The sequence below is a fragment of the Primulina tabacum genome, chromosome 8 (genome assembly GCF_025594145.1).
Source record: "Primulina tabacum isolate GXHZ01 chromosome 8, ASM2559414v2, whole genome shotgun sequence".
Lineage (NCBI taxonomy): Eukaryota > Viridiplantae > Streptophyta > Magnoliopsida > Lamiales > Gesneriaceae > Primulina > Primulina tabacum.
The window spans coordinates 2,888,912-3,451,821 of NC_134557.1; the positions used below are offsets into that span (position 1 = coordinate 2,888,912).

General features: G+C 35.1%; 74 protein-coding genes, 2 long non-coding RNA genes, 1 other non-coding gene and 6 pseudogenes across 123 annotated transcripts; 40 read left to right on the top strand and 43 right to left on the bottom strand.

Moving 5' to 3' along the window:
- The first annotated feature begins 1,705 nt into the window (after positions 1–1,705).
- Positions 1,706–6,019, top strand: LOC142552946 (phosphatidylinositol 4-phosphate 5-kinase 1-like). The gene is made up of 8 exons (XM_075662880.1): positions 1,706–3,306; positions 3,429–3,593; positions 3,792–3,957; positions 4,167–4,277; positions 4,370–4,563; positions 4,650–4,780; positions 4,869–4,962; positions 5,328–6,019. Exons 1-8 carry the CDS (start codon positions 2,117–2,119, stop codon positions 5,635–5,637), a joined length of 2,361 nt encoding a protein of 786 aa, XP_075518995.1. The 5' UTR covers positions 1,706–2,116; the 3' UTR covers positions 5,638–6,019.
- Positions 6,020–14,756: 8,737 nt separating this feature from the next.
- Positions 14,757–21,030, bottom strand: LOC142552947 (tRNA nucleotidyltransferase cca2-like). 2 transcript variants are annotated; one of them, XM_075662882.1, is made up of 15 exons: positions 20,655–21,030; positions 19,034–19,164; positions 18,796–18,913; positions 18,446–18,498; positions 18,199–18,248; positions 17,999–18,097; positions 17,770–17,879; positions 17,526–17,653; positions 17,019–17,085; positions 16,713–16,796; positions 16,159–16,221; positions 15,894–16,038; positions 15,374–15,541; positions 15,191–15,288; positions 14,757–15,101 (listed from the first exon to the last, which is right to left on the bottom strand). In XM_075662882.1, exons 1-15 carry the CDS (start codon positions 21,024–21,026, stop codon positions 14,997–14,999), a joined length of 1,791 nt encoding a protein of 596 aa, XP_075518997.1. In that variant the 5' UTR covers positions 21,027–21,030; the 3' UTR covers positions 14,757–14,996. The 2 variants fall into 2 exon arrangements, with proteins under 2 accessions (XP_075518997.1, XP_075518996.1); XM_075662881.1 differs by having other exon boundaries at positions 17,013–17,085.
- Positions 21,031–21,597: 567 nt separating this feature from the next.
- LOC142552950 (protein disulfide isomerase-like 5-2) lies at positions 21,598–25,051 on the top strand. The gene is made up of 5 exons (XM_075662890.1): positions 21,598–21,910; positions 22,266–22,369; positions 22,538–22,908; positions 23,740–24,047; positions 24,379–25,051. Exons 1-5 carry the CDS (start codon positions 21,671–21,673, stop codon positions 24,691–24,693), a joined length of 1,338 nt encoding a protein of 445 aa, XP_075519005.1. The 5' UTR covers positions 21,598–21,670; the 3' UTR covers positions 24,694–25,051.
- Positions 25,052–25,601: 550 nt separating this feature from the next.
- LOC142552948 (uncharacterized) lies at positions 25,602–31,720 on the bottom strand. Of its 6 annotated transcripts, none has more exons than XM_075662887.1 (13): positions 31,329–31,716; positions 30,533–30,610; positions 30,257–30,414; positions 29,648–29,723; positions 28,939–29,006; positions 28,621–28,783; positions 28,047–28,151; positions 27,863–27,969; positions 27,738–27,791; positions 27,546–27,629; positions 27,264–27,427; positions 26,426–26,575; positions 25,602–26,041 (listed from the first exon to the last, which is right to left on the bottom strand). In XM_075662887.1, the coding sequence occupies exons 1-12, from the start codon at positions 31,624–31,626 to the stop codon at positions 26,428–26,430; spliced, it is 1,503 nt and encodes a 500-aa protein (XP_075519002.1). In that variant the 5' UTR covers positions 31,627–31,716; the 3' UTR covers positions 25,602–26,041; positions 26,426–26,427. The 6 variants fall into 6 exon arrangements, 5 of the variants coding, with proteins under 5 accessions (XP_075519002.1, XP_075518998.1, XP_075519003.1 ...); XM_075662883.1 differs by having other exon boundaries at positions 28,528–28,783; XM_075662888.1 differs by lacking the exon at positions 31,329–31,716 and adding an exon at positions 31,166–31,241 and having other exon boundaries at positions 28,528–28,783.
- Positions 31,721–32,762: 1,042 nt separating this feature from the next.
- Positions 32,763–35,684, top strand: LOC142552949 (calcium-dependent protein kinase 11-like). Its single transcript, XM_075662889.1, has 7 exons — positions 32,763–33,458; positions 33,746–33,889; positions 33,978–34,130; positions 34,502–34,617; positions 34,720–34,887; positions 35,022–35,246; positions 35,344–35,684. Exons 1-7 carry the CDS (start codon positions 32,909–32,911, stop codon positions 35,479–35,481), a joined length of 1,494 nt encoding a protein of 497 aa, XP_075519004.1. The 5' UTR covers positions 32,763–32,908; the 3' UTR covers positions 35,482–35,684.
- A 555-nt stretch (positions 35,685–36,239) lies between these two features.
- Positions 36,240–38,286, top strand: LOC142552951 (large ribosomal subunit protein bL21c). The gene is made up of 5 exons (XM_075662892.1): positions 36,240–36,649; positions 37,052–37,132; positions 37,672–37,773; positions 37,853–37,927; positions 38,018–38,286. Exons 1-5 carry the CDS (start codon positions 36,365–36,367, stop codon positions 38,087–38,089), a joined length of 615 nt encoding a protein of 204 aa, XP_075519007.1. The 5' UTR covers positions 36,240–36,364; the 3' UTR covers positions 38,090–38,286.
- Positions 38,287–43,659: 5,373 nt separating this feature from the next.
- LOC142554290 (tyramine N-methyltransferase 1-like) lies at positions 43,660–44,863 on the top strand. The gene is made up of 3 exons (XM_075664975.1): positions 43,660–43,927; positions 44,166–44,172; positions 44,719–44,863. Exons 1-3 carry the CDS (start codon positions 43,660–43,662, stop codon positions 44,861–44,863), a joined length of 420 nt encoding a protein of 139 aa, XP_075521090.1.
- Positions 44,864–51,999: 7,136 nt separating this feature from the next.
- LOC142552952 (MADS-box protein JOINTLESS-like) lies at positions 52,000–59,762 on the bottom strand. 2 transcript variants are annotated; one of them, XM_075662894.1, is made up of 7 exons: positions 59,552–59,762; positions 58,725–58,908; positions 58,081–58,147; positions 54,220–54,284; positions 53,636–53,735; positions 53,503–53,548; positions 52,000–52,602 (listed from the first exon to the last, which is right to left on the bottom strand). In XM_075662894.1, exons 2-7 carry the CDS (start codon positions 58,904–58,906, stop codon positions 52,595–52,597), a joined length of 468 nt encoding a protein of 155 aa, XP_075519009.1. In that variant the 5' UTR covers positions 58,907–58,908; positions 59,552–59,762; the 3' UTR covers positions 52,000–52,594. The 2 variants fall into 2 exon arrangements, with proteins under 2 accessions (XP_075519009.1, XP_075519008.1); XM_075662893.1 differs by lacking the exon at positions 52,000–52,602 and adding an exon at positions 53,027–53,395.
- Positions 59,763–64,871: 5,109 nt separating this feature from the next.
- LOC142554411 (MADS-box protein SVP-like) lies at positions 64,872–74,522 on the bottom strand. The gene is made up of 7 exons (XM_075665083.1): positions 74,409–74,522; positions 73,170–73,354; positions 67,092–67,158; positions 66,722–66,771; positions 66,523–66,622; positions 66,115–66,162; positions 64,872–65,034 (listed from the first exon to the last, which is right to left on the bottom strand). The coding sequence occupies exons 2-7, from the start codon at positions 73,343–73,345 to the stop codon at positions 65,017–65,019; spliced, it is 459 nt and encodes a 152-aa protein (XP_075521198.1). The 5' UTR covers positions 73,346–73,354; positions 74,409–74,522; the 3' UTR covers positions 64,872–65,016.
- Positions 74,523–77,562: 3,040 nt separating this feature from the next.
- On the bottom strand, positions 77,563–78,696 carry LOC142554291 (F-box protein At3g07870-like). Its single transcript, XM_075664976.1, has one exon. It carries the CDS (start codon positions 78,694–78,696, stop codon positions 77,563–77,565), a length of 1,134 nt encoding a protein of 377 aa, XP_075521091.1.
- Positions 78,697–80,237: 1,541 nt separating this feature from the next.
- LOC142554412 (F-box/kelch-repeat protein At3g23880-like) lies at positions 80,238–81,795 on the bottom strand. Its single transcript, XM_075665084.1, has one exon. It carries the CDS (start codon positions 81,671–81,673, stop codon positions 80,465–80,467), a length of 1,209 nt encoding a protein of 402 aa, XP_075521199.1. The 5' UTR covers positions 81,674–81,795; the 3' UTR covers positions 80,238–80,464.
- A 3,414-nt stretch (positions 81,796–85,209) lies between these two features.
- TRNAR-UCU (transfer RNA arginine (anticodon UCU)) lies at positions 85,210–85,282 on the top strand. Its single transcript has one exon. It is a non-coding gene; the product is annotated as a tRNA-Arg (tRNA).
- A 5,731-nt stretch (positions 85,283–91,013) lies between these two features.
- LOC142554292 (uncharacterized) lies at positions 91,014–93,588 on the top strand. The gene is made up of 3 exons (XM_075664977.1): positions 91,014–92,299; positions 92,394–92,983; positions 93,070–93,588. The coding sequence occupies exons 1-3, from the start codon at positions 91,405–91,407 to the stop codon at positions 93,586–93,588; spliced, it is 2,004 nt and encodes a 667-aa protein (XP_075521092.1). The 5' UTR covers positions 91,014–91,404.
- A 12,360-nt stretch (positions 93,589–105,948) lies between these two features.
- LOC142552953 (uncharacterized) lies at positions 105,949–108,053 on the top strand. 3 transcript variants are annotated; one of them, XM_075662895.1, is made up of 3 exons: positions 105,949–106,637; positions 106,770–107,374; positions 107,714–108,053. In XM_075662895.1, exons 1-3 carry the CDS (start codon positions 106,281–106,283, stop codon positions 107,781–107,783), a joined length of 1,032 nt encoding a protein of 343 aa, XP_075519010.1. In that variant the 5' UTR covers positions 105,949–106,280; the 3' UTR covers positions 107,784–108,053. The 3 variants fall into 3 exon arrangements, with proteins under 3 accessions (XP_075519010.1, XP_075519011.1, XP_075519012.1); XM_075662896.1 differs by having other exon boundaries at positions 107,670–107,733; XM_075662897.1 differs by lacking the exon at positions 107,714–108,053 and having other exon boundaries at positions 105,950–106,637; positions 106,770–107,512.
- Positions 108,054–112,901: 4,848 nt separating this feature from the next.
- LOC142552955 (beta-1,3-galactosyltransferase 7-like) lies at positions 112,902–116,056 on the top strand. Of its 2 annotated transcripts, none has more exons than XM_075662898.1 (11): positions 112,902–113,289; positions 113,392–113,491; positions 113,726–113,787; positions 113,887–114,089; positions 114,177–114,240; positions 114,370–114,442; positions 114,529–114,649; positions 114,745–114,832; positions 114,923–115,048; positions 115,283–115,392; positions 115,474–116,056. In XM_075662898.1, the coding sequence occupies exons 1-11, from the start codon at positions 113,198–113,200 to the stop codon at positions 115,620–115,622; spliced, it is 1,188 nt and encodes a 395-aa protein (XP_075519013.1). In that variant the 5' UTR covers positions 112,902–113,197; the 3' UTR covers positions 115,623–116,056. The 2 variants fall into 2 exon arrangements, with proteins under 2 accessions (XP_075519013.1, XP_075519014.1); XM_075662899.1 differs by having other exon boundaries at positions 112,902–113,204.
- Positions 116,057–125,211: 9,155 nt separating this feature from the next.
- On the top strand, positions 125,212–128,943 carry LOC142552956 (mitogen-activated protein kinase homolog MMK1-like). Its single transcript, XM_075662901.1, has 6 exons — positions 125,212–125,476; positions 125,590–125,719; positions 126,354–126,491; positions 127,221–127,553; positions 128,174–128,354; positions 128,523–128,943. The coding sequence occupies exons 1-6, from the start codon at positions 125,265–125,267 to the stop codon at positions 128,696–128,698; spliced, it is 1,170 nt and encodes a 389-aa protein (XP_075519016.1). The 5' UTR covers positions 125,212–125,264; the 3' UTR covers positions 128,699–128,943.
- Positions 128,944–129,612: 669 nt separating this feature from the next.
- LOC142552958 (small ribosomal subunit protein uS13c-like) lies at positions 129,613–131,779 on the top strand. The gene is made up of 3 exons (XM_075662904.1): positions 129,613–129,837; positions 129,944–130,168; positions 131,294–131,779. Exons 1-3 carry the CDS (start codon positions 129,619–129,621, stop codon positions 131,453–131,455), a joined length of 606 nt encoding a protein of 201 aa, XP_075519019.1. The 5' UTR covers positions 129,613–129,618; the 3' UTR covers positions 131,456–131,779.
- Positions 131,780–131,830: 51 nt separating this feature from the next.
- On the bottom strand, positions 131,831–135,553 carry LOC142552957 (uncharacterized). Of its 2 annotated transcripts, XM_075662903.1 has the most exons (11): positions 135,323–135,457; positions 135,067–135,183; positions 134,718–134,848; positions 134,438–134,582; positions 134,209–134,336; positions 133,699–133,770; positions 132,988–133,114; positions 132,772–132,896; positions 132,628–132,669; positions 132,307–132,519; positions 131,831–132,213 (listed from the first exon to the last, which is right to left on the bottom strand). In XM_075662903.1, exons 3-11 carry the CDS (start codon positions 134,823–134,825, stop codon positions 132,145–132,147), a joined length of 1,029 nt encoding a protein of 342 aa, XP_075519018.1. In that variant the 5' UTR covers positions 134,826–134,848; positions 135,067–135,183; positions 135,323–135,457; the 3' UTR covers positions 131,831–132,144. The 2 variants fall into 2 exon arrangements, with proteins under 2 accessions (XP_075519018.1, XP_075519017.1); XM_075662902.1 differs by lacking the exon at positions 135,067–135,183 and having other exon boundaries at positions 135,323–135,553.
- Positions 135,554–136,813: 1,260 nt separating this feature from the next.
- On the bottom strand, positions 136,814–138,596 carry LOC142552961 (uncharacterized). The gene is made up of 2 exons (XR_012821889.1): positions 138,112–138,596; positions 136,814–137,035 (listed from the first exon to the last, which is right to left on the bottom strand). It is a non-coding gene; the product is annotated as an uncharacterized LOC142552961 (long non-coding RNA).
- A 676-nt stretch (positions 138,597–139,272) lies between these two features.
- Positions 139,273–141,896, bottom strand: LOC142552959 (serine/threonine-protein kinase-like protein CCR4). Its single transcript, XM_075662905.1, has one exon. It carries the CDS (start codon positions 141,789–141,791, stop codon positions 139,437–139,439), a length of 2,355 nt encoding a protein of 784 aa, XP_075519020.1. The 5' UTR covers positions 141,792–141,896; the 3' UTR covers positions 139,273–139,436.
- A 728-nt stretch (positions 141,897–142,624) lies between these two features.
- On the bottom strand, positions 142,625–145,812 carry LOC142552960 (alpha-(1,4)-fucosyltransferase). Its single transcript, XM_075662906.1, has 3 exons — positions 145,125–145,812; positions 143,856–144,029; positions 142,625–143,319 (listed from the first exon to the last, which is right to left on the bottom strand). The coding sequence occupies exons 1-3, from the start codon at positions 145,605–145,607 to the stop codon at positions 142,750–142,752; spliced, it is 1,227 nt and encodes a 408-aa protein (XP_075519021.1). The 5' UTR covers positions 145,608–145,812; the 3' UTR covers positions 142,625–142,749.
- A 2,224-nt stretch (positions 145,813–148,036) lies between these two features.
- LOC142552963 (uncharacterized) lies at positions 148,037–149,404 on the bottom strand. The gene is made up of 2 exons (XM_075662907.1): positions 149,207–149,404; positions 148,037–148,452 (listed from the first exon to the last, which is right to left on the bottom strand). Exons 1-2 carry the CDS (start codon positions 149,283–149,285, stop codon positions 148,235–148,237), a joined length of 297 nt encoding a protein of 98 aa, XP_075519022.1. The 5' UTR covers positions 149,286–149,404; the 3' UTR covers positions 148,037–148,234.
- A 491-nt stretch (positions 149,405–149,895) lies between these two features.
- LOC142552964 (uncharacterized) lies at positions 149,896–154,166 on the bottom strand (annotated as a pseudogene).
- A 102-nt stretch (positions 154,167–154,268) lies between these two features.
- On the bottom strand, positions 154,269–156,993 carry LOC142552965 (wall-associated receptor kinase 2-like). Its single transcript, XM_075662908.1, has 3 exons — positions 155,987–156,993; positions 155,728–155,898; positions 154,269–155,610 (listed from the first exon to the last, which is right to left on the bottom strand). Exons 1-3 carry the CDS (start codon positions 156,660–156,662, stop codon positions 154,370–154,372), a joined length of 2,088 nt encoding a protein of 695 aa, XP_075519023.1. The 5' UTR covers positions 156,663–156,993; the 3' UTR covers positions 154,269–154,369.
- Positions 156,994–158,866: 1,873 nt separating this feature from the next.
- On the bottom strand, positions 158,867–167,778 carry LOC142552966 (ran-binding protein M homolog). Of its 2 annotated transcripts, none has more exons than XM_075662910.1 (10): positions 167,216–167,778; positions 166,124–166,270; positions 165,789–165,875; positions 165,572–165,617; positions 164,983–165,059; positions 164,149–164,317; positions 163,266–163,334; positions 162,627–162,686; positions 159,889–159,975; positions 158,867–159,394 (listed from the first exon to the last, which is right to left on the bottom strand). In XM_075662910.1, exons 1-10 carry the CDS (start codon positions 167,599–167,601, stop codon positions 159,122–159,124), a joined length of 1,401 nt encoding a protein of 466 aa, XP_075519025.1. In that variant the 5' UTR covers positions 167,602–167,778; the 3' UTR covers positions 158,867–159,121. The 2 variants fall into 2 exon arrangements, with proteins under 2 accessions (XP_075519025.1, XP_075519026.1); XM_075662911.1 differs by having other exon boundaries at positions 164,149–164,311; positions 167,216–167,777.
- Positions 167,779–169,872: 2,094 nt separating this feature from the next.
- Positions 169,873–171,831, bottom strand: LOC142554293 (RING-H2 finger protein ATL48-like). Its single transcript, XM_075664979.1, has 3 exons — positions 171,697–171,831; positions 171,155–171,230; positions 169,873–170,078 (listed from the first exon to the last, which is right to left on the bottom strand). Exons 1-3 carry the CDS (start codon positions 171,829–171,831, stop codon positions 169,873–169,875), a joined length of 417 nt encoding a protein of 138 aa, XP_075521094.1.
- A 529-nt stretch (positions 171,832–172,360) lies between these two features.
- Positions 172,361–173,792, top strand: LOC142554413 (uncharacterized). Its single transcript, XM_075665085.1, has 2 exons — positions 172,361–173,440; positions 173,528–173,792. Exons 1-2 carry the CDS (start codon positions 172,364–172,366, stop codon positions 173,714–173,716), a joined length of 1,266 nt encoding a protein of 421 aa, XP_075521200.1. The 5' UTR covers positions 172,361–172,363; the 3' UTR covers positions 173,717–173,792.
- Positions 173,793–177,066: 3,274 nt separating this feature from the next.
- On the bottom strand, positions 177,067–182,779 carry LOC142552967 (transmembrane 9 superfamily member 1-like). Its single transcript, XM_075662912.1, has 12 exons — positions 182,473–182,779; positions 181,601–181,793; positions 181,409–181,513; positions 181,224–181,241; positions 181,053–181,147; positions 180,800–180,952; positions 180,471–180,605; positions 180,167–180,333; positions 179,276–179,370; positions 178,753–179,126; positions 177,731–178,004; positions 177,067–177,597 (listed from the first exon to the last, which is right to left on the bottom strand). The coding sequence occupies exons 1-12, from the start codon at positions 182,545–182,547 to the stop codon at positions 177,530–177,532; spliced, it is 1,752 nt and encodes a 583-aa protein (XP_075519027.1). The 5' UTR covers positions 182,548–182,779; the 3' UTR covers positions 177,067–177,529.
- Positions 182,780–187,818: 5,039 nt separating this feature from the next.
- Positions 187,819–190,632, top strand: LOC142552968 (protein NRT1/ PTR FAMILY 5.10-like). Its single transcript, XM_075662913.1, has 4 exons — positions 187,819–188,072; positions 188,159–188,376; positions 188,760–189,307; positions 189,578–190,632. The coding sequence occupies exons 1-4, from the start codon at positions 187,925–187,927 to the stop codon at positions 190,392–190,394; spliced, it is 1,731 nt and encodes a 576-aa protein (XP_075519028.1). The 5' UTR covers positions 187,819–187,924; the 3' UTR covers positions 190,395–190,632.
- A 2,131-nt stretch (positions 190,633–192,763) lies between these two features.
- Positions 192,764–195,439, top strand: LOC142552969 (patellin-3-like). The gene is made up of 4 exons (XM_075662914.1): positions 192,764–194,128; positions 194,619–194,743; positions 194,834–194,975; positions 195,069–195,439. Exons 1-4 carry the CDS (start codon positions 192,902–192,904, stop codon positions 195,318–195,320), a joined length of 1,746 nt encoding a protein of 581 aa, XP_075519029.1. The 5' UTR covers positions 192,764–192,901; the 3' UTR covers positions 195,321–195,439.
- A 2,972-nt stretch (positions 195,440–198,411) lies between these two features.
- On the top strand, positions 198,412–200,784 carry LOC142552970 (MICOS complex subunit MIC10-like). Of its 3 annotated transcripts, none has more exons than XM_075662917.1 (3): positions 198,412–198,703; positions 199,555–199,685; positions 200,364–200,548. In XM_075662917.1, the coding sequence occupies exons 1-3, from the start codon at positions 198,568–198,570 to the stop codon at positions 200,373–200,375; spliced, it is 279 nt and encodes a 92-aa protein (XP_075519032.1). In that variant the 5' UTR covers positions 198,412–198,567; the 3' UTR covers positions 200,376–200,548. The 3 variants fall into 3 exon arrangements, with proteins under 3 accessions (XP_075519032.1, XP_075519031.1, XP_075519030.1); XM_075662916.1 differs by lacking the exon at positions 200,364–200,548 and adding an exon at positions 200,645–200,784 and having other exon boundaries at positions 198,421–198,703; positions 199,546–199,685; XM_075662915.1 differs by having other exon boundaries at positions 198,423–198,703; positions 199,546–199,685.
- Positions 200,785–202,790: 2,006 nt separating this feature from the next.
- LOC142554294 (agamous-like MADS-box protein AGL80) lies at positions 202,791–203,342 on the bottom strand. Its single transcript, XM_075664980.1, has one exon. The coding sequence runs from the start codon at positions 203,340–203,342 to the stop codon at positions 202,791–202,793; it is 552 nt and encodes a 183-aa protein (XP_075521095.1).
- A 4,371-nt stretch (positions 203,343–207,713) lies between these two features.
- Positions 207,714–210,651, top strand: LOC142552973 (uncharacterized). Its single transcript, XM_075662919.1, has 5 exons — positions 207,714–207,991; positions 208,549–208,748; positions 209,237–209,338; positions 210,184–210,235; positions 210,322–210,651. Exons 1-5 carry the CDS (start codon positions 207,901–207,903, stop codon positions 210,432–210,434), a joined length of 558 nt encoding a protein of 185 aa, XP_075519034.1. The 5' UTR covers positions 207,714–207,900; the 3' UTR covers positions 210,435–210,651.
- A 259-nt stretch (positions 210,652–210,910) lies between these two features.
- LOC142552972 (putative polygalacturonase At1g80170) lies at positions 210,911–213,812 on the bottom strand. The gene is made up of 9 exons (XM_075662918.1): positions 213,370–213,812; positions 213,124–213,255; positions 212,792–212,962; positions 212,662–212,682; positions 212,336–212,543; positions 212,124–212,205; positions 211,866–211,974; positions 211,592–211,708; positions 210,911–211,467 (listed from the first exon to the last, which is right to left on the bottom strand). The coding sequence occupies exons 1-9, from the start codon at positions 213,619–213,621 to the stop codon at positions 211,153–211,155; spliced, it is 1,407 nt and encodes a 468-aa protein (XP_075519033.1). The 5' UTR covers positions 213,622–213,812; the 3' UTR covers positions 210,911–211,152.
- A 7,357-nt stretch (positions 213,813–221,169) lies between these two features.
- On the top strand, positions 221,170–231,240 carry LOC142552974 (DNA mismatch repair protein MLH1). Of its 4 annotated transcripts, none has more exons than XM_075662921.1 (16): positions 221,170–221,537; positions 221,633–221,805; positions 222,326–222,398; positions 222,772–222,906; positions 223,021–223,231; positions 223,630–223,778; positions 223,862–223,960; positions 224,878–224,947; positions 225,059–225,194; positions 225,529–225,623; positions 225,705–225,813; positions 227,270–227,435; positions 228,320–228,481; positions 229,329–229,497; positions 230,320–230,474; positions 231,107–231,240. In XM_075662921.1, exons 1-16 carry the CDS (start codon positions 221,331–221,333, stop codon positions 231,149–231,151), a joined length of 2,154 nt encoding a protein of 717 aa, XP_075519036.1. In that variant the 5' UTR covers positions 221,170–221,330; the 3' UTR covers positions 231,152–231,240. The 4 variants fall into 4 exon arrangements, with proteins under 4 accessions (XP_075519036.1, XP_075519035.1, XP_075519038.1 ...); XM_075662920.1 differs by having other exon boundaries at positions 221,171–221,537; positions 224,875–224,947; XM_075662923.1 differs by lacking the exon at positions 221,170–221,537 and having other exon boundaries at positions 222,326–222,384; positions 224,875–224,947.
- Positions 231,241–232,258: 1,018 nt separating this feature from the next.
- On the top strand, positions 232,259–273,559 carry LOC142552979 (elongation factor 1-gamma 3-like). Of its 2 annotated transcripts, none has more exons than XM_075662929.1 (8): positions 232,259–232,339; positions 232,492–232,544; positions 233,411–233,560; positions 233,647–233,707; positions 233,793–233,845; positions 233,968–234,069; positions 234,182–234,689; positions 235,590–236,177. In XM_075662929.1, the coding sequence occupies exons 2-8, from the start codon at positions 232,536–232,538 to the stop codon at positions 235,967–235,969; spliced, it is 1,263 nt and encodes a 420-aa protein (XP_075519044.1). In that variant the 5' UTR covers positions 232,259–232,339; positions 232,492–232,535; the 3' UTR covers positions 235,970–236,177. The 2 variants fall into 2 exon arrangements, with proteins under 2 accessions (XP_075519044.1, XP_075519045.1); XM_075662930.1 differs by lacking the exons at positions 232,259–232,339; positions 232,492–232,544; positions 233,411–233,560; ... (3 more) ...; positions 234,182–234,689; positions 235,590–236,177 and adding exons at positions 269,354–269,540; positions 270,379–270,503; positions 270,579–270,667; ... (3 more) ...; positions 271,236–271,319; positions 273,268–273,559.
- On the bottom strand, positions 236,970–239,117 carry LOC142552975 (uncharacterized). Its single transcript, XM_075662925.1, has 3 exons — positions 238,595–239,117; positions 237,536–237,793; positions 236,970–237,304 (listed from the first exon to the last, which is right to left on the bottom strand). Exons 1-3 carry the CDS (start codon positions 239,000–239,002, stop codon positions 237,116–237,118), a joined length of 855 nt encoding a protein of 284 aa, XP_075519040.1. The 5' UTR covers positions 239,003–239,117; the 3' UTR covers positions 236,970–237,115.
- Positions 239,502–241,762, bottom strand: LOC142552976 (small ribosomal subunit protein uS7-like). Its single transcript, XM_075662926.1, has 4 exons — positions 241,558–241,762; positions 240,522–240,793; positions 239,899–240,102; positions 239,502–239,777 (listed from the first exon to the last, which is right to left on the bottom strand). Exons 1-4 carry the CDS (start codon positions 241,636–241,638, stop codon positions 239,723–239,725), a joined length of 612 nt encoding a protein of 203 aa, XP_075519041.1. The 5' UTR covers positions 241,639–241,762; the 3' UTR covers positions 239,502–239,722.
- On the bottom strand, positions 245,019–251,289 carry LOC142552977 (uncharacterized). Its single transcript, XM_075662927.1, has 8 exons — positions 250,939–251,289; positions 250,174–250,583; positions 249,747–249,932; positions 249,543–249,644; positions 249,341–249,412; positions 249,132–249,248; positions 246,110–246,379; positions 245,019–246,005 (listed from the first exon to the last, which is right to left on the bottom strand). The coding sequence occupies exons 1-8, from the start codon at positions 251,180–251,182 to the stop codon at positions 245,196–245,198; spliced, it is 2,211 nt and encodes a 736-aa protein (XP_075519042.1). The 5' UTR covers positions 251,183–251,289; the 3' UTR covers positions 245,019–245,195.
- On the bottom strand, positions 260,819–261,533 carry LOC142554414 (flowering-promoting factor 1-like). Its single transcript, XM_075665086.1, has one exon. It carries the CDS (start codon positions 261,426–261,428, stop codon positions 261,084–261,086), a length of 345 nt encoding a protein of 114 aa, XP_075521201.1. The 5' UTR covers positions 261,429–261,533; the 3' UTR covers positions 260,819–261,083.
- Positions 263,349–267,466, bottom strand: LOC142552978 (uncharacterized). Its single transcript, XM_075662928.1, has 7 exons — positions 266,976–267,466; positions 265,729–265,781; positions 265,138–265,230; positions 264,532–264,755; positions 263,900–263,966; positions 263,653–263,766; positions 263,349–263,540 (listed from the first exon to the last, which is right to left on the bottom strand). Exons 1-7 carry the CDS (start codon positions 267,394–267,396, stop codon positions 263,517–263,519), a joined length of 996 nt encoding a protein of 331 aa, XP_075519043.1. The 5' UTR covers positions 267,397–267,466; the 3' UTR covers positions 263,349–263,516.
- Positions 273,560–273,846: 287 nt separating the features above from the next.
- Positions 273,847–282,601, bottom strand: LOC142552981 (bifunctional aspartokinase/homoserine dehydrogenase, chloroplastic-like; annotated as a pseudogene).
- Positions 282,602–283,931: 1,330 nt separating this feature from the next.
- LOC142552982 (uncharacterized) lies at positions 283,932–285,679 on the bottom strand. The gene has a single exon (XM_075662931.1). It carries the CDS (start codon positions 285,609–285,611, stop codon positions 284,175–284,177), a length of 1,437 nt encoding a protein of 478 aa, XP_075519046.1. The 5' UTR covers positions 285,612–285,679; the 3' UTR covers positions 283,932–284,174.
- A 741-nt stretch (positions 285,680–286,420) lies between these two features.
- On the bottom strand, positions 286,421–289,983 carry LOC142552983 (4-hydroxy-tetrahydrodipicolinate reductase 2, chloroplastic-like). The gene is made up of 8 exons (XM_075662932.1): positions 289,659–289,983; positions 289,348–289,585; positions 288,840–288,973; positions 288,689–288,763; positions 288,211–288,312; positions 287,316–287,425; positions 287,085–287,172; positions 286,421–286,660 (listed from the first exon to the last, which is right to left on the bottom strand). The coding sequence occupies exons 1-8, from the start codon at positions 289,872–289,874 to the stop codon at positions 286,592–286,594; spliced, it is 1,032 nt and encodes a 343-aa protein (XP_075519047.1). The 5' UTR covers positions 289,875–289,983; the 3' UTR covers positions 286,421–286,591.
- Positions 289,984–290,420: 437 nt separating this feature from the next.
- Positions 290,421–292,516, bottom strand: LOC142554416 (uncharacterized). Of its 2 annotated transcripts, none has more exons than XM_075665088.1 (4): positions 291,992–292,141; positions 291,454–291,676; positions 291,033–291,210; positions 290,421–290,932 (listed from the first exon to the last, which is right to left on the bottom strand). In XM_075665088.1, the coding sequence occupies exons 1-4, from the start codon at positions 292,000–292,002 to the stop codon at positions 290,787–290,789; spliced, it is 558 nt and encodes a 185-aa protein (XP_075521203.1). In that variant the 5' UTR covers positions 292,003–292,141; the 3' UTR covers positions 290,421–290,786. The 2 variants fall into 2 exon arrangements, with proteins under 2 accessions (XP_075521203.1, XP_075521202.1); XM_075665087.1 differs by lacking the exon at positions 291,992–292,141 and adding an exon at positions 292,384–292,516 and having other exon boundaries at positions 290,425–290,932; positions 291,454–291,665.
- Positions 292,517–293,520: 1,004 nt separating this feature from the next.
- Positions 293,521–297,340, top strand: LOC142552984 (SUN domain-containing protein 4-like). 2 transcript variants are annotated; one of them, XM_075662934.1, is made up of 5 exons: positions 293,521–293,950; positions 294,755–294,981; positions 295,369–296,609; positions 296,688–296,773; positions 296,853–297,340. In XM_075662934.1, the coding sequence occupies exons 2-5, from the start codon at positions 294,822–294,824 to the stop codon at positions 297,085–297,087; spliced, it is 1,722 nt and encodes a 573-aa protein (XP_075519049.1). In that variant the 5' UTR covers positions 293,521–293,950; positions 294,755–294,821; the 3' UTR covers positions 297,088–297,340. The 2 variants fall into 2 exon arrangements, with proteins under 2 accessions (XP_075519049.1, XP_075519050.1); XM_075662935.1 differs by having other exon boundaries at positions 293,572–293,593.
- A 954-nt stretch (positions 297,341–298,294) lies between these two features.
- LOC142552985 (uncharacterized) lies at positions 298,295–303,123 on the bottom strand. 2 transcript variants are annotated; one of them, XM_075662937.1, is made up of 6 exons: positions 302,688–303,123; positions 302,443–302,596; positions 301,781–301,919; positions 300,667–300,703; positions 299,835–300,120; positions 298,295–299,499 (listed from the first exon to the last, which is right to left on the bottom strand). In XM_075662937.1, the coding sequence occupies exons 1-6, from the start codon at positions 302,859–302,861 to the stop codon at positions 299,474–299,476; spliced, it is 816 nt and encodes a 271-aa protein (XP_075519052.1). In that variant the 5' UTR covers positions 302,862–303,123; the 3' UTR covers positions 298,295–299,473. The 2 variants fall into 2 exon arrangements, with proteins under 2 accessions (XP_075519052.1, XP_075519051.1); XM_075662936.1 differs by having other exon boundaries at positions 302,434–302,596.
- Positions 303,124–304,017: 894 nt separating this feature from the next.
- On the top strand, positions 304,018–307,862 carry LOC142554295 (uncharacterized). The gene is made up of 6 exons (XM_075664981.1): positions 304,018–304,167; positions 304,414–304,640; positions 304,740–306,141; positions 306,189–306,371; positions 306,483–307,295; positions 307,353–307,862. The coding sequence occupies exons 1-6, from the start codon at positions 304,018–304,020 to the stop codon at positions 307,860–307,862; spliced, it is 3,285 nt and encodes a 1,094-aa protein (XP_075521096.1).
- A 9,588-nt stretch (positions 307,863–317,450) lies between these two features.
- On the bottom strand, positions 317,451–319,146 carry LOC142552987 (uncharacterized). Its single transcript, XM_075662939.1, has 3 exons — positions 318,889–319,146; positions 318,608–318,782; positions 317,451–317,687 (listed from the first exon to the last, which is right to left on the bottom strand). Exons 1-3 carry the CDS (start codon positions 319,025–319,027, stop codon positions 317,594–317,596), a joined length of 408 nt encoding a protein of 135 aa, XP_075519054.1. The 5' UTR covers positions 319,028–319,146; the 3' UTR covers positions 317,451–317,593.
- A 765-nt stretch (positions 319,147–319,911) lies between these two features.
- Positions 319,912–327,634, bottom strand: LOC142552986 (CLP protease regulatory subunit CLPX3, mitochondrial). 2 transcript variants are annotated; one of them, XM_075662938.1, is made up of 15 exons: positions 326,142–327,624; positions 325,779–325,840; positions 325,528–325,616; positions 325,317–325,396; positions 324,765–324,815; positions 323,843–323,917; positions 323,670–323,747; positions 322,919–322,975; positions 321,890–321,960; positions 321,717–321,816; positions 321,530–321,634; positions 321,057–321,119; positions 320,834–320,956; positions 320,541–320,702; positions 319,912–320,285 (listed from the first exon to the last, which is right to left on the bottom strand). In XM_075662938.1, the coding sequence occupies exons 1-15, from the start codon at positions 327,063–327,065 to the stop codon at positions 320,220–320,222; spliced, it is 2,106 nt and encodes a 701-aa protein (XP_075519053.1). In that variant the 5' UTR covers positions 327,066–327,624; the 3' UTR covers positions 319,912–320,219. The 2 variants fall into 2 exon arrangements, 1 of the variants encoding a protein (XP_075519053.1); XR_012821890.1 differs by lacking the exon at positions 319,912–320,285 and having other exon boundaries at positions 321,092–321,119; positions 326,142–327,634.
- Positions 327,635–334,364: 6,730 nt separating this feature from the next.
- On the top strand, positions 334,365–337,833 carry LOC142552988 (putative GTP diphosphokinase CRSH, chloroplastic). The gene is given in 7 exon segments (XM_075662940.1): positions 334,365–334,507; positions 334,591–334,693; positions 334,772–335,130; positions 335,471–336,403; positions 336,624–336,908; positions 337,310–337,335; positions 337,337–337,833. Coding segments are annotated over 6 exon segments (1,806 nt in total). The 5' UTR covers positions 334,365–334,507; positions 334,591–334,599; the 3' UTR covers positions 337,446–337,833.
- A 483-nt stretch (positions 337,834–338,316) lies between these two features.
- On the top strand, positions 338,317–342,541 carry LOC142552992 (uncharacterized). Of its 4 annotated transcripts, none has more exons than XM_075662952.1 (8): positions 338,317–339,077; positions 339,350–339,404; positions 339,640–339,714; positions 339,898–339,989; positions 340,757–340,838; positions 340,933–341,016; positions 341,336–341,483; positions 342,245–342,541. In XM_075662952.1, exons 1-7 carry the CDS (start codon positions 338,731–338,733, stop codon positions 341,459–341,461), a joined length of 861 nt encoding a protein of 286 aa, XP_075519067.1. In that variant the 5' UTR covers positions 338,317–338,730; the 3' UTR covers positions 341,462–341,483; positions 342,245–342,541. The 4 variants fall into 4 exon arrangements, with proteins under 4 accessions (XP_075519067.1, XP_075519069.1, XP_075519068.1 ...); XM_075662954.1 differs by having other exon boundaries at positions 342,318–342,539; XM_075662953.1 differs by lacking the exon at positions 342,245–342,541 and adding an exon at positions 341,628–341,771.
- Positions 342,542–343,242: 701 nt separating this feature from the next.
- Positions 343,243–344,885, bottom strand: LOC142552994 (protein CURVATURE THYLAKOID 1B, chloroplastic). The gene is made up of 6 exons (XM_075662955.1): positions 344,567–344,885; positions 344,368–344,474; positions 344,151–344,237; positions 343,987–344,049; positions 343,708–343,745; positions 343,243–343,493 (listed from the first exon to the last, which is right to left on the bottom strand). The coding sequence occupies exons 1-6, from the start codon at positions 344,742–344,744 to the stop codon at positions 343,436–343,438; spliced, it is 531 nt and encodes a 176-aa protein (XP_075519070.1). The 5' UTR covers positions 344,745–344,885; the 3' UTR covers positions 343,243–343,435.
- A 1,069-nt stretch (positions 344,886–345,954) lies between these two features.
- Positions 345,955–346,539, bottom strand: LOC142554296 (NDR1/HIN1-like protein 12; annotated as a pseudogene).
- Positions 346,540–348,700: 2,161 nt separating this feature from the next.
- On the bottom strand, positions 348,701–356,648 carry LOC142552990 (CBL-interacting serine/threonine-protein kinase 9-like). 9 transcript variants are annotated; one of them, XR_012821891.1, is made up of 16 exons: positions 356,310–356,648; positions 355,837–355,899; positions 355,356–355,427; positions 355,085–355,192; positions 354,888–354,968; positions 354,615–354,668; positions 354,413–354,538; positions 354,249–354,338; positions 352,673–352,795; positions 352,439–352,546; positions 352,046–352,168; positions 351,904–351,960; positions 351,370–351,444; positions 351,160–351,277; positions 349,579–349,665; positions 348,701–349,067 (listed from the first exon to the last, which is right to left on the bottom strand). XR_012821891.1 is itself a non-coding variant. In XM_075662942.1 (15 exons), the coding sequence occupies exons 1-14, from the start codon at positions 356,496–356,498 to the stop codon at positions 351,203–351,205; spliced, it is 1,344 nt and encodes a 447-aa protein (XP_075519057.1). In that variant the 5' UTR covers positions 356,499–356,648; the 3' UTR covers positions 348,701–349,067; positions 351,160–351,202. The 9 variants fall into 9 exon arrangements, 8 of the variants coding, with proteins under 8 accessions (XP_075519057.1, XP_075519058.1, XP_075519063.1 ...); XM_075662942.1 differs by lacking the exon at positions 349,579–349,665; XM_075662943.1 differs by lacking the exons at positions 348,701–349,067; positions 349,579–349,665 and adding an exon at positions 349,818–350,177.
- LOC142554297 (NAC domain-containing protein 66-like) lies at positions 348,855–350,047 on the top strand. The gene is made up of 4 exons (XM_075664983.1): positions 348,855–349,081; positions 349,164–349,468; positions 349,560–349,916; positions 350,036–350,047. The coding sequence occupies exons 1-4, from the start codon at positions 348,910–348,912 to the stop codon at positions 350,045–350,047; spliced, it is 846 nt and encodes a 281-aa protein (XP_075521098.1). The 5' UTR covers positions 348,855–348,909.
- A 3,432-nt stretch (positions 356,649–360,080) lies between the features above and the next one.
- Positions 360,081–361,180, top strand: LOC142552991 (uncharacterized). Its single transcript, XM_075662950.1, has one exon. It carries the CDS (start codon positions 360,158–360,160, stop codon positions 361,055–361,057), a length of 900 nt encoding a protein of 299 aa, XP_075519065.1. The 5' UTR covers positions 360,081–360,157; the 3' UTR covers positions 361,058–361,180.
- Positions 361,181–364,945: 3,765 nt separating this feature from the next.
- Positions 364,946–366,718, bottom strand: LOC142552995 (transcription factor bHLH14-like). The gene has a single exon (XM_075662956.1). The coding sequence runs from the start codon at positions 366,562–366,564 to the stop codon at positions 365,110–365,112; it is 1,455 nt and encodes a 484-aa protein (XP_075519071.1). The 5' UTR covers positions 366,565–366,718; the 3' UTR covers positions 364,946–365,109.
- A 6,217-nt stretch (positions 366,719–372,935) lies between these two features.
- Positions 372,936–375,590, bottom strand: LOC142552996 (rho GTPase-activating protein 5). The gene is made up of 4 exons (XM_075662957.1): positions 374,973–375,590; positions 374,108–374,228; positions 373,906–374,025; positions 372,936–373,749 (listed from the first exon to the last, which is right to left on the bottom strand). Exons 1-4 carry the CDS (start codon positions 375,446–375,448, stop codon positions 373,141–373,143), a joined length of 1,326 nt encoding a protein of 441 aa, XP_075519072.1. The 5' UTR covers positions 375,449–375,590; the 3' UTR covers positions 372,936–373,140.
- Positions 375,591–379,510: 3,920 nt separating this feature from the next.
- Positions 379,511–386,880, top strand: LOC142552997 (CDPK-related kinase 3-like). Its single transcript, XM_075662959.1, has 11 exons — positions 379,511–380,226; positions 381,658–381,788; positions 383,053–383,094; positions 383,391–383,499; positions 383,594–383,672; positions 384,494–384,790; positions 385,298–385,407; positions 385,860–385,967; positions 386,073–386,135; positions 386,258–386,425; positions 386,562–386,880. The coding sequence occupies exons 1-11, from the start codon at positions 379,660–379,662 to the stop codon at positions 386,694–386,696; spliced, it is 1,809 nt and encodes a 602-aa protein (XP_075519074.1). The 5' UTR covers positions 379,511–379,659; the 3' UTR covers positions 386,697–386,880.
- Positions 386,881–389,667: 2,787 nt separating this feature from the next.
- Positions 389,668–391,010, top strand: LOC142554240 (putative xyloglucan endotransglucosylase/hydrolase protein 28; annotated as a pseudogene).
- A 5,248-nt stretch (positions 391,011–396,258) lies between these two features.
- On the top strand, positions 396,259–397,303 carry LOC142552998 (uncharacterized). The gene is made up of 2 exons (XM_075662960.1): positions 396,259–396,741; positions 396,827–397,303. The coding sequence occupies exons 1-2, from the start codon at positions 396,433–396,435 to the stop codon at positions 397,172–397,174; spliced, it is 657 nt and encodes a 218-aa protein (XP_075519075.1). The 5' UTR covers positions 396,259–396,432; the 3' UTR covers positions 397,175–397,303.
- A 1,492-nt stretch (positions 397,304–398,795) lies between these two features.
- Positions 398,796–400,995, bottom strand: LOC142552999 (ubiquitin-ribosomal protein eL40 fusion protein). Its single transcript, XM_075662961.1, has 5 exons — positions 400,832–400,995; positions 400,655–400,741; positions 400,459–400,561; positions 399,140–399,206; positions 398,796–399,028 (listed from the first exon to the last, which is right to left on the bottom strand). The coding sequence occupies exons 1-5, from the start codon at positions 400,932–400,934 to the stop codon at positions 399,002–399,004; spliced, it is 387 nt and encodes a 128-aa protein (XP_075519076.1). The 5' UTR covers positions 400,935–400,995; the 3' UTR covers positions 398,796–399,001.
- Positions 400,996–410,040: 9,045 nt separating this feature from the next.
- Positions 410,041–412,799, top strand: LOC142553009 (cytochrome P450 78A3-like). Its single transcript, XM_075662977.1, has 2 exons — positions 410,041–411,128; positions 411,920–412,799. The coding sequence occupies exons 1-2, from the start codon at positions 410,157–410,159 to the stop codon at positions 412,529–412,531; spliced, it is 1,584 nt and encodes a 527-aa protein (XP_075519092.1). The 5' UTR covers positions 410,041–410,156; the 3' UTR covers positions 412,532–412,799.
- A 7,412-nt stretch (positions 412,800–420,211) lies between these two features.
- LOC142553010 (protein TILLER ANGLE CONTROL 1-like) lies at positions 420,212–422,795 on the bottom strand. The gene is made up of 5 exons (XM_075662978.1): positions 422,724–422,795; positions 422,506–422,536; positions 421,705–422,405; positions 421,370–421,499; positions 420,212–420,399 (listed from the first exon to the last, which is right to left on the bottom strand). The coding sequence occupies exons 1-5, from the start codon at positions 422,793–422,795 to the stop codon at positions 420,383–420,385; spliced, it is 951 nt and encodes a 316-aa protein (XP_075519093.1). The 3' UTR covers positions 420,212–420,382.
- A 5,312-nt stretch (positions 422,796–428,107) lies between these two features.
- LOC142553000 (uncharacterized) lies at positions 428,108–430,052 on the bottom strand. The gene has a single exon (XM_075662962.1). The coding sequence runs from the start codon at positions 429,844–429,846 to the stop codon at positions 428,371–428,373; it is 1,476 nt and encodes a 491-aa protein (XP_075519077.1). The 5' UTR covers positions 429,847–430,052; the 3' UTR covers positions 428,108–428,370.
- A 4,706-nt stretch (positions 430,053–434,758) lies between these two features.
- On the top strand, positions 434,759–436,704 carry LOC142553001 (AAA-ATPase At2g46620-like). The gene has a single exon (XM_075662963.1). The coding sequence runs from the start codon at positions 435,064–435,066 to the stop codon at positions 436,492–436,494; it is 1,431 nt and encodes a 476-aa protein (XP_075519078.1). The 5' UTR covers positions 434,759–435,063; the 3' UTR covers positions 436,495–436,704.
- Positions 436,705–438,060: 1,356 nt separating this feature from the next.
- LOC142553003 (serine/arginine-rich splicing factor RS31-like) lies at positions 438,061–441,011 on the top strand. 5 transcript variants are annotated; one of them, XM_075662964.1, is made up of 6 exons: positions 438,061–438,179; positions 438,300–438,424; positions 439,637–439,749; positions 439,910–440,133; positions 440,216–440,470; positions 440,680–441,011. In XM_075662964.1, exons 2-6 carry the CDS (start codon positions 438,319–438,321, stop codon positions 440,699–440,701), a joined length of 720 nt encoding a protein of 239 aa, XP_075519079.1. In that variant the 5' UTR covers positions 438,061–438,179; positions 438,300–438,318; the 3' UTR covers positions 440,702–441,011. The 5 variants fall into 5 exon arrangements, with proteins under 5 accessions (XP_075519079.1, XP_075519082.1, XP_075519081.1 ...); XM_075662967.1 differs by having other exon boundaries at positions 440,683–441,011; XM_075662966.1 differs by having other exon boundaries at positions 438,073–438,179; positions 438,305–438,424.
- Positions 441,012–447,095: 6,084 nt separating this feature from the next.
- On the bottom strand, positions 447,096–451,085 carry LOC142553002 (serine/threonine-protein kinase WNK8-like; annotated as a pseudogene).
- A 5,406-nt stretch (positions 451,086–456,491) lies between these two features.
- LOC142553005 (protein LEAD-SENSITIVE 1) lies at positions 456,492–458,915 on the top strand. Its single transcript, XM_075662973.1, has 2 exons — positions 456,492–456,992; positions 457,958–458,915. Exons 1-2 carry the CDS (start codon positions 456,899–456,901, stop codon positions 458,593–458,595), a joined length of 732 nt encoding a protein of 243 aa, XP_075519088.1. The 5' UTR covers positions 456,492–456,898; the 3' UTR covers positions 458,596–458,915.
- Positions 458,916–461,472: 2,557 nt separating this feature from the next.
- On the bottom strand, positions 461,473–463,511 carry LOC142553004 (dof zinc finger protein DOF3.7-like). Of its 2 annotated transcripts, none has more exons than XM_075662971.1 (2): positions 463,273–463,511; positions 461,473–462,682 (listed from the first exon to the last, which is right to left on the bottom strand). In XM_075662971.1, exons 1-2 carry the CDS (start codon positions 463,294–463,296, stop codon positions 461,840–461,842), a joined length of 867 nt encoding a protein of 288 aa, XP_075519086.1. In that variant the 5' UTR covers positions 463,297–463,511; the 3' UTR covers positions 461,473–461,839. The 2 variants fall into 2 exon arrangements, with proteins under 2 accessions (XP_075519086.1, XP_075519087.1); XM_075662972.1 differs by lacking the exon at positions 463,273–463,511 and adding an exon at positions 462,901–463,265.
- Positions 463,512–470,639: 7,128 nt separating this feature from the next.
- LOC142553006 (uncharacterized) lies at positions 470,640–473,526 on the top strand. The gene is made up of 3 exons (XM_075662974.1): positions 470,640–470,911; positions 471,727–472,586; positions 472,796–473,526. Exons 2-3 carry the CDS (start codon positions 471,739–471,741, stop codon positions 473,274–473,276), a joined length of 1,329 nt encoding a protein of 442 aa, XP_075519089.1. The 5' UTR covers positions 470,640–470,911; positions 471,727–471,738; the 3' UTR covers positions 473,277–473,526.
- A 400-nt stretch (positions 473,527–473,926) lies between these two features.
- LOC142553007 (uncharacterized) lies at positions 473,927–476,891 on the top strand. Its single transcript, XM_075662976.1, has 3 exons — positions 473,927–474,147; positions 475,072–475,154; positions 476,660–476,891. The coding sequence occupies exons 1-3, from the start codon at positions 474,069–474,071 to the stop codon at positions 476,693–476,695; spliced, it is 198 nt and encodes a 65-aa protein (XP_075519091.1). The 5' UTR covers positions 473,927–474,068; the 3' UTR covers positions 476,696–476,891.
- Positions 476,892–477,401: 510 nt separating this feature from the next.
- On the bottom strand, positions 477,402–478,925 carry LOC142554417 (uncharacterized protein At4g00950-like). The gene is made up of 3 exons (XM_075665089.1): positions 478,781–478,925; positions 478,145–478,692; positions 477,402–477,619 (listed from the first exon to the last, which is right to left on the bottom strand). Exons 1-3 carry the CDS (start codon positions 478,923–478,925, stop codon positions 477,554–477,556), a joined length of 759 nt encoding a protein of 252 aa, XP_075521204.1. The 3' UTR covers positions 477,402–477,553.
- Positions 478,926–482,530: 3,605 nt separating this feature from the next.
- On the bottom strand, positions 482,531–486,316 carry LOC142554418 (uncharacterized). Its single transcript, XR_012822188.1, has 3 exons — positions 486,089–486,316; positions 485,870–485,920; positions 482,531–482,662 (listed from the first exon to the last, which is right to left on the bottom strand). It is a non-coding gene; the product is annotated as an uncharacterized LOC142554418 (long non-coding RNA).
- A 4,729-nt stretch (positions 486,317–491,045) lies between these two features.
- Positions 491,046–493,619, top strand: LOC142553008 (transcription factor MTB1-like; annotated as a pseudogene).
- Positions 493,620–495,622: 2,003 nt separating this feature from the next.
- LOC142554419 (uncharacterized) lies at positions 495,623–497,136 on the top strand. The gene is made up of 2 exons (XM_075665091.1): positions 495,623–496,122; positions 496,285–497,136. The coding sequence occupies exons 1-2, from the start codon at positions 495,955–495,957 to the stop codon at positions 496,870–496,872; spliced, it is 756 nt and encodes a 251-aa protein (XP_075521206.1). The 5' UTR covers positions 495,623–495,954; the 3' UTR covers positions 496,873–497,136.
- A 1,166-nt stretch (positions 497,137–498,302) lies between these two features.
- Positions 498,303–499,977, top strand: LOC142553011 (aspartyl protease family protein 2-like). The gene has a single exon (XM_075662979.1). The coding sequence runs from the start codon at positions 498,342–498,344 to the stop codon at positions 499,761–499,763; it is 1,422 nt and encodes a 473-aa protein (XP_075519094.1). The 5' UTR covers positions 498,303–498,341; the 3' UTR covers positions 499,764–499,977.
- A 4,080-nt stretch (positions 499,978–504,057) lies between these two features.
- LOC142553012 (E3 ubiquitin-protein ligase SINAT5-like) lies at positions 504,058–506,974 on the top strand. Its single transcript, XM_075662980.1, has 3 exons — positions 504,058–504,625; positions 505,896–506,282; positions 506,451–506,974. The coding sequence occupies exons 1-3, from the start codon at positions 504,419–504,421 to the stop codon at positions 506,808–506,810; spliced, it is 954 nt and encodes a 317-aa protein (XP_075519095.1). The 5' UTR covers positions 504,058–504,418; the 3' UTR covers positions 506,811–506,974.
- A 720-nt stretch (positions 506,975–507,694) lies between these two features.
- LOC142554420 (dynamin-related protein 5A-like) lies at positions 507,695–514,650 on the top strand. Its single transcript, XM_075665092.1, has 16 exons — positions 507,695–507,907; positions 508,856–508,919; positions 509,038–509,142; positions 509,603–509,704; positions 510,340–510,390; positions 510,504–510,565; positions 510,738–510,828; positions 511,017–511,081; positions 511,809–512,003; positions 512,213–512,332; positions 512,780–512,850; positions 512,936–513,161; positions 513,581–513,631; positions 513,838–514,066; positions 514,147–514,286; positions 514,381–514,650. The coding sequence occupies exons 1-16, from the start codon at positions 507,779–507,781 to the stop codon at positions 514,507–514,509; spliced, it is 1,830 nt and encodes a 609-aa protein (XP_075521207.1). The 5' UTR covers positions 507,695–507,778; the 3' UTR covers positions 514,510–514,650.
- Positions 514,651–515,324: 674 nt separating this feature from the next.
- On the top strand, positions 515,325–524,851 carry LOC142553013 (histone-lysine N-methyltransferase ATX3-like). Of its 2 annotated transcripts, none has more exons than XM_075662981.1 (23): positions 515,325–516,827; positions 517,126–517,181; positions 517,260–517,452; positions 517,854–517,982; positions 518,077–518,145; positions 518,242–518,310; positions 518,418–518,509; positions 518,643–518,735; positions 519,907–520,042; positions 520,826–520,898; positions 521,015–521,114; positions 521,220–521,344; positions 521,445–521,590; positions 521,811–521,915; positions 522,119–522,183; positions 522,371–522,590; positions 522,712–522,831; positions 522,913–522,969; positions 523,379–523,468; positions 523,536–523,622; positions 524,044–524,118; positions 524,344–524,444; positions 524,563–524,851. In XM_075662981.1, the coding sequence occupies exons 1-23, from the start codon at positions 515,991–515,993 to the stop codon at positions 524,651–524,653; spliced, it is 3,129 nt and encodes a 1,042-aa protein (XP_075519096.1). In that variant the 5' UTR covers positions 515,325–515,990; the 3' UTR covers positions 524,654–524,851. The 2 variants fall into 2 exon arrangements, with proteins under 2 accessions (XP_075519096.1, XP_075519097.1); XM_075662982.1 differs by having other exon boundaries at positions 515,326–516,827; positions 522,712–522,798.
- A 3,830-nt stretch (positions 524,852–528,681) lies between these two features.
- LOC142554421 (putative RING-H2 finger protein ATL21A) lies at positions 528,682–532,045 on the top strand. Of its 2 annotated transcripts, XM_075665093.1 has the most exons (5): positions 528,682–529,834; positions 529,969–530,161; positions 530,230–530,310; positions 531,200–531,402; positions 531,529–532,045. In XM_075665093.1, the coding sequence occupies exons 1-5, from the start codon at positions 529,501–529,503 to the stop codon at positions 531,963–531,965; spliced, it is 1,248 nt and encodes a 415-aa protein (XP_075521208.1). In that variant the 5' UTR covers positions 528,682–529,500; the 3' UTR covers positions 531,966–532,045. The 2 variants fall into 2 exon arrangements, with proteins under 2 accessions (XP_075521208.1, XP_075521209.1); XM_075665094.1 differs by having other exon boundaries at positions 529,696–529,834; positions 530,081–531,402.
- A 1,596-nt stretch (positions 532,046–533,641) lies between these two features.
- LOC142553015 (uncharacterized) lies at positions 533,642–539,460 on the bottom strand. 7 transcript variants are annotated; one of them, XM_075662989.1, is made up of 10 exons: positions 538,998–539,459; positions 536,867–536,978; positions 536,066–536,227; positions 535,859–535,964; positions 535,529–535,732; positions 535,088–535,250; positions 534,559–534,701; positions 534,376–534,477; positions 534,056–534,145; positions 533,642–533,956 (listed from the first exon to the last, which is right to left on the bottom strand). In XM_075662989.1, the coding sequence occupies exons 2-10, from the start codon at positions 536,879–536,881 to the stop codon at positions 533,886–533,888; spliced, it is 1,056 nt and encodes a 351-aa protein (XP_075519104.1). In that variant the 5' UTR covers positions 536,882–536,978; positions 538,998–539,459; the 3' UTR covers positions 533,642–533,885. The 7 variants fall into 7 exon arrangements, with proteins under 7 accessions (XP_075519104.1, XP_075519100.1, XP_075519103.1 ...); XM_075662985.1 differs by adding an exon at positions 538,434–538,520 and having other exon boundaries at positions 534,376–534,701; positions 538,998–539,458; XM_075662988.1 differs by having other exon boundaries at positions 534,376–534,701; positions 536,867–536,972; positions 538,995–539,459.
- Positions 539,461–562,910: the final 23,450 nt, after the last annotated feature.

The following is a 562,910-nucleotide window of genomic DNA, read 5'->3' on the forward strand; positions in this document are numbered from 1 at the left end:
CTCTCTGCGAGTAGTGAAGGGGCACATTGTTTTGTTCAAACATTAGGCTGGAGTAGACACAACTTGAGAAAGGACGCATACACACTGTTTGGTGTGTTAAAACAATGAGAGGCACGCTGGGGCGGCATACTTTGTGCGCACCAGCGTGCCTGGTTCTATCATCAGCTCCAAAGTAGCAGGATGCGTGCTGGGGCGGCATACTTTACGCGCACCTGGTGTGTTTTTTCGCTCCAAACCAGCGCACTGGGGCGACATACTTTGCGCGCCAGCGCACGTGGTTCTGTGCAGGCACTCACATAATGTTGCACACCAGCGCGAGAGCTTATGTCCGGATTTAACAAAATTTATAAAATAAATTCGATCTAAAAAGATTAATATTATTAAAAGACCGCGCCGCGCTGATCGGCGGCGCGCGCTTGTTACACCGAGATACAGCCTATGTGCGTCTTCCCCTTTCTAAATATTTCGGATACCTCTTGGAGCCCAAACCCTTAGCTCAGCTTAAAAGAGAGACAAAGTTTATCTAATATTTCAAGGTAAGACAACTCTCACTCCCTTTTATTTATCCAACAAACATAATCATGAGTGTTAATGTCTTGATCATCCAATTAGTTTCCTAGATTGTGAATGGCCTAGGTGTAGCCTCTCGCTTGTGTTGCTTTACCATTCTTGGTACTCTCCTCTTATGCGGTCATTATACACCGTGGAACCAGCCCTTTTTTTTTGACCTTTTACAGCCCAATTAATATATATATATATATACACACACATAACAGATTTAAAATTCGAAATTACCTTCATTTGAGGAAATGATTGACCGTTAAAAGTAGAAATCAGCGTTCCATGTTTTATCTTTTATAATATATATGGACATGGCCAAGTCTCGAGCTTACGCTAAAACAATCGCAAAGTGTAAAATAAACACCTATATCAACTACTTTGTAACCTTTGACTCAAATTGTTATAAAAAAAATTAGTATAAATCATTTTGAATTTATTTTCTAAACCACGTGAGACAAGATACAACATATAAACTAATCCATCTCATTTTTAAAATAAGAGAAAGAGTAAACATACGGATTCTTAAATGGATAAAAGGCTGTCTGTAATGTTCATGCCACGGCGATTAATCAGTGCAAGGAAAACATCGACTATATCTTGGTAAAATGGGCCCTTCCAATCCAATTTTGTAAATATTTATTGAATTCGATTGACATAGAAGACTTAGAATTATTCAATACGCACTAATTAATTTCTGTCAATTTCAAGATCATACTCAACATACCACAAGAAAGGGCAACGATGGAGGTTGATTATTATAGTTATCCTATATATATATATATGTTCGAATAAAATACTTGTAAACATTTTATATGTGATAGTTAATAAAACACTTAAATAAAAGATCTGTCTCACAAAATATGGTCCGTCAGACCGTCTCACACAAATTTTTACTTTTATACGTGAGTATTTGGTGTTTTATCAGTCAAAGTTGATAAAATTTAATTTTTCGTCTAAATGTTTTTTAATTGTTTGATTTTGACTGATAAAATTTAATTTTCGTCTAAAAGTTTTCTAATTGTTTGATTAAACCTTATTATGTCGACGACACAATAAAAGCAAATTAGGCCACGTATAAATTATTTATGGTATTTGATTGTTTGTATATGTATATAAATATAAACAATAATATAAATTTTAAATTTGGCAACGTTTTCCCTTCCCTTCCTCCCTTCTACCTCGCACACTGCAATCCTTATCTCTCACACATTGTTAACGCTTTGAATTCATACTTTTCACGTTCTCTTTCTCTCTTCTATTCTCCTCTATCCTTCATCGTTTGCTGGTCTCAGTGGTGTGTTGTTCTTATTCATTCAATTAATCTGTCGTTGGATTCCCTCCTTCCCATCTACTATCACCGTAGAAGGGTTCTCACTGTTTATCTTTTTATTTTTTCAAGATGATTTATTGCGGCCCTTAAAGGATATATGACTAACAAACGAAGAAACTGCCTGCCCGGAGAGACGCTAAAGGAGCTGTCTTGTGCTATCTCCTGGCTATAGTCCAGCGAATTATTCTTTACCCAAGTAAAGATTATCTTTTTTTTCCTAAGAAAATGCTCGAGCCAGTGTTGTTTGTAAAGTCAGTTGCATCACTTGAAGATAACGAGAAGAAGAAAACATTTCAAGATGGCGGTGAAGAAAAAGTTATTGATACTACCACGACTACTACCCCAAGATCGGTTGTTCTCATCCCGAGGAGCAAATCACAGGCCGGCTGCCGTAGGGTGACGCCTACTTCATCCTCACCAGCAGCTGACACACTCGAAAAGCTTCTTCCCAACGGGGATCTGTATATAGGAACGTTTTCTAACAGCATTCCTCATGGATCGGGTAAATATCTGTGGAAAGACGGGTGCATGTACGAGGGGGAGTGGAGAAAAGGGAAAGCCAGTGGTAAGGGGAAGTTTTCTTGGCCGTCAGGCGCAACGTTTGAAGGCGGATTCAAGTCGGGTCGAATGGAGGGTGTGGGCACCTTTATCGGTGCGGATGGCGACATGTACAAGGGTTCCTGGTCCTCGGATCGAAAACACGGGTACGGAGTGAAGCACTATATTAATGGGGACCATTACGAGGGGCAGTGGAGAAGGAATTTGCAGGACGGGCAAGGGAGGTATATTTGGAGAAATGGGAACGAGTATAATGGGGAGTGGAAGAGTGGGATGATCCATGGAAGGGGTGTTTTGATTTGGAACATTGGGAATAGATATGAAGGGAATTGGGAAAATGGGGTTCCTAAGGGACATGGGGTTTTCACTTGGCCGGATGGGATTTGCTACATTGGTTGTTGGTGTAAGGATTCTTGCAAAAAAGAGAGTAACAATCAAATCTTAAACGGCACTTTTTACCCTTCTCAACGTCGGAATACGGTGTATGAAGAAGGTTTGAAGGGATTTTTTAGTTATAAGTTACCGGCTCCGTTGATGGTGGTTGGGGAGGAGAGCTTGAATGTGGTGCCTGGAGGAGGTACAGGGAAGAAAAGGTCATCTTCCGTTGATGGTGGTGTGATGGAGAGGGCCTTTCCAAGAATTTGCATTTGGGAATCTGAAGGGGAGGGCGGAGATATAACTTGTGATATCATTGATACTTTGCGGCCTTCGTGCTCTGATGGCTTTTTGATGGAGCAGCAAAAGCAGTTTAGGAAGAATCCTAGTGTTATTAGTGGGGAAGTGAAGAAGCCGGGACAGATGATTGGGAAAGGTCATAAGAATTATGATCTGATGCTTAATCTTCAACTGGGCATTCGGTAAGAATGGATCAAATGATGATGGATATAAACTGGTGTTTTGAAATTTGTGTGTGGAAATTTCATGAGCTGTTTGTTTTCAATATGATGTTTGCTGATTTGGTTTGGCTATTGTTTGTTAGGCATTCGGTGGGAAAGGATGCCTCAAGATTGCCCGATCTCAAGCTCAGTGATTTTGATCCTAAGGAGAAGTTTTGGACTAGGTTTCCTGCAGAAGGATCAAAAACTACACCACCCCATCAATCACCAGAGTTCCGGTGGAAGGATTACTGTCCTGTGGTGTTTAGGTAACTCTTTATCTTCTTTTTTTCTCGGTCTGCTAGAAATGTGTAAACATAATACTTATTTGCTGTATCTGTTGAATTTTGTTTCTGGTCTTCTGCGTATGTAAATTTATGATTTATATTAGCTTTTGGATGACTCGATTATGGTTTTGTTCTAGTTTTGCATTCTAATACGATGATCATCACTTAATGGTTTCTCAGACATCTAAGGGAGCTATTCCAAGTTGATCCTGCAGATTATATGTTAGCTGTTTGCGGTACCAATGCCTTGAGAGAGCTTTCATCTCCTGGGAAAAGTGGGAGTTTCTTTTATTTAACACAGGATGACCGGTTTGTGATAAAGACAGTCAAGAAATCAGAAGCCAAGGTTAGTTGGCTATCTACGCGACTACCTATTTGTTAATCTCGAATGATGCTATCTTGTGTAAGCTCGATAGCATAAGCTGAAGCTCTGAATTTTCTTCATGATGTTTGTCTTGCACCGCTGAAATTTCTCAGTACTATTTCAATTTGATAAGGCTATCTACTGAGTACTCATATTTCTGAAATACAAAGTTTGGCTATTCGTTTCATTAGGTTCTCATCAAGATGCTTCCAAATTATTATCGACATGTTTGTCGCTATGAAAGTTCTCTGGTGACCAAATTTTTTGGTGTCCATTGCGTAAAACCAGTGGGTGGCATCAAGGTATTTGGTCCTTGTTAAAAATGCACTCGTCCTGTTTGTGTTGAGTTGCTTCCTTGTCACAAACTAATTCATATTTTGTCATTTTATATTAGACAAGGTTCATTGTGATGGGAAATTTATTCTACTCCATGTATCGAATTCATAAAAGATTTGATTTGAAAGGATCATCCCATGGCCGCAGTACCCAGAAGCCTGAGGGAGAGATTGATGAAACCACAACCCTTAAAGATCTTGATCTCAACTTTGTGTTTAGGCTTCAAACCAGTTGGTACCAAGAACTAATGAAGTGAGTTTTGGCGCATCTCCTGATAGCCTTATGTTTTTCTATTTTATTATGTGATATTTTCCTAATTTACTTATTCATGTCGACAGACAAATAGATCGTGATTGTGAATTCTTGGAAGCCGAGAGGATCATGGATTACAGTCTTTTAGTCGGTCTTCATTTTCGCGATGATAGTACTCGAGACAAGATTGGTCTGTCGCCTTTTTTGTTGCGTACAGGTTATCTTTCACCATAATAAGTAATACATTAAATCAGTATTGCTAAAAGGCATGGCGAGTTCTTATAAAATATCTTATTTTTTTGCAGAAAATAATGATTCGTATCAGAATGAAAAATTCTTGCGAGGCTTTCGTTTCCTAGAAGCTGAACTACAGGACATGGATCGGATTTTAGCTGGCAGGTATGGTCCTTGCCATGTTATAATCTGTCTGTTTGGGCTTATTTTTTTGTGGATCCGGTTTTCGATAGAAGTTCTTCAGTTGCGTGGATTTAGTTGAAGCAACTTTCTTTTGTTTTCTTAGTTATAATCGAATCTGCTTTAGGCTTATTGATTATTCTGCTCATTGCCGTTGAAAGAACTGAGGAGCCGTTTGAGAGCCTGGCTATGTTCTTTGAAATTGTTGTTGATTATTGCCTTTATTTGAATGAGATGATTCCAAGGATATATACCCTGTCCAAGTGAGATAAATGTCAATAGACAAATATTTGTGATATTCATGTTCTTTATTACGTTCTGAGTTAGGATTTGCATTTGCGCTTGATCAGGAAACCATTGATCAGACTCGGTGCCAACATGCCTGCACGAGCAGAGCGAGTGGCTCGAAGGAGTGATTTTGATCAGTACATGCCAGGTGGATCTGGCAATTTGAAACCTCGTTGCAGCGGTGAAACCTGTGAAGTAATCCTATACTTTGGTATAATCGACATTCTACAAGACTACGACATCAGCAAGAAACTCGAGCATGCCTACAAATCCTTACAGGTTGATCCTATCTCAATCTCTGCTGTTGGTCCAAAACTTTATTCCAAAAGATTTAGAGATTTTGTTCAAAGAACATTCATCGAGGATAGATAACAACACCAAGAAGATACTTCAAAACGAGTCCAAGAAGATTTTGATAGAATCTCATGTGGGAATGTTACAAGCATAAAATTCGAGTTCTTGGAGATGGTTCTGCTTGTTTTGCCTGTAGCAGTGCCATTCATATGTCACACGCACCCTTGGAGCCAAGGGCATCATGGGTTTTCGGGGATGAATTATGTACATAGACAGGGAGGGTGGTGTATATTTTTTAGTGATTTTTGGTGAAGATTTTAAATTATTAAAAATAGCCAGTGTTTCCCCAATAAAGAAATTCGAATTACAGGAGATTAGGGGATTTGAATAATGATTGTATAGCAGCTATAGGAGAAAAAGTTATCATATGCTTACAAAAGTCTCATTTTTTGGGGAACCATATTCTTATTTTTTTTTTTTATAGTATTTAAGTATAACTTTGGTATATTTGATGACACGTATTTATATGTAGATTTTGTGTTCTTAAACAAATAATGTTCCTATTTTCAATTCGTTGACGCTAATCATATTGTCTTATGTTGCATAAAATTTAAAAAAAATCAGCAGAAATATATATATATTTTTGGGTTTTTTTTGAGAAAATCTAAATCATAAAAAGGGAAAGATTGGGAGAGAGGAAGTGGGGGAGATGGTTACGCACATGAAAAGAAGAGAAAGCAATGTGAAAGATGCGCCATTGTTCTTTTCTACTTGGAAATTTAAAATAATTGTTTCCTTCTTTTTGAAAAAAAATTGATGAGTCAAGGAGGTAAACATAAAATTTGTATCACCAAGACGAAGGAGGAGATGTCACATACCTTTTAAACAATATTATATTTTGTTCGAACAAATCTTATTTCACGAGTTATTAAAAATTAAATATACTAAACATTAGATATAAACAAAATGCAATAAATCACACACAAAACATTCGATTCATATATATTTTAATAAAATAATAAATAATAAATTGCTTCAATCTTTTATGATGTTTGATTTTTTTTAAAAAAAAAATATATGAAAAGAATGTTTTGTGTATGATTTATTGTATTTTGTTTATAAATAATGTTTGATGCGTTTAATTTTTAATAATTCGTACAAACGGAGTTTGTTCGAGCTAGTAGAGCAGAGGATTTCATGAAAAAAAAAATGTAGATAGCACTAATTAATTAATTTTTTATTATTAATTATATCAATTTGGTGATTTGCATCTGCCATCATTAAATTTAATACATACTTAATCTAAAATTTACTAAATTATTCATCCGAAACTATTTTTTAAAACACTATTGGTAAACTAATTTTTCTCGAGGAATTAAGTTCTCATTTATTCTGATTATTAATGTAGCAATGTTTTGTTGTCCGACTAGTTAACCATTTTACTCCCTATAAATTTTTATTAACATACCATCTTGAGGGAATGTTAAAATTTTTGTAATGTGATGAAAAATAAAAGAATGCGTTTGTTTTTTTTTTTTAAAAAAATAACTAGAAAAGAATGCTTTTTTATATAAAACCATATTAATATATGAAATTCTATCATAAAAATGAGAATACCTTAAATTATTTTCTTTATTTAATATATGAAGTTTGATCATAAATACGAAAATGTCGAATCAACTCCCACTTTTAAATCATATTAATTAAATATGATTTCTATTCTAAATTAAATTATATATGTGTGTGTGTGTGTTTTTTTTTTTTTTAAAAAATAGGATTTAATTAAAAAATCATAGATTTCTAACATATTATTTATTCGATCATTTATCAAATTTTGAGTACATTGGCACATTTCACTTGTGAAATAAATCATGCAATTTAATATTTGCTTATGTACCTTATAATTGTAGTTAAACAAATAAAGGATAACGATTGACATAACTTTGACATACGTGTGCTTATTACGGAAACGATGTATCTCATTATATTTACATATGTACATTTAAAAATAATAGTAGTTAATTTTATACGATATCATGTTTTGATCTTAGCTTAAAAAAGGCGTCAAAATATTATTATTAGCTCCTACATCTTATTATTTTCTCTTCCGCAACATCATCGAATCAAAATATAATTAATCAGTTAGATTTTGATGGAGAGAGAAAAAAAAGTCGTAGCTCGCTTCGGTTAGAGATGACAATAGATCGGATTTTAGTATAATTTTATATCATCCATCTCCGTCATCATCCATATACTCATCGTGTATTTAATTTCATCATCCTTGTAGGACGATTGAATATTCATACAATATCCAAATATCATGTTATCATATATAATTGAATTTTTTTAAATTTGAATTATTTCAAGTAAGCTACGTATATATTCACTAATGTTTGAGAGAAATAAGAAAAAAACAAAATATAAAATTAGCAAACTGAACATTATAGAATAAATAACAAAATATTACAACACAATTTATCATAAAATCATTATCCTACAAAAAATAACATCAACTCAATATTAATAATTTTCTCCATTCAATCTAATTAATATCATTCATCAAAACACATTATAATTAACATCACGCCCAAAAAATCATACATATATATATATATATATATATATATATATTAATTTAATCAGATAATCAGGTCGGGTATAGTAGGATTCTTCAAGACCTGCCTAAATCTCCATACCCGAAATTTTTCATATTCGATTCAATTACTCATTTATTTAATCGGATAAAAAAATTTCCTCCATATTTTTTTCTTCCTCCTTCGTTCCAATCGGGTATCGAATTCTCCACCGAGTTCACATAATTTTTTTATCCTTAGCTTGGATGGTATAATAAGACATTTCTTAGGACATATTAATGCAATAGAAATATCTATATTATATATAAAAATTTGGCCATTGAAAAAGTGTTGTCATATATAGAAATCGAACATGAATTAACAAGTGTAACGCATTGTTTGGAATTTATCTTAGTGGAAGCTTAGTCATTTTCTATTTAAATTTGATTATAAGAAAATCAAATATTTAATATTAATGTAGGTCTTTCTCCCAAAAAAAGAAAAGAAAAGAAAAGAAAGTTGAAGGGTATTTATTCTCAAAACAAGGAAGCCCTTCCAATTTCTTGACACGAACACTTCCATATATGAAAGCAAAAATAAAAAAAGAAGAAGAATATTTTCTCATTTCGTTTTTTAAATTAATTTGCAGATTTGAAATAAATAAAGTGCCACATTATAAGAAGTGCGCTTGTTCAGCTTTTCATTATCACATATAATTTACTATAATTTAATTATTAATATTATTTTAAAAAAACTATATAAAATGGACGATACAATATTATTCTTTCGAAGAATAATATATTATTTATTTTTTTAAAAAAAAAATCCAGTTGAGAGTCGTGTATTTACAAATCTCCCTCTTATCCTTATAAATTATTTATTTTCTTATAACCTAAAATTCTCATAGATTATTGCTTCTTTTTTTGGACAACATGCATGCACTCACTCACAGAGTTTAGGTCAACAATATTTTATACTTTGCCCCCTAAAAAATAAGTTATTTAAATATTTGGGACACACGTCAACTACAAATTTTGCAGACAACTCCCACCCCGATCAATTTTATTTGGTCGGTTAAAAAAAATTAAATTTGTTTATTTAAAATTATAATCAGTTTTTAAAAGCCACCATATATAAAATATCTTCCTTTTTTTAATACGTGGAGTTAAAACGAACGTCATCGGTGAGATGTAATTTAGGCTTTCATTAGTTTACATTTATCTTAAGAAAATAAATTTATAATTTGTTACATATTTCAAATCAATTATTTAAGCAAAAATTACGTACTATTTTTTTTTTTAAAAAAAGTAATGACGAATATTTAAAAATTAACGTGGTCAAATTAATCGAATTAAACAAATGAAAAATCTCAACTACTCCACGAAGACTAACTTGGGTTATTTTTCTTATCAAATAATTGTCAATATTGTATTTATGCTCAATTAAATATTTGTATAAAAAAATTTAAATATTATTATCGATAATAACAAATCATGACAAAGACATTTGGAAAGTAATAAAATTTCGACAGATGAACAGAAAAATTCTATATTTAATATAGATGGATGTATGCCAAAAAGCATACAAAATACTTAAATAAAAGAAATATTGGATTTTATATTAAATATTTATTACAGCTTCTCCTTTTGCACTGTTCGACTTACGCCAAGTGGTTAAGTTTCGTATCATTGATAATTAAATATTTAGGTTTTTACTTAGACACGACGGACATAAGTATTGAATTGAATCATATTGCCACCAAATTCCAATGTTATTTTAGTTGCATAAATTTTATATATTACTCAATTTATTCAGCGATTCCTGCATCCAAGGGCAGATCCTCTAATTTTTAAAAACATGCATTTGAATCATAATGTGTATTCATATTTTTTTTAGTTTCATAGCAATTTTTCAAATTAAATCAATACGTCAAAGACAATATAAAAAACTAAATGAATAAAAATATCAAACATGTTCAAAATGATAACTAAAAAACAGCCCGCCTAACAAATTTAAAGTTAAAAATACTAATCAAGTTTGTATAATCAAGTTGTTCAGTAATTTCTTTCTCAATCGATAACATAGTCAATCCATTCAATCTTTTTTGTGACATGGTTGATCGGATAAAAGTTTTGATGAGCTTTAACTTTGAGAAACTTCGCTCTGCACTTAATTCAATGAACAATTTAATAAATAAATGACAAAGAATTCAAATACAATCCACTTATTTTTTTATGGGAGCAATTCATTTACACCATCCCAATCTATCTATTTATTTACGTACTTATTGTCATATTACTGTTATTGCTACATAGAGATTCGAGAAAAAATATCATACAAATACATTATTAATCCTAAATTGTAATCGCGTGATATGCTTGTAAATTTTTTGGTGCCACGCATACTAGATATCAAGTATTATTTACGGACACACACAAGTTTGCTACAGTTGTACTGTGCTGCAATAACAGGAATAGAATACGTTCCACAAAAATCCAATAATCAGGGATCCTTTGTTAGAAGGTAAATATGAAGCAGTTTAACCTTTTTCATATACATATGGAAACTACCAGGAAAGTAAATACAGAGGCAGACAAATAGCTCGTACGAAGAAAGAGAACTTGTCATACGTGGGGCGAAACATAAAACATAAGCAAACAGAGACAACAGAGTCTGAGAAAGACTCGTGACCAAAATTTCGAGAAAAAATACTTTGAATTAAAACAGAAAATACATTACACATCGAAAGCCGGATAAGCATTACATCCACCAAAATTTCAGTCAAAAGCGTAGATTATAGATACCACATAAAGCCCCGAAGAAAGTAAAAAACTACAATAAAAAATTAGAAGCCCGAACAAAGCAAATGCGAGAAAATAGACTTACAGCTCCTCACGAGTCTTTCAATCAAACCTAGAGACGACGCAACGACTGGAGTCGATTAGGGCTTGTCTGCAGATGAATATTGGGGAAGATTGAGGAATAAATCGATAACAGGCTAAGCAAGTTCCATTTAATATATACTTGGTTTTGGGCTATCTAGTAACTAGTATTATATATAATAATTTTTTTTAAATTTTTGGGCCCCAAAAAAGAGATGAGCCTTAGTCATTGGACTCATTTGCCTCTTAATAAGCACGGCCCTGCCTGCATCGAGTCCTGTGCTGTTTGGCCAATATTGTTTTAATCTCAAATTTATGAAACAAATTTTTTTGTGAAACGATTTTGTGAGTCAATTTTGTGAGACAGATCTCTTATTTGAATCATCCATATGAATATGATTGACTATTATCACAGATAAAGAGCCGTTAGATCGTCTCACAAGAGGCTTACTAAATTTATTATTGCACATTTCGCAATTATTTAAGTTCTTTTTATTTTTCGTTTGTTTCAAATCTATAGTCTTATTTTTAAATTTAGTGATATATATTTTTTGGTTTTTTTAACAATATATCCTTGTTAACTAGTTTTAAAAAATGTGCTACCATTTTTTGAATAAAAATGAATTAAATAAGAACAACATATGAAGTGTGTTTGTAAACATTATTTTTCCAATAATTTTTTTAATCTATCTGAACAAACTAACAAGTCCATAAATTCGAGACAGATATTATGAAATTAAGACCTGTGTGGTTCTGACAAATTGAAGAAAAAAAATTAAGACATAAATAAATTACACATCATGTTATCTAAAAAAACAAAAGGTATTCATTCAAAGTTCTCTCTTTTAAAATCAGTCACTCAGAATATAACACTCACCTTGTGCAAAAGCTGTAATCTGATGCAATTGGCCTTTATTTTCTGGGACCAATTTACATGTTCCAAAGCCTATAAATGGACAGGGACAAGACATACATAAATCAGGTCTTGCTTAATTGTTGCAGTCCTATCGTTATATTTATTTTGGCTCACATATTTCATCACATTCGAAAAAAGGAAAAAAGAATTTAAGCCTAAGTTTTTAGCTTTTGAATCTTTTCGCTTTCATTGAATAAATAACATCAAAAATTTCAAATTGGTGTCCACAGCACATGCCTGTAATATCAATAACCAAATATGGTGATTGGTGCCATACTTTCCACATTGATTACGCAATATATACGTCATATATTAAATTAAATTATTATTTTTTTGGTAAATTTCATAGATAATTGTTTCGTTAATGTATATATATGTGCGCGCGCGCGCATGCATATGATGTAATAAAAAATTTAACTAAGCTCCGGTTTGGTGTTGGTCCTTTGCCCATTTACTTGTATTAGATATGGGCTAAGCCCAACCCCCCGAATGGACTCGGATCCGTAGGCGGCTCGTGGTGGAATCAAGTCGGATCGGCTATCCGAGGTTATTAGGATGTATGTTTTTGTTTGTGACAAATCTTTTTGCCCTTTAAGTTGATGATCAACGGATTTATTTTAGCTCATTGTATATTATAAAAAGCTTAAAATTCTTGATTCCCCTCCATCTTCATGATATATATTATATATGATGGTGTGAGTGTATGTATGTATGTATGTATTGAATTGGTGCATTAATGGTAGGCCTAATTAAATGATGATGTTGGGAAGACGTTCATTTTGATGCAAGGAATGTATTATATGGTAGACAATGCATCCTGAATTCATGGTTCCATAGCTTTTATATGGGCCTTTTCAACATTATTACACAAAGTTATTAATCCATGACTTGCCTTTCTATAATAAAACTATTTTCCCAATAAAGAGATATTTATCGGTAACAAAAATTAATTAATTAATTAATCATATAAATATTCACAAAGGGTTTGAGAAATTTCAACTACATCATCATATAATTTAATACATAATACAAATACCTAGATACAAAAAAAAAATTATGTATTCTCACTAACAAAATAAAATAAAAATTTAATTTTTAGGCAAAAACTTGTGTGAGACGATCTCACGGGTCATATTTTGTGAGACAGATATCTTATTTGAGTCATTAATGAAAAAGTATTATTTTTTATGTTAATAATATTACTTTTTATTGTGAATATCGATAGGATTGACCCGTCTCACAGATAAAGATTCGTGAGACCGTCTCACAAAAGACCTATTAAGAGCAAATAAGTCCATGGTTCATAGCTCCATCCAATCTTGCCAAAAGTTGGAAGAGATTTCTCATGATGGTGTACTCTTATTTGCCAACAAACAACTGTTATACATCTTACTCATGATTAATTATTATAGCTTGAAGTATCTTATTAATTATTACTTTTATTCATGTATATATATACTAGCGGATGAGGCATACGCGTTACGTGTAACATAACATTTAATAATGTTTGTACACATTGTTGTATGACAAAAAATCTATTTTTCTATTAAACTTAATTTCAATAAAAATAATAATAATATTATGGTAGAAAAAAGAAAGATTTTTTGCGTTAAAAATAATAACCGTAAGATTTTTTTAAATTGAGAAGTTTTCAAATGTGTTGATACGGTTAGGGCTTCCATTTTTTGGGAAGATTTTAGACGTATGATTGACGTAGTTGGAATTATTATAGGTGGTGTTGAAGAGGAGGGTAAAAAGGGAAGAAATTTTGGTGTCTTCCTCGAACATTTTTTCTAACCCACTCATATAGATATATAAAATTTAATGTCCATTTACACTAAGATTATATCGTATTGATATTAAACTTGTAGAATAATGGGACAACATGTCTCAAATCTTGTGGTCTGGAATTGATTGTTTCCACAGACATAATTATCATTGGGAGGTGTTCACTTCTTAAACCACAATCAAGTTCGTGGGCAAATTTTTTTTCTATAAACTTTTTGTCGGCCAAGTAAATAATGGATAGATGTGACTTTGATAATTTAGATTAAATATATTCAAATTCATTTGATGGTTGGCTTCTTATGTTGTTGTTCTTCTTAAATAAATATGCTTACTGTTTTTTATTCAACAATGTGACAACACTGTAATGATTTATCCCCCCCTTTTTTGGTTTGAGGAAGTAATGATTCATGCTTTAAATTGAAAGAGTTGGTATCCCTTTAAAGATCCGATAAAGGGAGACAATCTCCAACCATCTCTTCACTAATTTGCTGTTTCTTTTTAAACATTTTTGTAAACTTCCTTTTGGTGTAATAGAAACGAAAAATGAGATGTTAGTTTCAGGATATTGTCTGACAGTCTGTATTTTTCTCAGTAATCTCACGTGTGAGCAAAAATGTTCATCTTTTGATGCAATTTTAGGATTTTATCCCGAGGGGTTGGTTGAAATTTTCCTGACAAAAAACAATTAAAGCCTTGTCTGCCATGCTATTGAGCAAATATATTCGGCAAAACTTTGATGAAAGTCCAACTATTAGTGGGTTACTTACACTGAATGGCCTCAACGAAATGCCCCCTGGTTTCGGCCCTGATATTCGAAACATTGCACTAGTTTGGATAATAAAAACTCGATCTGTATTGAAAAACTTAAATTCCAAAAATAGTCATGGAAATGATTTTTCTTTTTCGATGTTATAATAAAATAATTTCTTTTTCAAGAAATAACAAAAGGCATGGGAACTAAAAACTACGTTTTCATATAAATTTTTCGAAAAGATCTTGTTAGGCAAAGAAGACATTTTGATGATACAAAATGATGTATATATAATAATTGGTATGTTTCGAATGGAGTTGGCGCATTACAAACGTGTAATAACTTATCCTTCATGCTCGAATCAAGTACGATCTCCTACCATCGGTCATTTCTAGACAAAGAATTGCCCCTTCATCAAAGGTGTCGCCTATTTCTACTAACCACAAGGCTGAGCATTTCTATTGATAGTCTATCAAGAAAATCATAGCTATTTACTCAAGTAAAAAGTAACACATATGTGAACTGAGTTACTCCATCCTCAGGCGTTTTGCTTGAGATTGTTTCATCCAATCAATGCATTCCTCTGAAGATCCCGAGGGGTGCGCGAGCTGCCACTCGAGCAGCTTTTGTTGCTGTAGAGAAAGATGACAAAACCAATACGTTGGTTGAGATATTACGAGTGGTATCATGGTATTTAATACTAGGCGATAGAGACACGTACCCATTCTTTAACCACTGGTCCGCCGGATTTAAGCTGCAAGATGCTCATGATATCCTTACCGTTTACCAGCGGTTTCAGTTCCCAGACTTTCTCTAGACCTTAGTTGCATGAAAATTGGAACTCATAGATTAAGGGTTACTGGCATGCACCTATTATACACGTAATGACGGATAAGTTTGATACCTAGTTCCATAATTGCATTCTCAACGCCGTTAAATAGTTTCCTTCTGTTGGTCAATTCGGCAACCACTCTGGATGTATTTCCAGCCAAACCTAAATCTGTAGGATATAAGAGGATTGAAAGGACCAGCGCGGTTCGCCAAAACTCTTTAATTTCTCGAAGAAGCAGTCCTAAGAATGTGAATAAAATAGTTAGTCGACACAGAGTCAGAAGTCACCTTGTTTGCTATAAATGCATAGTTGGTTGCACAAATGTGGGGGTTAAGTATTCAAGTCGGCTCAATTTTACAAAGTACCACACATGATTAATTAGATTAGATACGCCCAGCCAAGATATTGGAGCCCATTTTTCACCTCCAAAACCTTGGCATGCATTTGAAAAGATTATAAAGTTCAATATAAGATCGTGGTTGTAAGCGACTATATAAATTCACTTCTTCATAGTAAACAAATCAGCGAGGTCAATAGGTAAGCTCAAAGTTGTCACATTGGATTGGGTATGCGGAAAGTAAGATCGTTTTACCTGCTAATACTCTAAGTTCTGCCATGACTGGCACATCGATAATTTCTTTTTCCCATTCAACTTCAAGAATTTGTAAATTTTTGTCTAACAGGATCAAAGGAATCAAGGATAAAAACTTTTCCACCGCTTGGTGTAAGCTTATCACCTGCAGCATGTTGTTATTTATATTAGTCATGGATCATCAATTTGTTGCTAAAATAAAGGGAAAAGCATCTTTCCAAAAGGCTTCGGAACATGAAAACTAGAGGTTTACGATGAAGCATACTGTTTCTGCATCACTAGACTTCAACTTTAGAGAAGTGCCAAAAATGTATCTTGCAACCGGAACCTGTCGAAAATCATGCATAGTTAGCACACAAATGTGGAAAGAAATCAACCAACACTTCATATTCATATATTAGTTTGAAATGCTATTTCTGTCGAGAAATAATTTGGTTTCCAAGCAGAAGAATTCAAAATACGAGTGAACATCAGAGTGAAACACCTGGAGCCTATCATTTGGTAATTATTATTAAGTAAAACAGAAGAAGAGAGGAATGAAATGACAAAAGTATTAAAAAAGGTCTATCAACCCATAAATAAGTGGATATCTGAGTGAAACATTTGGAGCCTATCATTTGGTAATCTAATGCGATTACATGCAATTATTGGTGATCAAATGAAAATATTGGAGATGAAAAGTTAAATCTAGAAGATATATGAATCGTGCCATCAACTGGATGCATAGACTTATGCCACTTCAGTGACATACACCAAAAATAAATTCAATCATACAAATTCGCCAAAATGGTGTTAGATAAAGTTGACAACTTATTTTACCTGTTTACCTTTCTTGTCTCGATAAACAGCCTTCCTCAATGGAAGAAGCAGAGCAGCATATAATGAGAGCCTCATTTGAACAATCTAAAAAACACAAAAAAACAGATATTATGGAAGTCTTATAATTCATCTCCATACAGATATAGAGTACATTGAATCTGAATTTATCTCCATACAGATATTACAAGCTTGGACATTCAAATTTATGCCCGCTCACAATTACTTCTAAGCAACTTACATATAGTGCATATCTTTTCCATATCATACAAATAACAATGTATCACAAATGCGTGATTCAACACTCACAGTGATCGAGGAGCACCCTATTAACTGCAATAACCTCCACGAGGCATCCATGTAAGCAACACAAAGCCTGGTGAAATAAAATAAAATATAACAATTACGAAGGTGCAATTGGAAGTAACACACCATAAGAAGCGACTCATAAAAAAAAAAAATATGATCACAAGGAAGCACGCGCACACACCAACTAGGAACACTACCATTCCTGTGTAACAAAATGGGTACTCAGGAAATAAAACAAGACATTCTGTAAGAAATTGATTGTCATATTTGCACGTCTAGATAGTATTATTTGTCTAAGAGTGTGTGAGAGGGAGAGAGATTACAGCATGAATCTACTATTAATACCAACAATACAATGTTGCTGAGCCAAATTGGACATCCAAATCAGAAAATCATTTCCAAGTCAATTGGCTGTGCAAAAAACTAATTAAAATCCTACAAGTGTTGTTCCAACAAAGGAAATTCAATCAGAAAAGGACTGATACAATTACAAGGAAAGTAAAAAACCTTTCACATCCATCCAGTTTTGGAGGTTCAATCTCAGGAGGAAGACTGAATACAGACCAAAATAACTGCAGCTCAGAAATGTAGCTCATTGCATCCACAGGCCGATTGCCAGACATCATGAGATCAATCTAGAAGATGAAAGATACGAAAAATCAACACATAATCATGACTTAGGAATCAAGGTCAATAGATGGACTGAAAACTTATCCCCACCACAGAATTATCGAAAAACAGTAAAAGATACCTCGTGACCAACACGCTCTCTGCTAATTTTACCAATGATAGCAGTTTTTACTTCATCATCCATAGCAGCTATCTTCAGTTCTTCATCTAGGACAAATCCAAACCTTGCACCTGAAATTCACTCGGATCAGGTTGAACTTACAGAATTCTGTAATTTCTTTTTTATGGCATGCTTGAAATCTACTCCATAAAAAAACAGAACATGGAAAAAGAGGTTTTCAGTGAACTACCAAATCGAATTGCGCGAAGAACTCGAAGGGGATCATCCAAAAAGGTTTCCTTTGGAGCAGATGGGGTCATTATTTTTCCTGATTTCAAGTCTGGAATGCCTGTAAAAAAAAATACTAATTAAGTTAGAAACAAAAGGAGAGCATATGACATGATATGACAATTAAAACCGGTATTTATAGAAACCATAAATGTGCGCCACCTCTTCCTGTGAAGTCTTCGACTGAGCTCGTGTTAATGTTGAAGAACATGCTGTTAAAGAGCAAGTTTATTAATGATCTATTTTAAAGCAGTTCAATTATTTGAAATTGAAACAATATAGATAGCTCACCTTCAATAACATCACAGATACACAAGTACTTGTACATCCTATATTTGTGGCATTTGCCCTATCTCTACAAATTACAATCCTGAGTTCTCACATAAATATGAATATAAAAGAAAAGTACCTGTTGATGGTCAAATCCCTCCTATAAGCATCCTGTTGAGCAGAGCCAAACTCCTGCAAAAACATTGTTATGAAAAAATTTCAAAATCTATAATTTTGAAGATCACCAAATAAGGCCTTGTAGCGGTTGATGATCGCAAAATGGTGTCTACAATTTCTCTAGCGATCTTCTAACCTAAACATGCCCAGCAAAAAATCTCCAGGACTCCGATATCCAGCCCATTCATATAAATGCCCACATTTGAGCATAGGTTCCTAATTCTAAGTTGTGGTTCATTCATCAAGCATGTTTCCCTGATTTAATACAAGATTCATTTGATAAACTGAGTGGAAGATCATTAATGCACTTACCATTGTTGGAATACGGCTATTGTTGGTGTATTCTTCAGATCTTAAGTTGACAAAATCAATCCACACATCAAAGAGGTGCATCCTTGCTGTTTCCAAATGTTTTGACTGATCCGGATTGCTAGAAAAGAGGGATAATTAGCAAATATCTATGCTATTTTTTCAAGGAATGCTGTTTTACAGACTTTAAAGATTTAGACAAGATCATCAATTAGTAGAAAGGTAAAAGCACAGAGTGTACCTCAGAATCAAGCCAACTCCTTTTGTTTCTTCCCCAGAAGCATATAAATATTCGTTTACTTTGTCACAAAACTCCTTTCCCACCATATTCTCAAGAGCGATATCGATATCATAACACTCTTTCCCTAAAAGCTACAGTAAGAAGAATGAGACTGAGAGTATGCATATGAATTTAACAAAGAGAGAGAAACGTTGGGTAACCATCTTAGAGTTCTATGCAAAACATCACGCTTCTTTAATTTAAATCTGTGATGCATGGTTAGATGATAAATAATTAAACAATTATTTCTAAAGAGATAGATACTTTGATTTGATTGGATAAAAAGCAAAATGGTGATGTTTAATGAATTATTCAGTGTAGGTAAGTGGATGTGCCATTATCATGTGATTATGAAACCAGAGGACTATTTACCATTCCCATTTTTTTCGATTCATTTTGAAAAAAAGTTAAAACTATAACTTACAAAAATATTCTTACAATCTGAATTCATTTCCCCAAATATATGTTTAATTTTCCAAAATAAAACCAATCATTATTTTTCCCAAACATATAATTTCATCAATATCCATCACCATCAAAACAATTACAACCAAATACATATGTGTTTCAAAGTTTTAACATGCTAAACTCCAAATTATTAATCAGATAAACATCAATTTTATATATAATTTATAACATTATCACATAAGATTTTATTGAGTCGTCAGCATTTAACCTAAAAAATTGTCATCAGAAAAGTGGTACAGTTGTATATTTTCTATATATTAGAACATTAATTACAATATTTACCCACGTCAAAAAAATGCACCATCTCAAGGGAAAAGTACACAATAATTTATCTACCACAAATATTTATGTAACAAAAAAATTAGCTTTACACTGTACCCTTCCAAGATTTAAAGTTTGACTTTTGTACAAGCTCCCCTGCAGGAGCTATCTCTTGACTGCACAGATGGATATGCAAATACGCTCACAAAGTTCGAGTGATGTAAAGTTTATTATCTGCATTGACGTTGCAGTTTTTGAAAGACATGAAATTAAGTGGATAAAGATTTGAAGGACAATAGGATAATTCGTGAGGTAAACACACTCTTGCAGCAGACATGCGGTCTTAAGTCATTATACCTCTGAGTTGGGATACTTTATCATGCTTAAGCACTTCCTAATTCCAGGTCAGACAGTAACAAATCACAAAATTCAACCAAACAAAATATATACGCGTATATGTATGGACTCACACAAAAGGCAACCTCGTATAGTATCCCATATGGTTATCGTCATTGTTGTTTCGAAAGTCGTATCTGGTGTCCTGAACTGTAGCCCAAAATTCACCAAAAAAGCTAAAACCAAATTCCTCTGCCTACCGGATATAGTGATTTCTTTAAACAAATCTTCAATCCATTCATAAACTAACTCAAGAACAACCGCCTGACATTTAATATAAAAAAGATCAAATTTTTCCAAAACATTTGGCACCAAAAGAAAAGAAATGTACTAACTGGACAAAACAAGATACCGGATTACATTTATTTTGAATTCTGCTACAAACCAACTTCATATAAGGGAGGAAAACCAAAAAAAGAAGGATGGAAGGACAGAGGAACAACAAAAGGTTACGAACCTTATCACGAACCCAGCCTCCAGCAACCCGAAGCTCAGTATTAAGATTAAAGTGAACGGAAACTTGAAGTAGAAGATCGAATATTTGATTCTCCTTATCCGTCAGAACAATTCGGTCATTTACAAGAACGGATGGCGGCAAAGAACCCATGGTCTCCGTCGCAGTGACTTTTATACAAGCACCCATGCAGAATCTGCGATAAAAATAATGGTTACAAAGACGTAAAAATCGGCAGCAGGTGAAATTATTAGAGCTTGGAACAACACTGGGGCAGAAAGCAAGAGAGGGGAAACGGAAAGGGTTTGGGCAGAAGAAGAGTGGTTTAGGGGTCTGGTAAGAAAATGTGAGAAGGTGGGGATTTGGCACTTTCATTGAATTTCTTCATTATTATTTTTACCTATATACATTATCATATTATAAAAACAAAAACGCATAATATTATATATATATATAAATATATATTTAAAAAAATCCTAATTAGGGATGATATGGCGTGTCGGGACCTTTTTTGCTTGAAAATTTTCATGGACATTTCATGGATATTAAATCTTTATTATAGTTCTCATCGTAACTTCAAATAATCTAAAAAAGCAACGGAATGAGTCAAATTTATCGTCATCATCTCGGAACTATGTAAATTAAATCGTTATCTACCGTTCGTCAATAGCTTTAAATATCGGCTGAATATTGATTCAATAATTCAGTTACATATATATACTAATATTACTTCAACAATATAAAATTTTGTAATTTATGATTTTAATAAACAAAATAGATGAAATCATGATATAACGAGTTGGACTATAAATAAAATTTAAATATTATGAATTTTAGTTTTTTTTGTTATATTAATTATCAGATCCGATTTACTTGGAAAATTTGAAAAATCCTCAGTGGTCCCTTTTTGGGCTTTCACCACGGTGTGGACCCAAACCCACTCTGCGATCCCTAATCCCAATCCAATTATAAAAGTTCCAGTTCCATCGGATGCAACCCGCAAACACTCCCGCGAATCGATGACTCCTTCTCCTCCTCCTCGGAGGATCTGTTCCCTTTTCTCACTGTTAATATTGTTATTTTCATTATCGTTATTAATTTCTTCGTCCAATTGTGAATCGGAGAGTCGGTTCAAGTTAGATGGCAAAGTGTTGGAACTGGATGGCTCCAATTTTGACGCCGCGATCTCATCTTTCGATTATGTTTTCGTTGATTTCTATGCCCCTTGGTGTGGTCACTGCAAGCGCCTCGCCCCCGAGGTTCGATCAATTCTTTTTTTTTTTTAGATTCAAGTTGATTGTTGTTCTGACTTCGAATATTGATACCAAAGTGCAGTGTTGATTGTGATATATCGACATTTATTATTTTTTTGTATGTCGATCTATTATTTTCAATATTTTTTAATTGTTTTTCCCCGGAAAAAATCGAACTTGGTCCTTTCCTGGCACCGTGAAATAGAGAATTTTGCGATTATGAATCTGCTTCATTGTAAAAGGATGTGTAAATTTATTGAATGTTCAAGTGCCCTTGCTATCGGTTATTCCTTCTTTCTTAGGTTGCTTCTATCCTCGGTACTGGGTTCTTGGGCTTATAATTATGAATGTTAAATTGCAGTTGGACAAAGCAGCCCCTGTTCTAGCTGGGTTGAAGAAACCCATAATTGTCGCAAAAGTTGATGCTGACAAACACAGAAAGCTTGCTTCGAAGCATGAAGTTGAGTAGGTTTCCATGGCCTTCTGGATCAATAATTTGTTAACTGCCGGGATTCTGGTGTCTGTTGTTTTGTTTTTATTACGTTTTATGATGTATAAATTGGATAGCTTCCCTATGGCCAAATCTTTCACTACTAACAAAGATGCTGAAAATAATTATTCTTTTTGATACAGTGGATATCCAACTCTAAAGATATACATGCATGGAGTTCCTACAGAGTATTATGGACCAAGGAAATCTGATTTACTTGTCTGTCATCTGTCGAAATTTGTCGCCCCAGATGTCGCTGTTCTCAAGTCAGATTCTGCTATTAAAGATTTTGTTGAAGAAGCTGGGGCTGATTTTCCTATATTCATAGGATTTGGCTTAGATGAATCCCAGATATTTAATTTGGCTATTAAGTATAAGAAGAAAGCCTGGTTTTCAGTTGCCAAATATTTCTCGGAGGATATCATGACCAACTATGATTTTGATAAGGTGCCCGCTTTGATCGCAACCCATCCGGCGCACAATGAACAAAGCATTTTTTATGGACCATTTGAAGGTTATTTTTTCTGATTATATATTATGTTTAGTGAAAATAGATGTATTAACTTATTCATCTTGTTAAACTATGTGGCTTGTCTCATGTTAGCTTATAAGGTGTCGGGCAAATCATAGCATCTAAGACTTGATAGGGAGGACCTGGTCCCTTCGAAGTCAAAGGTTAAAAGTTTGCAATTTCCATGTAATTGATTTCTAGAGTTCATTTTCATAATGGCAATTTAAATTTAGTCATTGAAGTTCGTTTCTATAAATGTGCTTGGTTTCTGTTAGTTGAACTCTTTATTGGCCATTGGATCTGACAATGGTTAAAAGTAGAAGGAAAATGTGTCTAATATCATATGGAAAAGCACTGCATTCGCTTGGGAGTTGGTAAATTCTATCCAATGCATATAATTAACGTGTCATATGTTAAGACTTATGTCCAATAGTGCCTGGATTCTGAACTCCTTTTGATGTTGAAGATATCCTGACCATCTATGATTTTGGTAAGGTGTGAAGCCACTAGAATCTAAGATAGATCTGGGGATAGCATTATTTTTAAGCATTTAACAAACTTGGGGAAAGCTCAGGTATTTGTTAGAAAATACCATTTGTTTATGCATATTCATCAAGAATATTTTCCTGTTTTGCACGGCTTTTGACTTTTTGTTCTGAATCACCCTGAGTACAACCTTTACATATCTAAGTTGGATCTTGGTGTGGTTACTCTGTTAAGCTTACTTTTCTATTAATTTTCATAAATTGCATGCTAAAAATGTCAACTTATTCCAACAACTATAAACTTGAATTATATACCAAATTGAAAGTAATATTTTATGCTGAATTACAGAGACATTCCTTGAAGATTACATAAAACAGAGTTTGCTCCCTCTAGTTCTGCCGCTGAATCAAGATACATTAAAGTCACTAAAAGATGATAAAAGGAAAATTGTTCTGACAATCTTGGAGGATGAAGGAGCTGAAAAATCCAAGGAATTAATAAAAATGCTAAAGGCTGCTGCCTCTGCAAATCGTGACTTAATATTTGGTTATGTTGGTGTCAAGCAGTGGGAAGATTTTGTTGAATCATTTGAGGTTTATAAGAAAACTCAGCTGCCAAGGATGGTTGTTTGGGATGGGAATGAGGACTATTATTCGGTAAGCGACCATTTCTGATCTTGAAAATTTATTGTTACGGTGCATAAATTTGTCCGAATGAAGTCTTTGATCTATAGTTGATTTGAGCTGGATAAAGTGAGTCTCTTTTTTTCAAGTAACATTGGTATGGTAAGCAATCGAGAAAATCTTGTTTCTTTTGATGTTGATTGCTGCCTTGTAAACCAAATTTGCCTGTTTGGGTTGGATAGCATCAAGATATTTAATTACTTTTAAATAATGAGGAGATTGCTATTTTCAGAACCTACTTTATCGCAGTTTATATATTGTTTCATGCATGCTCTTGATATTGCATCTTTTGTTCGAGAAACAGGTTATCGGTTCTGATAGCATACACGAAACAGATATGGGCACCCAGATTTCAAGATTTCTCCAGGGATACCGAGAAGGAAATGTAATACAGAAGCAGATTTCTGGTCCAACATTCATGGGTTTCTTAAAGTCGCAGCTCGGAGCCACTTTTGTCCTCATCCTGATTTGTTTAGTGCTGGTGATAGTGGTGCTCCTATCAATGGCTAAAGAGGAGCCTCTTACCGTTGGTACTCGAGATCAGGTTAATGATGCAAGAAGTGTTGCCTTGCAGCCGGAGTTGAGGGAACTGCGTAGAACTACTGACAAGGAGGACTGAATTCATGATGAAACCGTGGACAAAGTAGGGATGATTTCTTGGATCGAACCGTCTGTTCCCAATCGGAAATATTGGAGAACTTACTAGGAATTACACTGCATCTTGGAAGACTGATATGGTTCATATGTAGTTTCGGTATAAAGCTTCTTTGGTATTCATTTCTCTATTTTGGTCATTTGGAGGACTTTTGTTGGATTTTTTGACGTCATTATTAAAAGCGGCACATTTTTCGTTCACTTTATGTATACGTCTTTTGTTATAGAAAACCATACACTAAACCGTTTGACTTGTGCGTTTGTTTAGTTGTCGGCAAAAAATTTGGATACTTTCTCAATTTTATTTGTGCATTTTTTCATTCCACGGCTTGACTGGATGCCACTCGTCGTTATAATTATGTCTGCACAACTACACTACAACGTGCTGCTTGAACCATATTACATGCGTCACAAATTCGGAAAGCCTTTTCGCTGAAATTGTTTTGAAAGAAAAGCAATTGTATTACTTGGTTTATTTACAAATTGGATAGCCTACATGCACACAACCCGTACAAGACGGGTTTGGGTAAACTAAATGGATATGGTATGACGCAGAATTTTAAACTTTTTTTACTAAATTTCCACTATGAAAACAATCGACCGTGTCTTACAGCCTACAAGATAAACCAAAGAAACAACCGTCAAACCCATCCGACAAGAATCGATTGAATAATTTTACAAATTATATAACATTATATAGGCTAATGATTTTCCAGATTTGGCACAAAATAATTGAAGCAACGACAAAAACAAGTAAATTTTACTGATCCTGAAGTGAATAAGATCATTTTAGCCATCATTAACACGGCATATAATAATATGCATTTTTTCACAAAATGATGAAAGTTTGTTTTCTCGAACAATTCAGTCACAGAACCACGAATTAATACGTGTATATTTCATCTCTTGATGTGATCAATCACATTCAGAAATATAATAGTAGAATCAACATCTCAAATGAGTCGAGAAAAGAAGAATACGAGTACTTGAAATAATAGATTGGACTCTTACATACTCCAAAATATTTGCAAGACAAAATCTGGGAAGAATTCTATACCACCGACTATCCTTCTGCTATAGGGAAGGTGAAAAAACTCTATGTTTTACAACAACGTAGAAAAACTTGTGTGCGGGGACTCAAGACCTGGTAATATGACAGGAAAAAAGATCCACATGGAGGACATTGCGTGATAAAACAATTACGGCATTTCACAGCACCATCTTTAAGAAGTTTACCAATCACAACAGAAAATCAGGTGCTCTCTCGATGAAAATTGATGTATCTTGCACCTTCAACCATTTGCAACAAAAACCTGATCCACAAAGCTTTCAATAAATGGACAGGCATGATAATCATACTCCCCCAATGAAAAAAAAAACTTTATTTCAAGTGTTGCTGCCTAGAATACACAAAATAGCATCTTTAACTAAAATTTTGGGTCTGGGTTTGCCACTGCCTTTGAATAGCCAAAACTGCACTTCTACTTGATTAGTTTGTGGACTTCCGTATACTGTTGGAAATTCATGGTAGTGGCAGGTCCATTTAAAATGACTGCCTCACAGCTAGAGCAGATGAAATGGTGAATTTTTGCTTACAATTCACATATTTTTAGAATCAAACAAGAAATGTATTCGCGTGGAAAATTTACAAGCAAAAGCAATACGAACTAATTCTGAATATCGAAACACCAGTTTACCTTCAAGTTCGAACCCATAAGGTTTCCGAGGAAAATGGCCTTTGGTTCCTAGTTTGAGTCGCAGCAGCCCCTAAGGGAGGTGCATGCACAGTAATAGGAAGAATCCACTCACACTTGTCCCTTCCCTCTATCAGAAGAGGATGCTCATATCTGAAAGCAAAGAACAATCTAAGCAGTCAGAAATTGTTGACCAATTAGAAGTGTATCATGCAACAGGGGTGAGTTGAGTTTTAACGTCTTTACTTAGGTTTCCTTTACAAACTTGAAACTCTAAATCACACAAGATGTTGAAAAGAATGAAGTGGGATATATGCAAGTACTCCTGAAGTACAAAAAATCCATCTGGACAGACAACCATCACATGTGGAGGTATAATCATTTAAGTAAGAAGTAATTACTCTAGATCTCAAGAAACCACTGTCTGTTTGTTTGTTTGTTTTTTTTTTTGGAAAAAATATGTCTCTACATTTTAGAAAATCTATATTCACAATGGATATGAGGGATCCAGAGATAGACACGTATATGAAAGGCAGATTATGGGCCAAATCAGAGAGATGTCAACTTATCGATAAGCACATACGATCCAACCACAGAAAAGGTTTCTCCCCGTCATTAATTGATTAACTGTAACAACTCTTTATCTTGGCCATATTATAATGCATCTCTATATTGGCATGCTTCATTTTCTTTATTTCGTCTCCAACAACCATATCCCAGGAAAATTAACTCAATTTTTTCTTAATGCTATGCTGGTGGTGAATGGCCATGATGCAACCAACAATTGTTATCCCATAAAAATAATTTCAATCCATCAAATCACACCACAAAACCATTATACCTTTCCCAGTCCACATTCTTTGGAGTTGTAAGGAATTCAAATCGAAGAGCCCATTGAACAGAGACATATCGGGTAGAAAAGGTCATGACCCCATCCATAGGAATGGAAAACAGAAAGCTTGTTTGTATTAAATCTGCCACAACCTCGTGGTGGTCGCTATAAACCTGCAGAACCAAACGTGAGTAAGAAAACTGTGACTCATCAGATACTCATAAATCAAAGATTATCAAACTCATTTTTACAGTACAATAGTTTTTGACTTTAGAAAAAACTATTAAGCACCTTGGTAATAGTAGGAGAATGCCTTCGAGAAGGATGCACAAAGCGCTGGCTCACGGTCTCTGACATCTCCAAAGTTATTGACAACTAAAAAGCATCAGAAACCAAGACAAACTTGGTAATTGTATAAATAGGAAAACAGATGTTAACACTTAGCAGGAACTCACAACTATTAAGTTTTGTGATGAACAGTACCTCGAGGCATTTCCTAGCCCCTTCTTCATGAAAGAAAGTAAGGGTTCCACCTATCTGTGAGCATAAAGTAATTTAAAATACAACGATATGGCATAAAGAAGAGAACCAAATTATCAAGCTACTACCATATCACTGAAGTAGTAAGTTGAATCAGAGTTTTTTGGAGAAAATCTCAGAAGAACTTGGTCATCCAGTCTGATATTATACGATTTCCCTCTAACAAACCCTTCTGCTGCAGAGAATGTTCACAAAAAATTAATATTGAAACAATTTAGGGCTGAAATATCATAATGCAAAGAAAGTAATTACATGGTCCAGATCCAGAGGCAGATGGTGCCCTCGAGTCATCAACTTCAGAAAGTGCTCTAAGAGGTTGTAAAGGTTGACTCGGAGATTCAACAGCCAGAGACCTATCTGGCGAACAAAAATTAAATCGAAAACATAATTATTAAAGTTTCCAGACATCTGAAGACACACATGTGCACAGTAGACCACACACAAGGAATAAGATGAGCTATAACACGTGGACATACTTTACAAACAACTGAAAAATAATTAAACAAATATTTATTATTATACAACCATATATGAATAACTAACTGTATATGTAGCATTTGAGCTATGCTTAATATATGTGTGTGTGTGTGTGTGTAGCCAAAGTTTATTATGATAGAATGTGAGAATCCTGAACATGGGGACATAGAATTCAAAATACAACACATGAAACTACAGAACTTTCATGCAACAGTCAATACATGACACATATCTGTTATATTAAAATATAAGTTACCGCCTACTGAATCATGCATAACCTCAGCCACTGATAGGCGAGGAAGGGCTATGTTTGAAGATATGCTAGGACGTCCTTCAGTATAGAAAGAACCTCTATTTGATGACCTAGCAGCAAATGACTGCAAGGATAATGAACTTCCAAAGGTCTTGTACACGTCTTCCTTCATGTGGTTAAAGGAAGAAACAGATGAAATATCATCCCGTGAGCTTGCATAGCCTTCCTCAACTTCATCAAAAGCCTCATTCACTTTAGCCTACAAAGAAATTCAAATTCACAATCTCAACCTCATTTTAGTCGCACTTTTGAAACAGTCATTACTCCCATTTCAGCACAAGCAGAAAAGGCAAAGGAACTACATTAAATGATCAATCTAAGCTACTGAATCAGCTGCAGGTGACAAAAATTTACCCAGTCAGTATCAGCATCCATTTCTTTCCAGTAAACATCCAAGATGATAGTAGACACAGGAACAATTCCTAAAAGACCATTCCAGAAGACAAATTAAAAATCACGTATCTAAAAAATTTGTAATTTTCCTTTTCAACTAATGGAAAAGGAAAGTCACCCAAAAAAGTTGGTCAGACCCCACATGAAAGGTGAGAAACTAATTACAATTTACATGGAAATATAAGAACTAACACTTTTGGTGTGGCTAGATAGGGCAAAAAAAACCAAGCTGAGGCAAGATTTTGTAGCATGAGACAGTGATGTCATTCTGTATAGCTTAGTACTCTCCAGTTAGTTAAGTTCTTTCCACTTCTGAGGTAAAACGCCTTAATAGCGGAACCAGTAGACTGCTTAGAAGAAAACGTGCGTGATGCAGCAGAAGTTGACCAACATTAGACCGATACGGTAGGTGGGTTTGCCTTACTTGACTCACCAGAATCTGGCATTCCCACCTCCCCCCATATACAAAGAGTTACTTAAAGAGATAAGATTTGACAGCTTAAGGATAACGCCAATTTTTAAATTATCCAACTTCATTGACCGCCCGCTACATTTGCTTGAGCAAAAGAACACCATGTAAATTCGAGAAAAAGAAATGCAGGGTGCCCAAAAAAATAATAGCTGGCAGTTTCACAAACAAAATAAAGAGAATGTGTAGGGGCAAATTTACCATCACCAAGACCTTCTTCACACTGCAAGCCATTGCTTTTCTGAGTGACCCATATCTGTAATGGTATTCTAGTTTCCTGTAAAGTTTTTGAGCCGCAAGAATTTATGTAAATAGATGCACCTTGGTTGAAAGAAATGAAAAAACCTTTAACAATCAGAAAGAGCGATAATTATTCAATTATTAGACACTTGTATAAAACGCTAAGGAAAAAATTCAACATGAAAATTAATGAAGTACAATCTTAATCGGGTAAAATAGTGGCAATTGGGAAAAATATAAAACCTTAAAAAACATATGGAGAGATACATATTATGAGTTACAAAATACAATAATTTGTTTTTCCTACATTTGTACAATTTGACAAAAAGTAGAAGGATATGTTGAAAGAAATTATTATCAGTAAATGAAGCAACAAGGTTAATGCATTCAACTAAGCGTGGGGAGGAATGTCCTATCAGAAACTGAGCACAGGAAACTTAGCAGTGAGCCTCATGCCCAATATCATGCAATAATTTTACTGGCAACAAAAGCATGGAACTATTCAAGGAGGTTCAAACAATAAACTGATCCCTTAATTTACAAAGAACAAAACACAGAGATAAAGCACACCATTTCAGAAAAGTCTTGTATTGACTCTCCATGAGACGGTCCATCATCCAAAATTATATACTGTCCGGACAACGTACTCCTAACATAGTACAGATAACGGATAGTTGCTCCTCTATAGGATGGAGGTGAAATGCTTGGTAAAAGTGTGCGCACCATATCTGCAACCATAAAACATTTTAAATTCAACAAAAGCTAGAACCACATGAGAAACGAAAGACCATGGGAATGTAGATGAGCAAGAAAGAGCAATATTCAACAAAGTTCACTCGTGCTTACAAGTTTTAGTGGCCCCACCAGAAAGGATTTGATTTGAAACTAATGTGAAAGTGGAGCAATCCATGAAAACGTATTCACCTGAGAAGGACATGACACATAATTACATTCTAGCTCATCATGCAGAAGGTCTTCGCTCTTCTTTATCATGTTCATTACACACTTAGTTTACTATAGATATCTCACTCGCTTTATTTTTCCTATGGAAATGGAAAATGGAGAATATTATATTGCAAGTAGGGGAAAGGAACCTCAGCTAGTGATTTAACGCACAACCTATTCAGATATATTCATGATAAATATGAAGTGACAGGGTAATTGCAAGTATATCACCCACAAAGTGGGGAGGGAACCTCTCTCGTTTTGTCACAACAAGAGACTGGTAACTTGTAAGAGCTGCTTTTAATTTATTTTATTTTATTTTATGTTACTTTACTTCCTCTAAGATTTATATAATTTAATATCACCAATTTTTAGAGAAGAAATAAGAGATACCACTCTAACGCAATGAAACTCGTGAACAGCACTAACAATTATTAACTTGGAACAAATTATATCTTCATGGATTGAAATCCCAACCCCCGATTCTGATCTGCGAAAAATAACATGAATTACAAATGATCGAGATCATTACACCTTCAGCTTTAAGGCTTCTTCTATTGCATTCGGTACATAGTTAATCACCACTCAATCATTCAAAGTTGGCAACATCCAGGGCAGCAAGAAAGTACATTGCAAAAATTTCAATTAAAATTAGGCTACATGAGACGATAACATAATACTATAAATTCAAAATTACCACGGCGCTGCTTAGAGTCATGACTAGGCTTGGGAGTGCTGAACCACTGGGTATCCAATTTCTCGATCCCTTTCATCTCAAAGCTGAGCTTTTCGATCGAAAGAGACCACAAATTAGTTTGATTTTTGATCTCAATAGTGATGGTAACCAGATCACCGGGTCTGTAAACTTGTCGGTCGGTCTCCAATTTCAGCAGCGGCAGCGGCAGATCGGATCTATTGGAAGTTTCTCCGGCGGAATAGGAGTCTGCTGCAAATCCGAAGAATGAGAATCTCCGGGAGGGTTTGTTCGGCGGCATTTTTCGAGGAAAATTTCAGAATATCTGATAGACGACCGTACAGAACTTGTTCATACAAGGAGAGCTGGTGTCTCAGCGTTATGGGCTTACATTTGGATCAATATTTCCATTTTGATACAAAAAAACATGTGGGCCAATTCAATCAAGAATCAACTCCTACACGCATCTACTATCTGGCCCATCACATATCAATGACTCAATTCGGACATGCCTTTAAATTCCCACGCACATATTTGTATTTGTGTTAGTCTATGTCGTATCAAAAAAATTTCTGCAGTCTCTATATCACGCAAAAAACATTTCCGCATTATCTAGAGGCATATGTGTTTTTCGGATGCAATTCGATACAATTTTAAAATCTATAACTAATATATAATATTTGAGTACTGACTGTTTTAAATCTGATATAAAATAAAAATTTTTGAGTATGAAATTGGAACAACTATATTAATATCAACAATTCGTATACTTTGTTTGTATGATCAAATATCATATATTGATATCAGATCTCAAATAGTTGATACTAAAATATAATATATTAATAATATATTTTTAATGTTTTGTATCGATTTTCATCTGAAAAATAAACGAGTCATTAATATCAACATTTGTTATATATATTTAGATACTAAAAAAATCATATATGAAATAATATTTTTTACACATGTTCGAGTACTAAAAAAATCATATATTGATGTCAAATCTGAAATATTATGCTCAAATATAATATATTAGTATTCGATTTTTAATGTTCTGTATCAAATTTCATCTGAGAAAACAATAGGGGGTTAGGAATTGGAAATTTCTTTGCGTCAATCAGACAATGCAAAGAAAATTGGTGGACCGAACAAAAATACAACTATAATGATAATTCAATCATACAGAAAAAGTATGTAGTTGTGTTATGGTTCATAAAAAAAGAAGGGAGTATGTTCTTTAAAAAAATTAAAAATGAAAGTTATTAATTATTTAAATAAGAGAAATATGGAAAGATAAATATTGGATTTACCAAAATTAGCTCTACCGAGTTTAACTTTATATATATATATATGTATATGTGTGTGAGTGAGATTATTAAAATATAACTTGAAACATCAATAAACGATCCAAATTCACCGCTAATCCCCGAAATAGTGTGGACCAATAAACCAGAAGTTAGTTTTTTCCCGACCAAAACTCCGCAGCTTCCATAAACTACCACAATGGTGGAATACAACAAAAACTGAAAAATTTCTTCGAAAGGAAATCAAAGGACGGGAAAAAGAAAATCCAGAAAGAAATTATGAATAATCAATCTTCAGGAGGATCATCTTCCAAGCCCTCAACATCAGTTCTTCCCTACCAGACCCCAAGACTTCGAGACCATTACAATCTCGGCAAGAAACTGGGCCAAGGCCAGTTCGGCACCACCTACCACTGCGCAGAAAAGGCCACCGGCATCGAGTACGCCTGCAAATCGATCCCGAAACGCAAGCTTCTGTGCCAGGAAGATTACGATGACGTATGGCGAGAGATTCAGATAATGCACCATCTGTCCGAGCAGGCGAATGTGGTGAGGATAAAAGGGACTTACGAGGACAATGTGTTCGTGCATTTGGTGATGGAGCTGTGCGGCGGAGGCGAGCTCTTTGATCGGATTGTGCAGAAGGGGCATTACAGCGAGAAGAAGGCAGTGCAGCTGATGAAGACTATAGTGGGAGTGGTGGAGGCTTGCCATTCGCTTGGGGTGATGCATAGAGATCTGAAACCGGAGAATTTTCTGTTTGATACGCCGGATGAGGATGCTAAGCTTAAGGCCACGGATTTTGGGTTGTCTGTTTTTTACAAGCCCGGTACGATGAATCAAGGAATTTCAGTTCAAGCATCAGCTTATTTTATATTTCTGAAGATGTTGGTTTGAATTAATATTACATGTTCATTTAGTTGGTTGAAATCTGCATTGTTTGTTTGGATTTCATTTGCTGGTGATGATATGAGTTCTAAGAAAATCTTTTATCAGATAATAATCTCGACTTGCTTTCATATTTAGAATCAATTTAAAAATAATGTAGCTCTTTGCTATTTTCAATTTTATTATACAATATTCAAGTCACAATATATATCTTTTCATGTTTTTCAGGGCAATGTCTAACTGATGTCGTTGGAAGTCCCTACTACGTTGCCCCTGAAGTATTGCATAAACATTATGGACCCGAAATCGATGTCTGGAGTGCTGGCGTGATCCTATATATATTGTTATGCGGGGCTCCACCTTTCTGGGGAGGTATGCAATCAAATTGTTAACATTTCAGTCTTCTATAATTTTTTTTCAGAATTTGATATTATATGTATATTATTTTTAAACTTTACAGAAACGGATAATCGAATATTCAAACAGATATTGAAAGGTAAAATAGACTTTGAATCAGATCCATGGCCTCAGATTTCAGACAGTGCAAAGGATCTGATAAGAAAGATGCTTCAAAGAGATCCAAGAAGCCGAATCACTGCTCATGAAGTCCTATGTGAGTCATTCATTATACAGTGCTCTTCTTTTCAATGGCTGCAACCGAGCTCAAGATTCGAGTTCAGCAGCATTAATTCTTTTAGCACTGCTTGAGCCCAAGGTTGGACAAGAGAGTGGCTAAAATGCATGACTGAATTCTTTTTAAAAAATAAATGTCAAGATACGAACTTTATGCAATAAGCAAATGAGAAACAAAATAAACTTTTCAATTATATTTTAAAAATATTCAAAAAGTTATATCTAACCGAAACTTAATATGTCACACAAGCTAGAATTGATTTTTGGCTGACGAACTACTCAAGCTTGAGCCTGTGCCGCTGGCATATCCACCAATCGAATGGTAACAATTGTATTCCGAGTTTTTAACAGGCCATCCTTGGATTGTGGATGACAAAGTTGCACCAGACAAACCTCTGGGATCAGCTGTTCTGTCGAGGCTAAAGCAATTCTCCGCTATGAACAAACTTAAGAAGATGGCTTTACGTGTAATGTTTCGATCCATATCATTTACAAAAAGAGAAGTAACAATAATAAATGGATCTTTGGTGTGTGTGCGTATGTGTAACTAGTTTATATTTTTTGTTCAGGTTATCGCAGAAAGGCTATCTGAAGAAGAAATTGGTGGGCTAAGACAGTTGTTCAAAATGATCGACACAGACAACAGCGGTACAATAACATTTGAGGAATTGAAACAAGGTCTGAAAAGAGTAGGCTCTGAACTCATGGAATCTGAGATCAAAGCACTCATGAATGCGGTAGGTGTAAGAAATACAGAGAAAAACACATTTAAATGTTGATATCAATAATTAGTATCCATAATCCAGTTGTACCAACGTTTGTATTGGAACTCATGAGTTTGACATGAAAAATGATGGGGATTTTGGTCCAGGCTGATATTGACAACAGTGGAACAATAGACTATGGCGAGTTCCTTGCGGCAACTTTGCATTTGAACAAAATGGAAAGGGAGGAGAATCTGCTTGCTGCATTCTCTTTCTTTGACAAAGATGGGAGTGGCTACATCACCATTGATGAGCTTCAACAGGCTTGCAAAGATTTCGGCTTACACGATGTTCACCTAGGCGACATGATTCAAGAAATTGACATAGACAATGTAATTAAGTTTTCTTTAATAGCCCTACAAGCCTGTTTGTTTACTTTTTCCTTGTTTGTTTAACTGAAAAATGTTATGTGAAATCGGGACTGAACAGGATGGACGGATTGACTACGGAGAATTTGCGACGATGATGAGGAAGGGCGATGCAGGTAAAGGAGGGAGAACAATGAGAGGCAATTTGAACTTCAATTTGGCGGAAGCTTTGGAAGGTAAAGCCAAGGTGGAAGATTAAATCTTGGAAGCATGTTGTAATGAGTTTACCGGTACCAAGTGTTGTTTAATTGTGTATGGTGATTTGTAGATACTGTGTGTTAGTTCTCGGGTTTACCCAATATGCATCGAAGCACGGATGGGTTTCATAAAAAAGAAGATTAAATACAGAAATAGTTTGTAATTTTTTTAAAAAGTTTTTAGATAAAAAAAGAAACAAATGAAAAAGACCAGAGAACCAAGATATTAGATTTTATAATTTTGATTGTCAAGTATTGTTATTTTTTTTAAAAAAAGATTTATGTCCCAAAATTTCCAACGGCCAAACACCAATTTTCACGTTAAGTCGTAACAAATATATTATTCGCTCGAAACAAAAATCGCGTAATGTTTTATAATATTTAATTTATAATTTGCATCGAAGTAATTATTAGATTTTCACGAATTTTTTTCTGTCGTTATCATTCGATAAGTATTGGATAACAATAGCATGTAAATCACGTTAGCACATAATAAATAATTAATCGAACTCTTAACGATTGGTCAAACAATTACCTGTTCGACCAGAGACAACAAGATGACATTTTCTTAACTTCAGCTTATACCACATACAGTTAATAATTTTTCTAGGTGGAAGTTCGGGAAGGAAAAGTCTATTTCACCATAGGATTTGATTTGGGGCAGTTAAAAAACTAAATCTGATCAAAATTAGTTGCTGGGAAAAAAAAACAACCACCAATCATCGAGCAAGAATATTGGGTATTTGTCATAAAATTATCATTTACGCCCAAGTGCAAATGTGTCATTTTTATTGCGGCAACGGATAGGATAAGGAACACCTCAGAGCAATCAGGCTACAGGCGGACCGGACCCCATTCCAGGCAGCTTCCATAGCTCACTCAATAATGGCGACCCTTTCGTTCTGTTCCTCCCTCGCGCCGAATTTCTCTCTGAATCAAAACCTAGCATCCCTTTGTCTTTCCAAAACCAAAATTTCGTTTCTCTCTCATTCCCTCTCGTCTCTCAATCTCAACCATAAACAGGCCGCGTTGTCTTTTATACCCAAATCATCTGAAACAGAGGCCGTGCCTTCTTTGACTGAGCCGGAGTCAGATAAGCCCTATCCGGAAGAGGAACCCGTTATTGAGACTGCGGAGCCCAAACGCGAGGAAGTGTTTGCGGTTGTTATGGTAATTCGTCCCGTTCTCATTTGTATAGTGCGAGTGTGTGCATATATATTGCTAATAATTGTAGAATTCTGGTTATTCAAGGAGAAATTTACGGTGATTTATGATTTTGACTTTGTGATTGTAATATAGCCATTGATGTGTGTAACATAGCTTTTCTAGAGCTACATCAAAGTTCGGATATTATATGTTTCAGATAAGGTTAATAATGTGTGTTTGAATGCGTAAACGCTAACTTATAAGGTGTTTGTATTTTCCATTGTCGAAAGCCTCCTTTTGTCCATCATGCGATTGCTGAGTTGTTGTAAGTTTATGATTGTTGAGGTTTTGTGTAATTTTGAATCTTAATATTCATGTTTATAAGTTGATTTGGGATGCATTTCTGTGGTTTGTATGCTTGTTTAGGTCGGATCGAGGCAATACATCGTGCATCCTGGACGGTACATTTATACACAGAGGCTTAAAGGTGCCAATGTGAATGACAAAGTATGTATTGCAATCGTCTTTGCTGATGTATATGTGATAAACTATGATTAAGATGTTTTCCATTTTCTCTTCTGCATGGGTGTGATTGTGTTTCTTTTTGCATTCTGCCATATTGGTGTATCAATGAACTGCTAGGGTGCCGGAGTACATGCACCTGTGTATTGTTTCATTATGTTGTTTAAGATGAACTTTGGTCTTTGAAGCACCTTTAATGTCTAAATAGGTATTAGGGTATTGGGAAACGTCCACATCACCTAAACCTATGAGTTTCAGATCTTTGCCACCCCTCCAATTGAACTGCACCAAGAATTTTTTAGGCATTGGTAAACCTCAAAACATTATTTTCTGAACAAGTTATTGAAAATTTGCGTTTTTTTATGTGCACAGAAATCTCCACTTTTGACCTCTCGTTCCTTCCTTTTTCCCCTTGGATTTCCTGTTAGATAAATGTATTTGATATCTAATTGCCCGGTTCTTTTTTTGGAATCTCAACACATTATATTCTTCTTTGGACAATCATTGTTAAATCATCTTTTCAGATCACTTTAAATAAAGTATTACTTGTGGGAACGAAGACGAGCGCCTACATTGGAAGACCAATCGTGTCCAATGCTGTAGTTCATGCCATAGTGGAAGAACAAGTATGATCAGTTCCAAAAGTGTTTTGGAATGCTCCTTTCTCATCATTTGGTACTTACTCATTGTTACCATTTCTTGTAGACATTGGACAAAAAGGTCATCGTGTTCAAGTACAAGAGAAAGAAGAACTACCGGAGAAACATTGGGCACCGACAGGTACCAAATTCTTATATGAATTTTACACTATCTTTATTACATTGTCACAAGTTCTTTTCTCACCAAACTTTTCATTATTGGATTATCCAGCCCATTACTAGAATTAGAATCACAAGCATAACTGGCTATGAAAGCTCACCTGCTGCTACGCTCCCATCATAACTTACACCAATGATTATGTTTTGTCACTATGCTCGAGTTTCCAGGAGATTATGTTTATATTCTACGGAGCACAGCCATTTTACTAATTTTTGTGCTAGTACTTTGAATTGCTTGATGAAATATGGCATTTGCATTCTTTGTCCAAATCATCTTCAATTCCGTGTATGCCATCGTGATTCGAAGGTTTTTTGTTCTTCCACGGTCTATGCTGTTTGGTTTCTTCACCATCACACGGTAGAAAAGTATAATAACCTCTACATGGCTTCAGCTAATCCCTATGAACTAACCTTTTATGCATTTGGTAACCTATTGCACGATATGACCAACTAAATAACCCAGATTGTTATTGATTTTTCAAGAAGGAAGTTCGAAATTCGAATCCCAATATACATTATACCAGGCATGAATTTGAAAAGAAATAGTATATTTCACCCCCTGCCTGCAAACTCACGACATGAAGGCCACCTCTAGGATAGGCCACCTCTAGGATTTCCAAAAACTAGATTATCAAAGTCAGACCAACTACTTTAAGTTTTTTTCTTTCATATTCAGTTTGATGTTGTGATATCTTAACACGAGGGTTTTATGCCACGCTGCAAGAAAAACTATGTAATTAAGCCAATTTTCTGCTGCCACGTGTTTCTTTAATTAAGCACTATTCTTCTTGATAAAAATTAGTTGTTGAGTTCATTAGGAGCAAAGCGATTGATTATACGTTACCCACAAAGAGCAGAGCGTGCCCTGTAAATATTATTGCAAATATCAAATGGCTATATGAATTTATGTGAATAATCATTTGACCAAAGACCAAATACATTGAATTTAAGCTATTTTAAGACATAAGCTATTTTGATTATTGTATTAAATTACATTAAAGAAAGCACTGTGTAAAAAATGTATGGTACAAGCTCGGTTTTTTAAAACAAATTAACGTTGAGATAATATTTTAAATTACGGAATAAACAATATTATATGCTATATATAAGTTTGAAGATCTTAGACTAATTATTTTGGTATCTTTGTGTAACCATTTTTGAGTGCCGTAAATGCCCCTATCGAATTGCAAAAATGCCAAATTTTTATTTAATAAAAACCTATTTTAGTAAATTTGTAACATATCTATGTCTAATATATCTTATCAACTTTTAAAAAGAAATTAAATTTATAAAAATGTTTATTTATTTTACCTATCTACTTCTATATATCACTTCTAATAAAAAATTACAAAAAATATCAAAATATTTTCAAAATGCAATATGTATAGGTAGCTAAAGTAACTTCCAACATTTTTAAGAAATCTTCTTACTTACTTATCAATATATTTGGGTCTTTTATCAGATTATAGCAATTTTTATTCTCCATTAATAATCTACGGTAATTTTCAAAAATTTATTAAAATATTGTAAAAAATTTTTTTTAAAAAAAGTAAAACTTTTACTCCCCCGCCCTTCCAAATGGGGGGGAGTAATTGTTTCACCTCCCCCGCCTGTAGGGGAGGCGGGGGAGGGTAGAAATTAATTTTAAATTCTCCCCCGTCTGTCGTACAGGCGGGGGAGAGTTAATTATTTTAAAATATTGTCCGTCTCTGCAGGAGGCGGGACAGAAAAATTAATTATAAATTTTACCCGCCTTTTGCATAGGCGGGGGAATATATTTTTAAATTATAAAATTTCAAATGATTGCCCGCCTATTGCAGTGGCGGGCAAATTTAAATATTTTTAAAGTAGAATTCTTCTGTTTTTTATCACGTGTTCGTTTGTTTTGTAGATATAATAATTTTGTTTTTTGTGTAATTATCGGTGGGTAATGGAAACTGACGAAACTAATATAATTTATTTTATCTAAAAAGATGATTTAACATTACTATACAAAAAGATGGATTTGACCTCACGTGCAGAGACCATTATTATTGTCCTTCTATATGAATTGATATTGTTAAACACTTATTGATGTATATTTGATTGATAATTTTGGCTGTATCTTATCATATCTTTCAATGTCGGCATGAATATCGTGAATTTGTGTTAAATAATTAATGTTTTTGTATTTATTTGAATCACGAGTTGTCTTTACATTTTTTTTTAAATATAGGCAATAAAGAATTCATGTATTGTTTCTCTATATATGTCTGAAGTTATTTTTCTTGTTTTGCATCTGATAATAAGTATTCTTTCCCGAGTTATTGTTTCGTCGGTGAATTTAAGAAGTGAAGAAATATTTGACATCAATCAGTCCTGATTGAGGTATATCACTAATTTTTCAAATTATATGTGTACGTAATATTTATGTAAAACAATATTATGACATTGTTTGATGTCTTTAGTGTGTGTGTGTATAATATAATTTTTTAGACATGAATTTTATTTGAAATGTTAATACTAGAAATGTTTTTCTTTAAATTGAAAATTTATTTTTAGATAAATTTAAATGCAAGCATGGATACAATTTCAGCCATTTTATATATTGGCGGTGATGTTATCGTAAGACATGGAACAGTCAATTATAGTAATAAAGGGGTGAAGTTAATTTGTATATCTAGATCTATGTCATTATGCGATTTGATTAAAATAGTTCATAGGAAGTTAGATATCGATCCCAGAAAATATAGGTTGAACCTTTCAACCAAATATTCGTATATGGACAAGTCGCGTTCAGTAGAAGTTCATGTTGTCCTTGACGATGATACTTTACAATTTATGTTTGGTCCTGGTTCTGATGTGCAGTGCCTAGAGTTGTATATTGAATGTGAGGCCATTGAAGATAATGTAGTAACAAATGTTGTTGAGTCGTACATTCCATGTATTACCCAAGGTCTAAGTATGATAGGATTTGATCAGTCAGGTGGCACTTCGTCTGCTACTTACAATGAAAATGTTGATCCACCTTATTCTTCTATGGACAATAATATTGGGGACTGGGATCAATATATTATTGGATGCGCAGATAAAGATAATAATTGTTGGCCGAACGTGAATTCTAATGCATCAAGTTTGGCTCGTGTAGTCGCTGCAGTGGCAACAGATGATGAAACATCACGTCAAATGTTTGCTGATTCTACATTACTAGAAAATATAGAGAGTGTCAGCGAGCCTGACACACCAGTGGGTGATGATTCAGACGAGGAGGGTAACGAGGACGCGTTCAAAAATGTTAGTGAGCAATTACATGGCGCAACTTCAGACATAGTTCCACTTGATGTTTCTAATATTTATGAGATGCCACAATTTTTTAGTGCTGTGTATGAAGAACAATGTCCTGATTCTGTAGGTGTGTCATCTGGGTCACAGACTGTCTTTTATAATCCGGAGAAAGGAGAATTACATAAAAACATGGTCTTTAGAAGCAAAAAAAAATTGATTGCAGCTGTTAAAGACTTTTCTGTTAGATGTGTAAGGCGTGAATATCGTGTTGTTGAGAGCACACCGAGTTTATGGAAAGTTCGGTGCAAGAATCGATCATCGAGCATGGATTGTGGATGGGGCCTCCGACTTTAGAACTACATACATATTTATATATAATTTCATTGTGATTTAATTGATATAAATTTAATTATTATAGTCCATCTTAAGACACTATTTTTTAAAATATTCTTGTTTGTTAAAGATTTATAATATAACATTGCATTATTTTATAATCGTCAACTACCTTTTTCACTATTACAACTTAGTGGAATTATTTTTGATCAAAAAACATTTGACCCATTTTATTCCCTAAAAAAATTTCTCGAATAATAATTGAAATAAATATATTATATTACGTGATCTTTAATTTAACACTCAAAAATAATAAACATATAAAAGTTTATCTCGATGATTAAATTCATGTCTAATAAATTTTTTAGATTTTATTTTATTATTTATGTCTAATATTTTAATTAAATGATACTACTAAATCATAATTTTTTCTTCTACATTTTACAAATTATTAATATTACAAAATATTAGATCTAATCTTTAAAAAAATGCTACTACATACAAAGTAATAAATTTAATACGAAATATTACAAAATATTAGATCTAAATTTTAAATTCTTAAAGAATAGTTTGAATAGAATTGTGAAAATGATTATTTATATTAACAACGTATGTATTCATAAAAACAATGTAGAAAGTTAATTAACATATTTAGCAATTAACATAATTAATATGTTAGTTTGATTAGTTATTTAATCTAACACCAAATTTAATTATGATGATAATAGGAAATAATTTCTCTTATTTGACTTAATTTAACGTGTTTTGTGTCATTATGAAAATGAATCAAAGGATATAATTGGAATTTAATTTAATTAAGTGCTAGTTTTAAAAATTAACTTAAAGTTAAATTTGATCATAAACATACATGTATAGAAGATCATTTTAAAATCCCTCTAAACAAATATATAATTTTTACGTAAACATAATAAATAAAAACACTTTAATAATATTTATGATAACAAATTAACAAATAAATATATCATAACAAAAATTAGGATAATAATTTTAACGAATTAAGATTAAAAATTTCTAAACATAAATTAAAATTAATATAATACAACCATCAAAAAAATTAATAGAATACAAATAATTTTAACAACACTTAGAAATATTACTTACCTTTTAATAAGATAGGCACGATAATATCAATATTTACACTTCCTGAAATAAATCAAGAGATAGAAGGTATAAAATTATTAGAATTCAAAATTTTATTAAAAAACTTGAGACGAAAAATAAATCAAATCCATACCGACAAACCTTTGAACACAATATAAGTGACAAACCTTTGAATACAAAATGTAAGTGAATTTCTCATATATATATATATATATATATATAGAAGAATTCTACTTTAAAAATATTTAAATTCGCCCGCCACTGCAATAGGCGAGCAAGCATTTGAAATTTTATAATTTAAAAATATATCCCCCGCCTATGCAAAAGGCGGGTATAATTTAAAATTAATTTTTCTGTCCCGCCTCCTGCAGAGGCGGGCAACAGGCGGGGGAGAATTTAAAATTAATTTCTACCCTCCCCTACAGGCGGGGGAGGTGAAACAATTACTGGCGGGGGAGTAAAAGTTTTACTTTTTTTTTTATTTTTTTTACAATATTTTAATAAGTTTTTGAAAACTACCGTAGATTGTTAATGGAGAATAAAAATTGCTATAATCCGATAAAAGACCCAATATATTTCAAATAAGATGCAAAAAGAATTTAAATTTTTTTTGATAGAAAATTAATGTCTTGTCTTGTAGTCATTAATATCCTTAAAAGCGAGTTAAATAATTGTAAAATTAATATTACATTTGGATCGAAAGAATTGAATAAATTTGATTTCAAATCCATTATATATATAAATATCTTAAATCCAAAGGATGATAATGCATATCATTTTTTTTAGCTAAAAACACATAAAGGAACTCATTGGACAACGCCATCTTTTGACAAAATGAAGTCATTTTTTTTTAAATTTATAAATTTGTTACACCCAATTAATTCTCCCTATATTACAGAAATACATAAATATTCTACGAAAACAACTGGTAAAAAAAATCATGTTAATCAACTCGACCTTTTCGAGATCATCGCCATGGCCGGAGACGGGACCTACATCTCGCCTACCGATATCGCCGCGCAGATCCAGACAAGCAACCGGGAAGCAGCACGAGCGCTCGATGTCATGCTCCGGTTCCTCGTTCCTCACTCTTTTCTCACCTGTTCCACCATTCGTCTCGTGAATGGTGAGGTTGAACGGCACTACGGGCTCGCACCTGCCGGAAAATTCTATGTTAGGGACGAGCTTGACGGTCGTTGGGGCCGTATCATACTCTGTGTTGCCCAGGAGGAACGGTTATGTGGTACTTGTCTATCCATTCTTTTATACCAAGTGTGTTTGTGAGTGTTTTGCATGTTGACAAAGGAACTTAATTAACTTTCTGATAGCATGCACGTGATTCGTGAAGATAATGAAATTATTACAAGGGAAAAATACTTTTTTGTCGTCCAATAACTTGTCTATTTTTGGATTTCAATCCACTTATTTTTCATTTTAATATAGTATCTTTATATTTTTTGTTTTTTTTTTTCAATTTTCAGTCGGAGAGTAAATTTTCGTCTGAAAATGATAATTAAGCTAAGACCGAAACTCGTGTGGATAAATCCAACTCATAAAAAAGATGGTCATTGATCCATTGTCATTGGTTCAACTCATTATACATATGCTACATCAAGAGTGTTACTTCGGGTGTATTTGTACAATATGATCATTTCAACATCTCAATCCAAACAAAAAATTACTTATTGCCTCAATTTTTATTTGTTTTTGGGTATTTAGGTGCTTATATGAACATCTTGTATAAAAAATGAACCAAGAGTATCATTACCGATATAACATAAAATGACCCAGAAAGTCCCATATAACTTGGTACCTCAGCCTGAATTTTGTGAAAGAACTTCCTTGCTTTGGTGGTGAGTCTGACCCAAGCAACCACATTGAGCCACCTTTCCATTAGTTCTGCAAACACTGTCGAGATTCGAAACCTACGATTTTTCAAGCTATACCCCATCTCTAGCTACTTTCATTATGTGAAATGAATAATGATGAGTTTCATGTGTTTGGAAAATCTTTACATTGCCTTCTCTCTTGCAGGTATTCATTGAAGGATACGGTTCTTAAAGAAGGTGGCACGTTATTTGAAAGAATTCACGGCAAAAATTATTATGAGTTTGCATCAAATTTGATTCCAAAACTCTTGAGAGGTTTGATAATGCAATGGGAGCTCATTCTACCATGACAATGAAAAGGGCTTTAGAAGTATATAATGGTTTCGATGAATTAAGCTCGATAGTGAACGTTGCTGGTGGTAACAGTGTAACTCGATTATTTCCAAGTATCCTTCCATTCATGGCATTAACTTTGATTTGCCAGAGGTCATAAAAGTCGCCCCTACATATAAAGTAATCAATGAAGTTCCTCTATCACATCTGAAATTTTTTTATTTATTTGTAAGTCTTTTAAAAATGTAATCTATACCCCTTAAAATCCATTTGAATGGCCCGTGATACCCCGTCTTGCCCCCGAAATGAAATCCTCCCTAGTACTAAGTAGCTGTTCATTTGAGGATCAGTTGAGTGAATGCAATAAATGACTTGTATTCGATGTAGGAATTGAGCATGTTGCCCGAGACATGTTTGTTGAAGTAGCAAAGGGAGATGCTATCTTATTGAAGGTATAACATTTCTTCTCGTGGCTTGAGTTGATATACTAAAAGAAACATATATTATATAACGCTCATGGGACATTAGGCTAAACCAACATGGGTCTCAGCCCATACCCATGCACCACTACTGATCATGGGTCGTTAGGATGGTCCAAGGCCCATGCCCATGCACCGTCACTCATAGAATATCTCACTCCTGGAAAGTGGTTTTTTTTTGCCTTTCCCAACAATTGAACCCAAGACCTCCAGACTTAAGTATCTAGATCATGATCCATTAGGCTGAACCAACATGGGCATCGGCCCATACCCATGCACCACTACTGATCATGGGTCATTAGGATGGTCCAGCATTGGCACTAGCCCAACTGATACCAACATTTAGGAATCTAGGTACTTAAACCTGAAAGTCCTGGGTTCAAGTGTTGGGGAAGACGAAAGAAAACATTTTCAGGGGTGAGATATTCTATTAGTGACGGAGCATGGCTCATGCTGGACTATCCTAACGATCCATGATCAGTAGTGGTGCATGGGTATAGGCCGAGACCCATGTTGATTCAGTCCAATAACCCATGATCGTTACATATTAACTTTCATAATTTTATAAATCGATGTAGTGGCTCACCGGAGCGTTGACTTCTTGCACCCCATTTGTTTTTGCATCTGATTTACAGAAAAATATTTCTTTACTTGTCTTTGAAACAGTTTGTACTGCACAATTGGGACGACAATAAATGCTTGAAACTTCTAGAAAACTGCTACAAAGCATTGACAGACAAGGGAAAAGTGATTGTTATAGACGCTATTTATCCCGAAGACCTACAACCTGATATTTACTCCAAGTTTGTGGCTCAATTGGATGTGATCATGTTTGCTAATCTTGGAGGAAAGGAGAGGACACAAAGTGAGTTTGAAGCTCTAGCAAACAGAGCTGGATTTGCAGAATTGAAGGTTATGTCTCGAGCATATATGGAACATGGATTATGGAATATGTCAAATAAGTTGGACTATTTTAGCGACGTCAAACAAATGATTCTGCTCTACTTTCTCGAATAAACTACTATCACCTGATTCTTTCTGAGCCAGTGTAAGTTTGACGTCAGCTATAGCCAATGCATAATTCTTTGTTATGCAAGCTATATTATGTTTTGTGATTGATGTTGCTGAAATGGTCGAAGCTTTGTCCAATTAAGTATGTGTGTGTATTACACTATGCGTTGTTTGTTTCTAAGTAGTCCAACGGAGACTGTCGTGATTTATTTGTAGCAACAGTTACAGGAAATGATCATCTTTGTGTATTTGTTATTTAGTGGTCACGCATTTGTTGGCATGTGATTGTCTGTAAAAGCCTTGTCGTGTAATAATCAACTTTAACTTCTTCTTTTTTCGAGTTTACTCTGGTCAATTGTATTTTTTTCGATTACGGTCATTTTGTGCTCAAAACTGAAATGGGCGACCGGAAATTGTCACATATGGTGAATTGGCAAATCAATTTGGGATTTTGGTGAGAAGTAACCAAAGGGGGTTTTTTTTACTACAACAATTGTCAAGAAGAGTATGTCTTTTTCTCCCCATCGTCATCATCATCAATGAAGTTATATCTGATTAAAACCGTGCAGCTTTGTTGTATCAAACATATTTCCCTACCAAACTTGTAAAGTTTTAAAAACAGGAAGAGATACATGTACACGAAAAATCATCGATTTTTAAATGATAAAAATTAAAGACAAGTGCCGCACGGAATAGATCCATGAAATAAACAATTCTAGTAACCTACGTAGGATATTCAATAATTTATGTCAATCTTATGATCCAATGGAATTGCATATCTTGTATTCGTCACAATAATATCAGGCCCTACTATCTCGATCAATCACTATTCTATCAATATTAAAAAGATTCTTAATAGAAGAAAATCAGGAATGGAAAGTAACAGGTGAACTGATAACCTGGCTTATGAAGAAGGAATACAGCTCATTTTGGTATTGAAATGTATGTATGTTTGTGAATATTTATGTATGTATAGATCTTTAAAAAATAAAAACAAAATCATTACCCACGTCGAATCTTGCTCCACTGATCGATGGAATGAATGATCATGCCTGATAACTAAATATGGTGTTGTTTCTTAGCGGAATTGCGAGAATAATGCGCCGTAGTGAAAACCTTCTAAAGAATTTGAACAGCATGAAAATGCCGAGCCTTCTTTCGGACATCATGTCATGTCCTGTTTTTGACAGCTTTAATCCCTTGACGCAAATCATTTCCACTTCCCTTCCACGTGATGAAGCAACCGAATTTTTCGCCGAAATCAACTCTTCATTCAAACACTCCCACAGCAAGTCCATTTTCTCACCTTCATCGCCATCATAATAAGAAGAGCTGAACTGTCTCTGTTTATCTGTGCTTGTGGCTTTGAAATCTTGGAACGGGTATTTGTTGGGACAATTCTGTTCGCTTGCTACTTCTTTACCTTCAGATTTTTTTTGGTCTTTGTTGGGAAAGGTGGGGGAAAGAGGGTGCCACCAGAGGGTTGACGAGTCGACGGAACGCGGTGGTGAGTTACTTGTGCTGGCTACGGGGAAGCTCAAGTGGTGGTCGTCTTCTGCTTCTTCTTCTTCTATTTTTGCAAAATCCATTACCAAAAGGTGCAACTTTTGGTCACTCGGGAAAGTTCTAGTTCTTCCCGTACAGCTTGTCACATCATTTATATAGATTTAGAGAATGGAAATCCAGAGAAACTTATTTATGAACACAAATTTTCCCCCTAAAATGCCAAAAAAAAAATTCTTTTTCATTACCAATCAAATTAAAACTATTTCATTTATTTTCTAAATAAGTATTTGAAAAGGATAAAGATGACTTGCGTATCCAAACAATCTTAACATGTGCAATCAGCATAGATAAAGTCCTTGATTATGCTTTAATACAAATTAATCGTAATTCGATGTTGAAACTCATTTGTAAACACTGCATATTCTAAATTCGTTCCTAGTCGATTCAGTCGCCTAAAACATGGATAAAGGTCGCTTGAGTTCAAGACTACTATCTGTGATATTGTGTACTGCGTTTCTTGGTAAGGGCATGGAGATGTCCAAACATGCAGATGGGTAGTCATATGATGATTATACCGAACAACTCTCCCTGACTTTCCAAGTGGTTATCATTCATCGAGAGGATAAGTCCGTGGTTATGATTGTACACCATTAGTCCTTACGACCCGGGACAACACTGAGGCTCTATATGCTAGGGCTGTGCTTTGACTCGTTTACCGGCTCCAGGAGAGTCATCAGGTGGCGAGGTTGGGTACAGTTGCGACACATATAGGAGCCAGTGTATTGTAGTCGGGGATTCACCGCTCACCTACGGGTGTGGATATCCTGTGTGATCTAATGTAATAATAGTGCATGGAATCTCTAGCCAGAGTATGAGATCTACGTTAGAGAAGGAGTTCTCAAATAGTACACGCGATGCCACTATTATAGTTATCACATAGTTATCGAATTAATATGCAACCCTCGATGAACCAATGGTTGCAGATTCGATCGGGATATATGAGATGAAGGGACCGTACTGTACGTTAATCATGATCGACTGGTTCTTGCAGGCACTATCAGTGATACCTAGGGGATCATGGGGCGATGCTACTAGACGCTCTTACCATAATCCGATGGGTGCAATCAGAAATGAGTTCTGACATTCTTGATCAAGGTGTTGATGAAAAGAATAGGGCTAACTAGGGTAAGCCCGAATAAGAATAAATATTATTCTGAATCACAAAGAGTTGTGAACCCACGGCTAGCTGTATCCCTGAACCATTGAGGGTCACACAAGTACTGAATCATTTGTTCTCGTTGAGAGAATAAATTCAAGGAGTTGAATTTATATTATGATATAGTAAATTCAAGTAGTTGAATTTATGATAATTAAATTTTGAGAAAATAAATTCAATGAGTTGAATTTATAAGATAGTAAATTCAAGAAGTTGAATTTATGAAATTTGGAGAGAATAAATTCAAGGAGTTGAATTTATAAAATTTGAGGATTTAATTTATTAAACTCAAAATTTGAGTTTATTAAATATTGAATTTTGGAGGTGGTAAATTCAAGGAGTTGAATTTGTAATTTTAAATTCAAATGTTGAATTTATAATATATTTAATTTATTAAGCTTAAAAGTTTAGTTTATTAAATATTAAATTAAATATGATGAGAGAGTATGTTTAATGGGCTTGTAGTACAAGTCCAACATATTAAATAATTAAAGTTATTAATGGACTTTGATTAATTAATTAAACTAGTTGGACTAGCCCAATTAATTAATCAAGCCCATTAATGTTAATTATAGAATTTATGTCAAGGCTATTGTTTTTAATGAAACAAAATTGACATAGCCTCCATTATGCCAATTGTGATTCACGAGACATTCTCTCGTAGGATTTGAAAAAAAAAGTTTTGGCTATTCCAAAAGGCTCTCGAAAATCTCTTCTCAAAACAAGGAAAAATTCGGCTTATAGTGTTGAGTCGATTTCTTCTTCGTGTTCCATCTCTACGACAAAAGTTCTTCTAAATTTCTAGTGCAATTTAAAAGAGGAACAAATATTCCAGTCGTGGACCAGATTAGGAGATCGAAGAATGTTCGTAGGGATTTACAACAAGAGCTACGTCCGCTAATACTGGTGTAATTAGAGCCAAGTGAATTATTCACTAAGGTATATTACTAAACATCATATGTATGTTTTTGTTAAAATCATACGAGCGCCCAAAGCAAAACATATTTTGATTGTCAAAATAAATAAAAATTTTAAAACTTCCACTGCGCTTGGGCGTGTAGAAAACCGAGATCCAACATGAAGTGGCTAAACACCTCACTAAATACCAAATCTGGGGAAATTTAACGTTCCACTATCGAGCAAACTGGGCGGCCACACTTCCACTTGCAGCAAGTAAAATACGAGGCTTTCGAGAAGCATTGTTCATTTGGTGCACCTCAATGCCAGAGCTTTCATGTTTTGAATGAGCCATAACCTTGTTCGATGTAAAAGGACAACAATCTGTGTAAGCCCACTAATATTTGAAGAACAACATCAGTACATGGCAAGCGGCCTACAAAATTTGTATAATATGTAATGAATGGGTGAAATTGGCCACATTCTGCTCGGCCCCACATGGAAATTATGCATAGTTTTCATGATCCAACTGTACTAATAGATGTCCAAAAAGAATTTGTCAAGAAAGTTGTTGCGACACTTTCAACACAAGAATGAATATAAACTCATGCGATTTTGCATAATTAAACTACTAAATAACTGGTTGTAATTTATAAAAATAATACAACTCGAAAAAAAAAAGAAGCTTTTTACAAGAAATCTGCCCAAAATGCACACAAAATCTGCTAGCTAAAACACCAACCAATTACCGTTAACATCCAAAATTTTGTTCAAAATAAGTTTCAAATAGCTCAATATCAAGGCCAAAGCTACCCGGTAAGCAAGAAAGAAATTTATAAAATTACCAATATCATCAAGCAGTGATAATGGCACGCTCCTAGCGGCAGCCAAGCAAAGCAGGACAGAGAAAGGGAAACAAACAAGAGAAAGGACAGCAGGCGGTGGATCTCAATGCGGCGGCGAACTGAACAGAATCAGCGTAGAATAACCGACTGTTTAATTGGGGCCAAAACTTTTATTCCACGATAAAAATGGTACGGTCCTCAAAAGCCGGCGTTGGTTATCAATCAAATTTAATAGCCATTGCCAAAAAAAATTTGAAAGGAACTTTGGCTACGAAAATAAATTGGACTTTAAATTATGCCAAAAATTTATCTCTTCAAATGGAAACTTGTACGATGATTCAACACCTAAATTAATTGAAAAATAAGTGTTCTCCCTTTATTTAAGGCTGTCAGTTTTTTTTTGTTAATATATATGACTCAAATTTAATTAATAACTAGTGTTCTACCACATGCGTTGCTTATATATACACTATTTTTTTATATTTAATTTGATTTTTATTCAAATAGAGGTAATGTCGTAATCCTAAAAGTTATTTAGGACCATTCTTTAATTTGATAACTCCACAAAATGACAATTTTGAAAATATATAACAATAATAGAGCAAAACAATAAAGTGATATTTGAGTAAATATATAATCATCGAAGGTCAAAAAATAAAAAAAGATAAAAAAAAATGAGAGAAATGGCCACACCACCCCTACCAAGACAGATTCTTAATACATTGTAGTGCGTGTATGTATAGTTTTTTTTTTATAATTATCGAGAGACTAAAAATGAAATTTGACAAATTATCGAGGGACTAAAGTGTTATTTGAATCGTTGAAATTTTAAAAAATAAAAATAAAACTGTTTTTTAAAATTTAAAAAAAAAACAAAAAACAAAATTGTAATATTGGTATGACACAAGGGCAAAATGAGAAAAAATAAATTAGTGTCCATTTTGTCCTCGTTAAGCCCAACCTTAATATATAGTATAGATATTACAAGATCCGTTACCTGAACTATATAGGTTGGGATTTTTAAATTACCTGAACTATATAGGTCGGGATTCGAAATTTTGAAAAACGTGTCCAACCCATACCAGATTTTCCATACTACCATGACCATCATAGTCACAACATACATACATACATACATACGAGTAATTTCATAAAGTCTTGTCAAGTATGAAGCATTTTGTAGCTAAATCTACCAACAAAAATCACGTCAGCAGATTTATGGCGTATTGGGCAACCATGTGGGCAGCAGTGTTACCCGATCTTTGAACGTGTGAAAACGAACAGCGATCTAATTGTTTGGCATAGCTCTTAGCTTCCTGCAAGGTACAGGTAGTCTCTGGAGGATTATTTTCGTCCGAGCACTCAAGTATATTGATTGTATCATGTGAATCGCCTTCCAATACTATGTGTGTGAAACAGTACTCAGCAGCAAATTCAACTGCAGATTTCGCAGCCATTGAAGATGCAGCGTTTTCATCCATTTGTTCTGGTAAGAACCTGGCTTGAGCGGCCATAAATGCACCCCTCCAGTTCCGGATAACGACCCCGGTTCCAGAACCATTCATTTCTTGGAAATTGGCTCCAGCAAAGTTAGCTTTGTAGACATCTGTGGGTGGTGGAATCCATTTTTCTGGATAATTTCTAACTCCAGATTGGGCGGTCGGAGTGTTCTTTATTCCCTGAGAATATAGAAAATAGGCTCCTTCAAGATTCATCACATTAGATATGGGACCTGAAATTTCTTGATCACAACAATGCCTGAATTCTGATGATTGAGTTCTTGTGCTCATTTTTTCAAATTCCTGAAAACAGAAAGATAGAGCACTCACCGATTGAAACTCTCAATATCGAACCAAATAAATTATTACAACCAAGAAGGAACCAGAAGGCAGCTGAAGAGACAGGCAACAAAATACCAGCAAAAAACCGACACTTAGGTAGTACCCAATTGTGTTCCAAATGGTTCATATATCAAGATACACGAACACTAATGTTGATAGTACTAATATGACAAAACTTGATTTATTATATCAATTTTTTCGATAGTACGCCTTTATGGTAGCTTGAACTCAACCAAAAAATGACAATTTTACATTTTATTTGACTGAGAAATCATATCTTGAAACAGTCGTTCCAATTTTACATCAAAATCCATACTCACATCCTAGAAGTTTTTACACTTTCCGTATCTACTTTCTGCGTAATCCATCAAAACCCATCAGTTAAGGCCCAAGGGCAAAAAAAAACATACTTGATTTCACATATTGCTTAAGCATATTATATGTTGAAGTTACTCAATTCCAAGCGCAACGTCACATGTGTCAAGCTTTGATGGGCTGCATGAATGATCACCAAGTGACCAACCTTTGTTGATTCAAATTCTACCAAATTTTTGGATCTCTTTCCTACCAAATATTTCATTGGATCGTGCATGAATGTCAAGAAATACTCCATCTGGAAGTTATATTAATTAAAACCTCATAACAACCCTTTGTTGTCTTAAGGCGAGTGTTAATTGGGAGATAGGATAAGGACATAGCGTTGCTAAGATCGTAAGCGACGTTAATATAAATCATGCAGAAGTTCAGAAGAAAGCTACAACAATATTAATCGAAGTTAAGGGAAACATCGAACGCAAAATGGGCACTAAATTCAAGTCATAAAATCTAGTACAGTACTGGAATAGTAGAGTTATTACTTACTTCTGTTTGAAGAGAAGTAGGCAAATCTTTGGCACAGAGTTTGTATCTGAAAACGAATAAAAATTAATGCGAGACAATACATAAGATGTTTAGAAGTGACAATGAAACCCAAAAAATAAAAAAAAAAATTTACCTTTCTTGCTGTGACGCGTTTAAGTATTGCTTCAAGCATCATTTCCAGCTGCTGCAATTCTTCTATTCCCCATTGGTGAAGATACATGCTCATTATGAGCCTCTTTCAAGAACAAAAGCATTTCAAGATTTACCGATACACAGAGTTATAAGAATCGACCTAGGCGGTTAGTGGCCGAAAATTACTTTTTTTTTTTTGGGATTTTTTAAACAGTTTCTTGGGTTTTCCCAATTTTTTTAAAAAAAGTCATTTTTACAAAAGTTCGACAAAAAATGTGATTCATTAACTTTTCATAACTTATCAAACTTTTTATTATCCCGTAATACTGTGGAATCGGCCTAGGCGGTCGCACAGAAAAAATGCTAGTCATGCAGCCTAGGCGGCTAGGCAGACTTACACGGTTCTAGGCGGTAAAAAAAAATTTGAGCTTTCAATTTTTTTAAAAAAGTAAAATTTTTATAGGCTCTAAAACAAAATTTAACAAGAAATGGGATTTGTTAAAATCCTACTAACGCATAGCGAATTTAAAAGATCTTGCCAATACATGAGAAAATATGTGCAAGATTTTCTAGCTAGTATCATACCTGAGACGCTTCATCTTTTCGTCAATCCCACTATTTAAATGTTCAACACCATTGTTGTTCTCTCTCTGCAATATTGAAATTTAAAGGATAATTAGATTTTTGGTCATATAATTTATACTTTTTTTTTAAGTTTTGATCTTGTTAAAAATGAATTTGCATTTTTAGTCTCATAACTTGCATGTTTTTTTTTTCGTTTTTGATCATGCTAATGGTGATTTAACATTTTTAGTTCAGTAGCTTGCATGTTTTTTCGTTAAAGGTGAATTTGCATTTTTAATCATAAAACTTGTATAATTTTTTCATTATTGGTCTTTTTTTACTAGAGTCTGTCATATTTCATTCCAAATAATATTTTTTAAAATATCACGTCACTAAGCAAGTTTTTTTCCAAAAATTCATGTCAGCATCAACGTTCGACACATAAGTAATTTTTTACATGACAAAAGACAGTCAAAAAAATGAAAAAATTATGCAAGTTATAGGACTAAAATGCAAACACGCCGTTGATAAGAACAAAATGAAAAAAATGTCCAAGTTATGAGTCAATAAAATACAAATTCATTTTTAACAAGATCGAAAGTCAAAAACGTACAAATTATTGGATCAAAAATATAGTTTTCTCAAATTCTAAAAAAATTACTCGTCCTGTTATAATACTCTAGGAGTGGAAACATAATTCCCATTCAGTCATTTCTTGGTCCGTTATAGAATAAATGAATTAATACTATAATTAATTTTTTTTGACATTTTATTTATGATTACAATTCAGTAGGTTTTTCCTAGTTTCTGTAGCAAACAAGTTTGACAAAAACTTGTGTGAGACGGTCTCACGGGTCGTATTTGTGAGACGGATCTCTTCTTATTTGAGTCATCCATGAAAAAGTATTACTTTTTATGCTAAGAGTATTATTTTTTATTGTGAATATGGGTAGGGTTGACCCGTCTCACAGATTAAGATCCGTGAGACAGACTCACATGAGACTCACTCAACAAGTTTAACGTAGTTTTGTTTCACGTTATTCTAGTTCAAGTCATATAAGTTGGATTATTTTGAATTTTATTCATATCATTTGTCAAAGTTTGGTTTTTATTACTTAACTTATACTTCCTTTTTTGTTTTGTTTTTTTTAGCTGGAAGATACTAAACTCATCAAATATTTCTTATTTGATATTAATATTTTATTACGTGTTCATGTGACATAAATCCAAGGTTACACATATTAAAGTTTATCTAAGAAAAACGCCACCAAATATTTCAAAATGGAAGCAAAAAGATACTTGTTTTCCTTTATTTTGCTAATGAATTTTAATGTGCGTAATAGTTGCTTTATCATAGCCACACGAGTGTATGAGAGTATCGATGTAAAATAAGTAATATTCGGTATGAGTATGTCTCATGTGAGGCCGTCTCACGGATATTAACATGTGAGACGGGTCAACCCTACCGATATTCACAATAAAAGTAATACTCTTAGCATAAAAAATAATACTTTTTCATAGATGACCCAGACAATAGATCCGTCTCACAAATACGACCCGTGAGACCGTCTCACATAAGTTTTTGTGATTCGGTATATAGTGGTTTTGGAAAAAAAAACCACCAAAAGAAAAAAGAATATAAGTTATTTGATGAAAATCAAACTTTGACAAGTTACATATTCATGGTTAACAAATCAGGTTGATATGGAATCGATCCGACATAAAACGGTTCAATAAGAAACTTGTTAATATGGTTTAGGGTCGAACCAAATCCAATATTCTAATTGAATTGTATTGGTTTTAAAAACATTGATCCAAAATCGAAACCAATCCCGTCCGATTACTCCGCTGCAATCCGAGATAGTCCCCAATCCAGTCCGGAACCCATTTTTTTATAAGATTTTTGAGTAATTTGTTGTTTAATAATTGTCCTTTTAATTCTACATATAACAAATAGTATGTTCAATTTTCAACTACGTTACTTAATAAATGACATGTTTAGGTACATATTGATTGAGGATAAAAAAAAGTTGATTTCAATCTGATCACAACTCGGTCCTATTCCTTTCTAATCAGGTAAAATCCAGTGCAATCCATTTCGTTTTGAATTGGTTTTGGATTGTGTTACATACTCAATTAGATAAATTCGGAATTAGCTAATCCGATATCGGATTAGTTTGGTTCCATTACTTTATAACCCCGAATCAGTTAAATCTGATCATGTCTAACAAAATGACTAAAGTTACATGACTAAAATTCAAAACATGTCAAATTATAATACCACAATTGCAATTTTCCAAAACATTTCCGATCTATGGTTTGCAATGCATTTAGGTGGAAAGATTTCATGGATTTGAATTTCAAATTATGAGATCCAGATCATCGACATAGCCTAAAAAGTTGAAGGTTGTTCACCTCCCCATCGTTTGAGGAGATAGAAAGCCAAGAGCCTTTCATTTATTGAAGGACATAATAAAACGGCCATTAATCGAAAAGGAAGGATAATAAATGTCAGGATGAATCTAAGTATCATCTTAAAACTATAATATCCCATCAATATTTTGTATAATTATCCACGGTAGAAACTTGTGTGAGACGGTCTCACGGGTCGTATTTTATGAGAAAGATCTCTTATTTGAGTCATCCATGAAAAAATATTACTTTTTATGTTAAGAGTATTACTTTTTATTGTGAATATCGGTAGGGTTGACTCGTCTCACAGATAAAGATTCGTGAGAACGTCTCACAAGAGACCTACTCATGATCCACACAGCTTTTTAAATTGTTATCACATTTCAAACGTCTTAAAATACCTTATGACTATTTGACAACATTAGTAGGGTGGGTTTACTCTTTAAAATCATATTTTGTGTTAAATCGACTGAATATGCATTGCATGATTTTAAATTGAGTGTTCCTGAATTTCTGAGATAATATGCAATATCCAAATGGTAGGAACGTAACTCCAAAATACTTGTTTCGAGCCCTATCGTGGACGTCTTTGTCTGAGGAATAGTAGCCTATCGTGCAAGTCTTTGTCTGAAGAATGCTATGAAAGATAAATATGCTTTTTAATTCCAATTTTTTTAATAATGTAGAAAGTCATATCATTCATCTTGTCTTACTAACTGATTTGATTGAATTGATTTTGTAGCTAGCAAGACTCGTGCAGAATCCGATCGATGAATGTTATCATTGTCTTTTTATTTGTTCGAGCAATTCCATTCGATTGTTGGAAAACTGTGGCATGGAATATTCAATAAGTATTGATTGGGAGGGGTTGAGATTCAATTGAGTGGCGAAACAAGTGACATTTTAAAGCTAAAATTGGTCATCAACTCATTGCATTGCCGATTTTTTTTTTTTTTTTGTCAATTAATTATAGTGAAGAAGTGGACGTACAGATAATTATATATCTTGTAGCAGTGAAATGGGTCGATATTATGCCAATTAATACGTTGAATTGGTGTGGCTATTATGTATATCATGTGCACTTGAAATGGATTTGTGGACCAAATATATGTCTGGACTTACGACATGGTATCATGCATGTAATTAATTACACATGATGTTGATTTTCACTTTCTCCAAGTGCATGTTTTTTTTAACACAAATTAACATTTCTAGATTATTATTAGTTTTTTTTTTTTTTTGTGTAAGATATTTGATCTGAAGTATCGTGGTTCTAGATAATTTATACTTTCTTGACAACTATCATTCTATATTTATAATTATAATAATTTATCATACACAATTTATAGGAAAAATATATATTTGATTTTAACAAAGCCTTATGTGCATAACATTTTATTAAAAAAAGATAAATAAATCTGTTTTTTGTTATTGGTGTTATTATATAAGATAAATCTCAAGAAAATGTACCTGGAAATCAGCTGAATGCTGCTCTTTATCCAATTGCATAGAAAACTTGCTGAGTATGTCCTCAATCCTTCAGAGCAATTTTTAGTCGTGACTTGACTACTCGCTAAAAAGTTTCATTGAACAAAATTAATTTAAACAATATGCTGAAAGACCCTATAACTCTAATTATTTAACTCCTAGTCGAATCTCGTGTGTATTTCATGGTAAAGCGTTAATTATACAAGGTTTTATGTAACATAATATATAAACAAGAATCATTTGTTAAATAGCAAACGTAATAATCGGAAAAATTATATTTTTGGTCACGTAACTCGTAAGTTTTAAGTTTTTTATCATGTTATTCGTCAATTCACGGTCTTAGTTCATTTATCACAGTTTTATTTTCCAAATTTAGTTATTTTTCTTCAAGAACGTTGATGTGGTGCGAGAATAATTACAGGACACCGGAAAATGACGATGTATCACCCATAATTATTGACGTGTAACCGAAAATTGCTAACATGTCCATATTTTTTTTTGAAGATGAATATGTTAATAAATTTTGTTATGAATGATAATGGTGAAACCCATGCATGTTTAATATTTATGATTATGATGACTGAACAGAAGGTTAATATTTGCTTATGTAAATATATGAAACATACTCGGAGCTTGCATAATTGTGAAGCCTTCCTGCTGGTGAAACAACAATGGCGGCAACTTCGGCATCACACAGAGTTGAGAGCTCACGAGCTTTCTTAAACAGTCCTTGGCGTCTCTTGGAAAAGGTCACCTGTCTAGCTGAAATATCTTCAATTTTCTTCATCTTCATCTTCTCTCTTCTCATATCTAAATACTCTCGCACGAACAAAATAAATCAGACATGAAAAATAGAGTTTTGGAAGCAGAGGTACAGGGTGTTTTTTTTCTTCTTGTGCTCGGTCAATTGTATTTATATAAGAACATATATATATGTATCAACTTGCAATTATATACAATAAAAAAGATATTCAGTCCCGAGCTTACATGATAGTCCCCACAAAAAGGACTTAATTGTAAGGCCTGCAGTTTTTTTTTTTAAAAAAAATTCTTGAATAGACAACAGGGCCAAGATAAATCCAAGAAATCTCAGGGATACACTCTTGTATTGCCACAAAACTACAAACCCTAGTGTAGAAATTCCATCTCGAGATCATGCAAAAATCCCGCTTTTGTCTCATGCAAACAAAACCTAGATCTCATTTTCTTGACAAGATAGAAAACCCTAAATAAATTGAACTCCGGCCAGGACAACCCCTAATTTTACCAAAACTTTATTAATCCAAAGGGGTCAACACTTAACTCGCTGGTTTCCATCAAGCTTAGAAAAAAAAGGTTAAAAAAAAAAATCAAAGTCTAAAACTTTTGCAAAGAGCAAGAAAAACATCAAGATAAATCGATCTCTCGCAACTGCCGATATGAAAGCTTTTAACTTTGGAAGATGGTTTCTTACTGCCGGAGCTTGGTTGCTGACGTACGTAAGAGGTGCTCGAGCTCTAGACTTGAAATAGCAGTAGCTTTGCGCTGAAGAGTTTAGAATAGAGCTGTGGGGGTAGAAAAAGCAAGCAAAGAAAGGCGGCCACTAGATTCTGCCATTTTTCAGAAGCGCAGAAAACTCCAAGTAAGAAAGAGAAAAGTTGCGACTCGATCGTGGCCAAGTAAAATTCGTGATGAACAAAATATATAATAATAAATAAACATCTTTTTTAATTACTCTTTTACCCCCGCATGCTTTGTATGTGTGTGTGTTGCAGAATGTGTAAGATTTAATGTGGAAAAATTTATAATAGATCTCATGTAGGATATTAATAGCTACATTATTTTAGTTAAATGGAACTTTTACCAGCCCCTTATAACCTAGCTAGACTGCAACATTAATACATGTCCAAATGTTAAGCAAATACCCAACGCAACAAAATCAGCAAGACGATAGCTCAACATAACTCCACCACCTGAAGTTGATCAGTTTCTGATCGGAAATATATATTACTAGGATTTAGGAGCAATGTAGTATAAATTTAAGGAAGAAATCAGTACTTAACATACAACCTTAATCATACGCTGAATGATCAGGAATTTAGATTAATTATTTGCATCATGTAGGGGATTTGTTTAACATAAGTCGGTAAAAAATTATGTGTATCAGATTTAAATGCAGTTGTCTCAGATGTTGTAATACCTAATGACAACACGCAGTGGAATAAAATAACAAACAAATAAATAACTTAAACCAAAATAACTCAGAAATAATTGTGCACAAGTATAAATACTTGTGTGATGCATCATGGCTAAATAATCACAAGAAAACCAAATTGAGTTTACAAAAACCAACACTAGTATCTTTTTGCATTTTTTCTCTTCAAAATCATTCTTATAGCACTGATTGGGACTAACTTCTCTCTCGTAGCCATAAGGGGGTATCAACTGATTTTAAATAAACAAAACAAGAAAAAATTTATTTGCTCCCACGGAACTTATGATATATACAATCATCGACCAAATTCATCTCAAAACCAAATGAGATTATCACTTGATGAAACTTAAAATATAATTGTCGAGATGCTTGTTTGAGTTTATAGATGGATTTCTTGAGTTTGAAACCATATTATTTGGGTTTCCAAACAAAAAATTTTCTAGTTGTACCATATAAATTGTTTATCGATGGTACCATTATGATACACTTTCTTTACATCTATCTTGTGTAACTCAAGATAGAAATATGCTACCAACACATTATATTCCTTAAAAAGTATTTTGAAAAAAAAGAAGAAGACAAAGTCTCTTTATAAATAATGTCTTCTTTATTTGTATAGCTTTTTGTGACAATACAAGATTTATTTTTTTTCCGCTTTGTATTTGGAATTTCTTTTGGTTTTAAATATTCATTTTCAATCAATGTGCTTTGCACCTTTAGGCAATGTAACAAGGTCATTGTCCTTCATGAATTTATCTCCTCATTCATGGCATCAGTCTATTTCAGTAAGTTAAAATTTTTCTTGGCTTGACGGAAGTTGGAAGGAGCATCAACCATTATTCCAATGTTTATCTCATGTTCTTGAACAAATACAATGCAATCATCTGACGCTGCATTTTTTTTCTCTTTCTAGTATATTTTCTTAATGGTATAAGTTGTCATGCCGAGACTAGGCCTGCACAACTGCGCAATAGTACCTTATAGAAATAATTTTGTATCCATCGTCATTTTACGAAAATGGATAACTCAAGTTGCTATAAGAGTCTGTTGTAAGTCCTTATAAAGCATTTTAAACTTTCATTTTCAAACAATGTGAGACAAGTGCATCACAATCACCCATCCTTCAGAATGTGATGCCCTTGTCGTGTCCTCCCTCACGATCCACTAGCGCCGAGAATCTAAATATGACTCCTATAGATTCAAGAGGTGGTTCTCAAGATGTAGCACTTTGTCCTGCAGATTCAAGTGGTGGCTCCCACCTACGTCCCACTTTGACATGCATAATACTTATTTTCATGTGTTCTTGCTGGGGACCATCTCTGATACCATTATGTCGCGTCTTGGGCCCAGGCCTAGGCCCGTGCAACCCTACAACAGTTTCCTATAGAAACTACTTAATACCTGTCCTCACTTTTTGAAAATAATTAGCTCAAGTTGCTATAGGAGTCTATTGTAAATCTTTATTAAAAATTTTAAACTTTCATTGTCAACCAGTATGAGGCAAGTGCATCACATAAGTTCCGAAGGTGCTTGAGTTTGTTCATATGGAATAATGTGTTGGATGAGAGGATCTCCAATATATTCTTTATGTATTGTGTCTTTTCAAGGTGAGGAATTTGATCATGATCAATTATCAAAACAACTTTGATAATATTAACATATTCATCTTCAAAAAAAAATATTCCTAACCGTATCTCTCCCTGCAAACTCAACATACTCAAAGTATCAAGCATTTTTCGACTCAAAAATTGAATTATTTGTGAGATCATAAAACTTCCATCTCATAGATATTGTATCTAATGAAATAACAACTAAAAGTCATTGATTCTAGCGTCTTTTCATTAGGATTATAAGGCTTTACCTCAGCCGAACATCTCCAAATGTGCAAATGCTTAATAATATGTTTTTTGCTCATCCAAATTTTATGAGGGGTTTTGGTTGTTGCCTTAGTTAGAACCATGTTAAGGATATATGCTGCAATCTTTAGTGCTTCTTCTCAGAGTGATTCTGATAATGTAAAATGACTAATCATGCTTCTCATCATGTTCTTAAGTGTTATGTTTCGTCTTTCAGCAAGATCATTCATAGTGGTGAACCCGACATAGTATGTTGTAGGACAATACCGCATTCCTCTAGGAATCTATAAAGAGGTCATAGATGTCGTTCACCTTAATTGTCATATCTACCACATTATTCACCACGACGGTCAGATTTGACGCTTTTAGTCCTTATCATAAATTGATTTTCAACTTTAGCTTTATAACTTTTGAACACATTCAATGACTGTATCTTTTCATGAATGAGATAAATGAAGCTATATCTTAAAAAATTGTCTATGAACATTATAAATACAATTGACCATTCCATGAAGCCAAAGGTAATTTTTCACATAAATCAGTATGTATAATTCTAAGATACCCGAACTCATGTTTGCTTTAAATCTTCTTTGTTAGTTTGTTTTTCTTTTATAAAATTAACATAATTATTAAATTTTGTGTAATCTAAAGACTTGAGAATTTAGTTTGAACCTTGAGAATCTTCGTGGAAATTAGTGCATTGCTTCTTCATATGCGTATCACTACAACAAAAGTAACATCCAGAAGCTTGACAATCGCTGGGATCTTTCTGTTGTTTCTTTTGAGGCTTTGTATCTACAACTTCCTTGTCCTTTCTTTTATTTCCTCTGTCCTTTGAGGTAGATTCGAAATGAGCACTTTCTGCTTATCTTACTTTAACATTTCTTCTTCCTGAACGCAGTGCGATATGAGCCTATTTAGAAGCTAAGTTTTGTTCTGACATTTGCAACTCACTTTAAATTGATTAAACTATATTGGAAGAGATATTAAACCAGATGCATTAGCAAGTACTCAGAGAGTTCAAGCCTAAGTGGTTTCAATCTAGAAGCATGATGAAACAATTTCATAATACAATATGTTATATTGCATTTACTCATATATTTTATTGAAACTAGATTTGTCAAAAGTGTTCCAATTTCTGGCTTTTCACTATTTGCAAACCCCATTTCAATGTCTTTAATGAATTTTTTAGTTGTAGTAACGTCGTTAGACATCGTGGCCAATAAGTTTTCTGGAATAACTTTTTTTCATAATCATCACACATATGCGATTCGGCATCTCTCATTTTTCGAACTTCATCTTTTAATCAAAAGTACACTTATCAATAATAACAGGAGGTGAATCAATTATCTTTGCAAGATTCAAATCGTTGATTGAACCATAAATAGATTCTTTTGTCATGATTTGAAGTTTGAGCCACTTAACATATGATAAATAATGTAAATCCCATAACAGGATACTGAGCACTCCATCGATATTCTATATTTGGATAAAACATTAACTTGTAAGTGATATCCTGAAACAACAGTCAAATATTGATATTAATTAACATGCAAATAAAAATCTTCATTTGAGACAATTTATTATTCACGTGTAAACAAAAATTGAATAATTATCACATTTTACTGCCACAAGTTCATATATAATCGTATTAAACATTAAACTTATTTTGGGTTCATCAATATTTATATAGATTACACATATAAAACATGTTATATTTTTAAAAAAAATTTAGTTACTACAAAAAAATGTCACTTTGGTGACATGCATTTTGTTTCAATCAATCCATTTGTAAAATATGTAAATAACTTTATCATTATTTGAATAATTTAAAATTTAAAACCTTAAACTGAATTAACCATGATCTGTAAAAGAAATTTGTCCGAAACGGAGCATGGTGTTCGATCCCAAAAGTGAATGCCTATGCTTCTATCTGGGACCGAAATGAGCACGAGTGCCCAAAAAAAGTGGGAGCCTCTACGCCTCAGCTTCTGTCCGTAAAAAGAATGGATAGCAGATGTGTCTACAATTGGGCTGTCCCAGCTTCTATCCGAGTCACAAATGGCGCGCGGGTGCGCCTAAAAGTTGGAGTTCAAGCTTATGTCCAGGAATTTCCTCGATAGACTTTGCAGTGCAGGGGCATGTGTTTTCGCGCGCACATGCGCTGCCCTAGTGCCAGAAAAAGCGATAAATCTAGCCCTAATTTTGAGTTTCTTTTTATATTTATAACTTGATGAAAATTTGAAATTATCGGACTTAAATTCGTGAAAAACTGTTTAAAAGCAAAATTTCTTTTCTAAATCCGAATTACAAACGATATGCATCAACCTTACAAAAATCTCAACGCTTTTAACATTTGTGACTCAGACACCACTTGTTGGAGAATAACCAAATTAATCATGTCATATCATCAAGAAATAAACAAAAAATTGTAGTGGAACCGCACCTTATTCCTTAAGCCTGTAGAATGAGTTGTTGATCTTCCAGATCTACGCGTTCTTCCTTGAGAGTCCTTTAGTTTCTCGTTATATCTATTTCTAATAATGAAATTTATAGATAAGGGAGCATTATACGCGATATCTGAGGACCATAACCATTATACAGATAATTTTGTTAATGATCTTTTAATAATTGTATTTTATTTCATCATAAAAATAGAAATTATATTTTAGTCTCTACACATTGAAGAGTCACGTCATATCAAATACATTAAAACTCATTAATCAAAAGTTTTAATCAACCACTTCAATTTTGACTTAAGATAATCCATTATTCATTCTTATTCACGCATAAACTCGTATAACTTTTAAATTGATCTGACAAGAACTTCCAGTTTCTTCATCGCCGGGCCCCATTTCTGCTGGTCGTTTACTCTTTCCCATATTCCTGAAATATATATTAAAAATAACTCAGTCAACCAAAACTTCAATCAAAGGAACATCCATTACCCTTCTATCAGAAAGCAATATCGTGTATGTGGTGGCCCAAAGGTGTAATGATGAAGATAAGGGGCCGACTGCAATGAATTCAGAAAACAACTGCAGCTTGACCATATATATGAACAATGGTCAATCCCTGAAACATTATCTTACGGGTTGGTTAGACAATGTACAGGGAAAACAATTCAGGCAAAAGTAGAATTCATTATTCCTAAAATAATAATATCCAGTTTTAATACTTTTGACTCGCATGTATTTCATTTCACAAATAAAAATAAATTTTTGGTCCTAATGAAGTTATTCATATTTGTTTATATTATCGGTTATTTTACGGTGTTAATAAATTATTGTAATTTTTTCAATTTTTTTGTCACTTTTTACTGAAGTGTTGGTTTGACATCAGACACGTTAGCAATTGAATCATCACGTCAGGATTTTTCGGTCACACCCTACAATTTTTGATGTCATGTTATCATTCTAATGAAACATGACTAAAATAAAAAAATGCAATTTAATAGAAGAATATATATCATAAATTGACCGATTGTATGATAAAAAATGAAAAACATATAACCTACCAAACCAAAAATATAATATTTCAAATTTCAAAATATAACGACTACAGTTCAAAGCAGTAACAATATATATTTGGATATCAATAATCCAACAAAAGTTAATCACTCTCCATGTATAAGTTTATATGAACTCTTTTAGTTTAAATATCAATTTCTTAAAATTAAAATTTTTCTATCTTAGAAATTTGCGCCCTGAGAATTATAACTTAAAATGAGACTGAAATAAAATAAGATAGAGAAGAGAAAAAAGGATTTGAACGAACTGAAAATAAAATAGTGAGCGGACGCCAGGACAGTCACCACCCCAGCGCCATTTTACCACTGACTCAATCAACCCGTACAACACTTGAAAGTCACTAATCATAGATACATTCAGGCTGGGTATGATTAAATCAACACAAAAATTTAATTTGTTTTCAAAAATATATATTTGCTAGGAAAGTAGAATGAACCTTTGTTTTATCCAACGCAACAGAAAGCTCATTCATGGCAAGTTCTTCCTGAAATCGAAAAACAAAATACAAGAACGACATTTCAATAAGTTTCTAGAGTCACTGTTAATATAATTAGAGCGACTAAATAAAACGAGAATATAACAACCTCCAATTTTTTTACTTTTTCGAATCTTAGTCCATTAATTTGTAATTTTTTCCGGTTTTAGTCATTTTCACCGGAGTTAGTATTGGAAAATACTGATGGAGCACCAAATATTGTCGACGTGATGTCGGACATTATTGATTGTTCGATACCACTACTTCGATAAAAAAAATAAAAAATTTGAATAAAACACAAATTAGATGAGTAACATAGAGTGACCGACAACATAAAAAAATCATATTTATAGGGAAAAAATAAGCCACCTTTCTTGTTGTGACATGTTTTAGTATTGCTTCCAGCTTCATTTCCAGCAGCTGCAACTCTTCGACTCCCCATCGGTGAAGATGCGTACTAATTATCATCCTGCTTCAAAACAAATCAGATAATCAAGATAAAAAATAATAGAAATAATAAAATGTGTGCAAGAGAAATCTCTCCGAACATATTTTAGTAGTTTCACACCTGAGGCAATTTATCTCCGGCTGAATTCCACCGCTCAGATCAGCGTGATCCTTGTAAGATTAGAGAAAGAATGTTACTCCAAAATATTTTTATGCCTTGCTTGGAAAATATGGTTTTTAGTGCAAACAAGCCAAACTACAAAAAAAGCTCCGATCCACATATCCCTTCAAATTTATGCTCAATTTAAAATAGGTGTTTCTAGTTTCTATGGCAAAAAAATTCTAATTAGTTTAAGATTCCTCTTTTAATGTGAAATGCTGCATTTAATAAATCGAACACTTTCTTATTATACTAAGATCTTGTAAAATTGTTGCTTTGGTTTGTCTTACTAGTTGACACAAAGCGTGCATTTCCCTGTGAAAAAAAGTACCTGGGAATCGACAGGAAGTTGCTTATTTGCCGAGTCCAAAGAAAACTTATGTAGTATGTCATCAATGCTACAAGAATGAGAGAACGATTGTTATCCACAAATACTATTTTGAAATTTAACAGTGAAAAGTTTTTAAGCAGTCTAAATTCAAAGATGCATGATATATTCCAAATCCATATTCAAAGTTAGTGTTGTCTCTAATGGCATAAGTCGAGTCGATCTGACTCATTAATCTACCAAGTAGGTACTCCAAATCAAACTAAATCGAGCTTTAATGTAAACTCTAATTAAATTGTTTAAAAGATCGTCAGCTAATTAATGAGCTTAAAATTACTTATTATAATATGATATTGTATTAATACAAAAAAGTAATATTGACATAATCATACTTATGAAGCATACACATATTTCTATCATATAAAAATTATAAATTTATATACATATATATAATTCATGGACACATTTATGACTTAATCTTGCAAGCCAAATTTGTAATTAAACCTAGAAATGTACATTAAAAGCCGAGAGTCACGGAACCGATCTAAAACCATAGTTTCCAAAATTGAAAAAACCAAAATCAAGAATATCTAGAAGTAGGGTTTGGTTTCACATCAAAATTCGATTCGATATGCAGTTTGAAACTTCTAATCTATCATTCAAATCGAAAAAAAATTGTTTTGCTAAGTTGTAGTTTATGAAGAAACAGAGAGTGAGTGAAAACTCGAATCTAAATATTATGAACTCAATAATAAAGAATACGACGAATGATGTTTTTATAGCTAGGGTAAGCTACAAAAAAAAATGACTAATCTACCCTTAAGAACTAATAATAATATATTCTAATATTTCGTCTCAAAATCACGATGCTACAACTAAAAGCATTGAGAGTTTGTCAAACAAAAAGAAGAAGCGCGAAGCGGAATGTGCCTTGGTAAATATATCAATTATCTGTAGAGAAGAAAGAACGAAAGGTAACGCGATGGTGCCAAGCTGGAGATGGTAACGAGTGACGTGACAATCGATTTCAATGTGCTTTGTCCTCTCATGAAAAAGCTTAATAGCGCGCAATCTGATTATCACAATATAATGGAGTAGGATGACGAAGAAGGATACCGAAATCCGCAAACAACCAATGTAACAATCTCGCAAGTGATTGAAGCCATAGCACGATATTCGGCTTCGGTGGATGATCTAGATATAACAACTTGTTTCTTACTTGTCCAAGAGATAAGAGAATCTCCTAGAAAAATACAAAAGCCAATGGTCGACTTACGATCTGTGTGATTGACAGCCCAATCAACATCAGATTATGCACACAGCTCTAAGGAGAAAGTAGAAGGAAACAAAAGACTCTGAAACTGAGTGCCCCGAAGATAACTGAGAATGCAAAGAACAGAAGCCCAATGAACTGTAGTTGGTGCAGTGACAAACTGACTTACTACATGAACAACATGCGCAATATCTGGACGAGTCACAGTGAGATAAACCAAGCTGCCAACAATAGTACGACCTGCACGAGTCTGGCAAAAGAGGTCCATCCGACATAGAGTACCGATCATTGGTCTCAGGAGGAGTATCAATTATCCTATTATTAGTTAGACTTTCACGCTCAAACGGATCAGCTATGTACTTTGACTAGAATAAAAGATAACCTTTTAGAGAACATGCAACCTCAATTCCTAGAAAGCAACATAGGAAACCTAAGTCCTTCATAGCAAAGCAGCGAGCTAACTCAGACTTCAAAGCCTCAATACTATCAATATCTTCACATGTGATTATCATGTCACCAACATATAAAGACAGAAGTATACGACCTGCACGAGTACACTTGACAAATAATGCGGAATCATGATGACTAAGAATAAACCCAAACAAAGTAATCACTATATAAAATTTCTCAAACCAAGCACGAGGAGCTTGTTTCAAACCATAAAGAGCCTTAGAAAGTCTACAAACTTCACCAGGTTGGTGAGCAACACCAGGAGTAGGAGCCATAAAAATTTCTTCGTGAAGATCACCATTCAAGAAGGCATTCTTGACATCCATCTGAGAGATTTTCCATCGATGAACAGAAGCAACAACAATTAGAGTACAAATTGTCGTCATTTTAGCAACGGGGGCAAATTTTTCTTCATAAGATATGCCATGCTTCTGAGAGTAACCTTTAGAAACAAGACGGGTTTTGTATCGTTCAACATATCCATCAGATTTGGTTTTGATCTTGTAGACCCAACGAGAGCCCATGGTGTGATTTCCTGGTGGCAACCGAACCAAATCCCATGTATGAGTCTGATGAAGAGCAGTCAATTCCTCAACCATAGCCCTCTGCCAAAGTGGATTACCAACAGCTTCGCTATAGGATAAAGGCTCAGAGGGACGATGAGCAGAGGCAACAAATGAAGCAAAGAGCTAGAATAACACGAGTAAGAAAAATCAGATGGTTGAGTAGACTTTTGAATGCGAGTGGAGTGACAAAGTGGAGGATTATCCGCAATTCCAGGAGATGATTGGGTTGTCGTAGGGGGATTTGGAGGAGCAAGAGCATCGGGTGTGGTCGTGGGCAAGGTCTCGTCGGTGTCGTAGATGAAAAGGTCAATCCGAATAAGATCTGCATGTGTCATATTATGGGAACTAACAGGTATAGAAAAGAATGGAACATGTTCGAGGAACACAATATGACAAGAGACATACAGCTTTTGACTAATTGGATCAAAACAACGATATCTTTTTTGACGAATACCATAACCCAGGAAAACACAGAGCAAAACGTTGAGACAACTTATTGCACGCGATCTGTGGTCGGAAAACAAAATAGGTACAAAAAAAAAACACGTAACGAAGAATAATTAGGAGCATGATCATACATATTTTCAAAGGGTGACAAACCTGAATTGTGTGAAGTTGGAATTCTATTAATCACGTGAATAGCAATAAAAATTGCTTCACCCCAAAATACACTAGGAACATTATAAGATAGTAAGAAAGAGCGAGTTGTTTCAACAATATGTCTGTGTTTTCTTTCTGCAACACCAGTTTGTTCAGAGATTTCTCTACACAAGGTTTGACGTATTGTACCATCAGAAGCAAGCAAACGAGAGAAATCATTAGAAGTGTATTCATGCCCCAAATCACAATGAAAACACTTGATAACAGCTGCATGTTGATTTTTCATAAGAGTTTTAAAATCATTGAAAATAGCAAGATAATCAAAAATATGTTTCATCGTATAAACTCAACAATAATGAGTGCAATCATCAATAAAAGAAAAATAATATCTCGACCTCTCTTTCGTGGGAACATGAGATGGTCCCTACACATCTGAATGAACAAGTTCAAAAGAAGTATGAGAAAAAAGAAAGACTTTTATGAAAAGGTAAAGCCAAAAACATTGCTAGTTTACAACCACTACAATCAGAAATATCATGATTTTTCAAAGTTTTTAGTGCTCCTGCAGAATATAAAAATTGCAAACGAGACGCGAAAATGAGGCCTAGACGAGTATGTCGTAAATAAAAACAGAAGATGACTGACTCAAGCGAGAAGAAGAGAGATCCACACTAGATGCTGCAACCTTTGGTACTTTGAGATAATCCAAAACAAAAAGTCCCTCATGTCTACGGCCTATCCTAATCAGTCTCTGGGATCGCGGGTCCTTAACATAACAATTTGAAGAAGAGTATCCATACTCACATAATTGACTGACGGAACCAAGAATAAGTGTAAGATTAGGAATATAGTATACATCAAGAAGAGATAAACAACATGTAACAAGAGAACCAATGCATACTAATGACATCGGTGTACCATCAACAGTCACAATTTCAATAGAAGAATTGCGAGACAAAGAAACAAAAGAAGACAAATCAGGAGACATATGATGAGATGTTCCAGAATCCAAGACCCAGATGGACGAAGATATAAATGAAGTGCCAGAGGATGAAAAACTATATGTGAAGAAGCTGACATAGCATGAGGTTGTGAAGCGAGGAACTGTTGAAACTACTCAAACAAATACGGATCCAAAGACGGTGCAGCCACTGTATTGCGAGACTGAGGTGGTCGATATGGCCACTGGTTTGATGGATTACCAGGTTTCCATGGAGTGTTCTGATATGGCTGATGTTGTTTCTGTGGTTTCCATGGAGTGTAATGTGGCCGTTTTTGTTGTTGTTGCAGCTGAGCTTGTCCATTACTCAACAATAGTGGGCATTGAGCTTTTCAGTGCCCCTTCTCTTTACAAAAAACACTCTCATCTTGAGAAACCTTCGTTTTTGACCTGTTTTTGTGATTAGCTTGAGGTCGTTGAGGAGCTGCAAAGACAAATTGTGTAATTTGTGATTGTTCTTATTCAACGTGAGACTTTAGACGAATCTCTTCAACTAACAATTCGCTTACAAACGAGTCAACATAAGGAAGAGGGTTGCGATGAAGAATTGTCACACATAGACCCTCAAAATCATTCCTTAGTGCCATAAAAAATTGTACCAAGCGTTGTTCTTCTCCCCGAGAAATATAAGGTGAAATTGCTCGCAATTATGTAGATTCTGTTAATGTCAATTGGTCCTAGAGTGTCGACATAGAAGAATAAAAATCTTGGATGCTCATATCTTTCTGCTGAAGGGCAGGAATATCAATCTCCAATTGATATTGTTTGGCAAAATTAGACTGTGTATACAAGCATGCCAGATGATCCCAAACCAACTTAGCAGTCTCGTATTTTGCCAATTGAGCAACTATTGAATGCGCAACAAAATTATTAATCCACGTAATAATCTTCGAATTATATGTCTCCCAAACATCCAATGACACAGCATAATCAGGGTTCGTCGGGTCTGTAGGCTTGTCTCGCACACTGTGAAATAGCTCTATATTGATTTCCACCGCAAGAAATTCTTCATAAAATAACCCCAATACGAATAATTTTTTTCATCCAATTGAACACTAATTGACTGAATATAATCGTCTTTACGAGTAGCCATGATGCCAAAACCAAACAAAATTGAACGAATAAAACAAAACACAATGCAGAGCAGAAATCATACGTGATTACCAAAGAGGAAATTGTACGAACGAAAAGTTGTACGATGAGATTAACAGTTCTTCTCTACAATTGACAAATACATGGGATAGTGGCTCTGATACCATAAAAAACAGAGAGTGAGTGAAAACTCGAGTCGCAATATTGTGAACTCAATAATAAAAAATTCAAAGAATGATGTTTTTATAGCTAGGGTAAATTACAAAAAAAATAAACGATTAATCTACCATTGAGAGTTAATAATAATATATTCTAACAGTTTAAATCATTTGATGTAATTGAAATTTTTTTGGTCAACTAACTTGTTAATTTTAGGTTTTGTTCTAGTACTGGTTTTTCAAAATTTGGATTTGATACAGTAACTTTTAATTTTCGGCTATTTTAGTTCAATTAACTACGTGACACCTGAAAATACTGACGTGTAACATGAAAATACTGACGTGATATAAAAATTTGTTGAATTGTCAGACATCAAGTCAACAATTAAACCAAAATAAAAAAACGTAAAAGTTAGAATTATCAAAAAATAACTTTTGGAAAATTGGAAAAAAAAAACTTTATTTTCCTTTCCTCTTCTTAACCTATAACAGATTCAGGTTGAATCCTAAAATACTAAACGACTATTAAAAAAACTAGTTTGATATGACGAATGTACGTCGCATCGCAAAAAATCACTTTCTAATAATAAAAAAAAAAGAGATAGAAATTAAAGAGTGATTTTTTATTTTATTTTATCAAATTACAACTAATGCTTCGACTCAAATTTCAACAACTATGAACGTTCTACAACCGGCTGGACTAAAATTTTCTCGTCTTGTAAATTATCATGGGTAAACCCTTGAAAACAGCACAGGGGATCTCCTAGTCGGAGAGCCTGATTGGCGACGTCTCACTACTACCAGTACGAATTGCACGCTTTCAGGCATATGCTCCTAATGGTATGGATTTACGGAGAATTTATTAATTATAAAAAAAGAAAAATTACGCATAAACTTCAATAATAATTATAGTTTTAATGAAAAGGTACGAATCAACCATACTTGGAGCTTGCATAATGATGAAGCCTTCCAGCAGGTGAAAACACGACAGCGGCAACTTCGGCTTCACACAAAATCGAGAGCTCACGAGCTTTCTTGAACATTCCTTGGCGTCTCTTTGAAAATGTCACTTGCCTAGCTGAAATATCTTCAATTTTTGTCTTCTTCGTTTTACCCATTCTGAACCACTTTTAAACAAAATAAAACGAACACATAATGCAAAAATAGTTTGCGATAAATAGCTTTTTTAAGTGCAGAATCAACAGTGAGCCCCGGCAAGTCCTGCCACTTAAACACAAAACTTAGGGATTGGGATGACGATGGGCCAGGTCTAACCCGATCTTGTATTAAACCCACCCCGATGGGATGAGTTCAGACCTTATCAAACAGGTTCACAAGCGGGTCTGGGACAGGTTCTGTGATTAGATGGACTGTCCTGAAATGTACTTATATTATTAAAAATCTATTTAAATTTTTTATTTATTGAAAAATGTACATCTTACTCCCTAATTTTAGCTCATAATGTTTTATGATTGAAATAATTTAATTTTATAATGATTTATTTAAAATAATAATATATAATTATGTTTTTATTTTGTAATGAGTTGAGTATACATTAATAAATTTGTAACTTTAAAATAATATTTTTTGAAAATATTATCAATGTAAAGTTGGAAAAAAACTTTAATAATATATTAGTTTTTAAATATTTGTGTATTGTATAATGACAAAATTTTAAAAAATACCATCCCAAAGCGTACAGGGCAAGGTTTTCATTTTCATGTATTTCTTCTACTATTTGCATTCGACTTTATGTATCAACTTGCAATCAACATATATATATATATATATATAGCTCCAACATAGCCAACGACTGTCCCCACAAAACAGGACGTACTGTACGGAATTTTAAATTTTGACAACTTTTTCAGTCGTGGCTAGAACGACAGGGACGACTATGGAAATCTCAGCGATGTACTTTTGTCTTGTCACAAAACTTCATACCCTCATGCACAATTCTCATGCAAAGAAAACCTAGATCTCATTTAACAGAAAATACAGAAACCCTAAAGAAATCGAAGTCAAGAACCATCAAGAGAATACCAAATTTTACCAAAACTTTATTAACCCAAATGGGTCAACAGTAAACTCGCTGATTTCCACCAAACTCAGACCATTTTTTGATAGAACTTAAAAAGCTACAATACAAACTCTGGCAACGGTGGATCTGTAAATATTTACCTCTTCCGGGAGCTTGGCTACTGAAGTACGTACGACGAAGAGCTCCAAATTTCTAGAATGCAATATTGTGGTGCAAAACTTGAGAACATTAGCAGTTTTACCTGAAGAAGTGAGCTTGTGGGTCGTGGGTAATAAAAAAGCAAAAGGAAAGAGTGTCCACAAGATGAAGCCACGTGTCGGAATATCGAGATTCCAAATCAGTGCTTGAATATTAGCCTAGTATTTGGAAAATGTACGAGTTTTGTTTTGTTTTTTTGAGAAGCCACGTGTCGGAATCAAGGGAATTCCAAGTCAGACACCCGGGTGGTGCTTGAATGTTAGCCTAGTATATGGAATATGTACGAGTTTTTTCCTTTTTTTTTAGAGGCAATGTTCAAAGTTCCACTCATCAATTCGGAAAAAGTAGTTATGTTCAAAGTTCCACTCAACATATGATTTTTATGGATAAATTTTTTTCTTTTTAAGCGAATAAATAACATAAACGATCATAATATATAATATATATATATATTTCAAATTACCTGATAATTATGTATAATGGAATTGTTTTTTTTTTTTTTTTGGTCCCATCTTTTTCCATATATTTTCTTTTGAGTTTTTGACAGATGATTATTTTTCTTCCCAGCTAATTTTTCTATCATACATAGTAGTTTTTAAATTATTAGCATGTCAAAAATAGGAGTAATTTAAAACGATAATTTCGAATAACTTTACGTCGAAATCAATCCACTATAAATAATATATGGACACGTTATAGGTCATAAATTAATTTTCGTACAGCGGAGCACAGCTGACGACACCTTAATTTATATCCTAATGCGATTGTAAAATTATTAAAAATATTATAACCAAAATACATAAAGTATGTATGATATGATGTTAAGAATAATATAATGTGATATATAAATAATTCAGGATCGAGGAGTATTTGTTGGGAATAGTGCTCTTCAGGTATTATAATTACACTATATTTTTATATTATTAATGTAAAAAAAAATTTATCATTGAACATGTTTGTATAACATTTTATATCTTAAATATAATAGCAAAATACCTAGTTTATTGGATATGACCATGATTTTATTGTATATAAAAGTTATATATACAATTGGATTAAAATTATGAATAATAAACTCAAATTAAGTTCATAATGAAATTAATTAAAGTTTGATTTATTTAATTAAAGCATCATTAATAAGGACCATGAAAATTATGAATGTTATCATCCTATCCGAACCGTTGATGTGGAGACATCCGGATTATTGCATTTATATATAATGTGATTATGTAGGATTTGGACCGATTACTTAGACATTTTATGATAATTCTCTTTGTTATTATGAAATTCAAATTAAATCATAAAGATTATCATATATTGACAAATCTTAATCCTTATGTGATCATAGACTCGTGTTCATTTTAATGTAATTTTTTATTTGCTTTTTTAAAGTTTGCAACTGCGAATTTTCAACACTTGCATTTTAGATTTACATTTAAAATGAATGGCTGAGAATGTAAGTTCACGGACATGGAATTCATTCATTCTTGCAAGAAGTAGAAAGGAAATTATCTCATTTGTTAATTCTGAAACTAAGTGTTGAGCCCAATTAATTTATAATTGAATCACCCACTAATGAATTAATAGTAAATGATTATAAAAAATAGTAAGAGATAAGCAGAAAATTTCTAGCTTTAATTACTAATTGTCTTTAGGGGATTAATTCATATGTAATAATGGAGTATCCTTTTTGTATTGTAAGATATTTTATAATGAATAAGTGTGCAATTCTATATTTTTAAAGGAGTAATGAAATTAATATGTTAGATAATTTAATTAAGAGTTTAGTTGTTTATCCAATTTATTGAAGCTTCTAATTAGGGTTGCCACCTAATAGAAAGGTAGAGAATCTTTTCAAAATAAAAATAATATAAGAAGAAGATAACAAGCTCTTTCTATGTTTTCATTAGTTGAAAATAAAATAAAGAATAATATTTTGATTTCTATTTTGCGAATTTTTTATTGTCCACACATTGTCGTCAATAGGAAGGATCATTCTGAAATATCGTGATTTCTACGCATCTCGGATTCATAAAAAAGGGAAAGATTGCAAAATTTTAGTTTTTTTTTGTAAAATAACATTATTTAAATTCATCGTGAATTTATATTTATATGTTGGATTATAATTTATGAAATTACATACATACATATATATAAATATATAAATAATCAAATAGGTGTTTGTTTCAGTATCTTCTCTTGTCCCCTTATCCGTTGTACAACAGCCACAAAATCAACATGATTGAAAGTGAAAAATATAATTTGACAAAATTCCCCAAACTGGGCCGTAAATTCATACGGATAACTTATTTTCAATGGGCTAGTCCAATGAGCCTTTAAATACTCCCTTGTACCCAATACCCATGTCTTGTAACTCATGTTGTCACTAATTATTTTTCATGCGTGCATAAAATCAAGAACCGATTGTATCATCTCCCCAAAAGCCCTAACTCAAAAATAAAATATAACTAGTTCAACTTCGGAAGAGCAGATGAGAAAAAAAAATTAAATTTATTGGGTTTCTTAAAAATTATATATTTAAGCGATCATTAATCAGTTCAATAGTGTACAATTTTTTCTCATATTTCTGATTTGGTGGAACGTTTGATTCATGCATGATTATTATTTTGATTTTCCTACCAACATTTCTTCTATCGAGCCTATAACTCAGTGTTTGCATAGTGCAATTTTACTTGACTAACGTGATTTGCAAGTAGACATGCGTAACGGGACGGTTCAACTGGAATCAGACCGAAATGCCCCGTTAAAAACCCGAATTATGACTTATCCTAACGAGTTAATGGAATTTGAGAATATTCATATAAAATTAATAATATGATATTAGTTCGCAACACTCGAAAGATTAACAAATAAAATGACTCGTGAGCTCAAATTCAGCTTGGAAGGCACTCTAATTACATAATCTCATACAATATGAATCAGGTAACACTAACTACACCATCCAGCAAGTCCGAGCCATATTCTGCTCAACCCCCGTGATCATTAATGAGAAACTCCGGTTGCTATGAACGCTTCTTGTACACTAAAATTTCATCGTCAGATTATGGCGAATGTCTTAATTTACACAATTTAGAATCAAAAGATCCCTACATTCTCCCCACACAAACTTTTGAGAGAAACAAAACTTGAGGTGTGAAGCGTGGCCTCAGTCCAACCAGAGTAATGAACCATTTCAAAGCCATCGACTTTTCGACTGGATTTGGACTTGTTGCTGTAAAAAAACAGCTCGAAATCTTCCCACAATATCAGTATGTCACCATCTTTAAAAACTTTTATGGGATACATGGTTTCATACGTTGTCCGAAACATTATGGGGATCACATATTGCTGCGACCAAGATTCATTAACCCGGTAGTCCTTCATCATCCATATAACTATTGTATCCCACGTACTGTACTCGCATAAACATAAGCAGTCCTGTAGAACGACCAGACTTCTCGAATCTGGGAAAATTCTTGGATATGGAGGAAGTGGCGAAAAGGGTTCGAAAATTTCGGTTTCTAGATCAAAACAAGAAATCAAATGGTAGCCATTGAAATCTTGTGCCAGCCAATGAAGATTTCCATTCAGGAAAACGCCCATGGAACTGCGAAGAGTTTGTATTGGACCGCCTAGCGCAACGCTTCTCCACGACCCTGTTCCTAGGGTGTAAACCAGACACTCGACTGAATTCCTCCGAAGATTGGAACAGGACCTTGTTTCATGGTAATTATTCCAAATAACCTTGTACTGCCCACTTATCGAGCTTAACCCGAATCCGTAATGCGAATTGTAAGCATTCTGAACAACGAATTTAGGCTGGGGAAGAGCGATATACTCACGTGTGATTGGATTACATATGTAAAGAGAGTCGAGCCGCGTACCAAAGTCTCGCAAGAATAGAAAACCATTAACGGAACCTTCAATCACTATTCTTGCATCAGGCGAGGTTATGAACGATCTGGGATCGAACTTGTTGACCAGATTATAGTGAAGATCGTGGTTTTGAAGCTCCAAAACGTCCTCAAATTCAAACACTTTCCATAAATCTTCCTCTTCAAATTGATGGGTTATTAGGCCGGGATTCGATAAAGAAAGATGGCATTTGGCAAACTCGGGAGCAGAGAGGATGTCAAGCCATCGCTTGCAGACGTGCTTGCAGATTACGATGGTTCGAATCGGAAGTCTTGAAAGAACACAGGCGATGATTTCTGATGGAAGACTATTCATCAAGAATTAATTGGTTGGTTCTGTGTCTCTTGTATAGAGCTGGGGAATTTGTATGGTCTTTATTCAGAGGTTGATCCAGAGGAGATGAATTTACGAGGATGATTAAAAACAAAAAAAAGATACAAAAAATCTCAATTTTATTCAAGATGTGAGATTTGAGTGATTCAAAAGAATTAATAGGGTTGAATCTTGAGGATACATTATGTGCTTTGACTTTGAAATAATCAACCAGTTTAATTGTTGGAAGTTGCATTCCAAATGTGACGTTCGAGCAGCCGCCCGCGTGTTAACAGTAAAAGATCAAGAAGCCCACAACACAGAACATGCCCACAAAGTACATGAGCTCAATCAATGACATGACAAGAAAGTAAGCCTGAAGTGTTGAAGTCCATGAAAAAAGCTCATGACAAACATTTTCATAATTGCTTGTAGCTAACAGAAGGAATAATAATTGTTATGTATGTTATAACAAACATGCTAAGTGTCAAAATATATTCTATATGTTATACATAAATGTACACGAGACTCTGTAAATGTAAGGACAATCAAATCCATTTCTTGAATTTTCTCTCTCGTTTCTTTAACTCGCTACACATTGTTTATCTGACAGAGATGTATGTGTTTGGAATTTTTTCATGCCAGCAAAATCCGGTGATATATTTTTACATTCTCCCTTTATAACTCAGCGGGAAAATCGACCTTACACTTGGGATTTTGCACCTAATGCTTTGCTAAACAGCGGAAACTTAGGACAAAACAGGAATTTAGAGTCGAATTAATCATAACTATAGATGAAATTCGGGAAAATTGGGTAGGCTGGGTCGGAGCAATCCACCAAATCGGATATGAGTTTTTGTTTAGGAAAAATGAGCAAGGGATGTATTTGTATGATATGGCTTCAACTGTAACATGCAAACAAGGAAATGAACTCGTGAATTGACATCGGAGGGGTATCCGGCGTAGCCACTCTGATACTTAAGTAAGTAGATTAAAATGAAGAAGAAATTGACTACATATATTTGTGAATATACGTGAGTGTCAAGAACTTAGAAACAAAATATACGGATCCTTCAAATGTAAAACATATATGCTTATTTATAGAAGGAAAATCACATGATTACCTTGTTTTCAGCGTCCACTTACTACTTATGGTAAGATGGCTGCTCATTTCCTACTTCTAACAACTTGTTCTGACACGCCAACCTTTGCGATTCTGACAGTAATGATTTGCAAGCATCTCATACTGATGCACTCGAGTGAAGTGTTGTTTTCGAGGTAGTCCGGTAGAAAAAGCCTTCCGGGAGATTGTATGAAAGCCCGGGCTTCTGACAACCCAGGGAGAAGATGTCACGGGTATTCACCTGCCCGACCTCTGACGAACTCTTCCTGGAGCTTTATCCTGATTTGGGCTATCACCGGGTATCAACTCTCATAATCGTCAAAAAAATAAAAAAAATTCCAGTTACACATCTCAAGTAAAAAGATGATAATAGCATAGAATTCGATATCATCGATCCCTTATTTATCTGCATAGAGTGGGTGTTGGTAGAAGATGGATGAAGCCCCGTGAATAACAGAGTCCAAGGGGTATGTGCTCTGACTTGCATTACCATAGTGTATAACAAGCTTTAACAGACAACCGATGAACAAATATTACAAATTACAGAAATCTACGAAAACGACTCACAATTCACACATCATAGATCATGTCTGCAGCACCACACTTCAATATTACATTGACTAAAGCACTTCACGTGAACTCGTCCGCTCAAGAAAACAATATTACGTCTTCACCAGTGAAACTCTTGAGCGAGAGAAAGGTCGAGCAGTGAGGTATGACCTCTATCCATCCAGGTTCGTTCTGAATAACCAACTCAAGTTTTTGACAAGTTTCGGTCTTGCTGCTGAAATAGAATAGGTTATTATTATCCCAAGATAGCAATATTTCACCATCTTTAAAAGCTTTGATTGGGTAAACTGCTTCAAAATATGAACCAACAAACTCCTCTGAATTAGAAATAACAAATTGCTTAGTCCAAGATTCCCCCACCCCATATTCCTTCATCACCCATTTAACAATAATATCCTCATCTTCCGAGCTATTATCGAGAAAACACAAGCAATCATCCAAAATTCCCAAGGTTCCAAGAGCTACTGGCCCTAGTGGTGGTGGAGGTGGAGGGAAGGGCCTAAACGACTCGGCTTCAAGATTGAAACAAGAAATTAACAAGTCGACAGACTCGCCATAATCATGTAAAAACCCGTGAAGATTTCCATTTAGGAACAAGCTAAAGGAACTGAGATAATGTCCAAATGATGGGCCTGGTTCAATACTTATCCATGACCTTGTTCCAACTGTGTATACCAAACACTCATAGTTTTGAAGACCCGAACGTGGCCCTGCTTGGTGATCGTATGAATGCCTATGGACATTCCTAACCACCTTGTATTGGCCACTAATCTTGCTTTGTCCAAATCCATACTCAGAAAGGTGGGGATATTCGACAACAGTTTCAATCCCGGGAAGAGCAATATACTCACGTGTGATCGGATTGCATATGTACAGAGAATCATAAGGTTTGCTTGCAAGATCCTGCATGCAAATCAAACCATCAACCGAACCCTTAATCCATATATTGGCATCACAGGCTCCAATAGACTTGCTGAGGTCAAATTCCATCACTTGATTGTAATGAAGATTGTGGTGCTGAAGCTCGAATTCGTCTTCGTCTTCAAGTTGGAATATTTGGCATGAATCTGAGTTCATGTCAGATCCACGTCGACGGATTACTAGGCCAGGGGTTGATAAAGGAAGATGGGATGCGGCAAAGACAAGAGTTGAGAGTAGGTTGAGTAATTGCTTGCAAACGCATTTGCAGCTTTGGATGGATCTGATAGGGAGCCTCGAGAGAATATTGATCATGATTTCTGATGGTAGATTAAGCAAGAATGGACTTGTACACATCCTTTGATTCATTTTTCGTCTTTTATTTCTATGTAAAATACTTTGCTGGGAGATTATAAGTTTGCTGGATGTAAAAATTCAGAAATTAAAAGAAAGACGCAATTATTAGCAGAAATTAGGGAAAGCATCAAATGACAAACAAATGATGATACGCTAATGTAAGATCAATCTCACACAATTCTGAAATATATCTGAAGATGGATAAAGAACCGCAAGGCTCCCTCTTCTCTGGCAAGTTTCTGCGTTCGGTCTTTGACTGGTTTTTTTAAAACTTAATTTTTTTTCAGTTTTTTAAATTATTAATTTTTTTGGACATTTGTATCTGAATATTTTTAAAATTTTACAACAAATATTACTAAAAATAAATAGTATTATTATTTTAAAAATAACTTAATTCCAATATTCATTAAAATATTATTAAAAAATGAAAAAAAAGTTGGACTCTTTTATTTAAAATATTATTCAACACAATCTCTTTAAAAAAAAACACAAAATACAAAGAAAACGAATTACGATAATCGAATATAGTCGTTGGTGCATAATTTTGCCGTTTGAAAATAGCCGTTGGTGATAATTAGCGACGGTTTTTGAAAAACCGTCGCAAATAGCGACCTTTTTTTAAAAAAAACAGACGCTTTTCACTTTGCGACGGTTTTTCGTAAACCGTCGCAAATTTCGAAATAACGCCGTTCTTTCTGATGAATTTCTTGGCTGCCATGTCAGCCAAGATTATTAATTCTTGCGCCCACATTGGTGGACGAAAATTAATGGGTATTATTAACACCCATTAATCAATCAATGTGGGTGTCCTTATTAAAAAAGACTTGAGACTACAAACTCTCTCTTCTCTGACACGTTTCTGCGTTCGGTCTTCGACTGATTTTTTTAAAACTTATTTTTTTTTTCGTTTTACTAATAAAATGATTAATAAATGATTGTGATGATGGTGTAAAAATAATAATAATAGTAATAATAAAGCTTTTAAAAAAATTAAAAAGAACACAAATTCAAAAAAATTGCATGTACAAATATACATGAATTTTAAGACGATTTATCTTTCAAATTATTGTACTTGGACTTCAATTCTATTTTTTGTACGTGGTCTCAAGTCCCATTGTTTTTACATAAGAGATGTGCTCAAGTTCTAAAATAAGAATTAAAAAATAAAAAATAAAAAAATGAAATTTTGAAAAAAATAAAAAATAAATAAATTGATCGACATACATACAAATTTTTTGAAAGTCAAACCAACACATTTTTAAATAAATAAAATAAATTGTTTAAATAAAAAAAATTGTGCATCACAAATTCAAGAATTTTAGTACAAAAATTAAAAAAATTTCATCTTCCAACCAATATTATTGTCTTTTCTTGATCATATTACTAATAAAAAAAAAAGTAGACCGATATGCACAAACTTTCTTCGAAAATTTAAAAACACTTTTGAATAAATAAATAAATTTAAAAAATAAAAAGAGTATATTTTTTAAAAAGCTAAATTGCCTAATATTTTACAAAAAAAGATTTTTTTTTGAAAAAATTTGGTCGAACGATTCACCATTTTAAGATCTGTCTTTCAAACCCCTCTTCAACGCATAATGCAAGGAAAGGAAATTGAACAATTTCTTTTTTCAATAATAAAAAATTGAGTGATTAATATTGTAATTTAATATTCAATCATTTTTGGGTGTCACCCTTCCTCGAATCCACAAAAATAAAATGGAGCTGTAAAATTGCAGCCAAACATTTTCCAATCCCATCCAGGCAACCAAACATAAGACTTGATTGAACATTCAGTGACTGCTTTGTGTTTTTCAAAAAAGTTTGCACTATCATAAATCTCTTGATCTAGCATCATTATATCTCCCAAAAATAGAATGGTATCAAGTTTAAGAATACGTTAACCCACAACGATTCTCATGGAAGATTATTGATCGAGAATTAATCGGCGGCTTCTTCATCTAATTTGGAAGTCTCTCTCGTTGCATATGTCATATATGTGTCCTTTGGGTACGTAGCCACTCGCCACACGTTGTTTATCCCATAAGATCGTGCGCATTTGGATTTTTGTATGACGGGTCAACATGATCACATACTGTATGCGACCAAGATTCCTCAACCCGGTACGTATTTCTTCATCATCCATATAACTATCAGATCCCGCGTAACATTCTCACATGAACATTATAAGCAGTCCTGTAGAACAGAGGCTTCTTGAATCTGGGAATTGACTTGGACATGAAGAAAGAAAGATGGCATTTGGCAAACTCGGAGCAGAGAGGATTTCAAGCCATCGTTTGCATAGTTGCATGCGCATACGCTGGTTGGAACAGGAAGCCTTGAAAGAATACATGCAATGATTTCAGATGGAAGACTATTCATCAAGAATTAATTGGTGGCCTACTTCGGGTATGTATCTGTATAGATCAGCTAGAGAATTTTTATGCTCTATATCCAGATGAGATGGATTTAGGAGGATGATTTAATGAATTTATAGTTGCAACTATATTTTTGAGAAAAAAAAAATTACAAAAGAAAGTACAAAAAATTTCAATATCATTCAAGATGTGAGATTAGTCATTAGAGTTTGATATTTGGAAGTTGCATATTCCATATGTGTGACGTTGAGTAGACACGGCATTTAACATCAAGTCGGGATATCACAGTGTTGTTCAAAATGGGCTTTTGTATATAACTTGACATGCTTGTTCTTGACGTAGACTTACGTTCTAAAAATATAATTCGTAGATGTATTTTCTTTCTGTTTTGAAAATTCGTTTGAGAATGACTCTTTATTCATGATATATTTCCCTTTAAGATTGGTCAAATTCTATGTTCAAGCACTCTTGGAATTTGATTAGATACGGGAAAAGATTTTCAAAACTATGGTTCTTATACAATAGGATTATAACCAAAGTATGACCTTACTTATTAGAAGATTAACATATAGGGTATGATCTCACTACTCATATTATTAACATTTAGGAGACTGATTATTAGGAAAACTATGTAAATGAGAAGAATTTCATTGATTATTGATGTTATGTTTCAGCGCGTCATGTTCAGCGTTTCACGCTCATACTTATGCTTATGATCATTCATGTTATGTTGACAAGATTATGAAGTATGAATATTCGTTTTGCTTCAAGTTATAACGTGGTAGGTAAATTTTTATGGATGCCTCGAGGAGTTTTATTTAGTTATGTCCATTTTAGTTACATTTAAAGTTGTAAATACTTCCTTATATTTTTATCATTTTAAGAATATAAGTTTTAAAAACGATTCTATTTTATGGTATTTATGAAATAAACTAGTTATGATTTGTATTGTTATAGACTTGTTATTTGACGATTATGTGATTGTTAAATAACATCGGTGTTCACTAACTCCATCACAAAATGTGATAATTTGGAATGAAAATTTCGACGAAGGTTACAATATTGTAAATAAGTCAACAAAGAAAACAAGAAGAAAAAGGTGAGAAAAGTAAAACAGTAAATATTGGTTTATAAAATAAATATTACTATCATCAAAGCATTGTAAAGCAAGCGCCCATGGCCTAATGGATAAGGCGTCTGACTTCTAATCAGGCGATTGTGGGTTCGAGTCCCACTGGGCGTGAAGCCCTATTCTACTGGGCAATAGGTTATTTATTCTTTTTAATTTAATAATTGACCCGCTGGCACTTTGGCCCAATAAATAACATATGTTTCAACCTCGGGCCCATCCAGGCCTTGGCCCAAATATCTATCACTTGACAATTCTCTACCGATTCCCTAACCCCCCATCAGGTTAACACAATTAAACCCAAAACAACTACATGAACAACAATGTTCGCCACTCGACTAAATTTATTACTTCCAAATTTTAAAAAATTGTGGGGTTATCTATTAGTCTTTATTGTCGAAATTGGTTATTAAATTTAAAACTCATTATGAAGTCTATCCTTAGATACAACAAATATTTTTGTAACCATATTTTTAATATATTAGTATAAAATATGATATTCAAATTAATTATTTAGATATAAATGAAAAAACTACTACTAAGTAAAAGCATGCAATAGACTCCATTGCCACAAATTTAGGGGAAATTTACAATACATTGTATATATAATGACAATTTTAAACATTTATTATACTTGAGATCGAGTGTAATCAATAGCGGAGACATGATTCAGAAATATATGGAGTAGGCTCCGCCCTCTGTTATATATAATAAGGGTGGCACTAATAGCGGTGAACATTCGGTTAAAATCGAACCGAACTTTCTAAAATCGAGTTAACCATACTTTTTTTTCGTGGATCGAACCGATCGAACTTTACTACAAAAACCCAAACTGAGAAAATTGGTTATTTCGTTCAATAATCGAATTAACCGGGCTTTTAGAAATTTTTTTTAAAAATCAAGTTTTAATTAAAAAGTGTAATATAAAAATTGAGCTAAATAGATTTAAATTTAATTTATAAAAATATATATTGGTAAATCTAGTTGTATTGTCCAATAAAACTTTATTAGAAATTTATAACTATTTATATCTTAATAAAATTTATTAGAAATTTTAATAATATTAGTTTATATATATATATATAATTCGATTTATTCAGTTAGTTTTATGTTAAAAATTGAAATCGAATCGAAATAATCAATATTTAAAATACCAAAACCGAACTCCCAAATATAACGAACCGATTTTTCAAATTAATTCAATTTGATATGTTATTTTGACTGAAATCAATATTTAAGTCGTCCTTGTACTAAATTGATGTATGTCCTTTACTTATCGATGTCTGCTCTATTTTTTAGTATTTTCTATCTTCATTCCTGAAGTTAAGTAACTAGAAAATTTCAGTCATCCCAAAAATTTCCAACAAAAAATATTTTATAAATCTCATAATTATTCAATTTTCAACTATTCTAACTAGAGATTTTCATTCTCAAAATCTCAATCAATTGATTATTTTCCCCAAAATTCGCAACAATATATTTTTTAAGATAAAAATACAAATTCAAAAATTCATATACATCATAACTCATAAGTTAACGTTATCACAACTCAAATGATCTCAACTAAATACTCTGACATAATTTTAGAATTGTCAATTTCAGACATGAATAAAGTGTGATTTATAATATCGTTTTAATTTTAATTTTTTAAAAAAATTATAACCAATAAAAAAAAGATGGAGCTGAAGCTCGTCCCAACCGAAGGGTAGATCATAGATGAGCCCCTGCGTATAGATGAACTGAGATTTGAGTAAAGTTATTATTTAAAAAAAAATTGACCAAAGTTATCGATCAAAATTTCCACACATTATTTATTATTGAAAGGGTTCTACTTAATTAATAAACTATGAACTGGTCCATGCAGTACTCGACTACGAAATCCACATAACTAACTCTACTCCATCAACCACAAATTTTTATTTATTTATTTATTATTACTACGTGGGTCCTAACAATTTGTTACAATTTCTGCTGTAAATGCAAAACTTTATTGTTTATTGGACCACAATAATCAATAAATAAATAATCGAATAATATCTATATATCTTTACTTATATATATATATATAATCATATATCATACAATTATCATCATAATTAAGAATTGTTTCAAGTTGTAGTTAATTTGGATTGAATCTTTCTCTTTCAAGAGAGGCATATGTTCTTAGCTGCCAAGATTATTTCTTTACACAAATTCGAAAGAATCATACACGATTTATATAATTCGATACCATATATGTTATTGATGTAGCCAAAAAATAATATTATTCAAGTGATCAACCAATTCGGATGAACATTCAGTCCAGGCGGACAACCAGTCCGAGTGGTCGGCCGATCATGCTGATCAACCAACCTGGATGGTCATTCAATGCAGGTGTACATGAAATGTAAAATGAGAATTCTATCTAAAATGTGAGGGCTTTGAGCTATTATTCATAAGGGTTTGAGCTGACTCAAAATTTTACTCATCTCAACTTTGTTTTCTTTGTCATGTATAACAATTTAAAATTGGGCTAAAACAATTATAACAATAATCGGACTAAATTAAATGATATCAACTTCGGGAGTCTTCCTTTCCCACATTAATATAGAAGATCCAATTCGTATGTACCTGAATTATTTCTCTTGCTCAGTTATATGAGTAGGTCTCTTGTTAGACCGTCTCATAAATCTTTATCTGTGAGACGGGTCAACCCTACCGATATTCACAATAAAAAGTAATACTCTTAGCATAAAAAATAATATTTTCATGAATGACCCAAATTATAGATCTGTCTCACAAAATACGACCCATGAGACCGTTTCACACAAGTTTTTGTCTAGTTATATAACGTTTATATCAAAAATTTCAAAAGCCAATACAAAAATGACACACCATATAAAAATTAAATCAATTGTACGCATATTGAAGCCTACAACCACTCTAGTACTCGATTACCATAAATGACTTGACAAAGGTTTTTGACTAATTTCCTATTCATTCTTTTAGGGGTGGAAATGGAGCAAAATCCTTAGTGGGAAAAGGAATCCTCTGATTGGGACCTTTGCTAAACATTAAAATAAACAATATCTATAAATAAATACATTATTATCAGTCCAAAGGGAAAAAAAATTTCCTGAATATTGTTAAGTTTTTATGCTTTGGAACTTTAATTAACTTTTTTTTTTGCCATCAGTCTTTCCTTCCAAAGTCTCTTGCGCAACTTGGTAGGTTGGCTCATGGTTTTATGACAACTGGAACAAAGAAAAGCTTTAATTTTTTTATTTATAAAATTATCAAATAAAAGCTGAATCACACACACACACACACACACACACACATGGGATTGGAATAAATTAAAGATGGATTTTTTTTTTATAAAAATATTGTATGAATTTTTTTTTATGAAACCTTAACGATTCAAAAAAGAAAAAAGAAAAAAAAGGTGTAATTAAGAGACTGTGTTTGTCACAGCTGCCTGCCCTAATTGGACAATGCCTCCAGCTATGAGAAATGAATTGGCTGAATTTGACCATTCTTGAAACACACAGTATAATGTAGCATTCATTACTAGTATACTTTATTTTTTTTTTTTAAATTCTTCGATTAATAATATTTTAAATAACAAATATTAATGAACTAGCTAATAAATATTCAGATAGGATAGTTTTTATCCACTAAAATTGTCGGCTTTCGTTTGAGATCATTCATTTTGGGTACTAGAAGCATTGTTTTCAAAACACGATCGAATCGGTTATTTAGGTCGTAAACTGGTCACAGGTCCGGTCCGAAATACTTTCAAAACCCATTTTAGAGGTCAAACATTCAAATCCGGTCGCAACATTATGAAACGGTAAACCGGTTCAACCAGTTTCGAATTTTTTATTTGAAAATTTTATTTTCTTATTTTTAAATCTTGAATTTAATATTTGATTATATGTACATGATTATTTTGAATTTGAACTTCATGATAAATATAATTTCAGTAGTATAATAGTTTATTATTCTCTTTTTTTTTGTTTTTAAAAAATATATAATTATAATTGATATTTTGATTATATGCATATTGTTATTTAAATTTTGATAAATATTTTTTTAACAAAAAATACATACATCTTTTATGTTTTAAAATTTAAAATATTTTATTCATTATATTATATTAATATTTTATATAATATAACATTTTTTCGATCCGATCGTCCGATTAAATCAATCCGATCGATTGAACCGTTCTCTTAAAATAGATGTGTTCGGTTTTAAAAATATTGTTAAAAAACAAATATTCAATAACACAAATATTATATATTTTTGTACTATTCTGGTTTTGATAATTTATGATGTGATTGACCTTGTTTATGTTTTGACCAGAATGAAGTAGAAGTGATAAAGATGATATATTTTCTTCGCAAGTTTGGACTCTCTGTAGTTTGATATGTTCATATGGTGACATCTATGAGCGCCCGTAGAATGTTTACATGAATATTTTGTTAAACGTCAAATCGATCATCCTTTAACACATTGATACTCACGGGAAATTTAGGGTCCGATCCACGCAAGCGTCACTAATCCAGACACGGGCTTCAAAATTACCCTGGGCCTGAAATCACAAATAAGACCGTTAGGAGGGGGCCAGGAGGGTATCCTGGCGTAGCCCCTCCGACGCTCAAGTCAGAGACTGAGGATATATGGGGGAGCAGCTAAGGGCGCTGCTGAAAATAATATAGTGAATGCCATATCGTACGCTCAAACCTGGTATTTATAGGAGAATACATGGGCTTGTCATGGGCCCTTCACCTGTGGGCTACCTGTGGGCCTTAGATATGGGCCGGGGGTTTGGGCCAGATCTTGATGGGCTCATCCATGGGGTATCACCAGTCTCCCCCTCCCGAGTCGAACTGAATCGTAGGTTCAAAGTTCGATTAATGGTGTTGTCCTTGGTTCATCTGCGATGAGGATGTATCGTACCAGAAAAAATTAATTTCGTTTGCCGTTAACGAACGATGTTCACCGCTGCAAAAATTACGGGGATCGACCTGCCCGGTCAGGTCGCGGGGATCGACCTGCCCGGTCAGGTCGTGGGGGTGTGGGGGCAACGCCCCCATAATTTTTTCAGAAATAAGCACTCGCAAGGGTGAGGCCTTGCGTTTTTCCTGCCGTTCTCCAGTCTCCCAAGATTAGGAAACAAATCAAATCGCAATCTTAATCTGGAGGGAAATATATCAAATCAAAACACAATCTCCTCCTAAATGGTAAGGTATGGGCCGAGCTCCCCTATAAATAGAGGCCACCTTCTCATTTCATTCTTACTTCTCTCACAAAAATTTCCGCTGAAATTCATTCACCAGCTCCTCCCTGCCCACGCTTTACCTGCGCGTTAACCCTAGCGCCGCCCCACCACCACTCCACCGTCACTTTAGTCCGCCGCCCCGGCCACCACTGTGCGCCGTCCACTCTCGCTCGAGCCATCGCACGCCTCGTCTTAGCCAGCGCGCGCCTCGCCCGAGCCCTGCAGCGCGCCTCGCCCGAGCCCTGCAGCGCGCCTCGCCCGAGCCCAAGCCTCCCCTCGTCGAGCCTGCCGAGCGCCCCTGCACGAGCGCACGCCCTCACCCCTACACGCTCCACGCTCGCCGCTCGCCCCTGCCAGCTCCAAGCTCGCCCTAGCCCGAGCATCCAGCTCGCCCTCGCCCGAACGCACAAGTGCACGCTCGCCCACATCGTAAGCTCGCCGCCGAGACGCTCTCCCAGGGCGCACACTCGCTCGCCGAGCCGCTCGCCTCTGCACGCATACTCGCCCAGCAACACGCTCGCCCGGTGCGCTCCTCGCCCCGCACGAGTGCACGCTCGCCCCCTGCCGCTGCGTGCTAGCCCAGCGCGCACACTCGCCCGTCGAGCCGCTCGCCTCCGCGCGCCTACTCGTCCAGCAGCACGCTCGCCCGGTGCGCTCGCCGCCCCGCACGAGTGCACGCTCGCCCGAGAGCCTCGCCCCTTCCGCGCACATACCCTGCTACGAGCTCGCCCGGCCGCACGCTCGCCCCTGCCACGAGCTCGTCCCGCCGTGCCACACTCGCTCGAGCGCCGAGCGTCCCACGCTCGCCCAGTATCCGAGCACCAGCTCGCCCCTCGCCCTTGCACGCCAGCCCTCACGCGCCGTAACGCACCTTACTCGGCCATTCTTGGGATTTTATTGCTTTGAGTATTTTCCCCTGCCTCATCCGGGTCAGTTCTCTCCTCTTCCTGTTTGATTATCCTAAGCACTTATGTCTTCTTCCGATTCCGATTCCGAGTCTAGTTCTTTGGGTGGTACTGAGGGGTTTAGCGAGTCTAGCGAGTCCAGCCGGTCTAGCAGGTCCAGCGAGTCTAGCCAGAGTAAGATTTCCCTAGCCGATCCTGATTTTACCGTTGATCCTCCTGAGGAGGAAGTCACCACTCATAGTCGTCCGGGTAAGGAAGTTCGTCACGTGACCCAACAAATGAACATATCTAACGCAGACAACTTGTGGTATGGTCATTTGTCATCCCACATCCCTTCCGGTAGCGAGCCAAAACTTAGAACTTTATGGCACATTCCTTCCTCCCACCAGATTATCATTCCTAGCCCAGAGGACCGGCCCTATCTAGCCCCTAAGGGCTATTATACCTTCTTTCAGCATCACTTTGATGCAGGTCTCCGTTTCCCTTTGTGCGATTTCTTCCAAGAATTAAGCAAGTACTACCAGGTGCATTTAGGTTTACTCACGCCCAATGCTTTCCGTTTGATAAGCTGTTTCGCTGTGTTATTCAGAGCTTTAGGCCTCCCTTTGAATTGCACCACTTTTTCCTACTTCTTAGTTTTGTCCAGGTCAAAAGATGGACCTTTCTACGTAACCTCCCGGTCTGGCCACAAACTGTTCGATGGGGCCCCCAGTCATGTGAAGGACTGGAAAAAATACTTCTTCTTTGTACAGCCACCCAAAGAATTGACTTGCTTTACCGATTGGTACCCTGTCTTCACTAAACCCAAACTTTCCAAGAGTTATAAGAAAGATGAGGAGTACCTACAGATAATGAGTGTACTAGGAGATCGATGCTTTAACATTCCCAAACTTCTATCTGAGGATCTCCTATGTCATGCCGGGTTAAGTCCCGTTAAAATTAAGCTGAAGGAGAATGCTGGTAGATATTCTCATCTGTCCATACTTCTTGTTTTTCTTTTATTTATTATGTTACTTGATAACATTCTCATTTGGTTCCTTGTCTCTGCTTGCAGGTACTAGAGTCATGAACGCCCTATTTCTCCGTGAACTTTCCAAGACAAAGGCCGGGGGTTCTTCATCAGTTTCCCAGAAATCCATTACCCCGGTAGTCACGATGGGCCCAAAGGAAGATTGTTCTGCTGCTGAGAAAAAGAAAACAGGTTCCTGTTCTACCACCGCGAAGAAGCCTGCTAGCTCCCCTAGCTCCCCTACTGCTGCGAAGAAGAAGAAGGCAGGCTCCTCCTCCTCCGCCTCAGAGCGAGCCTCCTCGCCACCTCCTCGCGCCAAGTCCCCTCCTCCGTCTGGTAAGCAAAATGCATCCACTGATCTTAGCCCGTCAGCCCCTCAGCATGGCAAACGCAAGATTTCTGAGATTTCTGTCGTATCGGTCTCTTCTCCAGAGGGGTCCGAGCCCGATGAGGAGCCTCCCCTCGCATCGGCGGTACATCCTCTATACACTTCGGATTCGGCCATCGTGGGGCGGGGTCCTACTCCTCTAGCTCAGAAGATAATGTATCAGCTTCCTTCCGACGCCGATGCAGCGTTCATGGGTTCACTGGGGTGGTCAGACCTCCTCCGCCGGACATGCAGCAGTGTCACCGAGGTATACTTCTCCTTATAACCTTTAGATTGATGTTTAATATACATTTGATCTTCTTATCGTCTTTTCACCCTTATCTACTTATGCAGGGCATGATGTACGTTGGGGAGTTGGCCGAGCGTGCTCACGCCGCTCGATCTGGCTCTTGTCAAGAATTACGCGAGGTTCAGGCTCTCCGCGAACAGCTCCAGGCTACTATTGATGAGATGAAAGTGTCGCATGCCATGGAGCTTTCGGAGTCCCAAGCTCAATTGTCGGAGTCCCAGATCCAGTACGGCGAGCTCTCAAAACAGAAGCAGGAGTCTCAGCGGCTGATAGAGGATCAAGCTAAAGAGATCAAGAAGCTGAAGAAAGAATTAAAGAACTCACAGGCTGAGCTTAAAGACGCCAAGGCACGACATGTTGCAGAAGCCTCCTCTTTCAAAGAGGAATTTCTCAAATCCGAAGAATTTGTCGAGATCTGTGGCCCGAAAGCTTTTCACTACCTGGGGGTGGGTTTCGAGGGTGCAGTCGGCCTTTTCCACGCTCAGGGCTATCCTCCGCCAGGCGCCCCTACTGACTTTATCGACTTCGAGGGCTTCATATCGAGTCTCCCCCCTGATTCCTAGATTGAGCCCCTTTATTTATGTTATTTTCTGCATTGTTTTATTTTCCATAGGATTATGCGACTTTTGGGACGTTTACATTTGGTTCTTTCCTTTGCGCACTTTTGACCTGTACGAACTCGTTTTATTTATGCAACCTTGAGTATTTTGCATTTGAATTTACTGCTTCTCACGAGTACGAACTCGTTTTATTTATGCAACCTTGAGTATTTTGCATTTGAATTTACTGCTTCTCACGAGTTTGTCTCTGATACTATTAACCTGTTAGGGCAAATAAAATCATCACCCTCTAACTCCTCTGCTAGGTGACACCTTAGCAGGAAAATAAAAATCAACCATCTCCACCCTCTAACTCCTCTACTAGGTGACACCTTAGCAGGAAAATAGAAATTCACCATCTCCACCCTCTAACTCCTCTGCTAGGTGACACCTTAGCAGGAAAATAGAAATCAACACCATCACCCTCTAACTCCTCTGCCAGGTGACACCTTAGCAGGAAAATAAAAATCAACCATCTCCACCCTCTAACTCCTCTGCTAGGTGACACCTTAGCAGGAAAATAGAAATTCACCATCTCCACCCTCTAACTCCTCTGCTAGGTGACACCTTAGCAGGAAAATAGAAATCAACACCATCACCCTCTAACTCCTCTGCCAGGTGACACCTTAGCAGGAAAATAAAAATTCACCATCTACACCCTCTAACTCCTCTGCTAAGCCGGGCCTTAGCAGGAAAATAGAAATTCACCATCTCCACCCTCTAACTCTTCTGCTAGGTGACACCTTAGCAGGAAAATAGAAATTCACCATCTCCACCCTCTAACTCCTCTGCTAGGTGACACCTTAGCAGGAAAATAGAAATCAACACCATCACCCTCTAACTCCTCTGCCAGGTGACACCTTAGCAGGAAAATAAAAATTCACCATCTACACTCTCTAACTCCTCTGCTAGGTGACACCTTAGCAGGAAAATAGAAATCAACACCATCACCCTCTAACTCCTCTGCCAGGTGACACCTTAGCAGGAAAATAAAAATTCATCATCTACACCCTCTAACTCCTCTGCTAAGCCGGGCCTTAGTAGGAAAATAGAAATTCACCATCTCCACCCTCTAACTCTGCTCCTCTGCTAGGCGATGCCTTAGCAGGAAAATTTAATTTTTCTCCACCCCAACTCTGCTCCTCTGCTAGGCGATGCCTTGGCAGGAAAATTTAATTTTTCTCCACCCCAACTCTGCTCCTCTGCTAGGCGATGCCTTGGCAGGAAAATTTAATTTTTCTCCACCCCAACTCTGCTCCTCTGCTAGGCGAGGCCTTAGCAGGAAAATTTAATTTTTCTCCACCCCAACTCTGCTCCTCTGCTAGGCGATGCCTTAGCAGGAAAATTTAATTTTTCTCACTTTCATAATACACCACCATTCATGAAATGAAAAGAAGAACTTGATTTTATTGAATTCCAATGGATTACAAAAGAAAGTTTAGAAAGTAAAATACATCGACGACAGAATCAAGAATAATACTTCCTAAGGTGATAAGCATTCCAAGGCCTCTTCAAAGCTTTGCCTTGCGCATTCTCTAAGTAATAGGCTCCAGAGCTCAACCTCTCGACCACCTTGAAGGGACCCTCCCACTTTGGGTCCAATTTTCCCCTCTGCTCTTCTGGCACCTTCCTCAGGACCAAATCACCCACCTGAAAGTTTTTTTGCACGACTCTCCGATTATAAGACTGTGCAATGCGATTCTTATAAGCTTCCAATTGAATGCTGGCAGCCTCCCTCTTTCCTTCCAAAAGATCAAGGTCAGTAGCGCGTCTTGCCCCATTGTCCTCGTCATAAAACATCACCCTTGCCGATTCCAACCCGATCTCAGCCGGGAGCACTGCTTCATTACCGTAGACCAAACTGAAAGGAGTTTCTTTGGTTCCCTCTTTCGGAGTGGTTCGGTATGCCCATAAGACACTTGGTAGCTCATCCACCCAATTGCCTTTGGCCTTGCACAGTCGAACTTTCAGACCCTGTACCAGCGTCCGATTAGTCACCTCCACCTGGCCATTACTCTGCGGGTAAGCTACAGAGGTAAAGACTTGTTGGATCTTCATCTCTTTACACCAAGCTTCGATTTTCGCCCCTTGGAACTGTCTCCCATTATCGGATATCAGCCTCCTAGGTACCCCGTACCTGCATACTATACTCTTCCACAAGAATTTCAGGACGTCGTTCTCAGTGATTCTGGCCAAAGGCTCTGCTTCCACCCACTTTGAAAAATAATCAACTGCTACCAGTAGGAATTTTTTCTGAGCAGGAGCCATAGGAAAAGGTCCCACGATATCCATTCCCCACTGGTCAAAGGGACAGGCAGCCGTGACAGCCTTCATCATCGCGGCCGGCCGGTGATTCAACCGCGCATGACGTTGACAACTATCACAAGACATTACCAATTCTTGAGCATCATGCAGCACTGAGGGCCAAGAATAACCGGCGAGCAGTACTTTTCTTGCTAATGCATAAGCCCCTAAATGATTTCCACAACACCCCTCGTGAACTTCTCGGAGCACATAATCAGCCTCTTTGTAACTTAAGCACCGAAGAAGTGGCCCTGCAAAGGACGTTCTAAACAACACGTCCCCAACCATTACATAGCGTGAACATTTTATCTTCAATTTATGAGCTTCGCGAGGGTTATCAGGAAGCTTTCCCTCTTTCAGGTAATCAATTATGTCAGCCCTCCAATCCTCTTCTTCTTGCTCAGCTGCAGGTGAACTCGTGTGAGGTGTGAGTTCGATTTGAAATACCACATCTCTATTCTTCCAACTTCCCATCGTTCCAGCCATTTTGGCTAGAGTGTCTGCCTTTTCATTTTCTTTCCTGGGAATCTGTTCAAATGTAATCTCTGTGAATTTCTCTCTGATTCTGTTCACTTCTCGAGCATACTCAATAAGCTTCTCATCTTTCACATCATACATCCCCTTCATCTGTTGCGCTACCAACTGTGAGTCAGAAAAAATAAGTACCCGGGTAGCTCCCACATTTATGGCTGCTCGAAGTCCTGCCAAAACAGCCTCATACTCTGCCTCATTATTGGATGCTCGAAAGTCCAACCTTACAGCCAACTTCACTTCTTCCCCAGCTGGTGAAATCAGTACTACTCCCACCCCACTTCCGTCCTTCGACGAGGAACCATCCACATACACCTTCCAAGGGTCCTCATTCTCCTGATGTACAGTCTCAGCCAGAAAATCGGCTAACGCTTGTGCTTTAATAGCTGTTCTCGGCTCATACTGGATGTCGTATTCTCCCAACTCCGTAGTCCACTTAACCAGGCGGCCGGACATATCAGAATGAGTGAGAATCCTGCCTAATGGACTGTTAGTGAGCACCACAATCGGATGAGATAAGAAGTAAGGCCTCAAGCGTCTGGCTGTCATTACCAACGCCAAAGCCAATTTTTCCAAACCCGAGTATCGGATCTCTGCCCCTTTGAGTGCATGCGAAACATAGTACACCGGCTGTTGAACTGATCCATCAAGCTTGACAAGGACCGAACTCACGGCCCCTTCAGTGGCAGATAAGTATACCCACAAAGGCTCCCCCGCTGTCGGTTTGGCTAGAACAGGAAGCTCGGCAAGGTACTCCTTCAGTTCTGTGAAAGCCTTCTCGCAATCCGGCCCCCACTCAAATTTTTTCGCCTTTCGCAGGGTCCGGAAAAAGGGTAAACTTCTATGGGCGGATCTCGAGATAAAACGTGCCAGCGCAGCAATCCTCCCTGCCAACTGCTGAACATCTTTGGGCCCCTGAGGAGAGACCATATTTTGGATAGCTTGAACTTTCTCAGGGTTAGCCTCAATTCCCCTCTCCGTCACCATATAACCCAGAAATTTCCCACTCTTCACCCCAAATATACACTTCTGAGGGTTCAACTTCAGCCCATAGGACCTGAGGGTGGAAAAGGTCTCCACTAAGTCAGGTATGAGCAGGGCTGAATCCTTAGACTTTACCATGATGTCATCCACATATACTTCCACATTCCTCCCCACCTGCTTAGAAAAGACTTTATCCATCAACCGCTGATACGTGGCTCCGGCATTTTTTAGTCCGAAGGGCATGACCACGTAACAGAAAGTTCCTTCAGAGGTGATGAAACTTACTTTATCTTGATCCTCCACGGCCAAAGGGATTTGATGGTACCCCTGATAAGCGTCCAGCATGCACAAATACTGGTGTCCGGCTGTGGAGTCCACCAACTGATCTATCCGCGGCAAGGGATAACAATCTTTAGGACATGCCTTGTTGAGATCTCTGAAGTCCACACACATCCTCCATTTTCCCGAACTTTTCGGAACAAGAACGACATTCGAGAGCCAAGTAGGAAATTGTACCTCTCGAATGTGCCCGGCACTGAGCAACTCTCCCACCTCCTTTTTTATAACTATATCTTTCTCGGGCCCGAAGTGTCTTTTCTTCTGCTTCACGGGACGAGAATTCGGCAAGATGTTTAACCGATGTTCTGCTACATCTGGACTCGTCCCTGTGAGCTCTTGGGCTGACCAAGCGAACCTGTTGAGATTAGCTTGTAAACAAGTAATAAGTTTTTCCCTTACCTCTGGGTCAAGGTCAGGGGCTATTCTTAGAGTTTTCTTGTCAGGCCCCAATGTCACGATCTCCGGCCTCTCATCCATCACCTCATGAACCTCTCTCCTTACCACTGGCAACCCGCTTCGCCCCCTTCTAATCATATTGACCTCCACACGTGCCCTCTTCCCCTCTTCTTTCACTATCCCCTCATAACACCGACGAGCGACTTTCTGGTCCCCACATAAGACTCCAACCTCCCTCCCCACTGGAAACTTCAACTTCTGATGATACGTGGACGCTACAGCTCTGAAATCTTTTAGGGCCGGTCGCCCCAGAATTCCATTGTAAGCGGATGGGGTGTCCACCACAGTAAATGTCGTCATCTTGGTCACCCGCCGAGGCTCATGTCCCAAAGATAAAGGAAGGACAATTTGACCCAGCGGTGGGATGGCATGTCCTGCGAACCCATATAGAGGAGTGGAGATTGGTTCAAACTCAAATCCTTCCACCTTCATCTGATCCAGAGTACTCTTGAACAGGATATTAACAGAGCTTCCATTATCAATAAAGATTCGTGCCACATCGTAATTGGCAACGGTGGTCGTCACCACCAAGGCATCGTTATGAGGAGCCACAATGCCTCGGAGATCCTCTGGCCCAAAACTGATGACAGGATCATGGGGTAAGTTCGCACTCCTCGATATTTCAAAATTCTCCAACCTCCTCCCATGCGCCTTCCGCGCTCGCCCGGAATCCCCATCAGTAGCACCCCCCGAGATCATATGAATCATTCCTCTCGTCGGGTGATTATCCTCATTCGTTCTCCTCCTCGGTTCAGCGGGCTCCCGAGGGACATCCTGACCTCGACCCTCTCTCCTCGGCTCTTCGATCCTCGGATGTATCCATGGAGGGCCTCGACCCCGCCTAGAAGACGGGCGAGATCTCAGCTCACTCCCAGACGAGGACCCTTCTTGTCTACCCCGTGGCGGAGGTCGAGCACTGCTCTCGACCCTCTGCGACTTCTCCCCCCTCTCCCCCGACTCCCTCACCTCCATCACCTTATCCCGACTCCTATTCAGAGGAACATGTGATGAGAATTGTCTTCTATCTTTGGTTCTGTCCTCATCTCTTTCCCCTGCACCCCTCTTCTTTCCACCTCTCTCGGCTCCCTCCACCCTACTTCCTCCGGGCCGGTTTTCCATCCTCCTGTATCGTTGAGCATCCTCCAGGTTGACATATTTCTCAGCTCGAGCCAACAAATCATCATAGCTCGACGGAGGCTTCTTGACCAACGACTTAAAAAACTCTCCTCCCCTTAGTCCTTGTGTAAAGGCACTTATCATGATGTCAGGGGTAGCCGATGGTATTTCTAGTGCTGCAGTGTTGAAGCGCTGGACAAACTCCCGCAACGTTTCAGCCTCTTGTTGTTTCATCACAAACAAACTCAAATAGTTCTTTTGATGCCTCTTGCTGCTGGCAAATCGGTGCAAGAAGGCTGCAGAGAAATCCTCGAACGATTGTATGGAGTTGGGCTGCAGGGTATTAAACCATTGCTGGGCTGACCTCACCAACGTGCCCAGAAACACCCTGCATCTGACTCCGTCCGAATATTGGTGCAACAGAGCCGCATTCTCAAATCTCCCCAAGTGTTCCTCAGGGTCTGTATGTCCGTCATACTCTCCAACGTTTGATTGTCGGAAATTCGGAGGAAGCCCTTCCTCCAAGATGGCTAGTGAAAAAGGGCTTCCTCTCTTGGGTACCGGCGCCCTGCTTCCCACCTGCTCCCTCAACCTCCTTATCTCTTTCCACATCTCTCCCATCTCACTAATCTCCCCACTCTGGAGGGGTTGCGTCTCTTCAACCCTGCTATGATGGACCTCAACATTTTCCTCCCGCTCCTGATGGGCGGCTTGTTCCTCTACAAACATAGACTCTTGATTCCTCTTCATGGCCTCATCCACTGTTCGGGTGATAAATTGGCCCAGCTGTTCCAGGGTCAAGTTTCCCACATTCTCATTGGGACGGGTTTGCTCGGCCCTCGTCTCGTGGATGGGCTGCTCAGTTCTGGCCTCTTGACGAGGTTGTTCTTGTCTCGTCTCAAGATGCGGTTGTTCCTGTCCCGCCTCAGCGCGAGATGGTTCGGGTCCCCTCCGAGGACGCGATGATGCTGAGGTGGCTCTTCCACTCCCTCTCCTCCCTACCATCTCTACGTCTTAACTCAAAAGTTCCCACAGACGGCGCCAAGTGATACTCACGGGAAATTTAGGGTCCGATCCACGCAAGCGTCACTAATCCAGACACGGGCTTCAAAATTACCCTGGGCCTGAAATCACAAATAAGACCGTTAGGAGGGGGCCAGGAGGGTATCCTGGCGTAGCCCCTCCGACGCTCAAGTCAGAGACTGAGGATATATGGGGGAGCAGCTAAGGGCGCTGCTGAAAATAATATAGTGAATGCCATATCGTACGCTCAAACCTGGTATTTATAGGAGAATACATGGGCTTGTCATGGGCCCTTCACCTGTGGGCTACCTGTGGGCCTTAGATATGGGCCGGGGGTTTGGGCCAGATCTTGATGGGCTCATCCATGGGGTATCACACATGATTACATTAAATATTTCAATATTCGAGAACATCTTGTCACGTTCACTTTTTATCTTACGTATGAGAAAATGTTCTCGTGAATATCGTCAAAACATTTAACGCAACAGTGTATGAGAAGATAATTAATGTGACATTCCACAAGATGGTCCTACGAGCATCTTGCAATGCCAATTAGGTATCCACTAACAAGCAACGGGTGGACAACATATCTGAAAAGAATATTTTATTCTTAATTAATCTTTGTATTTTATCTAAATCGAAAAATAAAAGTTTTGCGTTTCAAGACTAATTCGACTTGATCGAATAATGGGACTTATTCATAGATAATTTAATATTGGTATTTATCATACATGATTTGTTTTTGGTATTTATTCCTAAGATATAATATGTTAGATTTGAATAGTGTCTTATTCCTATGGGAAAATAATTAGGTCAAGATATGAAGATGTATATATATGAAATATCGGCGACGGTTTAATTAAAACCGTCGCCATAGTAGCGACGGGTATGAATTTGGATTTGGATTTGGAATTGGATTTGGAAATTTAAGTATTTGAAATTCCATTTGGTGTTTGGTTTAGAATTTAAAAATAATACTTACAAATCCATTTTTTGTTTGGAGAAAAAAGGATTCGAATTTAGAATTTTAAAATTTTACTAAGCTACCCTTAGAAATCATCTAAACATAAATTTCATTTGGATAAAAAAGTAATTGTATGTTTTTAAAATCTAAATCCCACCAAATCTTATCAAATTTGATGGGATTTGGATATACTCATTGAAATCTCATAAAATTCTAAACAAATTCTAATTCTTTTTTTTGAATCACTTTGCGAAATAGTAAAAATAGGATTTTGAAATTCAATTACCCTGAAATCCTCCCAAATCCTGGTTGTCAAACACAATATAAGGGATTTTTACGCAGCGGCTGGAGTTTTTCTCTGAACACACCCGATGTTCAGAGTTGAAGATAATTTTCATGTTAAATAATTTGAGTGATTGATTTACGATTATGTCGTGTTGCTGATTGGTGTTGAAGACACGTGAAAAGCAACACTGACGCAGAGTGTTGGTCGAAGAGTGTTCTTCTATTGTTTTTTTTTGCGACTTGGGTTTTTGCATCTAGTTTTTAGTTTGGTTTATTTTGATGCATTTAAATTCTTGGAGTGCCAAGAAATTTGGTTTTGATATTTTTACTAGTATTATTTTATATAAATGATTTACATATTTCATAATGAATTTTTCCCATGAAGCGTTGTACAAGTATTTATACTTCTACATAATTAAAACATGTATTTTATTTATTAAAATTATACTTGTGTGTTTATAATTAACTTCCGCCGCATGTTGTGCGCTCATGTTGACAACAACAGAGCACAACAATAACTTCTGATACACACATCATAATTTATTTCATGTCCGTTCATGATCAACGGTCCCTTTCAATATCAAATATATATACATACACACACGAAGCTAATACACTCACATGTATTTTTACGTGTCATTTTTATTTTGTTTCGAGTGTATTATCATTACTTTTTGTATGCTCTCAAATCTTATTCAACTGTTGTGCGTGACCCATTAATCTCACGCGTTGGAGCTACCATATATCTAATTATTATTAGATTAGATATCTTGTGAGACGATCTCACGAATCTTTATCTATAAGACGAGTCAATTTTACTGATATGTACAATAAAAAGTAATAATCTTAGCATAAAAAGTAATATTTTTTCATGGATGACCCAAATAAGATATTTGTCTCACAAAATACGACTCGTTAGACCGTCTCACACAAGTTTTTTCATTATTATTATAATAGATTGTAGCTTTTAATCCTTATCTTCATTATTTATTTATTTCGTAGAGCATAAATTTAAAATGTCAGTGGTCCCTCACAAAGTATCCCAATTGACGACTAATACCACAAACAAATATTATTGAAATTAATGGGGAAAGTTTTTTTTACGGAAAATAAATAAACAATTAATCTTATAATAAACAAATTTTTGAAAAAAATATTCATTGATTTGGTCACTTAATTGCCTTCTTTCAGGGTAGACCTAATTAAAGGGGTCGAGAGGAGCTATATTATATACATATCATGTGCCAAAAAATATAAATATTTAATATATATATATAAATTTCACCTCTCTTTAAACATAAAAAAAAAAAAAAAAAACTGATCTCCCAAGTACTATATATATTTTCGACGTGAGACGGTCTCACGGATCGTATTTTGTAAGACAGATCTCTTATTTGGGTCATCAATAAAAAATATTATTTTTCATGCTAAGAGTATTATTTTTTATTGTGAATATCGGTAGGGTTGACTCGTCTCACAGATAAAGATTCGTGAGACCGTTTCACAAGAAATCTACTCTATATTTTCTTTGTTTCTTCACAATAAATGTTACTAGTAATGGAATTTTGAAAAATCGAATAATTTAACAAAATATGACGTGTAAATATCAATATAATATGATATTAAGGGCATATATAGGAGTCAGCTAAGTACATATATAAATTTATTTATTTATTTATATAAATTCGCAATTAATTAATCATTTTCATAATCGGGTGGGGATATGGACCATACAGTTGGATCCATCTAGGGTTCATTAAGAAGGAAAATGAAACATACATTCTTGTAGTATGAATTCAATACAGACCATGGCATCCCCATTGGATGGAAAATGATGGGGGCGTATAAATTAATTACTATTTTCTTCAAATTTGATAAATTAAAATTTTTCCAAAAAAAAAATGTAAAATATAAAATATTAAGTTGATCAAAACCGATGCAAATGTTGAACATAATAATAAGGTACTAATACTGAATAAAATCAATTAATTCTGATTATCATATTGATTTTCTTTTTGTCGGTGAAAAGAAAAGACGAAAACTTATTGCTTTTGCACAATTATTGATGGAAATTATTCATGGATAAGATGAATTTTGCGTAGATTCTTGATTTTTCTCGCAGTAAAAAAAAGATTCTATATAAAAAAAACATGCACTATACAATATAAAACATTAAAGTATATATTAATTAATTTATAAATATGGATAATATTCGAATCAATCTTTTTGACCAGAGGTGAATTGTGATTATTTAAACTATTATAAATTGAAACTCCATGTTTAAACTTGTCCCGATTTAAACCTTAATTATCATGTATTTTATTTAATTTAAAAATTTTAAATTAAAAAAAAAAAAGTGAATACAAAGATTAAAATGTTTTCATTGATTAGCTTCGGTAGCTTGCGGCTAGCGCCATTTGACCCACCTACGCAATTATTTCATTTAATTACATATGTGCACCATATTAACTATTTCAAATAAAAGTGCTTAATTAGTTTGCAGCTACGTGTTTTCCTAATTATCATGCTAGTTAAACTTGTCCAAAAGATTATTCTACCAAAGAATCTTGATACTGCAATTGAATTTTAAACTCGAAAGCTCGTTTCAAACTTGAAATCTCGGTGTGAAGATCAACCATCGACATTATATTTAGATTTTAGAGTTAGCTAAATCATGACTTCGGATTTATATCACGTTTCTGCTTTTCCAAGGTAAAAAATATAACTTATTCTCATCTATAGATTCCTCGAATAATTGGAATACATTTAATTTAAATTTTGGGTGTTGATTATTTTTAAGATTCTCGAGAAGATAAATTAAACTATAGAAAGGAGGGGATTATGGAAGATCTCATCCTATAATTAGGTGCAGGCGATATGGCTAACAAAGGAAAAGGGGGGCGCCCAAATCTACGGCTTCACCAAAGTTTCGATTCACTTTCCAATGAGATCTTACAAGACCAAAGACCAGACATCCCCCCCAAGTGTTTCTTTCTTCGAAAACCCACGAGGACTCGACTCTCGTAAATTTGTTATGATATTACTGTTTTTTATTACATAAATATTTATTACATAAATGTTACGAACGATCGATTCCATAAATAAATTAATCGTAGATTTTACTTACTTGTGTTGGAAAAACCCTATTATGGCTTCTATATTATTTCAGAACGAAGTTAAGTATTATCAAGAATTTCTGATTTTACATGTGAATTTTTGTCCATATAATATCGATAAGATATATTATGATATCCTCAAATAAACTAAGTAAAAAATAACACCAAATTGAGAAAAAAAAATTAGTAAAAAAAAGACACCTAATGCGCCATAACATCATCTTGATGTTGTACATATTATGATTAACGTGTAATCGAATATTATTATTCCGAGCTATTGATTTCACGATTAGGTAAAACTTTCAAACTTCATAGTGATGACAAAAAAAAAAAAAAGAAAAGAAATACAGTACTTAATAATAATAATAAAATTTTAAAAAAGAAAAAGAAAGAAGGGTGACTTTAACAAAGCAATGGATAAATAATAGTCGATACACTATATCTTAATTAATCAACTGAAAAAGATTTTAAAAATACATTAAGAAACGAGGGAATATGACCCTACTATATGATTGATGGGGGCCACTAAATATAATTGTCTTCCTCAAGTATCATGTGGCTTTGGACAAGAATCATACGTAGTGTGACCAAGAAATTATATACAACATTTTCAACTTACAAAACACAAGAATCCCACTATCTAGAATCGAAACAAGATTGGGAAATGCTAAATTTTTTTTTTATATACTTGGGAGATGGTAGTAATATGAGAATATATAGGAGCAATATCAATGGACTAGAGGGGGAAGTACAGGAACAAAATCAGTTGCTCGAGGAAGAAAAGGAGGAAAGAAGAAGATGAGTGGCACTAAAATCAAAAGATTGCACAAATTAACGCGATAAGGTTCAAGTTTTTGAGAAGTTGTAACTTAGTTTTAGGTGCCCAATTCCACTCAATCTGGTCAAACTGATCACACCCCAATGAACTCATTCTTACATCATCATTCTAACACATTATCATCAAAGACAGCATTTAAAAAAAAAAAATTTAACCCAAGATTGTTTTTATAAATGAAGCTCAATCAATCAGATTAGCCCATCGAATTGATTTATAGAAGAAAAAATCAATTGATTGGATGATTTTCTCAATGAGTCGAATAGGGGACTCGGGAATTCTATTATTTTTAGAAATTAATGTACCAAATTGACGAAATAATTTATATTTAATCTTAATTAGATTTACGTTATAAAAAAATAAAATTCTATGGGAACTCAAAAACCTTTGTTGTCCCTCAAAACTGCCTACTTTCAGTCTGATTCTTCAAGTGAGGGATTAAATTTTTGTTATTTTCTTTCTAACTTTCCTCTCATTATACAGTGAAAATGGCAGACTATCAATCATCCTATCTCCTGTATAGGAAACACTCATCATTGCTCCCAACAATCTTTTTCAACCTTCGAAACATGAGCTTCTAAGGTTGATATTCCCTCGTTTCCATGCCATCTGTATCATTCCTCTGCTTTTGCGGTTTTGCCCCCCTATCCTACCATTTAAATATCCCTATTCGTAACCCTTTTTCTATCCCACCTTCTTTGTAATGGATACTTATTCCGCTAACTCTGTTAATGGCTTCTACAATTTCTTGACTCGTGGGATCGATGATCTCGAACGCCTGTTTCTGTCTAACAACTTCATGTCCATTCAGTTCCTGCAGAGGGTTCTGTCCCTCTTAAGATCATTCCACACGCAGTTGACTCTTCTGGTTCAGAAGCTTCACTTGCCTGTTGGTGAGAAATGGCTTGATGAGTACATGGATGAAAGTTCCAAGCTTTGGGAGGTCTGTCATGTGATTAAAACTGGGATTTCAGGCATGGAGAATTACTATTCTGCCGGACTTAATATCACTTCTTCACTCGATGGCAATCGCCATTTAAGCCCCCAGCTTTTTCGACAGGTGATGCATACATAGCCATCAAGATTCAAATTGGGTTTTTGTGAAAAACAATAAAAAAATCTTGTTTGTTCATTTTTGGATTGGGATCTTGACCTTTATATATATTCATCATTATTATTTTTTTAAAAACAGGTTATTCGGGCTTTATCAGGATGCAGGAGAGAGGCCGTGGGGATGGAGGAAGCAAACAGGTCATTGATGGAGATGAGAATCGAAACAGAATCATTGAAATTTGATGAGATAGTTGCCGTAGAATCAAAGCTGAATGGATTCAATGGGTTCAGGGGAGTTCTTTATGCAATGAGAAATGTCAGTTCCCTGCTTCTGATGATTCTGCTCTACGGATTAGTTTACTGCTGGCCCGAGCCGAATTCGCTAGGAAATGGATATGAAGGCCGCCTTCTCTTTGGATCATCTTTCATGATCTCAACAACCAGGCTACAACAGAGGGTAGCTTCCGAAATCAATCAGATATCGGACCGGCCCGGGATTCTGTTGCATGAATTCAGGAGATCAAAAGTGGCCATGGATGAGCTCAGAGCAGAGGTGGAGAGGAAATGCTCGCAAGGGATCATGGAATGGGAATCAGAAGTCGGAATAAGGGAGAGAGTGGAGAGTTTGAAGGGGTGTTTTGGTAATTTGAGGGCCGGAACAGAGAATATAATCGGACAGCTCGATGATTTTTTTGATGAAATTGTTGAAGGCCGGAAGAAGCTCTTAGATTTCTGCAGTCATAGGTAAGAGAATTCAAGAGGTTATAAATTCAAGAACTTGAAGGGTAAAAAAGGGAAAATACAAGTAGTTAAAAAATTAGTAACTTTGTTTCATCCAACTCTCTTCATTTTAGTTTTATTATATTATTATATTATATTTTTCTTGTTTTACATCTACCCCTCTTGTGGATTCTTGCTTTAAAATGGTAACAAGGCGCCATAAATATGAATTTTTTAATGTTTAATTGATGAGAATCAAACGGCTTATTTATCTATCCTACTTTGTTAAATTTTTTATTTAAATTAAATAAAAAACCAGTTGGTGGAAAATCCTTGAAAGTGCTTTCATGGTTTTCCTCATAGAATGAAGCATGAGAATCTAAATCTAATGGCCACTAAAAAAGATAGCATGACAGTAAAAGAGCAAAGATGACATGACTACAAAAAAGCAGGAAACACATATCAAACCAAGCAAGAAAATTAACAAACAGAGCAGTAAACAAGAAAAGATGAAAGAATGGAAACTTCTTTCCACAAAGGTCAAAATCTTGAGAATTCAGAGGTATCTTTTGAATTATTTTGTTTAGGGTGTGTCATTCTTTATGGGTATTTAGTGTAAATGACTGCTTTTATTACAGTAAAAGAGGAATGATGTTTTGGGACAACATTAGATTACTGGATTTGGCTTTTCTTTTGCACTCTCTGAAGCTTTTGTCTGATTCAGTTAGTTTCCCTCGAAAGCAATGGATTTTTTTTAATGATCGCGCTCTTCCCCTCGTTCCACCACCTCAGGGCCCAATGAGGCCGCTTACCCCAATTCTTCATTTTTCAACTAGAAATTATATTTTATATATTCCTGCTATTTTATTATGTCTGAATAGAATACAGAAACCTTTTTTTGGTGTCACGATTAATTTTCTATTTTTTTTCCTTTTTTATCGGCACTCTTTCTCTCACTTTATAATGTGTATATGAATAAAATAAACGAAGAAGATATTTATATATTTTTACTATTTAATGTATTTAAAATCACCCCACACCCAATTTTTTTTTTTTTTTTTTTTTTTTGCATAAATTCCACGACGATTTTATCCCATTGTTGCCATTTTCTTCCTTCTTTTCCGGGTGGACCGTGGAGAGAATTAGAAATGATAATAATTGTTATCATCATAAAAAAATCTTGGGAGTCCCTTTCTCCACACCATCTAACCGGATCTCATGCTTTTTGTCCTTTGCCAGAAATTCATGCCTTCCTTGCCTTTAAAATATTTTCTTTTTCCTTAAATAAGATTACTTAATTAAAAAATTGCATAATCATTGAGTCAAAGAAATGAAGAACGTACAAAGCGAACTAAATGCAAATAATGCTTGTTGCTGGTGGTTTTAGCAACATTCCAGTCTTCCAACTAACACGGTCCAATACAGACCCTTTCAACGCGTAATGTTTATTGTATTTTTGTGACATCGGCACCAGATTATAATTATATGATGCAATTATATAATAATAATTATAATTATAAGATCGCTGTCTGTTTTTATTATTTAAATTTCGTGTGTGTAGAGTCTCAGTCTCTATTCATGTAACCAAGGAACTGAAATTTAGACCTGCGAGGGTTCTGGTAATAAACAAGTGAGAATCTGGACATTCTTTTAATTTGGTGTCAATCCATCGAATTTCCACAGGCTTATATCAGCAAACAACAAAGGTGGACAGTTGATTTGGTAGATCATAGTAAGTATAAACTCGAAAAAGTGAAAAACGGCGTGGATAGATCGATCGTCCAATTAACTCGAGGGAATGATCGAGATGGTTTGATGATTCTCAAGATGAGATGCACGATGAATTGGACCTACAATGTCATGTGTCTCCATAGTATGTTGTCCGTCGGATCTGATGTCAGCTAGTGTTTGATCGTCCACGAGAAAGGGCCAAGTGACCTTACTAAACTGTCTATCTCAAGGATACAAGCTTGACATGATATCATGACATAAAAACATAAATCATAAATCATATGACAAGTAAAATGAAACACATGAGCATGTATAATTAGCCGAATATCTCAGTCAATGTGTATCTACCTAAACACTGGTCTAGGATAACATGAATGTTTACTCGCAGATCCTAGACATTACAACCCAACAACGGCATCACTCTCGAATCATGCTTCATAATTGTAGAACTATCCCCCAAGGGAATCCCGCGTGAGAGTTTGGAAGGTTTGAATTGTACGTGCCTATCGGCGTCTTGAGTCTTGACACCTCATGATTTGGAAGTTCAGAACTCCTACGTGTTGATGCTCATTGGACAGAGGACGCGTTATTGATGGTTGAATGAGATCGAAAGCTCTGAACCGACCGACAGCTCCGAACTGCTCCTCAGTCTTTCCGAACCGACATTTTTTTTTTTTGAAGTGTCAGATTATTACATGTTGCGTACTTGTTCATTCAGTTTTTTATGAATAGTTATTATTGGAGTTAAGTTAGTATTTAAATTACGAACAATTTATAGTCAAAGTATTTGTACTTACTTTGTTATAAGTTGTAAAATTATTATGTTGATATATAATGTGCTTTATTTTAAAAATATATGATGTAATTTGTTTATGGGAGGATGATACTATTGTTATTTGAAACTTAATTTGTTTATTGAGATAAAAATAGTATTGTCATTTATAAATTGGTCATACCAAGAAACCAAATTAGTTAGTATCGACGGTATAGTATTTATATAATAATGTGTATGTGTGTATACATTAATAATCCCGGTATCAATTTTTTTTAAAAGTATATTTCTTGTGAGACGGTCTCACGAATCTTTATCTGTGAGAAGGATCAACCCTATCGATATTCACAATAAAAAGTAATACTCTTAGCATAAAAAATAATAATTTTTCATGGATGACCCAAATAAAAGACATGTCTCATAAAATACGACATGTGAGACCGTCTCACACAAGTTTTTGTCTTTTTTTTTTTTAACTTAGTCACTTGATAAATCTTAATTCTTTTTATCTTTCAGGTGTATCCATTTTTTAAAAAAGAAAAAATTTGCTCCCTTAATAATATTATGAATTGTTGGATATATATTACATATGTATCTTATTATGATTTTTGTAGACAATTTTATATCCTGTCCCCTTAACAATATGATTGATTTTCAATAAATATATCGTGTGTGCAACAAATAAACACGCGTACGTACACATTTTTCTGATTTTGCAAAGTAAGTATTATATTATAAATAACTTCTTGTGACTCCAATAATGGGATGTACACAAAGTCGCCCATCAATTTGCCTTGTTTTAACCTAAACAGCTTTCCAAATTTTAAATTAAAATATAAATAAACACCCAATTGACAGCACATATTTATTTTTATATATAGAGTAGTTACTAATAAAATAAAATAAAATAATACCGGTGTTTATTTAAATTTCGTGTTTTCCGATGAGAAATGTATTTTTCTTCAGTTTTCTATACTCACCTATACACTTAAAATTAATATAAAAAAATCCTTGAAACAAGATCTACTTAGTTCAATCAATCTTCAGATCAATTAATTCCTCCTTATTTTAGTCTAATACTTAGGCTCCGTTTGGTACGTGTGATAGGATAAGTAAATGATTAATAATTAGAGTGATTAAAAAATGATATATGGATTAATAGTATGGTGGGATAAATAACATGATGTTTGGTATGATTTTAAAATGATGTATTAATTTTGTAACTTTTATTGTAATGACCAAAATGCCCCAAATGCTAATTAAATATATATTCTTAAAATAATTGGATAGATAATTAAATATTTATAATTATAATTTACATTTATTAAAATTAATTTAAATATATTTATTAGAAATAAATTTGTAAATATGCATTTACTTTAATAATTAAAATATCAAATTATTTTGAATGTTAATGTTAAATAAAGTTTTAGTAATAATTATAATATTATTATTTTTAAAAAAAATAATTATAAATATTCTTAAAATAATTTAATAGATAATTAAATATTTATAATTATAATTTATATTTATTAAAATTAATTTAAATCATTAAAAAAATAAATTAGAATTGAAAAAATATTTATTTTCATAAAAAAAATAATTAACAAGATTACAAATTTATAAAAATTTAATTTAAGATAGATTTGCATTACAATTTATTTTCTTTAAAATGCTTGAAAATAATAAAAATATATGAAATTAATTTATAAAAAAATATAATAAAAATTTAAATATTATATTAATTATTAAATTTTCACTAATTTTAATTTTCATATTATAATTGAAGAAAACAATTCAAGAATATTATGGTCAATATACAATCTTATCATGATCACTATTTAAAAAATATTAATTATCACACCTTTTGAGGAGGATATTTAATCACACATATAACATGAATAGTGTGTGCTTTCAATCATAATCAAGGGCATGAACCAAACACGAGATAATGGAATGATTATTAAATAATCATTCTCTTATCATGGCTACCAAACATAGGAGTTTATCGATATATTAATAATAATAATAATAATAATAATAATAATAGTTGAAATATATATATATTTTTTTATAGTTTCCAAATTCCAAGGGCTATGGCCTAACTCTACCAATTTTGAATGAATTCAATGAACTAGCCTCGTTTTTTTGTCAACCGGTAAATATGTAAAATAATAAAAATAATATTGTTATCGTGAATACTATTTAATGACTCATTATATAAAATTATAAGTTCATATTTACATTAATAAAATTCTAACAATAATTATAGTCTCTACAAATTAATATTATTAGCACTATTATGTTCACTATTAGATATATTAAATGATCGATTTAGTTATGATATAAGGTGAATTCATAATTCAGTAACGTATGCATGCACATATATTCAATTAACCAACTACTCAATGTATTCTATAGATTAAATCAATTAAATGTGAACCGAGCCATTAAAACATGGCAATTTTTTTAAAAAAAATACATAATTAATACCTTTCAATGAAAATTAATGAGATTAATTGAACTAAAAATACAAGACAATGAATCAGTTTAACATTCTATTAATCGTGATTATATATATATATATATATATAATATTGTTGTTATGTTGTTCATCCATCATGTCAACATCTGTGTCTAACAATGAGTTGACACTCACATATTGTATATATTATTTTGATATGTTTCATCATATATAATAAATGAATGTCGTTTCATTGATGAACACATAAGTGAGTATGGTTGATAAGCAATATAACAACACCGTATACGTATGCAAAGCATATATATATATATATATATATATTAAAAACAATAATGTAAATGGAGTTTATAGTTAAAACTACACTTTCACTAAGGTTTAGGACATAATAGCGAACAGCTACACGCTTGCCTTATATAACTACCAGTTATTATTAATTACCACATATAACATCCGAAATTTGTAAATATAATTATAAAATATTATAGTAATTTAACTTAAAATATTGACAAATTACCCGAAATTTAATGTCACTGACCCGAAAACAATTTTGTCAACATTCTTGCACACCTCATTTGATGTCAGAAGTCCAAAAATCCGTCTCCGCGTCTTCAAAAATAGCAATTGTTATTTAAGATTTTGTTCGAGTTTTGTTTCCATTAGTTCGCAACGGCATTTTCCAAAACCCAGCTCCGGCGCGGGCGCCTCCTAATTCAAGTCTGATTCACGTCTTTTTCTATCAATACCCACGATTCGACACATACTTGTAGCTGGGAATCTTGGGTTTTTGTCTTTATATTTGTACGTTCCCTTTTTTTTCCCAACTGTGGATTGTTGTGGAAAGAAAAGGAAGAGAGAATCAATGAAGGGTAAGAGCACCGGGAAGGTTTCTGCGAAATGGATTCCCATTTTTTCCATTGTTTTCTTCTTCTTTGGGATGTTATTCACCAACAAGTATGTTTTGTTCAAGATTTTTGATTTCTTGCATTCTATATTTTTTTTCACTTTTTGGAATTTTGATTTGTGGTGATTATGTTTTCGATCTGGGTTTTGCAGATTGTGGGTACCTCTGGAATCCAATAATCAGCTAATAACTCAGCACCGGCATGACCATGAGCTGCAGGTGGTGTCTGAAGACCGTACCACCAAAAAGAAGGTATTTTGTTGTTTTATTTGAAGCCTGAAAGATTTAATTTTTCCATTTTTGCGCTCGTGAATTTGGGTTTAAGATCTTTTGTTATAATTTTTTCTGAGTGTTTTTGTCTTTGAGATTGTTGTGGATATGGTTTTTTAAAAAAATATTTCAAGCTTAGATTCAAATTTGATTGCTTTAGTTGTTTCTTGGTTTGGTTTGATTGTTATATTAAGTTTTTACTTGTCTTTTTTTCAGAAAACAGAAGATCAAGACAAGGATGTTATGAACGAGGTGTACAGGACCCACCAAGCTATCCAGTGCGTTTATATTTTTGTTTTCTAATCATGCGTGTGTGCCTGGTAATTATAAGTTTAAATTTTAAAGGATGGTGAAATTACATAGAAATACCATTTCAGGTCATTGGACAAGTCGATTTCGATGCTCCAGATGGAGCTGTCCGCCTCTCGGAGTGCTCATAATAAGGGAAAAAATGACAAATTACCCATCAGTTCTGATAAACAGCCACTTAGGAAGAAGGCATTCATGGTGATTGGTATCAATACTGCTTTCAGTAGTAGGAAGAGGCGTGATTCGGTCCGAGAGACCTGGATGCCTCAAGGTGAAGCCAGAGTTGTTCTCTTTATCAACCCATGTACAATATTTTTTTGTATGGAAACGTGGGTGACGGTGTTTACATTTTGATCAGGGGAACAGCTTCAAAAATTGGAGCTAGAGAAGGGGATTGTTGTGAGATTTATGATTGGTCACAGGTATATTGGTTGCATATAATAATTGAGATGTAAATTTTTGCTGATTTGATGAAATTGCATGCAACATGTACTCTATGTTTCATTTTTCTGGAATAAGCTCAATTTATATATTTTTCACGATTGATGCAGTGCAACGTCTAACAGCATATTAGATAGGGCTCTTGACTCAGAAGAAGCTCAACATAATGACTTTCTTAGACTGGTAAATAACAATGCTGCACTACACTTTTGTCCCTCCTAAATAATCCTTAACTCGAAGAATTGAATCTTGACCTTGTGATATATCAGGAACATGTCGAGGGATATCATGAACTGTCTGCAAAAACAAAAACTTTCTTCACCACTGCGGTTTCAATGTGGGACGCTGATTTTTATGTTAAAGTCGATGATGATGTCCACGTCAATTTGGGTGCGTGATTCCAATAATTTCTATTCCTTCATTTTTTGAACTGTTGAAATTTTTTCTTCAACGATTTTTATTTACCAAGTGTTTTGCTAATAAAGGTACACTGGCTGCAAATCTAGCCCGTCATCGATCTAAACCGAGAGTTTACATCGGCTGTATGAAATCTGGACCAGTTCTTGCTCAAAAGTAGGGCTCAAAATATCACTGAATCAGTTTGTTGTGTCATGTGAGTTTGTTTCTTCAGGGATTGTATTTGATAATAATTGTGTTTTCCAGGAATGTTAAATACCATGAACCGGAGCACTGGAAATTTGGAGAAGAAGGAAATAAATATTTCCGGCATGCAACTGGACAGATATATGCAATATCCAAGGATTTGGCTACATACATCTCAATCAATCAGTAAGGATTGCGTGTTTTTATAACCTGGAATTGAGTTTTTTTTTTCCCAGTTCAGTGTGAATTATATTTGTTTAAACATGGTAAAACTCGGGGAAAATGTTCCCTTTTTTACATCAAAACCTATTTACAATTCTCGAGTTTCATTTCAAATACATCCTTCATATTTAAAAGCTTACTAAGATTCATGATATCATGTGTGTGCTAAACATTGAAGGTTCGTATTTTAATTTTTAGGCCTATTTTGCATAAGTATGCTAATGAGGATGTGTCACTCGGTTCTTGGTTTATCGGTCTTGAAGTTGAGCACATTGACGATCGTAATATGTGCTGTGGTACTCCGCCGGGTATGGTTCTTCCAAAGTTCATGACAGTAAACACATCATTTATTCGGAGTTATTTGAGTAAATTTCATTTCAAATTCGTAGATTGTGAATGGAAGGCACAAGCAGGTAATGTATGCATTGCCTCGTTCGACTGGAGCTGTAGTGGAATCTGCAAATCTGTAGATAACATTAAATTTGTACATGAACAATGCGGCGAAGGGGAAGAGGCACTTTGGAATGCTTTATTATAGATATCATTCGACTCCAAAAAGTCTCGACGACCCACCATTTCAGCTTCTAGATGATATAGAAGAAGGTTAACGTGAAGCCATGTGACGAGTAATTCAGCGTAAGATTCGTCTTCTAAATTACATTACTCGTCGAGAGTAAGAATTGGTGCATATGGGAGCTGAGCTCTGTAGCGTTTTTGAACGATTGATAAGCTTATTTCCTGTTTGCTGATTCGTTGGGCTACATGGGACGACTGGTTATACTTGCATGTATTCTCTAGGTACTAATCAGTTCTGGATATAATTCTTGATTTACAGTATATTCATTGGTCGAAGAAGTTTGTGCATGTGTTTTGTTTGTACAACTGGTAAAATCTCTGCTAGATCATTGCGGGTTCTTCCCGATGATTGTGTTTTCCTTAAAAATAATAAACCACGGATGATTTTAAAAAAAATGTTGTACTGATATTCGAATTTTTTATATTAATTTAGGGAATATTGAGTCATGTGTTGTTTTGATAATTTTGGTATAATAATAATTTTTAGTATCGTCATAATTTAATTGGACTCGAGACTAGTAGAGGATGGGAAAATGGACTTCATCATGTGCACTCCACGTGATGATAAAATGTGAGCTGTCGGCTTATAGAACACCGCCGTGCGTTGTCTCTGTTGCAAAGCATTTAAACTGCGCTGTCATTCAGTCAACATAACTTTTTCCATATTTTAATAGTTTTATGTAAAATTAAAAAATCATCGGTTTAAATCACTAAATAGAGTGAATTTTGTTCTTAGAAAATTAGATAAAAAAAAGAAAAGAAACATATTTTATTTTTTAGAATCATTTAAAAATATACTTTGTTTATTCAATAATAAAATTTTCAATCGAGTCACATCAAATATATACAAATGCAAAACGCTTGCACCATAATGATACAGAGATTGAACTAGAACGAGTAGAACGAGTAGCGAGAGATGGGCAAAGGGCACGAACACAGCCGCGGGAATAGCTTCGTTTTGATCCCAACGTTTTGCCGCTTATCCATTAAAGACATAAGATTTAGCCACACAGAAGATCGATCCGATGACCCTTCATCCCCCAAAGTCAGTTGCATTGGCCAAGTCAGAACGAAGAACAACTAATATACTATCATATATAATTAGGACTGTTTATTAATATCTAATTATTAATTAATACACTACATCATCTTTCGTTCTTACGTTTTAAGAATATAAAATTGTTGTCAATTAATTAACATTAAATTGTATAATTTGTTAAATATAATACTATTTCTATAAGAGACGTATGTATTGTGTTAGGTGAGTTTTTAATGAGGTGGGGCGCACGTCAAAATAAAATATTCAGAAATTGGAATCTCACATCGAAAACATTACAAAAATGATTGAGGGTTTTAGTTATAAATAGAGTTCAATTCCTTCAGTTATTGTATCCCAAAATCAAATGCTTTTTAGCTTTGATAAAAAGAGAGTGCATAGAAAAAAGAGTGTATTTTTTTCTTGAGTGCGGGAATTCTCTTGTGTGAGTTAGAGAAATTATTTTTTCGGTATACTCGGGTTTGAGAGTGTGAGATATTTAGTGTATTGGTGTATACACACTTGTTGTAATATTTCTTTCGGTTATAACAGTTGCAGTGCTCCGTGGACGTAGCTTATCTTGGGTGAACCACGTAAATCTTTGTGTCCTTGTTGATTATTTTATTCCGCAATTTTTCGGCACTATATTATCATCGTGGTTGGCATCGCTTCGGGGTAATTTCCCAACAACTGGTATCAGAGCCTTGTTGTGAAAATTCTTAAAAATTCTGAGTATGCTCTGTGGTTGCAGCTCTGTCTGATCTTCCACATCAGAAAAGATTTTTTAGATTTTTTGCTAAGGCTAGAGAAGTAATGGCCGGAGATGATGGATCGGGACACCATATCAACAAGTTCGATGGAACATATTTTTCGTTCTGGCGGTTACAGATAAGAGATTATCTGTACAGTAAGAAGCTGCATCAACTTCTATCAGGAAAGAAACCAGAAAAGATGGAGGATGATTATTGGGAGCTCCTTGACCGACAGGTGTTAGGTGTGATACGACTGACCCTAACGAAGAATGTGGCACATAACGTGGCGGAGGCAAAAACCACAGAAGAGATGATATCCATTTTATCGGACATGTACGAGAAGCCATCAGCAAACAACAAAGTACATCTCATGAAGAAGTTTTTCAACTTGAAGATGGGAGAAGGTGCTTCGGTGGCAAAACACATAAATGAATTCAACACGATTGTCTCTCAGCTGACATCGGTGGACATCAAATTTGATGATGAGATTCGGGCACTTATTCTTCTGGCGTCTTTACCAGACAATTGGGAACCGATGCGGGCAGCGGTTAGCAACTCTGTTGGAAAAGGGAAACTACAACTCAATGATGTTAGAGATCAAATCCTTGCTGAAGAAGTTCGCAGAAAAGACTCGGGTGAAGCAACATCATCGAGATCTGCTCTAAATCTTGATAACAGAGGAAGAGGCAGGAGTGGTGAAAGGAGTTCCAACCGATGGCGCGGTAGATCCAAATCAAGAAATGGAAAAGACAAAAACAACTTTGAAAAGAATTTGAAGTGCTGGAGCTGTGGTGAAACTGGTCACTTGAAAAAGAACTGCAGATCAACGAAGAATAATGCCAATGCTGTCACTGAGGAAGTACATGATGCTCTGCTATTATCCATGGAAAGCCCTGTTGATTTTTGGGTTATGGACTCGGGAGCTTCGTTTCCTACCACTGGTGATCGAGATGTATTTGATAATTCATCGCTGGCGATTACGGAAAAGTTTTCCTGGCTGATGGAAAACCTTTGGAAATTGTTGGTATGGGTGATGTACGTATGAAGATGTTAAATGGATCTGTCTGAAAAATCAACAAAGTCAGGCATGTACCAAAATTGACACGCAATCTGATCTCAGTAGGACAGCTCGATGATGAAGGCCACAATGTGACCTTCGGTGATGGTTCCTGGAAAGTGAACAAAGGAGCCATGATTGTTGCTCGAGGAAAGAAAACTGTAACACTGTATATGACTTCCAGTTGCAGAGACACATTAGCAGCTGTGGATGCTGGAGCCAATTCAAGTCTATGGCATTATAGACTTGGACATATGAGTGAGAAGAGAATGAAGATGTTGGTGTCAAAAGGAAAGCTACCAGAATTAAAGACTGTTGAACACCAACTATGTGAAAGCTGTATCCTTGGAAAGCAGAAGAAGGTGAGCTTTTTAAAAGGCGGTAGAGAACCAAAAGCAGCAAAGTTGGAGCTGGTTCATACTGATGTATGGGGACCATCTCCTGTGACATCCCTTGGAGGCTCGAGATACTATGTCACATTCATTGACGATTCGAGTAGAAAAGTTTAGGTTTATTTTCTGAAAAATAAATCTGATGTTTACGAGACCTTTAAAATGTGGAAAGCCATGGTGGAAAATGAGACCAACTTGAAGGTGAAGTGCTTACGGTTTGACAATGGTGGAGAATATGAAGATGATGAGTTTAAAAAATTTTGTGCACAGAACGGGATCAAGATGGAGAAAACCATTCCTGGTACACCTCAACAGAATGGTGTAGCTGAAAGGATGAACAGGACCCTGAATGAACGAGCAAGGAGCATGAGATTGCATTCTGGATTACCAACATCATTCTGGGCTGATGCTGTTAACACTGCAGCATATTTGATCAACAGAGGACCTTCGATACCGCTTGACTGCAAAATACCCGAAGAGGTTTGGAGCGGCAAAGAAGTAAACCCTTCTTTCTTGAAAGTGTTTGGATGTCTATCCTATGTTCATATTGATTCAGCAAGCAGAACAAAACTTGATCCGAAATCAAAGAAGTGCTTCTTTATTGGTTATGGAGATAATGAGTTTGATTATCGTTTCTGGGATGACCAAAATCGGAAGATCATTCGGAGCAGGGATGTAATCTTTAATGAGAAACTTTTGTACAAGGACAAGTCAGACATTGGAGCTGGAGGTGAATGTCCTGAAGTCAAGAAGACTGATGAAGTGTCATTGACATATATTCCTGTGAATGAATCGAAAATCAGTAACCAGGAAGATGGAGAAGAAACTGCACAAGATGATGACCCACAAACTCCGGTGATTGAACTCAGGAGATCTTTGAGAACCATCAGACCACCTGAGAGATACTCCTCTGCACTTCACTATATTTTGCTGACAGACAAAGGTGAACCGGAGACCTATGAAGAGGCAATGCAAAATGATGATTCAACCAAGTGGGAGTTGGCCATGGAAGATGAGATGGATTCATTGTCATCCAATCAGACGTGGGAGTTGACAGAACTTCCGCAAGGCAAAAAGACGTTACAAAACAAGTGGGTGTACCGGTTAAAAGAAGAGCATGATGGTAGCAAGCGGTACAAGGCAAGACTTGTTGTAAAAGGCTTCCAACAACGGGAAGGAATTGATTACATCGAGATTTTCTCTCCGGTGGTTAAATTAACCACTATCATGACAGTACTTGGACTAGTGGTGAAGGAAGACTTACATTTGGAGCAGTTGGATGTAAAGACTGCGTTTCTTCACGGTGACCTAGATGAAGAAATTTATATGAAGTAGCCACAGGGCTTTGAAGTACAGGGAAAAGAGAGAATGGTGTGCAAACTTCAGAAGAGCTTGTACGGTCTCAAACAAGCTCCAAGACAGTGGTACAAGAAGTTTGACGGATTTATGAGTAATAATAGTTTCCTAAGGTGTCAAGCTGATCATTGCTGTTATGTGAAAAAGTTTGACGGTTCTTATATCATACTACTGCTATATGTAGATGATATGCTTATAGCTGGAGCTTGTCTGGAAGAAATTGATAAGCTGAAGAAAGATTTATCAAAGGAATTTGCCATGAAGGATTTGGGTGCTGCAAAGCAAATCCTTGGAATGAGGATCTTAAGAGACCGGGTGAATGGATTCTTGAAGTTATCACAAGAAGAGTACGTGAAAAAGGTGGTTAGCAGATTTAATATGAATGAAGCTAAATTTTTGAGTACTCCTTTGACTAGTCATTTCAAACTAACCAAAGCACAATCACCATCGACGGAGCAGGAGAAGGCTTATATGAATAAGGCTCCTTATGCTTCTGCTGTCGGAAGCCTCATGTATGCAATGGTGTGCACAAGACCAGACATAGCACATGCAGTGGGAGTTGTGAGCAGATTTATGAGTAATCCAGGAAAGCAACACTGGGAAGCAATTAAGTGGATTCTCAGGTATTTGAAAGGTACTGCTAGTTGTTCTTTATGCTTCAGGAGGTCAAAATTGGGCTTACAGGGTTTTGTCGATGCCGATATGGGTGGTGACCTGGATGGCAGGAAAAGTACTACTGGATATGTGTTCACATTAGGTTGTACGGCCGTAAGCTGGGTGTCTAAACTGCAAAAGATAGTTGCACTTTCAACTACTGAGGCTGAGTATGTAGCAGTTACAGAAGACAGCAAGGAGATGACATGGTTGAGATACTTTCTGGAAGAATTGGGTCAGAAGCTTGAAGATAGCACGTTACACTGTGACAGTCAGAGTGCTATTCATTTAGCAAAAAATCCTATTTATCATGCTAGGACAAAGCATATACAGGTTATGTACCATTTCATCAGATCAGTGCTGGAAGATGGAATCTTGATGCTGGAGAAGATTTCTGGAAGTAAGAACCCAGCCGTTATGCTCACAAAGACAGTAACCATTGACAAACTGAAGTTGTGTTCAACTTCAGTCGGACTGCAAGTATAAATGGAGATATATGAGCTGCTGCAATGATGGTGTGAAAACATGATTGAAATCAAGTCTTCAAGTGAGAGAATTGTTAGGTGAGTTTTTAATGAGGTGGGGCCCACGTCAAAATAAAATATTCAGAAATTGGAATCCCACATCGAAAACATTACAAAAATGATTGAGGGTTTTAGTTATAAATAGAGCTCAATTCCTTCAGTTATTGTATCCCAAAATCAAAAGTTTTTTAGCTTTGATAAAAAGAGAGTGCATAGAAAAAAAGAGTGTATTTTTTTCTTGAGTGCGGGAATTCTCTTGTGTGAGTTAGAGAAATTATTTTCTCGGTATACTCGGGTTTGGGAGTGTGAGATATTTAGTGTATTGGTGTATACACTTGTTGTAATATTTCTTTCGGTTATAACAGTTGCAGTGCTCCGTAGACGTAGCCTATCTTGGGTGAACCACGTAAATCTTTGTGTCCTTGTTGATTATTTTATTCCGCAATTTTTCGACACTATATTATCATCGTGATTGGCATCGCTTCGGGGTAATTTCCCAACATATTATTCATTTGAGTTTTCTTTTGAAACTTTTTCTTTTAAAAGTATAGTATTATAATGAAAACAAATTTGATTTTCATTTATAATACATCAGAGAGATACTTTAATAATACTTTTATGCTCTAATTGTTTTCACTAATTACTTGAACTATCTATGAATGTAGGGGGTGGGACAAGGTGACATAGCGGTGACGATGGATGGGGGTGAAACATTGTCGTTATGCAGCCTCGACCACCCCGAAAAGCCTAACAAGTACGGCAAATATTGGTGCTGGTGTTTCTGGTCGCTTGAGGTTGAGGTTTTGGACATCCTCGGCACCAAGGAAATCGCCGTTCGGGCATGGGACGAAACCCTCAACACGCAGCCCGACAAGCTCATTAGGAATATCATGGTACTACCAACTCTATGTTACAAACCGCGCGCAAATATATAATTTATATCGCATCGAAACATAGTTAAGAAACCTGTGCAGGAAGGGTAGAAAAACAGTTTGGGGCATATATTGCTGAGAGCTAAGCTTCATGTAGGGGTGAGAAAAAATACCGAAATATCGAAAAATCGTACCGAAAAAAATACCGAACTTACCGAAAAAATGGTATACCGAACATTTCGGTACGGTATCATACCGTACCGAAATGTTCGGTATCGGTATCGGTATGAAATATTTTTTTTCGGTATTTCGGTAAAATATTTTTTTATTATTATTTTTTTTAAAATTTAAGTTCGGTATACCGAAATATACCGAAAATGTCGGTATCGTTATGGAAAAAATTCCATACCGATATTTTCGGTACGGTATACGGTACCGTAGTTCGGTACGGTATACCGTACCGTACCCACCCCTATCCATGAGTGGGCGGAGAAATATCCTGAGAGGGTTAAAGTGTGGTATGTATTGTCAAAACCTGTGAAGGGTGAAAATACAGTTTAGGGCATATAACTGAATATATTTTAAGAGATCATATTCCGGTGTCGTCAGAATATTCATTGGCTTTGGCCTGTGGCCGCCGGCCATGCTGCAGTTCGCCGTGAACCCGAATCTTGAGAAGATGGGATACTCTAAGGAATCTATATTGGTTTTTTAGATAATTAAGACATTAGACATGTCATGTATCGTGGGGTGTGTAAATGCAATTGACTCTCTTGATTAATTAATTCGGTATTTGTAAATAACTGAAATAAAGTAGATTCTCACATTAGTAATTATTATTTAATTGCACTTGTACATTCATATGTTTTAAATTTTATATATCTAGAAAATTTATTGTGTTTAATAGGGCCAACAAATGCAATGACTGTAAAGTTATCTACTGAAATGAATATATATAGGTGATAATCATATTTTCTTGAATTTAATGTATTTATGTTTGATTAGGAGGATGAGAGACGCAAACATAGTTAGAAAGTTTTAATTTGGTTGGCCAAATATAATTCAACTTTTTTTTTATATTTATCCCGATGCTCCATTTGGCAAGTGTGATGGGATAAGTAAATGATTAGTAATTAAAGTGATTAAAAAATAAGATATATGAATTAATAGTATGGTGGGATAAATAACATGGTGTTTGGTATGATTGGAATGACCCAAATGCCCCAAATGTTAATTAAATATATATTCTTAAAATAATTGGATAGATAATTAAATATTTAAAATTATAATTTACATTTATTAAAATTAATTTAAATATATTTATTAAAATAAATTTGTAAATATACATTTACTTTAATAATTAAAATAGCAATAATATTTTGAATGTTAATGTTAAATAAAATTTAGTAATAATTAATAATTATAAATATTTTTAAAATAATTTGATAGATAATTAAATATTTGTAATTATAATTTACATTTATTAAAATTAATTTATATATATTTATTAGAAATATATTTGAAAATATTACGGTAATCATTAAACAAAATAAATTAGAATTTAATAAATATTTATTTTCATAAAAAAATTAATTAACACGAATAAAAATTTATAAAAATTTATAAAAATTTAATTTAAGATAGATTTGCATTACAATTTATTTTCTTTAAAATGATTGAAAATAATAAAAATATATGAAATTAATTTATAAAAAAAATAATAATAATTTAAATATTATATTAATTTATCATTATCACTATTCAAGAATTATACATTATCACACCTTTGAGGAAGGATATCTAATCACACAAATAACATAAATAGTGAGGTCTTTCAATCATAATCAAGGGCCTCCATGTTAAATTAAAAATGAACCAAACATGAGATAAGGGATGATTATTTAATAATCATTCCCTTATCATGGCTACCAAACATAGCCTGAAAGTTATATTAATGAGACATTATGAGATATTCTTCTCCTGATTCTATATATAACTAGAATAAAAATAGTAAATATTGGAGGAAAAAACATAAAAATAAAATATTATATTAAATATTCAGTCTCCTTGAAACTGATGAAAAATTTACATAAAATTAAAAAATAAGAGAAAATTGATAAAAGTATTATCCGACCTACGAAAAATATTATATTTTTAAGACGAAACTCCTATTATCCGACCTATGAAAAACATTATTTTTTATGTCAAAAATATTATTTTTATGGACCAGATTGACATAAAATAATTAATTTGATTTGAAATCTTGTTATATATTCAAATCCAATCCACCTCATCTAAACACAACATGTAAATTTACAAAATATACAGAAAAATGATTTAAAAAAAATATAATTTTACTGTGAAATTGGATTAATTAATATAGAAAAAAACTTGTGTGATATGGTCTCACGAGTCGTATTTTGTGAGACATATATCTTATTTGGATCATCCATGAAAAAGTATTACTTTTATGCTAAGAGTATTATTTTTTATTGTGAATATCGGTAGGGTTAACCCCTCTCACAGATAAAGATTCGTAAGATCGTTTCATAAGATACCTACTCATTAACCCGTAGGTTATAATGACCTTCAACAAACCTGCCACTTTAGTTCATGTTCCATTTTATCTAGTGTTGATTTTGATTATTATGTCAATTACATTCAAATAATTTTGAGCAAAATGAAAAACTTTAGGTAAAATAATTTAGTTTGTTATTGAAGCAATTGCTTTTTCGTTATTTAAATCTAAAAGATGTTAACAAATATTTTTTATATGCACTAATGGTTCGATTTCTAATTATTTTTGTATTATAATTATAAATAATAATAAATAAATCTTATATAGGTTGTGGGCCCAACATTTAGATTACATGACACATGAGCAAGCAGAGAAGCAGTTTGCTCATTTATTAATTTTAATTTAATTTTATTAATTCGTAGCTAAAGAGAAGAGCACCCAAAATGGAGGGTGGGGTTCAGCCAGCGGACACCGTTATGTCGGACGCCGAGTCGCAGCCGCCGCCGCCGCCGCCGCCGATCGACCATATCCCAGCGATGCTCAGCCACGGGGGCCGATTCATTCAATACAACATATTTGGCAACATCTTCGAGGTCACCTCTAAATACAAAGCCCCCATCATGCCAATTGGCAAAGGCGCATACGGCATCGTTTGGTACCAAAGATTCTATCTTTTTGCTCTCGTTTGTAATTTCACTCTGATTTATTTTCTTCAAAGTGTTGTTTGATGACTGAAAGTTTGTGCGTTGTTTGGATTTTGCTGGGAAGCTCGGCTTTGAATTCGGAGACGAATGAGCATGTGGCGATAAAAAAGATTGCCAATGCTTTCGACAATAAAATCGATGCTAAGAGGACTCTGCGTGAGATAAAGCTTCTTCGCCATATGGATCATGAAAACGTTAGTAATTCATTATGCAGCTGAAAACAAATATGTTGGTCAGAGGGAGTGAGTGTTGCCGACCTTTTATTTTTCAAATATTGGGATGAAAAATGATAGCTCAGTACTCATTTATATTTCCCGTGTTCTTGGGGTGAACAAATTGGGAGCTTGAATGGTTTCTTGAAAAGCTTTTGGTGGCGCTAAAAAAAGTTAAAAAGGCTTTTGGTGCATTAAAGGGCAATTTATTGACCTGAAGGTGCGAAAGGGATTGAGCTGACTTGGAAATCTTGGAAATATATCTTATTTTTTAAACAAGACTTATCTGCACCTACAAGTCAGCGTGCTGTATTTTTAGCATTATTCAGTTTCATCAATTCACTGTAGATATTTTCTTTGATAGTTTTAGATAAATGATAAATCCCTTGCTCAAAAAATTTATTTTAGAAAGTTTGTTGTTGCATTTTGCCACTGTTACCTCACACTTACCTAATTGGAACACAAATTTCAAAAGGCAATTGCACATGTTTTTCCTATAGTCGCTTGCATATGATCTAATCTGTGCCTACATCAAGTGTATTTATTTATTTATGAAAAGACACTAAGGTCTTGTGTTGACATGTTTAGCGGCTAAACTGCAAATCCTGTTTTGCAGGTTGTTGCAATCAGAGATATAATACCACCTCCTCTGAGGGAGGCATTTAATGATGTTTACATCGCGTATGAACTCATGGACACCGATCTCTATCAGATCATCCGTTCTAATCAAGCATTGTCTGAGGAGCATTGCCAGGTTCGTCCTTTTTTGTTGAAAATTTATTTGTAGGGCATGGTCTGCTCCTTTATTTTCTAAATTCATTAGCTCCTTTCTTCTGGTTCATATCAATGTGACAAGACACTGTGTGAAGAAGGAAAACGAAAAGAAAACTTGGGTGAAGAAGTTGGAATTGATGGAGGGGGAAGAGGGGAAAGTTTTAAATGAATTAAATTATTGTGGTTTTCCGTATTTTCATCCAATTTTCTCTTGTCTACTGTTGTTACCTTAAATGGAAGTTCTACTATTTTCCAAACATCAATATACCAGCTAATAGTAGTTACTAAAAACTCACGTGATATGTGCATGAACTCAACATAAAGCTGCTGCCAGCCTGCCACGACCAATAAATACATCCTTTTAACTGTTCATGCATTAATGTGTCATATAGGCTGGAGGCAATCATTAAGAGCTCCTTAATTGTGGGGAATGTGAATCGAATGTTGTATTTGTCCTATACTAAAGAATATTTTCCCTATTGTTTTTTAATAACATGTGAAAGCGTGTACATATAGAATGCCGATTTTTCTCATGCATTATTATGTCTTGGTTGTCATGTTGAGCTTTGTCTTTGATAATTCATGACCACAAGATGCCACCACTGCTTTTTTCACCTAAACACGTTTTCAAAAGGTTCTGTATTCATTGTTGCCTTTATTGCGCTGATTTTCTTTATGGTTAAATGGCTATTTCCATGTTTTGGTGCAGTATTTCTTGTATCAGATTCTTCGTGGGTTAAAATACATACATTCGGCAAATGTTCTGCACAGGGATTTGAAGCCGAGCAATCTTCTCCTCAATGCGAATTGTGACCTAAAGATATGTGATTTTGGATTGGCACGAGTGACATCTGAAACAGATTTTATGACCGAATATGTCGTTACGAGGTGGTATCGGCCTCCTGAACTGTTGCTAAATTCATCTGATTATACTGCTGCTATTGATGTATGGTCAGTGGGGTGCATCTTCATGGAATTAATGGAGCGCAAGCCCTTATTTCCAGGTAGAGATCATGTGCACCAGTTACGTCTGCTCATGGAGGTATCTTTTTCTTTGATTATCTCTCTTGAATTTAAAAAATCTTTTGAGATTTTGAGGATTTTAGTGGCTATGTTCAATTTTACGGTTGAGTTTATTGGTTTTTTCCTAGGATATTTTTATTTTGTAAATTAGTTGCCTTCTGTGATAAGTCTAACGCAAAGGAAGGAGGAGCATTTTTGTCAAGATTTTTACAGCTTACCCACTCTAGATTTACTCTTATATTTACTGAAGACATTATATGAAAAAAAAAGGTCAGAAAACCGAGTTGGCTCTGGCTAATCCTGGAGTCTCCAATAGAACAGAGCATCCCAGAACCATGATTTTCAATTAAGAAAATGCATGTCACATATCTTTGTATACCAGTGTTGTGCTGCCTCCACCCAAATTTAGTGGGATGGTTTTGATTGGTAATTGTTTCTGTGAATTGTATAAAGGGGTATTTAACATCAGAAATACTAGTTTAGCTGTAACACTACCTACCTTAAGCTAGATTAGTTTTAAAAATAAAATAGCTCTTTTGAGATGTCCTCTTAGACCTTGTACGTGTTTATGATCAACTCATGGTCATATCAACACGCGCCTGTGCCTAAGTGTGACCAAGGATCCTATTTGCTTTGCAGCTGATAGGCACCCCATCTGAGGCTGAGCTGGGATGTCTGAATGAAAATGCCAAAAGATACATACAGCAATTGCCTCCCTATCATCGACAATCATTTACTGAAAAGTTTTCTCGTGTGCACCCTCTTGCAATTGATCTTGTTGAGAAAATGCTGACGTTTGATCCCAGACAAAGGATTACAGGTAGGTAGCATTGGCCCTTACTTGAAATATGTAACATAGGTTTCTTCAAATAAGTTACATCAACATCACGGTCTTTTTAATAGCTTTCCGTCCCTAAACCATTTCACAGAAATATGAATTCAGCTGGAGCCCATTTTTGATTGTTTTGTGAATATATTTTTATTTCAGTTGAAGATGCATTGGCGCATCCGTATCTCAATTCGCTCCATGACATCAGCGACGAGCCTGTTTGCACAACCCCTTTTAGTTTCGACTTTGAGCAGCATGCCCTGACTGAAGAACAAATGAAGGAGCTGATCTACCGGGAGTCTCTCGCATTCAATCCCGAGTATCAGCACATGTGAATAACCAAATCGTTGGACGCTAAATTGATGTGGTTTTCTCAAGTAGTACGATTACCACATATTTGATCTTTTGTTTTCTTTCGTGTATATATCCGTCCATCCAGAACTGGGATGGCTTTGTTTAGAACAAGAACCTTCGACTAAGTCGCGAATTTAATAATTTGACATGTACTGTTCCTAGTTTTATCTAGGCTTTGAGGTCGTAATGGTTGATGACTTTGTATGGGTGGTTTACCTAACATTTACCTGTGTGGGAATCATTAATTTTATCGATTTCAATGTTTCGACAAATTTGTATTGCCTGAATCTACAACCGGACTTGGCCAAACATGTTAAATTAACAACTTGAAACTAACAATAATCTATTATTTAAAAATATTAGTTACATCAAATATTTATATATAAATATAAATATTAGTCACTTCAATTCTGATTAAATAAAGTTCTTTCAGCGTCAAATGACCTAATCTTATTTTTGGGTTGCTTTGCAGGTTCAGCACTTCAGCTGGTCCTGAATCAATGAAAATATTGATCAGCTGTGTAATTTGCATTAAAATCAACTTAATTAATTTGGTTTTTTGAACTTTTGGTTCAAATGAAATTGAGAATATGCTCATATAAAGAAACTTTTGCAACAAAAATTCTGCTTTTTAAAAAAAATATATATTAGGGATTTTAAAATAGTAACATTATTATTTTTAAAAGCTGAATTTTATACTTACTGTATACGAATGCATCTTCCCTTTAAAAAATAATTATTTATTTTTATCATTCTATGCAAGTGTTCAACTATAACTTATATATATTTTTAAGTATCAATATAACACCTTTTTAATCTGTTATCAATTTTACCCTTAATTTTAGATGAAAGTTATAAGTTACCTCAACCTGATTTGAATCTATTTAATTGGTAAACGGGCATGACCCATCCGGCAGAAACCGGGTGGGTACTCCACCCCCTATCCAAAAGGATAAGGAGCAACCAACAAAATGTGCTCCATTTCATATTCCTGTCCTGCAAAACAATGGCGCAATCGCTAGCGACACCTGTGCTCCCATCATTATCTCTAATTTCCAATCCCATTTCCACCTCCTCCAAGAGTTTGCTGTCTTTCCCTCTTTCCACCTCCCTTCCCAAGGTAAAGTTTCGATTTTTGCGTGGTCAAACGATTGATGAACTGGGCATGGGTTTTTAATTGATTTGCGTCGTTGGATTTCTTTGGTTTTATTGTTTTTGGTGCTTAGATTGGTGGGTTGAGTATAAAATGTGCGCGTGTGGGTGGGGTGGAGATACCCAACAACAAGAGAGTTGAATACTCCCTGCAGTATATTCATGGGATTGGGCGTACCCTTGCCAAGCAGATTTTGGTTGATCTCAATTTTGAGAATAAGGTAACTAAAGATTTTTCGGAAGAAGAACTCACCACTCTACGTGAGGAAGTCTCGAAGTACATGATCGAAGGGGACCTTGTAAGTCTTACTCTCTGAACTTCCAAACTCTATGTATGTTAATTTTGTTTATGCGTTTGAACTTTGAAGAGAATGTTTATATATCCAGTAATGTTTATATATCCAGTTGGTGAAACATAGGACGTAGTGTGAATTGAACTAGAAGATTTGAACTGGCTTTGTGGGTGCGGTCTGGTGAATATAAGGTGTTTCTTTTAGCATTTAAGTTCTTTGGGTGGTGGTGGGTGTACTGTTCTACTTAAGAAAACCATCGGTTGAGGATGGCTGTCTCAGACCCACATTTTCATGTATTTCAGCGAGGGATTGAGCCCCATCTGTGAGAAACTACAAGGCTCATCTATGAAATGAAAGTTATTAGTGCAATACATGTAAGCCAAAAAGTGTGAACAGAGATGAGCCAAAATGATTTATCCGAGAAGAATCAAAGGTAATTCCCTTCTGCTGCACATACCCACTCCCAAGCTTCCCTAGCTAAACCCAAGTATAGAACTATGCAGTCTCCTCCCAATGTAATGTATTGTTCTGATTTTGGTTAATGTTGCATTTGTGAATTTTTCTACACGGCAATGTCTGCATCCAAATACTTGGATTAGCTTAGTTTAGTTTTCTTGGTATGCTGGAGTTACTTGCTTAATCCAAATGGGATTGAGAGGAAAAGTTGGACTGTACTTCAAAAATGTATCCGGATTTTAATCTTCTGCTTATTCCCCTCTATCCATTGGTTGTATTTCTAATTTCTTGGTCATGTCCTCATGTTCGGCAAGCATGATCTTGAGCATTTTTCACTTACATCACAAGCCTATGATAGAATTAACGTCTGCACTTCGGATATTGAAGGCGCGAAATAAAAAGCTTTTTTAAGTGTTTTTTTTAAATGTAGAAGCACTTTATATGTTAGAATATGCTAGTGAAAAAAAAGTCGGAAAAGAAAAAGCTCAGGCATGAGCCAAAAAGCCACATTTTCTAGCTGAAAAGATATTTTAAAACCTCTTCTTGAACGAGCTTCTCCTCGAACATCTGGGTTCTTTTTTTGTCATAAAAATAAAGTGCTTTTTAACTTTAAAGCTTCTCTATTTAAGTACACTCTCTCAATTGAATGGTTACATTTCTCTGTATTATGTTTAGAGGAGATTCAACGCACTTGCAATCAGAAGGTTGAAAGAGATACAATGCTATAGGGGGGTTCGACACGTTCAGGGATTGCCTTGCAGAGGACAAAGGACTAAAAATAACTGCCGGACCTTGAAGGGCAAAAGGGTTGCCATCCCTGGGAAGAAGAAGAAGTAAAATAAAAGAAATGGAAATAAATGTGAAGATAGGTTCTCTACTGTGGTTTACAAATACCTATATCATGCCTGGAATATGTGCGTTAGTGAGGCATTGTTCAGAATTCTCTTCAAGAACTTACGTTTACCATGATTTGTTTGTATGCTCTGAGGTAGTAATCAATTTGTCCAAAGATTTCCCCCCTAGCTTGGAGTCATGGTGCAAGGTGAGACGTTTTTTCCCAGACCTCGGATATATATTGAGAAAATTATGTCACATTTAATCTCTATTTGTTGAATTCAATCCAACTACTTAATCATACTAATCATATCTGATTATGGCTCATTGTGGTGCCGTTACGTTATCAGATGAAATGCATGGATAAAGATATTGAAATCTATAAAATTTATTATTCACTGGTCGGACGAAATCGGTTACATGCGACAAAAGCATGGATAAAGACAAATTACACATGAAAACTATCTTAAACAAACAAAATATAATGAAAATATCACTGCCTCAACAGGTACAGTACCCTGGAATTTACCATACCAGATGAGAATCCCATGAATTTAGGTTTTATGAAATATATAATATACTTTCATCAGCGTACATATAATCTAAGTAAGTCCGCATTCTTGAGGAACTAAAAAAATTAGTTTGCCGAATGGCCCAGACTACTGTGTTGTTATCAGATTTTCTTCAGCTGATCAATTTACAATTTCTATCCCCGTTAAAGAAGTTCCCCCGTGGAGTTGAAGGGCCACATCTCCAACGACCTGCATGATTCAACCGCAACGAACGAAATAATGTGTCGCAGTTTGAAAACTAATACGGTGATAAAATAGGAAACACCATAAATTATGAAGTACCTTCGCCATGGATCTATAGGAATATTCAGTAACTCCAGCAACATGGGGTGTTATAATGACATTCGGAAACTTCAAAATAGCATCATCGGGATCAAATGGCTCGGTCCATGCAACATCAATCCCTAGGCCTCCTAAGTGACCAGTTTTGAGATGATAAAGTACAGCATCGTAGTCCAAGAGACGGCCTCGTGCTATGTTTATGAGGAAAGCGCCCTGAAACCAAAACGGATCATCTCTTGTTGACTTGTAATTCCAATCCAATTTGCAGACTTTGGGAAAACCAGCATCCATAAAGAAGTAAGTAGTAATTGAAATTCAAACCTTTTTCATGGAAGATATGAAAACTTTGTCCACAATGCCAACCTGAAAGAAGCAGTTACGTACTAATTATTCGCCCTAAACAAGTAACAGATAATTAATTAAATGAGGAAAATAGTGAGTAAAGCATATGGGAATTCCTCTTGCCGTTTCACTGTTCAATGACAAGCAACAGACTACTATGTCCGCCTGGCTAGCAAATTTCAGAATATCCCCATGGACACCCTTCTCGTCGACTAGATCATCACTGATACCGTATCCATTGAATGATGCTGGATACATATAGTTGATTAACTATATGACAAATGCCAACTTTATTCTGAAATCAGCAAGTTATACAGTTAAAATAGTAAAGTTTTATACCAACAGATTCGCCTGAGTTCCACAAAGGTAAAGGCCAAGTCCTTTTTGTAGCAAGTATTTTCACACCGAAGGGTCGTAAACGCTTGGCTAAGTGGATGCCAATATTTCCAAATCCCATGAGGAAAACCTACATGAATAAGGAGCAAAGATAACACATTGAATGGATCACTTGCATTGCTTCAAATGAGGTAAGAAATGAAATTTACATTCCCGCATCACTTTTCATCAGATGTAAATATCTTCCAAAATTCCAAATAAGTTACCAACGGACAGGTATTTCAAATGTGTACCAATTCAATCCCTTCACACTACAAAACTTTATATACCTTGGTGCCAAGTTAAAGATTTACATTTGGCTACACATGCTGTGGTGCTGACCGCAAATATTCAGGCATTTAAAAGTCCAACTTCACATTTATTGTCAGAGCAACACTATTGGATAGAGATTTAAGAAAGATTTTATCGGGCGATCTCAGAGGTTTCCCATTTGGATTCAAATAGAAGATCAGAAACCAAATGCACAAACAAACTAAGAATATGACTCCATCATGAATCGACAGACGATGAAAGAATAAACTTTGAGGCCGACAAATAACCGCTGATCGGATGCAAGAGAGGGGCAAAATGCAAGTTTTCAACTTTGTATCAATTCAAATAACATATTTATTGTAAAAGTGCCAAAGGAAAACGTGAAAGAGGGAGGAAGTTCACCGTTTTTCCGAGCAATGTGTCACCAACTGGATTTCCAAGTTGTTTCTGCCTCACAGCTATTTGCATGTCGTACTATATAAATGGAAAATAAATGCAAAATTAACTCATTACATAAATGGAGAATGCCGTGAATAAATTTCTAGATAATTATTATGGAAATTGTGTATTTCTTCTGATGAAGTCTATTATTGAGCACAAACAGCAAATTCTAAGTAAACAAATTGAAAGTTAATGAAAAAAGACAAATAGTAGGTCAGGGCTACCATGAGAACCAAAACAATCCAAATTACCATTCGCCCAACAAGCCTTTTCTTTCGTAACATTTGATTTCGTAAAATTTCTCTAGCATGTTATCTATCACACATATAACATAAGTTGGCCAATAAAATGAAAACATGTCATATAATCTTTCACAGCTTAGCTTCATGATACATTTCACAGACTTGCCAACGGCAAAAAATATAGAAGGTAAAAGTACATTTTGAGAATGAAAATATGAAATAGACCAACTTGCTTACGAAGGAGGCCCAACATCAGGTATATAGCCATTTCAGCACATGAAGTTGCATTTCCAGTGGCATTGCTTGGGATCCTGGCAACTTTTATTCCACGGTTTGTAGCAGCCTTTATGTCAACCCCTTCACAAAAGAAGTATCAAGATATGTGTTGAGGTATAAGAACAGCGGCAAATATATTTTGATCTGTTGGACAGAATTCTAATGAAGAAGAATGACTGGACCTTCCAGGCCAACTCCAAATTGCATGATAAGCTTCATTTGGTTTGCTCGGGATATGATATCTGAAGTTAGCCTCAAATCTTTGACAACACACATATCATAGTTTCCAATAACATCAGGGACATCTTCAAAGGGGATTACATCAACCTGATTAAAAGTATATAGTAACATCCGAATATCCAATTACTGCACAAAGTACTATACCAACACCAATTTAGGATACGTATTCTTAAAGAATGTAATCTCAGCGATAATGCATGCATATAGAGTAACACTAAGCACCTGGATGAATGGATGGGCTTGCAGATACTCTTTTGTATAATTATGAGAAGCAGGAAAATTTGGCCCACAGAATATAACATAAGTGGTGGGCTTGCCACTGTCACCCATCTGTTCTTTGACCTCCAATGTACCTAATGCAAAGCATCAATTAACTTAGAGAGAACACTAACTGTGCAGTAATGAGTCCAGAAAGGGTATCCAGCCAAATAAGAAGGAAAGCACATCGTAAATGGTTTCATTTAGAACACCTAGAGGTGAAGAACCCACAGAAAGTCAGTAGTTTTCAAGAAAGCATAAGGTCCACAACGTGTAATAGAAACTGAACAAAGATGAAACAATTGAACTTGACCTAAATTTTTAGATCCCTAGGTAAATCGATCATGGGCCATTCCATGTTTAATTTGGTTAATTAATCTTTTATTTGTGGGGGAGGCTATCACATTGGTGCTTATTCACTCAAAAACAGCTGCAAGGAATCAGGTTAGTAGTTTCATTAGAATTTTGTTTTCCCCTATACAAAATCAAAGTAACCCATTATTTTCTAGTGCAAAGACAACTCAAAGTAAAAGAAAACATGCATAAAACGGAAAGGGGTTTTACGAAACCTGAAGAAGATGAACTGAGGCGTGGCTGTCCAGTGGTGGAATTACTGTACAATGATGTTATCCTCCTGACATGGTCGATGAATCTGTTCTCACCAACCAAAGATTTCGTCAGCACTGAATCGATACGGTAACGGGAGGCCGCGCTACGATACATGCGAGAACAGAGAAGAATGCTGCAGTCTCACCGTGGATCACCACAAGGGTGATAAATGTCCTTGCAGGGTAACTTTCGGTTAAGTCCCTCTTTTATGGCTGATTTTCAATTTAGCCCAAACGTTGTTGAAAATGAACTAATATCTCGTTTAAACCTACTCGTCATATTTTATGAATTTGTAACTCGTTCCAGAACAAATATATAATACAAATAATGCTTCTGAGAGCTATATAGGAAAATTTTGATTAAGAATTATATCTCAAGTCTTCAGACGTCATGTTTTGTTCCCATTTAAGGCTCACGAAATAGCATAGAAATCATATTTTGGACATCAGTAATTTACAGTTGCTGAACGTGAAGATAAAAAAAAAAAAATTATTCAAGAAAACACTATATGTCCTCCTGGAAAATGGAAATACACTTGTATCATGTGAAGATTGATTCTCATTAGAAAAGTTAATGTTCAAGTCTAAAGCTGTTAAACGGGTTAATATGTCTGATCGACCTATCCTGCCATATAAAATATATGAATTGAGTTGACAATATCACAACCCGGTAAAATGCAAGCCACCCCACACCGTCAAATTCACTACAAAATAGGTTTGCCTCCAATCCACCGCTTAGGTTCATTTCTATCGTGTACTGTTGTATATAAATCTAATTTGTGTCCTTCAATTGTTTTTATAATATTCATGCATGGATGATGTGTTCATCTATACGTCTGTACTCTTTTATTAAATTTGAGACATTTAGAGTAACTAATTTTGGTGTCATGATCTGTTTTAATAATTATATATATTAATAAAATGTTAAAATTTTAAAGCAATTTATATATAGTTCAACGGATAGAATAATTGTTTCTTGAGATTTAGGTTATATGTTCAATTCTCACTTATATTATTTTTTTATTCTTTTATTTTTTCAATTTATTTTTAATTTATATATCAAAATTACAGTGTGATCGCTCGCTATTTTTTATAATTATATTTTGATCCTCATTTAAATATAAATCAAATGAATTATAAAAAATATATTATACGTTGCGTGTGCGTCGGTGCACTAATCTGTATAATGATACGATATGCAATACGATTGCGGAACAAAATATCGTAAATGTAAGGCTGCACTGATTTGGAAAGCACGTGTTCTGTTTTTTTTTCTGAGATCGGACTATCTGCTTTTCATTTCCCAAGTATTTGAATACATACAGAGGCTGATAATTATGGTAGCATATCTTGGTTTCCAATGGATAAATCTGAGCAACTTGATTTTGTTTTAAATGTTGAGATACATACAATTAGAATTTTTCTGAACAATTAAGAAAATCATGCAAATAATTGTGCATGGGAGCGAGCTTATCAATTAGAAATTCACCGTTGAATTTTATAATACAGTATTTCAGAAAGTTCAAGTCAATTATTTGGTATTTTCTACAAGGAAAACACAGAGAACAGAGAAGTGCATCTTGCAACTATCTGCGACTCTGCATATTCTCATGAACGATATATAGACAGACATGCTTTTCCATCTCCTATAGGAACTCAAACAAAATGTAGAACCTGTAAATAAAAACATGGAACCCACGGTCAAAAATCAAGAACCTATCTCGGATCAACAGTTGACACTAGCAAAAAGCACCGATACCGAAAGATGCTGATCAACAAGTATTCATAATCTGCATAAACATCTATGCATGAGTCAACAAAAACAATCTACAAGCACACAAGCTACAAAAACTACAGATGGTCTTCAAAGAAGCCATCTGAGTACTAATAAATCGAGAAGACTCTTGGACAAAACAAGTATAATATCATGAAATTGCTTGATCTACCACCCATCTATGGGATAAATCTCAAGATAATCGTCCACATTCTAACGCATGATGCTGGTCTGCAGATGCCATGATAAAATAGCTACTTCAGTATTAGCATTTATCATCTTAAATTAGGGTAATAAGCATACTGTTCAAATTGCCGATGTCAACTCAAAATGCCGACTTTCAAATACCCGTGCTAAAAATCACGTTCTTCATTCATGTAATTATTGATTTTCTTCTAAAGTTTAATAATGCTTTACAAGGTGCAAATGCTAAAACTCTGATGCATCGTGTGAACTAGAGCAAACTTTCTCCACTGTTACGCACCATATAGAAAGTTGAAATCAAGTGAGATTTGGCACCAATATCAAGATTTCTTAGCAAAAAAATGACAATCATTTTAATTTTTATGACAGAAAATTCACGGATCATGTCTTCTTTTCCCTTGATAATGTTTTAATAATAAAAAATTAAAAACAGCTAAGGGAATAGCCCGACAACCAGTAACATTCGGCATGCGGGAAAAGATTAAAGTGACCATGTCCGCAAACATCGATCTGTAATCACATGTAGCCAATATGCACAGCAAATATCATACAACGTGCAAACAAAAAAATCTCTTATTTATAGTCCTTCAAGAAACACTAGAGTTGAAAAATCATGCTTATTAGCAATATAGAAAAATGCATTAGTTCAAGCAACATGAATAAAATCCAGATGAAGCAATATATATATAAGCACAATCTTTACCCGTTCAAAGAAATCTAAATCGATAGTAATCTTTACATTTTGAACTATAATCTCCAAAAATACACTTACAGATTCCGAATGAACAAGAAATAATAATCACTTAACAATCCCTTGCTCGTGGCAACAATACCCGTCGCCAGCGTGTTTGTTCCTATCACCTTCATTTTCACCATGATCATGATCGCAGTCGCCCTCAGAATCAGAATCGTCCTCGTCAAAAGGCTTTTCTTTATGAAAGATGCAGCATTTTTTAGAGCTTTTCTTGTTCATAAACTCGTTGTCAACCGTTCCCTCTTTCCAAGACACCTTCTTTTTAGGGCGTTTCAATTTCAACACCAGAACCGAAGGACGTTCCTGCTGATTTGAGGACGATGGAGGATCTACGGTTACGGTCGTGGTGGTGATTGTGGTGGCAGTGGCGGTGGAGCTGGCCATAGTTGTGCCCTATTAGATTCGTTGATTTGGGGGAAAATGAAAGTCGTTATGGTCATTGATTTTGTCTTGATTCTTGTTCGTGCCGCGTAGAATATGGAATTATTTTGTTTATGACGTAAATAAATAATTAAAAAAATTAACGAAATATAAAAAAGTAATAATTAAACATTAACCCCTCATTTTATCGCATTTTCTCAATTCAGTTCTTCATTTTAGAGTTGTTTATTTTCCTCTTTTTAATCATAGTGTGAACATTAACTACGTGCACTTATATATAAATGGATATGAGCTTCCATTTTAATATTGGTGAGACCTTTTCAATTACAGAGTGTTCGCTTTTCACGTTTGCATGTCGCCTTCACCCCGTCAGTGTAGTAACTTCAAAGACAAGAGTATTCGAGATCGTGTCTCTTCCTTGGACTTCTTCCAAATTGAAATATTATTAATTAATTTAGCACGTGGATGATAAAATAACGAATTGTATATGGATGTGGTTTTTATGTAACTAAAGAACAGGTCAAATGCCAAATTTTGTGAGGGGAATTGTCTAGTCAAGGTGACACCATTTTGAATTTGGTGAATTGACTCATTCTTCCCTTCTAATTAAATAAATCTTGACAGAACTTAATATTTGGGATCACTTCTCTCGAGCTCATGGGTGAATACCATTAGTAAATTTATATTTGGATACATGCAAGATCAAAACGAATAGATATATATATATGTTTGGATTCTGTGTTTCAGAAATCTTGAACATTTGGCCTCCTTTCATAGGAATCACTTGTAATCAAAATCTTAAACTCCTGGGAAATCGGGTATATAATGTCACATTGAATGCTTAATGATTAAGGACATGTCAACGAATAATGTTGGAAAAAGATAAACATTTATCCTTAAAATTGTGTTTCTTCCTCCATTCACAGTATTATATGTACACATTTGAATGATGAACAGGCTACCTACTCCGACTTAGTTGCCATCGATGATCCCGTGGTGGATCGAGACAATAACGGTGGAGCCAAACAGGCTTCCAAGGCTCTCTCCAAGCTATTTACAACTTCAGTCATCGTTGGCCTGTCACGACCCTCTGGCATCACGCAATCCGCTGCTAAGTATCCAACATAGGCCACCGCCTCTATCTCGAATGGGGTTGGTGCCGGCATCTTCGGGTCCAAAATCCTGTGAATTTCATCATGTATTATGTATGGAACGACATAATCCACCACATTTCTAGGCACCCCATTTTCATTCTTGTGAATCGCCTTGCGCCCGGATAAAAGTTCTAGCAGCACGACACCAAAACTGTAAACGTCGCTCTTACTAGTCAGCATTTCCAATCTGTAGTACTCGGGGTCCATGTACCCCATTGTTCCGGCGGCACGTAATAAGAGGTGCGTCTCATCATCTGGTGGTCCCATCAGTGAAAGTCCGAAATCCGAAACCTTGGCGGTCCATCTGGCATCTATTAGTATGTTTGAGGACTTGATGTCGCGGTGTATGATACGTGGCACAGCGAACTCATGTAGGTACTCGAGTCCTCTAGCAGCATCAAGGGCTACCTTGATTCGTTTCGGCCATGATGTTAGAGGAGAAGATTGGAGCTTGTGGAGATGGCTATAAAGGCTATAGTTGCTCATGTACTCGTACACTAAGACAAGCTCGTCACCGTCTTCGCAGTATCCCAACAACCGAACAAGATTTTTGTGATTTAAGCGTGACAAAAACTCGAGCTCATTCAAGAATGCGCTGTCCTTGTCCTCTACGCTTCGTCTGGTTGCACCATTGGCATATGATGAAGAGGCGGACGTTTCGGCTCTCTTGAAGGCCACTTCCCGCCCGTCTTCCAATGTCGCACGATAGACTGATCCAAAGCTTCCATGGCCAATCTTGTGATCCTCGGAGAAATTATCAGTCACTCTAAGGATCAAATGCAAGGGAAACTCCTCCAACTGATCCCCATTTCCCAAGCTGATCATCTGGCTGAGGCGCTTTTCTAATTTTGGTGCAGCTGGCTGAGCCTGCGCAGTTTGGCCACTCGGTGGAACTGAGCTGCCCTCTTCTAAACGTCCTGAATCATGAATCCTACTGCTTCCTCTGTCTCTACGGTATCGAAAGAACAGAAAGGAACACAGAGATAATAACAGTGAGAAGGATCCAACGCAACCAAACACCATCAGAGCCACCATTTTAGCGTTCCATTTTCTGGTCTTTTCCATCACCAAGGACGGTGGTGGTGGTGGTGGTGTCTCTGCTAACGGAGGCCACAGCCCAACTGAAGGTGTACAAGGTTGGCAGATCATTAGTCCTTGGTCACAATATTCACCATAATTAGGTAAAGGGCCACAAGAACACTGATTTCTAGTTCTGCAAGGACCTGGAACAATATCATTGAACACCAACGGATTCAAATCAAAATCTTCGTTACCCCAGCAAAGCAACGAGTAATCTGACATCTTGACACCACAAAAAATGGCCTCTTTTGCCTCTAGAGAAATAAAGAATTCATTCCTCAATGATTCAGGCATGTTATATTCATTTTCTCCCCAACAACTCACAGTTCTGTTGAACCTTAGCGCACAACCTCGATTCTTCCCCAATGCCAGTGCTGTGAACTCGCCACTAGGCTTCTCCCCCGCCATATTGCCCCAGCATTCCAAGCTACCATTCAGAGAAATGGCACACGCATGGCGAAAACCAGCAGAAAGAAGCCTAAAATTTCCCGTAGGAACGTGACCAGTGACATTAGCATCATTTCCTAAACATTGAACTTGTCCTAAGCTTGACAAGCCACATACAAAATCATCCCCAACAGCAAGATCTGAAGTCAAAGCGGTATTAGTATGATCGAAACCTCGCCATTGCCAACATTGAAGAGCGTTTGAACCATTGAGTAAACCACAAATTTTGGAGTTCCCGGATTCCAAATTTGTCAAAACTGGACCCGTATAAATCCTTTTACGCGTCATGTTGCTCCCTATATCCGAAAATCTCCAGCAGACCATGATTGAGGTGGATGAAGAGTAGAATGAACTTAAAGCACAAAGAAAACCATTTCCACCAACAATCCCAGAAACTGATCTCAAGGCAGGACCGAGTACAATTTGAACTCTCCGAGGAAAACTGGTGCAGTTAATGAAAGAAGGTGATTCTTGGCTATGATTAACATTATGTGCTATCGCACATACTAATGTTTGATTCCCGGTTTCAGATATTGCAACAATGGAAAGCGAGTGAATTAACGGCAGGAAAAAACCAAAAAGAAGGAACAGAAAGAGGGAATAATGGAACAAAATTTTTAATGAAAGAATTGCCATGGAAATGATTCGGAAGAAAGTTTTCTCATGGTGGTGCGGAAGAATGGAGATGAAAGGTTTCTGGAAAGTCGCTAATTCTTGATTCTCTCATTATGGCGTTCTTTATTTTTGAAGAATGCAAAGAAATATCAAAGAAAACGAAATCACGCGTTCGAGCTTGTAAAAGACTTGGTCCCATTGAACGTGTGTTTCGAACCAAAGGCAAAGGGAGCGCGTGGTCAAACAAATTATGTAGACGTAGTATTATAAAGAAAGTCGCATGCACACGTGGAATATTTATCTATATATTATTATTATTATTATTATTTATTACAAAGCACTCCAACAGGTAAAGAATTGCTGGAAGTGGAATTTAATTAATTTTTTGTCTGATTCAAAACCGAATCCAAATTATGATACTATATTTTGTTCGAATGCAATAGACTCTTCCCCGAGTCACAAGTTTAAGTATTTTGATTTGACTAGAAATTTTGCAGTGAAAATTGACATATTTGTATGCGTGTATGTAGGTCTTCTAGTTGAAATGCATGTTTTTCAGCAAGTAAATTTTAAAAATTGAAGGAAACGAAACATTCGTGAACAAGCCAACAATACACAGTCGTAACTTTTCTATGTGAGAAATCAGACTTGACCAGTTTTGTACATGAGTTACGACCCATGAGATCAAACAGTTTCTTTAAAAATTTTCACTCAAAACTCGAATATGACACAATCGTATCGGAACCTGCCGCACCACCACCTCATAAGTCATAACCAAAAAAACATTCGATTTAGTACAACATGGTTTCCGTGGATATAAACATCTCTATTTAACAAATACCTGTGTATATCCGTTTAATCAAAATTCTTGGATCTACATATGATTGATTCTCAGGCCTTTTTGGCAAGGAGAAGAATATTCACCAAATTAATTTTAGATACATCTTTGCCACGGGTCAGCTAACAAAATCAGCCCCGTTTAAAACCGTTTTGCATTTCTCCCATTTTTCCTGCTCACAGCCTCGCATAATCTGCACGGTAATGTGTCTAAGCTCGCTGCGCGGGTTTTCCCATAGTTTCCCAACACCCCACATCTTCTCCATGCATGGTATTCCGCATAAGCTACAGGATCGTTAGCTAGGGACTTGATGTAATTAGCCAGTTCAACCATGGAACTGAATTGTGTGCCATCTATTATGGAATGAGGAGGTACAAAGTTCCAAACATCCGGTGCACCAAAGTATATGGGAACGGCCCCCGAATCCAGAGGGTAAAAGAGTTTCTCAGTCACATAACTATCGGTCATGGTGTTCTCGATTGCAAGGACGAACTTGTAGTGGGACATGGCACAGTGCAGATGATCCCACCATTTAGGTGCTTCTTCGGTACTTTTCATGCATTCGGGATAGAGAGAGAGCGCCATATCGAGACCTCCAACATTGTTCAAGCACTTGCCGAATGAGTGGTGGGGAAGCAGGCTGAGTAGCTTTTTAGCAAGTTCGTTCCTCTGAGGTAGACATCGTGATGAAGACCAATAAACAAGAGTATCCTAGAATACAAAAATCATTGTTACTTTCAGGGCCGTGAAGAAAATAGTCCTGATCATTATGTAAAAAGCAAGGGTGAAAGGCGATCCAGACTGCCAGCCCAAGCTCGACTCAAGTTCAAGTATTTCGAGTACAGCTCAAGCCAGCTTCGAGCTTTAACATCTCAAACTCAAGCAAAAAAAATTTAAATTATTATTCTAAATTTTCAATTATTATTTAACTAATTCGATAAAAAACCACAAATTTAACAACTAATGTATAAAATTAAAGGGTACTTTGGTAAATACCCAACAAGCTCGAGCTCAGATCAGAGCTACATTGATGTTCGAGAAAATCGAGTTTGTTGAGCTCGAGTAACTAGAAAATTACTTGAGCTGAACACATGTTCGAATGTTTAATTTTCTTTTGAATCGACCTCAAGTATGGTACTACTAGAGGTCAACTAGGCTCCTGCACAGCCCTACAAAACTAAGAAGTAACAAATGAAAAGATGTAAACAAGAAGGTAAGGGTATATGTTGATAATTGAGAACACTTGCATTGTTCTTGATGGAAGACAGATGATAATTTCGGCTGTTGTGAAAAATTCCTCCAGCGTAAGTTGCCTGAACGTCGTCTTTAGCATGGTAGCTGATAAAAATGTCTTCGTAGCCTGACCTCTTCCTTCCAGCTTCAAGCTCCATATACACACGTACAGGATCTCCAACTCTCCTCTATCATCAAATGGAAAGACAATTTTATTCAAGGGGATGATAAATCGAAAGCTTATTTAGTGAAATGGCATGGTTAACATGTCGTAGGAACAATCAAGACAATGGCAGCTCTACTTGAAAGCGACTATTTGCAATGTGCAAATTTGTCTCAAGCAAATTCCTATAACAGGAAAGAGTTATTATGACCCCAAGATTGGGAAACAAGTCATCCACTCTAAAATTCAGCTTAAAATGTGTGCTACAACAAAACCTGATTTACCAAAGAAATATCAAAATAAATCTGCCTGACCATAACAATGTTTCATATCTTTCAAACTTCTCCAGCATAATTTCACTTTCGTACTGTATGTGACATCATGGACAGAACTCACTAGGTGATGAGAGGAAACTATTACATGTGGGTTGCAACTGAAACTTATACTGTTTAGAGTCACAATATTGCCATACACGCAAGTTAATATGCTATTTGCTAGTCATTAAAAAACTTAGATCCCAAAGAAGTATCATAATACATTAAAACTGTGATAAAAATATATCTAGCTCGATTTATACATAATCCTATATTAGACTTGCCTTGTATGCGTTCAAATGCACATGGGTGAAGGTAGACATAATAGCCATTTGCATTGGTGAATGACTAAAAACAGACTAAGGTGTGCTCATGAAAACATAATTGTTATACCCTATTTATTTAGATTAATGATCTTGCTCACATTTTTCAGAGGGCAATTCTTCAATAACTATTCGAGAACTCCTGGTTAAAAAGTTACCTTTAAGATTCAGAATCTTAACTCCCGAGTGAAAAATCTTAATTTAACAATTGATCAGACAAATTGAACCGCTGTTTATTTTGCTCTCAGTGATTATCTTTCTAGGGACAGACAGATAAAAGTACAAACACAAAACACCACAGGGATAAAATTTAACAACATAAACAGGAACGTAATCACACATTTATCTAGGGTTGGATTCGAAAAGTAAATCCGGCAACACCGTTCCACAATAAAATATAAATACGGAAAGCCCTAAAAGTAAGATTCTTCAAAGAACAGCAAATTGAGCCGGGCAAAAAGTCGGTTCCCAGAAATCAACTACCTGCAATGGAGGAGTAGTAGTTTCAAACAAGAGGGCATCAGGAGTATCAGCAAGAACTTGAGATTTAGTCCACAAACAGCTCAGCCCACATCTGCAACTATACAAATTGTCCATATTATCAGGAATCCAAGTCCACCCTTTGACCAAAACACTGACATGTTTCATCTTCAACTCACCGCAATTGATCTCACCATCAACATTCTGTAAAGATGAGATCTTCAACCCATTTCTCAAAAACTCTCCATGTTTTTCCCTGAATCGAGCACAACCTACAAGAGAATCCCATTTCTTGAATGCTTTAAGGAGGTCTTGAAAGGGTTCTGGTGCGCTGGATTTTGAAAGGTTTAGTAAAGCTGAAGGTGTAGGATAGGGGATTGAAGATTCTGCCGCCGGAAATTCAAGAAAATCCGTTAAGAAGAGGATTAGAATCGCGAATCCAAGCATCAATGTGATTAACAAGGTGTTTTTCGATTTGAATTGCATAGTGGCAAAGGGTAAATCAAGAAAATTCTCTATCAATTCCGTGTCTCCATGTTAAACAAATTGGGTAGAAGAAAAATAATTTATTTTGTTTCTGTACACATTTCTAATTGTAATTAGACAGGTTCGTACGATCGAAAAACCGCCGCATACAAAATAGGAAACAGATGGGAAAAGGATAAATTAATTCCAGGTAAATTGTTCTTGTTGATCCTCGCATGATTCCACAATTTTATTCGTAAATTAATCAATCTTTTTTTCAAGAAAAATTATTTCAAATAGCATCAAAAAATGTCCATCGAACAATAAATTGGATTTTATTGTGTGTATATTTATCCAAAAGAAACGTGGGTTTACTCTAGGTTCTTTATCTATTTTAAAATAATTTTTACAGTTTAATTAAAAAATTATATATCGAATTAATAAATATAGATGTCTTCTAAATAAATGCTTTATTCGGCTAATCTAATATCTTTTGACATTAACAAAATTACAAGAGCTTGTTCTTGCTGTCTAAATTGCTTCTTTCAATTAACTGAATCTCAGTAAATGTGTCACGAACCAAACTTCTTTAATCCAAAGTAATTTGTGAGGAAAAATAATCAGTTAATTAATTCTTAAGTTTTGTAACGCTCCAAATTCGACAAATGTTACCACTATATCAAGACAAAGTAATTTGTGAGAAAAAATTTCGTGCTCTTTGAATTTTGGGGTGTGTGTGTATACTGAGGTACATAATTCAAATCTTCGTATATCTTATCTTGGGTGGATGTGATACGGGCTGCACGAACTCCTAGCATGCTAGCTAGCTGATTCACACAGACGAAGGAAAATGCATGCATGCAATTATGGCAAACTTATTACTGAACCAAATCAAATTCACTGACACCATGTGTCGAGCAGGCCAACAATCATACACAAACGTGTGCGTCTGTAAGATCTCAACTATAAATATGGATATCTCCCTCCGTAACTCTTCCTTGTACTTGGGACATGCATGCTTGCTATCCATATTCTCCCACCCTTTTGTTTCATATATTTGAACATCCGTCGATGATGTCCAAAGAAGTAGTAAGTGGTGATGAAGTCCACGGGAAGATCGCTCCAAAGGGGCATTTTGTGGTTTATGTGGGCAGTGAAATGGCAAGAATTGAGGTTCCCACGTTTTTCTTGAAAACCCCTATGTTTCAGAGACTTCATGATAGAGCTGCGGAAGAGAGTGGATTTGGGAATAGTGGTAGAATCATTCTTCCTTGTGATGAACCTTCTTTCCGAAGGCTCCCTTCAGTTTTATCAAACATTAAGTGATAGGTACGTAGTACTTCTCAATGTACAAAATAGTCAGTGAGGTGCCAGGAATGTAATTGAAACGGAGGCAAAAATGTAATATCAAACATTTCGGCAAGACATGACTTGCATACGCATTATACTAACATAATGATCCATTAATTTGGTGAAATGATGGACATCCATTAGAATAACATGCTTGTATTTTCGTTGAAACAAAGAGAAAAGTAATGGACGACATACCTTTACGTATGGTTCAGCATATTCTTATCTGGTGAAACATAGCAATTCTTTCACAAGTTAGCATTTCGAAATTTCTAACAAGTAATAAGCATTTATCTGTAATATCATGGTAATTCCAAATTATTATAGTGTTTGGGCTTTATTTTTTTTTTTTGGCATAGACTGTTTAAATCGAGGTTAAGAAGGCTAACCAAAATGTAAAAACCGAAGAGAATGGAAAATTTATAAATCGAGGTATGCAGAAATATTGAGCACAAAAAAGACTGTCTTATCAGAATAATTCCTCAGTGTAACAGCATCCAACCAACCTACTTCCCAAAAATATAATGATCCCCCTGCGCAAAGTAAACACAATAAAGCTAGCTATAACAAAGCCACAGAAAACAGGGGTTATTTTCTGTGTATGTGAAATTAAATAGGACCGGGTAAAATAAAGACTTTTAGACATATTAAATCTGTAAGTCATGGCCAATTATTAGCAAAATAGAATAACAACTAATTAAATGTCTGAGCCGTTATAATAAGTTAGAGCGCTAATGAAACAGCTGTTGACTGATTGAATGGTTTTTGACACGGAATACAAATTTTATATGCCTCAGTTTTCCACTATGTTAAAAATCTTATAACTCCATACGCTGCACAACAAAAGTTTTGGAGAATAAAGTGTGTTTTGTGATTTCATGATTATTTTAGTGAACTTGTCTTAGGTTTTATGAGAAACACTGTGCCTTTACTTTCACAAAGATGACATCCATGAAGTGCATAATACTCTTAAAACAACTACCGTCAAGGACTTTGGATTCATTGTTTAGAAAGAAACAAAAATTGGTTATGTTTGTTTCCACTTCCAGAGATGGAAACACCCCCTAAGAATGAATACAAACATAGTCCATTACTTACAATTTACAGATCCAAGAAAATTTTATTGATAAAACAGCAAACAAAATACTATTTTCAGACTTACAAAGATGATAAACAGCATGTAGCTAAGTGAAAGCTGAAAACCGAGCAATTCAAAGCAACGACAAATTCATGTCTTCTGTGCCTCCACAAAGAAAGTATCTGTTATTGCAGGAAAAAGATAGTTTAACAAGAAAATCTTAAGCAGAAGCGGTCTTCCTCTGCTGAAATATGACAGCATAAATGGGGACACCAACGCCAATGCTGAATGCTGTAAGCACGCCAAGAGTCATTGTCAGTTTCTGGTTTTTCATCCTGTCCAAGTTATACATATGCTTTGCGTGAAGGTAGAATGGCTCGTCATGACCATGTCCTCCTCCCATTTTCTTTACACCAGTTGAGTGAATGCCCCTGTTAACTGTCAGAGAACAACAAATGGCGTAACTCCATGAGCCAAGATATAGCTAAAAGCAACATCCTTTGGTGCTCCAGTGGAATCTACCCAGAAGTGCAATCAAATTGATATGATGCTTGAGAAAGTAGCTAAAAGGAAACTTGAAATAAAAATCACGATTGGATAGCGGCCATGTTTCCATGAAAATGAGGGGTAGGTAAGCAGGTCATATTGGAAGTTACTAGTGATATAAGCAGTCATACAAGGGGATAAAAACTACTATATAGGTGATGAAATTTAATTTCGGTATAAATTGTTCAATTGAAATAAATGGAAGGAGAAATCCGTAGTACAGGTTAGTGAACTAGTTGATAAAAGAGTGAAATATGTTGGGCAAAAAAAAATTGAGGAAATTCAAGATGACAAACAATAAGATCCAACAAGACAACTCATCGGTAATATATCAACTTCTGCAGATAGTTTATGCACACTATAATGTCATCCGATACAGAAAAATTTAGGTCCTTGAAATTGTAATGCTACAAAATTTAACAATTGAAATATGAAAATATTCATGCCCTAAACCGAAAATTTCCACCAATTAGCAGGATAAAATTAATCTAGACGATTAAACAATAGATTAGAAAAAATAAGATTAAGAACCCATAAAAAAATCGGAACAAATAATGAATAATTCATAAAGAGCTGGTTCCTTTTACGATGTATAGAATAAACAACAAAGACAATTCGGAAAAGCATAAAAAGGCAAGGCGGGAACCAGATTTAGGGAGAAATGGTTGGGTAGAATAGCATAGCAGCTTGGATGCACATGATTTCAATCCGTTGTTCATTGCCATTCCTCGAAGATCAAAATTTTCAACGCAAAGTCAAAATAAGAGAATCTGCTTCTGATTTGTGTGTCCAATTTCCGTTGAGGCAGAGTCGAAGAAGGAAATGGCACAGTAGAAGGGTTCGTTGCCATGAGTTCATATGATCGGCACGTGCACTACTAATTTGGGCTTCATGTGTTGGGCTATCGTAATGGGGCCACCAGAACAAATGCATGAACCCAACACTTTTTTTAAAGAGAACCCAACAATAATTTATTTCAAAGTTTAGTAGAAATTGGCTTCACTTTCATATTTGAAATTTCCTTCGATTGATAATTGATATAATGAGACAATAATTTTTTTAGGGAATGAAAGTAGTTGTCAGATGAATTTTATTTGATATCTATTTGAAATGGAAATTTCATCAACAATCTTTAGGATGTTATCATTCTTCAAGACAAGATAAAAGAAATTAATTAGAAAAGTAAAATTATCTAAATAAAATTAATAATTGGAATGAGAAAATCAATGAGAGCAGAAATGATGAAAGGACATATTAGTCTTATAATATGAAACAATTACGTGTAATTAATTTTATAGCATAACAGAATAAATATATACATACATATATATATATATATATAATGGAAGATCATACAGAACCATTGGCATTTCATGTTCTTCACTGGAACCACACCATATCCTCCAAACTTGACAGACATTAAAAGGCTAACTAATTTCATAAGGAACCCACAATTCGCATATATTACAGCCGTCTCTGCACACACAAAAATCTAGTGGTTAAATAACAAGCTAGCTATAGCTAAAAGATTTTTTACATGCACATATCCAATTAAAGTCACTAAGGAGAAAATGGGGCGGCCGCGGATCGTCTAAAATCCAAAGACTTGAGGGGTGAACATGGGAAAGGCTGCGTGCCAAGCATCCACAAATTCCCATTGTGTGGCAGCAACACTTGAGGATGATTGCTCTTTGTGGCATCTTCTCCAGCATTTGAAGCTGAAACTTCTTTGCTTCTCTTCACAAATTCAAAAAATTCTGCAACTTGGCGAGCGTACCTGCATGCAGCAACAATATCGCAGGTAATAAAAAAGAGATAAAGTGATCGGATCAGAAAATCAGTAGATGCTGTTTGGGGAAATATTAGTGAAGAGAAGGTACTAGAATTCTTGGTGATGATATCCTTGCGTGCAACCAACTTTGACCGAAATCGAAGCCATCTTAATGCTTAAGGTCCCAATATGTCCCAAGAATATGGAAATAGAGATGATGATCGATGATAGTACAAGATAATTACGGTAGGCGGTTTAAAATAAAGATTAGACCCTATGATTTTAAAAACAAAGCGTAACAACTTTGAGGGTTGAGACAGCACCACATAAAACTAGCATTTATCATACTACAGAATTTCCTTGCTCATCCTGAAACAAATATCCAAAGTACACAAAAGAAAACAGGGAAAGACAACATACTCCTGCTTAGCTTTGGTATCTCTGATAAAATCGATGTCTGGCTCGCAGTAAAGAACCAAGGCAGGGACCTATCACCAACCAAACGTAAGTTAAAAAATCAATGCAACATATATGATTAGATATTAGAGATGAATTGATTACAAGAACTGGTTCGGCTGATGCTGCTATTTCGTGCTTGATGAGTTGGTTTGGTAAAAAGGACGGTCTTGATCGTGCTTACCAGTTCTTTGTGGGAAAGGAAACCAACTGGCCATGGAAACCTATACTGTCTAAATCCTTCCTGATGCCTAAACATCGGTTCATACTTTGGTTATTTGCTCACCGAAAACTCATGACCCGAGACAGGCTAGACTACATCAGTGATCGGAAATGTGTGTTGTGCGAGATACATGATGAATCGGTAGCCCACTTGTTCTTCGAATGTGGTGCTACAAAAGTCATTTGGGAGAGTATTCGTCATTGGCTTGATATGAAGAAAATAATGGCATCTCCAAATACAATCCTTCGAGCTTTTAGAACACATTACAGAGGTACGTCTACCTTAGCACGCATGAGGATCACAGCCCTCGCGGCAACGGTTTATCATGTGTGGAATATGCGCAATAGGGTAATGTTTGAAAAAGAAAAATTCGGATTCCAAGAGATAGTCACAAAGATTAAGATACACACATACCGTTGTATACCGGAGGCCATTCAGATTGCGTGTGTGCCGCACTAGTTTTTTTGATTTTCATAGTGAATTGTATTGCTGTATCATTGTCATTGTAATTTATGATTATCTTTGAATTCGGCTTGTGAAAGCCCCTGGGTATGCCCAGTGTATTTGTATCTCAAACTTTTTACCCATTTTAATGAAAAATACTTTCATTAAAAAAAAATAATAATCAATGCAACAAATTTTTGTAGAAGAAAGCCAAAATCAAGCATAGACCATACCTTTTGGATGCTTGAGTGCAAATGATCACCATCCAAATAAAACACACGATCTCTTATATTGGGGTGTAAGCGCCAGTCTATGGAGTTGGTTACCTTACTCACAGACAGCACTCTATGATTTCCACTTTGGAATGGGAAAAGCCAGCTTTCATGCTTTTCATGCAAGTCTTGTAAATATTTTAGAGACACTCCACCTTCCTCTTCTCTCTTTCGTAACATCATACGCTTGTGGCAAGTACCAGGGCTTGCACGCAGATAAATAAAACCATCAGGGATAAGACCGGGCAAACTGGAAACAACAGGATCGAACCATGAGTCATAAATGCATGCTGATCTCCATCTCATTCATCCACTTTGCCTCGTGAACAGCTCTCGCAAAGACCTTCAAAACAGAAGACAAATCCAGCACCATTAAAATAATCCCAACAAGAACACAGGTGTTTCACAAGAAAGCAGAAACTCGAGTTCAAAATATACGCAGGACTCTTGGAACATGCATTCAGTGAATGACACGATAATTTTGGGTGGTAGATTAGCCAAATAACTGATGCACATCGCGGTTAATTAAAATTTTACTCGCTGCTTCTTATATTTGATAAGTGATACTTAAACAAACTGCAATTTTTTATGGACATATCCCGCCACAACATAACACATTAGGCATTGATAGCATCCCAAAGTCTGCGCTAGGGAAAAGAAAACAATTTCGCAGGGAAAAAATAGTAGCATATCTACTATATACCAAAGGAAAACAAAAGCCTTTTTTCTTGTTGAATAAAATCATGAAAGCAAGATTAATAAAAGGTAGACGCTTACCATTCTGTCACTGAAAACACTTCTCTCCATCAGTCTCAGTGGTTTGATACCACCAGAGGACTCTTTTTCCTGCATAACTCTCGTCACAAACACATAGTTTTGAAAGGTATAGGCATATCTCTCTGGCTCAGCATAAAAGGCATCTAAAATATTGAAGTGGTCTGGACCAACATCTTGCCACTTGTCAATGGGTTCAGGAACAATTTCCACGAGATCTCTGAGCTCTAGTGTTTCATTGGCTATTCTTTGCAAAAACGTGGTCTTTCCAACACTGATATTTCCTTCCACACACAAAGTGATGCGCTTCTTTTGGACCGGCTTCAAATCATTCTCCTTCGACTCTTCATCCACACTCTCCTTGATAAATGTAGTTATACTCTCAGCATGGTGTTTGTGTATGATTCCAACCGAACTCTGTAAGAACTCCACCATTTTCTGACTGGATTTTCCAAAGAACTGCAACAGAAATAGCATTCACACTTGTCATCAAAACAATCTAAGAAAACATCTATACTCGTTTATTTACTATAATTTCCCCCGCGCAATTGTTATAAATTTTTGGCAGTTGGCAAACATTCAAAATTAGCAAGCCAACCAAAGAACTGACTTCTTTCCTGTTTAACTTCGATTCACTTAAAATATCAAAATAAGGTCACCAAATGTAGGAGATGCCGCCGATAACAAAACGCTTCCGGTCTTTCCTTTACTTCCATTTTCACCAACAGTCGAAGGCCACTAAAACAAATCTAACCCCTCACACAGAATGTAATTTACAGATTCGCAAAAATTCAAATCTACAACACATGGATGAACAAAAATAACTAAACTTCTTGAACATCAATGACACATAATAATTATGTACCTTCTCTTTGTAAAGCTGTTTGAGCTCAGCAACACCCTCGAAACCTTTATCCACCAGCTTCCTCAAATTTCTTGGTCCTACTCATGGAATCTTCAACAAATCAGGGCTCGACAACACCGCGGCTCTATCACCACCACTCATTCCGCCTCGCCTCCTCATTACTCGTCTCTCCTCAGCCGCACCTTTCACATTTTCAACATCATTCCCGCCATCCGCGGATAACTCACCGCCACTACCCGAGTTTTCGGCAAGCGCAGTAAACCACGCCCTATGTCGGCACCCAACGATACAACCATAAGCACTCTTCTCCGAAACAACCCAACCCCTCGAAGTCACCGTACAACCATTACGAAAACCCCCGCAGTTCTCACCCCAGAAACTGGAGGTAGAAATTTCCATAACCCTGAGGCTCTGAGCCGTCCAGGTGAAAGAGGGGCTTCTCTGGATATGGATGCGGTGGTGAGGCAGACGGAGCACGGAGGCGGAGGACGACATTTTTGGGCCAAAATTGGAGGCACCGCTGAAAAACCCAGAAGAGAAAAGGCAAGAAGCATGAAACGGTAGACTGTTAACGGATAAAATAGGGGGGCCAGGGGCACAGGAGCTTCTGCTCAGAAACTTTTGCATCACTGTGGCGTATCTCAAACCCACATACCAAACGATATAAATGGGTTTGTTTATATGTACGCAAGTGCAAGGGGAAGAAAGGGTTTTTGGGGAGTGGAGAAACCAGCCTTCAGGGTTTGGAGTAAATTAATGGAGACAACAAGATTTCTTGCCACTGCTAAGTGCTAACAGCAACACACGTTTCCAAATTTGAGAAATAGTTTATTTATTGATTTTAAAATAGGATTCTGTAATAAATCATTCGTAAGTACTGAACCAGGAAATCATTAATTTATTTATTGATTCTGTAATGTTACATTATATAGTACACAGAGATGGATGAAAATCACGAACCATTTTACAGTATTAATGCTATTATTCAACTAAATAGTAACATTTCACCTCCCACGGGTTCCCATCGGTAATATTATGTGATCTCTAAGGCTATCATATGTGTTACTCGTGCTGCTATCTGTACCATTAGCATTGAAAAAGGGATAACTGGATCCCTCACGAAGCAAGGATTCCATCTCTTCTCCATTATGTTTGGTTAGAGCCCACGAGTGTGCCTGTACTCCAGTTCTGAGCCCCTCGAGTTCCATGGCTACTTCTTTCATATTCGGCCTATCGTCCCCTTTTACGTGTAAGCACCCCTCTGCAAGCCTAGCAACTTTTGTTAGTTGCACACTATTTGCCTTAGACAAAATGTTATCATCAAGAATTTCGAATAAGCGTCCTTGTTTTAGTTTGTAGAGGAAAAAGTGGGCTAAATTCTTCTCCAACTCTGGCTTATCGTAGCTTAAAGCCTTCCTGCTTGTTAATAGCTCCACCAAAACTACTCCAAAGCTATAAACATCACTTTTCGCAGTGAGTTGGTTTGTTTGCATGTATTCGGGATCAAGGTATCCAAAAGTTCCTTGAACCATTGTAGATAACTGAGTTTCATCCACAGGAACCAATCTTGAAGCTCCGAAATCAGCCACTTTTGCTGTCAAATTGTCATCTAGAAGTATATTTGCTGGCTTGATATCTCTATGAACGATTGGAGGTGATGCTGCGGAGTGCAAATATGAGAGCACTCCTGCTGTTTCTGTGGCTATTCTTAATCTTATGTCCCAGTCAAGAAAACGCGCCTTTGCCTGATCATGTATGTGTTCTGAGAGGGTGCCGTTGCTGATGAATTCATATACTAGAAGAGGGGCTTCTGTGTCCAAGCAACAACCACGGAGCTTGACGACGTTTGTGTGGTTAATTTGAGAAAGAACATACACCTCATTGACAAATTGCTCCACTTGGTTTGGGTCAACTTGTTTGGATTTCTTGATGGCTACTATACTGTTATCTGGTAAGAAACCTTTGTATACAGTACCAAACCCTCCTTGGCCAATGATCACACTGTCATGGAAGTTATTCGTTGCCTTCTGCAGCTCGGAGGAACTGTAAAGTCTAGCCATCGTGTCAGGTGATCCATCTCTTTTTGAAAGCTTTTCTCTCTCTCTCTTTGAAAGCTTTTCTTGCAATAAATGGCCACCATTTCGAATAAAGAACTGTTGCTTCATCTTGATTGAACTTCTCCTTTTGAGTTCCAAGTACAACAAGCAAGCAGACAATAGCAGAATAACTACTCCTAAAGCGATCCCTGATTTCAATTATATAGTCATGATGGAAAACAGAAATATTATAAGATCCTTTGATTTATACTGTTTTTACTCAATAAATGGGCTTCAAAGTCAACAGGAGCATCGTTCAATCTAACCTGCAACAAGTCTAGAAACGACTGATTCACCACGGACACAGCCTTTTCCCTCTTTTGTCCCATCGCCATGATACCCTTTGGGGCAGACACATTTGAAATTGCCTTCCGTGTTTCTACAGAAGTGCTGCTTTTCGCATTTGTTTAGATTTGGATCGTTACATTCATTGATATCTGCAAAACAACAATAGAACCCAGAACATGTTATAAAGTAAAAAATCTAGGAACACAAAGCTTCAATATGTGTTACTCCTACGCATACCTTTGCAGCCATCAATTAGATATGGATTTCCTCGATAACCACTTTTGCAATAACACCGATATCCATAACCATTATCGGGCTTGTAGCAGTCGGAATCGTGGCTCTTACACGCATAACTGAACGAATCCGTCATTGCTTGCTGGCATGTTTCGTTCCCAACGGCCCAATCGGCCACCATAGGAAGCTTCTCCACACTGTTCAAGTTTGTAAGATTTTCCGGCGAAAAGCTAAACGAGGTTTCCTCGACAAGAAAAGCATGGCTGCAATTATTGAAATCTTTGACAAGAGAGTAATTATCATAGCTCCCCAGAGTCAGCTCCACTCTCCGAACTTGCTTAGGAATAGAAGTTTGACAACAACCTACACCCGAGCAAGACCCTTGTTCCAAATCATCCTCAGCGTAACAGATTGCAGTACACCCGGTTTTATACTTCCGATTCAGGCTGCTCAGCCGCAGCCCGGATACAAAGCCATTGGTATCACATCCCACAATAGTGAACTTGTTGTGAGTATTATTCACTGTTATGTTTGTTGGCAATCTTAACCAGGGTTCATTATTGGATATCCGTGTAGTTCTCGTGCCGTTAACAGCATAACAGTCGTGCGCTATGAACTGCAAGATACGAAGCTGGCCATCGAGTGATATGTTCAAGATTTCTATGGCGGAATTTTGCATGAAAAGTTTAGGGGGGTCGAAAGTTTGGTTACAGGTGACCCAAAAACTGCGGGCCTGGTAGCAGACTTCGGTAGTGCCGAAAGGGTATGGGATTTCTATGTCGCCGCAACGATCGAGGCAATTCGGCTTTGCTATGGGGTAACTTGGCTGCTGCGCTGACGATGATCTTTAAACAAGAAATAGCAGTGGGAATATTGCCATTTTCAACAAGAACCGAGTTTGGTGCAAATCAAAGAACTGCATTTGTGAAGTAAGGCAAAACATACTTTTCATTTTACATATTACTCTTCTAAAAAAAATATTACACATGACTACACATTGTTTTGAGATTATCAAACTACCACTTGGGATCGTTCGGTAATGTCAAAAGCAATATATAATCGTATGTTTAACCATCGGTCACCGTACATATATCGTAATTCTCTTAAAAAACAAAGAAAATTATCTATTTTTGTGCAAAGACTCTGGGTCAAGCCTGCAGCAGCCAAAGAAGACTGGTCTGATGGGTTCCTATCATGTTGGGCTCCGTATTGTCGGCCTTTTCCCTTATTGCCCTTTTTTAAATAATCCGCATGCCATATATTTTGTAAATTAGATTAGATAATCGACAAAAGTTTATGTGAGACGGTCTCACGAGTCGTATTTTGTGAGACGAATCTTTTATTTGGATCATCCATAAAAAAGTATTACTTTTTATACTAAGAATATTACTTTTTATTGTAAATATCGGTAGGGTTGACCCGTCTCACAGATAAAGATTCGTGAAACCGTCTCACAAGAAATATATTTTCCCTTTTAAATAAAAATATTATGACATTAGTTGTTTAAATAAAATTCGAATCACTTCCAACTAAATAAGAACACAAACAAATATCGTTTTGTAGGATTTAGGAGAAAATTCGGAGGTCTTTCTCTTCATATATTATGACATAAAGCAAAATAACGACTAAAACGGCAACCGCGAATGAGAGAACGAATGGGTCAATTGGGCTTAAGTTTCTAATTAAGAGTTTTATTTTTTATCTTTTTATTTGCATGATGATTTGACATGTGACAAGCATTAATTTCGTTAAAATTAGTAGTGAAAATAAATTAAAATGATCATTCGATTCGAAAATATAATTGTCAAAGGTTCATAAATTGAAATAGAAAACAAAATATTCATATTATAACTACTTCTTCTAGGACGCCGATATTTTAATTGGTTGTAAAAATTTGAATGTCAATAACAATCTATTCTGAGGAAAAATCAAATTTATCTGCGTTTTTTCTAAATCCTACATTGACAATATCATTAAAAAAAAATGGTTTTTGGTTTTTTAAAAAAAAAAAAAATTTACGTCCATCCAGGCCGCAAGAAACATGCTTTCGGGAAAAAAAGTGAAACAATGGTTCATGATTGATTTGATTCAATATAATACATCTCTCCATCCCAAAACAATAATTTTTTTCAATTTAATAAAAAAATAAAATAAAAACATATTTATAAATTTATAACTTACCCAAAATACCATTTAATGTCCAAATTATCAAAATTAAAAAAATATACGCAATATCTATAAAAAAATTACAAATGTGTTTAAAATTGTATTATAACTATAATAATTATTTTTATATATACGGAGACATGTGAACATGGTCACATACATTAATTATGTATATAATATGATACATATATATCGCATTATTTTATTTCTCAATTTTTAATTTACAAAATTAAATATGATATAAGATTTAGTAAAATGATTATTCTATAATAGAAGTATGAACATTTAAGGAGACTTTATTATACTAAATAAAAGTATAAATAAATAATAATTTTATGAATAAGACAGAATCAATTTTTTTTAAGAGTCGAATTCAAGAACGAATAATTAAAAGATTACTTAAAATTTCGACAGTTAACGACCCATCAGATCCTGAAATCCCCGCCGAAGAAATGTTATGACTTACCATATTGCATCACTTCTTTAATTGTTTAATTGAACATTTATTTGAGGTACTCTTACACACACACACAAAGAAGATACTAATACATCAACTTGCACATGTTGTGAACATGATGCACAACCGGTCGACTAAAATTGTGCACAGATACAAAAATATTTTCCTTTGCCAAGAGATCTGAAATAGAAATGATTCAAATTCAGACAACAATCCACTGTTCTGCAAACTACGGTCTAACCTAAATAGATCTCTAAACGTAAAATGACAAGTCGAACCCTCGATTCATTCTGCTAATATATAGATATCTGGTGCTATGCAGTCGTGAACATAATAAATAAACAGAATGGAAACAATTCCATGAGAAAGAAAAAAACTACTGCAAATGAAGAGTTAAATTAAAAGACTTCTTGTGTCCATCTACAATGATTTTATAATGGATAGCGGAATTCAGAAAGATTTGACTGAACTTATCTATGTATTTACACACTGAAGGTGGACATAGTCTGTTGAAATCACTTCTTACCACTCTCAAGAATTCTGAGCAGATGGAAAGCCTCCCCTTGATCTCCATTCAAGGACCTCTTCTCGAAGAAGCAAGCCGTGAGCTGTCTTATTAGCATCTCAAGAGATGAGTGCATGCTAAGTCTTGAGTTTTTCATGTTTGGATTAGTTGACAAAATCATGGCGTTGACTGCATCAGCCACCAGCTCCCGTTGAGAATCACAAAGAAGATATCCAACAGCGGATTTTTGTGGTTGTTCATAAGCTAGCAAAGCTGCACAATCCTGGCAGGAGAAGAAAACATAGCTAAAGTCATAAAACAAGCAGTTGCTCAAAATCCATCCTCGCACTGAAACAGAAGGCAAAAGGGGTTAGCAACATTAACATCCAACGCGATACGGTCAGCAGTACAAGTAAGCCAGCCATATCCTACGCAGCAATTTTCCTGTATCTTTTCTCAGGACACATACTCTGGGGGTTCTGTCCAGCAGATGTCAACATAATATGCCACCAAAGCCAACTCCACATCTAAGAGATGAAAATCTAAGCATGCACCCAATGACACTCGCGAGGAGAAAAGCCAATAAGCAACTTCTCAAAATGGTCTCAACAAAGATAGCTTGTATAAAATTGTTTGCTACATGTGTATCCTCAAGAACCACACAAGCAAGCAGTCAACAGGTTCATGCAAGCAGTTCATGAAGAACGTACGACAACAAAGATTAGAAAATGAATATGTCAGAGATTAGAGTAAAACATCAAGTCTTCTTCACTCTACCTTAACAAAGTCATCAAAATCTGATGAAATCTTGAACTTACGAAACTCCCTTCTGCCATAAAGTATAGCTTCCTCTAACTTTCCACCCTGACACAAATTGAGCAAAATAAAAAATCAGATTTTCAGGGAAAATTGCCACTTGTTGATACAAGGCTAAACTTACCCTTTTCCCAAAAACGGGAAGAATAAACTACATTTTTAAACATAATTATTCAAATAAATTCCAGATTAAAAAATTATTAACATAAAGCATTGAGTTAAACTATGAAATAAAGTATGAAAAATAAATTTTAGGCTAGTCATATTGAACTAAACACTTGATGTGAGGCCCAATACTTAAAATAAGCCCAGCCCATTTCCCATTTTTATTATAATTACCCAAACCATTTCTATGAGATAGCGTACAGCAGATTAGAGTTCTCTTCCATTCCAGTAGCTTTCGGCCCTTCTTCGTGACTTTCTGCCTCAGCCGCGTTGCTCCGTTAGAGGCTGGAGTTGAAGTGCAGCACCTAGCCATCTTCTTCCTTCAACCTATTAGCTACTTTCCTGCCTTGAATCGGTAGGTGACGAGCTCGATTTGGCTTGATTTCCAGCAGCAGTGCGCGTAGCTTCGATTCGGTTTTAGGTAAGCTTTTGGCTTCGAATTTTGGTTGTTCCTGGTGTATTAGTTTATAAAAGTGAAGAATTGAGATTTTCCCTTAATTTCCAGCTAGGTTTCCGGCGTGAACAGTATTTCCGGCAACTTGTTCCGGCGAGCCACCTTTGCGAAATTAACGTTGTGCATTCTAGCTTTGAGTATTGAGGTATTAAGTTTGAAATTCCAGATTTTGAAAGGTTATATAGGCTGCCCGGATTTCGAATTTTAACCGAGACGATTTATTTTGGTTTAGTCGTTTGGTATGCATTGTATTGAAGTGTATAGCTGATTTATATTGTAGGTTTTATCGTTGGACGATTTCATTCGATAACCTTTAAGATTTACCGTGGTATTGTAAGTTGTAATTGAGGTACGTTCAAACCTATATCATTATGACGCTTATATTGGCGTGTAAGAATATTCGGTGAATGTTGTTTACTATTATGTGCTTTGAATGTTTAATTTGATGCATTCATGCATTAATTATGTTGGCATAACATATTGAGCCTTGACTCCTTTGACGGCTATTTATGTTGATTCTGTTGAGATATTGAGTCATCAGAGGGACGAGTGGGTTAGGATTAGCCACATTCCCAGATGACAGCTAGGGACGAGCGACTTAGCTACTCGCATTCCCGATGCTACGTTGTTTACTATTATGTGCACGTAGCATTCCCGATGCTACGTGCATGGACGAGCGGCGATTTGATGCTGCATTCCTGGCACGGGTGGCCACTGTTACTGTTGATGATGCTATTCGTTTGGACTCCATTTGGTATCCGTTATTCTATTGTTACCATTCATGCATCACATAGCATTGCATTTACTTGATATTATTACATGTCCTTTATTTACGTCGTGATTTTACTGGTTTGTCGTACTGGGGTCCGACCCCTGTTTTCTTTTGATGTTGTGGTTGTTTTGATGACATAGCAGGTCATTCCAGGGGTTTTGACGCGTCTGGTGGAGCGTCAGCGAGTGGTACCCAGTAGTCAGTCCGTTGATGTCAGAGTTCCCAGATATTTATATATATATTATGCTGGTTTGATACATTTGCCAAGGAGATGCCCTGTGTAGCTGTATGGTTATGTTTTAATGTTGTTTTGGATTTTATTTGTGGTTGTGGTGTCTAGTCCTGGCCAGTGCGGCTGTAGGATGTTTGTTGGGTTGGTTGTGAAACTAATGTTATTTTCGAGCGTATATTGTTGTTGTTGTGTTTTGAAATTTTTGGTATGTCCTACTTACGGGGAGGTCATGCCGAAATTTCTGTAGGCCCTAATGAACGTTTTGAACTCGTTTTCGCTGTTTACACCATTAATCCTTGTTGTGTGGTAATTAAATATCAATTAAGAGCACGGGCCCTGACACTTGATGTTAATTCCTAATTTTTTAATGACGTCCTTTTTTAAGGTTAATTCAAATTCTCTTGGCACAATAAAGGCTACATGCTGACTTTGCAAGAGGCAAAGTGTAGATACCCATATATACCCAACGGTCCAGCCCCAAAATAAAATAGGAAAAAAATATAAAATTGCATTTGTATGGAAGGATTTTATTTGCAGGAAGAGATTTTATTTGGGAAAGATTTGAAGAACAAATTTCAAATACCGCTAAAACAATTGTCATTTGAAATCCATCACAAATACCATTGAAAATGTCTAACTTGGTATGTTGTGGATTTGAAAATTGCTGGTTTTAGTCCATCTAAACAAGCCAATAAATAGAAATAATGGATTTGAAATCAAATCCATCCAAATGCAACCTGAAGGAAAGACACAAATATAAGGTGATGGCAGCTCTATACTTTTACCCTGGTTAAGCTTTATCATTAGTCTTGAAATTGAAAAGTGATCCACTTCAGACTATTACAGGATACTCCAGACATCTAAGCATACTGACAAGTTTCTACATCAAATATGGGCGAGGTGCGATATAAACCAAATCATCACTGTTTAGCAATAAAATCTGAAGCAGACAATTTCATTCTTCACCTTCCTGTCCTTCGCATACACTAAGGCCCACACATTGAAAGAAAAGGGTGAATATTGTAGACCCACGACATGCTTAGGCTCGGTTAGAGTATTATGAAAAAGATATTTACCCGAACTAGCTCAACAAATTTTTGACAATGTAGCAAAAAGCAAATAATCGATGCATCATCCTGCATAGAGCAGCAGATTATTAAGGATAGTGAAAAAGGTATTAACCATAACAGCAAACAAAGTAGTGACAATTTGAAGATAAAAACTTGAATGAAAAGGAAAATAATGTGAGAATAAGGAGCTATAACAATTATACATGACGACAATCAATTTAAAAAAAAACGCTGGGCGTGATTAAATAAATGTATCAATATGATGAGATTCTCGGGCATAATCTTGTAATGATAAAACCTGGAGATCCTAGAAAACTCATATGGTGGATCTATCACCAACTACTCAAACTAAAACTTGTCCTCACAAAAGATCAACAATGAGTTCTTTTATCTTTAAACCATTCATATTGTCATTGGTCAAGTGAACAAATTACGAATTACAGGTGGAGTCAATTTATTTTTATGAGATATACATCAGGCCAAAAGAATAATGATAGACAAAAATTTCAGCAAAGGATGAGGAATGTCTCAAGAGATGAAGGTGAAAAAAGTAAAGAAAAGATTAATAAGAAGCTGCGAATATAATAATATCAATAAAAATGTCATGCCATTAAGTCGACAAAGAAAAGGCTAGAGATAATCTACCTGAATAATTTGAGGATACCATTCTTGAATTTTTGCAAATGCATCATCAACCTGGCCACACCTTATTAGCTACATGAACAAGAAGAAGATACTATTAATTGCTATTCCAGGTACAAAAGTTGCTAATCAAATAGGATAACTAAACCCATAGAAAAACAAAACTTTCATTTCTCTCAAAGCGGCCATTAGTGAAAAAATTGCGGTTGATCCAATCAAACCTGCCTATAGCCAAAATTTTTCTGTGAATTGTCTCTAATATATTAGGGGTAGACAAATGCCAACCCATCTTGAACTCTTAAGTATGATAGCTAAATTAATTGACATCCAGTTGGCATAGACAACTATTGGTTGTTATGAAATTAACAATCAACTGACACCCTTCCTTTTAGAACTCAGTATAACAGTGCCAGTTTTTATTTAAATCTAGTCATAATGATACAATGAGCACCTAAGGGCATCTGCAGACTGAAGCACGTGCTCTTGTAGCACAAGGCCATATGGAACCAGGTAGCATGACATAACTGTAAAGAATCAATGCCCATGGTAACTTCACGAATATACAATGATTGAATGAATATATCATGAAACAGTGAAAGAGCATCTGTGCATGTACCAATGAAACCTAACATGCTCCGGTTATATTCTGTTAAGTTGCCCATTAAATCCACAAGAGGAAAACCTAAATTTTCTTGTGAACTGCATATAACTCAGAAACTATTGTTCAACCCTTACAAAAAGGGAGAAGATAAAAAGTAGAATGATTAAGCATTTTTCAAATTCAATAGTATAGAAGAGAGTCCCTGCTGAAACTTTAGAAAATATAAACTAAATTGTGACTTCAATAAATGAATTTCAGTGAACAGGTATATTCTTTGGCATGAACCTGACGAAGAGTCCTCCTTTGATTCAAAGCATACACAGAATCTTCTTCACCACAGCCAATTTCTGATCCTAAAGAAATCGGAGGAACCATACTTTTACTAGCCATGTCGAATAGTTGAAGTGTTTCTTCATACCCATAGTGTTGTAAATAGGACCGAACTATTCTGAAAAAATATACAAATGAAATTTGTCAAAGAATTTGGTGGCGTTTGGTTTTGCTTAACCAACTCAACTCAAAAGTTTCTAGAAAAAATGTTAAAAAAAGTTTTGAAATGGTATTTGAACTTGGATTTTGAAAATCGATGTGATACATTAAAAGAGATATGCTGTAATGAATACAGGGAAACGAACAGTGATGATAAGTAAAACATAGAAAAAGAATAAAAAAAATGTGTAACATTATGTTCCAAATAGTTTATTTGAAATATGAAATGATGAGCACTTGAGTAGTAAATTTTGAAGCCAAACACTGGTTGCGCTCTAGTATGGAACTCCTAAAGCCCAGCAAACAGAGCATATTTATGTTTTGACCGAATTCTTTACGAACGATATTCACCAATACTCAAGAAGCCAATAACACTAATACGCTCTTTGTATCTTTGAAAAAGCCACACACTACATAAGTACGAATTTAACAGTTAGTTATTGGCGATGACTGATAGTATTATAGGATTGTGACTCAATGGAGAGAAAGTGAGTGGTGAAAACAAAATATTAGAATTTCATATGCATAATTGAGCAGAAACCCTTAGGGAGACCCTCAAATGAGCGTTAATAATAAAAAATGCCAATTGTAAATTTCGAAACAATTTTTGAATAGTTGTTTCTTACTTACCCATAACCAGCATCCTGTGGCACTGAGATTTTGTCAATATCTATCTGTTGCCTTGATCTGTGGTCTGCTTCGTATGCCTGATTGACATATACAAGAGAGAATACAGCATTTTGAATCAATCGAAATATATTAATGTGCTAATTGGCATTTTATAGAAAGTTTCCGTCCTATTTTACAGCACATAATGAATAAGGATTATGCAAGCAGATTTGTGATCAAAATAAAATTATAGACGAAAATTCCTTCATTGATAAAACACGGAGGCTGTAGCCTGTAGGTTATTTTTTCACCCTCGATTTGAGAGGTCAAACCATTCACATTGGCATTTCAGCAGACAATAATTGAATTAATATCCTGATTAATAAATATGCAGTTTAAATCAAAAGTAATAAAACTTTTAGTACTACATAATGATTCTGATGCATAAATGGGACGACAGTATTAACTACTTGATGGATACTTTTTTCAGAAATGAGCACGTACAACATGAATTAAGCAAAGTATGATTCAATCAGACAATAAGGGAAAAGACAGTGGACGAGCAACTAAGATGGCTAATTGAACAAAAGAAGATGGATGTAAAACTTACTTTAATATCGAAAACAAATGGATCCTTTCCAAAGTTAACAGTTATCCTGTCATAATAGATCAATGCACAACTTTGAGAAGTTCAATTATTAAAGGAAACTCGCTATCGCGTTGACATGGAGCACATACTAGACCAACAAATGAAAAGAAGGCATATGTTATTGTAGCTCACATTAAAAAATATATACAAATAATGGAATAATTGTCATGACACATACACTTCACTCTGGCTGTGAACAGCAACCGTGGGAAACACGGGACCCTTGACATCTTTATAAACAGTTCCTACTACAGCACCGTTTTTCCTGTTAAATAGGTGATTAACAAAGAATATTCAAATTATAAAAAAAACAAAGAAAATTCACGAGTGAACCTAAGAAACGAGTAATAAAGTTGAATGATGCCCAACCCAAGTAAATAAAGATATGTTTATAAGAAACCAGTTAAAAAGAGCTAGATAACAGTTTGTTCTCGACCAACAAGCCCGTTATTAAATACTAAAGCATGGAGAATTTCCAACTTTATAAATAATCCTAAAGAGTGAATATCTTACGTGAAAAAAAATTGTTGTGTATCATAGTTTATACCACCTCCCACTGTATCACCAGTTGAGAAAGTTGGGCCAAATGTCTCCCCCTTTCCACGTCCACGATAAAGTAACCCATCATCCCCATGATATCCATAACTATTTGCTTCCCATCTGTCAAATAGAGAAGGATCAACAATGACTTTAGAATACAATAGACAGTGTGAAACTTGAAAACAATGACCTAAAATGGGAGAAATAGTCAAGCAGTAATCTCAACTAAATATTACAATATATATTTATACCATATGTACTGGTTTAGTTCTGAACACGTATAGCAGCTTTTTTAATTCCAAATTTTTCCACCTAAATTTGTAACATGACCATCACTTGGTAATGAATATCAAATAGAATAACCTGAATAACTTTACTGGCATTTGTCCTTCCAGAGCCAAGTAAAATGTATACAAATCTAAAGGGTAAAAAACAACAATAAATAAATCCCGTGTCCACGCATAATCGGTGTTCTAAAAAAAGGGATTGACGCGAAATGTGACGAAACCACATCGATTCAGCAAAAAAAAGGGGGGGAAAGTCAACAGTAGGTTGACCACATTAAGCATCATTAAAGGCGCTTAATCACGGTTTTTTTTTTCAATTTTTAATTTAACTCATTTAAAATTAAACACTTTCAATTTCCATCAATTAAAACTCAAAAAAAAAACTTCTGTTCAAAACAAAAGAAACCTACCGCCCATCATCTCCCATCAAAACCCTTCCCTTCAAAATAAAAAAATAAAAAACTGACTATTCTACCATTAATATTAATTACCATGGGATAATTAAAGTTATATATATGTGTTATTTAGCATATTTATTGGCATGAGATAATTGAAATTTTAATAAAAATTTAAAATTTTTATTTAGTTGCGTACTAAACCCATTCAAACATTGTAAAACTCGAAACTTGGTCTCGACAGCATAATAACTTGGTTAAAAAGCTCCTTAAGCGCACGTATTTGAAGTAAGCAGGGTTCAAGAAACATCAAAATGCAAATAACAAATAACATAACCCAGAAAAAATATAATGCGTGCACAAGGATAAAACAATACACATACCCCGGCTGGCGACGGAGTTTGAAAGCAGAAGTGGTGAATCCGATGGCAATTTGCCCCTTAGCACCTGCATTCTTCACTAAGATCTCAAAATAATAAACCAGCCGCTTCATTGGTGCGGCGCGATTCGCCTGCACGACTCCGACGTCGTGTCCATGTAAATTAACGCTTGGATACGATACGGAAAGCTTGTCGGGTCCTACCAATGAAAACCCACCGGAGCTATTTACCGTATCTAGCGCAGTTGGAGCCTCCTCAAGATCCTCGTCAAATTCAGATTTACTTTCTGGGGTTAGGGTTAGGGAAGTGTTGCGCCAAACCTGGAGGAAGTAGGATCCAGTAAAACCGTTGGGCGATGGCAATTGATTTTGTGAAGTTGTTTCAGACATTTTATGAAGGATCAATTAAGATTGCTGCGGAGAAAATATGGGAATCTTCGATGGGGAAATCAAGAATAAAACTTAAAGGCGAGGTCTCTTGAAGATTAGGGCGGGCGAGAAGAACTTTTACTGTTCCTAATATTTTCTCCCCTCCAATCAGGACTTAACTACACTCCATACGTACTCCACTTTAATTATTTTTATAAATAAATATATAGAGAGAGGGAGGGGGGTTGGAGTGCTGAAAAGCGCTGGAACTTAAACTGAATGCGACTTTATAAATAGCTGATACGCTTTTATCGGTCACAAAACGGTTTTCAGATAAAAAAAACCATATTACAACATATAGTCGCTAACTCCGCTCTTTTAAACGAACCTGGACGTCCCAATAAAGTAATATTCTTAGCATAAAAAGTAATAATTTTTCCTGGATAACCCAGATAACCGTCTCACAAAATACGACCCGTGAGACCGTCTCACACAAGTTTTCGCCTACTTTTTATTGTGAATATCGGTAGGATTGACCCGTCTCACTGGTAAAAATTCGTGAACCGTTTCACAAGAAATATACTCTTCTCTCATTACCATATCTTTAATATTCCATACTATATATTTTTTTAAAAAAATTCCTTACTATATTATATTATAATAAAAATTTTAAAATAGGTGGATGAAAATCATTTATTCAAGCTTTCACCAATTTTTTTCACCTCAAATAACCAATTTTTTCACCTCAAATAAAAAAAAATATCAATTGTTAGGATCTTTTTTAGAACAAATAAATATTTATTCTTGAAATCATCATGCGTCACTCGCCTATCATTTCGTCACGGTCTCTTTAACAAAATATGGCAAACAAGCATTATCACAGCATCACACAATACCTCATCCACGTACTTCTCGATTTAAAACACCATCAAATCTTGTATTTTTACTTTCAACTCCACACAATTATTCAACCATCATATCCTGTATGGTTAATGATATAAATATGTAGATAAACTCGATTTCTCCATCATCCCACTACCAGCCACGTTGAATTATATCTAGTGTACAAAAATTATTTATGCATGTACTGCATGCTTTCCACGACCTAATACATGTAATATCTATATATATATTATGAATAATTGGGTTTGATTTTAAATCTTATCATGGAAAGATGGATATGGAGAATAGTTCGACTCAAGATTAATTTAGAATCAATATAAATTCAATAACCGAGAAAATCCAGCAAATAACAAAAACATTTTAGTCGAATCCAATTTGAAATTTTTCCATATTATCTCAAACCTTTAATTATTAAAATTATTGTCTCCCTTGACAGATTGACTTTGTAAGCTGCCTGACCAATTTAATTTAAGAATGGATGTTGATAAGGGTTTAGATACGATCACGAATTGATTTAGTGTTGGGGCAGTAGTTCCGGGTGCGTTAGCTTGGTGCGTTTGACATCAAGGTTCGTTTAAAAGAGTGGAGGAGTTAGCGACTATATTTTGTAGCATGGTTTTTTTTTTTTTGGGAAGGGTTTTCCAATGTTTGTATTTATTCGAATCAGACTCAATGGAAGCAGTGCAAGCTGTGCACGATCCTGGCTCTAGAAATCCGATGTATGCTCGAACAAGCTCCATTTTTATCGTTCCATCACATGAAAAGGACGGCTAATGGGGTGGCTCTTTCGTTGTCTTCTAATTTAGAATGGATGGTTATTGATCTGTGTGGCTTAATTCCGTTGTAACTCGAGAATTTTATTCCTAGTTTATCATATGTTTTATTAAAAATAAATAAAAAATCTAACTAGCATTTCATTACTTTTAAAATATGAATAAAATTAACTAGACACGCACACTCCAAGCCACACGGTCATATATAGCCATTGTTCATCGCGTATTCACATTTTTTAAAAAAACAATTTAATTTTTAGGCTATATCAACTCTGTATTAGCACATGCCGGCAACTATGTGTTTTGAGAGTGTTTATCCTTTCAATTCAGAGCAGACAAATTGGCATATAGAAGTCAAAACAGACAAACTATACATTGCTTCGCTCATGTATACTTCAACCAATAAATGTATATCATACTTATTATTTAGCATCTACTGTAAGATACAATGCCATGTAATGCTCATTAAAATGAACGAACAAGATACAGATCTTCACCTCGTAGCCCGAAATGAACTCAGAAATTAAGGGAAATATGTCCAAAAAAAAATTTGTTTGTCACAAGGAGAGTATAGGTGTGGCGGAGCTCATTCAGCAGCACCGTACATTGCATGTTATCAAAATTTCTCACCGTAGTAATAGGCTGTTCCCACCATTAGTGCGACTGTGGCACCTTGAGCAACCACACGAGCTCTCATTAGTTTCTGACCCAAATGAGAATTCCCCTGTCTGAAACTAATCAGACCAGCTGTAAGAACCCCTGCAGTTATAAATGCACCTGAAACACAAAAGCCCTCGATATTATAATGGATTGAAGAAAGTTCTGATATACATTGAAAAAACAGTTAACAGGTTTAGTCATTAGTATGTTCGCCTGTCAAAAGGCTTGCACCATTACCATGCTGGCAAATATGTACTTTCAGGCTATAAGGAAAGTTGATCCAAGAGATTGGTAAAATGATTGGGGGGGTTATTCGAAAATTGAACCCTTCGTTTTTCTTTACACCCTTGGACCAAGCTTGCCACGCGTGGCACCTTAAAAGGCAGGTAACAAACACAATTCTGCATTAGTTCTTTCTTACTTCAACTTTCACTCCTGGGAAAGCTGTGAAACCAAGGCCCATCCATTTCACACCTAACTTCTTCTATCTACCACAAGGCTTGCATGATATACAACTTAATTGCAGGAACAATTGTACTCCAAAAAAGCTATAACAAGCTGACACCACTTTTCAAAAGGACATTTTACAACCACAATGACAGTGATAATTCGGCTTGCAGTGTATATCAAGGTCACTTCATATGAAGACAAAAATAATTATCTAAAATCCATGTTCACCTCCCAACTGATTGCTAAGCAAAACATCTTATGCACATTCACAGCTCTTTCTCCATCTATAATAGCTAAAGTTCATCAGCAGTGCTCTTTGCAGGAACATTTATGAAATGGAATTTTACATGTACCACACGGCTCCATAGCAAATCCTGGCGTGACATACAAGCTTGACAAATTAATACCTTGGGTTTGGATTCACCTATTGAACTATAGCCTAAATTTGATTTTCTATTAAGAATAGAATTACCAAAATGGATGAAACTACAAAAAGCTATTAACAAATTAGGGTTGATGATGTGGTCTGCATTTTCAATATCAACTAGACCAAGATACATTTATCAAACACCAATAGCGGCTTAAAGCTGTCGAGCGCTCCAAACAAACTATAAAGTGCTATATAAATGGGAATTTACGGATGGGGACAAAGGAGCATAAAGGATATCAACTTCACTTACTTACAGTAACAAGTAAAGCTAATCGCATGATGAGAATGTTATGCATAAGCTCAAATGTACATATAAGCATAAACAAATTACAAAAGATTGACTGGAAGAGAAATTTACCAACTGGGACAAAGGGATTCCTAACACGCTTTTTCTCTTGGAACAGTTCTTCTAGTTCCGAATTGACTGTTCCCATCTGTTCAATATAGTTAGTTGAAAACTAGAGAAAAAACATGTCCAATCGACCAAAAAAGATGACATAAGGCGAAATTCCTGTGAACTGTTCCAGGCATGGAGCTAGAGAAAAAACATGTCCAATGGACCAACAAAATAGCACAAGGCGAAATGCCTATTAACTGTTCCAAGCACTGTACTTGGTGATATTTCTGCATTTCGATCTATAAAAAAAATTCAACTAAACGTGATATTAACACCATAATCCCAAATCCAAATTTAACTAAAGGAAATTCGATTAAAAGATAATAAACGCAAACCTAAAGAATATCTCGCTCTCAATTTTTCTGCCTAACACAATTAACAAAATAAACTGAAACATCATACACTCACCTCGAAAGAAATAGCGCAAAATCACAGGTGAAATTCGATTTCTAGAGAGAGTCGAAAGGGCAAAAATATATCTTTCGGAAAATCTGGATTGTTACTGAGTTATTCAAAGCTGTAGCCTGCAGATGAAATGGAAACAGGTGTTTCGCATAGGAACCAGGCGAACAAAGAGAAATTGGGCTGGAACGCTTTGATAACTTAATTAGACTGGATTCTTCGGCTGCTGAGCCCATTGTCTATTTCATTGTTACTTGTAACTCATTAGTCCATTTTCCTCCATCCTCAGAAATGGAAAATATTATTTGCTAATTTGAAGCAAGTATTTCAAATTTCTACGGCACAAATTATATAATAATTATAATCTTGGTAGAATCCTCGTATAATAAATATAAAATTTGAATATGTAATATGGTACTAGACGAATCAAATTTAAAAAATATTAAAAATTTCAATTCTAAATGATTTTCAAATTAGATGAAGTTAAATTTTTTCACAAGTATTAATTTTTTTTTTTGAAGAAGTCATTAATTATTGATTTTAGTGGGGGTTAGCGTGTAAATGTAGATGTAAAATATAACTTTTCCTTATCCGCAGGTGAAATGAGATAATCTCCAGAAAGATAAAAACTGGCAGAATGCCACGTGTCGAGTGAATATGACGAGTTATAGGTTACGTGGCATTTTTATCTTCCCTCATTAATTAATTGCAGATTGAGATTTATAATGTCGATTCCAAAGATTTAAGATATGCTCACAGAAGAAATTAATGAGAGAGCGAGGAAGGACAGTGATGAATGTTTTGGCTTTGGGTCTTTTGATATCTGCATCACTTGTAACATCAGCAGGGGTTCTTTCTCCAACTCGAGGGAAGCGGAATTCAGGAGAAGATGTTATAGTAAAAGAAGGGCATCGAGTAGTTGTTGTTGAATTTGAGAAGGATGCTGGAAATACCAAGATTTCGATTTTACCTCATGAAATACACGACCAGGTTGATCATGAGAATGGGAAGGAGAAATTGTCCGGAACATCAATGGAGAATTCGAGAGAGAAACTAATGAAAGAAAACGGAGTACATCATGGTCTTAGTCCGAAAGAGCTCGTGTGCGATGCTTATGGTAAGTGCAAGCCCAAAATCGAGTGTGCCATGGGAAAAGCAAAGGAAGGGTTGGTGGGGAAGGTGCATGAGGCGGAGGATATGTCTTATGAGGTCGAGGAAGAGGCTAGAGAAGCGGCGAGTGAGGCCGTTTGCAAGGTCAAAGATGCTGCTCACAAGGCCTATGATAAAGCACGGGAAGCAGCAGAAGTTACGAAGGATGCTGCTAGTGAAGCTACAAGTAAAGCAAAAGATATGTTAGGTGAAAAGGCTGGTGGGGGAAAGGAAGGCGCAGAAGAAACGGTGGAAAACGCCTCGAAAAGAGCTAAGAAGGGTGCGCGAGAGGTCAAAGAAGAAGGGAAGAAAGAATTGAGCGACATTTCAAGGCGGGCCCGTGAAGTCGCTTTCGACATGTTTGAGTACGCGATGCCGCCTTTGAGTATGGCGTTCATTGCGCTGCATTTGCTGGGATTCGCGGTAGCCTATGGGACGAGTGTTTGGGTCACATTTGCATCGAGTTATGTCTTGGCCTCTGCACTGCCTAGGAACCAGTTTGGTCTTGTGCAGAGCAAGATATATCCAGTGTATTTCAAGGCCATGGCATACAGCGTGGGGATGGCATTGCTGGGACATTTGATGAGTATTCAAACGAACGCGAAGGGTGTTGGGATTTTCCAAGCCTCAAATCTCATGATGTCCATCGTGATGATTTTGGTGAACTTGCTCTACTTGCAGCCTCGCGCGACCAAGGTTTGCACGTGAAAACTAATTCCTAAATTATGATTTGCATGTACGTAACACGAATGTAAAAGTTAATTAATTAACATTTGACGGTAGGTGGTGTTGGAAAGAATGGAGGAGGAGAAGGAAGGAGGCGGCGGCGGAAAAGGAACAGCCGGAAGAAGCGTAACGAGGAAGAGCGAGATGCTGAATTCAACTTCGTCTTTCCTCAACTTTATGACTCTCATGTCCCTCACATGTCACCTCCTTCACTTAGGCCGGCTTATGCATGCCACTACCTGTTAATTTCTGTTGTGATCTTTGTGTATCATTTCAGTGTACAGTAAAACTAAAACATCTGTTTATAGTGTCGGGAGCTTGAAATTTATTTAAAAACTTATTAATTAATCGATAAATTAATAATTTTTATTAGGCAACACAAAATAAAAAATTTGATCGTTCGAACAAACAATAATAGAATATGAGCAATGTAAATTAAATTACAAGATTTAAATTGAAAAAAAATTTAACAATGTAATTATTTTATTAGATTTTATTGGTTATGTTCGTATTTTTATATAATTATTAATGTATGATATTAACAAATTTTTATTTATTTAAGTAGATTTTCGAAAAAGTATTTTCTTATTAATGGAAGACTGTTTTTTTTAGTTTTATATATTTACAAAACCACGATTTTGATTATTTATATTGTCATATTTTATTAGCATGTAGACATCGTCTTCCCTGAGTGCGGCAACAAGGTATACTTCATCTACCGAAAGATCTTTTGACAAATTTCAGAGCATTTGGTGTCCTGTCTAAGCTTGATAAAATGGAAATTATCGTATGAGTTTTTCTCGACTGGTTCTGATGTTGAACTGAAAAAGTTGTGGGACCCTTAGCTCCTAATCGTTATTACAATGCAATCTGATTAGGGTTAAGTAATTACAGCGAAAAACGAGTTTAAATTTTTTTTACAATGAGCCCAAATCATTTTATTTGATTACTAAAAATAGTATTTCATCTCACGTCATAAACACGCCCACACGTAATCAAAACCAATCATATACAAACAACTCATATCCTCGGGACATGTCCCGGTATATAGATACATATACATATATACTGGGAACAAGACATAAACATAAAACCTCAGCTCAAGCTGTGGCTCCCTCCAGAAGTACCATCTCCGGTCTCCTGATATCCTGGAGTACCTGTCATTGTCCACACACAAAGACAACAACAGCCCCCCTTAGGGGTGAGCAAAGCTCCGTATGAAACAACCAATCATATATACCACAAGTATCTAAACAATGATATATGGTATGTAATGCATGTATGTCGTGCAGGTATCGGGTCAAATGCCCATCCACTGAGCACATGTCAGAATCAAACGAATCGCTATCAAATCAATGCTCGACCTGGCACACCAGCCTCAATAAGGGATACTCATATGATAGTGTCGACAAAGCGCCGTCAAATCCCAAATCTCATATTCAATCATCGGGGCCACAATTGTCTATGCTTTACGGGTCATATAATACCAACATAGCAATTGTGTTCACAAACCCCAGAATCCAATCAAATCATAACAGGGTATCTAAGGATCATAGCTCAACGTGCATGTCATGTATCGATGTATGCATCAAATGATGTGTGTTAACAAAACATTTATTTTATACATCGATATCTCAATCTCAATGTCATGTATGCCACATCAATCAACAAATAAGACATATAGACACATAATCTCATTCCATCCAATCAATCCAATCAAGCCAACATATATCATATAATACAGATATCTGTCGTATGTTACCCGATCGCAACATACCTCAATTCTTCGTTTCCAGTTGATGTAGCCTGAAGATATTGATATTACACTTTATCTACACCAATAACATACTCATTCCAATCAATAACATACTCCAAAATCATTAAATTTGAAACTTCGAAAATTCATATCAAATCCAAATCATATCATAATTCAATTCCGACTTCGAATATAAGTTTATTTTCGGTTATTCTACTGCATACAGCAAATTCAACTTCAAATACATGCTATTCCAGCACTTTGATATTTAGAGCTGCTGGAACCAGAAGAAAATTACCTCAATCAGAAGCCCTCAACGCGAAGATCACAAATATATCATTTGTTTCGCGTTTAGACAGCGTTTCGAAGTCGATTCGGACGAAAGAAAATTGATTTCTCTCGTTTTTTCGAAGTTGCTAAAAGATAGAATGAAGAAATCGAATAGCAAAATCATTCTTATCCTTCCACCGTTTCGGCGCTCGGGCGGTAGACTTCTCGCGCCCGAGCGCGAGAGGTTCTGCCCCCGAGTTTCAAATGCATCGCGCTCGGGCGGTCAAAAACTACCACTCGGGCGCGGCATATTCTGTCCGATTATCACTTGCATCGCGCTCGGGCGGTCGCAAACTATCGCTCGGGCGCGATGTCTTCTGCTCGAATACTCAAAATTACTACCTTGACCGCCCGGGCGCCACATCTTCTATACAAATATTTATGTTTGTACTATATTGGCGTCTGGCTTCTCCACTCGAGCTCTTACAACGTCAACTCATATTCAATATCCATTTTCTCAATTTCATTGTCATAATATACATCAAATACATAATCACATGACAATTTCATAAATTATCGATAATCACACAGGATTTACGATAATACGATACACGGTCCTTACAAAAGTGTACCTCCATAATGTATCATCTTTTGTCCATGTTTTATGTACAACTTCTTTCATCTATCTTTTTTTCCTTTAAGTTTTGATGTACGTTAAGGCTCGGCTAAATTCATATCTTTTTTAGAAACCTTATAGATTAATTGATGTTTTTTGTTTCTTAGTTCAAGAATATCTAAGAATTTTTTACTTGTCTTGCAGACAATCTTTTATATATTTTAGGCTAAAATTTTGTTTCATGATTTTTTGAATCATATTGTGAAATATAGTTATCTGAATGAAGAAACCAGAAAAATAAAGTGTTTCTTGTCGAAACATTCCTTATACAATTGTACCATGTCTATGGGTCTCCATTATATCCTTCTTGATTCCATATTTATTCTTTTTCATATATACTCTCATCTAAAATAACATCATCAAACCGGTATACTTGAACTAGGTCTTGATAATAAATCGGTTCTTCAATATCCGGAGTTGGTGCTAAGCGCCTTATTTTTTTTGCTCGTTTTATGTACAATTGGTTGAAATGTGTATTCTTGTTCCAATGTCTAATAATTGTAGTCTTTAAAACTTTCATCAGCTCTGATATGAGCTTTTCTGAAAATTTTTCTAGCTTGTGTTTGTTAGTACTTAGAGATGAATTTGAGTCTTGATATTAGATTTTGCTTTTTGGTTGTCCACTTATTTATCCAGATTTGTAAGATTCGTCCAATTCTTTGTTGGGATCAAGAATTGTTGCCATGATTTTTATGACCGATGTTCAGTCATCTATTATATCTTTTCTATTTTTAAAATCCAATACATCAAAGTTCAAACGTAACCTTGTAAGAATATATTGGTTCTAATATAACTAATTATCATAACCCCGTAATGATGTCTCAGTCCTATTATTGTTTTGGAAAAATAACAATATATATGAAAAAAATGGTATATTAGGAAATACACATCTCGTAACCAACAAAAGTATTTAAAACATTTAATTAATAACATTGATATATCTACAAAATCGACAACAAATTTCAAATACAATTTCAATGCCAGTGACTCGCCAGTTGCTTGAAATTTCATAATCACATAATGAGCAGTCGGCATATTTCTTCAACAACCCTCCTAAAGAAAAATCTAGCATTCCCACGTCAAATAAATGAAATAAAATAGAAGGCAGCTAGCCGAGGCCAAAACATCAAGATTTATAGGTAAAACAAATTTCGCAGCAAAATCATGCTAAGAGGTATATAGGAGAAAGGCAAAATTGAGCCTTCTAGCCATTTTTGTTCCGTCCTTCGTTCATTTCTGTAAATAGATAAATTTTTTGGCGACTCTGCAGAACTGGTATTCCATGATCATGCAATGGGCAATTAACTTCCGGTAAAATAATGGCCAAACCCCAGTTCTCCTTTGCACATAACTAACATTAGTCACATTTGATGTTTCGGTAGATTCTCCTGACAAACAATCTAGAGCCCAGATATCCAACTGCGCCTGAAATTTCACAGCAGATAAAATAGTTATCAACAATGTCAAATACCAATAGGAAAGAACTTCTAACTGCAATGATAAAAGTAGCCTTTCATGCCTCGCTGAAGGGCAGGAAGAAGAGAACGAACAAACTTACCGCATAGTATTCCCAAACCAAGACAGAACATCAAAGTGTATCCGAAATAAAAGCTGGTCTGAAAGAAGCCGGACATCCTAGTCTTCACATGATAGTAATACACGGAATAGAGGTACACATAAAGAGAAGTAGAGGCAGCAGAAAAGAATGAGGTCCATTGCCAATGATAGTTCTCCGCATTCAGCAAGAAATAAGTCCCAACAATTGTAACACATATAGTGACGATGATCAGAATTACAAACACGAGGAGCATGAAGCCATAGACATAATAAACCTGAAAACAAAACAGCAAAAAATTACACATGTTGCTCCCTCAATTACCAGATAGAGGATAATCCGTTTATGATCATCCTCAGCTAAAACTTGACAATTCATGTCAAAAACTATAATTTTATTACAGTTTATTCAAGAGTTAAATCTTCTAGCCACTCACTTCAAACGGCAACTCATATTGTCCAAATTTACCAAGAAATTCACTCGCTCAAGGCCAAAACTGATCACATTTCCAAATACTGTAACACAGCCTGTAACATTTGAGACTGTTTGGATCACCTTATAAATTGTTTCAAACATCTTATAAGATAGTTAATAACTTATAAGATGTTTGCAAATTGTAGTTAATTTCTTTTAAAAAATCATATGGAAAATAAAAATAAGCTATAATGTCTCATTAAATCTTTTATAAAATATAAAACCCTGCCAATTTGTTTAAGAAGTTTACATATTTTTTTATCAAGATGACTTCAATACTCATCCCAAAATCCCAATTATTCTCTGAATTTTTTTCCCTCCGTATTTTCTCTCTTCTACTAACTTGATTTGTTGCAGTTTCCTCTCAATTTGTCTTCTTGAATGAAGGATTTTATCCAAACATTTTTAAGAGCTTACTTTTAAATAAACTATTAGAGCTTTATATGATCCATCACTCTCAAACTATAAGAACTTACGACATCCAATTGTACTTTGTACTATAGATATGGAGCCAAAATAGATGCTCCGATGCATAATGAAACATAAATTACCTTGTAATTCCAGAAGGAAGTGAAGACAAAATACATTTCAATAAAAATGCTTCCAAACGGAAGCAGACCACCCATGAGAGAGATAACCGATGGCGTGAGATACCATTTCTTCTCAGGAATCGGACGAGGAATTGTCTTAACTCGGCAAGGGTTGTTTGGAGTACCACTCCAGTTTCTTCCAACAACAGTACCAAGAAGTGCCAATGGGAAAGAAATAAAACCCCATATGATGAAAACAACCACAATCGTACCAAAGGGTACGGCAGCTAGCGATCCATAAAATATGGCAACAGTATTCAAGAAAAACCCAATACCAAAGCACATGAAAGGAAACAGCGATGCAGTGAGGATCATTGACTTTATCCATTTTTTACCTGAGTAATCATTTAGTTTTATAACATGTTAAAGGGGTGTAACAATTTATAGGTAAAGGAAATTTTAAGCTCCAATAAAATTAAAACTATAGATGACAAGGCCCCCGAGTTGTTAGGAGAGGAGAGTTGACCGTCAAAAAGAAACATACCCCCATTTCGAGAATACATGCCTCCACTCACATAACCAGCAATGAAAGAGGTGAATGCATAACAGATGATAAAAGTGGTCACAATTGCTCCTCTCCTGATATACAAGACAACAGCAGGTTATATCACTTGAAACAAGTCAGGTTGAGTAAAACAAAAGGTAAAATTCAGATATCTTGGAGCAACTGACACCATGATAATGCTAAACATGGGAAGATGAATTTCATGTAGCCAAAAAAGAAGGAAAAACTACTGACTCAAAAACATAGGGAAAACGTAAAAAGTGTTCAAGAAACAGGAACTATGAGGCAATCATCGAGGGAGTTGAAAACTAATGTGCCTTACTAACATTTTGTAGGATCTGTAAATTACTATAAATTATCTAAGTAGAGAAAAAATTGTATTATAAAAATTTAGTCACTGCAAGTTGATGCAAAGTCATACAGAGTGAAATCAACTATTTAATGCCTACTGTAGACAAAATAAAGGATAGATAATGCCACTGACAATATATAAGTCATAAAAGATTTCTATTGAACATGAAGAATCTTAATTTACAAATTCTTAATTTCATTATTTTCTTTCTTTCTGAAAAAGGTTAGGAGGCACTGAAAGGAAAAATGACAGACTATCCAAACTATAACAAACTCACGTAAACAAGAACAGACCCAACAACTTGGATTTGCCAACAAATAATCAAATCCAACTTAAAAGCTACACTCGAAGAAACTGTTTGGATGATATATCAACTATTGTGTTTTTCATATGAGTTTAAAGTTTCCAACCTCGGGTCTCATTAAATATGATCCCAATCGAAACAAGCTAGATCTACTGCTTAACTCATATTAAAATACTAGCGAGATCCAAAATCTCAATACATGCCTTTGACATACCCTATGTATAACATCCCGATGATTGCCAAAATGATGACAAGAAGTACGAGATTTGCTAATTGAGCACCAGTGCCAACAACAGCTGAGAGAAGAGCCAAGTTTTGGGGAGGCCGAAATACATCACCATGGACAAGTTTCCACCCGGACTCCTCACTCACATCCCGCTCCTATACAAGAAGAGTAAGAATTTAAAGGAAATTACTTCATGGTGCAAGCAAATAAAGAGGCACGCAGCACAAAAAACCATTCAGTGACAAATTTCAGCATATTTTATGCAGGCAAAAAAATGTTCAGAAATCACTACCAGAGTCTCAAGATCATCATCTTCCCGAGCATATTTAGCGTAATCATTGCGAAGGGTGCGCATCAATATCATTGAAACCAGACCAGTAAGGAAAATCACCATCATGAAAGAATTAAAAACAGAGAACCAGTGAATCTGCAAAATGATCATTCTTGGATAAGATGATAAGGAGGAATAACATAAATCATTGGATCAACTGAATAGCTGTTATATGCTCCCCTATTTAGTGGTATCTTCAAAGAAAAGTGATTAGTCATTGGGTAATACAATGTTACCAGAATAGTTGATATCAAAGACACAGGCATATGTTTCAAGAAATAATTAAATACCTGATGCTCAAAAAAGGGGTAGTCTAGATAAACGTCAAAGCGGCGTGCAAACGTTATATTGGTTGCAACCCATTTGACAGAGTAAGTCATATCTAAAACTCTTCCCTCTTCAAGCGGTTTAGGAACTTCTTGAGTGAGATTGACGTGAATGATCTGCAAGCACAAATATTCAATTTGAAATATAAAATGCACTTGCACCAGGAACATAAAATAATTACTATGTCGAACAAGCAAAACATCTCAATGAAGCCACCTGGTTTTCATTATATTTGATGATGAGATTCTTATGTGTAAAAAGCACATGCTTTATATCACGAGTTCTATCAGGAAGCACCTCACCAATAAAACCTTCACAGATGAAGTAAAGGTTAATCACAATATAACATAGCCAACCTATTAGATGTATAAAGATATACAAACGTACCCCACAATGGCAAATCATCTTATTGCCAAAGAGCCATGCACACGTACAGAAACACAAGTTAGAAATAAAGAGTAACAATGCAAAACAATAAAAACATTCTAAGATCTGAAAAAATAGAAAATAAAAAAAAAATGCCTAGCCACACCAGTGTGGTGTCATCTCATGTACAATCATGGGACACTTACCCATAAAAAATTCAAACCAGTATAAATTCTCTACAGCTTCTCTGAATTGCTTAACCTTAACCGAGTTCAGTTCAATCTCGCAAATTGTAGTCCTCTCTACATCTCCTGCAAAAAGATATTGTAGAATTAAATGGCCAAAATTCTGGGAGATAAAAGATTGCAACTAGATAAAATTCGGGTAAATAATATTACTCTTAAACTTTATATCAATTTGGCTATCTATAAGTTCATTCCCACCAAGAACCTCGCCAAGCCCGCCCCACTTGTGAGCAGCATTTTCAGATGGCCGGCAAAATGGGAGGCTGTAATAATTGTAAGTTTCCTGGGGATTGTTAAATGGGCCGACCTTGTTTACCCATAGAGTGACGGGGTCACCTGCTTGATACTGCATATTTTACGATGTCAACGGTTAAAAAGGCATATCGTAAACATTCTGTCTACATCACAAAATTGAGAAATTATATTTTCCAAAAATGAAACTCGAGAAAAAGGCAGAAACTTTATGATCAAATCGGACAGAGTGTACATATGTGAGTGTTTGTACATATAATCTAGCAATTTAAGAATCAAATTCACCAAAGAAAGAAATACAGATAAACGTAAATCAACACAGAAATCAAAATTAGCAGAAAACTGCATGCATTGGAAACACTACAGGAAACCTGTTGAACGTCAAGGTGACGACTAGCCCACATCTCTTTACCCTAAAAAGGACAATTTTTTTGCAGAAAAAGGAGGAAAAGGGTAATGTAATAGTCCGCTATTATTTATCAGTATTTATAACTTTTTGTGCGACCTTCTCCACATTCATCGTGATTCTGGAGGTGGGGTGGGGGGAGACAACTCTGTTACTTGCTTCTCCCGTACATACTAGATCAAATTCCTTTTCTCGCCAGATACATTACCAGTTGTACAGAACTACGAAACCCATCGACAATCAAATTCAACCAAAATCGGCATAGAAGCAATCAAAAACTACACAACCCCATAACCTAAAGAACAATTGTAGTAACAGGGTATGCAAACAGCAAAACAAATAAAGCTCATAAAACTAACATCTTCACCTTTCCAAGAGTGGAGGAAACAAGGAACAAGAACGAAATAATAAAAATGCAGTGTGTTCGAACGGCGTCGCACATCGCTTGAATTTCTCGGCGATGCAGATATTGCTGGATCTGAATCAATAATGCGCCAAGTGCGAAGATCAATTTTTCTTCAATTCTCACTTAAATTCCTGTGTATAATTCAGATCTCAATAGGAACTGGATTTTCCGAGGTTATATAACGCTTAGATTAAACTTAATATGGCTACCTTTTTTTTGGATCTGAGTAATATTCCCATTATGTACACAACCGTGTCTAAAATAAATATATAAATATAGGCTAATATGTGGAAATTTTAATTGTCACAACCCCTAATGTAAAATAAACAGGTTAATGTCTTTTTTGATCTTAAAACTTTTGTTCGATTTACTTTTGACAAAAATTTGTGTGAGACGATTTTACGGGTAATATTTTGCGAGTCGGATATCTTATTTGGGTTATACGAGAAAAAATATTATTTTTTATGCTAAGATTATTATTTTTTCATGTGAATATCGGCTCACAGATAAAAATTCGTGAGACCGTCTTATAAGATACATACTCTTTACTTTTTTTAATGGATGTTGCGAAAACACAAATATAATTATTTATCGTTTTTGGGTTTTTTTATATGATCTAACTAAGTTGTCTTTCCTCTCTCGAATTTATATTCATTCTTCTTTGTCATTATTGAGATCGTGAAATTAAGGTAGTGGCTTACCAAACTTCAATTCAAGGCAAAAATGAAGTCACAGAGTAGATGCAAAAAACCAAACGTGAAGCACAACACTCGCCACTATGTTTTTGCATTGTTTCATCTAACATCCAAGTTGTGGTATCCAAGAAAAAAAGTCAAATGAAATACTTTACTGTAGTTGTGTAAGGAACCAATGTGAGTTCTTCCATTGGTACAAGTCTGTAAGCTATTGTTTGTTATCAAATGGAAGTGAAGGGTGAATCAGTTGATGACATTAGTGCGAGTTACAACAGCTATGGTGGTGTGGAGAGACAACCTGAGAAGTGCGAGGTTATGTCTATGGTGCATGAGACAGAAAATGGTTCGGTTGCAAACGAATATGTTCATGTTAGTTGGGTTGCTTGTGTATTTTGACTCTTGGTGCTCATGATTTTGTTGTTCAAGTAAAGTTGATGTTCGTTTTTTGCGAACTTTGGTTAGGCAGATGATCCTTTGTTATAATGCATATATAATTCCTCTCGTATTTTGTTGGTATAAATGAATAAGCTTTATCGTGTTAATGAGTATTCTGGTATAAGCACACTAGTTATTATGCACACGCGATGCGTGTGTGTACAATCTTTTTTTATCATTATCGATTGACTAAAGTGAAATTTGATAAATTATGGACGGACTAAATTGATATTTGAATTTTTTAAATAAAAAAATAAAAGAGTGTATTGAAATTTTTTTAAAAAAAAAAAACAAAAAACAAAAGTGTAATATTAGTATCATATGGTAAAGTTAGAAGAAAAAATTGGTATCCTTTCTAGGCGGTTACTATCATGCCCTCAATCTTAATATAATAGAATAGACTAGGTGGTTACTATCATGTCCTCAGTCTTAATATAATAAAATAGATGTAATTTCTGTCATATTTTGTGGATATGAACGAAGAAAATTTATTATGTTAATGAGTATTTTGTACATTGTGAATGAACTAGAAAATGAGTTGCATTGGAGTTGTCAATAGAATTCTGGAAATAAATTTGTAATTAACAAAAGCAACATAAATTCTAGTAATGACAATAGAAAATGGCACCGATATAACAATAATTCAACTTGCAATCCATGAAGAAAAATGCATTATCATTCAATTACATTTGCGTTCACAAAACAATACCAACCAATTTTCTTACCCAAAAACTAAAATCAGTTGTCATCCCATAAACTTCAAAACAATACATGCAATTTTAAAGTGGATCGACTCAATCGCTGATCCGACTATGAAATCATTTGTTTTAACAGTAAGTCATTTGTGAGACATATCAACTATGTCCATATTTACAAAAATAATAAATATTTTTTCATAAAAATAATATTTTTTCATGAGAAACTCAAATAGAAAAATTTTATCATAAAATTGACTCATAAAATCGTCTTACAAAGTTTTCTTTTTGTTGTTCTTAGTATTGTTGGGGTAATTGTATATAATGTTTGTCATAGAAAATCACGAGATAGAAATGAGTTAAACAAATAGCTACGAGAAAATAGTCGAGGCAAGAGTTTGACTATTTTTCCTTAAAACGATATTGTCTCACCCTGATACTCACGGTTGTTGACAATTCATTTCCCAAGATACAACGACTACGACTTCAAAATAGTAGCATCACAAATTTTAAAGTCACACGAGCTATGACAATATTTAGAACACTATCAATATGAGATACAAATTTTTCAATTTCGAATTTTAAACGTTAAACTTAAAAATCAAATAATAAGAATTTAAAATTTGCAAAACTTGGATTTAAGCGCAAATACTTAAAAAAACCAAAAACTAGACGATAGCTCTCGAATTTAATTCTAAATGTCGAATTTAAGCATATAAACTTAAAAAATCCAAACTCAATATTTTATATCTTGAAAATTTGAATTTTAAGCGATAATACTTAAAAATTCGCATATAAAATTAAACTCGGAGAGAAATTAGAAGTTACTAAAGTGTCTCTTCAATCGAGCCGCCACAAACCACACGATAATTGTCGTGTGATTTCAATTTATTTAAATATATATAGTATAATATAATAACACATAATCTTTTCTATTCAATCATTTCATTCGATAAAATTCGAACTCAATTAATTTTTCATTCACCATAATTGATAATTGAGAAATAATTTTGTTCGTTACGTAACTCGTTCGAATCACATTACCGATTCTAAATAGAGACAAAACTCATTTTTCTAATAAATATATATGAGACCATGATCCTTCCGTTCTTGATTTTTTTAAAATATCATTTTATTAATTATGAAACTTTAAAATGTTAAAAGTAAAAATTTACGGTAAAAAATAAAATCTCAAACTCACAAAATATATTAAATCACGCACTTTATAAAATTTTATCAACTCAAATGTGTATCTTCTTCACAAACTGAGAAACATATTTATATAATTTCTTTGAAAATAATCAACAAAAATAATTATATCATTAAATAGATCATCACAAACTAATTTTCAATATTTCCAAATCTTTTTTCCAACACCAAGTACCTTTTTCCATAAATGTTTCTTTTTATAAAAGATACGCCAAGGAATGAAAAATATGTTTTGGCAGGCACACAACCGATGCCCAAGGGACCCTCGCCCAGATGCACCGGTAAGCTCGATTGACCCCTAAAGCATCATAGAACCATGCATCCATACAAGATGAAGCAAGCTGAGAGGACCCTTTTGTTGTGTAATGTAGATAATGTAGATGATTTTATTATTTATAGAAATTTTACGAGTCAAGAACCCATAAAATTGATTGCCATTGATTCTCACCTGAACAAACAAACAAAATCTCGAAACCTTTTTCACATTTTAACCATATTGTGTAGTGAAAAAGAAATACAGATAGCTGTGGAAATGGAAGTCAAATTTCATATGTTAAAACTCAATTTACAACACAATAATCACTCATTTTCTTTCACTTTCGTATTGTTGACTTTTGTGTATATACACATTAATTAACACAGATTATCAAATGCCGTTGCATTTGAGTCCTCCGGCTATCCAAATATTCCACATTATCCCAATCAACTCCGGCCTTCGTCCCCACCAGCGTCTCCAAGTTGATGCACCGATCCAACCACTAGCAGGAGCTGGTCTTCCAGGTACCTCTGCAGCAAACGGACTTCATCCCCTCTTCCGTCAAGGCGGCGACGCCCACTTCGTCCTGCGTCCACCGTCACCTTCCGCCGCCTCTTGCGTATCCGGAAGCATACTTCCACAGCGCAAATAAAGGGAAAGGTGGCGCAGAATAGGGGGAGAAGGAAAGGAAGAGCGAGGATCAACAGCAAATACCTTGGTCTGCTGCGGCTGAGCCAAGAGCTCAAATCCATTGCTATGGCCGAGAAGGAAAAGGGTTGGTTGAAGAATATATCGTTGTCTTCGTTTTGATCAGTCTTTCCGTTACGATTTTGGGCTGCGAGTTGGAGTTTATCGGGGATGAGAGAGCGACACCAATGCGTGTGCGGGTCAGAACACATGAGGTTTCTGTTTATGATTGGATTGTCTACTTTTCTTTTTGACTGTTCGCATATGGTACGCGAGCGACGGTGACTCGGTTCTTTAAAAGGAAAATTGGAGAGCCGGCTGTCCTCTTTGCTTCAAATCGATTCGGTTTCGGTTTTTAATATCTCATATTCAGTCCAACTCCGATCATTATTATATGGATTTATTCATTGGACTGTGGAGAAAATAACATTGAATGCACCATTTTCTTTAGGATTATTAATTTGTAATTAATTATGTATATTTTTCGCACAACCCAAACAAATGGATGAAATTGGAATTGGAATTGCACTGAAACCATTAATTACGATGAGAAATCCATAGCGATTATCTTCAGAGTACAAGTGTACTTGATAAATTCAAATAACATATTTTTGTGAGGCGTTTCACGGATTTTTATATTTAAGACGGATCAATCATGTTTATATTTATAATATAAAGTAATATTTTTTTTATAAAAAGTTATATTTTTTCATGAGTGACTCAAATAGAAAATCTATCTAACAAAATTAACTCGTGAAATCGCCTCATAATTTTTTTTTTTTTGGTAAAATCCAAATATATATATATATATATATATATATATATATATATATTTTCCTCTTAAAACAACTTGTTTCTGGGAAACAAGTTAAATCAATAACATGAAACACGAGGCAAAATTTCATTTTCAATCATGTTAAATACCTGGAGAAGGGTGTGATGACTAGGTGAGATTGTGACATGATCTAGGATTTTAACCATTGTTTAGTGTTTTTTTATTAAATTCATTTTATCAATCAAACGTGTTTAAAAAAAAGGAAAAATAAACTCACCTACCCCATTGTCCACATTTAAATTTTACTTATTTTAATATGAAATATTTCACAAGTACATTTTGCCAAAGTTTACTTGTCTTTCTTCATTTATCGTGATTTCAAGACATCTCAACTTTTTAAGATATTTTATTTAAAAAATAAAAATAATTATTAATTTATTTTATCTATATAAATTATAAAACTATTTTATTACTAGGTATTATATTTTTTTATTTATATAGAGTGGCCCACACTACAATATTTGGGTAAAAGTAAAAAGACCGCGAAGAGGAATTAGTTATCCAATAAATCTCCACTACTTTTTAATGCAAAACGATCCGAATTTTTATCCCCAAATCCCAATACCAAAAACCTTGTGGCGGAGGAAGAGAGAGAGAGAGCATGACCACCTCCACAGCCGCTGGGATCCATGTATCCGACGCCGAAGCTCCCCTGTTGAATGACGACGTCGATGGATCCGTTGACTACAAAGGCCATCCCGCAATCCATTCCAAATCCGGTGGCTGGAAATCCGCTGCCTTCATCATTGGTATCTATTAATAATAGCTCTGTGAATTGTTTAACTAGCTGAAATTGTGTTATTTTAATGGTTTTTTTTTTTGTTTTGCGTTTTAGGTGTGGAAGTGGCTGAGAGGTTTGCGTACTACGGAATAAGTTCGAATTTGATAAGCTTCTTGACGGGGCCCTTGGGGCAGTCCACCGCGAAAGCGGCGGAGAATGTGAACTTGTGGTCTGGAATGGCGTCGCTTTTGCCACTGTTGGGTGCCTTTATAGCCGACTCGTTTCTGGGTCGATACCGTATGATTATTGTCGCTTCTGGCCTCTATATTCTGGTATGCGCAAAATCTTCTTCATTTTGATATCGTACAAGATTTTTTCGTTTCTTTTTATTTTCATGTTTCATCAGTGTTGGTGTCTTTGTTCTCGTTTCTGCTAGTTTGTTTACTGAACTAACTGATCGTGGGAACAATTTTACAGTATGGTCTCTGGAGCTGGCTATTTGCTTTTAGGCGGAGATGTTTAGGTTAATGTGGTGTGACGGATGTAATGAAATCAAAGAGTGTTGATTACTGTATAAGAATACAAATTTTATGTGTAACTAGAGAAATCTGACTTTGATTAGCATGAAGATATTTTGTCGACATACTTTTCTCGTATTCTTTTTCTTTGTATGGAAAGGCTAATTATGTTATTTTCTCATTGGGATGGAGTATAGGGACTTGGATTATTGTCTGCGTCGGCTTTCTTTTTTCCATTCAAAGATTCCGATTGCCAAAAGGCTTCAAATAACACAGCATGTTCTCCACCTCAGCTGCAAGTTATTCTATTTTTCTTCTCTTTGTATGTAGTAGCATTGGCCCAAGGTGGGCATAAACCATGTGTTCAAGCTTTCGGAGCTGACCAGTTTGATGAGCTAGATCCAAGAGAATGTAAAGCCAAAAGCTCATTCTTTAATTGGTGGTACTTTTCCTTTTGTGCTGGTGTTTTGGTGGCTCTCACCATTTTGAACTACATCCAAGACAATCTGGGCTGGGGTCTCGGCTTTGGGATCCCTTGTATTGTTATGTGCCTTGCCCTGATTATTTTTTTTCTGGGGACTAGGACATACCGATTTCGTACACTCAGTGATGATAGAAACCCATTTATCAGAATTGGTCAAGTATTTGTCAGAGCGGTAAGAAACTGGCATACTAAACCTGCAGCCATATCCACAGAGGAGGAAGCGCAGGGTGTTCTACCTCATGAGAGCATTCAGCAATTCAAGTGAGTAAAAAAATGTGTCCACTTAAATAATATTTTCACCAACACGAGAATGCAGGTGCTTTCTGCACATATTAACCTTTTAAAGCTATGCCGATATGCAAAATGATAATGTGGATTATTTCAAGTTCTATAATTTAGTGGATTCCATTGCGTAACGGAAGAAATTCAAGAGTTGTAAGTTTATGTTACTCGTTATTGCCTTTTGTCATCTACCTTGAGTGAAAAAAATATAACGGGGGTTTCATCTTCAATGTTTTGAGTTTGTTGTAGATTTCTGAACAAAGCCTTGGTTATGCCTGATGGGTCAAAGAAAGATGACAGAGTTTGTAGCATTGATGACATTGAAGAGGCGAAGGCAGTTCTTAGGCTTTTTCCAATATGGGCAACATCTTTGGTCTATGCTATTGTGTTTTCACAGATGTCTACTTTATTTACCAAGCAAGGGGTTACAATGGACCGGAAAATCACTTCTAGCTTGCAAATACCAGCTGCTTCTCTTCAATCTTTTATAACCATAGCTATTCTCATTGTCCTTCCTATCTACGACCGTATATTGGTTCCAGTTGCTGGAGCCATAACCAGAAAACCTTCAGGCATATCGCTGCTTCAGCGCATTGGTATTGGAATATTTTTCGCAATGCTTTCCATGGTGGCTGCAGCCATAGTTGAAATTAAGCGTCTTGAAACTGCCATTGAACATGGGCTAATTGACACTCCAAAGGCCACAGTACCAATGAGTGTATGGTGGCTTATACCTCAATACTTATTTTTTGGAGTTGCTGATGTATTCACCATGGTTGGTCTCCAAGAGTTCTTCTACCACCAGGCTCCTGGGGAATTGAAAAGCGTGGGTCTTGCTCTATACCTGAGTATTTTTGGCATTGGGAGTTTCTTAAGTGGTTTTCTCATATCTGTGATTGAAAAGATCACGAGCAGAAATGGTCAGACTAGTTGGTTCGCGGACAACTTGAATCGGGCACACTTTGATTACTTCTATTGGCTACTGGCAGGGCTTACTGCTGCTTCACTCAGTGTGTTTATCTACTTCTCGAGATCATATATTTACAACAGGAAACTTGTTATTTGATATTATCATATTGAAGGCTACAAGTTTCTTGGGGAAACAAACACAAATGCTATGCAGTTTGTTGAACTTGCTGCAAACTATATAGTTTAGGATGTATTCCAGTTTGGCCATTTGCATTTGCATTTGGGTGTTGGTTTGATGTAATTTTGTAACAAATCCTAAAAGGACTGGTATACTGGTGATTAAGGAATTTCTGTGTCATGGGTTCGAGCTAGAAATATAATACTATGTTTGTACATTCATTGCGACTGGTACCGTTTCAGGTTTTACAATCACCGGATCATTTCATTAGGAAATATTTGCAAATTGTATAAAAAAAAGTGATTACCGTGAGAAGTCAGTCCTCTAGCTAGTAAATGGAAGTGAAATTCTGACCTGGGTGAGCCACGTACTTGGGGATTTTTGACAAAAATTGATTACACTTATTTCGGAGATAGCTGTTCCATTTTTACGATTGTTACATTAGATGAATGACATTATTTATATGATATATTGTTATTATTAAAAAAGAAACACCAACACAAATTTTGATTTTGGAATTGATATGCTAAAACAATTATTATTTTTAAGAAACAGTTGGTTTAAAAATGTTGATTATTTTGTAATTTTACAGAACAAATCCACAAATAGTTCATATAATTAATATGATTACGGTTCTCATGGCATAGACGAGTTGGTAAGACCAATGATAATGTGGAGAGATATCATCCGGCAATGTTTATGTAGAATTGATTCTCGTGTGGAAGATATGTCTTACTGAAATATTGTGAAATATGTTATAAGGGTTTGTGTTTTAGTAATCTCATTTGAGTTACCTACTAATTCGTGTACTTTTCTGGATTTATCATCTCTACTAAATCAACATCTGACTCGTATAGAAAGTTTCCCACGATGGGTAAACCTTTTACTACAAAATTAATATGATTATTATTTTGTAATTTTACACTTTTTAGGTATCTGCATTCAGCCGAGGTCACATTTTATTACTATAATTCAATTAATTTATATTTTCCATAGATAAGTTGAAAGACAAAAATGCATAATAAATAAATCTGTTATTTTTTTCCAATGTCATTATATATAACGCACATTTACCCATTCTTTATCCAATCTTAGGTGTAATTATTTTGCAATTTTGAATAGTATTTGCCCTTATGCGACAGGTATAATATGACCTTTATTAGTTGTAACTGAATTTAAAAGTTAATGCCTAATTATTTAGAATAATGAGTATTTTATAAGACGGTCTCACGGTCTATATAAATGAGATGAAGTTACTCGCTTCATATTTGTATTGAAAAGCAATAATTTTCGCCTAAAAAATAATATTTTTTCATGATTTTGATCGTGTCGAAGACTCTTCACACAAAATTAACTCGTAAGATAGTCTCACATGAGTTTTTTTTTGAATTGTTAACAATTAGTATCTTAAAATAAACCAATTAAATGGGGAAGTTACAACTATTGTTGTTTTTCTTAAATAATTTTACACAAAAATTTTTGTGAAACGGTCTCATGAGTTAATCTTGTGAGACATGTCTTCTATTTGGGTCACCAATGAAAAAATACAATTTTTATGTGAAAAATATTACTTTTTATTATAGATATGGACTATTTTGACTCATATCACAAATAAAAATTCGTGAAATCATAACAAGAGATATCTCATGATATTATTGGTAGTCCTCCAAAAGAACTAACTCAATAATAAAAAAAATACAACTATTAAGCATTTGTTCTCTAGTATAATTTGTATTAGACTCGACTTAATATATTTAATGTTAAAATATTTTGTTTGAAGTACAATATGTTATATATATATCTAAATGACGGGGATATTAATTAGAAAAAAAATATGGGATGAATTTTCTTTGTCTAAACAAAGTGGCCAGCCTGTGACAAGTTGTTAATTAGTAATTAAGAAATATAATAATTATTATTGTATTTACTAAAATAAATTTGTTCGTTTCTTTTTTCAATGGTATTAATTACATTATATACGTGACAATGTTGTTTCTAATAATAATAAAAAAGGAGAAAGTTATGCTCATAACGAATGAAGATTTTTTTAAAAAAAATTTCAAACTAAATGATTGAATTTAAAAAATATTGCACTTACAAATTACAATTGAATGAAAGTCTTAAACTAATCCTAAATATATTTCACATAATATAACGTAAAATATGTCATAAATATTCAATCCATGTGATTAACTTTTTAAAAATAACGAAAAAATCCCATATATTTTTCTTTACATTTTTATATTTAGCATAATACGATGATCTCTTTTCTTGTAATAATGATTGGTCCAATGTGCATTGCAACAGCGGTAACGAGTTGGCAAATTCCAAGTATTTGACAGACTGTTCCTATTCATACACTAGTAGTAGTGACAATACATACATGAAATTTGCCACCCCATTTCTACGTACTCATCGCCTCCACGTTTAGGATTGCGAATCTTTTGCTTTTCTGATTTCCGTTCATCTCTGGGCGATATCGATCAATGGCTGAGGAAACCATGAATTCGATTCCCGAGTCGCCTTGTGCGGCGGCAGAAGAGGTCGCGCTGTCTGATGTTCCAGTAATTGAGAAGCCCGCAACCATGGTGGTGGATAAGGAGGTGGTGCAGCTACCTGAGCCTGAGAAAGTTGAAAACCCACCGGCGGAAGAGGTGGTAGAAGGGAAGAAGGAGAAAGACGAGGCGACTATTGAATCCGATTCGTTTAAAGAGGAAAGTAACAAAGTTGATGATCTGATTGACCCGCAGAAGAAAGCCTTGGATGAACTTAAACTGTTGATTCAGGAGGCACTCAACAAGCATGAATTTACCGCGCCGCAGCGTCCGGCAGAGGAGAAGAAAGAGGAAGAAAATAAAGCTGAAGAGAAGAAAGAAGAGCAAAAGACTGAAGCTTGCGTGGTATCTACTGAAGTTCCGCCGCCACCTCCGCCAGCCAATGAGCCCGTTAAAACTGAACCTGAGGCTGCGGTCGAGAAGAAAACTGAAGAAGAAGAAACGATCCCACCTCTGCCTGTCGGAGAGAAAAAGGAAACGCCGTTTGAAACAGAGGTCGAAGAAGTCAAAGAAACTATAATTCATAAATATAGCGCCCCTGCCCCGCCACCATGTGAGGGACCCACCATATCCCCGACAGAGGAGGCGAAGCCAAAGGAGGTACCTTTAACGGAGGAGGAAACGGTACCAGCGCTGCAGCCAGATGAAGTTTCTATATGGGGTATCCCACTTCTTGCTGATGAGAAGAGTGATGTAGTTCTCCTCAAATTCTTGAGGGCTCGAGATTTCAAGGTGAAAGATGCCTTCTCCATGCTGAAAAGTGTGGTGGCATGGAGAAAAGAGTTCAAAATTGATGAGTTAATGGAAGATGAAGGAATTATTGAGGGACTTGAAAAGGTTGTTTACGTTCATGGAGTGGATAAAGAGGGGCACCCTGTTTGTTACAATGCTTTTGGAGAGTTTCAGGAAAAGGATTTGTACAGCAACACGTTTGCTGATACCGAGAAGAGAACCAAATTCTTGAAGTGGTACATTCAGTTCTTGGAAAAGAATATCAGGAAACTTGATTTCAGCCCTGATGGGGCTTGCACTATTGTTCAGATCACTGATCTTCAGAATTCCCCTGGACTTAACTTGTTCAAGAAAGAAATGCGCCAAGCTACTAATCAAGCCCTTCAATTGCTGCAGGACAACTATCCAGAATATGTTGCGAAACAGGTATACAAACATTTCACGCACGTAAAACAATGATGATGCTAATTGGTAAAAATCCATCTCTCCTTTTTAGGTTTCTGCTTTTTTTGGAGTAAAAGTTCAAATATTTCTTCTTATAAACCACTTCTTCAAAAAGTTCAAGCTCGTGACATTAATATTCCATCATGCCGGAGATCAGGAAGGATATATTTCGGGAGATGCAACTACACATGCATGTTGATCGTACATATAAAATATGCGAGGTGCACCAAGGATTTTGAACTGTTATTCTGTAACTCCAGTATGATATAATGTTAGAGATCACTTTTTGGAGAACTTCGGCCGATACGGGTTGGCCCAACAAAATTATTTATACTTCTCGGTTCTAAGGGCTACATTTTTTCTTCTTGTTAGTTTGAATTTTATGTTTTTCGGTTGGTTCTAATTAAATGTTCAGCATTATGTTAGCATTTCTTTTTATTGATTGTGCTGGTATTTATTGGTGGGTGCAAAGGTGTTCATCAATGTTCCATGGTGGTATGTGGCTTACAATAGGATGATCAGTCCGTTCCTGTCTCAAAGAACCAAGAGCAAGTTTGTTTTCGCAGGCCCTACCAAGACTACTGAGACCCTCTTCAAGTCGGTTATTTTTATGAGTTTTTTGTTCCATTATTTGCTAATAGTTTTTAGTAATTAGGTGTCATCATTTTTTTTATCTAAATGTATCAGATACTTAGCACCCGAGCAAGTACCAGTTCAGTATGGTGGACTTAGCAAAGATGGTGAGCAGGACTTCGCCTCTGCTGATGTTGCAATCGAAGAAACTATTAAGCCCACAAGCAAGCACACTATCGAACTGCCAATCACCGAGGTGAACTCGTTTTTTCTAATTTATCCATGAAAGAAAAAAGGGGGAATTTGAAATTTACAAATTATAAAGTTCTATTATGGCGTGATTTTGCAGGCGTGCGTTTTGGTTTGGGAGTTGAGGGTGGTGGGCTGGGATGTTGCCTATGGAGCTGAGTTTGTGCCAAGTTCTGAGGGTGGATACACATGGATTGTACAAAAACCAAGAAAGATTGGACCAACTGATGAGCAAGTAATCAGCTACACCTTCAAAGTCGGTGAAGCGGGTATGGTGGTTCTGACATTTGATAATCAAACTTCTAAGAAGAAGCAGCTTGTATACAGGTCCAAGATCAAGCCTTCTGATTAAGAAATTATGATTACAAACAAATGCAGAATGCAAAAGGGTTTTCTTCTTGCACATCGATTTTTGTATCTTATTTTTATCAAACTAATCTTTTGGATAAAGATGTGAGGGAATTATTGTTTCATAGTTCCTTATTTTTTTTACTTTTTTATTAAAGTTTTTGTGGCTGGTGAATGTCTGGTGAACTTATCTTTAATGGTTCTTGATACTTTCCTGTTTTTCATAAAATTTTATATTAGATTTTTTGGAGTCCATTTTGTTTCTCTACATGGATGCTGATGTGGAAAAGATTATTATCATACCATTGTCCTCCTCCTGTCTTGTGTTTATTTGTAATAAAAACCATGTTCAGAGATTCTCTCAGTTTCTGGTTCCCAATCATTTTCCCAACATACTCAATCAAGAAAGTAGTTTATCACTCTCAGTCCACCATTAACTATCGCGTGAAGTTGCGGTACGGAACATAAAAACCGTCTGTACCACAAATCTAAGATTAATATACAGTTTGCCAGATTCTTGAATTTATTTTGTCGTTTTAAAAAAGATGTAGATAAGAATGAAAACTGAACACATGAGCGGCCATTGTTTTTTGTGTTTTTGTTTTTTTAATTTTTTTTTTTTTTTTTTTTTGAGTTTGAGTTCTCAGCTCGTTCTTAAACTTAGGACCTTGTTGTCATAAGCTACGAATCATTGGCCTTTGGATTTGATTACAGAGTGTGGTGGTAGAAATGGTGATGGAATTTGGGTGCTCTGGGTTTGATGTCCTTCTTGACATCAGCACTTCTTAAATTATTCCATAAGACGTGTTTTTTCATCGATCCTACAATTTATTCATTTTTCCTATTATATTTCATTAGTTTTATTTAGATAATTTCAGGCTTTAAAAAAAAAAAAAAAACTTCTTTTGCTTTCTTTACAGTGGAGGAGAACGATGATATATAATATTTAGGCTACGTTTGGTTGGAGGATAAAATAATAAAATGATTAAGAGAGAAATGATAAAAAGAATTATTGAAGTAGATAATGATAAAATAATATTATGTTTTGTATGATTTTTAAGAATGAGATAAATAATAATCTTTTGATGAATTGACAAAATTGTCCTTCCAGTTTTATGACGGCGGGCGGCGGCGGCGGCGGTCGGTATAGGGAAGTGGTGGTTAGTTTGAATCTTGAAGAATGGTAAAATTAGAAAAATAGGATGTATTAAGAGTGAAATAAATAATCCTGGGGGGTGAGGATTGATTATTTTATCACACCTAATATAACCTAATCATTCATAGGAGGGATTGACTTGGTTAAATAAAAAACGTACCAAACATGTGATTATATGTGTTTATTAAAAATAAACCCACCTAATCACCTGTACCAAACACATCGTCAGAGTTTGTTGATGATATTGATCGAATGATAAAGTTACCAACTCCAGCAAATATCAAAAAAATTCTTACGGAGATTGTTGTCATTCTCCCATATATGGATGGTAATTATTTAAATAATTTTTCGACGATTTCTTGCAATTGAAATTTAATTCCGTGTTGAGATTTTTAATTGAAGAATTTATGGTCATAAAATCTTCAATATAAAAATGATTGTTGGCAAAAACAAATTCTATAATCATGATATTAGTGACGACTATGCCTTTTTTTCTCTTTTCTTTATAAAAAATTTGTGTGCTAAATGAACCGTACGTGTTTAATTTGCTTGTTCTATATCGTAACTTCACGAAAAGATAAATTCACAAGATATAAGATTATGTCAAATTTTATTCACATATTAAATGCATTGTGAACAGATATCATTTTGATCTTGGTATTGGCTTTTTCGGTTGAATCAATAAGCATATTCACTCATTTATGCTACAATATCATGATTAATAGTTTTCAATTGCTAGTTCACATTTTTTTTTTTGGCTACCTGCTATCCATAATACTTTCAATATTTTTTTTATTAGAATACCGTTGTTTTACAAAATTTAGTTAGAATATTGCTATTATTTTATTTTTTTATGTTATTCTAATCTGCAACAAAAAAGGGTGAACTTGAAATTTTGATAGAAGGAAAAGAAACACAAAGTAAAGAGAACGATTGTCTTGAAGATCCCAATTCTTTTGTTTTCTTTATCGGGTAAAACCTTTGCATGTCGTGAAGAGTTTCAAGAAAACACAGAGATTAAGAATTTATCACATAATCATGAGCTTTCGAGTGATTTGTCGGGTCATCCTTACAAGCTTTATTTGCCATGAAATTTATCCATAGAAAGGAATCCTACAAGACAGATATTATGATTAACATATGAATATAAACATCGTATGAGAACAAACACGACAGTTAATGATTTGCTTCGAAGAGATCAAGGGCTCAAGAGATCAAGGGCTCAAACGTTGCATCCATAATTTGTTATTTGGTTTAATAAATATTTTGAATGCATTTTGCTCTCTTAATTCGTTAAAAGAGTTTTTTTTTTATTCACTACCGTAATGATAATTCATTAGTCATTATTGATTATAATAATACTTATATACCTCTAATATAATTATTAAAAATAAAAATTTTAATGATAATATTAGTAAAACGAATAATAATATTTATTACTTATATAATTTTAATTAGCACTATTAATTTATCACCATAATAACGAAAACATTTATAAAATAATAATAATTTTAATAATCACATATTTATTTTAATTAATAATTATTGTTTTTTTTAAATAAAAAATATTAGTGGTAGTCACAATTATATTATTAAAAAAATAATAAATATTATTTTAATAGTTATTATTGACTATTAATCAATGTATATATTATGTTGTATGTTTAAGATGTTATAAAATATATGAATTTAATTTAGTCTATAAAATAAAACGAGTGATTAAAATATATCTCAATTACAATGCGGAAATTGTTGCTCAACCCATAATTAGAAACTAATTTTGGGCAAAATGCCATACCAATAATAATAATAATTAATTAAAAAAATTTACTTGGAATTTTGAAGTATTAAAACTTATTGGGCCTTCAAGAGGCGAGTTTGGGCTTAGATCAAGATGGTTGTGGACTAATAAAGTAAAAGGCCCAAGCAAACAAAGAGGGACCAGAACTGAAAGTACAGAAGAATCTCCAAAAACGCCATTTCTTTACAGGCGCAATACGATTCACTCGGCTGGAGCAGGAGCAAGTTCCATAATCGATACAGTTGAAAAACCTAATCAATCAGGCTAAATTTTTTGAGGTGATAAGCACAAAAAATGGCGGAAGAAAACAAGGCTGATATTCCAGCTCGATACGATTTGAATGCAAAATGGGACGCCTACCTCGATTTGGGCCTTCGCCGCTTTGTTTACTCTTCGTTCGCCGGCGCTTTTACTGGGCTGCTGTTATTCCGTGAGTATTTCTTCTTTCCTATATTTCGTTGCCCCACTTTTTCCGGGATTCTAAGTATGGGTGATTAGATCGTAATGCTTGGTGTGAGTATTTCTTCTTTCCTATATTTCGTTGCCCCACTTTTTACGTTGTGAGCTCGATATGAAATATCTTGTTTTGGATGATCGAACCGTTTTATTGTTTTCAGTTTATGTGTTTTGGGCTTCTTAGCAGCATGACTAGATCAATCCTTGCGCACTGTTATATGAGTATGGAAAAGGGGAACGTGGAGTTACTGCGCAAGAGCGTTTTTAGCTCTGAAAAGTGTATATCGTGTCACTTGAAAAGGATGTGCTACACTTGTGCTATGTCAGCGCTGGGTTGTTGATTGCCTGTCCTTGTATTTGCTTTCTTTTCTTGCTGGTTTTGAATTCCATTGTTATTTTCCTTTTCATATGGAGATGGATGAGGATGGTAGCAGTTTTTATTGTCCTATTAAGTTCTTTCCATGTTATTGCATCTATTTTTGATGCGGTTTTCCTTTAGAAACACGATGTTTTATGAAGAAAAGTATTAATCAAAGTTAAACTTACATAGAACTCACAATTTACTCAAAGGTAATAGTTTCAAGCCTACTCTTCAAATTTTTCTTCTGTCTCCGAAAAGGATGTAGTCTTTCTTAGATTTTCTGTAGATTGCTGTATTTTAGAGAATTAATTGTCGACATAGGTGTATGTCATTTCCATGAAAAGCATGTCAAAATTTGTTATATTCATGCTTTTCATGTATGCCACCATGCTAAGCTTTAAGTTTTGCTCTCATCAAGCCATTATGTTAATCAGTTATACTGTTTGTTGTGTTAGGGAGTCCAGTTACACGCTGGGCATCTGTAGCTTTTGGGGCTGGAGTCGGGATTGGCTCTGCATACTTGGAGTGCTCTTATAAATTTGATGGATCTCCGCCAAAATTGACTCCCAGCCTTTCTGATTCCCCTCCATCTAAGGTAAATATGCTCTTAGTAATACTTATTTTACTTCATTTATTGGTTACGGGATGAGTGTGATGAAGTATATTTTTGCCATTTGTATTCTCCCAAACACGCATATGTTTGGTCTTACATGAATGAATATAAGAAGTATATGTGGTCTTTCCTGAAGTGTGAGTTTTAGAAGTTAACTTTATTTCCTAACTGTGAGTGCTATGCTCTATCTCTGAATTTCTGGTGAAGGTCATTTAAAAATGTTATACTGGCTTTGCTTTTTGGAATAGTTATTTTGGCGATAAAGCCTAAAGGTTGTCTGGGTTCTGTAAAATATAGATGTCTTGGGGGCATTTCCCAGAACAGCTAGAGCTTCTGAGATTTGTCTCAAGTAAGAATTAGTTAGGAAGGAATTTGTGAAGTTCCATGTGAAAGAACAACATCCAGTAATCAAAATGCACTTTTATCTGGATTACCCCAATCAGTATTAATAGGTATAAAAACTGAGTTGTCCGATGTTTGCATCATCTGTTGATTAGGAAGCTTCTATCTCGTGTTTGTATCAGTTTTGTGTCGTAGTCGTTGTTTTAGACATGTCTTCACCAGCCCTGTCTTTGCTGTCACCATTACATACGTCCCTAGAAAATCTGCCATGTGCTCAAGGATGTGATTTGTTGAAAATTATGTTTTGATACAATGCAGGCTGAGGAATGAAGCCATCATTGCTTGGCAAGTTTTACATAAGTCGGCTCTTTCATCTTGTTTGCAATTGTTTTTCCTCAAAGATGTAGTTTTGAACAGTTGATCACCAACTGCCATTGTATTTTCACAATTTTCATGAATTAATACTATCGAGTTGGAGTTAAATAGGGAAAACAGATTCTGATAATTGTTTTTCGTTGGCTGTGACTGATCCGTGGCTGAATGTGATGTGATGAGTTTCACTGATGCATGGTGAATGTTTGTTTATCTGCACATTCCAGATTTAACGGACTGGATTTAGGAACCGAAACAAAACGGGCTGATTGGGTGTCTACTATCGGGTCGAGATGACAAAAACTAACCCGGGTGAAAACCGGTTCGGATTATCCTTTTTATTATATCTTAAAATTTTAATATAAAAAATGATAAATGCTTTGAAAACTTTGAAAAATGAATTATAAAAAAGTAATTTTAGTTCCGCTGTATGAATGTATAAAAAATATATGTAAAATCTTAGTTCCGCTGTATGAATGTATATAAAAAAAACCCAATAAAAAAACCGAATGTTGAATGTAGTGGAATGAGATTTCATATGTTTGGACTGAAATTTTGGGTTTTCCAATTTTGATTGCCAGTCCCATCTGAGTTGGTAATCATCTTAGGTTGTGAAATTGGAAGCGAAAATAATTTAAAAAATTAGAGTAAGTATCTTGTAAGACGGTCTCACGAATCTTTATATGTGAGATGGATCAATCCTACCGATATTCACAATAAAAATTAATATTTTTAGCATAAAAAGTAATACTTTTCAATTTTCATTGATGACCTAAATAAGAGATCCGTCTCACAAAATACGATCCGTGAGATCGTTTCACACAAGTTTTTGCCTAAAAATTAAGGTGAAAGTAAGAAAAGGCTATTAAAAAAATTTAGACATCAGGTGGGGATAACTATTATGCTAACCAAACTTAGATCGCCAATATCTAATATTGTATATTAATTCCAAAAAAAAAATAAAATTATATATTCCTTTAAACACGTGATAATCTCATCCTTTAAACCGATTTTTGTTATTTTTCTAACTGGTTAGCCCAGCAGTGGATCAGGATTTGTTAAGAGGCCAACTATAGATTTATTTAGGCCCGAAGAAAACAGAACTTTGAGACGAGCCCATTTTATAAGCCCACGACAATGAGCGCTTTTAGACTACACTACACTACACCAGAGTTTTACATTCAGGCTTACCGGTGACTGTAAGATCACTCCCGAGTTCTCACAAGCGAACGTTCTGAATGGCGCCCAAAGCTCCTAGAGTGACCCGCAATCCGGAGCTGATCCGTGGGATCCAATCGGTTAACGTCTAAAAGCAGTAGACGGACGCGTAACAGCATAATGACATAGTAAAAGTCATCAATAGGTCAAAAGAGAGTTTTCAAATGGCTGAAATATTAAAGTGATACCATAACGTTTAAACAACTGCTGGTTCCGTACTTCATAAAGTTATAATACTCCCATTAATTTCACAAACAGTGAGATTTCTACTTTTTTTTGTCCAAACCATATTCCAAACCATTAGAAATCATGACCGCATCTAAGTTGTTCGGTACTGAATTTACCTTGCATTGAACATGAACCATATAGTTCCAGAACTGCAACAGTTGTATTTTGAACCGTGGTCAAACTTATCAAGGAAAAATCTCTAATTGTAATAGTACATTAGTGGTTGTAACAATATTTTTCTTTACGGATTATTTGATAACTGAGCGTGGCCCCCGTGGAATACGATAATTGTTTAAACCACATTTTTATCTACTTCAATCAATTGCTTCGTTTAAATTTCAACTACTACGATATCTATGTTCTAAAATTTCTCATTGTAAAAAAATAAATGAAAATGATCTCATTTAGTATATAAAAAAACACATAATTTTAGACAATCATAGGAATGAATATTAACACTTCAAAGTATGTGCATGTGAAATGAAGAATTAATCAAACCAAACCAATGATGTAAAGCTTGCAACAATTGTTCGAAATAATTAATTTTCACCAAAACAAATTGCTTCCACGTACAACACACATATTTTTTTTCTAGTTACAAAGGAAAATAAAATTTATAAATAATAAAAAAGAATAAAGATGGAACAATTAAAGTAGTTAATAACAATTAAATTTGCCCCAGATCAAGACCACTTATCTATTTATTTGTTTCGAAGAAGTAGGAGAAAAATTGGAATATTATACCTCTTTACTTTCCAAACTGGACCACAGTATAACAGATACTGATGATAGGACTTGAAATGAATTCATCGTCCTCATTGTAGCACATTATCTTATCAAATACTTTATTGTTTATCTTATCTATTTGTTGGTATATAACATGATAAAAATATCATACAATAAATATATGATTTCAAAAATGAATCTTCAAATGGGCTGCTTTAATTTTTCATCACGACCATCGTGCCTAGATACTTTTGCACCACCCGCAACCATGGTAGAATCAGACGTCTCAATTTTAGAAATCTTATGATTAACCATTCGAATCTTCCTCTCCAATAGGCAAAGCATCTCACGCAAATCATCTGAATTGGCCACATCCACCTCAAGATTGTGTAGACACCTAGCTAAGAGTAGTTCCATTTCTGAGGACTCAATTTTCTCACTCTCTTTGCCCAAATTTTTTTCTAGCCTAGCCAAGTTTTGCATAAGAAACCCTTCTTGATTTACCATGTTGGTTTTTTGTAAAGAAGAAGGTAAATTTTTGAACTTCTGAACTACACGGGATGCTTCATCAAGGGAGGGCCAAGTTTCGGGCTGAGTCCCATCTCCATTGTAGACAACTGCACAAGCTTCAATATCACATAGTGTTTTCAACTCATTTAGTTTTTTAAATAAACCCGGTTTCCTTTTCCTAAACGTCTCACGTCGGGCACGTTCATCAGCAATTAATTCATATCTTATCTTTGATCGAACCATGGTGATATCCCTTAAACTTAAACTACAAAAAATTTTGAAGGATAGTCAAGCTTATCTGGTGTAGAAAATGCACGAATGATAATTAATGGATTACACATGGTTTAATCTAAGTTATTATGGTAAAATTCTAATTGGTGGATGCATGACAGTGAAACAAGAAACACTTGTTTATATCATGTAATTCTAATTCTATGCCGTCTTCACTTAAACAGATGGCCGATTAAAATAATTTTTGAGACTTTTAAGTGCAGCCCGCAACACATAATGTGAAGTCGCGTTTCCACATAAACTTGTACGAGAGTTGAATTCATCGCATCTAAAATCAATATTTCATGTTTTCGCCAAAGTTTTGATGATTGGCTATAATAATTGTGATCGTCAACACCAAGAGATGACCAACAAGATATATGTTATGAAAGAATTGACACTTGATTTTGAGCACTGATTTTGTGGTAAAAATTAGCCATCAAGTATATCATACACAATTTTGTAAACTTCACTTTCTACACACTAATGATATTTTCTTCCTTTGCATCACACATTAATCAAGAAGATGACTTTGTTAGCAGCAAAGGAAGATGCTTTATCTGATCGATTGTATGTTTATTTGTAATTATAATTCTTTTTGTGCATAAACAATTCTTATTCTCAACATATAATGTTCACAATTTTCAGTTGTTCTATCAAGAAACTCTCACAAGAAACCACTCACAACACATGTCACCTCACATTATTTGGAAAAAGTTAGGATAAGACTCCTTAGTACCTATTTCTAGAAATCCTATCCATAAGCAAACGCTGCTCAAAAAGAATAACACAATAAAGGTGACTTACGTCATACATGCATCCCTACTGCCAAAACTTTATAGCTTAACAAAGCGAAGCAATATCTACTTTATCTTCAAAATTTTAGTTAACTGCAAGACCTCGCTTCTTGCAAACTAAGATAATAATTTTTACTTCATAGAAAAAGTTAAACTTAAACATGGAAAAACACAACACGGCCATCAATGGGATTTCAAAGACGACCCAAGTCAGTGTTTACAGAAGAAAATGTTTTAGAAGTTACTTAAGAACTCAAATCATCATGACACGTATTTAAGAATGGGAAATGATGACTTGTTTAAAACCCAATATTTTTACACGGCCTACACCCCTTATCGAGACTAAGGCTTCAATTTGGATTTGTTCAACCTATGATGCAAATAAGAGAATATCAGCTAAGTGAGAACTAATACTAAGATACAAACTGCCAAGCAGAGAAGCTTACTTTCTCTGTTAGGACCAAACAATCATATCTAGCAGCAAATGACCCTTCTATAGACGTGCCACCAAAAACAATTGGATCCAACACGAAGTGCACGAATGCTTTGTTAAACAAAGACTGCAACAATGTATATAACATGATGAAAATATAACGAAAATCGGAAAATAGTTCAATGCTACACAAACAATAGAGAAAATAAATGCATCACTAAAAATGTTGGTGGTAAGCGGAATCAATTTCCCAAAAAACGATGGAAAAATTCAGGTTATATTTTCTCTCTTTTAATAAAAACGCATGAATTAAAAGATAAAAATAACTATTAGGCTTAGCAGTACTCTGTCTGTAGAATTGTAGTTGAAAATCTTTGACACCAAACAAGTTGGTATCATGCTTTGATTTCCAAGAGAGAATTTTAATTTTAATATTTTTACAGTTGACTGGTTCGTAAAATATCTAAAAATCAATTACTATAAGCTTGTGTTGAAATCAAATAATGCAAGGTGAATTAATCATTCTTGTTCCACCACTAATAGCAATTGCAATATTGAATGTATTCAGGGGCGGAGCCACCCTGGGCTAGGGTGGGCTCCAGCCCCACCTATTTTTTTTTTTTTTTAAATTAGTATTTTAAAATTTTAAATTATTTTTAGCCAATATTAAAAATAGAACAAATTTATCAGTTTTTTTTAATTTTTTTAGTCTCGTGTTTAAAAACTAAAAATAAGACAACTCTCATAAATCATAATTCATTACTGTATATTAGTTGGTTTATTGTCGTATGTTCTGAAATTATATACGACTTTGAGATAAAAATTCGACGACTCTAAAATTATGTTAAATATTTAGTTTTGGTTATTCGAGTTGCAATAATATTGTCTTATGATGTATACAAATTTTGAAGTTTAAATTTTCACCATAAAAATCTATTGTTGCTTATTTTTAGAATAATAATCAATTGGTTGAAACGTTTGATGTTTATTGATGTGCAATTATTGTTGGGCTTGTTTTGTGATTTTTCTATTTATAATAACCGAAAATTGAATAAGTATGAAATTTGAAAAATATATCTTTGTTGTAAATTTTTGGGAATATTGAATTTTTCTAGTTAAATAACTCATGGAATGAAGAAAATAAAAACTGTCAAGTTATTTAAAACCAAAAGAGTACATATCAACAAATAACGACCAAATATCAATTACAATCTAATGGTGAACAAAATATCAGTTTCAACCAGAATAATAGACCGAAATGAATTAATTTGAAAATTCGGTTCGGTGTTGAGGTGCAATAATTGTTCCTATTAGGTAGAGTGATCGAACTATGACGTTTGAGTTGCTGTACGATTCAAAATATTTGAGTTGCTCCATTACCACAAGCTATAATTTTTGCTAAAGCGGTAAACGTTTGTTCCTACATTTGGTTTATTTGGAAGTTCGGTTTAAATTTTTTAAAATATAGGATAGAGCCAGTCCCAGGTATTCATGAGTCCTGGTTCCGCCCCTGAATGTATTCGTTAGGCGGGGAAATAACAAGCATTGAAGCTAGAATTCAACTCCTCGCAAGGGTTTTCCTTCTAGCTCCATGCGCAGAGAGACAACAAAATTATGTGCAATTCCAAAAAGGCAAGCTAAGAAATTTTTCTATATCCTCTAGCAGCGCAAGCACCTATACATTGGAAAACAGAAGTATAAAAAAAACATAGTAAAGAATAGAAATTGTCCTTTGGTCCCAGATATGTGATGATTTAGGAAAACCACAGATGCATCCGTTGCCTAGCATGGGATTTGGTGTAATCCATTATCATGTTGAATAAACATGTAAACAAAAGCAAATAAATTCAATACATTAATCCTCTGTGATGAAGTCTGAATGAGCGACATGCCACAACCCACAAAACTAAATGGATTTTCACGCCAAAGAAACGTAGCCTTGATTCTTTTACACAATATAACCTATAAATTCCCCCTTTTCTACACAACCATACATCCTAATAAACAGATTACGGTTCCGAAATCAAAAGGAAACTTTTTAAATGGGAAAAAACGTCGAAATCATCATAAACTCAGCCATAGAATTAAACCTGTTGGATTGTGAAGGGGAGGAATGGAAGCAACCAAGAGGATGCTTGAATCCTGCGTCTCTGAGTGAAATTCACTCGAATTTTGGGGTAAATAGAGGATAGGGGATTGTTTATATATATATTGGTGAGATTACATGAGAATTAAATGCTCCTGGTCTGGTGATTATAGAAATCATATTCGATTATGTTAATCCAACTGGATTTCTTAGGCTGTAAATCTGAACGTAATCTCAATGGATTCTCACGTTAAATGCCATCTTTTAACGGTTACTTTCTGTAAAGAACTGAAGAAGACGAACCTAGCTTACTGAGCCAAAAGAAATCTCATTTCAGTTATTTAACAACCGCTTAACAAGGCTTATATATAATACGTGAAAGAAGCTAAGAAACGTGTTTCCAAAGACTACATAATAAAAGACTATTTGAGTATAATTAACACTTTCATCCTCGTAATAAATTATATTTACGAAGAGGGCTCTCAAAAAATAAAAGGAGAGATAAATATAATTCTTTTAAAATTTTTTTTTTGGATTGCTTATATTTTAAAATTGGAAATTTTGTGATAGTAAAAAACTCTTGAACAATTTTCAAACATTTATTAAATTAACATCTTTCTAATTACATTTATGAATTATCGAATTTCAATTATGTATAAATTGTTATAATTTTTTTGTTCAAATATCAAATTAAACAGAGTCATGATTATTACTTTATCTTAATTTTTTTATTTGATAAGATTAAATGAAATAATTTGAAATTTTAATTAAAAAATATAGAAAAATATATAAAAATTCCTAATAAATACATGTCAAGAAAGTTAACAAATAAATATTATATTATAAATGATAAAATTGTAAAAAAAAAGGTTTGATGTTATGTCGATGTATTAAAATTAGTGAATATAAGGTGGTCATGTTTAATAATATATGTTTACAAAATGATTTATTAAAGGTAAAATTCAAAATAATGCAATTTACGAGTATAGAATTTTCTGGCATTTTTAGGGCATAAAATAAGATAAATTTAAGAAATTGATACAAATTAAGTTCTCTGATCGATCCCTGAAATTCCTGGAATTCCACGATTACGATATAATCCCACGAAATCGAGTATCACCAAAAAGTCAAACTGCTGAAAATCTAGCGAGCCAAGTTTTCCGCGGCTAGTGTCTCCCAAACTGCATAGAGAAGAGAAAAGGAGAGGAGAAAGAAATGGATGGGCCACTGGAAAATGACATCTGTTCGATATGTCACTCCAATTTCAATACCCCTTGCCAAGCCAATTGCTCCCATTGGTTTTGCGGTGCGTTATTTTACGTACTCACACACATTCACACCACCATGAATGCCAAGATTTTGGTGTAGGGTTTTATCTGGTTGATGGGCCCTTTTAATTTGGTAAATTTAGCATTATATTTATAAGGGAGTCTCCGCTGTTATAGAATTTACCAGTTTCTGATTAATAGATTTCAAGGTTGCAGCTAATGCAATTAAGGGAAATCACGAAATGATTTGCGATATTGACAAACAACAAATTTACGAATTCAGCTTTGAACTTGTTATTTGATAAAGTCTCGTTATAGGAATTGAATTTCTTCGTGCTTTATTGGCATAATGATTAAATATACATAATCAAAATATTTTGTTTGGGCGATGGGATTGGAGCTTTGGTTCAGGGCCCCGATCCTTTATTACCTAGTAAACCCTCAAAGTTCTAATGCGAGGCATGAGTATGACATTGTCATTGCGTCCATTCAGCAGAAATTTGAGGCCAGGAGTTTATGTTGTTTGTTCACCTTCTGTTACAGTTTATGCAAGTGATAAACTAGTTAACATTTAATTGGTTGTTTTCTATATTAGGTAGTTGTATATTACAAGTTTGGGATCATGGACCCGCCTTTCACCCCTGTAAATGTCCCCTATGCCGACGCGAAATCACCTTGCTGGTTCCCAGCGAAGCATCATCAAGGCAATGCAACATGGTCAACACTGCGGAGATCTTGCCGAGAATTGAAAGATATAACCGTCGATTTGGTGAACAGTCAAATGGTCTCATGCAGGTTGTAATTTTCTCCAATATTCCTGACAATATTTGATGGTCGACCTTTTGAACGATCATAGCTGTATCTTTCTATTCATGTTAGAGTTTGCTTGTTACTTTGTCTTTATCTATTATGCATAAGTTCTCCTGCTCCGGCAATCCTTTTTTTTTTTCTGTTCTTTCTTTTTTCTTTTGATAACATACTCTGGTAATCTTTTTAAAATATTTTCACCCACCCAATATCCGTAGATACTTTCACGTGAATATGCCTCTGTTTTCTTGATTCTTGTACACAGGAAAGATAGGATCATTGTGTTTTTTGTTGCCTTATATATGTGGAGTATATTTTTAGGACAAAATTAGAAGAGTACATGGAATATGTGCAACACATTTCCGATTTACATTCAAGTCTGCTCGTGGTATCCCCTTATGGTTGCAATTCCGTGAAGCTGTGAAGGATTTATTTTGAACTGGCTGGTTACATGAAACCGTTCTTTTTTTTTCCAGAGAATGCAAGACCTACCCTTTCTTCTCAGGAGACTGTTACGAGATATTAGAGATCCACAAAGAACACTTCCACTTTTTATCAGGGCACGTGTTTACTTGGCAGTTAAGTTCTCCTCCTCTTTGCCTCTGATGCTACTAAAGGTCATGTTCTGCTGTTGTAATTGTACTATATGTTGCAGTAACTTGTGTTAAGCTTCCAATTAGATGCTATCGTCATGCATGTTACCAATTCTGCATGTCTTTCAATGTTCCTAATTGTCAAGCCATTGATTTCTGGAAAGTTTTCCAGCGCTAAAATTATGATTTGCTCCGATGCTGAAATGTTGTATCAACATGAATACGAAGTATTTGAACTATAATACTGGTAAAATGGGAACCTGAATTAACTTTTCTCGAAGAAAATGATCGTACATTCCAGAAATCACCCCTTGTTTTCATTGAGAATTATAACTTCGATCTGAGCAGATGGCTCTCTTTCTACGGAAGAAGAGAGTTCCTCTCCCAACCCTTTGTTCATGGCTGAATTGTAAGTTTAATCGTTTAGCGAATAATTGGATGATGTGAAATATATCCCGTGCAATGTTGTATGCCTTCTTATATGCTGTTACTTCATAAAGTCAGGTCAAGAGAGCATCATGGTTACATTATTGTATTTTTGTACTTACATCATCTGCCCAATTTTTTGGAACTCTGAACAAAATTGTATTCCTCCATTCAGTTTTTCCCGCCACATTCTATTTCATGTAGTGGCAGCTTCAGTAATGCCATCTGAATAAAAATTTTGCAGCTTTCTGGATGGTTTTTAATTGCCTCATGTAGATTAATCGGCATCACTTATTAAACCTGATACTAATTGTGCTCCATGTCCGCTAAGTAGTTGCATATTTTTTCAAGTCATTTTCAGGCTATTGGTTTTGGATTGATATTTCTATGTCTCTGATATGCAGATGGTTGCTAGTGCTATATATGTCCTTAGCCCAGTGGACATTATTCCTGAAGGTACTACTCTATCAATGTTACAATATTCTTAATTGTGTGTTGTGAGCTACTTTTTTGGTTTTAACATTTTGCATTTTTTCTCATAGGACTGCTAGGTATAATTGGCTTTCTGGATGATTTGATCATCGTACTCATGTGCTTCCTGCATGTTGCTGCCCTGTATCGAGCTGTTCTCCTTTCTCGGCATGGAGGTTCATAAATTGAGGTGGATGTTTAGAGAACATCCGGAAGAAAGAATCAAAAGCTTTTTTTTTGTTGTCGTCAAAATTTACTGCCACACTGGCTTGCACTGAACTGAAAAGCGATTGATAGCCTACTTAGAATTCGTATCTTGTGTCTTTACTTGATATGGAAACTTGTACACAGCATTGCTGACCTCTTTCTGAAACTATGATCCAAATGAGTGTAATGTTGCTCCTTGGTGGCTGGGAGTTATGCAATCGTTTATCTTCCAATGACTGCAACTTAAATTTGTTTCTTGCTGGTTTTGGAAAAGAACGAATTTTCTATTCTTGTTTTTCATTGTTCTTAGAGGGCGTGATTGGTACTAGTTTTAAATTGAAAAGGAGACACCGGCTTAATAGAGTTCACTTTTATGGCACACCAAGTAAGTGGGTTGTACTAACACAGGCGGAGAGAGCGTGCTTTTTTTAATTGAATATAATCTTACGGCACTTGATCAATCTCGATCTATTATAATTTATAAAGTTACATGAAACTTTTGATGTACTTCAGAGTATGTACATCTGTGGAAACTCGCATGTCCTTCTCAAGATGGAAACTATATAACACGATATTTTTAAATGTCTACTGAGCGTATTTCTAAAGCAAAGTATGGAATCCGTAAGTCCAAATGGCTTCCAAGCAATATCATACTGTATCGTACTCTATTTATACAATAATATCATAACGTGTGCTCATAATTCTGTATGGATGATATGTTCTCTGCTATTTTGGTGGTAGCTGTCAGTTTCTTTTTCCTGAAGGATACTTGTGTCCTTGTCTGAAGATGATAGGCATTCGGCTGAAGGCTGAACATATCCGTAACCAAAGCCTGCAGCAGAGTTGCAGTAGGTTTCCACAGTTCCATCCATGCTCTGTAAGTTGATGTTGTTTAGAACTATGTGGGTGCAGGGGACTGTGTCACTGCATGCAAATTTCATGGCCTTTTGGGTTTTTGAAGTCCCCGTAATATTCCGGTACATTACTTGGCTTATTTCCACAGCTGAAGTCTAAAATATTGAAGTAAAAACAAGCTTAAACATTAGTGTTGTCACAGTGAAAGGCTTATGAAGTGTAAATAGATTCATACATTATAGAGTTGATGGGAAATGGGATGTTCTTTTGTTGCTTTACCTGATTTTGACAAGTAGTTGGTGAATCACAATAAAATTGGTCTATGATAATTGGATTGGAGACATTATCCATCCTCACATCTTGATAACGTATGGATCGCACATAACCAGAACCCCCCTACGAAAACAGGACTTTTCATTTTCATAGTCAACTGAAACAACACACCAAAATTATGCAAAAGATATCTAGTGAAGTGATGAAATGTAACTTCTTTGCTGAATCTTCAGTTTTTATGCTTCGAGTTTGTTTATTATTTAAGAACATGAGAGTTCACCTGCCAAGTCTTGATCCTAAGGCCGTTTGTTGTACCTCGAATGAATGCATTATCCAGTACAACCTGCTCGACCATACCGGTGGAGTTGTCTTTCCCAAGACTACCTATGCTGTGACGAGGGAACGAAAATTTAAGTATTCATTCAACAAATTCGAACTCAATGTCGATATATTGAATTCTTGGCTTTAAATTTTTGACTTCAATAGCAGAATGGTCTTACTCTGATGGCAATATGTTAATTATACGTATATAGATTACCTAATTCCATGGCCAGGTCCACAATATATATTCTTCATCTTGATTCTGGAGCTAGCATTAACAATTGAGATGCAATCGTCACCTATTTGTCAACAAACAAATTCACAATGTTTGATTCTTTACGTTAAATTCCTCTAAGAGAAGTGCATCATCTTGCACGTCTGACTAAAATTCAAACGATCGAATATATATTAAGAATAAAATTATAGAACCTGTTCCGATTTTGCAGTTCTGCAAAACAACATTGGTGGATCCAGTGATATGGATTCCATCGGTATTGGGACTATCTTCAGGAGATGAAACTTTCACACCAGTCACACGGACCGAATCAGATCGTGAAATCGCAAAGTTCATCTGTTGGCTGTTCTGAATGGTGAGTCCTTTGACTCTTACAGCGGAGCTTGAATCTATAGTTAAAGCCTGCAGCAGCGTTTATGCAATTTTTTCATATCTAAATTCTCCTTTTGGCTCATTTATCTTACAGTTTGAGAAGTTTGGCATGATAAGTTGACGAATTATAAACATAGTAGAACCTCACCGTTGGTGCTCCTTTGCATGGCTGAGGGAGAAAGAGGATACAAGAAAACAAGTATAAGATTACAGATTAGTAACACTGTATCTTTTCGCTTAGGATAAACTATGACGACACGATTTTGTTTAAGATTTACGTTGGACTTGTTCTTTTTGCAAGATTCTGCCCACCATTTGCTGCCTGATCCATCAATAACTCCATTTCCTTGGAAAATGGCCTTGCTTATATTGTAAAAATCAAGCCACATTCTGGGGTTCTTTGGATCCCAATTCTTTGGCTCATTGGGTGCTACGATAGTTCCTTCAATCTGCACACGCATCAAATCCCTTCATTGATGTGCATAACATATTCCATTTGATAGACTTCAAAATTTAGATAATCTTGTTCATCTTTCCTCTGTAAGTGTAGGACTAATTAATGCTATAATCATGTTCATCTACTGCAGATTGAGATATGCATAAAGTATACCTGGATTACTATCTTATCAGCACAAGGCCCTCTAAATCTTGTGGCATTGACAAGATAGCGTCTCCCTTCAGGAACCAAAAAGACTGATTTTGTTGGTGAAGAACAAGCTTGCTTCCAAGCATTTACAAAGGCCTGATATTATACACCAGCAATTATTTTTAAAATAATAGTAAACTAAATGAAATATTTTCTCAATATGCTCTTGAGGATCGAGGAACATGTGATCAAGAAAGAGCATTCAAAAACCTGAGTATCATCCGATACTCCATCCCCAACAGCACCAAACGCGTCTACATTAACAAGGATCTTGTTCCGGCCTTTCCCACTTCTCCAAGATGGAAACTCCAACAGCTCATCAAATCCGTCGCCTTCATCTTCTTTCACCTCCCATTCCTCTATATCTTCAAAAGTCGCAAACTTTTTTGGAAAAACTCCGTCTTCACATTTAATGGGCACTATAAGCAAAACAAGAAAGCAAAGATATGTTAACTTGTTCATTGTTTTAAGGGTACTTGATTAGATGCAGTTGATTTTCATAAATCAAACATTACACATTGGGGTATTATATTTATAATAAGCATGGATTCAGTTTTGAAAATGGAATATGGCTTGGCTTGAAAGGACATGAAGATGTTGCATTTTTCTTCATATGCCTACACTTGAAGGGTAAGAATATATAATGGTTGAGAACTTTGCTTTACTCTTCAAACTAGTGTCCCACACCACTATATCTCAACTTTCCCAAGTCAAAACTGATATCATGAGCCAAAATAAACAATTTTAGAGCCCAAAAAAAAAAATAATTACTGACATATAGCTCCACTTCCAGTTTTTACATGGGTCAGGTCAAACACTGTGTAAGGTTTATTTTAAATGTTTGGAGAGATGGCCTACATCTTGGAAAGGGCAAGTCCTTTGAAATTTAACATAATTTTACTCATGATTTTATAGTTTCTTTGTAAGTACGTCAAGACCATGTTTGTCTCACTACATGTTGAAATACAATCATATGCAAAACCATATACAAGTAGGTATTAGTAAATGTAATTATATAGGCGCATAAAAGCATTATTCAATAAATTACTGTATAACAACAGTGTATTAAATAATTATCAACATATTTAAAATAAAATAAATTATATTCAACACTCAAATTTATAGGAACACCACAAATATTAGTTTATTTAAAAATTTGAGGTTCAGAAAAAGTATAAAATTAAAGATAATTTAAAATAACTAGAAATTCCACTTTTTAAATTTTTTATTATCTTAAAAACCCATCAAGATAATCAATATCTCTTGAAAAAATCATTAATAAGTATCTAAATAATAGTATGTATTTTTAAGGTTGAAAAGATAATGAGTAGATCTTTTGTGAGACGGTCTCACGAATCTTTATCTGTGATACGAGTCAACTTTACTGATATTTACAATAAAAAGTAATACTATTAGCATAAAAATTTATATTTTTTCATGAATGATTCAAATAAGAGATATGTCTCACAAAATACGACCGTGAGACCGTATCAAACAAATTTTTGTCAAAAATTATTCATAAGTATAAAAAAGACTTCAATCTCATCACCCTAAAAACAAAATATATCATTCCCACTCATCAGCCCAAAGGCCCATTTACTTTTTCGTAGACATATGCCAAATATATTAAAAATTTTGTAAGTGTTGTGAAAAAGTAAAAATTTATGGTAAAAAGTAAAAATCTCAAACTCTCAAAATTTACCAAACTACACACTTTATAATATTTTTCTCTCTACTCAATTGTGATTTTCTTCACAAATGAGAGATCTATTTATAGGAAATCTTTACAAATAATCCAAAAATAAAATACATCATTACCTACATCATCACACACTAATTTTCAATATTTACAACTCTTATTTTCAACATTCAAATATTCAATACACACATTTTAAATATATTTTTCAACACTCCCCCTTGTGATGATGATCATAATGATTGTCTTCATTATGTGTTTTTATACTGCCTCGTTAAAAACCTTACTAGGAAAAACCCAGTGGGATAAAAACCATAGCAAGGGAAAAAGAGTGCAGTCACGTAAACTCCCCCTCATGTTGACACGAACAATTCTTCACAAATTTCGTAGATTGCGCATCCCAATATTATATATATGATTTCTGAATATTGGCGTAGGAAGCGCCTTTGTGAAGAGATCTGATGAATTTTCACTTGATTGAATGTGACGAACATCAATACATTTATTCTTCTCAAGCTCCTTGGTGAATGCGAAGAACTTAGGAGGAATATGTTTAGTTCTGTCGCTTTTTATGTATCCTTCTTTCATTTGAGCAACACATGCAGCATTATCTTCATATAATATCACAGGCTTCTCGTCGAATGATAATCCGCATGAGATTTGGATATGTTGGGTCATTGATTTTAACCACACACATTCACGACTTGCTTCATGTAGTGCAATAATCTCGGCATGATTTGATGAAGTTGTTACGAGCGTTTATTTCTGTGAACGCCAAGAAATTGCAGTGCCTCCACAAGTAAAAACATATCCAGTTTGGGAACGTGCCTTGTGTGGATCAGATAAGTATCCAGCATCGGCATAACCAATTATACTTGGATTAGCATCTTTTGAATACAAAAGTCCCAAGTCTGTCGTTCCTCGTAGATAAAGGAATATATGTTTAATTCTGTTACAGTGTCTCTTTGTTGGATATGTGCTAAATCTTGCCAACAAATTTACAGCAAAAGATATATCAGGCCTTGTACAATTTGTAAGATACATAAGGGCACCGATAGCACTTAGATATGGTACTTCTGGACCAAGAATATCTTCATCTTCTTCACATGGTCGGAATGGATCCTTTTCTATGTTTAATGATCTAACAACCATTGGAGTACTTAAAGGATTTGATTTATCCATATTAAAACGTTTAAGGATCTTTTCTGTATAATTTGTCTGGTGAACAAACATTCCACATTCTTTTTGTTCAATTTGTAAACCCAGACAATACTTGGTTTTTCCAAGATCCTTCATTTCAAATTCTTCCTTCAAGTATGACACAACTTCTTGAATTTTCTTATTCGTTCCAATGATGTTTAAATCATCAACATATACAGCAATAATTACGCATCCGGATGTTGTTTTCTTAATGAAAACACAAGGGCATATTGAATTATTTACATATCCCTTTTTCATCAAGTGATCACTTAGTCGATTATACCACATTCGACCAGATTGCTTTAACCCATATAATGATCTTTGTAATTTCACAGAATAACATTCTCTGGGTTTTGAACTTTGTGCTTCAGGCATCTTAAATCCTTCAGGGATTTTCATATATATATTACTATCAAGTGATCCATATAAGTAAGCTGTAACAACATCCATAAGACGCATTTCTAAATTTTCAGATACCGCCAAGCTAATCAAATACCGAAACGTAATTGCATCCATCACGGGAGAATACGTTTCTTTATAATCAATTCCAGGCCTTTGAGAAAAATCTTGTGCAACAAGTCGAGCTTTATATCTCACTATTTCATTTTTCTCATTTCGCTTTCGAATAAAAACCCATTTGTATCCAACAGGTTTTACACCTTCAGGTGTAAGGACTATATGTCCAAAAGCATTACGTTTATTTAGCGAATCCAATTCAACCTGGATGACTTCTTTCCATTTTATCCAATCCTGCCGATTTTTGCATTCACCAAAAGATTTTGGTTCATGATCTTCATTATCATTTATGATGTCGACTGCCACATTATAAGAAAATATATCATCAATTTTTTCTATATCTTTTCGGTTCCATGTTTTTCCAGTATTAATGTAATTGATAGAGATTTCATGATTCTCGTCAGTTTGTGGTTCTGACAGAATATTTTCATCATCATGTGTTTCTTCAGGAACACCATTCTCTATTTTGTGATCATCATGTGTTTCTTCAGGAACATCATTCTTTATTTTGTGATCATCGTGTTTCTCTATAAATTTTCTTTTTCGAGGATTTTTATCCTTGGAACCAACTGGCCTTCCACGCTTCAGGCGTTTGATGACATCATGAGTATCTTCAATTTGTTTCTTTGGAATTTCAATTCGAGCAGGGGCATTTGCAGCATGTATATATGATTTAGTTACCCTTTTGTGTCAGCAAATGCATCTGGTATTTGATTGGCTATTCTTTGCAAGTGTACAATTTGTTGTACATCTTTTTCACATTGTTTTGTTCTTGGATCCAGATGTAACAATGATGATACATGCCATGTAATTTCCTTTTCGGTATGTTTCTGTTCTCCCCCTAACATTGGGAAGATTTCCTCATTAAAATGACAATCAGCAAAACGTGCTGTAAACACGTCGCCTGTCTGAGGTTCAAGATATCGAATGATTGATGGACTATCATAACCGATATAAATTCCAACCTTTCTTTGAGGTCCCATTTTCTTTCGTTGCGGTGGTGCAATAGGCACATACACCATACATCCAAAAATTCTCAGATGAGAAATGTCTGGTTCTTTACCAAATGCAAGCTGCAATGGGGAGTATTTATGATATGCACTTGGTGTGATGCGAATTAATGAAGCAGCGTGTAAAATTGCATGTCCCCATATAGAAATAGGGAGCATTGTTTTCATAATCATTGGTCTAGCAATCATTTGCAGACGTTTAATCAATGATTCAGCCAATCCATTCTGTGTATGTACATGAGCAACAAGATGCTCAACAATGATTCCCATAGACATACAATAATCATTGAAAGTTTGGGAAGTAAATTCACCAGCATTATCAAGTCTAATTTTCTTGATTGTATAATCGGAAAATTGATTTCTCAATTTTATTATTTGAGCAAGTAATCTTGCAAATGCAACATTTCGAGTTGACAATAAACATACATGTGACCATCTGCTGGAGGCATCAATCAATACCATAAAGTATCTGAATGGTCCACATGGTGGATGGATTGGTCCCAAATATCACCCTGAATACGTTCAAGAAACATTGGTGATTCAGTTTGGATTTTGGCTGGTGATGGTCTTATAATAAGTTTTTCAAGAGAACATGCTTTACATTGAAACTTATTATTCTGAAAGATCTTCTAGTCTTTCAGTAGATGACCATGTGTATTTTCTATAATTCTTCGCATCATTGTTGAACCAGGATGTCCCAATCGATCATGCCAATTGGTTAATATTAAAGAATTATCAACTACCATGTTTGATTCAATCGGACTTATATGTGTATAATGCAATCCAGTAGGGAGCATTGGTAGTTTTTCAATCACATATTTCTTTCCTGATTTATATGTGATAAGACACATATATTTCTTATTCCATTCATTCATTGTTTGAGTATCATACCCATGGGAATATATATCATTAAAACTCAACAAATTTTTTTTCGATTGTGGTGAATATAAAGCATCATTGATCAAAAATTTTGTACTATTAGGTAACAAAAATTGTGCTTTACCACATCCTTTAATCAAGTCTACAGGACCTGATATTGTATTCACCGTTGTTTTTGTTGGTTTTAGTTCCAAGAAATATCTTTTATCTCGGAGGATAGTGTGCGTTGTACCACTATCGGGTATGCAAACTTCAGCTTTGCTCATAGCATTTTCCATTTTTTGAACTTCAAAAAAATATGCAATGAAATAAAATTACTGGCAATATATATTTAAATATAACACATATCATAATTATACAATAAAACATTATATGGATACATGAAAAATAAATTATTGTACATTTATATTCTACCACTATATTGTTCATTTTCAGAGAAATCATTGAGAAAATCTGCAGCATCAATATTGTTCATTTCTATCCCACCAACATATTGATCATTTCCAGAGAAATCATTCATAAAATCACCAGCATCAAAATGAGTTGAATTACTCAAATGGTCACTGCGTTCAGTGAAGTTGGTCTCCTTTTCTTTCCCCTTTAATGATTCTTTATAAAGTTTACAAAGGTGTTCAGGGGCTCGACAAATTTTGGACCAATGTCCTGGAGTACCACATCTGAAACAAGAACTCTCATATCTTTTTGAGTGATTCTCATTAACACTTGTATTCTCATGATGCCTTTTCTGTGGATGGTTTGGGACGCTCTTTTGAGATGAATTATAAAAATAACTATCTCTATTGTTTTCAAAACCACGGCCTCGACCACGACCACGGCCAATTCCACGTCCACGTCCACGTTCACGACCTCGACCTCGTCCTCGACCAAAACCTTGTCTTTGAATTTGATTTTGATTTTCAGGTTTAAATTCATTTTTACTTACAGCATTTACTTCTGGAAATGCTGTTGATCCAGTGGGTCGGGACTGATGATTTCTCATTAATAGCTCGTTGTTTTTTTCCGCCACAAGAAGACAGACGATGAGTTCAGAATATCTCGCAAATCCACGTACTCTATATTGTTGCTGTAGAGTAATATTTGATGCATGAAACGTGGATAATGTTTTTTCAAGCATTTCCGATTCTGTGATCTCATATCCACAAAATTTTAGCTGCGAGATTATTCGATACATCGCTGAATTATAATCGCCGACTTTCTTAAAATCTTGGAATCTTAACATATTCCATTCATCACGGGCGGTCGGAAGTATAACTTCCCTTATATGTTCAAATCTTTCTTTCAATCATTTCCACAAAGCCATGTGATCTTTTTCAATTAAATATTCACATTTCAATCCATCGTCGAGATGTCGACGCAAAAATATAATGGCTTTTGCCTTTTCTTGTGATGTCGATATGCCATTTTCTTTTATTGTCTCACTTAGACCCAATGACTCAAGATGCATTTCTACATCGAGAGTCCATGGCATATAATTTTTTTCCCGTGATGTCGAGCGCAACAAATTCGAGCTTTGTCAAATTTGACATGGTGGTACTAAAAAAAATTACGATGCATTTTATTAGTTAATGAATATTGCAATACAAAGTAATGGATAAACAACAAGTACAAGCATTTGTAAAAATAAAAAAAACACACGAGGAGGATATTCTCCGATAAATAAAAGACTCGTGAGTATGATAACCAAAATAATTAAAAATAACCTTGAGAAAGCCATCTTCTTTTTTCTTCGAAAATTTAGTGAAGAATAATTTTTAGAGAAGAAGAGAAAGTTGGAGTGATTAAATGTGTTTATGAGATCATATTTATAGGGAAAAAACTAGCCGTTTTGTTACCGTTTATGACCGTTGGTGTATAAAAAAATAAAGGTATGTATTTGTATAATTTTATGGTAATAATATGGTGTATATAATATTAGACATATTTAAATAATTATGTATATCATATCATATTATTATAATGATGTGTCATAAGATATTTTATTTAAAAATCTTATAAGCTTTTATACTTGTCGTATCCCTTACCGGGAGTGTGGGATGTCGTCTTAACATCCTCCCAGGATTTATAACAAGTTTTTGAAAAATTTATTTTTATTATTAATAATAACATTATATTATATATTAAATATATACACGATAAATAAATAACAGTAAAATAAATATTATTATTTTTGTTACCTTTTTCTTCTGTTTGGAGCTTAGAAAAGGATGAAGGACTTTTAGAGCTTCGTGCTGATAACGTGTTGTGAAAAAGTAAAAATTTATGGTAAAAAGTAAAAATCTCAAACTCTCAAAATTTACCAAACTACACACTTTATAATATTTTTCTCTCTACTCAATTGTGATTTTCTTCACAAATGAGAGATCTATTTATAAGAAATCTTTACAAATAATCCAAAAATAAAATACATCATTACCTACATCATCACACACTAATTTTCAATATTTACAATTCTTATTTTCAACATTCAAATATTCAATACACACATTTTAAATATATTTTTCAACCGTAAGCTATATTAATATTTAATTATGAAACAAAATTATGTCCCAATTTGAGCTTCATAGTATACGGCAAACGAAGGCCTCCCTCTGAATGTCTTTAATCCATCCCTATATCTTTCCCTCCAATTTGTTCGCGCCATGATCTGCCACGTGGAATCTGTGTTGCCGGTGGGGGGTGGGGGTTTGGGGTTTGCTTGGTTTTATTTTTGTTGAAATGTTTTAGGGAAAAGAAATTATGAGATAAGTTTGTTTTTAAAGAGAATAGTAATGTTGTTTATATAGATTTTACTGAAGTGCTATTGTGCCTTTTGTTAATCTTTGTGGAGCATCGCCCTTTGTGATACATTGATGGATATGGAGCCTCCCAGGATTCACCGCCTTGATGAGGCGGTAGTGAACAGGATTTCCGCCGGAGAGGTTATTCAACGGCCGCTTTCTGCCGTGAAAGAGCTCGTGGAGAACAGCCTCGACGCCGGTTCCACCTCTATCTCAGTAACTCTCAAGGACGGTGGCCTCAAACTTATCCAAGTCTCCGACGATGGACACGGCATTCGAGTACGTGTGATAAATTTTATATGGTGGTTTGTTTTTTGCTTCACATGCTGATAAAGTATTTGATTTTTGCTTTGCTCCTTCCTGTTTCTGCACAGTACGAAGATCTGCCGATTCTATGTGAAAGGCACACAACCTCGAAACTGAGTAAATTTGAGGACTTGCAGTGCATTAAGTCGATGGGGTTTAGAGGGGAGGCTTTGGCAAGTATGACCTATGTTGGTCATGTCACAGTTACGACTATTACCGAGGGTCAGTTGCACGGTTACAGGTGACGATGACGCACTGTCACTTTGTTTCGTAAAACGTTAAGTGCTTGGATGATTGTGATGTATACTTAACCTGTGCATGCATTACTGAATCTAGTGTTTGGGTTAGGGCTGTTTAATAGGTTATTTTTAAATCTGCCAATTTGATCTTCAGAGCTGGCGAGAAGCATTCTATTCTACAAAACCGTTTCCTTTGTGTGTCCGTATGTAAAATTGAATTCAAAGAAGCAACTGGTCCTACTCATTGTTCCTATCGTACTGAATATTCTTCTCTATTTTCTCTTTGTTTTTCCTCATTCTTTTGTTTATCGTCTTCTTGTCATGGATTATAAATTCACTAGTTTGTAAGTCTATAGGCAGCATCTCTGTCTCTTAGGCTCTGTGCTAGCTGTTGGAAATTAACTAATTCTTTTTCTGGTTTCCTTGAGACCGTGCATTACATCTGGAAAAAAGAAAAGTTTTTTTTTATGCAAGTCAATTTATTGACTAGGTTAATTTATATTTATATATGCGGATGGTCAGGACTACATATAGAGATGGTTTGATGGAGCATGAACCCAAGCCTTGTGCAGCTGTTAAAGGTACCCAAATCATGGTATGTTTTCTAATGGTTTAGTCCTGTGCTTTTTAGTTATCCTTTGACTTAAAGCACCTATTTCACACCTCTCAGATTCAGGATTAGGTACTGACTTAGAAAATGAAATCATAAAGAGAAAAATGTGAGACTAGAAATATTGAAATAATTTATCTCTTCACTTTAATGGAGAAGAAAGAGCAAACTAGGGATGCAATTTAGTTTTTGTGTCCAAGCTATGACAGTGGAGATGTACGATACTTTCTTGGCTTGTTTTGTCTGTTGATCCGTCTGAAATTAAATCATCATTCATAATTTTGTTTGCCTGAAATTTTTATTTTATAAACTTTTCGATAACCTCATTGCTCTTTTGCTTGATTTGCATCTCTCGAAGATCGAAAATTTATTTTACAACATGACTGCTCGGAGGAAAACACTACAGAATTCTGCTGATGACTATCCCAAAATAGTGGACTTAACATGTAGGTTTGCAATCCATCACAAAAGTGTAAGCTTCTCTTGTAGAAAGGTTAGTCTGTTGTAAAAATTGAGATTATCTATGGCTGCTTACACTACGCTTTCATCTTATTCCACCACGACCAAGAGTTGTGTATTTTGGATTAAAAGCGTTCTCTTTACTCAGCATGGAGCTACTAGAGCAGATGTTCACTCAGTTGCTACATCTTCAAGGCTTGACGCAATCAGGTCTGTTTACGGGTTGTCAGTTGCTCAACAGCTGATGATTGTAGAAGCTTCTGATGACGATCCATTGAGTTCGATTTTCAAAATGGAAGGTTTGATGTCAAATTTTAATTACACAGCAAAGAAGGCAACTGTGGTGCTTTTTATCAATGGTAAGTATACGTTCCTTGATTTTTTAGTAAATAATCATAATGTCAAGAGGCACATTTGACTAAAGCGAGAAGTTTGAGTGTTATCCAATTGGAAAAGTCTTACATACTGCTTGTGTATCGTAATTTGAGTGCTAATCATTTACCCATTTTAAGTGTGGAAACATTAGTTTTATGTTTGATATTCTTTAATGATAAATAGTTGGAATTTCTCCAGATTCATCCCACAATTACTATTTTCTAATTTATCCCCCTTAGTCTCTTTCAATATACATGGGCATGAATGCTTCTTGTATTCTAGCAGGACTCAAGAACCAAATCTTATTTCAAAAGATTTATGCATGTTGTCTGCTGTTAAATAGTGAGTCCTTGTTTCTCTCATCTATTCCTCTTGTGAGCAGATAGACTGGTGGAGTGTGGTGCTTTAAAGAGGGCAATTGAAATTGTTTATGCTGCAACATTGCCGAAAGCATCGAAACCATTCATTTACTTGTCAATCAAATTGCCGCCTGAGCACATTGATGTGAACGTGCACCCAACAAAGAGAGAGGTGCATGCAAAAATTGGCAACTAGAAAAGCTATGTCGATCCTATTGAGGTTTTATTGCATTGATGATGTCGTATCATACGCAGGTAAGCCTACTGAAACAAGAAGTTATAATTGAGAAGATTCAGTCTGTCATAGAATCCAAACTAAGGAACTCTAATGAGTCACGGACATTTCAAGAGCAGGTATTTAGGCAAACTTAGGCTTGACATTTGGCTGCTTGCTTACTCATCGCGGTATTCAAATGTTGTTTTATACTTGCTAATTATCTTATGCCCCAAATCTGTTACTGCATCAAAGGAAATGAATAGATGCTCTGATGGGTTGTCAACTCCAGTATCATGTTGAAGGAATGAAGATATGCTTTGACATGCCACAAACTCCATGTGGAGGATGCACTTTCTGACATCCCCTTTGATGTGATATGGAATTTGTGGGATGTCAAAGAATGTATTTGCCCCTTTGACAAGATTAATTCAAATGACTTTTGATGACAACTTCATATTCTTCCCTATGCTTTAGTTTCTTCATTTTTATTGTTTTGGTAACCTTTTAATACTTTTTGTTGTATTTGTCTAAAGTATCCTTGTGTTAAATGTTATAAATACTTAAACCAATGCATCCCGTGATTTTGCAAGCAATAACATTTTTCAGCCCTGTTCTTCAAATGTTGTGTTATCGCCATCAACCACGTTATAATACTAGAAATTATTAGCTACCACATCTATTTTTGATTAAAGTCAAATTGTTTCCCTAGAAAGTCCTGTCTATAATGCTTATAGTTATGTCCCTTAAAAATTGTTCTTTTTTACTTGGAATTAATTGGGGTTAGAAATTATTCATAGGTATGAAATTGAGGAAACCAAATCTTAACGCTTCTATGGTGTTGCTCTTGCGTAATGTAAAGGAAGTAGATTAATGGTTTTCGTTGTGAAAATTGAATCCTGCATACTTTTTGACTTCGAGATAATTTACTGGAAGTTCGGTCTGAAGCCAATTTTGAAAGAAATTTATTTTGGAGCCTCTGGATATAACTGAGATGAGAACAATTCTATTGTGATTTGATTTGTTCGATATCAATATGGAGTTTTCAATGCAGCAGAGAATCGATTCGACATCTTCTGTTTCTATGACTGAGAGCAAAGATTCCCTTAGTCACCCTTCACCTTCTGGTATGCTTAACAAAATTGTTCTTTGGCCTTTTGTAGGGTTCTCAAAGGTGTTGGGTTATTTTTACTTTTTTTTATTAAGCTGTCTTCTAAAGATTTAATTTTATACATTAGGTTCAAGGTCGCAAAAGGTTCCAGTGCACAAAATGGTACGGACGGATTCGCAGGATCCTGCTGGAAGGTTGCACGCATACTTGCAAATCAAACCTTGTAGCAATCATAAAGGAAGTTCTCTCTTGACTTCTGTGAGGTTGTTGCCATTGGCTCTTTGTTCATCCATATCTATAACATGTTTCATATGATACAGGAAACTCCATTCGCAAGCATTGTAATTAAAAAGATATATGATAAAGGCGCCATGGTTAAATGATTGGGGAAAAATTATTGCATCTGTTCTGAACTTGTAGGATTTCTTTTGAATGTGGTTGTTTCTGGATATCTTACCTTCTGTGCACTTTCAATATTATGATGTGGGTGAATCTGTGCATTCTTGTTTTAAAAAAAAAAGTCGAATGGCGTTGTATATTGAGCCATGCATCTTTATTCATTTCCTCATACTGTCCATATTTAATCTGTTACTTCAGGTCTTCTGTCAGGCAAAGGAGGAACCCCAGGGAAACTGCAGATCTTTCTAGCATTCAGCAACTTACTAAAGAGATTGATTCTGGTTGTCACTCTGGTACAAATCAAATCCTATATGATTAGTTAACTCGCACCAAACTAATGAATGACGCCCTCCACTGACTAGTTGTTGCCATAGAGTTGCAGGATATTGTTGGTCATTGTACATATATTGGGATGGCTGATGATGTCTTTGCACTGCTTCAGCACAATACACACCTTTATCTCGTTAATGTGGTAAACTTGAGGTGATTTTCTTTCCTATTCATGTTGTTACTCAGATGAAATGGTGAAAATTGTACTTAACTGAAACATATGCGCTGAGGAACTTTATCACACTGGACCTAACTTCTCATGCCCTGTGTTTGTTTGTTCTCTGTTATGCCAACAGAGGAATGCAGGCGGTTGGTTAAACCATTTCACCAAGCCATTCTAGATTATGATAAATAACTGTGGTTACACGTCCACTATATTTACATGAAGATATCTTTCCCTCTTCAAGAACTTTTCCTAGCTTCTCATCTGCACACCTGAAAAGATGAGCCACTCACTTTTTATGTTTTGCATCTTCTCCTTCTAAACCTTGACATGTTGACTCTTCCCTGAACAGAAATGTTGGACTAATACCATTCAGCCCCTTGTAAAATTCCTATATAGCACAAAACCCCTTATAAAATATTAATTAGCTGTGAAGTTTTCGAAAAATAAGCTAAAAAACCCTGCTCCAGAAGTTGTAGTAACATGTGCCTGAAATGCAATTGATCACTTTTTTTTGACTTTTTATTAACCCAAATGACATAAATGCCTACGAATTTTTAATATGATATTTGTTAATGGGTTTTTCCTTAACCAATGATTTAACATATTATTTTTGAATTGTGTTATTTTAAAAATTCTAAATATTATACAGTGGGAGAAGACAACTGAGAATAATAAATTCACCAACTTGCTAACCAAAATATAACTCACACACGTATAAATATATATAATATATATATTTAAAACATTGTACAAAATAAGAGCATTAAATTAAAAATCAAATCAAGCTGAATAAAACCAATATATTAATCAATATAAAAATATATAATTTTGAAATTGATAAAAAGAAGTTAAAATTTGTATTATTAAAAATTAATTTTTTAGCTTACTTTTTTTGGTTGGTTTAGAAGAGTTGGTGACTTAAACAAAAATTAACACTCTTTTTTGGCAGCAAAGAAGGATCTAACAAGTAGTTGCTGGTAACCATGAATAAACCTAGTGCGGAAAGTTTTTCCTTGGTTTCATTACTGGAATTTATATTCAAGCATAGACTGCTTTAGCTTGTTTCTGAGAATATTGCATTTTAAAGATGTTTCAATTACTAGTAAGTCACAGACTTATAAGTAGATCAAAATATAGAGTAACCTAGGATGATTGTTGGCCAAATGTGGTTTAGGCAGACATAATTCAGCTTTTATGGCAAATGTTTGTTAGGTTGCAGGGTACTAAAGGTTGTTCTTCACAAACATTGAAGCGGTTAACTTTCTATGTCCATAACCATGGAATGCCTTTATCAGTGCAGTGTAGTTCATATAACCAATAATTGTATTAGGTTTAATGATCCACTAACATGATTGATTGCAAAATTTCAATAAAACAGCACTTTATCATAATAATTATGATGTTATCCTTTTGCCATCTGAGATTCGTTGACATTCCCTGCAGCAAAGAACTTATTTACCAGCAAGTCTTACGGCGGTTTGCCCATTTTACTGCAATTCAACTGAGCAACCCGGCTCCATTGCCAGAACTGATAATGCTTGCACTGAAAGAGGAGGATTTGGATCCAGAAGGCAATGAAGATGCTGAACTAAAGGAAAAGATTGCTGAAGTAATATGTCATATCACTTTTTGCATATATCTGTAAATTAGAAGGGTTATTTTACTTCGTCAATCCATTTTTCCACCTTTGCAACTTTCCCTGCTCTTGCTCAACCCAAAGAAACTGTTTCGTCATGGCACTTTTACCCAGTTCTTATGTTTCCTTTGTTGATTATTTACCTTTGTTGGCTCTGCATTGAGTTAGGACTTGTTTACAATGCTTTGAAACATAATGCTTATGTTATTTATGCACTCGTTAGATATATATATCCAGGACTTGAGGTCTATAAACAATTAAAAGCTCTTGTCAAAATATTAGAAATCTTCTTTATGGTTTTCATTTTTAAATCTAAGACGGTAAAAGTCTGTTTTTTCTTTCCTTATTTTTCTTGTCTTAGACATCAACATATGAAGTTTTATACATTTTGGATTTTGAGCATGATGAGGTGACTTTTTACACCATGATTGGATGATCACCTGTGAGCAGATTGTCATCTGTTGGAGTTAACTGGATGATTTGCTCGACTTATTGATTCTTAATTCTATCATAGAGTTTCATATTGATGGCAAATATTTTTATTGGATTCTACCTTAGTGCACACTAAAAAAATGTGTATAGAATGCGTGACATAGGTTCAGTATCCACACCATGCTCTGTTCTCCATGTGTTGATATACTTGGATACCTATAACCCTGAATTAGAGGACTTCTACTGTGATTTAGTGGCAAGCTATTGTTTTGAGTTTGGGCAATATGTGCACAATGCTTGGGGCTTGAGATGCTACTGGTGAAAACCGTACCTTTCCACCTCTTAGTTCTTGAATGAAATTTTCTTTCATGCCATGTGTGGCTGTTCATTTTCCTTCCTAAGTTTTCATTTATATTGCTTGCTAGATGAATACGGAACTACTTAAGCAAAAGGCTGAATTGCTGGAAGAGTATTTTGGCATTCATATTGATTCAAGTGGTAATTTGTCCAGGCTTCCAATTGTACTTGACCAGTACACTCCAGACATGGACCGTGTTCCGGAGTTCATTCTTTGTCTGGGCAATGATGTGAGTTTGATATGTTAATATCCTTTCCAGGTGTACACTCAGTTATTTAATCTTAACCGGATTTCCATGTGTGTATATATTATAGATTTAATTTATTCTCCACTTTCAGTTACTGCACTCATTCCACCAGTTAGCCTATCCCTGTCCTTTCCGTAGCTCTCTGATGTTGATGGCAATTTAGAACATCAAGTGAGAGTTAGGAGTTGAAAATTTTCGAAATAAATTATCGAAAACCAGCAAAACAAAGCTGAAAATTTCATTCACTAAAAGCATTGATTGATTGAATGGCTGACAGGGTTTTGGTTTCGGTTTGGTTGTTTAATGTGTATTGTGATGGAATATGTGGAGTGACGGTGTATGCATTTCTTTTTTGAAGGTAGAGGAAAGTTAAAAAAAAAGAGTAAAAGCACATGGATGACGATGTGGTGAAACATGATGGGATGATTTCTGCATAAGAACTAAAAAATGAAAAGGGGGCAAAGTTGCCGGAGAAATGTCAGTGTGGAAGAAAAGATCATCCCACTTAATAAGAATAATTGGTTGCTTTTCGAGGATATTCTTTTATTATAATCTCGTGAACAAGATGGTCAATGTCAAATACAAGTATTAATGTGAATTGAGCTAGAATACTTGTTAAAATTTTAGCCATGCAGTATCGAGGTTCACTTCACAGAAGATATTTCTCTCTGATGTATTAAATCATGAAAAGAGTTGTAAATGGTGATGCAAATCAGTTGGAGCATTTCTTTATTCATGACCAAAACTTGAAGTACGGATTTAACATTGTTGTGTCAGACTGTATGTGCAACAATATTTTATAAATATTCTGATTTTATCGTTTATGTAGGTTGAATGGGAAGACGAGAGAACTTGTTTTCAAACAATTGCTGCTGCTATTGGGAATTTCTATGCTTTTCATCCTCCGCTGTTGCCTAATCCATCAGACAATGGCTTGAAGTTTTACAAGAGAGATCCCTCTGATGGTCATGAAATGAGAGATACCGCAAAAAATTCTGGTATGACCATCAATGCCAGCACGATGACACTCTCACATGAACTGTTCTTAGGCTGAAATCTGAATAATATGCAAATGAGATGAGCTTTAATCTCCTTTTCCATTCCGAGAAACAAAAATGAGGAGGGTTCATATATGATCCACAGATTAGCTTATGTATCAGCAAATCATTAAGCGTAATGGTGGATTGTCAATATCCCCGGAGGCATAGGTCCTAGTTTGGGTTATGCTGGCTGTGCACATGGGTGAAACTGAAAGAAAATATTCTTTAAGATTATTTAATCGATTAGGCTTAGGAAGAGTCAAAAGCTGAGTTTACCATATAACCAGGACATCCTCATGCATGCATCATTTTTATTTTTTATGTAGAGTAATGCTGCACTAAAAATGTGTGCTTCGATTTTCATGCTTAGTATATTTACTTGTGAATATTAAATCCTTGAGGCAATCCCATCGATAATCACATTTGACTCATAAATTGGTGTAAGTATTAAATTGAGGAGCCTGTGGGGGATTCAAAAAAACACCTTGCATTGATGTATTATTTGACTATACGGTCGCAGAGGACATTGTCAGGTCTTTTGGATAAAGGTGGGCTTCTAAAAATTCGATGATTTGAGACAACAATTTATTTCCCAGAGAAACACGAAAACTAAATATAAATCATAGAATGAACGCATCAAGACACTCGTATTAATGGTCATATGTTTGGTCTATCTAAATACTTTTATTCTCGATGTTACAATTTCTACGTATAACTCAGAAGTTTATATCTTTTGACACCTTTTCAATCTGCAAATTAACAATGCTATCTTTTAATCAGATAGTGTGAAGGAAGACATTGACCATGAACTACTTTCGGAGGCTGAGAACGCTTGGGCTCAGCGTGAATGGTCAATTCAACATGTTTTATTTCCCTCCATGAGACTTTTTCTGAAGCCTCCTACTTCAATGGCTACAAATGGAACATTTGTCAAGGTATTAGAACATTCTTTAGTAAATTTTTCCCAATTTTACTTTTGTTCGTTCTTTTTTTTCCACTTCTGTTCGTTGTTGTAAGTTAATCTCGATGGCATCTATTATCACATTTATGTCACTCTATATCAACTGCATATTCTTCAAAATCATTCACACTTTTTCCTTTTACGGGCAAGCATTAGCAACTGGAGCACTAATTTGTGATTCGTAGAATTCTTTCCTGACTCACGCTTGACAAGAAGTCCAAAATGTATCCATAAAAGTCAGTTGTCATCAATAGGACGAATGACTAATAATTTGAATGTTTGACTTTTGTCTTTTTTCCCTTGAAACTTATTTAAGTCAAACCAGGTGGTAAATTTTTTCTCCTCTCCCCTTTTCCTTTCACACTTTTTTATTCCCCCGGTTTTAATTTTACCATGCTTTTATACATAGGTACATAGATACATGAACATATGTATGTATGTACCTTTCCAGCTGATCTTACTGATCAAATGATCGTGGTGTTCTTCTCTTTTCACGTAGTTGAGAATAGAGATATCATTCTGTTGTTTTGCATGTAAGTATTCTTTTTCATTTTAATGCAATGTTAAGTTTTATTTTATTTTGATCAGCATATAATTAATTTCCAGGTGGCTTCACTGGAGAAGCTTTATAAAATTTTTGAAAGATGCTAACAGCTAGCTAACCAGAACTGTAGTCTTTTCGCTACATGGAGATGTTTTTGGAATGGCTCAGTTGTTTTTATGGATCCATTATGTCAGGCGATTATGGATATGGACTCATTTTAATCTTGTAAATATTGATTGGAATGCAAAATATTGCAACTGTAACAGTTACGGAAATACTGTGGTTTCTAAAGCCCCTTCTTGAAAAGATAGGAGTTTTTCTTGAAATTAAAAATAACAAGGTGTCTTTAAAATTTGTATTAGCAAATTATGATTAGCGTTTAAATATATATATCTGTGTGTGTGCACGCAACACCCAGAGGTGTGCAACATTGCAAAATTATAGACATACATGTAAAATGTTATGTTTCGAACAGGGTTGACGTTGCTTTTATTTGTCGTTTCTGACTTATTATTTTTGCTAAATAAAATGTAATTTTTTCATCTTTGCTATTTTATTATTACTTTTTTTTGTGGCCCGACTTCATTTATGCTATATCCATTTTCATTTTATTATATTTTTAATTTAGAATTTACTTTTATAGTATAATCATTTTAGTTAATAATCGTGTTGCAAATAATTCTTTTTATTTACTAAAACTCAATTTAAACATAACTCCTATATTTGTTTCTTCAAGGGAAAAAAATATTTCACATTTATATTTATACAAACCTCATCTCCAACGTATGAAGGTCAATCTTTATAGAATATTTTTGGGACAATACTTATTACATATTTTATTTACAATAAATGTTTTAATTCATTAAATATTTATATGTATTCAGTAATATATCATATATTATTTTATATTTAAATAGTTTAAAGAATTATTTAGTTTATAAATTGATTAACATAATATCACGCTATTTGTAGGAATTAAATTAATTAATTGATTAAATATTATATGTATATATTTGTTTAAGAATTGCGTGTTTGAGATAAATAGTTGAATAATATATTTTGCTGTTGAAATAATCGAAAAGGCTCTAATAAATAGTAATTTTATTTTTTACATTTTTATTTTTTACCAGATATGATTTTTTAGAGGTGGACTTTTTGATTGGGTAAGTGAAAATCCCCAAATTATCCTTTGACATTTTATATAAGTCCAACCTGTAACCCTAAAACCTTCATCCTTATGTACATCACTTTCTCGCACTCTGCCGCGGAGTACACGGCTCTCTCTCTCTAAACCGGTAAACCAATTCACTCTTCCTGTCTTCTAACCCTTTCGATCTATCATATAATTACGTTTCTGTACATTTTTACGTTGTGTTACTCCTGTGGAGCTTTCCCATTCGGAAAATTTTCTGATCGTTAAAAAGATTTATAATTGCTGTGTTTTCAGAATTTTTACCGATTTAAAGAGTGAAGAGTTTATCCAGTTTATCCATGGCTCTGGTAAGTTGATTGTTTGTTTGTTTCATGTTTTTTCATTGACATTTGTTGCTGATCTTTTATTTCTTTCACGAGTACCCGATTTTTGCTTGTTTATTTCAGAAATTCAGTATGATGCAATTTTAGGGACCTTGATTTTTCATGTATGCCCTTTTTCCGTCAAAAAATATGAATTAGTGTATCTACACGACATTTTAATTGAAACTTGTGTTAATTGTGACGTTTCGACTTCTTATGGGTTCAGTCCTTATTTTTGTTCCACATATCCATTTTTTACTAGCCAATTTTTGACTTCGATGTATTTGATGATACTGCGTCTTAGACAATTTTTTACTTTGATGTATTTGATGATACTGTGTCTTACATTGTAAATTCTAAGGTCCGCCAACTGAAATGTTTTTTTCAAAGAACGAAGCCTTTTATTTTCCTGGGTGTTTTGATTACATCAGTTTCGCAAGCAATTGTAAGGTGGCATTAAAGCTTGAGGCTTTTCCTGGACTTATGGCCTAATGCTCTTTGTTTAAGTTTTTGGGTCTTTGAATCCCTAGTAATGCAACTCATTTGCATGCTAACCCACACCTTATTATTTGTATAGCAAAAACTGTGATGGTAACACTTCTTTGCATGTTACATCCTCAGTCCTCACTTTATTGTCCCTCTTGGTAAAGCTGATAGTTTAAACACTTAATAAGCCACATATACTCAATATATTGACAATTGCTGGCATGGTTCCTTGAAGGATGATCTACAAAGTCTTATCCCCTTGTCTCAGTTGACTGAATAGCTTATTCTTTAGCTTAAGTCTGTTATGGATTAGTATTTGTTAGGACTTGATTCTGTTGGTCAACTTCATTTGGTCATCCATTCAGGTTTTGCATGCCACTAGCACTAACAAAAATGCCTTCAAGGCATTAATTGCGGCAGAGTTTATTGGGGTGAAGGTGGAACTGGCAAAGGATTTTGAGATGGGTGTGTCTAATAAGACTTCCGAGTTTCTTAAGATGAATCCTATAGGAAAGGTATGCAAAGGGAAAGTGAATTTACCTTATACCTCAAGTGTGAAAGTCAGCACAACAGTGTTTCTGATGTTCAAATTCTTTTCTAGGTTCCTGTGCTTGAAACACCTGATGGAGCAATATTTGAAAGCAATGCAATTGCTCGCTATGGTGAGACTATTTTTGCATCTAAATTTGATACATTGATCGATACTGCCTTGGTTTGTATAACATGTTAATTAGTTTAATTTTGCAGTTGCTCGTTTGAAGCCCGATAACCCTTTGTATGGCACTTCTCTAACTGATTATGTAAGGACAAAGTTTTTGTAGACAGAAATTTCATGTTGTGAGGTTTAAGTATTTGACAAGATTTTGTAATGTCTTGGTTACACTTTTTTATTCTCTTTTTTTTTTGCTTTTGGATTTGGTAGGGACACATTGAGCAGTGGATTGATTTTGCTGCTACCGAGATTGATGTGAATATTTCACGCTGGTTGTACCCAAGACTTGGTTTTGTACAGTATATTCCACCTGTAAGTTGAGCTCACTTCATTTCACACTCAAATGTTATTTATTTAGCTGTTTCCCTCCCCTCCAGCTCTACAACAGTCATTTTTTAATCTAATTACTTTGCTTTTTACGCAGTCGGAGGAAATCGCAGTTTCAGCATTGAAAAGAGCTTTGGGAGCTCTGAACAACCATCTTGCCACTAATACCTACTTGGTTGGGCATGGTGTCACACTGGCTGACATTGTTGTGATATGTAACCTATTTTTGGGATTTAAGTTGATCATGACCAAGAGCTTTACCTCGGAATTCCCACACGTGGAAAGGCACTTTTGGACCTTGGTTAATCAGCCAAATTTTAAGAAGTTTTTGGGTGACGTGAAACAAGCTGAATCTATTCCACCGGTTACATCCAAAAAGCCCTCACAACCAAAGGAACCTGCAAAACCCAAGGCAAAGGAGGAACCAAAGAAGGAGATTAAGAAAGAAGAAGTGAAGCCTAAAGAAGTAGCCGAGGAAGAAGAAGCACCAAAGCCAAAACCAAAGAATCCTTTGGATCTTTTGCCTCCAAGTAAGATGATACTAGATGAATGGAAGAGGCTTTACTCAAACACCAAGACTAACTTCCGTGAGGTTGCCATCAAAGGTGATATCTTTAATCTTTTTTTATTTTTATGATTTTTGATAAAATAGCTTTTTTTTCGAAATGGACAATTCAACCATCTTTCTTGCTCTATATGTCTCTCTGTCGTTTGGTGTTGTTTCTTTTTCCGGATAATTGATTAATCAGCTCTGAAATCATCAATTTATGCTTGCATACTGTGTGTAAACTCCCTGATGGGCTGCATATTTCTTTGAGTTTTCAGCTTTAGCTAAAAAAATTACCTTTTATGTTATCTTGTTATGATTGTTGAGTTGTGTTGGTCAACCATGATTGATTAATGTAGCTGCCCTAGATAGTAAGATCCCTCCTCTGCTGGGAAAAAAAATTGAATTGTAAAGTTGACAGGAAGTAAGAAAGAAAGCTGGTATTTCTGTATTGATATCGCGAAATTAACATCTTTGCATCCTTTTTAGGCGTGCTTGTTAGTTTGAATTTAACAGTTTGTGACTTCCCATATTCTTCATCAGTCCATTTTAATTTCTGATAAAAAATTTACCTTCTTCTTGTTATCGTCACATTGTCTTTCGGTGATAATTCGTTGACATGAATACTTCACTTACTGTTCTGTGGTTGCTTGTGAACTTTGTTATGGCAACAATAATTAGCGTGCATCCCAGTACTATTGTCACATTGTCTTTCGGTGATAATTCGTTGACATGAATACTTCACTTACTGTTCTGTGGTTGCTTGTGAACTTTGTTATGGCAACAATAATTAGCGTGCATCCCAGGACTAATCGATAATGAGATCAAGGCATCCTCCCAATGCTAACTTTCAAATGTATAAACTAGCCTCCGACCTGCAACCTTGAGCACTGTGCCTGCAATAGTATGCAACTGAAATTCTTTAGCTCTGTGGGCTCATATTTTTCATGGTCTGCAGGGTTTTGGGACATGTATGATCCAGAGGGATACTCTCTTTGGTTCTGTGACTACAAATACAACGATGAAAACACAGTCTCATTTGTTACTTTGAACAAGGTGAGTGGGTTTCTTCAGCGAATGGATTTGGCTCGCAAGTACGCATTTGGGAAGATGTTAATCATTGGTTCCGGCGGCCCATTCAAGGTGAAGGGACTTTGGCTTTTCCGTGGTACAGAAATTCCTCAGTTTGTTCTGGATGAGTGTTATGATATGGAACTGTATGATTGGGCTAAGGTGGATATAAACGATGAAGCTCAAAAGGAACGTGTGAGCCAGATGATTGAAGATGCCGAACCTTTTGAAGGCGAGCCTCTGTTGGATGCGAAGTGCTTCAAGTGAGAAACTTGTGCGGGAGTTGCAGTTTGAGGTTGTAGTCTCATCTTAATTTTGTTCTTCAACACAAGTGATCTTGCTATTAGGACGTCAATCGAATTTTGCAGGTGTGTTTTACAATTTTGGGTTAATGTCGATTTGTACCTTGTCTCACCATATGGTCCTCTTCCGCTGCCTGATTTCTCTTCATATTATTGTGTTTATAATGGATTCATACATTCTTGATTTTGGCGTAATGTTGACAAAGATGGTGTACGTATCATGCATTCTACGGCTGAAACGAACAATTTAATATTTAAGGAAATGTTAAAAATTTCTGGGACCCTTGAATGGGTTTTTTTTTTGGGTTAAATCCTGAGGTGGTTTCAACGTTAAGCTCCTATATTGATTTTGTTACCATGCTTAATGAAAACTCCTCTCTCAATGTAAAATTGAATTTCAATATTGTAATAGTGTCCCTCCAATCGATAAAAAGCATTATTTTCTATTTCTATTCATCGCTTTATATTTAGTTTTTTACTATTATTATTCATTTTTATCATCCTTTGTGATAATATAGCACATACCAAAATCTGTGTGTCTATTAAATAAATTATATAAGGCAAATAAATTTTTTTTCCACTAATTATTCAATTTTGAATTTTGTTTCACTAAATTTCAAAGTTTGTTTTTGATGTATTAATATTTTATGTGACGTCGAAAAATATTGAATGACATCTCAAAATATTGACATAATATCGAAAATTGTTGATTTGTTGAACCAAAATTTTAAATTGATTCAATACATAGTTTATGCTATTAATTTAATTAGATAAACAGAAATTTTAAATAATTTTAAATGAAAACCCAATTTTTTTTCCCGAATTTCGAGTTATGATGTGTGTTAACTCTATCTTCATAATAGATCATAAAAAAAAATCTTACAGCTGAATATATCATTTAACATACTCTCAAGTACTTTTACATTTGAAGTTTTATATTCGTATCCAGCAACAACACAGGTAGGTGATCAATCGAAGTATCAAACTATATATACCACATGTATAGGGATCGACGATGTCCGGTTCCATGAAACAACAATTATTCAGAAAGAAATATGATCCAATTAATTTAAGCAGCAAGTTATAAATAAATCACAGGTCTAAATAAGAATCAGTTCAGGGTGTTTGAGATAGAATAAATGAAATCCAAGAAACCAGTTCCCTTGAGCAGACCTTTACCGGTTAATAGTTCAAAATCCAACAGTACCAAAAAGCCGATTATGGCCGCCTTTCCATTTATCAATTCGTTCTTCCCAGTGAAACCAAAACCCTCAAGATCTTCATCAATCACCATCCTCACCTATGGAGTAACACATTGTCATTAACATCTTATTCCTGCTTGCGAGCAGCAATTAGATCTTTCATTTAATATACAAGATCAAGTGGTGTTATTATACGAAAAAATATAAACGATGTTAATGGTATAACTCAAATTCTTTCAAAAGTTGTCGCATATAGACAGGCACATGGAATAACAAAAATTATTACTGTTTCCTGATGTAATATGTAGGATCATCGATGACTATATTACCTCATCAACATTGACATCTGTGGCAGTGAAACCAGGCTGAGCCTTCCCGCTGAATACAATCTCAGTAGATGCATCTGACTTAATTGCTCCTAAGCTTATGAAGATATTTTCACCATCAGTTTTCACAGGATACACAAATAGAGCTCTCAGGGGCGGAGTCAAGACTCTAAGTACAGGATTCTTCGGATACCAGTCTTTGATCTCACCGGTTCGCAAATCAAATGTGCTATCCGTCGTCGGGCAAACAATACATCCATCCTGCAATGCATTGAACAAAATGTGCTTTAAGAATGAAACATGCTTTTATATATGTTTTGAGAGCATGAAAGGACTAACTACAAATTTTAAGCCGGGTTGAGAGCTCAGCAGCATTGCAATTTATGAGTAAAATATGCTAGTTTCACCCATTGGTTTTACTGGTAAAACCTCAACACGTAAACAGTCATGAAAAGGCTTGGGAGTGAAGAAGCGAACAGCTCATTTTGTAAAATAAGCTAAATACAAATAGTATTCTTGATGGTATTTGCAGTAACTCAATACAAAGACATAATTCCCATCTGTATAAAAACAATTACAAGAACCCAAATGCATAGATGACCCAAAGAAAGGGAGATAATACAAAAGTGTAAAAAATATTCATTTAGGTAAAAGTGAAGCCTTCTATTGAGCTCAGTGTCAGCATTTCAAGGAAACTCCTAACTTCATAACTAAATGTTCAAAGCTTATAACTTTTTTATTAATAGGTATTTTTCAAGTCAGATTCCAAAATGGATGGGGTTAAGACTTCATCATATCTCATTACTTCCAGAACTCTTGAGTTATGGTGCCTTACAGCAGATAAAACTCAATTTGCTTGGTCCAAGCAATAAGTAATATTTGATAGCACTTAACCATCCATCTTTGTGTAATCTCATACCATACTCATGTTCTTGATAAATTCAGCATGGCAATATGCAATCATCAGTTGAATCCATTATTGATGCTAGTTAATAAGCAAGTCCAATGTCAATTTCATCAACCAGGAACATCAAAACAAATTAGCGAGAGAATATAGTGAACCTGGGTGAGCTTAGCATTGAGCAAGCCTTCAGAATAAGCACCCTCGGCAGGAGACCTATTCTCTATAGCAAAAACATCGTCTTTGTACCACAACAGAAGTATGGTTTCATTATCCTGTATTATCACACGTCGCTCACCCTTGGGCAGCGCAGACAGCGGCACCACCGGTACCCAGTTCTTCCCATCTTCGCCGCTGGAGGCCGAAGCCAATGAGGATGGCTGTGACACCTCAGTCGCCTTGCACGTGATTATGTCAACACTTCGGTGAGAGGTTTTCAGAGGCATCTTGAACGTGGGTTTCGTGGTGAGAGGCGAAAGGATGTGGTGGTGATGGGGCGGTGATTGGCGCCGGCGGGAGGGAGGTGGAGCTGCGGAGAATGGGCTGTGGGCAGGTGTTGCACAGGCCATGGTTAGATGAAGTGAAGTTCACTAGCGGCTGTGGAGGAAGGACGAGTGGTTGCGCAATGCTTTGGACGGCCGTGAAGAGAGGGTGCGGATTCAATTACCACATACATAAAGTTGGATAAAGACAGGATGGAATTATGGAAATTATAGTTTAAAAATCTCTCCTTCTTTATTTTATTTTTGGTATTATTTATAAATTAAACAAAAAGGGAAATTCAATTCGAGCTCTACCAATTATTTAATTTCTTTGACAGATCTTGGAAACCCTATCCTATTTACTTCATTTTGTGATCAACCTTTTAAAAGGGAATCATGTACATACATGGGAAAATGGGATATTACGCGGCATCCAAAGGCATAATGAATCACAACAGAGGACGGGAATGTGCTGCAATAACGTGTATTTCTAGTCAACGAAGATGACAAGTTTTGGTTGAACAATGTGTAAGATGACAAGGAGTTGAGAGGAAAGAGCTGACAAATCGTAATAAACCAATGGCTGTTTTAAAATAATAATAATTAACCAAAATCATTAATGACATTGAAATTTACCTTCTCGGTTATCTCAAACTAACAAAATACGTGTTTTAAAAAAAGACCTAACAAATATCACCATAGAACCACAATCCGCGAAACAAGTAAGAAGTTTCGCTAACAAAACATGAGAAACCAAAATAATCTGAAAAGAAAAGCTCCATCCCAGACAAGCATATTGAGTATCCCTCAACGATTGGCCTTTGCCACTCTCTCGATCTCATCCTTCTTCTTGATTGCGTAGCTGCAAGTACACAAACTTGACGGCTAAGAAAAACGCTGAACCGTATATCAAACAATGGAAACAAGGATGATTTCCTGCTAATTGATCATTTTATTCAGGCAAGGGAACATCCCGCTCTCACCTGTTAGATGACCCTTTGGCGGCATTGATGAGTTCATCAGCGAGACATTCAGCTATGGTTTTAATATTCCTAAAAGCACTCTCCCTAGCACCAGTTGTAAGGAGATAAATGGCCTGATTAACACGACGGAGGGGTGAGATATCAACTGCTTGACGTCTGACGACACCAGCAGAACCAATCCTGGTCGCATCTTCTCTAGGTCCACTGCAGCATGACAAAAATGGCAATGTCAGAACCAAATGAGAATTTAAAAAAGCACAAGTTATGCCAATAACTATTCTGACAAGATGAGTTTGGCCCAACAAAAAAGCTTGAGTAAGATTAAATCAGTTTGGCCCAAAAATTTTCATCCAGCTGGTTCTATTATCCGCTTCATGAATGTATGCATATGGATTGTATCAAAACAGGTTTGCAACTACAACAGGTAGTCATTCAGCATGAAGCGGTGACATATTTTTGCAAGTCTTCCCTAGACAAGACTAAAACATTTTCCTCCAAAAATAATATCAAATATCACACTAACACCTGGATACTACAACTACAGTTGAAGCTCAAGTACCAAGATAATTAAGACCAGAAAGAAGTTATTTCAAATGCAACAAAAGAAAGTTTTTTCTCCAAACCTGTTGATCACAGCATCAACAATAACTTGAATTGGGTTCTGATCTGTGAGCAAATGAATGATTTCCATGGTATGTTTCATGATTCTGACAGCCATCAGCTTCTTCCCATTATTACGCCCATGCATCATTAGTGAGTTGGTCAACCTTTCTACAATTGGGCATTGGGCCTTCCTGAATCGCTTAGCCTGGTACCTCCCAGCGGTATGAGGCATGTATGTAGGGTGCTTTGCAGCAGTGGCAGTGATATAATCTTCAACAGAAATGTCATTGATCTGCGAAGTTGTTAATTTAATTTCATTAATTAACATCTACTAGACAAGGATTCTAACAAATCTTACTAAAATCCGACATATAAATTTGTTATCGTTTTGTGAATAATATAATGACTTCAAACGCCTATAATTCTCTAATCACATGAGAACTACTTCCTCGATACAACTACGGTTTAGAGTTGATAATGAACTTCAAACTGAACCTACCCTGCCTCAGAAATAAAACTATCATAAAAATACATTGATGGAGACAAAAGAAAAAAAAGAACTCACGATCAAGTGGCTAGAAAGATCCTTAGTCAAAGATGTAAATCACCTGGGAACTTTCAAACTTATACCCCTAGTTCAAATTCATCACAGTACAAACAAGATGAAACAGCACAGAAATATTAGCAAACTTCATGATTAGACGGGTAAAGTGATGGACAAGCTGACTCTTTCATCGTCGTCTCAATAGTAGGAGAATGTACATCTCAACTTCTCAAATTTAAACATAGAAACCATCACAGGTAAAATTTAGAGATGAGAACTTTCTTTCAGACTAATATTTAATCTTCTGAAATCGCAATCAAACAAAGAAAGTAACGCATGGAAAATGTGAAATCTTAGACGAGAGCATGCAAAGCTTATATGAACCTCCAAGATCCAATTTACCAAGATCAGAAAGAGAACCGTAATAAATTAAAGGCGAAGAAGAATACATTAGCATGCTCCCGAGTTCATGACAGCATTCAAATCAGTCGAAATTAAGAGGAAAAAAAAACCTGCACTTCAGCGTAGGACCATCGGTTGAAGAGCATGACATCATTGTGGAGCTTGTCTTGTTGCTGATCCTCGGTCGCCATTTTTGCCAGGTTACGGATGGGACGAGTTGCTGCGCAGAACTCCAACGATTCCTGGCCCGAAGGGATACGGAGAATAAAACACCCTAGCCTTTTCTTTAACCAAATTACTTCTCTGCCCCTCACCCAATTAAGGAAATGAACCATCAAACCAACCAACCAAAAAATAATAATAATAATTATTGATTGGATTCGATTCAATCAATCTCTTTAAAGTGAACTTTTGCACGCCCCTGATTAACTAAAAATTACATAAAAATGTATTTCCTCAGCATAAATTCGAATAATTCAGTACATTAGATTTTGAAATTAAAAGGTTAAATTTTGTGAATTATTAACGTATATGTCAATTTTCATACAAATGTGAGGGACTCGCATAATCTAATATTATTAAAATATGAAGAAAAAAAACTTTCTCGATGCAGAAGTTTGACTGAATCAAAATTTTGTTAATCACCGACTAGTTTTGCTTCTTTCTAAGAATAAACTGCAAATATAATTATTATAAAGTAACTAATATTTTGTGATTAAGATAATTATAAGGTTCAAATTATGATTAATCTTACTATTATCTATTTTTTTTTTTATCATAATTAGTTTTAAAAAAATAATATTCCAACACAGTTCAGAACACTGCGAACTTTTTTATTAGAACTTTGGTGAGGGAGTTTTGTTCTCGCATTGATGACATTTAGCAACTTCAGCCTCGCACCAATACGAATCGAGACATGACATTATCAAACGCTCGTGGAATTGCAGTGAAGCAGAGTGTGATTTTGGTAAGAGCTACAAAATTCTGGCACAAATCCATGTCTCTTAGTGGTCTCAACCGTCACCAACAACTTCTCTCGAAAGCGCTTCGAGTATGCATGCATGCATGCAAGGTGTAATAAGTCACAATTGTAATAATCGCCAGTGAAGCATAAATAAAGTGTATAAAAAGTGTGTAAGCCACAGTTGGTACTCTGCCATTCATGGCCTTCAACGCATTCTGAGCTTCGATTTCTGACCCAGATTCAACAAAGCCAAAGCTTTTTATGCCTTTGAGTTCTTGGGTCTTTGGTAAGCCTCGCTGTATCAATCACCGTTACACACAACATTAGTATGGGTATTCAACAGTCCTGTTTCTCTATCCTTCAGTATGAAATCACGTGCCTCTTCTTCACATCGAATGCCAAGACTGGATTACAGAATGAGCTCCCCCTATTTTTTTTTTGAATAAAATTGAAGATGCTAAACCTACTTTGGAGCTGTGATGTATGAGGGTCTCGGTCGACCCGAATTCGAATACCATCCTGTTCTAATTTTACTGGGAAAAAAATAGTACACTTTCTTGAGCACAATTGAGTAGGATATTTGTGTATTCGTATTTAATTTTACTTACTAAAAATAGTTAATTGATTTGGAAACTGGTTGATAAAATATGTATGGTATTAAATGTTAATAAATATTTCGAGCAAGGTTCGAGAAGTATATCTAGATACTCGAACCTGATCAAAGATGACTCCGGTGGGGCTTTAACCAAACTAGTATTTAACTCGTGCGATCCACGGGATGATATTATTTAAAATTAATTATTATAAAAATGAATATATATTTAAATTGAAAAAAAAATATAATTATAAAAAAATCGCTAATTTTGAATAACTTTCTTAAATACAATGTATGTCGATTAAATTTTTTGACTGATAATCACTATTATATATCAAAATTTTAGATTATGTTAGCCCAAGACAATGACATGTTTATCATGTTTAGTGTATTGATGTCGACCACAAACCAAAATATATATTTAATTCTTTAATTTCCGAGAAGTTATATATATTATTATTTTTTAATATGTGATAATTAAATATTTTTACATCAAATTCAATAAAATTAATGAGAAATACTTTTTTCAAAATTCTAAATCCTCATTCAAAAATACTTTTATGAAATGCTACGTGTTCGACACATTTAAAAGATTACAACAAATGTTTCATCAGTATTCTTATCCAAATAGTTTGTCCACAAAATCTTTCCGTAATGTACACAACAACCTATTATTACTAAAGAAAAGTGAAATATGTGATTGTAAGTAAGTTATGTATTAATATTTACTATGTATTCTAAAACGCTGCCAATAAGTTTTATAAGGTATCCTCTAATAAGATGCTTCATTTAAAATTGGTTTAATCATTTTCATTATGGGACATTTTATACTACCATGTATCCATAAAATTTTTAATATAAGAAAAAATTATCATATAGTAAATGCGTAATAATTTAAATTTTGTACAAATATGAGAATAATATTTTTTACTTCTCGATCAAAAAAAGACATATTCAAAACTTAATGTCTCATTTTTTTTTTCATATGTAGTTAGTTCATAATAAACAAATCTAAGTTTAAACGTGCATTTCCATATTCAACTCACGTATGATGCTGAAAAGAGGAGTCGTTTCATAATTCAATTTTGAAGTACATAAATTTAGTAAGATAAATATAATAAAATTGGTTTCCAATATAATATGCAACACTGTGTTATTTATAATTTAAAATCCAAATAAGGCAGCCCAATAGAAAAAAATTATACGTAAGGTGCCTTTGACAGAATTATACCATGCATTCACTATTTCAAATTATGAAAATCTCTAATTGCATGTATTGAGTGTCAAATATTTCAGATTATTGAGGATGATTTAATGTTTATTTGAAACCCTCTTGAATCTATCTTTTAATTTATTGGGATCTCTTATTTGAATTTTAAGAAGATCAAGAAATACAATATACATATGATTTTGGAAGAAAACTACTATGCATTAACTATTTCAAATTAAAGTAATCTCGAAATAACATGCATTTTGGTCAAACATGTATGATTATTAAATGGTAATTTAATGTTCATTGAAAATCTTATTTAAGTGATAACTTCTAATACTCAACTAATTATTTTAAGAAAAATTAAATAAACTAATTAAATATTTTATTTTTTTTTTAGTAAATAATTTTGGCTGAAACTTTCTTATTTTGGTAAAAACTCTACTTTTATATATATATATACGTAATTCAAAAACCGAGCTTGATAGCGTACCTAGTATATATGCAGAAATGGCTTTTAAGTTTATAATATAGTTTTTTAATTCTACTTTACGACAATATTATACCAAATGAAACACTTGCAAACATTCGAAAAGCCATTTATCATATAGACTAAATTCATATTACTACTCTGTCTTAATTCACGCGTTTAATTAATTAAAATTAATTTTTTCAAAAAAATGTCAGATTGAAGAAATGATTTTGCCGTCCCTCGGTGAATGTTCCAGTGACCTAGGGGTGGCAAGTATTTGATGAAAATAAAGCTTTACTCAGGAAGAGCGACTAGTGTTGGCAAGCTAGGTACTCAACAAAACATTTAACACAGCGCAAGAACTAAAGCAGTATATCCTACAAAGTGTTTTAGGCCTACCGAGTTGGGAATACAAAGCTTAACAGGGAAAAAAGTTGCTACAAGTCAATAAGCAACGATCTCCAGCCCATCTCCCTCGATAATTGGTCTTATTTTGCACAATAAATTCTAACGATGCTGCGCAACATACGGCTGACTAGAGTCATATTGCTGTGGATATGCAGCTGCAGCTTGAGGTGACGTATTTTTGGCATAAGCAGCAGCCACAGGTGCAGTTCCATAACCACCAGACTGATCATAGGTGGGCTGAGTTTGAGATGGTTGAGCATAGGCGCCTACTTGCCCACCATAAGCAGCATCTGCTTGCCCTTGATATCCGTATCCGGTATTACTAACAGCAGGTTGTTCGGCATAACCAGTTTGAGCAACTGGATACGAACCATAGCCTCCAGTAGGTCCTGTCTGAGGATATGCAGGAGGTTGTTGACCATACCCTGCAACAGGCTGCCCCCCTTGTGCAGGATAACCAGAAGCAGGTGTCATGGCAGGGGGTGCATGACTGTATCCATCACTAGAGACTGTAGAACCATAGGAAGGATAGTTTTGCTGCATTTGTCCACTTGACGGATACTGGTATGACTGTTGAGTTGGCACGTTTTGACCATATGATTGGGCACCTTGATGAGGTATGGCTCCAGGTTGACTAGGCCTGGGTTGACCATATTGTGGAGGAAGGGTTCCTTGGGGTGGCATGCCATAAATTGATGGCTTACCGTATTGGTCTTGTGGACCATACCCCGATTGTGCGCCACCTTGAGCATATGGTGTTTGCTGTGGACCCATGTGCCCGAAATGCTGTGAAGCAGAATGATGATCGTATTTAACTTCATTGTACCCATGACCATAGGGTTGGGCAGGTGTTTGAGAATAAGGTGGTGGATGACCGTAGTCAGGACCTTGTCCATAGTTGTAATTCCCCTGGCAAAGAAGGAATGGTTCAAAATAAAAGGGCCCAAATCAGGAGCAAATCGTGTGAACTAACCCTTGGCCATTGGCACAAAAAAATTAAACAAAACACCAACCTGGGGCGACGGCCCTCGTATTGATGCTTGGGGCCTTTGTTCCCAACTTGAACCAAAGTTGTTTCGAGGATCCTGTTGCGGTGGATAATTACCATATGCCTGAGGGGGATATTGTGAACTCTGAGATGGATATTGTCCTCGTTGTGAATAGTCATAACCCGAGAATGGTCCATGCTGAGGACCACGAGATCCCCATTGTGAAGCAGCAGGTCCACGTGAACGAGAACTTTGCTGACCGTACCCACTAGAGTGAGGCGAGGGCCTTGAAGCCTGAACCAAATAAATGAATTATATGAAAGGATTCAATATCCAGTAATAACAAAGACTCTGAATTAATAAACTGCAGGATCCAATGTTCAATCTGTAGTCAAATGCACCTCAGTGCACAAGATACCTGACCAAAAAAACATAGTTGAATACATCCACAGCCACTACGTATTAATCAACATAGAACAAACAACAGAAATAAGTACAGAGCAAAAATATAATTCAAAGAATTCTGAAGTATGATGTAACATCACATATAAATCAGTCAAAAATGTCTGCACCAAAAACATAAATCACAAAGATGTAACGAGAATACAACTAGAAAAGCACATCTCAGTTTTGAACAAACATAAAATAAAAGCCAAAAGTGAAGAAACATCTCCAAGATCAAAACACAATCATAATGCTTAATATGTCAACAATGAATCAGTGACAATCTGCCTACTCAGTTAAAAAAACAAAGCCCACAAAAGTATGAGGTAACAGCAAATTCCAGAAGGAAACATCATACAAGTGCTATTAGAGAGAGAACTCTAGGCAAACAAAGGATGCATTGTCTTCAGAAGAGCCATGTAGCAATTCCTCAGTTATTTCACATCTAAAAATGATCCACTAGATTGGAGTTCTAAAAATTCTTTTGCCTTATTCTGATAATTTCCTGCCAACTGGATGAAGGTTAATACACAGTAACTGGCTATTAAACTGTTAGATTATGTTTTCCACATATCTAGAAACATATTTCCAAAAATAGAATCGGAGAATAATAAATACGGCAGGTTAGATTTTTAGAATAAATTTTCTACTGAAAACGTCATTTCATGTCATGTAGTAAAGTTTTTGAACAATCAATTTTTCAATATTATGTGGTTACTTAAATTTTCAAAAAAAACATACATTTGTAAGTATATAAAATTACAACAGAATCATTCACTCCAAAGTTAAATGACAATGACTCTAAGAGAACATCAACGTTGATATGATTATGAATTTTTTGGAAGAATAATGAAATCATATAGGGGTATTTTTTCGTGTTTCCGGAAATAAAACAATATAGACAAATAAATCATTGGATAAGTCTTGTGTAACCTATATCTTCTGTTGTAAACAATATGGCTATGAGAGTAGTGGCACTGCACGAATCAGTTATATGTGTCAAACAATCTTGAAGTACTGAGGTAAAATACAGAAAAGAACATTCTATGATCTCGGATAAAAATTTACAAATCATGAATTCATCAGAATATAAAATTATAACAGAATAATTCACTCTAAAGTTGAATAATAATGATTCTAAGAGAACATCAACGTTGACATTAATATGTATTTTTTGGAAGAACTATGATATCATATAGGTGTATATTTTCGTGTTTCTGGAAATAAAATAATAAAGACAAATAAACCATTGGATAACTCTTGTGTGACCTGTACTTTTGTCGTAAACAATATGGTCATGTGGTGGCACTGCACGAATCGGTTATATGTGTCGAACAATCTTAAAGTACTACGGTAAAATACAGAAAAGTAAAATTTTGCAGATGTTAAAAGTAACTGAATCAATCATTGAGTATTTTAAAGCCACCCCTCTTGGCTTCAAAAGGAAAAGCACACATATCGAACTTCAGAGCATAGAAAAATTATATCTACTTTATTCTCCGACCATGGCATGACATTAAATGATTTTGGCATATAGAGCCAAACTACTTATGTACAGATGATTTGACTAGACATGGCACCGCTTTCTAAAACGTCTCAAAGATATGATATCAGGCATGCCAGAGCCTTATTACTATTATCAGTTTCCAAGTCTTGAAGCAATCTTACCAACCATTAACATCCTGCACGGTAGAGGTCTAATGCTTGATACATCTCTTCTGTGGATGAGATTGAATAGTAGTTGTCTATTGGTACACGAACAAGGCAATGCGAACCAGATGTGAAAGGTAAAGCCAAATCTGCATTTTTAAAGCCAACCAATTCGAAATCGGCACCTTCAAGATAAACAAATCATGCCAACCGATATTTCATTTGCATTTTAGATCTTCCTAACAGCATTCAAGATTCTTGATAGGCATGCGCAATCATTGGTATTCAATTAAATATATCTGACCATGGGTCGCCATAAATAGGTGTTCTAGACTCAGAGAAGGCATCAGATGTTTGTATAACCCCACTAACATATTAGGTTAACCATGTTTAGATAAGGACAATGTGTCGTTGCTTCAACATATGAAGGTTGGCCGTTAAATAAGCCATAGACCATCAGTACATAAATCAAAGAGCTACAGTAAACAAATTATTTATGATAAACAAAATTCATCAAACAACATGATCTTTAAATGTATGGCATGGCATCAAAAATAACAAATATTCAAGAAAACCAGTAACTTCTAATGCAGGTGGCAAGATTTTTGTCATTAGTTAATATAACATCAAGATGTATTCATGTATCCGTATAAACCATGTCCTAATAAAAGCCAAAAATCATCAATTCCTTAAGCTAACAGCAGATTTTATAGCTTAGCTGCACTGCAATGTTCAAGCTAATACATGATAACGAGTGTGCTTGTTATCAAGAGATAAGAGAGATAAAAGTTACAGAAATCAACACTATCAAGAAGAGTCAAAAAAACAAGAATGTGAGTTTAACACCTAATTACACAAAGATCCAAGAGCAGGTGCTTTCAAACAAAATGTAAAAGTAAAAACTTGTAGAACACCATACATATGCTAACTAAAGGAGAAAAACCGGACAAACCTGATTCATTACGTCTTTTATCATATCCGTTGCAGTCTCAATCTGCTTTTTATTGCCGGAAACACGGACTGTCCTCTCCGTAGGTTGGTTTCCTTCGGAAAGATTTTGCTGTATCAACTATAAATATAAGATGAGCAAAATTATCAGTACAGTAGTGTTTAAAAACTTGGTTGTATTCATCTGAAGGCGTGGTGACACAAATCTGCTACCTGAATGCGAGCACCAGATCTTGTCTGCAGGTTCCTGATTGTTTCCCCACCCTTTCCAATTATTATACCAACCTAAATCACTCAATGAAATTCAAAATCCACAATGAGCCCAAAGAAAATCTATAGAGTCAAAAAATAAAAAGACTACCAAAAAGAAGAGGTGCAGAGATAAAAGATATTTTCTAAAAAAAATTAAAAAAACCTTCTCAATTGGGACTTGTATTTCGAGTTGTTCTCCACCTCCAGCAGCCTGCACAGTGTTAAATCCCCGCGCAACAAGGGATGGAGAACCTCCAGCATCAGCCTAGAATACAGTACATCAGTAATTTCAATCAAAGCATACACATACCATGTGCAACAGGACAATAAATAACAGCTCGGTGAAGATAAAAGAAAAAGAATCTACTTCAGCAATTACGGCCTTTATCAACTTCTCAGCCCTGGTAATGTTTTCCAGGGTTCCAATCAGCTCCAAAGGCCGTGTGGTAGACTGTGGGTCCGCTTCAGCATCCTTCATGATCTGAATTTTGGCACCAGAATTATCTTGGAGGGAGCGAATGGTATCTCCTGCCTTGCCAATCAGAACACCGACCTATAACAATGAAGAACAAAACAAGTAGTTATGATAAAATATAGAGGGAAAAAGGGACCGTAGGATGGAGTTAGTTCAGTTTTCCATAAGCTGAGATAACGGGAGGAAGAGGAGCCTTTCCACCAAAGCACGAGTTTTTAGTTCACATGTAAAACAAATAAGACGGGTCCTTATTAATTTAAACAAGTTGGGACAACATAGAAGTTGGAAATTGGCTTTATCAATCCCTTTTTTAATTCACCTTGTCATTTGGAACCTCCATTTGGCGTGAAATAATTTGTGTCCCAGAGACTAACTGCAGCTCATCAGAAGGAACATCGTTCTCTTCAGGAAGTTCCTTGGAAGATTCTTCGACTTCAGCCTTTGATTGCTCAGGTTCCTCTGCATTTTCAGTCTCAGCATCCTCATTGATGACCCGTTCATCAGTTACAATCTCCAAGGATTCTTCGACAATCTCCAAGGATTCTTCGACAGGTTCGTGGGCATTCACAGTTACAATCTCCGAGGATTCTTCAACAATCTCCAAGGATTCTTCGACAGGTTCGTGGGTATTCAACACCGACTCACCATTGCCAATTGCAATCTCCGATTGCTCAATTTCATCATCTTTCAGTTCACCACCCTTCTCCTCTTGGTGTCCATTCTGTGAAACTGCCACAAAAGCTAACGAGAAGCTTCAAAAAAAATTCGTATCCTTTTTTCACGTTTTAAAAGTAAAAATCCAACAACACTCAGAACACCACATCCAAGGAAAATTAGATTAACTCCATACAGGATAATTATACAACACCCAAAAGCCTTCAAATTAATTGTTGCATCAGTCTTTAGCTAAAACGAATCGTTTCTCGTGCAAATTACTGAGTGCTGTGTAAAGTGCAAACGGTCATTAGGTAACATAAACTTTCTAACGAGGGTCACATAAACAAGAATACATATTATACATTTTGATACATTCATTAACGCAAAACCTGTATAACCAAACAGAGCGGTAATGAATTCGAATTACCAAGGCCATCTGGCCCGTTGACATTAGCCTCCAAACGCGGCCTCTTTGGCTCCAACTCATCGGCGCCGCCATTCTCTTCTTCCTCCGCGTCGTTCTTAGACGAATCAGGATCCGATACGGCTTTGGAAGGAGACTGAGCAGTTGATTCTGGCGCGGGCGCCTCCAAATCTTCGAGCTTTCTTTTGTGGTGATCGGTGAGTGTGGGGCTAGGTACGGATGACGTAACCAATTCCTCCTCCGCCATAGCTTTTCCGGATCAGATGAGTAACTAGGGTTTCGGAGCAGGGTTACTATTCTCGTGTGTGCGTATGATTCTTTCAGGATGGGAAGAGATTGCAATTCAAATGGGATATTTATTTATGTTAGGTTAACTGGGTTAGGGCGTGAAATGGCAAGCGGGCTAATATGGGTTTTTAATTTATACATTTACAACATAAGGCCCAAATATAGTAAAATCCGTAGCCCAATCAATTTACAGGAGGAAACCCAAGTAATTCACTAGAATAAAAAATCGGATTTGGATTTGGATTTGGAATTGGATTTGGAGTGCAATCGATGGTGTTTTGATTAAAAATCTAAAAATATATGGATTTACATAAAAATTAAATTACTTGCTATTTAAATGCCTTGTTCATTGATGATATTTACGTAATTTTTCATTCATACGTTGCTTATCAAGACACAGAAGGAATTTTTTTTAAAAAAAATAAGTAGATAAACCATATTATGAAAAAGGGAATTGACAGAAATTTAATTTTTTTTGATAAATTAGGATTTTAGTGTAAAAAATAATGGAGATTTTAAGAAGAATTAATAATTTATTAAGTTTTTAAAAATGAAAATATTTTAAACTGATTTTGAACTAATTTTTAATTTTTTAAAATATATAAAAAAGTTTATATGAATTAATAGTACTATTTTTGGGGCAATGATATTTTATATAAAAAAATTTTGAAGTGTAGGCTAAAAATTTATAAGTTATATAGATTTATTGTCTGATACTCACGGGAAATTTAGGGTCCTATTCCGGCAAGTATCACTAGTCCAGACGCAGGTTCTGAAATTACCCTGAGCCTGAAATCACAAATAAGATCGTTAGGAGGGGGCCAGGAGGGTGTCCTGGCGTAGCCCCTCCGACGCTCAAGTCAGTGACTGAGGATATATGGGGGGAGCAGCTAAGGGTGCTGCTGAAAACAATATATTGAATTCCATATCATACGCTCAAACCTGATATTTATAGGAGAATACATGGGCCCTTGATGGGTCTGTCTTCCATTTGGGCTTGGGATGAGCCAGGGGTTTGGGCCGGATCTTGATGGGTTACCTGATCTGGATGGGTTCATCCTTGGGGTATCATCAGTCTCCCCCTCCCGAGTCGAACTGAATCGCAGGTTCGAAGTTCGATTAATTGTATTGTCCTCGATATGCAACATGTGAGTTGTGCATTTTTGCTCTGCTGCTCAATAGTCTCCTCAAAATTTCCTTTGCGTTACATTCAACAATTCTCCTTTGCTTACACATCACCCCGCAAATCACCGCCCGCGCCAACCGCCCTAGCCACCTCGCCCAGCCAGCCTCTCCGCGCGCACGCCCTGCCCAGCCGCGCTCTCGCCCACACAACCCCGCCCTCGCCTGCTCCGACGCTCAGCAAGTCGAGTGCTCGTCCCATGCAAGAGCCCCGCGAGCTCGCTCCGCAGCATGCCGCAAGCTCGCCCTGCACGCTCGCCCAGCAGCACGCCGCGAGCTCGCCCACCGCCTGCGTGCCATCTCGCCCCTCGCCCCTCGGCAGCCATGCACACCATCTCGCCCAGCAGCGCCATCTCGCCCAGCAGCACGCGCGCTCGCCCACCGCACAGCAGCGCCATCTCGCCCCTCGCCCCTCGGCAGCCCTGCACACCATCTCGCCCAGCAGCGCCATCTCGCTCCTCGCCCAGCAGAATGCGCGCTCGCCCAGCATGCCGCGCGCCCGCCCTGCACGCTCGCCCAGCAGCGTCATCTCGCCCCTCTCCCAGCACATAAGCTCGTCCACACGAGCCTCGCCCCTGCAGCTTGCCCATCGCCAACGTTCGAGCTCGCCCTCGCCTGCTCGCCCTTCATCCGCCAGCTCGCCCCGACGCCCAAACATGCCCTCGCCCAAGCACGCCCCTTGCGAATGATTGTCTAACATTGTTCGTTAACGACAAACGAAATAAATTTTTCTAACACAATATGCCCTCGTCGCCCCCATCTTCAAGGTCCTCTACTAAGCTTTTGAAGGGAAATAGTTTTCACTTCCCCGTGCCCTTGACTCCTCTGCTAAAATAGTTCATAGAAGGAAAATAAAATCAACACCTCCATTCTCTAACTCCTCTGCTAGGCGATGCCTTAGCAGGAAAATAAAATTCAACGCGTCCACCCTCTAACTCCTCTGCTAGGCGATGCCTTAGCAGAAAAATAAAATTCAACGCCCCCACCCTCTAACTCCTCTGCTAGGCGATGCCTTAGCAGGAAAATAAAATCAACACCCCCACCCTCTAACTCCTCTGCTAAGCCGGGCCTTAGCAGGAAAAATCAAACTCTCACCTGTTAGCGGACCGGTTACGGTGGCCGGAAGCGCAACGGAAGTCAAAAATTTTTAATTTTAAGCTCAAATTTTCGGCCACCATGTTTGTGTGCAACATTTACATTCAAACACCATAAAACATTCATAGGGTGTTAGAAAGTTTTACCTATCAACCTCTTGAGGTTGATGAATGGCTCCAACTTTGTTGTAAACAACAAAGCTCTTCAAGGTAGGCAAGTCTACAAGCTCCTCCTCCCTTTCCTTCAAAATAAGGCCCACCACTAACTAGGTAAAGCCCCTCAAATTTTGCACTAGAAAAATTTGAGGATTTATCAAAGAGAAGACTTTTTATTCTCCAACACTTTTAAGAACAAAATGAAGAAAAATATTGAGAGGATTTTTTGAGTGAATTTTTCGGCCAAGTGAGATGCTTCAATGGAGGAGTGAAGTCTAGTCTTGGTTGTGGGAAAAGTTGGGACCAAAAAGTTGCATACTTTCCAATATATATTTTTTTTTATCAAAAGTATTCACAACCTCTTCACCTCCCAAGCATGCAAACCCTAAAGGGCTTGTAACAAATTAAAAGGGCCCATGGACATTTTATATTTAATTGTCTCAAACATTTTGAGCCCAATTGTATTTTACTTGATTTTATTCAAGCTCACTGGTTTAAATAATTATCTCCATTTGGGCTCTACAAGGCCCAATGATATTTAATTAATTCAACACTTGAATTAATTTAATTATTTGGGCTCTACTAGGTCCACTAGTGTTTAATTAATTCAACACTTGAATTAATTTAATTTAGTCCACAATAATGTCTATGAAAATCACAATTTTCAAATACATTATTCACTTGGCCAAATTTTAATCTAGGAACACTTCCATAAATTAAAATTTATATTTCTCTCATAGAAGTCATACTTCTATTTTTCTTTACGCTTATAAACACATTTATAAGCCGTTCAACACATTGAACTATTTTACTTCTCATCGGGATTTACAAAGCTAGTACTTGTGTGGCCCTCAATGGTTCATTGATACGACTAGCCGTGGGTTCATATCTCCATGTGATTAGGACTAAACATGTCCTTATATGAGCATACCCCAATTGCTCCATTCTTATTTATCAACCCCTTGATAATAAGAACGTCAGAACTCAAGTCTGATATTACCCAACCAATCATGTTAAACGCCTAGCAGCATCGCTTACATGATTCCCTAGGTATCAAATGATAGTGCCTGCAAGAACCATTCAATTATGGTTAGCGTACAGTACGGTCCCTTCAACTCATATATCCCGACCGATTCGACAACTATTGGTTTATCGAGAGTTGTCAATGAATCGATACTATGTGTCATGTCGTAGTTGCATCGATGGTGTAATCTATGAAACCCCTTTCATAATTACAACCATACTCTGATCAGAGATTTCAAACTACACGCACATGAAAACACATAGGATATCCATACCCGTAGGTAAGCGGTGAATCCCCGACTACAATGCATCGACTCCTATATGTTTCGCCGCAACACCCAACCTTGCCATCTGATGACCCCATAAGAGTCGGTAAACAAGTCAAAGTGAAACGCTAGCACATAGAGTCTCAATGTTGTCCCGGGTCATAAGGACTAATGATGTACAACCATAAACTAGGACGTTTCCACTCGATAAGTGAGAACCACTTGGAAAGTCCTTTATGGAGGGTTGTTCAGTGCACTCTACCAGGAGCACCTATCTGCATGCTCGGACATCACAATGTCCCCTACCAATGAAACATGGTACTCACATCGCAGATACTAGTCTCTAACTCGAGCGGCCTATATCCTTCTTATTGGCGGCTGAATCGACTAGGAACCGTTTAGAATATACAGTATTCCAAATATGAGTTTCATGATACTCATCATATGAGCATCTCATATTCTTTCTACTATTTGTATATTCAAGGACTTTATCTATGCAACTAGCATGGGTATACAGATAAAGATGCGCCAATATAATAAATTCAAATATTATTAAAATAAAGATCGTTTATACATAGAGTTTCATCGTGAACACTTGACCAACACTTGGCTCGACGTGCACCTACTCTAACATCACCTTATCATCTCATAACTCATATGCTAAACCGGGCCTTAGCAGGAAAATAAAATTCAACACATCCACCCTCTAACTCCTCTGCTAGGCGATGCCTTAGCAGAAAAATAAAATCAACATCTCCACCCTCTAACTCCTCTGCTAAGTCGGGCCTTAGCAGGAAAAATCAAACTCTCACCTCATCATCTCATAACTCCTCTGCTAAGCCGGGCCCTAGCAGGAAAATAAAATCAACACCTCCACCCTCTAACTCCTCTGCTAAGCCGGGCCTTAGCAGGAAAAATCAAACTCTCACCTCATCATCTCATAACTCCTCTGCTAAGCCGGGCCTTAGCAGAAAAATAAAATCAACACCCCCACCCTCTAACTCCTCTGCTAAGCCGGGCCTTAGCAGAAAAATAAAATTCAACACCTCCACCCTAACTCTGCTCCTCTGCTAGGCGATGCCTTAGCAGTAAAATAAAGATTCAACACCCCCGCCCTTTAACTCCTCTGCTAGGGGACACCTTAGTAGGAAAATAAAGATTCAACACCCCCGTCCTCTAACTCCTCTGCTAGGCGATACCTTAGCAGGAAAGTAAAGATTCAACACCCCCGCCCTCTAACTCCTCTGCTAGGCGATGCCTTAGCAGAAAAATAAAATTCAACACCTCTACCCTCCTCTGCTAGGCGATACCTTAGCAGGAAAATAAAAATTCAACACCCCCGCCCTCTAACTCCTCTGCTAGGCGATGCCTTAGCAGAAAAATAAAATTCAACACCTCTACCCTCTAACTCCTCTGCTAGGCGATGCCTTAGCAAGAAAATAAAATTCAACACCTTCACCCTCTAACTCCTCTGCTAGGTGATCCCTTAGCAGGAAAATAAAATTCAACACCTCCACCCTCTAACTCTTCTGCTAGGTGATACCTTAGCAGGAAAATAAAACTTCTCCTCATCCCCAACTCCGCTCACCCCCTAACTCCTCTGCTAGGTGATCCCTTAGCAGGAAAATAAAATTCAACACCTCCACCCTCTAACTCTTCTGCTAGATGATGCCTTAGCAGGAAAATAAAATTCAAACCCTCCACCCTCTAACTCCTCTGCTAGAAGATACCTTAGCAAGAAAATAAAAATTCTTCTCTTCCACTCTGCTCCTCTCATCGCCGACTCTGCTCCTCTGCTAGGCGATGTCTTAGCAGGAAAATAAATATTCTCCACCTCAGCCTCTACTCCTCTGCTAGGCAATGCCTTAGCAGGAAAAATTTAACTTTTCTCCCCCCACTCTTCTCCTCTACTAGGCGCAGCCTAAGTAGGTAAAATAAAATTCATATAATCCTCATAATACAAGAACAACCACGAACTTAATATAAGAACTTGGCTTTATTAAATATCAACTGATAACGTAAGACAAATTCAGGAACGAAATACATCAAAAATGAAGTAAAGATATTTTCTAAGGTGGTAAGCGTTCCTATGCCTCTTTAGAGCCTTACCCAGCGCATTCTCCAACTTTCCTCTCAGCTCCTCTTGTACCTCCACAGGACAAAGTTACCCATTTAGAAACTTCTCCGAATGACTCTACAACTGCAAGACTGAGCTCAAGCTTCCATGCAAATGCTCGTGACCTCTCTTTTCTTCTTCCTTCACGATTCTTTCATAACAACGACGTGCGACTTTTTGGTCCCCGCACAGGACTCCAACTCCTCTTCCCACAGGAAACTTAAGCTTATGATGATAACTGGAAGCTACTGCTCTAAAATCCTTCAGGGCTGGTCGTCCTAGAATTCCACTATACGCTGACGGGGTATCTACTACAGTGAAGGCTATCACCTTTGTTACCCGCCGAGGATCAGTCCCCAAGGATAGGGGAAGAACAATCTGACCCAAAGGCAAGATGACGTGTTCTGCAAACCCATACAGCGGGGTGGATACCGGCTCAAACTCAAATCCTCTCATCTTCATTTGATCCAACGTGCTCTTGAACAAGACGTTCACGGAGCTTCCATTATCAATAAATATTCTCGCCACATCATAATTGACAATGGTGGTCGTTACCACCAAGGCATCGTTATGTGGAGTCACAACGCCTCGGAGGTCTTCCGGCCCAAAGCTGATGACGGGGTCTTGTGGTAAGTCTGCACCCCTAGATATCTCAAAGTTCTCCAACCTTCTCCCATGTGCCTTCCGAGCTCGCCCAGAGTCTCCATCAGTAGCACCCCCCGAGATCATATGAATCATTCCTCTCGTAGGGTGGTTATCCTCATTCATTCCCCTCCTCGGTTCCACGAGCTCCTGAGAGACATCTTGGCATCCACCTTCCCCTCTCTGCTCACCCATCCTCTGATTTATCCATGGAGGGCCTTGACCACGCCTAGGGGGCGAGCGAGACCTTTGTCGACTTCTTAATGAGGATCCTTCTCGTCTATCCCGTGAAGACAATCTAGCACTGTACCCAACCCTTCGCGACTTCTCCCACCTCCCCGCGGGCTCCCTCACCTCCATCACCTCGTCCCGACTCCTATCTAGGGTAACATGGGATGAGAATTGTCTTCTACTACTAGTTCTGTCTTCCTCTCTTTCCCCCGCACCCCTCTTCCTTCCTCCTTTCTCCGCTCCCTCAACTCTACTTCCTCCGGGCCGGCTCTCCATCCTTCTGTACCGTTGGGCATCTTCAAAGTTTACATATTTCTCAGCTCGAGCCAACAGATCATCATAGCTCAACGGAGGCTTCTTGACCAGCGACTTGAAAAACTCCCCTCCCCTCAGTCCTTGTGTGAAGGCACTTATCATGATGTCAGGGGCAGCCGCTGGTATTTCCAGCGCTGCACTGTTGAAACGCTGGACAAATTCTCGCAAAGTTTCATTCTCTTGCTGTTTCATCACGAACAGGCTCAAATAATTTTTCTGGTGCCTCTTGCTGCTGGCAAATCTGTGCAAGAAAGCTGTAGCAAAATCGTCAAAAGACTGTATGGAGTTGTGCTGCAGGGTATTAAACCATTGCTGGGCTGACCTCACCAACGTGCCCAGGAACACCCTGCACCTGACTCCATCTGAATATTGATGTAACAGGGCCGCATTCTCAAATCTCCCCAAGTGTTCCTCGGGGTCAGTATGTCCATCGTACTCTCCCACATTCGACTGTCGAAAATTCGGAGGAAGTCCTTCCTCCAATATGGCTAGTGAAAAAGGGCTTCCTCTCTTGGGTACCGGCGCCCTACTCCCTACCTGCTCCCTCAACCTCCGTATCTCCTTCCACATCTTCCCCATCTCACTAATCTCTCCACTTTGTATGGGTTGCGTCTCCTCCACCCTATTCTGGTGGACTTCAACATTTCCCTCATGCTCCTGACGAGGGGCCTGTTCCCCAGCACCCATGGACTCTTGGTTCCTCCTCATGACCTCATGTACTGTACGCGCGATGAATTGGCCCAACTGTTCCAGGGTCAAGTTTCCCACGTTCTGATTAGGACGGGTTTGCTCAACCCTCGTCTCGTGACGGGGCTGCTCAGCTCTTGTCTCTTGACGAGGTTGTTCCTGTCTCGTCTCCAGACGCGGTTGTTCCTGTCTTGTCTCAACATGAGACTGTTCGGGTCCCCTCTGAGGACGCGATGATGTTGAGGTAGCTCTTCTACTTCCTTTCCTGCCTGCCATCTCTACATATTAACTCAAGTTTTCCCACAGACGGCGCCAAGTGATACTCACGGGAAATTTAGGGTCCGATTCCGACAAGTGTCACTAGTCCAGACGCAGGTTCTGAAATTACCCTGAGCCTGAAATCACAAATAAGATCGTTAGGAGGGGGCCAGGAGGGTGTCCTGGCGTAGCCCCTCCGACGCTCAAGTCAGTGACTGAGGATATATGGGGGGAGCAGCTAAGGGTGTTGCTGAAAACAATATATTGAATTCCATATCATACGCTCAAACCTGGTATTTATAGGAGAATACATGGGCCCTTGATGGGTCTGTCTTCCATTTGGGCTTGGGATGAGCCAGAGATTTGGGCCGGATCTTGATGGGTTACCTGATCTGGATGGGTTCGTCCTTGGGGTATCATTGTCCATAACCTAAATCCCATGAAATCCTTTCGAGTTTTCACGGACTTCATTAAGTTAAATCTAATTCAATAAAATTTCTCTTTTTTGTATGAATTTTCTGTGAGTCAAGTTCGGATTCGACATGCATAATAAACTAGGTTTATTAAATATACAATATTAATTCAACCGAATAAGTGAATAATTTCGATTAAGAATAAGTAATTTCTATCTATTGTTATTATTATTACCAAAAAAATATTATTATTGGTGCTTACGGAGTTAGAAATACCATTTTAAGCCATTGAATTATAATTTAACATAGAAGCATAAAAAACTAAATTAAGTTATATCCTTTATTTTTCATTAGCGAGCCTAACGAAGATTTGTAATATCTAGATTATATCTTTATTATTCTATATTATACTATTCTATAAAGAATAGGTCTCTTGACGTCTTACGAATCTTTATTTATGAGACGGGTCAATCCTACTGATATTCACAATAAAAAGTAATAATCTCAGCATAAAAATTAATACATTTTCATGGATAATCCAAATAAGATATCCGTCTCACAAAATACGACCCGTGAGACCGTCTCACACAAGTTTTTACCTTTTATAAAAGGGAGTACCTTAGGATAATCATCTTGGTACGACACTTAAAAATTGCAACTGCCACCCGTATTTTTATTTAATTTAACGATTAAATTTTCCCGCTAAAAAAAATATATAAGTGTGCAACACGTGATCAATGGTATATATATAGTGACGGGGAACAAGATGATAGGTCGAAGGGTGGTTCATACAGATAGTGTCTATTCTTGAAAAGGGACATTGTAGCTATAATTTTCACTAAAGATTTGCTCCTCAACGAGCCCCGTCTGTAGGCAAATGACATGTGTGGAAAATGCCATTTAGGATGAATCAAGTTCACGTGGGATGCCTATCCATAATAATCCACCCATGCCTTCGCATTCGTATTTTAGGAACCTTTTTTATCCCCCAAAATCAATTCTCTCCCGTAAATCAAATAGAATTGAGAAAGTTTTCAAATATTAATTAATGTAGTGTGTGTGTGTAAATATGGTAGCTAGGAAAAACACTCTGCGTGAACTATTCAAGGTATACATTTCACATGCACCACATTTTCACTTATGGCATGCACCTGTAGATTATGATTATTAGGGATATTTATATATATACATAATATTGGCAGAATCGATCACAAATGCGTACGATCGGATTTTATTTAGCAGTCTTTGTTAATGTACATATACCTTTCTAGATAAGTACTCCAATCCATATTACTTTAATTTCAAACCAACAACAAAAGAAATAAAGAAAGAAAGCCCAACTCGTAGTTACAAACAGCGCTTACAACTCATGCATGTTCTCTGAAACATAAAACTAATTACAAATTATACAAAACCACACTCATTTATGCATGTACGTGATACATAATTGATAATTCAACTCCTGCAGCTAGGAAATTTAGATGATGTCACGAACATGGAAGATATTTGGGTTCTTGATGACGATATCGTACATGTAGACAGAATTGAACTTGGAGAAGTCCCATGGCAAAGATATGAGATCTATGGAAGAACGCTTGTGGAATTGGAAGAGGTCGGGATCCCCGTCGTAGTATCTCTCCCAACCTAAACCAATCAGAATCTGCTCAAGAAAACCGTATGATGACACCATTTGGCCTGTCGGCAAGTGAACCAACACCTTCCTTTTCGAGCCGCGCCTCCCATCTGAATCATACTGATGATCTGATGCATTTTCGACTAGTTGTATTACTCCGTTGTTTTTGAATAACCAAACACCAGACATGATGATTAATTTTCTTGATATATAATTGAGGGAAATATGAAATCTATAATCAAGGAAGGAAAGGGCTAAATATATTGGAAATGAGCTAGATTGTGCTTGTGGAGGAGATGGTGAAGATAAGGAAGGCGGGAGTGGTATTTATATGCGTAATGGGGACAGAAAGAACATAGTAAGAATACTCTTGCAACCACTATTGGTATAGAGTAAGTCTCTTGTGAGACGGTGTCACGAATCTTTATCTGTGAGACGGATCAACCCTACCGATATTCACAATAAAAATTAATACTCTTATCATAAAAAGTAATATTTTTTCATGGATGACTCAAATAAGATATCCGTCTCACAAAATACGACCCGTGAGACCGTCTCACACAATTTTTTGTCATTGTTATAATCGCTAGTGAATAAAAATAGAGATACAGTATGATCATAATATTTATTTAAAATAAAATAAAATTAAATCTTAATTATATAAAATAAATTTGAGTTTCATTCCTAGAATATATTGAAGCGTCTCTTTCTTCATCTCACCTAGCCAAATTTTCGATTGGTCCGTCCATTGGAATGTTTTTATGGATAGGACTAGGAATGGATAATTTTGTTCATATTTTTTGTTAGATATACGAGTGTAAATAGATATTGTGGGATCCATTTGACATTTTTAATAATAGTAGTAATTCTTTCTTCTTCTTCTTCTTCTTTTTTTTTAAGATTTGAGTGGACGACGATGAAAAGTGAGATGACGAAGAATCTATGTGTTTTTAAACTTGATTTTCAATATGGGAGAATCTTGAGCTGTCTCGAGTATATATAATCTTTTAATAAAAGTGACACAACCAGAAAAAAAATTTATATGTTGAAAAGTCAAATATCTTACGCCCACTTAGATCACGTGCTCCCACGCTTCATGACAAATGATACATCGGATGAGAAGCTGGAAAGATGCAAAAATTGTCTACGAGGGGATCTTCACTGATGTTACGTACTCTTTATATTCACTTTATGCATCTAAAAATTAAATAATATTATATCGACCATATTGCTAACATGAAACAATTGATTAATCAACCTGATATTTCTTGTTAAAAAAAATTTGTAATTATATATGATTGAATTTAGCCAACCATGCATAGCAAAGAATATAATGTAAAAGGCAAAAACTTGTGTGAGACGATATCACGTGTCGTATTTGGTGAGACGAATCTCTTATTTGGATAATAAATGAAAAAATATTACTTTTTATGCTTAGAGTATTATTTTTTATCGTGATATCGGTAGGATTGACCCGTCTCACAGATAAAGATTCGTGAGACCGTCTCACATGAGACATACTCAATGTAAAATTATAATGTGGGTTTATATGTTATATAATAATTGAAACTTGCATACAAATAGATTCATGGGCAGCGTGAAATGTGAATCAAGATAACCAATTCCACCATTAAATGGACCACACCCTTAATTCGTAGCACTCTCTTTTCTTCTTCTTCTTTTTTTTTAAATCTGAAAATAAGTAGGCTAGCAGTATATATGAATATTGAGGAGAACAGTCACATGCCATCACATGGAAAATGTGTGTTCTAATGGTCCCATGTCTATAGCCTACGTCTCAAATAATTTTTTTTAAAAAGATGTATATTTTTAGATCTCTAATCAATAAAATTAAAATATTAAGAGGACCGCACCCAACCGCCCCGCCACCCTAGGCCTCGTCACTTACTAAAGCTCAAACAATATTCAATATATACTCAATAAATAATTTCAAAAATAATTATAAAATTTACTTCAATACAGGATAGATAGCATGCAAGTAGAACTCGTAGAGAATAATTTGACATGTGTATGCAAAAATTGCATCCATTCATCACAAGGGTGCGTGTATGTACATATTTCTGAGTTAGAAGAAAAAACAGCTACATCAACCAACAAGGGCTTTTCCCTTTAACCAAGTTTTTTATTGTAGATAAATACAAGAGAGGCAGTGCAAATTTCCTTGATCAATTGAACTTTGATATGCATACAACCATCTAACAATACCAGTACAAGGTATCTGCGATATATAATGAATTATGGTTTCGCCTCCATCCTTCACTCTATGTCTTTTATGGCGTCCTGGAATCATATTGTACATTGAATAGAGGAGGAATCAGTCGACATATTTTAGCTTCAAACATTCTATGCATCAAAACTGTGTCCAGCCATTTCTGTGTGAATACGCACGTACCTTAGCTAGGCGTGTAACGTAGGTAGCAGCAATTGCTGTTGCTAACAGCCCTAATCCAAGCGTCAATAGCTGACCATTCCCTAGACTCCCTAAATTGATTCCAGATTCTTCTTGCTGAAAATCAATCAAATCCGATACCCAAAAAAAAAAAGGGAACGTTAAGGACTACTCTGACTGCTGCTCAAAATTTTCAAGAATATCAGAATCATTAATCGACACAATTCTTCAGAGGAACAAGTGAACTGACAATAACTGCTCTGCCAAATGCACCGGCACTCACATACGCCCATGTTCCTGGAAGCATACCTAACCAACTGCAAATACAAAACAACATCACGGAATCCAAATCATCTTATTTAATATTTACTGAAATGCGTGTACCATATTCGTCGGCCATACAACTTCAATTAGCTAAATTTGTTTTCACACAATGTAGAAACCCCAAGTTTCTTCTTCGAAAGATAAAAATAGAGATATATGGTACTCGATGACATGCAACATACAAGGATATGAAAAATAATAATAATCAGCTGGAGAACAATTTCCAATTGAATATCATGTGCTTACTACAACTGCAGCTTAGCTTGAGTACACAGGACAAATTCAGACAAGTAACACGACAAGAAATATGTTCTACTGTCAAGGCATATGTGCTGTGGTAAATAAATGAATAGAGCATTCAAACTAATTACTGCTCAAATAACTATGTTACAGCTTCGAAAAAATAAAAATACAATTAAATAAAAGAAAAAAGAAACTCTACTTATGATAACGAAAATCACAACAATTTAAATGTTCGTCTATTATAAAACACAAGCAACCCAATTGTTTAACTGGAACAGAACGAAAATTATAGAAAGAAAAGAGGATGATGCCAACCTTCCAAGCACATAGGGTACAAATCGGACAGATGTAAGTCCGTATAGATAATTCCCAAGAGAAAAAGGAAGCAACGGGCTCAATCGAAGAAGAGTAACAACCCTGAAACTATTTTCCCCAATAGCTTTGTCTATTGCAAGGAATTTTGGGTTTTCTTCAACTAGCTTAAGAATGCGCTCTCGAGCAAAATATCTGGCAATAAGAAACGCAACACTCGCAGCAATCTGAAAGCGGAAGGAATGCAACATTAGCTATCTATTGCTATTATTATGGAAGATCACCATTTATTTAGTTTTTCCTAAAATACCTTTATATAAATAGCCCTTTGCATAAATAGCCACCTTAATTCATTATTTTGATTTTTTCCTACAATTTTCTAAAATACTCATTTCACCAAATTAATAATACACCTTATTAATTTTTAATATCCATATATATATATCACGAAAAAGGCATACATAAATGTTTTTGAGGAAACAAAGATATACAAACAAAATATATTTTACAAAAAAATAAAATAACAGAACATACATGCATCGCTTGCAAGAATTGCTAGTAGATAGAATTTTTTTCACACCGTTCTATAATTGTAGATTGCAGACTTACTGTGCCACTGATTGAAACGATAATAGTCCCAGTAAAAGAACCAAACAGAAGACCAGCCGACAAAGTCAAGGGGATGGCTGGTATTGCCAGTATCTGCAAGGAAAAATAACACATTACCACATGATAGATTTGTAGTAGTGTTACACATACGAGAAAATTAAAAGGGTTACACCATTCAACTGAAGAAAGGGGCCTTTGAAAGCAATTCAACAAGAACTATGTCACAATCACAAGATGGCAGCTAATGCTATTTTGTGCATGGATCAAGTACATGACTCGAAAGTAGAAATCTGTCGGTTATAGTAATTCAAACCAGTTTTCATGTTTTCACTTTCCAAAAGCACCAGTTAAACCCATCAAATCCAAATAAATGTGTTCCACACTGTTCTGCTATTACTGTCAACCAATTAAAAGTTCTTAGATAGAAACCGTGTTTGATGAAGAAAGATAAAGTAGCCAAAGATAGAAACTATGGTAGGAATTCAATTCCCTAACAAGTAATTTTGAGCAGGCTGTAACAGGGATGAAGTGGGTGAATAACAGACTACTTCCAACCACATGATATGCCCAATAAGAGGAGTAGATTCTTACTTCTAATCCAGAATACACTGCAACAAAAAGAGCGTATCCAGCTGGCCCATAACCTGCAATAGAACAGGCCTACAGAAATTTGAGGACAAAGTTTTTCTTTACACATTAACATATGAAAGAAACAGATGTTTGTTCTTGTATTTCAAAGATGTGATTATCCAGAAGCTAATAAAAAAAAGATACAGATTCGCTCTAAGCAATGACTTCTGGTTGTGATCAGATTCATAAATGCTTTCGAATAGATTCATTCATCAAACAAGTAGGCAGCATTTTATTTACTCCCGCAACTGCCCATTCCCACTGAAAATCAGATGAAGCAACTGAAGTTGGCAGTGATATTTCATCATCAGGTATTTAATGTAAAGAAAAAGGACCTAGAAGTTGTGTACACTGAACCATGACTGTGAATTCCGATACAAAAGGATCAAAACCTTGGTTTGGTGGATTGAAGTTAGTTAAAAAAGCAAGCAGCATGCAAAAAAAAAAGTAAAATAGACTCAAATTTCAAACTACAATTATCAAACAAAGATTTGCCAATTAAACCGGTATATAATTTTCTGTTAGAATCTAGACTTGCATTGTCTTTTTTGTTTTTGCCATTAAAGATGCCAAATTGTGGAACAGAATTACCCCACCAAGCAATGATATTGGCAGCTTGTTCGCTAATTTTATAAGTTAATTAAAACAAAGTATGAAATATTCAACTTGTTTTTTAAGTCCATATAAGTTAAATTCAAATAATCTCAATACTTATTTTTTTTGTGGGGGAACAAGTATACTTACTCTTATATCATAAATTATTTACAAATCTATTTTTCTTCTCTATTTTCTTTCATCGATTAGATCATTTGATTTTTTTCACTACCCTCTCGGTTTTATTTCATTCTAAGTAAACTTATCTTATCATCGTCCTTAAAAGCTTAGTTTTATGATATCATACAATGATACAAGCTTCAAGAGATACATTTTTCGCTAGATTTAGCAATATTTTGTTCCAAACAGAACAGCAATAACTTGTTTTGATATTCTCCCAAATTTCATCACTACAACAGGAATTGAAGCAAAAGTTAACTGAGTTAGATACCCAGCAGAAGTGAATAAATAAATCAATCAATTGCTGAAGGATATAGGGTGAACAAAGCAATCCACCAGTAAAAATTTGCCATCAATTCAGTAACATAAATATCCGAACCAATGATGAAGCATAACCATAAAAAAAGACACAGTGAACAAAGCAAAAACCCTACCATCAATGATGCTAGAAAACTGGGTCAAGAAAGCATTGATCTGATCCTTGTAAATGTATCCCACAGCCCCAAATCCACCAACCACTCCCACAAGCAGGAGTCCAGCCAAGATTGTGCCTTTAACAGCAGCGCCTTCTCCGCCCGCGGTATCACCATTATCTTCTCCTTTTGGATTAAAATTCAAGATTTTCCCCGGATTATCTGGAGGCTTTGAGTGGGTCTGTTGCCGTTTCTTGATCTGTTTGAGGGCGGAGTATGGCTTCAAGAAATGGAATCGACTGAGTTTGAGTCGTAACAATGGGAAGTATAGGCACGGGCTTTGTTGGAGAGTGATGGACGGAGAAAAGGAGGAAGAAGAGAAGGCGTGGCACGGTGGAAACGATGGTGCTGATGCAGTTCTAACTGAAGGGACGTTGAGCATTTTACACCGATTACTGTGGAAGGATAAAGTCGCTTGCTGTTTGTCTAGTTTTCTCCTCTCTAATATTTTTCTTTTTATATTACCATGTTTTTATAAGTTGGTTTTCTGGATAGTTTTGGGATGATGTCATTTTAGTTTTATTTTTAAAAAAATTTAAAAAATAAAACCTATAACGTTATATATTCATCAAATCTTTGTTTAAAAACGAATTGATAAAAATAAAAATCACATGCGAAAAACAAAATGTTTACGACTGCATAAATTATATCGAGCAAGTCATTCGCTACTTAGTTTGCATTATTTGAACAATGTAGGATTGAGAATTGGAGCCGAGCTTGCAGATTTTTTCAGCTACTGGCTTGTTTGAAGAGAACCGAGCTTGTTCGATTATGGCTTGAACTACCTGGATTGCATCTGTCTCAATAATCAGTTTGGATCATCCCTAGTTGATGGCCCTCTTCAACCTTTCCTCAACATCAATAAATTCTGCAATATGAGTCGATAAAGCTCCATGAAGAAACCATCCTTCAGCAAATATCAAAAGATCATTGGTGTCGAGTCCCACGATCCCCCATCCCGAAATGGCTTGTTGATTTAATCATTGTTGCGTCGACATTCACCTTATGAACTCCAGTAGGTGGTGGTTGCCAATATGTTTGTGAATTGGGTTGTATCCCATATGAGTTTGGTTCTCCAACTCTTTGGGTCTTGCAAGAACATCCTCTCAATCTATAGATTTTTCTTGTAACACGATTTGATTTTGCCCAGCCCATAAACTCCAACATATACTGAAATAAGTCCACAAACCTGCTCCGTTGAAAACCAATCAATCGTGGACATAAATCTGACATCCTCCAAATTTTTCGAGTAAAACTATAATGCCATAAAGTGTGTGTGATGAGTTACAAGTTAGACATTTCACATCAACTACCAGTCCTCTAATGATGAGATTGGCATGAAGAGTAAACACCAAACATGTATTTTGAAGAATCTGGTAGGAAAAACCCTCATAAATTCCAAGTTAATATAATTTTTATAAATATCATTTTTGTACAAAGCTTGTATCGGAAAGTTTCGATTTACACTTTAAAAATTCATAACAATTAAAATATATATCCAAATATCATCAAACTTTCCAAAAATACCTAAACATAGCGTAGAATCGTTTGGAAGTCAGACAATTCGTGAAAATCGTGAGTGTGTGGCCGAACTCAAGCTTCCACGCGCAACCATAATTTTTACAAGAGATGCGTCTTGTATTTTTTTTACAACTTTTATGCTGAATACTTTTCAAAATTCGAAACAGATCAATAATAGATTTTGAAGAACAAGAATGAATGTCAAGCTTGTTTCGGATGACCGAAAATAGTATTGCGGTGATGGTTAGGATGATCAACGGGCACATACTTAAACTATAAAATATTTGAACAACTTTCATGTGAAATCGAAGTGAAAAATATTAAAGAAGAAAGAGTAAATCAAACTAGAAGTGAAAATTTATATGTTGGTCATGCCATCAAATGTTGAATAAGATTTGTGGGGGTTGAGATTCCCAAAATACCCGTAGAAAACCAACACTTCTGAATGATATTTGGAAAATTTCTCACTAATTACCAAAAAGGTTCAGAGCGAAATGATCTCCCATATGTCAGGCTATTGAGGAGTAGGAGTAGTCGATGGCCAAAGATCAAGTATTAACACTCGATGGTCATATCCATAAAAATCATAATGTATAACTATGTCCTCTTTAATTAGAGATTTTTGTTAGAAAGTAATCAATAATAGAAAATGTTGCTTTTGTATATTAGAAAAATCCGTCATATTATTGATATGTTTGTATTATTTATATAAAAATTTTAATATCGAACATAATTTTCATATTTATTGTGAAGTGTAATTATATTTGGAATAATTTTAAAAATTGTAAAATTTCAATTTATTTTTGTTAAAAGAAAGTATTATTGGGAATGAGATATGTAGTATGTGGAGAAAAATTTGGTTTCAAACATTTATAAGGCAAAGTAAAGAACCTCTTCGTCGCCCTTTACCAAACATAAGCCAGCGCGGTTTCATATCACGGAGAATGAGCTCAAGCGCGGGAAACCACTACAGAGAATCGGCGCATTCAAATTTATCGAATTCAGGTATGTTGCTGTTAGTTCTTCGATTTGATTCTGTTTCTTTTTTGGCTATAGTTTTCTTTAAAAGCTATCGATTATTTCTCTAGATCGATCTTCATCAAATATTGCCGTGAAGTTTAATTTAGGATCGAGTCCTTTTGTTTTACGTTCATTGATTTCTATATGATAATGTGTTATCCAGTATGTATGTGAGTGCGTGGTATGTTCATGCACATACGATCGGGTGCGGAAACATTTTTTGAACCGAGAGTTATGCGAAATCTGATAGTTTCTATTGAATCATTTTCTACGAATTGTGAAATTTTTCGCTTGCCTGGAAATTTTACTTCTCCCTTACTTGTGAATTATCGCCAACATAAGCTGTAATCAATTTTCAAGCTTATTGTTTTTCTTATATAATTCTAAAATATAACCAAATCACAGTCTTATATCTAGCAGCAAGCAACTCGCTATTTGTATATGAAATTTAAAACGTGACTAAACGTAAAATGTAATATTTTTGCAAATTTATAGTAGTTCAGCTTCCCATTTTATTATTACCTTTTAAGCTACAAAACAAAACGTAATTTTAAGGATAATTTAATTCACAGTTCTTCTAATGGACTCTCTTGGTCCTGTCCATTTATTTTTTCTTGGGAGCAGAATTTGGCATACTGTTTGATAACATGGACAATGTATATTGTCTAAAGTTAATGATATAGGTGGAAGTTGATACGATTTACATTCTATCACTTTCTTATTTCGATTTGCAATTTGTTACTAATGCTTTACAGGTGTAAGAATGTTCTTGAAAATGATTATGTTTGTAAATTGACTGGGGCAGGATTTGAATATGGTGTAGGTTGCAATGGGGTTTGCATCATGAGCACCACTTGGAAAGATGAGCAACACCCTTCCTTCATCAACTTTATCTCCTGCTTCCTCAATGAAAATTCTTGCCGTCTAAATTTTGTTTCAATTGATCCAGTAGCCACCCTTCCTATACAATATTCATTTCCAGGATGACATCCTTTTTAACTTTTAAAATATTATGCTTCGCAGGACTTTATTTTTAACTGTGGAGGTGTGTCTGCGGCTTTCGTATTTGTGACTAATTGGGATTCAAATGACAATATGTCTATCTTCAGCCGGTAAATGCTGCATATCTTCCCTTTACATTTCCGTTGCTGATATTTTTTCATCTTTATTTGTATGTAACAAATTTCATTCTTTGGTTCAGAGTTCAGAAGTTGAGGGGACAGTTTGCGAACTTGTACTTGGTTGTTACCCTCCCAACAAAGGATCAAAATGATTCTTTCGTTCGCTCTTATTTCAAGTGAGATAGACCATTTATCCCTAATGATGCATTACTCCTAGCATCGTGCTTCATGAACTGAGCACTGGTTAACATGTGCCTTTCCAAAGATATGGCATGGAGCTTGGCAGGCCAGCATTCATGCCTGTAAAAGACTTGGAGATGGGATTTGAGAAAATTGTCAAGGTAGCACTTGCTCGAGGAGGTAAGTTAAATTTCTTAATTCTAAAACTTGTGAAGATCCTTGAACCATTTTTTCGTATGGATTTTGCTGCAGCATGTAAGAAGCAGGATGTCACAGCAAAACTGAGAGCAGAGGTTTTTTAGTTGAACCTTTTCTACATGTTTCGGTTATGTAGTTTTTCTTTGCAATTCATGACTAACAAATGTTTATGTGCTTATAGAGGGAAATATCTGTGCAATCATTGAACCTCTATATCAAAGTGGTTACATCTATTCCTGGGATTGATAACCATGACGCCCATGCGGTAATAAGATATTTTCTGTTTCAGAAATCACACATTGACTGACTCACACACCTACATATTTTAATTTTTTAAAACGTTTTCTGGTGTTGAAACTTGACCACTTGATGTTGGTATTCTTCTTATGTTAAAGTGCAACTTGCATGCTTTGTAAAGTTTAAAATAGAAAGACAATATGGTTCTTAGAGTTGTTATGTAGGCTCTATTTCACAATTTCCTTCTCTAAATCTTAGGATACCAAAGGTGCACACTAGCAGGGTTGAGCTCCGGTAGTTTATAATTGGAGCTCCACCTTCATGAAAATTTAGGCTACTCGAGTTTGAGCCTAAGCTGCATAGAACTTTTCCATTTTATCCATCATAGTCCTATCAAATCCGTTATACTCACGTTTGCTAAACACACTAATTGACTGAAGAAAGTTTTGGTTCGAAGTATGAGATTATTGAATGATTAATATATGAATAATAAAAAAATGATTGATGTAGAAATGTAACATATGATATAAAATAATATTGCGTTTAGTATGATTTTTTTATTGGTGGGATAAATTAAGTATTTTTGTACTTTTGACCAAATTACCCTTCAAATATATTAAAATTACTACTCTACCCAACATTTAGTTGGAGGAGACAGAATGTTGGTCTTTTCGTGTGTGCAGGGTGAAGGGTAGTCTTCGAACAAAAACATTGGTTTAACAAGAAAAACCAACCACAATCCTGAGCAATCTCTTGTACCAAACATACCATTAAGAGACTATAAAATTAAGGGTAACTTATGAAAGCTGACTAAGATGTTACAAGAAATAACAAGTGTTCCAAAAAAGTTATCAATAGCTTGAGCGTAACTAATAGACACAAAAGAAGCAATGATGCAGACAAAAATTAACTCTATATAATTGATTCAAATGATTTTCATTTATCAAAGATAGCAATGAAATTTTATTCCAAATCCAAGGAAATTTCACTGGATGCATTATAACACAAATTCACTAAATTACGTTCTCCTCGATATTTATCAAATTTATTTTCATTTTCCGTGTATTTTCTTGTATAAAGTCATCAGCGCTACATCCATTCCACTCAATGCCATTTTCATCTTTTGAACTTCTTTAAAAGATAAATTAGATGTCCGATAGTCATTTCTAGAAATAACTTATCTGACTGCCCAAGAGTCAAGTCGAGCATATCCCAATGTTTTCCTAATTTTCGGAATTGAAACAACAATTTTAATATAGTCTTCGACTAGTTAGCTTTTGGTTTCTTTGAGAATGAACTATTGAGGAATCACTTTCAAAGGATTATTGGAGAGGTGGCTGCGGAAATTTTTCATCAATGGTTTTGTTATTTCTTTGATTTGGAATCAAATCTTAGATTGGTTTATCATCTTTCATTGTTGACAACAAATAAAAATTGATTATATGGTTTTAATTTATTAGTTTAGTAATACCGTTTCTATTGCAGTCATTTGTTATGTTTAAGTTTTTTTCTGTTTTTTCCTCCAATAGCATACTTACTTTTTTGAAAATTAAAAATTACCTACCTTGCTTTCATATTCTTTAATATTATTGTTCATACATGTATTACGCACTTGCGCTAATTTTTATTGTCTTAGAGTTTACTTTTTATGGTTAATTAGTTTGTTTATCAAAGGTGATGTCAATTTTGAAAAAATTTGCTGGTCCTCGTCCGCTCTTGATATATGAGAATTTTGAGCATGTAATGTTGAGCTCAATGTTGAAATTTACTAGTCAATTGAGCTCTACATTTTAATCAGGCCAAGATCGAGTAGTACACAATTTGGGCCCAACTCCATCATATGAATCTAATATGCAGGCTGCACTGCCTACCTCCATGCAAGATGTAGCGGCATTTCTAAATACCAGCTGATTTTTTTATGATATAAAATTAAAATCTCACAAAAACTACTCACATGTCAGGCTTCTTCGTTTCAGCTTAATCAAGCGATTGGTTCCATTGAAGCAATAGCAAAGGCTTCCAAGGAGTACATCATGGATAACACTGATCTTTCGGCTGAAAAAGCTGAACTGATTGCGAGGTTCTTCGGAGATCCGAAGTACTACCTTGGTCCCAAAATCAAATGAGTAATGAATTTTATGCTATTACTTGTGGCTATCTCGTGTAACTTTGAACCATATTAATGTCACACCTTTTACCGAACATTTCCCGTAGCATACCAAAACTGATTACTGCCAGGAAACCTTATGTTTGCTGCTGTTTCTGTTCTTCAAACTAGCCAGTCATATCTTTTAGATTATTATTGCACATTCACATCATATCATATCTAAAAACCGGGTAACAGTTTCAAAAAACCCACAGGAAACGCTTTGAAGACTAAATGCAAGTCTAAGAATGTCATGATTGCTGCTATGGACACCACACACACAGATTAATGCTGAAGAGTTGATTAGCGCACCCAGTTACACACCATTCAAACAATCGTTTGCCTTTGATAGCATAGCTGAAAAATGAACGCTTTCTGTTTATTTTAACAATTTATTATTCTCTACATCTAAGTGAAAAACGATAATATGATAAATGGATAAATTTAAGTTGCAGGATTCAAAAAACTTGTAATCTAGGAAGAATGCACGAGTATTGAGTAGTTACATAATCACCAAAACTTCAAAATCCAAGGGGAACCAAGATACCTAGATAAATCGACGATAAAATTATCTCAAGCTTGGACAGAGCAAGGCACACACGAAGTGTTGAAAATTGACCCTTATGATGGGGCGCCAAGATAAGAGGCGAGACGCAAAATGTCACTGAATACTCCACCAGCCGTGACTTCAGCCCCAGCACCCGGACCACGCACAATCAGAGGTTGCTTAGCATACCTCTGTGTCGAGAATGCAATTATATTATCGGACCCAGATAGTTGTGCAAATGGATGTTCTCTCTTGTATCTTCGAAGTTCCACTGTTCCTTTCTGGTTCACAACATCCACTACCCCGACATATCTCAACACCTTTTTCATAATTCAACATGTTAGATCAATAAATAAAAATCAATAAACAGAAAATATAACTCTAGTGAAGTTCAAATTCAGCACTAAGGCCTGAAGGACACTGACTTCACCAGCATCTTCAGCCTCCTGTCTTTGTTTTGCCCAGTCTACATTAAACCGAGACAGTTCCTGAAGTAACAACTCAGGTGATGCACTATCTTGAAATAAAAAACGTAGGAAATATCATTATCAAAGATTAAGCAGTGCCTCAGTCAAACAGCCTAGTGGCCCGTCAATATTTTACTTGCCTTTAATGGTTCTGGCACGAGACTCTGAACTGGAATATCCGACAATTCCAGATTTAGTCCAGACTCTCTGGCTAGGATTATCACCTGTGCCACACAAACCATTCAACAGGTAAAAGGAAAAATAAGGACTCAAAAAACAAAATCTGGGCTTCTTGTATGCCTGGTAAACAATTTCAGCCATGCCATGGTAACTGGCATTCTACCAACATGGATGCTAAAGAAAGAGTAATGATGAAAACAAACTCCAGTCACACAAACTTTAACCGGGAATAGGCGTGCCCACAAGCTGACCATAATGCAAAGGAAAATGAACAATTATCAAGTCCCTTTTCAGAACAATCTCAGGGCAGCAAGAGAATTTCATTGAACCAATTTTCTTGCACAAAACGGCTAGGCGGTAAAGGTGTAATGACAGATCATAACACAAAATTATGAGACAATACCTTCCTGGCAACATCCATTCCAGACAAATCATCCCTCGGATCTGGTTCAGTGAAGCCTGCCTCTTTTGCCTCTTTCACCACTTCACTGAAAGCTCGGGCACCCACGAAGTTGTTAAATATATAGCTTAAGGTCCCACTGAATCAACACATACACTTGGTGAGCAGATAGATGAGTTATAACGTCCTGAAGCATTTTTATTTTTACCTATTCAGTTGGCAGCAGAACCTAAACTTGTATTTTTTAAAATTACACATAAAACATCCAAGATTGGGGTGGAGAGATATTACCCCTGGGTCCTCCCCTCCCCCGTGCATAATGAATCAAGGCAAAGAAAAAGAGCTAGTCATATTTCCTAAACGTGTGACTGAAGAGAAACACCAACCTAAAGATGCCTTCAATTCGCAGAATTTTATCCCCAGTCTCGAGAAGCCCTTGCAAAGTGCTAATGATTGGTAAACCAGCTCCGACAGTTGCTTCATAGAAATAATGTGTATAGGATTGACGTTGAAGAGTTCTCAATTTCAAGTACTGCACAATGTAAAAATCCAATCAAGCATGAAATATAGTTGAGACATTTTCACCAACTATGCATATAAAGCAGGTATTTTCCTAGCAAAACAAACACTTAAATGCAGACATCAACACATAACATACATGTACGATGGGAGAGATGTAGCATTTAAATGAGCATATGGGAAAAGAGACAATTCATAACAAAAATCGACAATTCAACTACTTCGGGTGTCATGTGTATGCATTTCTTTGTTACCTGATCAAGGGGACCTGAATTAGCTTTCTTATTTGGAGTGATCACATGTATGCCTCTGCACAACCAATCATGGTAATGGCTCAACACATAAGAGTCTGCGGTGCAATCTACTATAACAGTATTAGGGATGAAATGATTCCCGTGCACATGCTGAACAAATTTCTGAATATCAGCCTTGTCTTTTTGAAGATCTCTCCATATTGACAAGTCAATCCCCCTAATTACCGTCGTGACATGTTAGGCTATTCAAATTCTAAAATTTAAGACACTTTGAATTTAAGGGGGTTTATTGATTTTGAGCCTCAATAGAATTAGGGAGACAATAACATACAAAATATTTCATTAATTGTTTAAATTTATTAGCATCCAAAAGGAGATAAGTTGTTTCTCTTGAAAAGTGAAAAAAATAAAATAAAATCTAAACTTCTGGTGACTTCCAAAACAACTTATAGTAAGTATATAGGGGATCATAAGACTTTAAAGTTAGCTAATACCAAACAACACATTTGTTTTAAAAAATGAAAAAGGATGAAAAAAAGATTATCTAACACCTCTAAAGGATCTTTAGTCAACTTAACCGCATTTTCTTTTTGCTTCATCCATCAATTAAAAAAAAAAATCAATCGATAATAGAAAACAATTGGTCATTTTTGTCGGATACGATCATAATGGCAACAGGTTGAATGAAGAAGTTTTCTTAAAACTCCCGAAACTTACGTATCACTTAATATCATAGTCCTTGATCCCGCAATCCCCATTACATGCAGATCAATGTTGAACTTTTCCTTGAGGACTGCTGCCTGTACAGAGAATTGAGAGACGCATTAAACAAAATATAAAACGTAATATGAAAATTACAATACTAAGAATGAATCGTTTCAAATGTGCAGTAAGGAACCAAAATGTTGATCCCAGTTTAAGATTTCTTCCACTACATATACTAAAACCACTTGAAAACTCCAGTAAGGATAACTGGCCAAAATAACATAAAATTATACATCTGAACTACTGGAAAGTTGTGTTACTGTTGGAGCGGAACTTCACATCCAGAAAGGCCCTCACTCCAGAAGACATAATCCAATACAAAAGAAAGTCCAGAAATTCTGGCGCTGTGGAAAGTAAATTTGAAACATCATTTGTACCTGGTCCCTAAGTTGGTCAAGCAATGTGCCACCAATCAATCCTGGTCCAATAATACCCATTGATATCGTAGTTCTTGATAGATAAATCTTGAGTGCACAGCACGTAAAGCCTTTATGCAATCTTCTCTCTTGAGAACTACAGTAATATTATATTCAGAACAACCTTGAGCAATGGCGCGCACATTGATATTAGCCTGAAAATTGATCCACTGAGTCAGGAAATATATGCTTACAACAAAAAAAGGTAAGAGGAGAATATTATTCTCTTGCAGATGGAAATACGATACTACGAGGGTTTTTATCAAGGACATTTCCAACATTTAATAATCTCATTATATTTTAAGATGTTAGATCATAAAAATAAGTTGGAGCCTCATCAATTTCCTTCTCCAACCTATTTTTAAGGATCTTATAAGCTCCAAACGTCTTATATTTTGTAGCACACCTGCTCCCATGCTAATTTTTTGCTATCTTTCAAACCTGAAACATCGTATTCATGTTTGAAAGATCTTAGCTTTATCAAACCTTATACTAGAAAAGGTTATGAATTCCTTTAATCCACATTATTGAACAACAGACCAACTTGATTTCGCAGGAGTAATAGTTGAGTACTTGTGATTGTATGGAAGACATTAGAAAAATTATTCAACAGTTGTAGGTTTATTAACCTTGGCAAGAGCATTAAAGAGCGTCGCACTAACTCCAGGAGTACTTGCCATTTTTTGGCCAACCGCTGCCAGAATGCTTCAACTGGGAATAACAGCAATCTGCAAACATTCAATAAGAATAACATAACAACACAAATCTCTTAGAAAAATGAGCACCATCGTTGTCAAACAGCGAACGCCAGTGGAAGAATAAATGATCAAGATACAGACGCCATCAATTTTAATAAATTAGGTTTTAAAATATGCAGTTGAGTAATATTCAAGTAGATCTTGTCTTCAAGGGAATAAGCTTGTATCTAAAGTTGTATTGGACCCCTAACTCTTATAAGCGATAGGATGGCAGAGTATGCATGGGTAAATGAATTAAGAGTAACGGGTAGTCATATTGGTAATTGGATGGCTTAATAATAAGTTAAAATCATCAAGAAGGTTGAAGACAGAGTTATATCAGACAACATTGAAATCATGTTCTGATAAAGTAGCATGCCTTTCTTTTTGTTACAAAACAGTTCTAACATGCACATCATCCACAAATAAATGTCCTTAAAAAGCCCTCGGAGAGGCAAATTATCAAACCTTCTGCATTGGCTAATTCTTTTCATCGTAAACTAAAGGGAAATTGTAGTTTGGAAGTAAATGGTTATTCAGAAAGTACTATCGACAAGTAATCTTCATGGAAGTAACTCGCACAGTCAAATTCTCACATACTTCATATAGTATACTTTCATCGAAAATGATGATTTACTTCATCATACATGCACACATACATATATGTGTGTGTGTATACAGAAAGCTCAGTCATGACTTGGCATGATAGCTCCAAAAACTTGGTTAAAGGCAAACAACCTGAGAGAGAAGGCCAGCATCCAACGCCTGGCGAAATCTAATTTCTAAAGCAGCAGCTACAGCCTTAACCTCCTTCTCAGGAACAGCAAAACAAACAGAGTGCTCGCTACTAGCCTGCATTGAAATAAATAAAGTAAGAATCCCTATGAAAGTGATTAAAAATTATAGTCAGAGAAGAAAACAGGTATACCTGGGATATCATGATTACATTAGCTCCAACATCCTTCACGGCACTGAAAATGTCACTAGCAGTACCAGGAACACCAGCCATTCCAGTTCTGGAAAGAAAAAATGTGAGCAAATAGCTCAACCATGAAATTGGAAGAAAAAACAAACACTGAATCATGCACCATAACTATCGTCATAATATAAACCGAAATCTCACCCTTCAACATTTACAAGGGCTAAATTGTCGATTGTAGCAAATCCTTTAACTGGAGAATCCAACCTATGGCAATCTTCAAATTCAAAATCAGCAGGACGACAGATTACTGTACCAGGTGCAGCCAGGTTGAAGATGTTCCTTATAACAATTGGAATGTCGTATTTCATGACAGGAATAATTGTACGAGGGTGTAAAACATTTGCTCCAAAGTACGACTGTGCATCTCCATAATGATCACTAATAAGCGAAATGTAAAGACATATTACCAAAGACATAGGAAAGTATAGAAAAGTTAGCATTTCCCAAGCCTCCTGATACGACAACTGCTTCAATATCACAGCCTCGCTAACTGCCAAAAGAAAACATAAAGGCAAAAAATAGCAGAATGAATTGTCAATAATATCCCGAATGCTCACGGGATTGCTAAAAGAATAGATTAAGGAAAAGAATCCTCAGTATTATTATTCAAAAGAATCAGGATAATTGAATAATATACAAAAAGAAGTTTTGATGCCTTCCAACAAACACAGCACGAGAATGAGAGCAACAAACCTTTTCTGGGGTCCGCACTGTATACACCATCAACGTCAGTCCAAATAGTGACTTGACGTGCTTTAAATAAAGCACCCATAATTGCAGCCGAAAAGTCACTTCCATCTCTTTTTAAAGTCGTAGGTATATTCTGAGGCGTACTGGCAATAAACCCAGGTACGACAACTGTTTTAGCCAAAGTTTGAGAGTACCACTTCTCAAGCCTTCGGCCTGACTCCAAATAATCTGGATCAACTTGATTAGAACTCGTAGGATTTACAATAAGTACATCTCGGGTGTCCATAAAAGTGCACTCCACCCCACTCTACAATACCAGGTAAAGAAATGCTATGATCAAATTGTTTCACAAAACTAGATAAGTCGACATATTCATGTCCCTAGAACAAAAATACGTCAAGATATCAAACACCTTTCTAACAACAGCTGACAGCAGTTGGGCGGACCATAGCTCACCATGTCCCACAACAAAGTCTGAAAAAGATTCTGTTGCATGACCAGCTGCAGTTTACGATGAATTTTGTAGGTCATTACAAAATAAAACAGCATGCTTGACACTAAACAAAGTATAGTTTGTTGAGAAAGAAAAGAAAATCAATTGTTCATGTTCATGAGATTAATTTCAGGATACAAATATTAATAAGCGTATGTATTTGCTCACGGACATGGTCTCAATAGATCCATTTTCTTTTTATAAATCCAGTTTATTGATTGTGAAACAATTAATTACTTGAATGTAACATAATTATTGTTTTATTATTTCTCCTAATGATTATAATCAAAATCCGTTTTTCGGACAAAACATGAGTACATTGGATAATGGACAAGTCCATATGTACATAAGGATGAATCAATAGGTTAGTCAAACTGAAGTCGGAATAGATAATCTTAGTAGAAACAGACACCTGTCCGGAAACTGAGATGGCGCTCAGTGCCATCATAGTGTAGGAACAGAAATTAAAGCCTACAGGGAATGCTATCCTTCGTTTTGGAGTCCTCGGACAAAATTCACAGAAAATTAGATATGAAATACAGTTAAAGGTAGGTTTTGCCGATCCATTTAATCTTTCCGTTACTTGCTTAAGCAGATATTCAAGCCATATGGTAAGGATAATATTTCTTTTTAAAAAAAACTTCTTAGGCATTTCACATGCATGACATACCGATGTGTATCGCACGTAACATTGCCTTAAGGTTATTAATATCCTCATGCAATCGAACTAAGAAATTAGCCAGTTCATCCCCTTCAAGTAGATCAACTGCCGTCAACTTGTGTTTTTGTAAAACAGCTTCTAATGCAATTACATAGGAATCATCCCGAGATTGTGCCTTGTATATGAGATCATACATCATGTCGGTCACCTTTGACATAGCAGACACAACAACTAATTTTCTCTCTGACTCATCCTTAACAATAATGTTAGCAACATTTTGGATTCTTTCAGAATTTCCCATGCAGGTGCCACCAAATTTATGGATAGACCAAGTGTCACCCTTCGGAAGTTGAGCTTTTCCAACAGCTTCATCCAGTAAAATATCTAGAAATATAGTCATCATCCAGGAAAAATATAGTTTATTAGTGGCACTAAATTCAGCTATGAGTTTGATCCATATGTAAAGATGGGGTAAAAACCTGAACTAGTAACTGAGGCAAGTATACTGAGCTTATACGAATCCCTCCCTTGTAACTGCAAAAAATGACCTGTTCTGTGGATAAAAATAACATGAATCTTCAGCTAATGCATAAGAGAGAGTATAAATAGTTTAACAAACGTCCATTAAAAGAACTGCAATCCTACAGCTTCCAAAATAAAACTCTTTACAGATAAACAGTGACATTAGATGTCTATTCTGGATGTAGCAATAAATATCAAATTTATATTTATTAATGAGAATATAAAACTACAAAACTAAAGATCATTCTGGAAGGTTAAAATGAACGGAAATGTATTTTTTCTCCTTGTTGCTTCCCTGGATGATGGACACGGTAAAACTAGAAAATATAATGCAGCAAAACTAGATAAGCTATGACGATTCCAAAAGTAACTTTTGAGAGTTAAGTCAACGCTTTGCTAGTTCCAAAAGGTGGTTGTAGAAAACATGGATTTGCTCATTTTTCTCCGTGTCTGAAATGATAAAGGGATAGACGGAGAACAAAAATTTATTGTGAATAAGTGAATTATTTCAACCAACAAATGGTTCGACTCTCTAGCTAAAACAGAATCCTATCAATTGTGGCAGCCTAAATAAACCCAGTGGCAGGATGGGGTACACAGCACGGTTCTGGGCCAAGTAAATTTTGGACAAGATGAACTTGTAACGTTCTATGAACTGGAAAATGAAGAAACAAACATTACAGAGAAGCAATTTACAGTCAAGAGAAAGAACGAAACGCAAAGAAACTGGTATTCTAGGAAATTCAAGAAATCATCGATGAAAAGACGGGATATATCTTTCTACAAGCTCTGTCCGTGCCATTCACAGCAAAAATATTCGCTTTATCTAAACTAATGAATTGCATGATCGCATTCATCAAAATCAAATCTTTGGCCGTGCAATTCACGGTAAAAATATTCACTTAGTCTAAAATAATTAATTGCATGACCACATTCACCAAAATAAAAATATTTTCTTGAGTATAAATGCGCATTTCGTACAAACATTATTTAACTTGGTGATCCAGTAGAGCCAAACCAATACATAGATAAAAATTAGTTCTGTAAAGATTGTAAACTTAATCGCTATGATTGGATTCCAAAAACATGCAATTGGGAGGAAAAAAACCGTCCCAGGTGGTTATGCATACACTGAATCTCTTGATAAATCTATTTATTTACTACTTTCAAACCCCAGAACACAAACTGAAATCTTTAAGCACCCTCCATGAGAGAAACCGGAAAGAAATGATCGACAACAGAAACGAAATGCCCCACTATTTTCCAGCCAAGAGACAAAGGAGTTGGCTACCTGGAGAGTGGAAGGCGTTGCAGGAGAGTAAAAGGATGGATCTTGGTTGGTGGAGCCAATAATTTGTTGTGTTTGAAGAACGGTAAAGGGGGACATGGGCATGAAGAAAGATTTTGTAAAGAAGAACACAAGGAAGAAGCGAGTGCCATCTCCCTTCCCCTCCGTTGGTTGATAGGCGTTTTAGTTTTGCGGCTGCGTGTGTGCACAGTAAATGCATACAAGTGATCACTGATGGTGGATTTTGTGTGAGTGCGTGTTATTATTTAAATATATATATATATATAAAGAAAAACCTCTAAATTCTAATTCATATTTATTGCATCCAAAATAGTTGAAGAAAAATAAATTATCCCACAAATTTATCCATAAATTTTCCATGTAATAAAAAAATTCATTTGATCAAAAAATAGTCATCCTTGAGTGCAGTTGAATTTGGTTTGCAATTTTAATTATATAATTTTTTTAAGATGATACTTATATAAAATAGGTTTTTAAAATTAAAATATTTGAAATGTTGTAAGTTATAATGTAAAGTATTTTAACTTAAATTTAAAAAGTGAAACCATAAATTAAACATCATCAACAAAGTGACTATGCTCATAGATTTTTATTTATATTAATTTAAATAAATAAATGAAAACACACACACATATATATAATATAATATGTGCTTCATATTGAAAATTAAAAAAAAAATTCAAAAGGCGCAATGCAATATGTAAGCTAAGTTATACCTTGCATTAACTCAGACGATGATGACAAATAATACCAGCGTGTTTTGTTTTTATCAAGATTTCTAATCTTTCTAAATATAATTTTAAAATTTTAAATTTCAACTCGATATTTAGATCAAATAGTTTTTTCACGTGTTACTAAAAAAAGAATATATTTTTAAGTAGATGAATTTTTTATTTTTTTATCAAGGAAAAAAACATGGATATTTTCATATCCATAATATGTTTTTCCTTAATTTTTACGTGATGAATTAAATGGCATCATCAGTTCAATCAATTTTTTTAAAAGAAATTATTATTTGAGTATCCAAATTATCTTCACTGAAATATGATATAGGCATGCCAAATCGCCAAAAGCAGTATAAATAAATTAATTTCTCGAGACGTTGCCACCCAAAAGTTTCATCCATGCAACACTTGATAATCCTTGTTCCATTATCTTGTTATTCGAATGAGCTACAGTTCAACTTCTGGAAGTTTAGTAGCATGACTTGATTCCGAGCTTCTTCGACAGTCTAATTTTCATTAGATACACACAGACACATGTATATATACAAGCTTTAACAGTGGTAGGTAGGCATAATGTTGTGTGTATATATGTTGTTAAAGCTTAAGGAAGCTAGCCATCAATCTTTTAGCAAATTTCCTTCTTCTCTTTAGAAAAAGATCCCTACACAAACCATGATAAGGTTTGGCCGAGGTGGCTATTAGCCGACGACCGACCTGCGGGTTAGAGAGTTGGCAAAAACAAACATGCGATAAGAGGGCCAACATCAAGGTGACCGAGTCGAGGGGCCGGTTATGACTAGACTAGATCTAAACGGCGGGAAACTGTAGTTTGAAGTCACAATCAAATATTGCAGAGCAATAAAATTTATGCAACTTATTCTTACTATCCATTGATACACTAATCAGCACTCGCTGCTCAGCGAAAGATTCATCATTGTGCGACACTCTCCTTCCAGTTCCTGTGCTCACAACGCTTTATTTACTTTTAACTAATACAAATAACCACAAAACTCAGTTAAACAGTGTAGTGCTAGCTAGCTAGCTAGCTAGTTCTATCCACAATTCGAACTTCATTTACATTTGGGCAATGGAGAACCACAGAGGCAATCGTTCCCGACAAACGATTCTGCCGGGAACTTTGTCCTCGGTAGCTGACCACACAAGTGATTGTAACTAACATTCAATTTTGCGAGCCCTGAAACCGCGGGAGGCACCTTCCCAAACACCAAATTGTGTGACAAATCCAAGTGCTTCAAGGTCTTGACAAATCTCACACTGTCCAGGTTAAATTTTAACTTGTTTCCAGAAGCATAGAACCCCAGCAAGTAATCAGTCCTGTTCAAAATCTTTACTGGACTTCCGGTTATTTCGTTCTGGGAAAGATCGATGTAATCATAGAAGTAAGTCTCCGCAGGCTTCCAGTCATCCAAATTAATCTTGAGCCCACATCTTGCTAACTTCAAAGAAAATATTATAGGAGAGGCAGTAACCCATTGAGGAATGCTCTTCAAATGGAATTGATTATGAGATAAATCCAACGACTCTATACCTTTCACCTGCATATCCGGAAACGGGTCCACCAGAGAATTACGGGACAAGTCCAAGTTAAAGATCTTGGTGAGATTAACGAAACTTTTGGGCACAGTCCCTGAGAATCGGTTCCCAGACAGATCCATTGTGTCCATGGCATGGAATTTTCCCAGAAAATCAGGGATTTTACCCGTCAGAGAGTTGTGTCCGAGCTCAAGGTAACGTAGAAATGGCGCTAAGACAGAAATGCTTTCTGGGATTTTTCCAGTGAACGTGTTGTGAGAAAGCCTTATACTTCTGAGGTTCGAAAAGCCCGAAAAGAAATCCGGTATCGTCCCAGACAATTGGTTCCGCTCCAAATGTAGTAGGGTCAGGTTCCTCAGCCGCTGAATGCTAACAGGAACCGTGCCAGTCAGAAGATTACCACCGAGTTTCAGCTGCGTCAACCGAACCAAATTACCGATCGAACTCGGTATAGGCCCCGAGAATCGGTTTCCTTCCAAGCTTAGCACGTCCAGTTGGGTCAATTTACTAATGTTGTGAGGTATAGGACCCGACAGTTTATTGTTTTCGATATAAACATACAGAAGTTTTGGGAGGCTAAACAGAAAAGAAGGGAAAGGGCCACTTAAGTTTTTAAGATCCGTGAGATAGACTCCATCCAGAAACTGTAGTTTCGAAAGTGAAGGCGAAATGGTACCAGATAAAGTAGTGGTGGCATTGTTGGGTTGGCCAGCAACGGACATAGCCGTGACCCGTTGGCCGCTGAGGCAGGTGACGCCTAACCATGTGCAGCAGTCTGTTCCTTTCTTCCACGAGGAAAGCATACCAGACGGGTCGGCCCGAATTCCCGACTTGAAATCCAGCAACCCGATCTCATCGTCCACGTGGCATCTTGCTGCTGAGGCTGTGAGTGTGAGGCTGGGTATCAGAGTTAGAGTAGCCAATAATTTGAAGAGAGGTGAAAGAGAAGGCATATTGGTCGTAGACGGAGAGACGAGGGGAGGGTATTGGCAAAATAGCTGTTTTTGAAGGATATCTTAAAATATAATACGTTAACTTTTACTTCTTTGACTCGTTCAAAAAACCACGTGCCGTTATCGAGTTTTTATGCCCGTATAACAAAGGAACAACTAACAATAAATCATTGTTTTGAATTGGATTGCACCAATCGATCCGACTCCACTCGACTGAGAACCGATCATTGTTCTCATCCAGACCATAACCAAAAACTATTGTACCCAAGTTTGGCAAAAATTGAATTTTTTTACTTCATTTATTAATGATTTGAAGATCAGAAAATTATTATTGTTTTTTTTACAGGTGGGAGGCTCAAAATAGTCGAAGGCCACTTAGGAGTTTGGACCAATTAATGCACTGCAACTCAATCCATGTGGGAAAAAATCCTTCATATAATTTATTTGAATTAATTTTATTTTTGAAAACTATTTGTTTGCTGGCTGGTGCCTGTTGGTTTTTTAATTTATTTTTACGTGGACACTTTATCCCCGTGGCGTGAATGAATTTTGAATTGTCAAATAAATACGTTAGAAATGGGACTTTTTGCTAATGCACCACATAAAAGAAAAAAATTGACGTCTAGCTTTCTTAATCTTTGACGACAATGGTAGGTAGTGCGCGATTAAAACTACCTTTAATTTTGAAAATCCAGTTTATTATATATGATCAGTGCGCCACTTTTTCATTGAATACCATCTCTATCCATGTAAAAAAAAGTGAAGGACGGGTGGAGTGGCCAATTTGATGACTCCTGGACCGTGGCCAATTAGAAACATATTCCAAACTGGTTTGAAAATAAAAATTTATGTACATTTGTGTGGTCCCTCCAACAGCTGAAGAAGATGAGTACAGATTAAATTAAAGCAGCTAAAACACAAACAAAAGTTGTCCAACATTTGCTTCAACTAGCATAAAAATGGTTGGTATATCACAGATTTCATCTCATGTTACCCTCCCGCAGAACGTCTATCATGTTGAATATCTTCTTGTCTGAATTTGATTCAACCTGTATGCACGAAACACTCTAGATTTGAACATACCCACAGGAGAACAAAACCGCGTGCAATAAAGAAAAGTTAAAGCTCTTATGAGTATTTTGCGGATAACACCGTATAACGAAACAAGCTACTAATTGCAGAAGTTAAATGAGTGGTTGTGTGCTGGTTAAATTAGAAATGAGCATGCTAAGAGAGTTCGAATGACATTGATAGAGAAGAAAATTAAGGCTAGACATTCGAGTTGGTTTATTTGTGTTCAATGTTGGTACCGAGATGCACATATAACTGAGTGATGAAAGCAGATACAGATCGCAGAACCATTAGGAAGATGGAGTTGCTAAGAATGGAGTAAATGATTTGGGGATCAATAGTTAACGGATATGATACAAGTTCATCAAATCAAAAACTAGCTAAAGAAATTTTAAGAATTACCTTCTTGGCAAGAAAAAGAACTGCATCCACAGTACCTTCTGCATAGATTGATCTACCACAAACATTGTGCTGAAACTCAAAGGAAACACTTTTCCCCACGTATGTATTTTTTCAAAAAGGGGGGAAAAAGCAAAAACAGTAAATAAGGAGAGTGACTGGAGAATATATAATATTACACTTGAAAGTAGATGAGATCAAATAGAAAGTGATGAGTCAACTGAAGATATTTACGTGCCGTCAGGTGATGACAGATGATACATGTGAAATGCATGACCAGATAAATGCTCTTCCGGGACTCCCACCATCTCGGTTTGTAACTTGGGATCTCGAATTTGCAATACCTGATAGGACCAGAAAATAAGAATTGTTTATGAAAACATCATTCAGGTCCCAATCGAGAGAAGACAGCTGCCAACCCTGGTTTTCCACGGTAACAAGATAATGCTAACTAGTTTTAAGTAAACAGAGTAAAAGGATCTTGAGCAACAACGAAATTTGCTAATCAACAACTCTACAGGTAAGGAAAGAGGTTGGATCATGAAGGATGGATTCCACACTTCTTTCTACTCATACCTCTCCAAGTATGGTTCTTGTTTTTTTTTTTGTACAACTCCAAGTATGGTTCTTCGATATGCTTCTTGTTCACTTACAGATCTCCTATCACACTTCATTCCTCAACTTACACCGTGATAGCTTCCTATTGATTTCAGTTTCTAGTGGGTAAATATATCAAAACAATAAATCAATCATTCTACCGAAAAAAGAAAGAGAAAGGATAGAAAAGGTACAGGTATGCCAGCCAGCTGCCTATGAATTATCAAGGTCACAATTATTGGATCTTTGAACTTGATAATGGAAAGAGTTGCAAAAAGATTTTTTTGCCACAAATATGTTAGCTTCATTCTACGTATAATTATACCTCAAGACAAACTTCACGCAAAAGCAAAAAGTCACCAAATCCAAACCATAACACAGTGAAGCAACAAAAAGACTGAACATGCAAGACTTTCTTTACATGTTGAATTTAATTTGTGCCAAAGGGATAACTAGGTGCTAATTTCCTCAATGAATTGGCCTCCATTTCCATAAAAACAATAATAATTATTATATCTCCATAACTTCTCACCTGATCTAGTTCGTAGGAAACTCCAAGTTTCCGAAAGGAAGAGATAACATCCTTGGCAGTTCCAGAAATGTCCAATTTACTTGCTTGATGGGACTCCATCACCTTGTATAAAATTTGAGTGTAAGAATATATGTTTATTTCAACTAGAAAACAGATTACAAGGTAAATTACTGAGAAAAGGTAAGACCATTAAGTTGAGGTAAATACGTATTAACAGGAAAGATGGTAACACAAAGAACTCAAAATCAATGGTGACACGAATCACGATGAAAGGCTTCAGATTGCTTATGCACCAACCCTATACTACTCGAATCTTATCATTGAGAGTACGGAAGATATACCTCTAACTTATACCCAGAAAATGCTCCAGAAAATTGTTCTGCCATAATTTTCATGGCTGCAAGAAATGCTACCATGAAAACTTATGCACCAACCCTATACTACTAAAATCTAATCATTGAGAGTACAGAAAATATACCTCTAACTTATACCCAGAAAATGCTCCAGGAAATTGTTCTGCCATAATTTTAATGGCTGCAAGAAATGCTACCACCTACGAAAGGTCAGGTAAACAAGTTTTAAAATGCAATAAAAGTATACGAGTCCGAAGTCAAATAAATTCTTAGCACCTGCTTTCCCATTTGAGGTGAGATCACAGCATAAACCTTTGAGTCCTCCACAGTCTTATAGAGCAGCTCCCTGTCTCCTCCAGTGGTTCCTATCACAAAGGGTACCCCAACTTTGCAATATAGAGCAGCATTTTCTGTTTACCGCATCAAGATAACACAAAATTATCAGATTTCAGGATAACAGCAAGAGCAGCAAAATCATTAAAATTTCAAATTTATTGAACACCCTAAGCTTCCTTTAGGTCTACAAACCCAATGTTGTAGAAAAAGGCAGCGCTAGTGATAAAGATAATGACTCACGTTAAGACACTGCTGCAGGTAGCGTTAACAACTGAGTCAGTATTGCCTAAAATTTTGATAAAGCATTCCCCATTGATTAATCTAATCTTTGGCGACATACACTGATTTTATGTAAAACACAAAACTTTCAACTCAACCATCTCAAAGTTAAAAGTATAAACACTAAACGAAATCAAACATTACTATGAAAAGAAATAAGAGTGTTTACCATTAACAGCAGTCGGAACAGTGTAGTCGACGACGATCAAATTCGGGTAATCATCAAATGTAGAAGCCAGAATCTTTTCTCTATCCGTATGACCATGCACTTCAATCTGTTTTCCACCGGCATCCACAATTTTTCCAGCGTCATCTGGACCTCCTAATGCCACAGGTACAGGATCAAGTCCAGCAGATATAGCTGCCTCAAGAACAGCCCTTCCCATTTTTCCTGTACAACCGTTGACCTGCAACAAACATTGTGTGGACCCATTTATATGCAAAACGTGAATAACGTTCTTCGACGCAACAAGGATTTACCATGACAGGAATCCCAACATTTTTTGACACAGCCGAATGAGACAATGCCACAGACTGAACTGAGGCGCCTGACATTGTCACGAAAAGCTTTCGACTGTGGCCAGACCTAATTCCTACTGAGCTTTCAAGCCGCGAGAATGAAGACGGAAGGGGTAGATTACTGAGCTGCGAAATTGCAGAGGTGATATTTAGCGAGATATCAGCCAAGAAAGCCATTAACGACCTGGGTGGCGGGCTGCGTGGAGTTTGGAGAGGAAGGAGAACAAGGGCAGCACAGCAGGGTTTTGTGTGCGTACAAAGGGCGACCAGCAATTTCCGTACAGTTACTCAATTTTTTTATATATTATTTTTTTACACTCAATTTTTTTTTATATTATCTTGTTTTTTCGGTCGGCTAATCTGGGTGACTTTTAAGCTTTTTATTTGTTAATTAATAATTAATACTAATCTTGATTAAAAATAAAATTTTATCATATCAATAGTCCAAACTTCATGGTACTAATTAATATTCTACAAATTTAATGTTCGCAATGTGAAAGTTTGATGGGTAAACAAATAATTATTTTTACTTTTAAATAGTTTGAAGAGTTACGTTGTTTGTTGAATTATGGGAAGCTCCTGGGTTTTACTAAACCGCAGCCTCGAATTAATAACAATGGATATTTTTTATGATATGAAAACATATATCTGCTATATTTTGATACACAATGGTTGACTTACATATTAATGTATTAGTATGTAAATTATGCTAGATAGATAAAACATATTTCACAAAATATGTACAACATGCTAGCAGGAAAAATCAAATTCATCACCACTAACCAAATACTTACTTAACTCGTTCCCTTTAGGGTAATTCGAACGCTCAGCATATGAATTAACACATACAAATGAGAGAAATACGTTGGATAGCGAGAAACTGAACATATTTTGCTGTCAAAAGCAACAGCTGCACCATTTCACGGCAAAGTATGCTACACCAGGTGAAAACCCTTCATTCGCCATGGGGCGCACGCAACACAATCCACCGGGTTTATTTTATAGACATTCCCTCATTTCACAGAGAGAGTTTAGGCCTCTAGACTTTGTTAAGCAAATCTTTAATAAAATCATCGAGAAGGGTAATAATTAATAGTCACGCATATCATGTCGTCGTGACCTAGAACGACTGAGGTTATCCAATGTGGATAAATAAAATCTGTGGCTGCGGCTGTAATCGATATCATCGTTGTACATGGTTGGGTGGGGGTGGCGTTCAGATACATCAAAGGGAACTGGAAAATCAGGAAAAACTTCCAAATGTAAGTATCGTTACAGATCTATAAAGAATCCAAGAAAACAAGCAAATCAATGAGGGGAAAAATTATTCATCACCTCGCCCATGATTACTTTTGTGCTCCGGAAAATGACGTGATGATGGTAATCCCACAGATTGTGGTGAGAATTCCCCATGATTACCTGGTAGAGGATGTGGCCTCGGTTTGAACGAAGAATTAACAGTGGGTGATGTCGGTATGTGTAAACTCACAGATGGCTTGTCCTGGCCAGAAATCTGTCGCACAAAATGGAATTTGTCACTGCTGCTTATTATAAAGCAACTATTAGGAATTAGGCTACCGGTTGTCCTCGTGCCCCCAACGAGTGTGGCATCTAAATATGTGCAAGCTTCTTTATGTCATTTAGAAGTAAAAACTTGTCCTTGTGGAATCAAAAGAAAAGCCAGATACAAATCTTGAAGAAAAAAATAAATGAAAGGAATATTCAGAGTTTTCCAAACTCTTGCCAAGAGGCATACCCCAAACTTCAATGTTTTTTTGTAGAGTGTCACTAGACCGGAGAAAAGCTTGACAGCATACTCTGCAATCTCTTCTGACTCATATTCAGCAAATGCAAAGCCTTTTGGCTTGCCAGTTTCCCTGTCTCGGGGGATATGCAAATCGACAACACGGCCAGCTTGAATGAGAATATCATACAGTACTCTTTCACCCACTCTATCATCAATGTTTCCTGGACAAGGACTTCAATGACTATTAGTTTTCAAACAAGATCAACTTCAACCAAGAAAGCGGAAAGCAAAATTTATAGGTGTGAATTATTCTAAATGTAAGTCTATTCTTTTTCCCAACGCATCAATGAAAACACGGATTTCTATTAGCCGTATTCTCATCGAAATCAAACAAAGTGGGTGGGACGATATGGGAAGGAAAGTGCATCAGCATCGAAAATATGATCTGTACTCATGCCTATTCAAATTATTCGGGGATGAATAATGATCAACCTAGAGTAAGGTAACACGGCCATATGGTGGTCTTTGCAGGGGGTGGACAACTTACAATATATCCATTGGCAACAGTGGGTTGAATTAAGCTCTCATGCACTGGTCTTTCACTACTTCTTCGGCTTTACGGCCTAACCCCACTTGGGGCGTAAGATTAAGAAGAAAAAGGAAAAAACTTCCCTTTCAACATGAATTGAAACTTTACTAGATAAAAATTTTCAGTTCGTTTTCTTTTTAATAATTAGAACAAACAAAAGATAGAGCATCAGTCACAATTACCAAATCTCCGAAAACAAATTAAGCAACTAATGACGGAAACTACGTCTGCAATATAAACTGTACAAAAAAAATTACAAAGGCAACGAAAGGGTTTCAACCTACGAATGCCCTAATAATTGTTTCCAGCCAAACCAAATTGAAAACACAATCGATCGGGTCATAGCTCACCAATATATATGGAGGAACTCGAGTTGCTAGCCATGATTTGTGGAAGAAACAGCAGCAATTTCTGAATGTACGGAGTAATAGGATGAGGCCTGAGGAGTGAGGAGCGTGGTGTGCGATCCGACAATCTATTGTGGATTGGGACCGATAATGAAGACAAGTGGGCAATTTGGTAATGTAAAGTACGGGCCTATCATTTGGCCTTTTGGGTTTAGTATAGTCCATAAGGTCCCAATTATGGGTTGGGTTTCCCCGAAATTCAATAAAAGCTTCAATATTTTTATTTAAAATATAAATTTGTTTATAAAATTACAATAATTATGATTAGTCTCTTATTTCCTATCGTCGATTTGTTGGTGAGTGCTGATAGGTTATCATAAAAAAGTAGGTCTCTTGTGAAACGATCTCACGAATTTTATCTGTGAAACGGGTCAACTCTACCGATATTCACAATATACGACACGTGAGATCGTCTCACACAAATTTTTGTCATCAGAAAAAAGCACAACACCTCTAGTCTCAAGCTTGTTACGTAGCTCGGGTCAATAACCCATTGGCCTGACCGTAGTAGTTTGAAAGAACTCCTTAACCGATCCACTAGTTAGTCAACTTGTACTATACTTCTATCGAACAAATATTTTTTGCATGAATTATTAAAAATTAAATGTATATGTATCATAAAATATTTTATTCTTACTTTATATATATATATATATATAAAGCAACGAAAAACAATTAAAATAATTTATTGCTGAATTTTTTAATTAAAAATAATACAAATAGAATGTTTTATATGTTATTTATTGTATTTTGATTGTTTTTTTTTTTATTCAAATTCATTTTGTATTAGTTATAGATCGAAACTCACAAACCTAATCATCACTGAAGGTGGAAAAGTTCCACGTCCCAAGAAACCAGCAGGTTCAGAAATACAATATATATTTTATGAAGCTCACACGTATATATATATAGATTTAAAATATATTACATTCAGTTTTGTTTGCAATTCTAAAAAAATTATAATTCCTTAAATAAATGATGTAATAGTTTTCCAAGTCGGCAAAATAATATATATATTACATATATTTGATCCTTAATTTATGGAAATTATGTTATATAAATAAGAAAGAAATAAATCTGAGCCGAATTCTTTGCAAATCAGCGACGCCATTATCGCATTTCTTGTGTTCGTCTCCAGTTTTCCGGCAAGAAAGTGGGCTCTTTTCGTCGTTGTATTTTCCCTCTTTGTTGTTACTGTCTTTTCCTTTCACCTGAATGAAACCATTTGCTGGTGGCGAATGCGGTAAAATTTCAAATTCGAGGACAATCAGACCCCTACAACTACAACATCAGCGGTTTTAAATTTTTTTTATATATTAATTGATAAAGGCGTAACTTTCAGTGGAGGTCATCCCTCAATTCCGTTACAGTACGACGGAAGCAACAAGATCAATTCCTTTCTCTCTCTTCTATTCAGTTGATTCAGATACAGCTTTCGAGTGTGGACATCTGATTGGCGATTTTGAGTTTCAATAATTTCTAGGACCTGATTTGGAATCGGGGAATTTAGGTGAAACAAATTGTTTTCTTCTTATTCAGATCGTTTTCTTTCAATCTTCCAGCTCTATCTTGCCTATCTGGATCGCTAAATCAAACCCTTTTGTTTTGTCGGTCAATTCGTTTCCCTCGATTTGATTCTAGCCATCAAGACTATTACAAGATTTTCTTGAACATCACAGTTGTGTGTAGCTTCGATAGATTTTGGTTTCATACGTAGTGGTTTAAACTGTACCACACACATCATCAGGCATCAGCCTCTTGTGAAAGTTATTCGTGGTTCATAAAGTATCCTTGATAGAATCCGTGGCAGTATGAAGAAAATTATAGTTCCTGGTTATGCAAATGTGGGGACTTGCTTAATTTGTTTTATCAGTGCATGGAAATTTTGATCTTAATCCTACTATGATCTATTTTCATTTCCATCGGTTTATTTTATTCATTATCGCGGCTGATTTTACCTTTGAAATACATGGTGTTTGATTTCCACGCAAGCAATTGAACCTTAGAACTTATGTTGTGTAATTCAACGTTTTCATTGTTCAGGCTAGGAAAATGAGACTTTTTTCTCGGTGTCCACCTTTTCAACCCCTTTTTGACCCGGGTGACAGGGTTATTGTCTCCCCCGATTATTATTTTTTTTTGCAATTCTTTTTGTAATTTTCATCAATTCAAGTTTAACCCCCAAAATGTTTCACACTGCCCCCTTTCCTGCCCTGGTTAACTTCACTGGAATTCCTAAGTTCAACTTTCCCCTGTTTAGTTTGAATTATCTTTATCATTACGATTAAAATAGCTCCTTTGACTTTCGTTGTAGGCTATTCCTGGTGTTTTTTTTAATGGCAGAAAGGTTCTCTGATAGCAGCACTTGGACTTGATGTGCAATGCAGAGGTCACGCAGAGCTCTTCTACAAAGAAGAGCTTTGGAGAAGGCTATTTATGGACGAAACCAATTATATAAGGTTTCTCTTTCATTTGTAATTGTTCTATGGGGTCTTGTGTTCCTCTTGAATATATGGATTGGACATGGTGATGGTCGAAAAGGTCAGTATCCCTCTTGAAGAACTCTTTTACTGATTACAAGTATGAACATTTTCAATTCACGGGTTTGAAGCTGATAGTTACTTGTTGTGGAGCAACTATTGTTCGGTTATTTGTATGGTCAGCTATGTGGCACAAGAGTCTAAATGTAACGCTTGATATGTTATTCTGGTTTGACTAATTTGAGTTTTACCATTACTATCAGTTATAATTTTAATAGTAATGGTAAATGCTTGGTTTCACCCATCATACAAGTTGTATGTTGTCTAACTTCAAAGTTTGTTCCCGTGGTTATATTGATTTTTTTGTCAAGATTGTTGAAATTGTTATTGTATGCATGATGTATTTGTTTTCAACAACTGAACTTTGCTTACCTTCTGGTGGATGTAGATGAATATCTAGAACTTTCTTTTGATACAAGAACAAGGAATGAAGACAAAGGGGCGTGTGACGGGGATTCAAATTCTGTATTACATGAGAATAGGCATTACTCGGATGGAACTGAATCTGAAGTTTGCTTTGTTAAGTCATCCGTTAGTGATACGGAAACAGTTTTCAGTAATGTTGAAAAACAGGGTACATTGGGAAGTATAAGCCACGAGTCTGAATCTGCACTAAATTTAAATTTACCCGCATATTCAGAAAAGGAAAAACATAAAAATGATCGGTCATTACATGCAGCAACAATTGGCCTCGATGAATTTAGGAACAAAGCATTGAGTTCTAGAAGTAGATATCTTAGTGACGAGTCTGGAAGCATTATGCATAAAGTAGAGCCCGGGGGAACAGAATACAATTATGCTTTGGCATCAAAAGGAGCAAAGGTCTTGTCTTACAACAAGGAAGCTAAGGGTGCTTCAAATATCTTAAGTAGTGATAAGGACAAGTACCTTCGAAATCCGTGCTCTACCGATGAGAAGTTTGTCGTGATAGAACTTTCCGAAGAAACCTTGGTGGATACTATTGAACTAGCAAATTTCGAGCATCATTCCTCCAATCTAAAAGATTTCGAACTACTAGGGAGTGCTGTTTATCCTACAGATTCATGGGCTGAGCTTGGAAATTTTACTGCTGCAAATGTGAAGCTTGCTCAAAGATTCGTTCTTCCAGACCCAAAATGGGTGAGATATCTTAAGCTAAATCTTCTTACTCATCATGGTTCAGAGTTCTACTGCACACTCAGTGTTCTTGAGGTATATGGAGTTGATGCTGTTGAGAAAATGCTTGAAGACCTCATTTCAGTTCAAGATAAGCTATTAGTATCTGAAGAAACATCAAGTGAACAAAAGCCTGTGTCAAGCATGCAAAACCCACGCGAAGATTTAATTGATAAACCCGAAGCCTCTATTGGAACAACTGACGTGAAAGTTGGAAGTGTTCCCGACCTATTTGAAGAAATCAAGGGACAACAGGTTAACAGGATGCATGGAGACAGTGTTCTTAAAATTTTAATGAAAAAAGTTAGATCTTTGGATTTGAATGTAGCTGTTCTGGAGCGATATTCAGAGGAGCTGAACTCCAGATATTCTGAAATATTCAAACAATTCGAAAAAGAAATTGGAGACAAAGGTCTCCTGCTAGACAACATCTTGTTGGACACCCAAGGATTCTCGAAAAGCAAGGACGACATGGTATGGAAAATTTACTTCTGTGATCATGAAGACCATTCAATATTGTATCATAAGCTATTATTTTCATGGCTGTTTCAGATTAAGGAGATCGGTGATATTTTGTCCTGGAAAGCCCTAGTTTCCATGCAGCTGGACATTATAATCAAAGAAAACTCCCGTCTTAGGTTGCATAAATTTGATTTTCAATTTGCAATATATATAGTTTGTTGGTCTTTAACATTTTCTCTTGCATCTTATTTGCAGTCTGGAGGTGGAAAGAGTTGGGAGGAATCAGTTGCATTTGGAGAATAAGGGGATCATCGTTTTTGTTGTATGTTTATGTTTCGGATTCGTAGCTCTCATGAGGTTAATGATAGAGATGATATGGCCACCCCGGCAACTGAATGTGGAGAAGTCCGGGGCGTCTTCTCCTTCTCCTTCTCCTTGGTTTTGTCTATTGCTCTCGACGACGCTTACTATGATCATCCTCTCCTTATAGTTCTTGCAAATATTAACTCAAACTTCATACCACCATCATTTCAGTCCATGGATAATCTTACATGGCACCGGCTGCTTAATGATTGATCCCGATGAGTCATGTGGTTTGACCATATTGATGGTTTTGCCCAAGAACAAGAATCCCATTAATCATCAAACTTGCATGTATTCTTGTATATTCAAACGAACAAAGAAGATTGTGGCTTTTTTTATACCAAGTGAATTTATTTCCTAAATAAGTTCTTATTAAGGCCCACTATTTATTATAAATGTGTATTACGTTACTTGTTCAAATTTTATTTTATTTTTTCTCCAAGAAAATTTATTTACAAGCTTGATTTGTGCTAAATCATCAATTTTTTTTCAAAAAATCTGGTGATTATGTTATTTAATGTTTATAAATTATTAAATTTTCATTATACTATTCATTATTAAGGAAAAATTATTTTTCACGTGATAATACTTTCTATCACGCAACCAGCAATTTTGAATTATTTATTGAACCACGTGTTATTTTGGAGTGATTTCCTTTCTTTGTAATTCGGGAGAAATTTTCATGCTACTCATTACAATACCTTAAGAATTTATTCAAGAATGAATATTTACTCATATTGTATACATGAGGAATTTATTCAAGAATGAACATTTATCATCACGTGAGATTCACTCCAAAAAAAATTGTGGATCACGTGATGAGATAAACATTTACACTTGATACCCTTTGATAGCATCTCATTAACTTTAATGGAGATCATATGTTGGATCATGTAAAAAAGTTGCACTGATTATATTCTTAAAAGATCATAAATTTCATGAAAAATCCTATGCATTTAACAATTTTCTTTTTTCTTTTTCAAACTTGTAAAAAAAACTTATATACTATTTTGATCGATATGGAAGCATATAACACAATCTGGCAGTTTGCAAGTGCGTGAGGTACTAACATTTCTTTTTATACATTATCCAATTAATACATTGCATGAGTCATGAATCTCATTATTAATACTAAAAAAAAATAAATAAATAAATAAAAAAATCTCATTATTAATACTATAGTCGATAAATCAACGTCATCATAATCACAACTAGTGAATCATTTAAGCAAGTGGAGATACTGTTAAAGATATCAATGTCCTTAAATTAGCCACTTCATAAAACAATTTGCATGTTTAGTTAGATATCGCTAGTACATAAATAAAGTCGGTCGGTAGAGACAAAATGCAGTTCTTCAATAGATTAAAGAGAAAAAAAAGTAACAGTGGGTTCACCAACGTCGGCTGGACGATTATGACCCATTTCCCTACTTACATTACAAACCATAGCAGACTTGCTAAAAGAAAATGATAATAAAGTTGCATGCTTGCTGTCCAATAGAGAGAGTGCAATGGTCTAAAGACACAGATGGCCTGCCTGAATCCTAACCATGGTTGATTCATGAGCTAGTGTAGTAGTCAAACCCCGAGACACCAAAAACATTTTGGGCTAACTTTTGATGCAATTGAAACTCCACAACCATTTCATGGAGTTCCAAACAAGAAGATTTAAAGTTCGAAAAAAAAGTATCCATCCTAATTAACGGTTGTGTTGCAGGGATAAACTCCACAAGTTTCTCCCCTTCTAATGGTTATACATATATATATATATATATATATATATGCACACAGACACACACACACACAGAAAAAAACGAGGTGGGATGGATAATCTCTCCTTTTCCTAAGAAGAGATGATCCATTTCTCCAACCGACAGATAAAATTAAGCAGAGTTCGAAATAGATTGGTGGGAATAAAATAAAACTCTTTTAACCTAATTTAATTAAAAATATTTAAATTTTAAAAATCCTGAGACTACGCATATTAAAAACAACATCAGGGACCCTAATTTCCTGATCTGCAGAAATGTCCAGGGAAGGTGATGTTGAAGTGTTCAACCATCTCAAGATCAACATTTTGAAACTAATTGTTAAACATTAGTAAAAAGACTGGTTTGAAATGTAGCCTTTTGAAAATGATACTTTCTAAGCCTTTCCAGGGCTGAAAGCAATGTATTAACTGGATGTAACCACTTTGCCTACTGACTCGCATGCCAAGAGGCCAGTGTTGGTATGAATGAGATGCATGTGTATGTTGTCATTCTCTGTTGCAGAAACCTTTTCTACAACCAGAGATATGTGAGAAATCATGAAGAGATGGAGAAAGGATGATCCAAATTTGGATCCAACCCCTATGAAGGGCTGGATTTCCATGTGTGGATTAGCAGAATGCCACAGTCAGGGCGGCATGGGCCTCCACAGAGGGAAATGGGAAGAGATTAACCATGGTTAGGCCAAACTGGCTTTTGACGAGAGTGAATATGAATCTTTCTTGATCATTTTTGCATGAATCTCTCAACGATGCAGAGCCATGGTTACCCCTGTGTCACAACAAAGCCCACTGTCAAAGATACTAGCAGTTCCTAGTTCCACAATTGAATACAGAGTAAATCAAGGAAGCAGAAATGGCTATATTAGTTAGGGGAAAAAATCATTTTTTGTCGAACTCCATCCACAGGATTGTGTCATTTTTAGTCCTTACGATTATCAATTTTCATTCTCTTCCTATTTTCCGTCAATTAATTTTACTAAACTTCACTGCTGCTTGATAATAACATGTAACGGCTAAAATGCCACATCCCCATTGTTATAGAACCAAAAATGACAATTTTCCCTTAATTGGGTGATCACTGGAATGGACAATTTACCAACATACCTGACTGCAGTGGACTCGGTGGGGCTATAGATAAAGGGGTGCCATAATGGTGGGGATAAAGGGCCGCAGCTGAGCTAATTGCTGGATACTGAAAGAGGTGTTGAGGAAACTGAATGCTGCCATGACCCTGGTTGGAGGTGTATCCAGTTGATCCTTCGCACCCCTCGCTGAAATTGAGATTATAAGGATAATAGGCAGCAGCAGCGCCTGACACCAGTCCACCAGTCCCAGATCCGTACAAGGGATACTGACCTCCATTGGCTCCTCCATACACACCGTAATAGCTCTAAACAAATATTATGACATTGAATTAATCCGTGCAGTCTCCATCACATAGTAAATGCAATGTTTTCATCCTACATTTGGACGAATAATTTAGATTGCATTTTCCAGATTATCCAAGACCTATTTTTTGATTTCACGCTTAGATATCGAGAACCAAAAAATGTTTTGCACTTGTTAGAACTAAAAATATACACGGGGATGATCTTTTCAGCGTATATGTCACGATCATGTTGAGTAAAACCAGACTATCAACCCCAGTAATTTTGAATGTGGATTTTTTAAAAAAAAGGTAATTTAAAAAGTAAGTGAAGATAATTCAAAATCCTGATTGGAAAAAACCCACTCTTTGATTTATCATGTGAGATTGAGAGAGTATAAGTAATGGTGTGCTTCAAACGTTTAGGGTGCTTTACAAAACCAAACTTCGCTTGTTTGAAGCCTTTTTTTACTGAAAAGGTGGCTTAAATGTCGGCCATGTAGTTTCCTTTAACTAGCTTTTTGAAGCAAATTACTAATTAGAGCAGGGATTAGTTTTGCGCAAACATACCGCAGGGTAAGCATATTCAGCAGAGAATGGAGCGTACCTGCATGAAAATGTTCGTCAAGGATGATTAGAAGAGTTGTAGTTGGAGATATAAACCATTAATGTTCATTTAGTCTGTTATTTATCAAGCACATGTATTGCAAATCACTAAAGTAGACCACATGTGGTGGCAGACCCAGCAAGAAAGAGGGGGTGTTGGCCGTTGCATCTAAAACAAATTTTGAGATCCATATACCGATTTAAAGTTAACGAGGCTTTTTTACACAGGCACATATATCCAGATGACACAGAATCAGTAAAAAAAAAAAGTACTTGCATGTAGCTGATTTTGGAATCTATTCTACACCCAGTTTCTAATTTACTATAGCAACTCAAAAAAAACTTCTCATGATTATTGAAGAGTAAGAAATGGACGTTCCTGAGTCAGAACACTGTCGTTCAAAAGAGAAAAAGATGAAAGAATTATATTACAGGTATTATTTGTCGGTAGGTTGTCTTTGTTAACAGTGTGTGTGAGAAAGAGAAGAAAGAGGAGAGAGAGAGATGTGATTTGGTGGAAATGATGATGGAGGGTGGTGGAATATCAGGAAGCATGCGTGAATAGAACAGAACAGAACCAAACAATTATCTAGCCAGCAAATATAATGAGATTGGGTGTGAATAGTTGGCAATGCACGTGTGTGCAGCCTTACATCACAAACATAAGGAGGAAAAGCGAACAATATGCGCAATAAAGTATGCGCCCCATCTCGACACGGTCCCAGAATTTTAATTCAATTTAGGAAGGGCAAATAGATGGAAAAATGAATCGAGCCGGTACGACTGTAGGCCCGATTCGAATTTTGTTCCAGATATTTTTGGAAGTAACGTTCCGAACTTATTTCGAATATGTTCGAATACATTTTTGGAACCGAACTGAAGCCAAAATAATACTAAGCATTATAAACTCAAACCATATCGATATGGTAACGGGGCGAAACTAGAATTTTTGAAAAAATGCACAATTATAATTATTTTTAACGCCAGACTGGTGATTGCAACACCACCACCTTTGGTGGATCCGCCTATGTCCACACGCATTCGCGGAATTTACCAACATTATTAACCGTGTACATACCCATAGAGAAAATTGTAGCTAGGAATCCCTTGTTGGACAGAATAATGAGGGAAGCCGTTTCCGGTGGCCTGATTGAATACTCCGGCGGTCTGAATGTGATGATGAAAACCCCCCATCACCCTCGTGTTCCTCATCCCACCTGCATCCACAACAACAAAAACAATGCCCATTATTGACTAAAATCTGGAGCTTCGATTCACACATAATTCTTTATGACAGAAGTAAATTTAATTTTACATTTCAGTACCGACCGGACAGCGACCTTTTACTTTATGTGAAGAAAATTTACACGCAAATAAAGTAGAAAGTGCCTTCACCTTGGAATGAAAGAACAGCCCGTCATATCTTTTGCCAACTAAGCTGTGGTTGTAAAGCATTTCTCAACAATTCATACATTCAAACCAATAACAAAGACCAGAGGGCCCTAACTTAAAGCTAAAGGCATATTGGCTTCAATCCCACGTTTATAAAACTCGCCAAGATAACCCAACAAGTTAATGACCATCTCGTAAGTTGTAATAACACTACACTGTGTATGCATCAAAGAACTGTGAATTCGTAGATAAGGCCATACGAGAGTCATAAACAGAATAACCTATTCTAATTAGCCTTGAAAGAAAAATAAAAGAAAAATAAGACATACACAGACGCACCAAATTTACCGTTGTTATTATGATTTTTGGTGTTGAGGGCAGAAGAAGTCTTAGATTTTTGAACACCCAAGGACGCGAGATTACAGTTAGCCCTCCTTCCGTCGATCACAGGATTCGCATCAACACAAGCTCTCACAGCGGCATCCGCGTCACGAAAAGTAACCTACATAGCAATCAATCATAGACATCCACCCATTATTAACCAAAAAAAAAACAGATTAGCGAGTAAAAGTAAAGAGATGAGAGAGTCGTACAAATCCATAGCCTTTGGATCTACCAGTAGCCTTATCCGTGATGACAACAGCCTCCATGATCTCACCAAACTGCTGGAAGTAAGTTGTCATGGTGTCCTTCTGTGTCTCCCATGCCAACCCACCCACAAAAATCTTAGTGTAAGTGGTATCTCCGAACTGTCCAGCGGGCGTCATCTCGATTGGTGACACGTGAGCTGATCGGATCCGATATATCTACAAATTCAGCGAGTAATTTGCCGGATCAAACTGATAACAAACGAGAAACGAAGAAATTATCTCGATCAAGTGAGTGGAAGAGTAACTAGAAGAAGAAGAGCGAGGAAAGAGGGTTGGTGGGTGGGTGGATGTGGAGACAAAGACAATTGGGTCAGAGTTGCAGATGAAGAAGAGGTTAGAGAGAGAAAAATGGGAGGGAAGAGAGGGTTAAAAGAAAAGAATCTTCAACTTGAATCATTGAATTGTATTACTTATCATATCCACACCACACCCAGCCCCACCCCATCCCGCCCCACTTCTTTATTTATTTATTTTAATTTAATATTTACGTTGATGATATCGAGTGTACAGAATCCCCATTTTTTTAAAATTTAAAATTTTGAGGTTTTGATATATTTTGGGATAAATCAAAACTAAAGAAATCACGTTTATATATATATTGATACCCCATAGATGGGTCTAGCCCAGGTGGAAGACTTGGATGGGCCCACTACTCTTGGCTCATCCCTAGCCCAAGTGGAAAACAAGCCCACCAAGGGTCCAGGTATTCTCCTATAAATACCAGGTTTGATTGTTCAGTTAAGCTATTCACTATATTGTTTTCAGCAGCGCCCTTAGCTGCTCCCCCCATATATCCTCAGTCTCTGACTTGAGCGTCGGAGGGGCTACGCCAGGATACTCTCCTGGCCCCCTCCTAACGGTCTTATTTGTGATTTCAGGCCCAGGGTAATTTTGAAGCCCTTGTCTGGATTAGTGACGCTTGCGTGGATCGGACCCTAAATTTCCCATGAGTATCACTTGGCGCCGTCTGTGGGAATATCTGAGTTGAGACGTAGAGATGGTACGGAGGCGAGGGAGTGGAAGAGCCACCTCAGCATCATCGCGTCCTCGGAGGGGACCCGAACCATCTCGCGCTGAGGCGAGACAGGAACAACCGCATCTTGAGACGAGACATGAACAACCTCGTCAAGAGGCCAGAACTGAGCAGCCCATCCACGAGACGAGGGTCGAGCAAACCCGTCCCAATGAGAATGTGGGAAACTTGACCCTGGAACAGCTGGGCCAATTTATCACCCGAACAGTGGATGAGGCCATGAAGAGGAATCAAGAGTCTATGTTTGTAGAGGAACGGGCCGCCCATCAGGAGCGGGAGGAAAATGTTGAGGTCCATCATAGCAGGGTTGAAGAGACGCAACCCCTCCAGAGTGGGGAGATTAGTGAGATGGGAGAGATGTGGAAAGAGATAAGGAGGTTGAGGGAGCAGGTGGGAAGCAGGGCGCCGGTACCTAAGAGAGGAAGCCCTTTTTCACTAGCCATCTTGGAGGAAGGGCTTCCTCCGAATTTCCGATAATCAAACGTTGGAGAGTATGACGGACATACAGACCCTGAGGAACACTTGGGGAGATTTGAGAATGCGGCTCTGTTACACCAATATTCGGACGGAGTCAGGTGCAGGGTGTTTCTGGGCACGTTGGTGAGGTCAGCCCAGCAATGGTTTAATACCCTGCAGCCCAACTCCATACAATCGTTCGAGGATTTCTCTGCAGCCTTCTTGCACCGATTTGCCAGCAGCAAGAGGCATCAAAAGAACTATTTGAGTCTGTTTGTGATGAAACAGCAAGAGGCTGAAACGTTGCGGGAGTTTGTCCAGCGCTTCAACACTGCAGCGCTAGAAATACCAGCGACTACCCCTGACATCATGATAAGTGCCTTTACACAAGGACTAAGGAGAGGAGAGTTTTTTAAGTCGTTGGTCAAGAAGCCTCCGTCGAGCTATGATGATTTGTTGGCTCGAGCTGAGAAATATGTAAACTTGGAGGATGCTCAACGATACAGGAGGATGGAAAACCGGCCCGGAGGAAGTAGGGTGGAGGGAGCCGAGAGAGGTGGAAAGAAGAGGGGTGCAGGGGAAAGAGATGAGGACAGAACCAAAGGTAGAAGACAATTCTCATCACATGTTCCTCTGAATAGGAGTCGGGATAAGGTGATGGAGGTGAGGGAGTCGGGGGAGAGGGGGAAGAAGTCGCAGAGGGTTGAGAGCAGTGCTCGACCTCCGCCACGGGGTAGACAAGAAGGGTCCTCGTCCGGGAGTGAGCTGAGATCTCGCCCGTCTTCTAGGTGGGGTCGAGGCCCTCCATGGATACATCCGAGGATCGAAGAGCCGAGGAGAGAGGGTCGAGGTCAGGATGTCCCTCGGGAGCCCGCTGAACCGAGGAGGAGAACGAATGAGGATAATCACCCGACGAGAGGAATGATTCATATGATCTCGGGGGGTGCTATTGATGGGGATTCCGGGCGAGCGCGGAAGGCGCATGGGAGGAGGTTGGAGAATTTTGAAATATCGAGGAGTGCGAACTTACCCCATGATCCTGCCATCAGTTTTGGGCCAGAGGATGTCCGAGGCATTGTGGCTCCTCATAACGATGCCTTGGTGGTGACGACCACCGTTGCCAATTACGATGTGGCACGAATCTTTATTGATAATGGAAGCTCTGTTAATATCCTGTTCAAGAGTACTCTGGATCAGATGAAGGTGGAAGGATTTGAGTTTGAGCCAATCTCCACTCCTCTATATGGGTTCGCAGGACATGCCATCCTGCCACTGGGTCAAATTGTCCTTCCTTTATCTTTGGGGCATGAGCCTCGGCGGGTGACCAAGATGACGACATTTACTGTGGTGGACACCCCATCCGCTTACAATGGAATTCTGGGGCGACCAGCCCTAAAGGATTTCAGAGCTGTAGCGTCCACGTATCATCAGAAGTTGAAGTTTCCTGTGGGGAGGGAGGTTGGAGTCTTATGTGGGGACCAGAAAGTCGCTCGTCGGTGTTATGAGGGGATAGTGAAAGAAGAGGGGAAGAGGGCACGTGTGGAGGTCAATATGATTAGAAAGGGGGGAAGCGGGTTGCCCGTGGTAAGGAGAGAGGTTCATGAGGTGATGGATGAGAAGCCGGAGATCGTGACATTGGGGCCTGACAAGAAAACTCTAAGAATAGCCCCTGACCTTGACCCAGAGGTAAGGGAAAAACTTATTACTTGTTTACAAGCTAATCTCAACAGGTTCGCTTGGTCAGCCCAAGAGCTGACAGGGACGAGTCCAGATGTAGCAGAACATCGGTTAAACATCTTGCCGAATTCTCTTCCCGTGAAGCAGAAGAAAAGACACTTCGGGCCCGAGAAAGATATAGTTATAAAAAAGGAGGTGGGAGAGTTGCTCAGTGCTGGGCACATTCGAGAGGTACAATTTCCTACTTGGCTCTCGAATGTCTTTCTTGTTCCGAAAAGTTCGGGAAAATGGAGGATGTGTGTGGATTCAGAGATCTCAACAAGGCATGTCCTAAAGATTGTTATCCCTTGCCGCGGATAGATCAGTTGGTGGACTCCACAGCCGGACACCAGTATTTGTGCATGCTGGACGCTTATCAGGGGTACCATCAAATCCCCTTGGCCGTGGAGGATCAAGATAAAGTAAGTTTCATCACCTCTGAATGAACTTTCTGTTACGTGTTCATGCCCTTCGGACTAAAAAATGCCGGAGCCACGTATCAGCGGTTGATGGATAAAGTCTTTTCTAAGCAGGTGGGGAGGAATGTGGAAGTGTATGTGGATGACATCATGGTAAAGTCTAAGGATTCAGCCCTGCTCATACCTGACTTAGTGGAGACCTTTTCCACCCTCAGGTCCTATGGGCTGAAGTTGAACCCTCAGAAGTGTATATTTGGGGTGAAGAGTGGGAAGTTTCTGGGTTATATGGTGACGGAGAGGGGAATTGAGGCTAACCCTGAGAAAGTTCAAGCTATCCAAAATATGGTCTCTCCTCAGGGGCCCAAAGATGTTCAGCAGTTGGCAGGGAGGATTGCTGCGCTGGCACGTTTTATCTCGAGATCCGCCCATAGAAGTTTACCTTTTTTCCGGACCCTGCGAAAGGCGAAAAAATTTGAGTGGGGGCCGGATTGCGAGAAGGCTTTCACAGAACTGAAGGAGTACCTTGCCGAGCTTCCTGTTCTAGCCAAACCGGCAGCGGGGGAGCCTTTGTGGGTATATTTATCTGCCACTGAAGGGGCCGTGAGTTCGGTCCTTGTCAAGCTTGATGGATCAGTTCAACAGCCGGTGTACTATGTTTCGCATGCACTCAAGGGGGCAGAGATCCGATACTCGGGGTTGGAAAAGTTGGCTTTGGCGTTGGTAATGACAGCCAGACGCTTGAGGCCTTACTTTTTATCTCATCCGATTGTGGTGCTCACTAACAGTCCATTAGGCAGAATTCTCACTCATTCTGATATGTCCGGCCGCCTGGTTAAGTGGACTACGGAGTTGGGAGAATATGACATCCAGTATGAGCCGAGAACAGCTATTAAAGCACAAGCGTTAGCCGATTTTCTGGCTGAGACTGTACATCAGGAGAATGAGGACCCTTGAAAGGTGTATGTGGATGGTTCCTCGTCGAAGGACGGAAGTGGGGTGGGAGTAGTACTGATTTCACCAGCTGGGGAAGAAGTGAAGTTGTCTGTAAGGTTGGACTTTCGAGCATCCAATAATGAGGCAGAGTATGAGGCAGTGTTGGCAGGACTTCGAGCAGCCATAAATGTGGGAGCTACCTGGGTACTTATTTTTTCTGACTCACAGTTGGTAGCGCAACAGATGAAGGGGATGTATGATGTGAAAGATGAGAAGCTTATTGAGTATGCTCGAGAAGTGAACAGAATCAGAGAGAAATTCACAGAGATTACATTTGAACAGATTCCCAGGAAAGAAAATGAAAAGGCAGACACTCTAGCCAAAATGGCTGGAACGATGGGAAGTTGGAAGAATAGAGATGTGGTATTTCAAATCGAACTCACACCTCACACGAGTTCACCTGCAGTTGAGCAAGAAGAAGAGGATTGGAGGACTGACATAATTGATTACCTGAAAGAGGGAAAGCTTCCTGATATAACCCTCGCGAAGCTCGTAAGTTGAAGATAAAATGTTCACGCTATGTAATGGTTGGGGACGTGTTGTTTAGAACGTCTTTTGCAGGGCCACTTCTTCGGTGCTTAAGTTACAAAGAGGCTGATTATGTGCTCCGAGAAGTTCACGAGGGGTGTTGTGGAAATCATTTAGGGGCTTATGCATTAGCAAGAAAAGTACTGCTCGCCGGTTATTCTTGGCCCTCAGTGCTGCATGATGCTCAAGAGTTGGTAATGACTTGTGATAGTTGTCAACGTCATGCACGGTTGAATCACCGGCCGGCCGCGATGATGAAGGCTGTCACGGCCGCCTGTCCCTTTGACCAGTGGGAAATGGATATCGTGGGACCTTTTCCTATAGCTCCTGCTCAGAAAAAATTCCTACTGGTAGCAGTTGATTATTTTTCAAAGTAGGTGGAAGCAGAGCCTTTGGCCAGAATCACTGAGAACGACGTCCTGAAATTCTTGTGGAAGAGTATAGTATGCAGGTACGGGGTACCTAGGAGGCTGATATCCGATAATGGGAGACAGTTCCAAGGGGCCAAAATCGAAGCTTGGTGTAAAGAGATGAAGATCCAACAAGTCTTTACCTCTGTAGCTTACCCGCAGAGTAATGGTCAGGTGGAGGTGACTAATCGGATGCTGGTACAGGGTTTGAAAGTTCGAGTGGGCAAGGCCAAAGGCAATTGGGTGGATGAGCTACCAAGTGTCTTATGGGCATACCGAACCACTCCGAGAGAGGGAACCAAAGAAACTCCTTTCAGTTTGGTATACGGTAATGAAGCAGTGCTCCCGGCTGAGATCGGGTTGGAATCGGCAAGGGTGATGTTTTATGACGAGGACAATGGGGCGAGACGCGCTACTGACCTTGATCTTTTGGAAGGAAAGAGGGAGGCTGCCAGCATTCAATTGGAAGCTTATAAGAACCGCATTGCACAGTCTTATAATCGGAGAGTCGTGCAAAAAAACTTTCAGGTGGGTGATTTGGTCCTGAGGAAGGTGCCAGAAGAGCAGAGGGGAAAATTGGACCCAAAGTGGGAGGGTCCCTTCAAGGTGGTCGAGAGGTTGAGCTCTGGAGCCTATTACTTAGAGAATGCGCAAGGCAAAGCTTTGAAGAGGCCTTGGAATGCTTATCACCTTAGGAAGTATTATTCTTGATTCTGTCATTGATGTATTTTATTTCCTGAATTTTCTTGTGTAATCCATCGGAATTCAATAAAATCAAGTTCTTCCTTTTATTTCATGAATGTTGTGGTATCATGAGAGTGATAACATGATTTTATTTTCCTACTAAGGCATCGCTTAGTAGAGGAGCAACGTGAAAAATTTTATTTTCCTACTAAGGCATCGCCTAGTAGAGAAGCAGAGTGAGGAAGAAAAAATTTCTATTTTCCTACTAAGGCATCGCCTAGTAGAGGAGCAGAGGGTGGAGGTGGTACATTTCTATTTTCCTGCTAAGGTATGACCTAGCTGAGGAGTTAGAGGGTGATGGTGTTGATTTCTATTTTCCTGCTAAGGCATCGCCTAGTAGAGGAGTAGAGGGTGATGGTGTTCATTTCTATTTTCCTGCTAAGCCATCGCCTAGTAGAGGAGTAGAGGGTGATGGTGTTGATTTTTATTTTCCTGCTAAGGTGTCACCTAGCAGAGGAGTTAGAGGGTGATGGTGTTGATTTCTATTTTCTTGCTAAGGCATCGCCTAGTAGAGGAGTAGAGGGTGATGGTGTTCATTTCTATTTTCCTGCTAAGGCATCGCCTAGTAGAGGAGTTAGAGGGTGATGGTGTTGATTTCTATTTTCCTGCTAAGGTGTCACCTAGCAGAGGAGTTAGAGGGTGGAGATGATGAACTTCTATTTTCCTGCTAAGGTGTCACCTAGCAGAGGAGTTAGAGGGGAGAGGTGGTTGATTTCTATTTTCCTGCTAAGGTGTCACCTAGCAGAGGAGTTAGAGGGTGATGGTGTTGATTTCTATTTTCCTGCTAAGGCATCGCCTAGCAGAGGAGTTAGAGGGTGGAGATGGTGAATTTCTATTTTCCTGTCACCGAGCAGAGGAGTTAGCAGGGGAAGATGACTTATTTTTATTTTCCTGCTAAGGTATGATCTAGCAGAGGAGTTAGAGGGTGATGATTTTATTTGCCCTAACAGGTTAATAGTATCAGAGACAAACTCGTGAGAAGCAGTAAATTCAAATGCAAAATACTCAAGGTTGCATAAATAAAACGAGTTCGTAAATGTCAAAAGTGCGCAAAAGGAAATAACCAAATGTAAACGTCCCAAAAGTCGCATAATCCTATGGAAAATAAAGCAATGCAGAAAATAACATAAATACATGGGCTCAATCTAGGAATCGGGAGGGAGACTCGATATGAAGCCCTCGAAGTCGATAAAGTCAGTAGGGGCGCCTGGCGGAGGATAGCCCTGAGCATGGAAAAGGCCGACTGCACCCTCGAAACTCACCCCCAGGTAGTGAAAAGCTTTCGGGCCACAGATCTCGACAAATTCTTCGGATTTGAGAAATTCCTCTTTGAAAGAGGAGGCTTCTGCAACATGTCGTGCCTTGGCGTCTTTAAGCTCAGCCTGTGAGTTCTTTAATTCTTTCTTCAGCTTCTTGATCTCTTTAGCTTGATCCTCTATCAGCCGCTGAGACTCCTGCTTCTGTTTTGAGAGCTCGCCGCACTGGATCTGGGACTCCGACAATTGAGCTTGGGACTCCGACAATTGAGCTTGGGACTCCGAAAGCTCCTCGGCATGCGACACTTTCATCTCATCAGTAGTAGCCTGGAGCTGTTCGCGGAGAGCCTGAACCTCGCGTAATTCTTGACAAGAGTCAGATCGAGCGGCGTGAGCGCGCTCAGCCAACTCCCCGACGTACATCATGCCCTGCATAAGTAGACAAGGGTGAAAAGACGATAAGAAGATCAAATGTATATTAAACATCAATCTAAAGGTTATAAGGAGAATTATACATCGATGACACTGCTGCATGTCCGGCGGAGGAGGTCTGACCACCCCAGTGAACCCATGAACGCTGCATCGGCGTCGGAAGGAAGCTGATACATTATCTTCTGAGCCAGAGGAGTAGGACCCCACCCCACGATGGCCGAATCCGAAGTGTATAGAGGATGCACCGCCGATGCGAGGGGAGGCCCCTCATCGGGCTCGGACCCCTCTGAAGAAGAGACCGATGCGACAGAAATCTCAGAAATCTTGCGCTTGCCATGCTGAGGGGCTGACGGGCTAAGATCAGTGGATGCATTTTCTTACCAGACGGAGGAGGGGACTTGGCGCGAGGAGGTGGCGAGGAGGCTCGCTCTGAGGCGGAGGAGGAGGAGCCTGCTTTCTTCTTCTTCGCAGCAGTAGGGGAGCTAGGGGAGCTAGCAGGCTTTTTCGCGGTAGTAGAACAGGATTCTGTTTTCTTTTTCTCAGCAGCAGAACAATCTCCCTTTGGGCCCATCGTGACTGCCGGGGTAATGGATTTCTGGGAAGCTGATGAAGAACCCCCGGCCTTTGTCTTGGAAAGTTCACGGAGAAATAGGGCGTTCATGACTCTAGTACCTGCAAGCAGAGACAAGGAACCAAATGAGAATGTTATCAAGTAACATAATAAATAAAAGAAAAACAAGAAGTATGGACAGATGAGAATATCTACCAGCATTCTCCTTCAGCTTAATTTTAGCGGGACTTAACCCGGCATGACATAGGAGATCCTCAGATAGAAGTTTGGGAATGTTAAAGCATCGATCTCCTAGTACACTCATTATCTGCAGGTACTCCTCATCTTTCTTATAACTCTTGGAAAGTTTGGGTTTAGTGAAGACAGGGTACCAATCGGTAAAGCAAGTCAATTCTTTGGGTGGCTGTACAAAGAAGAAGTATTTTTTCCAGTCCTTCACATGACTGGGGGCCCCATCGAACAGTTTGTGGTTAGACCGGGAGGTTACATAGAAAGGTCCATCTTTTGACCTGGACAAAACTAAGAAGTAGGAAAAAGTGGTGCAATTCAAAGGGAGGCCTAAAGCTCTGAATAACACAGCGAAACAGCTTATCAAACGAAAGGCATTAGGCGTGAGTAAACCTAAGTGCACCTGATAGTACTTGCTTAATTCTTGAAAGAAATCACACAGGGGGAAACGAAGGCCGGCATCATTTTGATGCTGAAAAAAGGTATAATAGCCCTTGGGGGCTAGATAAGGTCGGTCCTTTGGGCCAGGAATGATGATCTGGTGGGAGGAAGGAATGTGCCACAGAGTCCTAATTTTCGACTCACTACCAGGAGGAATGTGGGATGACAAGTGACAATACCATAAGTTATCTGCCTCAGATATGTTCATTTGTTGGGTCACGTGACGAACTTCCTTACCCGGACGACTATGAGCGGTGACTTCCTCCTCAGGAGGATCAAGGGTAAAATCAGGATCAGCTAAGGAAGTCCTACCCTGGCTAGACTCGCTGGACCTGCTAGACCTGCTGGACTCGCTGGACTCGCTAAACCTCTCAGAACCACTCGAAGAACTAGACTCGGAATCGGAAGAAGACATAAGTGCTAAGGATAATCAAACAGGAAGAGGAGGGAACTGACCCGGATGAGGCAGGGGAAAATACTCAAAGCAATAGAATCGCAAGGATGGCCGAGCGAGGTGCGTTACGGCACGTGAGGGCTGGCGCGCAAGGGCGACGGGCGAGCTGGTGCTCGGGTGATGGGCGAACGTATGACGCTCGGGCGAGCGTGGCACGGCATGGGCGAGCACGCGGCGGAGGGCGAGGGTGAGCGTGGCGCTGTCGCTGGGCGAGCGTGTGCGCTGGCGAGCATGCGCGCTGGGCGCTCGGCGAAGGCGATGCGCGGCGGGGGCGTGCTGAGGGCTCGGGCGAGCAGGCGTTGGGCGAGCTGGGGGCACTGGGCGAGCGTGGGCGATCGGGCTGTGCGGGGGCGCTCGGGCGAGCATGGGCGATCGGGCGAACGTGGGTGCTCGGACGCTCGGGCGAACGTGGCGGTGTACGGGCGAGCGTCGGTGCTCGGGTGCTCAGACGCGGGGTCGGGCGTGGCGATGCGCGGGCGAGCGTAGGGATGCTCGGGCGAGCGTGGATGCTTGGACGCTCGGGCGAGCAGGCGTTGGGCGAGCTGGGGGCGCTGGGCGAGCGTGGGCGATCGGGCGGTGCGGGGGCGCTCGGGCGAGCGTGGGCGATTGAGCGACCGTGGGTGCTCGGACGTTGGGGCGAACGTGGCGGTGTACGGGCGAGCATCGGTGCTCGGGTGCTCAGACGCGGGGACGGGCGTGGCGATGCTCGGGCGAGCGTGGATGCTTGGCCGCTCGGGCGAGCGTGGCGGTGCGCGGGCGAGCACAGGGATGCTCAGGTACTCGGACGCTGGGGCGTGGCGTGACGTGGCGCGCTTGGGCGAGCAGACCCGCAGGGGCAGGGCGAGCTCGCGTTGGGGCTAGCGCGCAGATGGTGAGGGCTGGCTTGGCGAGGCGCGCAAGCGAGGCAATGGCTTGCGGCTTGACGAGGACAGCGTGGCGAGCTGGCGTGTGTGCTGGGGCGCGAGCCGGTGTGGGTGCGAGGGCAGAGAAAATTTTGCAGGGAGAAGTGAGGATTGGAGTGCGGAAGGAGCCTATATTTATAGGGGGAGCACAAATCTTACCAAGATTGTGATTTGATTTGATATCTTTTCCTTTCAGAGCAGGATTGCGATTTGATTTGTTTCCAAATCTTGGGAGACTGGAGAATGGCAGGAAAAATGCACGGCATCACCCTTGCGAGTGCTTATTTCTGAAAAATTATGGGGGCGTTGCCCCCACAACCCCACGACCTGACCGGGCAGGTCGATCCCCGTAATTTTCGCAGCGGCAAGCATCGTTCGTTAACGACAAACGAAATAAATTTTTCTGTTACGGTACGTCCTCGTCGCCGATAAACCAAGGACAACACAACTAATCGAAATTTGAACCTACGATTCAGTTCGACTCGGGAGGGGAAGACTGGTGATACCCCATAGATGGGTCTAGCCCAGGTGGAAGACTTGGATGGCCCACTACTCTTGGCTCATCCCTAGCCCAAGTGGAAAACAAGCCCACCAAGGGCCCATGTATTCTCCTATAAATACCAGGTTTGATTGTTCAGTTAAGCTATTCACTATATTGTTTTCAGCAGCGCCCTTAGCTGCTCCCCCCATATATCCTCAGTTTCTGACTTGAGCGTCGGAGGGGCTACGCCAGGATACTCTCCTGGCCCCCTCCTAACGGTCTTATATGTGATTTCAGGCCCAGGGTAATTTTGAAGCCCGTGTCTGGATTAGTGACGTTTGCGTGGATCGGACCCTAAATTTCCCGTGAGTATCATATATATATATATATATATATATATATATATATATATATAGTAGGTCTTTTATGAGACGACCTCACGAATCTTTATCTGCGAGACGAGTCAAACCTACCAATATTCACAATAAAAAATAATACTCATAGTATAAAAAGTAATATTTTTTTATGGATGACCCAAATAAGAAATCCGTCTCATAAAATAAGATCCGTGAGACCGTCGCACACAAGTTTTTGCCCCACACACACACACACACACACATATATATATATATATATATATATATAGGATGGACTGCTCTCCCTCCTCTCTACTTCAACTTTTCTCAATCTGTGTTTTTTTTTTAAAAAAAATACAATATTTCTTTCTTTTTCTTTATACAGAACAAACTCACGTATCTTTCACTTTTTTCTCCGTCTCATACAAATTTGTGCTTTTTTTTTTTTTATCAAAATTTGTTTTTAGAAATTTTTTTTTGGGTATGAGTTTATGAGTAAAAAATATAAAAGTCGGATCCCAAACCAACATCCACGATCTTCCAGAACTATATTATACTGATCAATGGTGATGAAATACTATGTCAATTTTTAGTTTTATAACATGCCAACTGTTATATATCATTAAAATGTCAAAACATAAGATTTATACGAACAAAAAATATTTCTTCAAAAAATAAAACCAACATGTATCACTATCTTCAAAACACCACGATGCAACGCACCGAGTCCAAAAAGTTTTCACGATTTTGAAAGGCTCGTCATTACAAAATAAGAAAAAACTCCCAACGAAAAACATTTGACAAAATCCTTACTGAAATCGAATATATATTTTTGAAAGCGAAATCAAATAATTTTGTTTACCGACCGACCAGATAGTTTACCTCTCCAAAAAAAAAAAAAAAAAGAAGTTAAAGCCTGACTTTTTCATGTCTCTTAAATAGAAGAAAATTAGACATTTGTACTGGATCAGAATTTAAGTAGTGCTCGTTTATTGAATTGCGATGGTATGTTGCAAATTAATTTTTTGAAATGGTTTTATGTAATTTAAATAATTAGAAAATTTGAAAGGGTTTAATAAGTTGGTGGTATAAATTACTATACAAAACGTAATCGATGTAATGAATGGAATATTACAGCATTTGGAATTTCCTATAAAACGAAAAAAAAAAACATTGCCTTAATCATTTTAAGCAGGTTCTTGAATTATATAATAGTCAAAAGATGTCTCCTCACTATCCAATTTTCTATTTGACTGATGACAACCGCCACTATCTTTTACTTTGACCGAGGAGCCAACCATTGGATTCTCCACAGGTAAGAGTGCCACGTCATCCGAATTCGTTGGGTGTTTAAATACCCACCAACTCATCAAAAAGCATGGGATTCACTGCCACATAATCATTATAACAACATATCTCTTTTAACCACATTTCTTTTAACATTCAAACTCATTATTTATGGGTCTCACTGCCACATACTCATTATAACAATATATGTCTTTTACCCACATTCTTTTAAGCATTCAAATTCATTAATTAAATATTTAAAATAAAAAATAAAAAAATAAAATATATACAATGGTTTACAAATAAAAAGTTTTATGTAAAAAAACATGAAAATCAAAATTTGAATGAAAATTAAAAAAATTATTTTTTTTTAAAAAAACCGAAACTCAAAATTTGAAAACAAAATTAAAATAATTCAAAACACGTGGGGCCCATGTGTAAGCAAATCAGCGACGGTTTTTGAAAATCCGTTGCTAATAGCGACGGTTTAATTATCCAATTTTTTTTTAAAAAAAAAACTGACACAGAAAACGTTCAATTGAACGCCCCACACCCTATAGCATCAACATCGGTCCAAACCAGCTAAGATCAAATTCACTTCTCCGTTTCAAAAGTATTGATGAGGCGGAGAATCAGAATTAATTTTAACATCAATATTATTATTAATATTTTAATATTAGTACCAATATTAATAATATTATTATTAATTAACAATATTTTCAGATCGGGTTTGGGGATGAAAATATTATCTAATAACTACCCTGAATAATTTCGAGAATTAAAAAAAATCCTAAAAGTCAAATCCTAAAAAATCTGGGAATTAATATTTTACGTATTTCAAAATGTTTAATTTATATGTTGTTTTTAATTATATATACATATTTTTTTATGTCATTTCAAATTTTTAATAAATTTTTTATCTTAAATAAATTAAACTCCTAAAATAAGATGAAATAAATTTAAGTAATATAAAATTAAAACATAATATTATTATTTATATTAAATAATAATCATTTATAGTATTTAAAAAATTGAGAATGTAACGTAGAAAAAAAATAAAATGGATGTATACACAATAAAACCTACAAATAACGAGCAATAATAATGTTAAAATGTCTGGAAGAATTAAAGTGTCGATATAAAATATAATATGTATTTGACACATGAACTTCGTACCTTTTGAGGTGGTGGTGGTGGTGGTGGTGGGGTGTCCCTTCAATCATTGAATGCTCTAAATAGATAATCAAGAATTTAAATGTAAACTACACAAAGAAGTATTTCATTCGAATATATACATTTGGTCATTTAGAATGCCCAATTATTTATGAACTTGTGAAGATCCGTCGCATGGTTCTGAAGTCGGACAGTCGCCTCACATTTCACACCAGATTTTCTTGATAATTCCTCTAATCCCATAAAGCTAATGCAGGAACATCACAAATGGATGTAACTACAGAACCCGTACTATCGAGAACAAAAGCTCCGTTGATATGCTATCCATAGTTTGCCAGAACGGGCCCGGCCTTCACCTTATCAAATTTCCGGGCAAAAACGTTGTATGCTTCCTAACGCCGTTTTTTCAACATATCGATGATATATCTGCATGTGTAATGGAACGAGAAAAAGAAGGATTCCTATCCGATTTTTTGATATTTGATGTGGCTTGTTTTAAGAATCAACATTTTTATGTTTTTGTATTGTTTTTAACTTTCCTAATTTATTCTTTATTTTTTCATCTAAGTTTAGAACATAAAATTAAAATTATGACGGCATCTACTTGAAAATAGTAAACTATTTAATTAATTTATTCATATATATTTATGATAGAATATTATTAATGCTAGTATTATTTGTGATATTTTACTAATTTCTGAAATTTTTAAATTTTTTTTATAAACCGTTCCAAAACCGTTCCGCAACATAACATTGGAACTGGAATGACGGTTACCACGACGAACACCGCTACCGCTCCGATGAACCATGATGATAACGATATCGATAACAAAAGCTCCATGGATATGCTATAGTCAATAGGTATTCATAATTTATACACAAACATGTATTTCACAAAACTATGCACTGAAATCCAAAATACTATTACATTACAAAATGTAAATGCACTATATACCAAGTTCTCTGCGACTATCTTTTCCACTTGTCCATCTCTCTGGAAGTTGCTTGGATTAGCTTTTTAGTGTTCAAGACAAGCTCATCAACGAGGCCACCAATGTCATCCCTGACATCAAGAATCCACTTAACACCATACAAGAGGAAAAATAACTCTTATGGCTAGAAAATCATGCAAATATCTAACTACTTTCAAGATGTATTAGTACTTCGGTGAACATATGAGCACAAAGACCCTCCAATAACTTTGTTGGTACCGGCTTAAGCCTTTAGTGCTCCATATCACATACATTTGAACTTTATATAAGTTCCTCAGTCATGGTCTTTGGAATAAAATAAACTTTACTGATGCTTCTCCATCCACAAAATTGATTTTCAAGGTAACTGATGCTTCCACCATATATACTTCAATGATTGAATATTAACAGAGTTGTTGGAAAGCACAACACGGAAAAGCCATAAGGAGAACTTGAATTATATGTAGTCTCGTTCATGTCAAAAGGCCCTGGCATGCCATCCTTCTGGGATGCTCATAGAATCATTGGAGTGGAAGGAGAGGAGGGAAATAATCAAGGACCAGATTACCCATTTGCATAGATATTACCTTGATTTCTTTTTTTTCTTTTGGTTCTGGTCCAGACCCCAATTTTTGGAGCAAGATCATGTCAATATTAATCCACAGAGTCAGGTTCAACAGGAGAAGCTCTCTCGTATCTCCAATAAGCTCTCTCATTACTCATATGTCTCAATTCGCATGATTACAATAGAGACCTTCAATTCTTGCCATTGAAAGCAACAGATTTTTGTTGCAATTACCTAGTTAAACACTCCTAACCTGAGTGACTTAAAAAGTTCAATTTTTTTCCCTACACGTTCATTTTTCTCTAAATCCCCTCACCATTTTCAACTTCCTGTATGCACGTTATACTAATTCAAAGTTCACAAGTGATGTACAAGGATTCAAACATATTTAGCTTCCAGTAATTTAATATTCCCTACAGATAAATCGTAAAAGAATCAGAGACTCACTGAATAGGAACATTTCCTCTGCCGTTCAAGAATTTACCAATATTAGAGAATCTTCCATTTTCATCATAAACAACACCCCTTCCCAGGCCGTACCCAAATCCCATTCCAACCCCACATCCAGCTCCAATTCCAAACCCTATCTGTAAACCCGGAAGACCCGGACCAAAACCGGCACCTTAACAGATCAACGAAAAGAAAAATGAAAAGTAAGCGATTTGAAAGTTTGATTCACTGATTAGTCATTTGAGCACACAGTAAAAGGAGTGAGAGTGGTGGCATACCTCCAAAGAATCCAATTGCGAAACCCAAACCACAGCCTGCGCCGATTCCGAAAGCGGGTCCAAGCTTGCCCAACTGCCTCGACTTAACCGCCGGTAGCTTCCACAAAATGCCTTTCTCATCTTCGTCCCTCCCATTCATATTTGCCCAAACGATAAAATGGCTTTGTCCCTCAGTAGCTGACCGTATGTAGGCTAGGACACTCTAGACGAGAATCTTGTGACGCGTGCCAATTTTTTTGGTATATTGAAAATTGACAAAAATTTGTATTAGACGATCTCATCATTTATATTTTGTGAGACTAATTTGGATTATCCATGAAAAAATATCAATTTTTATGCTAAGAGTATGACTTTTTATTATAAATATCGATAAAATTGACATATCTCACAGATAAAGATTCAAAAGATCGTCTCACAGGAGACCTTACTCATTGAAAAACGTTGACGTTTGACATTATGCCTGACAATATTATTATATTTTTAAATTCAACAGGATTTTTAATTTTATTGTCCATTGCCCATTTTAAATATATAAAAAATAAAACCAAAAACAAAAATTCTACCTTCTTAAAAAACACTTTTTTAATCGTTTTTCTCAAACAATTTTTGTAAGCAAATATTCTATTTTTAAAAAAGATTTTTTTAAAAAAATACTTCTAGTCCTTTTATTTTTTAAAACAAACACACTCTTAACTTCGCCAAATTTCTACTTCAATTTTTTTAAAAATACCATTTCAATTCCTTTCTCATCGTATTCATTTTGAAAAGTTTAATTGATTACAAACAAGATATTTTACATCCGTCCAATAAAATATTAATAGTTGAAATTTTGCGTACATATTAACAGTTCTAAGAATATATTTTTTTTACATGTCACAAAGCTTAAACTGTTTCAAAATTTTGAGACTACAAATACTGGTAAGTTCGAATATTCATGTTGAACTATATATAGTACCTAGTAGTTATCTGAATGTATGGCCTGCAATTCATACAATAGAAAAGAAGATACAGTTAAGGAAAGCGAAACAAGAAGTAACTTATAATACTTAAATTATTAAAGGGTAATAATTCCAGTAAATTATATGAAACCTTTCCCCGTGCCTAAACTAAAGAAAATGGCTTCTACACTGCTGTACTGATTAGTAAGACGGCTTAATTTAACCCCGAACTTTTGTTGTCCTATATGAGGCCTCTCCTCGACCATCTCTACATTCTGTTGAAAGCAAATGATAAAACTACAGATACGTGAATGAATATAAATCCACAAAATAAATTAGAGGAAGAGAAAGACAAATCTTTCCCCAAGTGAAAAGGAACTGATGCAATTCCGGCTACAAGCTTATTGCTCTTGACGACACCTCCAACTCGCCTTCCTGCAACTCCATTTCAGCTTCCTTCTGAAGAACATGTCATAGATATTGTTAGTTTACCAAGAAAGCCCGATTAAAAAAAATCCACATAGAGACGTCAACTAGACACAAAGGCGGTGCCAGACGAGCAGTGAAGAATGGGCAAAACTAAAATTTTAAAAATTTATGGACGTGAAGTCATTTTTTTTTATACAGATCATATAGATTAAACTTAAAAGAGGAGAGAAAATATAGCTCTAGCCAATCTCCCTGGCTCCGCCACTGATATATAGACCATACCACCTTATCGTTCAACTTGGCATTGGACTCTGCGAGGTATCTCTCCAAAGCACCATCTCCACGAAGTACTTTCGCTCCATAACCAGGTGTATTTGTGGTCCCTATGGATTCTACATCAACCACCACAGCATCTATTCTATCTTTAACGGTCCTCAAATCAGGAATCTAAAACCAAAAGAGCAATGCCTTCTTAAGATACAAATTGCCTAGAAGTTTACAGAGCAGGTGGTCTACCATAAAGATCAATCAAACATCAAATTGCATAAACCAAAAAGGATAAACTGCTACCAGATTACCTCGTACATAGCATCCATTAGAAGCCTTTCTAATATGGCTCTTAAACCTCGGGCACCAGTATTCTTAATTCTTGCTTTATTAGCAATCAATCTTAAGGCTTTTTCGGCAAAATGAAGCTTAACCTGGAAATAGCATACGAGCAAACATTTTACCCATCTATTTCATGCTTGAATTCCCAAGGGACAAGGACATTTCTAGCTGCATGATAAAAAAAATGCTTACGTTATTCATGTTAAATAACTTTTTGTACTGCTTACCAAGAGCATTTTTGGGCTCGGTCAAGACCTGAAACAGAAATTAAGACATCAGAAAAACAAGAACAATCATAGATGACATTGCATAAGATACTTACTTCCATCTTAAAAGAGTGAAATTCCAGAAAAAAAGAAATTCAATAATACAAGTTAAAAGCAGAAATCAGTACATCGATAAGAAAGGTAAATACCAAAAAGGGTTAATTCACAGTAGTTATTGTGAGCCCTTTAGGCTAATCAATGCCTCCTTTGGAAATCAACGTGATATTTTATTCTGTTGATTGTTCCCAAAATACATATTCATGCATTGTGATCATCCAAATCAACACAAAATCACATCTCCTCCAGAAAAAAGGTAAATTTCAATTTAATATACTACGGTTTTCGTACCAATCAGATAAATACAGAAAAATTCTAGTTAATCATAACTACAATTAACACCTGAACAAGTTGGTCTTCTGTGAGAGCTGACAAGCTGACCAAAATAGGGAAGCGCCCAACAAATTCAGGTATCAGGCCATATGCTATAAGATCACTACTCTCAGCCTGAGAATTTGAAAGTTTCCAGACTATAAAATGAAGAGCTAATTGCAATAATTCTCTCAGATTTGAAGCAATGTATTCTCACAGATTCCAGTAGAGATGATGTGACAGCGGTATCAACCACTCCATCTACTCTCATATTAGCACGAACAGGAGCTCCAAATCCAATTGACGAATCCTGCCGTCTGGAAAAACATAATCAGATCTGATTGTTAATATTATTTGAATGAAGAATTTGACAGAGTATTATCAAATCACCTTTCGGAAATAGTTTTCCCCAAATCAACAAATGCTCCCCCACATATAAATAGGATGTCTTTAGTATCTATCTGAAGCAAAAAAGACATAATTACATAATTGGGAAAAAGCAATGAACAGAAATTTGCAAAGGAAGCCACTATATTGAAGCCAAAAAAGAAAGAAAGGAAAACACCTTCTCACTCGAAATAAAACATGGAGAGCGATACCAATCAGGCGATAACGTGCATGTGTATGGAAGAACGAAAGCGCAGGTTCACAGATTCATGTGATTCTATCAAGCTTTCACCAAATTGACCATATGTACTAACAAATTGGAGTTTCACTTAAAAACTAATGTTGATCACTTCTTCAACATGACGTGAATACCAAGAAATGATTCTGAAAGAAGTGACAATTAAAATCCAAATAATTCACCTCATTAAGACATGTTACTCCAGATTTCACAATATCAGAATATAAAGTCCACTATGAGTCTTGCTTCTGCCATTCTATTTCAATTTTTGCAGTCCAGGAAAGTCAACAAGAGTAACCTATAATTACATAACTAAACTCATCCAGCAAAATTTTGAAAAATAAATAAAATAAAAATGCAACCACCTGAGGGAAATCTACTGGAGTATCGTAGTATTGTCATTTTGGTAAGCCAGAAAAAAATTGGCAACTAATTAGTTCAAAATAATCGGAGTGTCACACGAGAATTCCCTCAGAACACAAAAAACCACCTCTTACGATTTTAGTTTTATCCATTAGCATGCCTACATTTAGGGGCGTAAATATCGAACTTGATCCAACAAAATCGAGAAGAAAGATAGGAGAAGATAAACAGTCCATTCATTGAATTTTATTTTCTCTACAAGATTCTTTGTCTGCACATACTTGTAACAAATTAAATAGAAGTGAACCTTAGGGTCTACATATATAATGGTAGATTCGTCACCTAGTAAAATGGAAGGAGAAAAAACAGGAAAAGTAGATTCAATATATTACAAAATTCTAAAGAAGAGAGGGTAACAAGTCCCAAAGTACCTGTATATTATCACCTCGAGGGTGCTTCCTTGACCCCTTTTCTGGAACATTTACTATCTGCATAAATAGGGAGATCGCATTTTACTTGAAAACTTCACATAGCAAAATAAACCAGGACATTTTTAAGCTAGTTAGCAATGAAGTACATGAAGCATGAACTGCAACTATGCCAAGAAATCGCCTTCTAAATTGGTCAAACTATTGTAAAAACAACGCATTTATCAACTCCTACCATCCAATTCTACCAGGAAATTTACAAGGATTAAGGAGATCCTTACTTAACAAGAACATCATGGTTTATTAGACAACCCATGATCATTTGTTACTTGTAAAAGGACACCAGAATTAGACTGCTGTACCAAATCCAACATAAAATTGCAATTTAGCATACCCATGGAATGAAAGCAATAAGAAAACATCTGTAGAAGCTAAAAGTTTTTCCTACAAAGGAACTTATATTCTTCCGTTATTATTCGATTGTAATATTTGGCGGTTATTTGATCATTTAGTCTACCACATCAAAAGTGCCATATCCTTCTTTCCAACTAATGATTATTTATAGAATGGATAAACAACAAGGATCATGAACAAAATGGAAAACAAACCTCTCTTGAGGATTTATGTGCATCGCCCATTTTTAATAAAATAAATAATTATCTTTCTCATGGATGTGGGTAGGTGATCACAATAACTATATATATGTAAAATTATTCAAATGAAAACTAGATTGCACAAGGCAAATGTTACTCACAGTCCCTTCCAACATTTTCAGCAACGCCTGCTGAACACCCTCACCTGAAACATCCCTGCTGATGTTTAAGCTCTCAGCCTAAAAACAACACAATAGATCACAAGGAATATGGCAAGCTGGAACCACATTAAAAAAAATAAATAAAACTTAAAAAGGATAAGAAAGATCAGAACCTTCTTAGTTATCTTGTCAACTTCATCAATGTACACCATCCCTTGTTGTGCTGCTTGAACATTAAACTCAGCAGCCTTTCAGCAGATTTGAAAAGATGACAGGATCAATTTAGTAGGCACATAATATGTTATAAAGATATAGCAAAGTCTTGGAGAGCCTTCAATGATATTCTACTATAATGCCTATGGGATGGGCCGGATGGCCTATATTTTCTCCAAAATGTCTGGCTAACATTGGAAATAAATGAAATAGCTAAACCAGTTTTATTTTCTCTGTAATTATTCCAGGAATAGAAAGATATCAGCCTTCTACAAAGCATGTAATAGACTCAATACTCATAGAACCATATCTCTCAAACTTATCAACATAGATATCAAAAGTGCTACATCTGGATGAGGTTTCAAATGCAGTATCATATTGCACTACAATTGTTATTTTCCATTTTTGCTTCACTAATGAGCCTTTGTATCCATATGCTAATGAAAAGTTTCGCAGCCCACTCTTCAATCATAAAAAGAATACTGATAAGTAAAAAGTCTCAGCATGAACATATAAAACATCAAATCTCTTACGTATGCATGATGACTTTAACTCTTATTTCCACGTTGAAGATGGACAAAAGATTACCTCTCACACATGCGATATAAACAATCATATAAAAACGTATTCCCCCCCAACAATTTGGCATGCTATTTGTTCAATCCTAAATCACTCTATCATTAGGTCAAGTTCTTCCTTTGCCTTTCACATGTAGACCGATATGATCATGACATGAATGCAGTCATACAGCTCTGCAGAACCCCTATTTGCAGTCATACAGCTCTGCAGAACCCCTGATCTGCCACCCAGGTTTTTTTAGTTACACTAACACTTCAACAGAACCAAAAGCCATCCAGCAATAATAGGAAATAAGTTACATACCATCAGCAATTTGTACAGTATTGATTCAACGTCTTCACCGACATAACCAGCCTGAACGTAAATACACATAATTAATTATTTTATTTTTGTGCAAGGCACAAGGAAACTAATATATAATACAAAATAGAAGCATAATATTGGAAAGAAAAGTCACTACAATTAGTAGTTAATGGTTATAGGACGAAATGTCTTCATGCTGCCTTTGGAGTTTACAGTAATCCAGAATCACATTCTTGCGAGAACAATGAATCAATTATTGATCAAAAAATTGATGACAATAGTCCATCAATTCAAAAGAAAAATCCTTTGATGTTGGTGCTCAAATAGATTAAGACTCGGAACTCAACAAATTGTGTTCTATACATCTCTATGATTATTATCAATAAAAGAAACAATTTTTTCTGCAGTCTTGCAATTGATAGTGCCACCAATAAAACATAATATGCTTTCCCCAGACATGTTTTCAGACACTTGGAAGAGTGAATAAATGGATCTTCTTAGAGAAAAATGCCACTTAGAGAAAAATGCCATAACAGAAAAATGATTACTTACCTGTGTTAGAGTTGTTGCATCAGCAATCACAAAAGGCACATTCACGAATCGAGCAAGAGTTTTTGCTAGCAGTGTTTTTCCTGTTCAACAAACATATGTCAGACAACAATCCATGTCGCGTAATACATCCATCAATTTAAAGACATCAAGGCAAGCTTACTTTCGACCAAAGGCAAATACAAAGTTTTTATTTGGAATTTTTCCATCATACCTGAGCCAGTAGGACCCATCAAAAGCACATTGCTTTTTTCCAACTCAACATTGTCGTCACCATCTAAGCGAGGGGATTCAGTTTCTGACCTAGCATCCGCATATCAAAAACCAGATGACAAAATGAGGGAATAAAACAAGCAGTTGGATTTAAATGCTTGGAAAATGTGATGCCAAGAAGTGAAACATATGTCCACTGATCTTTCTCCTGCCTCAAAATATACAATTAGACAGAGTACAAGGAGCACTAACCCCTTGTGTAAGGAGGCATGATTTATCCTTTTGTAGTGATTATGTACAGCTACTGAAAGAACCTGCCAACATTTAAAATAAGCAAGTTATATAATAAGATTATATAGGTGGAGCAAGACGGAGAAAACATATACTTCAGAGTTCACACAAGCTGCACCCTTGATGACACTAAATCAATTAATTAGAAATGGATTAGCCCAAGCACTTCTCTTCAGTTTATGATATTGAAAGCTAGAGTCGAAAAAAGGTTGAATTTTCAGCACGCAAGAGTAAACAATTTGAATGTGCACGGTAATTGAGAAATGATTCAATGAGTGAAATCATAGAGTATCGATGATGAAAGGAGCAACAAATAAGTAGAACCTTTTTTGCTCGTTCCTGGCCAATAACAAACTTGTCAAGCCCCTTACAGATCTCCTTTGGAGTGGGTAAATTCTTACCCATATTAGACCCACCCCAACTGCTCTTTTGTGCATTTTTACCACCATTCCGGCCGTTACCGTCAGCTGGTGTGCGAATGAGGTTGACACCGGGTAAAAAAGGTGGCCCAGGTGGTGTATGCACCGCCAGATCATTCCCGCTCATGGGTGGGGGTGGATGTGGAGGCCAGTTCTCCGGAGGCTCGCTGCCATATGACCTCAAGGTCTCCCAGAAGGATGGCCGGAGCTGAGGATCGGTTGATTTCTTGGCAGAATTCGAATTCTTGCTTTTCACCCTGCCAATTTCAATGAAACTCCCTTGCAGAGGAGACATCTTGAAAGGCCTGAAGTAGTAGGCCGTCTTACAGTTGGGGCATAGATTCACTGCCTGGAGAGCATTGCCTCCGTTATTTCCATCTTCAGTGGAGCAGTTATTGCCACCGTGAGAATGATAGGCGGCATTAATTGAGTTGTTATTGCCATTTTTATCATCAATATCGTTATTGTTGAGGTTGGGAGCATCTGCATTCTGATCATGATTGGAAGAGAAGGGAGGAATAAGTTGGTGTGGGCGGTTGGTGAAGAGGAGATCCATCTGCTTGGAACAGCGAGGGCAATTCGACTCGGCCCTGATTTTCCTAGTAATCTGGTGCTCATCCCCTCCGCCGACCCGATCCCATTTGTACCTCTTCTGCACTCCAATTAACGGCTGATCCCTCTTCCTGACGTAAGACCCCAGGTGCAGGAAATTCACCAAACACCAGGGGAGCGGCCGCGGATGGCTCGAACCCCACAAGCTGTTACCTTTCCTTGATGCCTCCAATATCACCACGTCTCTCAACTTTCTCCATCTCAAGCACCCCGACATTTCAAATGACAATTCTTGGCCGTCGAATCGCCCTCCTCCTCTCTCCACCCACACAAACAAGCAAATATCATTCACTCTACTAGTTACTTTGAAATTCGAGCAGATACCCAATATTCAATGATCTAGATAGATTAAAAATGAAAGAATAAAAATAGCTGGGAAAGTGAATAAACAAATATAGTAAAAACGAAATTGTTGATGTCTCCTCCAACCTAATCTTCTTTTTATATATGCAAGAATTCTTGCGCGGAGGAAAGATAGGAAGACACAAAAAAACCAAGAAACACCGGACCGGACCGGAACGAAGATACAGTAGAGAGCGTTTGTAGGAGAAGTAAAAGCCAATCAAAGCTTACTGTTTTTCCCCTTTCTTTGATGATTCATATTATTTGACTGCGTCTCCTACTACTCGAATTGACCGCGTATTCATCGCAGGTTTACTAGTGATGCTTATTTTCTAGTTACATGTAATTCTAGTTCCATTTTTCAGAAACCGAGACCCCAACTTAAAGCATCTAATCCGAACAAAAACAAAAAGATGGTTTTGATCATGGTTTTCCACTACTTATCCCAATTGTGTTTCATGGATCCTTGAACATATATGGAGAAAAAGACAAAATCATTTGGAAAATTTGTAACAAATTGAAAAATAAATTGTTGATAAATATATTGTGAAAGAGAATGTTGTATTTATTGTTTTTTATATTTATGTTTTTGTGATCTTGATTTTTTTATAATTGTATTTTTGCGATGATTTATTTTCATTTTTTTTGTTTTTCCTCGTAATTTTATTATTATTTTAATATGGTTATTAATATGATGTTGCTTAGTATTGATGTGATGTTTTTTAAGAAATAAAATTTTTAAAATAATAAAAAGTTTCTTAATTTGATGACAAAAGTGAACTCAAAAGTTCTATTTTCTTGGTTCAAATGGAGATAATTAGTAAAATAATATTGATAAAATGTTTTTTTTAATAATATTTTTATTATTTTTTAAAAAATAAAATTTGACTTGTTGAAAAATATATTTAAAATGTGAGTATTGAATATTTGAATGTTGAATATTTGAATGTTGAAAATAAGAGTTGTAAATATTGAAAATTAGTGTGTGATGATGTAGGTAATGATGTATTTTATTTTTGGATTATTTGTAAAGATTTTCTATAAATAGATCTCTCATTTGTGAAGAAAATCACAATTGAGTAGAGAGAAAAATATTATAAAGTGTGTAGTTTAGTAAATTTTGAGAGTTTGAGATTTTTACTTTTTACCATAAATTTTTACTTTTTCACAACACGTTATCAGCACGAAGCTCTAAAAGTCCTACATACTTTTCCAAGCTCCAAACAGAAGAAAAAGGTAACAAAAATAATTATATTTATTTTACTGTTATTTATTTATTGTGTATTTATTTAATATACAATATAATGTTATTATTAGAAATAATAAAAATAAATTTTTCATAAACTTGTTATAAATCCTGGGAGGATGTTAAGACGACATCCCACACTCCCGGTAAGGGATACGACAAGTATAAAAGCCTATAAGGTTTTTAAACAAAATAAATTATGACACTCATTATAATATTATGATATGATATACATAATTATTTAAACATGTCTAATATTATATATATCATATTATTACCATAAAATTATACAAATACATACCTTTATTTTTTTTGTACCCCAACGGTCATAAATGGTAAAAAACGGCTAGTTTTTGCCCTATAAATATGATCTCACAAACACATTCCATTACTCCAACTTTCTCTTCTTCTCTAAAAATTATTCATCATCAAATTTTTCGAAGAAAAAAGAAGATGGCTTTCTCAAGGATATTTTTAATTATTTTGGTTATCATACTCACGAGTCTTTTATTTATCGGAGAATATCCTCATCGTGCGTTTTCTTTATTTTTACAAATACTTGTACTTGTTGTTTATCCGTTACTTTGTATTGCAATAATTATTAACTAATAAAATGCATCGTAATTTTTTTTAGTACCACCATGTCAAATTTAACAAAGCTCGAATTTGTTGCGCTCGACATCACGGGAAAGAATTATATGCCATGGACTCTAGATGTAGAAATGCATCTTGAGTCATTGGGTCTAAGCGAGACCATTAAAGAAAATGGCATATGCACGTCACAAGAAAAGGCAAGAGCCATGATATTTTTGCGTCGACATCTCGACGATGGATTGAAATGTGAATATCTGACTGAAAAAAATCCCATGGCTTTGTGGAAGGGATTAAAAGAAAGATTCGAACATATAAGAGAAGTTATACTTCCGACCGCCCGGGATGAATGGAATACATTGAGATTCCAAGACTTTAAAAAAGTCAGTGATTACAATTCGGCGATGTATAGAATAATCTCGCAATTAAAATTTTGTGGACATGAGGTCACAGAATCTGAGATGCTTGAAAAAACATTTTCCACGTTTCATGCATCAAATATTACTCTACAGCAACAATATAGAGTACGTGGATTCGCGAGATATTCTGAACTCATCGCATGTCTTCTTGTGGCGGAAAAAAACAACGAGCTATTAATGAGAAATCATCAGTCCCGACCCACTGGATCAACAGCATTTCCAGAAGTAAATGCTGTAAATAAAAATGAATTTAAACCTGGAAACCAAAATCAAATTCAAAGACAAGGTTTTGGTCGAGGTCGAGGTCGAGGTCGAGGTCGTGGACGTGGACGTGGAATTGGCCGTGGTCGTGGTCAAGGCCGTGGTTTTGAAAATAATCGAGATAGTTATTTTTATAACTCATCTCAAAAGAACGTCCCAAACCATCCACAGAAAAGGCATCATGAGAATACAAGTGTTAATGAGAAGCACTCAAAAAGATATGAAAGTTCTTGTTACAGATGTGGTACTCCAGGACATTGGTCCAAAGTTTGTCGAGCCCCTGAGCACCTTTGTAAACTTTATAAAGAATCATTAAAGGGGAAAGAAAAGGAGACCAACTTCACTGAACGCAGTGACCGTTTGAGTGATTCAACTCATTTTGATGCTGGTGATTTTATGAATGATTTCTTTGGAAATGATCAATATGTTGGTGGGATAGAAATGAACAATATTGATGCTGCAGATTTTCTCAACGATTTCTCTGAAAATGAACAATATAATGGTAGAATATAAATGTACAATAATCTATTTTTCATGTATTCATAGAATAATGTTTTATTGTATAATTATGATTTGTGTTATATTTAAATATATATTGCAAGTAATTTATTTCATTGCATATTTTTTTGAAGTTCAAATATGGAAAATGCTATGAGCAAAGCTGAAGTTTGCATACCCGATAGTGGTACAACGCACACTATCCTCCGAGATAAAAGATATTTCTTGGAACTAAAACCAACAAAAACAACGGTGAATACAATATCAGGTCCTGTAGACTTGATTAAAGGATGTGGTAAAGCACAATTTTTGTTACCTAATGGTACAAAATTTTTGATCAATGATGCTTTATATTCACCACAATCGAAAAGAAATTTGTTGAGTTTTAATGATATATATTCTCATGGGTATGATACTCAAACAATGAATGAAGGGAATGAGAAATATATGTGTCTTATCACATATAAATCAGGAAAGAAATATGTGATTGAAAAACTACCAATGCTCCCTACTGGATTGCATTATACACATATAAGTCCCGTTGAATCAAACATGGTAGTTGATAATTCTTCGATATTAACCAATTGGCATGATCGATTGGGACATCCTGGTTCAACAATGATGCGAAGAATTATAGAAAATACACATGGTCATCCACTGAAAGACCAAAAGATTTTTCAGAATAATAAGTTTCAATGTAAAGCATGTTCTCTTGGAAAACTTATTATAAGACCATCACCAGTCAAAATCCAAACTGAATCACCAATGTTTCTTGAACGTATTCAGGGTGATATTTGTGGACCAATTCATCCACCATGTGGACCATTCAGATACTTTATGGTATTGATTGATGCCTCCAGCAGATGGTCACATGTATGTTTATTATCAACTCGAAATGTTGCATTTGCAAGATTACTTGCTCAAATAATAAAATTGAGGAATCAATTTCCCGATTATACAATCAAGAAAATTAGACTTGATAATGCTGATGAATTTACTTCCCAAACTTTCAATGATTATTGTATGTCTATGGGAATCATTGTTGAGCATCCTGTTGCTCATGTACATACACAGAATGGATTGGCTGAATCATTGATTAAACGTCTGCAAATGATTGCTAGACCAATGATTATGAAAACAAAGCTCCCTATTTCTATATGGGGACATGCAATTTTACACGCTGCTTCATTAATTCGCATCAGACCAAGTGCATATCATAAATACTCCCCATTGCAGCTTGCATTTGGTAAAGAACCAGACATTTCTCATCTGAGAATTTTTGGATGTATGGTGTATGTGCCTATTGCACCACCGCAACGAAAGAAAATGGGACCTCAAAGAAAGGTTGGAATTTATATTGGTTATGATAGTCCATCAATCATTCGATATCTTGAACCTCAGACAGGCGACGTGTTCACAGCACGTTTTGCTGATTGTCATTTTAATGAGGAAATCTTCCCAATGTTAGGGGGAGAACAGAAACATACCGAAAAAGAAATTACATGGTATGTATCATCATTGTTACATCTGGATCCAAGAACAAAACAATGTGAAAAAGATGTACAACAAATTGTACACTTGCAAAGAATAGCAAATCAAATACCAGATGCATTTGCAGACACAAAAGGGGTAACTAAATCATATATACATGCTGCAAATGCCTCTGCTCGAATTGAAATTCCAAAGAAACAAATGGAAGATACTCATGATGTCATTAAACGCCTGAAGCGTGGAAGGCCAGTCGGTTCCAAGGATAAAAATCCTCGAAAAAGAAAATTCATAGAGAAACACGATGATCACAAAATAAAGAATGACGTTTCTGAAGAAACACATGATGATCACAAAATAGAGAATGATGTTTCTGAAGAAACACATGATGATGAAAATGTTCTGTCAGAACCACAAACTGACGAGAATCATGAAATCTCTATCAATTATATTAATACTGGAAAAATATGGAACCGAAAAGATATAGATGAAATTGATGATATATTTTCTTATAATGTGGCAATCGACATCATAAATGATAACGAAGATCATGAACCAAAATCTTTTGGTGAATGTAAAAATCGGCAGGATTAGATAAAATGGAAAGATGCCATCCAGGTTGAATTAAATTCGCTAAATAAACGTAATGTTTTTGGACCTATAGTCCTTACACCTGAAGGTGTAAAACCTGTTGGATACAAATGGGTTTTTATTCGAAAGCGAAATGAGAAAAATGAAATAGTAAGATATAAAGCTCGACTTGTTGCACAAGGTTTTTCTCAAAGGCCTGGAATTGATTATGAAGAAACGTATTCTCCTGTGATGGATGCAATTACGTTTCGGTATTTGATTAGCTTGGCGGTATCTGAAAATTTAGAAATGCGTCTTATGGATGTTGTTACAGCTTACTTATATGGATCACTTGATAGTAATATATATGAAAATCCCTGAAGGATTTAAGATGCCTGAAGCACAAAGTTCAAAACCCAGGGAATGTTATTCTGTGAAATTACAAAGATCATTATATGGGTTAAAGCAATCAGGTCGAATGTGGTATAATCGACTAAGTGATCACTTGATGAAAAAGGGATATGTAAATAATTCAATATGCCCTTGTGTTTTCATTAAGAAAACAACATCCGGATGCGTAATTATTGCTGTATATGTTGATGATTTAAACATCATTGGAACGAATAAATAAATTCAAGAAGTTGTGTCATACTTGAAGGAAGAATTTGAAATGAAGGATCTTGGAAAAACCAAGTATTGTCTGGGTTTACAAATTGAACAAAAAGAATGTGGAATGTTTGTTCACCAGACAAATTATACAGAAAAGATCCTTAAACGTTTTAATATGGATAAAGCAAATCCTTTAAGTACTCCAATGGTTGTTAGATCATTAAACATAGAAAAGGATCCATTCCGTCCATGTGAAGATGATGAAGATATTCTTGGTCCAGAAGTACCATATCTAAGTGCCATCGGTGCCCTTATGTACCTTACAAATTGTACAAGGCCTGATATATCTTTTGCCGTGAATCTGTTGGCAAGATTTAGCACATATCCAACAAAGAGACACTGGAACGGAATTAAACATATATTCCGTTATCTACGAGGAACGACAGACTTGGGACTTTTGTATTCAAAAGATGCTAATCCAAGTATAATTGGTTATGCTGATGCTGGATACTTATCTGATCCACACAAGGCACGTTCCCAAACTGGATATGTATTTACTCGTGGAGGCACTGCAATATCTTGGCGTTCTCAGAAACAAACGCTCGTAACAACTTCATCAAATCATGCCGAGATTATTGCACTACATGAAGCAAGTCGTGAATGTGTGTGGTTAAATTCAATGACCCAACATATCCAAATTTAATGCGGATTATCATCTGATGAGAAGCCTGTGATACTATATGAAGATAATGCTGCATGTGTTGCTCAAATGAAAGAAGGATACATAAAAAGCGACAGAACTAAACATATTCCTCCTAAGTTCTTCGCATTCACCAAGGAGCTTGAGAAGAATAGATGTATTGATGTTCGTCACATTCAATCAAGTGAAAACTCATCAGATCTCTTCACAAAGGCACTTCCTACGTCAATATTCAGAAAGCACATATATAATATTGGGATGCGCAATCTACGAAATTTGTGAAGAATTGTTCGTGTCAACATGAGGGGGAGTTTACGTGACTGCACTCTTTTTCCCTTACTATGGTTTTTATCCCAATGGGTTTTTCCTAGTAAGGTTTTTAACGAGGCAGTATAAAAACACGTAATGAAGACAATCATTATGATCATCATCACAAGGGGGAGTGTTGAAAAATATATTTAAAATGTGAGTATTGAATATTTGAATGTTGAATATTTGAATGTTGAAAATAAGAGTTGTAAATATTGAAAATTAGTGTGTGATGATGTAGGTAATGATGTATTTTATTTTTGGATTATTTGTAAAGATTTCCTATAAATAGATATCTCATTTGTGAAGAAAATCACAATTGAGTAGAGAGAAAAATATTATAAAGTGTGTAGTTTGGTAAATTTTGAGAGTTTGAGATTTTTACTTTTTACCATAAATTTTTACTTTTTCACAACATGACTAAAATTATTCCGAACACTTGGATTTAGATTAAAAGATTAGAAGATGGACTCCCTGATCTCCATCCCATTAATTTATTTTATTCATTCCGGAAGCTGAAGATTTGTACAACACGTGGCAAGATGCAGTTGTGTTTCTCCCAACGAGGGGCTATCTTAGAAGTATGTGGTTTATGGTCCTTTGCAGTTTTCTTGCCGCCCATGGAGGTACTTCCATCTTCTTGTTGGCCAGTTGAAACCCAATTATCTATTCGATTATTCTAGCCTGAAGTGTATATGTATATTGCAAGGCGAAATAAATGGCCACCGGCTCCTTTGGCACTTCAGCTTCGTCAATTGCACGCGTAGCCCTCGAACAGAGGTCTCACGCCGAGCGCTCCTGGTCCATTCTCGGTAACGATCTATTGTTTCCGATGAAATTTGTGAAAGCCACTGTCTTTGCGTGTTAATCTGACTGGAAAACCTTATCAGTGTATTTTAGGTGCAAAAGATATAATTTTAGAAACAATAGTGATGTTAAAGCAGAACTCCGCAGCTGGAGGAAGAGGAAGAGCTTCTGCGTGTCACTCACAACTGCGTCATCTTCGATCAAGTCGCTGGAGCATCCTGGAGGGAAGATGGTGGTGGAGCTGGTGGGGGCTTTCAATCAGCTGACGGAGAGAATCACGAGTCGGGGTCAGACAACTGTGCTGTCTAGCAGCTCCTCTCGGTTGCTGTTTAAGGCCCTTAAACTTTGCATTCCTCTACTCCACACTTACCCAGTCCTGCCCGATGGCCGCTCTCCCCTCACCAGAGCCCTCTCTCGCGCCCTCATTCTGGCCGATCTTCAGGTTTTTAACTTGCCTAATCCATCCATTTTGCTCTCCTCCTTTTAGGAATAAATCTCAGTTGATTGTGAAGTTTAGATGAACAACGTTCAACTGAAGATAAGAAGAAGAGGGATTTGTATCATTACATATAATTTCAATAAAATAATCGGTTGTGATGAAATTTCAAGTGAAAATTCTTTAATTGTTATATAAATTAGAGATTACATGATGAAAATGGTGTCTTATGCCATTATGATCTTAATGTCACTGGATCGTTATTTCTTAGATGAGCATGCTTGTCAAAAGAAACGATGAAATATTCGTTCTTTCAAGGTCCCTCAGTCTTTTATACTGGCTGCAGATGGACGCAGAGGTTATTTGTGCTGGGATTCTGAGAGAAGTTCTAGAGGGAGGTGCCATATCCATGTCCGAAGTGAGGGATCGTATTGGCTTAGGCACTGGTCATTTGTTACATGAAAGCTTGCGTTTGAAGAATATTTCTTCAATGGTGGAGACATTGGACGACGAGAGTGCTTCTGCATTGAGGAAATTCTGCCTCACCTACTATGATGTCAGGGCTATAATCCTAGATCTGGCTCGGAATCTTGACATGATGAGGCATCTAGATCATCTTCCAAGGTACAAGCAACAAGCTATATCTCTTGAAGTCATGAAGATATATGCCCCACTAGCACATGCCATTGGTGCCAACCTTTTATCACTAGAATTGGAGGATCTCTCATTCCAGTACTTGTTTCCCTTTTCATACCTCTATGTAGATACATGGTTGAGGAGCCATGAGACTGGAAGTAGGCCTTTCATTGACATATACAAGGATCAGCTACTTCAGACCCTAAGAACTGATCCTTCTCTGGCTAGAATGGTAAATGACATCTCTGTCGAAGGCCGTTATAAAAGTCGTTACAGTACCATGAAGAAATTATTGAGAGATGGCCGCAAACCTGAGGAGGTAAATGACATCTTAGGACTTAGAGTAATATTGAATCCTGTGTCTGGAGTTTCTTTGTCTGAAATTGGAGAGAAGGCATGTTATAGAGCTCGTGAGATCATCCGATCTTTATGGACAGAAATACCGAGCAGGTCTAAAGATTACATCTTGAATCCCAAGGCAAATGGATATAGGAGTTTACATATGGCTGTTGACATCAGTGATGATGGTAGGACAAGACCACTGATGGAAATACAAATAAGGACAGCAGAGATGGATAAGTTAGCAGCTGGCGGAACTGCATCTCATGCTTTGTATAAAGGCGGTCTCACTGATCCAGATGAGGTAAGCACTATTGGTTGTAAAAAATGAAATGCAATCTTCTCTTAAAGTCGGTTATTAAAGGTTAACTTTTTTCTATTCAACTTTCCTCCTTGGTTAGTCTAGATTTCAGAATTCTCTATGACAGTATATGATTACCCAAGTTATATAGGCGAGATCCAAAATAATGTGCAAAGCCTACAAATGAAGTTCTTTTTTCTAATGGATTCTGATAACTTTTCAGGCAAATCGTCTTAAGGTGATAATGATGGCTGCAGCTGAACTAGCAGCATTACGCCTTAAAGATTTTCCATCCACAAAGCATATAGGTCTAGAGATTGATAACAGAAATAGGGTTTTCCGCTTAATAGACAAAAACGGAGATGGTAAAATTAGCATCGAGGAACTAATGGAAGTAATGGAGGAGCTGGGTGCTCATGGAGATGATGCTCGGGAGATGATGCAACTTCTTGATTCAAATAATGATGGTTTCCTTAGTTCAGATGAATTTGATTTGTTTCAGAAGCAGGTATGTTATCAGTAGCTACCAATAAGAGTTCTAACTGGTGTTGTATATTCATCTAACTCATCCAAACTTGTGTATCACCTTGTTGAAGCCTCACAAGATGAAAGGCGTTAAGTCTGTATAAAATTTGAGCTTTCCAATTTGATGATCAGAAGTATCAGATTGATAAGGTCTCTGTAGTTATGGTTATCAATCTGATTCTTCTGATCAAAAGCAACACACTAAGTATGTTGTCCTTGTGCCACCAGACCAGACAGGATGAATATGCTTCCTTAAAAAGATTACTGATCTTTTTTTCTTTGTTTTAGTGAGACCCACAAATGCGAAAATATCAATTATATATACTTTTATTTCTGCTCTCGTCTACCGGTTATAATTGTTGATATCTATTATTTCTGCTGTAGGTTGAAATCTTGCAAAATTTAGATGACAGATGCTCAATGCAAGACAATGTTGAGCAAGAAGCTTCAAATGGCAATTAACAGTGGTTTGGTTCCCGTGTACAGTAATGAACTCGGTGACAAGCTTATAGTAAACTAGTGTCTTATTTATCTTGTGTGTACACTTGGAGGAATCTATAGTACTTAGTATATTTATGATTCAAATGAAAAGAAGTTAGTATAATATAGGCTAGCATTGTCATTGAATGGGATCTCATGTTGTTAGTTGTCTCACATCGGTTGGATAAAATTCCTGAAATTGTATATATGTGTTTGGACAATCTTTTCCTTTAAACTAGCATTAAGGGTTGAGTTAGGTCCAAATCTCAATCTTAACGCATGTCTTACAAATAAGAATACGACGGTGTCATCGACAAATTAAAAGCGCGCATGGTTTTCAATTGGACACTCTTCCTTTAAATAATCTGTGTGTTGTCTGACAGGTTATTGGGTTTCTTCAGGAAGTCAATAGCTTTAGATTTTGATCATTTTATGATGGAGATTTTTGTATGTAAACGCTAGAGATGGATTTTTCTGTTTGGAGAACTTATATTTTATTCACCAAGAAAAAGAAATCACGAATAATGTATTTGTATATTTAAAAAATCTTAGTTTGAGAAATCAAATGTCTCTATGTGATTATTTATTTTTATTTTTATTTTTTAAAAAGTCTCTTTGTGATAGAAATAAATGCTTTCAGCTTGGTAACAAATGTCTGGAATAAAAAAATACTATTGAAATCTAAATATAAATCAAAAGAAGGCAAAAGTAACTATATATTAATTTCTCATGACAATTTAAAATATAATTTCACCATATTATTTTTTTAGATGGTCATAAATTGTAAATTAGTTAAATAATTATAATATTTATGATAATTGATTTCATAGACGTTGGTGCCACCGAGGCAGTCCACTCAGTTAATTATCAAAAACGTTCTCTAATTGCAACACGTGCCAAAATATCGTTGGCATGTTACGGATGAGGGTCTTTCTTTGTGACCTGTGGTTCGTGGTTCTTTGCAGCCTCTTTTGTGGCAACGTGCGAGTATAGATATTTTCGAGGTACGTATGTCGTTTAGGAGCCCAAGTTGGGATTTTGAGGCTGCAGATCAAATTTAAGAAAGGAAATCAGACGATTGAGGATCAGAATTCAGTTTCTGTTTCGCATACTAACTTCCTCCGCTTGATAATTTGCCGGAGGAACACTGATTTTGGAGGCCATTTCAATCTCCTTGCGTTTCGTTGATCTATTGTTGCAACACTGTGGGATCTGCTGCGATGATTGAAGGGTGCTGCTGATAGTTAACTCTTAAAAGCTAAATAAATCTAAACGAGTTCGTTTGTTTGATCGATTCCTTAGTTCAATTTCAAAGTGGTGAATTGATGGCGCAATTTTCGTCAGTGAAGCGCCTCTTCAGTGGTGATGCTTTGTCGGTTTCGGGGTTCGAATCAAAAAAGGACCCATTTCACCACCACTGTAAAGTTAAAGATTTTGGTGGCTGCGGCGGTGCAGGATTAAGATTCACCACCTACTCACCATCATTCAAACGAGGAAATCACAAGTGCAAGCTCGGCTTCTTCTATAGTTTCACAGTGCATGCTTCCTCTTCAGCAGATCCTCGTAATAACTCCGATGACATTTCGTACGAAATCTTATTGGAGGAGCATGTGGAGCTTGAGAGGGATTATCTTTCCGGTTTTAGAGGCTTGGTCTTGGACATTTCTTACAGGTCTGCCTTCCGTTCTCTTCTTTCCACACACTCACTTTGTGCTGATTTTTATGGGCACTCCAGACTGCATTCGAATTACCTCCAAATGCTGGGCTTAAATAACCCTTCCCGAATTGTACTAAAAAGACAAGAAAAAAAAAGAATCCGATTCTTGTAGCGTTTACATGATGTAGAATTCATATCAGCATACCACGGGACAAGCTAGATTATAAAAACTGGAATGCTGAGTTTTCTTTGTAAAAATGATATACATGAATTGCCCCTGATGCTAGGCCTGTCAATGTTGTCTGCTGGAAGCGTGCAATTTGTTTGGAATTCATGGATAAGGTAAGAGTTTTTGCTTGCGTGCTTCGATTCACGTGTAAGAGTATTTTGTGATATATATAAAGAAAAAGAAAGATTAATAAGTTAACGATCGGACAAATTTTCCTTCTCATCCATGCGTCTTTCCAGTGTGCAGCCCAGAACAATATTTGATCTTTACTTGCCCTTCTCATTTCGTCTGTCTTATGAACCAAATTTGTTCAAATTGCAACCTTGCAATTTCATCTTCTAATTGCAGGCTGATGTTTTAGAATATTATGATCAAACTGTAAATTCTCCCAGCGGTTCCTTCTATATCCCTGCAGTCTTGAGGGTAAGATGTGATCAGGGATTTATTGTAGTTATCTTTTTACCATTAATAATTTTATTTTTCGAATTTCCTGCTGATTAAATTTCTTTAATTTTTGATTATTCCCGATTTTTCATTCAAACTAACCAATGATACTTTGTTGCATTCAAAATAATCAATGATACTTTGTGGCATCCACTCTCCCAGGTTCCTCATTTACTACAAGTTCTAAAGAGGAGGAAAGTCAGAAGAAGCCTTAGTCGTAAAAATATTTTATGCCGTGACTACTTCACGTGTCAGTGAGTTCTTGAACCATAGAATCCAGCTTTGAATATTCGGGCATTGATTACTGTCATTAGCTTGAATCTTTTTCATTGAACTGGAACCTCTTTCCACACACCCAAGGATTAACAAGGAAAGAAAGATTTACAATTTTACACTAATGGCAACATCTTCTTATGCATTCTTTTATCTTACTTTAAGGTCCGGCTACCTAACTTTTCATTAAAATCGGGCTTGGTGTTTTTGCTGAGCCAAAGCCTCTTTCCAAGAAGAGATTTTACGTCTTTTGTTTGCATTCTATCAAGACTCTAAGACCAAGTTACTTGGTACTAGTAAGTGTGCAAGTTTCTTGATTGTGGTTCACCAAATTCCCTTGTGAGTGACTACACAGAATGAAAGAATTTTATAGTTCTTCAGAATATTGGTTACGCAACTATGTCTGTTTAATAACTGATGTTTTGTAATGATAATGCCAATAAGTGTCATTGAACGGCATAGCTGTCAACGGTCTCTTCAGCTAGAGTCAATAATATAAGCACCTAGATGGTCCCACTAAATTTGCTGAAGGCGCAGTAATAGCAATCTATAATCCTTGAGTAATTGCGAGATGGTTTTATTTTCCTCAGCTTTTTCAATATCATTCTCATTTGTATCAGCTTTTCACAGGATGACTCATGACATGAACAAGCCTTTAATCATTCAGTACTTATTTGTTTTTACCGTTGATATATATATATATATATATATATATATATATATATATTTTTTTTTTTTTACTTTCCAGATACTGTGATTCTGCTGAGAATTTAACCATTGATCATGTTCTTCCAATTGCACGGGGAGGAGAGTGGACATGGGAGAATCTGGTAAGCAAAGCCTATATTGGTTCTATTCTTTAGTGTTAGTTGTTCGGCATATTCGAAAATAAAAAATGCGTACTTTCACTGATGTTTTTAACAGGTTACTGCCTGTGTCAAATGCAATTCGAAGAAAGGTCAGAAGACCTTGGAGGAAGCAAATATGAAATTGGTGAAAGTTCCCAAGGTGAGCCCAACATATACATGATATTACCTGGAATCAAGAGGATCAGAGTGAGAAGAAGCAGAGTTTGCCGATGCTTATTGCCTGGATTAGGGGTGTAAATGGGTGGGGCTTACATAAAATCACCGTGCTAACTCGAGCCAACATTCAAATATCTGTTTTTGCTATGTCTTAGTAGACCCTTTAGTAAAATTCGAACCCTGATGAAGTTTCGACCATCTATCCTAAGGAAAAGGACATTCGTTTTAGCAGTACAATGGCCCGCATATCATATTTTGTTACCTGAATGTTAAACATACAATTAATCTATATTTTGTTGCAGGCCCCCAAGGACTATGATATCCTTGCCATACCACTAACAAACAGTGCTATAAAAGTGCTTAATATGCGGAAAGGGATGCCAGAAGAGTGGCGGCAGTACCTCTCGAAGCCATATGCAGCCCCCTGATGGCATCATCGACGATATCAAAGTAAGGTGATTAGTGTAAACTAAGCTTTTATTGACTTTATCAGGCCTTGAAATATAACTAATCAACTCTTTCCAATATAGTAGAATGTGTAATTAAATGGACTGTGGCTGCATGAATTATCCATTTTCATGCCAATCATCATAGGTTGATCGGAGATCCCATCCCACATTGGAATTTGTCCCGCAGCATATGATGTTATCTTTAACATCTAAACCATTACTATCCCAAACTCTATAGAATGAGGCTAGAAGGTTCCCTCAATTGTCGCTGCGAAGGTGTCAGTAGTCATTCCATTTTCCCCATTTCCTTTCACTTCCGACCGAAACATGCAAACCAGAGGAGTAAAATTCAAACATTCAATTTAAATTATAGTAATTGTAAATCTAGAACAATGAAAAACAAACACGCTACAAAATCCAATTTTTAAATAAAAGAAATGCTCATCAAGGCAAAATACAAACAATTAAATACGAGTTCAGTTCAACTAACTAATAGGTTGGTATTCCAGTAAAGAAAACACCAAATACAATGTCATCACTTCAAAATCAAGAAAGAAGAATTAACACAAACTTAAAAAGCAACGTGAAAGAACAACCATTAATTTTATCAGAGGGAAGCTAAAATTAGCAAACGAGTTGAAAAATATTCAACAATACCACAACGTGAAGAAAACAACCATTAGTAAAGAATTCACTCCACACACAACACGAACAATAAATCATGTTTAGGCGCGAAAGGTGACCTGTTCCAGTTGATGTCAGTGTCAGCGAGAGCCAGTTGAGGGGTGGAGGCATCTGCAGTTTCAAGAGCCATGGCTCACCAACTTTTTTACAGCAAAAGACTACGATCGAGGTATAGCAAAAGAACCCAGCTCCTTGTACTGGTGAATTTAGAAACTTCGGGATTGGCTGCAATTGATTATGAAAAAGAAGCATAAAATTCGAGAATGCCCGAGCGGTTGTCTCCAACGGCATGAGCTTTGAACAACGGAGAAAAACATATAAAAAAACAAGGGGTGGTTTGGTTTGGTAAACGCTGAGTGTAGAAAAAATTATTTTATTTTATTTAAAAAAAATGTATACATAATTGTATTTGTAGCTCAAGCCGCCAGAGGAAATATTTTTATTTCTATTTTCATTTTTATATAGGAAATGGTCAAATTATTTACAAAAAATACATGAATAAAATAATTTAAAAAATCACACGAGAAAGCTTGAAGAAATCCATTTCATCTTCTAACATTCGCTCAATTTCTTTTTTCTTAATTATTAATATTAAGATTGATAAATTTGAGACTAAATATTTCAAATCCATGCATTATTTAAATCAGTATTTCATTTCAAAATACTGCTCAAAAATCAATCCAGGCTAACTTGTAGAAGGCTGAGGATTTATAATGCTTAATTGGCGCTGTGGATAAGCTTGTGTGACTGGATTGACTGCACCAAAAAAGGAAGAAATCGGGCTTCGAATATAGCTTGTTTGGTTATGAAAATAAAGAGAGTTGGGATCGATGGAAAAGTCCCTTTTATTTGCACATAAATATATCAAATATGGTAATGTGAATTCCCTTTTTTTGGGTCTTTCCAGTACCCATATTTTTTGAGTCTCGGAAAGCAATGATCAGCCGGGAAATGTCTCGATGGCCTTTAAGTTCTTTGTTCCTATCATAGGCCGTTTTTCGATCGGACAATTGCGAGGCGGCTATAATTGAATAACCCTTTTTTATATATAATTACAAGATAATTGACTCAAAAGAGAAACATTAATAATAATAGGTTCTATATATCTTACTTTTTGATAATACGTACATCATGCGAATTGAGTAGGGTTTACACATGTTATTAAATGGTTGTCTTAATTGGTAAGAGATGACTGCTATAAAATACATGTACTACTGCATCGACACTTCTTCCTTTTGCATGCTTGCATCATTTTTAAACATTTTGGTCTCAGCTGGTGCCAATGATGCCCTGATATATGTCTTTGATTTTCTGTAGAAAGGCTTCCCTGAAATTTTAGCACCACATATATGCATCTTCATTAATCACTTCAAAACCCAGGCCTGGATCGAATTACTTATAAGACTTTCTATTTAAGGAGTGTTTGCATCATCTAAAAAAATGATTATGAATTTTTTCTTTGAGGAAAAATCTATAATTTTTGTTTTAGAAGTTGCAAACACTAACTTAATTATGTTCGATCGAGGAGAATTAAAGATTACCTGTCGGGCTTGAAAGCCAGGTTTTTGTATGCATACCACTGCAGTTAAGTACAAGACAAAATAAAGATCCATCAATTAAATCGATTTTATTGGAAATTTAATTGGATCCATTTAGTATTTCGGTTTCTTATTTTGTTATATTATCGACTTGATAAATTCAATATATGTGTATATTTAGATTTTTAAAGAAGAACCCATTCGAATTTTCCAAATTTTGGTTTTTTTTTTAATAAAAAAATTATAAGTTAATTGATCTTAAAAGGGCTGAGAAGAACTTACACCAGTATATCCGATTCCTACCAGCTCAAGAAGACCTGGTACCACTGGAAGCTTGTCAATAGCCTGCATTCAAGTTTAATTTAAGAAGAGAAAGTGGTTAAATATGAAATTAGAGAATAAGTGAGAACGATGAGTGGAATTATATACAATTAATTATTGCATACGGATATCATTCCAGCAGAAGCCCACAGTCCAACGACTCCAGCCACTCCTAGAGAAGTCACTGCATACTTATCTTCAACTTTGTCCCACTATACCAAATAATTTACCACAATATTAATACAACTTTAAAATGTGTAAAATATTTAAAGTTTGTTTGATTAAATTTGTCGTGAATGTTTGTCCTAGAGGTGATTTTTGTAAGTCATGATCAGATCTTACAGCTTCTTGAATAGTTTTTATAATCTCTGGAGTCTCGGCCAGCATCACGGCATCGGCCGGGGGATCTCCCGTGGCCATGGCAACTACGTTCCTGGCGATCTTTCGACCTGAATCATGCGAAACAAAATTTATGATAATCCTGAACTGGAAGTCACGTATGAGCCATGCATGCGCGTGTGTCGGGTGTGGAGGTACTTACAATAAGCAGTGGTCTTGGCAAGGCGTGTAGGGGAGTGGACAACGGCAGGGAGTGCATGCAGATTGGGCAAATTCACGCATTGCGACGAAGACGCGGCGGTGGCGGATGGATGGCGAGGTGCGTCGATGAGGGTGGATGACGAAGAAATAGAGAGTGGGGTTGCTGTTGTTGAGGCCATTGCTTCACACTAGAGTTCCGAGCCACACTTCCCCTTAATAAAATAAGATAAGTTGGGAATAATATTCAACAGATTTATATCAGTACGCCGTAATTATGTATAATTACTTCATATATTTGTCTCCTTTTTTAACAGCTTATACGTGATGAAATTTAAAGGAAGTGTAGGATTCGGGAAAGCCACTCGTTCCTATCAATCTGGATAATGTGGATCGATGGCCCGAAACTTGGATGACCATTTTATGGTGTCCAATATATTGGATAGAATGCTTGGGAACAAATTAATATATTGTGAAAATACAATATTAATGCTCCCCAATATAAAAATCCATATATAGCAGAGACAAAATAACTTAATTGAGCTCGTCGCAAAGTATCAATGCGACGGACCCAGCAGCAAATTGAGATCTAAAAAGTTTCCAAATTCTCTGTAACCATCACCTTAGACTTAAACCACACAAATGTCACCATGATGCTCTAGCTAGCCTTACTAGATTTTTAAATTTGGAGTATGATTCATCCAAAGAGATTGAATTTGCATTGAATAATAGTTATAATTTATTTATCCTTCGTTTAGAAGATTAACCCGTATGTCGATGACTAATTATATTATTCTCATTTTGATTGAAAGATTTGGATATGAAGAAGCGTCGAGATAAATTTGAAATTCACACTTTGACTCAAAACATTACTAATTAGAATTTGAAATCTTTTGTCAAGAATTATTATTATGAATTTGTAATCCGTAGTTTAAATCCACCCATCCATCCATATGGAATGCAACCTAAATGTTTCTACCCACGCAAAGAAAATCGAACTTCGAAGTCAAAAGGGTTCGATGATATTAATTAATTTGTAGATTCCATACCAAAAATTAAGGGAGTAAAAGATGAGTGCTTCAAACTCACGTCCTCTTAATTTGATTGCAACAGTGACATATCCACTGCTTTTTCTTCCATTTTCTCAAGCAAATAATTAAAGGGTTCGTCACATACAAGATAGCACTTAATTTTGTGGGACTTTTCAACGTCAACACACGATATTGTTCTCTTCCTTGAATTAATTCTTTGCCGAATCCGCAGTTAAAAAATATTGCTTTGAAACATCTCGATCATATTTGGCTTTAATTTAATGGACTTTGTATGATTTATATCTTTAGGTTTATAATATATATATGTGAAGCACGCAAGGAGTGCTTTCCCAAAGCTTCATGCCGAAAAACAGAAAAATATGTATTCAGATTTCATCCATCAACGCTGCAGCCGAGATAATTGGATCCAACAAGAGGTATTGACCCCGAGAATCCTTTCTTCAGTGCCACGAAAAAGTCACACCTCACATAGACTCGATAATGCTATTGATTATTGTTCCAGCCTTTTACTCCAGCTTCCTCGTCAGAACCAGGCTCAGACCCACCACCCCGTAAGCCTCGTCCATCGACAGCCCGCTGACCACCTTCGCCGCCACTTGCACCTGTTGTGCGCCTCCTAGCACGGGGGAAAGAGCCACCGTGCTGTTGGGTTCTTGAAATAATGGTGGCAGGGTTACTTGCGGAGTGGTGGCCTGGTTTTTATAGGAAACAAACGCAGAAAATTGGTTGTAAAAAATGGAGAGCCGCTTGTTGGGGTTTCTGGCGGCCACAGTGAACTGCATGGCGCTGTGGAGATGAAAGCTGGAGAGGTTGCGTTGAGTTCATACACAGCTGCACTAACGACTCTGAACTTGGGTTTTCGGGGTCGATAAACTAGCCAAACCGTGAGAACCGCGATTCCAGCTAGTACTAAAACGATGGCGATGAATTAGCAGATAAGTGGGAGTCTGCTTCGATTTGATGGTAATCCGGCTCTGCCTTCTTTGTGCATAATCTTCTCTTCTTCTTCCATCATTTTTTGCTAGTTTTGGTTCTGATCTCATCAACTTATTATATGAACGCTTATACAAAGTTGGAGAAAAATAAAAGGTGATGGCTTTAGGGATGATTATTGGCTATGTAATTGTAACTCAATTAAAGAAAGATCGGAAGGGGTTTCTAGTTCGTTTGGAGAAGAAGTTTTTCTAATGAAAGTATTCGTTTGCTCAAAAATAATAATGGTTATTTTGATGATAACTCTCCAAATATAAAATTATTGTTGCTTTTTTTTAAAAAAAAACATACATAAGAAATCATAAGCAAAAATAACTTTTTAATTTTTTTTTAAAGAAAAACATTCTATCTAATACGATTGGGATAAACAATGGTGTAAACTTCACTATGAGGTACAAATCAATAATCGTATTGGTGGATACTATTGTATGATTTAAAAATATTTAAGTTGTATCATTATCATCCACTGTAGTTTTTGGTAAAACGACAAGTGTTTGATCTTACAATTGATATCAAAGCCAAAGTCATGTGTTCGATTGTCATTAATTGTAAATAGTACAATTATTGAGAGAGATATTGTTGAATGCAATAATTGTTTATGTTGTATATAATAATTGAAATGTATTATTTGAACGGTTGCACGATTTAAAATATTTGAATTGCATCATTACTATCGGTTATAATTTTTGATAAAACGATAACGCTCGTTTTTGCTCGTTCTATCCCAACAAACAGTCCCCTTGTCTAATCAAAATAAACAAATCCAAATTATATTTTAAAAATAAAGTGGGGGTAATCTTGCAAGCAATTCTCATGTCATTAATGAATTGTGTATATTTTTAATTACAATAGGGATGCATGCTTGGTTTTTTCTCTCCCCTGCTAGGAGAGGTTTATTCATGATGAATAAGGCGAAATGATTAACATGATAAACCAATTCTCAACCAATTTATCTATAGTCCATGTAATTAACCAATTAATTTGTTGTTAATGATTAGGCATCATGCTTCACCAATTGTGTTTTTATTCCGTATACAAGCATGCCTTTTAGATTTAGATATATTGATGCGTGAAAAACATGGAGGCAATGATTTATGACTTTTTTAAATACATGAATTTATTCTATCAAAATTAGAATAAGCATATTACATTATCCGATATATTTTTTTACAAATAATTTATTTAATTTTTTTTCCATCCTAAAAAATTACATATAATTATTATGACAATGTTGGCCAAAATCTTAAAAAAAAAACATGTAAAAAAATTCTCCATCCAAAATCAAGCGTTCAAAAATCATAGGAAAAATTACAATTTTAATATCGTAAGTTGACATATTCTGGATTTTAATCATGTAATTTGACAACGATTGGTTTTCATATAATAACTTAAAGGAAACGATCAACCTATACTAATTTCGTTTAGTCGCTAATCAATGAAAGCTTTTACAAATAATAGATTTTATCAACTAAATTTTACGACGATGTGGTTTATCAAGATAGCTAGCTGCTCTCATAGCTAATCATCCTTTTCTGTTAACAGTTTTAAGACTTTCCAAAAAAGATGGCAAACTTGAAAAGAGGACAATATATGTTCGAAAAAGAGAGAAAAGAAAAAGGGACAGCGTGATTTTCCGATCAATTAATGAAACCTCAAAAAATCAATATCTCCCACCCTATCGTATATCTTGGTTACGATTATGAATTTCGAACTCCAGGGCGGAGCATGTACTTATTCGGAAGGAATTTAACCATCACCTCACTGTTTAGTTGATCTACGAACTTATTCGAACAATTCGATTTTTCTTGAAATTGTTTTTACCATATATATTTCAGTCCATCCAAATAAATTAACGACGTAGGTAACAAGAATGAGACCAAAAATATTAAGAGCACGTATCTATTGCATATGGTACTAGATGATGTTAGTTTGGAACACCAGGGGACCGTGCCCAACGACATCAATGTAATTCACCTTTCTCTATCTTTATTTGCAATTATGGGCTTTAGGTGGCTCGGTGGTTGATTGCATCGTCTTAATCATAGTAAGATATTAATTCACTGCCCCCACCATATATTTTATCACAACTGCCATGAAATAAGACCCACCACCAATTTATATGCACCTATACCCCACTAGTTGCAAGCTTTACTAGATATATATCTAATGCAACATACTTTTAATTTACAGCCTAGGTAGTTAGATATTCTGTTCAAAGAAATAATAAGTACACACCACACATATAGGGACTATATTGTTTTCTACAACTAAATTAAGCTAATGATCGTCTCGGCTGGACAGCATGAGCATAAGTGTTAATGGGCAATCTCAAGTCCCACCAGGCTTCAGATTTCATCCCACAGAAGAGGAGCTGTTACAGTATTACTTGAGGAAGAAGGTCGCGTTAGACAAGATCGATTTGGATGTGATCCAAGAAGTCGATCTTAACAAGCTTGAGCCCTGGGACATACAAGGTTTATCGATTACTATGAACACATTTAGGTTTTTTATTATGAAAAAATATATATCTGTGTATGTATATATTTGTTGGTGTAGAGAAGTGTAAAATCGGATCCACTCCTCAGAATGACTGGTACTTCTTCAGTCACAAGGACAAAAAGTACCCAACAGGCACGCGCACGAATCGTGCCACGGCTGCTGGATTCTGGAAGGCTACTGGCCGTGACAAAGTAATCAATGGCAACTCGAGACGAATTGGGATGAGGAAGACTCTTGTTTTCTACAAGGGCCGTGCCCCCAATGGTCAAAAATCCGATTGGATCATGCATGAATATAGACTCGATGACGGCAGTACCAGTACCTCAATCATTACTGCTTGTGATAAAAATCATTTGGAATATGTAAGTGAAAATCAATTTTATAATCTGCAGGATTCTAAACTAGTGAGTGCTCACAAACGTGTATTCACGATATAAAAAAATGATATTGAAGGTGACCATTGATGACGTACTGAAAGAAGAAGGCTGGGTGATTTGTCGAGTGTTTAAGAAGAAAAATCACTGCCACAAGGCATCAGCTGGGAGCCGTATGCTTAACACTGCAGCAATAAATGATTTATCATGCGACTATGACGATGAAGAAAGTCTAGAGAAAATGCTCCCACCATACTCATTCAACCCAAGAAATCAAGTGGTGCCCAATGATATGATGAATTTAAGCCGACGATTCTTGAAACTACCAAGCCTGAGAGATATTTCCAGTGAAGAAGAAATTGCGGATCAGTCTCAAGGATCCATTAACTATGAAAGTTACTCAGAAATATTAGAAAGCAGTGGGCTTCAAGATTGGGTAGCTCTAGAGAAACAGACACATGATCAGCTATCATGTTTCATAAATCAAGATCATGATCCCGGATTATTATCGACTACGTTTGTTAATAATTATAATTATGGTAATAATAACCATAGTCATTATGCTGATCGATTAATGCCTCAATTAAACGAGCAACAGAGGACCGCACTACCGTACCCTACCGCCAATCCGCTGGATTCTCAGAATGACTGCTATCTGTGGAGAGATCATGGGCTATTTCATTTGTCTTCTTAATTACTACCATAAGTAATTAATACAAACATATTTTAATGCACATGATATAGTCAATAATACTGATGTGCAGGGACTATATATATATTGGAAAATTAATAAATATCTAATGCTCTAGATGTTCTACCGTTGACATAGTAACAGTTTTGATATCCTACATAATACCGACATCCTGGCTATATCAGGATGCCAACAAATAATCTCACACATCCAATTGGAGATTTTTAATCAGAGCGGAATCATGCATACGCAATTTTTTCAAAGTGACAATCTCTTATGTTTCTAGTATTGGCTAAAGGATTTGGTGTGAAGCTTATTTGATCAGCACAAATGACTTGACACCTAATTTGTAATACCATATACAAGTATCTATAATAAAAGTGTAATCTAGGAATTATGTGCTTAGGAATTTCCACTACCATAATTTCGTCGATATATCGTTGATCCCAAGTTTAATGCGTGTGATCTATATAGGATAGGTCCGAACCATCATTCTTTATGCCATACAGCACAGAGTTTAGGTGAAGGAGAAAGAGAAGGTTACTTTGTGAAAATCATGTGATTAAAGGTTTTAAATGTTGAGTACCAAGTCTATGTGGATGTTCGGGGCCCTAAATTTCAGAATGAATTCAACACTCAGATGAATACATGGAAAAACTTTCAAACATGGCAGCAAGAAGTGGAGCAAGGTACTTAAAGAAGAGAAGAGTAACTTTAAATATGATTTCCTTTTTCGAATGCTTACCAATTTACAACTGAATTATCTAAAGCAACAAAAGTTGTATTGACAAAAGTCATCAAGAAGAAAAACAAGAGGAAAAAATCTCATACTCCTGACAATGCTCTTTTGAAGATCTAACCACCTAGCTAATGACAAATTGTGATTCGTGACATAAAAAGATACGTCCATCTTTAACGATTTTTTACAAAAAAGACATCCAGTTAAGATTGGAAAAAGTAAAGCAAATGTCAGAAAATAAAAAATTACCATACTGCCATATTATTTGCATCTGCGGGCATAAATAGAACGTTCAACTTGTCTCTTCTTTATTCGAATCAGAGGTCCAGACAATATCTTTCAACCCAGATGAGAAGGTTTTGTAGAACTGCCTCATGATAAGTAATTGCAAAAAGAATTAAGGTAGTCCATACGCATAAAAAAATAAAAATGATAGCTACTAGTTAGATATTGGCATGCCTTGTGGAACTCCAATGTGTCCCCACCAGTTTTACGGAGCTCAACCATGTGCAATGAAGGAGCCACCTCAAAAACCTGAAGTGAACAGCAGCCAGCTTGATGTTGATGAAAACCAGAATGTAAGATCACATCATGCCGAAAAAAAAAGACTTGTGAAATAGTTTACACTATTGTCCTTACTCCCATAATCAACATCCGTGAGCTCTCTTTAAATTAAGCTTTAAGCAATTATATATTGAGATAATTTAATTAATCACTATCTTTGACATGCCACTTCATTTCAAGAATATGGTTTCTTATTAGAAACATAAATATAGTTTTCTATGAGCCAGGAGCATGCTTGAGACATAAAGTTCCCTTCCCTTTGTGCAAAGTTTCACCTCAATAAACTACGATTTCTTGGACTAGTATCCAATCCGGGGAAGTATCTTGCCTCATTACTCTATTATTTCTAACTATAAGCAAGTCGATCATCGAATCGATACGCAGAATGCAACAAAAAAAAAAATTAATTCACCCAAACCAAGTTAATACCTCTGTAGCTACAGCAAGCTGCCCTTTCCTTCCACTCTTGTCACCTTGTAACTTCATCTGAATATGTTAGGAAAATTTCAGATAACAATTGGGCAAGTTAATATTATCCTTCGGTTTAGGTATGAAAGGATTGTATTATCACCTTATAGTTTCTTTTGTGAACATTAAACCCCAAAGGTTTAGCTGCTTCCTCAATTTTTGACATTATTTCATTTGCTGGACATGTAGATGTAAAGCGAGTTTCTCTCTTCACCAGGCCCTGCTGTTTTTTTTAAACCGACGCAAAAGAGAGAAAGATTAGGAACAAGATAATTTGAATTCAGTTATTCACAGATAATGGTGGAAGTTTTCTCGATAAGTAGAATATAGCTAGAGCCATAAAACGTTGCAACTACAAATAACCTGAATAGGAAATTCGCCTATATCAAAGAAGGAGAAGTGGATGGTATGTTCCCAAACCGACTTTAACAATAAAATACATGTCAACCACCACCACCAAAAGGAGGAAGAAGAAAAGACACTTGAGATAACATACCATCTGCTTATCGAACAAATTTTCGAGGCTGAAACCCTGAGACCTAGATATAAGCTCAAAGGCATTCATGGAGACAGGTTTTTCTTTTCTTTCTGAGACAAGATAGTCCTGCAATTGAATATGGAATCAGACCGAACCAGATGTAGTCATGCAGCGTCAGCAGGTTATTCCAAACCAAAACATCATTTGAGTTTAAAGCTTAAATACGGATCAAAAAAAAATTGTAAAGCTTACTTCAGAGTCATTAAAGACAGCATCAACATCGTCGAGATTGACATCCTCTTCCTGCCTAAAACAGGGTTGCTTGTAATCTTTCTTGAACCAATCATTTTCTAGAATCTCAGGAATGGTAATTCGCTGGAACATAAAATAAATACAAAATTAAGAACTCAAATATCTTTCAATTAAAGCATATGCATATGTTAGGTTGTTAAAATGGTGAAATATTTGCTTTGGTGATAACAAAAAGGTAGTTGTATTGCTAACATATTTTCACTGCTTGATGTGGCATAAAGAGTAAACTACTGATTAAGGTATTTCAGCATATACACTTGAAGCAATATTAAAATACAATAGGAAATGTTACCCAAATAAATGAGAGACTCATCTGACAGAGGCAACCAGATGAAGTATACGGAAAAATTTGTAACATCTAGTTTATGAATGTCAACATTTTTAAGGACTAGTTTTTTGCGCAGGCGGAGGTAAGCAGCCTATCTACACCATTCAAGGTATAATGAGATCCTACCTATGTGGACGTTACCCTCACTTCATTTCAACGAGTAAGATCTCGTCACACATACAATTTCAAAAAAAAAAGTGAGTCCTATATATGCATGGGCAAATCTTGGCCATCCATCCTATCACGGGGGCAAAGCCCACATGGGTAGGATGAAATAGAGACATCGAGCCAAAGAAAACAAAATAGGGTTGAGAGCTTTTCTCTTACGATTAAAGAAAAACCTGCCCAAATTTAAAGCTTCAGAATTCAATTAAGTGAAGAGTCGAATCACTCAACATAACTAATGAGACTAGTACACTAAGGTCGTAGCATGTGAACATTAAACGATATGTAAAACTAGTTTGTACTTAGCCGACAGTGTAAAGCTATTCAATTCTTAAAATTAACGTGTAAAACCATTCAATGATTAACTGAGGGTAGTAGTAGATGTAAAATTGCATGAGAGGTAGTCTTGCCGCTTGTACAAGGGTTTGTCTAGGCAGAATAATTCAGAAATTCTATGATCCACCCGGTGTAAAACACTTGGTGTAGTATCCACCATTCATTTGGTGTGGCACCTTACTACATATATTTAGCATAGATGTGAACTTACTATCTGTATAAAAATAAATCAAATAACTCAATCATATCATCTAAAATATATTTAACTTGACATTTCATCAACTCACCCTCATTCGTATAAAATATATTTTTTTAATTTATCAAATTTTCATTTACAAGAAAAGTAAATATAAATTTACAGCCAATAACTTTGGCAAATAAATAATAAATATTATTCAATCATAATTGCACATCTCAATATTATGATGTGAAACAACATAATATTATCTACTGTAATTAAAGGACAAAACTCTACATAATTGTCTAATCTTAATCCACAGTCGATATTCCACATTCTATCCAATCATTTCAATAATCACAATATATTTATCCATATATAATCTCAATCTCCAATGTAGAAGCAACCATAACAAATAGAAGATCCACAAAAAAAGAATAATTTAACGGTCGAGCAACAGGAAAGTGTCGAACAAATAAGAAGATGATGTTTATAGTTTTGGAGTTTACAGTAAGTGGATTTGGATCCAGAATACGCTTAATCAGCCTTTTAGCATTGGATGAAAACCATGGTGGAAATGAGAAATCAGCCTTGTAAATCTGAAAGAACACAGAGTTGTGAAGACACTCCAACATAACTCAGAACACAAAACAAGACTTACTTAGAAACTTACTTTCCTGTACAGAACCATGAGGTTGGGCTCCTCGAAAGGCAAATATCCAGCCATTAAAACAAAAAGAATAACTCCACAAGACCATACATCTGATGTGGTACCATCATAGCCTTTATCATTGAGCACCTAATGAAAGACATTTTAAATAATAGTAACCAAAATGTGCTTTTGACATCATGGTTCCATAAACCGCAAGTGGTACCTCTGGTGCTACATAATTTGGTGTGCCACAAGCCGTGTGAAGCAGCCCATCTTCCTACAGTAAGAATATGCATCATGAGATTTTCCTTATGGTATCCTCAATACAGGAAAACCAAATACTTCAAATGAATGAAAAAAGAGTTTCGATTCCCAGACTATTTATAAAGTACTCATGCAAATAATAGATACGTGATACAGGGAATTCAGCAAATGATTAAAACCTCCACAGTGATGGATATTTGCAATTTGAGCTACAGAAACCGCATATACCTACCCGGACCTGCTTTGAAAATGCACTCAATCCAAAATCTGAAACTTTAAGAACTCCATGAGAATCCAGCAACAGATTCTCTGGCTGAAAAGATAATAAGACAGATCACTTCTTCATGAAAGAAGACGATAAAAGATTCTGAAATTTTAGCTTAATAAATAGCTTATGAACCACCAGACAGAGAATGGACTTTATTCAACCTTCAAATCTCTGTGGTACACACCTCGACTGTGGCAATAATCCACAGCATTGATGAGTTGTTGAAAGTACATCCTAGCTACGCCTTCTTTAAGTTTCCCTTGTCTAGCCTATAAATCAATGACAGATGTAATCATTCCAATTGTTACTGCCACATCAATCCAGAACAAACTCAAGCATCTAATAACCAGTGAAGCAATGTCACGTTAACATCGTTTTAAATGCCGAATATGGGGCAAATTGATTTTAAAAGCACAATAAATCGAAACTTACTATTTTATCAAATAGTTCTCCTCCACCAACATATTCAAGAACAATGTAGATCTTTGTTTTGCTTGCCATAACCTAGCATAGGTACAAAACAAGGTATAGACAGCAGTTGTATGCACCAATGAGAGTTGGCGAACAGAGACAAAGCTGTGTTTAAAATCTAAACATTCAATCATTGAAACAGGTCACTAGATACCAACTAAAGCAGCTATAGGAAAAGTTGCAAAACAGAAACATGAATATTTTTTGTGGAATATCTTCAGGAGTACATTAAAAATTTTAAGAGTAAATGACAGCATAATCACTCTGTCAACAGGCATTACGCATGGTGAAACAGAAGTACAGCCATACTCCTCCTGTCCTACATTCAGAAATAAGCCCTTCTATAGGTCACTTTTACTAACCATTTGCTGTGTTTACAGGTGCTTAAAAAAGGCATACAAGAAGAAGAAGAGGGAGAGGGCATGAATGAGAAAAATGAAACCTCTAATATATTTAAGACATTGGGATGCTTGATCATCTTCATCGTTGAAATTTCTCTTTTTATCTGCAAAAAACACATGCAATTTGTGGGTGAAAAAAAGAAAGAAATATATACATCATTGGACAAGTAATTGGTTACAACTGCTATTTTGGTATTGTTAGTTTAAAAATTTTAAGGATACATGAAATAATTTCCGTCTGCGTAATTTTTTCAGCCGATTTCTGCAATTTTTATTATTTATCGTATGTTTTCTACATGTAACTGAAATTTCATGTCTTTACACCAGGAAATCCAAAACAAACAATTATATAAACAAACGTGATGAAGATTGGTGTGCGTATTGGATCAATAATATATCAACAGAATACCGTAAGAAGTGTATAACTGAAGAAAAACGTTTATTTTCTTCTAATCATACAGATTTATACATTATACACAGCAAGAAAGCGATACGATACATATATTAAGAACACCTGTTCAACCATATGACTACTGAGCACTCGATGACGATCGATGATTTTGATGGCGACGGCGTATTCCCCAGTGCTTTGAGTGTTTCTGGCGAACTTGACCTTGCCGAAGCTGCCTTCTCCGAGGGTCCTTCCCAGCTCGTACTTTCCCACGAGCGTCCGGCTCCCCATCGCCGCCGACGCTCTGCTCATTTCTCCAGTCGTAAACTAAAATCCAAATAACCAATAATTTTCTATTGATGTTGACGAGAGAGAAGAAGTAGGCGTACGAGATTCATTTTATGATAGAAATGGGAAATAAGGAAGGTACGTAGGAAAGGAGCAGATGAACGCTCATCATTCATAATTACCAGTTTAACGTACGTTCCTTTAATTTTAATTTTTATTTTTAAAAATAAATATAAAACTTTCCTATAATTGCGCTCTATATTCATCAAGTATTCTAATTCCTAAACGTTAAATAACCCGACTCGATTCAATCAACTATCTGAAAGTTGTACGCATGGAGTTAGAAAATTCTTTTCTTGAATGTTGGAGTTAACCTCAAATCCATGAACTTAACGCAGTATAAGAGCTTAGGTTCGCTGTTATATATGTGTTAGACTGTTCTATGAGTCACCTCATAATATAATCTAATGGTTCAGTTGTTTATTACTAGGCGTGATGAATATAATAAATGTGTCACATCGACTAAATTTAATTATTGGAAGTTGTATATATGGATTTGAACAAATCCCCTCTCTTGAGCTAGTGTTTGGGTGGAGTTAACTGATTCTATATCAAGTTCTTAAGATTTGTATATATATGTACTCTGACGAGCATCCCCTTTATCGAGCTAGTTTTTTGGTGGAGTTGATTTGGTGAAGCCATGTTTAACATTACAATTATACCTTAATTATGTAACTTTAGTAATAAAACTATTTTTTTACATCAAAACTTGTATATTTATAGAGAAAAATCATTCGTTACAAGATTTTTTAGTCACGAGGTGAACACTCCATTCACCCACGCAAAAGGTCGAGGGTAGTTAAAAAAAAAAACGAGCAACTTTATGAGCCACATTATTAGTCAATATACACTAGTAATGAATAAAATATGAAACTACCGGCTCTATCACTAGCTCGTTGATTTCTTAAGCACAGAGACTTACATAGTCCAATGTCATCTTTAGAGATCGTGACTACTTGTACCATCAATAAAAAAGACCATCATTTTTGCATTGTGTGCTCTCACTAGTTACTTGGTGATTAAAAGAGTCGTCTTCGTAGTCGATATCCATCTCGCACTAAGTATTTCGCGTGCAATAAAAAGGTTGAAATCGTTATTAATTAAGTTGAGATTCCAATAACCTTCCTTGATCAAGGAGTCCACAGTCGCTTCTCGTAGCCATGATCCGTTCAGAATACTGATTTTCGATGTCAAGCTTAGTACCCAGTTATCCTCAAAAAGTTTAATCGATTTTCCATCCCCAACACGTCGAAGTAACTCCTCTCAAGAATTACCTTGCTCCATATAAATGATCACCAAATAGATAATAGATTATTACCTAGCCTAGCATCCATGACTTTCCCATGCCTAAAGTAAAGGCCCTTGAGAATATGGGCCCCTAGTTTCTTTATTTATTTATATTTTCGAAATTTTAGAAGACTATATTAAATTTATAGCAATGGCTAATTTTTTTCTACTTTTTCTTCTTAATCATTATGCTAGCTCAACTTTTTATGGATCTTCAATTATATAACCTCGCACAAATTCAAAACTTCGTTAAAATGCTATCTTTAGGCTTTTGTCTTTACTCAAAACTTTAGAATTGAGATTAACGATGATCAAAGCTCGAAGATGTTGAAAGTTGATGTCTGAGATGGTTATAATAATTGGCTTAAATAAACTATATGCAATAATCAGGCAGGCTGGTGTTTTGAAAATACAGAACAACGAGAAAAGGCCAATCCATTCACAGGCCATCCAATGGCATGCGGTGATTCAACTAAATTTATTAATTTCTACTGTGAAGCTGATTTTCTTTTTCTGTTTTTTCTGTGGTCTGCACTTGTTTTTTATTTTGTTTTGAGTTTTGCACTGGCTTTTGTCCCACTTGTTGTCCCAGCCTGCTTGTTTGTCCACCCGAAGGGCTAAATTCTAAAAGAAAATAGAAGTAAAAGAAAAAAAAATGGGTTTGCATAATTAGTATGCAATTTCTAGATTGATATCGTATTCCACCGTATTTAGAATTTTAATTTGCAAACTATTTATATAGCTTAACTCTTGCAAGTCACGTCGCATGTGTAACCAGTTCAATATATGCTCTGCTTTCTACTTAAGTTGAGAAATAATAAGATTGATATTTGCCTTAAAAATTAATTCAATTGAAAATTGTATAAGTCTCAATTTTTAACATGATATCAAAGTATTGATTACCGTTATATATGGATTGTCTTACAATACCAAGTTAAATATCATATTAGATAAAAGAATGTCCTCTTTGGAGATCAAATCGTCATTCCTTGAAGTTCATAACAATTTTCTCATAGTTCTAAATAGTTATAAACATTTTCAATCTTTTTGGTGAGTTAAAACGATTTGCTAGTCAAATGGAACATAATCTACACTCACTTCTATACTATAATACAAAGATATTCACCTAAACAATGACTGAACTTTGCCATATTTAAGTTCTTTCTCAAAATATTACTTCCTTACTATATAATAAATCTGTAAAAAAAAAAACAAAATTCGAATTTAAAAAAATGCTCTAACATCGTGTTATTTGATAAAAAAATTCACCACATACAAAATCTTATTTAAAATGTAATCTAAGTCCACAAAATGATTAACTAAATTAATTATATTTATTTATCAAGAATTACTACTCTCTTAGGAGAGTGTAGACAGGCATTGAAAAAGGCCTTTTGGGGATAATAAAACGATATTATCTTAATTATGTTTTATAAATCTATAAATATAAATAAACAAAGTCTTGGTCTTTGCTTCTATGAATTTATCAGTACTGGAGCTGGATGTCGATTTGATCAATGGCGAATAGTTGTATGTATAAATAAGCAAAAATCAATTTGAATCAGTATATATTTTGAATAATTTGGCAAGACTTTGTCTTTCCTAACAATTTGATATGTACGATGTTCACATTTGAGAATATTCTCCTATCTTGTTTATATTTTTCCTACGAATTAAATGGCCTAATTGCATAATATATATGTGAAACAAATTAAATCATGTATTTTAAAATATCAGACATAAACTCCCTGCCAAAAAGATGAAGGGTGGGTCTCATGTGAGACCGTCTCACGGATCTTAATCTGTGAGACGGGTCAACCGTACCCATATTCACAATAAAAAATAAAATATCTTAGCATAAAACGTAATATTTTTTTATGGATGACCCAAATAAGATATCCGTCTCACAAATACGATCCGTGAGACCGTCTCACACAAGTTTTTGTCAAAGATAAATTAGTCTGAGTTTTATAAAATAAATGTGAAATTTATTTTATTTTTAAAAAAATAAAGTATTTAAAATTTTAGAAAGTAGTTTCAACTACAAATTAAAAGTAAAGGAATACAGAGAATTAATTTAAATATCATATATTATTCTTTTTATTTATTATTAAGAAAATAAATTTGAATTTATATTTGAATATTATCTGTTTATATATAAATATATTTTTATTCGATGTATTAGGTTGACACGGGTCTTAGGAACTCAATCAAGCAAAGCTTAAATAGTACAGGTGGTTTGAAATTTATAACCGACCTCGGTCGAACAGGAAAATATCATATATTATTCTCTCGGTAGACTAGCCATAATAACAGGCAATCTAAGGCAGAGCGATATGAAAACTGCGGGTTCGCCGGAGACACCTCCAACAAACCACCGACACCGGACACAACAGAAAAGGTTTTTGAGTCTCGCCTTCCAAAAGGTCGCCACACCCACCAGATTCTGTATCCTCCTCTGCTTATCCTTCATCCTCGGTTATTTATGGCATTCACAGCCACTCTTGTCCCAATCTGCCGCAGATTTACTCGACCACAGCATCTTCCCGCCTGATAAGTGCGGGGACCCAGTGGCGGCGGAAAACATCCGGCAAACAATCATCGACCGAGTTTTCAATCACACCTCTCCCTGGGAAGGGTTCCCCCCCAAGCACGTTAGCTCCGATGGGCTGATCTTGGAAGGGTGGACAAAAGGATGGGGCTCAAACGCGCCGGTTTTCGAGCACTTGATTCAGAAGGTGAAGCCCAAGACCATCATAGAAGTGGGAACGTTTCTCGGAGCATCCGCGATTCACATGGTGGGGCTGACTCGGAAAATGGGCCTGGACACTCAGGTATTGTGCATCGACGATTTCAGGGGGTGGCCCGGATACTACGACGAAGGAAAAGGGATGAAGATGGTGAACGGAGATGTCATGATGTTGTACCAGTTCATGCAGAACGTGGTGCGGGAGAACGCCTCCGATTCAATCATGTTCCTGCCGTTCTCGACGAACACCGCTCTGGGCGGGCTGTGCGACTGGGGCGTGTACGGTGACCTGGTGGAGGTGGATGCGGCGCATGACTTTCACTCGGCGTGGGTGGACATCAACAATGCCTACAAGGTGTTGAAGCCTGGCGGAATTTTATTCGGGCACGACATTGTGTGGGTTGGTGTTCGAAAGGCCGTGAACATATTCGCCCGACTCCACGGTTTCAAAGTTGCAATCGACGGTGAGCATTGGATTCTTTACTGATCATACTATTTACACAATCCATTTTCGATCAGCTAGCTACTCGTCTCTCATCTATTGGGAATTGTTTCTTTTTGTCGAATCAAGCCGTGATTTTGATATATTTATATACTTCTTACAATTGAACTGCGGATCCATCCACAACATTCGTCCATCAACAAAACGATAATTTAACATTCAAGATCCATCTCAGGTGCTTGATCGAATTTTTATTTAGGAAAAGGCAGGTTTGTTCTAATAATGAATTAATTTATTTATATAGAAAAATAAAAGTGATATTCGAAAAAAAATCACATCGATGTTCGTCCATATCCATTCCACTAGGCGGATTACGGGTTTTCCTTTAATTTCATCTAATATTAAATCATAACATAGACAGCTGCAATCTTCAAAAAATATAAAATAATAATAATAATTGAGATGTGTATGGTCCGATTATTTAATATATAATTTATGTCAGCCAACTACATGGTAAGAGAACGGGTCTAGGTCTTCTCATATCTGGGTCTGCGTTTGATTTTTGTGGACCAGAATATTTCAAAACAAATATATTATTTATTTTAACATGTATATTGTGACACTGATTTCATATATTTTTATGTATTAGATTAATAAATAATATTCTTATCATAAAAAATATTTTTTTTTATGAATGATTGAAATAAGGTATATGAATAATAAAATTGATATGTTAGATGTTTTATAAAAAAATTTGTTAATTTATTTTGAGTGGTGGATCCCACATTAAAGGAACATTTTGACAATGTAGTCACTAGCTGTCAATTTATGTGAGGAAAAAATGTGGAGGATAAGTAATCAAATCCCCTTCGCCTCCACCTTATGTTCTTTCGATATAGATGCAATCAATTTTGATTTAAAGTGGAAACATAGTCAAACACATAGTTTACCCCCATTAATCATGTTTAATATATATTCCTTAGAACATAGTTTTTTTAGTTTCAATATTAACATTATGAAAATCTAATATTTTATTTAATAAAATGAAATATTAAAACTGGTAGATTGTCTTTAAATAATTTGAAATTCTTCTTACAAAAAATTTCTGGCTTCATACTTTTTTCTCCAAAGAAGCCCGGTAAAAAATGAATCTATCTGGATAAAATATCAGACGAGTTAGATCGAGAGGATAAGGTTGGATCAAAGTCCAACAAAGAATTAGACAATATTCTAGCTGTGATATATTTGTGGAAAACCGTTAGTTTAGACACTTTTAATTTTTAGAATTAAAGTCATACATTTGTTTTTAGATTTATTATATTTGTATATTATTTCATCTATTATTTTGTTGAATATAATCCAAATTATACTAAGAGTAGGTCTCTTGTGAGACGTTGTCATGAATCTTTATCTGTGAGACGGGTCAACCATACTGATATTCACAATAAAAAGTAATACTATTAGCATAAAAAGTAATATTTTTTCATAGATGACTCAAATAACATATCATCTTTCTCACAAAATACGACATGTGAGACCGTCTCATACAAGTTTTTGTCTTATATTAAAAGTTATAAAAAAATATGTTTATATATTTAATCTCAGATTAATCATATTTAAGCATGTAATGGCTGGTTCTCGATTCTAATGCATTGAAGATAAATAAACTTTGAAATTTTACTTTCTTTATCATTTTCAAAAGCTTATTTTTATTGTTGTTTTTTTAAAAAAATTATGACATTTATTGTTTGGTTTAAGGATCATTAGGTTATTTACAACTTGTTATTTATCTACCTATATAAGGGTATTGATTTTGATAATATGATGTTCTCATTTCTTTCAAAACGCTTTGAAAATTACTTCCCAAAAGACATTTTCGTGTTTTCGCAACTTGATTAAGGATTGGTAATAATCTTTCTGTGGTTGCAAAACAATAAGGTTTTATTTTAGAGTCTCGATCAACCGCTAAAATTTATATGTAGAAGGCAATCATAACTTTAAGATCAACCGCTGTTCTTTTTTTATAATTTTTTTTCTTTTTTTCATTATAATTATATTTTTAAATTTTGGACACATATTAATATGCTATTAATAAAGGCAAAAACTTGTGTGAAACGATCTCACGGGTCGTATTTTGTGAGACGGATATCTTATTTGGGTCATTCATGAAAAAATGTTACTTTTTTTATGCTATGAGTATTATTTTTTATTGTGAATGTAGGTAAGGTTGACCCGTCTCACAGATAAGATTCGTAAAACCGTCTTACAAAAGACCTACTCATTAATAAAATAGGGCTTGAGACTAAACAAAAAATGAGAGTTGCAACTCAAATTTAATAATATAAAAAATAGATCATCTTAAAATTAGTGAGTCACTCAACCAATTTTTTTTAAATCTTTATTTGTAAAATATGAATTAATTTATCTTTAAAAAAATTGTAATTTTTTTGTTTTAGAAAATATTTTTTTTGTATTAATCATAAATCTTATTTTACTAATAAGATATGTGACCAAATTCATAATAATAATAATAATAATAATAATAATGAAACAAATTATAAAATAATAATAATATACAAGACAAATAATATTAATAATATATATAAAAAAGACAACGTACGCACGCCGTTAGTTGCTCATGTTGAATCAGAACATGACAGCTTTGACGTTGCAATTTTTGTAGCATCCACTGCTATTAGTGGTCCAAGCCGCAAAATATATTGGAGTGTCTGTCATTGACATTGATGTTTTGTCATAATTTTGCAAAACTTCACAATCTATCTTATCTTTTAAATTTAATTTTTAAAAAAATTAAATTAAAAGAAAAAGAGGTGATATAGAAATATTGTGTTTATTTTACTGTCGAAGCTTAAATTATGTCTTTGCCATCTCCATACATCATAGGAGATTTGTATATCATTTTTATCCTTCAGTCGAGTTCTTAATAGTTTTGCACATACTTAAATCATCTCGCCACAGGTTTGGTTGAATGTTGCTACTTTTTTTAATCAAACCTGATCCCCCAAACTCATACAAACTTATAAAATGATCAGTACAACGTTGTTTTAATGACAGAATTTCGCCCGACATCTATCTAAATGCTGCTGCCATTTCTTTGACATATATTGGGAAATATGATATAGGCTGGTAGCACATGCAAAAAGTTGAAAAATTATATAAATAATCAAACCTGCTTTGCAACTTTTATCGCGAGATCTAGAAAGTTATTTTGGCAACTCTTAAAACATACTTCCGAAGTCTTGATAAAATACTACCGATTCAAGCAAGATTGGACGAAATTGCAGTACTGTAGTATGGATTTGCTTTTTATCAACGAAAGTGAAAGGTATGACAAATGATCTCCACGCTAATAAAATGAGGCGCATTACCCAAAAGTCCAGGCATGCATGTACATCAAATACCATCCAAATCAATATATTTTAATTACCGCATTGATGAGTTAAGCTCTACGCGCCTGTGTATGAGCAGGCATCGCATCAACACGGTTGACTAAAAGTTTATTTATTTATTTAATTTCAACATAATATTATATAGTGCTTGCGTATGTGAAAGGTCGTGACTATATTTAAGAAAATGAAAGGAAGGAAAATATTTAACACGTGGTCGAGGAAAAAAATAGTTAAGGCCAGGCCGGACCAAAAAAAAAGGTACATCTTTATCGTGGTAGGGGCCATGTAACCTTCTGGCCAGCCATGTGTATTCTAAACTCCATTATTGTTCTTGTACATATGTACAGTATATAATAATATTAAAATAAAAAGAACCTTAATTATTCCAGTACAAGACTTTGTCATCCACATGAATTCGGAGGGAAGCACAAACGTGATTGGATATTTTAGGTGAATCAATTAATATACATGCATGCATGGTTGTAATTAACATACATATGTATTAAAACAAAATTAAAGCTAATGGATTAATTGATAAACGATAATATTACGCCATGGATGGGAAACAAACAACTAGTGATGAAACGAGTAGTCCTGCTCATACATATATGCATTATTATTGTTAATTGAAAGATTAATTAAATAACACAGTAACATTTAATTATGATGGTGATTAATTTGGCCTAATTACTGCTCCAATCTCACAACAAGAGCGTTTTTCAACGCATCTTCGCATCTGAATCCATCGGGAACCCTAACGACGACATCTTGAAGCATTAAATCATTCACACACGACATGCTGGCGTGGTGGACCTGCAGCTCCAGCTCTCTCATGGCGTTCATCAACCTTGTGGCCTGGTAATTGGCGTTGTCGGCCTGAACCCGAATCATCGCATCAACCCCAACAATCTTCACTTCAACTTCCAGTGAAGTAGAATTGATATTGGTGGTGCTGGGCGGGGGCCTGATTTGATCCACCGACGTGGTGCAGGTGCTTTGGTTGTCCATTGTATCCGCTGTTTCGACTTTCACTTTCTTGGTTTCTCGTTCAAGCTCCTCTATCTTGGACTTGAGCTCTTTGATGTAGGAAACGGCATCGAATAGGAGTGAGGCCTTGTCCATCCTCGACACGTTAGGAACCACCGACCGCAGGGCGTAGAAGCGATGGTTCAGCTTCTCCCTCCTCTGCCGCTCCGCTTCCACGTGGTTCAGTGACACGTCGGACCCCATGCTTGGCTTTCTGCCCCTCTTCTTGGCTGGAGTATTGGTACTACCCTTGGTTTCAACGTTAGTGCTAGTCTCTAGTAAGAAATGGCAATCGTAAATTGAATCTGAGCGGTCCGAATCTTGCAGATAAGAAGAAAACGGTAACTCAGGTTTGTTAACCAGTGTCTTGTTCATATTGGCTTCTTGTTTGCTGGGAAATACTGCTGCAGCATCTCCGTCCTCTTGAAAATCAGCCATCTCCCCGACATCTGCAAACGAAATGATTTTTTCTACGAACTGCGCACCCTTTGAGGTGCGATGGTCGGCTGGGTTTGAAGAAGAAGATTCAAAGAGCGATTTCACCTGTTGAACTAAGCTCCAGTTCTCGGCGATGACAGCATCAGATCCCAGCTCAACAACACCATTGGAAGTAGGGATACAGACCATGGTTTGCATCCCATGGATCTGCACTTCTTTTACTCGTTGACAGTTGTAAGACCTGAGCTGATTCTCACCGCTCAACCAAATCAGACACCCAGAATTAAAGGCCTTGCCCACGATGCCGTCACCGAGGGAGAAGGACTGAGCAAGGGACATAACATAAAGCCACTCAACATCCGTGACCTCACCGTCCACTGGACCCGTGGCATCAGCAATGAGAGCCTGAATTTCTATCATGATTTTCTTTCTCTCAGGCTGAGGAGAGACGGATTTGGAAGACCTTTGCTTGGTCCCCTGAAAATGACCTTCTCCCCATGTGAGAAAAATGCGTCCATTATTATCATCTCTGGAGCTCTTCCAGAATATGGCATACGCCCACCCACCGTGCTCGTTCTGTAGTATGTATTGAAGCTTCTTTTGAATCACAGTAGGCTGTTGTTGTTCCAGTATGGGAGAAAATAAAGATTGAGAGGAGATGATAAAGTCATCATCCATGCTTCAGGTAAGCTTGAGCTTGAAAAAAGCGAATTTATTAATTGTTTGGCTAAAAAGAGGAGAGGATGGAGGGGAAGCAGTGGCCTTTTCGTTTCTTTTGTAAGGTGGAAACCAACAGAGTGATCGGAGGTGTTTCTTGGAGCAGCGGACCAACAATAAATAAATAATACTATATAATATATATTTAATTTTTTGAAACCATATAATATATTATTAATAATATTTTGATATAAAAAATATTCATATTTCATCGCATTATTAATATTAGATAATTAAAATAGTTGGCAAGTGGCATAGTACGTACTGTAGCATGTTAAAGTTAAAATAGTTGGCAAGTGGCATAGTACGTACTGTAGCATGTTAAAGGAGACATTTATTAATCGTGCCACATGTGAAAACGAGGAGTTTTTTTTTTTTTAACGAACCCAAAAAAAAAAAAAGAATTTTATTAATGTTGAACTGTTAGGTAGGGCATGCTGCGAATTCATTGTTTGAAATTTGGTTATGATATCTTAAGTCAAATTTTTAACATAAATATATATTTCAGTTTTGATATATTACTAAATTTTTTTGTTATTTTCGTATGCATCGATGATAAAGTGACATTTATTTATAATTTAGATATATTTAATAGAACACTTCTTACTCCATAATTTAATCCATTAAGTATTGATTTTTTTATTATTATTGTTATTATGATTCGATACGAGCTCATTGCGTGCACTGCAATATATAAATATCTAATCATATAATTATTAATGAAGACCCACTTAAATAAATTTTATATAAAGTTTTATATCAATAAAATCATTAGGTATAAATTTTTTTTTCAAGATTATTTATTTTAATTTATTATTTTTTTTAAAAAAATATTACGATAAATAATTATCAACTCAAATATACAACTAATTTTATTTATAATATAGATAAAATATAATAAATAACTATTTGTCATCAAAGCTTAGATATATTGTTTTCGTACAAGTAAAATTTCTTCATTTTACTTTTTCAAAATCTAATATTGATTTGTGGAACGGAACATGAAAGTTATCGATCATGAAAATACAAATTTTAGAGAAAAAAATTGATGGTACGTGGCGACCGAAATACCAATACAACATCTTATGAAAATCTAACTCATTCTCGAATATATATTTATAAATTTTTTGAAAATATATTATATTTGAGTTTATAATTTATCAAAGTTAATATGTATTTGTGTTAACTAATAGTTGTATAATTTTTATACCAAGAGTATGATATTTATTTATTATAATATAATTTTAAATAATTATAAATTTATTTTTACAATTTTAATCAATAAAATAACCTTTAAAAATGAAACGTGTGTCTAGTTGAATTTAGTAAAAATAATGGGACTTGAAAACAATTTCATTTAAGGATAACATTATACTTTTAGTTGGATTATATATCAATTAAGTTGAGATCGGGCATGTAGCCCAGTAGTCTCATCCTCTGCCATATTAGCTGCCATATCAATTTGTATCTCGTATATCAAAATAAATTTTACTCTTTAAAAGAAAGCAATTTATTGTCTTTAAGTATCGATGGAAGCTGGGTAGTCTGGAAAAACCTACTTCTATCGTTCTCAATTAATTATGGAGAACTCAATTGATATTGATTTTATATATATATTCGATGTCTGCAAGGTTTTGTAAGCACTCCCCCACTGGTGCATATCCTTATTATCAACTACTGTACACGACAATTTGATTAAGGTGTTTTTTCAAGCAAAGGACCACAAGAATTTCTTCCTCGCTTTCTTCTATTTGATTCCCTCTTTAAAAAAAAATAAATAACTCGAGGAGACATAATGTTACGTTTATGATATTTTTAAATTTTAAAATTTCCTCTTTTCGATTTTAATTGTGTTTCGTATAAATTAACGCTTGAACAAATTAAAATTTCATGACTCAATTTTTTTTCAGCACATTCAAGAATAACATAAGTGTATTTAAATGTATGAATAAAAGTATACAATCCAACATAATTAGTCATACCAATAAATAACAATCGGCTATTATGGACTTCAAATTGTTTCTAAAATAGTTTAAATTGTTTTTAATATACTCACACAAATACACACACACGCACGTGTACGTGTGTGTGTGTGTGATAATATTCCATCAGTGGTTGCTAAAGTCTAAAGATTCAAGAAATGTGAAAATGGGTTGATGTATTTGTGAATCAACATACATGCCATGTCCCTCTCAACAAGTTGACTATTTAATAGATCTGAAATAATTTCTTTATAATTAAGTTTATAAATAAATAAAACTGATTTGTTAAAAAAAGGAAAGAAGGAAATTAAATTAAAGAATGTGTTGCACATGTCTCAACGTTGGTGCTGAGTTGTTCAAAATTCAAAGCGTGTTCCTTTGATTGCTTGCTATTTAATAAAATAAATTAAATAGACTTTCAAAATCAACCCGACAAATAAAAAGATAAAGATTTGTATGAGACGATCTCACGGTCATATTTTTCGAAATAGATCTCTTATTTGAGTCGTTCATGAAAAAATATTACTTTTTATGATAAAAGTATTACTTTTTATTATGAATATCTGTTGGATTAACTCGTCTCACAGATAAAGATTCGTGAGACCGTCTCACAAAGATCTACTCCATGAAATAGCTTAAAGTAGATCATGTTGTAATTTTCCTTTTAAAAAGAAATTTACATAACTTCCTTCGAATTTATCCTTTATTGAAATATTATTATTATCATTTTAGTTATTAAATATATGAAAAAACTTGTGTGAGACGGTCTCACGGGTCGTATTGTGTGAGACAGATCTCTTATTTGGCTCATTAATGAAAAAGTATGACTTTTTATGCTAAGAATATTATTTTTTATTGTGAATATCCGTTGGGTTGACCCGTAAAAATTTGTGAGACCATCTCACAAGAGACATAATCTAAATATATTATGTAAATGCATATACGTACTTTGCACGCTGGTCATTCATTTTTAATGAACTAATTGTGACATAATGCATATATTACTTTGAATTTATTTTAATTCAAATAAGTTGAAATAAATTTTCAATCCTATTTTTTGTTTCAGTTTTTATATATTGATGAATCGTATTATAGAAAATTAAAATTTGAAAATATGATTCTTAGGAATTCTATTTAATTTTAAAAAAACAATAGTATATTTTATACTAATTAATTGAACATCCTGATGACTCTCCCAAAATTCATGACTAGCCGTAGATTTCATATGCTTGTTAAATAATATATATTTAGGAGGCCTATATTTTTCTGAAAGAAAAGAAAAACCTGAATAAAATTTCTTTTTTGTTCATTTTCTGAAATATACGTTTTATTTTTTTCTAGATTTTTTTTTTCTAGAAATTCTATGAAAATTTACAGAAATTTGATAACATTTCATACAGGGGACATCAATATAATGATAGAATTGCATCATTCACCTAAAAACTTTGCTTATGTATTCATGAGAAACTACACGTACGTATTCATTACGTAATTGTATGAAAATTATAATAAATTCAGTGTATCTATTTAAATTGAAACAGTGAAGTTTTTGTTTTTGTTTTTTGTTTTTTGTTTTTTTTTTTTTGGCGAATCAAATCAAGGAACATCGCATGCATGTATGTGATATCAATGAAAAAAATGCGCAGCTCCCACATCACATCTAATTAATAAGCTTGGTTCCAATGGATTTACTGTCATTTTTCATTTGTTCAAAAAATGCGTACCACGTTTTTAATTTCAATATCATAATTTATACATTTCATGTCCAAATTTTGTTCCCATTCCATTCACTTACATAATTAATAAAAATTATAGTATTTTATTTTAAATTTTAATACATGCACATATCTCTTATATATATGCCTTGGTGAAGCACGTAATTACTTGGAAACGAAGTGAATTAATAATTAATCAGACGATAATTAAACTCATGAATTAAAAGTCCAGAAACCTAGCTACTATTATTTTTCACAAATGGATATAAATTTAAGCTCCAGCAGCCCAATTTATAGCCTCGTACCAACACCTAATGATTTTCTTCGGCGCACAGCCAAATTCGTTGAATGGAGTGCTTCTAGCTACAGATTGCAGGTACATATATATTAATAATTATAATTAAGACTATCGACAGATTTTGGTGGTTGGGATGTTTGGGTTAGAGAGTGGTTGAACTTGCTTTTTAAGAGTTGTTGAAAGAATAAAACTGAAGGAGCACCCAGAGATTATAGTGCAATACAAAACTTACATGGTTTAATGTTTAATTTATTTGTAATCTTCATATTTAATTGATTTTAACATCAAGTATAAGTGATTTTCAATTCTAGTTTTACTAATTGTGTTTTCGAAACAAGCTATAGTATATTAGTAGGTACAAATCAGAATAGGGTAATCAAAAATAAACCTATGGTCGAGTCGAAATAACCTGAAATGCTAACGAAATCATAGTGAATATGCTATGAATAACATTGATTTGCCTTAAACTAGGTAGTCGGGACAGACACACGCGCAAACTAACTGGTCAGCAGAATGAACTAGATGATTTGATTTTGCAAATGAAGATAAAATAACTATATCAAAGATTTGCAGAGAAAACCTCAATTTTTGACATATTTTACAAGCTGTATTAGCTGTCACTCAAATTCAAATGCTCGTTCCCCGATATTTGAATATTCGAAGGTGTTAGAGGTAAAATTTGGACATTCAACAATTCAACGAATCTTCAATATTCGCAAAGCATGCGATAAACTTATCAAAGCCTATTGCATAATATTAGCAGCAATGCCAAAATAAACCACCGGCCATCGAATAACAAGAATATTCGAAATCCCACGTTGACGTTACAATATTCTTACGAATTACTTATCACATGAAAACTTCAGCGTAAATGTATCAAATGTGAATGTACCCCTAGAGGATATAAAATAGAGACGTCTATTAATGTTTCTCTTGTGTTTTCATACTATCTGCACACAATAAAGGCAACTTAATATCCAAAAACATATGCAATAATTCTTGACATGAAATTATCAGCCCAAACACCGTTTCTTTTTCATAAACATAATACCAATATAGAAGTTATAACAAACTAAAATTAGGAATCATCACAACAAGATCTCCCAATCAGTACCATGCATGACGAATGACTCATGATCAACCGATATCATATTCCAATAATTAAATACTTCGTGTTCCTAGCTTGGAATATGCGTCTGGATGAATGAAAACCAGCTAGGCTACAAAATGAAGGTAATCCCGATTGAAAATAAATAAATAATAAATGTAATACTTCAACAAACCAATAAATAAAAAGCCTGCCACCATTAAAACAATTAGGTTTCTTGCCCAACGCAGCAGCATCCCCAGTGCGACTTTTGCCCACGTCTTTCTTCAATAATAATAATTCTCCTCCTCCTCCTCAAATCTCGACAGAGTAGTCATTCAATTCTAACCTTTCTCAAATATTTCCAACACTTTTAACACATAATGGTGCAATTCTTTTTATATCTGGAAATATGAAGAATCGTACGTAATCTTTATGTATAAACTTAGCCAATGTGAGATGTTCTGCACATTTTGTTGCAGCACCTAAATGTTTAAGCTTGATTGTCAAACACGACCACTTTCTTGTGACTTCGGTTGATGGAAATTTTTTTATCGATCTGGTTTCAAAATTAATTTATGTTTTAGAAAACAAGCATCTGTAATGATTAATATAGCCGACATTAATTTCATATTTTATAAACGTGTGTTAATATATATATATATATATATATATATATTATTTTTATGTTTTTTTAAAAAAAAGTTATATACATCGATCTACTTGAACGAGAAAATAATGATAATGAGAATATTTTGTAGTCCCCAACTTCAACCCGTGAGTCGGAAGTCCAATAAAATGTATGCCTAATTAATCGCGATTTTGATTTAGAACTGATAGCTGGAGTACCAAATTCCAATGAAAACTAGAAACTGAATCAAATCACTCGGATACGATTTCGGTTCCGGATCTAGTTTTTGATATGGTCGTGGCTTGAACTTTGAATTAAGATTTCTTTATTTAGATTTTAATGGTAGGGAAAAAAATAATGGTAGAACCTGTAAGATAACCAAATCAATAAAGTTAATTATTTAACAACTATATTACAAAATCTTATGGATATTTAATCTCTATCAAAAAATATGAGTTTAATTACTTCATGTAACTGATTGGAATAAGCGACCAGTGATTAATGATATTGTTTGAAGGATCGTTTGAGCGTTAGTGTACCATTTGATCACCAAAAACAGGGGGTGGGCACAAATTCTTGTAATATTTTGCCCAACTGCCAAACTAAACTACTCTGCCTCTAAATGTCAAATATTGGCACAATCGTGCCGATTTGAATTAGAAAAAAATGGTACTTACAATTCATCCATACATGCTTTAATCTGACAAAATATTTGATAATTAACCAAACAAATTACAAAAAATGGACCCTAATAAATTAATATCTCATTCCTTTCACAAAATATAACAGGGGACACAGCCTAGTATTACCAACTAGTGTAGTATTTACAGCTCCAAGCCACCATTCTTCTTCACTGTCTTGCTCAACTGAAACACGGGATGTCGGCACAGCTTTCGCATACCTCTGCGCAAACTTAGACGATTCAATATGCCCTCCGCTTCCATGTCGTATTCCTCTTTAAAGCTACCGGCCAATGTACGCCTTTTAGTGGCACTCCACGAGGGGTTATTATTATCGGGAGATTGTTTGAGGCTATAATCATCAGCAGATTGCTCCTTCACCACCAGTTGATGATCCCTTTCGTTTGAAGCGGTAGCTGATCGAGAATGATTCTCTCTTTCGTGGAGGGTTTTCACGATCAGCGTCTTAAGAAAGTTCATGACTTGCACGGCATGGATCAATGCCGTCAGGGGATCAGCCATTTGGGTCATATTAGGAGCAAATACCATTGCGATGTTCCTTGAATTCATCTTGTTCTGATGCTCATGATGCGCCACGTCCGCCATCAAATTTATCGCCCAGTCGAGTAATGCTGCTTCGGTATGAGGAAGTAGCTTCACAAGTTGGGTGCACTCTTCTTCAGTGTTGCAGTGCATCACCTGTTCGGGCGTCAGACAGTCGAGAACTCCCGAAGGAAGCTCTCTAAACCATGCCTGTTTCAAGATCACCTCTTCGTCGGTCATGAATATAAGAATGTTTATGTTTATCTAATAATATCTACCTTATTCATACTAACTAGAAATCAAATAACAATTCTGGAACCAGATGTGGTAGAGGTACTACTAAAATCATGTTGCAAAAACACGTACCTTTATCAGTCCGGATAAGCAGTGGACATCAATTCCATGTGGCACAACACCTCTATTGAGTTGCTTCCTAACATTTTCTTCTTGACTATTCTCGGCGTTTATTCGAAAAATTCCTTCTGCCTTCAGTAAGACAGACGCTCAACACATTATTTCATGAAGTCCATATAGATTAACAAGAGTAGAGACATATATATACACATACTTGGAGGCCGCCTTCTGAATACAAACGATTCTGCATCCGAAGAAGTATTACGGGCACACTGTTTCCTCTATGATCATAGGAACACTGCATTGACTGCGGGGAGACTCCAAACACACTTGTACTGTAATCATGATTGGTACAAATCAGAATAGGGTAATCAAAAATCAACACTAAGACGAGCTGTTTAAATGTTGATGTGCAGATAGCGATTCCTAATCAGTGTGTTGAAAGAATGTCATCTTTGCATTTATAAAATAACCCGCCAGCCATGGTTTTTAGAACAGCAAAAGTTGGTCAGACATGTGTATTCTAACAACCTTATCAGGCAAATTAACTTATACTATGTGCACCTGCTGCACAACTTGTTAATGCATACATCGAATCACAGATTTATACATGCTTCACTAAATTGCAGGGCCGAAAAAAATTAATCCCATTTTCAAATCTATATATATATTTGCATTTCATTTTTCGATAATGACTCTTCACTTGTTTTCGTAAAATGATATATTTTTTTATAAAGTAAAATCTATATAATCAAATTGGAATGTAAAAACATATATATAGTTACAAATCTATCCTCAATAGTAAGTAAAAAATGATGTTTTTTTTTTCCTATTTAATAATAATAATAATAAATTCCTTACTTCCTTGTAAAACTTAAATTTGAATGAAAATTAGAATTCGAAAATATATATTCAAAATCTATTTTAAAAAACCATATCTAATTAAACATTTATTTGTAGAAAGTAATCTTGCGTCAGAATTTATCTATTTATTTTGTCTAGCAAAAAAAAAAAAACTAATTTAATTTACGAAATCATTAAATTTTCGACATTTGTATGGTGTGAGTGCGTAGTGAAACCTGGCGCTGGGGGGTTTACGGGGTACTTCCGGCTGGAGCTCGACAGGGATTCCAAGAAATCCATTGAACCGATCGAACGTAACATGGGACACGTGTCGTACGTCGGTGGGCCATCCAATGTCTACGTCCGACTCGACGTCGTCCTCCTCCAAGCTGCAGGTGACCAGCGACCTGCGAAGCGCCGAAGCAACCACCGCGATAACTGAAAACTGCTGCTGCTGATTGAGATTACAAGAATTTTTCATGGGGCTGATAAATGGGGTAGTAGCCGGATTCTCGGAATCGTAGTCGGCTTCATCATCGCTGTTGAAATCCCCGAAATATCCCTCGTCTTCTTCTTCTGGTTCTTCTTCTTCTTCTTCTTCTTCTTCTTCTTCTTCCTGGTGGTACGTATACGCAGAGGGCGGCGTTGGAGAAGAAGAGTTGAATGGCATCGAGAGCGTGCAAGACTTGGATCTGAAAAGCCGCCGCGTCATAACCAACAGCTACAACAGTAGTAAAATTTAGTCTACTAATATTAATAATTGATAGATACGCGGTGCCGGCGTAAGAAGTAAATGAGAGGTAAAAACAAATGCATTAATGATAATGACAACGAGATTGTTGGTATAATAAAAAGGTAAATGAATGAAAGAGTGGTCGTCCTTGAATCTCAAGAGATATGGTTGTGAAAGTGAGATTAATGGCTACATCATCTCTCTCATTTATTAAATTACAGAAAAGATAAAAGATCCTCTCTTTCAATTCCACCATTATTTACTGTAAATACACATTTTAACATGAAACGTCGTCTACTGCAGTTTAGCTGCGCATCAAATCAGCCAAAATCAAATTGCATAATTTAGTGATCCGACAGCATGTTATGGTCATAAGGTAAACTCCAATCAACTCCCAAAATACTATATAATAATGAGCTTCAATAAAATATTAAATATATGCCAAAAAAAAAAGATACGAAGATGGCATTCAACGCAGTCAACCATCGTGTAACCCCAACTATTCCCCAAGTCTGGGAAATCCATCTCTAGGTGGCATGATCACTACTTTCCTCTAATTTAATTTAGGGGACAGTTATATATAATAATGAGAAAAAAATACTAATTAATATATAAGTCTAGCTATTGTGATCTGGAGTAGTTTATTGATTTAGAAATGGGATCTTCGTATTTTTTTCGTTGAAAGTGATGTAAGGAGAAAGCTGTGAGGAGGCAAGCCCCAATTATTGTCTGGAGCTGGAGAGTGACAGACGTTGACGTATGATCTAGGGGGGATAAGAGAGAATTGAAAAATAGTTGCATAATCTCCGTTATTAAACTTACTCTGCGTTTGATGAGATAGATAAGGTGAGTTTATGATTTTTTAACCCACTTAATCTCATGTTTGATAAAATTTTTATTTAATTAAGTTAATCCCTCCGGCCGGCCGCCGACCTCTGATCTCGCCGACCGCCGCCGCCGCCGAAGTGGATGGACAATTTTGTCCGTTTATCAAAAGATTCTTAATTATCTCATTCGTAACAATCATACCAAACATAATATTATTTTATCATTATCTACTTCAATCTTCTTTTTATCATTTATCTCTTAATCATTTCATGATTTTATCCTCCAACCAAACGTAGCCTTATTTGATAATTTCTCCCTGTTTAAGTGATTACTTGAAATATTTAGGCCTTATGTTAATTTGATTATATTGAAAATATTTTGATGTTATGTATTGTTATATTTTATATTATAATATTAGTCTATATATTCCATGTATTTATGTTATTAATTCAGAAATTCGAATGCATTTTATTTTTTGAGTTGGCAACTAATTAATTTTGAAATCGACTCGGGCCAAAGCATGCATGTCCGGTCCGGTACAACGATTCATTATACGGGAACGCACGCCTTAATTACTACATACCGGTCGAAGTAGTTGAAGATCTCAATTCATGAAGAAGGAAAGGGAGGTGTGAATTAATTTCTACTTTATTATAATTGTTTAGGTTTGGTTAATTTGAGTCCATTGGCCACCATCAAACAAAGACAAAAATTTGTGTGAGATGGTCTCACGATCCGTATTTTATGAGATTGATATTTTATTTGGATCATCCATAAAAGAGTATTACTTTTTATGTTAAGAGTATTACTTTTTATGGTGAATATCGGTAGGATTGACCCGTCTCATAGATAAAGATTCGTGAGACCGTCTCACAAAAGACCTACCTTCGAACAAATTAACCTTGCTATGAAAGTATGGTATAACCTAGCTAATACAATACGTGTAAGGATCGAATTCGATTGTTTTTAAGAGAAATCATATAATAATGAAACATTATATTATCTTGATACAAACAGTGTAAATGTTCTGCTTCTGCTTGATCATATTATGCCAACGCAATAGATCGTGTTGGGTAAAGCAATAAATATAGATTGTACTTTGAATTCCTATGTATTTTATAACTTATAATACATAATATTAGGCGTGATGGTTCTGTTGGGGGAGTAGTACCGTCACATTTTGAGCGGATCCTATTTGGGAGTTATTTTTTCGACCCTTTCCTATTTCCTCCCAAAAGATCATATACGAACGAATTATATTCCGTAGAGTTTAGTATCTGGTTGTTCTTCTCAGCGCCATTTCTTCTGAACGTTCGATTAATATCTGGTTTTCTTCTGCTGTATGATTGAGATTTCAATGAGCTCCGGTGATCTTTCGGGTGAACACCACAGTGCTCCAACAAGCTCCGGTGGACTTACGATTAACATTTTTACTCAATACCCATTTTAAAGATAAAATAAAATTCTTTACATCTTATTTTTTAAATCATCCGATACTGATATTTGGTTGGACTGCGTAAGAAAGTCACATGACAGTTAAAATATGGACAACAAACAATAATGAGCATCTCCATTGGTTGTGTTGTGCAGTGATGATACACCCTGGTCACTCGATCCTCTAGGCCAAGTACCAACAAACAAACATGACCTGGCATTGGAATATTATTTTGATTTTAAATTTAAAAAATATTTATTTATTTTTCCAATTTTGTTTTGTTCGAATTTGTTGACGAGGCTTATCATCCAAAATTAGATATATATTCCCCCAAAATATAATACGACGGAGTTTCCAATTGAAAAAATACTATGGTCACATGAATGCACATGGCATGTTCCTTTCCTTCTCCATCAGTCCCACTCAGCTTCTAACATTTCAAATCCATCGCATGAATGTCATCTGTGTGTGTGTATATATATATATATCTGATGAATATTTATATAAATACTTTGTTATCTTTCCAGTAGTTAATTAATTACAAGACCCAAACTAAAAAAGGGTATATTCTAAAAATATTTTAAAAAATATGTCTAAATTAATTTGGATACATGCCTATATATTTGAGACAGATGAAATTGAAAGATGGTCTGTAGTATATCTATTGTCGTGAATAAATTTATATCAAAACATGCCAATTTTGCTTGATATAAATTGAATTTATAAACGCACATTAACAAATAATTCTAAATCGATCGACTTCGACTACATTATACATTATTTTACGTATATATTAAGAGAGATGCCCGTATACCGAATTTTTTGGCCGAAATGTATAAATTGTGGTACCAAAAATATAGATGACCTAATTTTGTAAAATTAATTTGAGAGAGAGAGAGCAAATCGAAAAATGAATACACGCATTTACAGTTGTATATGGCAACTGTTTGGACAGTTGTTGGTCCAGTGGTCATAGAAAGATACTCAAAGAAACCTACTCAAAGAAAGATAGGTAAAATGCAACGGAATAAATTTTAGATAAATAATAATTAAAATTTAGAGGAGTTTTCTCTCTGTAATAAGATCGGCAGGAAAATTTAAAAGAGGAGAGGGGATTTTTGAAAAAAACAGAGCCAGAAGTCCAATGGGCCTGTACTTGGGGTCGAAGATTGTATTGGGCCGTTTTATCAGGCCTTGGATCTTTAAATACCTCGAACTCATTTTGTGACCCGATTTCTTCCCATTAAAATAATAGCAGTAGTAATTAAGTAAAATATACTGAAAATAATTGAAAAGACAGAATTTAAAGTTTCAATCTTCATTTGTTCACGTAAATAAATGATTATGACAAAAATTTGTGTGAGACGTTATCACATATCGTATTTGTGAGACGTATCTTTTATTTGGGTCATGCATGAAAAAATATTACTTTTTATGCTAACAATATTACTTTTTATTGTGAATATCGTTAGAGTTGATCCGTCTCATAGATAAAGATTCGTGAGACCATCTCAAGAGCCATATTCAATAATTATTTATCTATCCGTTTTTAGTAGTTCAAAATTTATTTCTCCACCAATCACAATGCTGAATCTCGTATTGTATTGGATAAACATGCAGCATTCTATTCTACTTGATGGCCGACGGAGACTTCTTGTCTGTGAGTGTATAATTTTATAAATAAGGAGAAAGCAAACAAACGAAAGAAACTGTCTGAGATTTTCATTTCATTCTTTCGTTTTAACGTTTTTACGCCGTAATGTTGTATTAGTTGCCCAAAAATAAAGATCCCCACCGTTGATTGCTTTGACTTTTCTCTCCGATCCAATTACCAGATTTGTCCGTGTGTGTGTGTATATATAATCCTAACAGTTGTGTGTGTGTGTGAGAGAGAGAGAGAGGCGTGTCGAGTTGATGCACTCTGCTGATGGGGCAGTGCTATGGTAAGACGATCCCCACCAGCGATAACCATGGCTGCACAACTACTATTACTGTTACCGACGGAGGGGATCGCCACTCCCAGACGCCCCCTCGGAACGGCACCCCCTCCGTTAAGAACACTCCGTCGAGATCCTCCGCCGCAAGCAGCCCCTGGCCCAGCCCGTATCCCTTTGGTGTCGGTGACGCCACTCCGGCGGGTGTCTCTCCTTCTCCGTCAAGGTCCACACCGAGGAGATTTTTCAAACGGCCGTTTCCTCCACCGTCCCCGGCGAAGCATATCCGGTCTTCTCTGAGGAAGTTGGGGGCCCATGGGAAGAAGCCGCCCAGGGAGGGCACCATTCCCGAGGACGCTGCCACCACTGTGGCGGAAGGGGCGGAACCGATCCACAACGCCCTGGATAAAAATTTTGGCTATAATAAGAATTTTGGAGCCAAGTTTGAGCTGGGGAAAGAGGTGGGGAGAGGCCATTTTGGACATACTTGCTATGCTAAAGCGCGGAGAGGGGAGCTCAAGGACATACCTCTTGCTGTCAAAATCATCTCCAAGGCTAAGGTTTGTTTGTTGCTAATCGATCGTATCCTCCTTGCCTGTGGAAATTCAAATTTAATTAAAATCAAATATATAACAGTAGATTGTGCTCATGTTTTTGTCTGCTCGGGTGCTAACTCAACCACATGCTTTGTGAGGGCGTATATTTGGCTCCTAGAACAGAAATAAAATTGCAAATGTGATATGGAATTGGTGGGGTTCGTCCAATATCGGAGTTCTAGTGTAGTGGCTTGGCATTGCTTTAGAAAATTGATCGTGTAAAATAAATGCTCGAGTCACGTTGATGGTGTGGTTGTCTCTTAGCAGATAGCCACTGTCTTTCATGTGCACTTGTTTAAACAACAGGATAGGCGATCAAATTTTGCAGCTTTTGGTAAAAGCCGTCTGGCTGATTTTGGGAGTTCAATTAGAAGTAGTAGAGGGCAAAAGGATAATTTTGTGTGGATCAGGGAATGTTGAGCCATTGTGCTGCCAAATTGGTTGATCGCAACGCTGAGGTTGGCCAATATATTGTATTCCTGAATATGTGAATGTGAGGGAATGAAAGCTCTTCTGGTTTAGGTGAGATAGGGACATCTAGCAAGAAAGAGAGACTAGTTTGATCTACATGGCATTCCTAATTATATCCATAAATGACTTGTTTTTCGTTTGTGATTGGAATGGAGGAAATATTAATTATGAGATTGGAAATATTAATTATGAGATTTCAACATTAGCTATTTTAATCTTATTCAACATTATTGATGCTTCTATGTCAGAGGTGACATTTGGTCAACTGTTGAATTAGTACCATACTCTATTGGTCAGATTCATTTCCAGTTTTAGTTTTTGTAAATGGAACAGGAGGATTTATTTTCTAGAAAATTCACATTAAAATTTCCTCTGAGCGCTTACAGTTTAAGATTGGAGATCTACAATGTGTTAATGAAAGCATGTGCATTTAAGATTTTATACGTGCAAAAAATGACTGAGTGCCTATCAGGGATTTCATTGAAAATATAACTGTTTTATCTCAGATGAAAGGAGTGCTTAAAAGCTGCCTATTGTTGAACGTTAATTAACTAGTGGCCTGGAGTCACTCTTGTGGATTATATATATAATCATATTACTTGGATGTATGGGTTTGCTGCTTGGGATCCTTTTCTTTCTGAAATGAATGTAGTTTTTGTGAGTAAAAATATCGTTCCAAGTTTTCATATGTATATTGAGATGAACAAAAGTGTAAAGCACCAGACATCTTTTCTTATAGAATGTAAAATGAAATGAAATATTTCTACAATACCAGAAGTCTTTTATTTATGCCAATTGACTATTCAATATTGGTGTAGGCTGGTATCTTGTTTATCCTTGTATCTTTCCTTCCCCATATCAGTTTGACTCACAATTTATGATTGTATGAACTGTATGTATCTCTTAACAAACTTATTTTGGCAGATGACAACTGCAATATCCATTGAAGATGTTCGCAGAGAAGTGAAAATCTTAAAAGCTCTTTCAGGCCACAAGAATTTAGTTAGATATTATGATGCATGTGAAGATGCCAATAACGTGTACATAATAATGGAGTATGTAATTCCTTATGCTCTATGATTCTCTCCTAGACTTGTACATATTTATAATCCTGACCTATGAAGTGCAGCATCGATGGGCCATAGTTTTTAGAAGAAAATCTTTGATAAACAAAATAATTTTAAGAAAAAATCAAATGTATGTAAAAAATTTGTAGCAAAAGCATACCTGAAGCCTTCTAGGAGCATCAAAGATATGTGCTCCAAGCTTCAAGATGTATCCGTTGTTACAGGTTTTGTCTTGGTCCTGTGTGCACCATGTTTGCTTTTAACTACTGTTCACAAGACTGCTTTTAAGTGATGGTTTTGAAGTAGCAAAAGGGCCTCTATTTAGACCAGCCATCAGTGCACACACGATCCATGTGCGTGACACATTACTGATTTTAAACATTAAAAATTAGTGTATTATAACTATAATTTTGAAGAAACGAGTATTTTAAAGAAAATTACCAAAAAACAACTTGAGGAAATTGGTATGGTCGTATGGAATACACCCCATGAGATCAAAGAGGTGTTTGACATGTCTCTCATTGACAATGTTATATTATTTATTCTTGCGTTCTTTTCCTACTTAGGTTTTCGTCTGTACAACCTAAGTTTTTCGCTCTTTTGAAGGATTTACGCTTCTGTAATACCCTTTTCAATGCAATAATGCTCCTTGTTCTTTTGTCAATCAACCTTCTTAATTTTTTTCCCTAGCTCTAGGATTTGAAAGTTTTTCACTTGCACTAAAGAATTGCTATATGTGTGTGTAAGTTACCATCCAAACTTGTTTTGACAGTTGGGTGCATAACTATTATGAAGTAAAACACGCAAAAGAAGTTTATAAAGTCTCTTTCCGTGCAAAACTTTGCGCCTTTCTATATCATTTATCTAATGGATTGTGCTTTTCCAAGTTCTGGAATTTTTGATTCGATAAAATGCAATAAGCCTTATCATAGGTTGATTTTAGTGGGTTTCATTTTTCCTTTTAACTCGTTTTCTGGAGATGATCTGCCACTCTTAGTTCTTGGATTGCTGGTAAATAAATTCCTGCATGACTGAATGCAATTTACCTAATTTTTTCTTTTAAATTAAATATAGAACTCATTTCATGACATTTATTTAAATTTAGAAATGACTCGTGTTTAAAATTGTGGTGGGGAGCTGAGACGATGGTGGGTTCCTTGACCTTTTGTGCTAAGTGGAACTGAGCCTCATTGCATCTTTCTACTCTCTTTTGCCTGTGAACAGATTTTTAATTTTTTCCCTCATCTCCCAGGTTGTGTGAAGGTGGAGAACTACTGGACAGAATATTGTCGAAGTAAGTGAGTTAACATATTTTATATACCCTATCATCTTCCCACGTAAAAGTCCAACTCTCATATCTGGATTTTAATTATGCATGTTAATGTTAGTCAATCCATGTAGGTCATACTCTCTTTTAAATAAGATTATCTATTACTTATCACCTTTATATGGAACCTAAACGGCAAGGTTTTATTGTATTTATAATGCTGGCTTTATCATACTTATTAATTGACAGACTCAAAATTTACACACATCATCACTTTGTCATTTCTGTGGTTGAAGAAAACTCATAGTTGCTGTCCATTTCAGAGGTGGTAGGTATACAGAGGAGGAAGCAAAACTAATTGTTGTTCAAATTCTTAGCGTCGTATCTTTTTGTCACCTTCAAGGTGTTGTTCACCGCGACTTAAAACCCGAGGTATTTTAGCAAGATTTTTTGTTTAAGTCTCTTAAACAGTGATTAAATGTCAAGTCTTAATGCTGGTTTTAACTTGCAATTACTTGCGTCACAGAATTTTCTTTTCACCTCTAGAAATGAAGATGCGGATATGAAGCTTATTGATTTTGGTCTTTCTGATTTCATCAGGCCAGGTAACAGTTAGCTACCTAATTCTTTAACTTTTTTTTGTCCACTGAGTGTGCTGTAAATGATCTAGTGCATATTGATTTTTTATGTAACCTCACCAATCAGCTTCCATCAAGTAGCGGTATTGCAACGGGAACATCCAAGTACTATCAAGTCTGATGGATACTGCTACTGAGACTTGGGTATACTTGAAGGCTCGTAACATAAATACAAGCCAAGTAGATCACAATTTTCTTGTTTCTCATTTGAACCTGAAGCCACACTATTTTTTATAGAGTTTTGCAGTTCGTCACTATAATCCCAAGTTATACTTTAGTTATTTGGTGCTATCTACAGTTCATAATAACTGTCTGTTTGCTTTTCAAGCGGCGGGCACTTGGAATTTTCCCATGTGCACATGCCATCTGAAATCTTTTAGCTGTCCTTTAGGATATTCTTGTTCACTTGATTTATTTATTTCTTTTTGTGCCTACTTGTCATGGGAGTTTTGCTTGATATACTTCCTATTTTTTTTCCCCATCCTTTATTGTACATATCAACTCTCTCCATCTCAAAAGATTTTTACTTGTACCAAAAGGTTGTTTGTTTGACAGAGATGCACAATTTTATAAATCTCCAGACATGGGGAGTTGATGTCACTAGACACTGCTGCTTTTTTTTGTTCCAATTTTGATTAAACTAATCTTGATGTGCCTGAAACTTGTTATCGTCATGGTTTAGAATCTTTTATGGGTGGATTAAATTGTTAGCTTTTGTTCCTACTGAGTATTCTTTGCAGTTTCTAAAGTTTTAGCTCTTCTCCCCTTCTGTGTCTTGGTATCAGCAGATGAAAGGCTAAATGATATTGTTGGAAGTGCCTATTACGTGGCACCAGAAGTTCTCCATAGATCGTACAGCGTGGAAGCTGATATTTGGAGTATTGGTGTCATTACCTACATTTTGCTATGTGGAAGCAGACCTTTTTGGGCACGTACGGAGTCCGGTATATTTCGTTCAGTTTTGAGAGCTGACCCAAATTTTGAGGACATGCCTTGGCCATCTATCTCACCTCATGCCAAGGACTTTGTAAAACGACTTTTGAACAAGGACTATCGGAAAAGAATGACTGCTGCTCAAGCTTTGAGTTAGTTTCTGCTCCATGAGTCAATTATGTGTGTTTCTTGAAAGTGACAACTGTGTGGGTGTAATCGCCATATACTTGACTAGAAATTTACTTTTTCACCTTCTGGCTTTAAAGATAATACTTTTTCCTTGTGAATCCTTCTTCATCTTGTCATATGAATTAAATGAACCTAGTCACAATCCACTCGACATGATCAGAAGAGGTGAACATGAATAGGATCAGGATCTACAGGAAACTCAATCTATTCGTTGAACTTTTCTTTGTTACATTTTTATTTACATCTTTCAAAATTCTTTTCACGTGAAACAGTTCATTTTGTCTTTCTTTATTTTTATTTATTGTTGCTGGAGGTCGGAGATTATATTTCTATTTCGTAGCAATTTCAGAGTCGTAACCGAAATAACTTTAGTTTCTTTTATTTAATCTTCAGACTAAAAATCTTTTCTTGTACAACAACTATGTGTTAACGTGATGCATATACTTAGTTTTTTTTTTTTGCAAATGCAGCTCATCCATGGTTGCGGAGTGAGAGCCATCCTATTCCATTTGACATACTAATCTATAAGTTGGTAAATTCATATGTGCACGCTACTCCTTTCAAGCGTGCAGCCCTGAAGGTAATACTTGTATATCGACTAAAAGTTGACTGCTTGTTCTGTTGTTATCATTGCACGTTCGTCTAACTATTTTGAATGCAATTAGTGTTTGGTTGGCCATTGATTTCTCCATCAACTTCTTTTCTTGATTAATATGTCAACAAAGTTGACATATTATTTATTAATAAGGTTTCAATTAGTCAAACTGTTCCCACATTAATTTTCCGATAAATTATATCAGTATCCTTCGTAAACAATTACCAGCAACGTTGTTGACTCCCTTTATTGTTTCACATCGATATGTTTCCCCATGGACATTGTGTGACATGTTCTGAGAAAACAAAACTAGAAGTGTTTTTCGATAAACAAACTTACAGAAATGTTTCAATTTTCAACCTCTAAAGATTGAATCACGTTTTCTTTTTACCTTGACCTATGAATAATATTTAATTGATTTCATTGGATGCTGGTAGGCTCTTTCAAAAGCACTGACCGAGGATGAGTTATTGTATCTTAGAGCACAATTTATGCTTTTGGAGCCTGGTGACGATGGGCATGTCTCTCTTGACAACTTCAGAAAGGTCGATCTTAATTTCTTCTAGTGTGCTTACTCACACCCCGTGTGAAATTCATTGAAGGACTCTATAATGTACAAATGGTGATGTTAGTGTCGGTTGAATTTTCAGGCTCTTGCATACAATGCTACTGATGCTATGCAGGTGTCTAGGGTCCCAGATATTCTACATATGGTCAGCCCTCAAAGTTTATACCTTAATGAATAAGTTTGATTTCTTTACGTTTGAATAAATTATCTTTACTTTGACATTTAGTTTCCTCGTGTATTCTAAATTTAGGTGTTTTGATGTTGCAGATGTCCCCATTGGCTTACAGAAAATTGGACTTTGACGAGTTCTGTGCAGCGGCAATCAGCACATATCAATTGGAAGCACTTGAAAATTGGGAGCAAATTGCATTCACGGCATTTGAGCATTTTGAACAAGAGGGCAACCGAGTCATATCGGTAGAGGAATTGGCTCGGGTAAAATACTAGCTACTTATCATCGTGTTTGTACAGCTTAATCCTTTTGATCTGTGAAGCGTTAAGTGGCGTGACACATAAAAAGCTTGTTGGTTTGTTGATTTGATGGTGGATAATGTTTGACAAATGCATGCAGGAGCTAAATGTTGGGCAAACTGCGCATTACATGCTCAGAGATTGGATGAGGAGCGATGGGAAACTGAGTTTGCTTGGATATACCAAATTTTTGCACGGTTTGACTCCTCGGAGCTCAAACACTAGACAACGCTAGGATTATACTCTTCTCTTTCTGTTCCTTTTTCTAAAAAAAAATATTATTATTGGTGTTTGATGATCAGTTATAGAAAGTATTCAACAATTTGAACATTTGGAGGAGCCTATTTCATGTAGAGAGGGAGGGAGAATTGGATGTACAAATTAAATTTAACTTGGTGAAAATTGGAGTACATTTTCAATTGAGAATGTTCAACTAGGAGTAGAATTTGTCATCCTCGGGTTTTCTTCAGTTATTTACCGAATCGAAATGGTGACCATATTGCATGCCACCACCAATTTCTCTATTGATTTTTGGATAAGGGTGTTAAAAGGGTAGACATTGATTGGTGAAAAACTTCCTTCTTCTCCCAGAAGATAGAGCTGCCAGTAAAATTAGTGTAGTTTCTGCTCTTCAAATTTTCATTATCTGATTATTGAAATTAGTTATAAAATCATGAAAATGACGCAGCAGATTATGTATTAGCATCAGTGCATGTACGATATTATAATATTAATGATCTATATGGATCATATAATATCATGTGTTTTTTATGAATAATTTTTAAATAAGATAAATAAATTTAAAACTAATTGATCCTCATATATAAAAGTTAGTACATAAAAATGTGGAAAAATATACTGAAATTACTATTAAGAAAATATTATGACATTTACGTATCATATATAATGTTGGGCAAAAAATAGAAAATATTTTGGTGTCTAACGCGACATAAAAAATAGTTTCTTTACTTGATTGTAGTACATGAGTAGGTCTCTTGTGAGACGGTCTCACGAATCTTTATCTGTGAAGCGGGTCAACCCTACCGATATTTACAATAAAAAGTAATATTTTTAGTATAAAAAGTAATACCTTTTCGTGGACGACCCAAATAAAATATCTGTCTCATACAAGTTTTTGTCATAGTTCATATAACGTCAAGATCTCAAGTATTTAGAATTTTGTAGAATGATTTGGCTAGCTGTAAGAACGATCGATTTACATCTAAAGCGCTAGCAAACGTTGTGCCCTGAAGTTTTATGGAGGAAGCCTATGGAAGAGTTCGTCAATTGTAATGTACATGCGGGTCTTGCTACCGGTTAAAGATCCTTTCATGTTGGAAGGTTGTTAGATACTCAAATGAATTCTTTATAATATTGAAAACAAATTATCACCAAGGAGCAAGCGATCTGCTCTGATGCATCAAACCTCACTTAGTTTCGTCTAACTATCTCAGTTTGTTGTTCATTTATCTAGAACAAGAGCTCAGTAAAAAATTGGACATATTAGAAGACGGACAAATAGAGATGTTCATACTTTGGTTAAGACAGCTCTTTACCATGCTTGTTTAGGTATTTTTAATATAATTCTTAATTCTATTAGTAACATCATTATGGATTATTGTATCTCCTCTATTGAAAAGTAATATATTTCATGAAGTTTCGAGTATCAAAAAATAAACTGAAAAAATCTCAAACATTATAACAAAATATAGATAATATGTGTACATAAATTAAACATTCGAATCCATCAACAAGTTCCGTTATTGCCTTAGCTTGAGACTATCTTCTGCAAGAACAAATCAATGTTTTAAGAACTGGACTAGACCGATCTGTTTGATCTGGAATCGATCACATGTTCGATTCGAACTATACCTAAAAACTATTTTAATGGTCAAATTGATTAAGAACCAGTCAGACCAATCATGAATCGGTGAACTGGTTGAATCAGTTCACCTTTTTTATTATTATTTTGGTTCAGAATTTTTTTTATTTTTATGGTAAATTTTTTAGAATTTAATTATTTTTACATGTAAAATCTTAAATTATATATATATATATATTATTTGGATTTGGAATTTATTTAAAAATATTATTTTAATAGTATTAGAGTTTATTTGATTATATATATATATATATATATATATATATATATATATATATATAATTGATATTTTGATTATGTGTAAGTTATTGTTTAGATTTTAAATTTTGATAAATAATATATATTTAATATTTTTAGAATTTACAATATATTATTTATTAGATTATATTATAATTTCATTATATATTATATAATATAACTGTTTTTGAGTCCAATGTGTTGAATTTATATTTTAAGGTTAACAAATTGGATTACGGGTCCGATGAAAACATTAGAACAAATAATGCACCTAGAATACAAAGAGAAACTACTCTGCCTATACAAAACCATCAACGCCATGGCCATCTATCTAAAAAGGTGCTGGTTCCCATTTTTTTTTAAAAAAAAATTTCTGGCTGCTCCAACAATATAAATGGAACTGGACTGATTTATAAGTACGTACATTCACTAAATTAAATTGGAAATGAGAACTGCACCTTTTTAGAATTAGTAATTTTAATGTAGTGCAACTGCAATCTTTCAATATATAAATTAGTACGTTCATTCACTGAAGAAATATGATTAATTTAGAGAAGGTGAAAAATAAGGTTTTATCTTCCTTTTCAACACGATTATACTATTTCGTGTAAATCATTGTCAGATTAATTTTCAATCCCTTGTATCATTCGACAAAGGGTTCAATCCATCATACGGAGCGCTTAACGTCATCCCTTATGAAGCCAACAAATCGGTACAAATCTCCGTGGATGAAACAAGAAGTTCTGGCTTCCAGTCAAAGCTAATGTACATGCATGGATATTTCGAGTCATCCATAAACTTGCCCGACAATTATCAGGAGTCGTGGTCACCTTCTACACTTGCAACGATCCCATGTACCCGTATAGCCACGACGAGATAGATTTCGTGATTTTCAGTACCAATCAGTTGCTCATTGATCAAATTAAGCCCTGGCATGTCCGATGTATTAACATAGAGTGGATCTAAAATATCAATCGTAGAAGAAGCCATTAATATTTTTAAAAAAATATCGATTCTGGAACAGACAAGACGATCAACCATGATCGAACACTCCTCGAATCAAATACAGAAGACGCAACCTGGCGCTATGACACCATGTTGACAAACAAAGAGGTAACAAAGTTGCACAACCCGAATAAGGCGGGGGAAATCTTTTCCCATTTGCTAGAAATGTCTATTAGACACCTCTAGCCTATTTATACTACGAGAAAGAATCGCAAGATACTGGAGACACGCTTTTGCTTTATAACTTATAAATCACAATTTTAAGACTTGGGACACATCCATGGTCAATAATGGCTGGTGCAGACAAATTTCTATGGAAATGGGAGTACTAGTAGAGGGAGAGGAGATGTACGTGTTATGGTTCGACCCTTTGAAGGACTTTCATCATTATGGGATTCTGTGTACTGATGATAGAATCACATATTCCGTGGATGTTGTTCCGATCAGGCGTGTGAGAAGATTGGAAGCCGTGCGGGGTGATTTCCCATCTGAAGAAATGGGATTGTATGGAACGGGTCGGATTGGGCCACAAGTGGTGAACAACACAAATTGGATCTTAGTTATGGACCCTATGTAGCCAAGTACTCCGGTTTCGTCATAAATGGACCTGCATTTAACCCGACCCAAAAACCGTATCGGTGCAAATTTTGGAAAGAATTGACAAACATAGAGACGGCCCGAATGCAGGGTTTTAGAAGAATATAGATGACTTATTCATATTGTCACAATAAAAGACGTTACGCCGTTCCACTGCCGGAACGTGTGGTGGATTTCAAGGAAGTTGAACATCTTCGGAAGTTTGATCGTTTGACTTTCGGGGCATTTTAGATTTGTTTGTGTACTGTGTTTATCATCATGATGAGTTATCCAGAGAAAAGTAAAGCTTAAACTGTGAGCGTCATTTCATCTGTAATTTTCGAGCAACGCCTAAACTCGATCGGATCTCTTCCTACATCGAACTATTTCGGTCAAAATAAAGTGTACCACCACTCATAATTTCTATGTAGAAATTGGTTAGCCAAATCAAAATATCCAACGCCCGATTATATATTAACAGAGAACATCTATAAATAATACACAAGTAAATGTAAGGAAGTGCCAACATGTGGTGGTTCGGAAACTAGCTCCATTACCATATAAAGGTAAGAGTTAATTTCAACCCTAAATGTCTTGGATCCCACACCTAGCTAGCTATTTTGTTTTGAACCACCGCTCTAATTAAGAGTTTTTTTTTTACATTTTTTGTTGGATAATCACGACACATTCTGTATTTAAAAAAGAACATTAATGCAAAAGCAATTATAATGAGCAAATGATTTGGGGACGGCGACTAGTGGACTCATTTATTTTCCAATCAAGAAAGCATGCAGCATTCTATTCTCCCTTTTGCAAAACCAACGCTCTTTCACTCAGATTCATCTACCATGTACAAAAAATTATAGTTCTTGCATGTGCGTGTGAAAATTCAATATGCGTGCATTGTTAGTACAAGTTGTTGAACAAAGTATTCATAGCCATTAAATCGAAGAAGAAGCAGACGAGGATGATGATTAGATTAAGCAAAAGGTATTAATTAATGAGAGAGATTAAATGGGTATAGATCTAGTAATTACAGAAACAGGCAGATAGATCTGAAAATCAAAAGCCAGGCATCATGAACAAATATAACTCACGAGGGAATTAATCGAATCTGACTAAAGTGTGGGAATCATCTGACACAGAAACGCCATCATAACCTGTTGGAAAAAAAAACAACAGAAATCGAAAAGGTCGTAATGATGATGAAACCTTTTTTCCATCGACAAACAAAAGAAATCATTCGAAACCTCAAAGTCAAAATCCTCATCATTACACCAATCAGCAGAGCCCGTCTCTCCTTAATTATTCCCCAAAACGCCAATAAAAATCTGAAAATTTGACCGAATCCGTTACCTTTCCAGAAACGTCGGTGGGGAAGCAATATCTAGGGGGGGAATGAAGCCTGGTCCGATGACAGCAGCCATAGATCTATAAATTTACGTGTTATTACGAAGTCATAAAACATTAAATCCCGATCGAGCAAGAGTCCTCGAGCCAGACAACATTCCCCTCGAAAATAAGCTCCGCTCCATCTTTCTCCGTAAGCTGAAACCTAAACAACTCTTTTTGTTGTATAAGTAGCGATGGAGTCGGGTGTCTCCCTCTCATCCTTTTATCCCCCAAAACTTTCGCCTTCTTTCAAGGGAAGATGGAGACAGAGAGAGAGAGATGAATTGAAGAATGTGACGTGAAATGAATTGAGACAAAAAAAATAAAAAATAAAAACCCTCAACATCACCGCCGTACATTTTCAGTAGGTTTATTTATTGTTATGTAAAAGTAGTGTACATCTTGGACATTTGAATTTTGAGTCATATTCCAAGTCAATGTCTTCAACAACTGTGTAAATATTTATAGGTAAAATTTGAGTTTGTATTTTGTTACACATATCTTTTATTTGGGTCATCCATGAAAAATATTATTTTTAATGCTAAGAGTATTACTTTTTATTATGAATATTGGTAGGATTGACTCGTCTCACATATAAAGATTCGTGAAGAAACTTACTCATATTTATATTATTTGTTGCTTATGTATAATAATATTTTTATTTTAATGCTAATTTTTTGTTTAATAAATTTTATTAAAAAACAATATTCTACATTATAAATCACTCAAAATCTCCTCTCTACTATCTCCATTATCTCAAATTGATTTTTAATGTTTTTTCTCGAATCTTATTTTTTTTAACAGAAATTGATGAAAATAACAGATAATTTTTTAATTATATATATGCAAGTGTGTTTTTTTCCCCTATATTGTACTTCTTGATTTCAAAATTATAATAAAATTTTAATATTAAATAAATTTCACTCATAAAATAAGATGAAATAATAAATAATTTTATGTATAAAAAAATTTAAATATATTATTATTTCTTTAAATAAATAATCATTTAAAATGTGTAAATAAAATTTGAAATGTATTTACTTAATGTAAAGTAGGAATATAAATAGACGAGTAGAGTATAAATAACGAGTGTGAGAGAGAATGATTGTATTGTTAAAATAATGTGTATATGATATGTGGACACCACGTTTTTTGATAGGTTATACTAAAATGGTTACTCTAATAAACTCAAATTTTATAATATAGTGTATATATTTATATATATATATATATATATATATAATATATGATGTTGCTGAAATCTGGGATGACAGTTGGGAGGTCGGATCTTCAGTTGAGGAATTCGGATCAGATCTTCAAAATCTGGTAGCACAAGCAAGAACGTTAAAAAGGGGCCGGAAGGTTGTTCCGGCGTAGCCCCTCCGACGCTCAAAAAGTTAGAAAACTGAGAGAGTAATGTGTGTGCTTAGAGAATATGAATATATGAATAAATAAACAATGAATGAAACATGATATTTATAGGAGAAAGAGAGAGTCCTGATTTGGTAGATTTAGATCATCAGAATCTTGTGTAAGATTTGGTTAGATCTTTAATGATTTAGTTAGATCTTTAATGGGCTTACTCTTTTGGACTTGATTTCTGTAGGCTAACCGGTGAAATCCGAATAGAGGCTCTTTGGGGTATGAGCTCGGCTCGAGAGCTCGGCAATAACACTTCCAATCGACCCAATTCCATGATAAGGGAGGTCGGCTCGGAAACTATTGGGAGGTCGGCCACATCTTCTGATTCGACGAGATTGTGAATAAGGGAGGTCGGCTGGGATGACCTCTCAGGGATTCAGATCAGGATGAGGTGATCTTATGCTGTGTTGTCATGAATCTGATCCCCTGACCTTTCTGAATACTAGGCCACTAACTATCTGGGCTACCGAGAGTGGGTCAGAACCATCATCGGTCCGGGGTATCAATATATTAAAGATTTTGTGTGATTTAGTGTATTTTTTCTCCCCTATGTAACAAATTATTATCTCATTTTTACATCTCAACTTGGAGGATTCAAAGTTAACACCCCCTCATTTATTTAAAAAATAAAGGGCAGTAACGAAGGAGTATTTATTAACGGGGAAATAATAGAACATTTAAAATCATAATATTTTAGATAATAATCAAGAATATCTCCCCATCTCTTATTTACATATGAACAGTCGCTAACAATGGCACGGGTTTTTGTGTTTGTAAATGCTAGGGCGACATTACATTCCATTCCATATAAGTCGTCATTGATAAAGGTGGAGACCACTTGGTTTCACAATTTAATGCTTTGCAATTGTAGGAATCTGTGCATATATATATATATATATATATATAAAAGGTTGGAACAAGTAAATGTCAAATCCCTCAACCCTACCATCTTTTTCCTAGCTAGTTTCCTCGTTTTTCCTTGCCACAGACCTACAACTTTAAAGTGTGTGCATATATTCAAAAAATAAAAATAAAAAAATTTAAAAAAAGTCTTCACTTTTAGGTTGAATCAATGATAATTATATATAGTTACGTCACTGTGACGTGCGGAACTAATCATTAAAACTTTGAATATGTTATCAAATATTTGTTGGCCTAACTAATTATTTCATCAATCTGGCCAACTCTTTAAATTAGATTACCAAATAAAGATTTTGGGTACTTGAGGCATAATTTTCTTTTAACAATACGGAAGTTTGACACACGTTACATACTTGTAAAATATTTTTTACGATAAATTTGATTTATATTTAAACAATGATCATATAATAATTTAAAAAATATCAAGAGAATAAAATGTAATTTTAAAATAATGAATTAAAAAAAGAAAAAACAAAAACAAATGTTGTTTCCTAGGAGAGAACCAAATTTCAGTGTCTTAACAAATACTCTGTTCACTAAGCTATCAATATATTCAATTTTAAAAACAGACAATCAAATCGAATTTTTTGGCGAAAAAATTTAATAGATACTAATAGATTATATAAGCTTGAACCTTAATTTATTGTTTGGGTGTGATAGCATACTTGTAAATTGTTTTATTAGTGAATTTAATTTTACTGAGAAAAACATTAATTTTAATTTCAAAAAAAGCATTACCAATTGGCCTAGTTACGTTATAACCCCACCGAGACCCAGATTTTTTTTTATAAAAAAAAGGTAGTTTGGGTTCGCATAATGAGAGGCCCAGCCCAGCCCATATAAAAGTCAGTGTGCCACATACCCATTATGTCAGAGAAGGAAACTAAGGAGGCCCATAGTTGGAGAGTTTTGTACATTCAGGCCCATTAATACATATTATCCGTCCCGAAATTAATGAATGATCGAATTATATGTAAAAAAATTAATTATCAAATAATGTTATCAAAGAGAACCCATAATCTTTTCATTTGGTAGGAAATTAACCTCAGTAAAGGGTAGTTTTAGAAAAACCATCTTCAAATTTATAATACAAAAATGGAAATGAATATTTCTTTATATTTTGCTTTTGAAATATAATAATTTTTTTCGACAATTTAATATGGTAGTTGATTCAGAAGCTATCGTTATCGAATAGAAGTTTTTCATACTTTGTTTGGTATGATATGGTTCGGCAAAAAGAGTGTCGATATCTGTCTGTCTATTTGCATAATACACTTTGTCCAAAACCTCTCTACATTCTTATCATGTGTTATTTTCCGACCTTCAAATAATCATCCACAGAAATCACAGGAAATCCAAAGTGAAAAACTAAAACACAAAAATAGTCTTTGTCATATTTGTCTTACTACAAAAAATATTAAAAATCATAGGATATATATATATATATTATTTTAATTTGTTTCTATTTCAATAGGTTTTTATAGAACGGGGATCGATTTGAATAATTTCGAACGGACTAATAAAACTCCATGCTTTCACGAGTAAAACGAGTTTTTGAAGGTGAAAACATAGTGACGTGCAGATCGAGAACACCATATACAAATAGAGAAAGTGACACTAAGCCGCGACATTTGACTTTACATTACAAAGAAAAGTTTGTGTTTCCATCACTTGATTTGTACATCGTAATAATAAATACAATATGTAAATTACCCTTCCAACCTTGATTTTTTCTTGTAAAATATGTCAATATTCCTTTAAGCATGAATATTTTTAAATATATTTTCCTAGTTTTAAATAAATAAAATTATAAATTTAAAGATGAATTTTAAATTCACCTAATAATAGAGACTTTTAAAATCCATTATACTTTGTGTAACTAACGTGTAAACAAGTGAGATATGAATTTAAGATTTCATCTATTGTTTCAATTTAACAATAAAAATTCAAATCAACGGATTTCAAAATCATCATGATCCATGGTCATGTTTCTTACACTGATCATGGTCATGTTAATTTCCCGACTATCGTTTCTCGCACTGACCATAATCATATTTTGAAAAAAACACAGTTAATATAAGACCACATCTTGCAAAAGTATTTTATAGTGAGCATGAAGAAGATGTAATATGTTCTTAGTGTTATATAATGGAACTCGCATATATTTTCAGTGTTGAATTTTGAAGTGTAAATTGCTTTAATTCACCTACTTTTTTCCACACGTATATGATTAGATTAAGCATCATTTGTAGTATGTACATGATTAATGTGATCCACGTTGTCAAATTACTGAACGACGAAGGAGACAGAGACCGGTCTTTGCATTAATTTCATTATATAAATAGTAACAGATCACTAGATTCAGCAGCTTATATTATATGGCTAACTGGAACTCATCAGTCAAGAATCCCAAAACCGAAAACCCACAGATACAATTTCTAAAACATTCTATATATATCTCGACATTTCTACTTATGACCATGCATCGCACTAGATCCCTGGAATTTTAAAGATTTTACCGATTCTGCGATCAAATATGTTCAAGTGTGACGCTTCTGATAAGAAGCAGAAGTCGACGAAGGAGAGAAGATTCAACGATGAACAAATACGAACTCTAGAAGCCATGTTCGAGTCAGAGACCAAACTGGAGCCAGCAGAGAAGGTGAAACTGGCTAAACAATTGGGATTGCAGCCTCGACAGATTGCAGTATGGTTTCAAAACAAGAGAGCACGATGGAAATCGAAGACCATCGAGAAAGATTACGGCCTCTTATTGGCTGATTACAAAAATTTGTCTTCCCAGTTTGAAGCTTTAAAGAAAGAGAAGCGGTCCTTGCTTTTTCAGGTACTATCTGTCTATACTCTACACATCCAATAAGACGTACATTAGTAGTATCCCAGGTCTAATAATCGATATCCTTCTTAAACAGCTGGAGAAGCTGAGGAATGAGACGGTGGGAAAGTCTGAAGATAATTTATATCAAACTCAAATTCAAGAAACGGCACCAGGGAACCGGAACACCAGCATCGATTACCTGGAGAAAAATATTCGAAGTGAATATATGGAGGGAATTGTATCAGATGATAATCATAGCAGCAGCGTGGAAAAGGTTGATCCATTGGGGTTTGAGGAAGAAGAAGCTTACCAGTTTCTGGATTCTGCAATGGCTGAGGTACTGGATGTTTCCTCTGCATGGCCACTCGAATATTTGGGCAGTCTCAAGTCTGATGATACGATGAATCAGGCTACTGAAAGTGCCGATCAATGGTGGTTCTGATCTTGAATAAATAAAATCAACTTACATACATGGAAGATGATTAATGTGAATTAGAATAAGCAGATTCTGCTAGTTGGTGTATATTTACTAATACTTGAAACGCTGGAAAGATAAATAAAGCATTTTACAGGCACGGTGTCATATATAATTCACTAGAAGTGGTGATATGGTTGCCACCAGTTGGAAGTATAAATGATTCCGCATAGTTTTTGTGTTTGAAAGAATAATCTGCGATTTAGTTTTTGGATTCTATCATAAGCACATTGTTTCGATAGAGGGATAAAAACGGGGTAATTATCAAGCACGCGACTCGGCCAAAGCTCCCTTCTTTTCGTTTTTGTTGCGAGTGAAGCACAAGCACATTATCAGGCACACGAGTCGGCCAAAGCACATTGCTACCTCTCCTCTTATTACTTTTGCAATAAAACTTCAAAATCCGAACTTTACCATTACACACGGGATAATAGAGCCCCCTATCTAATGCATATTTTCAGCATTTCTAAAGATTTGGTTGAATACTTCGCTGTTCCTATGTTTATTGATGCCTTGATATTCAGGTTTAGCAGTTAGCACCCTTGCGTTGTTTGTACATACCCTATTATGTCATCCAGTGCTGCATAAATGAGAAGAATCGTGGATAGAACAAAATTGGGTGTTTTATATATTATATAAAGCATCCAATCATTTTTACGTCTGCTTATTAAAACACTGATATCATAAAAAAAAATTCTTTTTCATATCATTATTCAAAAGTGATACATCTGCTATGTTGTACGAGCGTACCCACGTTGTGGGATTGGAACTCCCATGGAGACTGGCTTTTATTCAAAGGTATTTTGCTTCACCCACCTTCTAAGATTTCCTCGGGTTCTCATATTCCAAAAATGCAATCTATGTTTCATATTTGGCCATTTCTGAATTTTGGCAGAGGCTTTCAACAGATTTCTACACAATTGACCTAAAGTCTAGAATCAGAGCTTTTGTGAAAGCTGGCCCTGATTCAAAACTTATTCCTTTGATCTGTGAGAGTAGACCAGTTCAAACAACCCGAAAATGCAGAAATCCGTCCTCCAGCTAAGTAAAGTGGTTAAGAGATAGGAATTTTTCAGGTGAATCTCGTTTACTACGCCCCGAAGAAGGGTAAAGCCTCCACTGTTGTCTAGCTCTTTTCTTCCTAGGAAATACACTCGTACATACTATGCCATTTAAATCTAGAACCTAGTTCTCGACAAGTTTTCTGTCAGTGGGCTAATAGATGGGCTGTCTGACTACGATATACTCACATTTGGTAGATATGTGAAAGAAGGTAACAAAGTGAGCGTCATGTGAAGGCTTGGCAGAAACATTGTTCACCTGCAGGACATATTCTCCACAGGATGTCTGGCGCCAAAACTACTTCCCGTGGATATTGAAGGCCTCATAATTGGAATCCCCAAAACAGGAAGTTGTCAAGGGAGGAGTAACTGACAGTTTAACAGAATATAAAGTTGGCCGATATAACCATCATTTTTAAATTTCTCTTTTGTGAAACTGTAGCTGTGTAGAAACCTGACTTATTTTCAAGTCTCCAGTTTTTCTTCCAAAGAAGAAAAGATGGGAAAAGAAAAGATATACAGACCACTTAAGCTTAAGAAAATAATCATAATCAATGAGCGATTGTATAATGATCAATCCAAAATTTTACCGAGAAGAAAGAAATAACTATTGGTCCATGTAGGTTAGGTGCAAAACAAACGGTTCAAACAATTATAAATCCTTGTAGCAAGACAGCAGTGACATGAATATTCACATGCCATCTCCTTGCGAAAACCAAATTCATAAGCGTGTCTACTTGATCTTCTTCTTTGGCCTCAACTGCATAGTAAAATGAAATCTTGATCAAACAAAATATGCTATCAATTCAATGGATGCCTAATTGATAAAAAAAAAACTAATAGGTTACGGAATCAATGCATCTGAACTTACCTGGTTGCTATGTCCACACTTCTTTTTCCTGCAATTAACAGCCCGGGGGTGCAAGCGAGCATAACATCTGAAACAAATAATCACAAGAATCTCCGGTTAATGTTCAAGAAATATACCGAAAAGTGATGACTGTTCCGCAGAGCTTTGACACATCATGGCATCAAATACTCAGAAGCACGCATTGACTAACAGTTCCTAATTTGAAAGAGCTCAAATGTAAATTTTATTATATTAAAAAGTCTATACAATTAATGATAAATTTTATATACTATCTCTAGACAGAGAAGTGACCGGAAGGAATTGTTTCACTGCTCCAGAACTTTGACACAATGTGGAAACTTTAGACGAGTGCATAGCCTTCGCTTGATTCAGGAATCAAGGTATGTAGCATATGCATACAGAAGACGGGTAATGTTTAATCCCACCCTCCAAGGAACAGAGAATCAGCGATCCGGATTCAGCATCATAGATGTAAGGCACAAATAAATAATTTGAAATCTTTAGTAATTGACTTAAATGAGGGTTGGTAGAGACGAAATGAAATGTAAGACAATACTATGCCATTTTCAGTTATAAATTATATATTAGTTGAACATAAAGTAACATTCTTGTTGACAGATGTGTAATGAACTCTTCTCCAGGTATGTACTCTAGAGCCGCATCTCTTAGTCAGCCTACATGCAACATGACGAGTGCTTTTGCTTATGTTTACACTTAGGCTCTATCATACACATGCGCCTAATGAGACCAATAACTACGGTTTGAGCTCCAATTTAAGCAACAATTATTAAAATTAAAATTCTTCCAAATTAGCTGATTTGGGTTTCTCATTACGTCCGTTGGTTATATAATTTTAGCACTACACATATATTTTTGCTCCTACATTTGTCCTCTCTTGAAAGGGTTGCCATTTTAAGTTGTTTTGCGAGGGAGAACAAAAAGGTTCTATGAAGCAAGCAAATGTTCATGTAACATTAATAACAACAAAATGCAAAAAAATATAAATGTTACGAAAGAAAAACATGAGTTCCGTGAGCAGACGAGTAACAGAATATCCATCGCATTTCCGAATACAGTAACAGAATCACATTTCATTACCTACCTAAAAAACAAAAGATGATAAAATTGATGCATCATAGAAGTTGAGCAATTAAATTAACATCATCGATCGGAATACCTTACAGGACAAAATATCCATCGCATTTGCTATGAATTCAATATAATCACAAGGTTATCTAAAAAATACGAAATTGTTGAACCAGAGAAGCAATGAGTTACGAGTTACATGAAGAAAATAAAGAACACATTGATAATCTTACTTGCGGCAAATCATCTTGTCCTGATTGTACTTCCTCGCCAAAGCCATCAACGACGGTTCGATAATCCCCCCACGGAGCCTCAAAACCAAATGCAATGTCGATTCTGACCAAATAAAAAAATTTCAATCCAGCGACAAATCGCATAGCAAGTATAAAGTTCAAAAAGAGAAGATGACAGACAAAGCTAATTAACCACCTTTCTGAATATTGTAATCAGCAAGCGTGCGACCATCTTCCAGCTGCTTTCCGGCAAAAATCAACCTCTGCTGATCCGGCGGAATCCCTAAAAAATATCGGCCCCAATCAACAACAATCCATAAAATAGAAAATCCTAGGGACTACATAAGCGACATAAAGAAAGAGTGATCAATACCTTCCTTGTCCTGAATCTTAGCCTTCACATTATCGATGGTGTCACTCGATTCAACCTCTAGCGTTATTGTTTTCCCGGTTAGGGTCTTGACGAAGATCTGCATTATCTCAGATGAGTAAGCGCCGCCGCGAAATGGAATTTGATAAACGATTGATTTACGATTACGAGATTTATATACGCGGGCTAGGGTTTTGATTATTGGGCCGCTTAAATGAATGGAGTTTTTTAGTGGGCTTCTAAACAAGAGGCTTCTTCAACTTATTTTTTTGGGCTTTCCTCGAACAATTGTCACAACGCAAAGAGTCAATATTTTTCATTTTAATTAATTAGCAATAACCTCGGTATCATAAAAGAGTTGGTTCTTATTTGATAGTCTCACGGATTTATTACGTCAATTTGGTATTTATTATTACATTAGAAATAAAATATATCTTTAATTCATATATAACTAGTCAATATCTAATATCACATATACACGTATTTCTTCCACAATGCAAATCATTAAATTTAATCGGATTCGAGAATCTATTTATTTTTTTTAGGCATTTTGTTTTGTACATTATTTTCTTCCTCCCATTTTCGTTATCACAATTCCAACCAAATACAATCTAATCTAAATAAAAAAAATTAAATTGAAATTGATTAGGGCTAATATTGGATAGAAATATCATTATTTGATTGTTCTAAGTTCACAAAATTTATTATTTTATTTATTAATATAATTTTTTCTATTGGTCAATTGTCGAATAAAATGAACCGTAAAGTAGAATAGATTCTCTATTAAAATTTATATTTTTAGTATAAAAATAACATTTTTTATTGCGAAATTTGAAATAATCAACAAACTATTAGTTAATTATAAATTAAAATTGTATTGTTTTGAAAGAATATTGGATTGACTTAATAAATTAATATTCATGCATGTTTTATCAATGTGGTAAATTAAGTGGGGTGTATTCAATTCAGAGTTTTGATGTCTTTTAATGACTTTTTCAAATGATAGACTTTTATTGATTTGATATATTTTTATTGACTTTTATATAATCTCACAGATTTATAAACAGATTTATGTGGATTCAAGTATACTTTTTTGCAAGATTTTTATAGACTTTTGTGAATTTTTTTATAGAGTTTTATAAATTTTGTATTTAATTATGACATATTATTTTTTATTAATTTCTTTGAACCAATAATTAATTGACATATATAACATATTTAGTTCGAAATAGTTTTGTAATATTTATATTGATAAATAAATTTTCTTATTTAAAAGTTAAATCATTTAATCCTTACATGTGTATATATGTGGGTTTGTATGTATGTTTGTAAATTTTTAAAAATACATCAATTGATTAACATGTAACCTTGTTTTTGAATTGATAATATACATGTGAAAAGAATATTATTTATCATTGTGTGAATATAATTTTGTATTAAAATATCATAGCTTACATATTAATCGAAAATGCTAAAAAGAATTTAAAAAATCATGGTTGTTGCGAGACTATTCAATTATTAAGAATTAAACGGCATATTTTTGGATCATCTTTTATTATTATTGAATATTACATTAATTTGTATAAATCATAAATTAAAAATCACAAAATCAATTCTAGAATTCAAAACTTCACATGATATTAATAAATATTTATTAAATGAAAAATCAGCAAAAAAAAATAAAAATTTTGAAAGGAAATATGAAAACATATATATAGACACATTTCGAAAATTTGAGAGAGTGATAGAAACAGATGAGATGAGAGAAGATAAGAAGAGATGTGATGTGAAGCGACATAGAGATGAATAAATAGCTTATATATGAATTAGAAGTTTTAAAAGTCCATCCAAATCTTTGAGTTGAACCTAATACAATTTTTGACAATTTATAGTTGTACCTTAAACTTTAATGTTTGTATGTTAATGAATTCCATGAAGTTATTAAAAGTCTATTGAAAATTTGAATATCTCTAGATTTTTATAGAGTTTTTAAAAGTCAATGTTGAATACCACTTGACTTTTTAAAACTATATAAAAGTCTATTTTGAATATCACTGGACTTCTATAGAGTATGCAAAAGTTTTAATTGAATAACTCTAGACTTTTAAAATCTAAAAAAATATTAAATCTTCTATATTTAATACACCCCCCTAAATGTAAATTAGTCCAACAATATGATAGAAATAATTCGAAATAATTATAAATAAATAAATCAAAATAATATTAAGAGAAATGAAGAAAATTATATTAATAATATTAAGAGAAATGAAGAAAATTATATTATTTTTAGTAATATAATAAGATTGGGCAGGCATGTGTGCCTATATAACTTTTTCCATTAAAGAGCAGATCAAGTTGATTGAATATGACAGAGAACCAAATCGGTCAATATTGAGAGCATATTTTTACACGAACAATGCAACAAAATCATATCTTTATTTAGACCAAGTGGAGGAAGGTAAATACTCATTTTTATTCCTTTCCCGATTAATTAATTAATTAATTATATATGTGACCAGCCACATGTCCATTTTAATTTTTAGCCAACTATAAATTTTTATCAGTTCAACTATTCATTAAGTTTCTTGATGACATGGTCCATTCTTGTTTTTTATCTTTTTCCTTAATTCATTATTTCAAATAATAGTTTAGTCACACGCCAATTTTAACAAATATAGTAACATCATCGTTTAAATATAAATCAAATTAATTATTAAAAATATTGTATAAACACACAACGTGTATCAAACATCACTAATAAATATATTAAAGATGTGGATTGTAGATATAATTTTTAGTCTGTTGGTGCGACATCTTTGTTTTTTATTAGAAAAAATGGATTGTACAAATACACAATGTATTGTACGCTAAGTCTGTCGATTGACGTGGACTCTTTGTAAAAAAAATTTGTTATTAGAAAAACGAGTAGGTTTTTTGTGAGACGGTCTCACGAATTTTTATATGTGAGATGAGTTAATCATACCGATATTCACAATAAAAAGTAATATTCTTAGCATAAAAAGTAATATTTTTTCATTGATAACCCAAATAAGAGATCTATCTCACAAAATACGATTCGCGAGATCGTCTCACACAAATTTTTACTCAGACAAACGGACTGTAAGGCATGCAATCGGGTGCTAGTTGGAAAGTATGTGTGGCCCAAGACTTTCAAACCTACGTTAAATCTCGTCAACAAAGTTTAGTCTACTAAACTAGATCTCAATTATTTTGCTTTTATTCTTTATGGGTTAGGCCTTTCCTTAATTTTTACTCTTGAATCTATAAATCAATATAATTAGAGATTATGTCTTCGACCATTTTACCTACCTACAATAATTAGACCAATTTCGATTGACGTGGTTTGTACTATTTGAAGATTTAGCCAGTGTAGTCGAAAGAATAACGATCGTGGTTCCCGTCAAATAATAATAATATTATCATTATACCAACCAACCAACCAACCTAACACTGTCCAATAATCATGGATGGGATTTTATGTACTAAATCAAAGTTGACTTCCGTTGTTTTATTTGTTGACTTCCTAATCAGCAGTACGTAGATATCTCGGCTAGACCTTTCCAAAAAAAAATAAAAAAATCGCCTAATATTTTATTATCTACATCTATATATTGCATCTCAAATATGATAATTTTTTTTAAAATTTATCTCTGTATGATATAATTTTTTAAAATTAAATTGTGGTTTTTCATTGACATTATTGTACATAATTGAATTCATTTGGCATCTGCTTTTTGCGAGTAGGGTTGATATAATTAAAACAAATTACTGAAAATTAACGTAATTTTTTTCATTCTAATCATTGCTTATTTTAATTTGTATTTATTGATGCCTGTGAATGTGACTCACTGCGGATTTATGGAACCATCCCACATAAACAATGCTTGTGAATACATTAACATAAATTTGACATCAGCGATATATATAAAAATATTTAGATTGAATCGATGACACAGTAATGATTATGCTCAAACATCAAATTTTGAAGTTGAATTTCTTGAATAATTAATCATTTTTATTGTCCCTGTCCCTTGATGATGCTGGTATATGAAGGGTTTTTTTTAAAAAAAAAAATAAATAAAATAAAATATGTGGATGAATTTAGATACAAAACACGTGTTTCAAAATATAAATTCGGTGATCATAATATTTTGATTAGTGTTTTTAATTACACAAAAACGGATTTACATCTGGATACATCGGTCAAACGAATGTGTTTTTTTATTTTACAAGAAAACACAAAGATTTTTTTTTTAAAAAAAGTCATAGTTTATTTTTATTAGCCAAATACTTTTTTCCCCAATAAAAGTGATTTCAAAACATGGTTTGGATACAAAAAATTAAAAACAATGACATTTACTTCAAAGTGATGATCCTAAACGTCGAAGACGAACCCTCAACTTTAAAAAAATCGAAAATGTACAATTTTTTTCTATTGTATATAACTATATATATATATATATATATATATATATATATATATATATTGAACGATCTTTTGTTTCTAAAAAAAATAGAATTAATATTTATAAAAAATTTCGGAAATACTAAATAATGTAACACAATTTGCAACGAGCTCGAATCAAATCTACAAGAACATGAAGTCATAGATACACTTTTTTGTATGCTTTTTTGCACAAGAATATTCTCTATATATCTATGTTATGCTCTTATTGAATTGAATTCATTAAATATATATGGATTCGAACTCACACATCTTTCTTATTCAGAGTGGTTAGGTGTTCGCTCCAAGAAATAATATCGGTAAAAGTGTAGAAACAAAGCGCCAAAATGCGTAATTCAAAATAAATAATTGAACTTCAATTTTATGTGTGACCTTATTGCATGCCACTTACATCATGCATATTTTGTTAGCCAAATAGCTAATAACAGAAGCAAACTCGGAAATACAAAGTTGTAACGGAATAAGTATCTTGTTTACAATATAAGTATCGTGTATGAAAAAATAAAACCAAACCGAGACATGTACCAAATACATTTTCCTTAAAACAGATTCGTTCCTCCGGTATGTTTTTCGAGGATTTAATTAGACGTCTGTTTTCCATACTACAACGAACAGACCCTCAAAAGTCTAATTTGTAGGCACATAATATATATTGTTTGATCCGTGATGTCATTTTTTTAAAACATTATAAATTTATGATTTTAATATAAGATTTTTGGTTTATAAATCCTTACAGTACTCCCAGCAATGGATAAAATCTTCTTATTTTAAAACTATTTAAGTCAAAGAATGATAATAAAGTATAAAAACAAAAACTATTTTAGTCAAAGAATAATTGCCAGCAATGGATCTTGCATTAATTTGTAACATCCTCAAATAATAATTACAATATTTAAAAAAGAAAAAAAAATGTGTTCATAAATTCAAAGGACCACGGAAGAGAACTCGAATCAATTCCTCAGCATAATCTTCAATTAAGAGATTCAAAAATCGAGAAGGAATACTTTGAGTCAAGTATCTTTGAGACCCTCCTCCCCACCCACCCAATAAATCAGCCATAAAGAGAACTTTTTCAGATTATGGCATCAAATCCAATCATCCTTTGATTTGATCTTTTTTTTAAAAAAAAAAAACAAACAAACAGTGGGTTAGGCGACAGCTGGCCTAAGTGTATACATATAAAAAATGAAATATGTTTCTTAGCCTGAACAAATGGACAATGCGAAATACGTAATCCAGTTATAATTTGTAATAATATATAGTTCTATCCAAATGTTTGGTACCAAAAAAAAAAAAACCGAATTGTTTGTTCAACTTGCGATATATATATATATATATATATATATATATATATATATATATATATATGTATAGGTGCATGGAACTGATGCCCAAAATACATTACATATCCTCAGCATGGTTTTGTTTATATGTAAGAAGACGTCCACATGCACGCGCAGAAAGTTTATCCATATCGTTAATTAAACAATAAGATTTCAAACTATGTATGTATGATATATAACAATTCAAAAATATATAAAATCCATAAAAATTTCAATATTCAATTCCTTTGTGTTTTTTTTTAGTTATATCCCACTAATCAATCATTGACAGTGGTCAGATGCACGTAAATATATTGATTATTGTTTAATATATAGGACATGGTGACACGCTAGTAATAATTCGTTCGGTATAAATCAATTCATTTAACCAAAATCCAAAGTTCTAATTGGATACATTACGTGCAAGAATAATGAATGATCCCGAGAAAAAGCTGAGCAAAAATTTGTGTGAGATGGTCTCACATGTCGTATTTTGTGAGACATATTTTATTTGGGTCATCCATGAAAAGTATTACTTTTTATGCTAAGAGTCTTATTTTTTCTTGTGAATATCGGTATGAATGACAACCCGTCTCACAGATAAATATTCATGAGTCATGAGAGAACTAATTTGAAAGATTTCTTGAAGATTATTGTTAGATACCAATAATAAGTTATTCCAAATAACAAATTCAATTAGCTAAAAAAATTGTCTTTTAATATTTGAATTTTGGGTTAGATTAAATGTGTGCTGCATGGGATGATTTAATGGAAGGACCGATTGAGCAGTGGATATATAGAGAATGCTTATTTGTTTATTTAATTATTTGGTTTAGATTCCTAATTTAATTAATCCTTAAGATAGAATTTATATTCAGAAATTATTCCCAACTTGTTCTGTTCATTATATTCAAAGCCAAAAGTTTCGCCGGAGGGGATTAAACCACACTTTAATAATTTGGATCAATAAACGTATTATTGATCATGCTACATATAATGACCCAGGCGTACCTAAACATGTGGGGTCTAATCGTTATAAGCATACCCTATCATTTTTTGGTGTATGCGTATGATGGCTCAAACGGATTGGATGCTTCATACTTTGATGAAACGAAATTATAAAATAAAATGTCATTTTTTTTTAAGTAGAAAGTGACCTTTAGAGAAGTTGATTTCTATATTACTCTATGCAAGTTTTTTTTTTTTTTTTTTTTTTTTTCTCTCCCGCACTACTTTGAAAATCAATCTTTGGTTAATTGTTGGATGATAATTCTATAGCATACGAATTTAAAAGATACCGTTCCCAGTTGGGAATCGACATTCGTCTTTTAGAAGAACACATTCCGGTCATAGATGTGAAAAGTAATTGGGGTTTCAAATTCCTGAATCAAGAAGAAATTTGAAATGCGATATAATAGAAAAAAAGGTATAAACTATATGCTGAATTAAGTAAAATATAAATCAAGAATAATCTATATTTTTAAAATAAATTATTTAATTTAAAAATCAAGAAAAATAAGTATAAATCAAGAAGACAATTTAGTCAATTTTTTCCAGCACTTAATTAGATACCACGTTGGAAAAATGATTAAACTGTATAAAAATATCGAAGATAAACGATTAAAAATGAAATTTGATAACAGGAAAGAGCAAAAGCGCAAATAGAAAACAGTGAAAAACCAAAATCGTAGTTTTTTTTTTTTTTTTTTTTTTTGTTTTCAATTGCAGTTCATCTCCATGATGATGAAATTGCCGTGTAGCTTCCTCAACCTTGCTTACGTACAAACTTTTGACCATTAAATTTAAATATGAATTACTACGTCAAGAAAGAAGAAAATATAGTCAAGGTTCATTTATTTGCCAAGGTTACTCCAAAACTAGTGGATTTATTAAATCTTCTTCTTCCTTTCAACATCATATAATCAAGAAGAACTTGGTACAGATTTATACATATTTTAAATTGAACTGAGTTTCCAGGAACAAACTTGCTACAATTCATGAATTTGGGTCGAATACGGATGCCATTTCAGCCCCTAAGACTACAGCCTAGAGACAAATTCAAGTGACCTCACAGATTTAATATAATTTGACCCAACAATCATGGTTATTCCGACCCCACACGATGTAATTAACATCATTATCATTATTTTAATCACTTGAACACATAACGAGCACGCAATTTATTGTCATTGGGTCGTGCTTTAATTTAATCACTCTTTTTTTTTTTAAATGGATTATGCTACATGTACAAAATAGATTACAAATTAGTTTACAAACTATATTTGAAATTGTAAAACTATATTAAATGCACTTTTGAAAAGATTTTTTCCAAATAAAGTTCATAGATAATTTTGTGATGAAATGCATTTTGTAACCTAATTTATAATTCAATTTGTGGTTATAACATTTTTGTACACTAATTAACAAATAGCAAAACAACAGTGTTGTTGCGTTTTCCCCCATGGCAAAGGTATATTGGGATAGGTGCGTTAGTCTGTTTAATAATTTATTTTCATGTTTGTGCCAATCAAATGAAATGCCCAAATTACCTGATGTCAACATGTGTAATTAATTAGCTGTTTTGTATAATTTAGTTGTTCCATCAAGGTTTTTTTTATTATCGCATCCTGCAGCGGCCAATTTAATTAATGTTTTTCCGACACATTGATCAAGTGTTCAGAATGTTAAAATTGGAATTTGGACCTAACTCAACCTCAAAAGCTAGCTCAAGAGAGGAAGATTGTCCAAACTTATATATACAGCTCCCAGGTTATTTATCCAACCGATGTAAGACAATTAACACACCACTCTCACGCCTAGGAATGAACATCTGGAGCGTGGAGTCTACAAATGACATAATTATGGATAGAACGGGTGACTTAATTATAGGCAGTCCAACACATAACGGTGGAACCCGGGCTCTGATACCATGTTAAGATTGGAACTTGGACCTAACTCAACCCCAAAAGCTAGCTCAAGGGGGAGGATTGTCCAAGTCCCTATATACAACTCTCAAGTTATTTATCCAACCGATGTGCAACAATTGACAGAGAATAATCAACTTCCACTACAATTTTCAGGTGGATTGTTCCTGTTTGTAATACAAGATTACTTTTTTTGTATCGATATTTGTTTTCCTAAAAATTATAATCGATTATAACCGTGTAAATTAAATCTTTTTAAATTTTACGGTCGGTAAGTCGCTATGTGTTGTATCGCTCTCTCAACAGAGAGAGTTGTTGGACGCACCATAACAATTTTGATCCAAATGTTTTGAATAAAAATATGGAAATTTAATACAGAAAAGATTTGTACGTTTCAAATTTAATTCAGAATATACTCGAACACGGTAAATTCTAAATGTAACAATTTTTCACTGTTCGCTCCCTATATAAACCAGGATACGCATAGCCATTTTCAAGCCCTCAAAACCAATTTGCTGAGCTTTCTCCTCGTCTTTAAAACTCATAATTTTAAATTTACACTATCAAACTCCGCGCGGTACTGTATTCAAACCATAATGATGAAATCAGATGTCGAAAACCTCTGGCTCTTCGCTTTCGCGGCCTCAAAATGCGAATCCCTCACCCCCTCCACTGCCATAATCTTGACATTTCTCTTCCTTCTTTCATGCCTGATCCTGAACCTGGTTTTCTGGGCTCACCCCGGAGGTCCAGCATGGGGAAAATACAAATGGAGGAATCCCACAACATCAAAATCTCGATCCATTCCTGGCCCAAAAGGGGTTCCTGTTATAGGCAGCATTAGTCTGATGACAGGTCTAGCCCACCATAAATTAGCTGCTGCAGCTGAAGCCTGTGGAGGCAAACGGCTCATGGCTTTCAGCCTCGGCGAGACGCGGGCGATAGTCACCTGCAATCATGAGGTCGCGAAAGAAATTTTAAACAGCGCAACGTTCGTCGAACGCCCGGTGAATGAAACGGCATATAACTTGATGTTCAGCCGCTCCATCGGCTTCGCGCCTTACGGCGTTTATTGGCAGACACTACGGAAAATAGCCTCGGCCCATCTTTTCTCCCCTAAACAAATCAAAGCGTCTGAGTATCAACGTCTGGAAATAGCGAGCGAGATGGTATCGGTATTTGCTTCAAGTAAAGACGGTTTTCGCGTTAGGAATGTACTGAAACTCGCTTCGCTTAACAACATGATGTGCTCTGTATTTGGACGGAGGTACGGCCTCAGTTCAGTCAACTCGGAGACGGAGGAATTGAGGTTTTTGGTTGATGAAGGATACGATTTACTAGGAGAAGTGAACTGGGCCGATCACTTATCCTTCTTAACTGATTTCGACTTACAAAAAATCCGGTTGAGGTGCTCCCGGCTCGTGCCACGTGTGAGCAAGTTCGTCGGCCGGATTGTTGCTGAGCACAAGGCAGAAACTGGCAAGGTTAACGGTGATCTCGTAGATGTTTTGCTTTCTCTTGAGGGGAGGGAAAGATTGTCGGAGGCAGACATGATCGCCGTTCTTTGGGTAAGATAACACGCGGAACTTGTGCTTACTAAAATTTAATTTGATCGTCACGTCATCAACTATTTATTTTTTAAATTATAAGATGGAATTAAAATTTATACTTTATTTTTTCTCATATGTATTTGAACTTCCTTAAAATTTACTAATTTTTTTTTTGAACGTATAAATTTGATTGGTTTTATAATACAAACAATAACTAAAGTAGATAAATGAGTCATATTATATAGCACACACATGGCTTATACTATATCGCTTGAACTCTATTATATTACGGTAATATATACATTAGTCATTTTCGTAATTCCTAATTTATACGTTAGTCATTTTCGTAATTCCTAATTTAATTTTTTCACGGGTGATAAAAAAATGTCCTGTTTGGGGTTAGTTACCATGATGATGTTATATCTTATTAGCCGCGAATGAAAGCATTTTCATGAGCATATCTTCCTATTCTGGCTTGAAAGCAACCGTTGCTTTGTTTCATGTGCTCAAAAAGTAACCTATGAGCAGTTAAATAAATTTAGTACCATAAAAAAAAAAAAAAGAAAAGAAATCACGTATAAATAATTTACTTGACGACCAACCACTCTATTTTCAAAAAGGCACTTGCTTAATTAGTAACATTGTTAAGGTAAACTTGGAGAAAAAATTTCTACTTTTGGCTAGTTTTTCTTTCAATATCTTTTCACCTTTTATTATCTCTGTTATATATGTTTTCACGGTGTTAAAAATTTTTTATACGTGGAACGAGGTATAAACTCTTTAATTATTTCCTACTTAACTTGATGCAGGAAATGATATTTAGGGGAACTGATACTGTTGCAGTGTTGATAGAATGGATATTAGCAAGATTGGTGTTGCACCCTGATGTGCAATCAAAGGTTCATGATGAGCTGGACAAGGTTGTGGGCAGGTCTCGCGCGGTAACGGAGTCTGACTTAACCGAGTTCGTGTACTTAACAGCGGTCATCAAGGAAGTTTTAAGGTTTCACCCGCCAGGCCCACTTCTTTCTTGGTCCCGTTTGTCCATAAGGGATTCCGCGGTGGATGGATATCATGTGCCCGCGGGAACCACCGCGATGGTTAATATGTGGGCCATTATGAGGGATCCAACTGTTTGGGATGATCCCTTGAACTTTAAGCCCGAGAGATTTATGAACCGGGAATCGAATATGGAGTTCTCGGTTATGGGATCCGATTTGAGGTTAGCGCCTTTTGGGTCTGGCCGGAGGTCGTGCCCGGGAAAAACATTTGGCATGACTACGGTGAATTTCTGGGTGGCTACGCTCTTGCATGAATTCGAGTTTTTGCCTTGTGGTTCAAGTGTAGATTTGTCGGAAGTGTTAAAGTTGTCTTGTGAGATGGTTCACCCACTCGAGACTAGAGTCAAGCTCAGGCGTTGAACATGGCAGGCCATGATTCGAATTTGTATAAAACGTACCTAAGTATAATAGAACTGCTATATTCGAAATATTAGTTTATGAACAGAAAAAAAAGTGGCCAGCGCAAAGAAGACAAGATCAAGAATATTAATGGATGGTGGCCTAGTTGATGTCTACATATAACTGTAGTTGTATCGATCTCTACAAGCTTAATTTTCTTTATGTGAATCTTGTTTGTAGGTTTTGTGATCTTCCAATTGTCTTTGAAGAAATTCAGAGTTGATTTTAATTCGAAAATGTAGTGTGTTTTATATATTGTATAATCCTAGACTTGTACGTAGCCATAAAATTATTAAGAGCATATATTGGTATTGTGGGAGCCATGACTTAGATTTGTTGGGAAACGTCCGCAACAGATATGGCACTCGGAACAGGAGGATGGAGAGGGACATTTACGTTAATTAATTAACGGATCATTCTTAAATCAAAACGATATATCATACATACGTAGTGAAACGATGAGGATCAATGCTATCAATCTCAACAAGATTTTTTTTTTATGAACTGTAACTCTTTTTTTTTAAAAAAAAAAAATCTTTGTTCCCATAATTTTGTAATCTATTTTAAATGATATTGAACAAAACGTGTCAAGATTAGAAATTTTTATTTTGGAAAATTGTCACATAAGAGACTAAAAAATTTGGAGATGTTCAAGCAATTTATGATTAGGAAATAATAAGTCGCAATCTCCGTGCAACAGATTTCGCAAATATATATAAAAAAAAAAAGGAGATGCGCGGTTTTACCCTAGGCGGAGTGCGAGAGTGGAGCCCCCCCCCCCCAAGTGGATCCTTCTTTTTTTTAAAAATAAAAATAAAAAAATAGAAAGTGGGTCCTTAGTTAATAGTGAAAAATTGACCCCAGAATTAAGGATTTGTTTAATATAATTATTTAGTTGCAGATGTTAATTACTGTGGCGATTGAATGCATGTGCGAACAAATTGCAGGATTTAAATAAATATATTCAATTTTGATTGAATGAGCAGGCAGTGTAGGTGCACCGTCAGTGCTGATTCACGAAAGTCTTAAATGTATTCATCTGATTAATCCCTTCCCTTGTCTCTTCCTTGCAAGGATTTTTTACAAAGCACGGGCTAAATTATTATCGGATAAGAAAAATACATTTCCATCCATTTTGTTTTTATCGAAAAATGACTCTTAAAAATAAAAGGATAACATTTCATTAACGATTTCAAAAATATGGCTGAAATTCATATACACTAGTCCCTCTCTCCAACGATCAACGATGAGACTATTTTTGCAATATTAACACTTATGTTCAAATTTTGTATTCAACACATTAAAATTTTGGTTTTAGGAAGATCTGTGTTTGACATGTCACATGTTTTGATGGCCACTTTCCAAACCTTTCCAAACCTATTTTTTCTTGACGATGGTGATAAATAATTAAATAAATAAGAGATTAATATTCAATGTTTTGTTCTGTTTTGTTTTGTTTTTAAAGTTTGGAAACTTTTTTATGGCAAGATATTGAGAAATGACTCTATAAAAAAGAGGAAAGATTTGAGTTCAAACACAAGTAAAAGATTGACAAATTAATGTTTTCGGGAAGACACTTAATTCATGCGTAATAATATAATAAATTGTGTTTTTTTAAATGATATAAAGTTGAAAAAGATCGTGTGTGTAGATATATATTATGACGGAGCTGGCAACTGCTACTCATATGTGCATATTGGATGTGTTGAATGTAGTATTTTACAAACCACGACAATCAAATAAACTACACCAAACAAGTCTTGTACAACATATTCGTACAAGAAGTGTTGGTAAGGAATAGAATTGTGACTAATTGGTCATTAGTACACCTATTCCACCAACTTGTAAGTTTTCTCAGGGACGGAATAAATGTATTTTTTTTATGACATGAGAACCTGCCTCGACTATTTTTTATGTGCATCGAGTAAACTTTTGGACTAATGCAATAGTTTGCAAACCACGTTAGTCATATAAGCCACACTGGACAAGTTCTGTGTGACAAGCTCGTCCGAGAAAGTATCGGTGAGAAGAATCAAACTCCAGACTATTGATCAAAAATTCATCTATTCCACCGACTCAGACAATATTTATGAGCCCGAATAAGTGAATATTGATCATATTGGAATTTGTGAGAATTGGTGAAATTTAATTTTGAGAACATGTTGAAAATGAGGTGATATATTTATCTTCGATTTATAAATAAAATAAATGCATTCTAGAAAAATAAAATCAAATATTAATTTTTAAGAAATATATCTCCCTTAAATGACGTATATTTCTTAAAAAATTATAAGTTCTACGGCTGATTGGTGAAATTCGATGAAATGGCGAGGAAGAGACTTGGAGAGGGACTTCCCACCTCTCCCCGAGGCTCTGTCTTTTAACCCTGAACTCCGATGGAGACATCTAAATGTTTAACACACACACACACATACATATATATGTGTATGTATATATAGACTAAAATTTTCTGTGTTATTATATATATTTGGATAAGTCCATGATCTATGATTATTAACTTATAAAACAACTATTTTTCCTTAAAAAAACCTTATACAACTATTTATGTCGGTTTCAATCCCCTTCATGGATTTGGAGGCTACATTTTAGACCATTTGTTTTCATTCGCATGCCATGTGCTTTTAATATAAAATAAACTAAAAATTGTCATATATATATATATATATATATAAAATAAACTAAAAATTGTCATTTCTAAAAATGAAAAAATGACAATGTCTAAATAACATTCCTTATGCAGATTATATAAATAACCACGTACGAACGATTCTTACATATATACAGTAAACATTCATGCTCGGCCAAATCTTATCTTATATATGAAGTAAACGTTCGTATGTGTATAATCAGCAGACAAGAACATTTAGTTATTTAGACATTGTCCACTTTTAATACTAAAAAATGACAATTCAATGCCAACACAATTAGATATCCTGATATTATATAGTCCATGCTTCAATCGATCGATGAATGTTCGCCCATGGAGGATCCCCTCCCATCCGAATTCACGTGTATTTTAATACACCTACGTGAAGGGAATGTTCATTTTTTTTATCCAAATCTAATCTAATCTAATCTAATCTAATCTAATAAATAAATATCTCAAATAACTTTGTTGGCCTAGTAAGATGGTGCAATAAATATTCACTGACCTGTAGTACGTCTGGTCGAATTGGTGAACGTACAATTAACTTTATCGATGGGATTTTTATGGTTGTATGGAGGTGGGCATATCCCAAGAATCTAGCAGGTCGAAATTTTGAAATGTACTAATTGCACCAGAGAAAAGGACTAGTGCTCCCAGCATTCAATTAATTAATTAATGCTTTCATTTTCAACTATGGATCCATGTATATGGACAATATTGACCATTTGTTAATTATTTTTAATTATTTTAGGAATATTGACCGGTTTTTTTTTTTTTTTTTTTTAGGAATATTGACCAGTTATTTCGTCCCCTAAGGAATTGCATTATTGGTATATATATGTGTACTGACTCGTCCACTGATTAATTAATATGGACGAATTCAATATAATAAACTATGCTTATTATTTTCTGATTTGCTCTATTTTAATGGAAGAGAAACTCAGGCCGAATACTTCAATCTATGTATTATAAGGTATTCGATGGGAGAAAAAAATTTTCATTTAAATATTAGTTTTAGGCTGAGTTTGGTTAGGGGATTAAGTGGGTTTATGAATTTTTAATCAACATAATCCCATGTTTGGTAAGATTTTTATTTAACCAAGTCAATCCCTCTTATAAATGATTAGGTTATATTAATTAGGATAAAATAATCAATCCCCACCTCTTAGGATTATTTATCCAACTCTTAATTCAACATATTTTTTCAATTTTGCCCTTCTTCTATATCTAAACTCACCAACACTTCCCGCCGCCGCCGCCGGCCGACCGCTGATCGCCGGCAGATCGCCGCAGCCACCGGCCACCGCCGACCACAGCCGCTGCTGGCCGGCCGACCACCGCCGCCGAAGTGGAGGGCAATTTTGTCAATTAATCAAAAAATTCTTAATCATCACATTCTTAACGATTATAACAAACATAATACTATTTTATAATTATCTATTTCAATCATTTTCTTAATCATCTATCTCTTAATCATTTCATAATTTTATTCTCCAACCAAACGTAGCCTTAATTTATTGTCCTATATAATGGCATTCATCTTCCTTTATTTTTTTAATCGCCTTAAGAATTGTAACAACCAAATTTATTGAAAACTGCTTGATGGATTTAGATTTGATTAATAAACTCGTTTAATTTAAACGTATATTCTCTCGTGGGGCAAAAGAGAAAAAGATCAATATACAAGAATCTGCTTATATTGCAAGCACTGCATTGCATGTGTTCGGGCTTCCTTGGAAAAGAATCGTGAGATATTCTAGCTAGTGTAGTTATCCCCCTGTTCTCTCTGGCTGCCTTCAGATTTTCAAAGGCAGAAGATCAAAGCCCTTTACATATAACAACTTGCGTGCAAGAATTTTTGTCAATGACAATTTTAACATCGATCAAGACTCTCTTTGATACTACATGAAGCCCCAGCAAGAACACTACTGCAAATCTCCCTATGGATAAAGTTCAAAATTAGATTTTGATGATTATTATAACATGTGAGAGAAGTAAGAGTTTGCGATAATCTTCTTGTGGCCGGGGTTTTCTTGACTGATGCGAATAGATAATTTTCCTATTAAAACATACATTTTGAAATATTTATGTATCATCATCATGATTTTTGATATATCAACAAGCCAAGTGAGCCAAGCGATAGATCATAAGATCGTATACCAATTATAAATTTCACGATATTTTCAATTACAAATATAAACATCTACTAGACATCCATTTTCGTGCTGCGCGCATTGTTCAAGGTAATTTGATGTTATTAGTCTAGATTGGATTTATCCGATATTGGGTTATCGTTTAATTTATTTTGAGAATATACATTTGAGGTGAAAAATATTGTGATCTTAAAACATCAATATCTACGAGACAAGATAAATTTGGGAGAGTAGAATTTCATTGGAATCACTCAACATCTGTAAAACATTGATTAGACATGGATTTTCTAGAAAACGTTGATAACTTCGAAGAGATCGTTAAATATATATGAAAATTATGTTGATCTAATCTATTGAAGAACTCGAGCATGTCTTGGATTCCTAAAGCGCGATACATTGGCAAACAGGTTTTAATGGAAACCAAAGTAACTTTTCGTAATTAGTGACTGCAGAAATTCATGAAATAAATTCACTGAACAACTTATTTACTATATTTTTTGAGTCATTTGGAGAGATTAAATTAAATAGTTGTCATGTACCCTATGATGTTGCCAAAAAGAAGAAGAAGAAGAAGAAGAAGAAGAAAGAAAACAAACAAACAAAAAAACTCAACTTAATCAATCACTTATGAATTATAGAACTGCCAATTCAGTGAGCAGGTTTTCATTCTGCAAAAATATTTAATCAGCAACTTTTCTAATGCAAAAAAGCTGGTATAACATATGCCTTTAAGACAATGTCCTAAGGGTTGATTCAATGACAATCGACAGACAATGTGTCACATATGCTTTTTCATGTGTGATTACTGGTAATGCATTGGGTATAACATAAAAAATAATATGCGATGTATTATATATTATTGGATCAACCCTTGGGTAGTATCGAATCAACAAGCTAGACTATGCGTTTATGTCTAGTTCATAGATTATGGCCAAATTTGCCTACCTCTGTGAGTGACGAAATTACGGTTATGGTTTTCGGTAGGACTGAGAAAAAATATCGCAATTTTGGTATATCGTATATATCATATCGAAATATAACGCATATACCGATATTAAAGATATACCGAAAATTTCGGTACGATATTATATCGTACTTATTTGGGCCAAACTTTCAATTGTTATTTTATTATGTGTTGGACTTGTTTTTAAATTTGACAGTGGGCTGAAAACAATAGTTAATAAGTGAAAGAACTTATCACTAGCCTTACAAGAAAACCAACTCACTCGTGTTTCATCTTCATTGTAGTTCCTGTCGCGGCAAAAAAACTCTAAGCCTCATTCTAAAGAGAAAAAAAAAACCCTAAGCCTTACTTTTGAATCGAAGACAACGGAAAATCTACACAAATAGACGAGAAATCGATGATTGTGAGAGGTAAATCCCTTTTTATTTTGACTCTTTCTTGATTTACTTGGATAGGAGATTGGACTTTGTGGACTTTGGAGATTTTATATTTCGATGAGAAAACTCTGTGCCGATTATACAATCATGCTGCCTCACCTATTTTGTTCTTTCGGTCTCTCTAAATTAGTTTCTCTATTATATAAGAATAAAGCTGCATTATTCCAAATTTTCTATATCTTGTATTAATACTTTTAAAAAGTTAGTAAATTTGCCAGAATATTGTCTTTAACACAGCTATGTTAACTCATGAGAATGTTGATGACTCTCTTTTAAATGAAATGGATTGGAATGATCCAAACTTGCTAAAAATTTATCACTTTTACACATTTGCATAAGATTGGTCCAGCTAACTGCGGTATTTTCCCAAGGTTAGTTGGAAATAGAACTCAACAGTTTTTTTAAAAATAATTTCGGTATAGACGGTATTACCGATACCGTATCAAAAAATCGGAATACAAAATATATTGGTAAGAACGGTATGAATTATAAATCAGGCACAATATCGGTATCAGTATTTTCGGTACTGAAATTTTCGGTACGATATACGATTTTTTTGAAAAAATCGGTATACCGTACCGAACCAACCCTAGTTTCCAGGTTTCACCGAAAATCTATACCATTAATAATATATTTCATCATCCTCCTACTAAGAAAAACTAATTCGTCAAAGATTGTTATTCGTAGAAGCATATGATCTAATAAATGTTTAAACAAGTCTAAAATAACTAAAAATAATTATTAATTATTAAAACATAAATATCTGTAAACTACTATCGATAAATAATATTATTAGGAAAATAATTTTGCGTATTTTAAATTAATTATGTTTTAGTTTTAAAAAAATTGTTACAGTTTGAAATAAAATTAATTATCTTAAATGATTGTATTCATTGATTCACATACAAACAGATTAATTAAGATGAATTATTAATACAATATTTAAAAACAAACAATCAAATCAGAATTAGAAAAATGATTGTTTTTAATCAAGTCGATCAAGTGCAATTTATAAGTATTTTGGCGTAAAAAGTATAATGAACTTTTTTTGAGAAGAATCGAAAAATACAATGATCTCGATTTTTAATCATTCTTTTTAATTTTGGTATAAATTATTATTCACCATCATGAAGTAACTCAAAATTCGAGTAACGGGGGAGTAACGGGGGTGAAAGGAGTGTATTTGTTTCCGAGAGTTGTATTACGGAGTGAAACAATTCTCCATCCTTAAGCTAGCTTCTAGGATTGAATTAGGTCCAAGTCATAATCTTAATATAGAGTCTATGAAAAAAATAAAACTCTAGACGTAACCATTTTAATCGATTTTAAATAATATACGACACTAGAATGAGGAAAATAAATTAACATCGCATACGAGACATTGGAAAATAAAAACCATATCCATTAATACATGATCAGTAAGTACGTTCACGCCAAAGAGATATTTAATTCTGCGGAGTTTAACGAGTACAAAACTCTAACGATTTAACGACAATAATATTACCTTACAAATCCACTTCACTAAAATAAAATTGTTCAGCACACACAAATGGATATCAACTTCGATCCAAACGTACATATATATATTACTCAAACACCATTGCCATCTGCAACCAAATAAGAAAATAAATGTAGTTATTGAAACTATACAGACAATTGGACCTGAATTTGATACAATCTTATAAATATTAAAAAATATATAAACATAGGAAAAACAATTGAATGTCTGATCAATTCCATAATAGGGACATATGAAAGAAAACGTGAAGCACGTGACCCGTGCCCCGCCATTGTCCATCTTCTTTATACCAAAGATCGTATTCATTTTTAACAAACTTTTCGAGATGTGGTCGATTCACTATCACAAAAGAATATAAAAATATTTAAATACTTGACCACAGTTAGCTATTTATTCTTACTCTAGTATATGTTATTTAAATAGTTTTATTTCTTTCGAATATAAGCCACATATTCAACTTTTATCGATCATGGTTTGAAACGCGACTGAGAATTATTTTAGCAGTGGCCTGACTAGCTAGGTTCTATTTGGAATCATATCCTTTATGCTTACTCCGGGGGACCCAATAGCTATTCCATTTTTTTTGGGAGATCGATTTAATTATTAAAAATTCCATTTTGGATCGATTTAATAGATCATAATAATGTGAGGAAATAAATTAGATTTGACGATGGAGGCAAGCTCAATTTGGATTGAAAAGGAAAGAGCTAGCTAATACGTACGTACATACACTAGTTTCAAAGGTTCATGTGTGATGCTGGGGAAATAAGAGGCAAACCTAGCTATGACAGCGTATACAATTATGGCAATCTAATAAAGCGCGTGTAAATGGGATTGTTAAAAGATTAAAAATCCGTCATTGTTTTGTACGTGTTATATCATGAAATAACTCACCGGGAGAACTATCAGTCTGACGTAGTAGAGCATGCAAACCACGTTATAAAGGTAAAAGCGTTTACCTACTCCATCATGACTATTGATCAAGCATTTACCTACTCCACCATGTGTCTCGGAGGGGCCATAATTTTTTTTATATATAATTATATGGAAAGTCGCACCTTGAGAAATTGGAAGGAGTGGGATTGATTCGTTAACCTTGGGGATGTACTTGATGTTGCTCTCGTTGACTTCCTTGTTGAGGAGTCCAAGCTCTGGATGGATCTTTCTCTTCAACATTCTCCTCACCAACTAAATACACATGCAAACACCATCAAAATTATATTAATACCCACCAAATCCAATAAATAAAGGACAACTGCCATAAAATATAGTATCATTGATTGTGTTTTTGTTCTCGAATTTTTGTGGCAAACATTCGGCTTCAACGGATTATGTATTTTATATATTTAACCATGCATGCAAAGAAGCAAGTGATGATAAATTTATAAATTACTCGATGCAATTTGTGAATAGGGCGAGCATTCTTGGAGTCTCCAGTTCCTCCAGAAAGCAGCAGCTTCTTTGCGAATGCGAGGCGGCCATATCCATGTTTCTTTGAGCTTGCCTTCTCTTTCATTAATTCCTGTAATTTCTTCTTGTTCTTCTTTTTCTGCAACTCATCATCATCAGCATCCCAATTATCAGCGGAGAACAGGTCTGCAAGTGTGATCCTCTCCTTCTTCATGTCCACATCCACGTCCCGATCATTCTCCTTCATCACCATCATCACCTGATCAAAATCCTTGTTTCCATTCATCTTAATGTAATCCGCCGCTGGATCATACTGCTGGAGCAGCGCCTCGTAATCATGTGCATAAACTGCGTACACTTGCGGATTCACCTCTTCTTCTTCGTCGTAGACTTCTTCCTCTTCGGAATCTGTAATAGCCTCATCGTTTTCAGTCGATTCGAGTTCTTCGGATTCTTGGTTTTGATCATTATCGAGAAATTCAAGATCATGATCATCGTCTTGTTCATCAACAGCATCTTTCGTTAATGGATCGTATCCAAATGTTCCTATAGTTAAGATCCCTCCTTTCCAGCAACCAAACACAGAATCACCAAATGTAGTGTTATCAACCAGAAACTGATTAGCGTCACCACTTTCATCTAGAATAACTCCATTTTTCTTTGAATTTTGCGCTGCAGACCCATCTGTCGATTTTTCAAATTAAAATAAACCATTTTTCATTCATCATGTATCAATGGATCCAAGAAAGCAAAAAATTAAACAGGGTCTGACCATATATATTACCTTTAAGCTTTCGGTGAACCCAGTTGAAGATCTACATTTATGTGTAAAGTAAAAACATTAAATTTGAAAAGAAACAACACGAGGAATTGAAAAACGTTAAACAAACTTAAATTAATCAAGAACACATGCGTTGTTTTCGTGCAATCAAATGAAATAGGAAAAAATTAACTTGTTACAATAGAAATATTGTCTGTGAAGAACTAAAGAAAAGTACTTGCCTTCATTTTTTCTTGGGGGATTTTGGGAAGTTGAATGAAACTGAAGCTTTGGTGAAGGTTGTGGCGAAGCATATTACAGAGATGGAGTGGGGCCCGAACAGAAGAAGGGTACAAATGGCTGCCACGTGTCAGAAATAGATGGCCCGCTAGGATAGCTTTGTTTGGGACACTCTTTTTGGCTGCTCTCTCTGTCACCTTCGATGCAGCCAAATATAGTGCGAATTCACAAACATGCCCTCGTGTTATATATCGTCCTTAAATTGGGTCACTTCCTTCCATATCCATGTAACTGTTTTCTTTGTTTTTGAATGAATGTATTTTCTGTTAATATATATATAATTTAAAAAGTCATATTAAAACCGTATCATCATAGGATTATTATAATAAATTTTGGTGTGACAGATGATGGAAGTTGAGTAGAGGTGAACTGATGAGTGAAACATATAAGCCAGTAGTCAACTGATAAAAATGTCAGTCAAAGGTTAATTTGTACACATAGAATACATATATATGTAAATAGACTGATCGAGTGATAGTGGTGTGTTTGGTTACTGAATATGCTAAAACCAAAGGAGACGAGCTAGCTAGGGGTGATAGAATGTGTGTTTTCATGGGGCCAGCTTGTACAAAATACATGCTAAAGTTAGCTCCCTTGCCTTGGAATCTTCCTTCTTCGTTTTCCATTGTTTGGCCTCACAAATTTGTACTCAACATGTTGTACACTAGTCTCCTGTAGGTCATGCATGCATCCCACTTTATTATTACATATCGATCATCACTTTGTCGGCAAAGTTTGATTTTCATCTAGTCATGTGTTCTTCAGTTTTTCATTCACAAGCGACCTCTTTATTTCAAGTGTTTTTTTAGATGGGATTAAAATCTAAATGGAAAAGGTATACAAAAGAGAAATTGGAACCGAAAACAAAACTACCAACCCTCGTGTTAAGTCTTGAGAAGTTAATTTACATCACTTTAATTATTGGATTTGCGCCGGATAAAGCTCGACTCCAATATCATTTTTTTTTAACAAAAATCCAAAAATTAAGTTTAACGTTTGTTTTATTGTTAAGTTCGACGCAGGTCTTAAAATGTTGAGTTAAGTTTAATTGTAGTACATATTTCATAAGAAAGTGTTTTTTATAATAAAGGTTCTTTAAATTTTTTTCTTAAAAAACCCTTCTCATTTTATTTCAAAGAAAAAAATAGTTGAAAAATAAAAATATTGCATGTGCGTCTCTTCGGATCAAGATCCTGTGCTATGGGTTTTGATAAAAATTATTTATTTTAAAAATTGGTAATTTTATATATATTTTAATTATTTTAAAATCAAAATTATATTTTTTATATTTATAATATGTGATTAATAATTCAATTTAAAGTTACAATTTTATTTTTGGTTACAAATATATATTGTGGTGGTAAAATGACGTTTCTCTTATCACTTTTTCTTTTATAATTTTTTCAACCCTTTTTTTTTAAATGTTAACAAAAATTTATTTTTTTGTTACAAATATGCGATTCCGAACGAACAAGAAAAAACGACCGTACATTCAGTTTTTTTAAATATTATAGTTTTTGTAAAAAAAACTATTTTCTCCTTTTTTTATCTTGTTAATTTTTATTTTAGAAGTTAAAATTTATTAATCACATATTTGTAATAAAAATTAAATTAACGTCTAAATACATGAAATATATTTATATTTTTTAGGGATATAAGAAATAATCCAATTTAAAAAATGTACAAAAAATTTAAAAAAGTCGAACATATCGAACAATTAAGAATAATACAAAAAAATTGACACGATATAAAAATAAAATTATCTTGTATAATTTTTCTTGTTCAAACGCTTAGTTTTTTTAATTTTTTTTACTTTTTTTTTTAAATTGGATTATTTCTTAAATCTCTAAGCAAGAAAAAAAAAATTTTTGTATTTAAAACTTTAAAAAGGAATGAGACAAATTAACAATGCAAAAAAGGAGAAAATAGTTTTTCAAAAGAATTAGAATATGAAAAAGCCAAAAAAATTATTATTTTTGTTACAAATATATGATTAATAAAATTTTAACTTCTAAATAAAAAATTAACAAGATAAAAAAGGAGAAAATAGTTTTTTTTAAAAGAAATATAATATTAAAAAATTGAATGTACCGTTGTTTTTTCTTGTTCGTTAGGAATTACATATTTGTAATAAAAAAATTAAATTTTTATTAACATTTTTTTAAAAAAAGAGTTGAAAAAATTATAAAAGAAAACTTAATAACAAAGACGTTATTTTACCCTTATAATATATATTTGTAACTAAAAAAATATTATAAATTTAAATTATATTATTAATCACATATTTTAATATAAAAAATATAAATTTGATTTTGCAATAATTAAAATTTAAAAATATCAATTTTTTAAAAAATTTTTATTTTTTAATAATGTATAGCACTATTTGTTGTGAGGAACCCAGATGATCTTGGTCCCGTCTCTTCCACCGTCCTCTCTTACGTGCAAATTACGTTAGGTTCGTTTGCTTGCAAACTAAAAAAAAATACGTGATTTTCTCATAGATGTGGCGCTTTTGGTTAGGTGCAATACACGTTCAAATCTGTACTTGCCCTAATCCCTGGTTTTGAAAAGTTTAATTTCCGGGGTTGTATCTGAAATCAAACAGTGAATTTGGCAGTAGATACACATACGCGTTTTCATAATTTGCAGTCTTTTGTTGACAATTACCGAACACCAATGTGCTCTGTATCATGATAAAGTCGTGTTCGGCCTTATCGTGAATGTAAGGTAATGTACTTGTGTTTGCTTGATATTTTTCAATTTCAGCTTGTGGGACATTGTTTTGGTTCATATTTTTAATTGATAGCTGTTTGTTTTTTAAATTGATTGTTGCTTTTAGTGAATGATAACGGACATATGCTTTTATGCTCTCTGTTTCTTGTAATGAAACTTTTAGGATGGTGTTTGTTTATCGTCATAAGATTTTTTGCTTAGCCGTGCTTTACATACTGATTGAGGGATCCCCATGATCTCTGTTACTTTGTGTCATTGGGATGAATTTTCATTCTTGGCTGTGATGTCCTGAACTTAAAACTTCTTAAATCTAACTTAGAATGATATGAAATGAATGTGCTAGCCTTTTTGTGCTTCGAGTAATACGTAATTATAGGAAGAGGAGGAGGTAATCTATATCACCTGACCGTGAATCCAGTGATGTGGGATTGGGAAATGAACATTACGACGACTTGCCATTATAGACACTGAATTAAGGAAAGCTTAGTTAAGCTTCAACTATGGTTAATTGTAGACCTTGATTTACTGTTTTAAAAATTAAATTTAGAAGTTGGAACTAAGTATCATTCAATTTTCTTGAAGCATATGTTTTGGTTATCTAGTTTAATGAGAAAGTTGTCTGTTGTTTTCTTCGAGCCACTCTGTCTATCTCAAGCAGTGGAGGCTGCAGCCTCAAGTTTTTATCCGTGAACTTTGGTATTAGGATTACAAAAGGTGTAATTATTAATCTGCTTTCGTTTGAATTCCTGATGAGCTTTGAGTTCAAAGTAATAACTCAAAGTTCTCCCTCGCATAACCTCCAAATAAACTAATTTTAAGAAATAAAATTGTAGTCGTTAATTAGGCAGCGGTTAGATACTGGTGTTAGAATTTTGAAATAGATTGAATACATACATGATCAATATGTCGTTTATTTAGCACAATGAACTGAAATCATCGAGTCGAGCTTTATTTGACAGGAGAATTAGCAATATTAGATATATTATTGTGTGTAAAAACATGAAGCTTATTGTGCTGCTTTTAAGCTATGGAATTTTGGTGAATGAGTTATTTCATTCTTCCTTGATAACAATGAGAATTTTCAAAAATCATTTGCTTTGACCAAACTTGAAATTCTGCATAATAATAATCTCCAAGAAACTAGATTGACACGAGACGTGATTGTATTGTTTTTTTTATGTTTTAGATTTAACCTTAGCATTATTACAAAATTCTTCGATATTCTATATTATCATTTGATTACTCTGATTTGATTCTTCTTTTTATTTTTATTTTTGCAAAATACAGAGGCATATGATCAGGGCTGTACCTCCTGTGAGGCTCAATAGGCCATCGCCTCAAGGCCCAGCCCTCACAGAGGTAAAAAAAAAAATCATTAGCCCCGTGTTGTTGAGGTCTGCACCTAAATAGTATGTGCATTGGACATTTTAAAAAAATTTGGACATTGACACATTGAGAACATGATTACTTATAATTATTGTGTTAATTGGAGATTTAATCCAATTGTGTAGAGCCTAAACAATAAAACTACACGGCTCATTAATTGAATTTTTAAAAATTTTGTATGCATACAATGGTAATGTTTGTCCAATATATTTATTATTTTATCTTGTATCAACTCATGTGTTAAACTTTTATAATTTACTTATTGATTATTTGACATCTTTTCTTGAATTTATGTAGTTGGACTCATTTCAAAAAATAAAACACAAAAAATTGTGATACTTACCTATTTTATATATATTTATTTTCTGTTTCTTTGAATAAAATATTATATATATTATTTAAAACAAATAATATATTTTTACAATATTGATTCAATATATTTATCATTTTGTTATTTTGATAGTTTATATTGATAAATTTTAATTTTTAGCAACGCATTTTAAAGTTTTAATTTTAGCAACGTATTTTACAATTTTTGGCAATTTCAATATTTTTCCAATATAATTGTTCATATGACACTGAATTACATTAGAGTCATGTTGATGTTGTGGTGCGCGAAGGAAAAAATTGCAAAGAAATAAATATATAACTCGTAAATTATATTTTCTTTATATCTATAATTAGTTATTTTTAATTTGAAAACTGAGCTTTGTAACAAGATTTTTTTTAACTATCCCTCGGAAGCTGTGAACCACATGTATGATTACTCTTTGATTCAATGAAACCATTATCTCTACTCTTCATATTTTATAATAAACAGTATCATCACCATGCTGTCACTTTCATCCGTAACTAGCAAAGATTATGTTTCTTTTTCTTGCCATTGCGAGCATGACACCGATTTTTTATTGTGTTGTCACGTATGGGGATTCTTCCTTCCAAAGCAATTCTATGCGTGTACACAGGAACAAGGAATTTGTATGCAAATGCAGACATATATACCAGTTGTTCTTGTGAATACTATAGACAAATTTGGTTTGTCTGAGGAAATTACCGCGTGAAACAAAACAAAAAAAAGATTAACATGTAACTATATTTAGTTGTTCGATTAGTGTCTTGAATATGTCTTAGTCCGTGGTTAAGCTTGGGCTAGTTTTAGAAATAATTCAACAAAAAACTTGTTTTATGCTTGCTAGTAGCTAGTGGCTACAGGTCAATGAAAAGAGGTTTTATTAAATCAAGGATGAGGTACATGGTATTATCCACTCGTTAATTAAACCGGACAGAACGTATGATTTCCCCTTAGCCGCCTTCCACTGGAGCTGGATTACAATGTGGAATATGATAATCCAACCCCTGTTCGGCTTAAAAACAATCACAAGTGATCGGATTTGTTATTCAGTGAGCTACTGCACCAAGTTTATGATTAATGAAACACACACACACAAAGAAAAATACCTCACAAGCCTTTTAATTAATTGTTTTTCCACGATGGTCCTTCTGGCGGCTGCCATTTACTTTTTTTGTAAGAGAAATATGGACACCAGGATCATTGTGACGATGACTGCAATTGTAAAGGATCGAATTGTTTACTCCCTGGACATTGCTATTCAAGAATACTGATGTTGGCGAAGACTGCATTTCCATTCCCCTGCTAGTTTTGCCCTCCTTATTTGACTTTCCTTCTTCACCACTTTCACTGCTTGACTTATCAATGTTACTTCCATTGTAATTGTTTTTATTTTTGTATATGAGCTGAGGGTTTCCCGGTGGGTAACCTTTCCTCTGGTTAGGACTTAATTCCATTATGGCACCTTTGTTCTCCCCCGCTAGTGTTATCACCTTCATGCCCAACTCATCAGAATCTGAATTTTTTTTGCTAGTGCCTTTAGTGTTCATCACATGGTCTCTCCTTCCACTGGAATCAGCGCGTTTGTTATGAGAATTAGTCATTTCCTTTGGTTTTTCAATGGTTTCTTGCACTAGCACTGTCTTTTGTTCAACTTCAGCAGGGAACTCTGGCTCACTCTCATCTTCAGTCTTCTGAGTAGGTGGCAAAGTGAGAGGAGATGGAGGGTTTGATAAAGGGTTGATTTTGGGAGATTGTTCTGGGGTTCTCTCCGAAGGTTTTACTGTTTTCGGAGATGAAACAGGTGTTGCAGCCTTGAGCCCTGTTGTGGCTCTATTAGCTGCAGGACTTGCAACAGGTCTTGAGGCTGGAGCAGTCGGCATCGAGGAGGATGGTGGATTTGTTTTTATTTTAGGAGATGAAGGTATGGGAGATGATGATATTAGTGCATTTCTTGAAGCTGTTATTGGTACTTTTGGGACAGGAGAAGTTGCATGCGGAGCAATGGTTGGGGAAGGTGCTGGTGGAGTCTGGGGTGCCAGTGAAGTGGCTGGTACACTTGGTCGAGTAGGTTGAAAAGTAGATGGTACAACTGGGGAACTCTGTGGAGCTTGAACTTGTGCTGGTGGAGAAGGTGGGGGAGCAGTAGTTTCAGATGGTTTAATTTGAGACTTTGGTGCAGTTGCAACCTGTACTGGGTTTGTAGTTGGAGACCTTTCTGGAGCTGTTTCTGGTGCTGCGGTTACAATCGGAGACCTTGGTTGAGCTACAGCTGGTGTAGGGCTTGGCTTTGGAGAACTTCGGGGAGCAGGTGGTGGTGGTGGTGGTGGTGGTGATGGTGGTGGAACTGCAGTGCTAGGTGGAGGTGCTGGCTCTTGACTTTGAGTTGGTACCACAGGTGGCATAATTGGGATCGTAGGAATTATTGGGCGTGTTATAGCTGGCATCGGTGGGGGTGGACGGATGGGAACTGGCTGTGCAACTGGAGGGGGAGGTTGAGGAGCAGGATCGGGAGTGGGTGTTGGAGCTGGTGCAGCCGGACGATTACCTAATGCAGGGAACCGAAACCATGCTGGACGAGGCTGTTGGCTAGCCATTTGAAAATACGGGATAGCCTAAAATGCTGTAACTTTGTGTGTGAACAAATTATGAAAAGAATACTGGAAATGGTAAGGATTAACCATCTGGTTATACTCCTATGTATATATACTTGAAAACAAGCATGAAACACACCCCTTCCACATTTGTAGAAAAGAAAGGAAAGACGATTGTTGAGGAAAGTATCGATTCGGAAAAAAGAAAATACCGGTAATAGCTCGGAGTAGTCATAGTTAAGGTTGGTATCACCTCTTGGATGGGGCCATGGACATAAAAAGTGTAAAAGTGCTGCATTCGGCTGTGCCACAAGGGATTCTTAAAATCTACTTCTACATCACGCATGTTCCATCAGACTTTTGAGAGCCATCAATATAAATTAATCTCACCAATTCGAGTATTTAACTTATATCCGCCGAAATTTTCTGTGAAATGCTTCTAACATTGTAAACTATGTGCCTGTTGTCGGATTCAATGCTCAAATTGCGGCTGCTGATGCTACTTGAAGTTTCGATGTTCCTGCATCGTATATTATATGCTGATGGTAAAGAATAAATCACAGGAAATGTAATTTTATTAAAACTACAGAAGTGTGGTATCGGTAATTCGGTAGCTTGAGATTGGTTGAACTTTGTGGTTCACAGCTGGATGTGCGTTGCCTTGACTTTGCTTGTGGGTACAACGATTCTTGATGTTGTCTTACCTTTATGTTTTTTAAGAGTAGTATAATGAACTGGATGGCTTCATGAGAGGGGTTTCCAAAATTCAGGTGGCTTTTGTTGCCTTATAACCCCTCCTCTAGAGAGAGTCATCGCACGTGATAGATGCTTTACGGATTAGACCAGCAGCCTACCTAGAATGTCATGCCCGATTTCTATGTATCTCGTCTATTTATTAGATTTGTGTCGCCTGAAATTTTCTTATGTTACATGTTCTTTTGTCTGTTAGGACTGATCAGGTTATCACTATGTCTCTTTTTTTATCACCTTAGTTAATTACAATTGGAAGGTTAACAATATAGTCTGGTGGAATTTATTCTCGATGTTGAAAGTGGCTTCTTTGTCTTCAAAGTTTATGCCTTGTAGAGAAGGCCTCATTCTGTGTGCCCACTTTTAGCGACACAAAATAAAAAGAATTATACCACCTTTGTTTATTTATTATAGTTTTGTACGATGTGGAGAGTCCACATCTCACATTTTTGAAAACCGAGGGAAGGCCCAGATTACTCTGTTTCTACATATTATTCGGAGTTGGTTTTATTCAATTTTACGATTTTTATTTAAGCTTAAAAACGTGTTTAAGCTATTCGTTTTTTTTTTCATTCCGTGTGAAATAGTATTGCATAGGGTGAGCATATGTTTTTTATAAAAATAAAAAACATATCAAACCAAACTATTAATAATTAAAAACCAGACCAAATCGAACCTATGGTTTTGGTGCAGTTTAGTTTGGATTATGTCTTTCAAAATTTATCATATTTCCAACTAAAATATTTTGATTATTTTTACATATAATTTTATTTTTTATAACTAATTATTATAAATAAAAAAAATATCAATAAACACACAGACGATAAAATATTTAAAAACGTAATGTATGATAATCAAATTAATATTTGACATAAAAATATATAAATCCTCAAAATAAATTACTTCTCCTTCAAAAGAACTGATATCTTTTAAAAGTTATTAAATTTTAATAATTGAAAAGATTATAGTAAATCAAGATTTAAAAATAATCTATAGGGATGATTATTTTTTCCGCAGAAAAAACCCGAAATCGGACGGGGTTGGGGACTATCAAGTTCGTGTTTGAGTATTATTTTATTTTGAATCTTCGCGATAGTTGAGGATGAATACGAGGATACTATTCTAACATCAGAACTTGTCTCGATAATAATAATAAGTTAGTATATACATATTCACGTACTGTAAATGTTTATGATCTTTTATCTCCTCACCCATCAGCCGAGACTCTCATTTTATTCACTTCACCGTTTCAGCTACTTTAAGCAACCGTATTGCCTCCGTTGAGCACCAAAAATAGAAAGTATATACTTTTTCGGGAAGCTATCGACGATGTCTATCTTTCTATACAACTTTTGTCAAGAAATATTTCGACTTCCTCGGTTCCTAATTCTCGCCAGCCGCCTGTTCTACCTCCATTTGAGGTCGTCCACCGCTGTGCAACCTCTCCAAGGTGTTGGGGAAGATTGGAGCTAGTTTTCGGAACCAAGTCGGTTTTTTTGTTCACTTGTAGATAAAATTTGAATCCAAGGTTTGAATTTATGCATTTGAGGTCGGCTTTTTTTTTTTTTTTGGGTATAATGGTTGATATATATTTTAGTATTGATTGTAAGTGAATTATTGAGTCGATAGGGTTACATTTGAATTTTCTGAAATTATTGATTGGAGTAATAATTTGAATTTTCCATATTTATATTGTTGGGAATTCGAATTTTAGTGCTGAATAATTCTATATTGGATGTTTAATGATTTTCGAATTTAATACCTTTGTGGTCAGGGTCAAAGTCGAGAATTTCTCCGTTAGATACAATTAAAATGGGACGGAGATATAATTTGAAGATGAAGATGATAATGACAAATTCATTCCTACCTTCCAATTCCTTACTATTTACGAAACTGAGATGAGATTTGAGGTCATCTCCAAGCATTACGTTATCTTGATTTAACACCAACTTTAATATACTGTAATTCTTACACCAAATACAAAATACATTTCAAACAATCAGCTCTGAACTCTACACTGAAAAAAAATATTTTCAATTATTTTATTCAAATACAACTAATTTATTCTACAAAATATTTATTAACAATTTAATTAAAATATCAATACATTAATATTATATCAATTAATTAATTTTTAAAAATAATTAATTTAAATTATAATTACATAAGTTTATATAATTAAATCATATTTGTATATATTTTTATTCAAATAAATAATGTAAATATTTTTAAAATTTTTTATTCAAATAAATATTACACTATAAATAATAAACAATATAAATATTTATAAGCTAAATACTTTTTATAAAAAATATACAAGTTTATTAAATTTAATAACTACAAAAACAAACAAACAAAGACTATAAAAATGTTTGAATTTTTTATTCTTATTGTTTTCTACAATGTTGCACCAAATTTGGTGCAACACCGTAACTCTCCTCTGACATAGCACGTAAGATGGTGCTGCGTTGGAGTAGAGAAAAAGACGCTATTTTAATATCAGATGCTAAGATAAGATAGCATCGGGTTGGAGATGACCTGAATGAGGATTTAATCCTCCCAAATTCGGTACGAGAATTTCTCGATTAGACATAAGTGTGTATGAGAGTATATATATAATTCAGGAGCGAGGATGGGATGCTCTCACCACGCCGCCCCATTGTATTGCCATCTCTGATGATTTATTATGATAACTTAATGATTATAACAGGAGTGAACCAATTATTACGATTTGGGTCGATTTGCTCCAGTCGTCCGTTGCTACCAAATATGGAGCTCCGCATTAATCAGTGGGCCTTGAGCATCACCAGCAGTGCTTTCTCATAGTCCTCTGTTGCTACTAGGCAATATAGCAAAGCACGAAAGTAACGTTGTAACCCAAGATCCACTTTTTCAGCAGGCCCATAAATTGGATGATACGAGTGAAATTTTAATCGCAGTTGTGAATTACAGCAGCATCGATCTAATTCTCCAGTTTTTTAAGACACAAACAACTAAACAATCTAGGTAAAGGAACCAATAATAAACAGAAACTTAAATAAAAAGAATAATTAAGTATATCCCTCGTGTATGTCGGTGTTAGGAGATGATTAAGATGCATTGGAGGGTCTTTGTTTTGCCACATCACTTAATTCTCACCAATCACGTCTCCCTATTTTTTTATATAAAAAAAATTATGTGAAGTTGAGTATAAACCCACATATTTTGATGGAATATGAGTCGTTGGATCTGCGGTAAAGACATCACATTATTAATTGTAGAAGATTCCAGGAATCTCTTTCATTTAATTAAAAATCCCAAATACTCAGATGAATCAATTATATATGTAAACATATATTAATTAAATAATTGAACGGAAAAAGTAATCATCTACTGAGCAGACCAAATCCACCGCCAGTCTACTTTGACAATTAATTATTCTTATATTTAATAATTAAATACACGTTAACCCCGATTAGAAGCGTTTGCAAACACGCTTTAGTTTTACTTGGAAAATCTTGCTAAGAATTACTCTTGATTGGTAAGGCGTCATGTATAGTTCACAATAACAAACACGAGCAAACAAACACTCATTATTAGGAGATTAATCTAATTAGTATAATTATATCACGAATGATCATAATTACAATATTTATATAAAGAAATAAAATTTTTGTGTACTCGCAAAAATATTTGAATTGTAAATAATAATAACAAGGACCTCTATTTTATTCTATTGGTTATTTCCGGTTCGGTCGACCCTACCCCTGCGGGCACTGCCTGCAGGGGTCGATCCAACGGCTCGGATTTTTTCGAGGCAATTTTTTATTTTTTTTTTACAGGGAGGTGGGCCCGGATCACTCATGTGGAGTGATCCGGGCCGTTCATTGCCCGTGCAGGCACTGCCTGCACGGATAGGTTGAAACAAACCGTTATTTCCGCCGCAGGTTATTAACTCATAATAGTGCATTAATGCCGTGGTCCTTGTATTGATTCACCAAACAAAGAAAAACACAAAAGTCGATGAAATTACCACCCTCGGATAAATTGATACTTTTTCTCCCATCTGTCAATTTAACTATCAATCTTTATCAATATTTTTTTTAATAAAAAAAAGTGCACCTTTTCTTGCAACATATCTCCGATCGTATATTAAATTTGAAGTTTACAAAATAGATCATTAGTTTCCACAAAGAATAAATTTCTGAAAACCTTGTTCTTCTTTTTATTACATATACATAAACATATACGTATACATATATAAAAGAGAAACAAAGAAGAGGCAAACAGGATTTTACAATTTTCATCGGACCATTACCTTTTCCCTCAGCATCAGATGTTGTTTTCCCACAAGAGTCTCGTCTGCTCTTCAGTAATCCCATACATATATACAACGTATATACATGTGTGAGTCTGAGTGTGTGTGTGTTCCCTCTCGGGAATCATTCGTGAATTGAAATTAGCCTCAAACAGTCTCTATTGCTGTTACAGATGATGGCCATGTCAATATTATCGATTATTTTCTCTGTTCTATGCTCGCTATTTATCTTCCGATGGTTTCTGCATCAGACCGGTCTCATATACGCGGCGAGGAAATTTGTCGACTGGGTCAGCGACGGGATTCACGTCCATCTACTCCTCAAGGTTCCCGAGTTCAACGAATCCACTCACCAAGAAAACCAGTTTTTTCGCCGGGTTTTTCTGTATGTCAATTCTTTGGCTTCCTTGGAAGACTCGGACTTCACCAATCTCTTGGCCGGCAAAAAGCCGAACGACATCGTTTTGTCCATCGACGATGATCAGGTCATACACGACTCGTTTCTCGGAGCCAGGGTTTCGTGGCACTACAGAGTCCAAAGGGATTGTGAAAACCAGGTGGTTGCGCGAAGTTTCGTGTTGACAATCAAGAAAAAGGATAAGCGTTGGATTCTGAAGCCTTATCTTCAACACGTACATACTGTTTCTGATGATATCGATCATAGGAGAAAAGAATTGAAGTTTCACAGTAACATCAACGGTAGGTGGAAATCGCTTCCGTTCCATCATCCCGCTACTTTCGATTCGGTCGTTATGGACCCGGATTTGAAGAGCAAAATCCGGTGTGATCTGGAGACCTATCTCAAGTCCAAGCAGTATTACCACAAGATAGGCCGTGTTTGGAAACGAAGCTACCTGCTGTATGGCCCTTCCGGCACGGGAAAATCTAGCTTCATTGCCGCCGTCTCGAATTTGCTTGGTTACGACGTGTACACCATTAATTTAACACAGGTGGCGGATGATTCTGATCTCAACACGCTTCTGTTGCAGACCGCGTGCAAATCTTTGATCGTGGTAGAACATTTGGATCGTTACATTTCGGAGAAAGCTACGGCGAAGATCACGGCATCCGGTTTTTTGAATTTTATTGATGGAATTTCGAATTTCCAAGACGAAAAGATCATGATTTTCACGTTGAACAGCAAAGAGGGGATTGATTCCGCGATGTTAAGGCCTGGAAGAATCGATGTTCACATCCACTTTCCCAATTGCGATTTTAATTCTTTCAAAAGTTTGGCATGCAATTATCTAGGTGTTAAGGAGCACAAATTGTTCCCACAAGTGGAGGAAATCTTTCAGAGCGGCGCCACCATGAGCCCCGCCGAGATTGGCGAATTAATGTTAGTGAACCGGAGCTCGCCAAGTCGCGCGTTGAAATCGGTGATTACTGCCTTGCAGTCGAATGCCGCCGTAAAGGCTGGACCACAGCTGTACAACAGTGCCTCGTCGTCGCCGGTGCCTTCGTATTTGGCGGAGGAAGCTGGGGGCGTGCTCTGGAAGGACACAGTGCCGAAAGAGTTTCGGAAGTTGTATGGACTTTTGAGGTTGAAGAGTTGCAAGAAACCTGGATCTTCGGATCATGATGACGAAATTATCGACCGATAACATTTCTCGAGCCGTATGGTATGGTATACATATTTTTTTAATTCGGGACTAAAAATGTAAGTTTATTTTACGATAAATTGTTGTTCTTTTTCCATTCGACTCTGCAATTTGTGGCGTAGATTAATAGGTTACTGGGTTACTTAGACGCTAAAGTCTACGAAACATATTAATATTCTTGTTGATATTAATTAGTTGGTTGTGTATTTGTGATGTCGCAATGTCCCAAACACGGCTGCATTCAATGGTTGTGCATGATACAGATGTCCGCCAATTACCCAAGAAAACACTAACAAAAATATATATAAATTATATCTTATCAGATTATTGGACATAGCCTTCAATTACGCCTCAGTGTGGCAAACAACATCATTACATCACTTTTGTATTTGATCATTCATCACACGCCTCAGTGTGGATTTTTAGATGTCGAATTTCGTTCCTTCAATTCAATTCCCGCTTAGAAAAGGGACCGTAACATGCAAATTTCAGCTTTTTTGTATAAAAGTTTAGGTATCTGAGAAATGGGATTTGGAGGGAGGCCGTCGTGTATTTGTCACATAAAAAGACCAAATGAACAACAAAAAAAAAAAGTAAAAGATATATCATGGTTTGTGCTTTGCTTAAAGTTTTAAGATTTATCTTCTCTAAGAATATTTCCCAACTATACATATGATATGTGTTTATTACCCCAATATAGAGAAAGTTGGTAGTAAATCAATAAAAGGAAATTGAAAAAGAATATATAACTGGCTATTAAATGTAGGGAGAATAACGAAAAATGAAAAGAAACTACATACGGAGTCTTTTGTATTTGGCGCGAGCAGGCTTTTTCCGGGGCCAAGTCGTGAGAAATTCACGCGCAACCAACTTCTTCTACTGGAACATCAAATCATTCGAGTATAGTACATAAATTATTATTTAATAGAACCTAATTTGCATTCATGTTGCCAACCTAATGGAAGCAAACATGGACGCCACCAAAAGTGGCGACGCTATGATTGTATTGTGCTTCCTTTTCGATGTGGATGGATGCTTGTTGAGTAAAATAAAGACACTCAGCAATCACGGTGAAATTACTTTCACAACAATATATATATATATATGTTATCAACGTACGTCATTTTGTTCAGTTTTATTGTTAATTTAATCTAATACTTTCTGCGAAACAGTTTATTTATTTTTTTTGTTTGGGGTAGAAGTTTTTTAAAATTGCGTCTCATCTCGAAAACTCATAAATATTTGGAATGTTAGTGTCATGTACACTGTAAAACAGTATCTATATATTTAATAAACTATTGAAATAAAAATTAATTTGGTCATATTTTTAGGTGAAAGGGGAAGAATCCGAGTATAAGTATAGCACCTTTGAATTTGAACAATGGGCTCTGTTGACCAAAAATTGATTTACTGTTGATATCAAGAGCTACTAATGGGCCTTAGTCCGTTTGATTATCAAATAAGCCATAGCCCATGGGCTTTAACATGCGAAGTCCGTCAACGGATCACTTTGCTCCACGTGCGTCGGGCAATACTAGGGCTCCGTTCTCGTGGCTATATAATGTTATTGTTCTAAAAATTCATTTGTAAGAAAAAAACATTTTACCTTTCCAAACCTGTTCTCGTTTAAAAGGTGGGTTCGCGAGGCTAGGGTTCTTCAGTCTGTGCTTGTGTTTACGAAAGCGGAGGTAATCTTCGTTTTCTATATTATGATAAAATCTGTTGGCCAATCTCTTATGTTTTTGCGTTCGAGATATTTGTTATACTGTTTATTAAGATTTTTCGTATTTACGTCCTGTTTTCCCCAGGTCAGATCTGTGAGATAAGATGAGGCCGATTTTCTGTGGAAATTTTGAGTACGAGACTAGGCAATCGGACTTGGAGCGATTGTTTTCCAAATATGGAAGGGTTGACCGCGTCGACATGAAATCGGGTACCGAAGAAGCTTTAGCTTGTGTTGTGGATCGATTTATTAAAATTCGAGGCTTTGTCTGTTTTATTCGCGCGGATACATTATTTTCTGTTTGATGTAGTCTTTGAAGTTATTTATTCTTTTTATGGGACCATTGAAGTGTTGTTTCTGTTGTTTGTAGCACCCGCTGGTAGATAGGGTAACTGTATCTTTATTGAGGAGATGAAGTGATTAGTAGAACGCCTTTTTGGTGTATGGTTATTGATACATATTTGAACGCGTTTTTTTCCTTGTTTTTCCTGATTTTTAATCCTCAGTAACTAGAATAGAGCCCATAACCTTATTTCTTTTTGGATTTGTTTGAACTTTGTGGAACTTGTATGGTAGTTGGTATGGTGCTCTTAACCGTTCAACACCTGCAGTTGCTTAGGCCAACTAACTTGTCTAATGGCATTTGTTCCTTCTACACCTGAAACCTTAATGAAATCACCCCTCCAAATGTGAGAGTGAATAAATTCATTGAATTGAAAAATTGAAAATGAAATGGCAGGGCAGTAGAATATTTGTCGGGGAAGATCTCCATGTTTAAGTGTTTGTTTTGACGCAGGAACATTTGCTAAAGGAAAATGAGCTTCTATACCGGCTTGCAGTCTTCTCTGCAATAAAAACTTCGAATGCCAAGGCTACCTAACTGCTTATCTGCTCTCCTTATGGTCGACGGAAACATTCTACATATCTATCACCCAATCTCCCCTTTGATTTTCTTGAATGCTTAAAGTTGCTCTCTCACCAGAATGGTAATGGTGAGGTCTATGAATTCATCATGTCATGCCTACCTATAATGATAAGGGTTCAATATGTCAAGTTCATCATCTCATGCCTACCATCAATAATGATAAGGCGATCAATGAGGTCTAGCTTGCCATTTCTTCAATGTACTGAACTCTGTGCTCTGAAAATGATGAAGCATGCTTAGCAATGACTACTGAGGCCTGACACAATGGATCTTGCCTTTACTTACTTGCCTACATCATAATACGTCTTGCTTTAGTTCTTCATGCAATGCCTCTACATCCTAACTTTCATCAGAACCTTCCCATATTTGCAGGTGTTGTATGTTATTTTATTCTCTGTCAGGAAAATTATCCTGACTTGACTGATGCAAGTTTTCAATGCAAGGCCTCCGGGATGGTTTATTCTTGTCTCTGCTTCTCATACTTTTCCCCTCTTCAGGATTTGCTTTTGTGTATTTTGAGGATGAACGTGATGCTGATGATGCCATCCGTGGTCTTGACAACATCCCCTTTGGGCATGATAGGCGCCGCTTGTCAGTAGAATGGGCAAGGGTATACTTACTTCCGAATAGGTTTATAGTTTTTTGTTCACATATGCAACATGGATACGTTCAGCATGATCTGGTTGAAACTTGCCGGTTTGTTTTTTTTGTTTGGGCTATGTTTCTTTGTAATGGTTAAGAATGTCTTAATGTTATTATCGTTTCAACAGGGTGAACGAGGCAGGCATCGTGATGGGAGAGCAGCAAATCAGAGACCTACTAAAACACTGTTTGTTATCAACTTTGATCCTGTGCGTACTAGGGACCGGGATATAGAAAGGCACTTTGAGCCTTATGGGAAGGTTCTTAATGTACGCGTTCGTCGGAATTTTGCATTTGTGCAGTTTGAAACGCTGGAAGAAGCCACAAAGGCTTTAGAATGCACACATATGAGGTATGTTTGACAGTTGATTTGGTTTGTGGTTCTATTCCGTATCTTTTAGCATGACTGACAAATTGTATTGTGAATTTTGCAGTAAGGTACTCGACAGGGTGGTTTCTGTTGAATATGCTTTGAGAGATGACGATGAGAAGGGTCCGGGAAGATTCAATAGCCCCAGAAAGGATTATGGGAGACGTGGAGGTAGCCCTTACCAGAGATCGCCAAGTCCAGGGCTTCGCCGGAGTCGACCGAGCCCTGATTATGAGCGAGCCAGAAGCCCAATTTATGATAGGTATAATGGTCCTTCATTTGACAGAGCCAGGAGTCCAGAATATGCAAGATACCGAAGGTAAATGAATTTCAGGAAATACCTACTTTGTTGCTGGTATTTCTTTGGCGTTTTCTCTTTATAAAAATGAATTCCTCGAATGCTTATCAGAGAAAGGAAGATTTTTTTTTTCCTAAAATGGTGTGAACCTTTTGCTACACCACTAGCAATTTTATAAAGCATTTCACGCAACTACTTGTGAGTTTACTTGTTTCATGTTCCTTCTACAGTAGGTCACCTGTTCGAAGGTAAACGGCAGGGTTGTGCTAGGCAAATGGAGGTTGATTTTCTATTATGATGTAGGAAGTCTGTAATATTCTACTTCCTTAAAAGTACCGGAGACCTTACTTGGACCTAATTCCTCCATTTGTATTTTTAATTCGATTGATTCTGATGGTCTGGTCTGCCAGGATCTTATAATTGGAAACAGTGGTAATGGACCATGTGATGGAGTTTCTATTATGCATATGGTACTGTAGTTTTACTGGAATCCCATATTTGATGAATTTTGTGTCATCTGAGTAGGGAAGGATAGAATCATAAAGAAAGTATACTTTGAATATGAAGCTGAGTAGAGCATGAAATGTTGAGGTTCCATTGATAATATTCACTTGCCGAGCGGGTTACATTTTTGAAAGTATCCGATAAATCTGGTAGTGGATAAGTATGATCGCATTGTGTGGTTATCCCAAGAATTCATTTCACTCTAAATCAAATAAAATAAAATAAAAATGTTCTCATTTTCATTGTTATTCCCAAAATTTTAGTTTAAAAAAAATAACACTTCTCAACACGATCATCCTAATCTATATTTATATAAATATACATATTTTCTTTTTTATATATTCTTTTAATAATAATCATTAATACATTTTTATTTTTTTCATATATTTTTTTAATATTAATCATTAATACATTTTTATTTTTAAATTTAAAATTTACTTTTTTCATATATTTTTTTAATAATATTTTATATCTATATCTCTGTTATCCTTATCTTCATTTAATATCTATATAAATTTATGAATGTAAATTGTGAATTTACATAAATTTACCTTCATTTAGTAATAATCATTAATACATATTTTTTTCATATATTCTTTTAATAATAATCATTAATAAATTTTTATTTTTTTCATATATTCTTTTAATAATAATCATTAATATATTTTTATTTTTAAATTTAAAATTTACCTTTTTCGTATATTCTTTTAAAAATATTCTATATCTATATCTCTATTATCCTTACCTTCATTTAATAATAATCATTAATAAATGTTTTCTTTTTCATATATTTTTTTAATAATAATTATTAATACATTTTTATTTTTAAATTTAAAATTTACATGAGTTAATACATATATTTTTTTCCATATATTCTTTTAATAATAATCTATATCTATATAAATATATGAATGTGAATTGTGAATCTAAATATATCTACAATTCACATTCGAGATCAAATTCACAAAAAATCACTATCATAATGTTATAAATTGTTAGTATTACGAACATTAAGGTAATAATGAGAAGACGAATAGAGATGAGTGTGATTAAATAAAATTAAATTATTAATAAATATTAAGGTCATATAACACATTTTTTTTCCCATTTAGAATGTAGATATATTTAGATTACTTATATATCAACAAAAATACGTGATTGATAGAAAATATTTGTATGTAGGTGATTTCATTGCAAACATTTAAGTTATTTAATCAATTTTCAATATATGATGCTAAATACATATTACTAAATAATATATTATCTATTAAATCTATGACTTTCATTTGTGAGGTTACTATTATATATTTTTTTTTGTTTTACAATTTGTCATGTTAATGATGTTATTTAAGTCATTTTTTATCTTAGTTTAATAAGATCATTAATAGTGTATTTAACTCAATCAAACTAATTATTATTTTAATTTACTTTTAAATTTAATTTTAATTACTTAAATTTATACATTGCCGTCAAATAATAATGGTAAGACAAAGGGAGATGAGTCGGATTGAATAAAAATAAATTATTAATAAATATTTAGTCAATTTTTTTATAAATGATGCTAAATAAATATTACTAAATAATATGTTCCATTTGACCATTTTGTATTCTTGCAATAAGAGGAGTTTTTTACTCTAGCGTTAACATGTTTGATTGTTATATGTCATTTGTATTGATCATGTAATTGTGTTTGGATTGTTTATGTGATTTGTTTGTTTGCACGAAAAGAGAGAACAAAATCAAATATCCAACAAAAATGATTATTTTTCAATTTTTTATTGTTGAGATATTTTGTTAATTTTTAAACACATAATGCATGTTTTCTGTTTGCTTAGATTACTTGGTTTGAAGTGACTTAGAAAATATTAAAAAAATTGAAATATTTCTTCGTTTTTACCTTATGTCTCAGAATATCAAGAGATAATATTTTTTATTTATTGGGGCAATTGCAATTAGAGGAGTTTTTTTACCCTAGCGTTAACATGTTTGATTGTTATATGTCATTTGTATTGATCATGTAATTGTGTTTGGATTGTTTATGTGATTTGTTTGTTTGCACAAAGAAAAGAGAAAACAAAATCAAATATCCAACAAAAATGGTTATTTTTCAATTTTTTATTGTTGAGATATTTTGTTAATTTTTAAACACATAATGCATGTTTTCTGTTTGATTAGATTACTTGGTTTGAAGTGACTTAGAAAATGTTAAAAAAATTGAAATATTTCTTCGTTTTTACCTTATGTCTCAGAATATCAAGAGATAATATTTTTTATTTATTGGGGCAAATGTATTTCCAAACTTCTGTCTATAAATCAATATTTAAAATTTTTACGACATTATTATATTCTCTAATCAATTTGTTTTACTTAGATTGATAGAAGGCATTTTAGTTTGAGTTTTTATGTATTTGCTTATATTATTTTTGTAATATTATTTATTATGAAAATAATAGGTGAACTACAAAATTTGGTAGGTCTAAGAGTCCTCTGGTGAACGACAAATATGGATAAATTATTAAAATATATAATATTCAGTAGATTTTTGGCATGCGATTTTGTTCTAATTCAATGATTATGCATGATTCTAAATTTTTATTGTATCACAAGTTAACACATGCCTAATATTTTTCTATGGTTTAAGAAAAATTGTGTGACTTCCTCCAATATTATCTCGATATATTTCGAGGTGACAACAAGATTGTTTTTGTCTCTTTTTTTAGTCAAAGTGTCTAACCAGCTAATTCATAACATATATGATGGTAGCATAGAAAACCCCTCGTCAAATAAATTCACTTAGCCAAATATTGAAATTCAAATAAAATTCTACAATATTTCATCAAATTAATTTTGACTATCATAAAATGCTCATGAAATCTAAATGATTATATTATTAGATGAGAATCATGAGATATTGAAAGAGACAAATATTTTGACATATATTTGAATGATATCTCATATGCATATCTTAATTACATTATTCGTATCTCTTCTCAAGATTTTTAAAATACAATAATTAATTTTGTATATCGTTCCACAAGATATAAAATATTATAAAACAAAATATAAATTCGATAGAAGAAAATTTGTTTAGTTTCAATGAATAATATAATATTATGTTCTAAACGCAACAAATGAGATTTAAACTATATCATCCTCATGACATGATGCACGCAATCATTATTTCAAAGCTTCCAAAAAATGACGATCAAGATGACTTTCTTCAATTGCGTCAAATTAAATGAGGACACAATTCTAAGATATAGTCATTTGAAGAGATTTCAAGTATTTTCTCACAGTGATTGAGAAATAGTTGTTAAAAATTTATTAACCTTATAGCTATATGTTGATAATATTGACAGTAAATATATAAAAATGATATCACAAATATCACAATATTTGAAGAAGATGCAACATCATTCATTGGTTATGTTGTTGAAGAATATATAGGTTATACATATTTTTAGTCACAAGTGAAAACTTATCACGAGTAAAAGCATTTTTTCTTAAGAGTTATAGTTGATGATTGTTAAAAGCGGAAAAATCATTTAACAATAAAAAAATAGTCGGGAAAATAAGATTATCAGATAAAAACAATGTAGAAAACAGAAAAAATGGCGTGATAAAGAAGCAAACTACGAGCATGTCATATCCCCGATAAAGATTGTAAATAACATAATAGATGTTAAAGACGATCATACACTTGCTGAACATACTCAAAATAGTTATATGCATATTATAACAAACTACGACAAAGAGTTGTTGAGTTGTCAAAATCAACCAAGAAGCATTTTGAAAAGTGTGTCAAGTGGATAAGATAATTTATCTGATTCACATACCGTCTATGGTCATGATTTTTTATTTTTTATGGCTTAGTTTGTTTCAGTTGATAAATGTTATTAACCATGTTTTAATTCATTTAAATATTATCAAAATTTCGTACATATATTTTCAACCGTTTATGTTGCACGTACATTTTTCTAGTCAATTGAAATTTACGAACATTTCCGAAAAATGTTGCCATATAAGAGTAAATATGTATTGGTTGCTAAACAAGATGATCAATTTCAAATTATTCGAATGTTTTGTACTTCTGCCAAATATTAGAATATTTAAAAGTTCTAATAATGTAATAATCTATTAATGTGTGTAGATTATAATGTAATCATCTATCAAATTTGATTTTTTATTCCTCCAAACTTTTTATCATATTTAAAAATACACATTACAAGTGAAACCAAGTAATGCTCTAACAATTATTAGGATATGCTCTTGGCTCAAAAATTTTTTTTAAGGGAAGTCAATGAATCTGAGTCCATTAGAATTCGAGACCCGAAAATTTTAAAATTTTTGAAGTACTTAACTTAAACATGAACATGAGGCTTGATGGGTTAAATCTGTTAGATCCGTCAATCAATTATATTATAGTATTTTTTTTGATACAATGTCCTCTCTTTAATGGTTACTTTTAAATAAGCAATGATGTAAAAATTTTCCAGATTGAAATAGCTTTCTATATTATTATAAAAGTAGAGTTAAAAGCATATTTATCATTTTCATAACCAATGATGAACACTATATTTTTAGAATCATAAATATAATATATATTATTACTATTTAAAATTTAAATAAGTCAAGTCTGGTACCCGACTCGTACCATTGTACCCTGCAATTGCTAGGAAAATAAGCACATGCTATGTTATTCATCTCGATATGACGAAGTACACTTATTGTTCCATGATTGAAGAACGGTCCGAGTAAAAATAATGAAAAATCGATCATTTGAAGGAATTACTTGAGGATCAGTTACGGTATAAATTTATACTAATGATGTAGTCGATCATAATAGTATTTATGATCTTACATAAGTTAAGTTCTATATGAAATGTATAATTCATTGATAACCGAACAAAGTATATATTTAATATAAAAGATAGATTTTTTTCGAGCACAACTTGGGATGGGGTGAGGGGATATTTCTATTTTGTTCGACGTGGGTTGGGGAGAAGCTTATGCCAAACCAGCTAACATAGAAGAGATGTTCGCACCATATAGAAAATTGGTTTCTCACGAAGATTATTTAGCCAAGCGAGCATGGACTTCTTCTGATAGCTTGGCAAATGAAATCTATCATTATTGCTGATGAAACTCCGTGCCAGAAAAAAGAAAAGCTCACCCATTTCGCGACTAATTCAGAAAATGAAAACAAGTTCATTCGGGTGTGGTAACTCAACGACCCTCAGCTTTTCTTCCAATTATTAAGCTTGAACATTTGTTAATCTTGAGCCAGATGATGATACTGAAGATGAATGATTTTTATTTTAAAGCAATCGCAATATTGGAAGAAATTATTGGAGAGAATTAAGACACGTATTATATATAAGCATGGATTGCTTCACCTGGAACCCTTTTGAAACAATATAATAATGAAAAGCAACATGGTTTTTTGCATCTGTATCAGCTGTAAAATCTTGGACCGATCAAATTATCTCCCATCTTCCAAAATGTATTTGAGAGATTAAATTATAATCTTTGGTACATTCGGACAAACTAACGATAATGAGCAAGAAAACAAAAAAGGAAAAATAATTGATAAACAAAGCAAACGGGGATAAAATAAAGATAAGAGTGATGATTCCGAGCAACTTAACGGTGTTATTATAATCAAGTAAAAATTTGGCTACGAAAGTGATACGGGATTCTTTAAAGGGTTCCACTATTTTAATAATTAAGAAATGGCTTTCAATGTCGATATGGATCATTTATTGTCTGCACATCCCTAAATCTGGAATGCGAGAGGGTCGCCTTTATAAAGTGCAAAACCCATTGGCCATATAAATTAAACCTCAATTGTTATCTGATTTTAATATGAAAAAGTTAGGAAGGTGTGGTGTTGACTACCAATATCCTCATTTTCAACTTGAAAATGTAGATGGACACGAGTGCAAATGAGTCAAGATCAAACTCGCAAAGTGGACTCGTAGATGACCGACCTCACAGACTCGAGATATGCTCATTTTAACTTCACAAACATATTTGCTAGCTCAAATCACAATATTAGTTTTCGAGCTTGAACCCAAGTTTGTCAAAAAGCTCCATGTTGGTGTTCTGTTTTCTTGTAGATCACGCGTGGAAAACTGCAGAATAACAAGAATGTACCATCTCATACAACTTAATTTAATAGCAGTTACAAAGGAAGCCGCATCCAAACAAGGTGGTTCCAAAAGGCTCCTCACTTGCCAACAAAAGAGAAGAAAGAGAGAAAAAAACGGACTCTCATTGGAAATCTTCAAACATAAAATTTTAGAACTCAGATAGGAGTATGGAAAAGAACTGAGCAAACTAACCACCGTTCCAGTTCAATGAAAATCCACCTTCTTTCTAATCATCCATCTCTTCTTGGTCGTTTCCAAGGCCTCGTACCTCATCCTTGAAAGTTGTTGAAACCATTGTTGGTATTGTGTTTCAATTGCATCAAGCTCCAATTTCAAATGAGTTTCAGGATCTGCATCAAGCATAGTCAAACTCGAACAACTGCTTGTCAGGCTCCCTGCTTTGGAAACTCTACGTTGCTGGTCCAGCGATGGACATTCTAAACTGCTATTCCCAAATTCATGCATTACACAGTCTTAATATAAATCCCTAAACTCCATCTCAGAGACTTCTACATTATCATCTTTAGAAACATTATCATTCTTTATTGAAGAGACTTCACCCGTAGCCTCACAAGTCAGCGATCCATCCGAAAATTTATCAGTTCTTGTAGGCATAAAAAACGGAGACAAAATAAATGCTCCATAAGATGACACAAAACTGGAATTACTTGACAAATCAGCCTGATCATGTTGTCGTTGTCGACAAATTCGAGAATCCATTTGAAATTCAGATCCATCACCTTGTTTGACCATCAACTCATCTGGACAATCAGGTGGTGACCTCTCCCACTGATCTCTGATCAATGTTAGGCCACTTGCACTTATCTCTCCACTGGAGTGACAATCAAATGAAGACTTCCAGTTGGGTAAGATTCTTATTATTAGAAAATCAATAAAGTCAGCAATGAAAGCCACATCATGGTCGGCTAACTCTAACTGCTCAACCATCTCTGCTGCAACTGCAAGCGCCGTGTCTGAATCGAGGTAGAAAAGAAAATCTATATTCCTCACACGGCCTGCATTAGAAAACAAAAGGTCTCTCAGTCCAAATTTGCAAAAGTAGTTTGGTCCAAGTACACATCACTTTTCTCTTAACATCCACCTTTTGATGGTTCAAAAAAATTATTGGTCGACATAAAATACACGTGAGACAATAAATCCAACAGTATAAGCCATATAGGGAGTATTTGCCAATGTAGCATAGAATAGACCATATAGTGTAGAAAAACTAGGCAATTTCATGCTTACCACCCTGATCACCGATGCGAAGGGTTAATGAAATGGAGTTGTCATCATTTTTCTTCCCCTTCAACCTAAATTCATTGTTCTCGTGTAAACGTTGAAACTCCAGCACAGAAGAACTAGGGGTCATGCAATTAGAGTCCGAACTCACAGGCAGAGTATGTTCAGAATCTATATCCATAGAACGAGGATCGCAGTTCATTAATCTCACAGAATGAGGAACTTCTCTAGGCGTGTATAATGAATCACGAAGGCTTTCTTTTGCATGATTAATTTGAAGAAACGGGTCTTTAAGAAGTTCCTTTGCAGACAACCTTTGAGAAGCTGGAACCAAACATTTCTCTATGAATTCTTTGACTTCAGGAGAAGCCATTGCCAAGAGAAGCAGGTTTGATACCCTACCAAAATAGTATACTACCTTAGGATACTTTAGCATAATCTGTCACAATGCAAGATCCAAAGAAGCAAATAAGTGAACTTACTGATGTAACTTTCCTATATATTTGAGCTGGATTTTTGCATTCAGCGTAAGGATATTCCAGAGCAACCATTTCCAGCATGCACATTCCAAAAGAATATATGTCAACTAGTTCATTATAATCCTCTTCGTAAAGCTCTGGAGCCATGAATTCCGGTGTCCCTGACAAAACAACTCAGGAAGTAAGCAATTCTGATACTCTGTTCATTTCATTTATAAAAGCAGGAATATAGCAGTATACCAATGACACTCTTAGCAGTAGGCTGCTGCATGATGGTTGCCAATCCAAGGTCCCCAATTTTAACTTCCCCACAATTACCATTAACAAGAATGTTGTCACATTTCAAATCCCTGTGAATTACAGGCGGGTTTTGACTGTGAAGATAGTCTAAGCCTCGAAGAATCTGCCTTGCCCAATTCTTTACAGCCTTCGTATCCACACTTCTATGTTTTTTACGGAATCTAACAGCCAAAATACAAAATATTGGTTCAAACAAATAAGTTAATGATGCCATTGGCATTAAAAAACAACAACAACAACAACAACAACAAATCATACTGTCTTAGGCTCCCAGAGGTGAAAAGCTCGGTGATCATATTAATAGTCTTTTTCTTGTCATCAATCCATGCATCATAAAACGTGATAATGTTTTCATGCTTCAGTTGTCTAAGAAGATGCACCTCAGAGTACAATTTTTCCAAATCTTCAGGTGAGCGCAACACATCGTCTATCTTCACTCGGTTCCACGCACATTCTGTCCCCTCCAACCGGTCAAATGCCTTATAGCTACAGAAAAATTTCATTTACTAAATGGATTTTCTGGCCAGTCTCTACTGCTGTCAATTAAATTGCACAATGAAAAGTAAAGTTCAGAGTATAAATACATACACAGTCTTGAACGCACCCTTGCCCAGGACTTCATTATACTGCAAAGAGAGGCCAGGAAGGCCAAGTGAGTATGCACATTAAGCATCTCTAACTCAAAATCAAAATGAAAAGTGTCAATCACATACGTGAGAGTCACAGCTCCAGTTATTTGATCATATAATGTCAGATATTGAAGTCGAACAATGCTACTGCTTTGGACACTTTATTTAAAAACCACAATCTTGAAGTTGCATACAAAAAATGAACATTTCAAGAAAACATATAATTTAAATAACTAAATTGACCACAGGAGGAAGCAAAATCCATGGCACTGGAAACTCAGTCTGATCATTTTTTAGATGATATATACAACAATGAGGTATCCACAGGGACTTTACCATCTGGAAACTGTAAGGAAAGATTATTAAAAAGACCCTAAGCTTAGCGTAAAAAGATATGAATCTAACACTATGATATCATGCCCCGGCATTAGGAGCACACGCATAATATGACTTCAAAAAACCAGCAATTTTAAAACAACATAAACTCGACATCAGGAAACACAAAGCTAGCACCACAAATTGCAAATGCAGAAAGGTGAATAGGTGCAAAACAAAATTACCCGAACGTATCGAGCCCGAGGGCATGCCTCCAAATAATCAACATCTGCCTGATCGCAACTACCACAATTCACAGAATAACCTGACAAATTCTCGCTACAATATCCTATTGAAGGAGGGAATCCAAAACCCCCACTGGTGCTCATCACGGTCAAAACAGCAACAGCGGCAGCAATCACAACAAAAGTAAATTAGCAGAAACAAAAACAATTCAAAAACAAGAGGAAAAACAACGGCAGCCTAAGAATCAGAGGATGCAGTTTGGTAAAAAGAGGTTCTTGCTTTTCCGTCGGAAAATGCCTCTGACGAAATGCAGTAACAACCGAAGAGCGATTGCACGGGATTGAATCGGATTTGCCATTTCCAATTCTCATTTGCGTTAACATCTAGAGCCGACACATCGCCAGGATTCCTCAAGAAAAAAGTTTGTGAGGCTAATTTGCATAAAGATCCATGGAGACACGGATTAGAACATGCGCTTCGTGTCATCGACGTGAAATCAATGTCCATTATATTTCTACGACGTAATGCTATAATTCTAATGAGAAAAATAATATCTGATCACGATTCATTAGCTCGCTCATTCATGGAAAAATATATCCTAACATCTGATTTAGTATGATCTTTTCGATCCAAACCCAGTTCCAAAAATGAAAACTTTTTTTAGGCAGAGGAAAGAAACAAGAAAAGAGGAGAAAAGGGATCGAGTAGTCATGAGAAATCAATCAATTTTGGTAGTCGGAATGAAATTTCAAGGGTATGAGATAATGAGAGGAATCATTCTTTTATAATAAGATTGAAATATAAGTTCACATCATAATAAATAATAAATGTATTTGAGATTTATTATTTTATTTTATGTAGCTAATTTATAGACTACTAATATATGAATTTCAAAATTTATCTATTATTTACTGTCGACAATAATTGAAATCAATGTGTTTTATATCTCCTCACATGCATGAATCGAAGGCGGAGAAAAAGAAAGAACAGACAGCTTGAGCGCCATTTGGATGCTCGTTTCATAATTTTGGCCATTAGCCACTTATCTTAAGTTGCATTTGTAACTATAAATTTCAAATCTATATATTTTAAATATATTTTTGTAGTTTTTAGTAAACAAAATAAATTTTAAATTTATCAATTGTATGTTTATATATTATTTTATGTTAATTATGATCAATTTCAATTTCTCATAACAATAAATATATTTGAAATTTATTTTATTTCATTATTTTATTTTATGTAACTAATGTTTAAACAAATAAGACATGAATCTAAAATTTTATCTAATAAATAATAATAATCAGTATATTTTAAATTTATCTCATCACATGCATGAATTGAAGGCGGAGGAGACGGACACTTGTGCGGCATTGGGTGGTCGTTTCATAATTTTGGCAGTCGGTCACGTGAGATTCTTCGCATTATTTAAAGTAAATGTAAATGTGTTTCTATTTGGAATTGATTCATTTTATTGTCTACATCTGTATGGTAAAAATTATTGTCAGGTAATTTTATGGGTCGTATTCTGTGAGACGGATTTCTTATTTGAGTCATCTATAAAAAATATTATTTTTTATTGTGAATATCGATAGGATTGATTCGTCTCACAGATAAAGATTCGTAAGATCGTCTCACAATAGACCTACTCCATATATATACATATATATATATATAATAAAAAAAACACATTCTTTGTTACTAATGTTTTGACAAAATTTCCGAAGAAACTCGTTCATTAGATGTTTTATTCATTCCTCTCATTCGAATTATTATATTATATTGTATATCTATACTATATTATTATTACTATTATTATTATTATTAGATAACAACAGTAGAAACTAACATTTAATTGATTTAGTGAATATTAATTTAAAATTACTATTTTTGGGTCCATTATAATTTTTTTGATGATTTTTTTATTTTCCTAAACGACCTTTTTTATTATTCTTTCAATTATATAGTTATATAAAGCATACACGTCAATCACATGCTAAAAACTCAATTATTTGGTCGACCATGTCTTGACTCAAGAGTTAAAGTTGAGATCTTCATATTTGTTGGTCTTATATTTGAGTTCTATTGATTGTGAGTAGTTTTCTAAATTTATTTAGTTATATTTAATTGTTTTTTTATTTTTTTTTCTGAGATAAACACGTCTCATGTCTACGGTCAAGTCACGTCAAATAGTTTTCCTAATTTATTTAATTAGATTTAGTTGTTTTTTTTTATCTTTACTCGAGATAAGAAAGTTTCGGGTTCATGCTCAAGTCTCGTCAATAGTACAAATAGTTATATTATATCTTTGTATTCTAAAACAATATTATACTTATACATTTTTTTTTAAAAAAAATATTCAATTATTTGCAATCAAAGAAGTCAACTATTTTCAAATCTGTTATTTAGTCCGAAGATAATTTCCTCAAATTAAGTTTATTTATATAATACTGGAAAAATGTACGTGCGTTGCACGTAAAAATCTAAACTGTTGAAAATATATGTACGAAATTTTGATAATATTTAAATGAATTAAAACATGGTTAATAACATTTATCAACTGAAACAAACTAAGCCATAAAAAATAAAAAATCATGACCATAGACGGTATATGGATCAGATAAATTATCTTATCCACTTGACACACTTTCCAATATGCTTCTTGGTTGATTTTGACAACTCAACAACTCTTTGTCGTAATTTGTTATAATATGCATATAACTATTTTGAGTATGTTCAGCAAGTATATGATCGTCTTTAACATCTATTATGTTATTTACAATCTTTATCGGGAATCTGACATGCTCGTAGTTTGCTTCTTTATCACGCCATTTTTTCTGTTTTCTACATTGTTTTTATCTGATAATCTTATTTTCCCGACTATTTTTTTATTGTTAAATGATTTTTCCGCTTTTAACAATCATCAACTATAACTCTTAAGAAAAAATGCTTTTACTCGTGATAAGTTTTCACTTGTGACTAAAAATATGTATAACCTATATATTCTTCAACAACATAACCAATGAATGATGTTGCACCTTCTTCAAATATTGTGATATTTGTGATATCATTTTTATATATTTAGTGTCAATATTATCAACATATAGCTATAAGGTTAATAAATTTTTAACAACTATTTCTCAATCACTGTGAGAAAAATACTTGAAATCTCTTCAAATGACTATATCTTAGAATTGTGTCCTCATTTAATTTGACGCAATTGAAGAAAGTCATCTTGATCGTCATTTTTTGGAAGCTTTGAAATAATGATTGCGTGCATCATGTCATGAGGATGATATAGTTTCAATCTCATTTGTTGCGTTTAGAACATAATATTATATTATTCATTGAAACTAAACAAATTTTCTTCTATCGAGTTTATATTTTGTTTTATAATATTTTATATCTTGTGGAACGATATACAAAATTAATTATTGTATTTTAAAAATCTTGAGAAGAGATACGAATAATGTAATTAAGATATGCATATGAGATATCATTCAAATATATGTCAAAATATTTGTCTCTTTCAATATCTCATGATTCTCATCTAATAATATAACCATTTAGATTTCATGAGCATTAGTCAAAATTAATTTGATGAAATATTGTAGAATTTTATTTGAATTTCAATATTTGGCTAAGTGAATTTATTTCACGAGGAGTTTTCTATGCTACCATCATATATATTATGAATTAGCTGGTTAGACACTTTGACTAAAAAAAGAGACAAAAACAATCTTGTTGTCACCTCGAAATATATCGAGATAATATTGGAGTAAGTCACACAATTTTTCTTAAACCATAGAAAAATATTAGGCATGTGTTAACTTGTGATATAATAAAAATTTAGAATCATGCATAATCATTGAATTAGAACAAAATCGCATGCCAAAAATCTACTGAATATTATATATTTTAATAATTTATCCATATTTGTCGTTCACCAGAGGACTCTTAGACCTACCAAATTTTGTAGTTCACCTATTATTTTCATAATAAATAATATTACAAAAATAATATAAGCAAATACATAAAAACTCAAACTAAAATGCCTTCTATCAATCTAAGTAAAACAAATTGATTAGAGAATATAATAATGTCGTAAAAATTTTAAATATTGATTTATAGACAGAAGTTTGGAAATACATTTGCCCCAATAAATAAAAAATATTATCTCTTGATATTCTGAGACATAAGGTAAAAACGAAGAAATATTTCAATTTTTTTAATATTTTCTAAGTCACTTCAAACCAAGTAATCTAAGCAAACAGAAAACATGCATTATGTGTTTAAAAATTAACAAAATATCTCAACAATAAAAAATTGAAAAATAACCATTTTTGTTGGATATTTGATTTTGTTTTCTCTTTTCTTTGTGCAAACAAACAAATCACATAAACAATCCAAACACAATTACATGATCAATACAAATGACATATAACAATCAAACATGTTAACGCTAGGGTAAAAAAACTCCTCTAATTGCAATTGCCCCAATAAATAAAAAATATTATCTCTTGATATTCTGATACATAAGGTAAAAACGAAGAAATATTTCAATTTTTTTAATATTTTCTAAGTCACTTCAAACCAAGTAATCTAAGCAAACAGAAAACATGCATTATGTGTTTAAAAATTAACAAAATATCTCAACAATAAAAAATTGAAAAATAACCATTTTTGTTGGATATTTGATTTTGCTCTCTCTTTTCTTTGTGCAAACAAACAAATCACATAAACAATCCAAACACAATTACATGATCAATACAAATGACATATAACAATCAAACATGTTAACGCTAGGGTAAAAAAACTTCTCTCATTGCAAGAATACAAAATGGTCAAATGGAGCATATTATTTAGTAATATTTATTTATCATATATATAAAAAAATTGACTAAATATTTATTAATAATTTATTTTTATTCAATCCGACTCATCTCCCTTTGTCTTACTATTATTATTTGACGGCAATATATAAATTTAAGTAATTAAAATTAAATTTAAAAGTAAATTAAAATAATAATTAGTTTGATTGAGTTAAATACACTATTAATGATCTTATTAAACTAAGATAAAAAATGACTTAAATAACATCATTAACATGACAAATTGTAAAACAAAAAAAAATATATAATAGTAAGCTCACAAATGAAAGTCATATATTTAATAGATTAATAGATAATATATTATTTAGTAATATGTATTTAGCATCATATATTGAAAATTGATTAAATAACTTAAATGTTTGCAATGAAATCACTTACATACAAATATTTTCTATCAATCACGTATTTTTGTTGATACATAAGTAATCTAAATATATCTACATTCTAAATGGGAAAAAAATGTGTTATATGACCTTAATATTTATTAATAATTTAATTTTGTTTAATCACACTCATCTCTATTCGCCTTCTCATTATTACCTTAATGTTCGTAATACTAACAATTTATAACATTATGATAGTGATTTTCTGTGAATTTGATCTTGAATGTGAATTGTACATATATTTAGATTCACAATTCACATTCATATATTTATATAGATATAGATTATTATTAAAAGAATATATGAAAAAGAAAACATGTATTAATTTATGTAAATTTTAAATTTAAAAATAAAAATGTATTAATGATTATTATTAAAAGAATATATGAAAAAAAAACATGTATTAATGGTTATTATTAAATGAAGGTAAGGATGATAGAGATATAGATATAGAATATTATTAAAAGAATATATGAAAAAGGTAAATTTTAAATTTAAAAATAAAAATGTATTAATGATTATTATTAAAAAAATATATGGAAAAAAATAAAAATGTATTAATGATTATTATTAAAAGAATATATGAAAAAGAAAACATGTATTAATGATTATTATTAAATGAAGGTAATGATATTTATGTGAATTCACAATTCACATTCATATATTTATATAGATATAGAATTAAAAAAATATATGGAAAAAAATAAAAATGTATTAATGATTATTATTAAAAGAATATATGAAAAAGAAAACATGTATTAATGATTATTATTAAATGAAGATAAAAATATTTATATTAATTCACAATTCACATTCGTATATTTATATAGATATAGATTCTTTTCAAATCAGGTCACGAAGGCAAACTTATATTCTATCTTACGCTGAAATGGGTACGTTAACATAATATGGAGGAATACCAATGGCAACGGAGAGAGCAAACTTGCCTTGGATACCAACATCAGGAATCATAAATTTACCAGCCCTTATGGAATGGGTCCCCTCCAATGTCCAATACTGCAAAATTAACCCTATGAAATCTGATTTGGTAGAAGAAGAAGCCGAAAGTGCCCACACCAGTGCTACGGAATTCATTTCACACTTTTGTTTTCGTGAGGATTATTGAGCAAATACTAGGATATTTTGTTATTCGGACTAAGTCAATCTTTGTTTACAAACAATGACCCTTCCCCGAGTGTTAAACAGTGAATATGTTGAATTGGTGGACTCTGTGTCTGTTTGATATATTAAAAAAAAGTCTTGTGGGGTTATAGGTGTAAAATTGATCAAATTTTGCGGAAAGCGAGATGGGTTTGCTCACAAACAGAGTGAAGAGAAGCGAGATCAAGCCAGGGGATCATATTTACACTTACAGAGCAGTGTTTGCGTATTCTCATCATGGTTGCTTACAATATCGCCTTTTGTCTTTGTTTAACTTTTTTATGTTTGTTCCAGTAATTATAGTTGTTGAACATCGAAGAAAGTTGCAATGTGGGTTTTATTTGTTTGGATCCAATTGAATGCCTTTAGGTTGTGCCTTGCTTATTTTGATATCATGTCTGCAAATTGGATGGGATGCAAGTCTTTGGCGTGAATTTCTGCAGTTGTATTCTGTATTAAAATCTGATCCTGGTTCAATAAATTCTATATTGTGTAAAAGTATCAGCATATTTATGCTGGATGTGGGCTCGTCCTTAATAGGTATATATAAGTTGCTCGCTTTGCAAAAATAATAATAACAATAAAATGTCTTTTTTTTTTATCTCAGTTTATTGTTGGCTGGGCAGAGAGCCGAATTTGGAGTTGATATAACGTATTGGTCACCAAGGGGTCATTTAGACCTTAAAAATTGGCAGCCTTAATTCAGGGATTCGTGAAATTTACAGAGACAAGAAGCAATTCAGAAATACATAGTTTCTAATATCTGCCATTTGATCTACTTCTCCAATGCCAATTTAAGATCATATTTCGTCCAGAAAGTTTTTGCTTAATTCTTGGACTCCTCTTTGTCCATTTTAAATGAAGAAACTCAACTACTATATCCTATTTGTTGAGTGTTTTTCTGTGCTACGAGCTTTCAATGTGCTGCTCACGGTTTGAATTCAGCTGCATTGAAGTAAAAGCTAAGACGTTCTTCTTACAAGTTGTTTATAGATTTTTCCAATATTCTTTAGGCTTTGATGCAATCTTTCAAATTAAAAATTGGTACTGTTATATTTAAAAGCTATATCAACGATCATGTGTTACTCTGTCAGATTAGCCTATGTGAAAATCATCCGTTGAGTCTTACGGCTTGAACTATCGTTTAGTCTGTGTAACAGATGATTAGTACCTCCTTTTGACCCTTCTAATATCTGATTGAGCAGGTATCTATGTTGGGGGTAGCAAAGTAGTTCATTTTACCCGTGTTGAAACCTCTTCCACCTCCAGTGATGAACAATACAGCCTTACTGCAGAATGTCCGGCCTTTCCTGACTGTGGGTTTAGGCAGCCAAATAGTGGAGTTGTCATTTCTTGTCTTGATTGCTTCCTTCGAAATGGTTCACTTTACTGTTTCGAATACGGAGTGATCCCGTCCGTTTTCATAGCTAAAGTACGTGGAGGCACTTGTACAACTGCAACATCTGACCCAGTGGAAACAGTCATTCATCGCGCAATGTATTTACTTCAAAATGGATTTGGAAACTATGATGTGTTTCAAAATAACTGTGAGGATTTTGCCTTGTACTGCAAAACAGGACTACTGATTGTCGATCGTCAAGGGGTCGGAAGAAGTGGGCAAGCTTCTTCTGTCATTGGTGCACCAGTGGCAGCTATTCTTTCTTCTCCTCTGAAGTTTCTATTGCCTAGTCCAGTTGGCGTGGCGACAGTCACAGCAGGAATGTACTGCATGGGCAGGTATGCCACTGATATTGGTGTGCGGAGTGATGTTATCAAGGTACCGGTTGAAGATCTGGCAGTGAACCTTGGCTGGGCAGAAATGAAGGAGGTACAACAAATGTGACTGCTACTGTGCAACTTATGAAATGACACCAATCTCATTAGTTCGGATATGAGTGCTGGATATATTGTACTTTCACGGTTCACCCTTAAAAAAGTTGAGGGCATAATGCATATAGCTCGTCTGGTTTGTGCTATTGGTAATAGAAACTGTTAGTTGTGCTGTGAAGTGTTCTTCTTTGGAATTTTAGTCGTCTTTTGGTTATTTCGACCGACACGAACTTGTTAAAAGCTATTTTGGTTGGACAGAATCCAAGCACATACCCACACGATGTGACACACCTTATTAATACTTCGACTTTTGTTATTTCATGTATTTTCCTTTCCGTTGATGGTTATTTTCCTTCCCTTTTGGCTTAGATTTGTTTCACTCTAAGATTTATGTAGGTCAAGCGATGTGCACGAAAAGGCACGCATGACAGTTTTGAGCAAATTTAATTAGCTTATTGGAATTTGGAACACCCATCAATATGTAAAGCACTGGAAGTTTTTTTGAAGGAGATCAATGACGTGGGCTAGAGATTGATTCCCTGTGTCGTGGCTTCACTTGAAATCCACATCGCAGGATTTGATAACAAGAAGGACTGCTCTCTCCGAATACTCGTTTGACCATCTGTCGAGTATATTATGTAAAAAAAAATCCATAATCATTTTTTATAAAGCCGCACACACTCCCTTGAACAAAAGTTTGCTGTTTTATGCACACGAGGAATCCATTTTTACTCAAATTGTAGTTTCTCGCTTTAGATTATTCTGGATACTATTTTTTCTAAAACAAATATGTAGATTCTAATTTTTATCGAATTGATCGTGTTAGCCAATTTGTTTTTACTAAAAGCGAAAATATAAAAACAACATATAAAGAACAGTGAACGATAACAGTCTGTTGTATGTAAATACGAATCACGAAACAAAAGAAATATGATATTGAAAGTATAATATCATATATATAAAACACCAAGAAAAAATAAACTAAACCGATGTCTATAACGATTACAGTTTCATTAAAACAGATTCGTCTATTTCAGTATGTGTTTTGAAGATCAAAATGGACAAATGTTTTCTATGATACAACGCGCAAACTTATAAAGACGGTAGCACAAATCACTACGCTAGCGAACTGAATTAATACCTAAACTTTATCAGTTGATTACGCAGCACCAACAGTCAAACAACAGTACCAACAGTGAGATATGTGGAATATCTCACATGTGTGGAAAGCTCATTAACACACAACCCAATAAATAAATATATATATAATCCAACAGATTGCAAGTGAAAACGCTGTGAGGTGTAGGGCAAGTCATCGTAATTTCAAACCAACTACATGGTGCAAAGTGGACATCAGAAGTTGGCTAGTCGCTTTTTCATGCAGCTATGCTGTTGCTTGTTTCTCATCTACATAAGACTGGATTTACTAATTACATAAAAAACTTTGGTAACATAAATAATTGAGTTTTTTGTTGTATATTTAATTAACTACAAAGGCAAAAAATGCGATTGTTTCAGTTCATCGTTACATCTCCATCATCTGGCACACATACTGCGTTTTTTAGTTTAAGAACCGATGCGATGGCTTTTTAAAAAAAAAACTTGATGGTAAGAACATCATGGTTGTGAGGATGAAGATAAGTCCCATCAGTTAAATTGTGCTTTAATTTAATTAATAGTTTAAACCGAGAGAAAGTTGCTGCAACAATATAATATTGATCTCATTTCACACTCATTTGAATTTTGATTTTGGATTAATATATATATATACAGTTGACATGCCCAACTAATTTTGCTTTCCCGTAGGGTTGAATAGAAACTTGTTAATGTGATGGCCACGTAATCAAGAAACATTAGGTGAAGCTAGCTTTTGGTTGAGGCAGGTGTGATCTACAGCACTATATCACTAATCTTTATAATACGGTCTCCAAATTAGACATCGATCGATCACTTACATTGGGGTCGACATTTGGAAATTTGTGATCACTGATTGTGGAATGCATTTGAATATATATAACAGGGATTCAATTAATTATATTAATTCAACATGACATTCCTATTCTTTGAATTCTTTTATTAAATGAAGTGCTTTTCTTGGCTGGAAGAATCACATTCACCATCATAATAATATTATTCAAACTTGGCAGTCCCTTCTCTTTTAAGCTTTAATTAGTTTAGGAGGAGCGTTTGAAATTTAAATTAATTAATATGTGTGTGTGTGTGTGTGTGTGTGTCTCAACTTTATTGACTGATTGGATCTTAATTTATATATTAGCCGGAGACATTAATCCCGAGAATTCTAATAACTTTCAAGCATATTCTAACAGTTCATATCTAACTTGCGTCTGATTTCTGGAAAAGCAAAATGAAAACAGCCAGCTTTGAAGAAGCTAAGCTCAAAACGGGGTAGTTTGTCATATATGTAAAAAAAAAAATGACTTTTTCATTTGTATTTAAAAACATTCATCGACTTGGAGAATGTCATTTTTCAAAAATGAAGTTTGACCAAGATTATTCCTCCAAATATGCCGCTCAAAACTAGAGAAATTAGATAAATGCACGACTTAAATTATAAATGAGACCGCTGTAGAGATTGAGACTCAATTTTTTAGAATGCTATATATGTACCTTTAGTTAGTCTTAATAGTTTGAAAGATTTTAAATATCAGGGAAAAAGTACGTAGTAATAAGGAAACTCACACTCAACGTGTTCTATATATTGGATAAATAGCTAGAAGGTGACAAATTCTTTATTTTTATGTGAAATATGTAATTAATATATAGGAAATTTCAAACCGATTGATGGTGGATTCTCCCACCATGCGTTTCGACTCTGCCACTGTTTATCAGCCATGGAATTGAACTGAAGAGATATAAATTAAAAGGCAAGTAAAAGATGAAAATGATTTATTTGGCATTATGCACAAAGCTGGGATTATGCTTAAAAGTGATAACTTTCGGGATGATGCATGACAAATATCAGCATCTCACTTTTGGGAAACTATGTATAGCTCCAATTAGTCATAAATCACAACACTCAAAAGACTAATTAAACGACAGACTAAAAACAATTGATACATAACAATCACATGATGTAGTATGTATGTTAGTCCGAAATAACTTCAAACAGTAAACCATTTCCACGAAACCAGAGAAACATATGTATAGGAACATGCAAATTAAAGAAGAAAATATCAGAAAAGAAACACTGCATGGAGTCTAATACTTGTAATTGTCCTCCTCTCCTTTTCACTCGATCAACTTAAAATTCCATTCCAGTATCCATTTGAATTTGAATTCTCTTGTTCCTTTCTTTGATCCGCTTCAGTATTTGTGCTCGAATGCGGTTTCATTGCTCCAAAAGGAAACACTAAGCTTTCATTAATATTATTTTCTTGGGACAATCTACCAGAATTCCCATGAAATCCGTCAAAGGAGAAAGGAAGGGATGGTTTAATTTCTTGAAATTGGAATCCAGAAGCAAAAGGAGTGGCATTATTCTCCGTGTTAGCCATAGGGATAGAGGGATTTAACCCCCTTACAGCAATGCCATTCCTTAAAAAATTTAGAGCTGAAAGTTGAGCAGGATTAAAGGATGGTGAAGAAGAAATAGAATTGATGACATTTTGGTTTTCAATCTTGGGAAACTCTAAAAACTGAGGGATCACATGATAGTAATCTTGTGAAGCTGGGAAACCAAGATTAAGATCCTGCCCTTGGTCATGGCTTTTAGGGTTCTGCGAACCAAAGTTTGGAGGGTTCAGATCAGGAATCTGCTTTTGGGATGAAACTGATGATGCAGTTGCCATTGATAATGAAGGTGAATTAATAACAGAGTTGGATTTCTTGTTCTTTCTCGAACCACCTCCAACCGGAACATTTCTTAGGGTTCCACCTTCTGTCCAGTACCTTCTACAACTCTTGCAGAAGTATCTTGGTTGAGTGAGGCTATAGTTGTTGTAATAACAGAACTTTGTGTTAGTTGAATGGCACCTTGGACAATTTAGGGCTTGGTCTTTCTGAGGCCTCACCTTTCTCTCCATTCCTTCCCTCGTGCATTCATTTGGAGCTGTTGCCATAGATTTTCTAGCACCAATTTCCTGAGATTAAAAATAGAAAATATATTATATAAGTAATATACGTTGGCTGGTATATAATTTGAAAGGTTGTACGTACGTTCACGTATTTGGGATTGATGACGAAATTAATAAAATTAGAAAGAGATAGCAAACTAGCTAGCTAAACAGACAAAACTAGCTAGCTAGGTAACTTTTAAAAGAAAGGAGAACAGACATTATTAATAACGAATTAAGAATACCTTTTTCATATATCCTAGCTAGTCTTCATCAGTGCAGAACACATGCAAAAAAGGGTGGGGATCGAAGAAACTTGTAATATATGGTGTCATGTCTCACACACAAACACACATTTTCTGTATTTAAAAACTGTCTCAAACCTAAAGCTTAAGAGAAGAGACAAAGGGGTGGAAAAGGACAAGATAATTCATAAGATGAAAGAAGTAAAATATGTACACAAATCAAAGGCAGGTTGTGGTCCATAAAGACAACAAAACCAAGTATATTTTCTCCAACCGCATAAATAATCAGTTCAAATTCTTCAAGGAAACCGGACACCAAAAGAGAAAAGGAAAAAAACAATAATTGTGATAAACAAGAAAAACCCTTCTCACCTGAGTCCATTGAGCACTATCCATGAATCCAGAGGAGCAAAAAAAAGGAAAGAGATGGAGAAAATTCTCCTTCTTTAATTGTCTACAGCTGTCCGTCTTTAATTCAAGAAAGTGGGTGTTATTTTGAGTTGTTCAAGCTGGGGTGGATTTTTTTGAGTTGGCTTTTACTTCTTATGGGTGATGGAAGGAAGGAGGAAAGGGGTTGTTTGTTTTGACTGCACTTATTATCCTACATATAATATATTCCTGAGCTTTAATCTGAAGTGTGAACTTTTGTCTGCTTTTATTCACCATCATCCATCTTTTTCACTATTTAATTCTCCCGCAAGTGCATTTGTGAATGTACATTCTTTAGTGGATTTCTCTTTTTTGACTCCGGAATGAAGGAATCCTTCAATCATGACGTCTCCATGCCATTCCCACAATCCCACTATATATCACTAGCTCGTTCTTCCTAATAAACAATTGTAGAGTACACACACACACACACACACAAATGAAGATTGTAAACTTCACACACACGATATATATATAGATAGATATATATCCTATCTTTGTATTCTTTAACGTATGGCATAAAATTGAAATAAATTTCTTACTTTCTCTGTGGATATGAAACTATTAATCCAAAGGTTTAAATTTTTAAACGAAGGAACAATTATATATTGTTGCATGTTGTGAAGACATGAAAAGAAAAAGATCCCTTTGCGCTTTACCCATGTGTTTTCCTTTATTAATCGAAAAGGCCAACGTGTTTGCATGTTCAGAACGATCATCATGAAAGAAGGGAAAAAAAAACCTTACAGTTTTTTTAGCAATTATAATATTTCAAATGACTTAATTAGTATAAATACATTTTTGTCCCTTAACACATTTTCCTAACTGAAACATTCTTCAACTACTTTCAGGACCAGTCCAAGAATTTAAGAGCCTCTGGATATGTAGCTCAACCAACCGGAGCAATTTCATTTCTTTTTGCCATTGATCCATATGCATGAATTCTTGCTGCTTTCAAAATTGATGCATGTACATGTTTTATTGATGGCTCTCGAATTCAAATATGTACTCTACCAAATATATTTTGAAACCACGTACATATTGAATGCAAGTGCCAAGTGGTACGTAGCCAACCAATGAACTCAGAAATAAAGTGATCAAAATGCACAGATGTAAATTGACAAAATTGAAATAGTGGGGTTTGTTAAGCATTTGATAAACAAAGGCCGACAAAACAAGCTTTGGTGGGCTCCAATTAGTGCGCATTAGAATTGCCAAAATAAGTCTGCAACCTATTTTGAATTTTCCCAGCAGCCTAGTTGGAGCCCCAAAATTTTTTTAAGTTTAGATATTTTGTGCGATTTTTACTGATTTTGTTAATAATATTTTCTAGATCACAAATGGAGAAATAGCAACGTGTCGTAAGTTAAAAAAAAAAATTGTAATTAAGAGGTGCAAAAAAGGGAATTTTCGAAAGTGCAATTTTAAATTCGTAGAGGGGGGAATTCGACTACATGTAGGGGATGAATTGATGGTGGTAAGGATGTGATTAATTTTTATAATCTATTTTCAACTCAAACTATGACGTGATCAGGAAAAAAATGATCTTCATATTCCACGAATTTGGATTATGGGGCTAAACAAAAAAATAACCTGTTAAAACATCTTATTGGTTCATGCAAGACTGTTTTGCTATTTTAATTATTCTTAAAATATCAATAATAATAAAATTAATAATTTTGAATTAATTCCGAATTAGTGACGTCGAGTGCATATATATGACTATTAAATATATAATAATAAACTTTTGGAGAATATTCCCTCCACGCTAGCTACCACCCAAATTTGGCTTGATTGTTGTTTAAAAAAAATATAACTTGATTATTGCATATCTCGTCGTAAGCCTTTCAAATTCTTCTTTCGTTTCCTTTCATATCCTATCCTAGGCGCTATGTTAGACATATGTAGGTTCAGATGATCCGGATCATGCAGATTTTCTTTCACCCTGACGATATTTATCATCTGTATATGTATATGAATAATAATTCTGAAGACACTCCTGATAATATTTTGAAACGCTGAAATTAATATTTGTGTCATTTATTACAACATTTCAGTTAGCACACGTTGCATGCACAACCTTAAATACTCCAATTCGTTATTTCTTTCCTGCAAACGTGTAGTATTCTTAAAACTGAATCTTAATTCGATGGGATTTCTGGTTTATTTTTCCTCCTGAAAACGCGTCATAACTACGATTCCCAGATTGTCTAATAGTCGACACTGCGTGCTGCATTCAGTGCTTTATCACTGCGTGAGCTAAAAACACTGTTGATCATGTAAGGAAATCCCATTTGCAAATTGTCTGCTTTATTTTACATCCAACATCTTACATGTATCATTTTCATTACAACTTTCCAGACCTTTTTATTCTTGTACTTTGATAATACGCACAAATTGTAACCATATCGAGAACAGCAATTATTTCTTGTCAGAAAACAGTTTCAACAGATGCTATATATATTTTCTCATGAGGAGATTAGGTGTACATACACACTAATCACAGAACTCGGCATGTCAATTGTACTATCAAAATTTCTCAGTCACGTGGAGAAAATTAGTATTAAATAAGTCATATTCGATCAAATTAGTGGTTTTGGACCAAAAAAAGATTTAAAAAAAATCAAATTATTGTATGAAAATCAAATTTTGATAAGTTACATACAAAAACTCAGAACAACCCAACGTAAATATTTATTTCATGAATCTATATTTGGAAAATGTGTGGCTTTCAATGGTCCATCATACTAAATAGTGTACAAATGCAGCTCACTTGGGATGTTTATTTATGTGTGTGGTGTTCTTTATAAGGACTTCACATCGATCACCTGTATAGTTCAACATATCGATTTTTTTTATTTATATTGATCAGCATACATGTGCTCCCTTCCCTAGCTAATCCAGGTACGTTCGTACTTTATAGAGAAAATCATTATAAGCTAAAAGAAAATAAAGTAAATATCATGAGGAGAGATTGCTGTTCTGAGATACTACTACAGAGAAAGGTCCATGGACCGCTGAAGAGAAGATGAGTTGCTAATGAAATATATTCACACTAATGGCGAAGGACACTGGAAGTTCTTGCCCCGTAGAGCTGGTACGTACTTAATATATTTTTATCCTCAATTCTACGTTTACTCATCATGCATGATAATCTGATCAAAATCTGATTTTACAGCTTTCTCCTGCTATGAGGAAGATGTTGAAGAGAAAAATTCTACGTTTACTCATCATGCATGATAATCTGATCAATATCTGGTTTTACAACTTTCTCCTGCTATGAGGAAGATGTTGAAGATGATAATCTGATCAAAATAATTGAGGAAGATCATAAACTTTTTGACAATGAAGATGTTGAAGAGAAAAATCCTGCTATGAGGTGTGTACCGATTATTTGGGGATTGATGATCGATGTTGGCCAGTTCCATATCAAGGGAATTCAGAAAATTTAATCAGTAATGAGCCCAGGACTCCAGAGATGGGTTTATGAAGAATATTTGCGATTACTCGAGAGTCAAGACTGATCTGGTTGATTCTAAGTATAATTAGATCATTATAAGCTTGAATCATGTTTGATAAAGCAAATATTATGCAATAAATCAATCATTTGTTCTGAGTTTAATCATATGTCATCATCGTGGAAAAATGGATTTGATTACCTCAATTTGCTCACTGAAATGGGAATAATAGCCACAATGGTCCTCTAAATTTGTATGTTTTGAGCTTTGTTCAGTAAACATTCAAATTTGGGTTTGATCTTGTAATTAGTTAGATTGTGTAAAAATGACCAAAAGACAAAACATAACATAACTTGTAAGACTAAAACACAAATTTAAATATTTACTAGACCAAAAAGCAAAAAAAAAAAACAAAACAAAACAAAATATCTTCCCCGCTAAAATGATGGCGTCCTCCTCCCATAATCAATGAAGATATGCATGGCTTTAATGCTCCTTTTTTCCTCCTCTCTTTTAACTATGATCATTCAGTGTCGGTTAATGGTGAATTACGATTAATTAAGTTGGCATTCTTTTCATCTTCATGCGACAAAGACTTCCCCTTCCTCTCCGAGACTCTCACACCAGATCTTCTATTTTATACTACTTCCGACATCATTACATCTTCGATTCATCCACATTATGATCATTTACTTGTTATTTCTCACAAGACAGTTTTTCTTCACCTGTGAATGAGATCTTTTTTTTCATGTCAAGCCTATGTAAAAATGTACCACGCACAATACTACTATTTTTCTTAGTAATTAAAGAATAATTATAGTAATCTAGATCCAACTTGAAGAAATGGGCATGCTGCACTTGCCTTAAACAGGATGCGAAGAGTGAATCTTAGGGCAGAGGCAGCGATGAACTTCTTCGGACGCATTGAAAATGTGATCGTTTTATTCTAGCTAGTTGAGGGGGCACAAGATAGAACAGAACCTAAAGCTTGAAGAGATGGTCACAGAAGTAAAAATAGAATTGTAGTGAAAATTATGGAAGTTGGTGGTCGGTATCAGCAAGGTGGTCGTGGGAAAAGAGGCTAGGATGAGCTGGTTGTAGACAAAGAGGGATGAATCGAAAGTATTTTCGAGTAACTTATGGGGCACAAACTATGTCTAAGATTTCCAAAAGTTTTGCCATTTCTTCTTGGACAAGGACTTCTGCTACAGAACAGAAATTTTTTGACAATAATAATTATTAAGGGGATGTGATTTGGAGGTTTATAACTATGAAAATCGGCACAACAGTATGGAACAACGTAATCGCGTAAGCTAAAATCAGAAAATCTTCAACTCCCACGATATCACAAATTAACAGATATTCCACCTCCAGTATGTAATCGTCCACTAAACATAGAAGACAAGCGAAAACGTAATTGCATAGGTACAATATTTGCGCAACGTTTATCATACATTGATACCTCACACAAATCATCTACCATTTACAGAGGAGTAGGTGCAGTAGTAGTAGGGAGGTTATCGGTGGTCGGGCGGTATGAATCGGCAGGGAAAGAAGGTTGCTTGGTGAGCATAAGGGGGCGATCCTTGGACTCTTCCTCGGTGGAGAGGTTGATGCAGGAGAAACGCTCCAGAGAAGCGAAGAACGCCGTGGCAACACCCGCCCCCACCCAGCTGGCCGCCCGGTCCAGCTTCTCGCACTTCTTGAGTCCGCATCTACTGTCCGCAGCTTGGTTACAAGACATCTTTTTCGTCTCCTTTTTGCCCTAACTTCAGTTGGAACACAAAATAGACAATCAATTCCCAAAACAACCAAAAATTAAGTATGCAGTATTGGTGATGCGTACAAGAAGCAGAAGTCGCCAGCGGCGATGGCTTTTCGCTGATAACAAAATGTCTATGCTTTGTAAATGCCAAATTGTTGATTGGTGAAACAACAGTGTTTCCGCCTACTAGCAAACCAAGATGGTTGATACCGCGGTGTGAAATCACACAAATTTTCACGATTTTTTTAGAAATTTTTTATTAGAGTCACCCGTTCTTATTGTAATATAGATAATGCTTATTAAATAAATATATAAAAGACCGTCTTGTAAAAAAACATACACTAACATGAAATATGTGTGAGCCGGCAAAACAGGAAAGAAGAAATTTTAAATGATTTTTTGGTGCATTAATTCGAAAATCAAAGTTTCAAATTTTTAGGCATTCTCTGAGCAAGAGATGGGTAAGGTGTGATTATCAGTAAATCTGACGAAATTGTTAAAAAAAATTAAACAATTTAAAACCTCACCAAGCACGCAACAAACTACATGGGTTTGTGCTGCCTCTAGAGTAGTTAAGGGAAAAACAATTAAAAATGAAGAAAGTTTGGCCAATGGATTAGGGAGGTCCACATGTCCAAATGCATTTGTGTTGAATCAGCCATTAGTTTAGTTTCCACCTTTCAGTTTATTCTTCAAACTATGTGCTCATCTTTGTTTCACTCTTCTCTTTTCCTAATCCTTCCAATCAATCATTCCCTCTTCTATTCTAATTAACAAACAATTACAAAAACAGCCAATTTTTCAGATATGTATAATACCTAAAATAACATTCATGTGGACTTCAAACATATAAAAAAAAAAATGACATGAGAGTTATGAAATTTTCAAGTACCTTAAAAAATAAATTAAATCATCCTAAATCTATTGTTCCAAATCAGTATCAATTATTTAACTCTAGCTCATTAGATATTTTGCAACGGGGTATTTGTACTACGATACGATATACTTGCACAAGTATCAATTCTAATAAAATTAGTCTTTTTCTTCTTCTTTAATTTATTTTTTCCATGTGGTTGGAGTCAATTTCCCGAATCACTCTATCATCGAAAACATCACCGATTCATTTCGTGGGATGCGAAAAAAAATCTAGTTTTTGTCTACTTTGTAATTATCAAATAAATATATATATTGCTTAGAAATTGTCGGGAAAAGCGATTCGAATTTGGTGACATAGTTAATTCCCTCGAGTAAGTAAATTGATTGGTTGAATATATAGAGAGGCTGAGTCATGATAATAATATCAGATCCTATCGCAATATATTAAGACAAAAACTTGTGTGAGACGGTCTCACGGATCGTATTTTATGAGACGGATCTCTTATTTGGGTCATCCATGAAAAAACATTACTTTTTATGCTAAGAGTATTACTTTTTATTGTGAATATCGATAGGGTTGACTCGTCTCACAGATAAAGATTCGTGAGATCGTCTCACAAAAGACCTACTCATATAATAATCTTCAATAGATCGATTAATGCTACTTTGACAACTATGTTGGCACTACTAATTCATTAGTGATGGGGTCCTCTTCATTACAAAACGATGCCAAAAAAATTTAAATATTGGAAACATTTTGATTTTTGTATATAAAAATTCAATTTAAAATAATTAGCATGGTAATTATTATTTAAATATAAATATTATTGTATTTAAAAATATATATTATATTATATATTATCTATACTATTAATAAATTTAAACTTCATAGAGTAACTGGTGAAACTTTTTAATAATTCTAAAATTATCATTTGACAACTCAACTTTGTATTCTATATTTATTTTTATCCTATTTTCTCTTCCAATGTTTCAATTTAAAAAATAGACAATTATATATATATATTTTAAAATACTTCATCTTCGTTATTTTATAGGTACACTTACGACTAATGATATTTATTTATTTTTTAAAAAAATATTACGACGAAATTTATTATACACATAATTAATTATATATATAGGCATAATGTTTGCTTAGTTTAACATCAAAGTAAATTAGCATCAAAATTAATGGCTACAAAGAAAATTAAAGATGAAATTTTAATTTTTAGCTGCGTAAGAGCGATAATAACCCGACATTTCACTCGGGAGACAGTGTTGCACGTAAGCTCGCAGTTAGCAAACCTCCACTGTCCTGATAACTGTTAATCGGACGAGGCGAAAAAACAGAAATAAGCAAAACTACTCTCTTGCCCGATTTCTGTAGAAACGTCGCTATCTTTTACAATTTATCGTTTGGATCCGAACCACTTTTCCTGTTCTTCCACTGCCTCATCCTGTTTACTTTGATTTTGGTTTACAGGTTTCTTTGTGGCCTCTGCCATCGCTTTTATATACATATCTGTGTGCGTGTGTCATGTTTGTTTTTTGTAGCTGATTATTGTTGTTAATTCTGCCATTCAAGATCTGGGTTTGTGATTTATGTGTTCTGTTAGTTCTTCAATTGATTGCTATGAGTTTTCAGTCGATGACTTATATTTGCATATATAGGTTTGGACGTTTGGCGATGAGTAGTTACATGCATGGAAGAATGTGTACAGTTTCTGTCTCTGCTTCTCTCCCTTTTTGCTTTGTTTTTAGAGCAACTGTATGTAACTTTGAACCTCGGGATTTCGATTATTACCTTTCTGTTTTGTGATACTTAATGCTGTGGAAGTGCTACCAGTTGATGGATTGCTTTGATTGTGAGTAAAGGCTTTTGTTTTTTGAATTCTTTTTCACGGATAAACTGGAGTTAAAGCATGTTATTTTGATTGAATTGATGACAATTTGCAGAAATTTTGGGTCTTTTTTTAATCTATTTGTGTAGACCTAGCAATACAATCACCATTCAAGTCACCTAGATTTTTGACGAACTATTCTTACCCAATTGAAAAGAGGGATTTTGAATAATTTGTCAAGGTGGCAAAGTCTCTACTTGAGAGCCTAGAGACTGGAATTTGTGTAGTGTTTCAAACTATGTTTATAACGGCTTATGTCGGAATTTATTAATTCATGTCTAGTGTAGCCTTATCTCGACGTGCTTTTGTGAGACTGATCCACTTTGCGTTCATTTATTTTCAAGTGAAACTGCCAATGCATATTTACAAACGATTTTCTTTTACTTTGATTTTTAAGAATGAGTGAATAATGGCGCTAGCTGAAGTAAGAGCTGCTTGGCAGAGAACTGCCAACCGATGCTTTGTGCAAGAAGATGCAAAAAGAGCACCAAAATTGGCTTGTTGTTCATCGGCACCACCCTCTGTCAAACAGACTGACACAGAGCTTGCAAGTGCTGGTGGTCGTCAAGAGATCCCGACCACATGCTCTATACCTTGTAATCAGAATCCTTCATATTCTAACTCATCCCCCTGTTCAAGATGGTGGCTTCAGATGCAGCCGAGTAATGGGTATCAGAAGGGATTGGTGGGTGACAATCTTAATACCCTCCAACCTGACAAGGAAACCTGTCAAATGCGTGATAGCTCCGATATCCTTGTGAAGAAAGAAGATTATTTTGGTACCATTAATCAGAATGAACACACCAAAGATTCCATTGATAATCAATGTAGAGTTTTTGCCACTTGTGAAAAGAAAGATCTTATAGTTAAGGATGAAGAATTAAGAGCTCTAGGTAATAAAGACTGCAGTGAGCATTATTTGAGTTCCGAATTTCCTTGGATGGGAACAGAGAAAAATATTCCATGGTGGCGAACAACAGATACAGAAGAGTTGGCTTTGTTAGTTTCACAAAGGTCGCATGATTTTGTACAAAATTGCGACCTTCCCGCACCACAGAACACTTGTGTCAAGAAGGATGTGGATGTTTATATATACGGCTTTAGTCATGATGGAATTTCCACCTCATCTCCAGATCGTAAGTTGTTGAATGCTGGGGGTCACTACCATTTAACTGCTCATAAATACACATCAGGCAGCCCAGCTGCCGGGGGTGTCTGCAAAAAGCTTAGGATGTCTGCTGAAGTTAAGACAATAAGGTAATCTATTTGCTTTTGTTTTAAATTAGTATATACCATTCCTTTTGGACACATTCATGTCTTGGGAGTTGGATAACTTATCAAACTTTTAGAATTTCCTCATGTAGTCTAAATAGGGAGATTCTTGCAAGTTCTTGCATATCAGCTTTCTTTTGAGTTCATATACATATTCGTAATGTCACACGTCGACTTTTGTGGCCCTAAATCAGGGATAGCCCAATACAAAAAAGGATGTCAGAGATGCAAACATTTGAGAATGGTATGAAAAACTCTCAACTTCTACAAGCACTTTGTCATTCTCAGACACGAGCCAGGGAAGCCGAGAAAGTAGCAAAACAAGCGAGTGTGGAGAAACAGGACGTTCTCAAGCTTGTTCTTAGGCAGGCATCACAGCTGTTCATGTATAGACAATGGCTCCAACTTCTGCAACTGGAGAACATGTACTTCCAATTCAAGAACAACAAAAGTGACCCAGATTCCACAGTTTTCCCAATAACAATGCCTTGGATTCCTCGAACTGGGAAAGTGATGAAAAGCGAGCAAAAATATGCCACCAGAAAACAGAAACGATCATATCGCCATCCGTTCGATGTTAACAAATATGCAGTCATTTTGGCATTAGGAATGGGTTTAGTTGGTGCCGGATTTATACTTGGATGGACCATCGGGTGGCTGTTACCGGCTTGGTGAATTAATCCGGATGCTTGCGTCTTCCATAGTTTTGAGGCTTTGGCTTTGCTCAGGCTTTATAAGATGTATGTATTTCCCCCAATTCCATGTACATGTATATGTTTTCTTGCCACCTCCCAAATCCTCTTTCATGTGTGTTATTCATTAGTATATATATTTTCAGTTGTCATTCTGAAACATTTGGCTTCTGATCGATGTGGAACATTTTTATTAGTTAAAATTATAATAAAATTTATTAAGTTGGAGAGAATTAATGGAAGTAAAGTTATGGGAGATTACGGAAAATATTAAACTAAAATTAGCGGAGGTTAAGTTATAGGCAGTCAGTTGAAGAAAAAAATAAAAATTTGCAATATATTATCGGGAAGTATGAAAGTTTACTTAAATATACCAAGATAATTTTTATAATATCCTTTTCCTAATAAATAATAATAATAATAATAATAATAGATTATACATAACAAGTAATTTTCATTGATCTGTAAAAATTGAAATCTATTTCGTTGTATGGTTCATTGGTTTTTTATTTTTATTTTTTTATTCTATGGGAATCATTTAGCCTATTAGGAATTTAACTATCCAACCCAGTGGCTAATGTGGCCCATCAGCCCATACTCGTAGCCCGTTTAAGTAGCTCATATTGAGAAAACCGTGTCCTCTTGTACACCCGATACGGGAATCCACCCGGATTCAACCGAAAATCTGAAGCCTGCCATTAAAAAGTGAGGTCGAAGCAGCGGGGAAGAACAACAGAACCAGGACTAGAAATAAGGCGTATAAAATCGATCAAAAATGCCGGTGATGGAAAAGCTGAGGATTTTCATAGCCCAAGAGCCTGTCGTTGCCGCTTCTTGCCTCATCGCCGGCGTTGGTGAGTACTCAAATTCTTGTATATAAATTTACGTACATCTACCTGTAAATTTATCTATTTGTACGTGTTTTTTTCGATTTGATTTGTTGTATTGTAAAGCCATGTTTATATGCATATGCTTTCTTGTTGCTTCATTTTGTGGCACTTATCAGTGATTTTGGGATCAGATTTACGGATAATGAAGGTGGGATTAAAGATTGGAACTTTCCAGGAAAAAAACATTAAATTTTTTAAACGTAGGATTCTCGTGAGACGTCCCACGAATCGGTTCACGAATTTTTAGCAGCAATCCTGCCGATATTTACCTTAAAAAGTAACTTTTTTAGCATAAAAAATAATATTTTTCATGGATGATCCAAATAAGACATATGTCTCGTAAAATACGACCCGTGAGACCGTCTTACACAAGTTTTTGGTATTTTTGAATTAACTTTCGAGGAACAACCCTAGTATCTTGACGGGAAACTGGAGCGAATTGCCATTTGTGGCAGCTCTAGGTGACTCAACTAGATGAGGTGTATTTTTAGTTATTGATGACAATGCAGCTGGGAATGGATTCATGGTGTTTTTCCTGAACTACAATTTGGGAAAAACCTGTGGGGTGTGCTACTCTACAAATCTGTGTGAGGATGAGCGAAAATAATGTCGTTGTCCTTCTCTGTTTATATAATGTGGCAAAGTCCCGATATGTGTTGAGTGTATGTAATCATATCACTCCTGCCTCCTAATGTTGTTGTATTCTTGGTATTTACAGCCTTTCAACAGAAGTGCTATAAATGATAGGGATTTATCACTCTTGAGGTTTAAACCACAGTGGATTGAAACATTATGCTGAACCTGTGTTTGATGCAAACCATCGATATACTTTTACTATGTGAAGATATATGATTTATCATCTTAGTACTCTAATTTGGATGGCTGCAGGACTCTTCCTTCCGGCTGTAGTAAGACCTATCTTGGACTCGCTGGAAACGTCAAAGCAAGTACCTCAACCTGCTTTAAGTGATGTAAGTGAATTGCTTCATGCCTGTTGCTGTTCTGGGACATTCTCACTTGCATAGCCTTCTAATTATTTTGCTAGATATAGATCCTCTCCTGCTCTGATTTTCTGGTAGAGCGTATTTCTGTTTTTACGATGATCATATTCGCCAGTGATGTTCGTAAAATATCGGTTATATGTGGTTATATTTTACTACTTTCAGTCTTTCATGTACCTTCTGAATAGCTTACGTTTCCATCCTGGAAGGAGAAGGATGCCATAACCTCCTGATGAATTGAAATATTTTATCACATTTTCATGAAATATTTTTTCCTGTACTTTGCAGTGGAGTCAGCGCATATATGTTCTGGTTTGTGGTGCCTGTATGTTTTTCATGGCTCGCTTGAATTCTTCTATCACTTTGTTATTTGACAATCACAATTAACATTTCGACCGTGGTTGACCTTATAGTTACTGTAACACCCGCACCCAAACACAATATTGTTTTCTTATTTTTGTGAAATCTTCCTGTTTTCCTACCAATGCTCCCCACAATGCATGCTGTTGCAGACACATTGATACTTGTCATTACGATAGTGCTGCCATTTTTTTTTTACCATATTGAACTTTTCCTACATAGATGCTTCCCTGAAAAAATTCAGGAATTCGTAAAATCGACCTGCAGTATGATCTATCTTTATATGTTCTCCTTCTCACTAACCACTTAGCATTCACTCAGACTAGGTGTCACTTCATATCCAATAATCCTGAATTCTCCAATTAATTATGATTGGGTGTAGAATACTTATTAGCGATCCATCTTCTCAAGTGTATTTTAGACAGAAAATTGAAATTTCCGAGTTGGTTGATGGTGGTCAGTGACACGTACTGGATTAAAAATAATCCACGACATGATATATCCAATTTGATGTCTTTTTCTCTTCTTGTATTGGGCATGAGCTTGTGATGATATGTCGTATTGAGTCTGTCTTAGAACCTTAAAGTTTTATGATCTATTTCTGAAACGTGGAAAATGGATATGGAGTGGTGGTGGGTACCGAGGTAATGTTTTGCTAATTATAGGGAGAACTACTTTGCTTTGTTTTCCAGATACAAATGTAATTACTGTAATTAATGGAGGCACAGCATGCACAGGTCATGGACATGCTGGCTGGTGTAAACGGGGGGTGGGCCGTGGGGGGTGTAGTTAGATGTCAACATGTATGTATGTTCTATTATCGGAGGCATCCTCAATTATATTCAATTATTCGTGACATATCATTTAAGGCACATATATGCATGGCAAGCCTTTGCAGGAAAATGAAAATAACCGTTGACATTAATTGCTGGCACGAATAATGAAGTATTGATTCTCTTCAATTTACCTGCATTGGAGTTCTGGGCCGATATTATTTGATGATGCATGTGGAGATGTTTTATGATAATAATTTGTCTTTTTTGTCCGTCTCTGCTTCTTTAATTTCGCCCAAAGAGTTTAGCATTTATTTCCATATTTGGTTTTTTCCTTCGCAGGTAGTTGCCGGTATGACCAGCAAGAAACAGGGTTGAGAATTGAAACGACGCAAGGACATAATCGGCAACGTCTCTCTGTCTTTTTTTAATTTTTTTCTGTTTTGATCGGAGACCAGAATAAATATTTGAACATCTTGTGGTGGTGGCATATATTTCAAAATGAGGGTAAAAGTATCCATTTGGTTGATCGCTATTCCTAGCATTTTTATCAATCTTTCACTTGTTATTCGTTTGTGCGGGTGTTCTAAAATTCGGCTTAAGCCTCTGCCAACCGTATCGAAAAAGTATTAGTCGACTAGCATTGGAGACAAAAAAGCCTAGGCAGCACTAGGCGCTCGAAAAATTATCATTTTTTTGTGTGTTTTTTAAAAAAAAGTTTTTTGGGTTTTAATTTAAATTTAAATCTCAATTTTTAAAAAATGAAAAATAATTTCTTTACACATTTTAAACTATAGATCAACAAAAAAAAAAAGAAGTGATTTGTTGGCTTAATTTAAGATATAAATGTCATCTTATGATGTTTGATATTATGAAATCTGTCTTAGTCGTACTTGTATGTCTCTGCCTATGCGGTCTAGACGTGAAGCGATGATCTGACGTAGCGTTACGTCTTGGAATTTTACAACCTTCGCCTTTATTTCCCATTTCAAATTCCAATCATCTCCCAATTTGACCAGATAAAATGGTTCGCGTGGGCCCCTTCGTGGACCTAGAGCTATATCTGTTGCAGAGTCTCAAAGACTTTTTGAGCACAAAGTAAACTTTATTATATGAATATATAGAGTACATCCATTACAAGATGCGGAGATAATTTGCTAAACGTAAAGCTTTACAATGTAGACAACAGATGCCATTTTCAAATACTATAGCAATACTACTGCTTCAGACTGGATACTACTTGTGTGATTTCTTGGCACTCTTCCATGGTATAACTTGCTTTATACCTTCATATACAGCAGCCTGAAATTAAGATCGAAATGCAATGCGAGTTAGAAATCCAGCTTTAGATACTATGTGATAAATATTTTTGGAGTTCAATCATGAAAAGAGCAAACAATAATTAGTAGTAATTTTCCACCAAGTTAAAATTGGCAAACAATAATTAATAGAAATTTTCCACCAAGTTAAATTCCTTTAATTTCAGAGTTGTCGTGGGCCACAAAAGCAGAAACCTGTTCCCACTCAACATTTATTTTCTTGCATAATGACCCCCCCCCCCCCCCCCCCCCCCAAATCAATTTTTAACCTAATGTGTAACAATAATTTATTGTTAAATTTTTTGGGGGAGGGAAAAGTTTACGCTTTACCGATTGATCAGGGCCGCCTGATCGCCGCCGCAACGTAGTTTTCCGACTTGCTTTTGCAATGTCGAATAGGTTCTTGAACTTTATTTCAGTACAATATATTCATGAGATCATACTCCACTCCAAGATTTTTAATTTTAGAATAGAGAATAATTAAGTAAAAAAAAAGTGAAAAACTTACCCAGAGGTGAGTGGTTGGCCTAGCATCAGAGACGGTGGAGATGCTCCCAATTCTTCTGAGCTTCCCTTCCATCTTCACCTTCTTGCAGCTCTCAGTATCACTGTCACAGCTAGCAACGGAGGACGAGGAGAACCCTATAAAGTCCCCGCCAATTGCTTCCTTTGTACCACCCCTCCATTTCAAAAACCCGGTTCCTCTTCGCCTTCCGTTGCTTTTCTTTCCAATCCAGATGTCATCCACCGCACTCTCGGGACTGGCGCTGCTGTAACTGTCGAAGGAATAGTGGTTCTCCATAAAGAATCTGAACGAAGAGAACTTTGGGCGAGCGAGATTGTAAGGGGCGTCGAGAACCGTGGTTGGGGAGGGCGTTTTGGTGATTTTGTTGGTGGGCTCCATGATCAACGGCATCCTGCAGGGTGGAAGCTCCAATAATTTGGCCGCGGGTTCGGGTAGAGCGATGAGAGCTGTGCAGGGTCGTGGCTTTCCGGGTTCCTCTTCCCATTGGAACGGCACCGACACTAACGTCTGCAGCGGCGGAGTCGCCGTTCCTGATGTCACGAAGCATGGAATAATGGTTAGAACCAGTAATCGCGATTAGATTGAGCTTAAAAGAGACGAGAAGATTGTGTATTTTACCTGAGCGCTGAGGCGAGTTGGGGGTGGGAGGCATTATATTCAACAATGGAAGCTTAGGTGTGAGAAACAAACTAGAGTAGTAGTCTCCAACACCCTCTGTTTCCATGTCTGTCTCTGTTGTGTGGGAGTGTGGCTTTGCTAACATGGGGATTTAACGGTTCGGTCGACCCTATCTCTGCGGTCACTGGTACTGGCTGCAGGGGTCGATCCAACTGCTCGGATTTTTTCGAGCCAATTTTTTTTTTTTTTTTTTAAGGGAGGTGGACCCGGATCACTCATGTGGAGTGATCCGGGCCGTTCATTGCCCGTGCAGGCACTGCCTGCACGGGTAGGTTGAAACAAACCGGATTTAACCAGGGGAGCATTAGAGTGGGGACCAGTCTTTTTGGTAGACGTGGGGTTTGAAAATATATATTTACACACAAAAAATTACGTCATTATATATATCAATTTAATAAAATGCATCTTCGATTCAATTTGAATCATAATTTAATCATAATATTAATATTTTATATTAAAATTATTATTTTTCAATTTTAATATGAAGAGTAGACTCGTCTCATAAAAAATATCTATAAAAACGTCTCACATAACTCATATTTTGTTTAATACATTATTTATGGTCCTCCCTCGAATAGAAACATTGGAAAATTAAAATACTGCACATTAGCTCCGTGTAATCAATTTCCATGTGATGTAATGGTTAAATGATTAATACAAAATATAAAACTTTAATTATTACTTGATAACAATACTATAAATTCTTCTTCCATTAATTAAGAGGAGTATTACATTAAATGATATTAAACACTTCGACCGGGTTGGGAGGGGATCGTGAGATTCGCCAATCCAAATCCTATGGTCGATTTGCCCACACAATACATTTCTCTTGTAATACATTTTTTTTGAGACGATCTTACAAATCTTTATATGTGAGACGGATCAATCATGCCGATATTCACAATAAAAAGTAATAATTTTTCATGGATGACCCAAATAAGATATATGTATCACAAAATACGACCCGTGAGACCGTCTCACACAAGTTTTTGCCTTTCTCTTGTTAGGAATTATTTTTTATTTGTATTTTTTTAAGATTATTATCTATTTTACTATAACGAGACTTTTGATATGTTGCGTATGTATATTTGGAATTTCAATCGAACTAAATATTGGCCAGAAAGGATCCAGGCAGGATGGATAAACAATTATCTGTTTGATACAATTATTTCATGTCGCACTTGGATGGTTGGATTTGATTTTGGAACGAATGATTTGATTTGAATATGGATTTGAAATAACAATATCATAATTGTTGTATTTCAAATATATCATAATTAATATTGTATTTATATGAATTATGAAATGATGAATTTAAAGTCCACCCAACATAAATTAATACAATCAATCAGATTGTTTAACCATCCGTAGATTTGAAATTCATAACTTCAAATTCTTCTATCCAAACTTGAGTCCTAGCTCGAACGCATTAACATTGCAAATCTAAACCCGTCAAGTTCAGTGCACTTTTGTATATAATGTCGCTTTTGTAACTCGATCGGAGACCTAATAGCTAGTCTCCTTCTTGGATTGATATGGGCGGGAAAGATGCATGTCTGTCTCAAAGTACACCACAACATGATTTTATTTATGTCTAATTTATTAATTTGTCGCTATTTAAGAAATAGAACCGGAAGACGTAGGAACAAAGATGCCCGCAAGATTGTGTGGGCATAATTGTACAGTAACTAAGAACTTACGAGGCTATTGCCATTAAATACGATGTTTACTTGGCATAGAGACTGCATACATATGTGTCATGCTACGTGCTCTTTCTATTCAATGGCATTGTGCTGAGTCGAAAGCATTTATATTTCACTTGTCACCAACATATCCATTTCATTTGCATAGCTGATTGATTAGGGCAACCTATTTAACGTAAGGAAAAGAGGCTCTCATCGGGGTTTTTAACCATTTACGTACCACAAAACCCAAACAATTTTCGTGTTCAAGATAAGTTGAAAAAAATATGTTTATACAGTAACACACCGATTGGGTGTACGTGATACAAATTAGAGTCACGCCACTTAATTCAATTGACGTGATTTTCCGTCAAGATGTGATTTGTTATATTATATATAAAAAAATCTCCTTAATACTTTCTTAAATAATAATACTAATAGGATATGTTACACCGATATTTTACAAGAAATTAGAAGTGTACAAAAATTCACACTTATACTTTTTGGGTAAATTTGGTGTAAACGTTTTTTGGGTATTTATTAACATAGATTAAGTTAATATTTAATTTAGAAGGAGCACAAAAAATTCACACTTCTAATTTTAGGGTAAAAATTCACATTTATAATTATGATGTGGGTCCAAGAATCGTAATATCATTATTAACTTATACGTAAAGTATTGGAAGCATATGAAATCATTGAGTTAATTACAAAAAATAAAAAAAAATGATATATACATACGAACCACTAAAACGAATAAATTTATCAAAATTCAAAACACAAAAATTATATATTTTTTAATTTTCTACGTCATCTTCATATTTTAAATCATTTGGATTTCTTTAATAATTATCGTATTACTAAATCAACTATTTATTAATTTGTTAATCAGAAGCTTCGGGAGATTGTCCAACACAACTAATAAACTTAGACCGCAGAACCATGGTTCACTTATCAGTTTTCCCTTACCCTAGTGACAAATATGATGTTCAAAGACCTATATGATTTCCAGTTCAAATATCACGTGTGTACTGTAATAAATAATTATTTTTTAAAAAAAAATTCACTTAAAATAAGTTTAACGCGGTGTTTTGGTTCTGGAAATCAATCTTCTGATTGGGACAAACACTTTCATATCTTTTATTCATATTAATCGCTTAGCTAACAGTACTGTGGCTCACACGTTAGCTCGCAAAGCACTATCGATCTCGGTTTGTTTAAATTGACCAAATAGAAATATTTCATCTTGGATTTGAAGTATTCTAATTCGGATTTATCGACACGATTTTATGAAAGTTATTACTTAAATAAAAATTAACTCCAGCTACCAAGTTTGATTTTAATGTAGTCACTAATGGAACTTCAGTTCAATAGAGTTGTTTGTAATTAGTGAATCGAACTGATATGTTCAAATATATGTACATATATTGGAAAAATAATATTGTTTTAGTTCTAAGATCACATATTTTTGAATATCACTATAATGATAAGAATCGTTTTGTTTTTAAAGAAATTAATTTTTTAAAAAGAAGACAAAGAGAGATGGTGACAGACATCACATTCTTATACATGCTGTGGTGGCGTTTTGCACTGCCATACATGCATTGGATTCTTCACAGCCAGACACAAATACTAAAAATATTCCAGAGATAGGAATAAATTGGGGCTTGTCCACCGTCTGACATTCATTTCCTTAGATTTATTTCATTTATCAAAAAAATAAAATATGCCAAATCAATATAAAGGAGTGAACAGCGTACTTTTGCATTAATCAATTTGCGGTTTCAAATTAAAAAACAAAGGCACGGTACGTGCACGCTTTTTTTGGCTTTATTAGAGAATTTCAATTATACTAGGTAGGCGAACCTCAATATTTGAGGTGTTTATCCAGATATGTTGTGCAATATATGTTTTTTTTGTTGCATATTGACTACATACTGTGATTGAAAAGAAAATATTGGTCGGATAAAGTATAGCTACAGAGTAGGAGTAAAGTGTAGATATTATAACAACATGATAATCTGTACATATACTATGGTTTTTTCGTGAGTAGCACGTACTTAGAAAACATAAAAAGTTTAGTTATTTTCGCAGTATTACGCGCTGGTTTCATGCTTGGTCTTCAGCTGTTGCACTGGACCTGCAAAAAAAACCCGATAATAAAGTTAGTTAATTTGTAGCATTTTGGTTGAGATCCAATTTTAAAAAGTTAAATAAATGCGAACGATATTGTTTTGAAACTTTAAGTATATCATGTTAAAGATCTGAGAATGAAATAATTTGGGAGAACAAATCATTTAACTTGTTTAAATTTTTACTATCGTTGCAAACATAACTATTTGAACGTATTTGCGTCTAAATATTAACATATTTTGAAAACTAATATTATTTATTGTTTTTTTGAATATATCTATATAGCAAATCTTGTAAATAGTAGGATGTGGTCAAAACTAAGAACGAGCTAGACATATCATGCATTAGGTAATTGTGAGTAATATCGTAACTTATTTACATACTTAAATAGTTGAGAATAGATATATCAGGGAGAAAATACAACATGTTAGTGACATGAACAAAATCTAGTTATGCACTGGAAAAAAATAACTTAAACTGATGTAAAGAGTGAAGTAAAAATAATTATTATAAGTAAATGTTTTATTGAATTTTATTCAGAGTTTTTAGCAACCCCATATTAATTTTTTTGCAAATGAACTATTATCAGTACATAAGATAAATGTTTAACTATTTACTCAATGTACATACTGAGATTGGCGGGTAATGTTGAGATTCAGTTCTGTCTCAATATCGGCTGCATAGTCTATTAGAAGAGAAAACTTTGATTCCATATTAAGTGCTCTTCGGAAGATAATGGCCCATATTGGGTTCGAGAAAAGCCTTTTCATCAGTTCCTCGACTTCTTTTTCAAATAGAAAATTGTAGTAGCATTGGCTACAGTCGATACATTCACAATAGCGGTTGTTTTCCATTAGAGTTGGATTTAAAAAAGTAATTCTAAACTTTGAGGAGAAAGTGTAGGGATTTTTGGATATTTAGCCGTAATGTAAAAGAAGGCAAATGATGTTATATAAAGTGTATGCGTTAGGGTGAGTCATAGATAAACTATGACACATGTGGTGCTTATTTTGAGCCACCTCAGTAAAAATAGATTAACCCTGTTTAACAATTGACAAGTGTCAGGGCTGAGTTAGGTGTGCATAATGTGGTGTCGAAGGTATATTTTTTTTGTAATCGTAATTTTTTTTTTTTTGTTTTTTTTTATTTGTTTGAGTTGACTAAACATTGTGGCAGTTGGTATTTTGTTTGCTTTACAAAAATAATACAATAATAACAAATACTCAAATATCATGAACGTTTTGCACTATAAATCTGTTTTGCAACATCTGTTATTTTGCTTTAGCGTCTATTGTTCTGACATTTGGAAAATCAGGTGTTAGCATGTTTGTTACCAAAGCTTTATCCGAAAATAAATGATTTGATGAACCGCAAAAAATAGAATTTGACGACATTTTTGTTTTCATTGGCTGAATTTATAAATTTCGTGGTTTAAACCCATATCACTTGGGGTTTAATGGTGGTGATTGAGGGCTTATTCGTTTTATATAAATGTAAGTAGTTTTATTTTGATGGTTTAGTTAATTTATTCCAATTCTAATATAGCGTGAGATTTATATGTTTTTCCTTAATTTCCCACCCTCAATGTGCATATGAAAATTTTAAAGATGGTTTTAGGGTATAATTTATCGTTTTTTTACTGAAATGTAAATTCATTTGAGCATCTTTATAAGTATTATACAACATAAAAAATAACAAAATTCAAGGAAAATTAATAAACATGAAGACACTGACGCACATGTGTGATGCCCAGTTGAGTGATCTTGATGTCAAGAGAATTCCTTAATTTCTTTATGTATGTTGAAACCATTTTTCCTCCGAAGATATTTAATCTTAATATTAAATTTCATGATGTCTTGGAAAGTACAAGGAAATAGAAACTTGCATAACTCCTTTCCCAGAGGTCAAAAGAGACAATCAAGTAGCTGGAGGGGAGTTGAAGCGGTTTCCGGCCAGGCTTTTTGATGTGCCACCTCGAATAAAAAATGGGGATGTTCCTGGAGTTACATCCGAATTGTATAAAGAGGATAATAAGCTTTGGGAAAAACATGTCAACGAGTACAAAAGAATTGATAGGTTACTTGGCACCGCAAGATATCGGAACATCATGGATATGAATGCAGGTCTCGGAGGTTTTGTAGCATCATCGGAATCTCTGAAACTATGGGTGATGAATGTTGTGACTAATGTTGCTCAGAATACTCTAGGTTTCATATACGAGCGAGGCTTGATTGGCATATATCATGATTGGTACACTGTCTACTTTTCCACATTCAACAAACGGACCTTAACATGCATATCCAACCAGTAAATTTTTGGAAATTCCTAGATTTGGAGCTAAGTTGTATTGTTCTCGATTATTTCATGTGTGAAGGGTTCTCCACTTACCCAAGGACCTACGATTTCATTCATGCTAATGGCATATTCAAGTTATATCTGGACAAGTAAGCAACAATTACTTGGCCCAACTACTTGACAATTCACGTTTGATTTTATTGTTTATATTGTTTAGAAGTTTGCAGTCTCTGAAATTTTTTCAACTGGAATGTTCAGAATTATTATTGTTATTGCTAGTAATTTCTTGAATATCTGGTTTTAAAAAGTGGAAGATAACAGATGAATCTGCTATTGCCTCTCAATACATATTTTTTAACCAAAAAATGGGGGAAATACAGCGAAGGATTTATCCAGCTATTAGATTGACATGCAACTCATATTGTTCGTGAAACATCAGGAAAGCCGAAAACCAAAAACAGTAGATCAAGCTAAAAGACAAAACAGGCGACCTAAAACTAATATATGAACGACAAAGAGGGGGAAAAATGCAAGTCACTGACAGCAAGCAAAAACCAAAAAAAAAACCCGGCTCCCTCGTATTATGCCCCTGTCATTGGGAAGCTAATCTCGAAGCAAACTCATTGACAAAGTCGGTTTATTGTAGGAGAAAGCCAACATCATAATTAGCTCAGTTATTTTTTTAATCACTCACCAACAGAAAGGAGAGCAATAAGGCAAAAACATAAAAGTTAAAACCCATAAACAAAACAGAGGAGAGCATATAAGCATAAAATCTCAAATAAATACAACAATGAAGGCAAAATTTTTTAAGGAAAACGTATGGCTCGTAAGGGAAGTAACACAAGCAGGCTGCCAAACCAAACCATATACAATATAAGCTCATTTTAGGAACAAGACAATAGCAGGACCAGCTCACCTATTCCTCGCGTGTTCTTCCTGGCAAAGTGACAGTCGGTGCTTCGGAGGCCTAAAATTAAAAAAAATTAGTAGCGCAGAAGAAAACATATAAACACAATAGGAGCTCCACCTTGCACGAAGCTAAGTTAAAAAAAAAAACAAGGGGAAGAACGCGTCGAATAAGGAATGAACCGCAAGGAAAAAAACATATTCAAGCAAATCCAAAGAAAGCACATACCCAAATATCGTTTTGCGAAGCGAAGAAGAGCAAACGGGAGTGAATAAGCAGAATGGAGACCGCTGTTTTAAAACCCTAGCCATAAAAAACCGTTATTAGAGCAGAAGAAGGCATGTAAGCATGAACGCTCGAATTTACACAACGCAAAGACATAAAAAATCGAAAGAGACAATGCATCCGGTAGGGGGAAACCACGAGCAAAAAACCCGAATCAAACAAAGCCAAAGGAAATACGAACCGAAATATGGCTTTCTGAGGCGAGGGAAAATAAAAGAAGAGTTGAAGACGCGCGCAAGGCAGCAAAAAAAGATGGGGGTTAGATGGATGCTAGCTGGGAAGAAGCCCAACAGCGTACGAGCCGGGCAAAGAAAGGAGTGTGAGAAGAATGGTTGGAAAGAGATGGGAAAAAGAACGAAGGGGAGAGAGCACCGGACACCACACCTCTCATGCAGGAACTATTCCCTTGACAGCACAACCTCTTTCAGGCATGCTTATCGGTTCCACCGGACCGGTTTTGGACCGGTTCCCACCGGTTCTGGGTCCGGTGAGTTCGGAACCGGTTCCGAACCGGTTCCGGTTCCAAGTTTTTCGGCTTCGAATAAACCGATTCCGGTTCGGTTTAAACCGGTTCCGAACTTTAATTTATTATATTTTACTATATAATTAAAATTAGTAATATTAATGGACAGTTTTTTATTTAGTATTTTGATTGCAAATAATTGTGATTACATAAAAAAATATAACAGAATAACTTAAACATTTATTTTTATAATTGAACATCTAAAATTCATCACGATTTATTAAAATATATTTGGAATATTCTGGATCTTCGTCGGAACTTGAGCTATGGAATTCGTCGATTGCGCCAGAGGTCCTATTCTTTTTTTTCTGCTGCAAACCAATCTTGTAGGCACGTTAGCATGGAAAGTGTTTCTGGCTTTAAATTAGTTCTTTGGTCACCAATGATCCTTCCACATACTGAAAATGCTGATTCGGAAGCAACACTTGAACTTTGAATGGGTAGGACATCTCTTGCAATTGCAGATAACACTGGATAAAGTTTAGAATTTACTTTCCACCAATCAAGAACATCGAAATTATCCGTAGTCTCAATATATTGACTTAGATAAATTTGGATCTCATTGTAATTGGTTGTTGTCACCGATTTTCCTTTGAACTTTTGTCGTTTCAAACTTTGAAAGAAGTTCAGTGCTCCACTTTTGCTCTTATATGTCGACATCTCCTCCGGCTGCGCACTCGGTTCATCACATTGTTCACTAGCATACAAATCAAACAATTCTTGGAGATAATGCATGATTGACTTCTTTTGATCGTCAACATTCTTCTTAAGAAATTTAGCATAATATTCAAAAAACACGTCTAATCCTCCTTGATTTTGAGTAGGATCAAGTAATTTAGCATAATATTCAAAAAACACGTCTAACGCCACTACCACCACGACGATTTGAAGATGATGCCATTGAAATTCGAATTGTTTAAATGAATAAATTGCGAAATAGTAAATATATAACAATAAAAATAATACGGATTATAGATAAAATTATAACACAATTATTGAATATATTTGGAGATATGATAGCAAAGAAAGATATTGATGGTAGAGAAATGAAAAGTTGAGAGAAAATTGATATGTGAAATGTAAAAAAATGACTTGTATTTATAGATGAATTTTGGGGTTATAAAAAAGATTGTATATTTGCAGGGCCAAATTGATAAAAAAAACACTGCAGATTTCAGTAGCCGTTGGCCTGCATTTTTCAGCCCAACGGCTGCATTTGCAGCCGTTGGCCCAAAAGGCTATTTTCTTTTATTTTATTTTTAAAAAAATTTTTGAATTCGGGTTTGGGACCGGTTCCGGGTCGGTTCCGGATACGGTCCTGAATCGGTTTGAAACCGGACCCGGAACCGGTTGAACCGGTTCAGAATATGCTGAACCGGTTCAACCCACAAACCAATGAATTGTATATGATTTCGGGTCCGGTTCTTTCATTCCGGATCCGGTTCCGGGCTTAACGGACCGGTTCCGGGTCGGTTCCGGTCCGAACCGGTCCGTTAAGCATGCATAGCCTCTTTGCTTAGTGGAGAGCTTAACGTAAAACACGTGTATTTGAGAAAAACAAGAATGGAACGCGTGGACTTTTAGTGACCGGAAACCGGGCAAAAACAGGCCCATCACAATTTATTCAGGCTTTCATATATATATATATATATATATATATATAAAATTGATATTTTTATTAGAAGAATGTGGAATCGAGTCCGTCAGTATCTTGCTTGTCCCTCTTTGTAATTTTAAAATTTACTATATTTTCATTTCGATAATCACAAACCAAACCGTTCGTGATCTAACTAAACGAAGCTTACAACTTAGATGGAATTTGGTGTTTTTGCATCTGATTGATTCTTTTGTTTATCAGTAAATTTGTACATTAAGATTTATTGAATGGTTAATGATAATAGTTTCATATTTTTTTTAAAAAAAAAACTTGATTTGATGTGTAATCATGTATCCTCTGCCATTAGCTAATGTAATCAATGCTTGATTTCATTGCAATTAAGTGGGTTTTCTCTCCATAATTGTTAGCCTATCTACCTTATTTATATCTATCTATATATATACACCTTTTGATAATTATTATTTCAAAAGGTGTTTCTAAAATTTTTGTTTCTTTCTTTTTTGGTGAATAACATTGCCAAGTGACCAAGTCCAGAATCCACCACTTCCATTTCCTTGACAACAAAACATCCACACAACAAAGGTCGCACCAGAGGTAGGCCCATTTTGGACTCTTATATTTAGTTATTGGGTTCTCATCATTTCTCAATGTTTGATTGCAAAGTGGGCTACGACGAATTTTTTGATATATGCATGATGAGTAACTATATTGTCTTCTCCCTGGGTGGGTCACTTATTTTGGCAGGTCGAGTAATTGAGTGATCTGATGACATCATATTTCCAAATGATATTCGTCTGTGTTCTAGTACATTACCATTTTAAACCATACAAAGTAACACAATTAAATCAATTACATTGAATAATAATTAAGGCAGGAACTTGTGTGATACGATCTCACAGGTCGTATTTTGTGATACAGATATCTTATTTGGGTCATTCATGAAAAAATATTACTTTTTATGCTAAGAGTATTACTTTTTATTGTGAATATCAATATGATTGATCTGTCTCACACATAAAGATTTATGAGACCGTCTCACAAAATATCTAGTCAATAATTAACATGAAAGGTGAAATATATCCTGTTACGAACATTAAATAGAAAGCATACTATATTTGAGACAAGGAGTATTAACTAATTAAATGGCTCTATTATCGTATTAATTACGCATCGGAATTGTAGGGAGTACTTGGATTTGATACAACCTGAAGGTGTCTGTCTTATCTTATTGTGCTAAATAAATGAGAATAAATGTCAAACTTTAAAAATATTTTTAGCATTTTATAAATATCAAATCAATGAATTTAAAATCCATGATGTCAAATTCATTAATCAAAGCACCAACATCATTTGAAATCGAATGTTACCAAATCATAGATTCAAACCAAGAGGCAAGAAACATTTAGCAAAAATGTGAAATCGCAAAAAATCATATAACTCATTATACGGAATTATTGATGTCGAATATCACATGGTTTAAAAATAAAACGCTTCGCGAAATGTGTTCGATTTTCTAAAATAGGGGATTGTAGTAGATATTTCATTAACACAAGAGAATTTTATGATTTTTTTTTTTCAAAATTTTCGGATCGAGATGGAAACATGAAACTTTATATAAAATCATGTTTATAATGGGCTGGTTGGTCTACTCTCAAACTCCATAGAAATACTTATAGGTTAAAAGTTAGAACATGAACAACCTATTTAAATCTTTAAAAAAAAATTCATAATAAATTCGAATTAAAATATAAAAATAGACTCATTTTAAATTATACAATTTTTTTTTGTTTTAGTAGCACAAGCGGTGTAGGGTTGTCGAATTTTTTTTTTTACTAAAAAAGAAAATTTCAATTATAAAAAAAATAGAAATTCATATAAGATTGCATTGGAAAAATATTAAACTATTTTTGCGTAATTCATTTGAGATTGAATTGGAAAATATTAAACTTAATCGGCAGCTCTCTCTTGTGTTGTGTGGCAATAACACAGTCACGGGTGCACTTCACGTGACGCCTTACACTCGACTCACGTGCGTTTTATCAAACGTGTGACATTAATCAACTCCTTATCTACACGTGTCTTGCTGGAGCCGAGCGTCGTCTCACGTGATGGTACCTCGATTTTTATGCAAATATTTCAACTGGCAATTATTAAAAAAATATATAATTTTCATTTTTCATAACTATATGTTTATCTATTGTCATATATATATATATAATTTTTTAGACTAATGGGGGCTTGACATATATTTTATTTGGGTCATCCATCAAAAAATATTATTTTTTTATGTTAAGAGTATTATTTTTTATTATGAATATCGGTAAGATTGACCCGTCTTACAAATAAAAATCCGTAAAATCATCTCACAAAAAACATACTCTATTTTTTTTATCCTCGATCAAATAACCAATGATTTGTAGCTGTCAAACAGATAAGATAAAAGGCAATTAAAAAAAGTACATAGCACTGTGAAGTACTGAAGTTGAAAGCATTGACCCATACACTCTCCCCACGTGAAACTTATTAGGAAAGGACTATATTCGCATCGTATTTACTATTTTTGGTGGACAACAACATACATACACAAACATACACAAACAGAAACTGAATGTATTTAAGCTAAAGTTCTTCTATTAGTTTTTTTTTTAAATTCCGAATATTTGAGAAGATCAATATTTTACAAATTTCTCTTAAAATTAAGATGGTTGCCGACCGCCGCAGAAATTTTTCCATCCACACTTAACCATACTATGGTTGGTCCTTCCCTGTTCATTTCACCTCCACACAAAAGCTTCAGTTCATACTTCATACACATGCAGCAATAAGGGGGGGCAACAAGGATCGATATACGAGCAAAGCAGCCAACACCAGTTCCTTCCTTCTACCCAGCAAAACGGAAGAAGCAGAAGATACCTGAATTTCAGATCTTTGTTCGTTAGATTAGCTTTTGATTTCAGAGAAGTGACCGTTTTTGAAAGTAGAAATACTTTGATTACTGGTGAGTAATCGCTTTCGATTTTTTGTTTCTATGTTTTGTGTCTTTTTTCGCTTTCATTTTTTGGTCATGATTAAATGGGTGTTTTTTCTTGGTTTTTTTTTTTTTGGGCATGCATGTCCGTTTAGATGTGAAAACTTTGAGATCTGAAAGTAAGAGTTACGAAAAGATTGATTTTTTTTCTTTCGAAAAGCTGAGATGGGATTCTGCCGTATTTGGTTCCATAGAAATATCGAGATTGAAATTCGTCGACAAAGTAAGATTTGGTTTTTATTTGTTATCCGTTGTTTTGGCTGCTAAATTCAAGTTCGAATCTTTTGGTCAGTGGGTAGTTTGTTGGGATGAAATTAGATTTTGATATGGGTGCGGTTCCGTGGAACGATGAGGACAAGGCCATGGCCGTGGCGGTTTTGGGGAGTAAGGCTTTTGATTACCTGACCTCAGGCTCTGTTTCAGACGAATGCTCATTGATGGCTATGGGGAAAGATGAGAATCTGCAGAACAAGCTCTCAGATCTTGTGGAGGGCACAAGTTCTGAAAGTTTTTGTTGGAATTATGCAATTTTTTGGCAACTGTCGAGATCGAAATCCGGCAACTTGGTCTTGGGATGGGGGGATGGGTGTTGTCGTGACCCTCGAGATGATGAGGAAGCTAGAGTCGGTCCAATATTCATTACGGGACTTGAATATGAGTCTAAACAAAGAATGAGGAAAAAGGTTCTCCAGAAGCTGCACACTTTGTTTGGGGGAACCGATGAGGATAGTTATGCATTTGGATTGGATAAGGTAACCGATATCGAGATGTTTTTTCTTGCATCCATGTACTTTTCCTTCCCCAGGGGAGAAGGAGCTCCTGGTAGGTGTTATGAATCTGGAAAGCACGTCTGGGTATCGGATGTATCGAAGTCATCTGCTGATTATTGTGTTAGGTCATTTCTCGCAAAGTTGGCTGGCATGCAAACAATTGTTTTAGTCCCAACTGATGTTGGGGTGGTTGAATTAGGCTCAGTCAGATGTATCCCAGAAAGTTTGGAGCTCTTGAAGGTGATTAGGTCATCCTTTTCGTTGTTATTGAGGGTCAAGCAAGTTGAAACCGTTGCGGCAGTAACCGACAAAAGAAATGTGGGCGGCGCGATTTCTAATTTGGGAGTTCGCAACCAAACAGAAGGCATTCCCAAGATTTTCGGACAGGACTTGAATTCTGCTGGTGTGCTGTTCAGGGAAAAACTTTCCTTTAAGAAGGTGGGAGATAGGAATTTGGATGGGGATCTGAATGGGAACAGGCTGCCATTAACAAACACTCGAAATGGTTTTGACGTCTCAACATTGGTGCAGTACAACAATGTGAAGCCAGGGAACCCTGTAGAGATTTACAGTCCTCATAAGACCGCAAAATATCTTCCCAAGCCGATCAATGGGGCTAGGCAAGAGTTCCAGCTGAACAATTTTATGAATCAAAAGCTTACGAAAATGCAGATTGAATTTACTGGTGCCACATCAAAGTCTGCAACTCCACTGTCACGCAGTGTTGAGTCTGAGCATTCAGATGTCGAAGCATCATTTCAAGAAGAGCAGACAGGGCTACAGACAGAGAAGAGGCCCAGAAAACGTGGTCGGAAACCTGCCAATGGTAGAGTCGAAGCCCTCAATCATGTAGAGGCAGAGAGGCAGCGACGAGAAAAGCTGAATCAACGTTTCTATGCGCTACGAGCAGTTGTACCAAATATCTCCAAGATGGACAAAGCTTCCCTCCTAGGAGATGCAATATCTTACATAACCGAACTTCAAACGAGGCTAAAGAACATGGAATCTCAGAGGGAAGAACTTGGAAACATGTCAAGAGAAGCAGAAGTATTAGGTGTTAAGCCAAACATGGAAGTATCAATTCCAAGCATCGAAATCGAAAGTAATTGCGTAGAAGTCACCGTGAAGGTGAGTAGTCCGTTGAGCACTCACCCTATATCAAGGATCGTCCAAGCCATCAAGAATGCTCGGGCAACCATCTTAGAGGCCAAAATGGCTACAGGGAGCGAAAAAGTGTTTCAAACATTCGTTGTAAAATCACAGGGCTCGGAGCCGCTAACCAAGGAGAAGTTGATTCAAGCATTATATAATCCACGAGTTCAGCTCCTCACAGAGGTCTGTAGTTTGTTTGTTGAGTAATATAGTATGGTGGTCTTAGAACTTACCAGGCATAATGTGCAGTTAATGAAAATGGAAACTTTTGCAGAATATACAGCAGAATATGTTAGTACCTTTGGCTAATTTCTGTTTGTTTACAGTAAGACTTGTCATGTCCTGAATTTAGTGGAATCCGTCGAGTTTAATGACTTACGTTTGGTTCTGAAATTGTCGATTTCCTTGCTTTATACATATATATTTCCCAGTTAATCAGAGTCTTGACGTAATTAGTTCTTAGAAACTGTTTGTAGAATTAAATTTCAGAATCTTGAGTGGATGTTGGCGGGGGGACTTTTGTCTCAAGGAAGAAATGACTAATAACAATACATGTGAAACGAGCAGGGAAAGGTCTCAACTGTGGATGGACTTTTTGGAGAAACGTGTGGCAACTATCTAAGCGGTGGGCCTTTATGGTTTTTTATTTACTACTAGTCATTTCAAAAAGGGTATTCGTTTAAATGTCACGTTCTATGATTTGATTCAATCTTGGTTTCATTCATTTGTTTCTAATTTCTCCAAAATAGTTATAAATGATTTGTTGCTATTTTGGCTTATTTTCCCCTCTTTGACCCATATTTTACTTGGGCGGAACGGACCCACCAATAGATCAAAATACACAATCAATCAATCAATCATGTTGTTTAAAATACAACAAGTCGACAACTCTGAATGGTTGAGCCAAACCGTGGGTGATTGGGGTATTTTTTTTTAAAAAAGCATGAGCCACCCATCATTAAAATATGCGTGATTTTGGTTGGCAAAGTGTAGCACGAGGAAAACAGTAAACACCAACGTGATTACCATGAATCATTTAGCACAAACCATCAACTTTTATAATTATATAAGCATGTATATTATAAATTTTTTGACTTTAATACTGACTTTGTCAAAATATTTTCCACGTCATATTATTATTTTTAATATATATATATTTATTTATTTAAGGAACGCTTATCCACGTGAATGACTTTCCTACATGACAAAAACTTGTGTGAGACGATCTCACGGGTCGTATTTTGTGAGACATATCTCTTATTTGGGTCATCAATGAAAAAATATTAATTTTTATGTTAAGAGTATTAATTTTTATTGTGAATATCGGTAGAATTGATCAGTCTCATATGTAAAGATTCGTGAAACTATCTTACAAGAGATCTATTATTCCTACATTGCCCCACGGAAACTTCATGTCTTGATGAAAATTTGTGATGATAAGAGGGCTTAATTTCATTCGACGATATTTAGTGATTTTTATTTTTTTTAGAAAGAAAGGATAAAATTAATTAAACTTATACACTTATTTAAACAAAAATAATAGTATTTTTGATTTATATATATAATTTTTTGTATAGGAGATAATAAAGCGTATGTATAGTTTTATTTTGTGATAATAGTATAGTTATGTTTTCATTTGATAATTATTATTTATTTGTGTGTGGGATATTTAAAAGTATTGTATAGATGCGAAAAATATATATTTAAATAAAAATTAAAAACAAATCAAGGTAGTAATACATTATTTATTGTTTAAAATAAATATATTTATTTTAAATTTAATAAATGAAAATTAAAAAGATCCCAAATCTTCAACATTTCACTTATATGGCATGTCAGGATTTATAGTAAGCAGGCCTAGTGGGCTGGGATAGGCAGATATTGTTAAAAAGGCCCAGACCTAGACCTTTTCTACATGAATTGACCACTAATGCTAGGCCTGATATATTCCAATACCATGTCTCTTTGAATTATGCAAGGACATGAGTTCGGATTTATAGTAAGCAGGCCTAGTGGGCTGGGATAGGCAGATATTGTTAAAAAGGCCCAGACCTAGACCTTTTCTACATGAATTGACCACTAATGCTAGGCCTGATATATTCCAATACCATGTCTCTTTGAATTATGCAAGGACATGAGTTCGGATTTATAGTAAGCAGGCCTAGTGGGCTGGGATAGGCAGATATTGTTAAAAAGGCCCAGACCTAGACCTTTTCTACATGAATTGACCACTAATGCTAGGCCTGATATATTCCAATACCATGTCTCTTTGAATTATGCAAGGACATGAGTTCGAGACTTGGAGAGTTATCACTGTGTGTGAAAAGTTCCATAAGTAATAACTTATAAGAAAGCTCGTGAGAGAAAAAACAGAATCCAAGAAGAGAGAAGGCTCAAGAAAGGTTAAGATCGGCATAGTCATGGTTGTTAAAAAAAAAAATTCAATACGATAGATGAAATATTTTCAAACAAAAATTTTATTATAAAATTAGTTCTAATTCCAAATTCCTGTGTTGTGTGCTGTCGTTCGTTTCCCCTTTCATTTTTGTTTCCCGGCCGCCAGAAGTTGCGTTCGTTTCACAATTGCAAAGCTCGGTTACTCTCAGTTGTTACTATGATCTAAAATCGGGTTTGATTGCTATATCGTCGAAAACTGCAACCTCCCGGCTCAATTCTTCAAGTGTTTGTAAAAATGCCCCAATGAGAAAAGTGTGCTGAATGTTTGATGTGCATCCACATTTCACTTGTACGCCGCGAAACCAAGATCGGTCAGTGATGTTTCTTTGTCGCGTTGCATCAAAATTTAAGCCGCCGCCGAGATGTACTAGGTTCTTTACCAGCGACACGAGCCATGATCTTTCTGGAGCTATCGCGGAGCTCAATCAGGTGGCATTTCTTCTGTTAATGTGTTTGCTTCACGTCAAAGCCTAAAAAATAAATTTTTGCGTTACAGTATTTGTACCCACGTTTCCAAGTCTTTAGCATTAAAGTTTGAAGTCTCTGTCTCACTCATTTTGATTGATCGTAATGTCAATTTTTCGTCTATAGGAAATGGAATGTGTGTTTGGTGAACCTCCTGCATCTAGTTCTTCATACAACCAAGCTGTGTCACAAGAATCACAGTTTCCGAGCAACAACCTGACACAAAAAGAACCGGTATCTGCTTTGTCTCATGTCGATAGTAAAGGTGCAGCCCAAATGGTGGATATCTCATCCAAAGAGATTACAAAGAGAATGGCCGTTGCGAGTTGCAAAGTAATTTTAGGCCAGAAGGTGTTTGATTTGGTTTCTTCCAACCAGATGGCAAAAGGAGATGTCCTTAGTGTCGCCAAAATTGCGGGTGTCTGTGGAGCAAAGCAAACTAGCAATCTTATTCCGTTGTGCCACAACATTAACTTGACAAGTGTTTGTGTGGATTTGATATTAAATCCTCGTGATCTCAGCATTGAAATACGAGGTGAAGCCGCCTCAACAGGAAGAACCGGTGTGGAGATGGAAGCACTGACAGCAGTGACTGTTGCTGGTCTGACCGTGTATGATATGTGCAAAGCTGCTTCAAAGGATATTCTCCTCACGGATGTACGGCTTGAACACAAGAGTGGTGGTAAAAGTGGGGAATGGACCAGGGAAATTTGATTCTATGCTGGAAATGCACAGTATGTACTCCGTCAGACTTTTCGGTCATCTTGTTTATCATGTATTATCATGTTAAAAGTAACTGACTGTTATTGTGTTTGGAATCACATTTTTGTGATTAAATCAAAGCATCTGGAATTTAATGGATAGTTGAAAATCAATCGCTTGCCATGCTAGTTACAAACTTAAAATAGGATTAGTTGTGTTCATTTACTCTGTGACATGTAGGTTTGTCGTTAAAGCGAATGAATGATTACTTCTCGATGCTCTTCTGCAGTCATGGATTTTTCCTTCACAAATTAACTCAGTGGACAAAATTTTATCTGCTATCATCATCACATAGAATGCATATATTTTTCAAAATAAAGAACGAACTCGTAATTCAATGCCATAAATTTCAAATAGTTATGAGTAAACAATGTTGTAAAATATATTGTACAAGCTAAAATAATAGAATGAAGGAGAATATAAATCGAACTGAATGAAAACATATTATACAGTACTTAGCTCAAGTGTCAGTTCTGGATTTAATTGTCAAATAATTACATCGTCTAGGTCTCATCTCAATCTATGCATACTGAGATAGGATACTGGTGAAATATAATCTCTTCATCACTGACCTGTTCAGGATGTTGTATAACGGATGGGGAGTTCATGCTATCACAAATAAAAATTTATAACATATACTGATTAGCAAAAGTTAAAAGAAATTACAATATATAAGAATGCGAAACAAAATGTTACGGTAGCTGAAAATCAAAATTACTAGAGATAACTATCATAAACCCGAACAAGAAATAAAATAATAGACTGGGGAATCATGAGAATTTTAGATGAAAAATAATGGAGGTAATTTTAGAAAATTCCTGATGAGCATTTTGGTCAAGAGACTTTCTCAATTTCGGGTTTTGTTCCATCATAAGAAGCTGGACAGCACACAAAATAACGAGCCAGCGCTCTAATTTACCTTGATTTTTTCCATTTACGTCATTCATTTTATCAGATGGATCAATAAAATATTTGGCTATTTTCGAATTTTGAAAAAGTTAAAAAAGAAGATTTTTGGGAATTCAAAGCATATAATTGAGACACTGTGTATAATTTGATGTAAAATGAGATTTTTGGTTTCCATATGTCTCTTCTACATTTTTCGTATAGATAATGTTCAATTGGAGAATGAATATAAAATTTAAAGTCGAATTTATGCTATATGCTTTTTAATATAATTTAGACAAGTTATTTTTTAAATAGAATTTGAAGAAAGAATTCATGGATTAACCTAGACAATTAGGTTCGCATTATTGTTATATACAGTAATTTTTTATATTAAATAAAAATAGTAATGAATGGACCCATGGTATAAAAAAATTTACGAACACGTACTTTCGAAGCCAACAGTTGAATAGTCCTCGGTTATTTATAGTTGATACTCCCAATGCTCTTCCTCCCTCCCATCCCGCACTCTGAAAATGGAACCAAAACCCATCTCAATTTTCCTCTCTCTTCTTCTCCTTCTTTTCGTGTCCTCCTCCGCTCTTCAGTATCAGAACCTCGTTATCACCTCCCTCCCCAAACCCAAAACACTCTCATGGGACACCCTGCGAGAAACCGAATTCGTGAGCCATGCTCAGACCCTACTGGATTCTGATAATGGTTTTGCAATTGATTTACACCATGTAGACAACGTATCTCCTGCTTTCAATTCTACTCCGGAATCCCTTTTCAAACTTCGTCTGAAACGCGATGCTTTTAGGGTCAAAGCACTCTCCACTCTCGCCTCCGCAGCTGGCAAACCGCAGGGTGCGTCAGATTTCAGCAGCACGGTTATTTCCGGGCTGGAACTAGGAAGTGGCGAGTACTTCACACGGATTGGGGTAGGTACTCCGCCCAAGTATGCCTTTATGGTGCTCGATACCGGAAGTGACATTGTCTGGATGCAGTGCTCCCCGTGTAGGAAATGCTACACACAGTCCGACCCTGTTTTCGACCCCAAAAAGTCTAGCTCATTTTCAGGCGTCTCTTGTGGGTCTCCCCTCTGCCGACTGCTCGATTCTCCTGGTTGCACTAGCGACCGGAAGAAATGCCTTTACGAAGTTTCATACGGAGACGGTTCCTTTACCGTGGGAGAATTCTCAACCGAAACGCTGACGTTTCGGGGGAGGAGGGTCGATAAAGTTGCTCTTGGATGTGGTCATGACGACGAAGGCCTGTTCGTTGGCGCCGCCGGTTTGTTAGGCCTAGGCCGTGGGAAATTGTCCTTTCCTTCACAAAGCGGTCGCCAGTTTGGTAGCATGTTTTCCTACTGTTTGGTGGACCGTTCAGCTTCCTCCAAACCGTCTTCGATCATATTCGGCCAATCGGCGGTGTCCCGAAACGCCGTTTTTACCCCTTTGTTGGCCAATCCAAAGCTGGACACGTTCTACTACGTGGGGTTAAACGGTATTTCCGTTGGTGGGGCACGCGTCCCTGGCATTACAGCGGCGGCCTTCAATCTCGACTCGAGTGGCGACGGTGGAGTGATAGTGGATTCCGGCACATCCGTCACCAGGTTAACCCAACCCGCCTACGAGGCTTTGAGAGACGCATTCCGGGTCGGGGCTTCAAACTTGAAGCGTGCCCCAGAATTCTCTTTGTTCGACACATGTTTCGATCTCTCAGGGAAAACTGTGGTGAAGGTGCCGACTGTGGTGCTGCACTTCTCCGGCGCTGCAGTCTCGCTTCCGGCTTCTAACTACTTGATTCCGGTTAATAGTGACGGAAGGTTTTGCTTTGCTTTCGCGGGTACGACGAGCGGGTTGTCAATCATTGGAAACATCCAGCAGCAGAGTTTCCGGGTCGTGTTCGATTTGGCGAACAACCGGGTCGGGTTTACTCCTCGGGGATGTGACTGAAGCTGATAATAATAGTTGAATGGTGTTTGTTAAATTATCTTTTATTTTTAATTTATCTTGTAGGGTCAAAAGGGTCCAAAAAGAAAAGGTGGCATGATTGATATATATGCTCCTGTTTTTATGCTGTAATACAAAAGCAAAAGTAGAGGTCTTACAATCTACAAATAAGAAGAATCAATGTTCCACCTAAGAAATTTAGTGAACATTGAATGAATTCTAATTCTGTCGAGAATTATTAAATTGGTCTGGTGTGTATCACCTAAGAAATTTAGTATGTCATTGGTTTTGAATATACAAAATGTTTATATATTTGCATGGATGTAATCGAGCAGCCGAGCTTAATTCTTGAATACTTGAGTTTGATTAGTGTGTAATTCAACCGAGCACGAGTTTTATTTAACAAATATATATATATATATGTATAACTCAAGAGATTATTCGAGCTTTTATCGAGTCTAAACGAGCTTAATATAAATAAATTATAATTTTAAATATTTATTAAATTCTTTCAAAACTAAAATTTATAATTAGAGAAAAATATAATAATTTTATTAAAAATTTAATTTAAATAAATTTAATATAATTGTATATATTTATTATAAGTAAATAATAAATTTATAAATCAAATATTAAATATTTTTTTTTTTAAAGTTGAATCATGATCTTGTCAACGAATATGTTCGGTGGCCGAATAATTTTTCAATATATTTGCCCTATGTACCCATGATACCTTTGGAGGAGGGATTCAATTATTTTCACAGCCGACGGAGGTGGCTGACAGTTAATTTTATGGGCCGGAACTAGTAACCCTCGATTTCATCCAGTTGTTGCCTATCCGTAGGTAGACAGAGTCATATATAGAGCTCTCGCAGTTGTTGAAAAATTAATGTCTCGGTGAAACGTCTGGGGAGCTAAAGCCCTTTGTCTGAACTAAAGAAGTTTGTGATTTAGAATCACACACACACACAGATATATATATATATATATATGTATATATATGTATGTATATATATGTATGTATATATATGTGTATATAATTTATATTAGCTTTATATCAATCGTTTTGTTATTTATAGCATGACAAGCAATTCTCCGTGTATTTTGTTGGACTTTTTGAATTATCGAGCTTTCCTCATTTTGAATGAAAATTGGATAAATATCTTATGAGCTTGTTAATTGGATGGTTAAGTGTAGAATGAAAAGTGTCTCGTATAGAAAAATAATCTTAAAGTAAGTGATCCTATGTTGAGTTACACACAAATATCGGAAGTGACGAATCTGTATCAGTTATAACTTTACATTACTTTATTCATCTTTCGGGAATTGTGATATCGACTTACACATTTAAGTTTTAGTCTATCATGTTAGAAACTTAAAAGTATGGTGAATGTTATTTAGGTCGAGAAGAGACTCGATAAACAACAAGTGGGGTTTAAGTTTTTATACAAAACTCAATCTCCCTTCGTGTGAAAATGAGATATGAGATAGGATGGAACATGTGGGTTTTGGTTTCTTGAAAACGAACCGTCCGCCAATTTTGAAGTATATGACATTCGATGGTTGCCCGTGATTTTGATTCGTTGGATTCGCCACGGGCGAGAGAGTGTGCAATAACTACGAGTGCGAGCATTTTCTTTCTGAGAAGTAATGCGTGGCAAACAAGAATTTTTTGTGTGTTGGAAATTAAATTAATTTAATTTGGATGGATGAGACGTGGAGGGTTTGTTTGTAGTAAGGACGAGGGAGTGGGAACAAAAATCAAGTCACATGAGGCATACAGGGAAGTAACAAGATTAAGGGCGTAGAATGCGGTGAATCAGCGCTAGCAAACCCCACATGGGTGCAGCACTAACACGCACACCCACCTTTGAAATTAGCATCCATTACGTGAGTCTAATACACACTCTTGCTTTCCACTTTAGGACCCCACACACTCTTAATTCTTTTTATTTTCCTTCGCATCGCAGTGATAATAAATTAGTGAAACTACTCCTAATTCTCGAGGTACACTTTATCAATAACAAAAGTTGTGACTTTTGTCGGACTAAGCTAATAACTATATATTATAGGATTTTACTATGAACACATTGAAATTAATATTTTTACGAGATGAGATCCCAATGTTTGTCTTTTATTTATTGATTGATCATTATTTTTTAATCAACGTGTGTTTAAGGTACTGCTAGTCAGAAGAGGGTGAATTTAAAATATATGAATTTCAATTATATTTTTATTGTTAATAATATAACAAAAACTGAAATTTTGGTTCATATCTTATTAATTTAATTATGATGAATTTCAAATACTTTTATTATTGGGTCAGTTTTGAATTCATTATAATTAATTTGAAACATTATATAAACATATAATAAGTGAATTTGAAATTTACGATCATTCTCCTCAAAAACTACAAAAATGTATTCAAAATCCATATATTTAAAATTTATTATTCCTAATGCATTCTAATATAACCAACGAATAAAGCCCACGAGATTTTTATTTTTTAAAAAAGGGCCTGCGTTTAACGGGGCTGCATGCCTGAAATATGTGTGTCTGTGTGTCTGTATATATTAAAAAAGACAAGTCTTTTACAGGTATTAGGCATCACGAATACTATTAAACAAATGTAAGTATAAGCATTCCGCTTCCATTTAAATTGATGAATGTCAAATATATAAAAATTTATTTTGTTATTTTAGATAAGTAAGATCACAAAGTTCTAACACATATTCTATGTTTATGTAATATTTTTGGTTAATTATAATGAATTTTCAATTTATCAAATAATGATGTCATTTGAAATACATTTTACTATGTGTGAATAATGTGTCAAAAAATAATATATGAATTTAAGATTTGATATATTGCTTCATTGTTAATAATAAAAGTATAATCGAAACTCATATATTTCAAATCAATCTCCTCAGTTGCACTTTTAGGTTGTATCTGGATTGATGAATTTCAAATCCATGTATTTCAAATGTATTTTTATCATTTTAAAGAAAAAATGCCGTGAATTTCAAATCCACCTTGTATGTTTATATAATATGTTATGTTATTTACGATGAATTTCAAATTCACCCAATAATATTGTCATCTAAAATCCATTATACTTTATTTAATTAATGTGTAAATAATTAAAATATGAATTTAAGATTTGATATATAATATCATTGTTTACAATAAAACTGTAACCGAAATACATGAATTTCAAATTAATCAATCCAAACATACCCTTATATTATTTGATTGATTTGTTACATTGTGATACACACTAACAATATATCAAAAACGACGACGTAGCCAAATAAAATCGTCATATGAACTAAGAAAATTTAGGGGACACAGGGATGTCGGATCCAGCGTGTAAATGTCGCTTATGAGAATCCTAAGAAAAAACCGATGGATCGTCATCTATATCACGAACATAAAGTTAGGTGTTGGGAAGTACTCGAAAAAAATTCTTCCACATTCAAACCAGCGTTAACCAAAACAAAAGATCACTTTAACGAGAGAATAAGAGCTTATATTTCATGAGGAATTTTAACTTCTAGTTATAGGTTTTCAAGGATTAATGGGCTTGGCTAAGTTAAGTGCACATAGACCTTCTCATGTTCATATAATGGAACTTAATAATTTGTATAATCATGGGGCCCAAACATTTTATTATTGAACTGGAGCTTAAGAATGAAATTTGGGCTATGACCCATCAAATATATTTATTTTCTTCCCGTATGCACATCAGTAAATGTTTTGGTTCACTTATCACACACACTGACTGCGTACAATTTATGTGATTCTCCAAATAAGGTATGCGAAACATGACCAACTCATAATCAACGTAACAAATGATAGTACTATTTTATGTATACATATATGAATAAATAGTACATATTTATAAAGGGATAGTTCACTATTTCTTAAAGGACGTTTAACTTTATAAACATGTACAAATTTACCTACATATGTAAAATAAAAAAGTACACAAAACATATAGAATCATTAGAAAATAGTTGAGGCGTATTAGTTCAAACACGCCTCAACAATAGGAATGCCGAAATTTTTTAATTAAATTTATTTATTGAGTATGCATTTTATGATAAGATCTTATGGATCTTTATTCGTGAACTGAATCCATTCTACTCATATTTACAATAAATAATAAATTATATGTATTATTTTTAAAATAGTTATGAACTTTCGGTCTTTTATATTTTAAACAAGAGAGGATTTTTAAAACAACGAGACCATTTTAGGTAAAACAAAAAAACCTTCCCTCTCCGCATCAAATATATGTCAATTTTAAGAAGAAGAACAAATGGGCTGCGATTTTCTTTTGTATATAAATCCATTCCCAGAATCATATTGGACAAGATAACACCGTATTTCTTTTGGAGGAAAGCTTCTTCATTTAAAGAGGGGTACAAGTATTTAAAAGGATGAAGCCTGATCAAGAAAAGCATCTTCCATTAAGAACCTTTTTTCCTCCTTTTTCACTATTCATCTCCCATACCCTGCAAATCTCCAATCTTTCCTGAAAGAAACATCTCAGTTCATTAAAAGGGAGCAATCTAGCCAATAATCCTCCCACTTTTCGGTATGAACAATCGATGATTTAAAACTCCAAGAAAAACTTCGAGAGAGGATTTTCAAGAATGGAATCTAGCATTGAATGCATATCAATCCATGACGGGATGCACGAAGATGAGATCCTAAACGCCAATCCCTTTCCTCTGTTGTCATCTTCAAAGCCATTTCGCAATAGTAATCTCAATGGTGGGATGAGTACTCCGCCCACACGTGTTCACGAGCTTCTTGAATGCCCTGTTTGTACCAATTCTATGTACCCTCCCATCCATCAGGTTTGTTATTTTGTATCGTTATTTTACTATTAATCATTGTTATTGTTATTACTACTCCTTTATTGGGTTGATTGATTCATTGGCGATTGTTTTCGATATTTACTACTTTCTTGGTATTTTTTGGGACTAATGGTACATTTCCTGTAGATGGTTTATTATTAAAATGTTGCCTTTTGTGCCACCCTTGTTTTTGTGAGAAGTACCGGTTGCTGCTCAAGGTTGTAAATTGAGCACACGGTTTCATTTTGCTGCGAAATTCAGTGTACTTTGGATCTGTGTTTCGTTCGCTTGTCTCGGACAATGGGATGCAATAGCAAGAATTATTCACTTCTAGGATTATGCGCTGACTTGTAGGATTGACCAATTGTTAGTAGTTGAATTCTTAAAATTGTCAGGAAACGATCTTTCATGTATCATGCAGCTGCTTGATTCATTATCAGTTGCTTTGTGAATGAAACCTTTTTCATCTGTGTTTTTTAATTTGGTGTAAGTATGAAAGAGTTCAGTTGAGGAGAATGTTTTGGAAACCCGGGTTTATTTGGATCTTTGAAGGTTTGTTTATATTTGTATGAACAATTATTTAGTTGGGCAGGATGGATCCCTTCGAATGCATTAACGAGAGAGCCACATGCATCAACATAAAAGAAATTGGATTTCAAATCATTATTTTGGGGATAAAAGTGGTACTCAATATAGCATGGATTTGGAATAAAAAGAAACAACCAATGTTGCCGGCATGACAGAGACTGTTGAATTTGTACTTGAACGAATTGTGGTGAGATAAATATGTCATCGCTCCCTAAATTGTTGTCGGGTATGAGAAGCTGCAGTTTCCTCTCATTTGTTGGTAGAACCATGGTTTCATCAAAATCATGTCATTTTTTTTCCTGTTAACCAATCAAACGCATGGATATTTTTGTGCGTGGATTATGATTCCTGCCTTAAAACTTGCAAATAATGTTCTTCTTTTAGATTATGTACTCAAGGATTTCCTTGTGTTAGTTTTTTTACTTGTACATGAATTAATGTATTGCCAGCTTGAATTTGAAATTTAGCTATCATATTGTTTCCTTTAACTGTTTTTTCATGTAAATATTACTTGCGTTTCATCAAGGGCATACATGATATCAAAATCATGTGCTAAACTTGTCTCTTAGCATCTATCATGTTGGCTGTTCTCTTCGTTTTTGTTACAACAAATATGTGTATGAAATTGACCTGTTATTCAAAAACAAAATAATTGACCTATTATTCAAGTTGATTACTGCAGTGCCCCAATGGGCATACCCTCTGTTCCACCTGTAAAGTAAGGGTTCACAACAGATGTCCTACTTGTAGACTGGAGCTTGGTGATATAAGATGCTTAGCACTTGAAAAGGTGGCTGAATCCCTCGAACTTCCTTGCAAGCATAACTCCCTCGGATGCCCTGAGATCTCTCCTTATTACGGTAAACTGAAACATGAAGCCATTTGTAATTTTAGGCCTTATAACTGCCCTTACGCGGGATCAGATTGCTCAATTGCTGGTGATATTCAATGCCTTGTTACTCACTTGAGAGATGATCACAAGGTGGACATGCATTCAGGATGCACATTTAATCATCGCTACGTGAAATCAAATCCTCGAGATGTAGAGAATGCAACGTGGATGCTAACTGTGAGGATTTACGTATCTGTAACAAATTGTTACTTTTACTTAATTTTGTCCAGAGACTGACCGGTGATCTTTAAAGAATATAATTTCGGGCTCTTTAATGATTTGCATAAATGAATTTGGCCTAATTGCATCTAAAACTTCATTTACCATATCCTCTTCTGTATCCAGGTCTTCCGTTGTTTTGGTCAGTATTTTTGCCTTCATTTTGAAGCTTTCCAACTTGGAGCGGCTCCTGTATACATGGCTTTTCTTCGGTTCATGGGAGATGAGATGGAGGCTCGGAACTTTAGCTACAGTTTGGAGGTTGGAGGAAACGGTAGGAAACTTATATGGGAGGGCACTCCTCGAAGCATTAGAGATGGTCACAGAAAGGTTCGAGACAGTCACGATGGCCTCATCATACAACGCAACATGGCACTTTTTTTCTCAGGAGGAGACAAGGACGAGCTTAAGCTTCGTGTAACGGGTCGTATATGGAAGGAACCACAGAATCCAGATGGTGGAGCTTGCATACCCAATCTCCTGTAGTTAACCTTTTGGTTTGTTGGAATTTTTACCTTATCTTTGCTGCTGTATATCTTTCAGTAACTCCATAAGCTTCCTTTTGCATTATTGCTGGTCAGTATCAAATGTACTGAAGGACTGCCGGATTTCGTTACAAGTTTATTCTATTCGAACGAGCTATGGGTGGAGTATTTTTTCCCCATGTATGCAAAGAAGCGCTAACACGACATATTTTCCCAGCACGCATTGGTAAATTATTTCGTGGATTTGGTAGCTATAGATAATAAATTGGGTTTTTCATGATATTTTTATTATGTAAAAATTGAATACTTTTGTAAATCGAGAAGAGGGATGATATTGTGATAAAAGCTAAAGGTAAATGAATTAAATCGAGAACATGTCGAAACGACAAGGATATAAAATATTAATAATATAGATGGAAGTATTGATATTATATTTTTTTACTTGAGTATTGATATTGTATTTAAATCCATTTCTTGGATATTTCACTATAAAATCAATATTATTATCTATCTAAACTTACTATATTAATATATAACACCAGAACTATAATAAAGATAAAATAGTTTCTTAGTCTAAATTTTAGAAACCCCAAAATACCCATATTTTGTTTACCCTCTATTTCCTATTTTTCCAAGAAAAATTCAATTCATGTAAAAAAATAAATATAAAAAGCTTATTATAAACCAAATAATTTTTATTTTAATTTTTTAACGAGAATATTTGTATGAAAAAAAAACAAAAACAAAAACAAAAATCGTGCACACAGAGCTAGTTATTATAAATAATCTATTCCAAGTGCTAAATAACTCGGCTTTAAAAAAAATATAAATGCATGAAATACGCATTCCTGAAAAAAACGTGATCGTCATACGAGGCAAAGTGGCAAATAACGAGAGACTCTTCGCCCACACAAAGCGGACTCGTTCTTCCGATAAATAATAGCTGGCTATTGGGGGATTGATTTAGAGATGGAGAACCTGATCGCATTGGTGAACAGACTACAGAGAGCATGCACGGCGCTTGGTGATCACGGAGAGGAGAGCGCGCTGCCCACTCTTTGGGATGCATTGCCTTCCATCGCCGTCGTTGGTGGTCAGGTATCGTTCTCTTTATTCATATTCGAATCTAACTTCTTTCAACCTGAACCAGTACTCTAGCTAGATTTTATCAATATTTGTTGAAAGCAGAAGTCCAAATATATGTACTGGACAAGAATGTCCAGATTACTTTGTATGTTCTGTCTCCCTGTCCTTAAGAACTGGCAGAATATATATACATAAATTATGTGAGATTCCAACGGTCACTCGATTAGAACAGGAGCAAATGATTTCGTTGATGGAATTTACGGTTATAATATTTAAACCATAATAACTGGGCATTAATCTGGCAATTAAAGCCGCTGATCCAATAATAAAATTCATTAATCAAGAAAAAAAAATTAACTATAATAATATATAAATTGTTTACTCTCTTTGAAATATTTTAAATGTATTGTATATACACATAACACTTTGTTCTTGTTCCATATTGGGTTAGATGCATCTCATAATTGATCCAAGTGGAGAATGAGAAAACCGTAAGAGTAGGTCTCTTGTGAGACGGTCTCATGAATCTTTATCTGTGAGACGGGTGAACCCTACCGATATTCACAATAAAAAGTAATATTCTTAACATAAAAAGTAATACATTTTCATGGATGACCCAAATAATTACAAATTACGACCCGTGAGACCGTCTTACACAAGTTTTTGCCAAGCCGTAGACTATACCTGGTGATTTAGGACTTGGAGTAGATATATCGTTAGAGGAAAAATAAGATGTTTAACTGTCGGTTTACAGTTTTGCAAATGGATTTATGGGATCTTGTTTCAGGCTTCACATTGCTTTTTTCCACCTAGACCAAATTCACGGTGATTTAGTTGTTTTGAAGATGTTAAATAATTTTCATAATCTTCACTTCTATCACTGCTATTTTTTTTCACTTGAAATTTCTTTCACGTCAAATCAGATTTTTTCTGTTGACCAACACAACTTTAATGGTTTAGAGTTCAGGAAAGTCTTCAGTGCTTGAAAGCGTTGTCGGAAAGGACTTCTTGCCTCGTGGATCTGGTAACTAGTCACTGATAGATGCATTACCATAAGCTGTAGTATTATCTCGTGCTCTTAATTTCTCTTGACATAAGGATGTCCAAAAACATTAAGATTGATCTCATTCTAAAAAATGCAGGTATTGTCACTCGACGACCACTTGTCCTGCAGCTTCATCGAATTGACGAGGGTAGAGAATATGCAGAGTTTGGACATCTTCCCAGAAAGAGATTCACTGATTTTGGTTAGTTTTGCATAAAAGATTGTTGTTGTATTTCCATATAGGGCATTGTTTTTTAGGATTTGGATCCTCTACTGTGTTGAAAACACAGCACTAAGTGCTGTGCACTTTTTACACGAGATGATCACATGATCATCTCGTTTAATCTGATAACTTTTTAAATGTATCTTATATGGCAAGATGTCCACAAGATGATCACGTGATCATCTAGTGTAAAAATTGCACAGCACCAAATGCTGTGTTTCACAGTAGAAGATCCAAATCTGTTTTTTAATGTAGCAATGAGTATGGATTTTTCTATTTAAATATATCAACACATTATTTTTGGATCAGTACTTGACTTCTTTTTGTGTCCCATGAACCTGACTTATATCTAGTATACACTGTCTAGTCTCGTAAATAATTTTTTAGCTAGTTTTCTCATTTTCCTAATGTTTTAATTCTAAATTTCTGGCTTGTGCAGCTGCTGTAAGAAAAGAGATTGCTGATGAGACTGATCGAGAGACAGGACGTAGCAAACAGATTTCAACCGTTCCAATTTATCTTAGCATATATTCTCCTAATGGTAGGTCAGGATTAGAATCTAGAGACTCATCATTTCTTATTTTTTAAGATTGTTCATTGAAACTGTAACTTGCACGAACTTTAATAGATACTAACATGTTTCTACTGAAATTTAAGAAATGAAAGAATCATGTTAATTGATTATGAGCATTGAAAAAGTTATCACGGAAGATGCAGTACATTGAGTGCATGCAATCTTCTAGCGTACCCAACTCCAAAATGAATTAAAATTTCAGATGATGGGTGCATTTATACTGTGTCCATGGAGAAAGTTCTGTTGTTTCTTGTTTTATGCATGGAGGAATGTTCTTTCCTCACAAGATAAATAAATAGGTGTTCACGTGGTAGTTAAAAGTGCTTCAAAAAACACAGACTACTGGCTGTTAGCAAGGAGGTCTCGGAAACTATTTTGATTATCAGAATGATCGAAACATTGGTAGGCCGTATGCTGGTATGAACTACTTGCTAGCTTACCTTTTAACTTGTGTAGCTATGTTCCTTTAAGTTTTAATATTTATTTAGCACCAGGTACATATAGCAAGATTTGTACGAGTGTTAATTATTTAAGCAGTATGAGATTCTTATTTCTTGTGATTTTTATTGAGTAGCAAGTAATATCCAGATATTTTGATGCAGTTGTGAATTTGACATTGATTGATCTTCCTGGTTTAACAAAAGTGGCGATTGGTGAGTCTAGTTCTCCTGGTTTCATGTGGAAGTTTAGAGCAGCTATTTTCCCTTATTTCCATTTTTTTTTTTGCAAATAACTGTGATGATTGCGATATGTGGGTTTATTATAGATGGACAGTCAGAGAGTATTGTGATGGACATTGAGAACATGGTGCGATCTTATATTGAGAAGGTATTTGTAGGTGTTAGGTTTTGCATTTAAAATTTGAATATGACGAAGTTGTTTAGAGGTGGGCTTAATATGTTCGAGGTACTGGTATTTATGTGTGTATAGTCTAATACTACTTAATTCCAGTTCAAGGTGATCGTGTTTTTTTAATATGCATCAAAATGATTCATTGCAGCCCAACTGTATTATTTTAGCAGTTTCTCCTGCTAATCAAGATCTTGCAACATCAGATGCAATTAAAATTTCTCGTGAAGTAGATCCCAAAGGTATGTCTTATGTGAATTGTTCAGGGTTCACTTATGTGTTATTGATTTCTTGGGTATCAATGTGTAGAAGTCCTACCAACAGCATAATCTTAAGCTGCATGAATGTTGCTTGCCTTAATCAACAACCCACTTTCAGATCAATACATCTCTCTCCTCATAGCCATTTTCTGACGTTGATTTTGTCTCAGGAGAGAGAACATTTGGGGTACTAACGAAGATTGACCTGATGGACCAGGGTACGGATGCTGTAGATGTAAGTTAATACTCGTAGTCCTTAATCTGTGTGTATAGTATAGTATATTCACGCCTGTTAACATTTTGTTTGTAAGACACTTGATGATGGTCTGTGTTTTAGAGTATGTTCAATTGGAGTTATACAAGTAGGCTTTCTGTCCACATATCCAAGGAACCTTAGGTTAGGATGAAGTTAAATGATGCTTCATAGCATTATCTTTAAATTTGTTATTGTAGGAATTAGGAAGTCTATTGAGTTTGCGTTTTGTGTGCAGATGCAGACGCATTCATTTCTTGACCGCCCATTCATTTCTCGCTGGCACATAATGTTTCAATTCAGCAGCATGAATTCTGAACTTGCAATATAGTACTAGAGCTAGTCCTATTATTTTTAGAATATTAAGGCAGAGATATCTCAAGATCATATTAGGAAAGGTTAAGAAAACCGGAAACATTTAAATGTTTTAAGGTCAAACACTAGGTTTACATTTTTGTAAGATGATATGTACTGTACAAGTTTCATAAATTTTTTATGTTCCTTCGAAATGTCAATGTCTACAATGAGTTAATGAAGTGCACTCGCAACTCTGCATTCATTTCGTTGGTCTGCCAATTGTAATTTTGTTATGATATTCATACTTCTATGTCTCTTGAGATATTTCTGTTGTTACTGGGTATAGTAAGCTTCTGGTAATCATTGTAGAAGAATGGAAGGTTACGTGCTGACTAGTTACTTTGATTTATAGATACTAGAAGGAAAAGCATACAAATTGCAGTTCCCATGGATAGGTATAGTTAATCGTTCCCAAGCAGACATTAACAAAAATGTCGATATGATTGCTGCCAGGAGAAGAGAACGGGAGTATTTTGCTCAAACTCCACAGTATAAACATCTTGCTCATAGGATGGGTTCTGAGCATCTAGGAAAAGTTCTATCCAAAGTAAGCAAAGACTCTAGTTTTTGCTTCAGAAAATTAGTTTATTATTATTTTGCAATAATCAACCAAATCTTTTCGTTTGACATAATATGTAAAGCTTGTGAAATGCCACTTTCTTTACTGAGTGATTTATTTTCCTGGTCTCAAAATGAAAAGTTGGCAGGTTTTAGTACTTTTCTGATGCTTTCGCTTGTTCTTGTTTCATGTTTTAGCATTTGGAAGCAGTTATCAAATCTCGAATTCCAAGCCTTCAATCACTAATCAATAAAACTATTCTTGAGCTAGAATCTGAGCTCAGCCGATTAGGAAAGCCCATTGCAACCGATGCCGGAGTAAGTAGGCCTTCCCGTTATCTCTATGAGTGGTCCATTAACTATCTTCTAAAGAGTTGCGTGTGTTTGGAGAGTGTGGGGCCCATGGGTTAATTTCGCTATTCACTTGTATATAGCTATTTAATTAAATACAAACCAGAAGCAACTTGTTTGAATTTCGAACAAATGTAACATTGGCATCTATGAAATAAAACACACTAAACTATCAAAAATTTTCCTTACGAACCCGGAAATCACTCGGCAGACAAGCACAGTTATTCCGTCTCCTTGATTTCACATATTATAGTCAAGAGATTTAGGCCCAAAAAATCCATTTGGTTAACTTGATTAAACTTTTCCAAGGGAATTAAACATGGCTGCACGGATTGAACTCGGTAATAATTAATAAAATACCTGCAGAATGCAGTTTAATCATACTTCTACCTCTAACCCTTTGTTATTTTGCAGGGAAAGTTGTATATGATCATGGAAATTTGCCGTGTATTTGATGGAATATTCAAAGAGCATCTTGATGGGGTGTATGTATCTGTATCTGTAACGTCTTATGCTGTATTTTCATATTGTAATCTATTCTAGCATTCAATTTGGTGCTTTATCCTGCAGTCGACCAGGAGGTGATCAAATATACAATGTATTTGATAACCACCTCCCTGCTGCAATGAAACGGTTGCGGTTTGACAAGCACCTTGCTTTGGAAAACGTACGGAAATTAATAGCTGAAGCAGATGGATATCAGCCTCATCTTATAGCTCCAGAACAGGGTTATCGCCGTCTCATTGAAACTGCCTTGATTACTATCAAAGGTCCTTCTGAAGCGGCTGTTGATGCGGTATGCCTTGGAAGTGATAGCTTCAATCAATGTTTTTTGGTCTGTTATTGATTGTACCACAATTTGATTTTAATATAGATTTTAGGTTTGACCTATATAACGGGGGGAAAAAAGTCAAACCAGTGTTAATTTTTCCTCCCTGAGGTATAAATGAACGGATTGTGTACATGAACAACTGCTTGTAGAGACTATGGGATTCGCTTGAGAATTTGCCAGTCAGTTGAGGTGCCTTTCTAATGCACACTAGAAAAATTTTACAATGCTTTATTAAAGTTCCATATAAAGCTAAGAGGGTAGTAGTGTTCATCATCTTCTAGCGGAAGGACTATTTTTTTCATTGGTTTGGAGAAAAACTCTAATGATTAAGTCTTCAACTTTAAGCATGTAATTTGCCTATGCACCTTTTGCTCTTTTTTCAGGTTCATGGAATATTAAAGGAACTTGTTCACAAGTCAATCAGCGAAACTGTAGTAAGTCGATGAACTTTGTCAAATAAACCTCGAGCATTCTGTTGTACTTTTCTTTTCTACTCATCCTGTTGACTTATCAACGTTAATGCGATGCGTGGTTTTTTCCTTCAATACGGAAAAAGAATATTGAGACAGCTTATACAAAATACTTTCGAATATGATTTTGCATTGAAATATTGATTGATGCTTGCCTATGTTGCCTGCAGGAGCTGAAACAATATCCCTCTCTGAGGGTTGAGGTTGGGAATGCTGCTGTTGAATCATTGGACAGGATGAAGGAAGAAAGCAGGAAGGCAACACTGCAGCTAGTCGAAATGGAATGCAGTTACTTAACTGTAGATTTCTTCCGCAAGCTTCCGCAAGATGTTGAGAAGGGTGGAAATCCAACACATTCAATTTTCGACCGGTACAATGATTCATATCTTCGACGAGTTGGTGAGTTTCAGAAACATGCAGCATGTTTTGAATTTTAAAGGGAGTTTTCCGTAATGAGCCTCTTGCTTCTTTTTATAAAGGATCAAACGTGTTGTCTTACGTGAATATGGTCTGTGCAAGTCTGAGGAACTCCATTCCCAAGTCTATAGTTTATTGCCAGGTTCGCGAGTCAAAACGTAGCTTGCTTGATCATTTCTTTGCCGAATTAGGCAAAAGAGAGGTGGGAATCCCGACCCCAGCAGTACTTTTTGCGAGCCTCCAATTGTTGTGGTGCTAGAAATGAAGCATTTTTTTGCTTTTTATGTTTATTATAGGGGAGACAATTAGGCACACTGTTGGATGAGGATCCAGCAGTTATGCAGCGGCGCTTGTCTCTTGCAAAGAGACTGGAGTTGTACAGATCTGCTCAAGCTGAGATTGATTCGGTAACCTGGTCTAAATAGATCTCAAAAGTCAACCATGTCGGCGGCAGCATAAAATAATAATAATAATAATAATAATAAATATATATTTGAGATATACCGGATGGTGTTCGTTTATCATTTCAGCTATGACGAAGATATTTTATTCATGCATGTACCAACTTTTGCATGATAAGTTGGAGCCTATTAAAAAGACAGAAAACGTAGACGATGGATTTAAATCACTACTTTAGTTACGAGGGAGTATGTTTTTTGTGAAACAATATCTTAAATTTATATTTATAAGACGAATCGATTTGATTCGTATTTATAATGAAAATATAATTTTGATATAAATAATAATAAATTTAATGAGTCAGATCAAGTCAAATATCTATCTAATAAAATTAATCTGTGAGACCGCCTAATAAGAATTTTTATGTAATTATGATATATTTATAAAATGATTATATTGCGTATATTTTTGAAATAAAAACTAACATAAAGCACCATACTTTTAAAAAACAAGTAAAAAAGCTATGATGCTTAAACAATTTTGTTTTACGATATAATGATAAACGAGAGGGAAGTATAACTAACTTGGTGTCCCGATACATTTATAAAATGGCTATATTACCCTTATTGCAAAAAATAAAAATTAATTATAAACACAATAAATTGTCAAATAATAAAATATTTTCTTAGTAGTATTTATGAATCAACAATATCCTTATTAATTATTTTAAACCCGTCCTCTTGCCTGATTTTTTTAAGCCCAAAGGCCCGAACATCCTCAGATCAGACCAGTTTCACGTCTAATCCCGTACCTTAAAACATTCCTAGTTCTAAACCAATCAAATACGACACGTAATGTTCCACCTGTAACTGATCCCTCAATCTTTCCGACTTCCTTTCCGCTCCAAGAATTTCGCCCCGTCGCGGTTCACTGCAAAATTTTGGAGCCAAAGCTTACCAAAAATTGAATTCTCAATTGAATTGTTAATTATTTAATTTGAATTTCAAACTTTTATTATTTTAAAAAATATTGGTATTCTCGTGCCATCTTCACATCCATTGTTTCGTTCATTAGTTCACATTGCGGCATCATCATTACTTCGTTTTGAATTCAGACTGGAAAATAAAAGCGATTTTCTCTTCGGAGAAGTAACGAAATCGCTTTTTCCGTATTTTGCCTCTTTAAATCTTTATTATTTTCGATATTTTGAAAAAGATTTGATTTTCTTGCGAAGTTTCGGTGAGAATTCTTGTGTCTGATTTCAGATTAGAGTAATAAGGATTCGTGGGGTTCTCTGTTCGAGTGGAAATTTAGGGTCCTTTCAATTGTTTCTGTGGACAAATGTTGTTTTGATCAACGCGATTTGATTTAAGGGTATTTGGATAATTGTTCTGCCTTTTTTCGGAGAAGAATTAGGGTTTTTTTTTTCGCTCTGCCCTTTTTTCCCGATGGGCGAAGTTGATTGACTACAAAGGAAATAATTTTGGGGCAGCCAACCAAATTCGGGATGCCGAAACTCAAACGGTGCACGCCTGAGAATGAAGCAATGAGCGGTGGAAGCCCTGCCGGAGAATCGTGCACAGCTGCTGTGAGTTCTAAGAAGATGAAGAAAACCTCTGGTGGATTATTTACGGATCCTGTAAATCAAATTGAAGGTTGCAACTTTGATTTTTCGAAATATTGGTCTACAAGAAGAGGTTCTTTCTACGATCAAGAAACAAAATCAGTTTCTCAGAAAGTTGTTAAGAATAAGCTTCCATTGTTGAAATCTTCAAGAGGGCGTCCACTGGCGCTCCCAATGAAATTAAGTGACTCGGTTTTGCTTTCCAGGAAGAAAGAAAAATTAGATTGTTGTGATGATCTGGATGACAGTTTAGCTGACAGCAGCAAGCATAACGACGACATTATTTGCAATAAAAAATTAAAGCGTGGAGAGTTTTATGATGATGTTTATTTAGTAAAAAAACAGCGAATTGAAAATTATTCAATTGACAAATTGCAGAACGTGATTCTAGAACCCTATTCTAGTTCACGAAGTTCAGTTACATCTGTAAATGAAGGGAGTCTTTGTGTTTCTCCGGCAGTGGAAAGTGGTGGGGCACTGAATGAGTGTTTGAGTGCTAGTAAATCGGTGGAGAAAAAGGTTGAAAAGAAGGCTGATTTTTATGAACCTGAGGATTTTGTAATGGGAGATATAGTTTGGGCTAAATGTGGTAAGAACTTTCCTGCTTGGCCGGCAATTGTAATTGATCCTCTCTGGCAAGCTCCTGAAGGTGTGCTGAGGGCTTGTGTTCCTGGCACTCTTTGTGTTATGTTCTACGGATACTCAAGGACTGGACGAAGGGTAATTTTCTGTTTAATATCGTTTCATGCATTTTTCTTATATTTTTGGGAATCTGATTAGACATGCATAGTTTTAGATTTAAGCATTTAATAGGAGAAACGTAATGAACAATTACCTTCTTTGGATTTTGGCGGGAAATATTGCCCTTCTTGGTCAATGAAGGGGTCAACCATCTTGGTATTAATGCATTTCTCGAAAAAATATGTGTGTCATGAAGATTGTGAGTTTGTAACATATCCAACACGAGGAAGATATTTCTCTTTCTTTGGGTAGTATATTAATATCTTAATTTTTGCAGGATTATGCATGGGTAAAAGCTGGAACGGTCTTTCCATTTCATGAGTATATGGACAGGTGAATATTTATTATTTAACTTGGGTTATCATGTATGCTAATCAAGGGAAGTTGGCCTTTTAACCTGCTTGTCTTTAGATTTCAGGGACAGACTAAGTTGTATGGTAGCAAGCCCCATGATTATCAACTGGCCATAGAGGAGGCAATTCTAGCCGAAAATGGCTATGCACAATCGGCCGTTGGGTCTGGGGAGGAAGTTTTACCCGTGGCAGATGAAGCTGAAGAGACAACTGGTTCAAATCAGGAGTCCAAATGTTGTACTATTCAGCAGGCATGTTTCTACTTAGCCTTGAGATTCTTATTATACGGAAGTACCATATCTAATCTTTCTTGAAGATGCATTAGATCTTTCACTTTGCAGTAGAAATCTGTTTTCAAGATTTTCAATTTCATACCATTATCATAGTCATGGTAGATCCGATACCTCTTTTAGGGTTACTTGGTGTTAAGTTGCTCCATCAATTTATGTTACAAATTCTTTTGGGCTTGGGAGAGATCAAGCTAGTCATAATTTGTGTTTACTATATCTCGAGCAGACGTACATGTATTTTGTGTAATTCTTATGTACCAGTCTTGTTCTGTAATGTTCCCTGCTACCTTGCAGCTCTCTTGACGTCTCAATCTCATAATGTCTTTCCAAATGGTGGTCAATTTACCATGTTTCATTAGCAGGATACATATGATAAAAGGAAAGACACCCAAACTTGTGACAGCTGCAGGTTGACCTTTCCATGCAGAATGGTGAAGAAAATAAAGAACACGACAACAGAAGCTCATTTTGTGTGTGAACATTGCATTAAGGTGAGCCGCTATTCTTCTTTTTGCAATTGATGTAACTGTGTATCTGCTGTTACTTTATGCATGTTAATTTATTCTGATAATTATCTTATTGTAGTTAAGAAAATCAAAGCAATTCTGTGGTATTTGCAAGAAAATTTGGCACCATTCTGATGGTGGCAGTTGGGTGAGAGTTTTTGCATTTTTTATGGATTGTGTGTTTCTTCCTGCTAATTAGTTAATTGTGCAAATTAACCTCTTTTTCCGCACATTGTCGAATTAGGTGTGTTGTGACAGCTGTGATGTCTGGGTTCATGCCGAGTGTGCAAACATCTCTAGTAAACTATTGAAGGTTTTACTCTGATCTATTATACTAAGATGGACTTAGGCTTGTGTTGTAGCATTTTCATGTACCAGGTTATGAGTTATGATAGTTGACAAACATATTGTGGTCTATAGGATTTGGAAGCTTCTGATTTCTTTTGCCCTGAATGCAAAGCTAAGCCCTCCTCTAAAGTGTTGGGTTTGGATAAGTGGCAATTATGTGTCAGGTAACCATCTCAGGGGCCATCATATTTTATGTTCTGTTGCTTGAAGGGATATCTTTTCTTTGCTTGAAGGGATATCTTTTCTTTTTCTTAAAAAATTATTTTAACCACACCAGTGCTGATATATCGCTTCCAGATCTGCTGAAAAGATTGCACGTAATATACCACCTAACAGGCTAGCGGTCGTCTGCAATGGTGTTGGAGGGATTTATTATCCAAATCTTCATTTGTAAGTTTTAACTTTGGTGAAAGGGATTTGGTTACTCCTTTTCTGGCCACCCCTTTTGTAGTTTAAATTAAGTACTACTGCTTCTTTATACTTCTCACGATCTTAATGCACAAATGTTTGCGTAAAGCCTTCACATTGAAATTGACCTTTATATTTATGCTATTTATGATACATGAAAAAGTTAAACATGTTCCATCACATTCTTTATTACAATAATTAACAAAGACTAATGCGATCTCAGTTATATTCGTGTATGTTTGTCCTTGTGATAGATAAACTATGTATCCTGGTAATTTTTTGGAGCTATTATCAGCAAAACTAATAGAAAAATTTTCCCCAACCTGAATAAAATTGTTATGTAATTTGGTTGCATGTTATATCAAGGTTTAAGTTGCTTAAAACCCACACAAAATAAAATGTAGAAATAATAATTCCAGATCATGAGCGCAAGTTGTTATAGACTCCTTCATGCTACCAATATTTGCTTTCACAAAATGTTTCTCTTTGAGTAATCCTATTATATAAACTGTAGTTGTACACCAATAAACATTTTTTGGCATCTTATTTTGAATGTTAGACTTGGTCTTATTTGTATAGAAAGGAATTCAAGGTATCATCTGATGATTTATTTGTCTTGTGAAAATACTGAGCACGAGTTTGTTCGTCATATGATATTATATGTTGTATAAGGTTTTGGCTAAATTACTATGTAAATAAAAAAGTTTCACTCACAAGTGTGATGAGTAAAATTGCTATGCCTAGATAGCATCTGTACAAAACAATTTGTTACTAGGATTGGAAGGCTTCCTTTCTTGAAGATGGTATTCGTGCAAAATGATTTTTCTATTCTACTTTTGTGATGACATATCATGTACGCAGTTTGTATCAAACATGTATTACTGCTACCAAAAATATCACAATATTTCTCTTATATCTCAATTCTAATGGAATATGTATTGTGATGGTACTAGTTGTTTTGTTGCTTTTAAACTGTTGTTAAAGGAAAACAAATAGATTACAACATAATGTGAATGAGAGAAAGTTTCACTTTCACTTCTTTTGTTTTAGTTGGGATGATACTAGTTTACTGGTTTGCTGCTTGCTGGTTCAATTATTTATCATTTGGATTTAAAAGGAATTTTTTATTTATTTTAATCTGTTCTCTCCTCAGGGTTCAATGCGTTTGTGGTTCATGTGGTACGAAAAAATATGGGCTCAGTGAGTGGGAACGACATACAGGTTGTAGAGCAAAAAAATGGAAGCACAGTGTTAAAGTGAAGGGTTCTAATCTTACACTGGAAAAATGGGTTTGTTCCTGATCTTTATGTTCTAATTTTGGCACTACTACAATCAAATGTTTATAATGTGATCATACAATTTTGTCTTCACTTACGCTGTAAATGGATGAGCTTCGTCGACAATATATTCTACATAGGATATAGAAACATGCAGCCGGCTGATTTTATATCCTTGAGGACATTATTTTCTTTTTTAGGTTGTGCGATGGACAAATATGAAATGATTGATTCATGATTTGGCTGGACAATTCAAAGTAAATTTCAATCCGGTTTATATTAAGTTAATCAATTTCAATAGTAATTGCGATGAATTTCAAATATACCCAGAATCGGTGTAATTTGAAATCCATTCCTTAATTTTTTTTCCCCAAATCAAATTAAATCTATCGATCCAAGTGCAACCTTAGTGATTTATGCTTACAAGTTTTTTCGTTATCAATGAACTAGAAAGAAAATGATGGTAACATCTATCTTCTTTATGGTGAATGTTAGCATTTTTTGAACACACCTTGAATATGTATAAATGTTTGCATCTTTGATGTGACATCCTTTCAAATGTTTAAATATGCTACCGCCTATCCTTGGGTCATGCTACGACAGGAAGTCTTCAAATACTAAGGCCAATGAGTTATCAGTGAATGCTTAAAAGGATAACCATATTTGGCTAAACCGAAAATAAAAATAAAAATGTAACTAGCCTTCTGTACTACTGTAGTTTTTTAATTCAGTCACCTTGCCTAGGCTATTTTCTCTTATTTAAATATATTTTCTTTATCTACTAACTTGCTGCAGATGGTTGAGCACAATGTACACGGCTTGAACCCTATGCGGTTAGATAAGCAGCAGCTGTTTGCGTTTTTGAAAGGTAATTAGGATTTTCTCTCTTCTATATTTGCTTTTACATTTTTCTTCATCCTTCATTATGCATTTGAAATATAAACTTGTCAAAAATACGAGTTCTTGTTAGTTTTCCTTCGACAGAAATCTACAACCCCGTTCATGCGAAGTGGACCACAGAGCGATGCGCAATTTGTAGATGGGTTGAAGATTGGGATTACAACAAAATGATTATATGCAACAGGTCTTGATACACAGAATTTTAATTTTGTGATGTGGACACCCAATTGAAATGAAATTTGGTTTAGATGTCACCTCATGTTAATCTTAGAAATCTTTTCATGTTTAGATGTCAAATAGCGGTACATCAGGAATGCTATGGAGCAAGAAATACTCAGGATTTTGCTTCATGGGTTTGCCGAGCATGTGAAACTGCAGAAATTGGAAGAGAATGTTGCCTGTGTCCTGTAAAAGGCATGTCTGTTGGTTGCATTTAATTTTTTCTTCATTAAACTTTATGTGTAACCAATTTTTTTTCAAAAAAAGTCTTCATGATTGAATGTTGCATCTACAGGGGGTGCTTTGAAACCAACTGATATCGATCCTCTATGGGTTCATGTTATATGTGCATGGTTTCGTCCTGAAGTTGCATTCTTGAATGCGGAGAAAATGGAACCTGCAGTTGGACTTCTTAGAATCCCACCAACTTCATTCACAAAGGTGCTGGATTTTTTAGAGAACCAACAGACCTGTGGCTAATCATGGTTTTATATTTCATATAATTAACTTTTGCCATAATGCATTCATAGAGTTTTCTGGTTCCTAGAGGTTGACATAAATTTTGTTCTGCATATAGTTAAGTTGTCATTCTCATTTTGTCTTCATCTGAAAGTTTTTCATCTAAAATGATCTTTGTTTTTTTCTAAATTTAAATTTGCAGGCATGCATTATTTGCAAGCAGATTCACGGCTCTTGCGCACAGTGTTGCAAGTGTTCCACCTATTTTCATGCTTCGTGTGCTTCTCGTGCTGGATATTGTGTGGAAGTGAGTTGACTGTCTGTTTCTTTTCTCTGTTCATTTACCCAAAAAAAAAATCCTTCTTAACAGGTTATGGATTGGAAAATTGCCTTTTAGTTTCTTAGTAATAACTTTGGATTCTGAGCACTTCCATGGCACAAATGCTTTGGTTTTCATTATTTTCCATTTTTTCTTATTTTAATTAACTCACAAATGATTCTTAATTTCAGTTACACTGTTTTGAGAAGAATGGGATGCAGATAACCAAATGGATATCATATTGTGCTGTCCATAGGTATAGACTGTGCAACTTTGTTAATATTCCTGTTTATACACATAGGGAATGTGAGTGAGAAAAGATGAGTATAGAATGCACCGACGTGTTCAAATACATATATCAATGTGCATATGTTGGTGGTTATGTGAGATTTTGGACTTTCTATGTTCCTGGTGTGTTTTTCAGTGTTTACTTGTGGTCTCAGGGCACCGAGTACTGAGAATGTTCTGGTAATTCAGACTCCAAATGGGGTTGTCTCTAACAAAAGCTTGCTTCAAAGCCAGTATCAAGAACAATGTTTGAGAGGTTCAAGGCTCATCTCTTTGAGGACTTCTGAGTGTTCTAATTCATCTCTGATCGATACCAATGAATTCGAAGCAATGTCCGCTGCAAGGTGCCGCTTGTATGCAAGATCAAACATAAAGGTAATGCAATATGTCTTTCTCATAATTATTTTATTAGATTCAGTATTAAAATTGTGTGCATCAACTCTTTTGCTTATGGTTATTTTTTTTCCTTATCTTACCATTTTTTTTCTCTGAGAAGAGGACTGGGCAACAGTCAGTATTCCACCGATTGAAGGGGCCAAGTCATCATTCTATAGATGAAATAGAAGATCTAAACTCTCAAAAAGTAATTGATCCCCTTAATGATTATTTTGTTCTGGTAACAATTACAATTTCCCTGTGTTTTATGACCATGTCTTGTCAAGAACGTGAACCAATTGGATAATTTCCCTTTCTTCAGGATGCTGTGGATGCAAAGGTTTTTTCAACATTTAGAGAACGGCTGAAGCACTTGAAGGTAAATTCATTTTCTGCATGGTTCAGGGGGTGGGGGGTACTTGGCTTATCCTTTTTTTTTCCTTTACATTCTATTCCTGGGATGAATAAACAAAATATTGAGATGTTCAAGTCAGCCTTTTCTCTAACTTCAAAATTGGAGAGTTTGGATTGATCTGGCCCTTATCCTTCTCCAAATCCTCCAAAGTCGGCTTCTTTCCTCTTGATATGTCCCTTATGTCCCACCAAACCAGTGGACCTCCAAATTCCATCTTTGGCCTTTATCCTTCTCCAAATCTTCCTTGACAAGATACACCTTTTAAAGTCTTCCTTCTCGGGTTCCACCCCGGACAACCAACACACACACATACACACAAACACACACATACTCTCACATCATTTGTAATAAATTACTTGGTTGATGTTTTCAGAAAACAGAAAACTATCGGGTTTGTTTTGGTAAATCAAGAATACATGGATGGGGCCTTTTTGCAAGGCAAAACATTCAAGAAGGAGAAATGGTACTATTAAGGCTCACTTGTTATTATTCTTTAGATGGTTCAATCTTCAACCACAGTTCCTTTCCAGGTTATTGAATACCGTGGTGAGCAGGTGAGGCGTAGCATTGCTGACATAAGAGAGGCACATTATCGATTGGAGGGCAAAGATTGCTATGTAAGTGTATATCTTTTTTGGCCTTTAAAACGTGCTATGATCTCGCTCTTGTTTGGTGGAAGTCCACGTGCGTGATTACTTTATGACTATTTTGGACAAAATCTGATGTGTGACTTTTTTTTTTGCCTTATGTCCACGCGCGTGATTACTTTATAACTATTTTGAACAAATTCTGATATGTGTAACTTCTTTTTTGACTTTATGTACTCGCCCGTGATAATTCTTGAGGCTCTTGGATTCTTTTTCAGTATAATGACCACTAAATTATATTTTTAAACTAATTTGTCTTCAGTAGTTAAAATTTTCCTCTCTCTGCTAATTTCGCCAGTTTATCATCTGATATCTCGACTGCAAATAAATTCGATTCATATAGATCCAGTTTTTTGAATGCCTTGATCACCTGATACCATGTGTTATGCAGCTTTTTAAAATCAGTGACGAAGTTGTGATTGACGCAACTAACAAGGGAAACATTGCCCGCCTGATTAATCATTCGGTATGCTCTTTATTTTTTGTTCTACATGGCATTGTAGATATTGTGCTTAATTTCTCTTGGATAGTAAAATATCAATCATCTGCTTACCTTTTATATTTGTTGCAGTAACGCAGATGAAAACTGATACTTTATTTTGTTCACTGTCTTGTTTCCTCATTTCTTGCACAACACATTCTACACCTATTGCCATACACCGTTATTTATACTAGTTCATATATTGTACAGTGCATGCCCAACTGTTACGCTAGAATAATGAGTATGGGTGAGGACGAAAGCAGGATAGTTCTTATAGCAAAGAGCAACGTATCAGCTGGCGACGAGTTGACGTATGACTACTTTCTTTGTTGTTTAACCATGCCAAATACTTCCCAAGTTCAGAAGAGTTGTGTTCAGATTTTTTGTCGATCATTAAAGCGTTATCTCTGCACCTTATTGTCTAAACAGGTACGATTACTTGTTTGATCCGGATGAGCACGATGAGGTGAAAGTCCCGTGCCTGTGCAATGCTTCTAACTGCAGGAAATTTTTGAATTAGTAAACTAACTTTAATATAGCTAATGGAAAGGCGAATGAGTGGCGGCCATCCCCAACAAGATTTATGACAACCATACATAAACCATAGTTTTAAGTAGGAATTTTTTGAACTTTGTGTCGATTTGGTTACCGATAAGTTCCTTGTTTATGGTAGCGACATGATATTTTCTTATAATTTTTGAATTTTTTTATTCTTTCAGTTACTGCATACTGCATTTTCTGATTAACAAATTCTTCCGTTTGTGGTATTGATGGAGACCAGGTGTGGTCAACAGTTGAGCTGTACAAAGCTAATGAATGATTTTTAGAATGTAAAAAAATAAGTGAGATTTTACTGTAAAGAGTATCTCACATTTGTGAATCATGATATGATATTTAATTAATAAGTATGAACATGAATAAATTATTTATTAAAATACAAATAACTAGTTTGATTATAAATCTTACAACTAAAAAACAAAAAAATTAATTTACAAATTTGAAAAAACTTTCGTAATCTCTAAGTTTTTCGTTGTACCTGATTTCTTGATTAAACATTTTCATCAAGTTATATAAGTAATCATAACGATGATTTATCTTAAATCTTTCCCTATTTAGCGAACTTCTCTGATTGTCTTTATTTTTTTATACAAATTTTATTTATGAAAAAAAATTAAAATATTTAATTCGACTCAGCGTAGCATCTTATAAATGGATTCTGCAAATGAATTACTACGATGCTCAAGTAAATTTAATTTTTGTATATACACAGCTGACAGATGCTCAACTGAACCTTTCCTAATTGACTTAATAAAATTTGTCAATCTATTAATTAAGTAAATGAATTTTCATTTTAAAGGAAAAATTGAAATTTCTATGGAAGCATAGAATATATATTTAAAAAAATTCAGTTTATAAATTTTATCTGGGAAAAGAAACTAAATATTTAATCTGACAGATACTCAGCCTAACAGCTTGGAAATGAAGATGTTAAATCAATTAATGTGATGCTAATATATGTGAAACTGAATATATATAAAAAATTTGAATAATTACTTAGACGCTCCGAACGTCTTTGAAATGGACATCATAAATCAATTACCGTGATGGGCCAATAAATAGTTCAATAATCTTTTTATTCAAACACATCTTTTAATCTTTGAATGAAATCTATTATATAAAAAAGGAAATAAAATTTCACCATATTGTACTAAATTTTCAATTATACAATTGCATTCGGTAATAATTCAATTCCAGCATATATTTTTGTTGTCTTTTGATTTTGCTTTATAGCAGGTTTTTGTTTAATGCTTTTGAGCCATGTAACACAGATTTTTGTATTTAAAAATAAAATAGAATTTATAATTATTATCATTTAAATAAATAATATTCGATGTAGAAACAGAATAAATCTACCAATCCTTCACATTTTCATGGACAACAAGATCATGCATGCCATTATCCACCTAAATTTTCAATTATTTATACAGTCCCAAAAGAATTTACATACCTTCGAGAATGAGATGCACCAAGAAAGATGGTCAGATGTATGATTCGCGTTACACCGATAAAATTTTTATCATAAACTCTCTCTCTGAATGGTTATGTACCTTATTTTTTCGCGTTACCACACCATAGTAATGTTCAGAGCTGCATCTTGTCGCCGACTCTGGTTGGTAATAGTTCCGCCTTTAAGTATGTGGCTGAGACATACTTTAGTTAAGTAGGTTGCAAGTCCATGAATTTGAATATTATGTTCTAAGCATTAGGTAGTCATTTGTCTGTTAATAAGTGGGCTTATTTAATCTTTTGCTTTCTTTTGTCAGTAGCCTTATACTGTTATACAATGAGATTCCTTTATTTTTTCAGTCCGATGCATACTTTGAGGTATTTTTCCACAAGCCAAATGAGAAGAAAAAGGATAAAACATGGTTATCGACTTGCTATTCTTTTTTCCTATTTTTGTTACTGGTAGTACTTAATATTCATTACTTACAATTATCTAAACTTTATCATTGCAACTGGTATTCATGTGAAAGTTTGAGAATGAAAATAGATTATGTGATTTTAAATGATGTGGAAAACTAAGTGCAAGAGAAAAGAAAAGGTTTTTAAGTTTCTGTTTCATGAGTAAAAATAGTTTCTCACCGTTCGCACTTTCAATGTGATTCATAGTAGATCACTGTTGCATTTGCTAAATTGAACTGTCACGCCCCGAGACCGGGGTTTGTCGATATCGACGTTGTTTATCAATCACACAATCAAAAACAACCAGCCTCGTAGCACAGTATAAACCGAAAACCAGTTTATTTCATAAAGATACCAATGTCTTTACAACTGAAAAGAATCAAATGCGGAAACGTTTTATAAGGAAATAACTAGATAACAATTTCGAAATAACATGACTACTAAACTCGAAAGTCACCAGCCCCAGAATTGTTCAGATTCCTCTTCCTCGACCTGTTCTTCGGACTTATTTGGGAGGGGAGAGTGAGGGGTGAGTATTTTGGGAAATACACAGTAAGTGGGGACGTATCGAGCACATAAAAAAATATTTATTTCTATTTTCGAAAAAAGACATACATACATCATACTTTTCGTAACGTAACATCGTATTCAAAACATAACAGTACTGCAATTTTTCTACCTGCTATGGTTTACTGATATCAGTTCCTAAGTTTTGATCCTCTAAGGGAGTGAAGCCATAAAACAGTTATATCCCACCGTGAGGGGTCATATGTTGGAATTCCACCAATTTTCAGGGAATCCTCACAGTGCCAACACGTAAACGTACCAAAAATTGAAAAAATGTAGAGACAGAACGACGGTGCTCGACCGAATTTTCATAAAAACGAAAATGCATAACTCGAAAATTGAACCATTTAAAACAGCTCACTTACCTTAGATCTTGCTGGAAACACGTGAAAGAAAGGGGTTTTCTTGCACTGGAATTTTCGAAATTCCTACTTCGCTGGCTGGACTGCAACAGCGCTTCGCTACTCGGCACAGGGAGACTAGGGGGAAGAACTCGAAAATATGCTGAGTTTTGAAGTGTGAATTTCAAGACACAGGGCCCTCCTCTTTATAGGAGTTGGCTGCTATCGTGATCGAGTGATATCGCGCGTTTGAATTCTGAATCAAATCTTTATCTAGAATCGTGATCTATCCGTAATCTTGGGTGATAACCGAAATCCATATATTTCATCCAAGTAAATTTCGAAATTATATAATATATACACTATGGAAATTCGAATTTTAGGGATTGTATTATCCTTGGCTTGATCATTATCCCGGTACCTCAATATTATCTCGAATCTTAGATCTTTTATCTACTCACAAGTTCGAAAATATATACACGATAGAATTATCCACTCAACATTTAGATAATCTTGAAAATCTTACATCTTAAAATGAGATAAACACCCGACGATTTGCAAAAATCCTAGTATCCTACAATTACCAAATATTATCATGATTAAACCAAATCTTGGATTTTACATGAACCATAAAGCAAGCAAGCATTTTCCATTGTGAATTTATATGGTTAACTGATGTAACTAGTTGCTTGGAGTGCATTTCATGGCAAATTGTTGCGTGGAATAAAGGGAACAGTAGCCATGTAAACTCAGATGATAATTACAATTATTGTAAAAATGGGAAAGTTTTATTCTCATTTTAAGTATAGCCCTACTGCAAGATTGTTGCTTTCGTGCATATGTACTATTAAAACAATTTTATAATTATTTAGTTTGTCAACAATGTTTACAGCTACGAAAATTACGGGGATCGACCTGTTTGGAAACAACACATTGTTTCATGATTGATTTTCATGAAAGGATGCAATATTTGATGAAGAGTCGCGTCCGTTCTGAATCGAATTTTCGTTTCTATATATATGACATCATTAGATCAAGAAATGATATTATTTTTTTTGTTGGATTCTGATTTAATTTAGTGACCTACAAATGCAGAACATCTACATTGTAGCCTGCAAATGTGCCTTCTTCATTCACAAATTATTTATATTCAAAATATTTGATCAACATATACTAACTCAAATTCACTATTTTTCTGAAAATCATAAATTATAAATAAACTACTAATTATAAACATTTCCAGTGAAAAAGAGACTTGCTAAAAACAAAATAAATCTCATGATCGTACTTATTTACGAGAATGAAAAAAAAACCCAGTTTCAAGTATCTCTAGATTTGTGTAGCAAGAGTTGCATCGATCCAACACTAAATGCATTTTTATTCACTACTGTATTGAGAAGTCCTTTTTGTTGTATTATTCTTGCATCAAGAATTGCCAGCTTATAGCTGATATCAACGAGATTGCTACTACCCATCTCAGACTTCAAGAAACAGTTTAATTCTTGCATATATCTTGGAGTTGTCACAATCACTTGTCTTTATACTGTATCAGACAAATTTCCTATGTATTTTCTTGTTTCTATGATTAACGAGGAGTCAGAAAATATACACAATTTTCTTACAGGCTTTTATGTACTTCATCTTCACATGACTACAATTCCTCTATTTGTTTCCATCGGGAAATCTTACATGGGAATTCTTGACATACTGTTCGTTTTTTTTCTCAAACTTGTCTGTTGTTCATGCTCGAAAACAAAATGTTTGTCCAACTACATTCTTTGGAGGTTTCCCTCTATGTTACCCTTTCAAATTACCAGATACACAACCCCAAAATAATTGTACTTATACCAATCTTTCTTGTAATTCCACACTAAATTATGGAACACCCATTGTAAATCTTCCTTATGGTGGAGATTTCTTCGTACGGCATATTGACTATTTGGATCCATACATAGAGCTAATTGATCCTGAAGGTTGCCTCGTGAAACGTCTGATGAACAACTTGAACCTATCATCTTCTCCTTTTAAGGTCATTAACTCTGAAAACTACACCTTCTATACTTGTCCTTCAAGTACAAAAAATATCACACCTTTTGATATGGTCCCCATCAGATGTCTTAGCAACTCCACTAGTTTCACTCTGGCTACTTCTTTCGCTACACCTGATTTAGTTAAGGTATATAAATGCGAGGTCTTTGGCAGTTGGCAACTCCCCGTTTTTGGGTTGGAGCATTTTGATCTCAATGGAGGTGGTGATGATCTTAATTTGATCTGGGATCACACCGTTTGCAAATCCTGTGAAGAAACTGATCCACGACAGGATACAGGTAAAAACCAATCCTAGTTTTTTCTTGAAATCTCGGTCATCACAATTTTCTACAACATCCTGATCAGAATCAAGGTAATAGTGATAGGATACTAATTGAAAAGTTTTCTTATCCTAAACTTGATTAATTTACAGGCGATTCCACCAGTTTTTGGGCAGCATATGGTGCATCGCCAATTTTCATGCCATCTGTAGTTGTTATGGGCATAGTATTCGCAATCTGTTTACCGTTCTTCACAAAATGTAGAGGCAGCAGAGATGAGATTAATGCAGCCGATCTCCAGCCAGAGACTGCCACAGCCACCACAGCACCACCACATCAAGAAGGGTTGGGTGACTCCAAAATCAATACTTGCACAGCATTGGTAGTTATTAATGAAAGTAAAAAAAATTCAGGGCCAGATTCTTCTTCTTGCATATGTCCAATATGCCTGGAAGGATACAATTTCCAAGATATTGTGAGAAGCATGGACAAATGTGAGCATTGTTTCCATGCCGATTGCATTAAATTGTGGTTAAGAAAAAATATCACATGTCCTGTTTGCAGAACAACTCTTTCTGATGTTGAATGATAACAATCTGAAATTTAAAATTTTGAAATCATTTCTCCTACATATCCTACTTTATACTTAATCTTCTATTTAATTTTTGAATAGTTTTACGGACTGAAACTATATACAGCTGATAGTGACTACTTATACTAGGAAATAGGATGGAAATGGAATTTGCTTTTTCAAGTTATACGATTTTTTTGCATGCAGAATGAATGGATTACTGAATAAAAATTTGATCCAATCTTTTTGAATTCCAAGTAAAATGAGTAATCTAAAGGACATGCATTTGTCTCATTGAACTTGTCTTCTACTTTTAACTTTTAATATTAGTCCAACAACATTTTTTTCTACATATCTGGCCGGCATGTCAAATCTTTCTCTCTATCCTGCAAAATGGATGGAAAAATCCATCCAATTCTCCTCTCTCTTTTCTTCTTTACTTTCCCTGCAACAATACGTTCCAAGGATTTATGTCCAACTTCAAGTTGTGGAAAGTACTTTGTTCCCATTACCCACCCTTTCAAGCTCGAATCTGATCAACCTCCGAAAAACTGTCCAAATTTCATCAACCTAAAATGCATTGATGATGGTCGTACCATGATAAATCTTCCCGATTCTGGTGAATTTTACGTAAGTTACATCAGTTACTACACACGAAAAATCTCCCTCACCGACCCTGAAAACTGCCTGGCAAGAAGGCTTATGACCAATTTTTCATACTATCCTTTAAAGGCCATTAATTATGTAAACTACACGTTTTATACATGTCCTAGAGAATCTGCTGACAGACATCTAAGCGATGATGTAATCAGATGCCTAAGTAACTCGACAAATGCAACAATAGCGAAAGACAAAAACTCAAATGAGTATCTTGAAGAAAGGTATGGATGCAAACCGATTGTGAGCTCACTGATCCCCACTGATTACAATGATTTTGAACTTTTTGATGAAATCAAGTTGACCTGGAATGTGCCTCCTTGCAAATCTTGTAAACAGTACGGTATTCCAGCTTCAGGTAAAATTTGAAAATCATGTTGTTAATTTATCAAGAAACATGACTTTCATCCTCTTTTTTTCCAAATTGCAAGATTCAAAGATTTTCTTGTCTTGAATGATAACTAATTAACAGATGATTCTACAGGTAGATCATGGCAGGCACGATATGCTGCGTCACCTTTGTTCATTCCATCCCTGATAGCTTTTGCCATTATCTTTATAATCTTTTTACTGTGCCTGGCGAAAAGGGTAGACAGAATCGAGGTAAATTCCAACTTCTTGACGTTGGAGCAGCCACCGCATTCTGCCTCAGCCACAACTTCAGCACCACGACAAGGAGGAATGGACGACTCCGAAATTAATATCTGCACAGAAATGATAGTTCTACGTGAAAGCAGAACAAATCCAGGGCCTGATTCTCATGCCTGTCCAATATGCCTCGAGTTGTATCTTCCTGAAGATGTTGTAAGGAGGATAGCAAAATGTGAGCATTGTTTCCATTCTCACTGCGTTGAATTGTGGTTGAGAAAAAACATTACCTGTCCTGTTTGCAGAACAGCCCTTCCTGATGTTAAATCATGATAATAAAAAAAAATAGTTTTTGATAATTTATTTTATTATTTTCTTTCTCATTTGAAGAATAATTTTGAATTGATTTTTACACGAGAGATGAAAAAATTTAATTTCTATCTGACAGTTAGTGGTCATGACATGATATATGCGTTTTGTTAGCTTCAGTTAACTTTAACTTCAAAAGGAATTGGAAATATAAGAGGAAATGCATCTTGAGCTTTATCTAGAAATGATAGTTGCTCATTGATTCTACTTGAAACCTCAGTTGGAGTTTTCCTTCTGTTTTATCATTTCTCCAAACCTTTTTTTTCCTGTACGAGTCAAGGTGGGTTTTTGTCTCATGTCAATAGTCTACCACCAATGTTTTTAATAATATAACGTAGAACACTCATTTGTCTTATGTTTCTTGATTTAAGAATTCAGACAATGGGACAACTCAACATATTTTAGGGACAAAATCAAATTATGCTTTGAAACTATTAAGAGTTGGAATATGTCTGAAGCGCACATATTTTGCAGGCCTGTGTGTGGGATTAATGCGTAAGCCACACATTCATATAGTAAAAACAAACACTTGATATATGAAACAACAGCATTTCTTTATTCCGTGGAAAATAGTTAACTACTTTATTTAAATATTTTCTTAAAAAACCAAAATCTAATTTTGATTATATATTATATTATATTTCAAGAAATGCCAGCAACAAACTATAAATAAATTATTTATAGAAGAAGTAACATGTAGTCAGCGTTAGGCAGACGGTTAACGAAGAGACTGATACATTTGGTCACCAAGAATCTTGAAAGTTTTGAGCAAAAAGTTTTATTACGGATTTACAATAAGATGGCAATTGCAATCCTTAATTACGACCAGACGTTCTTTTCCTCGATTCCATGTCGATAGTATTTACGATATTTGTTGTAGGAAAATTGACACAGGGTATTGATGGCGGAAGGCGTAGGAAGGCAAAGATGGGAAGCCATCAATTGGCCCAGTTTATAGAAATGTGCTAGCTAAAGATGGATTCATTCCACTCCCTCAAGAACTTGATTGTTGTTGGGACATTTTCTGTTAAGGAAATTGTAATCTTTTTCTTGAATTTTTCGGCTAATACTTTCTTGAAAATAGAAAAAAGAAAAGATAATTTCCAAATATGAAACAAATAGAAGAAGATTTCTTACGTGCTTTCTCACCGTTCTTGCTTGATATCCAAACATGCCGTGTTTGATGACTCTGCTACTTAGCTTGCACTGTAATCCGTTTTCATGGATTCGTCAGTTCATAACCAATGGCCACCTATGAGTGTAAATGGTTTGCAAGCAGATGTTTGGATGTGTTGGAAAATAGAAGCAGAAGAACTGAAAGAGTACAGATGAATCTGGAGGAAATCCACTTTTATTGAATCACAAATTTGGCTATTATATAGTCTTACAGAGCAAATAGAAATAACTGAACAAACGTGAAGAAATAATCCTTTTAAATAATCATTTTTTCCACACATATGATTGCTGCATCCAGAGTCAAGAAACCACGTATCTTTCTTCTCTGTTGGTGTTTAAATGTTATTTGTATTGGTAGTTTAGTTAGATTTAAAAAATTCAACCCGATCAAATCTTCATGAGGCAGCGGTGACCGCTCAATCAACTTATGTACCAGATCAGAACATTAGAAAGTAGAGTGTATAAACATCAATTTTCCATACGAGGCGACTTCCAATAAATTATTATTAGAATCAAAGGAAAATACAACACGATAAGATTTTCATTTTACAGGATAGTGTGCTAATATATTAGCTGGATGCCCAATATAGATAATACATAGCCAATATTTCTTATTTTAGTTATTATTATTGTGCATCGCCTCAATCTAAGACTAAATTTAAAACAAAGCTTCATGGAGATAGATGTATGTTTTCTTCTCATATTAGGCTAGGATTTATCTTCATCCGATGGTAGGCATTGCCCCGGGATAGAATCGGAATCAACGAAGAACTCCTCGACTGAAAGAAGCCCAGAACAAGTGAGGAAAGAAACATTATTTCCGGAAATATTCAAAAACACAAGCAATTAGTGGGCAGAAGATATAAGAGAAGCATTACCTATATCCTCTTGTTCCGGAGAATCAAGCAGAATATCTGAATCAGAAGGCAAAAATGGTGATCCGGGATAATTTCCGAGAGCTCCCAAGTCTGCAATATATATATATGGTAGGAAGTTTCAAGAAAATACGACGGGCTCTGCAGTTAGGAAGTTTCAAGAAAAATATGTAGTTTGCCATTTATAGCAGGTATATAAAGCAGCCCTGGCTTGGGTGGTTTTTCGTTAATGTGCATTGCGATATATGAGCCTCAAAACTTGTTCCAAACGGTACGAGAATAAAATTATGAAGATGTAAATGGTTTGGTTAGATTAGAATTACCTCCCAAGTTTGATAAATCTGCAGTTAGGTCCGAAAGGCTAAAATTCCATGGAATCTGAGCCAAGGATCTGAGCGAATCTCTGGAATTCCCAGCTCCATTATCTTGGGAAAGATGCAGTCCCACTGAATTAGCCACATCTGTCGTGAAAGCCGTATCAAGGGCTGAAGTATCCACGGCCATACCTGATATTTCCGATGCAGTAAAGGGAAAATGGCTACTTGATGCCACTGAAGTGGGGCTAGCAGGCAAATCTGACATGGATGAGATACCGTTGTTTGGTGGCATAACGGGTGATACATCAGCTGCAGTATTGTCAATCGCCATACTGCAACGAAAATTCATCCATATGCGCAAAGATCTGGTTAGATAATTAGTGAAAGGTATAATCCAAAATAACAACAGTATCAAAAGTTAATTTTGTCTGATCCTAAATTTTTTCTCTCCCTTCAAGTTTAAAAGTTACAATCACAAATAAGTCTCCCCCATACATGGCAGCTACCATTTGGACACTCACGAAGATGAAAACATATTTCTACCAATGAACACCAAAAATAAACATATAAAAGGCAACAAAAGAAAAAACAAGTATATTATTGAAAGTGGGTCGAGGAAATAGGTGGACTCACTCGTGGCTGTCAAATTTCTCTTCAAGATAAAAAAAATTAACAGAAAAATAGAGTTCAGGATGACCGAGTAAAAGATAATCCTCACTCATTTCCAGAATTCATCCGCATCGGAATATAATTTCCTGGAGCTGGAATTCCATTGACAACGTGACAGTTGGGTGTGGGAAAGCCCATGTGATCAATACGAGGTTGCCCTGTAGCAGGAACTGGAGGCTGCATGACCGGGTATCCCATAGGTAAGTTGTTGACTGCACTGCAAAGAAGTGCCATTGAATATTGATGATAATATAAAAATAAATATTACAAAATCAAATAAGATCATGTAAACATTTGGACAAGCATTTTCATGGCCGTTTTCACTCAGCTTCTTTCTTTAATTCAAAGAGAGAGAATTCAACTACAGAATATTTTAAAATTCTTGCCACCAATACTTGGAAGGATTACTGAGAAGCTTGATTCTAGACACACATGAACTAGAGAACAGAAAATTTTACACTTAAATAAAGCACTAAAAGGTGAATCTAACCGGGCATTGAATGGATTCCATTCTGCATTGGATGAATTCCATTCTGCGCAGGAGCCAAGGGAACCTTAGGAGGCACTTGATACCTCATCAGATGATACTGATGCTCAAGCAAGTGGTTAAAAGAGATGATTTGCTTCTTTAATTTCAGCCTTATATAGTAGACCCGGAAAAAATCGGCATTTTCTTCTTCTAGTTTCTGCCATACTATTTATTTGTGGAATTAACGGAATAATACATAAAGAGTAAAAATACTGACAACATCCTTTCATGATACATGTCAAAATCATCATGCGTCATCAAGGGTTTCTTTCACCACTGAAAGACACATACCTAAAGAAGTGAATCCAGGATCTATCCGGGCGCGATTCAGCAAGGTCTTTATCACCTCATCTCTATTCATATATAACTGGAGACATCGTTCTATCAAATTCTGAACCTGTAGTAGATAGATTAAATCAATTAAATACATCATCACAGCATGAAATTTGTTACATAAAACATAAAGAAAATGGGTTGAAAAAATTATAATTGGCTTACAAGTTCAATGTCCTCACGGGACACTTTTCTCTTGTCATTGCTTGATACTGAAACCGAGGCTGAGTCTCCTACAGGAGTCTCGGTGGCATTGTTTGGACGTTCACTTTCTCTATCATTTAAAACAAGATTAGCAGGCTTTATGTCCTGAGTGTTTGGTGGATCCTGTATAAGGTTCTTTGAGTCAGTCAAAAGAAAAAGGCAGACTAAACATTCATAATCGGAATTAAAAAATTGCTTAACGTGTTTCCATATTATACACAGTTAACTCCATAGCTAACCTTTCTTGATGCAAGATCTACATTTATAGGCAATTTATGCTTTAAACAACCATTTTGTATTCAATATTTGCCTGGTTATTAGACTACGAGAAGAAAACTGAATCACATGGTAAAAACAATATTCATTTGCTACGAATAACAAAATGGGAAATGGATGTGCCATCACAAAAAAGAAAAAAAACAAAGAATGAAAGAAACAACTGTTGACATTAACCAGTTTTAACTAAATATATACAATAAACCTTTGCATCTCAATTATTTTCTTTCTTCTTTCCATGATGATATCGAGAATAAATGGTAAGTTTTCCCAATGTAAAATATATGCTGCAATTTTTAGGAAGAATATACAAAAAGATAATGAGTATCATATCTGACAGTTTTAAACCAGAAATCAATAAGAAAATTTCAATTCTAGCAAAACTGAGGTTATCTCCCCCAAAAAAGAATCGACTTCAACTATATTTAGGAAAAGATAATGTTATCCATTAGAAAACTTAAAGGAGGTTTCAAATGTAAGAGTAACCTGTGTGCTCTTCATTTTATCTAAAAGCCAGTTGATAATGGCTCTCCATGAAGCTTTTGTATCTCTCAAGGATATTTAATTTTACCAACTGTAAACCGAAGCACTTCTTCACCTGAAAGAAATAATGTGTTGCTAAAACTGTATTAAGATGGGACTACAAGTACACATCTAAGGATGGGTGAGTGAATATTCGTATTATATCATGGAATTTATTTGAAACGTTAATGTTTTTTGTTTCGGAGGATTGAGGACACATATTTCATTAGCCAAAACCAATCATATGACAAATCAACGGTGTTGAGCATAAATTTGGCATCAAAATGATATCCATTTTACAAATATTTCAAAGAAATAATGCATATCACAACCAAAAAAAAATATCCAATAGGAAAATATCATCACCTAGGAAAATAATGCATATCACAACCAAAAATCAATATCCAGTAGGCAAATATCATCACCTAGGAAATCGACCAATCAATTATTGTAATAGTGATATCAAGTAGTGCATAGCTGTGAAACACATGCTACTGGTCATCTAGGTGCTAAGCTGTGTTAAGCATATGTAATCCATGATGACAAAGAGAGTCGAAGGATCTTGGTTTCCAATCTCTAGAAGATGTTTGAGTTATTTTCAGCACACATAAACCACTTGTGACGTTGAGGATGGACATTGTTGAAAAAAAATTAGTGTTGACTGAAGGTGGCCATTAGTCCATTTTCCTAATCTACCACCAACTATGTTGTTCTATTAATTAAAAAACCTTGATTTTATCATATCTATCAATCTATTCTAGAGGCTCCATTACATATCCTTGTGTATCATCAAAAGCTGGTAATTTCCCAAAATGGTTGTCAAAAAAGACAAGGAGTAATAATGCATATCAGTGTGTATCAAAAACTGGTCATTTCCCACCAACATAAAATGATTGTCAAAAAAGATGAGGAATACAAACTATAGCAGCCTCGTTCAAGTGGAGGTAATTTTTAACCGCAAGTATAGGATTCTAATTATTATTCTTTTTCCACGCTAAACACTACAGACTCTTCAATATTGATCTAAGTAAGCCACCATAAGGCATGAGATAGTCATTCTTTTTAACCCTCAAATTCAAGGGTATCCGATGATACATGTTCCCCAGCAAACTCAAGGAAGTCCAAAGTCGCCATCAAGTACTGCGATACGAATTCAATAATTTCCTTTCACAAGGATACTACTTATTGTCTTAGCAAAAAATCCATGTGATCGCCACATTTCCTTCGAGTTTCAAATCGAAATACTCGGGAACTTAATTCATCACAAGAAATAATGTCTGGTAAACCCATTCAGAAAGAGATTGCAGACATACACTATCACCATCAGCGCTGTATTCACAAGCTCCAAACGGGCATCATTTTTTACAATGTAGACAGTCAAAATTCTAAGAAAAATGACAGTCTCCACGCATCTAATTAGTCATTATCAGTAGTGGAGGGAGAGAGAGGGTGTAGCCGTGTGGTGGCTGGCTCCCTTCGATGATGTATGGATTTCCTGTACATTTTGCCTCCAAAATTATGAGTATTTTACCTTCGCCACCAACTAAAATTACTCCGCTACAAACAAAGAGAGCTTTGATCCCAATAACCAGAACTCCCACGCACCAAACTTGCGTGCCTATACTACATTCAAACAGTTCATCGTGAAAAGACCATATATTTAGCAGTTACAATTTACTGATAAATACAGAACAGAACCAATGTTTAGGACCGAGATTTATACTTTCTAACAAGAAGAGACTATTAATATTGTAACCCTTCACTTCAATCAAATTAAGGCAGTAGCATATCTTGTTTTTCCGCCACAAGTTTGAAGCAAGAATGCTATTTCGAAAAAAAGAAACCAAAAAAAAAAAAAATCTTACATAACTGAAAACACCAAATTTCAATCTTTTTCAGATGTCCATCACCAGGTGTAAAATCTCCTAAAATATTTTAATTTTAACCCATAAATATACATCCATCGAAATCTAAGAATTCCCAGATCCACTGTAACTTAAATAGTTGAAAAGATCTACAGTATTTGAAAGCACAATTATCATTACTACGAAACAAAAACGACATATCCACATGTATCAAAAAATCAAGAAACTACCTTTTTAAGCATATGGAACTTCAACTGCTCGAAAAAGGTCCAATCTTTAAAATTATATCGACAAATTATCAAACACCAGTGAAGTAAAATAGCAGATTCGGACTAAAATATCAATATGAGAAACAAGAGCTCGAGAACTCTTTTATTGTGTCTGGGTCAGCTTGCATTGCGAAAACAAAGAAAAATTATGCTAACATTCTTGAAGATAAATAAAATTGGCAACATAGAGGGAAATATAAGGGGAGCAACTGTGAATTTCTCCACATTGTGAAGTTGGTTAGAATCATGTAGGATTTGCTTTCGGTAAAAATGGTGGTTCGGTGAATCTTGTGAGAGGTTTTATTATGGTTTTGTTGTTGCTGTCACTGGCGAGGATGGCGCGTGTTTATCTTGTGATAAGTTGGAGAGGGAGGGGAGAGGGAGGGTTTCCCAAATAAAAAATCACACAGCGAAAGAGCGGAAGAGACATTGACCAAAAAATCTGTGATTTATTAAAATGGTATCATTTTTCCAAAAAAATGTCGGCAAGTGTTTCTTTTTTAAGTGAATAAAAGTTTTTTTATAATTGAGTCCATAATTCATTAAATTTAGCCTTTCCCAAGTCAAACCATTCTTCGTGAAACAAGAAAATTCCCATATAACCATCCCTAGCTATAAAATTGGCTTTTCTGAAGAATTTATTTTTAGACAGTGATCGCTTTTGGTTGAAATCAAGTTGGCGTGTTACAGGCCCTGATATTAAATTTTCATACACAAAAGAACCTCGTGTGGCTTGGGTCGGGATCCAATGGTGAAGCTTGTGAGTCATTAAGTGAAATTTGACTACCCTATCCTTCTTTTGCAAAATATAAACATCTAACGCTCACGCTCATCTCAAATAGAGTAGATGTACTTATGATCAATCGATAGCATATTCTATTATTTATAAATATTTTTTTGGACGAGTCTGTGACATAAGATTTGCCTATTATAGTTTACTTGGTTAACGTAGTTGGCAAGCTACTGCATTCGGTCCGGAAGTTTATCTGGTGTGCACCTTTTGGTAGCGGCGACGAGTTCTCCTATTACAAAATAAATCATAAATAATTTAAAACTTCAGAATTTTTGGTCGAAATGCTCATCAAGTGAGCCGATAATGAAATATTCAATTAAAGAACTCCTTTTTATTAGTTTTTCGAATAAACAGATAAATCAATGAATGACTAAAAACAACTAGTTATGATATCAATAATTATCACTATTATTATTTTTATTATTATTATTATTTCAATTATTAAAGCTGAAAAATCAATATATAAGCAATTATCAAAACACAGACAATATCAAGAATTAAACATTATTAAGATGTAAAAATTACACTGGAAGATAGATGCTCCAGTTAAAAATTGAAATAGGGATACATTAATATGTTTATTAGTATGTTGAATCTAAACATTCGAGTTAAATAAAATCTTGTGCATAAATGCATAAAGAAACTATTATACGATATTTATTTTGATTTTGATAGTATCAAAATTTGCATTCCAAAATTCTCGAGATTTTCTTATATTCTACAATATATTAAAGCATGACCATTGAAAAAATCACATAATAATCAAGATCTCTATAGTAATTGATTTTTCAAACAAATGATTTTTGGAAAAAATTTATGTGAGACGGTCTCACGGGTCGTATCTTGTGAGACGGGTCTTTATTTGGGTCATACATGAAAAATTATTACTTTTTATTGTAAGAGTATTACTTTTTATTGTGAATATCGGTAGGATTGACCCGTCTCGTAGATAAAAATTCGTGAGACCGTCTCACAAGAAACCTACTCATGATTTATTTCCCAAGAATGATGTAGCATCTTGAGTTTCGACAATTAAAATATTTAGCTTATATAGAAGGAAAGGGTCAGAACTGAGAAATGCAATCCCAGTACCGGCCTTTCCCCTGCTTGAGCTAGAAAATAAAAAAATCCATGAGCAATTTTTGGACAGAAGTTGAATAAATTGATTCTCAATTCAAATCGTTGAAATATGAACCCGGTTTGCAGAAGGGTAGATTGAGGTGAATGAAAATAAGTCCACATTAAAATAATAATGAAATAAAATGTTTTATTAAAAAGTTTTCGATCTTTGGTTCCTTTTTGCAGATTTGAACAAAAAGAAGAGAAAAGATAGAAAAAAAAAAGGAATATTAAATGTAGGTCATAAGATTGGTTGTTGAGCAGTTCTCACTAAAGATGACAACAAAGTGTGTTTGGAATGAGCTTAGCAATCCTAGAACTCACTTTGTTAATATAAAAAATTAGATCCTGACTCAAATCCAACCTGTCACAAAATTCATCGAGAACTAATCCGAGTTAAACTCGCAAACCTAGCGAGCATCACAATGTTTTCAATTCTAGTAAATGTGGTATTTTTTTTAACATTAGTCAACTATTTTTTAAAGAAATCAACCTCATCGAGTGCATTCATTCATAATATTTACATCACAACATAAATTAATAATAATTTTTAAAATAAACTCGACTCATTGTCACATTTGATTCTCGCATCAAAGGGAATTCACACTCTAATTGTTACCAACTACACTCGAGGCATTGATGAGGTTAAATGAATAAATTAGATGGGTCTAAAGAAAATGACACAAAATGTTTGCAATATGCAACTGCGATCCCAAATTGTTCACTAAAAACCAAAACCACAATAAATCAAGTAATCGAGCCACAGTAAGTGGTCCCACGTCGTAGATCTGTTCTGGCCGTCGTCGCTTGATGAAAGTGATCCCATGGATGGGCCGATTCCCGGACCACTTGCACTCTTATAACTTTTTATTTCAAAGTTTATTTCTAGAGCATCGAATCCGTCGAAACTTTAAATTCGTGCACCATGTTTTTCTCCAAATAAGACCAATCTCCCATTTTTCATCAATCAAACATTAAAATGTGTCGTGGCCATTTTTAACTTTACATTTGTCTGTAACTCGGCGTCTTTTAATGTAGTGTAAGGACAATTTAATAATGGAGCAAACTATTTGAATTAAGAAATAAACTGAAACTGATTCAAAACAACCTCTGTCAAGAATCATCAATAGTTATCAATGATATTGAAATAAAATGAGTATACAATATCAATTATAATTTATTTTTAAAAAAATATCATGATGGGTTAATAGTGGATTTCAAAATGCATAGAAGGCATAGTAGGTTCACTTATATATATGTTACACCAAATGAAAATATGATGTTCGGTAGTTGTTAATTATCATCTGATGATATTTTTTAAAAAATAGCTAAATTCCTTGTCGCATAAGTAGCGACCTGCACGAATGGTGGAACGAATGTCCCGCTGTCTCCGACATAGACTCGGTGAAATTGAAAAATCTATAACTCAATATTATTTAGTAAATATAACTAGTTGAGCAACAGACGCAAATGTTGTTGAAATCATGTTTACTTGGACATTCACTTATCATTCTGCAAGCCAACGGTTGGCTAGGGATTTTATTGACTCAGTTGTAATAAACAATCTTTATTTTAATATAATTTAACTTTTTATGGTCTTGTTATAATTTATCTGTATACCCATGCAAACAACATAGATAAAGTCCTTGATTATGCTTTAATACAAATGAATCGTAATTCGATGTTGAAACTCATTTGTAAACACTGCATATTCTAAATTCGTTCATAGTCGATTCAGCCGCCTAAAACAGGGATAAAGGTCGCTTGAGCTCGAGACTAGAATCTGTGATGTTGTATACTGCGTTTCTTGGTAAGGGCATAGAGATGTCCAAACATGCAGATGGCTAGTCATATGATGATTATACCGAACAACCCTCCATCGGACTTTCCAAGTGGTTATCATTCATCGAGAGGATAAGTCCGTGGTTATGATTGTACACCATTAGTCCTTACGACCCGGGACAATACTGAGGCTCTATATGCTAGGGCTGTGCTTTGACTCGTTTATCGGCTCCAGGAGAGTCATCAGGTGGCGAGGTTGGGTACAGTTGCGACACATATAGGAGCCAGTGCATTGTAGCCGGGGATTCACCGCTCATCTACGGGTGTGGATATCCTATGTGATCTAATGAAATAATAGTGCATGGAATCTCTGGCTAGAGTACGAGATGTATGTTGGAGAAGGAGTTCTCCAAATAGTACACGCGATGCCACTATTATAGTTATCACATAGTTATCAAATTAATATGCAACCCTCGATGAACCAATGGTTGCAGATTCGATCGGGATATTTGAGATGAAGGGACCGTACTGTACGTTAATCATAATCGACTGGTTCTTGCAGGCACTATCAGTGATACCTAGGAGATCATGGGGCGATGCTACTAGACGCTCTTACCATGATCCGATGGGTGCAATCAGAAATGAGTTCTGACGTTCTTGATCAAGGTGTTGATGAAAAGAATGGGGCTAACTAGGGTAAGCCCGAATAAATGATTATGTCCTGAATCACAAAGAGTTGTGAACCCACGGCTAGCTGTATCCCTGAACCATTGAGGGTCACACAAGCACTGGATCGTTTGTTCCCGTTGAGAGAATAAATTCAAGGAGTTGAATTTATATTATAATATAGTAAATTCAAGGAATTGAATTTATGATAATTAAATTTTGAGAAAATAAATTCAAGGAATTGAATTTATGATATAGTAAATTCAAGAAGTTGAATTTATGAAATTTGGAGAGAATAAATTCAAGGAGTTGAATGTCATATTATGATATATTTGATATATAGTAGTATGCATTATGTATATTATTATATAATATAGTTGCATGAATCCGGCAAACATACAAACATGGCACGCGATTTTAAATTAAAATGATGAGAAAATTTTGAAATTAAAATCCCTTATTTTGAATATGATTCAAAATTTATATCAAACCGAAAAAGGTAAAATTCAAAGAGTTTAATTTTTCTTGCCTTCCATCAACCGTGGTTGCATGTTGATCGCTACCCGCGGACAGTGTATGGCTCATATTATTGGGGAGGCCTGGACGTCGGAAAGCTGTGACTTCCACCGGACATATGATGTGAATTGAGTGGAACTCCCATGACTTCGGCTCATATTATTGGGGGAACTCATGGCGACCCTCCACTACAATTCAATATTGATGGGTTGGTTTGACACGTGGAAATAAACGACGTCATATTATTGGGTCCTTATTAAACGTGAGGCGAAACACGTGGAGGTTGCATGAGGATGCAATTGGATTCTACCTTTTAGAGATTATAATTGGCTGATATTATTCGTGATTATAATTGGCTAATTGGACTCTACGTGCTCACTAAGAAAATACGATTTCCCTTTTTCATCAGAGGGTGGTGGAAATGTCAAAAATAGTGGGAGAGAAATTTATAAAATGAAAATCCATATTTTATATCTTAAAATTATTTTAAAATAATCAGTAACAATTATCTGTTTTTTCTTTCAGTATATTTGCAATGACGTCACGCAATCCACTTTCTATCATCCTCGATCAAAACAAGTTGACTGGCCCTAACTATAATGACTGGTTTCGAAATTTAAAAATTGTTCTGAGCTCGGAAAAGATTCTGTATGTGCTTGATAAGAAGCCACCGAAGGAGGCAGCTTCGGACATCAGTGAGACTGAACTAGCTAAGCTTGAGAAATGGTGGGACCATGATCTCCAAGCTAAAAGCTATATGTTGGCTTCTATGTCGAATGAACTGTAGAGGCGATTCGAGGAGGCTGTGAATGCTGCTGACATTCACTTTCATCTGAAAGAGTTGTATGGAGTACAGACTCGCTCAGAGAGACATGCTACTGTGAAAGAAATCATGACTACACGTCTGCGAGATGGGACTTCTGTCCATGAGCATGGTGTTAGGATGATTGGGCTCATTGAGAAATTGGTGGGGCTCGACGTGGTTATTCCTGGTGAGCTTGCGACTGATATTCTCCTGCTGTCACTACCCCCCCTCGTTCGATGGATTTGTGGTTAATTTTAATATGAACAAGCTTGACGCCACCCTTGAAGAGTTGGTCAATATGCTTACTACTTATGAGGCCACAATAAAGAAGGAGAAGCATGTTCTTCTAGTGGGTTCTTCGTCTGGTACGAAAAAGAGAGCCCCAAATAAAGGCAAGAAGCGTTCTGCCCCTCTAAAGAAGAACAAGCCCAACAAAAAGCCATACAAGAAACCTACTCCAGGGCCCTCAAAGCTCGACAAGTCAGAGCATGTCTGTTTTCACTGCAATAAACCTGGACATTGGAGGCGTAATTGCAAGAAGTATCTAGCCCAAAAGCGTTCTGGCCATGGTATGTTTTACATAGAAGTAAATGTCTTAATTAATTTCTCTTCTTGGGTATTGGATACCGGATATGGTTCTCATCTTTGCAATGATTTGCAGGTGATGGCAAGAAGCAGGAGACTTAGAGATGGCGAGACATTTCTAAGATTGGGGAATGGAGCAAGGGTTGCTGCAACTGCTATTGGAGACATTACTTTGATTTTGAACAATAATTTTAAGTTACTTTTGAGAGACGTTTTATATGTTCCTGAATTGGTTAAAAACATTATTTCTATTTCTATGCTTGATAGAGATGACTATTCTTGTGTTTTTGCTAAATGTGTTTGCAATATTTACAAGAATGAATGTTTGATAGGAATCGGCGAATTAATGAACGATCTCTATAACTTAAAATTGAAAGATATTCCGTTGAACAATATCCAAGCACAAAAGAAAACAACAACAAACAAAAGAAAGTTAGATGATCCAAACCCCGCACAAATATGGCACGCTAGACTAGGTCACATTTCCCAAAGAAGGATGCACAAACTAGTGGGAGAAGGCATGTTTGACTTGTCAGACATAAATTCTCTACCTACTTGTGAGTCATGTCTAAAAGGAAAAATGACCAAGGTTCCCTTTAAGGGAAACGTGGAACGTGCACATGGTCTACTGGATTTGATCCACACAGACGTTTGTGGCCCGCTAAGTGTTAGCACAAAATATGGGCAATCCTACTTCATTACCTTTACTGATGACTATTCAAGGTATTGGTATGTTTATATGATGAAACACAAATCTGAAACATTTGAAAGGTTCAAAGAATTCAGATCTGAAGTAGAAAACCAGCTAAAAGGAAGTATTAAGGCATTTCGATCTGATCGAAGTGGAGAATACTTGAGTGCTGAATTTTTGGGTTATCTAAAAGAGAATGAGATTCTCTCACAGTGGACTCCACAAGCAACACCACAATTGAATGGTGTTTCTGAACGTCGTAAGCGAACCTTGTTTGACATGGTTCGATCGATGATGGGATTCACTGAATTGCCTACATCGTTTTGGGGCTTTGCGCTTGAAACCGCGGCAATGTTGTTGAATAATGTCCATATTAAAGCAGTGGATAAAACACCATATGAGATATGGATGAGAAAAACTCCCAAATATTCTTACTAGAAAATATAGGGATGTCCTGCTTACGTGAAGCAGACAGTGGGAGACAAATTGGATAGTAGATCCACTTTGTGCTACTTTGTAGGATATCCAAAGAATTCTGTTGGATATTATTTCTATCATCCCAATGAAGCAAAATGTTTGTTTCAAGAAATGCCACTTTTCGGAAAAGGAATTTCTATTAGATAGAAAAGGCAAGATGATAGAACTTGAAGAAATTCACGATACTCCCTCAACTATAGAAGTTGAACCCATTTCCCAAGAACCAGTAGTTGAAGTATAAGCTCCTAGGAGGTCTGATAGGGTTATTAAACCACCTGCAAGATATACACTTCTTCATGAACAAGGTCATGATGAGCCTTGTGTTGGATGTGATCCAATGAACTTTAAAGAAGTAATATCTGATACTGATTCAACCAAATGGCTTGAAGCCATGCAGTCAGAAATGGACTCTACGTATTCAAACCAAGTCTGGACATTAGTGGATCCACCTGAAGGAATTGTTCCCATAGGATGCAAATTGATCTACAAAATAAAGCTTGGGGCGGATGGAAAGGTAGTGACCTTCAAAGTAAGACTGCTTGGAAAAGGTTATACTCAAAGGCAAGGAGTTGACTATGAGGAAACTTTTTCACCAGTTGCTATGTTTAAGTCCATTAGAATACTACTAGCCATAGCATCATGGTATGACTATGAGATATAGCAAATGGATGTAAAGACTGCATTCCTCAATGGAGATATCAAAAAAGAAATTTATATGTCTCAACCTGAGGGATACACATCAGTAGGAAGTGAGCATAAGGTATGCAAACTTCAGATATCAATATATGGTCTCAAGCAGGAGTCAAGGAGTTGGAACCTCATATTTGATAGCACTATCAAAGAGTTTGGTTTTGCTAAGAATCCTGATGAACCGTGCGTGTACAAGAAGGTTAGTGGGAGTGTAGTGATATTCCTAGTACTTTATGTTGATGATATCCTGCTCATTGGGAATGATGTGGGATTATTGCAATCAACTAAAGTTTGGTTGGCCTGAAAATTCTCCATGAAAGACATGGGTGAAGCATCCTACGTATTGAGAATACAAATCTATAGAGATAGATCAAAGAGGTTGTTCGGACTCACCCAAGCCACCTATATCGATACCATTATAAAACGATTCTCTATACAAGAGTCCAAGAGAAGATACTTACCAATGTGTCATGGTATTACTCTATCTAAAGCTTTGTGTCCCAAAACTGATGAAGAGATAGAGATGATGACACGTATTCCATATGCGTCAGCTATTGGTAGTATCATGTATGGTATGATATCGACACGTCCTGATGTTGCTTACGTTATGAGTGTTACAAGCAGATATAAGGCGAACCCTGGTCCAATGCATTGGAAGGCCGTGAAAGATATTCTTAAGTACTTGAGAAGGACTAAGAACTTGTTCATGGTCTATAGGGTGGAGAATTGAAATTGGAATGCTACACGGATTCTAGCTTCCAATGTGACGTAGATGATTCGAAATCGACCTCTGGCTTTGTATTCATGCTATATGGTGCGGCTGTCTTTTGGAAAGGTTCCAAGCAAGACACCATTGCGGATTCCACCACTGAAGCCGAATACATTGTTGCATCTGATGCAGCCAAAGAGGCAGTTTGGATGAGGAATTTTGTTCAAGAGTTGGGCATTATTCCTAATTGAGTTGATCCAGTCCCGTTGTACTAGGACAACACTGGTGCCATTGCGCAAGCAAAGGAACCAAGGTCTCATCAGCGATCCAAATATTACTGAGGAAGTTCCACATCATACGGGAGATTGTGGGAAGATGAGACATATCAGTCGAAAGACTCCCCTCTGCAGATAATGTTACTGATCCACTTACATAGCCCTTGTCAGGACCATTGTTTGAAAAGCATCGCGAAGCAATGGGATTAAGGGTAGTTGGCTCTAGGGCAAGTGGGAGATTGTTAGAGTAGATGCCCTGCAAGCCAACGGTTGGCTAGGGATTTTATTGACTCAGTTGTAATAAACAATCTTTATTTTAATATAATTTAACTTTTTATGGTCTTGTTATAATTTATCTGTACACCCATGCAAACAACATAGATAAAGTCCTTGATTATGCTTTAATACAAATGAATCGTAATTCGATGTTGAAACTCATTTGTAAACACTGCATATTCTAAATTCGTTCATAGTCGATTCAGCCGCCTAAAACAGGGATAAAGGTCGCTTGAGCTCGAGACTAGCATCTGTGATGTTGTATACTGCGTTTCTTGGTAAGGGCATAGAGATGTCCAAACATGCAGATGGCTAGTCATATGATGATTATACCGAACAACCCTCCATCGGACTTTCCAAGTGGTTATCATTCATCGAGAGGATAAGTCCGTGGTTATGATTGTACACCATTAGTCCTTACGACCCGGGACAACACTGAGGCTCTATATGCTAGGGCTGTGCTTTGACTCGTTTATCGGCTCCAGGAGAGTCATCAGGTGGCGAGGTTGGATACAGTTGCGACACATATAGGAGCCAGTGCATTGTAGTCGGGGATTCACCGCTCACCTACGGGTGTGGATATCCTATGTGATCTAATGAAATAATAGTGCATGGAATCTCTGGCTAGAGTACGAGATGTACGTTGGAGAAGGAGTTCTCCAAATAGTACACGCGATGCCACTATTATAGTTATCACATAGTTATCGAATTAATATGCAACCCTCGATGAACCAATGGTTGCAGATTCGATCGGGATATTTGAGATGAAGGGACCGTACTGTACGTTAATCATAATCGACTGGTTCTTGCAGGCACTATCAGTGATACCTAAGGGATCATGGGGCGATGCTACTAGACATTCTTACCATGATCCGATGGGTGCAATCAGAAATGAGTTCTGACGTTCTTGATCAAGGTGTTGATGAAAAGAATGAGGCTAACTAGGGTAAGCCCGAATAAAGAATTATGTCCTGAATCACAAAGAGTTGTGAACCCACGGCTAGCTGTATCCCTGAACCATTGAGGGTCACACAAGCACTGGATCGTTTGTTCCCGTTGAGAGAATAAATTCAAGGAGTTGAATTTATATTATGATATAGTAAATTCAAGGAGTTGAATTTATGATAATTGAATTTTGAGAAAATAAATTCAAGGAATTGAATTTATGATATAGTAAATTCAAGAAGTTGAATTTATGAAATTTGGAGAGAATAAATTCAAGGAGTTGAATTTATAAAATTTGAGAATTTAATTTATTAAATTCAAAAGTTGAGTTTATTAAATATTAAATTTTGGAGGTGATAAATTCAAGGAGTTGAATTTATAATTTAAATATTAAATTCAAATGTTGAATGTATAATCGATTTAATTTATTAAATTCAAAAGTTGAGTTTATTAAAAATTAAATTAAATATAGTGGGAAGTATGTTTAATGGGCTTGTAGGAGTACAAGTCCAACATATTAAATTATTAAAGTTCTTAATGGATTTTGATTTATGAATTAAACTAGTTGGACTAGTTCAATTAATTAATCAAGTCCATTAATGTTAATTATGGTAATTAAGTCATGAAAAATTTCCTTTTAAGAAAAGTTTGACCTAAAAAGAAAAGCCTCCACCAATCTCAAAAGTGTGATGAACGAGAGGCAAAATTAAAAAATTCCTCCAAAACAATTTTTGCCATTTTTCAAAGAAAAGAAATTTGAGTCATCTCTCAAATTTTTGATCTCAACGTAAAAATTTCTTTCAAATATTCTAGTGCTATTTGAAAGATGAACAAATCTTCTGGTCGTGGACCTGATTAGAAGAATTGAAGAAAGTTCGTAGGGAATCAACAAGAGCTAATCCGTTTATACCGGATTAGTTGGAGTCCAGTTATTTATTCACAAAAGGTATAATTTTTAACTTCCTATGAATGTTTGATAATAAAATCATACGAGCGTCCAAATCAAAATCATATTTTGATTGTCAAAATAAATAAAATTTTAAAACTTCCGCTGCGTTTGGGCGTGTAGAAAACCGAGATCCAACAAATGTTACATATACATCATGACTTTAACAATCATTGATTAAATTTGAAATTTTATATAAATTTTACCATTAATCTAATCTTATAATTTGAAAGACAGATTTATTCTTTTGTTTTTCCCAACACGCACAAATATACCAGTGGTATACATACATACATACATGCATATCTGATTCCTTGAAGTAATTTTTATTTTTTAGAAATAAAAGTAGATTAAGTTTATCAAAACATACAAGTTTGGACAACAAAAAAGACACCACATCAAAAAAAATCCAAATTGCATCTAACAATACCAAATTATAAAAAAATCCACTAAAGCAACTTCCGAGTCGTCCACGTCGATTAAAGATAAACATTTATCATTAACATAAACGACTTTAAAATTAATAAAAAAGAACAAATATTTAAAGCAAAAATATATATCAAAAAAACTAAGAAATTTATATATTATACGTATTAAAGCATTGAAAAATGATGAACAATGAAAATATGACACGTGTGATTTGTCTCATTCCTTTTACAGCAACGAAAGAAATCACGTATCTATCCTCGCATCATTGTCCGACAACGCTACCGATTTTGCACGCGGGTAATATATCCAACGGTTGACCGTGGCTTGCTGCGGTCCCTTGTTTATTTTGTCTCATTTATAAATTTATCCGGGGTCATTTAATTTTCTAAAAAGTTTTAAGTATAATTATATTATTTTATTTAATTTATGATTTTGAGTTTTTTTATTATCTTTTTAAATAACGTAGTCGTGATTTTTTTATACATTGATTTTTTTAATTACTATTATTATTGTATATCTTAATTTTAACTGTAATATAAATAATTTTTTAATATTTCTTCGAAAATAATAATATCATCTAATAAATGAAAAAATTGATTTTTTAAAATACTTATTTATTATTTAAAATACGATAAAAATAAAAATATTTTCCATTTTTATTATTAATAATTTCACTCAACCAAAACTAAAAAAAATAAATTTAATGACATCTTAATGTTATCTTCATTTGAGACGCTGAAATGACAAATATTTTTTTATATAATAATTTTTATAATAATATTAATTAAAATTTAAATATATGTCTACTGGAAAACTAATGCTCACTAATTTTAATAGTAACTACACAAATAAATACTTCGCCAAACAACTCAGATAAACAAGCACCTCTCGCGATCCTACATGGCTTGGACCCAACGCGCTGTTGATTGCTAAAAAATAATATTAGCATCAATTAAGATTAAGGCTGCATGTGGTACGTGTGATAGGATAAGTAAATGATTAATAATTAGAGTTATTAAAAATGAGATATATGTATTAATAATATGGTGAATAAATAACATGATGTTTGGTATGATTTTAAAATGATGGATTAATTTTGTAAATTTTATTATAATGACCAAAATATCACAAATGCTAATTAAATATATATTCTTAAAATAATTGAATAGATAATTAAATATTTATAATTATAATTTACATTTATTAAAATTAATTTAAATATATTAATTAGAAATAAATTTATAAATATGCATTTATTTTAATAATTAAAATAGCAATAATATTTTGAATGTTAATATTAAATAAAATTTTAGTAATAATTACAATATTATTGTTTTTCTTAAAATAATTATAAATATTTTTAAAATACTTTGATAGATAATTAAAGATTTATAATTAATAATTAAAATAGTAGTAATATTTTGAATATTAATTTTAATGTTAAATAAAATTTAGTGATATTATAATATTATTATTTTTTAAAAATAATTATAAATATTCTTAAAATAATTAAATATTTATAATTATAATTTATGTTTATTAAAATTAATTTAAATATATTTATTAGAAATATATTTGAAAATATTATGGTAATCATTAAACACAATAAATTAGAATTTAATAAATATTTATTTCCATTAGAGATAAGAGGATAAAAATGTAATTTGTGATGTGTTGATAACTTATCTCATTTAATTTGTTAGATTAATAATCAAATAATTAATCATAAAATTAAGTCTTAAACTTGGTCAAAATGATTATTAATATATCTTAAAGTTTTAACCAAACATTAGATAAGTATGTGATTATTCATCTATCCTTATTTAATCATATCAACCAAACACACCCTAAGAGTATTAATATTTATAGATTTATCATATCCACGAGGATTCATAAGAATATAGGATGTAAGGCCCGAGATTATATCATTTTAATCCGAGATTATTTAATTTACGAATTTTGGAATGATGAATTAAATTCCACGATTTTTGTAATTAATTAGGATTGAAATGGAATTAAAAAGAGTTTTGAGGTACAAATTGCAAATAGTGAAGAATTCCGGGGCTAAAGTGCAATATTGGATTGAGTGGGACACTTGTCACCACCATACAACTTGATACATATATCACAATCTCCAATTCATTCTTCAGCAAAGAAAATCGAGAATAGCTCCAGAGAAGTGCTCAAATTCCTTGTGATCTTAGAAATCTATTTATGCATGATTCGGCCATCAGAATTTCTATCCGAACACGGTTCTGTGCTCCTCTCGTCACCTACTACACAAGAACGTAAGTTTCATTACTTTCTGATATGGTTTGAAATTTATGTATTGGGAGAATTATTATTTGATCATTATGATGTGTTCTGAGAATACTAGACATTGCATAATCAAAGTCGGATCGAAGAAAAGATTGATTATAAAATTGTTATGAATTTCTGATTATATCGATTGAAATTGGACAGATTTGAACTATGAATTGATTACAGACTATATTGGATATGGGTTATGATTTGTAATTAATATCTGTTGAGGTTGTATTGACGGGAATATTCAGATTTTTCCGTTATGCCGTTGATTTTGAATTAAATTCAGATTGATCAGATTCAGTGTTGAATTGAGAATGAAATGTTGATATTATGATTCTCGATATGTCATTTCAGATTGATAGAGACAGTCTTGAATTCAGAACTTCCAGTTCGTCAGACCGAGACTACGAAAGAAATGTATAAGTCAATGTGGTATTGGGAGACCGACTCGAGTAGGATATACTTGAGTTTTCCTAAATCACATACTTATTGTTATTGTATGCATTGTTTTGAATTAATATGCTTGTTCTATTGATTTATAGAAAGCATGTATTAGACGAGTATTAGACGAGTGATCTTGTGACAGAAGTGCCTGATAGTGGTGGGATCGCCACGGGCACATTGCACGATGTCACAGGATAGTGAATCGGCGATAGTGCCAAAGTCTGTGACGGATAGGTAAAGACACTGGATGTTTGGTTATATCGGCGTGGATAGAATCGGAGTTTCTTCTATTACTGATGGTCGATATGGAATGCCAACGTCTGAAAACCGGGATTCCTAGACTAGGATTGAGTCTAGTCTGAGACGTGGAGTCACGAGTCGGATTGACATCATCATATTGATTTTATTTCCAGATTTTGATATATATATCTGATATCTGTTGCATGCTTTGTATTGATTATATGATTGCATGTTCGTTGATTTATACTGGGATTATATTCTCACCGGAATTATCCGGCCGTTGTCGTGTCTGTATGTGTACATGGCAACAGGTGAGGCAGGATCAGGGTCGAAGAGATGAAGAGAGATCGTGATATAGTGGAGACTACGGACTTTATTGTATATAGGGTTTGAACACTTGATATTTAGCTGTTGAACCTTAGTTTGTATTGAATGTATGTTGTGCAGGACTTGTACCTTATTTATATTGATATATATAATAGATGAATTCCATTACGTTCCGCATTTAATACTGTATTTAAAAAAAATTAGACCCTGGTTATTACAGTTGATTAATTTGTCCCAATGATGATTAAGAACATGATTAGCGTTCGGGTCCCACATAAGATGTATTTACAAACTCTAAACAAAAATGTGATTCTTCATTTTACACTTTAAAATATTAGTTTTAGTGGTTCTTATCCCTAAATCATGATTTTACTTTTACTTTTACTTGATCCAAATCCAAAAGTTGGTCTGATGTTGGTTTTGGTTCTTAAAAAACGATTATATTATTTTGGTAAATATATGAAAATTTTGTATAATTCAACCATCACAACCAATATCTTTATTTATTTATGGGGGTGCTTGTAACAGTCTGACGTTAATTGACAAGACCAAGCGATATTAATTGTTGGTGGGAAATTTGATTTCTTTCTTTTTCTAATTAATTTTTTTAAAAAAACAGAGGTAATAGATAATTCGATGAAAATATTTAATTGGTTGGCTTTTAAAAATTCCAAAATAAATTAAGGCTTCTGTTTCAATTTTTTTTTTAAAACAATGAAAACAGTAACTTTCAACCTATCTTGTCCAAACCTTTTTTTTTTTTAGTAAAAACAGTAAAATATGCTTTTAGATTTGACCCATCTGCTCAATTTTAAAAGAAAGATTTGACCTCAATCTGCTCAATTATCTGCTAATCAAGATTTATACAAACTGTCGACCTCATGACACGATAAGCAATAATATTGACAATAGAATTAACAGCAAGCAACTTCAAATATATATATATATTATATATATATATATATATATATATATAAAATAAAACACAATTTTAAAAACTTAAAATATCCCGTGTAATATTGTTCTTTTTTAAATAACAAATCCAATGTAATATTGTTAATAATCTTAATATGTATAATACGATACCACCAGTCCAATAAAATATACAAAATTGTATCCAAAAATTGAAATGTACTAAAAATGCCAAGATTAATAAAGTCAACTACAAGCATAGTCGTCCACGTTTAATTTTAGGGTGTGGAAGTAACAAATGGCTCGACGCGCGCGCGCGCACACACACACATATATATATATACATATACATATATACTATTTTATAATAGTTGAGAGACTGATAAAAAACTGTTTTGACGAATATACCAACTTTTTTTCCCAATTTATACTTTTATTTATGATTAATATTAACCATCCACTTCTATTTGTGTGCTTGAAATATTTGTGGGGTTATTTTTTCCCAATCTACCCTTTTATTTACGATTAATATTCACCATTCTCTTTCATTTGTGTGCTTGAAATATTTGTGCGATCGATTCATTGCTTTTCACGATTCAAGTATACAATGTTTCGGTATCATGGTGTTGTAATATCATAAATATTTAATATATTAACCTCATATATTCATGATACACATTGTGTACCTCGGTGATTAGTATATATTATATAAGGTAGATTGAATTGAAGTTATGGTTCCATCACTGGACACATGGTTTGAGTTTTGATTCCACAAACCGTAAACAACTCTGGACAAATTTCAAACTTGTTGACCACTAATTAATCAAAGCCCTTTTTATGGCCATTTGTGAAGCGAGGAAAAATATCAGCTTGGACCCCATTCCTCCCGTGCTAATCTCGTTGCTTCAGTACATATATTAGCCTCTAAAATATTCCGCACAATTTTTTTTATTCATACTTTGTGTTGAAAATATGAAAAATATTTGTGTTGAAAATTATAATGTTATTTGTTGAAAATTAGGTAAAATTAGGTGTTGAATATTGAAAATTAGTGTTTGATGATGTATATAATGATGAAATTGTTTTTGGATTGTTTTCCAAAGAAATCCTATAAATAGGTCTCCATTTGTAAAGATTTGATACAATTGAGTAGAGAGAAAAATATTATAAAGTGTGTAGTTTGGTAAATTTTGAGAGTTTGAGATTTTTACTTTTTACCATAAATTTTTACTTTTTCACAACACGTTATCAGCACGAAGCTCTAAAAGTCCTCCATACTTTTCCAAGCTCCAAACAGAAGAAAAAGATAACAAAAGTAATAATATTTATTTTACTGTTATTTATTTATTGTGTATATATTTAATATATAATATAATGTTATTATTAGAAATAATAAAAATAAATTTTTCAAAAACCTGTTATAAATCCTGGGAGGATGTTAAGACAACATCCCACACTCCCGGTAAGGGATACGACAAGTATAAAAGCCTATAAGATTTTTAAACAAAATAACTTATGACACTTCATTATAATAATGTGATATGATATACATAATTATTTAAACATGACTAATATTATATACACCATATTATTACTATAAAATTATACAAATACATACATTTATTTTTTTGTACACCAATGGTCATAAACGGTAACAAAACGGCTAGTTTTTGCACTATAAATATGATATCACAAACTCTTTCAATCACTCCAACTTTCTCCTATTCTCTAAAAATTATTCTTCATCAAATTTTTGAAGAAAAAAGAAGATGACTTTCTCAAGGTTATTTTTAATTATTTTGGTTATCATACTCACGAGTCTTTTATTTATCGGAGAATATCTTCCTCGTGTGTTTTCTTTATTTTTACAAATGCTTGTACTTGTTGTTTATCCATTACTTTGTATTGCAATATTCATTGACTAATAAAATGCATCGTAATTTTTTAGTACCACCATGTCAAATTTGACAAAGCTCGAATTTGTTGCGCTCGACATCACGGGAAAAAATTATATGCCATGGACTCTCGATGTAGAAATGCATCTTGAGTCATTGGGTCTAAGCGAGACCATTAAAGAAAATGGTATATCTTCATCACAAGAAAAAGCAAAAGCTATGATATTTTTGCGTCGACATCTCGATGAAGGTTTAAAATGTGAATATCTCATCGAAAAAGATCTCATGGCTCTGTGGAAAGGATTGAAAGAAAGATTTGAACATATAAGGGAAGTTATACTTCTGACCGCCCGTGATGAATAGAATATGTTAAGATTCCAAGATTTTAAGAAAGTCAGTGATTATAATTCAGTGATGTATCGAATAATCTCGCAGCTAAAATTTTGTGGACATGAGGTTACAGAATCGGAAATGCTTGAAAAAACATTTTCCACGTTTCACACATCAAATATAACTTTACAGCAACAATATAGAGTGCGTGGATTTGCGAGATATTCTGAACTCATCGCCTGTCTTCTTTTGGCGGAAAAGAACAATGAGCTATTAATGAGAAATCATCAGTCCCGACCCACTGGATCAACAGCATTTTCAGAAGTAAATGCTGTGAGTAAAAATGAATTTAAACCTGGAAACCAAAATCAAATCCAGAGACAAGGTTTTGGTCGAGGTCGAGGTCGTGGTCGTGGTCGTGGTCGTGGACGTGGAATTGGTCGTGGTCGTGGTCGAGGCCGTGGTTTTGAAAACAATATAGATAATTATTTTTATAACTCATTTCAAAAGGGCGTCACGAACCATCCACAGAAAAGGCATCATGAGAACATGAGTGTTAATGAAAATCACTCGAAAAGATTTGAAAGTTCTTGTTTCAGATGCGGCACTCCAGGACATTGGTCTCGTATTTGTCGAGCCCCTGAGCACCTTTGCAAGTTCTATAAAGAATCGATAAAGGAGAAAGAAAAAGAGACCAACTTCACTGAACGAAGTGACCGTTTGAGTGATTCAACTCATTTTGATGCTGCTGATTTTATAAATGATTTCTCTGGAAATGATCAATATGTTGGTGGGATAGAAATGAACAATATTGATGCTACTGATTTTCTCAATGATTTCTCTGAGAATGAACAATATAATGGTAGAATATAAATGTATAATAATTTATTTTTCATGTACTCATATAATAATGTTTTATTGTACAATTATGATATGTGTTATATTTACATATGTATTGTCAGTAATCTTATTTCATTGCATATTTTTTTTTAAGTTCAAATATGGAAAATGCTATGAGCAAAGCTGAAGTTTGCATACCCGATAGTGGTACAACACACACTATCCTCCGAGATAAAAGATATTTCTTGGAACTAAAACCAACAAAAACAACGGTGAATACAATATCAGGTCCTGTAGACTTGATTGAAGGATGTGGTAAAGCACAATTTTTGTTACCTAATGGTACAAAATTTTTGATCAATGATACTTTATATTCACCACAATCGAAAAGAAATTTGTTGAGTTTTAATGATATATATTCCCATGGTTATGATACTCAAACAATGAATGAAGGGAATGAGAAGTATATGTGTCTTATCACATATAAATCAAGAAAGAAATATGTGATTGAAAAACTGCCAATGCTTCCTACTGGATTGCATTATACACATATAAGTCTCATTGAATCAAACATGGTAGTTGATAATTCTTCGATATTAACCAATTGGCATGATCGATTAGGACATCCTGGTTCAACAATGATGCGAAAAATTATAGAAAATACACATTGTCATCCGCTGAAAGACCAGAAGATCTTTCAGAATAATAAGTTTCAATGTAAAGCATGTTCTCTTGGAAAACTTATTATAAGACCATCACCAGCCAAAATCCAAACTGAATCACCAATGTTTCTTGAACGTATTCAGGGTGATATTTGTGGACCAATTCATCCACCATGTGGACCATTCAGATACTTTATGATATTGATTGATGCCTCCAGCAGATGGTCACATGTATGTTTATTGTCAACTCGAAATGTTGCATTTGCAAGATTACTTGCTCAAATAATAAAATTGAGGAATCAATTTCCCGATTATACAATCAAGAAAATTAGACTTGATAATGCTGGTGAATTTACTTCCCAAACTTTCAATGATTATTGTATGTCTATGGGAATCATTGTTGAGCATCCTGTTGCTCATGTACATACACAGAATGGATTGGCTGAATCATTGATTAAACGTCTGTAAATGATTGCTAGACCAATGATTATGAAAACAAAGCTCCCTATTTCTATATGGGGACATGCAATTTTACAAGCTGCTTCATTAATTCGCATCAGACCAAGTGCATATCATAAATACTCCCTATTGCAGCTTGCATTTGGTAAAGAACCAGACATTTCTCATCTGAGAATTTTTGGATGTATGGTGTATGTGCCTATTGCACCACCGCAACCAAAGAAAATGGGACCTCAAAGAAAGGTTGAAATTTATATCGGTTATGATAGTCCATCAGGGGTGTAAACGAACCGAACACGTTCACGAACTTTTCGAGCCGGTTCGAATAATATTTGGTTCGAATTCGAAATTATCGAACTCGAGCCGAACTCGAACATGTTCGAATATTTTTTGAATCGAATTCGTGCTAAAATTATATTGTTCGATTGTTCGCGAACTGTTCGCGAACTTTAGCATTATATTTAAAAAATAAATAAAATATTATTAAGTATATATATATATAATATTATCAAGTATATATATATATATATTATATATATATATATATAATGTTCGAATATATATATAATATTATTAAGTATATATATATATATAATATTATTCGAGTTCGAATTCGATTCGAACTCGAGCCTCAGTTCGAATCGAGTTCGAGTCGAAAATAATAAAAGTTCGAGTTTCGAATATATTTATTCGAATTCGAGCTCGAGCTCGAATACTGAAAATTTCATAAAATTCGATTCAATTTGATTCGTTTACAGCCCTATAGTCCATCAATCATTCGATATCTTGAACCTCAGACAGGCGACGTGTTCACAGCACGTTTTGCTGATTGTCATTTTAATGAGGAAATCTTCCCAATGTTAGGGGGAGAACAGAAACATACCGAAAAAGAAATTACATGGTATGTATCATCATTGTTACATCTGGATCCAAGAAAAAAACAATGTGAAAAAGATGTACAACAAATTGTGCACTTGCAAAGAATAGCAAATCAAATACCAGATGCATTTGCAGACACAAAAGGGGTAACTAAATCATATATACATGCTGCAAATCCCCCTGCTCGAATTGAAATTTCGAAGAAACAAATTGAAGATACTCATGATGTCATTAAACGCCTGAAGCGTAGAAGGCCAGTTGGTTCCAAGGATAAAAATTCTCGAAAAAGAAAATTCATAGAGAAACACGAAGATCACAAAATAAAGAATGATGTTCCTGAAGAAACACATGATGATCACAAAATAGAGAATGATGTTCCTGAAGAAACACATGATGATGAAAATGTTCTGTCAGAACCACAAACTGACGAGAATCATGAAATCTCTATCAATTATATTAATACTGGAAAAATATGGAACCGAAAAGATATAGAATAAATTGATGATATATTTTCTTATAATGTGGCAATCGACATCATAAATAATAATGAAGATCATGAACCAAAATCTTTTGGTGAATGTAAAAATCGGCAGGATTGGATAAAATGGAAAGAAGTCATCCAGGTTGAATTGGATTCGCTAAATAAACGTAATATTTTTGGACCTATAGTCCTTACACCTGAATGTGTAAAACCTGTTGGATACAAATGGGTTTTTATTCGAAAGCGAAATGAGAAAAATGAAATAGTAAGTTATAAAGCTCGACTTGTTGCGCAAGGTTTTTCTCAAAGGCCTAGAATTGATTATGAAGAAACGTATTCTCCCGTGATGGATGCAATTACGTTTCGGTATTTGATTAGCTTGGCGGTATCTGAAAATTTAGAAATGCGTCTTATGGATGTTGTTACAGCTTACTTATATGGATCACTTTATAGTAATATATATATGAAAATCCCTGAAGGATTTAAGATGCATGAAGCACAAAGTTCAAAACCCAGAGAATGTTATTCTGTGAAATTACAAAGATCATTATATGGGTTAAAGCAATCCGGTTGAATGTGGTATAATCGACTAAATGATCACTTGATGAAAAAGAGATATGTAAATAATTCAATATGCCCTTGTGTTTTCATTAAGAAAACAACATCCGGATGCGTAATTATTGCTGTATGTGTTGATGATTTAAACATCATTGGAACGAATAAGGAAATTCAAGAAGTTGTGTCATACTTGAAGGAAGAATTTGAAATAAAGGATCTTGGAAAAACCAAATATTGTCTGGGTTTACAAATTGAACAAAAAGAATGTGAAATATTTGTTCACCAGACAAATTATACAGAAAAGATCATTAAACGTTTTAATATGGATAAATCAAATCCTTTAAGTACTCCAATGATTGTTAGATCATTAAACATAGAAAATGATCCATTCCGTCCATGTGAAGATGATGAAGATATTCTTGGTCCAGAAGTACCATATCTAAGTGCTATCGGTGCCCTTATGTATCTTACAAATTGTACAAGGCCTGATATATCTTTTGCCGTAAATTTGTTGGCAAGATTTAGCACATATCCAACAAATAGACACTGTAACGGAATTAAACATATATTCCGTTATCTATGAGGAACGACAGACTTGGGACTTTTGTATTCAAAAGATGCTAATCCAAGTATAATTGGTTATGTCGATGCTGGATACTTGTCTGATCCACACAAGGCACGTTCCCAAACTGGATATGTATTTACTCGTGGAGGCACTGCAATTTCTTGGCGTTCACAGAAACAAATGCTTGTAACAACTTCATCAAATCATGCCGAGATTATTGCACTACATGAAGCAAGCCGTGAATGTGTGTGGTTAAAATCAATGAGCCAACATATCCAAATCTCATGTGGATTATCATTCGACGAGAAGCCTATGATACTATATGAAGATAATGCTGCATGTGTAGCTCAAATGAAAGAAGGATACATAAAAAGCGATAGAACTAAACATATTCCTCCTAAGTTCTTCGCATTCACCAAGGAGCTTGAGAAGAATAAATGTATTGATGTTCGTCACATTCGATTAAGTGAAAACTCATCAGATCTCTTCACAAAGGCACTTCCCACGACAATATTCAGAAAGCACATATATAATATTGGGATGCGCAATCTACGAAATTTGTGAAGAATTGTTCATGTCAACATGAGGGGGAGTTTACGTGACTGCACTCTTTTTCCCTTACTATGGTTTTTATCCCAATGGATTTTTCCTAGTAAGGTTTTTAACGAGGCAGTACAAAATCATGTAATGAAGACATCATCGTATCATGATCATCATCACAAGGGGGAGTGTTGAAAATATGAAAAATATTTGTGTTGAAAATTATAATGTTGAATGTTGAAAATTAGGTAAAATTAGGTGTTGAATATTGAAAATTAGTGTGTGATGATGTATGTAATGATGAAATTGTTTTTGGATTGTTTTCCAAAGAAATCCTATAAATAGGTCTCCATTTGTAAAGATTTGATACAATTGAGTAGAGAGAAAAATATTATAAAGTGTGTAGTTTGGTAAATTTTGAGAGTTTGAGAATTTTACTTTTTACCGTAAATTGTTACTTTTTCACACCACTGTGAAAATTATTGACTTTCTAGTCCGGCATTGTTTTGTATGATAGATGATATATTATTTGATTACACAATGTGACTCAAGTTGTTAAAAATTAAATTTATAAATCATTTTATTATCAAAATTTATCAAACTCCACGAACAGAACGATACGTATAAATATAAAATTGTATTGGACGTCGATAACTAAATTAATAGATATTTCTTAAAAATCTTATGAAATATTTCTAAAACTTTTTAAAACAACCAGCCTCTCCTCTCAA

Excerpts from the sequence above, each read along its gene's own strand:
- LOC142554421 (XM_075665093.1), top strand. The coding sequence starts at position 529,501 with ATGAACAACTTGAACCTATCATCTTCTCCTTTTAAGGTCATTAACTCT. Across the intron at positions 529,835-529,968 it reads TGATCCACGACAGGATACAG|GCGATTCCACCAGTTTTTGG; the intron begins GTAAAAACCAAT and ends ATTAATTTACAG. Across the intron at positions 530,311-531,199 it reads TGTGAGAAGCATGGACAAAT|ATGCCTAAGTAACTCGACAA; the intron begins GTGAGCATTGTT and ends TGATGTAATCAG.
- LOC142554419 (XM_075665091.1), top strand. The coding sequence starts at position 495,955 with ATGTTTGATGTGCATCCACATTTCACTTGTACGCCGCGAAACCAAGAT. Across the intron at positions 496,123-496,284 it reads CTATCGCGGAGCTCAATCAG|GAAATGGAATGTGTGTTTGG; the intron begins GTGGCATTTCTT and ends TTTCGTCTATAG.
- LOC142554414 (XM_075665086.1), bottom strand. The coding sequence starts at position 261,428 with ATGTCTGGTGTTTGGTTATTCAAAAACAACGGAGTAATACAACTAGTC.
- LOC142552986 (XM_075662938.1), bottom strand. The coding sequence starts at position 327,065 with ATGTCGGGGTGCTTGAGATGGAGAAAGTTGAGAGACGTGGTGATATTG. Across the intron at positions 324,816-325,316 it reads ATGCAACAACTCTAACACAG|GCTGGTTATGTCGGTGAAGA; the intron begins GTAAGTAATCAT and ends ATTTACGTTCAG. Across the intron at positions 320,957-321,056 it reads AGTTATTTAACATGAATAAC|GTTAAGCTTCATTTTGCCGA; the intron begins GTAAGCATTTTT and ends TGCTATTTCCAG.
- LOC142554416 (XM_075665087.1), bottom strand. The coding sequence starts at position 292,417 with ATGGCTAGCAACTCGAGTTCCTCCATATATATTG. Across the intron at positions 291,211-291,453 it reads AAAAAACATTGAAGTTTGGG|ATTTCTGGCCAGGACAAGCC; the intron begins GTATGCCTCTTG and ends TTTGTGCGACAG. Across the intron at positions 290,933-291,032 it reads CAAAAGTAATCATGGGCGAG|TTCCCTTTGATGTATCTGAA; the intron begins GTGATGAATAAT and ends CTGATTTTCCAG.
- LOC142554297 (XM_075664983.1), top strand. The coding sequence starts at position 348,910 with ATGAGCATAAGTGTTAATGGGCAATCTCAAGTCCCACCAGGCTTCAGA. Across the intron at positions 349,082-349,163 it reads TGAGCCCTGGGACATACAAG|AGAAGTGTAAAATCGGATCC; the intron begins GTTTATCGATTA and ends TTGTTGGTGTAG. Across the intron at positions 349,469-349,559 it reads ATAAAAATCATTTGGAATAT|GTGACCATTGATGACGTACT; the intron begins GTAAGTGAAAAT and ends ATGATATTGAAG.
- LOC142552995 (XM_075662956.1), bottom strand. The coding sequence starts at position 366,564 with ATGGATGATGACTTTATCATCTCCTCTCAATCTTTATTTTCTCCCATA.
- LOC142552947 (XM_075662881.1), bottom strand. The coding sequence starts at position 21,026 with ATGAAAGTGCCAAATCCCCACCTTCTCACATTTTCTTACCAGACCCCT. Across the intron at positions 17,654-17,769 it reads GAGAGCGTGTTGGTCACGAG|ATTGATCTCATGATGTCTGG; the intron begins GTATCTTTTACT and ends TTCATCTTCTAG. Across the intron at positions 16,039-16,158 it reads AGTCTAGTGATGCAGAAACA|GTGATAAGCTTACACCAAGC; the intron begins GTATGCTTCATC and ends AACATGCTGCAG.
- LOC142553013 (XM_075662981.1), top strand. The coding sequence starts at position 515,991 with ATGCCGAAACTCAAACGGTGCACGCCTGAGAATGAAGCAATGAGCGGT. Across the intron at positions 517,453-517,853 it reads AATGTTGTACTATTCAGCAG|GATACATATGATAAAAGGAA; the intron begins GCATGTTTCTAC and ends TTTCATTAGCAG. Across the intron at positions 522,184-522,370 it reads TCATATTGTGCTGTCCATAG|GGCACCGAGTACTGAGAATG; the intron begins GTATAGACTGTG and ends TTGTGGTCTCAG.
- LOC142553015 (XM_075662988.1), bottom strand. Across the intron at positions 535,733-535,858 it reads TCCTGGATTCACTTCTTTAG|TATGGCAGAAACTAGAAGAA; the intron begins GTATGTGTCTTT and ends ACAAATAAATAG. Across the intron at positions 535,251-535,528 it reads TGGAATCCATTCAATGCCCG|TCAACAACTTACCTATGGGA; the intron begins GTTAGATTCACC and ends TTTGCAGTGCAG.
- LOC142552982 (XM_075662931.1), bottom strand. The coding sequence starts at position 285,611 with ATGCCTTCTCTTTCACCTCTCTTCAAATTATTGGCTACTCTAACTCTG.
- LOC142552948 (XM_075662883.1), bottom strand. The coding sequence starts at position 31,626 with ATGCCGCCGAACAAACCCTCCCGGAGATTCTCATTCTTCGGATTTGCA. Across the intron at positions 30,611-31,328 it reads TGACTCTAAGCAGCGCCGTG|GTGAATACGTTTTCATGGAT; the intron begins GTAATTTTGAAT and ends TGTCCTTCTCAG. Across the intron at positions 28,784-28,938 it reads TGGATGCTGATACTGACTGG|GCTAAAGTGAATGAGGCTTT; the intron begins GTAAATTTTTGT and ends ATTTCTTTGTAG.
- LOC142553001 (XM_075662963.1), top strand. The coding sequence starts at position 435,064 with ATGATGGCCATGTCAATATTATCGATTATTTTCTCTGTTCTATGCTCG.
- LOC142552974 (XM_075662920.1), top strand. The coding sequence starts at position 221,331 with ATGGATATGGAGCCTCCCAGGATTCACCGCCTTGATGAGGCGGTAGTG. Across the intron at positions 222,399-222,771 it reads TTAAAGGTACCCAAATCATG|ATCGAAAATTTATTTTACAA; the intron begins GTATGTTTTCTA and ends CATCTCTCGAAG. Across the intron at positions 224,948-225,058 it reads TAGTCACCCTTCACCTTCTG|GTTCAAGGTCGCAAAAGGTT; the intron begins GTATGCTTAACA and ends TTTATACATTAG.
- LOC142552955 (XM_075662898.1), top strand. The coding sequence starts at position 113,198 with ATGAAGGGTAAGAGCACCGGGAAGGTTTCTGCGAAATGGATTCCCATT. Across the intron at positions 113,492-113,725 it reads ACCGTACCACCAAAAAGAAG|AAAACAGAAGATCAAGACAA; the intron begins GTATTTTGTTGT and ends TCTTTTTTTCAG. Across the intron at positions 113,788-113,886 it reads AGGACCCACCAAGCTATCCA|GTCATTGGACAAGTCGATTT; the intron begins GTGCGTTTATAT and ends ATACCATTTCAG.
- LOC142554411 (XM_075665083.1), bottom strand. The coding sequence starts at position 73,345 with ATGGGTAAAACGAAGAAGACAAAAATTGAAGATATTTCAGCTAGGCAA. Across the intron at positions 66,623-66,721 it reads CCGGAGATAAATTGCCTCAG|GATGATAATTAGTACGCATC; the intron begins GTGTGAAACTAC and ends GTTTTGAAGCAG. Across the intron at positions 66,163-66,522 it reads AACATGTCACAACAAGAAAG|GAAGAACTTGCCATGAATGA; the intron begins GTGGCTTATTTT and ends TTTCGATTTCAG.
- LOC142553011 (XM_075662979.1), top strand. The coding sequence starts at position 498,342 with ATGGAACCAAAACCCATCTCAATTTTCCTCTCTCTTCTTCTCCTTCTT.
- LOC142553005 (XM_075662973.1), top strand. The coding sequence starts at position 456,899 with ATGGGTTTGCTCACAAACAGAGTGAAGAGAAGCGAGATCAAGCCAGGG. Across the intron at positions 456,993-457,957 it reads GTTTGCGTATTCTCATCATG|GTATCTATGTTGGGGGTAGC; the intron begins GTTGCTTACAAT and ends CTGATTGAGCAG.
- LOC142552985 (XM_075662936.1), bottom strand. The coding sequence starts at position 302,861 with ATGACGCCCGCTGGACAGTTCGGAGATACCACTTACACTAAGATTTTT. Across the intron at positions 300,704-301,780 it reads AGCTACAATTTTCTCTATGG|GTACGCTCCATTCTCTGCTG; the intron begins GTATGTACACGG and ends ATTTTCATGCAG. Across the intron at positions 300,121-300,666 it reads CTGAATATGCTTACCCTGCG|AGCTATTACGGTGTGTATGG; the intron begins GTATGTTTGCGC and ends ATATTTGTTTAG.
- LOC142553012 (XM_075662980.1), top strand. The coding sequence starts at position 504,419 with ATGGAATCTAGCATTGAATGCATATCAATCCATGACGGGATGCACGAA. Across the intron at positions 504,626-505,895 it reads TGTACCCTCCCATCCATCAG|TGCCCCAATGGGCATACCCT; the intron begins GTTTGTTATTTT and ends TGATTACTGCAG. Across the intron at positions 506,283-506,450 it reads ATGCAACGTGGATGCTAACT|GTCTTCCGTTGTTTTGGTCA; the intron begins GTGAGGATTTAC and ends TTCTGTATCCAG.
- LOC142552990 (XM_075662942.1), bottom strand. The coding sequence starts at position 356,498 with ATGAGCAGAGCGTCGGCGGCGATGGGGAGCCGGACGCTCGTGGGAAAG. Across the intron at positions 354,539-354,614 it reads CAAATTATGTAGCACCAGAG|GTGCTCAATGATAAAGGCTA; the intron begins GTACCACTTGCG and ends GTCTTTCATTAG. Across the intron at positions 351,961-352,045 it reads TTCACAAAAGAAACTATAAG|ATGAAGTTACAAGGTGACAA; the intron begins GTGATAATACAA and ends TAACATATTCAG.
- LOC142554413 (XM_075665085.1), top strand. The coding sequence starts at position 172,364 with ATGAGAGAGCGAGGAAGGACAGTGATGAATGTTTTGGCTTTGGGTCTT. Across the intron at positions 173,441-173,527 it reads TGCAGCCTCGCGCGACCAAG|GTGGTGTTGGAAAGAATGGA; the intron begins GTTTGCACGTGA and ends ATTTGACGGTAG.
- LOC142552963 (XM_075662907.1), bottom strand. The coding sequence starts at position 149,285 with ATGGCAATGAACAACGGATTGAAATCATGTGCATCCAAGCTGCTATGC. Across the intron at positions 148,453-149,206 it reads ACCATTTCTCCCTAAATCTG|TTAACAGGGGCATTCACTCA; the intron begins GTTCCCGCCTTG and ends GTTCTCTGACAG.
- LOC142552970 (XM_075662915.1), top strand. The coding sequence starts at position 198,568 with ATGGCGGAAGAAAACAAGGCTGATATTCCAGCTCGATACGATTTGAAT. Across the intron at positions 198,704-199,545 it reads TACTGGGCTGCTGTTATTCC|GGAGTCCAGTTACACGCTGG; the intron begins GTGAGTATTTCT and ends TTGTTGTGTTAG.
- LOC142552960 (XM_075662906.1), bottom strand. The coding sequence starts at position 145,607 with ATGCAATTCAAATCGAAAAACACCTTGTTAATCACATTGATGCTTGGA. Across the intron at positions 144,030-145,124 it reads CTACTACTCCTCCATTGCAG|AGGAGAGTTGGAGATCCTGT; the intron begins GTAGTTGATTTC and ends ATTTGATGATAG. Across the intron at positions 143,320-143,855 it reads TGTCTTCCATCAAGAACAAT|GATACTCTTGTTTATTGGTC; the intron begins GCAAGTGTTCTC and ends TTTGTATTCTAG.
- LOC142554295 (XM_075664981.1), top strand. The coding sequence starts at position 304,018 with ATGTTTGTAGAGGAACGGGCCGCCCATCAGGAGCGGGAGGAAAATGTT. Across the intron at positions 304,168-304,413 it reads TAAGGAGGTTGAGGGAGCAG|CCCAACTCCATACAATCGTT; the intron begins GTGGGAAGCAGG and ends AATACCCTGCAG. Across the intron at positions 304,641-304,739 it reads CAAGGACTAAGGAGAGGAGA|GAGGATGGAAAACCGGCCCG; the intron begins GTTTTTTAAGTC and ends TCAACGATACAG.
- LOC142552996 (XM_075662957.1), bottom strand. The coding sequence starts at position 375,448 with ATGACGCGGCGGCTTTTCAGATCCAAGTCTTGCACGCTCTCGATGCCA. Across the intron at positions 374,229-374,972 it reads CGTAAACCCCCCAGCGCCAG|TACAAGTGTGTTTGGAGTCT; the intron begins GTTTCACTACGC and ends TCATGATTACAG. Across the intron at positions 374,026-374,107 it reads ATTCAGAAGGCGGCCTCCAA|GCAGAAGGAATTTTTCGAAT; the intron begins GTATGTGTATAT and ends GTCTTACTGAAG.
- LOC142552972 (XM_075662918.1), bottom strand. The coding sequence starts at position 213,621 with ATGAACAAGTTAACATATCTTTGCTTTCTTGTTTTGCTTATAGTGCCC. Across the intron at positions 212,544-212,661 it reads CATGCAAAGGAGCACCAACG|GCTTTAACTATAGATTCAAG; the intron begins GTGAGGTTCTAC and ends ACGCTGCTGCAG. Across the intron at positions 212,206-212,335 it reads GAACTGCAAAATCGGAACAG|GTGACGATTGCATCTCAATT; the intron begins GTTCTATAATTT and ends GTTGACAAATAG.
- LOC142553003 (XM_075662964.1), top strand. The coding sequence starts at position 438,319 with ATGAGGCCGATTTTCTGTGGAAATTTTGAGTACGAGACTAGGCAATCG. Across the intron at positions 438,425-439,636 it reads CCGCGTCGACATGAAATCGG|GATTTGCTTTTGTGTATTTT; the intron begins GTACCGAAGAAG and ends TCCCCTCTTCAG. Across the intron at positions 439,750-439,909 it reads TGTCAGTAGAATGGGCAAGG|GGTGAACGAGGCAGGCATCG; the intron begins GTATACTTACTT and ends TCGTTTCAACAG.
- LOC142552977 (XM_075662927.1), bottom strand. The coding sequence starts at position 251,182 with ATGGCGGAGGAGGAATTGGTTACGTCATCCGTACCTAGCCCCACACTC. Across the intron at positions 250,584-250,938 it reads CAACGGGCCAGATGGCCTTG|TTTCACAGAATGGACACCAA; the intron begins GTAATTCGAATT and ends CTTTTGTGGCAG. Across the intron at positions 249,933-250,173 it reads TGGAGGTTCCAAATGACAAG|GTCGGTGTTCTGATTGGCAA; the intron begins GTGAATTAAAAA and ends TCATTGTTATAG.
- LOC142552965 (XM_075662908.1), bottom strand. The coding sequence starts at position 156,662 with ATGCAAAATTCCGCCATAGAAATCTTGAACATATCACTCGATGGCCAG. Across the intron at positions 155,899-155,986 it reads TCTAATTGATGGCTGCAAAG|ATATCAATGAATGTAACGAT; the intron begins GTATGCGTAGGA and ends GTTGTTTTGCAG. Across the intron at positions 155,611-155,727 it reads CGTTTCTAGACTTGTTGCAG|GGATCGCTTTAGGAGTAGTT; the intron begins GTTAGATTGAAC and ends AATTGAAATCAG.
- LOC142554294 (XM_075664980.1), bottom strand. The coding sequence starts at position 203,342 with ATGGTTCGATCAAAGATAAGATATGAATTAATTGCTGATGAACGTGCC.
- LOC142552979 (XM_075662929.1), top strand. Across the intron at positions 233,708-233,792 it reads CAATGCAATTGCTCGCTATG|TTGCTCGTTTGAAGCCCGAT; the intron begins GTGAGACTATTT and ends TTAATTTTGCAG. Across the intron at positions 234,690-235,589 it reads CCGTGAGGTTGCCATCAAAG|GGTTTTGGGACATGTATGAT; the intron begins GTGATATCTTTA and ends CATGGTCTGCAG.
- LOC142554293 (XM_075664979.1), bottom strand. The coding sequence starts at position 171,831 with ATGGGCTCAGCAGCCGAAGAATCCAGTCTAATTAAGTTATCAAAGCGT. Across the intron at positions 171,231-171,696 it reads CTACAGCTTTGAATAACTCA|ATGGGAACAGTCAATTCGGA; the intron begins GTAACAATCCAG and ends TATATTGAACAG. Across the intron at positions 170,079-171,154 it reads GAATCCCTTTGTCCCAGTTG|AACTTTCTTCAATCCATTAT; the intron begins GTAAATTTCTCT and ends AATGTATATCAG.
- LOC142553006 (XM_075662974.1), top strand. The coding sequence starts at position 471,739 with ATGGCGCTAGCTGAAGTAAGAGCTGCTTGGCAGAGAACTGCCAACCGA. Across the intron at positions 472,587-472,795 it reads GCTGAAGTTAAGACAATAAG|GGATAGCCCAATACAAAAAA; the intron begins GTAATCTATTTG and ends GCCCTAAATCAG.
- LOC142553009 (XM_075662977.1), top strand. The coding sequence starts at position 410,157 with ATGATGAAATCAGATGTCGAAAACCTCTGGCTCTTCGCTTTCGCGGCC. Across the intron at positions 411,129-411,919 it reads ACATGATCGCCGTTCTTTGG|GAAATGATATTTAGGGGAAC; the intron begins GTAAGATAACAC and ends AACTTGATGCAG.
- LOC142552997 (XM_075662959.1), top strand. The coding sequence starts at position 379,660 with ATGGGGCAGTGCTATGGTAAGACGATCCCCACCAGCGATAACCATGGC. Across the intron at positions 384,791-385,297 it reads GACTGCTGCTCAAGCTTTGA|CTCATCCATGGTTGCGGAGT; the intron begins GTTAGTTTCTGC and ends TTGCAAATGCAG. Across the intron at positions 385,408-385,859 it reads TCAAGCGTGCAGCCCTGAAG|GCTCTTTCAAAAGCACTGAC; the intron begins GTAATACTTGTA and ends GGATGCTGGTAG.
- LOC142553010 (XM_075662978.1), bottom strand. The coding sequence starts at position 422,795 with ATGCTTCGCCACAACCTTCACCAAAGCTTCAGTTTCATTCAACTTCCC. Across the intron at positions 422,537-422,723 it reads TCCCCCAAGAAAAAATGAAG|ATCTTCAACTGGGTTCACCG; the intron begins GCAAGTACTTTT and ends ACATAAATGTAG. Across the intron at positions 421,500-421,704 it reads CTATTCACAAATTGCATCGA|TTGGTGAGGAGAATGTTGAA; the intron begins GTAATTTATAAA and ends ATGTGTATTTAG.
- LOC142552968 (XM_075662913.1), top strand. The coding sequence starts at position 187,925 with ATGACCACCTCCACAGCCGCTGGGATCCATGTATCCGACGCCGAAGCT. Across the intron at positions 188,377-188,759 it reads CTTCTGGCCTCTATATTCTG|GGACTTGGATTATTGTCTGC; the intron begins GTATGCGCAAAA and ends GATGGAGTATAG. Across the intron at positions 189,308-189,577 it reads GAGAGCATTCAGCAATTCAA|ATTTCTGAACAAAGCCTTGG; the intron begins GTGAGTAAAAAA and ends AGTTTGTTGTAG.
- LOC142552946 (XM_075662880.1), top strand. The coding sequence starts at position 2,117 with ATGCTCGAGCCAGTGTTGTTTGTAAAGTCAGTTGCATCACTTGAAGAT. Across the intron at positions 3,594-3,791 it reads TACTGTCCTGTGGTGTTTAG|ACATCTAAGGGAGCTATTCC; the intron begins GTAACTCTTTAT and ends ATGGTTTCTCAG. Across the intron at positions 4,278-4,369 it reads AACCAGTGGGTGGCATCAAG|ACAAGGTTCATTGTGATGGG; the intron begins GTATTTGGTCCT and ends ATTTTATATTAG.
- LOC142552991 (XM_075662950.1), top strand. The coding sequence starts at position 360,158 with ATGAAAACTGCGGGTTCGCCGGAGACACCTCCAACAAACCACCGACAC.
- LOC142552952 (XM_075662893.1), bottom strand. The coding sequence starts at position 58,906 with ATGAGAAGAGAGAAGATGAAGATGAAGAAAATTGAAGATATTTCAGCT. Across the intron at positions 58,148-58,724 it reads CACAATTATGCAAGCTCCGA|GATTGAGGACATACTCAGCA; the intron begins GTATGTTTCATA and ends ATTGCTCTGAAG. Across the intron at positions 53,736-54,219 it reads GAAAAGATGAAGCGTCTCAG|GCTCATAATGAGCATGTATC; the intron begins GTATGATACTAG and ends TTCTTGAAAGAG.
- LOC142553000 (XM_075662962.1), bottom strand. The coding sequence starts at position 429,846 with ATGGCTAGCCAACAGCCTCGTCCAGCATGGTTTCGGTTCCCTGCATTA.
- LOC142552958 (XM_075662904.1), top strand. The coding sequence starts at position 129,619 with ATGACCCATCCGGCAGAAACCGGGTGGGTACTCCACCCCCTATCCAAA. Across the intron at positions 129,838-129,943 it reads TTTCCACCTCCCTTCCCAAG|ATTGGTGGGTTGAGTATAAA; the intron begins GTAAAGTTTCGA and ends TTTGGTGCTTAG. Across the intron at positions 130,169-131,293 it reads ACATGATCGAAGGGGACCTT|AGGAGATTCAACGCACTTGC; the intron begins GTAAGTCTTACT and ends TATTATGTTTAG.
- LOC142554292 (XM_075664977.1), top strand. The coding sequence starts at position 91,405 with ATGTCTTCTTCCGATTCCGATTCCGAGTCTAGTTCTTTGGGTGGTACT. Across the intron at positions 92,300-92,393 it reads TAAGCTGAAGGAGAATGCTG|GTACTAGAGTCATGAACGCC; the intron begins GTAGATATTCTC and ends CTCTGCTTGCAG. Across the intron at positions 92,984-93,069 it reads CATGCAGCAGTGTCACCGAG|GGCATGATGTACGTTGGGGA; the intron begins GTATACTTCTCC and ends CTACTTATGCAG.
- LOC142552957 (XM_075662902.1), bottom strand. The coding sequence starts at position 135,476 with ATGTATCGTAGCGCGGCCTCCCGTTACCGTATCGATTCAGTGCTGACG. Across the intron at positions 134,849-135,322 it reads CCTCAGTTCATCTTCTTCAG|GTACATTGGAGGTCAAAGAA; the intron begins GTTTCGTAAAAC and ends GCTTTGCATTAG. Across the intron at positions 134,337-134,437 it reads ATTTGGAGTTGGCCTGGAAG|GGGTTGACATAAAGGCTGCT; the intron begins GTCCAGTCATTC and ends TCTTTTGTGAAG.
- LOC142552978 (XM_075662928.1), bottom strand. The coding sequence starts at position 267,396 with ATGCTCAACGTCCCTTCAGTTAGAACTGCATCAGCACCATCGTTTCCA. Across the intron at positions 263,767-263,899 it reads CATTTGGCAGAGCAGTTATT|CAAGAAGAATCTGGAATCAA; the intron begins GTCAGTTCACTT and ends ATTGATTTTCAG. Across the intron at positions 263,541-263,652 it reads ACGTTACACGCCTAGCTAAG|GACGCCATAAAAGACATAGA; the intron begins GTACGTGCGTAT and ends ATATGATTCCAG.
- LOC142552956 (XM_075662901.1), top strand. The coding sequence starts at position 125,265 with ATGGAGGGTGGGGTTCAGCCAGCGGACACCGTTATGTCGGACGCCGAG. Across the intron at positions 125,477-125,589 it reads GGCGCATACGGCATCGTTTG|CTCGGCTTTGAATTCGGAGA; the intron begins GTACCAAAGATT and ends TTTGCTGGGAAG. Across the intron at positions 128,355-128,522 it reads TCCCAGACAAAGGATTACAG|TTGAAGATGCATTGGCGCAT; the intron begins GTAGGTAGCATT and ends TTTTTATTTCAG.
- LOC142554291 (XM_075664976.1), bottom strand. The coding sequence starts at position 78,696 with ATGAATAGTCTTCCATCAGAAATCATCGCCTGTGTTCTTTCAAGACTT.
- LOC142552951 (XM_075662892.1), top strand. The coding sequence starts at position 36,365 with ATGGCGACCCTTTCGTTCTGTTCCTCCCTCGCGCCGAATTTCTCTCTG. Across the intron at positions 36,650-37,051 it reads AAGTGTTTGCGGTTGTTATG|GTCGGATCGAGGCAATACAT; the intron begins GTAATTCGTCCC and ends ATGCTTGTTTAG. Across the intron at positions 37,774-37,852 it reads ATGCCATAGTGGAAGAACAA|ACATTGGACAAAAAGGTCAT; the intron begins GTATGATCAGTT and ends CATTTCTTGTAG.
- LOC142552999 (XM_075662961.1), bottom strand. The coding sequence starts at position 400,934 with ATGCAGATCTTCGTCAAGACCCTAACCGGGAAAACAATAACGCTAGAG. Across the intron at positions 400,562-400,654 it reads TGATTACAATATTCAGAAAG|AATCGACATTGCATTTGGTT; the intron begins GTGGTTAATTAG and ends TTATTTGGTCAG. Across the intron at positions 399,207-400,458 it reads GACAAGATGATTTGCCGCAA|ATGTTATGCTCGCTTGCACC; the intron begins GTAAGATTATCA and ends TATTTGTTTCAG.
- LOC142554412 (XM_075665084.1), bottom strand. The coding sequence starts at position 81,673 with ATGAATCAAAGGATGTGTACAAGTCCATTCTTGCTTAATCTACCATCA.
- LOC142552973 (XM_075662919.1), top strand. The coding sequence starts at position 207,901 with ATGGATGGGCCACTGGAAAATGACATCTGTTCGATATGTCACTCCAAT. Across the intron at positions 207,992-208,548 it reads TTGCTCCCATTGGTTTTGCG|GTAGTTGTATATTACAAGTT; the intron begins GTGCGTTATTTT and ends TTTCTATATTAG. Across the intron at positions 208,749-209,236 it reads AGTCAAATGGTCTCATGCAG|AGAATGCAAGACCTACCCTT; the intron begins GTTGTAATTTTC and ends TTTTTTTTCCAG.
- LOC142552953 (XM_075662895.1), top strand. The coding sequence starts at position 106,281 with ATGGATACTTATTCCGCTAACTCTGTTAATGGCTTCTACAATTTCTTG. Across the intron at positions 106,638-106,769 it reads GCCCCCAGCTTTTTCGACAG|GTTATTCGGGCTTTATCAGG; the intron begins GTGATGCATACA and ends TTTTAAAAACAG. Across the intron at positions 107,375-107,713 it reads TTAGATTTCTGCAGTCATAG|AATGAAGCATGAGAATCTAA; the intron begins GTAAGAGAATTC and ends TTTTCCTCATAG.
- LOC142552998 (XM_075662960.1), top strand. The coding sequence starts at position 396,433 with ATGTTCAAGTGTGACGCTTCTGATAAGAAGCAGAAGTCGACGAAGGAG. Across the intron at positions 396,742-396,826 it reads AGCGGTCCTTGCTTTTTCAG|CTGGAGAAGCTGAGGAATGA; the intron begins GTACTATCTGTC and ends CTTCTTAAACAG.
- LOC142552966 (XM_075662910.1), bottom strand. The coding sequence starts at position 167,601 with ATGTCTGAAACAACTTCACAAAATCAATTGCCATCGCCCAACGGTTTT. Across the intron at positions 166,271-167,215 it reads AAACTCCGTCGCCAGCCGGG|ATGGGAAGCAAATAGTTATG; the intron begins GTATGTGTATTG and ends TCTATTTGACAG. Across the intron at positions 164,318-164,982 it reads CCACAGGATGCTGGTTATGG|TTTCAGAATAGTTCGGTCCT; the intron begins GTAAGTAAGAAA and ends ATTTGTATATTT.
- LOC142552983 (XM_075662932.1), bottom strand. The coding sequence starts at position 289,874 with ATGGCTTTCTTGGCTGATATCTCGCTAAATATCACCTCTGCAATTTCG. Across the intron at positions 288,974-289,347 it reads TGTTCCGACTGCTGTTAATG|AAAATGCTGCTCTATATTGC; the intron begins GTAAACACTCTT and ends TGCGGTAAACAG. Across the intron at positions 286,661-287,084 it reads TTCTTTTTCTTGCCAAGAAG|GTTGAATCAAATTCAGACAA; the intron begins GTAATTCTTAAA and ends TCGTGCATACAG.
- LOC142553004 (XM_075662971.1), bottom strand. The coding sequence starts at position 463,296 with ATGGATAGTGCTCAATGGACTCAG. Across the intron at positions 462,683-463,272 it reads ATAGTGCTCAATGGACTCAG|GAAATTGGTGCTAGAAAATC; the intron begins GTGAGAAGGGTT and ends TTTTAATCTCAG.
- LOC142552987 (XM_075662939.1), bottom strand. The coding sequence starts at position 319,027 with ATGAATGGGAGGGACGAAGATGAGAAAGGCATTTTGTGGAAGCTACCG. Across the intron at positions 318,783-318,888 it reads CGCAATTGGATTCTTTGGAG|GTGCCGGTTTTGGTCCGGGT; the intron begins GTATGCCACCAC and ends TGATCTGTTAAG. Across the intron at positions 317,688-318,607 it reads AGAGGAAATGTTCCTATTCA|GGATGACATTGGTGGCCTCG; the intron begins GTGAGTCTCTGA and ends TCTTGATGTCAG.
- LOC142552969 (XM_075662914.1), top strand. The coding sequence starts at position 192,902 with ATGGCTGAGGAAACCATGAATTCGATTCCCGAGTCGCCTTGTGCGGCG. Across the intron at positions 194,744-194,833 it reads ACTACTGAGACCCTCTTCAA|ATACTTAGCACCCGAGCAAG; the intron begins GTCGGTTATTTT and ends TAAATGTATCAG. Across the intron at positions 194,976-195,068 it reads TCGAACTGCCAATCACCGAG|GCGTGCGTTTTGGTTTGGGA; the intron begins GTGAACTCGTTT and ends GTGATTTTGCAG.
- LOC142552950 (XM_075662890.1), top strand. The coding sequence starts at position 21,671 with ATGACTCCTTCTCCTCCTCCTCGGAGGATCTGTTCCCTTTTCTCACTG. Across the intron at positions 22,370-22,537 it reads GCTTCGAAGCATGAAGTTGA|TGGATATCCAACTCTAAAGA; the intron begins GTAGGTTTCCAT and ends TTTTTGATACAG. Across the intron at positions 22,909-23,739 it reads TTTTTATGGACCATTTGAAG|AGACATTCCTTGAAGATTAC; the intron begins GTTATTTTTTCT and ends GCTGAATTACAG.
- LOC142552949 (XM_075662889.1), top strand. The coding sequence starts at position 32,909 with ATGAATAATCAATCTTCAGGAGGATCATCTTCCAAGCCCTCAACATCA. Across the intron at positions 34,131-34,501 it reads CACTGCTCATGAAGTCCTAT|GCCATCCTTGGATTGTGGAT; the intron begins GTGAGTCATTCA and ends AGTTTTTAACAG. Across the intron at positions 35,247-35,343 it reads AAGAAATTGACATAGACAAT|GATGGACGGATTGACTACGG; the intron begins GTAATTAAGTTT and ends GGGACTGAACAG.
- LOC142552975 (XM_075662925.1), bottom strand. The coding sequence starts at position 239,002 with ATGGCCTGTGCAACACCTGCCCACAGCCCATTCTCCGCAGCTCCACCT. Across the intron at positions 237,794-238,594 it reads TCAATGCTAAGCTCACCCAG|GATGGATGTATTGTTTGCCC; the intron begins GTTCACTATATT and ends AATGCATTGCAG. Across the intron at positions 237,305-237,535 it reads CAGATGTCAATGTTGATGAG|GTGAGGATGGTGATTGATGA; the intron begins GTAATATAGTCA and ends GTTACTCCATAG.
- LOC142552994 (XM_075662955.1), bottom strand. The coding sequence starts at position 344,744 with ATGGCCTCAACAACAGCAACCCCACTCTCTATTTCTTCGTCATCCACC. Across the intron at positions 344,050-344,150 it reads CTTCTGCTGGAATGATATCC|GCTATTGACAAGCTTCCAGT; the intron begins GTATGCAATAAT and ends ACTTGAATGCAG. Across the intron at positions 343,494-343,707 it reads CTGGCTTTCAAGCCCGACAG|GGAAGCCTTTCTACAGAAAA; the intron begins GTAATCTTTAAT and ends CTAAAATTTCAG.
- LOC142554417 (XM_075665089.1), bottom strand. The coding sequence starts at position 478,925 with ATGTTAGCAAAGCCACACTCCCACACAACAGAGACAGACATGGAAACA. Across the intron at positions 478,693-478,780 it reads CAACTCGCCTCAGCGCTCAG|GAACGGCGACTCCGCCGCTG; the intron begins GTAAAATACACA and ends TCGTGACATCAG. Across the intron at positions 477,620-478,144 it reads GGCCAACCACTCACCTCTGG|GCTGCTGTATATGAAGGTAT; the intron begins GTAAGTTTTTCA and ends TCTTAATTTCAG.
- LOC142552959 (XM_075662905.1), bottom strand. The coding sequence starts at position 141,791 with ATGGCAATTCTTTCATTAAAAATTTTGTTCCATTATTCCCTCTTTCTG.
- LOC142552984 (XM_075662934.1), top strand. The coding sequence starts at position 294,822 with ATGCAGAGGTCACGCAGAGCTCTTCTACAAAGAAGAGCTTTGGAGAAG. Across the intron at positions 294,982-295,368 it reads ACATGGTGATGGTCGAAAAG|ATGAATATCTAGAACTTTCT; the intron begins GTCAGTATCCCT and ends TGGTGGATGTAG. Across the intron at positions 296,774-296,852 it reads AAAGAAAACTCCCGTCTTAG|TCTGGAGGTGGAAAGAGTTG; the intron begins GTTGCATAAATT and ends TCTTATTTGCAG.
- LOC142552976 (XM_075662926.1), bottom strand. The coding sequence starts at position 241,638 with ATGGCGACCGAGGATCAGCAACAAGACAAGCTCCACAATGATGTCATG. Across the intron at positions 240,794-241,557 it reads GGTCCTACGCTGAAGTGCAG|ATCAATGACATTTCTGTTGA; the intron begins GTTTTTTTTTCC and ends ACAACTTCGCAG. Across the intron at positions 239,778-239,898 it reads GCCAAAGGGTCATCTAACAG|CTACGCAATCAAGAAGAAGG; the intron begins GTGAGAGCGGGA and ends GTGTACTTGCAG.
- LOC142554290 (XM_075664975.1), top strand. The coding sequence starts at position 43,660 with ATGGCCGGAGACGGGACCTACATCTCGCCTACCGATATCGCCGCGCAG.
- LOC142552967 (XM_075662912.1), bottom strand. The coding sequence starts at position 182,547 with ATGTGCGACGCCGTTCGAACACACTGCATTTTTATTATTTCGTTCTTG. Across the intron at positions 180,606-180,799 it reads ACCCCTTTTTTGAGCATCAG|ATTCACTGGTTCTCTGTTTT; the intron begins GTATTTAATTAT and ends ATCATTTTGCAG. Across the intron at positions 179,127-179,275 it reads CATGTATTCTCGAAATGGGG|GTAAAAAATGGATAAAGTCA; the intron begins GTATGTTTCTTT and ends ATGATTACTCAG.
- LOC142552992 (XM_075662952.1), top strand. The coding sequence starts at position 338,731 with ATGGCGCAATTTTCGTCAGTGAAGCGCCTCTTCAGTGGTGATGCTTTG. Across the intron at positions 339,078-339,349 it reads GTCTTGGACATTTCTTACAG|GCCTGTCAATGTTGTCTGCT; the intron begins GTCTGCCTTCCG and ends CCCTGATGCTAG. Across the intron at positions 339,405-339,639 it reads GTTTGGAATTCATGGATAAG|GCTGATGTTTTAGAATATTA; the intron begins GTAAGAGTTTTT and ends TTCTAATTGCAG.
- LOC142554420 (XM_075665092.1), top strand. The coding sequence starts at position 507,779 with ATGGAGAACCTGATCGCATTGGTGAACAGACTACAGAGAGCATGCACG. Across the intron at positions 508,920-509,037 it reads CTTCTTGCCTCGTGGATCTG|GTATTGTCACTCGACGACCA; the intron begins GTAACTAGTCAC and ends TAAAAAATGCAG. Across the intron at positions 510,391-510,503 it reads TTTAACAAAAGTGGCGATTG|ATGGACAGTCAGAGAGTATT; the intron begins GTGAGTCTAGTT and ends GGTTTATTATAG.
- LOC142553007 (XM_075662976.1), top strand. The coding sequence starts at position 474,069 with ATGCCGGTGATGGAAAAGCTGAGGATTTTCATAGCCCAAGAGCCTGTC. Across the intron at positions 474,148-475,071 it reads TTGCCTCATCGCCGGCGTTG|GACTCTTCCTTCCGGCTGTA; the intron begins GTGAGTACTCAA and ends GGATGGCTGCAG. Across the intron at positions 475,155-476,659 it reads CTCAACCTGCTTTAAGTGAT|GTAGTTGCCGGTATGACCAG; the intron begins GTAAGTGAATTG and ends TTTCCTTCGCAG.